At 49.2% G+C, this 567,176-nt stretch overlaps 3 protein-coding genes and 1 long non-coding RNA gene across 8 annotated transcripts; 3 read left to right on the top strand and 1 right to left on the bottom strand.

The window, feature by feature from the left end:
* The first annotated feature begins 30,559 nt into the window (after positions 1–30,559).
* Positions 30,560–130,055, top strand: LOC140393955 (methyltransferase-like protein 27). 2 transcript variants are annotated; one of them, XM_072480645.1, is made up of 6 exons: positions 30,560–30,690; positions 30,864–30,983; positions 50,649–50,777; positions 124,243–124,381; positions 124,521–124,613; positions 129,725–130,055. In XM_072480645.1, exons 1-6 carry the CDS (start codon positions 30,676–30,678, stop codon positions 129,925–129,927), a joined length of 699 nt encoding a protein of 232 aa, XP_072336746.1. In that variant the 5' UTR covers positions 30,560–30,675; the 3' UTR covers positions 129,928–130,055. The 2 variants fall into 2 exon arrangements, with proteins under 2 accessions (XP_072336746.1, XP_072336747.1); XM_072480646.1 differs by lacking the exon at positions 50,649–50,777.
* A 62,111-nt stretch (positions 130,056–192,166) lies between these two features.
* Positions 192,167–470,912, bottom strand: LOC140393543 (methyltransferase-like protein 27). 3 transcript variants are annotated; one of them, XM_072479838.1, is made up of 6 exons: positions 470,756–470,912; positions 459,422–459,541; positions 451,787–451,915; positions 415,986–416,124; positions 415,752–415,844; positions 192,167–192,480 (listed from the first exon to the last, which is right to left on the bottom strand). In XM_072479838.1, the coding sequence occupies exons 2-6, from the start codon at positions 459,539–459,541 to the stop codon at positions 192,278–192,280; spliced, it is 684 nt and encodes a 227-aa protein (XP_072335939.1). In that variant the 5' UTR covers positions 470,756–470,912; the 3' UTR covers positions 192,167–192,277. The 3 variants fall into 3 exon arrangements, with proteins under 3 accessions (XP_072335939.1, XP_072335938.1, XP_072335940.1); XM_072479837.1 differs by lacking the exon at positions 192,167–192,480 and adding an exon at positions 414,668–414,998; XM_072479839.1 differs by lacking the exons at positions 192,167–192,480; positions 451,787–451,915 and adding an exon at positions 414,668–414,998.
* On the top strand, positions 216,926–263,140 carry LOC140393954 (methyltransferase-like protein 27). 2 transcript variants are annotated; one of them, XM_072480643.1, is made up of 6 exons: positions 216,926–217,068; positions 227,111–227,230; positions 231,119–231,247; positions 261,684–261,822; positions 261,964–262,056; positions 262,810–263,140. In XM_072480643.1, the coding sequence occupies exons 2-6, from the start codon at positions 227,111–227,113 to the stop codon at positions 263,010–263,012; spliced, it is 684 nt and encodes a 227-aa protein (XP_072336744.1). In that variant the 5' UTR covers positions 216,926–217,068; the 3' UTR covers positions 263,013–263,140. The 2 variants fall into 2 exon arrangements, with proteins under 2 accessions (XP_072336744.1, XP_072336745.1); XM_072480644.1 differs by lacking the exon at positions 231,119–231,247.
* Positions 319,013–333,269, top strand: LOC140393953 (uncharacterized). The gene is made up of 4 exons (XR_011935790.1): positions 319,013–321,399; positions 322,862–322,925; positions 327,713–328,005; positions 333,167–333,269. It is a non-coding gene; the product is annotated as an uncharacterized lncRNA (long non-coding RNA).
* Positions 470,913–567,176: the final 96,264 nt, after the last annotated feature.

The following is a 567,176-nucleotide window of genomic DNA, read 5'->3' as shown; positions in this document are numbered from 1 at the left end:
TCGTAATGCAGTGCTTCAAGAGGTTGGTCATGAAGCGCATCACCTCCATACTACCAGTATGCTTTGATCCACTGCAATTCACATACCGCCGCAACTGGTCCACACCAGACGCCATTTCCCTGGCCCTACACTCATCCCTAGAGCATCTCGACAACAAGGACTCTGACATCAGACTCCTATTTATTGACAACAGCTCCGCTTTCAACACCATTATCCCAGCCAAGCTCATATTAAAGCTCCAAAATCTAGGATTTGGCTCCTCACTCTGCAACTGGATCCTCGACTTTCTAACCCACAATCAGTAAGAATAAACAACAAAACCTCCTCCACAATAGTACTCAAATCCTGGGCCCCGCAAGGCTGCGTACTTAGCCCCCTACTATACTCCCTGTACACACACGACTGCGTGGCAAAAATTTGTTTCCAACTCCATCTGCAAGTTTGCTGATGATACGACCATAGTGGGCCAGATCTCGAATAACGACGAGTCAGAATACAGGAGGGAGATTGAGAACCTAGTGGAGTGATGCAGCGACAACAATCTAAACTAAAGAGATGGTCATTGGCATCAGAAAGCAAAGTACTGTACACATCCCTGTCAGCATCAACGGGGCCGAGGTGGAGATAGTTAGCAGTTTCAAGTTCCTAGCGGTACACATCTCCAAACATCTGTCCTGGTTGTAGCCATCTCGGATGGCCACTTACAATAAGAAACATGGACGTTCGCAAAGCCTAAACGGAAATGTGGACAATGTAAGATTCAGGCAGGCACAGAGCCTGAATGTATATTTGTGAGCAAAGAATCCAGACAGCATCGAAACCCCCAACCGATTAGCATTTTAATGGCCCATCTCCGTAAGACAAAGGATTGATACTCAGGTAACCGATACAAGTCCAGACATTTCGGCACCACTCCCTTTACTCAGGAAACATCAACAACAGGTTCAATGACCGCTTCGGACACGCCCAGACATCAAGGCACCTGCCCCTTTATTAGCTCAAATTGAAGGCAGTGATCGAGAACTACCCAATTAATTGGGTCCAAACCTAAGGACCGCCCAAAAGAGTGTGAAACTCCCCAAGGATAAAGAGAGACACTGCCATGTGTTCAGTCTCTTTTGGACCTGGCACTCTGGCAACGTCCATCTCCAATCGCAGCACCACCACAAGCAAGTTCAAGTTCAACGCCCGCTACCAGACGGATGAGCCGAGCTGAGCAGCAGTTACTTCTCCAGACCCAGTAGATCCAGATTCGAACAAAGGCCACTGTTCCTCTGACCTAAGCTGGGTGCCTGAAGTTAAGTACAGGTTGTCATAGTTGTTAGGTGTAGTTTAACTAGTGGTGTTTATGTTGCATGTGTAAGTTAATCTTGTGTGTAAATAAAGTACCATTGATCTTGAACTAACTAACTGGTTGTTTGGCTCTTTGATCGATACTCGGTTGAACCTTGTGGCGGTATCATTTGATACCTGGCGACTCTGAAGAAATTTGGCATGTCCACATTGACTCTTATCAACTTTTACAGATGCACCATAGAAAGCATCCTATCAGGCTGCATCACAGCCTGGTAAGGCAACTGCTCAGCCGAAGAACACAAGAAACTTCAGAGAGTCGTGAACACCGCCCAGTCCATCACACAAACTTGCCTCCCATCCATTGACTCCATCTACACCTCCCGCTGCCTGGGGAAAACGGGCAGCATAATTAAAGACCACTCCCACGAGGGACTTCTGGTTGCGGCGATGACCAGCTAAGCCGCACGTTTCGGCACCTCCCGTTTCAACGGACTTTTGGGCTCTTATCGGGAGCCCCAACGGAAATTTTTTGCGGCCAAACCCAGCGTGAGGTGACAAAGGAAGGAGTCCCCCCCGGGTGTGGATGGAAAGGAGCGACAGTAGTGGCCAGATTGCAGAGGATCCTTTGGAGCAGCGGCAGAGAAGAGAAGGGAGAAGCAAGATGGCGGCCGAGGGAGCCGAGATGGTATGGGGCCCGGAACAGCAGGAGTTCCTCCGACGATGTGTGGAGGAGCTCAAGAAAGAGGTGCTGGCGCCGATGTTACTGGCAATTGAGGGACTAAAGGAAACACAAAAGGTCCAGGCGATGGAGTTCCGTGGAGTGAAGGCAAAGGCAGCCGAGAACGAAGACCAGATACAGGGCCTGGTAGTAAAAACGGAGACGCACGAGGCACTACATAAGAGGTACATAGAAAGGCTAGAAGCCCTGGAGAACAGCTCGAGGAGGAAAAACCTACAGATTCTAGGTCTCCCCGAAGGAACAGAGGGAGCTGATGCTGGGGCGTATGTGAGTACGATGCTCCATACACTAATGGGAGCTGAGGCCCCAACGGGCCCCCTGGAAGTGGAGGGAGCGTACCGGGCCCTCGTGAGACGACCAAAGGTAGGGGAAACACCAAGAGCAATAGTGGTGAAGTTCCATCGCTACAGGAACAGGGAGATGGTCCTGAGTTGGGCTAAGAAGACACGGAGTAGTAAGTGGGAGAACGCGGTGATACGCGTGTATCAAGACTGGAGTGCGGAGGTGGAGGGCGAGTTTCAACCGGGCCAAGGCGGTGCTCCATAGGAAGAAAGTCAAATTCGGGATGCTGCAGCCGGCGAGATTGTGGGTCACACATCAGGGCAAACACCATTACTTCGAGACGGCAGAGGAGGCATGGACATTTATTCAGGAAGAGAAATTGGACTAGACTTGAGAAACTGATGCCCGGAGAGGGGTAGCGAGGTGGTGGCACAGAAATGTAAAGTGGGGAGAGGGGAGGGCTAATGTATAACAATGTTGGACGGGGAATTTTTCTCCCCCCGATGTGGGGGACGTGAAGAAATGTGGGCGCCGGTAGAAAAAGGGGACAGGGAAGGGGAATGAGGGAACTGCGCCATTAGGGGCAGGGCCGAGTGGAAGGCGTGGGTTTTTTCCCGCACTATGGAAATTATGGCGGGAAAAAGGGCGCAGGAAGGAAGGGAGCCTCACACGCAGGGAGGTCAAAGGATGAACGGGGGAAGCCGAGGTCAGCCAGAGTTAGCTGACTTCCGGAAGCAAAATGGGGGGAGTAATCAAGCTAGAGGGGGATCTGGGGGGGGGGGGGATTAACTGGGTTGCTGCTGCTGAGAGTAAGGGGGAGCTGATACGAGACGAGGTGGTCGGGACGGGAGGGCGCCGTCTGGGGGACAGACGGGTGCGTGAGACCTGGGTGAGGAGATGGGTTAAAAAAGGAGATGGCTAGTCGACGAGGGGGGGGGGGGGTAAATGGCCCCTCAACCCGGCTGATCACGCGGAATGTGAGGGGTTTAAATGGGCCGATTAAGAGGACAAGGGTGTTTGCGCACTTAAAGAGACTGAAGGCGGACGTAGTTATGCTCCAGGAGACGCACCTGAAGTTGGCGGACCAGGTCAGACTAAGGAAAGGATGGGTGGGATAGGTATTCCACTCAGGGTTGGACGCGAAAAACAGAGGGGTGGCAATACTGGTGGGGAAACGTGTATCGTTCGAGGCTAAGACCATAGTGGTGGATAGTGGGGGCAGGTATGTGATGGTGAGCGGCAGATTGCAGGGTGAGGCGGTTGTGCTGGTGAACGTATATGCCCCGAACTGGGATGACGCGGGATTCATGAAGCGAATGCTGGGACGTATCCCGGATCTGGAGGTGGGAAACTTGTGAATGGGGGGGGACTTTGACACAGTGCTTGACCCAGGGCTGGACCGGTCCAGATCCAGGACCGGGAGAAGGCCGGCAGCGGCCAAGGTGCTTAAAGGATTCATGGAGCAAATGGGGGGAGTAGATCCGTGGAGATTCGCCAGACCGATGGGTAAAGAGTTTTCCTTTTTCTCCCACGTCCACAAGGTATATTCCCGGATAGACTTTTTTGTTTTGGGAAGGGCACTGCTCCCGAAAGTGGTAGGAACGGAGTACTCGGCCATAGCCGTCTCAGATCACACCCCGCATTGGGTGGAGCTGGAACTAGGAGAGGATAGGGACCAGCTCTGGACCTCTGGCGATTAGACATGGGACTACTGGCGGACGAGGGGGTATGCGGAAGGGTGAGGGGATGTATCGAAAGATACCTGGAGGTCAATGACGATGGGGATGTCCAGGTGGGAGTAGTATGGGAAGCGCTGAAGGCGGTGGTTAGAGGAGAGCTGATTTCCATCAGAGCCCACAAGGGGAAACAAGAGGGTAAAGAAAGAGAGAGATTAGTAGGGGAAATTTTGAGGGTGGATAGGAAATATGCGGAGGCCCCAGATGAAGGGCTATACAGGGAAAGACGAAGATTACAGACGGAGTTTGACCTGCTGACCACGGTAAAGGCAGAGACACAGTGGAGGAAGGCACAGGGGGTACAATACGAATATGGGGAAAAGGCGAGCCGGCTGCTGGCCCAACAACTTCGGAAGAGGGGGGCGGCGAGAGAGATTGGAGGAGTTAGGGACGAAACGGAAAAGATGGAGCAGAGAGCAGGGAAAGTGAACGAGGTGTTCAAGACATTCTCTGAGAGGCTGTACAAGTCCCAACCACCGGAGGGGAAAGAGGGAATGATACACTTTTTGGACCAGCTAGAGGGGGATAGATGCTCTGCCGCTGAGGAGAGTAGCAAGGAACTTTCGATACCTGGGGATTCAGGTGACCAGGAACTGGGGAACCCTACATAAACTTAACCTGACGCGATTGGTAGAGCAGAAGGAGGAGGACTTTAAGAGGTGGGATATGGTGCCCCTGTCATTGGCGGGCAGAGTACAGGCGGTTAAAATGGTGGTCCTCCCGAGGTTCCTTTTCGTGTTTCAGTGCCTCCCCATCCTGATTACAAAGGCCTTTTCAAAAAAATAGACAGGAGCATTATGAGCTTTGTGTGGGCGGGAAAGACCCCGAGGGTAAAGAGGGGGTTCCTGCAGCGCAGTAGGGACAGAGGGGGATTGGCACTGCCGAGTCTGAGTGACTACTATTGGGCCGCCAATGTGTCGATGGTCTGTAAGTGGATGAGGGAAGAAGAAGGTGCGGCGTGGAAAAGGTTGGAGATGGCGTCCTGTAAGGGAACGAGCCTAAAAGCGCTGGCAACGGCGCCGCTGCCGTTCTCTCCGAAAAGGTACACCACAAAAGGTACACCACAAACCCAGTGGTGGTGGCGACCTTGAAGATCTGGGGGCAGTGGAGACGACATAGGGGAGTGACGAGTGCCTCGCTGTGGTCCCCGATAAGGAATAACCACAGGTTCGTCCCGGGGAGGATAGATGGGGGATTTCAATGTTGGCAGCGAGCAGGAATTAGGAAGCTGAAGGACCTGTTTGTGGACGGGATGTTTGCGAGTTTGGGAGCATTGGAAGAAAAATATAAGCTGCCACTGGGGAATACTTTCCGGTACATGCAAGTGAGGGCATTTACGAGGCAACAGGTGAGGGAATTTCCGCGGCTCCCGACGCAAGGGGTCCAGGATAGAGTGATTTCAGGGGCATGGGTTGGAGAAGGTAAAGTGTCCGAAATATACAAGGAGATGAGAGACGAGGGGGAGGCGATGGTAGAGGAGCTGAAGGGAAAATGGGAAGAGGAGCTGGGGAAGAGATTGAGGAGGGGCTGTGGGCAATGCCCTAAGTAGGGTAAATTCCTCGTCCTCGTGCGCCAGGCTTAGCCTGATTCAATTTAAGGTTCTACACAGAGCGCATATGACGGGTGCAAGACTGAGCAGGTTTTTTGGGGTGGAGGACAGGTGTGGGAGGTGCTCGGGAAGCTCGGCGAACCACACTCACATGTTCTGGTCGTGTCCGGCACTGCATGAGTTCTGGGAGGGTGTGGCAAGAGTGATCTCAAAGGTGGTGGGGGTCCGGGTCAAACCAAGCTGGGGGTTGGCTATATTTGGGGTTGCAGAAGAACCGGGAGTGCAGGAGGCGAAAGAGGCCGACGTCTTGGCCTTTGCGTCCCTAGTAGCCCGGCGAAGGATTCTACTTCTGTGGAAAGACGCGAAGCCCCCGGGCGTGGAGGCCTGGATAAACGACATGGCAGGGTTCATAAGACTGGAACGAATAAAATATGCGTTAAGAGGATCGGCTCAGGGGTTCACCAGGCGGTGGCAACCGCTCCTTGACTATCTCGCGGAATGATAATGGAAAAACAGAAAAGACAGCAGCAGCAATCCAGGGGGGAGGGGGGGGGGGATTATTCCGTGTTCTTGGTTTTTTTTCTTAGTTAGTTGTTGATATTTGCTTTTTGTTTATTTCTTTTTCCAACTGTTGTTAGTTTAATATATTATTTAAATAACGTTTAATGTATATTCCTTTATTAAGTTGTAAAATCGGAAAATCTTTGTTTGAAAAACTTCAATAAAATATATATTTTTTTAAAAAGACCACTCCCACCCGGCTTACTCACTCTTCCAACTTCTTCCATCGGGGAAGAATACAAAAGTCTGGGAACACGCACAGTCTCAAAAACAGCTTCTCCCCCACTCTTACCAGACTCCTAAACGGCCCTCTTATGGACTGACCTCATTAACACTACACCCCTGTATGCTTCACCCAATGCCGGTGTTTAGTTACATTGCGTACCTTGTGTTTTCCTATTATGTATTTTCTTTTATTTCATTTTCTTTTCATGTACTTAATGATCTGTTGAGCTGCTCGCAGAAAAATACATTTCACTGTACCTTGGTACACGTGACAATAAACAAATCCAATCCAAGTTAACTTACAACAACAACTACAATTCCAAGAGAAAAAGAAAAATGAAAGGAAAAACTACTTACTAGTCACCGGACAATCATCTACCGGCTAGTCGAGGTGACTGAGTTGACTTCTCCCAGAATTAATCTGCTGACCGTGATATCCTTCTTTACCCTTGCTTGTCCTCCTCACTGTGCCTTTTTTTGGGGTTAGAGAAGGAGGGAGGGAGGGAAACGTTAATGTTGTGTTTTGGGCTTAACGGCTCTTTGACACCAGTTCTTCAGCTACCCTCAGTACAGTCGAGGTGACTGAGTTGACTTCTCCCAGAATCCACTTCTGCCACCTCTATTGGACGATGATCTTACTCCTGTTTGTCACTGGAGGGGTTCTTCGGTTAACCACAGTACAGTAGAGGTGACTGAGTTGACTTCTCCCAGAAGGGGGCCATGTCTTAACTATTAAGTTAACTTACAACAACAACTACAATGCCAAATGAAAACATTGGTGGCCTTGTGGAGAAGGGCAGGCAGCTTAAAACATCCATGTGCAGGATCTTCGTGCCAGGGCAGTGTTCCAAACTGTACTCATATGCCCCTTCTGCACTGTAGGGATTATGTTCTATTCTATTCTTTCTATATTCTAGTAAAAGTAATCCTTCTATCCCACACCAGCCCTTTAGCCATGTGCTATTTCTCCTGATCTATTGTTCCTGTACCAATTTTCTCATGACTTGGGCAATAATCTATAGATTGTTAACCTCGAGGCCCTGCTTTTTAATTTGGTGCCTAACTCCTGATATTCCTTCAGTAGGACTTTCTCCCTCTTCCGACCTATGTTATTTCAACATGATTTAGACTTGATGAGGCTTGGCTTGGCTACTGACAGGGGCACGGTAGCACAGTACTTCACAGCTCCAGGGTCCTCTGTTCGATTCCCGGCTTGCGTCACTGTCTGTGCGGAGACTGCACGTTCTCCCCGTGACTGCTCCGGTTTCCTTCCACAGTCCAACGATTAGGTTCGGTGCATTTGCCATGCTAAATTGCCCTTAGTGTCCAAAAAGGGTTGGGTGGGGTTGCTGGGTTGCGGGGATGGGGTGGAGGTGTGGGCTTGAGTAGGGTGCTCTTTCCAAGAACTGGTGCAGGCTCAATGGGCCAAAAAGCCTCCTTCTGCATTGTAAATACTATAATTCTATGACAGCCCCGCAACAGTGAGTTGAAGATTCAGAGATTGGATCCTACTGCAATGTAATCTTGGGGCAATTTCTAATTGTTTCTTTCGACTTTGGGACTTTGACAACGATTCCCTATGTGGACTCTTCTCATGAAGCTTCCTTTGGCATTTAGTCTTTTGGTAGGACCATTAGCTTCCCCAGGCAAGCCTAGGCACTAGTGTGTGTGTGTGTAGTGTGTGTGTGTGGGGGGAGCGGTGGAGGGGCGGGGGGGGGGGGTTGCGCAACGTGAATGCTGATCCATTGCTTTCCATTGAACAATTAAACGTTCAAAGTCACACTGGGACAGGCAAAAGGTCCATGGAAAAGACAACTTGTACACAAATGATCTTCCAAAAACTACCTCCTCCCCCAAGAATTCATATATGCCGATGACATCTGTTTCGCAGCTCAAGCTCCAACTTGGAACCTAAACAAGGACTTGTCAAAACTTGAGCAATACCGCAACATATGGTGACTCAAGCCAAAACCTGCAAAAACAGAATCCAGCTTAAACCATCCTTGCAGTGCAAAAGCCAATTAAGAGCTGAACATCCAAATGAATGGCTACAAGTTAAAACAGCACCCAACTCCAACATACCTCAGAGTAACCTTAGATAGGACACTGACCTTCCGGGACCATCGAAAAACAACTGCAGCCAAGGTCAAATCCAGAAACAACTTGATTGTCAAACTAACCGACTCAATGTTGGGTGCTGCTACCACCACCCTCTAAACCTCAGCACTTGCACTCGCATACTCTGCAGCAGAATACTGCACCCCTGTTTGGTCAAGATCAATACGCACACACAGGTTGACAGCTGAGTGCTACCATGCATATCATTAAGGGGACACTACGTTCAACACCTCACTCCTCCACATATCCGCCGACTTGCAACAGCCATAAAATGATAGAAAATGTTCACAATAACCCTCACCTGTCACTTCATGCTGATCCAATCAGCCCACCCAAGGTACGACTCCCATCAAGAAGGTCGATCTGGGAAAACCCTCCCACATTGGACTTCAACCCAAATTCCACCTTGACAAATGAATGGGAATCGCTGGTATCAAACAACTGCCTGCTTGACCAACCTCCATAGATTGGACATTAGTGCCAGTCCCCAATGTGCCGGTGGAGAGAGGAAACTGTGCACCCCATCAAAGGAGAATGTCCAATCCACATACTCCGCAGAGGCCTATAGTTGGAATCTAGTATTTGATAGGAATGTTAACTCCTGGCTGGCTCGCCAATTGTTGAAATCTTTAATTGAAGGGATCTGAACCTGCCGAACTACGCCAAGTTGGGGGAAGCTGAGTTAATGAATCAAAGTCCTGGCGCAATACGACAAGTTGTAAGATTTGTAATATTTTGGGACTATTCCAAGTTGTTGGATTCCTAGTATTATTCGACTGTGTAAAGTTGAAGGAATTTATATTATTTCTGCTATTCGGTTACCAGTAGCACTTTGCGAAGAGGTAGGATCTGTAAAGATTTAATCACCTGCTAATGGCCGCATTCCAAGCATTGTCTGGCATCTTTGAATTTGTCCATATATATGTTTCTGGAGCATACCTCTTCATTCACCTGAGGAAGGAGAAGCGCTCCGAAAGCTAGTGACATCGAAACAAACCTGTTGGACTTTAAGCTAGTGTTGTAAGACTTTGTACTGTGCTCACCCCAGTCCAACGCCGGCATCTCCAGATTAAGTCATCTAATCACACCCCAATGTAATCCTAATTGGTTTGGGTTAGACTCAAACACATTTGATTTGATGGCAAGCCGTCCATCTTCAATGTGCAACATTAGCTTTTCTGACTTAGCTGTTATCTGCAATGTGAACAATGGTGCCTTCATGTTGCTATGGTATTCAGTCCTTGTCCTTGACAATTAGCACAAGCAGTGTCAAATTGTCTTGCAACTGTGCTGTTTTAATGTCACACTGACTTTGAAAATATGCATTTGCCAGAACAACGGACCTCAGTAAAAGTGAATTATGCTGTATAAATGGGTATTTAAAACTGGGGCTTAATATTTATGCTTAAACAGTTATCTTTGACCTATTCTAGTTGTATTCAAAATACCTGGCTTCTACCTATCCCACTCAATACAGCAGAACTGGAAGAAATTCTTTGCTTCGGGACTTTGCATTCATTAAATGAATAAATAAATGGCTCAGACAACTGGAATTACCCCCTCCCTTTCCAAGCTCCACTCTAGCCATCGTAAGATACCCTGAAACTGGGTAGGCAACATACCCTTTGGGGTTTTCACTCTTGGTGGGAGTGAGCAGTATCTATCCCCTAACCATACAGCGCTGTAATGCAACCACATTTCTAGCCTGTTTTCCTCTGACCTGGACAGTCTTTCTGAGCCATGGTAACTCACACAGCAACCACAGGAAACAGTTCATATGCTACGCTGATAAGATTGAAAAACACCTTGGGTAATGGGGGAAAGGAGGAGTCTGATCTGATTAGCATGTTAGTCATTTGAGAAAATTAGACTTTGTTTAATAGCAGCATTTAATCCTGTAAATGCCAGGGCTGGGTTTTCTCAAACCCCCCCCCCCCCAGGTTGTGACGGTCTCAGTGGATTCTCTGAGCTGTGACTGCCAAGTGCATGTTTACTGACTCAAATGATAACACAGAATTAATTGGGCCTCATTCCCTTACCATTTGGATCACGTTCCTCTTCAATTTTCTTTTTCCACTGAAAACAAGTTCCACGATGGAATTTTCTTCACATCCTTTGCTATTACATGTCCTGGAATAAGAGCCTGCCTCTGCTGTGCTCTCCCTTCAAATGGTCAAAGCCCTTTAGATGAGAAGATCCCTAACCTGCACATAACAACCTTGAAATTCAGACATGCTGAACTAATTTCACGGGTTTGGTAACTTGAGGAAGCCAACAGTAGTGGAACAAGGATTTATTGAACTATGTACAATACTCTGCTCACAGCAGCAACTCTCTCTCAAACCAATTCCTGTTGAGACAACCAACAGCTTCAGGCCCTGCCTGGGTCGGCTTTATATGTTGGTCAAAGGAGCTCCATCTGGGTTGATTCAGTCTGGTACCTGGGAAGCTCGTCCTCCATGAGGTCAGTATAAAAAACAGCAGCAAGCTTTTGAGGGTTTTTAAAAAGAGGATTATTTATTCACACATACACCCCAAAAGTCGAGAAGTCACTCAAAACCCCCATACACAAACACATACACAAGAATAGTGCTCTCTTACAAGTTTCAAACAAAAGAATAATAAAGCTGTTGGCTTGTTGTGGGAATAGCAATTATTGCAGGCGTGGTTTCATTCCAAAGTGGCAGTTTAGGTGGCCTTTCATTCTTCCTTCTCAACCACAAATGAAACACCTTGGGGCGCTTTAGTACTGCCGGTTGCGATGGCCATGAATGACGCCGGGAGCGCAAAATATCACGGGAGACCAAAAACGCGACTTACGCAAGTGGTCAATCCCATCATGATTACACCCTCCCCTCACTCCCCTACAAAACAGGAATCCCAACGTTTGATATTGGGAAGGTCATTACAATAAATTTCTATCTCATTATCAGGTTTCCACCCCCATTACCATTCACGTCAGTGTGAGGACATACCAGTGTGAATTAGGAACATAGCAAATAGAAGCAGAAGTAGGAAATTCAGAGATTCGATCCTGCTCCGTCATTCAATCAGATCATGGCTGATCTCTCAAATCCACCGCACAACCTGTTCCCCATATCCCTTTAACACTTTTTAAAACCAGAAATATATTTATTTTCTTTTTGAAACCATTTAATGACTCAGATCCCACCGTACTATGAGACAGCGAGTTCCGCAAATTACAATGGACTCAAATATAAGATAATCATTAATTTGAAAGATAACTAAGGAATAACCTCTTTACAAGAGAATGGTTGGATCGTTACCTAGCCCCCCCCCACCCCCCCGCCCCGCCCCCCCCCACCCCCCACCCCCCCGCAAATAAAGTCCTGCTGAATCATTTGTGTCCAAAGGAGAAGGAACTTGCCTACCTCCAACGGCGTCACGGCTTCTAATGTCGGGTTCTAACAAGCTGTTCAGATGTACAAAAGCCACAGACTTTATCTCCGGGGGAGTGGGAGCTGGATTTGAGTACAAATATTGAATAATAGTATCTGGAAACATGCCCAAATTGCAACAGCCTGAATATCTCTTTTGTGAAGCAAGTAGAGAATCTGGTGCACTGAAGGCATTTGACGCAAACTAATTAACTTGAAGCATTGATGTCAGTTGGTTTAGACTGGTCTGCTCAAACAGTGCATTTTTTAAATGAAAACGTACAATTTATATAAATCAAAGGCCAGAGACTGGTGAAAGTAGCCACCATTGACATCCAGGGCAAAAGGTTTCAACAAAAACAAACAGCAAAATCATTTCAAATCAATAAATACAAATGCTGTTAAACTAAATAACAGGCAGTCCATGATTTTGCGACATTCAAGTTATGACATGTTATAAAAAGTTTGTTAATTGGCATCCCTGTTGAGAATTTACAAGGTTGGTAAACAATTTACGACATCACGTTGGCAAACAAGTTTGAATGTTCATATGTACATATCGACAAACTGTGCTGCCAATCACCCATTGCCCATCAAAAGACACTCAGTTCCTGTCCTGACTCATTTTACTTGGTGAATCTTTGTGTTTCCAAACTTTTTCTTAAAATTAGAATTTTATGATATTAATTTATTGCTGCTTTAGTTTTTTAAATAATTGATGAAGTATTACGATCCCAGACCAGACCCCAACAGTGGCTTGGATACTGGACAGAAACCTCAATATTTTATTTTAATTCGGTAGGAATGTGAAGAAAGGATACCTCGCTCCAGGACTGCTTACACGAAGAAATAGGGACACGGGGCTGGATTCTCCGTTTTTGGGACTATGTCCTCACGTCATCGTGAAAACTGGTCTTTTACACTAGGAAAATCGACATCAAAAGGCCACAGATTCACAGCCTTGCAGGTAGCTGTCGTGGAGCTCGCAGCTCCAGCAGCAGATACGGCCCCCTGCACTTCCAGGTCAGAGGCCGCACATGCACATGGCGGTGGCCTCCAGTGGCCGCGCCGTGCTCCATGGCGGTCTCAGCCCACCGACATGGACCGCGGAAATAGTGCCCCAGACTCAACAGACTCAAAAAACAGCTTCTTCACCACTGTTACCAGACTCCTAAATGACCCTCTTATGGACTGACCTCATTAACACTACACCCTGTATGCTTCATCCGATGCCGGTGCTTATGTAGTTACATTGTATACCTTGTGTTGCCCTATTATGTATTTTCTTTTCTTCCCATGTACTTAATGATCTGTTGAGCTGCTCGCAGAAAAATACTTTTCACTGTACCTCGGTACACGTGACAATAAAAAAATCCAATCCAATCCCTGATCGGCCGCTCGCCCGGCCCGGACCACCCGCACAAACAGAAAACATACCCGAATGAGGCCACCGCTGCCCTCTGATCAGCCTTCCCCACGACTGTGTCGGCCCCGGACTGAGTCCGCAGCCGCCACGCGGGTATCACAGACGGCGGCACCATGAGTGGCCCACACCATCGGGAATTCGGCCGGCCGGGGACAGAGAATAGAGGGGCGGGCCTCAGGTGGTGGATAATTGGTGTACACCGCTTTTCGGGGAGCAGAGAATCACAGAACCGGTGCCGGGTCCGATTTCATGCAGGAAATTGGGTTCTCCGCCTTGTCGCCGAACACGATTTCACTGTCAGGGTGCAGAGAATCCAGCCCATGGCTTATCAAAACAAACTTTATTACTAACACAATATTAAAATATCTTGAACATCACACCAGAAAATAACTTACAATTACCCTTTAAATAATGCTAATCAAAACAGTGAATATAGTAACCCTTAACTGCTAACTTTATTCCCACTCAAACAACAACAAAAAAAACACAGCTCAGCTCTCAATTCACTGTTGCAATACATTGAGCACTCAGGAATATCTGCTTTACAGAGATGTAAAGAGAGATCCGTGAAAGAGAGATCCTCTGACACTGCTTCAAAGAAAAGACTTGACGCCTGTCAGAACCATGCAGGAACTCTGGCTCTATTTCTTCAGAAGATGTTTCTCAACTTGTTTCAGCTCATTTCCTAATCGCACGGGGCGGGATTCTCCGACCCCCGCCGGGCCGGAGAATCGCCGGGGGGGCGGCGTGAATCGCGCCCCACCGCACCGACTGCCGAATGCTCCGGCACCGTTTTTTTGGCAGGGGCGGGAATTGTGCTGCTCCGGTCGGGGGCCGTTGGCAGTGCCCCCCCCCCCGGCGATTCTCCATTCCGCGATGGGCTGAGCGGCCACTCGTTTCCGGCCAGTCTCGTCGGTGTAAATTGCACAAGGTCCTTACCGGCGGGACCTGGCTCTGAGGCCGGCCTGCCGAGTCCTCGGGGGGATCCGGCCCCGGGAGGAGGGGGGGGCGGGGGGGGGGGGGGGGCCACGGTGGCCTGGCCCGCGATCGGGGCCCACTGATCTGCGGGTGGGCCTGTGCCGTGGGGGCACTCTTTCCCTTTGTGCCGGCCACTGTAAAGCTCCGCCATGGCCGGCGCAGAGAAGAACCCCGCTGCACATGTGCTGGGATCCCGCCAGCGGTTCTGCGCATATGCCAGAACATGCTGGCGCTCCTGCGCATGCGCCAACCCGCGCCGGCCGGCAGAGGCCCTTTGGCGCCGGTTGGCATAGCGCCAACCCCGGCGGCGCCAACCTAGCCCCCGAAGGTGCAGAGGATTCCACACCTTCCGGGCGGCCCGACGCCGGAGTGGTTCACGCCACTCCTTGGCGCCGGCACGGCCCACCCGCTGGTTACCGGAGAATCTCGGCCACAATTCTGAACTGCTTGAAAAGACTGTTAATCGGTCTACTGACATATCTTTAACTGAACAGCAGTGAGAGGAAAATGCTTGACTTCTGCTCACAGCTCCAACTAACTCTTAACTGAGACTGCTTTCCTGCAAAATACCTGGGGCTGGATTCTCCGATTTTGAGACTCGGTGCTGATACCGGCGTGGAAACAGTGGTGTTTTACCACACACAAAGGCCATGATTAAGCTGTCTACATTTTGGAAGAAGGCCTTGGGGATGAAGATCCGTATGGATCTAAACAGGAAGAGGAAATGGAACAGCATGTTCATTTTGATCATCTTCACTCTCCCCACCAGGGATAGTTGGAGTGTGCCCCACCTCTGTAGGTCCTTTTTAACTTCCTCCACCAGGCTAGTCAGGTTCCACTTGTGGATCTGTGTCCAGTCTCTGGCTATTTGGATCCCCAGGTATCATAATCTGTTTTGGGCTATTTTAAACGGGAGCCCCTCCAGCTCTGTTCACTGGGAATGCCTCACTGTTGCCCAGGTTGAGTTTGTAGCCCAAGAAGGTTCCAATCTCTTTCAGGATCTGAATGATTGCTTTCAGTTCTTCCTGTGGCCTCAAGACATACAGGAAAAGGTCATCCACATACATTGAGACTCTGTGCTCTCTGTCTCCTCTCTGGATGACCTTCCAGCTTTTCGTGTCCTGCAGGGCTATCGGCAGGGGTTCAATTGCGCCAACAAGAGCGGGGACAACGAGCATCCTTACCTTGTGCCTCTTTGTAGCCGGAAGTATTCAGAGCTGTTGGGGTTGGTTTGAACGCTCGCCTTGAGAGCATTGTATAGGAGTCTCACCCAGGTGGTGAATCCTGCTCCTAGCCCAAACTGTTCCAGTACCTCGAGGAGGCACTTCCATTTGACTCTGTCAAAGACCTTTTCTGCATCCAGGGAGACGATCACCTCTGGTGTTCTCTCCGGGGGGGGGGGGGGGGGGGGGGGGGGGGGGGGGGGTTGGGGGGGGGGGGTGGCGGGGGGGTGTCATTATTACGACCAGCAGCCGCCTGATGTTTGCAGTGAGTTGCCTACCCTTGACAAAGCCCGTTTGGTCCTCTGTGACCACTTCTGGTACGCAGCTGTCCAGCCTTCTGGCAAAGACCTTTGCGAGTTTTTTCGCGTCTACAATTAGCAGCAAAATGGGTTGATGTGATCCACATTCCCTCGGGTCTTTGCCTTTTTTGGATATCAGTGAGATTGGGCTTGCACCAGCGTAGGGGGCAAGGTCCCTCAGATGTGGGGCCAGAGCTGGCACAATCTCTCTACCACTATCATAGGTTCCTTAACATTATCAATTAAACTCCTTTGCAGTGACCACCTTTACATTTCTCATTTACCCAGGTTTTATCCTTCACAGATTGAAACTGATGTCAAAAAACAAGCTTTGCTTTATGAACCAATTCAAAATCATCAGCTATTTCTGTGGCCTGTCTAGCCGTTTTAACTGTTTGTTCTTCCACATGTGTTCTCACTACTGTGGGAAGTGAATTGTAAAATTCCTTCAAAATAATTACTTCCCTCAGAATGGCAGAAGTGTTGATAAATAGTCTTGTCGTTAAGGATCCTCTTGGAAGGAGTGATCACAGCATGCTAGAATTTCAAATTCAGATTGAGAGAGAAAAGACAGAGTGCCATGCTAGAGTTTTAGCATTGGGCAGAGGTAATTATACAGGCCTGCGGAAAGAGTTGGCTGAAATAGACTGGGCACAAATAATTGAGGGTAGGACAGTTGAGGAACATTGCGGATGTTCAGGGAGATATTAAATACCTCTCAATTAAAGTATATTCCTGTGAGGAAGAGGAATTGTAAAAGGGAGAAAAATGTCGGTAAACAAGGAAGTCAAGGAAGACATAAAGGCAAAAACTAGGGCATACCATACTGCAAAAGCTAGTGGTAAGCTGGAGGATTGGGAGAACTTTAAGGTTCAGCAAAAGGCTATTAAAAATAAAATCAAAAAGGCTAAGATGAACAACGAAAGGAAACTAGCAGAAAACATAAACACTGATACCAAAAGCTTCTATAAGTATATAAAGAGGAAGAGAATAGCGAAAGTAAATATTGGCCCTTTAGAGGATGATTCTGGTGAGATAATATTGGGAAACACAGAGACCATGGAACCACCGAACTAATATTTTGCCTCTGTCTTCATGGTAGAAGATAATAAAACATTTCCACAAACTACATCACGAGGGAGATGGTATTGAATAAGCTGATGGGATTAAAGGTAGATAAGTCTCCGAAGCCTGATGGCATGCACCCTAGGGTATTAAGGAAGGTGGCAGCAGAGATAGTGAATGCATTGGTTATGATATTTCAGAATTCCCTGGATTCCGGAAGAGTCCCGGTGGATTCAGGTCACGCTAATGTGACGTCCCTATACAAAAAGGGAAAGAGGCAAAAATTTGAAAACTGTGGATCGGTTAGCTTGACCTCTTTGGTAGGGAAGTTGCCCGAATCAATCATTAAGGAGAAGACTGAACATTTGGAAAGGTAACGCTCAATCCACCATTGTCAGCACAGTTTTATGAAGGGTAAGTCATGCTTGAAAAGCTTGTTTGAGTTCTTTGAGGAGATAACCAGCAAGGCGGATAAGGGAGAACCTGTTGATGTGGTATATTTAGACTTCCAGAAGGTGAATGACAAGGTGCTGCATAAAAGACTGATCCAGAAGGTGAGATTGCAGGGGATTCGGGATAGAGTACTAGATTGGATTGTGGATTGGCTGACTGACAGAAAGAAGAGGGTTGGGATAAATGGGCCCTTCTCCGACTGGCGAACTGCTGAATTGCCTACTTCTGCTCCTAATTCCTATGTTCTTATGTCACGCGTTTGGTCTATTTTTAATGGTCTTCTCACATAGCAAAATTATTTTATTTAATTATTTTGAATTCTATATATGTCTGACCTGATAAGATAACAATATAAAACAAAAAAGAGCGGCTAAGGTAAATATTGGTCCTTTAGAGGATGAGAGGGGAGATTTAATAATGGGAGATGAGGAAATAGCTGAGGAACTGAACAGGTTTTTTGGGTCGGTCTTCACAGTGGAAGACACAAATAACATGCCAGTGACTGATGGAAATGAGGCTATGACAGGTGAGGACCATGAGATGATTGTTATCGCTAAGGAGGTAGTGATGGGCAAGCTAATGGGATAAAGGTAGACAAGTCCTGGCCCTGATGGAATGCATCCCAGTGTGCTAAAAGAGATGGCTAGGGAAATTGCAAATGCACTAGTGATAATTTACCAAAATTCTCTAGACTCTGGGGTGGTCTCGGCAGATTGAAAATGAGCAAACGTGACACCACTGTTTAAAAAAGGGGGTAGGCAGAAAGCGGGTAATTATAGGTCAGTTAGCTTATCTTCGGTAGTAGGGAAGATGCTGGTATCTATCATCAAGGAAGAAATAGCGAGGCATTTGGATGGAAGTTGTCCCATTGGGCAGACGCAGCATGGGCTCATAAAGGGCAGTTCGTGCCTAACTAATTTAGTGGAATTTTCTGAGGACATTACCAGTGCGGTAGATAACGGGGGGCCAATGGATGTGGTATATCTGGATTTCCAGAAAGCTTTTGACAAGGTGCCGCACAGAAGGTTGCTGCATAAGATAAAGTTGCATGGCATCAAGGGTAAAGTAGTAGCATGGATAGAGGATTGGTTAATTAATAGAAAGTAAAGAGTGGGGATTAATGGGTGTTCCTCTGGTTGGCAATCAGTAGCTAGTGGTGTCCCTCAGGGATCAGTGTTGGGCACACAATTGTTCACAATTTACACAGATGATTTGGCGATGGGGACCAAGTGCAATGTGTCCAAGTTTGCAGATGACACTAAGATGAGTGGTAAAGCAAAAAGTGCAGAGGATACAGGAAGTCTGCACAGGGATTTGGATAGGTTAAGCGAATGGGCTAGGGTCTGGCAGATGGAATACAATGTTGACAAATGTGAGGTTATCCATTTTGGTAGTAATAACAGCAAAAGGGATTATTATTTAAATGATGAAATATTAAAACATGCTGCTGTGCAGAGAGACCGGGGTGTGCGAGTGCATAAGTTACAAAAAGTTGGTTTACAGCTGCAACAGGTGATTCAGAAGGCAAATGGAGTTTTGTCCTTGATTGCTGGAGGGATGGAGTTTAAGACCAGGGAGGTTATGCTGCAATTGTATAAGGTGTTAGTGAGGCCACACCTGGAGTATTGTGTTCAGTTTTGGTCTCCTTACTTGAGAAAGGATGTACTGGCACTCGAGGGTGTGCAGAGGAGATTCACTAGGTTAATCCCAGAGTTGAAGGGGTTGGATTACGAGAGGTTGAGTAGACTGGGACTGTGCTCGTTGGAATTTAGAAGGATGAGGGGGGGGCTCTTATAGAAACATATGAAATTATGAAGGGAATAGATAGGATAGATGCGGGCAGGTTGTTTCCACTGGCGGGTGAAAACAGAACTAGGGGGCATAGCCTCAAAATAAGTGGAAGTAGATTTAGGACTGAATTTAGGAGGAACTTCTTCACCCAAAGGGTTGTGAATCTATGGAATACCTTGGCCAGTGAAGCAGTTGAGGCTCCTTCATTAAATGTTTTTAAGATAAAGATAGATAGTTTTTTGAAGAATAAAGGGATTAAGGGTTATGGTGTTTGGGCCGGAAAGTGGAGCTGAGTCCACAAAAGATCAGCCATGATCTCATTGAATGGCGGAGCAGGCTCGAGGGGCCAGATGGCCTACTTCTGCTCCTAGTTCTTATGTTCTTATGGTTCTTTCCTTAGATTTCTAAACTTTTGTCTATAGGCTTCTGGCACTAATTCAAATGCACTTAACTCACCTCATCATAATCCCTAGATACCTACTCTGATAGTGATGCAAATATTTCACAAGCTGTACCTACCACCTTTGTTTCAACCAACACTACCCACATGATCTTTGACCCATTCAATTGTTAGTCACTTTCTCAAATGAAATGAAAAAGAATTCCACATCTTTTTCATCACATCTTGGCGATGTTTGAATATATTTAAACATATCCTTACTAAACTTTTGACTAGGAATTATTTATTCTTCCTCTCGACCTTCCTCAGCTTTAACTCCAACCTTTTAAGCTGATGTTCCCTTGCAGTTCCAGTTTCTGAAGTTCAAATTCTCTCCCTCTTTCCTTATCACTTCCTTCCTTTGCTAATTTTTCCATTTATATCTCACATTTCCTCCTTTCCATTTCCTTTTGAAAAGCCCTTTCCTTTTCCCTTTCTTTTTTCAAAATGGTGCCGGAGCATGGCGAGTCTCTGCGAACTCTCTCATCCAGACCCTTTTCTTTTATCCCTTATCACCCTTCCAAATTACTAAAACTCTTTTCCACTTCATTTATAATTACTAACAATGCTCTTGTGTGTTTTGTTACAGGTTTGAGGATCCTCCGAACCTCGAGAACCGGACCCGATGACCCGACTCGACGCAACCCGACATGATTCCATCGATGTGCCGCTGCCAGACCTCCGCTTCTGACCAGCAACCACCCGAGGACCGGAGCCCGCCCATCCTGCGACCGCCGAAGATCGGAGCCCGCCTGCCCAGCGACCGGCAGAGGACTGGGACCCACCCAGAGACCTCCCGAGGACCCAGCAAAAACTCGTTAACTTAGCTGTTCTAGGTGAACTGCTTTATCCTTTCCCCGGTGTAGGCCTGACTAGGCCCACACTGGAGTCCGACCATGTGATCGCTTCCTCCAGTCTCTGACCATATGACCCGACCCAACCACATGGTATTCAGCCTGTCCATCAGCCTGAAGTATCTGAGGGAAGAAAAGGTCAAAGACGGGGCCTTTCCTAGCCCCACCCAAGGCCAATCTCAACGTGTCTAAACCGCGGGGACACGAGGCCTCGCCTGCAAAGCGGAAATGCCCGAGCCAACCCCGGAGCGACAGGTACCCACCCAACCACACCGGAAGGTGAACCCGACCTCGCCGCCCCACGAGACCAGACCGGCCCACGTACAACTCCCTCCAGTGAGCCTGACACCGCCACCATCATCCACGACCCCTCCAAACGTAACCACTTACCTTATGGAAAGCCAGCCCTCCCATCCAAGAGCAGCCGCCGACCCAGGAAGCGGGGAAAATGCGCCGGTCTGAAAGTGAGAATTCAATTACGTGACTCCTGGCGAACGTCCAAGCGATTGAGAACGGGATGGATGACCTAGACTTACCTCCCAGAAAGAAGTGAGGGACTGCTGCGTGCTTTGCTTCACCGAGACATGCCTGACTCCAGCCACACCAGACTGAGCCATACAACCCGAAGGCCTCTCGATCGACGGGATGGACCGCACGATGGCCTCAGGCAAGTTGAAGGGCGGGAGTGTTTGCCTCCTCATCAACAACTCCTGGTACTCGGATGTGGTGTCCCTAACGTGTCACTGCTCCCCAGACCTAGAATACCTGACGGTGAAATGTCGTCCTTTCTACCTCCCAAGTGAATTCACCTCTGAGCTCATCACAGCAGCCTCCATCCCATCCCAGGCGGACATGAGGCATCAACAACCAAGAAACAAATCATTCTGAAGCCCTGACAATCGTGGCTGGAGACTTCAACCAGGCCAACCTCAGGAGGGTTCTATCCAAAGTCCATCAACATATCTCCTGCCCCACCAGAGGTGCAAACACCCTGGGCCACTGCTACACCAGCATCAAAGGTGCCTACCGCTTCATTCCACAACCACATTTTGGCAAATCCGATCACAAGTCGGTACTCCTATTTCCTGCTTACAACCAGCAACTCAAGCATGCTGAGCCAGTCAAGAAAACAGTGCAGTGCCGGTCCGAGGAATCTGAGGACATCCTCCGAGACTGTTTGGAGTCTGTGGGCTGGTCCATATTCAAGGCCACGGCAGCTAATCAGGACAAGTACGCACCCACCTTCACAGATTTCATCAGTAAGTGTGTCGAGGACTGTGTACCAAAGAAGACAATACGGGAATTTCCCAATCGGAAACCCTGGGTTAGCCGAAGGGTTCACTCCCTGCTGAAGTTCCAGACAGAGGCGTTCAAGTCTGACTACCCTGACCTACATACGAAATTCACGTATGACGTACGGAAAGCCATCAGTACGTGACCAAACTTGAGTCCCAGGCCAACGACACAAACCCACGACGTCTATGGCAGTGCTTACACGAGATTACGGGCTACAAAGCAAGGCCAGGCGGAATCTCTGGGAATGAAGCATCACTCCCCAGTGAACTGAACAAGTTCTATGCACGCTTTGAACGGACAGCCAATTCATCAATGCAACCCGCCCCAACAGCCCTGGACACACCCATACCCACGATTACAGCCTCAGAGGTAAGAGTTGCCTTCTTGAAAGTGAATCCGCGGAAGGCGAAGAGCCCCGATGGAGTCCCTGAGCGAGCACTCAGAGCCTGCGCAGACCAGCTGGCGAGTGTGTTCGCAGATATCTTCAACACCTCACTTCTCCATTCTGAGGTTCTCACCTCCTTTAAGAAGGCTACCATAATATCAAAGAACAAGGTAGCGTGCCTCAATGACTACCGACCGGTGGCCCTGACGTCTGTAATCATGAAATGCTTTGAGCGGCTAGTCATGAGATGGATCACTGCCAGCCTCCCAGATGGTCATGATCCACTGCAGTTTTCCTGTCACCGCAACTAGTCCACAACAGATGTTATCTCCCTAGCCCTACAATCAACACTCGAACATCTCGACAACAAGGACACCTACGTCAGACTGCTGTTCATAGACTACAGCTCCGCCTTCAACACCATTATCACAACTGTACTAATAACCAAACTCTGCAACCTTGGACTTGACCCCTCCCTGTGCAGCTGGATCCTTGACGTCCTCACCAACAGACAACAATCTGTCAGGATAGGTAACAACACCTCCTCCACAATAGCCCTCAACACCGGGGCCCGGAAAGGATGTGAACTCAGTCTCTACTGTACTCCCTGTACACACACGACTGTGTGGCAAGATTTAACTTCAATTCGATCAATAAGTTTGTGGGTCGTATCTCAAACAATGATGAATCAGACTACAGAAGGGAGATAGATCACTTGGTTGCATGGTGTACTGAAAACAACCTCTCTCTAAATGTTAGCAAAACCAAGGAACTGATCATCGACTTCAGGAAGCGTAGCACGACACACACTCCCATCTACATCAATGGCAAAAATTCCAAGCTTGCCACCCTCCCATTGATTCTGTCTACACCTTCCGCTGCCCCAGGAAGGCAGACAGTATTGTCAGAGATCCCTCACACCCAGGCTTTGCTCTCGTCCAGATCCTTCCATCAGGCAGAAGATACAGAAGTCTGAAGACCCGCTCATCCAGACATAGGAACTGCTTCTCCCCCACAGCTACCGGACTCCTCAACGACTCCCCCTCGGACTGATCTGTTCCCTGTAAGAACACTATTCACGCTGCCCTATGCTGCTCTTGCTCATGTATTTGCTTTGTTTGGCCCTTGTTCTGCACTGTAACCAATCACTATTTGTCAATGTACTTTGTTGATTATTCATTTTTCTACTGTGTGCGTACTGTGTATGTTCCCTTGGCTGCAGAAAAACACTTTTCACTGTACTTTGCTACATGTGACAATAAATCAATCAATCAATTGTCTGCCATTGCCAATCTCCCCTTTTCCTTTTCTTCAGCCATTGTTAATCTCTTCTTCTTCTTTGCTTCCATTTCTAATTTCTTCACTTCTGTTTATCCTTTTCCTGCATTTCTAATTCCCATACCAGCCTCCTAGAACAGGCACCGGAATGTGGCGACGAGGGGCTTTTCACAGTAACTTCATTTGAAGCCTACTTGTGACAATAAGCGATTTTCATTTCATTAATTGTTTCATTTGTCCAGCTAATTCTAATGATTCCGTCTGTGACTCTGGCAAATTTAAATGTTGAACTATAGCTTGTATTATCTCTATATCCCTCATCCCCTTTGATAAGGAAAACTGCAGCTTCTCCACCAAATCCTAAAGTTTTGCTTTAGGCTTCCTTTGTAAACCATCCCGAGTATTCGCTTCCACACCCAAGAAGATTTCTCCAACTGAAAGAGCCATCTTCAGTCACTCCCTATTTAAATTTCAGAATGTGAACAAATGCAATTGTTCCACACACACTCACTGTCTTCAGGTTCAATGACCCCAAGTCAGATAAGGAATTATACTTAAGAATCAGATCCCTCGGTGTAAAATCACTCACTGTCCATCCATTCAACTCCCAGTGAGAAAAGGAAGACACAAGCTCTGTGATGGCGTTGTAATTGATCATTAATTGAGATCTGACCACACCAGTGAAACTGTTAGGCCATTTACAACGATATTGATTAATCATCCCCCAATTTTTCTCCAATCTAGCCCAGACACCAACAGTGGCTAGGATACTGGGCTGACACCCTGATATTTTAGTTTGTTTTAAAACTGTAGGGAAATAATGATTCATTGCAGGAGTGATTGTATGAAAAAAATAGAGCTTTTGCAGGTTGGAAGTTGTTTTCTATTATGCCATGCCTCTGTACGGACGTTTGGATGTTTTTGATGCTGCGCTGGAAAGCTGGAACCAGTACGCACAACAGATGCGTTACTATTTCCGGGCAAACAATATCACCGAAAACGAGCACCAGGTGGTCATATTGCTCACCACCTGCGGCCCACATACGTTTGGGGTGATTAGGAGCCTTACGTACCCAGCTGCGCCGGACACCAAAACGTTTGATGAACTTGTGAATTTAGTGGGGCAACATTTTAACCCAACCCCGTCCATGATAGTCCAGAGTTACCGGTTTAATACTGCTGAGAGGACCCCAGGAGAATCCCTTGCCGACTTTCTATCCAGGCTACGCAGGATTGCGGAGTACTGTGACTATGGTGAGACCTTGTCAGAAATGTTACGCGACCGTTTGGTTTGCGGTATTAACGATGCGGCCACCCAGAGAAAGTTGTTAGCTGAGCCAACATTGACTTTTCAACAGGCCATTCAAATAGTATTGTCCCGAGTGAGCGCAGAACAAGGAGTGCAGGAGCTACAGGGAATGGAGGTGCATGCCTTGGGGCGCAGCCCCTTCCTTCCGAAAACGTCACCCCGCATTCCTGCGTACCTTGGGCGAGACGACGTCCAGATCGACGCCAGTGGCCGTCGGACATTCCTCCCTGAAGGGAGCCTTCTCCAGAACCAATGGATGAGGAGCCATGTCCGTGTAAGACTTGTAGGCGCTGACCCCGTCGCGGACGCCTGTCCTGGGGGTACCAGAGGCGCCGTCGTTCCAACCGAAACTGGGACCAGCCCAGGGGCCGTACCTTCCATGTGGATGAACCTGCGGCAACTACTCCTGAGGACGTGGAGAAGGAGGACGACTGCCTGCAGCTGCATTGTGTGGCAGCTCCCCGTGTGGCCCCCATTAAGGTGACAATACGGATCAATGGTCACCCACTTGAGATGGAGTTGGACACTGGCGCAGCAGTCTCCGTGATCGCCCAGAGGACATTCGACCACATCAAGCAGGGTATACAGACCCTTACATTAACCGACTCACAGGCCAGGTTGGCCACCTACACGTGGGAACCACTGGACATTGCAGGAACTACAATGACCCCTGTTGTTTATGGACGCCAGGAAGGGCGTTTCCCACTTATCGAGGTGCGCGGCCATGGGCCCAGCCTGTTGGGTCGGGACTGGTTGCGCCATTTGCTGTTGCAATGGCAGCACATCCTCCAAACAGTTTCTGGAGGGTTGACTGAGGTGCTAGGACGATACCCAGATGTATTCCAGCCCGGTTTGGGGAAAATAAAAGGGGCCGTAGCCCATATCCAAGTCGAACCAGGAGCCACGCCGCGCTATTTCCGGGCACGCCCGGTGCCTTACGCCTTGCTCGAGAAGGTAGAAGGGAAGCTCACTTGTTTGGAGAGTTTGGGTATTATCAGGCCAGTCCGTTTCGCTGACTGGGCAGCACCAATTGTACATGTAATGAAGCCAGATGCCACAGTTCGCTTGTGTGGCGACTATAAACTCACAGTGAATACGGCTTCCCGACTCGACCAATATCCAATGCCTCGCACAGAGGATCTCTACGCGAAGCTTGCAGGTGGACTCTCATTTACAAAATTAGATATGAGTCACGCCTACCTACAGTTGGAGCTGGACCCTGCCTCCCGACCATATGTAACGATTAATACACACCGGGGCCTGTATGAATATACACGGTTGCCCTTTGGAGTATCCTCTGCCTGCGCTATTTTTCAACGTGTTATGGAGGGCATTTTGAGAGGTTTACCGCGTGTCGCTGTCTACTTAGATGACGTTTTGATTACAGGGACGTCGGAGCAGGAACATTTGGAAAATCTGGAGGCTGCCCTTGGACGCTTTTCGGAGGCTGGAGTCCGTTTAAGTCGACAAAGTGCGTATTTCAGGCAAAGGAAGTAGTCTACCTAGGTTATCGGGTGGACCGCGAAGGTTTGCACCCCATCGCAGAGAAGGTGCGTGCAATTCAACAGGTCCCCGCCCCGACTGACACTTCGCATCTTCGTTCTTTTCTCGGTCTCGTAAACTATTACGGGTAGTTCCTCCCCAATCTGGCAACTACGCTGGCCCGTTGCACCTTCTGCTAAAGAAAAATCACACCTGGGTTTAGAGTCAGCCGCAAGAAACCGCTTTCCGGCGGGTAAAGCAACAATTGTCGTCGTCTGAGTTACTAACCCACTATGATCCTGGAAAGCCTTTGCTCGTCACATGTGATGCATCCCCGTATGGTATTGGGGCCGTCCTGTCCCACAAGATGGAGAACGGGGCCGAGCGGCCGATAGCTTTCGCCTCCCGCACATTGACAGCAGCGGAGAAAAAGTACGCGCAGATCGAGAAGGAGGGCCTGGCAGTGGTTTTTGCGTTGAAACGCTTCCACCAGTACGTGTATGGCCGCCATTTCACTATCGTGACTGTTCATAAGCCTCTGCTGGGACCTTTCAGAGCGGATAAGCCAATACCGCCCAATACTTCCGCCCAGCGCTGGGCTTTGTTGCTTGCTGCATACGAGTATTCTCTGGAGCACAAACCAGGAACGCAGATAGCGAATGCCGACGCACTGAGCCGATTGCCTTTATCGACCGGCCCCATGACGACCCCCACGGCCGATGAGGTGGTTGCAACCCTAAATTGTATGGACACCTTGCCTGTCACGGCATCACAGATCCGTGAGTGGACCCAGACGGAGCCAGTCCTGTCAAAGGTTCGGCACATAGTCCTGTGTGGTGGGCAGCATAGACAGCTTCCAGGCGAGTTGCGGGCATTTTCCTCCAAGCTTTCAGAATTCAGCGTGGAAGACGGCATCATCTTGTGTGGGGGACACGTGTGATTGTCCTGGAAAAAGGACAGGAGCTGATACTAAGAGACTTGCACAATGGGCATCCAGGTGTGACCAAAATGAAAATGTTGGCCCGGAGTTATGTCTGGTGGCCAGGCCTCAACACCGACATTGAGAAGGTGGCCCAAAACTGCTCCATTTGTCAGGAGCATCAGAAGCTTCCGCCGGCTGCGCCCCTACATCACTGGGAATGGCCAGGGCGGCCTTGGGCGCGCTTGCATTCGGATTTCGCAGGCCCTTTTCAAGGATCCATGTTCCTTCTATTAATCGACGCCCAGTTTAAATGGCTAGAGGTGCATAAGATGCTGGGCACAATGTCCTGCGCAACAATTGAGAAGATGCGTTTGTCTTTTAGTACGCATGGCCTCCCCGAGGTGCTGGTCACGGATAACGGCACTCCATTCACGAGTGAGGAGTTTGCGAGGTTCATGAAGATGAACGGCATACGCCATATCTGCACTGCCCCTTACCACCCGGCTTCAAATGGGTTGGCAGAGCGCGCAGTGCAGACATTCAAACGAGGCCTAAAGAAGCAGTGTTCCGGATCAATGGACACGAGACTGGCTCGCTTTTTGTTTTCGTATAGGACCACCCCCCATGCGGTGACTGGGGTAGCTCCCGCAGAACTCCTAATGGGCTGGAGACTTCGCACCCACCTTAGTATGTTTTTCCCAGACATTGGCGCAAAAGTACGCCGCGCACAAGAACGGCAGGGTCAGGGTTTTTCTCGGCATCAGCCAATTCGGCAGTTTGTGCCCGGTGACCCAGTGTTTGTTCGGAATTTTGCTGGTGGTGCCCAGTGGGTTCCTGGCGTAATCTTTCGCCAAACGAGCCCTATATCTTACCAGGTGCAAGCCCAGGGTCGTCTCCAGCGCAAACATGTAGACCATGTTCGGTCCAGAAGACTATCCCTTCCAAAGCTTCCCCGCCCCCGGAGCTCATTGCTACAGCCACAGAGACCAGAGGCAATGGAAGGTAGTCCTCACAATCTTCCTCTGGTGCATCACTCAAAGCCTGCGCAGGTCGTTACAGAACCACGCGGAGATAGAGACGCCGAGATGACAGAGGCAGCAGACTCTGACTCCGAGGTGGAGACACAGGACGCATCAGAGGGAGAATTCTCGGGCCCACGGGCCGTGGATGTACAACCGTTACGCCATTCATCATGGAAGCGCCCGTCTCCATCTCGTTACACGCCGCCTGATCCAGCGCCGCGTGCAAATGGTGTCCTGCCTGCGGCAAAATGAATCCGACGCCCTCCTTCGCCAGGGTCTTCGGTGGATTCCTTGGACTTTGTGGGGGAGGGTGTTATAACCTGCCAACTTACCATTGGCTGTGGACTAATGACAATCCCACAATCCTGTGGGAGTATGAGCTTCCCATTGAGGGGGCGGAGAAACCATTAGTAAACTCCATGTATAAATAAAGCTGGCCAGTTTGGAACCAGCAGGAAGGTGTGTAGCAAGGGAAGTTGCTGCTGCTATATATAAATGTTATTACTTTGTATCCTTAAAACTCGTGCTGGATTCTTCGTGGCCCTCACAAAAGGTATTTCTTTTTTTTAAATTTAGAGTACCCGATTATTTTTTTCTAATTGGGGGGCAATTCAGCGTGGCCAATCCTGAACATCCTTTAGGGTTGTGGGGTGAAACCCACGCATACACGGGAAGAATGTGCAACCTCCACATGGACCGTGACCCTGGGCCGGGATTGAACCCGGGTCCTCAGCGGCGTGAGGCAGTAGTGCTAACCATTGCGCCACTGTGCTGCCCTGGGCTTTGGTATTTCTAAAGTGAAACTTAATTATGAATACAATATTAAACTTTTCAACTTCGCAACCAGATAGAAAAGCTTACAATTAACCCTTAACCACTAATATACAATTTCCCATTAAACAACAAGGAAAGAAACATACAGCTCTCAATCCTGTTTAAAAATCAGCAGGGCGTAGAGTAGTACTTGCTTTACAGATCAGATTTGGGCTCTGGTTAGAACTTTTGCTGATTCTGCCTGAATATCTTCAAACAGCTGCTTCAACTGGGTTGGTTCAGCCTCTTTGTTGTCTTCAGATAAGACTGTTCTAGTTAAAAATAAAGCTTTAAAAAATAAAATGCTTTAAAATTGGGACGGGTTTGCATATTGAGCTGGCAGGTTGTGCACGACCTGAGCCTGGGAGGACAGTGGGTTGACCTAAGGGCCCGCAGTTGGAACTGGCTTGGATGCCCACGTTGGAGGCGACCATGGATTCAACCAGGGGTGGGGCGAGGCTGCGGATTGAGTAAGGGGGGTTCCACTTCCGCAACCCTCTTCCCCAATTGCTTGTGCTTCATCATCCAATTGCCGGTTTTCTGTCGCGAGCCGCCATGACACTCTCGGAGTGGCAATGACTGTCCAAGCTGAGCCTCTAGGTCAGGCACCTCTTTCCTATGCTCCTGGATCTCGGGTCTTACTTCTCCCTGAAGCCTTGGACTCCAGTGATGGCAACAGAAGGCCCAGCATCAAAATATGACGGTGGCTGTCCCAGAGTGCAGCACCCTGAGGGGTGGGGGGGGGGGGGGGGGGTGGGCAGAGTGCAAACAACAGAAAAGCAAAAATGTAGACACAAATCAGGAAAACTGGTCCCAAAGAATAAATGATGTTGAAACAAAACAATGTTAATCCTGATTTGTGTCTACGTTTTTGCTTTTCTGTTGTTTGCAATCAAGCAATTTCCAATATTTCTATGATAATGAACAAAAGTGTTGAAAGGAAATTTTTTTTTAAATTGCTTTATTTGATTTCCATTTGCTTTTCCTTCTCTAGCTGCCGACAGCCATCTTGTGGATGTTATTCTTTTATTTTTCTGGATTCTTGAGGGAATCCTGGAGCATTAGGTCGGTACTGTAGCACAGTGGTTAGCACTGTTGCTTCACAGTGCCAGGGACCGGGGTTCGATTCCCGGCTTGGGTTACTGTCTGGGCGGCGTCTGCTCGTTCTCCCATCTCTGAGTGCGTTTCTTCTGGGCGCTCCAGTTTCCTGTCACAAGTCTCAAAAGATGTGCTTGTTAGGTAATTTGGACATTCTGAATTTGCCCTCCGTCTACCCGAACAGGGGCTGGAATGTGGCGATGAGGGGATTTTCACAGTAACTTCATTGCAGTGTTACTGTAAGCCTACTTGTGACATTAATAAAGATTATTATTACTGACAACTCTACAGTGGAATGTGACACCAAATTCGCATGTTGGTTGATAAATAAAGTTGTCTTTGGCAGAAAGGATTATTTTCTCTGCTGTGGAACACTGCCCAGTTCTTTTTTCTCACACTAATTAGTTACTCATTAATCAATATCATTGTAGATGGCATAACAGTTTCGCTGGTGTGGTCAGATCTCAATTAATGATCAATCACAACACCATCACAGAGCTTGTATCTTCCTTTTCTCACTGGGAGTTGTATGTATGGACAGTGAGTGAGTTCACACTGAGGGTCTATGAGTGTGAGCAGCAGGTGGGAACTACCACAGCAACGTGACCATTCTCTTTGGTGCAGTCAAGTTAACATTAATGTCAGATGTCAAGGTAATGTTCGGATTCCAAATGCTTTCTGAATCAACGCTGAAACAAACTGCACATTTTCCACAGGCTGGATGCTCCCGGCTCATTCCAATTCCTTCCATTACGAATGACAGGAATTTTGATGGGATGTTTGATTCTAACCCTCAATTTACTGCCTCGTATTCTTTGTTCCACAGATGGAAAATTCTGGAATTGACGTGGCTGCAGCCACCAAGAACCTAATCACTTTATACGGCAAAATGGAAGTGGAAGAACAAGTGAACTTTTATGACTCTTGGGCTGACGACTATGATCAGGTAGAACATTCCCGCTCTCATTTTACCATCCGGAACTGACCACTGGGGAAAGAATTACTCCTCACACCTGTTGTGACCATTGTTGCCATGGTTACTCTGTTTGGTGCCTCCACATATCCATTCTAACTGTATTAATCATTTTACATCAGATGGCCACCAGAAAAAAATTTCTTGTTGTAGTTGTGGAGGCATCCCCCAGAGGAACGAGAAGAGTTTTTCCCCTCATATGCTATTTCTTTTCATTCCTGGGACATGGGCTTCCTCAGCTAGGCCAGCGTTTCTTGCCCATCCCTAATTGCCCTTGAGAAGGTGTTACTGAGCTTTCTTCTTTTACTGCCACAGTCCATGTGGTGTAGGTACATCCACAGTGCTGTTCGAGAGGGAGTTCCAGGATTTTGACCCAGTGACACTGAAGGAACGACGATATATTATAGAATCCTCACAGTGTAGAAGGAGGCCATTCACCCCATTACGTCTGCACTGACCCTCTGAAAGAACACCCTATAAGCCCACATCCTCGCCCTGATCCTGTTGCACCATCTAACCGTTAGACACTAAAGGGCAGTTTAACATGGCCAATCCACCTAACCTGCACATCTTTTGATTGTGGGAGGAAACCGGAGCACTCGGAGGAAACCCACGCAGGCACAGGGAGAATATACAAACTCCACACAGTCACCCGAGGCCGGAATCAAACCCCGGTCCCTGGTGCTGTGAGGCAATAGTTCTAACCACTGTGCCACCGTGCTGCCCTAAATGTATTTCCAAATCAGGATGGCGAGTGGCTTGGAGAGCAGTTTCCAGGTTGCGGTGTTTCCATGTTTCTGCTGCCCTTGTCCTTCTAGGTTTTAGAAGTCGCAGGTTTGGTAGGTACTTTCAAAGGAACTTTGGTAAGTTGCTGCAGTGCATCTTGTAGATTGTACACACTGTTGTCTCCGTATGTCAGTGGTGGAGGGAGTAAATGTTTGTGGAAGGGGTGCCAATCAGGTGGGCTGCTTTGTCCTGGATGGTGTTAAGCTTTTTTTTTAATAAATGTTTTTTATTGGGTTTTTGAACAAAGTATGTTTACAGTTATGTACACAGAATTAAAAAAAATATATAGAAGAAACGAAAGCTAAAAAAAAAACTGGTAGGATATTGTGCACTAGCTCAACAACAGCAACTCTGTACAGTTAGCAATATTATTTTTAACATATAAGTAGGCACCTGTTTGTGGTGGGGGCGGGGGGGGTTGGAGAGGGTAGGTACATATACATTTGGGTGTTGGAGAAACAATTACATTAATTATGTCCAATAGAGAGAGGGCAATACAAGAATGGATCTGGTGTTGGTGTTGTTACTTGTTTCTCCCGGACAGATTTCGCTGCCGTTGTCGTCTCGCGTTCACCTCCGCTTCGGCCGTTCGTCCCATCTTTCACCCGTATTTTCCTTGCTCGCTGTTCCTGTATTTGCCAAGTTTGTTATCGTTTCCCGTGCCCTCCTTCCGGCTATCATTCCCTTGCCTCCCCCCCACCTCTCTGATTCCCCTCTCTTGTTCCCTGTCTCCTCCCTCTTCCCTCTTCCCCCCCTCCCTCCCTTCTGACCCCCTTCCCCCCTGCTCTTCTCCTGCGGTTCGCCTTTCTTTTCTCTTCGGTTTAGCTGTAGAAACCCCCCCCCCCCCCTCCCCCCGCCCCCCATCCCTCCCTCTCATGTCTTGGCTACTTTGCCCTGAATCTTGGCTACCTGGCTATTCTTCTGCTTGTTCGTTGGCCACAAACAGGTCCTGGAACAGTTGGGTGAATGGCTCCTGACATGGCCGCCCACTGTGCGTCCACCACTTGCGTAGTTCCCTGCACTCTGGGGTCTCCCTTCGCCCAGAGACCGTACTGGGTGGTTGCTTACAATGATTCCTTGTTCCCAGCCCTTGGTTTGGCACTTTGTAGCCTGATTGTTGTTCTCTTTCTAGCCTTGTTTGTCTCTCCTTCCCTGTGTCACCCCCCCCCCCAACCGGTCCCTCCCCTTCCCCCCTTATTCCCCCCCTTTTTCCCCACTCTCCCGTATTTTGTCCCTCTTTCCCCTGTTCCTACCCCAGTTTGCTCTCCTGCATCTGTTGAGTGGTGTACCCCCCCCCTGCCTGGCACCATCCCCCCTATTGGGGGCGCGCTGCGGCTCTGCCTTGTTGCATGCCTCCGGCGCTATCTTTTCTGCTAGTGCGGTGGCCCCTCTCTCGGGAGTTACTGTCTCGCTACTCCCTCGCCCAACCTCCACGGTTTTCTGCCCGCTCTTCCCCCATCCTACCCTGCACTCCTCTCGCTTGCTCTCCCTTCTCCGCCACTCTGGTTCCCTCGTGCTGGGCCCTGGTCTCCCACCTGAAGCAGTCCCTCGGGTAGTGGTTTGCTTTTTGTTCAGGTGCGCTTGCCGGGGGTGGGGGGAGTGGGCAGGGAGGCCTGGTGTTGCTTCACCACCGCCCCCCATGTTGGTGTGCTGCTGCCCCTTGCCAGGAGCCCCATATTTCTACCCTTGCTGTTGGTTTTCCAGCCCGTGTTCATCGACAAACTTGTTTGCATCGACGGGGGCTGTGAAGAAGTATTCTCTTTCCTGGTATGTGACCCAGAGTTTCGTTCTTGTGAAGAGCTATTAAACTCGTCCCGTCTCCTGGCTAGGTCTGCCCCAATGTCCTCGTAAACTCTAATGAAGTGTCCTTCCCATTTGCAGGTTCTGTTTTGCCTGGCCCAGCACAGGATTGTTTCCCTGTTTTGGTACTGATGCAGTTTAGTTATAACTGCCCTCGGTTGATCCCCTGCCTTGGGCTTCATCGCAGGAACCGGCATGCTCTGTCCATTTCTGGTGGGTTGGGGAAAGCTTTCCTCCCCACTAAGTTGCCCAGCATCTTGATCTTGGCCACGTATGTCGTGGGGTTTCTACCCTCAATCCCCTCTGGTAGGCCCACTATCCTGGCATTTTGCCTTCTCGAGCGGTTTTCCTTATCGTCCATTCTGCCCCTCAGGCTCTCTTGTGTTGTGCGCAGTCTCGCCACCTCCTTCTCCAGGGCCGTGATCCAGTCGCTCTTGTCAGTCGCGACCTTTTCCAGCTCCTAAATGGTCGCCTCTTGGGCTTCCAGTTTCTTCTCTGCTCTGCCCAGGGCGAACTGCACCTCCGCCAGGGCCTTGGCCATTGCTACCTTCACCGCGGCCTCCATGTCTGCTCTAGCCTCTACCTTGTTTCCTGCTGATGTTCTCTCAGTGCCTTGGCAAAGGCTGCCTTCCAGTTCCAGTTCCCCCCTGGCACAGGGGGAAAATGCTCCTGTCTGCCCAGTTCTTTTTGTTGCGGCAAACCTTCTGTTCCGCTGCTTCGTGCGCCAGTTAGCTCGTCTGAGCGGGCTCGCCCATGGCCCCTTCTGCTTCTGGTGCCCTTTCTCCCTCTGTTTGCTTCACTTCTGGCAGTTTTTTTTTCTTTTCCCCCTTCCTTCTATCATCTATCATCAAGGAAGAAATAGCGAGGCATCTGGATGGAAATTGTCCCATTGGGCAGACGCAGCATGGGCTCATAAAGGGCAGGTCGTGCCTAACTAATTGAGTGGAATTTTTTGAGGACATTAACAGTGCGGTAGATAACGGGGAGCCAATGGATGTGATATATCTGGATTTCCAGAAAGCCTTTGACAAGGTGCCACACAAAAGGTTGTTGCATAATATAAAGATGCATGGCATTAAGGGGAAAGTAGTAGCATGGATAGAGGATTGGTTAATTAATAGAAAGCAAAGAGTGGGGATTAATGGGTGTTTCTCTGGTTGGCAATCAGTAGCTAGTGGTGTCCCTCAGGGATCAGTGTTGGGCCCACAACTGTTCACAATTTACATAGATGATTTGGAGTTGGGGACCAAGGGCAATGTGTCCAAGTTTGCAGACGACACTAAGATAAGTGGTAAAGCAAAAAGTGCAGAGGATACTGGAAGTCTGCAGAGGGATTTGGATAGGCTAAGTGAATGGGGTAGGGTCTGGCAGATGGAATACAATGTTGACAAATGTGAGGTTATCCGTTTTGGTAGGAATAACAGCAAAAGGGATTATTATTTAAATGATAAAATATTAAAACATGCTGCTGTGCAGAGAGACCTGGGTGTGCTAGTGCATGAGTCGCAAAACGTTGGTTTTCAGGTGCAACAGGTGATTAAGAAGGCAAATGGAATTTTGTCCTTCATTGCTAGAGGGATGGAGTTTAAGACTAGGGAGGTTCTGCTGCAATTGTATAAGGTGTTAGTGAGGCCACACTTGGAGTATTGTGTTCAGTTTTGGTCTCCTTACTTGAGAAAGGACGTACTGGCACTGGAGGGTGTGCAGAGGAGATTCACTAGGTTAATCCCAGAGCTGAAGGGGTTGGATTACGAGGAGAGGTTGAGTAGACTGTGACTGTACTCGTTGGAATTTAGAAGGATGAGGGGGGATCTTATAGAAACATATAAGATTATGAAGGGAATAGATAGGATAGATGCGGGCAGGTTGTTTCCACTGGCGGGTGAAAGCAGAACTAGGGAGCATAGCCTCAAAATAAGGGGAAGCAGATTTAGGACTGAGTTTAGGAGGAACTTCTTCACCCAAAGGGTTGTGAATCTATGGAATTCCTTGCCCAGTGAAGCAGTAGAGGCTCCTTCATTAAATGTTTTTAAGATAAAGATAGATAGTTTTTTGAAGAATAAAGGGATTAAGGGTTATGGTGTTCGGGCCGGAAAGTGGAGCTGAGTCCACAAAAGATCAGCCATGATCTCATTGAATGGTGGAGCAGGCTCGAGGGGACGGATGGCCTACTCTTGCTCCTAGTTCTTATGTTCTCCCCTTTAACACTTTTTAAAAAAAAAATTAAAATTTCAAGAAAAAAATGTTTTTAAAAAATTTTATTTTAAAAAAGAGGAAGTTCTTTTTTTTCCTCCTCACTCACCCACACATCAGGTCAGGATGGTCGAGAGAGAAAGAGGCTTCTGGTTGGGCTTGGAATCCTCCTTTGTTCCGCTGCCCGCCTTGTGGTCGCCACCGGGGGGGGGGGCGTCGGTCTTTGCCGCTGCCTCCGCTCTGCTCAGTCCCCGCTTCGGTCCAGGCCACTGCTCTTCTTGCCCTGCGTTCTTCTGCTGTGCGGGTGAGGGGCCCAATCCGGCCAGTTTGCGTGCTTCGCTATGTGGTAAACCACTGTTGCACCTGTATTAGGTGATGTGAGGTAGGACCTGTACCACAGGTTCGCCGGTAGTCTCTGTCTGCTGGCTCCGCCCAGTAGGTGGAGAAAAAAAATGTGTGTCCTCCATTCAGCAGCCATTTCGCCAGCTGCTGTGGGAGGCCACACATCTTAGAGCAATAAAGCCTCAGTTGTATCCAACACTAGTCTTTGTTCAATTGATCGTGCAACAATTTATTGCTCTAAGATTTTCTAAAAGTTGGACCTCCGAATCAACCCAGATCGCCTGCAGCTGGATCCGTAATCAAGCGACGCCAAAAAGGACTTTAGTCACTGGCTAGATTGCTTCGAGGTGCACATCAACTGTTCCGGAGGCTCAGAAGATACAGATCCTGTACTCAAGGTTGAGCTCCAACGTGTTTCCGCTGATCCAGGACGCCCCGAACTACATCGATGCCATGGCGCTTCTCAAAGAAAACAACGCACAGAAAACAACGCACAGAAAACGAACACACTCTTCGCCAGGCACGTATTCGCCACTCGCTCTCAACTCCCTGGTGAGTCCATGGAAGAATTCTGGCGGGCCCTAATCCCACTCGACCGGGACTGTGACTGTCAGGCCGTTATGGCCACCGAACATTCCAACCTTCTTATGCGGGACGTGTTCGTAACGGGGATTGGGTCGGACCTCATATGCCAAAGACTGTTAGAAGGGGCCACGCTCGACCTAGCTGAAACAAAGAAGCGAGCGCTCTCCATGACGGTTGCCTCACATAACATTCAGGCCTACCCCACCAGCCGCACAGCCCACCCCTCCTACCCCTCATGGACCCCACAGACGGCCGCCCCAGCGGGGACCTTACCCAGCCAGTACACCTGTGTCACATGCCAGCCCGCGCACCCCGGGGGTCCCCGATGTTACTTCTGCAGCCAGCAGAAGCTCCCTCGCCAACGCTCCCTGGCCTGCGCTGCCCTTTGCAAGGCTTGCGGCAAAAAGGGGCACTTCACCGCGGTGTGCCAGGCCCGCGCAGTCGCCGCTATCGCCCCCAACCCCCTAGACTACACACAATGGGCGCCGTCATCTTCAGCTCCCCGGGCCACGCTCGGCCAGTGGGCGCTGCCATCTTCACCTCCCGGGGCCACGCGCGGCCAGTGGGCGCCGCCATCTTCACCTCCCGGGGCCACGTGCGGCCAGTGGGTGCTGCCATCTTTACCTCCCGGGGCCACGCGCGGCCAGTGGGCGCTGCCATCTTCACCTCCCGGGGCCACACGCGGCCAGTGGGCGCCGCCATCTTTACCTCCCGGACCATGCGCGGCCAGTGGGCGCTGCCATCTTCACCTCCCGGGGCCACACGCGGCCAGTGGGCGCCGCCATCTTCTCCTCCTCGGTCCACGTGCGGCCAATGGGCGCCGCCATCTGGTCCAACCCCCGCAACGTGTGGCCCATGGGTGCTGCCATTTTGTCCCCAGCAGGATCCTCAGGCGCCGGCATCTTGTCTCCCCCAAGGGACATGGACACCGACAGCATTCCAGGACCTGGGCCCCCCAGGCTCCCCATCATCCGACGTCAGCGAAGACTGACCACGACTCGCCTCAATGACGATCAACCAGTCTCGTCCGCACAACCTGGCCACCGCATCGACCAGTGTGAAAATCAACGGCCACGTGACCTCTTGCCTGCTGGACTCCGGGAGCACCGAAAGCTTCATACACCCAGATACAGTAAGGCGCTGCTCGCTCGCGGTACAACCCGCCAACCAAAGAATTTCTCTGGATTCCGGATCTCATTCCGTCGGGATCCGGGGTTCTGCACTGCCACACTCACGGTCCAGGGCATAGAATTCAGCGGCTTCCGCCTGTACGTCCTCCCTAACCTCTGCGCTGCCCTATTACTTGGCCTGGACTTCAAGTGTAACCTCCAAAGCCTAATCCTCAAATTCGGCGAATCCCTACTACCCCTCACTGTGTGCGGCCTCGTGACTCTAAAGGTCGATCCGCCTTCCCTCTTCGCCAATCTAACCCCGGATTGCAAACCCGTCGCCACCAGGAGCAGACGGTACAGCACCCAGGACAGGACCTTCATCGGGTCCGAGGTCTAGCGGCTGCTTTGGGAAGGCATCATCGAGGCCAGCACCAGCCCCAGGAGAGCCCAAGTGGTAGTCGTTAAAACTGGGGAGAAACACAGAATGGTCGTGGACTACAGCCAGACCATCAATCGGTACACGCAGCTCGACGCGCACCTCCTCCCATGCATATCTGACATGGTCAATCAGATTGCACAGTACCGGGTCTTCTCAACGGTAGACCTCAAATCCGCCTACCACCAGCTCCCCATCCGTAAATCGGACCGTCCATACACCGCTTTCGAGGCGGACAGTCGTCTCTCTCACTTCCTCATGGTTCCCTTTGGCGTCACTAACGGGGTCTTGGTTTTCCAAAGGGAGATGGACCGAATGGTCGACTGGTACGCTTTGTGGGCCACCTTCCCGTACCTAGACAACGTCACCATCTGTGACCATGAGCAGCAGGACACGATACCAACCTTGCCAAATTTCTCCACACCACCACTCTCCTCAGCCTCACCTACAACAAGGAGAAGTGCGTGTTTAGCACGACCCGCTTAGCCATCCTTGGCTATGTGGTCCAGAACGGAGTTCTGGGGCCCGATCCCGACCGCATGCGCCCCCTCATGGAGCTTCCCCTCCCCCACTGCCCCAAGGCCCTCAAACGCTGCCTGGGGTTCTTCTCGTACTACGCCCAGTGGGTCCCAAACGATGCGGACAAGGCCCGCCCACTCATTCAGTCCACCCATTTACCCCTGACGGCCGATGCACAGCAGGCCTTCGGCCATATCGGAGCCGATATCGCCAAGGCCGGATGCACGCAGTCGACGAGACGCTGCCCTTTCAAGTAGAGAGCGACGCATCGGACGTCGCCCTAGCCGCCACCCTCAATCAGGCAGGCAGACCCGTGGCATTCTTTTCCCACACCCTTCATGCCTCAGAAATTCGGCACTCATCCGTCGAAAAAGAGGCCCAAGCCATCGTTGAAGCTGTGCGGCATTGGAGGCATTACCTGGCCGGCAGGAGATTCACTCTCCTCACTGACCAACGGTCGGTAGACTTCATGTTCAATAACACACAGCGGGGCAAGATCACAAACGATAAAATCTTGCAGTGGAGGATCGAGCTCTCCACCTATAATTACGAGATTTTGTATCGCCCCGGCAAACTCAACGAGCCCCCCAATGCCCTATCCCAAGATACATGTGCCAGCGCACAAGTAGACCGAACATTAGACTCCGGACCCTGCACGACAGCCTCTGTCACTCGGGAGTCACACGGTTGTACCGTTTCATAAAGGCCCGCAACCTGCCCTACTCCGTCGAGGAAGTACGGACAATCACCAGGGACTGCCAGGTCTGTGCGGAGTGCAAGCCGCACTTCTACCGGCCAGACCGTGCGCGCCTGGTGAAGGCCTCCCGCCTTTGAACGCTTCAGTGTGGATTTCAAAGGACCCCTCCTCTTCACCGACCGAAACACGTATATTCTCAGTGTGGTCGATGAGTACTCCAGGTTCCCCTTCGCCATCCCATGCCCCGACATGACGTCTGCCACCATCATCAAAGCCCTAAACACTGTCTTCGCTCTGTTCGGTTTCCCCGCCCATATCCACAGTGACAGGGGATCGTCATTCATGAGCGATGAGCTGCGTCAGTTCCTGCTCAGCAGGGGTTTCGCCTCCAGGCGGACAACCAGCTATAACCCCCGGGGAACCGGGCAGGTAGAGAGGGAGAACAGGACGGTATGGAGGGCCACCCAACTGGCCCTATGGTCCAGGAACCTCCCAGCCTCTCGCTGGCAGGAGGTCCTCCCTGATGCACTCCACTCCATTCGGTCACTGCTGTGCACCGCTACTAACAACACACCCCATGAACGGCTTTTTGCCTTCCCCAGGAAGTCCACATCCGGGTGTCGCTCCCGACTTTGCTCTCAGCTCCAGGACCAGTCCTGCTCCATTGGCACGTCCAAATCCACAAGGCGGACCCGTTGGTGGAAAGTGTGCAATTGCTCCATGCCAACCCCCAGTATGCCTACGGCCCGACGGCCGCCAAGATACTGTCTCCCTCAGGGACCTGGCACCAGCAGGTTCCACACACACACGCCTCTCCGGCCCGGCGCCACCCTCCCCTCCCCCGGCGCTCCCAGCATTAACCCCCCAGGACCATCCGTCCTTCCCCTGCCCACGCTCAAGGATGAAGAGGATTTTGGCATGCTCTCGGAGTCAACGAACATCAGGCCAGCATCGACATCGCCATTGACATCGCCGCCACTACTACGTCGCTCCCAGCAGAATATCAAGGCACCAGACCGGTTAAATCTCTAACTGGCACCAGACTTCAAAAGACATTTTTTTTTCTGATCAACTATTGTAAATATAAATTCATTGCTGTATATAGTTCTCCATCACCCCCGCCGGAATCAATTTTAACAGGGGGTGAATGTGGTAAACCACTGCTGCACCTGTATTAGGTGATGTAAGGTACGACCTGTACTACAGGTTCGCCGGTAGTCCCTGCCTTCTGGCTCCGCCCAGTAGGTGGAGTATAAATATGTGTGTCCTCCATTCAGCAGCCATTTCGCCAGCTGCTGTGGGAGGCCACACATCTTAGAGCAATAAAGCCTCAGTTGTATCCAACTCTAGTCTTTGTTCAATTGATCGTGCCTCATGGTGCAAGTTTTTTGGGGGGGAATGGGACACGACTGTGTTCCCCCCTCCAGAGCTCCGTTGCCCGCGACCGCTCTCTTCCGGAAGTCGCCGCCCCGGTGTTGAGCTTCTTGAATGTCCGTGGAGCTGCACTTATCCAGGAAAGTTGAGACTATTCCATCACACTCCTGATTTGTGCCTTGTAGAAGGTGGACAGGCTTTGGGGGAATCAGGATATGAGATACTCTCTGCAGAATTTCTAGCCACTGACCTGCTCTTCTAGCCATTGTAGAGTATTGAAAGAGATAGCTATGGAAATGCTGACTGTATTGGTTACCATCTTCCAACATTCAATAGATTCGGCAATGGTTCCTAAACGTTGGAAGGTAGCAAATGTCACCCGACTATTTAAGAAACGAGGGAGAGAGAAAACAGGGAACCACAGGCTGGGGGGCTCAGGGGTCATTGGAGCCCTTGGTTGGTCGGGGACATGGCAGGGTAGTGCCCTGGAACTGTACCCTGGCACCATTGCATTTCCAACTTCACACTGCCAGGTTGGCACAGCCAGTGGAGGAGCCTGAAGGGGGCAGGTCCTGTAAGGGTGTGGTCTGAAGGGGTGTGGTCTGTCGGGCAGGACCTATAGGGCGATCCATTGGGAGGTCCCCGATATCCCGATGCAGGCAATCTATGTTCACTGGTGGTGGTGGAGGGGAGGTTCATGCCAGTGATTTATGTTCGAGGGCGGGGGGGTGTCAATGAGGGTGGGGCTACCCTGATGTCCACGGCAGTTTGAACACTTTGAGTTCATGGTGCCCTTTAAAAATGGCGTCTGACTTCGGTGAAGCCCGGCTTGCTGGTGTGTTTTGGCCCTGCCCCTCACAGTGACGCCGCAAAACAAGCCCCCATTCAATAATATGGAAAATTGTAGGAAGATCTTGTCGGGAAAACTGCCTCCTCCGGACTTCTGAGTGAAGCTGACACTGCTATTATTCGGACAAATTCCAACCACAGACTCTGCCTTTTGAGGAAGAGAGTTTCAGAGACTCACAACGCTCTGGCAGAAAACATTTTGCCTTGTCTCTGGCTGAAATGGACCACCCATTACCTTTAAACAGTGACCTCTGGTTCTAGATTCTCCCACAAGAGGAAACATGCTCTCCACATCCACACTGCCAATACCTCTCAGAATCATATATGTTTTCATCGAGTCAGCTCTTACCGTTCTAAACCCCAGCAGATATAAGCCAAGCCTGTCCAATCTTTCCTCATGAAGACAACCCACCAATTGAGGTATTAGTCTCGTCAACCTTCTCTGAACAGATTCTAAAGTGTTTACACCGTTCCTTAAATAAGGAGACCAATACTGCAGACAGTACTCCAGATGTGATCTCCCCAATGCCCTGTACAACTGAAGCTAAACCTCCCTATTTTTATATTCTTTGAATAAACAAGAACAATTTCTGAATTACTTGCTGCCTTGCTTTTTGTGATTCATGCACCAGGACACCCTGATCCCTCTGCATGTCAGAGCTCTGCAAACTCTCACCATTTAAATAATGAACTTCTCTTTTATTCTTTTCCCACATTTTCCCACATTATACTCCATTTGCCAGATTTCTGTCCTCTCACTTAACCTGCCTGTGTCCCTTTGTAGCCTCCTTACGCCCTCTTCATATCTTACTTTCCCACCTGTGTCATCAGCAAATTTAGCAACCATGGCCGGGATTCTCCGCAATCGGTGCGATGTCCGCCGACCGGCACCAAAAACGGCACGAATCAGTCCCGCATCGCGCCGCCCCAAAGGTGCGGAATTCTCCGCATCTTGAGGGGCCGAGCCCTCACCTTGAGGGGCTAGGCCCGCGCCGAACTGATTTTCGCCCGCCAGCTGGCGGGAAAGGCCTTTGGTGCCCCACCAGCTAGCGCGGAAATAACTTTGCCGTGCGGCGCATGCGTGGGAGCGTCAGCGGCCATTCACGGCATCCCCGCGCATGCGCAGTGGAGGGGGTCTGTAGGAATATTTAATTGATGGGATCTTAACTTGTCGAACTACGCCAAGTTTGGGGGAAGCTTAGTTGATGAATCAAAGTCCTGGCGCAATACGACAAGTTGTAAGATTTGTAATATTTCTGGACTATGCCAAGTTGTTCGATTCCTTGTATTATTCGACTGTGTAAAGTTGAAGGAATTTATATTATCTCTGCTATTCGGTTACCAGTAGCACTTTGCGAATACTGGGACTCAGCAGAAACTTCAGTTCAAACTTCTCAGGTGCCAAAAAGAATTGTTTTATTTGATTACAATTTGAAAGTCATTTAAAAGGCAATTCGTAGACAATTCGAAGCTTTCAGAGAATTACAGACATTTTTTTGCTTAGGCAGACAGCTCGAAAGTAACTTTTAAAAGGTCAAAGTCTGGCAATGAAACATGAAGAGAGAGAGAGAAAGCTAATCTTCAGCTAAACTCAAACTCAAAGTCAAAAGTACACTCCATCACTGACACAGACTGACAGACTGACAGAACCCCCAAAAGACATCTCTAAAAACAAAAACCTTAACAGACAGACTAAGAGAATTAAAGACAGCAATTACGGACAGACAACACAAAAGACAACACTAAAATGGCGGGCAGAAACTTTTCAGTTATACACTTTCATATCTGTCTTAAGTCATCTTATATAATCCTAATTGGTTTGGGTTAGACTCAAACACATTTGATTTGATGGCAAGCCATCCATCTTCAATGTGCAACATTAGCTTTTTAATTGTTTCATGTCTACATGTTATGGAATGTGATATTCTGCTAATCTTTACCAGCAATAGACTGGTTTTTAAGCGAGCTTAGCTGTTATCTGCATTGTGGACAATGGTGCCTTCATGTTGCTATGGTATTCAGTCCTTGTCCTTGACAATTAACACAAGCAGTGTCAAATTGTTTTGCAACTGTGCTGTTATAATCTATAATGGAATTTCATGCTGTTTCATGTATCATGTTGAAGATCTGAATTTATGTGTACTAAAATTCTCATTTTTAAAATGAGTATTTAAACGGCTATCTTTTACCTATACTAGTTGTATTCAAAATACCTGGCTTCTACAGGGTCTCTTCCGCCTCCGCCATAGTGGAGACCATGGCGAAGGCGGAAGGAAAAGAGTGCCCCCACGGCACAGGCCCGCCCGCGGATCCCGCCCCTGCCGAATATCCGGTGCCGGAGAATTCGGCAACCGGCGGGGGCGGGATTCACGCCAGCCCCCGGCAATTCTCCGACCCGGCGGGGGGGGTCAGAGAATCCCGCCCCATATCTTTGGTTCCTTCATCCATCACATTTATATAAATTGTAGGGCCAGCAAGGTGGCACAGTAGTTAGCACTGCTGCCTCACGGACTTCTAGTGGTGGCCATGGTGTGAGTGGTCACACACAGGGCAGCTCCTGCTTGAAGGCACAGAAAAGAGCTTTTTTTCACCCGATACTGGGTGGAACTTTGATGAAAAGGCCAAGATGAATTTTGGAGGAGTAGTTTCCCCTGGGAGTGGTATGTCTGCTGGTTCCCAAACCCGGCAGAAAACAGTGAGAGCTTTGGCTGAAAAGTTGGAGGAAGCCTGTGCAGCAGCAGCCACTGTAAGCATGCAGGAGGGGGAAGGCCTGAGGCAAGCTGGAAGGCCGCAGCTGGAAATGATGGCTTTTATTCAGGTGGAATTCCGGCAGCAGAGGAAGGGAATGCAGGAGGATCGCTCGAAGGCCATCGAAGGAGCTGTGGCACCCCTGAAGAGTTCTTTGGGACGGGTGGAGAAGTGTTTGGAGGTGCTGGGGTCACAGATTTGGGAGATCGAAGGAGTGATCTCAGACCACAGCGATTATGTGGTGACTCTGGAGAGGAGGTGGGGCTCTTAGCAGACCTGTGTAAAACACTGAGGGCAAAGGGGGAGGAGCAGGAAAATACCTCGAGAAGGTAGAACCTGCGAATAGTGGGCCTGCCAGAAGGAGTGGAAGGTGTGAGTGCCACGAGGTACGTCCCGAAGATGCTGGCGGGGCTGGTGACAGAAGGGGTGCTAGATAAGGCGCCTTACATGCACCTAGCGCATAGGTCCCTGAGGCAGAAGCCTAGAGCTGGGGAGCAGCCACGGGCTGTGACCGTGAGACTCTACAAATATGTAGAGAAAGAGAAGATTTTGCAATGGGCCAGGGAGAAGCGTAGCTGCGACTGGGAGGGGAATAAGGTCCAGATTTATCAGGACATCGGAGCCGAGTTGGCAAAGCGACAGGCAGGCTTCAACAAGGCCAAGGCGGTGCTGTACCGGCGGCAGATCAGGTTTGGGGTGCTCTACCCGGCGAAAATATGGGTGACGTTCGGAGGCCGGGAGTATTATTTCGAGACCTCAGAAGCGGCTGAAGACTTCATTAGGGAGCATAAACTGGGGGAGAACTGAGTGGACAATGCTTGCGAACCGGGATGCTGGCGCTTTGTAATGGTTGGGAGCATGTTTGAAGTAGGGGTAAGGATTGGGGGATTTTCATTGTTTTTTGGGGGGGAGGGTTTGCTGTTCAATGTTGAGATTGCAAGGAGTTGTAGGGGTGAAACGTTTATGTGGGGATGGATGTCCCCCCTCCTGTCTTATGGGGCTGTTTGTGTTTCACATTTGTCTGTTTGCTTTTGGAGGAGGCTGCCTGGAGTTCAGGAGAAGTTTTTGTTTGGGTGGGGAGGGTTAGGTCAGCAGAGTGCCATCCTCCTTGAGCTGAGGACTTGGGAAAGGGTGAAGGGGAGGTCATTGGGAGGTGCCTCTGGGCAGGGGATGCCGCGCTAGTAGGTGATGCTGGTGAACGGAAGTGAGGTGGTGGGAGAGATGTCCGAGAGGGGTGGGGGGGAGGTTGTTGCAACGTGGCAGGGGGGGAGAGATGACATGCTCAGGGGTGGAGAAAGAGGCCATCTGGGATGGGCTAGGTTTGGGGGGGAATTAAGGGGCGGGAGTTAAGTGAGGAAGATGACGGACGGTGGAGGGTATTGGAGGTGAAAGCCTCCGGTATAGCTGGTAACAAGAATGTCCGGGGACTCAATGGGCTGGTAAGAAGGTCGCGGGTGTTTGCGCACCTCAGGGGCTTGAAAGCGGAGGTAGTCTTTCTGCAGGAGATGCACCTCCGTGTGAAGGACCTGGGGCGTCATTCTCCGACCCCCCAGCGGGTCGGAGAATGGCCGCCGTGAATCCCGCCCCCGCCGGTTGCCAAAGTCTCCAGTACCGGATATTCGGCGGGGGCGGGAATCGGGCCGCGCCGGTTGGCGGGCCCCCCCGCTCGATTCTCCGGCCCGGATGGGCCGAAGTCCCGCTGATAAATTGCCTGTCCCGCCGGCGTAAATTAGAGTACCTATTTACCGGCGGGACAAGGCGGCGTGGGCGGGCTCCGGGGTCCTGGGGAGGGCGCGGGGCGATCTGACCCCGGGGGGGTGCCCCCACGGTGGCCTGGCCCGCGATCGGGGCCCATCGATCCGCGGGCGGGCCTGTGCCGTGGGGGCACTCTTTCCCTTCCGCCTCCGCAACGGTCTCCACCATGGCGGAGGCGGAAGAGACTCTCCCCACTGCGCATGCGCGGGAAACTGTCAGCGGCCGCTGACGCTCCCGCGCATGTGCCGCCCCGACATGTCATTTCCCCGCCAGCTGGCGGGGCAACAAAGGCCTTTTCCGCCAGCTGGCGGGGCGGAAATCCCTCCGGCGCCGGCCTAGCCCCTCAATGTTGGGGCTCGGCCCCCAAAGATGCGGAGCATTCCGCACCTTTGGGGCGGCGCGATGCCCGTCTGATTGGTGCCGTTTTGGGCGCCAGTCGGCGGACATCACGCCGTTTGGGAGAATTTCGCCCCAGGTTAGGTTAAGGAAGGGGTTTTTGTGATAAGGTACGGGCGGCGATTATGGAGTATGTGGAGTTGAATCAGAATGGGGAGGTGTCGGTGGCCATTTTTTGGGAAGCACTGAAGGCAGTGGTCCGGGGATAAATTAGTTTGTTTAGGCTCGTGCAGATAGGGAAAGGAGGGAGGAACATGACCATCTTATGAGCGAGGTAGTGGAGGTGGACAGGGAATATTCAAGGGTGCCCACCGTGGTGGGATTGGCGAGAAGGAAGAAGTTGCAGGGGCAGTTTGACAGGCTGACAATGGGGAGGGCAGTAGGGCAAATGAGTAGGGCAAGAGGGTTGCAATATGAGTATGGGGAGAAGGCGAGCCGCATGCACCGAGAGGCAGGCTGCGTCCAGGGGAATATTGAAGATACGGACTGGAGCTGGGGATGTGATGTCGGAGCCAGGGAAGATAAATGAGGCGTTTAGGGAGTACTACCAGGGACTTTACGAGGCGGATCCGAGGTGGGGGGGGGGGGAGGAGGAGGACATGGGGCGGTTTCTGGACGATCTAGGAGTTCCCCAGGTGGAGGAAGCCAAGAGGCAGGCGTTGGAGGAGCCCCTGGGACTGAGGGAGGTGCTGGACAGTATCAGGGATATGAAGTCTGGACTGGATGGATACCCAGTGGAATTTTATAAGGAATTTGTGGCAGACCTGGCACCACATCTGTTGGGGGTCTTTAATGAAGCACTGGAGAAGGGGGAGTAGCTGGAGACGATGACACAGGCAGTACTCACACTAATCCTGAAAAAGCGCAAGGACCCAGTGGAATGAGGTCGTATAGGCCCATATCACTATTGAACACGGATGTGAAAGTATTGGCTAAGTTGGCGGGGAGGATACAAATTGCAGAAGATCAAACAGGCTTCATGAAGATCAGGCAGCTCGCGAGTAATATAAGACGGCTGTTGAATGTGGTGATGAATCCGTCGGGGGCTCTGTACCGGAGGTGGTGGTGTCCATGGACGCGGAGAAGGCATTTGATTGGGTGGAGTGACGGTACTTGTTCAAGGTTTTGGGAAGGTTTGGGTTTGGACCGAGATTTGGGGCATGGGTGCGGTTGCTGTATGTGGCACCAAGGGCAAGGGTGAGGACGAATTATATGAGTTCACGAAGCTTTGACTTATATAGGGGTATGCGGCAGGGTTGCCCCTTGTCACCGCTGCTGTTTTCACTGGCTATAGAGCCATTGGCGATGGCTCTCGGGGGGTCGGCGGAATGGCGGATGATTATGAGGGGACAGAGGGAGTATTGGGTATTGCTCTATGCTGAGGACCTCTTGCTGTATGTTTCGGATCCGTTGGAGAGTATGAGAAGGATTATGGGCCTACTGGGGAGGTTTGGAGGGTTCTCTGGATACAAACTGATGTAGTGAAAAGCGAGGTATTCCCAGTGAATGAGCTGGGACAGTGGGCTAATTTAGGGCAGCGAGGGATAGGTTTAGGTACTTGGGGATTCAGGTAGTGAGGGAATGGACGGGGCTCCATCAGTGGAACTTAACAAAGCTGGTGGAGGAGGCCAGGGAGGATCTTAAGAGGTGGGATACACTGCATTAATGTTGGCAGGGTGGGTCCAAGTGGTGAAAATGAATATTCTGCCGACGTTCTTGTTTATCTTTCAGGCTCTCTCGATCTTTATACCAAAGGCCTTTTTCGCACAGTGCACACAATGATTTTGTACTTTGTATGGGAGGGGCAGGTGCCAAGGGTGAGGAGGACCCTGCTACAGAGACCGAGGCAGCAGGAGGGGGGTTGGTGTTGCCGAACCTGCTTCATTATTGTTGGGCGGCGACTGTGGACAAGGTGCGGCGGTGGTGGGAAGGAGAAGGGGTAGAGTGGGTTAGGATGGAGGAGAAATCTTGTAAGGGGTCTAGTTTGAGGGCTATGGTGATGGCAGCATTGCTAATGGCTCTGAGTAGGTATTCAGGGAGCCCAGTGGTGCAGTCCATGGTGAAGATATGGAATCAGTTGAGGAGGCATTTTAGGGTGGAAGGGATGTCGGTGCTAACGCCACTGTGCGAGAATCATGGATTTGAGCTGAGGGGGATGTATAGTGTCATACAGGAGGTGGAGGGAAGTGGGGCTGGTCAAGGTGAGGGATCTGTATTTGGAGGAAGGCTTCGCCAGTCTGGAGGAGCTAAGGGAGAGGGTAGAGCTGCCGAAGGGGAGTGAGTTCAGGTATCTGCAGGTTAGGGACTTTGCGCAAAAGGTCTGGAGGGGGTTCCCTAGGTTGCCGGATACACCCTGATGGAGTGACTGCTGCTTCCGAATGTGGAAAGGGAGGGAAGAATTGGGGATATATAAAAGTGGCTGGGGGAGCAGGGAGGCGAGCGGGTGGTGAAGAATTTCGAAAAATTGGGAAGCTTCTGGGCAGGAGTGTTTGCGGTCTTAGCCAGGATAGTGGAGGAGGAGGGGGACCCGGACACTTTGGTGGCAATATTTGGGCTTTCAGAGAAGCCGGAACTCATGGAGAGAAGGATGGCCGATGTTGTGGCCTTTGCCTCTCTGATTGCACGGCAGCGAAATTTACTGGAGTGGTGGACGGCATTGCCACCGAGGGTAGCTGCTTGGTTGGGTGACCTGTACGACTTCCTGCGGTTAGAGAAGATAAAGTATGAATTAAGGGGCTCTGCAGGGGGGTTTGAAAAAAGGTGGGGGATATTTGTGACCGTGTTTGAGGAGCTGTTGATTGCTGAGAAGTATGTTTCCCGGGTGTTAATTTGCTGTAACCTGTTTTGATACATGTTTGTAATAAAATACATTTTTTAAAAAAGCACTGGTGCCTCACGGCGCCGAGAACCCGGGTTCGATCTCGGCCCTAGGTCACTGACCGTGTGGAGTTTGCATGGGTCTCACTCCCACAACCGAAAAAGATGTGCAGGGTAGGTGGATTGACCAAGCTAAATTGCCCCTTAATTGGAAAAAAAAAGAATTGAGCATTTTAAATTTAGTTTTAAAATTTATATAAATTGTAAAAGGTTGAAGCCCAGCACTGATCCCTGCAGCACACCACTTGATACATCTTGCCATCAACCAGAAAAAGACTCCTTTATGCCTAATCTTTGTTTCCTGTTAGCTCTCAAATCTTAATAATAATAATAATAATAATCTTTATTGTCACAAGCAGGCTTACATTAACACTGCAATGAAGTTACTGTGAAAAGCCCCCAGACGCCACATTCTGTCGCCTGTTCGGGTACACAGAGGGAGAATTCAGAATGTCCAAATTACCTAATAGCACATCTTTCAGGACTTGTGAGAGGAAACCGGAGCACCGGAGGAAACCCACGCAGACACAGGGAGAACGTGCAGACTCCGCACAGACAGTGACCCAAGCCGGGAATCGAACCTGGGATCCTGGTGCTGTGAAGCCCTAGTGCTAACCACTATGCTACCATGCTGCCAATCCTTGCCAACATATTACCTCCTATACCGTGAGCTTTTATTTTCTGTAAGAACTTTTGATGTGGCACCTTATCAAATGGCTTCTGGCATTCTAATTACAGTACATCCACTAGTTCCCCTTCACCCAGAACACATGTTATTTCTTCAAAGAACTTCAATAAATTGGTGAAACATTATTTCCCTTTCACAAAACCATGTTGACTTTGCCTGATTACCTTATCTAAATGCCCGGCTATAACGTCTTTAATAATAGCTACTAACGTTTTCTCTATGACATTTGTTAAGCTAACTGCCCTGTAGTTTCCTGCTTTCTGTCTCTCTCCGTTTTTGAATAAAGGAGGTACTTTTGCTATTTTCCAATCTAATGGAACCTTCCCTGAATCTAGGGAATTTTGGAAAATTATAACCAATCTTCAACTATCTCACTGTTCCAGACTCAGCCCCTCTCACTCTGTGCTCTAAGATACAAATTGTACAGAACAAAACTCTTCAGTGACCAGGTTGCATGAATGAAATCTGTTTCTACTCACAGCACATGAGTGTGATGGATTACCAGGCTCCCAGGTTCGGTGTGGAGACTGTGGACTCTGTATATCTGGGAGATCGAGAGAATGCGCTGGTCCTTGATGTGCCTTGTGGAACAGGACTAGTGGCTGAAGGGGTAAGAGATGATTAAACTGCGTTTAAATATACAAAGACATCAATACAAACCAGTGCAAACTGCTCTCACCATTCATTGTTCTGTGAGTGAGAAGTTTCTAGAATGCTTACAGCTGGGATTTTCCAGCCTCAACATAACAGGAGTTGTCGCAGGAGATTTGGTGGGCCAGCCAGAAGTCAATTGGCTTTCGGCAGGACTGGACAATCCGGCAGCCGGCGGGGCTGGAATATCCCACCCTCTGTTTCCTGTAAATATCAGTGTTGTTATTTTTGGTGTGGTGGAGGGAGAGAAACTGTGAAGTGTGAAGTTTCGGTGTGGATCTCTGTGCAGGTGAGCACTGTGACAGGTCTTCTTCAAATGGACCATCAGCATCTTCGAGGTGATCTGGGGCTGGGGATTATGTTGGATGTGCTGGTGTGTCTGGGATGGCTGAGGGTCCCCCTTTTTAGGCCATCCCAGTCCCCCTTTCAGGTCCTGCCCTTTCAGGACTCCCACTCATCACCCCCAACCTTCCAGAGGCCCCTTCATACCCACCTTTCAGCTCCTCCACTCTTCATACCCCCTTCATCTCTCCTTTCATGGGCATGACACCCTTAGGCTGTGACCCTTGTCAGTGCCAGCAGAGAACCCGGAACCTTGGCAGTGCGCCTGCCAGCCTGGCAATGCCACCTTGGCAGTGCCAAGGTGCCATCCTGGAAGTACCAAGATGCCCAGGTGCCAGGGGAGAGTCAGGGAGCCACCCTACGTTGTCCAAGACCACCCAGAAGTCTCCAGTGGCCTTGGAGACCCCCAGGTGCTATTCTGCCTGGCCCACATTTGCGTGGATCTGTACTAATCTGCAACAGCGGAGTCTCCCTGGGGTGACTGATAGCTGCCAGAAGCTGGTTAGATCCAACGTCAGCAACCGTTAAGACTGTTCTTAAACCCATTTAACAGTGCGAGACTGGATCCCACCCATTGTAGGTGGGACCCAGATCACGATGTCTCATGACATCTGGTTAGATTTTGCGAGGCGTATCAGCTGAGATTGTCCAGTATTTTCTGTTTTTGTTTCAGATTCCAGTATCTGCAGTAATTTGCTTTTTGTCCCTGTGTTTAATGTGCAAGTACCTTTGATTCTTTGAGAATGTTCGTCAAGAACATGTTCCGTTACAGAAGGATTTGCAGGAAGACGAGGTTGTAAGCATCAGATTTGGGAAACAAACATGAATTTAATCACTGAAAGCAAAAGGGTTGAATGCCATTGAATCCCCGAAGATGAAAGCAGTGGGGAGGATTCTATAACCCGACGCACCCGTTTTCTGGTGTGGTATGCACTTGCTGGCAGCGGGCCAATGGGGTTTCCCATTGTTGGCATGCCCACACTGTTGGGAAATCCGAGGGTGGAATGCGCTGTTCGCGAAAGGGAGGATCCTGCTGATGGAGAATCCAGCCCAGTGACTTTAGGCTAGACAGGAACAAAGTTTATTTCGCTCGCAAGTAGGTTGCCAACCCTCCAGGATTGGCCTGGAGTCTCCAGGAATTGAAGATCAATATCCAGGACACTATTGTGTGAAACTTTGAGAAAAATCAACAGGATGCTAAAAAAGATTGTTTAAAAAAAATGTATTTGAACATTTTGTCGTGTTGGGTGTTCTGGTCTACAAACAGGTCAACACGGCTGGAGATGGTCTAACTCTATTTTATTAACAACTCAACTGTAATAACATACTGTAAGCTTGGGTACGTTCATTACCAGCTTATCTGTGGATCCTGTCCTATCACTATCTAGGTGAGGCATTCAGCACATGGTAACTGTCTGAGAGGCAGGCTGTGAGCTCTGTACTCTCAGCTGGCTGCTGCTAGAATGAGCGGGAACTCTGGTGTCCCCTGTCTTTATAGTGCATGTGCTCTCACTGGTGATTGGCTGCGATGTTGTGTATGCTGGTTGGTCCTACTGTATGTCCATCAGTGTGTCAGTGTGTGTGTCATTGCACCGTGATATGCTGATGTATATCATGACACATTTCTCTTAATCAGAAATAAAAATAGTGAATACAGGGATAGAAGGTTGTTTGGTTGACAGTCAAGTATCATCCAATTTGGTGCTGAGTCTTTTTGCTTACCAATTGGTTTAGGAAGCCCGTGCGTCACAAGAATGGACGTGTTGGCCGAATAACGGCGGGTGCGGAAGGTGGGAGGGAGCAGGTGTCATGTGATGAAAACCCCAGGAATACATTTAATCACAATTGCCAATCCTACTCCCCAGCCAAACAGGTGGATGAAATGTTTTATGTTAATAAATAAATCCAATTCCACCTGACAAATAGCTCAAAGCCCTTACCACAAAATACCCACCGAGAACAAAAGGGAAATGTTAGCTTTCTCTGGGAAAATGTAACAAACGTGAAGGCAAATTTAAAATTTGTGCTGGCATCCAGATTCAATTTTGAAAACAAGAGGAACAGTTTCTAACCCATTCCTGGATTGTAGAAACGGGACTATTTGCATGACCCCGGTACAAGAATTAAATCACATGCAATTCAGCAGTAGCTGCAGTCATTCTTATAAGTGCCAGAAAGAAATTAAAGCCGATTATTTTTCCCATCACTCAATAAGTGCCTTACATTCTCGATATACTATTTTCTCCTCTTAAGGTGTGCTTAAGCCATTCTTTAATTTATTTCAACATGCGGCTCCAAATAGTTTTTTTAAGGCATTTTTAAAAACAAAAGACTCTTCAAGTAATGGGAGGTTCCCAACCTCTGCCCGAGGGACTTGGGGAAAAGCAAGACAAAGATCCTCTGTGAAAATTTGAGGTCAAGCTTAGTTACTCGCTAGCTAGGGGTTGTATAACAGGGAGTCTCTGTGAAACAGGGAGTCTCAGTGAAGCTGCCTCTCATTCCCCAGTCGAGTAGACACTTGCTTTTCACTGTTAGCTGTTCTCGGATCTGACGAGTGGTTCCGGTCCATCACGTTTATCTTAATCTGCACCCTGAGGTGGAATGTTTGCCCGAGGGAGCTTTAACATGTAGGTGAAGAAACAGACTGCTGTAGCTCAGACTTTGGGCTGGATTTTCCGATTTTGAGACTGAGTGATGATGCCAGCATGGAAACAATGGTGTTTCACGACAGCAGAAACGGTGCAACAGGTGCACCGATTCAACAACTTGAAAAGGATTAGGATCGTCGCCATATGGAATGCAACTGGTTCCAAGTGAAACAGCGCCGGATTCGCCGGATCTGTGATTGGCACACGTGAGACTCACCTGCTGCAGCCGCACTTAATGATCCTTCCCCCCACACACACTGTCTCAGCCAACAAGAAGGCTGCAAGGAGAGCAGCGCCAAGGTTCGGGGACGCTGAGCTGGACACCCTCCTGGGCACCGTGGAGGAGAGAAGGATGAACCTGTACCGCAGCCCGGGTGGAAGGCCGCCAGGCGCCACTGTTCGCCGTGCCTCAGCGCAGGTGGCAGAGGTGGTCAGCGCCGTGGGCAAAGTCGTCCGGACTGGTTTCCAGTGCCGGGAGAGACTGCACGACCTCCTCAGGGCGGCCAGGGTGAGTCAGCTGCTCCGTGTCCCTGGCACCAACCACCTTCCCACCCACACACCCGTAACCCTACCCCCCCCCCACCCACTCCCCAGGAGAAGGCCGCACACGACCGCCGGGAGAGGGAGATGGCCGGAGGGGCATCACCAGACGTGCAACCCCTCACCGTGCCCGAGCAGAGGGCACTGGATGTGGTAGGTTGCCCGGAGAAAAGGGAGGTCGCTGACGCGGAGGTCAGCAGCGGGCGAGCAAGTGAGACTCTACTTCCCCCACAGCCCCCTCACTGCTCCCCCCCCCTCCGCAGCCACACATCCCAACCCCTGTTGTCTCTTCTAAACCACAGTGTGTGTCTGTAACCCGTAAACAGTGGACAAATGACCATAAGTTGTTCAATACGGTAATAGTTTATTACATGCACACACAGTCAACGCACACAGACAAGTTGCACTCTAAACGAACACACAAGAATGACCCTAACGTCATGTCCAGGTGACTGGCAAGTAAAGAGCACATATGGCCTTATCTGGAACCCGTCTTCTGGCAGTGTTGGATGTCTGTTGCTGGTCGTCTGTGTCCCTGGCTCTGGTCCCTCTGTGGATGGCATGGATGTTCCTCTTCTTGGCTGGTGAAGGCATCACCGCTGTTGCCGTCGGTGGTCGAGAGAGCGAATGGCGCAGCAGACTTGAGGGTCCGAATGGCCCCCTCCTGCGTACAACCGCTATGTCCCGAGGCACCATCTGGCTTGTAGCCTTTGACCATTTGCAAGCTGCACCCCATCCGTGTCAATGTGGTGCTCGCTGTCTTTGTGGGTGGCCATTTCAGAAGTCCACAGATCCCCCCTCCTGATCCTTAAGGCGAAGCGTGGTGGATCACACACTCAGACCAATGCCTGCCCTGCATCCCCAGTCACCAGTCCGGCAGCTAGGACCCTAACTCTACATGCTGTCATGTGAGAGTACCTTTAAGACATGGATGTTTAAGCAATGTACCTTTAAGAAAACAGTGATGTCAGAGAGTGGGTGGAGCTGGGTTTTAGATCAGCCATTTATAAGTTTGAGTTTGAGTTTGAAGAAGAGCTTGTGTGTGTCCGTGTGTTTCCAGAGAGCTGCGGTTTGGAGGAAAAGAGCTTGGGAGTGTCTGTGTTTGCAGTGAGCTAGATCTCTGCCATGAAAGACTATCTCTGGATCATTTGGATTGTGCAGAGGCTTTGTTCAAAGAGACTGTCAATCGAGAAGGATTTTGGTTGGAGGAAGAAGAACTAAGAAAAATGGACTATATTATTATACCTGTTTGCATGTGTTGTTTTTTTAAAAAACGAAAAGGTATATTTACTGTGTACATTTCTTAGGGGATGGTGCAAAGGTAAAAAATTAAACCATCTTGAAGTTGGTGGTTTATTTATTTTTCTTGGGGGGAGGTGTCATGTGAGAGTACCTTTAAGACATGGATGTTTAAGCAATGTGCCTTTAAGAAAACAGTGCCATCAGAGAGTGGGTGGAGCTGAGGTCAGGTCAGCCATTTTGCAGTTTAGTTTTGCAGTTTAGAGAAAAAGAGCTTGGGGAGTGTCTGTGTTTGCAGTGAGCTGGAACTCTGCCATAAAAGACCATCTCTGGATCATTTGAGTGACTTAAACTCATAATAGTAAAACCTTTAACCTAATGTGATTTTGTTTAAAGGTGTTAAGTCTCTTGGAAGTTTGAAGGAACATTTTAAGGAATTATTTACTGTTGCAATATTTTCTGAGTTATCTTTGAAGTAAGGGGTGTTAAGAGATCCAATGTTTATTTAAGATGTTAAGTTGAGTTCATGGAATAAACAGTGTTTTGTGTTTAAAACCTACTTGTCCATTATCGTAATATCACACCTGCAGATCAAGCCGCGTGCTTCAAAAGCAACAATCCATTAAAGCGAGAGGTTGGTTGAACTCCACGATACATTTTGGGGTTCTGAAAACACCTCTCCCATAACAATTGGGGGCTCGTCCGGGATAAAAATCTATTGGATTGGCTTTTGTGAATTGAAAGGCAGCGAAGGATTGTTGCTTTTCCGGTGTGGTATTTTAGTTTAAGTGGGGAGTGTGTTGTGGACAATGACTCTTTCAGAGGTTCAGAAGTTTTTGGAGGTGGAGACTGTTACACGCAGTACTTTACGGACAGAGACGAAAAGCAGACTGTTGGGTCTGGCAATAACATTGCAGTTAACATTACCTGACAAAATGCGAAAAGATGAGGTAATTATGGCGGTGGCTAAGCATTTAAAGTTGCCTGAGATAGAGTTTGACTCATGGGAAATGGCAAAAATTCAGTTGCAAATTAAACAAATGGAACATGAGAAAGAATTAAAGCGGCTTGAATACGAAAGAGAGAGAGCGGAAAATGAAAGAGATAGAGAGGAAAAAGAAAATGAGAGAGAAGAAAGAAACAAAGAGAGATAGAGAGGAAAGGGAAAAAGAGAGATCTTGAACTTCGGAAAATGGCTCTGAAACATGAAAATCAGTTAAAATTGGCAGACGCAAAGGGACACGTACAGTTGGAGGAGATGGATGAGGATAATGAGACAGAGCGTCATAGTCGAAGACATGGTGGGAATCTATTTAAATATGTCCAAGCATTGCCAAGGTTTGACGAGGAGGTAGAAGCCTTTTTCATTTCATTTGAGAAGGTAGATAAACAAATGCAATGGCCACAGGTCATGTGGGTATTACTGATTCAAACAAAGCTGGTAGGTAGGGCTAGTGAAGTGTTTGCATCACTATCGGAGGAGGTACCTGGAACGTATCAGGAGGTGAAGAAATACATCTTAAGTGCATATGAGCTAGTGCCTGAAGCTTACAGACAAAAGTTTAGAAATTTAAGGAAAGAATTTGGTCAAACATACATGGAGTTTGAAAGGCTCAAACAGAGTCATTTTGATAGGTGGATAAGGGCTTTGAAAATAGACCAAACGTATGAAGCTCTCAGAGAAATTATATTTTTGGAGGAGTTTAAAAATTCAATTCCTGATGTAGTGAGAACTCATGTGGAAGAACAGAGGGTTAAATCTGCGAGATTAGCAGCGGAAATGGCAGATGATTATGAATTAGTTCATAAATCAAAGATTGGTTTCCGAAATCAGTTTCAGCCGGTGAGGGATAGAAACTGGGGACATGAGAAATACTCAAGTGGTAAAGGTAAAGGTGATCTGATGGGAGACAATAAAGAGAGTGTACCTCAGATTAAAAAAGAAATCTAGGAGGGTGGTAAAGAAATGAAAAGTTTCAGATGTTTTCACTGTAATAAACTAGGTCATGTAAAGTCACAGTGTAGGTGGTTGAAGAAAAGCACTGGGAAGGCTGATGTGGTAAAACAGGATAAGACAGTGGGGTATGTTAAAGTGGTAAAGGAAAGCCCAAGGGAAGCGAAGGAGGTGCAAACAATTGTACAGCCTGTTCAAGAAGTAATTGTTAAGATGGTGCCAGTTGTATTTAAAGAATTTACTTGTGTGGGTAAAGTTTACTCATGTGTATCAGGAGGAGCAGGTAAAGAAGTCACAATTTTAAGAGATACAGGGGTTAGTCAATCTTTAATGGTAAGAGATGAGGAATTATATAGTTTGGGAAGAATGTTGCCAGAAAATTAAATTTGCAGACGATACTAAAGTCGGTGGTGTTGTCGATAGTGTGGAAGGATGTAGCAGGTTACAGAGGGATATAGATAAGCTGCAGAGCTGGGCTGAGAGGTGGCAAATGGAGTTTAATGTAGAGAAGTGTGAGGTGATTCACTTTGGAAGGAATAACAGGAATGCGGAATATTTGGCTAATGGTAAAGTTCTTGAAAGTGTGGATGAGCAGAGGGATCTAGGTGTCCATGTACATAGATCCCTGAAAGTTGCCACCCAGGTTGATAGGGTTGTGAAGAAGGCCTATGGAGTGTTGGCCTTTATTGGTAGAGGGATTGAGTTCTGGAGTCGGGAGGTCATGTTGCAGCTGTACAGAACTCTGGTCCGGCCGCATTTGGAGTATTGCGTACAGTTCTGGTCACCGCATTATAGGAAGGACGTGGAGGCTTTGGAGCGGGTGCAGAGGAGATTTACCAGGATGTTGCCTGGTATGGAGGGAAAATCTTATGAGGAAAGGCTGACGGACTTGAGGTTGTTTTCGTTGGAGAGAAGAAGGTTAAGAGGAGACTTAATAGAGGCATACAAAATGATCAGGGGGTTGGATAGGGTGGACAGTGAGAGCCTTCTCCCGCGGATGGATATGGCTGGCACGAGGGGACATAACTTTAAACTGAGGGGTAATAGATATAGGACAGAGGTCAGAGGTAGGTTCTTTACGCAAAGAGTAGTGAGGCCGTGGAATGCCCTACCTGCTACAGCAGTGAACTCGCCAACATTGAGGGCATTTAAAAGTTTATTGGATAAACATATGGATGATAATGGCATAGTGTAGATTAGATGGCTTTTGTTTCGGTGCAACATCGTGGGCCGAAGGGCCTGTACTGCGCTGTATTGTTCTATGTTCTATGTTCTAAAAGGTGGAATTCAGGGTGGGAGGAGTAGTGTTCCATTATATAAGGTAAGGTTGGAAAGTCCAGTGAAGAGTGGTGAAGTGGTAGTAGGAGTAATAGATAAACTATCTTGTCCAGGAATACAGTTTATCTTGGGTAATGATATAGCTGGATCGCAGGTGGGAGTGATGACTACTGTGGTTGATAAGCCAGTGGAAAATCAGACAACTGAAGGGTTGAAGGACGAATATCCAAGGATTTTTCCGGATTGTGTAGTAACAAGGTCACAAAGTCACAGGTTAAGACAAGAGGAGAAATCAAAGAGTGAAGATGAAGTTTGAAGTGCAATTATCAGAAACAATTTTTGCTCAGATGGTTGAAAAAGAACAAGAACAGGCGGAGGATGAAGCGGATATTTTTAGTTCAGGAAAATTGGCGGAGTTACAACAGAAAGATGTAGAAATAAAATGGATATATCAGAAAGCATATACGGAAGAGGAATCTGAGAGTATACCAGAGTGTTATTACCGTAAAAATGGTGTCTTGATGAGAAAATGGAGACCTGTACATATGCAGGCGGATGAAAAGTGGGCAGAAGTTCATCAAGTAGTATTGCCGGTAGGGTATGGAAAGGAGGTGTTGCGAGTTGCACATGAGGTACCAGTGGGAGGTCATTTGGGAATAAGGCAAACTCAAGCTAAAATCCAGAAACATTTTTATTGGCCTGGACTACATAAAGATGTAGTTAAATTTTGTCAATCATGTCACACGTGTCAAATGATAGCATTTGATAGCAGCACGGTAGCATTGTGGATAGCACAATTGCTTCACAGCTCCAGGGTCCCAGGTTTGATTCCTGCTTGGGTCACTGTCTGTGCGGAGTCTGCACATCCTCCCCGTGTGTGCGTGGGTTTCCTCCGGGTGCTCCGGTTTCCTCCCACAGTCCAAAGATGTGCAGGTTAGGTGGATTGGCCATGATAAATTGCCCTTAGTGTCCAAAATTGCCCTTAGTGTTGGGTGGGGTTACTTGGTTATGGGGATAGGGTGGCGGTGTTGACCTTGGGTAGGGTGCTCTTTCCAAGAGCCGGTGCAGACTCGATGGGCCGAATGGCCTCCTTCTGCACTGTAAATTCTGTGATAGGGAAACCTCAAACAGTGATAAAACCAGCGCCCTTAATACCCATTCCAGCATTTGAGGAACCTTTTACGAGGGTCATAATTGATTGTGTAGGACCGCTTCCTAAAACAAAAAGTGGGAATCAATATCTTTTTACTACAATGGATGGGTCTACTAGGTTTCTAGAGGCCATTCCAGTAGGCAATATTGCAGCTAAAAGGATTGTGGAGGAGTTACTTAAATTCTTTACTAGGTATGGACTACCCACAGAAATTCAATCGGATCACGGAACAAATTTTACTTCAAAGTTATTCAAAGAAGTTATGGATAGCTTCGGAATAAAACAATTTAAATCAACTGCGTACCATCCAGAATCGCAGGGAGCGTTAGAAAGGTGGCATTAGACATTAAAGACAATGTTGAGGGCGTATTGTCAAGATTATCCAGAGGATTGGGATAAAGGAATCCCATTCATATTGTTTGCAATTAGGGATGCACCTAATGAGTCTACCAAATTTAGTCCTTTTGAACTAATTTTTGGTCATGAGGTAAGAGGACCACTTAAATTGGTGGGTGAGAAATCGGAAATTACACTATTGGATTACGTGTCAAATTTTAGGGAACGATTAAATAGAGCAGGTGAATTGGCTAGACAACATTTGAAAGTTGCACAAAATGTGATGAAGTGGGTAGCGGACAAGAAATCCAAAGTTCGTAGTTTTGCCCGTGGGGATAAAGTTTTAGTGTTGTTACCAGTGGTAGGTGAGCCTTTAAAAGCTAGGTTTTGTGAACCTTATCAGATTGAAAGGAAATTAAGTGAGGTGAATTATGTGGTAAAAACACCAGATAGAAGGAAGATTCACCGTGTGTGTCATGTGAATATACTTAAAAGGTACTTTGAAAGGGAAGGAGAGAAAAAGGAGGTTTTAATGATTCTAACTCAAATGGACGAACCAAATCCAGATGACTGTGAATTTGACATACCTCAAATTAAATTGGAAAATGAGGATGTTCTTAAAAATTGGGATGAATTGTTAAGTTACCTTCCAGAGGAAAAATGAACTGACCTGAAAGAGTTATTGATATCACATGGGCAAGTTTGTAGAGATAAATTGGGAAGTACTAAAATGGCTATACATGATGTAGATGTGGTTAATGCTGTTCCTATCAAATAACATCCATATAGACTTAATCCTTTAAAATTAGCACAGGTTAACAAAGAGATTGAGGGTATGCTGAAGAATAGCATAATTGAAGTGGGTTGCAGCCAATGGAGCTCACCCATAGTGATGGTACCTAAACTAGACGGTACCCAATGGTTGTATGTGGACTACAGAAAGGTGAATGCAGTTACAAGAACGGTCTCCCAGGGACGTGGTCCACTCCCTGTGCTCCATGGCCATGAGCATTGAGACCCTGGTCGAGACGGGAGCTAGTGGAGAAAGAGAATAAGCGCCTGGCCATCCCCACCTCCGCTACCCCAAGGGATCGATGGGACCTGTGATAGAATGGCCAGCTTGCATGTAGGGATCACCTAGGTCGATGGTGGAAAGTGCTATCGTGGCCTGGAGTCAGACGTTGTCAAACAGTGTGGAGCACCAGTGGGTCATCATCATCCTCCATCCCATGGACCAGACCTGCTGTTACTGCCAACTCAGGGTCCCCAGAACTGGTGTAGCACACAGTATAACCTTAGGGGCCAGGGCACAAACCTGAACATAAATGTTCACCGTTTCAAAATAAACAACTGTTCACAATGTTTCAACATGCCTCGGTGCTCTGTCATGAGGGGGATGGAGTTAGCTGTGTTGGCTGCAGAGAGGATGCTGGGGTGTGTGTGGGGGGGGGGGGGGGGATGGGCAGATGCTGGGAGTGAGCTTGGGCCAGTGACCCCAGTGCAGCCACTGTTCCGGTACCCCTCCCCATCCCTCTCCATTGCAAATCTCACCATCCCCACCTCCGCTACCCCAAGGGATCGATGGGACCTGTAATAGAATGGCCAGCTTGCATGTAGGGATCACCTAGGTCGATGGTGGAAAGTGCTATCGTGGCCTGGAGTCAGACGTTGTCAAACAGTGTGGAGCACCAGTGGGTCATAATCATCCTCCATCCCATGGACCAGACCTGCTGTTACTGCCAACTCAGGGTCCCCACCACATAGTGAAGCAGGTAGAAATCACAGAGGGTTGGAAGGGTTGGGGATGCTGGAGGTGGCACGGGGAATGGCCATGGGAGTGCATTGTTGGCCAGGCGCTTATTCTCTTTCTCCAGCATGTCGCCCCTCTGCTGCGGGTTGTTGTGGAAGAAGCAGGAGGCCACCATGATTCTCCTAGCGCGATACTGGAGGGTCCCTCCAGAATGAACCACATCTTTAGGATGCCAAAGCACTGCTCGATCATGGCCCTGGTTGCTGCATGGGCGTCGTTGTAGCGGGTCTCCGCATCGGTCTGAGGTTTCCAGATAGGCGTCATTAGCCACAACTGCAGCAGATAACCCCTGTCACCAAGGGGCCAACCCCTCACCTGGGGGTGTGCCTCAAATATGTCAGGATGAAGGCGTCATGCACACTGCTCAGATGTTGGTCACAGATGTGCATTATGTGCAGCTCATGGTCACACTCCAGCTGCACATTCATCGAGTGGAACCCCTTTCAGTTTGTGAAGACTGGCCCGTCATTGGCTGGTGCTCATGCGGCAACATGAATCCCGTCGATCACTCCCTGGACCTGGCGCATCCTGGCGATGACGGCAGTCCCTGTTGCCCGGTCATCCTCATGGGCTCAGTCCACATGAAAATTGATATATTGTGCCGAGCGAGCAGATAGGGCATCCCTGCTGGCGTGCATGCAGCTGTGCACTGAAGTCTGCAAGATCCTGGAAAGGTCCCCACCCTGCACCTGGAAGGACCCTGTGGTGTCAACGTTCAGGGTGACCATTATCTTGACGGACACCGGGAGCGGGCGTCCTCCCCCATATCTCCGTGGTGCCAGGTGTGCCATGATCCTGCAGATATTCCGTATGGTCCCTCTGCTCAGCCGAAGTCTTCGACGGCATGCCCGGTCTTGCAGCTTCTCGAATGACAGGCTGTGCCGGTACATATGAGGCCTCCTTCCCCCCTCCTCCTTGGCATATCCTCACCGACTGCCTCCTGTTCCTCTGGGATGGCTTCGTGGCTGCAGGGCTTCCGGCCCTGTCACCCATCCCTGCTGACAGGCACCAGTCCCTGCTGGCAGGTGGCTGGCCAGTATCGGTGACTGGCCCTACCCATGCCAGAGGTATACTCCGCGGCCCCTATCTGGCGCTCTCCTGCAGGGGCTACTGTGAGCATTGCCCTTGGGTGGGTTATGTGATGCCCCACCACCGAGTGGTGCCCGGTTGAGGGTTGGTGTTGGCTGGGAGGAGGGGGGTGGTGGGGTGGGGGCACCCAGATGGCTGGTGTTACTCTGTGCAACCACAGGTAATAGTGCGTGGTCAGTGGGGTGCACAGCAAGATGGCTGCCTTGCAGGCTGCGGCAATGGCGGTCTGTACCTAGACACCCCTGTCCTGGGGGAGGGGTCACCCCGACCAGACGGCCCATCCTCTGGTCACCCCAGCACTCCCTGCTGCTCACCTCCAGCCCTGTCAGACATACTCCCCAGCCAGCCCTGCCAGTGGCAGTCCGGTAGCCCACAATTGCGCTACTTTCTCTCACCCTCTTTAGCCACGGCGCCTCTTCCCCGATTTCTAAAACCACAAGTCAAACTTGTCATTGGTAATTCCTCGTGGTGGAGGCGCAGCATCGCGGAGGCCCCGGAGAATACTGGGTCAGACCCGCTATTGCCAGATCAAATGGGCAAGGTACTGAATTAGCACTTTGCATCAGTGTTCACCAAAGAAAAGGTCTTGATGGATGAGAAGTCTGGGGAAGGAAGAGTAGATAGTCTGGGTCACATTGAGATAAAAAAGGAGGTGTTGGGCATCTTGAGAAACATAAAGGTAGATAATTCCCCGGGACCTGATGGGATCTACCCCAGAATACTGAGTGAGGCAAGAGGGGAAATTGATGGGGCCTTGACAGAAATCTTTGTCTCCTCACTGGCTATATAGGTGAGGTCCCGGAGGACTGGAGAATAGTTAATATTGTTCCTTTGTTTAAGAAGTGTAGCAAGGATAATCCAGGAAATTACACCCTGGTGAGTCTTACATCAGTGGTAGGGAAATTGTTGGAGAATATTCTTTGAGACAGGATTAACTCTCATTTGCAAGCAAGTGGACTTATTAGCGAGAGGGACAATGGTTTTGATAAGGGGTGGTCGTGTCTCACTAACTTATTTGGATGTTTGAGGAAGTGACGAAGATGATTGATGAAGGTAGGGAAGTGGATGTTGTCTACATGGACCTTTGAAAAAGTGCCTCATGGCAGACTGGTACAGAAGGTGAAGTCACATGGGATCAGAGGTGAGCTGGCAAGATGGATATAGAACTGGCTCGGTCATAGAAGACAGAGGCAGTGGAAACGTGCTTTTCTGAATGGAAGGCTGTGACTTGTGGTGTTCGACAGGGAACAGTGCTGGGACCTTTGTCGTATATATAAATGACTTGGAGGAAAAAGAAACTGCGCTGATTCGTAAATTTGCGGATGACACAAAGGCTGGTAGAATTGCGGATAGCGATGAGTCAGATATAGATCGGTTGGAGACTTGGGCGGAGAGATGGCAAATGAAGTTTAATCGGACAAATGCAAGGTAATGCATTTTGAAAGGTCTAATACAGGTAGGAAATATACAGTAAATGGCAGAACCCTTAAGAGTATTGACAGTCAGAAAGATCTAGGTGTACAGGTCCACAGGTCACTGAAAGGGGCAACACAGGTGGAGAAGGTAGTCAAGAAGGCATACGGCATGCTTGCCTTCATCGGCTGGGGCATTGAGTATAAAAATAGGCAAGCCATGCTGCAGCTGTACAAACCTTAGTTAGGCCACAGTTGGAATATTGGCCGCAATTCTACAGAAAAATGTCTAAGTCTGATAGCGAGTGGAAATTGCCGCAAGCTTCCCGGCGCTCGGCCCAGTGAGGCCGGCAACGCAATTCAACATAATTGGTCCACTTAACGAGGCCTCACGGGCTTCTCGTTGCAAATGAAGGCTCGCCAGCTGATTCCCCAGGACTGCGCTCGCCAGCCCCCCACTAACAAGGTCGAGCAGCACCTATGCTGCATTTGCTCAGCCAACCCCAGCCAGCTCGCAATAATGGTGCTGAGGAGTCCGGCCCACGACTCGGGGATACTGATCCGGGGAGGATCCTGGACCCGGTGGAGGCCAGGAGGGATGTCCTGTTCCCCTGAGGATCCCGGAAAGTCAGCCACAAAACAGCCAGTGCTGCCTGGGAGAAGACGGCAGCAGCTGTCAGCTCAGGGAGTGTGACCAGGAGGATTGCCTCCAGTGCCGGAAAAAGGTAAACAACCTACACTGGGCAGCACAAGTGAGTAGACACAAACGCCCCCCACCCCCCAAAGGAGCACCCATCCCCCAACTCCCCATGCGACCCCCAATCCTTCCTCCACCCCCATCCCCCTTCAATCGCCACCAACCCCTTCTTCACATCTCCCCACCACTGTGAACCATGCGTGTGGCTAGCGATGCCCTCTCAGTGTCTCCTCAGGAAAGAGAGCCCAGACCAGACAGGGGGTGCCAGACATAATAATTCTCACCTCCTTCGAGGAGCATTCGCTGGAGGTGACTGTGGTGGTGACGCACGTCAGATGGAGGCAGTTACTTCCAGGCGAGACAGCGGTCGGAGGGCTGCTGGATCCCAGGACCCAGCTGTGTCCCAGCCCAATGCTGAGCCTGCGGTCTCGGAGCTTGTGGAGATGATAGGGAGCGGCCGGGACATTCACAGGGAGAAGTCAGTGTCACTCCAGCAGATCCATAGCTAATTGGAGGAGTCCCAGAAGCTACAGGCGTAGGAGATGTTGGCGGCAATGAGTGGCACCGAGGCCAACACGGTTAGGATGGCGATCGCAGTGGAGAGTTTGGTGCACGACGCCGGCACCATGAGGGAAGGTGTCCAAGGCATCACGCAGTCAGTGACAACATGGCTGAGGGTCATCTTTCTTGTCGTGTTAATGGATAGTGGCACCGCTTGGAGGGGCTGCATAGTTTACCCCTGCTTCTCTTTCTTAAATTCTTATCAGTGATTGGAGGGAACTGCTCAGAACATTAGTGCAGGATTTATAGTTCAGATATTGCAGGTTCATACAAAACGCCGAGAATCAACAAGGAAATTCTGTGGCTGCAGCCAAGCCTTAACTAGAGGGGTGATGTACACAGGATGCCCTTGGTGTGATGACCTCTGTCCTGTTGAAAGGTGTATAACCTTCAACTTTAGTAACATCAGGCGCAAACGACCGGCCGCGATGTACACGAAAGGATGCATGGCCGGTAGATGTCGGGAGATCCCTCTTCCGGGACCTAGCTGGCTCTCCATGCAGCATTGTAGCACAATGGTTAGCACTGTTGCTTCACAGCTTCAGGGTCTCAGGTTTGATTCCCGACTTGGGTCATAGTCTGTGTGGAGTCTGCACGTTCTCCCCGTGCCTGCGTGGGTTTCCTCTAGGTGCTCCGGTTTCCTCCCACAAGTCACGAAAGATGTGCTGTTAGGTAATTTGGACATTCTGAATTCGCCCTTTGTGTGCCCGAACAGGCTCGGAATGTGGCGACTAGGGGATTTTCACATTAACTTTGTTGTAGTGTTAATGTAAGCCTACTTGTTACAATAAAGATTATTGCTAGGAAGAAAAAAGACCAATACAGCACATGAACAGGCCCTTCGGCCCACCAAGCCTGTACCGGTCATGATACCAACCTTTGTCAAAACCCTCAGCACATCCTTATGCCGTATCCCTATATATCCATACATTTGTCGAGATGTCTTTTGAACGCCGTTAATATTTCTGCTTCCACAACGTCCCCTGACAACGCGTTCCAGGCACTCACCACCCTCTGCGTGAAAAACCTGCCTCACACATCTCCTCTAAACTTTGACCCACGGACCTTAAACCTATGCCCCCTGGTGACTGACCCCTCAACCCTGGGAAAGAGTGCCTGCCCATCCACTCTATCCATGCCCCTCACAACCTTGTAGGCCTCTATCTGGTCACCCTTCAACCTCCGTCTTTCTAATGAAAACAGTCTGAGTCTATTCCGTCTCTCCACATAGCTAACACCCTTCAGACCAGGTAACATCCTGGTAAACCTCCTCTGCACCCTCTCCAAAGCCTCCACAACCTTCTGGTAGTGTAGCGAGCAGAATTGTGCGCAATATTCCAAGTGTGGCCTGACCAAGGTTCTATACCACTGTAGCATGACTTGCCAGGTTTTATACTCAATGCCCCGGCTAATGAAGGCAAGCATTCCATATGCTTTCTTGATTACCTTGTACACTTGTGTTGCCACTGTTATGGGCGAGGCGTTTTCAGAACCCCAAAATGTATCATGGAGTTCAACCAACCTCTCCCTTTAATGGATTTGTTGCTTTTCCTAGCACACGGCTTTTTCCCTAGGTGTAGGATTACAATAATGGACACGTGGGTTTTTAAACACAAAACACTGTTTATTCCATGAACTCAACTTAACATCTTAAATAAACATTGGATCTCTTAACACCCCTTACTTCAAAGATAACTCAGAAAATATTGCAACAGTAAATAATTCCTTAAAATGTTCCTTTAAACTTCCAAGAGACTTAACACCTTTAAACAAAATCACATCAGGTTAAAGGTTTTACTATTATAAGTTTAAATCACTCAAATGATCCAGAGATTTTCTTTAATGGCAGGGATCCAGCTCACTGCAAACACAGACACTCCCCAAGCTCTTTTTCTCTAAACTGCAAAACTAAACTGCAAAATGGCTGACCTGACCTCAGCTCCACCCACTCTCTGACATCACTGTTTTCTTAAAGGCACATTGCTTAAACATCCATGTCTTAAAGGTACTCTCACATGACACCTCCCCCCAAGAAAAAAATCCCAGCAACTTCAAGATGGTTTCATTTTTCACTTTTGCACCATCCCCTAAGAAATGCACACAGTAAATATACCTTTTAGTTTTTTTAAAAAACAACAAATGCAAACAGGTATAATAATATAGTCCATTTTTCTTAGTTCTTCCTCCAACCAAAATCTTTCTCGATTGACAGTCTCTTTGAACAAAGTCTCTGCACGATCCATCCATTCCTCTACTCCTCTGAATTTCTCTTCAGAATCAGATAATTTAGTTCAATCTGACCACAGAGTCCCTTGCAGGAGTATTGCAGGAGTATTACAGGAGTATTGGTGATCACAGCTTTCAGGCAGTCAAATGCCTGTTGAAAGTCCGCTGTCCATTGAAATTTTTAACGTTTCTTTAGCAAGTCCATCAGTGGAGTAATCACGCCACAAAACCTTTGCACAAAAGTTCGATCAAATTCATTCATGTGAAGAAATCGCATTATTTCCCTTTGTCTTGAGGGTATTGGAAACTCTGCAAGGAAAGTGATTCGGGCTTTTCCAAATTCACTTTCGGCTAGGTTCATCACCAAACCCACCTCCTGAAGTTGATCGAGTAACTCCCTCAGACGTTTTAAATGTTCTTTCCATGTCTGGCTGAAAACTACCAGATCGTCGATGGAAACCGCACAATTGGGTAATCCTGAAACAACTGTATTAGTTAACCGTTGAAATGTTGCTAGGGTGTTTTTCATGCCAAATGGCATAACTTTGAACTGGTATATACCATCTGGAGTCACAAAAACTGAAAATTCCTTTGCCTTTTCAGATAAAGTTACTTGCATGTAACCTTTCAGTGAATCCAATTTGGAAATAAAAGCGGATTGTCCCACTTTCTCAATGCAATCCTCCAAACGTGGGATAGGAGAAAGATCCGTTCTTGTAACTGCATTCACCTTTCGATAGTCCACACACAACCGTTGGGTACCATCTGGTTTAGGTACCATCACTATGGGTGAGCTCCATTGGCTGCACCACTTCAATTATGCCATTCTTCAGCATACTCTCAATCCCTCTGTTAACCTGTGCCAATTTTAAAGGATTAAGTCGATATGGATGTTGTTTGATAGGAACAGCATTTCCCACATCTACATCATGTATAGCCATTTTAGTACTTCCCAATTTATCTCTACAAACTTGCCCATGTGATATCAATAACTCTTTCAGGTCAGTTCATTTTTCCTCTGGAAGGTAACTTAACAATTCATCCCAATTTTTAAGAACATCCTCATTTTCCAATTTAATTTGAGGTATGTCAAATTCACAGTCATCTGGATTTGGTTCGTCCATTTGAGTTAGAATCATTAAAACCTCCTTTTTCTCTCCTTCCCTTTCAAAGTACCTTTTAAGTATATTCACATGACACACAAGGTGAATCTTCCTTCTATCTGGTGTTTTTACCACATAATTCACCACACTTAATTTCCTTTCAATCTGATAAGGTTCACAAAACCTCGCTTTTAAAGGCTCACCTACCACTGGTAACAACACTAAAACTTTATCCCCACTGGCAAAACTACAAACTTTGGATTTCTTGTCCGCTACCCGCTTCATCACATTTTGTGCAACTTTCAAATGTTGTCTCGCCAATTTACCTGCTCTATTTAATCGTTCCCTAAAATTTGACGCGTAATCCAATAGTGTCATTTCCGATTTCTCACCCACCAATTTTTCCTTAATCAATTTAAATGGTCCTCTTACCTCATGACCCCAAATTAGTTCAAAACGACTAAATTTGGTAGACTCATTAGATGCATCCCTAATTGCAAACAATACGAATGGGATTCCTTTATCCCAATCCTCAGGATAATCTTGACAATACACCCTCAACTTTGTCGTTAATGTCTGATGCCACCTTTTTAACGCTCCCTACGATTCTGGATGGTACGCAGTTGATTTAAATTGTTTTATTCCTAAGCTATCCATAACTTCTTTGAATAACTTTGAAGTAAAATTTGTTCCTTGATCCGACTGAATTTCTGTGAGTAGTCCATATCTAATAAACAAGTTAAGTAACTCCTCCACAATCCTTTTAGATGTAATATCACGTACTGGAATGGCCTCTGGAAACCTAGTAGACACTGCCATTACTCCCACTTTTTGTTTTAGGAAGCGGTCCTACACAATCGATTAGGACCCTTGTAAAAGGTTCCTCAAATGCTGGAATGGGTATTAAGGGCACTGGTTTTATCACTGCTTGAGGTTTCCCTATCACTTGACATGTGTGACATGATTGACAAAATTTAACTACATCTTTATGTAGTTCAGGCCAATAAAAATGTTTCTGGATTGTAGCTTGAGTTTTCCTTATTCCCAAATGACCTCCCACTGGTACCTCATGTGCAACTTGCAACACCTCCTTTCTATACCCTACCAGCAATACTACTTGATGAACTTCTGCCCACTTTTCATCCGCCTGCATATGTACAGGTCTCCATTTTCCCATCAAGACATCACTTTTACGGTAATAACACTCTGGTATACGCTCAGATTCATCTTCCGTATATGTTTTCTGATATATCCGTTTTATTTCTACATCTTTCTGTTGTAACTCCGCCAATTATCTTGAGCTAAAAATATCCGCCTCATCCTCCACCTCTTCTTGTTCTTTTTCAACCATCTGATCAAAAATCGTTTCTGATAATTGCACTTCAACTTCATCTTCACTCTTTGATTTCTCCTCTTGTCTTAACCTGTGACTTTGCAACCTTGTTACTGCACAATCCGTAAAAATGCCAGGATATTCGTCCTTCAACACTTCAGTTGCCTGATTTTCCACTGGCTTATCAACCACAGTAGGCATCACTTCCATCTGCGATCCAGCTATATCATTACCCAAGATAAACTGTATTCCTGGACAAGATAGTTTATCTATTACTCCTACTACCACTTCACCACTCTTCACTGGACTTTCCAACCTTACCTTATATAATGGAACGCTACTCCTCTCACCTTGAATTCCACATATCACCACCTTTTCTGGCAACATTCTTCCCAAACTACATAATTCCTCATCTCTTACCATTAGAGAATGACTAGCCCCTGTATCTCTTAAAAATGTGACTTCTTTACCTGCTCCTCCTGATACACATGAGTAAACTTTACCCACACAAGTAAATTCTTTAAAGACATCTGGCACCTTCTTTCCAATTACTTCTTGAACAGGCTGTACAATTGTTTACACCTCCTTCGCTTCCCTTGGGCTTTTCTTTACCACTCTAACAAACCCCACTGTCTTATCCTGTTTTACCACATCAGCCTTCCCAGTGCTTTTCTTCAACCACCAACACTGTGACTTTACATGGCCTAGTTTAGTACAGTGAAAACATCTGAAACTTTTCATTTCTTTACCACCCTCCTGGATTTCTTTTTTAACCTGATGTACACTCTCTTTATTGTCTCCCATTAGATCACCTTTACCTTTACGACTTGAGTATTTCTCATGTCCCCAGTTTCTATCCCTCGGCTGAAACTGATGTCGGAAACCAATCTTTGATTTGTGAACTAATTCATAATCATCTGCCATTTCCGCTGCTAATCTCGCAGTTTTAACCCTCTGTTCTTCCACATGAGTTCTCACTACATCAGGAATTGAATTTTTAAACTCCAAAAGTATAATTTCTCTGAGAGCTTCATACATTTGGTCTATTTTCAAAGCCCTTATCCACCTATCAAAATTGCTCTGTTTGATCCTTTCAAACTCCATGTATGTTTGACCAAATTCTTTCCTTAAATTTCTAAACCTTTGTCTGTAAGCTTCAGGCACTAGCTCATATGCACTTAAGATGGATTTCTTCACCTCCTCATATGTTCCAGATACCTCCTCCGGTTGTGATGCAAACATTTCACTAGCTCTACCTACCAGCTTTGTTTGAATCAGTAACACCCACATGTCCTGTGGCCATTTCATTTGTTTAGCTACCTTCTCAAATGAAATGAAAAAGGCTTCCACTTTCTTCTCGTCAAACCTTGGCAATGCTTGGACATATTTAAATAGATTCCCACCAAGTCTTCGACTATGACGCTCTTTCTCACTATCCTCATCACTATCATCCAACTGTACGATTCCCTTTACGTCTGCCAATTTTAACTGATTGTCATGTTTCATGGCCATTTTCTGAAGTTGAAACTCCCTCTCTTTATCTTTCTCCTTGATCTGTATCTCCCTTTCTTTTTCTTTTTGTTCTGCTGGGGCTATTCTTTCTTTTCTCCTTTCTTCTCTCTCCTTTTCTTTTTCCTCTCTCTCTCTTTCTCTTTCTTTTTCCTCTCTCTCTCTCTTTCTCTTTCTTTTTCCTCTCTCTCTCTTTCTCTTTCTTTTTCCTCTCTCTGTCTTTCTCTTTCTTTTTCCTCTCTCTCACTCTCGTATTCCAGCCTGCTTTAATTCTTTCTCATGTTCCATTTGTTTAATTTGCAACTGAATTTTTGCCATTTCCAATGAGTCAATCTCTATCTTAGGCAACTTTAAATGCTTAAACACCGCCATAATTACCTCATCTTTTCGCATTTTGTCAGGTAATGTTAACTGCAATGTTCTTGCCAAATCTAGCAGTCTGCTTTTCATTTCTGTCCATAAAGTACTACATGTGACATTTTCCACCCCCAAAACATTCTGAGCCTCTGAAAGAGCCATTGTTCACAACACTCTCCCCACTTAAACTAAAATACCACACCGGAAAAGCAACAATCCTTCACTGTCTTTAAGTTCACAAAAGCCAATCCAATAGATAGATTTTTATCCCGGACGAGCCCCCAATTGTTATGGGCGAGGCGTTTTCAGAACCCCAAAATGTATCATGGAGTTCAACCAACCTCTCCCTTCAATGGATTTGTTGCTTTTCCTAGCACACGGCTTTTTCCCTAGGTGTGGGATTACAATTATGGACACGTGGGTTTTTAAACACTAAACACTGTTTATTCCATGAACTCAACTTAACATCTTAAATAAAGATTGGATCTCTTAACACCCCTTACTTCAAAGATAACTCAGAAAATTGCTTAAACATCCATGTCTTAAAGGTACTCTCACATGATACCACTTTCAAATATTTGTGGACCTGCACACGCAGATCTCTCTGACTTTCTATATTCCCAAGAGTTTTGCCATTTACGGTATATTTCACCTCCATGTTAGACCTACCAAAATGTATTACCTCACATTTGTCCAGATTGAACTCCATTTGCCATTCTCTGCCGAAGTCTCCAACCGATCTATATCCTGCTGTATCTTCTGACAGTCCTCAACAGTATCTGCCACTCCACCAACCTTGGTGTCATCCACAAACTTACTAATCAGATCAGCTACATTTTCCTCCAAATCGTTTTTGTACTCTACAGACAACAGAGGCCTCAGCACAGATCCCTGTGGAACACCACTAGTCACAACCTTCCATTCAGAAAAAAACCCTTCTACTGCTACCCTTTGCCTTCTGTGACCGAGTCAGTTCTGTATCCATGTTACCACCTCACATCTGATCCCGTGTGACTTCACCTTTTGTACCAGTCTGCCATGAGGCACCTTGGCAAAGGCTTTACTGAAGTCCATGTAAACAATTCCACCGCCCTCCCCTCATCAATCATCTTTGTCTCCTCCTCAAAAAACTCAATCAAGTTCGTGAGGCATGACCTCCCCTTCACAAAATCATGCTGTCTATCGCTTATGAGTCCATTTGTTTCCAAATGGTTATAAAGCCTGTCCCTGAGAATTTTCTCCAATAATTTACCTACTACCGACGTGAAGCTCACCGGCCTATTGTTTCCAGGATTATCCCTGCAACCTTTTTTAAACAGTGGTACCACATTAGCTATTCTCCAGTCCTCTGGGATCTCACCTGTAGGCAATGAGAATACAAAGATGTTAGTCAAGGCCCCAGCAGTTTCCTCCCTTGCTTTCCTCAGTATTCTCGGATAAATCCCATCTGGCCCAGGAGACTGATCTACCTTAATATTTTTTTTAAAGACCCAATACCTCCTTCTTTTCGATGTGAACATGACCCAGACTGTCCACACACCCTACCCAAGAATCACCTTCCACAAAGTCCCTTTCTTTGGTGAACATTTGGTGAGACTTAAGGTGATCTCGATAGATATCGCAATCGAAATCTGAATCCTGCCCATTGTGGGCGGGATTAACATTTTGCAAATCAGTGTATTAGAATGAGACAGCTAGTCTCATTCTAATGTGCTCTCCTCTAGTTCACCCGAGGCGGTCTCCGGGTGAGTGCCGTTCAGTGCTGTTCTCCACAAATGGGGACCAGACAGAATGGTACTCGTGGAGGTTTTCCAGTGGCTTGGAAGCCCCCTCTGACAGCCTGGCAGTGCCAAGGTGCTCAGGTGTCTTTGGCAGGGGCACTGCCAGGCTGTCAGTGCCAAACTAGCATTTTCCCGCAACAGGGATTGGGCCCGGGAGTGCCCTGCCTGAGAGTGATGGAGTGCGGGAGGCCTGATGACTCGTTTATAGGGGAGTTGGGCTTTGGGGGCGGTTTGGGGGTCGCGTCAGGGGGTTGGGGTGGGCGTCAAGATCTCCTCCTTCACCCTGGAGGCCCAGCGAGCAGAGCTCCTCTGTTCAGGAAACAGGACTAAGTACGGCCTCAGAGGGACATTCCCCACTGTGGCCCGAAATAGAACCATAATCCCAGTAGATAGCTTGGAGTTTCTTGATGCCACGAGCGTAAGGAAAATACTGGCTAAACGCACTTGTTATGGGACTCTGTTCCCATTCGGTTAGATCGTGTCCATAGAAAAATTATGGCGCAGAAAGAGGCCATCAACCCATCATATTAGAATCATAGAATCATAGAAGTTTACAGCATGGAAACAGGCCCTTCGGCCCAACCAGTCCATGCCGCCCAGTTTTTTACCATTAAGCTAGTCCCAGTTGCCCGCACTTGGCCCATAACCCTCTATACCCATCTTACCCATGTAACCATCTAAATGCTTTTTGAAAGACACAATTGTACCCGCTTCTACTACTACCTCTGGCAGCCCATTCCAGACACTCACTACCCTCTGAGTGAAGAAATTGCCCCTCTGGGCCCTTCTGAATCTCTCCCCTCTCACCTTAAACCTATGCCCTCTAGTTTTAGACTCCCCTACCTTTGGGAAAAGATGTTGACTATCTACCTTATCTATGCCCCTCATTATTTTATAGACCTCTATAAGATCACCCCTAAGCCTCCTACGCTCCAGGGAAAAAAGTCCCAGTCTATCCAGCCTCTCCTTATAACTGAAACCATCAAGTCCCGGCAACATCCTAGTAAATCTTTTCTGCACTCTTTCTAGTTTAATAATATCCTTTCTATAATAGGGTGACCAGATTATTGGTCCTGTTCACAAAAGGCTAACCCACTCAACCGCACTGTGAAACTCGCGTTCTTACAGGTTGTGGTACATCAAGTATTTTTAAATGCAATGAAGGCTTCTGCCTCTGCCACCCTTTCAAGTAGAGTATTCCAGACTTATTTGTCCAGACTTTAATCTGGGTCCCCTGTTAATTGACCTCTCTGCTAATGGAAATAAGTCCATCCTGTCAACTCTACTGGATCGCTCATGATAAGCATTTTAATTAAGGCCGGGATTTGCCGATCCGAGTTTGCCCTCCCCACCGTTGCCAGCGAGATCAGAGAATTTGGCACTCAGCCAAAACTCCATTCATTGCAGCGGGACCAGAGAGTCCCGCCGGCAGGAAAGGACATAGAATTCCAGCCTAAATCTCCCGCAGCCTCCTCTGTTCTAAACAAAACAATCCCAACTTTCCAAATTCTCCTTACAGCTAGAATCCTCCACTCCTGGCAAATTCTCATAAATCTTCCCTGTACCTTCTGTAATACAATCACATTCTTCCTATAATGTGGTGGTCAGACATATGTACAATACTCTTGCTGTGCCCTAACCATGGTTTATACAATTCTCACATAATCTCCCAGTTCTTATATTCTAATCTCGGCCAAGAAAATAATTATCCCATGTGCCTTTTTGACTGCCGTAGCGTGGCGAGAAACCAATAATCACCATTTAACCCAATCTCCATACAATTAACGGGAGCGATCCCTTATCTAACGGCTTCCTGTGCGATAACTGCTTCCCCAGCAAGTGGTCATACGGGCGCCAATTAGTACTCCCTTTTAAAAACGTGAAGCTACCGATAGGGCTACTGCGTGGAGCTGAGGAAGTGAGTAGCCATCTCGGTTCACAGGGAAAGAGCCCAAGGACACTGGTGTTGCACCCCCGATGCTCATTGGGGTGGGGAGGGGTGCAGGAGGAATCCACAGGGGCTTGGCCTCAGTTGAGGCCGCCATCGAGCAAGGGGAGAGGTAGGGGAGTTGTGGAAAATGGGGGGGGGGCACCCATGGCCTGGGCTAGACTTGGGGGAAGAGGTTGGGTGTCTCAGCACTCACTGGTCGACCATGCCAATCCCTGGACCCCTGTGGTCCTGTTGTGGGGGCAACCCTAGCCCCTGCCTGTCAGCCCCACCGACCATTCATAACTCCTGCTGACCATGGAGGTCTCTGACCGTGTGACTGAAGGCTACTGCTAATTGGTGTCATGGGAGTGTCCCTTTAAGAAATGTTTTTGTCTTACCAAATTGCTTCAGTGATGTCATTATGTGGGTGGAGTTGGGCTGTGGCTCTGGGAGTTGGTTTTACTTTCGCTTTGAGTTTGACCTGATTTTGTATTGCATAGGTGATGAAGAAGTGTTCCTCTATCTTCAGTTTAAAAGCTGTTTTCAGACTGCTTGATAACTTGAAAAGTAATAATTGCTTTCTGGAAGGAATTCAAATCTGCTGTTTTGGAAAGGAAACAAGAGCATCCATACCAGGTCTTGCAGTGTGCTGGGCCACACCTTTGAAGAGGGTTTTCTGGTTTATTTTCATAGAATTTACAGTGCAGAAGGAGGCCATTCGGCTCATCGAGTCTGCACCGGCTCTTGGAAAGTGCACCTACCCAAGGTCAACACAGCCACCCTATCCCCATAACCCAGTAACCCCACCCAACACTAAGGGCAATTTTGGACACTAAGGGCAATTTATCATGGCCAATCCACCTAACCTGCACATCTTTGGACTGTGGGAGGAAACCGGAGCACCCGGAGGAAACCCACGCACACACAGGGAGGATGTGCAGACTCCGCACAGACAGTGACCCAAGCCGGAATCGAACCTGGGACCCTGGAGCTGTGAAGCAATTGTGTTATCCACAAGGCTACCGATTATGGGATCTTGTTATTAAATTGGAACAGTTAAACGGGGAAATTCATTAAGTGTGATACATAGATCACTGTAACTGTGTGGGGTATTTACATTGGTAGTTGATAAAAATGTTAACTAAATTTGTAGAATAAAGCTTGTTTTTTGATTCAAAGCGCCTCAGAAGTCTGATGAATAACATCTGAAAGGCAGGCTCTTCTGCTCATTCTAGCCAAATTCAACATAAAGGTTGTAGGTCAGGTGGACTCCACAATATACTTTAGAGTTATTAAACCCTGGCCCATAACAGTACACAGAGGGAGAATTCAGAATGTCCAATTCACCCAACAGCACGTCTTTCGAACTTGTGCGAGTTTTTGATTAACAGTGCTTAAGGCCCCTGTTGAATAACACCTGAAAGGCAGGCCCTTGTGCACATCCAATCCAAATTCGATAAACAGTTTATACAACTGAACTCCATGATATACTTTGGAGTTTCCTAAACCCTGGCCAATAACATTGGGAATTGGCAATCGTAGTTAAGTGAGCACTTCACACATCCCAAGTGAATCTCTGTGAGTAGGCGAGCCATGTAGCATTTGGGAGATATTGCCCAGCTTCCCAATCATCCCAGTCCCGTGATGCCTGGACACTGCAAGAAGCAACACCACGGACGCAACAGACAACGTCCGAATACCTTGGGGCCGGACCCCAACACCGGGGACATCTCTGTGACCAGAGGGTGGGTGAGTGTACCGGGGAGGGACCAGCGCCCAGTCTAGGCAGGTGTCTGGGGTACAGGGTCTGGGGACCGGTGAGTAGGTCAGTCTCACACCCTCTCGCTGGTCGTCAGTCTCACCCCCTCTCTCCCAATTCCTTGCAGATATTAAAAGGAATGGATAGTCAGAGACATTTTCCCAGGGTAGAGGGGACAATTACTCAGGGGCATATGTTTAAGGTGCGAGGGGCAAAGTTTAGAGGAGATGTACGAGGCAAGTTTTTTACACAGAGGGTAGTGGGTGCCTGGAACTCGCTGCCGGAGGAGATGGTGGAAGCAGGGACGATAGTGACATTTAAAGGGCATCTTGACAAATACCTGAATAGGATGGGAATCGAGGGATACGGACCCCGGAAGTGTAGAAGATTTTAGTTTAGATGGGCAGCATGGTCAGCGCAGGCTTGGAGGGCCGAAGGGCCTGTTCCTGTGCAGTACTTTCCTTTGTTCTTTGTTCTTTGAATGTGCGATATCTTGGAACTTGCCCAAGTGGTGCTGCTGGCATCACTCTGTGCAGGGCCCCGCCCCACATCCGGAGGATCCGGCTGCCGTTTAGGCCAGGGTGGGTCGCGAGGGCGAGGCCAGCGATGGCCCAAGGTGTACTGGTCTTCCAAACAGATGACGGGCAGTGCCTGCCACAGGAAGCTCCGTCTCAACAAAGAGACGGTGCGGCACCTGTGCCATGTCCTTGCAGATTTGGCACCACGTGGAGGAGGAGGATGCCCGCTACCAATGGCCGTCAAGGTCACCGCAGCTCTGAACGTTTATGCCCCAGGGTCATTCCAGGGCTTGAGCAGGGACCCGTGTTGCATCTCACAAGCTACAGCCCACAAAATGTCCTGGAAGCAGGATTTTCCACCATCGCTGGGATATCCCAGGTCCAGGGGTAATAGATGGCAAGCATGTCGCCTTGCGTTCACCGGGCCGTCTGGGAGTACCCTACATCAACAGAAAGGGGTTTCACTCCATGAATATCCAGCTCGTGTGCGACTACCACATAATAATAATCCTTATTAGTGTCTCAAGTAGGCTTACATTAGCACTGCAATTAAAGTACCGTGAAAATCCCCGAGTCGCCACATTATGGCATCGGTTTGGGTTCGCTGAAGGAGAATTCAGAATGTCCAATTCACCTAACAAGCACATCTTTCGGGAATTGTGGGAGTAAGCCAGAGCACCCGGAAGAAACCCACGACATGAAGATCATGCATGCGTGGGCACGATTCCCAGGGAGTGTGCACGATAGCCATATCCTGGGGCAGTCAGACTTTCCTGGCCTCTTCGAGGACCATCCCAGGATGGCCGGCTGGCTCTTGGTGGATAAGGGATTGCTGCTGAGGACCTGGTTAATGACGCCAGTTCAGAGGCCAGCGACCGATGCAGAGACCTGAGAGAATGAGGCCCATGCAGCCACCTGGTCTGTCATTGACTGGTGTGTCTGACTCTTCAAAATGCGATCTGATGGTGAACTACAGTACAACCGCACCCCCGCCCAGCAAATGGCCTGCTTTATGATGGTCTGCTGTGCCCTCCACAGCCTGGCACAACAGTGGGGGCAACGTGCTGGAGGTGGAAGACAAGGAGGCGCCGAACCAGGAGGGGCTGGAGGCCGAGCCTGGGGCAGACCCACAAGACCAGCAGGAGGATAGACGACAGGCGGCAGTGGCGAGGGTCTGACAAGTCTGGAAGACCAGCGAGTCCCTCATCCTCGCCCACTTCACATAGGACATGGCCTCACCTGTCATTCCCCCTCTCCCCAAAGCTCCCCTATTCCCACCCCCTCCCCCCATCCCTTCGCCTACACCCCTCCCCTCCAAATTCCACCCTCCCAGGTGTTACGTTCTGGTGCTTGACCGGTTGGACTAAATACACGACAGAACATCTAGTTCTGATACTGGTTAAAGTTTTATTATTTAACAATTGTGTTGTAAATGTCACTATAAGAATATCATCAAAAACCAGTAACTATAATAAATTAATTACGAGTTACCACAAACTATGACTATCCACGAAGACTCTCGATCAACTCCCTGAGGTAGCAGATCACACGTTTGTTCTCTACTGTCGCCTGCTGGTCGGAGGTCTTGTCTCTCACTATTTACTTGACTCCTTATGATATCATAACACCAGGATCTGTGTAATATCACTCCAGGGTAATGGGACTGTGTCAGTACTGTCAGCGGGTCACAACCGAGGGCATGGGGCGATGATAATAACCTGCAGAGAGCTGAGCGCTGGTGCTTCTTATTCAGTGCCATAGTTTTACCCCTGCCTGTCTGCCGAGTGCTCGGCCGCACCCCTCAACATGTGGTGTGCCGGAGGGAAGGGGCGGGGGGGAGGGGACAGAGGAGCCCGGGACCTCCATGGCTGGAGAAATGGGGCATGTCATTGGTGCTGGCCCACATTACTGAACAAAGTGCCAAAGGCGTCATATTGGTCGAGGTCGACAGATTTTAATGATTGATAGAAGTGTCCCCAATCACTCCACTCTCTCGATGGTGCCCACACGGTGTCGCTCCTCAAACTTTCCCCTGCACTACCCCCCCTCATACCTCCCCCTTACCTCTATCCCTTCTCCCCTCAGTGCCCCCTCAGTGATCCTCAAATCGCTGAACCTTCCATGCTCTACGCTAAGTCTAGGTGTGCCATGGGCAGCACGGTGGCCTAGTGGTTAGCACAGCTGCCTCACGTCGCTGAGGTCCCAGGTTTGATCCCGGCTCTGGGTCACTGTCCGTGTGGAGTTTGCACATTCTCCCCATGTCTGGTGGGTTTCTCCCCCACAACCCAAAAATGTGCAGAGTAGGTGGATTGGCCACTCTAAATTGCCTCTTAATTGGAAAATATAATTGGGTAATCTAAATTTATTCCAAAAAAAAAGAAAAAAGTCCAGGTGTGCCCCCAGGAGGCAACCTGCTGCTTGCCGTGTTCCATGGCCTGGCAGACGTCCTCTGGGGGCTCTGGAGCCGGAGAGCCTGGGTGCGCTTGCCGGCGGCACATGCCCCACCATGCCACACTGTACCGGGTGCTGAGAGCAAGACATGCTGTTGTCAGGGGGATGGAATTCGGGGGAGCAGGTGGCTGCCGTCGTCACTCTGTAGGACGGCTCCAGGTTGACACCCAGCGTCCCCTCCTCCCGGTCGGTGCCCATAGGGCCCTGGGATGCACCCTAGGGCGGAGGGGCAGCTGGATCAAGCCTGGCATTCCCCTGCGTCTTCTGGCTCTGCCAGTCCTGGAGGCTCCCCAATTACCACAGCATGGTGCCCTTTGCGACTGGGACACATCTCCCAGTGACTGAGACATGCTTCGCATGGACTCGGCTATGTCCACCTGGGACTGGGACATGCTCCACAGCGACTCATCAAGGTCCAGCTGGTACTGGGTGACATCCCCAGCGACTTGGACAAGCTGTCGAGGCACTCAGCCATGGCCGTCACGGTCTGAGCCACGCCTGGCTTCTGACATTGTACACCAGATTCTCCACTGTGGTCGCCACCCTAGCAGTGTTGGCCTCGGTGCCACGCATTGCCAGCACCATCTCTTGCGCCCGTAGCCTCTGGGACTCCTCCAATTGGCAATGGATCTGATGGATTGTTGCTGGCATCCCCCTCTGAATCTCTCGGCAGCACCCTATCATCAGCTCTGGGTAAGCCTGGTCCAGAGGCTCAGCACCTGACTGAGACCCAGCTGGGTCCTGGGATCCAGCAGACCTCCCAATGCTGTCTTGATTGGGTGTTCCTGCCTCCACCTGATGTGCATATGCCACGATGTGGTGCTCACCAGAATGTTCCCCAGAAGCCTGTCCACTACTTTTACCCACCGAGGCACTGGTGGTGGGGGGGGGGGAGGGTTCTGCGCCGTGCGCCGACTTCTACGGTTGTCACTGTTCTGTCCTCGGCCATCCCTGCAACCTCCAGGACCCGTTCCTCATAGAGAGTGAGGACTCTGATGTCTGGCACCCCGCCGCCTGTCTGGGCCCTCTCCTGTCGGTTATGGACGAACCTCTCCTGCGGGGACACAGAGGGCATCATTAGCTGGACGCGTGGTTACTCTTGGCGGGGTGGGACTTGGGGGTTGTGGGAGGGAGTTGGGATAATGGGCCTTATGGGGAGTGATGTGGATTATGGGGGAAAGTCTGCGGGAGGGAGGATGAGTCTGCAGGAGCGGGGTGTTGGGTGTCCGGTGCAAACTCACCCGAGCGGTCTGGTGGATATCGTTAACCTTCCTGTGGCACTGGGTGCCGGTCCTCCTGGTGACGCTCCCTGAGCTGCCGGCCACTGCCATGTCCTCCCTGGCGGCAGTGGCATCCTTGTGGATGAACTTCCTGTACTCCTGGGGAATCAGTGCACCTCGCCTGGCCTCCACCTTGTCCAACAGTCGTCCCAGGCCGGCGTCACCAAAGCGTGCGGCTTGTCTCCGTGGTGGCATGGCTGCGAGCAGAGTGGATTGGCTGTGCAGGAACTGCTTAACTGCTGCTGTCACTTGTGGCAGGAGGCTGGTGTGCGCGATCCCTGGCTAATCAGCCGGTGAGCCAGGATTTGTGGCGTGAATCCCATGGGCCCTCGTTAAGTGGATCACTTCACATTTTATCGCGGTGGTGGCCTTGCTGGGCCGAGGGTTGGGGAGCTCTCGACAGTTCCTACTCGCTACCATACTCCCGCCCTCAGAAAAATGAGTCAACTGACAACCCTCAGTGGAAGTCTCAGATTGTCTCACCACACTGCGTCATCACAGGCTAGGTCCCACTACGATAAAATAAGAATCTAATAATGAGGATGGATGGATCAAAGAAATAAAATATTTTAGTTATGGTTAACCTCACAGATACATGCTGGAAGCAGGAAATCAGCTCTGACGTAACTGTCATGTGTGTCGTTAAAACATGTTATAAATTTGGATTTTCCGTGGACACCTTCCCGATGATGTCAGTCATTCCCATGTGTTGACTCACATCGTCCTGTGCCATTCTGATGATAGTAATTACCCCGAGGAGGAGCAACAGAACTCTCTTCTGGCCTGAACTGGTTTCCAGGTGGTGAATCATTCCAGCACAAGACAAGGCCATTCAGCCAATCATGTCTGTCTGTCCCAGCACGATGAAAGAGGCTTTCCAAGTTAGTTGCAGAGAGATATTAATCTTAGAATCTTTATTATTGTCACAAGTTGGCTTCCATTAACACTGCAATGAAGTTGCCCCTAGTTGCCACATTCCGGCGTCTGTTCGGGTACACTGAAGGAGAATTCAGAATGTCCAGTTTATCTAACAAGCACGTCTTTCGGGGCTTCTGGGAGAAAACCGGACCACCCGGAGCTAACCTGCTCCACACCGACCTTCCCCGCAGTCAGAAAGCACAGTGGGGTGCACCAAGGGGGAACGAGTGGGATACACCCCTCACTGGGAAGGAAATTCCACATTTTCGACTTGCTGGCCAACCAGATTTGGTAGAATAAGAAGAGGGGTGGATGGGGGAGGAGGTCAGGAGGAAGGGGGTGGTGGGGGGTGAACAGATCGACAATGAAAAGAGATTCCCTCCCTTCCTTCCCGCTCTGAAGCATTTGATTTAAAAAGATAAGACTTCCCGCTCCCTCTCGGCTGTCTACGGCAAAATGTTTTAAGGCGTGGACAGCATATTGTCAGGGTCAATAGGTTTGATAACAAGCCCAACGGACCCTCAATTATTCATTTAAATATGGCGGGTTGGGTGCCTATTTCGGCAATGACCCGCCCCCACATATCACGGAGGAGAGCTCAGGGGTGGGTAGCAAGGTGGTGAGATGGGCGCACGGCCTATTTCACGTGTTTCCCCTCTCCCCTGCCCCCCACCATCATGGGAAACATGGCCACCAGGAACACGTAAAATTCACCCCAATGTTTCCAGTCAAATATGACTCTTCTTCAGAAGAATTGAATTGAACCATTATCTCTTTCTCTTTCCACAGATCCTGTCAAACCTGCAGAGACTTTGTATATTTCCAGCATCTGCAGTATTTTGCTTTTATCCGTGCTATCTCCCCATGACCTTCCAAATTTTCAATTCAATTATCCATCCAATTCCATTTTCAAAGTTACTCTTGAAGCTATTTCCACCATTCTTTCAAACATTCCAGATCGCTACAAATTAGTACACAGAAAAACTCCTCTCATCTTGCCTCTGCTTTGTTTTAACCTATTTCCTGTGTGGTAGGCTATTTTAGGGGTATCGCGGTACCTAGGTGAGATTTACCTTATACTGTAGTTTGAGTGGTGGAACCTGCCTGCTGGTTCCGCCCAGCAGGCGGAGCATAAGAGTCTGTGTTTCACCCACAGCAGTCATTCTGTACTGGAGCTGCTGGGGTAACTACTTGTTCATTAAAGCCTTCAATTGGACTACAATCTCACTTCAGTAGTGATTGATCGTGCATCAATTTAATGAACAAGAATTGAAGAATGGCTGCTCTCCGCATCAAGCCAGAGTGTCTACAAATCAACCCCCACACGGCAAATTCAGCAGCAACTTTTAAACATTGGCTGGCATGTTTCAACGGGTACATCAGGACAGCCCCGACTACCCCCACGGAGGAACAGAAAATGTAAGTCCTCCACTCAAGAGTGAGCCCAGAAATCTACATGCTTATCGAAGACACGGACAGTTTCGAGGACGCAATGACTTTGTTAAAAGAGCACTACGTCCGCACTGTGAATCAGGTATACGCTCGGCAACTTTTAGCTACCAGATGGCAGATCCCAGGGGAATCATTGGACGATTTTTACCATGCATTGTTAGTGTTAGGTAGAAACTGTAACTGTCCACAAGTCTCAGCCAATGACCACACCAAACTCTTAATACGGGATGCTTTTGTTGCGGGCATGTTGTCCTCTAAAATCCGCCAGCGACTACTGGAAAACGACACGCTAGGGCTTAAAGAGGCACGGAAACTTGTGCACTCCCTAGATGTAGCCTCCCGCAATGCCCAGACCTACGTTCCCGACCGCGCGGTACCCACATGGACCCCACCCTCGGCCGATTCCAAAGCACCCCTAAATTCCCCACAAGCTTGTGCAGTGCGGCAGCCAGGAAACCCCGGGGTGGGGGGGGGGGGGGGGCGGGGGCGATGCTATTTTTGCGGGCAAAATAATCACCCCCCGTAATGCTGCCCAGCCCGATCTGCAATCAGCAAAGGCTGTGGGAAGAAGGGGCACCTCGTGGTAGTAGGCCAGGCCCGGTCAGCCTCCGCTGTCTCCACAGGCGAACCGGGTCCGCTGCCATTCCTCTCCTTACAGGCCATGTGCAATTCATGGGGGCAGCCATCTTGGACGACGTCTCAGGACCCCGACTCGGCTGGCCATGTATCGCCTAATGAGACCTCCCAGCCGGCCATGTGCGATTCATGGGGGCAGCCATCTTGGATGATGTCTCAGGACCCCGACTCGGGTGGCCGTGGATCGCCCAATGAGATCTCTCAGCTTCTGCCACAACTTGCCTCAGTGACACTGGACCAGTCTCGGCCCCGAACGCTTTCAACCACTACGACGTCAGTACTCACAACGGGCACAAGACATCCTGCTTGATCGACTCGGAGCACAGAGAGCTTCACCATTCCAATACGGTAAGACACTGCTCCCTCGCTGTACACCTGATTAAACAAAAGATCTCCCTGGCCTCTGGGTCCCACTCTGTGGAGATCCCGGGGTACTGCATAGCCAACCTCATGGTCCAGGGCGTAGAGATAAATAACTTCTGACTCTACATCCTCCCCCATCTCTGCGCTGCCACACTCCTGGGACTGGACTTCCAGTGTAATCTGCAAAGTTTAACGTTCAAATTCGGCGGCCCCATACCCTCCCTCACTATCTGCAGCCTCGTGACCCTGAAGGTCACCCGCCTTCCCTGTTTGCAAACCTTACCCCCAATTGCAAACCCGTCGCCACCAGGAGCAGACGGTACAGTGCCCAGGACCGGACCTTCATTAGGTCGGAAGTCCAATGGTTACTAAAGGAAGGCATTATCGAGGCCAGCAACAGACCCTGGAGAGCTCAAGTGGTGGTTGTAAAGACCGGGGAGAAACATAGGATGGTCATAGACAACAGTCAGACCATCAACAGGTATACGCAGCTCGACGCGTACCCTCTCCCCCGCATATCTGAAATGGTCAACCAGATAGTGCAATACAAGGTTTTCTCCACAGTAGACCTTAAATCAGCCTACCACCAGCTCCCCATTCGCCCCGACGACCGCAAGTACACTGCATTCGAAGCAGATGGGCGGCTCTACCACTTTCTAAGGGTTCCCTTTGGTGTCACAAATGGGGTCTCGGTCTTCCAATGGGAGATGGACTGAATGGTTGACCGGTACGGTCTGCGGGCCACGTTCCCATACCTCGACAATGTCACCATCTGCGGCCACGACCAGCAGTACCACGACACCAACCTCCGCAAATTCTTCCATACTGCAAAAATCCTTAACTTAACCTATAACAAGGACAAATATGTGTTTAGCATCGATCGCCTAGCCATCCTCGGCTACATAGTGCATGATGGAGTCATAGGCCCAGATCCTGAACGCATGCGCCCCCTCATGGAGTTTCCCCTCCCCCACTGCCCCAAGGCCCTGAAACGTTGCCTGCGCTTCTTTTTTTATTACGCCCAGTGGGTCCCCAATTATGCGGACAAGGCCCGCCCACTAATCCAGTCCATGGTTTTTCACCAATCGGCAGAGGCCCGCCAGGCTTTCAGTCACATCAAAGCAGACATCGCCAGGGCGACGATGCACGCAATCGATGAGTCCCTCCCCTTCCAGGTCGAGAGCGACACATTAAACGTAGCTCTGACAGCCACCCTCAATCAGGCTTGCAGACCCGTGGCCTTATTTTCACGCACCCTCCACGCCTCAGAAATCGGCCATTCCTCCAGCGAGAAGGAGGCCCAGGCCATCGTCGAAGCTGTGCGGCATTGGAGGCATTACCTGGCCGGCAGGAGATTCACTCACCTCACTGACCAACGGTCGGTAGCCTTCATGTTTGACAATGCACAGCGGGGCAAAATTAAGAATGATAAGATCTTACGATGGAGGGTCGAGCTCGCCACCTATAATTACGAGATCATGTATCATCCTGGGAAGCTCAACAAGCCTCCTGATGCCACGGCACTTGTGCCAGTGTACAAGTAGACCGACTCCGGATCCTCCATGACAACGCTGCCACCTGGGGGCCACCTGGTTCTTCCACTTTGTTAAAATCTACAATCTGCCCTACTCCATCGAGGAGGTAACGGCCGTAACCAGAAACTGCCAAATCTGCGTGGAGTGCAAGCCGCACTTCTACAGGCCAGAGAAAGCACACCTGGTGAAGGCTTCCCGCCCCTTTGAACGCCTCAGCGTGAATTTCAAAGGGCCCCTTTTCTCCACCGATTGCAACACATATTTCTTAAACATGATTGAGGAGTACTTCCGGTTCCCTTTCGCCTGCTTAGCAAGGGCATTGCCTCCAGCAGGTCGACCAGTTACAACCCCCGGAGAAACGGGCAAGTAGAGAGGGAGAACGGGGCGGTCTAGAAGGCCGTCCTACTGGCCCTACGGTCCAAGAATCTCCCAGTATCCCGATGGCAGGAGGTCCTCCCCGATGCACTTCACTCCATCCAATCACTACTGTGCACTACTATCAACGAAACACCTCATGAATGTCTCCTTGCCTTCCCTAGGAGGTCCTTCTCGGGGACCTCGCTCCCAACATGGCTGGCAGCCCCCAGACCCGTCCTATTCGCAAACACGTACGGGCCCACAAGTCGGACCCATTGATCGAGAGGGTACATCTCCTCCATGCTAACCCCCAGTATGCCTATGTGGCGCACCCCGACGGCCGACAAGACACGGTCTCCCTCCGGGATCTGGCCCCCGCTGGATCCCCACCCTCAGACCCCCACCAACCCCAACTATTTTATCACCGGCGCACACCACCGCAGCCCCCTTCCCAGGAGGATCCGTCCTCCCACTGGCCCCATCCGGATACGATGAAGCTGAAGACGACACGCTCCCAGAGCCACGGATTCCCGAGGGGACACCAGCATCACCGCCGGGACTGCGACAATTGCAGAGGACCACCAGGGCCCCTGACCGGCTGATAGTTTCATTGTAAAATGAACATGTAAGTAATTGTCTGTAAATATGTGTATTGCATGTAAAGGCACCGAAGGGTACCGCTATAACCTCTACCACTGTAAAAGCAAGGCCACCACCCCCGCCGGACTCTTTTTTAAACAGGGGGTGAATGTGGTAGGCTATATTAGGGGTATCGCGGTACCTAGGTGGGATGTACCTTATACTGTAGTATAAGTGGTAGAACCTGCCTGCTGGTTCCGCCCAGCAGGCGGAGCATAAGAGTCTGTGTTTCATCCACAGCAGTCATTCTGTACCGGAGCTGCTGGGGTAACTACTTGTTCATTAAAGCCTTCAATTGGACTACAATCTCGCTTCAGTAGTGATTGATCGTGCATCAACCTGAAATCCGTGTCCTCTGGTTCTTGACCTTTCAGCCAGTGGAAACAGTTCTCTTTATCATTCAATCAAAGTCCCAGATAACTTTAAATATCAGACAATCCCAGTTTCTCAAGTCTCCATAACCAAAGTCTCTTGTCTGAGGTTAGATGTTTGTAAATCTCTTCTACAACCTTTCCAAGGATATCCGACCTAAAGGGTGGTGCATAGAGAATGTTAAATTATTCCAACTGAGGCCAAACTAGTGATTGAAATGACTTTTAGTTTCCTTACTCTATTCCATTGTCTGTTTCTTCCATCTCTCTGAAGGCAGGCCTAGTTTAATTAGGTGAACTTAATCATTGAGCTGCTTCATTCTTTAGTACGGGCAGCACGGTAGCACAGTGGTTAGCACTGTTGCTTCACAGCTCCAGGGTCCCAAGTTCGATTCCCGGCTTGGGTCACTGCCTGTGTGGAGCCTGCACGTTCTCCCTGTGTCTGCGTGGGTTTCCTCCGGTTTCCTCCCAGAAGTCCCGAAAGACGTGCTGTTAGGTGAATTGGACATTCTGAATTCTCCCTCTGTGTACCCGAACAGGTGCCAGAGTGAGGCGACTAGGGGCTTTTCACAGCAACTTAATTGCAGTGGTAATGTAAACCTACTTGTGAAAATAATAAAGATTATTATTATTAAAAATGTACAGGCATCACTGGTCGTTTGAAGAGATGTCAGACAGCATGAACTGCAAGAGGCTCCGCTTCAATAAGGGGACGGTACGGTACCTGTGCCATGTCCTTGCGGATTTGGCACCACGTAGAGGGTGAGGATATCAGCTCCCAGTGGCAGTCAAGGTTACCGCAGTCCTGAACCTTTACGCCTCGTGTTTATTTCAGGGCTGGAGCAGGGACGTGTGCAGCATATCCCAACCAACAGCCCACAAATGCATCCGTGAAGTCATAGCTACCCTGTTCGCCCAGGCAACTGACCATATAAACATTGACTTGGACCAAGCCCATCAAGATGCCCGGGCAGCAGGATTCTCCGCCTTCTCCAGGATGCCCCAGGTCCAGGGGATAATAGATGGCATGCATGTCACCTTGCGCACACCAGGCGGTCCGGGAGGGCTCTTCACTAACAGGAAGGGGTTCCACTTCCTGAACGTTCAACTTGTATCTAGTTGTGTCCCCAAGATGCATATCAGAGGTGAAGGCAGTCTGCTGCTTACCATGCCCTGTGGCCTTTGGCAGGCACTCTCTGGAGGGCCTGGGGCCAGAAGCCACTGGCCAACTTGCTGGTGGCATACGCCTCACTTTGCCACCCTGACCCGCCGCTGACCCTGAGAAGCTATTGCTAGGAGCAGATGACTCAGGAATTCTGGTGACCGCTTGTCTCCCTGGAAAGAGGCTCCAGGTTGGTATCCAGCGCTCCCTCCTCCTGGTCACTACCCATAGGGCCCTGGGTGACCTTGGGACAGAGGGGCAGCTGGAGTGAGCTCCAGTGGCCTGCACATTCTGGATCTACCAGCCTTGGTGGTTCCCCAATGTCTGCACCATGGTGTTGATGCCCTCAGCGATGCCACTTTGTGATCAAGTTACGCTCTGCAGTTCCTTTGCAATGCCCACCTGAGACTGGGACATGGTCCTCAGCGACTGGGACATGCTCTGGAGCACCTCAACTGTGCCCCCTGAGACTGGGACCCGGTCCTCAGAGACTGGGACATGCTCTGGAGCACCTCAACTGTGCCCCCTGAGACTGGGACCCGGTCCTCAGAGACTGAGTGATGCTCTGCAACGCTTTGGTAAAGTCTACCTGCATCAGGGACATGCTGTGACTGGGACATGCATGAAGCATGCGGCTCACAAGGCTCTCTCTCTGTCCCCGCAGGAGATGTTGGTCCATAACAGACGGGAAAGGGCCAGCCCAAACAGTGGGCAGGGTGTCGGACATCAGAGCCCTCACCCACAAACATTGTGTCAACTCAAATTACTTCATCGACAGTTAACCGCGCAGGGTTTCAATCCCGCCTTCTGATTCCCTGGAATCCCGAGTGCATTCAAGCACCAACTTCCAAGCACAATTTCAGATCTTCAGTCAAATAAAACAGAAGACCACCGCTACAAAGCGGTATTTTTCCCCCAACAGCTTGCAGCATGGCATCACCAGTTGCCTTCCTCCATCTTCAGAGCTGCTCCAGGGCCCTCTTTGCTCAATAGAGCCACTTCATTTAAAGTCTTCTCCCCTGAGCCCCTTTTTTAATTGGAGCCTGTTCCTCAACTCTTTCTCCTAATGTAACTCAAACCTGTTTCTGTATCCGGTTGTCTGCCATTTGGGACCTCCCACTGTTCCCCTCCCTTGTCCCTCTGCCTGGGACATATCTTGACTCCTATTAAAAATGATTGAATAAACACTCACTCTCCAAGAACTGCTGTTCACTGACCCTTGAACTGATCTGGTTACCTATCATGGACAAATGCAACAAGCATTGGAACATTCTGTACCATAAATGTTACAATCTCCATAGTCTGCTAACTTAGCACATGGGGACATAGAGAAAATGAACTTCGTAACACAGGAACAAAGTTTTAAAAGAAGCTCATCACACTTAAATTAAAAATCCCGTTCAGCCCCAGTCATGGAAGACCTGAAACACTGCTCTGTGTCTTGGATATGGCTGTAACCACTGATACCAATCAATCCAGTCGAAACGGTAGTTAACAAGAACTGTGGTTTTAATCAGGTCGAATATGCCCACCAGTACCTCCTCCCGCACTGAGAGGCTGTCCTGGATCGATGGGTTATATACCTTCTCAGAGGGGCGGAGCCACAGGTGGAGCCAACAACAACATCAACACAACAACAGTAACAGTGAGTAAATACAATACTATATACAACAGCTGTGAGTAAATACAATACAATATACAACAGCTGTGAGTAAATACAATACTATATACAACAACTGTGAGTAAATACAATACTATATACAACAGCTGTGAGTAAATACAATACTATATACAACAGCTGTGAGTAAATACAATACTATATACAACAGCCATACGTGGCTCATCACAACCACAGAAGAGGGGCAGATAGTTAGGTCCAATCATTCCATCAACCCTCCGTTGCCTGGACCTGTTCATGATCACTTTGGAAGTGTCTCTTTATATACTTTCAAATAATAAATACCTCAAATGTTTAACCTTGTCCTTAAATTATGCAATTAACACCTTGTAGCGTCTTTTGGAGTGCACATAGAGTCATAGATGTTTACAGCATGGAATTAGGCCCTTTGGCCCAGCTTGTCCATGCGGCCCAGTTTATATCACTAAGCTAGTCCCACTTGCCTGCATTTCACCCATATCCCTCTATACCCACCTTGCCTCCTACAAGAGAGGATCTAACCATTGCCCGTGGCATTCAATGGCATTACCATTGCTGAATCCCCCACAATCAATATCCTGAGGGTTACCATTGATCAGAAACTGAACCGGCTACCCAGCGAGCGGCCACCTGTACATAGAACATAGAACATACAGTGCAGAAGGAGGCCATTCGGCCCATCGGGTCTGCACCGACCCACTCAAGCCCTCTCTTCCACCCAATCCCCGTAACCCAATACCTCCTCCTAACCTTTTTGGACACTAAGGGCAATTTAGCATGGCCAATCCACCTAACCTGCACGTCTTTCGACTGTGGGAGGAAACCGGAGCACCTGGAGGAAACCCACGCAGACACGGGGAGAACGTGCAGACTCCACACAGACAGTGACCCAGCAGGGAATTGAACCTGGGACCCTGGCGCTGTGAATCCACAGTGCTGTCCACTTGTGCTAGCGTGCTGCCCAAATCTAACCGGCTACCCAGCGAGCGGCCTCCTGTAATCTAACCGGCTACCCAGCAAGCGACCTCCTGTATTTCTAACCGGTTACCCAGCAAGCGACATCCTGTAATCTAACCGGCTACCCAGCGAGCGACCTCCTGTAATCTAACCGGCTACCCAGCGAGCGACCTCCTGTAATCTAACCGGCTACCCAGCGAGCGACCTCCTGTAATCTAACCGGCTACCCAGCGAGCGGCCTCCTGTAATCTAACCGGCTACCCAGCGAGCGGCCTCCTGTAATCTAACCGGCTACCCAGCGAGCTGCCTCCTGTAATCTAACCGGCTACCCAGCGAGCGGCCTCCTGTAATCTAACCGGCTACCCAGCGAGCGGCCTCCTGTAATCTAACCGGCTACCCAGCGAGCGGCCTCCTGTAATCTAACCAGCTACCCAGCGAGCGGCCTCCTGTAATCTAACCGGCTACCCAGCGAGCTGCCTCCTGTAATCTAACCGGCTACCCAGCGAGCGGCCTCCTGTAATCTAACCGGCTACCCAGCAATCGGCCAGTTGGGTGCCCTTAAACATACCTATTTAAAAATGTGAAACTAACACAATAGCTGCTGTGGGGATCCAAGGAGGTGAGTGACCATCTTTGAAATCGGGCAGTCAGCCCAGGGGCACTGGATCCGCTGTCCCAGTGCTCGGAGTGGGGGGCCCCTGGGTGGGGGTTGGGCTTGGTCAGTGGGGGTGGGCCCCTATCGTGTGTGTTTGCACCTGCTCCGGGGGAGGGTAGGGGGCACGGGACACACACAGTGCCCGCAGGTCTGCCATGCCACCCCAGCGATTGTGTATACCCATAACCGGGGTGTCAAAATATACACCAGTATATCATGGTGCAGACACACACACTGATGGACACACAGCAAGACCAATCAACACACACAACATCGCAGCCAATTACCAGTTAGAGCACACTCACTATATAGACAGAGGGCATCAGAGTTCCCGCTCATTCGGGATGTAGCCTCCAAGAAGGACAGAGCTTACAGCTTACGGCACAGATCTTCACAGTGCATAGACTGGTTAGGACAAACTGGTTAGTTTAATCTAACATCGTGTTAACCCACAGTGAAAGTATGTTCAACAGTTTCTAGCTTAATAAAATAGTGTTGCACTATTTTAAGTGTTGGTGGCCTGTATGTGCTCCGCAGATCCAGAGCACCCAACACATCATGGTACCAGGAGTTGAGGGATGTTAGAACTTCTTAGACCTACCTGCAAGTGATCTGCCTTCCACCAACATACAGCCATCCTGCAAAATGGACAGCGTCCGCCCGCCACCGCCGCTCCGCATCACCGGTAACCTAGGGACCAACTGGAAGATATTCAAACAGCGCTTCCAGCTCTACCTTGAAGCCACAGACCGGGAAGCTGCCTCAGACACCAGGAAGATCGCTCTCTTCCTATCCACGGCCGGGGACCATGCCATCCACATTTTCAATTCTCTCACCTTTGCTGATGGTGAAGATAAATCAAAATTCAAGACGGTCCTCCTTAAGTTTGACAGTCACTGCGACATCGAGGTGAATGAAAGTTTCGAGCGCTACGTATTCCAACAGCGTTTGCAGGGTAAGGATGAACCTTTCCAGTCCTTTCTCATCCACCTCCGCATCCTTGCGCAGTCCTGTAATTATGGGTCCACCTCCGACTCCATGATACGCGACCAGATCGTTTTCGGTGTTCAGTCGGACCCCCTACGCCAGCAGCTCCTCAAGGTAAAGCAACTCACCCTAGCGATTGCCATTGAGACCTGCGTGCGACATGAACACGCCACAGGTCGGTATTCCCACATCCAAGCGGCTGAAATGGCGCAGCAAGTCCCCACGAGGCAGAACGGGTCCAAACAATCGAGCAACTCCAGGGCCTCAGCCTGGATGAGGGCGGCCATTTTGCGCGCTTTTCGCGGACTCCCGTGCTTGTGCGCACCAAACAAGGGGACGGCGACGTCGACGAACGTACTGCGCAGGCGCGCACCACGTACGACTGCACCGCGCATGCGCGGTGGCGCAGCGAACGTACTGACGCTACAACGTGCGGCAACTGTGGCTCCACCCACTTAAAGCAGCAATGTCCCGCCAAATCCCGATGATGCCTGCGATGTGGCAAACTTGCCCACTATGCTGCTTTATGCAGATCAGCTCAACCTGCCAACTCTCGTCGATCCAGCCAGCCTCGCAGGAATGTCCAGCCCATTCAACCCACGGTCACCGAGCCCGATTCGGACCTGCTACCCGATATTGACACCGAGGACCTGAAGGCGCCTTTTCGAGTCGGTATCATTACAAAAAACAGGGTGTTCCCGAAGCAAAGAATCCAGCCTCTATCGGTATACACCATCGATCCGGACGATGAGTGGTGTGCCACCCTTACGGTCAACTGGTCCCAAATATGATTCCGCTTGGACACTGGTGCCTCCGCCAATCTCATTGCGCGGTCTGACCTCCAAAGCCTTCATGTCAAACCAGCCATCCTGCCATCAGCCTGCCAGCTATTAGATTATAATGGCAATGCCATTGCTGCCAGTGGCTCATGCCAACTTGAAATGACGCACAGGTCACGCAAAGCCATCCTTCCCTTTGAAATAGTGGGCTCCTCGAAAGCCTCCCTGCTTGGCGCGCAGGCATGCAAGCTGTTGAACCTAGTTCAGAGAGTTTGAGAGTTCACTCTCTCTCTCCTGCTGACGCGCCTGCCTTTCAGGACACTGACTTCAGGGCGCAGCTCGACGCCATTATCATCCAGTACCACAAAGTCTTCGAGGGCATGGGCACGCTGTCGTACACCTACAAGATCTTATTAAAACCGAATGCCACGCCTGTGGTGCACGCACCTCGCAGGGTCCCAGTACCCCTTAAGGACCGCCTCAAGCAGCAGCTGCAGGACCTCCAGGACCAAGGAGTGATTTCCAAAGTCACGGAACCGACCGACTGGGTCAGTTCCATGGTATGTGTAAAAAAGCCTTCCGGCGAATTGAGAATTTGCATTGATCCCAAGGATCTAAATCGCAATATTATGAGAGAGCACTATCCAATTCCCAAGCGCGATGAGCTCACATGTGAGATGGCTCGCGCCAAGCTCTTTACCAAACTCGACGCCTCGAAAGGATTCTGGCAAATCCAGCTCGATAAATCCAGCAGGAAACTCTGCACATTTAACACCCCCTTTGGAAGATATAGTTACAACAGGATGCCATTTGGGATCATATCTGCATCAGAAGTGTTCCATAGGATTATGGAACAAATGATGGAAGGTATTGAAGGTGTTCGCGTCTATGCCGATGACATAATCATTTGGTCCACCACCCCGCAGGAGCATGTTAGTCACCTCCAGCGCGTATTCAAACGTATACGTGAGCAGGGCCTCCGCCAGGGCCAAATGCTCTTTTGGTCAGACAGAACTCAAGTTCCTCGGGGACTACATCTCCCAGTTGGGTGTGCAGCCAGATGCGGACAAGGTAGCTGCCATCACAGTTATGAAAACACCAGAGGACAAGAAGGCAGTCCTCCGATTTCTGGGCATGGTCAATTTTTTAGGGAAATTCATCCCTAACCTCGCCTCTCATACCACGGCTCTCAGGAACCTGGTCAGGAAGACGACAGACTTCCAATGGCTCCCTGCCCACGAGCGCGAATGGAGAGAGCTCAAGGCAAAACTGACCATGGCCCAGTCTTAGCTTTCTTTGATCCAGCAAAGGAGACCAAAATTTGAACCGATGCCAGTCAATCCGGCATTGGGGCAGTGCTCCTTCAACGTGATGAGCCCTCATCATGGGCACCCATTGCATATGCGTCACGTGCGATGACCCCCACGGAGCAGCGCTACGCTCAGATAGAAAAGGAGTACCTGGGCCTTCTGACCGGTGTTGTTAAGTTTCACGATTATGTCTACGGACTTCCTCAATTCACCGTCGAGACCAACCATCGCCCGCTGGTCAATATAATACAGAAAGACTTGAACGACATGACGCCTCGCCTCCAGCGTATTCTTCTCAAGCTCCGGCGATATGACTTCCAGCTGGTATACACCCCAGGCAAGGACCTCATCATTGCCGACACTCTCTCCAGGGCAGTCAATACTCCATGTGACCCAGCGGGATTTGTTTGCCAGGTTTACGCCCATGTGGCATTCGCGGCCTCCAATCTACCTGCCTCGGATGAACGCCTCGTCCAAATTCGCTGCGAGATGGCGGCTGACCCCTTGCTACAGCATGCCTTGCACCACCTAACGGATGGGTGGCTCAAGGGCCAATGCCCTCAGTTCTATAATGTCAGAGATGATCTGGCGGTAGTAGACGGGGTTCTTCTAAAACTGGACGGCATTGTCATCCCGCATAGCATGCGCCAGATTGTCTTGGAACAACTACACAAGGGCCACCTTGGCGTGGAGAAGTGCCGCCGACGGGCCCGAGAGGCAGTGTACTGTCCCAGCATTAATGACGACATAGCCAACACAGTGCTCAACTGCCCCACTTGTCAGCGCTTCCAGCCGGCCCAACCATGTGAGACCCTGCAGCCCCATGAGTTGGTCACGTCACCATGGACCAAGGTGGACATCGACCTGTTCCACGCGCTGGGTAGGGACTATGTCCTTATCGTGGACTACTTTTCGAATTACCCGGAGGTGATACGGTTGCACGACCTCACCTCGTCTGCAGTCATTCGTGCCTGTAAGGAAACCTTTGCTTGACACGGCATCCCGCTCACGGTTATGTTGGACAATGGCCCCTGCTTTGCCAGCCAAGAATGGTCCAACTTTGCCAGGCGGTACAATTTTGCCCATGTGACGTCCAGTCCCCTGCACCCCCAATCCAACGGCAAAGCATAGAAAGGAGTACATATCGTCAAATGGCTCATATGCAAGGCTGCCGATGCTGGGTCTGATTTCTACCTTGCCTTGCTGGCCTATCGCTCCGCCCCACTGTCCACTGGCCTGTCGCCAGTCCAATTACTCATGAGTTGCACCCGGAGGACGACGGTGCCGTCCATCCATGTCCCAGACCTCAACCACTTTCCGGGTCTTCGCCGGATGCAGCTGTCTCGTGCGCAGCACAAGGCGGCTCATGACTCCCGTTCAGCTGATCTCCCTGCACTGGCTCCAGATGACAACGTCCACGTCCATCTTCCGGATGGTGGCTGGTCTGCAACCGCTGTTGTCCTTCGGCACGTGGCCCCCCGCTCGTTCCTGGTTCGTCTACCGGATGGCTCTATTCTGCGCTGCCATCGACGCGCCCTTCGTCTCGTTCCACGCTCGCCGCGTGATCCTCCAGTGTCACCTCGCCCTCCTGCTGACCCTGCCATGGACTATGCAGAGCTCCCTGTCACTCTGCCTCCTCCTGACTTTGACGCAGTCCAGCCTGCTCCTGAACCGGCTGCTCTCGACCCACCCTTGAGGCGGTCAACCAGAACTCGTCACCCACCTCAGAGACTAAATCTAGGAACTTTTCGAATTTATGGACTCTCTGAATTGTTTTGTTGCTTTGTTTGATTGTTTCCCTGGTTTGTATATCATGTTGATCTCGTTACTCTTGTTGCATACTGCTTCTCTGCAACAGGCACCTTCCCATGTAAATAGCTTATTTCTCATGTACGTAATCCTGTAATTATGTCTTCGCACCCCACACGTAGTTAGGAACATTCTCACCACACATTATTTATTGCCACACACATACATTTTTTATAAAAGGGGGATGTCATAATATACACCAGTATATCATGGTGCAGACACACACACTGATGGACACACAGCGGGACCAATCAACACACACAACACCGCAGCCAATCACCAGTTAGAGCACACTCACTATAAAGACAGAGGGCATCAGTTTTCCCGTTCATTCGGGATGCAGCCTCTCAGAAGGGCAGAGCTTACAGCTTACAGCACAGATCTTCACCATGTGCTGAGTGCATAGACTGGTTAGGACAGGCATAGGTCTTTAATTTAATCTAACATCGTGTTCACCCACAATGAAAGTATGTTCAACGGTTTCTAACTTAATAAAATAGTGTTGTACTATTTTAAGTGTTGGTGGCTTGTATGTGCTCCACGGATCCAGAGCACCCAACACATCAGGGGGCAGCTCCAGCTTGTCCGTCCCACCGAAAACCCCCATGACAGAGCCCCGGCTGTGCTAATAAGGTGTTGGTCACTTTAACTCCCAGTGACTGTGGCAGCTGCTAGCCACACAGCTGAAGGCTAATGCTAATGGGGAATTGGCAATTCTAGTGATGCGACCACTTCACAGCTCCCAAGTGGTTGCATTTCATTTGTGGCCAGGTGTCCCTGGAGACGGAGCATGCAGTATTCACTGGCACTATTCCGGCCTTTCATGCACAGTGGGCACTGGTGGGTCTGGGTGCATCACCGATCCTTTTGACAACATTTTGATCTGAATTTTTTTAGCCTCTGTTGCTCTTTGTTTTAGTTTGGGCAGTGCCCCTGTTAGGGGTGGTGCCTTTTTGCTTTGTCCCTTACTTACTTTACTTTTGTTTACTTGGTTGAGCTTCATGCGCATCTGCAGGCGGCCACAGGCTTTACTTGCTGTTTTCTCCTGCTGGTAGCTGCCACCGCCTGGAGGCCCCGTGCTTGCTTGCTGCCATCTCTTCTACCTCTGTGGCCTGGAGTGCGGTTGTGGACGAAGTGGACTGACCTGCTGCCAGTGCTCGAGGTGGACTTGACTGAGCACCTTGCTGCTACCTGTTTTTGAACAAGGAGAAGGGAAAGATGAGTTCTTTCTCTCTCTTTGCTCTCAGTTCCATTGCTGAGAGACTACTAGAGGGGACTGCAGGAGAGAGAGAGTGGGAGAGAGAGAGAGAGAGGGCGAGAGTGGGAGAGAGAGATAGAGACAGATAGATAGAGAGTCAGAGTGAGAGAGAGAGAGACAAGACATTCTGCCCTTAAAAACTGCCTGCCTCCCTGCCTGCTAACTTGGAGGACGGCTATTGCTGCCACTTGGATGCTGCGAGTCTGCTTGATGCCACTTCTTTACTTCTATTGTCTGAAACGAGGAAGGAAAGGGAAAGTGTTTTACCTGAGTGACTTGCTGAAGATATGCAGTTTGCTTTGCAGCTTGCTGGTGCTTTTATCTTACTGCTACCTATTCAATGTTTCATGTCTGGAAGCCATGTGTTGCTGTTACTGCCTCTTTCTCTGTGTCCTGGGGCAAGGAGAACGAGGAAGTCAGGTCCCCTGCTGCCAGTGCTTTGGAAGGAAGGGCGGCAGCCCAATCAACTGTGTAACTTGCTGGAGGTTTGAAGGACTGCTTTGCCATTTGTTGACTGTCCAATGTTTTATGTCTGGAAGCCGTGTGTAATTTCTGCCTCTTCTGCTTCTGTGGCCTGGAGCAAGGACTGCGGGGCAGGTGGCCAGATGCTGGGACTGCAGGAGGAGGAGAGTGGCAGCTCATCTCAACTAGACACCTTGGCTGTTGTGATGACGCGCCTTTGAAGGATGTTGGCAGCTTTATTGTGATGTTAACTGTTTTCTGTTTCAAGTTTGGCGGCCGTGCAAATTGCTGGTGTCGTTTTGTATTATTGCATATTGTTGTTTAATGTTCGGAAGTCGTATGCTTGCTACTGTATTGTTGCTGTTTCTTATTTAATGCCTGGAACTTGTTTGCTGCAGCCCCTTTTGCTTCAGAGGCCTGGAGTAAGGAAAGGGAGGGAGTGAGATAACCATAAGCCAGTGCTTATGAGGGGGTACTCTCTCTCTCCCACCCTGCTCTCTGACTACATGGGTGGAGGTGGGGTGGGTTTTGTATTGTTGGTTGTTTCTGTTTGATGTCTGGAGACTGTGTGCCTGTTAACCGTAGCCCTTTTCCCAGCAGCCTTGAATCCAGAAAGGGGTGTTCACTCGCAGTTCTGCTTTGCCTTGCGGCTAGCAGCTGTGGCAAGGGGAGAGAGGGCGAGTTGGCTTGGATTCTGGTAGCTTCATTATCTTGCTGGCTGTTTATAGTTCAATGTCTGGAGGCCGTGTGTTTGTTAGCTGCAGCTACTTTTGCCTGAGGCAGGAATCCGGAAATGGCTGTTCACTCGTTCCTCCGCCATGCCTCGCAGCTGGGTGCTGCGGGATGGGGAGAGAGGGCATTGGCTCAGATGCTGGGAACTTCATTATATTACTGACTGTTTAATGCTCACTGCCTGGAGGCCTTGTGTTTGTCAGTCACAGCCCCTTTTATCTGTGGTAGCAGCCTGGAATGAAGTGTTTTCCCTCTCTTCTGCCATGTTGGGTGTCAATTTGACTTTCTGGCTGGTCTGCTGCTGGGAGCTGTGGGAAGGGGAGGGAGTGGCGGGTTGATTCAGATGCTTGTACCTCCTTTGTATTGTTGTTTGGTTCCTATCTAATATGTATTTGTTTTTTTGTGTGTAATTACACTGTTAAGGTTTTGCATTTGTCCTGATGTTTTGTTCTTTTGCCATTGTATAGCACTGTGCCATGTCATAGCATCCCGACAGTGCAGAAAGAGTCCATTTGGTCCATCGAGTCTACACCGACTCTCTGAAAGAGCACCCTGCCTAGGCCCACTCCTCCACTCTATTCCCATAACCTCATAACTCCACATAACCTTTTGGACACTAAGGGGCAATTTAGAATGACAAATTTACCTAACCTGCGCGTCTTTGCACTGTGGGAGGAAACCGGAGCACCCGGAGGAAACCCACGCAGACACGGGGAGGATGTGCAAACTCCACAGGCAGTCACCCAAGGCCAGAATTGAACCTGGGTCCCTGGCACTGTGAGGCAGAAGTGCTAACACTGTGCCCCCCTTGTACTTTTATAGTTATTGTGATATGTGAATTGTTATTAAACTAAAATATACCCAAGTGGCTGCAGGTTGCGTGTGCTCTGTGCTCTCCTGCTGTTTTGACTCAGGACTGATTGAAGATTTTAGTGTTTGGTTGCTGGCTGCCTTTTCTACTCCTGAAGCTTGGAAGGAGGCAAAGGAAAGCTGTGAAAAACCTACTATAATAACAATAATCTTCATCGTCACAAGTAGGCCTACATTAGCACTTCAATGACGATACTGTGAAAAGCCCATGGACGCCACATTCGGATACGCAGAGGGAGAATTCAGATTGTCCAAATTATCTAACAGCAAAGGCTGGATTCTCCGATTTTGAGACTACGTGCCGACACTGACGTTGAAACAGCAGCGTTTTCCGACAGCAAAAATGTCTCAACAGCCGCACCGGTTCAGCAACTCGGAATGGGCAAGCACCATCGCCATGTGGAGCGCAACCGGTCCCAAGCAAAACGGCGCCGGATTCGCCGGGTCCGGGATTGCCGCACGTGACCTATCCCGCCCCCAACCCCCCCTCTCCCGCCCCCAACTCCCCCCTCTCCCGCCCCCAACCCCCCCTCCCGCCCCCAACCCCCCCCCATCTCCCGCCCCCAACCCCCCCCACCCCCACCGATCCTGGAACGTGACCCACAATCGCGCTGGCTGCAGCACACCGAACTTCACCCCCTTTCGATGGAGCACCGCCTTAGCCCGATTAAAACCCGCTCTCTTCTTAGCCACCTCTGCACTCCAGTCCTGATAGATTCGGATCTCAGTGTTCTCACACCTGCTGCTCCACTCTTTCTTGGCCCATCTCAGGACACACTCTCTGTCCATAAAGCGGTGAAACCTCACCACTACAGCCCTTGGCGGCTCGTTGGCCTTGGGTCTCCTTGCTAAGACCTGGTGAGTCCCATCTAGCTCCAGAGGCCTCGGGAAGGCTCCCGCGCTCATCAGCGAATTGAGCATCGTGCTCACATAGGCCCCGGCATCGGGCCCCTCCACTCCTTCGGGGAGACCCAGAATCCGAAGATTCTTCCTCCTCGACCTATTCTCCAGGTCCTCAAATCTTTCCGCCCACCTCTTGTGCAGCGCGTCGTGCGGCTCCACCTTCACCGCCAGGCCCAAGATCTCGTCCTCGTTCTCCGAGGCTTTTTGCCGCACTTCCCGGATCGCCGCCCCTTGGGCCTTCTGGGTCTCCACTAGCTTCTCAATCGCCGCCTTCATTGGCGCCAGCATTTTGGTTTTCAGCTCCTCAAAGCAGTGTTTAAGAAACCCCTGCTGCTCCTGCGACCACTGTGCCCTTGCTGCTTGGTCTCCACCCGCCGCCATCTTGTTTTTTCTCCCTCTCACTATTCGCTGCTCCAAGATCACTTTTTTCACCGCTCCACTCCTGGTCCAATCCATATAATGTCGGGGGGATCTTTCTGTCACCTTCCCACACTGGAAGCCGTCGAACAATTGCCGTTGGGGCCCCTCTAGAGTGCCCAAAGGTCCGTTCCCGGCGGCAGCTGCCGAACGTGCGACCTACCTAGGCATAGCCGCAACCGGAAGTCCCACATCACTGTTTTCTAAAAGGTACATTGCATACACATCCATTTCTTAAAGGCAGTCTTGCATGACAGTCACACTGTCTCTCTGCTCATCCGCAGTCTCCGTCTGCATGCCCGGTCCAGCAGGTCCTCGAATGACATGCAGTGCCGGTACACACCGGGCCTCATCTGGCGCCTCCTTGGCACCTCCTCCTCCTCCTCGGCCTGTTGGGCCTTCCAGCCTGAGCGGCTGCCACCTGCCCCTCTGCAGCCCGCCCCTCTGCTGCAGCCTCCAACTCCTCTCTGAGTGGCTCCGCTCACGCTGCCACAGGGCTTCATGCAGAACTGTGGTCATCGCCACGGTGGCCAGCATCGCGGTTTGATGTCTGAATGCCATTGTCTGCAGGGGTTGATAGGCCAACATGTCAGCATGGCACATACTCCCGTGCCCATCCTGGTACCATGGGCTACATGGTGGCCCCAGTTGGCACTCCGGGCCCCTCAACCCAGGACCTGTCGGTGCCCCTGGCAGCAGGGGTGGGCACCAGGAGCAGCTGGCGCTGCCCTCACTGGAGGCTGCCATCAGAGTGGCCATGGGTTATCCCCCGGTGGGCGGTTGCCGGTTGGGTAGGGTGTTCAGGGCTGGGGGGGCACCCATACGGCCGGCATCACTGTGTAGAACCAGGGGGCAGCGTGGGTGGTCAGCAAGATGGCCGCTGTAAATGCGGTTGGTGCCTGGGCACCACCCGAGTCCTGTGGGGGACCCATCCGGCTGCTCAGCCCTGTCAGGACACCCCACCCCCACCCCCACCGCAGCCAGCACGGCCGGTGTCCGAGCCGGCAGCCCACAGTCACTCCACGCCATTTTCTACTTCCTCTCTCTTGCTCAGCAGCCAGGAATCCAGGTTTATGATTTTTATAACCACGAGTGAACCACGGCGTTGGGAAATTGGCCCATTGGAGGTGCTGAATTACGGAGGCCCCGGAGCGTCGGGTGTCAGGCCCGCTAATGAAATGCCAAATGTACTTTCAGGCCGCGTGGCGAGTGTCACATTTACGCCATTTTGGGAGTGCCGGAGCATCCCGATTTGGCGTCAAACCGTTGTCAACCGCGATTTTGGCGTTGGAAGCTATTCGCCGACCAATTACGATTCCCGATTTCGCCATCAGCACCCGGAGGAAACCCACGCAGACACGGTCAGAACGTGCAGACTCCGCACAGACAGTGACCCAAGCCGGGAATCGAATCTGCGACCCCGGTGCTGTGAAGCCATTGTGCGAACCGCTATGCTACCGTGCTGCCAGTACTACCAGTCTAAAGAAGGGAAAGAGTTGCTTTCTCACTCCTACGCTTTGAGTTCCTATGGCTCAGGTACTGACCGTCCCTGTTTTGAAATTGTGCTGCTGGAAGCTGCCATAGAGGGAGAGGGAGGAGGGAGCCTGCCTGCTGCTGTAAATACTGGTCTTCTGCTTTCTTTGACCTGGAATGAGGCACGGGGAGGTTTGTGCTGACTTACTACCGGGCTGAAGCTGGAGGAGGGTTTGATCTTGCAGTTTGTTGATATATTTGCTGCAATGTTTGTTTATTGACTTTTAACTGTTTATTGACTTATGTCTGGAACTGTGTGCCTCTTGTCAATGAGACCAGGTGCCGACGCAGTGGAGGGGCGGCGGCCCGGTTCGGCTTTGCAACTCAGAGGTTGTGTCAGGATGCCTTTATTGCCTACTGGTGACTTTTTGTCTTCGTGGCTATTTGCTGCTCTCGGTTTGGGAACCGTGCAGGTTGCTGATGGTTTCTGTTTTCCTTTTGTACTGTTATTGGCTTATGGGGAATTATATGCTTGATATCATGTTATTGTTGTTAATTGTTTTTCACCTTGCAGCTGTGTGCTCGCCAGTTGCAGCCCCTCCTGCTTCTTGGCCCGGGGTTTGTGAGTTTACCCATGCTGGTGAAGAGGAGGGCTTCTCTCTCTCTCTCTCTATCCTTGCTGCATGTCACCATTGGGCACCTTTCCACTTGTTACGACACCCTGGGCAAATGTGCAGTCAATTCCAGCTCCACAGACCCCAGAGTCCCAACCACATGTTTTCCTGAGACCTTTAACCATTGACTGGTCCAACAAGTTAGACACCAGATTTATTAAAGTAAAATGTTAACAAACTGTTTATTAATAACAAAAGGAAAAGATGAATAAATAAAAAGCAGGGCAATGGTCTACCAGTCTACCTAAACCCAAGACCCCATCCCATCTTCCACCCAGACAGAAACAAGACAGACACAAGGTAAGACTTGGTGAGGATAAAAAAACAGGGATTAAAGGGTAAATTTGAGATGACTCTTCGATGCTGTGGTTTCAGCCTCTGGGAATAGATTAATAGATTTGCACAAAGATCTTCAGGTTGGCACCTGATGGAATGAGGTACAGGGATTTTCAGGCCAGCGTGATTCCAATCGCTCTCACCAGATGGTTCTGTACACCGAATGTTCAGATCAGTGCACGTCTGCTCTTCTACCACCAGATGCAGCTTTCGCTCTGTAATTACTACAACTTTAACTCCGGGATTAGCAATCTTTCCCTTGCCTGATTTCTGTACAAAACTCTGGCAGTTTTCTGTACAAAGCTCTCACGTTAAGCTTACATTTTGAGCTCTTCCCAGTCTTCCAGAGAGAGGGTTGAAAGGTGACAGACCTGGTGAATGACTGCTTGTTTTCTTACTCCACAAGCCCTCCCAAAAACTTGAATGCTGTCTGCCTCCTCACTCGGAGAGCCTTCACAGAACTGGCTCGGAGGTTTTAGGAATTGCTGGGCAGAGAGAGAGTGTCTTCCAGTTGAAACCTGGCTGAAGTTAAATGGAGCTCTGCCCAAGACCCACCTTCTTTCCTGAAAGCTTCTGACCGGCTTCTCCAGTCAAAGACAGAGATAGGGGCTGGCAGCGAATCCTACATTTACCAATTGGCTGCTGGCAAAGTCTATATTCACATTGACATCACAGGTTCTGCCACAGAACCTAGAGGGATTTCGTGGCCCGGTCCATCAGGACAGGGATCCCAAAGGGAGCAGTAATGTTTTAGCAGCTAACCAGAAGACGGTAGACCAAAGCAGACACCAGGACAGGGATAAAAAAAGAAACACAGGGAAGATAGAAGATTTGACAACAATATCCTAATGTGGGGCCCCTGCAGGGGCTGGGGTGGGATGGGGTGGGAGTAGTGTGCGCTGGTTTGGGTGCTGGTGGCTGTGTTTTCTTATTGATTGTTTAAGGTTTTGTTTATGGTGTAAAGTTAGTATTTTCATTGTACTGTTGCCTTTTTTGTGGTTTCTCTGTATGTTGCCTTGACTTTTGTATGATGAACCTGTTCTTTGACTGAAGTGTGCCCCCTCTTGGAAGGGAAGGGGTGCTTTTCCTCTCCTTTCTGGGGTGGGGGGCGGGGGGGGTACGCACTGGCTTAGATGCTGGTGGTTTTGTTTCTTGCTGATTGTTTTTTTTGTCTATAGTGTATTGTGGGTAATTTCAGTGTATCGCTGTTTGCGCTACAATTTGTTCTAGTTTTTTGTATCCTGGTACTGTTATTAAACTAAAAATATACCTAAGTGATTCCCGTGGGTACACATGCCATTGACGACACCAGTTGTTACTGCCAGCATCCCAATCAGCATGTGAGGCCTGGCCACTTGTCCTGAACTCCGGAAGCATCAACTCTACTGAGGCAGCAGCTAACAATACAACATCCAAACTTTGGACCTCAGCACTGGGGATATTGTAGCCAGTTAAAATGGCTAACTCCCGATTTAAAATGGCGAACGGCAAAGGCTGATGGGAAAGTCAGCCAACAGGACACAAACAGGCAGCTGCGGGTTGAGTGTGTATTTACCTCTGGAAAGGCCAGACAAGATCGATACCGGCAACCATCAGCATAACAAAACACCAGCCACCTGCATATTAATGAGCAATCCCCAGGAACAATGAGCAACATTTAGACACATAAAGTCAAACTAGACTCCGTGGCACCAGCAGAAGTCTACACAATGGGAGGTGAACGACCACCTCAAGACCGCCCATCGATCAGGGAACCGCTCCAGCATTGGAGAAAATCGAACAAAGTGATTGGGACGAAGGTACAGGGTCCGCCCCGAAAGGCAGGAAGCCCCTGGGGACTATAAGAATCAAGCTCAAGTTCAAATCGCCGCTCTGCTTCTCTTCTTGACCGGGTCACTCAGCAACGCGAACCAACCCTTGACAGTGACCGGTCCAGCCATCGCTGAAATCTAGTAAGTCTTACTTCAACGCTCGCTACAAGATAGGCGCTCCTAGCTACCAATCTGTACCAACTTCGAATCCCGCAGGCTCAGAACCCGAACGAAAGGCCATTTGTTTCCCTGACCTGGTGGGCCAGTTCCGAGTTAAGTATTGGCCTGTTAGTCGTAGAAGTAGCTTAGACGTAGAATTTTTTAAAAAAATAAAATTTTTATTAAAGGTTTTCATAAAATATCAATAACAAAATGAGAAAGAAAAAAGAACCCAACAGGGGTAAGTACAAGACACAATCTAAAAAAGCAACCCCCCAAACCCCTCCACCCCCGTACCTAAATAATAAATTAACATTAACACCCCGACTTAAGACAACAGGTGTATACACCCCCTCAGACCCTTCCAGTGTAAATAACATAAACAAAAATAAAGTAAACCCCCCCCCACCCCCCGAGCTGCTGCTGCCATTGACCAATTTCTAGCGTTCTGCCAGAAAGTCTAAGAATGGTTGCCACCGCCTAAAGAACCCTTGTACCGACCCTCTCAAGGCGAATTTCACCCTCTCCAATTTAATGAACCCTGCCATATCGCTGATCCAGGATTCCACACTTGGGGGCCTCGTATCTTTCCACTGAAGGAGAATCCTCCGCCGGGCTACCAGGGACGCAAAGGCCAGAATTCCAGCCTCTTTCGCCTCCTGCACTCCCGGCTCCTCTGCCACACCAAATATTGCGAGCCCACAGCCCGGTTTGACCCTGGATCCTACCACCCTCGACACCGTCCTCGCTACGCCTTTCCAAAATTCCTCCAGCGCTGGGCATGCCCAGAACATATGGGTGTGATTTGCTGGGCTCCCTGAGCACCTAACACACCTGTCCTCACCCCCAAAGAACCTGCTCATCCTTGTCCCGGTCATGTGTGCCCTGTGCAGCACCTTAAACTGTCTGAGGCTGAGCCTCGCGCATGAAGAGGAAGAGTTCACCCTCCCTAGGGCATCTGCCCACGTCCCCTCTTCGATCTCCTCTCCCAACTCCTCCTCCCACTTACCTTTCAACTCCACCACCGAGGCCTCCTCCTCCTCCTGCATCACCTGGTAAGTTTCCGAGATCTTCCCCAATCCCACCCAACCCCCCAAGAGCACCCTGTCCTGTACTGTGTGTGGCAGTAGCCGTGGGAATTCCACCACCTGCCATCTGGCAAACGCCCTTACCTGTACGTACCTGAAGGTGTTCCCCGGGGGGAGCCCGTACTTCTCCTCCAGCTCACCCAAGCTCGCGAACTTCCCGTCCACAAACAGGTCCCCTAATTTTCGTATGCCTGCCCTGTGCCACCCCGAAAACCCTCCACCTGTTCTTCCTGGGGCGAACCGGTGGTTCCCCCGTAATGGGGTCCACGCCAAGGCCCTAACTTCCCCCTATGCCGCCTCCACTGGCCCAAATTTTGAGGGCCGCCACCACCACCGGGCTCGTGGTATACCTCCTTGGAGGGAGCGGCAGCGGCGCCATTGCCAGTGCCCCCAGACTCGTACCCACACAGGACGCCGCCTCCAGCCTCTTCCATGCAGCCCCCTCCCCCTCCATCACCCACTTGCGCACCATTGTCGCATTGGCGGCCCAGTAATACCCACAGAGGTTGGGCAGCGCCAGCCCCCCCCTATCTCTACTCCGCTCCAGGAACACCCTTCTCACCCTCGGAGTCCCTCGCACCCACACAAACCCCATTATACTCCTGTTAACCCGCCTGAAAAAAGCCTTCGGGATAAACACGGGGTGGCACTGGAACAGGAACAAAAACCTTGGGAGCACCGTCATTTTGATTGACTGCACCCTACCCGCCAGGGACAGCGGCAACGCGTCCCACCTCTTGAACTCCTCCTCCATTTGTTCCACCAGCCTTGTAAAGTTAAGCCTATGCAGGGCCCCCCAGCTCCTGGCCACCTGGACCCCCAAATATCTGAAACTCCTCTCCGCCCTTTTTAGTGGGAGCTCGCCAATCCCCCTCTCCTGGTCCCCTAGCTGAACTACGAACAGCTCGCTCTTCCCCATATTGAGCTTGTACCCCGAAAAGTCCCCGAATTCCCTAAGGATCCTCATTACCTCTGGCATTCCTCCCACCGGGTCCGCCACATACAGCAGCAGGTAGTCCGCATAAAGCGACACCCTGTGCTCCTCCCCACCCCGCACCAACCCCCTCCAGTTCCTCGACTCTCTCAGTGCCATAGCCAGGGGTTCAATCGCCAGTGCGAAGAGCAGGGGGGACAGGGAACACCCCTGTCTCGTCCCTCGGTGCAACCGAAAGTACTCGGACCTCCTCCTATTTGTGGCCACACTCGCCATCGGGACCTCGTACAACAGCCTAACCCACCTGACAAACCCCTCCCCAAACCCGAACCTCTTCAGCACCTCCCACAGGTACCCCTATTCTACCCTATCGAAGGCTTTCTCAGCGTCCATCGCCACCACTATCTCCGCCTCCGCCTCCCTCGCCGGCATCATGATAACGTTCAAAAGCCTCCGCACATTCGCGTTCAACTGTCTCTCCTTCACAAACCCTGTCTGGTCTTCATGGATGATCTGCGGCACACAATCCTCAATCCTCGTGGCTAAGACCTTCGCCAGCACCTTGGCATCTACATTTAGCAAGGAAATCGGTCTGTAAGACCCACATTGCAGGGGATCCTTGTCCCGCTTCAGGATCAAGGAGATCAGTGCCCGGGATATCGTCGGGGGTAAAGCCCCCCCCTCCCTTGCCTCATTAAAGGTCCTAACTAACAGCGGGCCCAACAGGTCCATATATTTTTTATAGAACTCGACCGGGAAACCGTCCAGCCCCGGTGCCTTCCCCGCCTGCATGCTTCCTATCCCTTTGATCAGCTCCTCCAGCCCAATCGGGGCCCCCAGTCCCGCCACCAGTCCCTCTTCCACCTTTGGAAACCTCAATTGGTCCAGGAAACGGCCCATCCCTCCCTCCTCCCGTGGGGGCTCGGATCGGTACAATTCCTCGTAAAAGTCCCTGAAGACCCCATTGATGCCAACCCCACTCCGCACCACGCCCCCTCCCTGTCCTTAACTCCCCCGATCTCCCTAGCTGCGTCCCGCTTCCGAAGCTGATGCGCCAGCATCCGGCTTGCCTTTTCCCCATACTCGTAGACCGCCCCCTGGGCCTTCCTCCACTGCACCTCCGCCTTCCTGGTGGTCACCAGGTTGAATTCGGCCTGGAGGCTGCGCCTCTTCCTCAACAGTCCTTCCTCAGGCTCTTCCGCATACCTCCTGTCTACCCTCACCATCTCCCCCACCAGACTCTCCCTCTCCCCCCGCTCCCTCCGCTCCTTGTGGGCCCTGATGGAGATCAGCTCTCCCCTCACCACCGCCTTCAGTGCCTCCCATACCATCCCCACTCGGACCTCCCCGTTGTCGTTGGTCTCCAAGTACCTCTCTATATTTCCTTGGACCCGCTCGCTCACCTCCTCGTCCGCCAACAGCCCCACCTCCAAGCGCCACAGCGGGCCCTGGTCCCTCTCCTCCCCCCATCTCCAAGTCCACCCAATGCGGGGCGTGGTCCGAAATGGCTATTGCCGAATACTCGGTATCCTCTACTCTCGCTATCAGCGCCCTACTCAAAATGAAAAAGTCGATTTGAGAATAAGCCTTATGGACATGTGAGAAGAATGAAAATTCCCTAGCCACCGGCCTTGCAAATCTCCAAGGGTCCACCCCTCCCATTTGGTCCATAAATCTCCTCAACACTCTAGCCGCCGCCGGCTTCCTGCCCATCCTAGACCTGGAGCGATCCAGTGCAAGATCCAACACCGTGTTAAAGTCTCCCCCCATTATCAGGCCCCCCACTTCCAAGTCTGGGATCCGACCCAACATACGCCGCATAAAACCCGCATCGTCCCAGTTCGGTGCATACACGTTGACCAGTACCACCCTCTCTCCCTGCAACTTACCACTTCCCATTATGTACCTACCGCCATTATCTGCCACAATGCTCGACGCCTCGAATAACACCTTCTTTCCCACCAAGATCACCACCCCTCGATTTTTGGCATCTAGCCCCGAGTGAAACACCTGACCTACCCACCTTTCCTCAGTCTCACCTGGTCTGCCACCTTCAGGTGTGTCTCCTGGAGCATAACCAGATCCGCCTTGAGCCCCTTCAGGTGCGCGAACACGCGGGCCCACTTAAACGGCCCATTCAGTCCCCTTACATTCCAGATTATCAGCCGGATTAGGGGGCTACCCACCCCCCTCCCCTGCCGACTAGCCATGACCCCTCCTTGGCCAGCCACGCGCCCACACTCCACACCCGGCCCGTTCCCCACAGCGGCATACCCCCGTCTTGACCCACCCCACTCGCTCCTGCTCCTCCTTGATCTTAGCAGCAGCAACTCGATTCCCCCCCGCCCCCGCGGCTAGGACCCATCCTAGCTGGTTTACTCCCCCCATTGCACTTCCGCAAGTCAGCTGACTCCTGCTGACCTCGGCCACTCCCGCCTCCCCTTCGACTCCTCCCATTGTGTGGCACACCCTCCTCTCCCGCTCCCCATTCACAGGCTCTCCCCCTCCGTTCAAAGCGCGGGAAACAATCCTCGCTTCCCCGCCCCGGTCCCGTCCCCCCCAGCCTTCGGCGCGGGAAAAAAAATCCCGCACTCTCCACCTACCAGGCCCCGCCACCAACCAAAACAGTGCCCAACCCGCCCCATCCACCCTCCCCAACCCAAAAGAGAAAAACACAGAGAAAAAGAAACCCAAAACAATGCAAAGGCCCCCCCCACCGAACCAAAAATAGGCATAACATATCCACCGCAGTCCCCAATCGCCCATCCCGACCCTCAGTCTGTGTCCAGCTTCTCGGTCTGAACAAAGGCCCACGCCTCCTCCGGAGACTCAAAATAATGGTGCCGGTCCTTGTAGGAACCCACAATCCCGCCGGCTGCAACATGCCAAACTTCACCCCCCTCCTGTGCAGCACCGCCTTCGCTCGATTGTACCCGGCCCTCCTCTTCGCCACCTCCGCACTCCAGTCCTGATATATCCGAACCTCCGCGTTCTCCCACCTGCTGCTCCTCTCCTTCTTGGCCAACCTGAGCACACACTCCCGATCGACGAACCGATGGAACCGCACCAGCACCGCCCGCGGAGGCTCGTTAGCCTTGGGCCTCCTCGCCAACACTCTATGGGCCCCTTCCAGCTCCAGGGGCCCCTGGAAGGACCCCGCTCCCATCAGCGAGTTTAACATGGTGACCACATAGGCCCCCACGTCCGGCCCCTCCAGCCCCTCCGGGAGGCCCAGAATCCGCAGATTCTTCCGCCTTGACCGATTCTCCATCTCCTCGAACCGCTCCAGCCATTTCTTGTGGAGCGCCTCGTGCGCCTCCACCTTTACCGCCAGGACTAAGATCTCGTCCTCATTGACAGAGATCTTTTGTTGAGCCTCTCGGATCGCCACCCCCTGGGCCGTCTGTGTCTCCAGCAGCTTATCAATAGCAGCCTTCATCGGCTCTAGCAGGTCCTTTTTAATCTCTCTGAGGTAGCGCTGGATACCCTCCTGTTGCTCCTCCGCCCACTGCCTCCACGCTGCCTGGTCTCCGCCCGCCGCCATTTTGTCCTTCTTCCCTCCCTTCTTCTGGTCCACCACCACCTTTTTTGTCACCCCGCTCCTAGTTAAAGCCATATACTGACGGGGAACTATTATTAACTCCTTCCCACACCGGGAAACGTCGAAAAAGTGCCCTTGGGGGCCCTGAAAAGAGCCCAAAAGTCTCGAGTGGGAATTCTTTTGGCAGTGTTCGCTTCACCAATCTGCCCCAAAATGTCCGTGGAAACTCCTGAAAAAGTTCTAAGTGTCCGTTCCAGACGGGAGCTGCCGAATGCGTGACCTACTCCTCCATGGCCGCCACCGGAAGCCTCGTCCTCGCTTCTTCAGTGGCCCTGGTGAGATCTTTTCACAGTTGTTCCCTCTGCTGTTAGAATTCACTTTTGATAAAGGTCCTCAGGACTGTTTGCAGCTTTAAGCTTGCCCTTCCCCCACGTGCATGCTGCAAACTGCTGCAAATGCTGTTTATCCTGTTGCAGCCAAATCTTCCACTGCTTCTGCCGGGCCTGGCAGCCAAAAGACACAACACTCCTGGGGGACACCGTCAGGGGAGTGTTGCAGTCCTCTTGCCACACCGGGAAATGTCAAACAAATGCCGTGGGGGCCCTGCAAAAGAGCCCAAAAGTCCGTTCCAAGCGGGAGCTACCGAATATGCGACCTAGCTCTGCATAGCCGCACCCGGAAGTCTCGACGTAGAATTTATGCATGAGTAGCAATTACTGTGTATAATAAATGTGCTTTGATATAAATCTTACTAAGCGGTGTATTGGATTATTGATCATTACTCGGACTTGAACCACGTGGCGGTATCATAAAGATACCTGGCGACTCAAGAGCAAAGGTGATAAAACAGAGCAATTAAACTGAGGCAAAAGTTAGCAACATTTATTTGGCGACATCCTGACGGGACCCGATCTAGAAGTGGAAAACCACTCTGGGAGAACCCAAGAATTTGAATTGGAGATCCAATTGGAAACAGAAAACCACAAGCGTTCAAGCAGTTCTGATCAATAGTCATAATTCGGAAGTGTGTGTATGCATGCGTAACTAACAGGGCTATAAGGTAAAACTGATAGATTTTTGTTGCCTCAAAACTGTCGGAAGTTTGTATATCGGAAAGTAGCGAAAGCCGTACCCGTATTTACAGCACCGCCTTAGCTCCCCTGTTCCAAATTTAAAAGAAGCATTCGGATGGGAAAGGTGGCAATGCAGGCAATGCAGCGCCTCATGAACCCTGAGAAATTTGCGGTCGCAGCGACCAGAAGCAGTAGAGTGGGACAATGTCCCATTTGGGAGGAAGCGATCAGGAAATATCTCAAAGGGAAAGGATGGCCCCTTTGGAATGATTTCTGTGATAATGAGGAATCAGGTCCCGGGAGTAGAGGACATACTTGGTGGGAGAACCTGAGCGAGATCCACAAAAAGAGCTTAGAGAAAGCTCGCAAGCCGATGGCAATCGTGTCCTGCTTGGCACAATTGCGAGGCACAGAGAAGGTCGTTAGGATGCTCCGGAAAGAAGTTGAAGGCATACATTGAATGAGTAAGGTCGATGTAAGTGAGGTAGAAAAGGAGAATTTAGATTTGAGAAGGAAATTGGCAGCAAAAGATGGAGAGGTGGATGACGCCAAAAGGGCTCACCAGTCTTGTCTGGCGCACCTAAGCAGCTTCCAGTCTCAATACGAAAAGGCTATCAGGACACGCAACGTGCAGTCCTGGTACGAGAAGAAACGGAAAAACAGGTAGAGGCATTACAAAAACAGTGTAGTGATCTCAAGGCAGCATTAAGAGCACTCCATGCTGCCACCACAGAACAAAGACAAAGCACATTAGACCACGCAAAGTGCCGGAAGCAGATTGCAGAGCTGCAATCACTGCTTTCTGTTCAAAAAGATTTTCAGGAAACCTTTGGGGAAAGATTAGATCAGGAAGACGGCCCTGATTGGGAAGAATTGAACGAAACAGCGCAGAGATATGTTCAGGGAACATGTGCGCAGGGAAAGCCACAAAAGAGAAAAGCGCCCCAACCCCCAACACAGCAGATAGTCCACACTCCAATGAACCCAGTAACCACCCACCGCACAGCCACATCGGACGATGAGGAATGTCTATATTCCACCCCCTTAACAGTGACCCAATTACGGGACGCGTGCAGTAAGATCACACCATTCCTCCCCACCTCAGACCCCCACCATTTCTTTGCCACAGTTAAACATCAGGCGACCATGTACGGCCTGGATGAGAGAGAGCAGGTAAAGCTCACAGTTTTAAGTTTAGACCCGTCAGTAGCAGCAGCCCTTCCCGACCCACATAATGTAGGAGGAGGCACCCTTGCAGAAATGCATACCGCGATCCTGGATGCGATCGGGTATAACTGAGGTGACCCCGTAGATGGCCTCAACAAATGTCGGCAAAAGAAATCCGAGCACCCCACAGAGTTCGCTGGACGCCTGTGGATTCACTTTGCAGCAGTCTTTGGAGACGTAGACCGCGCCCATTTGTCCCCAGACAACATGGCCAAATGGAACCACACTCTTATCTCCCATGCCACAGAAACAGGACAGAAAGCCTGCGCGAGTTATGATCCCTCAGAGGAGGCCCATAACGAGAAGTGGGTAGTGAAAAGATTGTCCCGCACCTGGGAGCAATCTGTTCAAAGTAAACCCTCCGTTAAGAATACCGAGGAAAAGCAGGCCGGCGCAGATATGCAGGCAGTAAAGACAACACACCACGACCCCGCATGGGTGAATGAGGGAAAGAACAGCCCCCCACCCAAGTCACAGGAGTGTTACAACTGCGGACAGTTGGGACACTTCGCAAGAGAGTGCAGTGCCCCTAAAAAGCCACAGAGAGCCCAGCAGACGGGCACTCTGAGTAAGAAAAAGACAGAGCCCATTCATAGCGTTAGCCCCCGTTCGGATCAGATGGACTTGATCAGAACGGACTGACGGTGTATGGGCTCCCCCAGTTGGGTCTGCGACACCCTTTGGGATAGGTCCGGATGACCGGTAGTTGCAGCAGAAATTCGGGGACAGCCCATCGAATTTCTCTGGGACACAGGAGGGTCCCGCACCACAATAAATTCCTCCACCCTGTTTCAAAAAGACACATGGCCCAGTACAGCCACTATCACCCTCAGCGGCTTTACAGGCCACTCACAGCAGGGACACATCACAGCCCCTGTACCCATTCAAATCGGCAACATCACCACCAAGCACCCCGTAGTTTTAGTTGACCTGCCCCACACAGCAAAACACATTCTGGGAATTGATTTCATGAATTCCCATCACCTTTCATTCGATCCAGTCAACCAGTGTGTCTGGAAGGTGGCAAAATCCGCAAGAGCCCCCGCTCTTGAGCAACGCTCAACCCAGGAGAGTACATGAACCAAATTAGCGCAGTAGGCGCATTTTGGTTCAACCCGACCACGCTTAGTTCGGACAAGCAAGTTAGGGCAGTTCTGCAAAAGAATAGGGCAGCATTCGCGACCCACAAGCACGACTGTGGACGGATGACTGGCTCCGTACAAGTAACAGGACCTGACCCTAGACCCCAGAAACAGTACGGATTTCCCCAAGAGGCAGAGGGAGAAATCTCCAAGGTAATAGAAAGCTTATGAGAGCAGGGCATACTTAGATCAGTAGCCTCCACTAATAATGCCCCGATTTGGCCAGTGAGAAAGCCCGATGGATCATGGCGACTGACCATCGATTACCGGGAACTCAACAAAATCACCCCCGCAGCAGCCCCCACAGTAGCCACAAGTCCCGAGACCATGCTCAAGCAGGGACTCAATTCCCGATTCTTTACGGTTTTGGACGTCAGTAATGGATTTTGGTCCATTCCATTGGCAAAGGCGTGCCAGTACAAATTTGTCTTCACCTTTAAAGCACAGCAGTACACGTGGACATGCCTGCCACAAGGATTCCACAACTCCCCCTCCATTTTCCACCGACAGCTGGCAAATGATTTAGCCAAATTCTCTCACCCCGAATGTCTGGTACAGTACGTAGACGACCTACTACTGCAGACAGACACCAAGGAAGAGCACATTGAGCTTCTGTCCGAACTCCTGGAACTATTACACTCAATCGGTTATAAAGTCAACCCCAAAAATGTCCAGATTTTGGAACAAAAGGTGATATATTTGGGAACAATTATCACACATGGTAAACGCGAGATCAAGCATAAAAGGATTGACTCGATTGGTAAATTGCCCCTTCCCCAGAACGTTTCAGCCCTCCGGTCGTTTTTAGGACTGGTTGGCTACTGCCAAAACCACATTGACGGTTTCGCCAGCAAGGCAGCGCCCCTCTCAGGCCTCCTAAAGAAAGGAGCCCCCTTGGAATGGCTTCCGCAGCATACAGACTGTGGACTCTTTAAAACAGGCACTCATAGCAGTCCCCGCACTACAGGTTCCAGACCCGCTTTCCCCTTACACCATAGAGGTAGCGACCACAGACCGCACCCTCTCAGTCGTGCTCCTCCAGGAACGGCACGACCCGTAGTTTATGCCTCCAGAAATTTGGATGCTGTGGAGCAGGGATTCTCAGCCTGTGAGAGGCACCTGCTCGCAGTATTTTGGGCAGTCCAGTATTTTTCATACATTACCGGACTGAACCCCATCACAATTCTCACCGAACACACCCCCACCCAACTTTTACTGGACGGGCGACTCAAGGACGGTACCGTCAGTCAAGTAAGAGCAGCTAGGTGGACCCTTCTCTTGCAAGGACGGGACATCACTGTAAAAAGGACAAAGACACACACCTATTTAGCCGACAACTTACAGTACCCCGGAACCCCCCATGAATGTGAGATTATCTCTCCACACCACAATACAGGCCCCTTTATCGCTAAAACACCCCCCAGAAGGATAGATAGTTCAACCCAGAGCCCCCCACCCACGGACACGTGTGAGCCCATAAAGACCTATGTGGATGGATCTTCCACAGTCTTGGTTGGGAAGCGCATAAAATATTTCCTTGAGGAAATATCATTGAAACTACCCGGACACTTAGGCGCGCAGGCAGCAGAGCTCACGGCCATCATGTATATAGTTGAGCATCCAGATTCCTTCCCCAGCCCAGCAGACATATACTCGGACAGCCTCTATGTCTGCAACAGCCTCACGGAATTTCTGCCCCTGTTAAAGCAAGAGGATTTGTTTCCGCAGACGGAAAACCCCTCCCCTCAGCACCATTGCTCCGTCATATTTTAGAAAGAGCCCAGAACAGGACTTATGGGATAATCAAAGTCCGCAGTCACCATCGTTCCTCCCCCCCTGGAAATGTGAAAGCCGACGCACGGGCCAAAGCAGGTTCCAGACACGGATACCTTTGGACACCCCCCGAAAGCGCACCAGTGAGTGCAGTTCAGGTCTCACAGACATGGATCGAGGATCTAGTGGAGGCCCAGAAGCAGGACAGCAATCTCAGGGAGATTGTAAAAGGAAAATATCCAGCTCCCTATGAGAGGTTTAGAAATGCACTGACCACACATGACGGTGTGGTGTTAAAAGACACCCTTTATGTGGTTCCTGAACAGGACAGGAATCAATTGATTTGCTTGTTCTATGACGGTCATGGACATCAGGGAATCAAACCCACTACAGCCCATCTCAAGCAGCTTTGTTGGTGGCCGAATTTAAACGAGGATGTAAATCACTACATCGAGAATTGTCTTATCTGTGCCCAGAATAACCCGGACAGATATGCCAAAAAGGCTCAACTCAGCCACACCTGACCCGTTAATGGCCCCTGGACTAACCTCCAGATCGATTTTATAGGACCATTGCCCCCTTGCAGGAATGGTTATAAATATGTACTCGTGGTGATAGACACGTTTACAAAATGGGTTGAAGCATTCCCAGCCCGAACAAACGCTGCAAAAACCACAGCCAAGGTTTTGACCCACCACATCTTTACAAGGTGGGGACTCCCCCGCAGCATTGAATCCGACCAAGGCTCCCATTTTGCGGGACGTGTCATGCAGAACGTCCTCACGATATTTGGCATCACCCAAAAATTCCACATAGCATACCACCCACAGTCGAGTGGTATCGTGGAGCGCATGAATCGGACCCTAAAATCCACCCTCAGAAAAATGGTCCAGCAGAACAACACCACTTGGGACTCAGTCCTCCCCTTTGCGCTGATGTTTTTACGTAATACAATTTTGACTTCCACAGGTTACACCCCACACACCCTCATGACCGGACGCCCCATGAAAGGCACAGAATATTTGTTAGGTTTAGACTTGACCAGCCCCGAAGTGACGGCCCTCACACACGAGAAAGCCGTGGAGCAATTAGTTGAAAATGTTAAAACGGCTCAGCTAGCAGCCGCAGTAAAATTGGGCACAAGGAAGAAACAGAGCAAGGCTTGTTTCGACAAGACAGTGCATGCGACTGAGTACAGTACCGGACAGCAAATGATGCTCTCTGTATATAACCCCAGCACATTCCTGTCACCAAAATACGCAGGTCCGTATTCCATTGCGGATAAAGTCAGCCCTTCCCTTTATAAAATAAAGTACCCCAATGGTAAGACTGCGTGGTTTCATATAAACCAGCTGAAGGCATATGGAACACAGTCGAACCACGCACACCACTTCATGCTCGACGTAGCACACCACACCCCGCCCACAGCCAACATAACCCTACCATCCCCCACCACGACCAGTCCAGCCACGGACTCGACCTCGACTCCACCCCCAAAATATACACTCCGCCTCGGAACGCCCACAGACTGCAGCAGCAGAGACAGCGACTGTGACTCGGACGATAGCCACAGCACGCTGCCCTACTATCCCCATGCAACAGGACCCACACCCAGCAATGCCGACTACGATCCAAGTGATCCCTTCATGATCACTTTCCTAAATAAACCCCACCACCGACCACCGAACTACACTGACGACCCCGATTCCGTCCCCACACAACTAGACACCAACTATTGGCACCGAGATAACTCGTTTCGACTCGGCCGCAACGACAAGAGCGACCCCACCTCACACCATGCAGCCCTTTCAGCCCTCATGCGCTCAAGAGTTTGGCACCCGGGAGAAGAGGACAACCTTGGGTCTGACTCCCAAACCGAGAACCCCTTTGTGACCCTGTTCGCAACCGAGAACTGAGGTGTCCAGATGATGTTTTAAAAGGAACCGCTTGGGAGAAGTGTTGTCCTTTCTGATGGAACCTGCAGAATGTTTTATGTTGTGTGTACGTTTGTTAAATGTTGTATGTCTGACAGGAGAATTTTTTCTCACTGCCCCACGCCTATTCGGCCGAAACCTCTGAGGACTTGCCTACAGAGACTCACCATTGCCAGACACCAGTTTGGCTGAAACCTCTGAGAGCTTGTCTGCAGAAACTGGTTACGGAACCAGACGCCCATTCATAACTGCCCTTCTGGTTCGAAGGATAGAACCACTACGGCAGCCCCACCACGATGACTACATTTTCTGCCCGTTCTTGTCGGTTGCTCAGGCAGTGGAGAAACGGCTTGGGACCCGCCCTGCCTGGGAGCCCCCCTCTGGTCAACTACGCTCGGGTAGGAGAGACACAGCATTGGTAGCCGTCCTACCCGGGGACTCCATCCAAATCGTACCCGTCGCAGCCCATACGCACCTTATTTTGGCACTTTCAGTTCAAAAAGTTTTGTTTTGTTTTAGGTAACCTTTAGGTTGCCAACCACATGCTATTTACATCCTGCAACATTTGGATGGTAAATCAGCACTGGTTCATTATTGGGAAGTGTGTTTTATCCTAAAATTTGATTTTTGAAAATAAAAAAATGAGGGAGTCACACATAGTGACCAATTATAAAGGGAATAATTGGCACCAAAGGACAGACACACTATCGTACAAGATAGTAAACAAAGATAGTTACAGACACTATGCTTGTTTCCACAGAACTCCAGAAGCTCCAGGACCGGAGAAGACAAAGAAAAGAAAAGGAAAGAGAAGAGTCATGAGGACTTCCTCCACATGGATCAGCATCATACTAATGGACATTTGGTTGCGAGTGAACGCGAACCCCATGACTTCAAGCCCCCCCCAGCCGTTAATGTTTCACTTCCCCGCAGTACCCAGAGCCCAGTCACCAGCGACACCACATCATCTTGGTGTGCCAGGTTTATAACCTGGTACTCTCTGTCATATGTAATCGAAACTTTACTAGCATTAGCGATACTCTGCTGCATTGTGCAGACTATGCGTCTACGGAAATGGAGAAGGAGAGCCTACCGTGCTCGAACCCCGGTATATAGGATCAGATCCCCTATGTTCAGATACGACCAGATCCCCGACCCCCACGATCGATAATAAAGAGCATTCACTTGCGTTTATTGTAAATAAAGAAATGTAAAGAACTTTTCATGAGCAAATTGTATGATCTAGAGCTTGACTGCCAAGCCAGGAAAGACTGTGTATGAATTGCTATGATTTTGTTGTATGATTGAGGAAGGTAGGATAATGAACTGTTTAAGTGAGTGTAGTGTATTAAGAATAGTTAGAGGTTCCCAGTTTATTGTTTTGTAATGCATGTCCCTGTTTGACATAGTGCGCCTAGAATTGTTAGACTAGGGGCTTTTCACAGTAACTTCATTTGAAGCCTACTTGTGACAATAAGCGATTTTCATTTAATTTCATATCCCAACCAACAGCCCACAAGTGCATCCGTGAAGTCACGGATTTCCTGTTTGCCCGGGCAGCCAACTATATAAACTTTGACCTGGACCAAGCCCAACAAGATGCACGGGCAGCAGGATTCGCGGCCCTCGCCAGGATGCCCCAGCCCAGGGGTAATGGGTTGGCACGCATGTCACCTTCCACACACTGGGTGGTCTGGGAGCACCCTTCATCAACAGGAAGGGGTTCCACTCCCTGAATGTTCAACTTGCGTGCAACAACCACCTGAAGATCATGCATGTGTGTGCATGCCTCCGAGGAAGTGTGTATGACAGCTACATCCTGGGGCAGTCGGAGATCCCTGGCGTCTTCGAGGAGTACCCCAAGGTGACCGGTTGGTTCTTGGGGGATAAAGGGTACCCGCCTGGTTAATGACTCCAGTACGGAGGCCGGTGACTGAAGCGGCGACCCGATATAACGAGGTCCATGTGGCCTGCGGGCTGTGATTGAGCGGTGCATCGGACTGCTCAGGATGCAGTTCCGATGCCTCGACTGTTCAAGTGGTGCAGTGCAGTACACCCCGGAGAGCCCCCACTTTGTGGTCCTCTGCTCTGCTCTCCTCAAACTGGCACAGCAGCGGGGCGATGTGCTGGAGGTGGAGGAGGAGGAACGTGCAGCAACGAGGAGGAGGAGATGGACCAGTGGGACGATCTGGAGGATGGAGGACAGGTGGTGGTAAGGGTCCGGCATTCCCGGAGGGCCAGGGAGTTCCTCATCCTCACCCACTTCACATTGGCTATTACTTTGTCTGTCATCGCTCCACCTCCCCCCTTTCCACCCCCCCCCCCCCCCCCCCAGCCATACACCCCCCCCCCCACCCTTGCTCTCTCCACACCTCAGGCTACCCCCTCCCTTCACCCCGCCCCGACCATCCCCCACCCACCCAGCTGACCCCAAGACATGGCGTTGTCAGGGCAGGTGGACTGGTGACCGCTGTCTTCATCCTGTGGGGAGGCTCTGGTTCGGCCTCCAGCGTTCCCTCCTCCCAATCGGTGCCCGCAGGGCCCTGGGGGCATCCCCCCAGGCTGGAGGGGCAGTTGGATTGAGCTCCGGATGCCCCGGCGCCATCTGGTGCTTCCCCAATATCTGCACAATGGTGTTGATTCCCTCAGTGATGCCCCTCTGTGAGCGGGCTATGCTCTGCAGTGTGTCGCCAATGTCCACCTGCACTTGGTCCTCAGCGACCGGGACATGCCCTGGACCATTTCAGCGGTGCACACCTGAGGCTGGGACATGCTCCGCAGTGCCTCTGCAATGCACACCTGAGACTGCTCCACAGCACCTCGGAAAGGTCCACCTGTGTCAGGGACAGGCTCCTCAGTGACTCGGACATGCTGTCGAGATGCTCAGCCATGGCTGTCACTGACTGAGCCATGCCTTGGACACCACCACTCATGCTACTGGCATCATGCTCCAGGCTTTCCACTGTGGCCACCACCCCAGCAGTGTCGGCCTGAGTGCCTGTACCCTTTGGGACAGTTCCAATTGGCTATGGACCGCGTCACTAACATCCCTCTCTGAATCTCACGGCCAGACCTTTTCGACTGCATCAGCTGAATGGACATGTGGTCAGTGGGAGGGAAGTATCATCCTATTGGCATGAAGGTTAGGTCATCTGGGTGGGAACAGATGGATACTCACCTCTGTGGCGCAGGCAAATCGCGACATCAGGAACCGATCTGTCCTCGGCCACCCCGCGACCTCCAGGATCCATTCCTCGTAGGGGGTGAGGACCTGAGGTCCGGCACACGCCTGGGCCTTTTCCCATCTGTTGTGGGCTAAAGTCTCAAGCGGGGACACAGAGGGCATTGTGAGCCGCAAGCTTCAGGCATCAGGGAGCGGGGTGGAGGCGAGGGTGCTGGCATGGTGAGCGACAGGTCGGTGCACCACTGCTGGACACGGGAGGCTGTGTTGGTGGGTGCCAGGCACATCACGGTATTATGCCAGGAGGAAATGAAAAATGAAATGAAAATCGCTTATTGTCACAAGTAGGCTGCAATGAAGTTACTGTGAAAAGCCCCTAGTCGCCACATTCCGGCGCCTGTTCGGGGAGGCTGTTACGGGAATTGAACCCGCACTGCTGGCCTGCTTTGGGAGCCAGCTATTTAGCCCTGTGCTAAACCAGCCCCTCCAGGGAGGGGGGGGGAACGCGGTGCCAACGCAGGGTCATCGTGGCGGACCGATGCCAGAGGGACGATGCCAACTCACCTGTGCAGCCTGGTGGAGGTCACTGAACTTCTTGCGGCACTGGGTGGCGGGCCTCCTGGTGACACTCCCCGAGCTGACGCCTGTTTTCACTGCCTGCCAGGAGGCACTGGCTGACCTGTGGCTGTCCCTCTGACCACCTCGAGGAACTGGGTATCCCGCCTGGACTCCACCGCGTCCATCAGTCTGGCCAGGTCGACATCGCCGAATCATGGAGCTGATCTCCTCGGTGATATGTCTGCATGTTGTCTGTGGTTTGGTCTGCAGGATCGGTTTAAGTGCTGCTCCCCCTCTTTAGCAGGCAGCTGCCATGCACGGTCCCGGTGAATCAGCCAGGGAGACAGTCATTTGCTGCGTGAAGCCAGTAGGGCATCATTAATTGCCCCAATCAGCTTCAGATGCCAGTGACAGCCTCGCCAAGATGGCCATCAGGAAACACCTGGTGATTCCTCCTCCCTACCACACCTTTAGATCGCACCTTTTATTTTTCTCACCATGTGGAATTTACAGTGCAGGAAGCCATTCGGCCCATCGGGTCTGACCGGCCCTTGGAAAGAGCACCCCACGTAAGCCCTCACCTCCACCCTTTCCTCGTAACCCAGTAGCCCCACCTAACCTTTGTTTTTTGGACACAAAGGCCAATTTAGCATGGCCAATCCACCTAAACTGCACATCTTTGGAATGTGGGAGGAAACCGGAGCACCCGGAGGAAACCCACACAGACAGTCACCCAAGCCGGGAATCGCACCTGGGACCCTGGAGCTGTGAAGCGACAGTGCTAACCACTATGCTACCGTATCACCCAATTTGCAATAGGTTCAAGTGTTCAAGTCCTGACCTGCTGATCATATCGTGAAGCTGTGTAGATTCTGGCACTGTTACACTTCATGTAGAGCTTGATAAAATCCACAGGAGACAATTATAATCGACAATCAGAGGCTTGTTGGATAAAACCTAATGTGAAAAAGTCTGCTTTCTTTAGTTGCAGAAACTGGGATTTAAGAACTTTCATGGAATCGATGGCAGTGAGCAAATGTTGAAGATAGCGGAATCCAAAGGCCTGTATCAGAGTTTGACACGTTGGATTCTAACGTCAGATGAACCACTGCCAATAGAACCAGGTAACCAACAGAATCTACCTCAACTAATTTAGACCTGCAGACCCCAGGGAACAGGCCTGTTTATTCTTAATTTGTGAAATGAGTTAACAGTTTTCCTGCAGTCTAACAAACCTCTTTTTTGTTGTTTGAATTGTTGAAGGTTCCTATGATTTAGTTACTATTGTTGGTGGATTGGCTCAACAACACCTTCCCTGGGACATCCTTCCAGAAATGCTGAGAGTCACCAAACCAGGTGAGTAGAAAGGTCCATTCCTGTCAGAGCACTCGGCCCATCAGCACAGCACCCACAGGAAGTACCGACTAAACAAGATGACTGCTGTCATGATATTTAGATCAGCATATCATGGGGCAATCATACACACACTGATGGACATGCAGTAGGACCAACCAACACACACACAACATCGCAGCCAATCACCAGTGAGAGCACACGTACTATAAAAACAGGGGACACTGCAGTTCCTGCTGATTCCAGCAGCAGCCAGCTCAGAGCACCGAGCTCAGAGCCTGCCACTCAGACATTCACCATGTGCTGAGTGCTTCACCCAGATAGTGATAGGACAAGGTCCACAGATTAGCTGGTAATGCACGTACCCAAGTTAACAGTGTGCTGTTACAGTTGAGTAGTTAATAAAACTGAGTTACACCATCTCCAGCCGTGTTGGATCGTTTGTACATCAGAATACCAACACGACATGATACCAGAAGTGGACGCAAACCAGCACATGTGAAACCTACCTGCAACGTATCAGCAATCCGCCGTCCTGCACCATGGAGAACATCAACCCGCCGCCGCTCCGAATCGCTGGCAATCTCGGGGTCAATTGGAAACTGTTCAAGCAGCGCTTCCAACTCTTCCTCGAGGCCACAGACAGGGAGAATGCATCGGACACCAGGAAGATTGCCCTTCTTCTCTCCAAGGCGGGGCAACACGCCATCCACATCTTTAACTCCCTTACATTTGCGGACGGCGAGAACAAAACCAAATACAAGACGGTGCTCCTGAAGTTCGGCGAACATTTCAGCGTTGAAGTAAACGAGAGCTTCGAGAGGTACTTGTTCCAGCAGCGCTTGCAGGGTAAGGACGAACCTTTCCAGTCTTACTTAACACACCTCCGCATCCTCTGCAATCCTGTGGCTATGGGACCACCCTCGGAGTCATGTCGGACACCCTGCGCCAGCAGCTCCTTCGGGTCAAGCAACTCACCCTGGCGACTGCCGTCGAGACCTGCGTCCTGCATGAGAGCGCCACCAGCCGGCACTCGTACATCCAGTCGGCCGAAGCGGCGCGACACGGGCCACGCGGGGCGGGGCGGGTCCAGACGATCGAGTGCCTCCCGGGCTGCGGCCTGGAGGAGGCCGGCCATTTCGCGCGCTTTCCGAGGCCTCCCGCGCTTGTGCGCGCCAGGGGAAGGGACCCTGACGCAGAGGAATGCGGCACTACGCAAGACCGCACCGTGCATGCGCGGTGGCGCAACGAAAGCACTGACGTCACGACGTGCGGCAACTGTGGCTCCGCCCATTTAAAGCGGCAATGTCTTGCCAAAGCGCGACAATGCCTACGCTGTGGCAGGCTTGGCCACTATGCTGCCTGCTGTCGAGCACCTCAGCCTGCCAACTCGTACCCGTTTAACCAGCCTCGCAGAAACGTTCGGGCAATTCAACCCACGTTCACTAAGTCCAATCCCGACATCACACAGACCAGTGACACTGAGGACAGGGAGCCCCTCCGCGTTGCTGTCATCAACAAGAACAAGCTGTCCCCGAGTCGAAAGCACCAGCCGCTGTCAGTGCACAGCATTGATCCGGACGATGAGTGGTGTGCCACCCTGACGGTCAACCGATCCTAGAACAGATTTCGTCTGGACACTGGTGCCTCCGCCAATCTCCTCGCATGGTCAGCATTCCAGACCCTGAAGGTTAAACTATCTATTCTGCCATCCAACTGTCAACTCGTTGACTATAATGGCAACGTCATCCCCGCCACGGGGCCGTGCCAGCTCGAAGTGACACACAACTCACGTAAAGCCATACTACCATTCAAAATCGTGGGCTCCTCAAAGGACGCTCTGCTAGGTGCACATGCGTGCAAAATCCTCCACCTCGTTTGGCGTGTACACTCTCTCTCTCCAGAAAGCACGTCCGATTTCCCAGATGTAGACTTTAGGGCGCAGCTCAACTCAATCTTCACGCACAACCAGGATGTTTTCGAGGGCATGGGCACACTGCCCTACACGTACAAAATCCGGCTTAAACAGGATGCCACCCCGGTAGTTCACGCACCTCGCAGGGTCCCAGCACCCCTCAAAGACCGCCTCAAGCAGCAGCTGCAGGACCTTCAGGACCAAGGAGTGCTTTCCCGGGTAACGGAGTCAACTCCATGGGTCAGCTCCATGGTGTGCGTCAAGAAGCCTTCCAGCGAGATCCGGATCTGTATCGACCCGAAAGACTTAAATCTCAACATAATGAGGGAACACTACCCCATACCCAAACGTGAGGAGATCATGTGCGAGATGGCTCGGGCAAAAATATTCATCAAGCTTGATGCCTCAAAGGGCTTCTGGCAGATTCAATTGGATCAGTCCAGCAGGAAGCTGTGCACTTTCAACACTCCATTTGGCAGATACTGCTACAATAGGATGCCATTTGGAATCATATCGGCCTCTGAAGTGTTCCATCGCATCATGGAACAGATGATGGAGGGCATCGAAGGGGTGCGCGTCTATGTGAACGATATCATTATTTGGTCCACCAGACCGCAGGAGCACATCAGTCGCCTCCAGCGCGTCTTTAAACGGATACGGGACCAGGGTCTGCGTCTTAACCGAGCCAAATGCTCTTTTGGACAAACTGAGCTGAAGTTCCTGGCGGACCACATCTCCCGGTTGGGCGTGCGGCCGGATGCCGACAAGGTGGCAGCCATCACGGCCATGCAGAAGCCCACAGACAAGAAGGCAGTGCTGCGCTTTCTCGGAATGGTCAACTTCCTGGGGAAGTTCATCCCTAACCTTGCTTCCCACACTACAGCTCTCCAGCACCTTGTCAGGAAGACAACTGAATTCCAGTGGCTTCCCACCCACCAGCGTGAATGGGAGGAGCTCAAGGTCAAGCTCACCACCGCCCCGGTACTGGCGTTTTTCGATCCTGCAAGGGAGACGGAAATCTCGACTGACGCCAGCCATTCCGGCATTGGGGCGGTCCTCCTGCAACGGGATGACGCCTCATCATGGGGCCCCAGTCGCCCATGCATCACAGGCCATGACCCCCACAGAGCAGTGCTATGCGCAGATTGACAAGGAGTGCCTAGGCCTGTTGACTGGCGTTGACAAGTTGCACGACTATGTGTATGGCCTTCCCCAGTTCACTGTGGAGACTGACCATCGCCCGTTGGTTGGCATCATTCAAAAGGACCTTAATGACATGACCCTTCACCTCCAACGCATTCTGCTCAAACTCCGGAGGTACGACTTTCAACTTGTCTACACCCTGGGTAAGGACCTCATCATAGCAGACGCTCTGTCCAGGGCAGTCAACACGTAGTCCGACCCTGAGGGGTTCGTTTGCCAAGTCGACGCACATGTAGCCTTCACTTCTGCCAATCTGCCGGCCACTGATGCATGCCTGGCCCACATTCGATGTGAGACTGTGGCCGACCCCCTTCTGCAGCGTGTGATGAGCCACATGACAGACGGGTGACTCAAGGGACAATGCCCACAGTTTTACAACGTTCGGGACGACTTGGGAATCGTTGATGGTGTCCTCCTGAAGTTGGACCGCATCGTGATCCCACACAGCATGCACCGGCTTGTCCTGAGGGTGCGACCCATAAGCAGCTGGGCTGGCGATAGGCCCGTGGACAGTGGGGCCGAGCGATAGGCCAGCAAGGCGAGGCAGAAGTCAGATCCTGCATCAGCAGCCTTGCAGAGGAGCCTTTTAACAATGTGGAGGCCCTTTTCTGCTTTGTCATTCGACTGAGGATGCAGAGGACTGCAGCAACAGTGTGAGCAACAAAAGGCAACACATGATGCTTGGGCGACTGATCTTCCTGCCCTGGCGCCTGGAGATAATGTCCGCATACACCTTCCGGAGGGCGGCTGGTCGGCAACCGCTGAGGTTCCCCGACAGATAGCTCCCCGCTCGTTCCTGGTTCGTCTGCCTGATGGCTCTCTTCGCCGCCGCAATCGGCGTGCCCTTCGTCTGGTTCCACGTTCGCTACGTGATCCTGCACCGGTGCCACACCCTCCTGTTGTCCCTGCAATGGACTTTGTTGACCTTCTGGACACCCTGCATCCTCCTCACTCAACCGTGGCCCGGCCCGTTCCTCAGCCAGTGGATCCTGACCCACCCTTGAGGCGGTCAACCCGAATTCGGCGCCCACCTGAGAGACTTAATTTATGAACCTTTTCATATTGGACTCACTGACTTGTTCTGACACACTGTATCAGACTTTTTGCCATACTGTTTAAGATTTTGACTTTTTGCCATACTGTTTAAGATTTTGTTATTGTTTGTTAATAACATTGGTTTTGTTCTTGGTGTAACATAGTTAGCTTCTGCACCTGGCACCTTCCTGTGTATATAGTATAGCCACATGTACATATTGTTGTAAATATAGCACACACATGATTAGATGCACTCACTACACTTTTTTATTTATTATCATGTAGGCACATATTCTTTGCGAAAAGGGGGGATGTCATGATATTTAGATCAGCATATCATGGTGCAGTCGCACACGCACTGATGGACATGCAGTAGGACCAACCAACACACACACATCGCAGCCAATCACCAGTGAGAGCACACGCACTATAAAAACAGGGGACACTACAGTTCCTGCTCATTCCAGCAGCAGCCAGCTCAGAGCACCGAGCTCAGAGCCTGCCACTCAGACATTCACCATGTGCTGAGTGCCTCACCCAGATAGTGATAGGACAGGGTCCACAGATTAGCTGGTAACGCACGTACCCAAGTTAGCAGTGTGCTGTTACAGTTGAGTAGTTAATAAACTTGAGTTACACCATCTCCAGCCGTGTTGGATCATTTGTACATCAGAACACCCAACACAACAACTGCCACAGGGTAACAACAGGGGGCAGATAACATTCTCGAAAGGTGACTCTTCAAACAGAAACAGAAATAGGAGGTGAAGGATGTGAGTTTTACAATCAAACTGTTCATTTCCTTCAAAATGTGGGACAAATTTTCAAACAGGTACTCGCTGTTGGAATATCCTGAGACTCCTTTACTGCCAGCAGGTTGCAGTCGAACTGTGATCTTGAGGAAATGTTTGTCTTACCAGTGTTTATTACACATTGACCTGTCGGTGCATTTCTCTTACAGGTGGCTTTATCTGTTTCACGCTGAGAGCTGAGGAGTCAGATCACAGAAGGAAATTACGTGCTTCAATCCAGGAGTTGGTGAACACGGGGCTTTGGGAGAAGGTTGTGGAGCGATATGTGGAGAATTGGCAGAAGGATATGCTGGAGACAGGGTTGTCAGAAGAGTACGCTGATGGGGTAGTGGCTGTCTACAAGAAGAAATAATGACACTGTCACCAATCCCTGAATAATCTGGGAGCTTCACATTGGAAAATTGTCAATTAAATGAGTTCAATGTGAAAATAAATTAGTGAAAAGTCACCTGGTGCAAATAAACCAGAGAATGATCTTTCCTTTCCTTGTCTCTTTGTTCTTCGTTTGTATGAAATGTGTTGCTGATATTACACGGTTTGTGCAGAGAAAGAGACGTATTCATAAAAATGGGGAGAGAAATGATTACAAATGTTCGATGGACATTTGCACTGATGGAATACCTGCCACCATTTTGCTCCAGGCAAGGATCCAGGATCCACACATGTAACTGGCATAAAGCTTTTTGTCCATGGAAATAGGAGACTTTTCGTCAATTTAAGGCCCAATATGTAACACTATTGTGATCGGAAATGTAAGCTGGATGAAGCCTATAAAAAACAGTGATCATTGTCGAGTCCAATGGAAGAGATGCAGGAACGCACTGTAGGATAGGAATGAACAAAGGTTTCTGACGGAATATGCAAAATAACAAAGCTACAACTCCTCTCCCCAAAAAGCCACCCTCCCTGACCTCCACCCATGTCAGGGTTTTTATACTGAGAGGCTTCCCCTTGTTAAGGGGAAACCCCGCCCCCAATAACAACGGGAGTTCATATGAGGTGAAAGTGGGGAATTATATGGAGCACAGTCCTTGGCCCCCAAGGAGATCATAACACCCATCATTGAGAAGTTTAAAATAAACTGACGTTCCCCCACCCCGACTATTCAATTTGAAGCTGTCTCTACTCCAAACCCATTTCTCCCATACCAACCTCCGAGCCAAGCATTGAACGCTCTAATCTTGCTTACTCTACACAAACTTGGTCTTGGCTCAGGTAATACCCAAGTAATGCAGCAGCACAAACAGCCTCCCTGCTCTCTCACTGGTTGGGTGTGGTGTGGCTGATATGTCTAACATTCTCATGGGCTGTGCTTAGAGAACAGCAGTACAGCATCGCTGACATACGGCAATAGTGGAACACCGTGATGGGCAGACCAAGACCTGGGAAGTGATGTGTTAGGCAGGTTGGTTCGATGTGGACTGCACTCGATGCAGGGAAGTTAGAAACAGACGTCTAACACAGGATAAGATCCAACACTGTTTTATTCAACTAGATGAACTGCTGTACATATTCAGCTGTGGGTCGACACTATACTGATCTGACTAGTGACCTTGTAGTAGCCCGACCAGACTTACTAGCTACCGCATGGTGTTTGTGCTTGCTAGTTCGTGGACTCTGACTGTCTCAGTAGCTGGGTCCCGAGAGAGCAGGAAACCTAGTGCCCTCTGGCTTTATAGTGGTAGTGTCCTGTCTGGTGATTGGCTGTGCTGTGTTGTATGTTTACTGGTCATCCTATGTGTCAATCACTGCCTGGCTGCATCGCATTCTGTACATGAGTGGATATTATGACATCTCTCCTTTTTAAAAAATTTTTTTTTGAGTTAAATAAATACTGAGGTGTATATACCTGACTATATACAAACGGTGATTGAACAAAGGTATATACATGGGAAGGTGTCGATAGTGCAGATACATGGCAAACTAAGCAATATTTACAAGAGTTAAGTTGATGGATTCAGTCACAAAACTTTACAAAAGTTAAGTCTACAGATTCAGTCTTTGTGGCGGGCGATGAATTCTTGTTGATCACCGCAGAGGTGGATCAGGAGCCGCCTGCACCTGGAGAGGTGGGATCGCTGCCATTGCGGTGGTCGCATGAGCCGGCAGGGTCGTTGGCAGATCGGTGGCCTCGTGGCAGGGTACGTCCGGAGGAAGCATGATAGCCGGCGAAGCACTGCGGTCAGGTGGTGGGCGTGGAACTGTTCGCAATGCCCATCTGTTGCGCCATAGCAGGGAGCAATGAAAGACCTTGGGGCAACTTGTTTGACAATAACAGCTGTGGCTGACCAACCGCCCTCAGGCAACTGGACGCGAACATGATCGGCTGGAGCCAGCTCAGGTAAATCCGTGGCATGAGCATCATATGTGGCCTTCTGTTGGGCCCGGGACTGCTGCACTTTTTGTAGGACCGTGAGGTGGTCAATGTCTGGAACATGGATGGCTGGAACTGTGGTCCTCAGAGTGCGATTCATGAGCATCTGCGCTGGAGACAACCCAGTGGACAGTGGGGTTGCCCTGTATGCCAGCATTGCCAGGTTGAAGTCGGACCCTGAGTCTGCAGCTTTGCACAGCAACCGCTTGACAATATGGACCCCTTTCTCGGCCTTCCCGTTTGATTGCAGGTAGTGGGGACTGGAGGTAACATGACGGAAGTTGTAGGACTGTGCAAAATCCGACCATTCCTGGCTGTAAAAGCATGGACCGTTGTCGCTCATTACCGTGAGCGGTATCCTGTGCCTGGCGAATGTTTCTTTGCAGGTTTTGATGACCGCCTTCGACGTGAGGTCGGACAGTGTCACCACTTCTGGGTAACTGGAGAAGTAGTCGACCAGGAGTACGTAGTCACGCCCCTTGGCGTGAAAAAGGTCTACACCTACTTTGGACCACGTAGAGGTCACAATCTCGTGCTGTTGCAGTGTTTCCTTAGGTTGAGCCGGTTGAAACTTCTGACAGGTGGGGCAGTAGAGGACCGTGTTGGCAATATCCTGGTTAATGCCCGGCCAGTAAACCGCCTCCTGAGCTCTGCGTCGGCATTTCTGAACTCCAAGGTGACCCTCATGGAGTTGCCCCCAGCACCATAGCCTGCATGCTTTGAGATATAACGATCCTGTCGAGTTTCAGAAGGATTCACTCCACAACCGTCAGCTCATCTTTAACATTAAAGAATTGAGGACATTGTCCCTTCTGCCAGCCATGGGTAAGATGCTGCATCACACGCTGCAGTAAAGGATCCTTGGCCGTTTCCTCACGAATTTGGACCACCCGTTCGTCAGAGGTTGGTGGCACACAATTGCACTTGCGCTTCTATGTGGCAGATGAAGTCACCTTGTTCACACGGTGTGGTGATGGACCGGGATAGAGCATCTGCAATGATCAGCTCTTTGCCTGGCGTGTAGACAAGTTCGAAGTCATAGCAGCAGATTCGAAGAAGAGTTCGCTGTAACTGAGGTGTCATGTCATTTAAATCCTTCTGGATTATGTGGACTAGAGGCCTGTGGTCCGTTTCCACCGTGAATTTTGGCAGGCCGTAAATGTAGCCATGAAACTTGACTATTCCTGTCAGGAGACTCAGACATTCCTTTTCGATCTGGGCATACCTCAGTGGGCGTCACCGCCCTGCAGGCATATGCCACTGGTACCCAGGATGAGGAGTCATCTCGCTGGAGGAGCACCGCCCCAATGCTGTCCTGGCTTGCATCAGTTGATATCTTGGTTTCCTTGGTTGGGTCGAAGAACGCTAGAACTGGGGCTGTGGTGAGATTTGCCTTCAGCTCACGCCATTCCGCTTCATGTGTGGGCAGCCACTGGAATTCCGTTGACTTCTTGACGAGATGGCGGAGGGCTGTGGTGTGGGATGACATATTGGGAATGAATTTCCCGAGAAGGTTGACCATCCCGAGGAAGCGGAGGACCGCCTTCTTGTCCTCCGGGGTTTTCATGGCGTTGATCGCCAAGACCTTATCGGCGTCTGGCCGCATACCCTGCCGCGAGATGTGGTCGCCTAGAAACTTTATATCAGATTGACCAAATGAGCACTTGGCCCTGTTGAGCTGGAGACCATGTTCATGAATTCGCTGGAAGACCTGCTTGAGGCGAGCGATGTGTTCCTGGGGCGTTGTGGACCAGCTGATCACGTCATCCACGTATACTCGTACCCCCTCGTGCCCTCCATCATCTGCTCCATGATGCGATGAAACACTTCGGAGGCAGATACGATACCGAAAGGTATGCGGTTGTAACAGTAGCGGCCGATCGGGGTGTTGAATGTGCACAGCCTGCGACTGGACGCGTCCAGCTATATTTGCCAAAAATCCCGGGAGGCGTCCAGCTTAGTGAAGAATTTGGCATGAGCCATCTCACTGGTTAACTCTTCACGCTTCGGGATCGGGTAGTGCTCCCGCATGATGTTGCGGTTTAGATCCTTGGGATCAATGTAAATGAGGAGTTCCCCTGATGGCTTCTTTACGTAGACCATGGAACTGACCCAGTCTGTTGGCTCCGTGACCTTCGAGATGATGCCCTGGTCTTGGAGGTCCTGTAATTGCTTTTTCAGATGATCCTTGAGGGGCGCCTGCACCCGGCGTGGTGCATGGATTACAGGGGTGGCGTTCGGCTTGAGCAGTATTTTGTATCGGTTCAGGAGAGTGCCCATTCCATCGAATACACTGTGGTACTGCGTGATAATGTCGTCTATGTCGGCTTGCAAATTTCCATCGGGCGAGGCCGTCGCCGGTGATGATGACATGGTGTTGGCTCGCTGAACCAGGTTCAGGAGCTTGCAGGCGCGAGCACCGAGCAGGGACGCCTGTCAGGCCCGACGATTTCAAATCGTAGCGTCGCCTTGTTGGATACCCCTAGTTGACACGAGCCACTGGCAGCTATGGCATTGCCATTGTAGTCAAGGAGCTGGCAGACCTGTGGAAGAATGCTTGGTCGGTCCCGGATGGTGTCGAGGTCGGATTGTGAGATGAGGTTCGCAGACGCGCCGGTGTCCAGTTTAAATCTGATGCGAGCCTTGTTAACTGTGAGGACAGCACACCACTCGTCATCGGGATCCACACTGAGGATCGAGAGGCGTTGACCAGGTGTGGTGGAGGCCAGCTCATGTGTGGTTATGATGCCCACCCGATATGGAGGCTTGAAGTAGTCAGCATCAGGGTCCGTTGTGCTGTCGGGATCAGAATATGGCATGCCTTGTTGTATTGAGCGGATACTTCTGCGCCGCAGCTGGGATTGCTGGCTGCTGAGCGGTGGAGCGGATCTGCAGAGGGCTGCGTAGTGGCCAAGCCTGCCACACTGGAGACATCGGCGACCTCTTGCCGGCCATTGCTGCTTTAAGTGGGCGGAGCCACAATTCGCACATGTCATGACGCCGACGTCAGCGCGATCCGTGCGCCATCGCACATGCGCAGTGCGGTCGGCCGACGTACGCACCTGCGCAGCCTGGTTTTCGGTCTCTAAGTCCACTTGGTCGTGGAGCGCAAGCGCAGGGATCCGAGAAAAGTGCGCGAAACGGCCACTCTCCTCGATGCTCAGGCCCTGCATCTGTGCAATGGCCTGCACCCTTTCTGCCTCGTGGGAGGCCAGCTTTACAGATTCTGACGTCCTGATGTGGGAGTAACGTTTCTTGGCATGCTCACGGACAACGCACGTCTCGATAGCGACAGAGAGGGTCAACTGTTTGATTTTAAGGAGCTGCTGCCGCAGGGAGTCGGAGTGGACCCCGAAAACAATCTGATCCCGGATCATGGAAGCAGCCGTCGAGTCATAGTTACATGACTGCGCTAGGTTGCGGAGATGGGTCAAGAAGGACTGAAAAGGTTCATCCTTACCCTGAAGCCTCTGCTGGAAGGTGTACCATTCAGAGCTCTCATTCACCTCAATGTCGCAGTGGCTGTTGAACTTCAGCAGGACTGTTTTGAATTTCGTTTTGTCTTCGTCGTTGGCGAACGCAAGCAAATTGTAGATATGGATGGCATGGTCCCCCGCGGTGGAGAGAAATAGCGCGATCTTCCTGGCATCCGATGCTGCCTCGAGGTCGGAGGCCTCGATATACAAGAGGAACTTTTGCTTGAAGATTTTCCAGTTGGCGCCGAGGTTGCCAGAGATGCGGAGTTGCGGAGGAGGCTGGATGTTTTCCATTTCACCGGATGGCTGCTTGCTGGTCGATGCTGATTCACTCGAGGTAGGTCCGTCAAGATCAATATCACTCTGGTACCATGATGTGTTCGGCAGGTTAGTTCGATGTGGACTGCTCTCGATGCAGGGAAGTTAGAAACAGACATCTAACACAGGATAAGATCCAACACTGTTTTATTCAACCTGATGAACTGCTGTACATATTCAGCTGTGGGTCAACACTATACTGATCTGACTAGTGACCTTGTAGTAGCCTGACCAGACTTACTAGACCGCATGGTGTTTGTGCTTGCTAGCTCGTGGACTCTGACTGTCTCAGTGGCTGGGTCCCGAGAGAGCGGGAAACCTAGTTGCCTCTGGCTTTATAGTGGTAGTGTCCTGTCTGGTGATTGGCTGTGCTGTGTTGTATGCTTACTGGTCATCCTATGTGTCAATCACTGCCTGTCTGCATCTCATTATATACATGAGTGGATATTATGACAGGAAGCACTGCTGCCTCACGGCACCGAGGACCCAGGTTCAATCCCGGCCCCGGGTCACTGTCCGTGTGGAGTTTGCAATTCTCCCTATGTCTGCGTAGGTCTCACCCCCACAACCCAAAGATGTGCATGCAGGGTAGGTGGATTGGCAACACTAAATTGCCCCTTAATTGGAAAAAAATGAGGGTCGTACTCTAAATTTAACAAACGAAAAAAGAATCAGAGTGCGGCAGCAAGTGATAGGGTATACAAATCTAAGAGTACGCCGGCTGATAAGGCGAGAGATTTTGAAAACAATAAACAAGTAAAAGCGAAAGAGAAAATGTCAAAGAGTCTTTGGACTCATAACGTTCGCTCTTTTCTCTCCCTACAGATGCTGCCAGACCTGCTGAGATTTTACAGCATTTACTCTTTCGTTTCAGATTCCAGTATCCGGTGTAATTTGGTTTTAAACCAGTATAAGCACTCTATCTGAGTGCATGTAACATTTACAATGAGGAAGATGAATTGATGGCCCATATAGAAGTCAACAGAGCTGCTCATTTGCTGTTACGGAGACTTGGCTGTAGGGTGACAATGGCTGGGAACTGAATATTTAAGCTTGTTCAACATTTAGAAATCATAGGCAAAACAAAAAGAGGTGGGGTAGCGCTGTTAATGAAGGATGAGATCAGTCCATTACTGAGCTTCGATCAGAAGATGAAGGTGTAGAATCATTTAGATGGAGCTCAGAAACAGCAAGGTGCAGCAAACACTGGCAATGCAGGATATGGAAATATCAGGAAATTAGAGGTACATGTAACACGGGTAAGATAATAGTTAGGGGAGACTTCCAGTGACGGGGATGTGCTGAGTCGTCGCACATCAGGTGGCTCTCCTCCTCCAAACCTGAAAATAGGCTTGTTTACTCGAAATAGCCCGTTAATAAAAGGAAAAACGTATCCCCGCACCTCAACCAACACCAATGAAAAACGAGATGCCGAGCACAGCCACTCCAGAGTGTTGAGAAAAGAAGTGGAAAAAGCCAGAAGAAGAAAAAGGTTGATCCAGCAGATGCACGAGGCGATGAAGCTCGGGCCTCGCGAGAGCGAGAAGGACCGACCTGCTGCACAAGGAGCCCACCCCCCTCCCTTACCAGGGTGTGGTTGGAGGATATTCCTCTCAAGGAAACTGAGAGAACATAGAGAATAGACGAAGACCGATATCCAGGCTGTGATCAGGGTGGCGGTCGCGCAAGCTCTGGTGACCATGCAGGTGGTCCTTGACAAGACAGAGAGGCGATTGGAAGCCCAAGAAAGCACCATTAAGGAGCTACAAAAGGCCTCAACTGACCACAGCAACCGGACCGCCGCCCTGAAAAAGGCAATAACAAGGCTGGTAGCGACGCTGGGGAGTTTGACAGAGGATCAGGAAAACAGACATAGGCGCCAAAACCTACAGATTGTGGGCCTGCTGGAGGGGATTTAAGGCAGGGACCCCACAGACAATGTGGCCCAAAAGCTGGGCAATCTGGTGGGAAGAGATAGCTTCCCCAACCCACCAGAAATAGACAGAGCTCACTGGTCACTCCATCCAAAACCCAAGGCTGGGGAACGTCCGAGGGCGAAAATCGCTAAAATACACCGCTACCAAGATTAGGAAAGAATCCTGTGCTGGGCAAGACAATCGAAAAACTGTAACTGGGAAGGTCACCGGATCAGGATCTACCAGGACATTGGGGCTGACCTCGGCAAGCGCTGAGCAGAGTTCAACAGGGAGAAATTAGCCTGTACAAAGTGCAACATAAAATTTGGGATGCTGTACCAGCCAAACTCTGGGTCACATTCCAGGGTGGGAAGCACTTCTTCATGGCCCACGTGGACAAATTTGTCCTGGAGAGCGGGCTGGAGAAATGGCAGCAGGGACATTGGTGAAAAGACGATCCGAAAATACATTTTTTACTGAATTAATCAACCAATGATGAACACTTTGCATGGGACTGCACTGCCTCATTCTGAGGGCGTAAGGAAGGAAAGAGCGAGGGCAGCAGAGCGCAGAAAAGGGTGAGGGGAATGGCAGGTAGGGAGAACATATAGTGGGCAACAGGTGGATACGTAATCAATCCCGGGAAGGGGGGCCACCACACTAGTGGGGGAGCTAGCACCAGGAAGCCTGAGAGACAGCGGGGCCGTAGCCCATCAACCCTGAGGGAGAGAGCGCCTGGCAAAGGAGGGGGTACACATCAGTTCACAGGGGGAATACTAGGGTAAGAAACACAGGGAAGGGAACATGGAAGTCAGCCTCCAGGGGAGAAGTACTGTGACATCATGGTACATGTATAGAACTGTAAGGGTTAATGTTATGTCCACTAGGGGGAGCTAGATGCAAAACCATATAAGGCATTGATGCTAAGCCTTGGGGATGCAAGGTTGTGGTGAATGTTAGAAGGCAGATTGCAGGAAAGATATAGTGTGAGTGAGAGCAGATCATACTTATTGTATTCGTGTAAAGATTGGTAGTAGATGCGTATAGATTGTATGTTTATTATCAACTGTTTATTATCTAGGAGTAAGTGTCGAATCCAATTAAGCAGTGCAAATAAATCTTTCGCTTTGTTCAATATAAAAGCTATTTGTGGTCTTTGTGAATACAACGCCAACCACCCTAGGATTAGAACCACAAAGAACTCATCCCCCTTTCTTTGGAAAAAAAAAGGTTATCAACTCCCCGTCCCTCCCCCCACCCCCCTGCGATGAATAGCTCCTCAAACACGGTTACAAACACCCCCCACCTTTTCTCAAACCCCCCTGTAGAGCCCCTTAACTCATATTTTATCTTCTCCAACCGCAGGAAGTCGTACAGATTACCCAACCCTACGCAGTGCCTCACTCCATACTCCCAATTGATCTCCCCTCCCAACTTCGCTTCCCATTTCTCCTTGATCTTCACCACCCGCTCACCTCCCTGCTCCCCAGCCACTTGTATATATCCACAATTCTTCCCTCCCCTTCCACATCTGGAAGCAGCAGTCGCTCCAGCAGGGTGTATCCCGGCAACATAAGGAAGCCCCTCCAGAACTTTCGCGCAAAGTCCCTAACCTGCAGATACCTGAACTCACTCCCCCTCGGCAGTTCTACCCTCTCCCTTAGCTCCTCCAGACTTGCAAACCCTTCCTCCATATACAAATCCCTCACCTGGATCAGCCCCACTTCCCTCCATCTCCTGTATACACTATCCACCTCCCTGGCTCAAAGCCATGATTCCCGCACAGCAGCATTAGCACTGACATCTCTTCCATCCTAAAATGCCACTTCAGCTGATTCCATATCTTCCCAGTGGACAGCACCACTGGGCTCCCTGAAGACCTACTCGGAGCCATTGGCAATGCTGCCATCACCAATGCCCTCAAACATGACCCCTTAAAAGATTCCTCCTCCATCCTAACCCACTCTACCCCTTCTCCGTCCCACCACCGACGCACCTTGTCCACATTTGCCGCCCAATAAAAATGAAGAAAGTTCGGCACCCCAACCCCCCCACCTCTGTAGCAGGGTCCTACCCACCCTCGGCACCTTCCCCGCCCATACAAAGTCCGATACTGAGGCAGACTTGATTAGGGAACTTAAGGTGAAGGAACCCTTAGGGAGCAGGGACCACCATATGATAGAATTTACCCTGCAGTTTGAGAGGGAGAAGCTGGATTCAACTGTAACGGTATTACAATTCAATAAGGGTAACTACAAAGACATGAGAGAGGAATTGGCCAGAGTTGATTGGAAAAGGAGCCTCGCAGGGAAGACAGTGGAACAACAATGGCTGGAGTTTTTGAGGGTTATTCGGGAGGCACAACAGAAATTCATCCCAAGGAGGAGAAAACATGCTAAGGGGAGGACAAGGCATCCATGGCTGATGATGGAAGTCAAGGACAGCATAAAAGCAAAAGAGAAAGCATACAAAGTGGCGAGGGTTAGTGGGACGCCAGAGGATTGGGAAGCCTTTAAAAGCGAGCAGAGGACAACTAAAAAAGCAATAAGGGGGGAGAAGATGAAGTATGAGTGCAAGCTAGCTAGTAATACAAAGGAAGACAGGAAGAGTTTTTTCAATATATAAAAGGTAAGAGAGAGGCAAAAATAGACATTGGGCCACTGGAAAATGTGGCTGGAGAAGTAATAATAGGAAACAAAGAAATGGCAGAGGAACCGAATAGTTACTTTGCATCAGTCTTCACGGTGGAAGACACCAGTGGGGTGCCAGAGCTCCAGGAGAACCAGGGAGCAAAGGTGAGTGCAGTGACCATTACTAAGGAGAAGGTTCTGGGGAAACTGAAAGGTCTGAAGGTGGAAAATGACCTGGACCGGATGGACTACACCCCAGCGTTCTAAAAGAGATAGCTGAGGAAATTGGGGAGGCATGAGTGATGATCGTTCAGGAATTACTGGAGGCAGGAAAGGTCCCAGAGGACTGGAAAGTGGCTTATGTAACACAGCTGTTCATGAAGGGAGAGAGGCAGCAGTCGGGGAATTGGAGGCCGGTTAGCCTGCTTTCAGTCATTGGTAAGACTTTAGAGTCCATTATTAAAGGCGAGATCGCGGAGTACTTGGAGGTGCATGATAAAATAGAACTGAGTCTGCATGGCTCCATCAAGGGGAGGTCATGTCTGACAAATCTGTTAGAGTTCTTTGAGGAGGTAAGAAGGAAGTTAGACAAAAGAGAACCAGTGGACGGGATTTATTTAGGTTTCAGAAGGTCTTTGACAAGATGCCGCATAGGAGACTGTTAAATAAGTTAAGAGCCCATAATGTTAAGGTTAAGATCCTGGCATGGATAGAGAATTACTGACTGGCAGAAGGCAGACAGTGGGGATAAAGGGGTCCTTTTCAGGATGGCAGCCAGTGACTAATGGTGTACCTCAGGGGTCTGTGCTGGGACCACAACTTTTCACAATATACATTAATGATCCACCGGGGCAGCACGGTAGCACAGTGGGTAGCACTGTTGCTTCACAGCTCCAGGGTCCCAGGTTTGATTCCCGGCTTGGGTCACTGTCTGTGTGGAGTCTGCACATTCTCCCCATGTCTGCGTGGGTTTCCTCCCACAAGTCCCGAAAGACGTGCTGTTAGGTAATTTAGACATTCTGAATTCTCCCTCCGTGTACCCGAACAGGCGCCGGAATGTGGCGACTAGGGGCTTTTCACAGTAACTTCATTGCAATGTTAATGTAAGTCAACTTGTGACAATAAAGATTATTATTATAAATGATCTAGAAGGAGGAACTGAAGGTACTGTTGCTAAGTTTGCAGATGATACAAAGATCTGTAGGGGGGCAGGTAGTATTGAGGAAGCAGAGCTGTTGCAGAAGGGCTTGGACTGGCTAGGAGAATGGGCAAAGAAATGACAGATGGAATGCAATGTAGAAAAGTTTGAGGTTATACACTTTGGAAGGAGCAATGGAGGCATGGACTATTTTCTAAATGGGGAAATGCTTAGGAAATCAGAAGCAGAAAGGGACTTGGGAGTCCTTATTTAAGATTCTCTTCAAGTTAACGTGCAGGTTCAGTCAACAGTTAGGAAGGTAAATGCAATGTTAGCATTCATGTCGATAGGGCAAGAATACAAGACGATGGACTTCTTAAGCTGTATAAGGCTCTGGTCAGACGCTATTTGGAGTATTGTGAGCAGTTTGGGCCCAATATCTAAGGAAGTATGTGCTGGCCTTGGAAAGCGTCCAGCGGAAGTTCACAAGAATGATCCCTGGAATGGAGAACTTGTCGTATGAGGAACGGTTGAGGACTCTGCAGCAGGATTCTCCGACCCCCCGCCGGATCGGAGAATCCCCAGGAGGCGGTGCGAATCCCGCCCCGCCGCTCCGACGCCTGCTGCCGTATTCTCTGCCGCCGGTTTTCAGACGAGGGCAGGGATCACGCCAATCTGGTCGTGGGCCATTGGCAGCGGCCCCCCGGCAATTCTCCGGGCCCCGATGAGCTGAGCAGCCGTCGGTTTCTGGCAAGTCCCGCCAGCGTGAAATGGACATGGTCCCACACGGCGGGACCTGGCTGGTAGGCCGGCTGGTGTGGTCCTCAGGGGGGCGCGGGGGGGATCTGGCCCGGGGGGGGGGCCACCACGGTTGCCTGGCCCACGATCGGTGCCCATCGATCTGCGGGTGGGCCTGTGCCATGGGGGCACTCATCCCTTTTCCGCCAGACTCTGTGGGGCTCCGCCATGGCCGGCGCGGAGAAGACACCCCCCTGCGCATGCGCAAGAATACGCCGGCTGGTCTGCGCATGCGCGGAACCAGGCCGACGGTTCTGCGCATGCGCTAACTCACGCCAGCCCTTCGGTGCCGGGTGGCGCGGCGCCAACCCCTACGGCGCCGGCCTAGCCCCAGGAAGAGCGGAGGATTCAGCAACTTCCGGTTGGCCTGACGCTGGAGTGGTTCACGCCATTTTCTTACGCCGTCCCTGGTTCTGTACTTGTTGGAATTTAGAAGGATGAGGGGGGATCTTATTGAAACTTACAGGATACTGCGAGGCCTGGATAGAGTGGATGTGGAGAGGATGTTTCCACTTGTAGGAAAAACTAGATCCAGAGGACACAATCTCAGGCTAAAGGGACAATCCTTTAAAACAGAGATGAGGAGGAATTTCTTCAGTCAGAGGGTGGTGAATCTGTGGAACTCTTTACCGTAGAAGGCTGTGGAGGTCAAATCACTAGTGTCTTTAAGACAGAGATAGATAGGTTCATAATTAATAAGGGGATCAGGGGTTATGGGGAGAAGGCAGGAGAATGGGGATGAGAAAATATCAGCCATGATTGAATGGTGGAGCAGACTCGATGGGCCGAGTGGCCTAATTATGCTCCTATGTCTTATGGTCTTGAGGTCTTATAACAGCTATGTCTCGTCCACAAAAAACAGGACAAATCCAAGCCAATTACCATCCCAGCAGTCTACGTTCGATCATCAGCAAAGTGATGGAAGGTGACGTCAACAGTGCTATCATGCGGCACTTACCCAGAAATAGCCTGTTCACAAAATGCTCAGTTTGGGTTCTGTCAGGTTCACTGAGCTCCTGAGAAGTCAAGTTCCTCATACTGACCATGTAGAACCTCCTTCACCTGCCTAAGCCGTTGGTACCAAATGGACCACAATGACTGGGTTCTCCTCCTCCCACTCAAAGTCCCTCTCCAAACGGATGTCCTGGACCCTGGCACTGGGCAGGCAACACAGCCGCCTGGACACACACTTGTCGCTGCAGAGAACAGTGTCAATCCCTCTGACTATAAATCACAAAAAGCTAGCATGCAGGTTCAGCAGGTAATTGGGAAGGTAAATGGAACGTTAGCCTTTATTTCAAAGGGAATAGAGTCTGAAAATAATCTGGCTAAAACTATACAAGGCACTAGTTGGACCTCAACTGGCTCTGGCCCCCAGAAAAGCCAATAAGGCACTGGTGCCGATCCTCCATGCAGTCGAGGACCAGTGGGAAATGGTTTACCTCTATGCTGGTAGTCGGATTTCCACCACCCTCAGCACTGAGGCTTGGGAGCAGGCCGCTAGAGCGCTCAATGCCTGCATTCCTCATAAGAAGACCACTATCCAGTGCAGGAAGAGGATGAATGATCTCATCATCTTATCCCCTCCGCCAGGGTAAGTTAACCTTCTCCTCAATCTCAGCTCCCACTCTCATGTCATCAGACATTCAAAGGGCTTAAGTTCACAGGGATCTCACACGCTACCAGGACAAGGGAGATCATCACTGATTCTCAAACACACACTTTTACATCTTCATCTCTTGTCACCTCCTGCACAAGACATGTTTTCAGTCCTTACTTCACTCAGCACCCACGGAAGGGAGGTATGTTTATCATCTGCTTTGACATTGAAAATCATCACAAGTGACCTGGAATTTACTTATCTTGGCTTCAGGTAACTCCTCATAATACACAAATTGCAAACCGTTGTGGCAACTTGTTCCAAGTTTCCTTTTGGGACTTGGATAGCCTGGCACCTACCATCTGCTGTGCCACAGCTTAAGTATTATTTCTCTTTAGCCTTCCATTGTTCCAACCCAAAATTCTGTGTACTTTTATTTTAACTTTACTCCTTTGACCATTATCATCTTAATTGTCTAAAGTCAGTTTGTCTGTGGAATATGTGTCAGTGCTGTGATTATTTAAGAAATGTTTTGTTACTCTTCAGGCCATATTAACCATTTCACCTTACACCGTTAGCCAAGTAAGTGAACATGTCTGGGATTCGGCCTTTAGTGCAGCTTCACCATGCTCTTGCACATGTTAAATTACTTCACTCATTTTCCTATCCATTAGATTGTTCCTTAAAGCATCAATAGAAAAGCCTCCTTTCATTTATTATGCTTGATGGTAATCTTCTTGATGGTAATCGTCTCAAAAGATCAAAGGGTGCCCTGTTTCAAGATCTTTGCTTATCTCCCCTGTATTGTGTCAATATGTCGGATGGAAACCAGATGATCAAATTCAATTCTCTTAAAAAATCCATAAGCAAGGATACAAGGGCGGCACAGTGGTTCACACTGTTGCTTCACAGTTCTAGGGTCCCAGGTTCGATTAGTGCGGAGTCTGCGCGTTCTCCCAGTGGGTTTCCTCCGGGTGCTCTGGTTTCCTCCCACAGTCCAAAGATGTGCAGGTTAGGTGGATTGGCAATGCTAATTTGCCCCTTAAGTGTCCAAAAAAGGTTAAGTGGAGTTACTGGGATGGGGTGGAGGTGTGGGCTTAGTTGGGGTGCTCTTTCCAAGGGCTATTGCACATTCAATGGGCAGAATGGCCTCCTTCTGCACTGTAAATGCTATGTTTCTATGATACAAATATTTTCAAGAGAAAGGCGACACCGTATTCAGTTAATCCACACTTTCCTTTCACGAACGTAATGGTCGTGGGAATGGTAATCTTTATTATTGTCACAAGTAGGCTTACATTAACACTGCAATGAAGTTACTGTGAAAATCCCCTAGTCACCACACTCCACTGCCTGTTCACTACTTCAACAGCAAATTGATATATTCCATTGATGGGAAAGATGGGCAATATTGTGCCGTGAGGGCCAACAGATTTGTTTGTGTGGAAAACTGCCTCCCTTCAGACAGAACATCATAGGAACAGAGAGACGACTTGCAACTGGACATTTCACTGACAACACTTCAGGGGCGCGATCTAATGGAATGTTTGTAAGTGAATAGCAAGCGGGAATTGACGGGTGCTTCCCGACGGCTGACCCAGCGTGACCATTACCGATATCCAACACCAATTAGGGCTGGTAATGATGCCCCACAGGCTTCACGTCGGAAATGACTGCCCCGCCAGCTGAATCACCAGGACCGCGCTCGGCAGCGTCCTGCTAACGCAGAGACACACACCTCAGTGGGCAAAAGTAACGGTCAGGCTTCTGGGGCATAATCTAATGAGCACTACACAATTACCGATACCCATCAGGTGGAGGCAAGGATGTCCAGGGGGGACAGCAGTCAAAGGTCTGCTGGAACCCAGGACACAGCTAGGTCCCAGTCCGATGCCGAGCCTCTGGAACAGGTGATCCCAGAGCTAATCCAGATGTGAGGGTGTGGCTATCAATTCAGAGGGGGATGTCAGTGACACTCCAGCGGGTCCATGGCCGATTGGAGGAGTCCCAAAGGCTATGGGTGCAGGAGATGGCGCCGGCAATGCGTGGCACTGAGGCCGACACTGCTGTGGAAAGCCTGCATCACGACATCAGCAGTATGAGTGGTGGTGTCAAGGCATTGCTCACTCAGTGATGGCCATAGCTGAGGGCCTCGACAGCATGCCCCAGTCACAGGGGGACTCGATGGAGGACATGTCCTTGATGCAGGTAGGCATTGCTGAGGCGCTGCAGAGCACGAATAGTCTCAGGTGGGCATTGCCGAGGCGCTTCAGAGCAAATCCCAGTCGCTGAGGAACATGTCCCAGATGCAGCTGGACATTGGGCAGGCACTGCCCGGTCTCGGGGGGACACCGCTGAGGCCGTAAAAATCATGGTGTAGACAATGATAGTAGACAATATACCACAGTATAGCGGTATAGGGGAAAGAATAAACTAACCCTGAAAAACATGATTCTGATAACTGTCCAATAAAATAGCTCCACTTGGAATATGGTTCTGCACTTTGACTCCATTCATGAGACGAAGTGTTGACGCTGGGGTAGGATTCGTGGACTTCTACAACAGCGAAACTGGCACCACACCTGGGCCAATTCAAGGATCGTTAAGGGGCTAGCACCGGTGCCATGTGGATCACAATTGATGTTAAGTAATGGGTTAAGAGACATTCCAATTAGTTGTCTCATTTATGTTAAGTATCCAATAATTGACAATGGTATGTAAAGGGGCTTCAGGTGGCCTTTGTGTCAGGTGATGTGATGATAGAGTTTTGTGCAGTCTGTTAAAGTAAAATAAAGGTGTTTGAGAAAAGGAGCAGAACCTTTGACTCTTTTTACAACAGCAGCAAAACGTCTAACAAATGGTAGCAGAGGATGGTTGCTGTGCAAATGTGAAGGGTTGCAAGATACAACTTTTCCAGACCAAATCAAGGAGTGAGTGAGAAAAAAAAAGATACATGGCTGAACCTAGGATAAAGATGACCGGAAATGACTATCCCCCTTTATTTTCTGAAAGGGGAATGTACAACCAATGGAGAAGTGCAGTAGTTATGTGGACTAAGGTAACTGCCTTGGGAAAGAGAAGACAAGGTATGGCATTGGCTCTTTCTCTACCTTATGACAGTAAAATCCGAAGCAAAGTGTTTTCTGAGCTGGAATTGGAAGAGTTAGACTCAGAAGGAGGTCTGAAGACTCTATTACATTATATGGGTAAGATTTATAAGAAAGATGACTTGTTAAGTGTTTATGAAGCATGGTCGGATTTCGCTAGGTTCCGTAAAATAGAGGATTTCTCCATTGAAGACTATATAATGGAATCTGACAGACTATATAAAAGGCTGCAGAAATACAACCTGGAATTTCCACAGTCTGTGTTGACCTTCAAATTACTTGACAGTGCTAGAGTGAGCAACATGGATAGGCTCCTGGTTTTGACAGGAGTTCAGTTTGCGGATAAGGATAACTTATTCGATGAAATGACAGAAGCTTTAAAAAAGTTTCGGGGGAAACATTCGATTCCGATGGCTCTGATGACCCAAATATGTCAGTCTGCAAGAAAGCAGAATATGGAAGATACACTACTAACAGGATGGCGAAATCGTACGGCTACGAACAGGCTCCAAGGCTATAAAAGGAGATCGGGACCCGCAAATTATGAAGATACTAACCCAGTTAGAACCTACAATAGGAAGATGAACCTCAGAAATGCATGGGTATGAGAAATCGATGTTATCGATGTGACTCAATACCATTATGCTTTCAACTGTCCAACACATTATAATAGAGTGTTTGAAGCAACACATGACATGGAAGAGTCAGAAGAGGAAAAAGATAGTGACCAGAAAGACTGCATTGTCCTATTAACAAGCAGTTTTACGCCGGTAATGAGGGTGTTGGTTGCAGAATCTTTCAACTGTGCTGTATTGGACAGTGGCTGCACATCTACTGTGTGTGGAATTGATTCGTTAAAATGTTACCTGGACTCCTTGAATGCTGAAAATAGAAACAAGGTTAAGGAATTTGTAAGTTCCACAAGTTTCAGGTTTGGGGATGATAATACTCTGAAGTCGCTGAAAAGAGTGGTGATCCCTTGCAATATTGCCAGAGTGAATCATTTCATTAGCATGAATGTTGTATCAAGTGAGATACCTTTGCGTCTGAGCAGACCATTGATGAAGAAAGCACACATGACACTGGATATGGAACAGGATAAGGAAACAGTTTTTGGAAAGACGGGGGACTTACAATTTACACAGTCGGGACACTATTGTATTCCGTTACTCTCAAATAATATTTCAAGTAGAGTTGTTAAGGATGTGTTAATGGCAGTTGAAAATGGGACTTTAGCTGATAAAAAGCTTGTTGTATTAAAACTGCATAGGCAATTTGCATATCAGTCTCCTCAGAGGCTGAAAAATGTATTAAAGGATGCAGGGATAAGGGATGAAGACTATACTAAACTGATAGAACAGGTTAGTGATCACTGTGAAGTTTGTAGGAAGTACAGAAGGACACCAGCACAACCGATAGTAACCCTACTTTTGGCCAGGGATTTTAACGACATTTTGGCCATGGACCTTAAGATCTGGGATAAAGCCAACAATATATTTATTTTGCATTTTGTAGATTTAGCAACCAGATTTAGTCAATCAACGATTGAACGAAGTAAAGAAAAGAGAGTAATGCTGGATCAAATAGTGGAAAAATGGATAGGGACAGGAATGGGCCCACCGGCAAAATTCCTTATGGACAATGGGGGAGAATTTGCTAATGATGAGTTTAGGGATATGTGTGAAAACGTGAATATCACAGTTATGAATACAGCTGTGGAAAGCCCATTTAGTAATGGTGTGTGTGAAAGAAACCATGCTGTAATCGATGACATGCTCCGGAAAATGTTCGCAGAATTGCAAGCTAAATTCAGCTTTAGCATAGGCGGTACATGCAAAGAATTCATTGCAGATGGTTGGGGGCTATAGTCCCTATCAATTAGTGTTTGGTAGAAATCCTAAAATTCCGTCCATTTTGGATGACCAGCCTCCAGCTTGGGAAGGGACAACAATTATCTCTGCCTTTGCTGAACATTTAAATGCATTACATAGCAGTAGAATATCTTTTTTGGAATCAGACGTCTCTGAAAGAATTCGCAGAGCTTTAAGACATAACGTACGGCCATCAGATGCCGTTTTTCAGCAAGGAGGTATGGTATACTATAAGAGAGACAATTTTAATGAATGGAAAGGCCCAGGGAAGATCATAGGCATAGATGGCAAAACAATTATTTTGCAACACGGCAATCAAACTGTTAGGGTACATTCATCAAGGATAAAGGGTACAGATTACAAATTTTCAAATTTAGACGGAGCAGACAGATATGACGAGGAACAAGGGTCATTTGGTATGCACATGTTACAGAACTATGAGGACCAGTTAACTTATATAGACAGGGTTTCTGTAGAGGAACACAACACTTCTGATGAATTAGAACAGGCCATTATTCCGAAAGGACAATTGTCAAAAGGTGGTACAAAAGTGCAATACTTGCCTGAAGGGTCGAGTCAATGGAAGGATGCAACTGCTATTAGTAAAGCAGGGAAGGCCACTGGAAAGTATAAACATTGGTTGAATGTACAGCAGTCAGGGGAGGGAGTCAAGACAATGGATTGGGAACACAAAGTTCAAAAATGGAGGGCACAGAAACGCAGTGCCAGTTCAGATAGTACATTGGATAGTGAACAGGTCCACAGGAAGAAGTCGAGAATTATTGAAAGGACATCCCACAGCAGAAGGGAAAGATCAAGCAGTAGCAGTACAGAACGAGATACCAGGCGGGAGAGGGGACATAGTTTATCAAGGTCTCGGAACATGAGTAAGACTACGAATACTAAGAGGAGTAGAAGCCCACATGCACGTGAGATTTTGGTGGCTTCCAATAAATTAGATGAAAAGTTATCAAAGATGCCAAACAGCAAGAACTGCATAGTTGGAGTGAATTTGGGGGAAACACAAACGTACCGGATAGGGGACAAAGAGCTCTATCCCACAGATGGATTTGCATGGAAAAGGTTCTTCCGGATGGAACTTATAAGGCAAAGGCCAGGCTTATGGCAAGGGGATTTGAAGAAAATTTAGAAGATCAGGATTTAAGGATAGATTCACCTATGGCAGGAAAGGTTATTTTAAAGATCTTCTTGGCTCTATTAGCCACAAAAGCATGGGAATGCAAATCTATAGATATTGTCATGAGAATGTCACTTTAAGAAATGTTTGTCTGCTCATGTTACTGCAGTGATGTCAGAGTGTGGGTGGAGCTGAGCTCTGGCTCTGCTTTTCAGTTGTCTTTTAGAAAATCTTGGGTGTGTCTGTGTTGTTTTGGTTCCGTTTTAGTGTTGAGAACTGCAGTGAAAGCCAGCAGATGTGCATGGATCTCTCTGCAAGCTAAAGAGTGTTCATTTGGGTGATTTCAAAGGAATAACCGCTCTCATTAGAGAATTTAAAAATGATCTCTGTGTTAAAAAGGTCTTTTGTCTTCTGGATGTTGTTTGGGAATTTATTAAGGGTTACTTAGTGTTGTATTCTTTGGGGATTATATTTGAATTGATGGTTGCTAAGATGTTCACTGTATGTTTTAAAAAGGTTAACTTGAGTTCATAGAATAAACATTGTTTTGCTTTAAACATTACTTTTCCATTTCTGCTGTACCACACCTGTAGAGTGGGCCGTGTGCTCCCCATACCAGAATCTATTAAAAGTTGTGGGTCAGGTGAACTCCATGATACCAGCCAGCACGGTAGCATTGTGGATAGCACAATTGCTTCACAGCTCCAGGGTTCCAGGTTCGATTCCGGCTTGTGTCACTGTCTGCGGAGTCTGCATATCCTCCCCATGTGTGCGTGGTTTTCCTCCGAGTACTCCGGTTTCCTCCCACAGTCCAAAGATGTGCAGGTTAGGTGGATTGGTCATGATAAATTGCTCTTAGTGTCCAAAATTTCCCTTAGTGTTGGGTGGGGTTACTGGGTTATGGGGATAGGGTGAAGGTATTGACCTTGGGTAGGTGCACTTTCCAAGAGCTGGTGCAGACTCGACGGGCCGAATGGCCTTCTTCTGCACTATAAATTCTATGATACACTTTGGGGTTCTCTCATCCCTGGCCCATAACAAATTGGGAGCTGGAGGGGGATAAAAGTCTATCTGTTGGATTGGCTTCGTGAACTTAAAGACAGTGAGGGGTGAGCATATTGTGGTTGCTTTTCAGGTGTGGTATTCCAGTTTAAGTGGGGAGTGTGTTGTGGTCAATGGCTCTTTCAGAGGCTCTGAGGTTTTTGGGGGTGGAGACGGTCACACGCAGTACCTCATGGACAGAGACTAAAAACACGCTTTTAGAATTGACAAAAACATTGCAGTTAACATGACCTGACAAAATGCAAAAAGATGAGGTAATTATGGTGGTGGCTAAGCATTTAAAGTTGCCTGAGATACAGTTTGACTCATTGGAAATGGCAAAAATTCAGTTGCAAATTAAATAAATGGACCATGAGAAAGAATTAAAACAGCTTGAATACGAAAGAGAGCGAGGAAAAAGAAAGAGAGAGATGAAAAAGAAAGAGAGAGAGAAAGAGATAGAGAGGACAAAGAAAAGGAGAGAGAAGAAAGGAAAAAAGAAAGAATAGCTCGAGCAGAACAAAAAGAAAGAGAAAGGGAGATACAGATCAGGGGAAAAGATAAAGAGAGAGAGTTTGAACTTCAGAAAATGGCCATGAAACATGACAGTCAGTTAAAATTGGCAGACGTAAAGGGAAACGTACAGTTGGATGATAGTGATGAGGATAGTGAGAAAGAGCGTCAAATTCGAAGGCTTGGTGGGATCTATTTAAATATGTCCAAGCATTGCCAAGATTTGATGAGAAGGAGGTAGAAACCTTTTTCATTTCATTTGAGAAGGTGGCTAAACAAATGAAATGGCCACAGGACATGTGAGTATTACTGATTCAAACAAACTTGGTAGGTAGGGCTGGTGACGTGTTTGCATCACTACTGGAGGAGGTATCTGGGTCATATGAGGAGGTGACAAAATCCACCTTCGGTGCATATGAACTAGTGCCTGAAGCCTACAGACAAAGGTTTAGAAATTTAGTGAAAGAATTTGGTCAAACATACATGGAGTTTGAAAGGATCAAACAGAGCAATTTTGATAGGTGGACAAGGGCTTTGAAAATAGACCAAACGTATGAAGCTCTCAGAGAAATTATACTTTTGGAGGAGTTTAAAAATTCAATTCCTGAGGTAATGAGAACTCATGTGGAAGAGCAGAGGGTTAAAACTGTGAGATTACCAGCAGAAATGGCAGATGATTATGAATTAGTTCATAAATCAAAGCTTGGTTTCCAACATCAGTTTCAGCCTGTGAGGGATAGAAACTGGGGACATGTGAAATACTGAAGTGGTAAAGGTAAAAGTGATCTGATGGGAGATAATAAGGAGAGTGTTCCTCAAATTAAAAAAGAAATCCAGGAGGGTGGAAAAGAAATGAAAAATTTCAAATGTGTTCACTGTAATAACTTAGGCCAGGGAAAGTCACAGTGTCGGTGGTTGAAGAAAAGCACTGTGAAGGCTGATGTGATAAAACAGGATAAGACAGTGGGGTTTGTTAAAGTGGTAAAGGAAAGCACAAGTGAAGCGAAGGTGGTGCAAAAGATTGTACAGCCTGATCAAGAAAGTGCCAGATCTCTTTAAAGAATTTACTTGTGTGGGTAAAGTTTACTCAGGTGTATCAGGAGGAGCAGGTAAAGAAGTCACAATTTTAACAGATACGGGAGCTAGTCAATCTTTAATGGTAAGAGATGAGGAGTTATGTAGTTTGGGAAGAATATTGCCAGAAAAGGTGGTAATATGCGGAATTCAGGGTGAGATGAATAGTGTTCCATTATATAAGGTAAGGCTGGAAAGTCCAGTGAAGAGTGGTGAAGTGGTAGTAGGAGTAATAGAGAAACTATCTTGTCCAGGAATAAAGTTTATCTTGGGTAATGAAATAGCTGGATCGCAGATGGGAGTGCTGCCTATTGTGGTTGATAAGCCAGTGGAAAATCAGATAACTGAAAAGTTGAAGGACAGATATCCTGCGATTTTTCCGGATTGTGTAGTAACAAGGTCGCAAAGTCACAGGTTAAGACAAGAGGAGAAATCAAAGAGTGAAGATGAAGTTTGAAGTGCAATTATCAGAAACAATTTTTAATCAGATGGTTGAAAAAGAACAAGAACAGGTGGAGGATGAGGCGGATATTGTTAGTTCAGGAAAATTGGCAGAGTTACATCAAAAAGATGTAGAAATAAAACGGATGTAACAGAAAGCATACACGGAAGAGGAACCTGCATGTATACCAGAGTGTTATTACCGTAAAAGTAATGCCTTGATGCGAAAATAGAGACCTTTCCATATGCAGGCGGATGAAAAGTGGGCAGAAGTTCATCAAGTAGTATTGCCGGTAGGGTATAGAAAGGAGGTGTTGCGAGTTGCACATGAGGTACCAGTGGGAGGTCATTTGGGAAAAAGGAAAATTCAAGCTCAAATCCAGAAACATTTTTATTGGCCTGGACTACATAAAGATGTAGTTACATTTTGTCAATCATGTCACACATGTCAAGTGATAGGGAAACCTCAAGCAGTGGTAAAACTAGTGCCCTTAATACCCATTCCAGAATTTGAGGAACGTTTTACAAGGGTCCTAATTGATTGCGTAGGACCGCTTCCTAAAACAAAAAGTGGGAATCAATATCTTTTGACTACAATGGATGTGTCTACTAGTTTTCCAGAGGCCATTCCAGTACGTAATATTACAGCTAAAAAGATTGTGGAGGAGTTACTTAAATTCTTTACTAGATATGGACTGCGTACCATCCAGAATCGCAGGGAACGTTAGAAAGGTGGCATCAGATATGAAAGACAATGTTGAGGGCTTATTGTCAAGATTATCCAGAGGATTGGGATAAAGGAATTCCATTCGTACTATTTGCAATGAGGGATGCACCTAATGAGTCAACCAAATTTAGTCCTTTTGAACTAATTTCTGGTCATGAGGTAAGAGGACCACTTAAATTAATTAAGGAAAAATTGGTGAGTGAGATATCAGAAATTACATTATTGGATTACGTGTCAAATTTTAGGGAACGATTAAATAGAGCAGGTGAATTGGGGAGACAACATTTGAAAGTTGCACAAAATGTGATGAAACGGGTAGCGAACAAGAAATCCAAAGTTCGTAGTCTTGCCAGTGGGGTTAAAGTTTTAGTGTTGTTACCAGTGGTAGGTGAGCCTTTAAAAGCTAGGTTTTGTGGACCGTATCAGATTGAAAGGAAATTAAGTGAGGTGAATTATGTGGTAAAAACACCAGATAGAAGGAAGACTCACCGAGTGTGTCATGTGAATATGCTTAAAAGGTACTTTGAAAGGGAAGGAGAGAAAATGGAGGAGGTTTTAATGATTCTAACTCAAAATGATGAACCAAATCCAGATGACTGTGAATTTGACATACCTCAAATTAAATTGGAAAGCGAGGATGTTTTTAAAAATTGGGATAAATTGTTGAGTGACCTTCCAGAGGAAAACGGACTGACCTGAAAGAGTTATTGATATCACGTGGGCAAGTCTGCAGAGATAAATTGTGAAGTACTAAAATGGCTGTACATGATGTAGATGTGGGAAATGCTGTTCCAATCAAACAACATCCATATAGACTTAACCCTTTAAAATTGGCACAGGTTAACAAAGACATTGAGAGTATGCTTAAAAATTCCATTATTGGAGTGGGTTTCAGCCGATGGAGCTCACCCATAATGATGGTACCTAAACCAGATGGTACCCAATGGCTGTGTGTGGAGTATTGAAAGGTTATTGCAGTTACAAGAACGGACTCTTATCCTATCCCATGTTTGGAGGATTGCAATGAGAGAGTGGGACAATCAGCTTTTATTTCCAAACTGGATTTACTTCAAGGTTACTGGCAGGTACCTTTATCCGAAAGGGCGAAGAAGATTTCAGCTTTTGTGACTCCAGATGGTATATACCAATTCAAAGTTACGCCATTTGACATGAAACATGCCCCAGCCACATTTCAACGGTTAACTAACAAAGTTGTTTCAGGATTACCCAATTGTGCGATATACATCAACGATCTGGTAATTTTCAGCCAGACATGGAAAAAACATTTAAAATATGTGATGGAGTTATTTGATAGACTTCAGGAGGCGGGTTTGGTGATAAACCTAGCCAAAAGTGAATTTGGAAAAGCCCAAGTCACTTTTCTTGGCCATACAATCGGACAGGGTCGAATGGTCACACGGGATGCAAAATCACAGTTATTGAGGAGTTTCCGATACCCTCAAGACGAAGGGAAATAATGCGATTTCTTGGCATGAGTGTATTTGTTCGAACATTGGTGAAAACATTTTGTAGCGTGGTTTCTCCACTGATGGACTCGCTCAAGAAGTGTAACAAATTCCAGTGGACAGCAGAGTTTCAACAGGCATTTGATGGCCTGAAAGCTGTGATAACCAATACTCATGTGTTGGAGAATTACAAGGGACTCTGTGATCAGATTGAACTAAAGTAACTGACTTTAAAGAGAAATGCCGAGGCGTAGAGAAATGGACGGATCGTGCAGAGACCTTCTTGTTCAAGGAGACTGTCAATCGAGATGGATTTCAGTTGGAGGAAGAAGAACGAAAAAAAATGAACTATATTATTATACCTGTTTGCGTGTGTTGTTTTTTTAAAACGATAAAGTACATTTACTGTGGGCATTTCTTAAAAGATGGTGAAAAGGTGAAAAATGAAACCATCTTGAAGTTGATGGTTTATTTTTTTTCTTGGGGGGGGGGGGAAGTGTCATGTGAGAGTACCGTTAAGAAATGGGTGTTTATAAATGGGTATGTATATAAGTATCTGTAGTGAGAGAACCTTTAAGAAATGGGTGTTTATTACTGCAGTGCTGTCAGAGAGTGGGTGGAACTGGGCTGTCTGTCAGCTTTTTACTTTAGTTTTAGGCTGTTTGCTGCAGGGTGTGTTTTATTTTTGTTTTTCAGTGTTGGAGCTGAAGCCAGACAGAGCAGGTGTACTGTTAATCTCTCTGCCATAAAAGCCTATCTCTTGAACATTTGGTGAATTCAGAATTATAAATGTTCTCAGTAGTGAATGTAAACCTAATGTGCTTCTGTTAAAAGGTGTTTCTTTTGTCTTTTGGATGTTGTTTGGGAAGTTATTAAGGATTACTTAGTGTTGTATTCTTTGGGGGCTGTATTTGAATTGATGGTTGATAAGATGTTCACTGTATGTTTTAAAAAGGTTAACTTGAGTTCTGTTTTTGAAAACTCACCACTATTCTTAGAAGTTCCCCTATACTAAAAAGGGCCGACATTCTAAATGGTGATCAGGGATTCTCACTCCCCGACTCCGACGCAAGCTTCAGTGGGCGCTATTCAGGTCAAACTATATTTTCAAGTTATCCCCCGGTATAACCCATACCTTCACCGAAGATTTCATCTACTTACCGCTTAGTAGCATCGATCCTGGGTCCCGCATTGCTAAGTAAGTAAAGTAGACTAATAATCACTGTTTCAGGTTAAAACTTTAAAGTTATTTTATTATTATATATTTTTTCTCTTTTTAAAAGATGCAATCACTGTCTTTACAGAAAAGTATACAGATCTTGCTTCTGGATCCTTCTGGTTGGTTGAAGAGACCTTCAGGCCCAACTTGACAATCAATCTTCTTTAAAGTCTGGTCTTCTTTAGATGTATTTAGCTATTTTAGCTCGGCTGGTTTGCTCTGTCTCTTTCCCATGACCGAGCTGACTGTGACTCTGCGTGTCCCCTCTCTCTCTCTCTCTGAGTTCTACTTCTGGTTCTGGATAGTTCCTGCTCTGGTCTTGAGGTTTATATTCGCTTTCTAACAATTAAGTTTTTATGATGTTATTGTAAAGTAACTCTTATTTTCTTTGATTGTAAAATGTACCTTTGATCTAAACCTTTTAATTCAACTAAGTATTCATTTTGACATGACTTCATCTCATAGATCTGATTACATTGTTTCCTTTGTGATGTTCAAAATGCTTTGGTTTCAAGAGGTGTTACTTTTAATTCCTGTCATTTCTATAGTTTTATTTTCCAATTGTGTCCTCAGCTCAATTTTGACTTTGATTTTTGCTTTGAATTATGTTTCTCGTAGACTGATAAACCTGGTATTAGCAAATTTTCACACCTAGAACCTCATCCATTCTTTTCCAGATCCTTACTAAGATAGTTACTTTCAATGAAGGTGTGAGCCATTGTTTTTGGCTTCATTCAAAATCCTGTTTGTCTTGTTTGCCTTGTCCTGCTTGACCAAGGCTATCTGCATTTTACAATCCTTCCCTGGCAGCTGCTGTTAACCCTTTGTGGGATCTTGCCCTGTATTCTCTCATGTTTCTCTCAGACCAGATATTGCCAGACTTCCATGTTTCAAATGACACATCTTTCCATATTTCCAATAACAGTTCATAGAATAAGCATTGATTTGCTTTAAAAAATACTTTTCCATTTCTGCTGTACCATACCTGTAGAGTGGGCAGTGTGCTCCCAACACCACAATCTATTAAAAGTTGTGGGTCAGGTGAACTCCATGATACTCTTTGGAGTTCTCTAAACCCTGGCCCATAACAGGGTATCATGTGTGTCAGGAGGAGTAGGTATAGAAGTCACAATTTGAAGAGAAACGGGAGCTAGTCAATCTTTAATGGTGAGAGATGAGGAGTTATGTAATTTGGGAAGAATCTTGCTCAAAAAGGTGGTAATATGTGAAATTCTGGGTGAGAGGAGTAGTGTTCCATTAGATAAGATTGGAAAGTCCAGTGAAGAGTGATGAAGTGGTAGTAGGAGTAATAGAGAAACTATCTTGTCCAGGAATACAGTTTACCTTGGGTAATGAAATAGCTGGATCGCAGGTGGGAGTGCTGCCTACTGTGGTTGATAAGACAGTGGAAAATCAGACAACTGAAGTGTTGAAGGACAGATATCCTGGGATTTTTCCGGATTGTGTAGTAACAAGGTCGCAAAGTCACAGGTTAAGACAAGAGGAGAAATCAAAGAGTGAAGATGAAGTTGAAGTGCAATTATCAGAAACGATTTTTGATCAGATGGTTGAAAAAGAACAGGAACAGGTGGAGGATGAGGCGGATATTTTTAGTTCAAGAAAATTGGCAGAGTTACATCAAAAAGATGTAGAAACAAAACAGATGTAACAGAAAGCATACACAGAAAAGGAATCTGCATGTATACCAGAGTGCTATTACCGTAAAAGTAATGCCTTGATGAGAAAATGGAGACCTTTACATATGCAAGCGGATGAAAAGTGGGCAGAAGTTCATCAAGTAGTATTGCCGGTAGGGTATTGTAAGGAGGTGTTGCGAGTTGCGCACAAGGTACCTTTGGGAGGTCATTTGGGAATAAGGAAAACTCAAGCTAAAATCCAGAAACATTTTTATTGGCCTGGACTACATAAAGATGTAGTTAAATTTTGTCAATCATGTCACACATGTCAAGTGGTAGGGAAACCTCAAGCAGTGATAAAACCAGCACCCTTAATACCCATTCCAGCAGTTGAGGAACCTTTTACAAGTGTCTTAATTGATTGCGTAGGACCGCTTCCTAAAACAAAAAGTGGGAATCAATATCTTTTGACGATAATGGATGTGTCTACTAGGTTTCCAGAGGCCATTCCAGTACATAATATTACAGCTAAAAAGATTGTGGAGGAGTTACTTAAATTCTTTACTAGATATGGACTACCCACAGAAATACAATCGGATCAAGGGTCAAATTTTACCTCAAGGTTATTCTATGAAGTTATGGATAGCTTAGGAATAAAACAATTTAAATCAACTGCGTACCATCCAGAATCGCAGGGAGCAATAGAAAAGTGGCGTCAGACATTAAAGACAGTGTTGAGGGCTTATTCCCATGATTATCCAGAGGATGGGGATAAAGGAATTCCATTCGTACTGTTTGCAATTAGGGATACACCTAATGAGTCAACCAAATTCAGTCATTTTGAACTAATTTCTGGTCATAGAGGTAAGAGGACCTCTTAAATTGATTAAGGAAACATTGGTGAGTGAGAAATCAGAAATTACATTATTCATATGTAGTGTCAAATTTTAGGGAATGATTAAATAGAACAGGTGAATTGGCTAGACAACATTTAAATGTTGCACAAAATGTGATGAAACGGGTAGCGGACAAGAAATCCAAAGTTCGTAGTTTTGCCAGTGGAGATAAAGTTTTAGTATTGTTACCAGTGGGAGGTGAACCTTTAAAAGCAAGGTTTTGTGGACCTTATCAGATTGAAAGGAAATTAAGTGAGGTGAATTATGAGAGAACTTCCAATTAGTTGTCACATTTACGTTAAGTATCCAAAAATTGACACTGATTATGTAAATGGGCTTCAGGTGGCCTTTGTGTCAGGTGATGTGATGATAGAGTTTTGTGCAGAGTTTGTTAAAGTAAAATAAAGATGTTTGTGGAAAAGGAGCAGAACCTTTGACTCTTTATACAACAGCAGCTCAACGTCTAACAATCGATTCCAATGAGAAACGGTGCAGGATTGGCTCGGTTCGAAATTGACACTCAGGAGGCTGAAAAGCTGCAGCCACATATACAGACTTCACTCCCCACAGACGCCAACCCAATCAACAAGGTGGCACCAAGTGGAGTGGCACCCAGTTTCATGGAAGCCATGCACGAGGCCCTGCTGGACGCCATGGAGGTGAGGCAGATGACTCTGTACACCAGGCTTGGAAGCAGGCTGCCAGCCACCACTGTTTGCCAGTCCTGGACGCAGGTAGCAGAGGTGGTCAGCACTATGGGTAACACTGTCCAGACCGGCCAGCAGTGCAGGAAAAAACTGAAGGACCTCCTCAAAGCGGCCAAGGTGAGTAGGCAGCACTGTGCCACTGGCACCAACCCCTGTCCCGCACACCCGTAACCCTACCCACCCCGTCCACCCGGAGGCTGGCCAAACTCCCACCCTGCACCTCATGCCGGCACCCATACTGGCCACCATGGCCGGGTGCCCTGGCCACTGAAGCCAGCGCGATACTAGAATGGCATCTTTAGGAGGCTGAAGCACTACTCGATCATACCCCTGGTCGAATCATGGACATCATTGTAGAGGGTCGCCTCGTCGGTCTGTGGCCTCGAGGTAAACATTATCAGCGGATAACTCTGTCGCCCAGGAGCAAAGCCCCTGGCTGGAGGACACCTCAAACATGTCAGGAACCATCAAGTGTGCCCACGTGAAGGCGTTGTGCACACTGCCCGGGTATCAGGCGGAGACGTGCATGATACTCATATGATGATCACGCACTAGCTGCACGTTCATCGAGTGGAACCCCTTTCGGTTTGTGAAGACTGGCCCATCATCTACAGGCATGCATAGGGTGACATGCATCCCGTCGATTACCCCCGGACCCATAAGACATAGGAGCATAATTGGGCCACTCGGCCCATCGAGTCTGCTCCGCCATTCAATCATGGCTGATATTTTCTCATCCCCATTCTCCTGCCTTCTCCCCATAAATCCCTGATCTCCTTATTAATCAAGAACCTCTCTATCTCTGTCTTAAAGATACTCAGTGATTTGGCCTCCACAGCCTTTCTCGGTAAAGAGTTCCACAGGTTCACCACCCTCTGGCTGAAGAAATTCCTCTTCATCTCAGTTTTAAAGGATCGTCCCCTTAGTCTGAGATGGTGTCCTCTGGTTCTAGATTTTCCTACAAGTGGAAACATCCTCTCCACGTTCACTCTATCTAGGCCTTGCACTATCCTGTAAGTTTCAATAAGATCCCCCCTCATCCTTCTAGACTCCAATGAGTGCAAACCCAGAGTCCTCAACCATTCCTCATACGAAAAGATCTTCATTCCAGGGATCATTCTTGTGAACCTCCTCTGGACCCTTTCCAAGGCCAGCACGTCCTTCCTTAGATACGGGTCCCAAAACAGCTCACAATACTCCAAATGGGGTCTGACCAGAGCCTTATACAGCCTCAGAAGTACACCCCTGGTCTTGTATTCTAGCCCTCTTGACATGAATGCTAACATTGCATTTGCCTTCTTAACTGCCGACTGAACCTGCACATTAACCGAGGACAGCATGGCGAACTCCGCTGCCCGGGTGTCCTGGTGGGCTCGGTCCACAATGATATGGATGCATTGTACTTGCTGGACATATGGGGCCTCCTTGATGCCGCGGATATATTGTTCACCAAGCTCTGTGAGATCCTGGACCGGTCCCCACTCAACGCCTGGAAGGAGCCTGTGGCGTAAAGGTTCACCTTGACGGCAACTGGGAGTAGGTGTTCTCCCCATTCTCCCGCGGTGCTAGATGCACCATGATCCGGCAGATGTGTCACACTGTCCCACGTTCAGCCCGAGTCTTCGACAGCATTGTCTGTCCGGCACCTTGGGCAGTTGGCTCTCCATCCTCAATGGCTGCCTTATGTTCCTCCTCTGCAGCTTCCTCCTTGAGCAGTTCCAGCTTGTACAGCTAGGGCTGTGGTGACTAGCAGGAAGGCCACCATTTAGGGTAGCACAGTGGTTAGCACAGTTACTTCACAGCTCCAGGGTGCCAATTTCGATTCTCGGCTTGGGTCACTGTCTGTGCGGAGACTGCACGTTCTCCCCACATCTGCGTGGGTTTCCTCCGGTTTCCTCCCACAGTCCAAAGATGCGCAGGTTAGGTGGATTGACCATGCTAAATTGCCCTTAATGTCCAAAAAGGTGAGGTGGGGTTACTGAGTTACGGGGAGGTGTGGGCTTGGGTAGGGTGCTCTTTCCAAGCGCTGCTGCAGACTCGATGGGCCGAATGGCCTCCTTCTGCTCTGTAAATTCGATGAATTGCTGGTTGTATTCCAACATCTATGGTCTGCAGGAGGTGAAAGGCTGACATATTAGCTTGGCACGTATTCCCATGCCCAACCAGGTTCGACGGGCTAATTTATGGCCCCAGTTGGCACTGCGAGCTCCGCCCCGGCATGTTCCTCCCTCCCCCATCCCTGGCCCCGTCAGTGCCCGGCACCATGGGGTCTGTGGCCCAGGCGCTCATCTCTGCTGCCATGAGTACCATCGGCGGGCACTGCCCATGCCAGCTCTGCGGCCCCCATCTGGTATCTCACTGTGGGGACTGTGGCCATTGCCGTTGGCGGGCTGCGTGGCGTCCTGCCAGCGGGTGGCAGCCGGTTTGTGGGGGGGTGGTTCTATGGCTGAGGGTGAGGTGGAGGGTGGGGGCTGTGGTGCATTGGTGGTGGGGTAGGGGCACCCATACGGTGGGTGGCACTCTGCAGAACCGAGGGCCAAGGTGGGTGATCAGTGGAGTGTATAGCAAGATGGCTGCCTTGAAGGCAGCGGCAATGGTGATTCGTGCCGTGTGTGGAGTTCACCCCGGCCCCCCCGTCACCACCACCCTCCCTGACAGGGCCACCATTCACCCCAACCAGCATGGCCAGTGTCAGGACCGGCAGCCCACAGTTGCACGTCTCCGCGTCCTACCTCCTCTCTCTACCTCATCAGCCACCGTGCCTGTTTCTCGATTTTTAAAAGCACACATGAAACTCGCCGTCGTGAAACGGGGTGATCCTGGAGAATATCAGGCTAGGCCCGCTAATGATATGCCAACATTGAACGCATTGACACCACTGTTGAGGCACCGGCGAATTGCGATTTGGCGTGAACCCAGCGACCCCCACGATTTGGCATCAAAACCAATTCTCTACCCAATCGTCTTTCCGATTCCGGCATCGGCTGATGGAGAATCGCGCCCCTTATCTAGTTGAACGGGTTTTACTCCCCATGTCCTGTTGATGGGACGGCCCATAAGAGGAATAGAACCCTTTTTGGGATCGGATATGTCAGAGCCAGAATTGATAGCTGTCAGCCACGAAAAGGCTGTACAACAATTGATGGATAATATCCAAGCCGCCCATGGTCGATGCAGTTAAAAAGGGACAGAAAAAGAAGGGGAGCGAAGCAAATTTTGATGAGAAGATCAAAGCTGTGGGAGTATGAGATTGGGAAAAAAAGTCATGCTCCTATTCATCAATCTGGAACGTTTTGTCCCCTAAATATAGTGGACCACATTCTACAGTAGACAACGTGGTGATATGCATATTCACAGTAATGTATATTGTTATGTAAAAATGTACATAGTTCTCCATACAACCTCCGACCATTAGGTGGTGACAGAGATCCACCATGTCACTCCAGGGATCAGGCAGTTGGTAGTAAGTCGTACAAGAAGACAGTCACATTAGAAGTAGCTCCAGGTGAATTCCATTATTTGTTACAGTTTGTGTCATAGTTCATTAGATATCTTTCCACGTGTTCATTTTGCAAATAAACTATCTTACTAGTCAAAGAACTAGATGTACTGTGTGCATCTTTACCACAGCCACAACATGAACAAATTCTATTGGACTCTGGTAAAACCGGATGGTACCATGCAAACTGATTAAAGCTATTCCACCCTCAGCGTAATCACAGGCACCACGTGTTGCTGGATTTCATAGGTTTTGTAGAATTTACAGTGCAGGGCCGGAGAATCGAGCGCGGGGGCCCGCCAACCGGCGCGATTCCCGCCCCCACCGAATCTCCGGTGCCGGAGACTTCGGCAACCGGCGGGGGCGGGATTCACGCCAGCACCCGGCAATTCTCCGACCCGGCGGGCGGTCGGAGAATGTCGCCCCTGGTCTTGATTCTTTCTTCAAATAAAACTGTAATTAAAATTAAAAGGAAAAGTGCAAAAAAAAACATTTTATATTCTCAAAACATACTCTGAAGGAAACATTAAGCTGCAGTAACTGAAACTTCCATTTTCTTTCACCCCAATTTTAAAATACAACCACTGAAACTTCAACACACAAGACCAGGACAAAAAAGATTAACCAACCTTTAGTGCAGAGACTTGTAGACACTTGGGATTGACATTGCAGGCACACAGGAAAATCAAAGTACACTAAATAAAATACACAAACAGCAACTGCCACACAAATCTTTCCTTTTGTTGTCCTGGGATCCACTCAGGGTTCCAGCCACTCTTTATCATGGGTGGGATTCTCCGCTCCCGGCGGGGCGGGCCGTACCAGCGCCAAGGAGTGGCATGAACCACTCCGGCGTCAGGCCGCCCGGAAGGTGTGGAATCCTCCTCACCTTCGTGGGCTAGGCCTGCGCTGGAGGGGTTGGCGCCACGCCAACCGGCGGCGAAGGGCCTCCGCCATCCAGCGCGAGTTGGCGCATGCGCAGGAGCGCCAGCGTGTTCTGGCGCATGCGCAGAACTGCTGGCGTATTTCCTGCACATGCGCAGGGGGGTTCTTCTCTGTGCCAGCCATGGCAAAGCTTTACAGTGGCCGGTGCGGAGGGAAAGAGTGCCCCCACGGCACAGGCCCGCCCGCAGATCGGAGGGCCCCGATCGTGGGCCAGGCCACCATGGGGGCCCCCCACATGGCCCGATCCCCTCGCAGCCGCTCCCCTCCCCGAGGTCTCCGCAGGCCGCCTGCAGAGCCAGATCCCGCCGGTACGGACCTGGTGTAATATACACTGGCGGGACTGGCCGAAAACGGGTGGCCGCTCGGCCTATCGCAGAGCAGAGAATTGCCGGGGCCCCAACGACCCCCGACCGGCACGGCGCGATTGCCGCCCCCACCAAAAAAATGGTGCTGGAGAATTCGGCAGCCGGCGTCGGGCGGTGGGGCGGGATTCACGCCGCCCCCCGGCGATTCTCCGACCCGGCGGGGGGGTTGGAGAATCCGGCTCCATATTATTATTTTATGTATTTCCCAATTCTGTGATGTGCCCCTGTGTCCACCTCCTTCCCTGTCCTACTTTCAGGTTGTATTCTGTGATACAGTCGGCTTCTGCCAATACATCTACTGTTTGCAGCTCGTCTCTTGTCCTGTGTCCCCGATGCTCTGCATAAGACTATTCATTGTCCTGTGTCCCCGATGCTCTGCATAAGACTATTCATCTTTAGGAACACTGGTGATCTATTACAACCTTGACCCTGTCAGGCTTATTTACATTGTGAGGCCTTTCACCTCAGAGGAACACCCGTCAAGCCCCTCCCACAGCTCTCTGCCAGCTCTCAGCAATACCATACATAACATCATCTCCTCATTTTACCATCTTTTGACCTTTTCCATCTTACTTTCAGCCACTCTGACTCTGTTCAAATTTTCAAGGAAGGGCTTCCGGTGACAGGGGTGTGCTGAGCAGTCGCACGCCAGGTGGCTCTCCTCCGAAAGGCAGGATAATCGGCACATTTGGCCGAATTTAGCCCACAAGGTCAGATTAAAACATCCCCTCCTCCTCAAGAATACAAAGTACAGCAAGGATGCCTGGAAGCAGCAGTTTGAGAGGCTGCAGGGACACCAAAATGGTGGCGATGGACAAGATCGGCGAGCAAGCTGATCAGCATACCCACAAAGTGAGGGGTCTTTGGCCATTCCCGAGAGAGGGAGTCCATTATAGGAATTTGTAATTTATGGGATCTTAACCTGTCGAACTACGCCAAGTTTGGGGGAAGCTTAGTTGATGAATCAAGTCCTGGCGCAATACGACAAGTTGTAAGATTTGTACTATTTGTAGACTATGTCAAGTTGTTCGATTCCTTGTATTATTCGACTGTGTATAGTTGAAGGAATTTATATCATCTCTGCTATTCGGTTATCAGTAGCACTTTGCGAATACTGGAACTCAGCAGAAATTTGCAGTATAAACTTCTCAGGTGCCAAAAAGAATTGTTTTATTTGTAGTCGCTTGATTACAATTTGAAAGTCATTTAAAAGGCAATTCGTAGACAATTCAAAGCTTTCAGAGAATTACAGACATTATCTTTCTTTGCTTAGGCAGACAGCTCGAAAGTGACTTTTAAAAGGTCAAAGTCTGGCAATGAAACATGAAGAGAGAGAGAAAGCTAATCTTCAGCTAAACTCAAACTCAAAGTCAAAAGTGGACTAACATCACTGACACAGACTGTTAGACTGACAGAACCCCCAAAAGACATAAAACTAAAATGGAGACTATAATCAAAGGCAACACAAAGACATCTCCTCAACACACACTAAAGACAATACAGCACAACACACCCCCAAAGACAATACAGTACAACACACCCCCAAAGACAATACACTAAAATGGCGGGCGGAAACTTTACAGTTATACACTTTCATATCTGTCTTAAGTCATCAAATTACACCCCAATATAATCCTAATTGGTTTGGGTTAGACTCAAACACATTTGATTTGATGGCAAGCCGTCCATCTTCAATGTGCAACATCAGCTTTTTAATTGTTTCATGTCTACACGTTATGGAATGTGATATTTTGCTAATCTTTTAGCTGGCTTGGCTAATGTAACAATTGAGACTTCATATCGAGAATATATATAGATATGAATCAATGCTCTTACAAACTGCATCGGACTCTTGCCACCTAGTTGCCATGGAACTCAGTCCTTGGCCTTGACAATTAGCACAAGCAGTGTCAAATTGTCTTACAACTGTGTTGCTGTAATCTTATAATGGAATTTTATGCTGTTTCATGTATCACATTGAAGTCCTGAATTTATGTGTGCTGAAATTCTCATTTTTAAAAATGAGTACTAAAAACAGCTATCTTTTACCTATACTAGTTGTATTTGAAATACCTGGCTTCTACAGCAGACCCACAAAGTGAGGGGTCTTTGGCCATTCCCGAGAGAGGGAATCCATCGGCCTGAAAAATGAGCGCCCCACCCAATCTCTCCAGAGGATGGATGGAGAACGTTCTTCACCAGGGAACTGAAGGAGATGACGGATGTAATTAAGGCAGAAATAAAGGCGACAGTCAAGCTGGCGGTGGCGAAAGTGCTCGACACCATGCAGGTGGCCCTCAACAGTAATATCCCAGGGCAGGGAGCATTATTTTACTGCCCCTGCAGTTGCGGACGAGTTTGTCCAAAAAAATGGATTAGACAGACAACAGGGGGGACAGCGATAAGGAGGACACAGAGGAGGCAGAGAAAAACCAATGGACAATTTGCATGGGCCTGCATCGCCTCGCTATGAACAGGGGAAGCAGTTTGTAGAAATGAGGAGGCGAGTGCAGCAGAGAGTCAGGAGGATGTGGTGTTCTTTGATTTCTTAATGAGGATGGCTTTAATTTGTAGTGTCTCACAAAGAACATCAAGCTATGTTTTGAACAAAGCTAATTTATTTGCACTACAAATTAAATAGATTTGCTGAGATATAAAAGTTTATAGATTGACTAAAACTATGATACTAACTACAGAGCTCCTGATAACATGACTATTCACTCTCTTGCCTGACAACCTACTCCCCGAATCAAGAGTATCATGTGATACACATGTAAGCACTTGATCACCATCCAATGGTTGGGTGTAGATACAGTAAATTGTTAACCCTTCATTATTCTTACAAAACACATAGTCACATCCCCCTTCTTTTGAAGTTGTTTGGATATGCATTCAAGCATATTTACAGTACATGATCCTTGTTGTCACAACATTATTGTCCATCAGTTAATTTTTTTTCTACAAATTACGTCAGTCTGTTTTTTTCCTGAGACATGTAGATCTTCTCAATGCAATCTTGTCTTGCAGTTGAGTTTGGTTATTATCCATTGCTTCTTCATGGTGTTGTTCCAATGCTGCAGTTGTTGCTGTGTTTGTTGCTGGAATAATGTTGGAATTACTTTGAGTAGCTCTGTATCTATTGTGATGTTTGGAAATGTGGGTTGAGGCATCTTTACCTTAAGAAATGCTCTGCAGTTTCTCCTCAAGATAGAACCCTCTTTCGTCATTACTACATAGGAATGTAGAGCTGCCTGGCATATGACATGTGCTATGCTCAACCATCCATTTAGTAGCTGTACTCTGACAGTATCACCTTGTTCTCGCGGTGATAGATTTTTTTGCTGTTCGATCATAGCACTTTTGTTGTTTCCTGTTGTTTTGTTTGATTTTTTTGATTGCATCTTCGTTTTCAGGATTTGTTGTAAGACTCGGTAATGTGGTACATATCTTCCTGTTCATCAGCAACTGTGCTGCTATCTTTTCACTGTCTGGCTGGACTCCATGAGCTGTTAGTTGGTCACCCAAGAAAATTAGTCTGGAGGCAAATTGGCATTTGGCTCTGTTCAGTTTTGAGACCAAACTTTTCAATGTGCTTCATGACTGGCAGAAGTCGTGCATTATGTTCCTCTTCATTTGATGACCAAATGATTATGTCATCCACGTACACTCGTACGCCTGTGATACCTTTGACTATATGTTCCAAAGCCCGCTGATAAATTTCAGAAGCCGAAATAATCCCGAAAGGTATTCTGTTGAAACAGTATCTCCATTATGGTGTGTTAAACATGGAGAATTCTTTTACTTGCATCATTTCATTTTAGTTGCCAGAAACCCCTGGACACGTTTAGTTTGGTAAAGACCATGGCACCTGACATTTCATTATTAATTTCTTCCCTTTTAGGAATTGGGTAGTGTACCCGATTAATATTCTGATTCAGATCCTTGGGATCGATACAATTTTCAGGTCACCGTTGGCTTTCTTCACACAAGCCATAGAACTGACCCAGTCAGTTGGTTCTTCCACATTGGTGATTATTCCCAACTGCTGCACATGCTCAAGTACCACTTTTAAAAGTTCCCTCAAAGGAGCTGGTACCCACCTAGGTGGATGAATTACCTATTTGGTATTTGCTTTTAACTGGATTTTGTATTCAAATGGTAGTGTTCCCATACCACGAAAGATGTGAGGAAATTTCTGAATAATTGCCTCAATCTGGTCATTGAAATTGGATGAAATCCTGTCCGGGCTGTAAATGCGTTTCATGAGCTGCAGAATCTACATGCCTGAACACCAAGTATCGATGACCTATTTGGTTCAACAATCTCAAATTTAATTGGAAATTTTTCTTCTTTAACTTTGTCAGTTAAATAGCAAGTACCCATTGTGGTTATCAAGTTGCCATTATAATCGACTTCTGGTGATGCTCGCGAGCGGAACGGTCGCACGAAGGGGTGGCTCGCATATATAGACTTCTTTTTAGGCCTTTTGATCCTGACGAACACGCAACAAACCAGTAAAAACACCCGGGAGAGTGCGAGGCAGCTGGAATGGCGGGGCCGAATCCAAAACATGAGGTAGTCGAAGTGGTGGGGCCGAGTCCAGAGGGCGAAGCAGCTAGGGCGGCCGGGCTGGGTCTGGAGCGCGAGGCAGCCGAAATGGCGGGGCTGGGACTGGAGCGCGAGGCAGCTGAAATGGCGGGCCTGGGCCTAGAGCGCGAGGCAGCTGAAACGGCGGGGCCTGGGCCGAGAGTGCGAGGCCAACCGAAATGGTGGGGCTGGACCTAGAGCGTGAGGCAGCCAAAACGGCGGGGCTGGGGCTGGAGCACGAGCCAGCTGAAACGGCGGGCCTGCGCCTAGAGCGCGAGGCAGCTGAAACGGCGGGCCTGGGCCTAGAGCGCGAGGCCAACCGAAATGGCGGAGCTGGGCCTAGAGTGCGAGGCAGCCAAAATGGCGGGGCTGGCTCCAGAGCACAGGCAGCTGAAACGGTGGGGTTGGGCTTAGAGCGCGAGGCTGCCAAAACGGCAGGGCTGGGTCTAGAGCGCGAGGCAGCCGAAACGGCAGGGCTGGGTCTAGAGCGCGAGGCAGCTGAAACGGCGGGCCTGGGTCTAGAGGGCGAGGCAGCCAAAACGGCGGGGCTGGGCCTAGAGCGCGGAGTGGCTGGGTTGGGTCTAGAGCGCGAGGCAGCCAAAACGGCGGGGCTGGGCCTAGAGCGCGGAGTGGCTGGGCTGGGTCCAGAGCGTGAGGCAGCCAAAATGGCGGGGCTGGGCGTACAGCGCGAGGCAGCCAAAACGGCAGGGCTGGGTCTACAGCACGAAGTCGCTGGGCTGGGTCTAGAGCGTGAGGCAGCCAAAATGGCGAGGCTGGGCCTAGAGCGCGGAGTGGCAGGGCTGGGTCTAGAGCGCGAGGCACCCAAAATGGCGGGGCTGGGACTACAGCGCGAAGTGGCTGGGCTGGGTCTAGAGCACGAGGCAGCCGAACGGCAGGGCTCGGCACAGAGCGTGAGGCAGCCGAAACGGGGCTGGGTCTAGAGCGCTAGGCAACCGGACCGGCGGGGCTGTGTCTAGAGTGCGAGGCAGCCGAAAGGGCGGAGCTGGGCCTAGAGCGCGAGGCAGCTGAGACGGCGGAGCTGGGCCTAGAGCGCGAGACAGCCAAAATGGCGGAGCTGGGCCTAGAGCGCGAGGCAGCCAAAACAGCGGGGCTGGGCCTACAGGGCGAGGCAGCCAAAACGGCGGGGCTGGGTCTACAGCGCGAAGTGGCTGGGCTGGGCCTAGAGCGCGAGGCAGCCAAAATGGCGGGCTGGGCCTAGAGCGCGGAGTGGCTGGGCTGGGTCTAGAGCGCGAGGCAGCCAAAATGGCAGGGCTGGGCCTAGAGCGCAGAGTGGCTGGGCTGGGTCTAGAGCGCGAGGCAGCCAAAACGGCAGGGCTGGGCCTAGAGCGCACAGTGGCTGGGCTGGGTCCAGAGCGCGTGGCAGCCAAAACGGCGGGGCTGGGCCTAGAGCGCAAAGTGGCTGGGCTGGGTCTAGAGCGTGAGGCAGCCAAAACGGCGGGGCTGGGCCTAGAGCGCAAAGTGGCTGGGCTGGGTCTAGAGCACGAGGCAGCCGAAAGGCGGGGCTGGGCACAGAGCGTGAGACAGCCGAAACGGGGCTGGGTCTAGAGCGCGAGGCAACCGGACCGGCGGGGCTGGGCCTAGAGCGTGAGGCAGCCGAAATGGCAGAGCTGGGCCTAGTCGCGAGGCAGCCGAAACGGCGGCTGGGCCTACAGCGCAAGGCAGCCGAAACGGCGGAGCTGGGCCTAGAGCGCGAGGCTGCCGAAACGGCGGAGCTGGGACTAGAGCACGATGCAGCCGAAACGGCGGAGCTGGGCCTAGAGCGCAAGGCAGCCGAAACGGTGGGCTGGGCCTGGAGCACAAGGCAGCATGTAGAGGGGACGTCGCATGTTAGGTGGCTCATGCTTGAGGTGTATTTTTGTGGAATTTTAATGCCCGGTTCTGGGGGCAATTCATGAATGATTAAGAAGCTATAAGGAAGGTGAAAAATGTCTAAAAAACAAAAGAAAACATCAGCAAAGAAGGGAGAGAGTGAGGGCCAGCTCGGGATCCGACAAGATGGCGGAGGCCCGGCCGCTGGGTGGAGCCGCACTGCTTACAGCAGGGAAGCTGACTGAGGTGATGTCCTCGATGCTTGAGAAGCATTTCGCGAAACACATGGAAATGAAATGAAATGAAATAATAATCGCTTATTGTCACAAGTAGGCTTCAAATGAAGTTACTGTGAAAAGCCCCTAGAGCGCAAAGTGGCTGGGCTGGGTCTAGAGCGCGAGGCAGCCAAAACGGCGGGGCTGGGCCTAGAGCGCAAAGTGTCTGGGCTGGGCCTACAGCGCGAGGCAGCCAAAACGGCAGGGCTGGGTCTAGAGCGTGAGGCAGCCAAAATGGCGGGGCTGGGCCTAGAGCGCGTAGTGGCTGGGCTGGGTTTAGAGCGCGAGGCAGCCAAAACGGCAGGGCTGGGCCTAGAGCACGGAGTGGCTGGGCTGGGTCTAGAGCGCAAGGCAGCCAATACGGCGTGGCTGGGCCTAGAGCGCAAAGTGGCTGTGCTGGGTCTAGAGCACGAGGCAGCCGAACGGCGGGGCTGGGCACAGAGCATGAGGCAGCCGAAAGGACGGAGCTGTGCATAGAGCGTGAGACAGCCGAAACGGGGCTGGGTCTAGAGCGCGAGGCAACCGGACCGAAGGGGCTGGGTCTAGAGCACAAGGCAGCCGAAACGGTGGAGCTGGGCCTAGAGCGCGAGGCAGGCGAAACGGCGGAGCTGGGCCTAGAGCGTGAGACAGCCGAAACGGGACTGGGTCTAGAGCGCGAGGCAACTGGACCGAAGGGGCTGGGTCGAGAGCACAAGGCAGCCGAAACGGCGGAGCTGACCTAGAGCGCGAGGCAGGCGAAGCGGCGGAGCTGGGCCTAGAGCGCGAGGCAGCTGAGACGGCGGAGCTGGGTCTAGAGCGCGAGGCAGCCAAAATGGCGGAGCTGGGCATAGAGCGCGAGGTAGCCGAAAGGGCGGAGCTGTGCATAGAGCGTGAGACAGCCGAAAGGGCGGAGCTGTGCATAGAGCGTGACGCAGCCGAAACGGGGCTGGGTCTAGAGCGCGAGACAACCGGACCGGCGGGGCTGGGTCTAGAGCACAAGGCAGCCGAAACGGCGGAGCTGGGTCTAGAGCGCGAGGCAGCTGAAACGGCAGGGCTGGGTCTAGAGCGCGAGGCAGCCAAAACGTGGGGCTGGGCCTAGAGCGCGGAGTGGCTGGGCTGGGTCTAGAGCGCGAGGCAGCCAAAACGGCGGGGCTGGGCCTACAGCGTGAGGCAGCCAAAACGGCGGGGCTGGGCCTAGAGCGCGGAGTGGCTGGGTTGGGTCTAAAGCGCGAGGCAGCCAAAACGGCGGGGCTGGGCCTACAGCGTGTGGCAGCCAAAACGGCGGGGCTGGGCCTAGAGCGCAAAGTGGCTGGGCTGGGTCTAGAGCGTGAGGCAGCCAAAACGGCGGGGCTGGGCCTAGAGCGCAAAGTGGCTGGGCTGGGTCTAGAGCACGAGGCAGCCGAAAGGCGGGGCTGGGCACAGAGCGTGAGACAGCCGAAACGGGGCTGGGTCTAGAGCGCGAGGCAACCGGACCGGCGGGGCTGGGCCTAGAGCGTGAGGCAGCCGAAATGGCAGAGCTGGGCCTAGTCGCGAGGCAGCCGAAACGGCGGCTGGGCCTACAGCGCAAGGCAGCCGAAACGGCGGAGCTGGGCCTAGAGCGCGAGGCTGCCGAAACGGCGGAGCTGGGACTAGAGCACGATGCAGCCGTAACGGCGGAGCTGGGCCTAGAGCGCAAGGCAGCCGAAACGGTGGGCTGGGCCTGGAGCACAAGGCAGCATGTAGAGGGGACGTCGCATGTTAGGTGGCTCATGCTTGAGGTGTATTTTTGTGGAATTTTAATGCCCGGTTCTGGGGGCAATTCATGAATGATTAAGAAGCTATAAGGAAGGTGAAAAATGTCTAAAAAACAAAAGAAAACATCAGCAAAGAGGGGAGAGAGTGAGGGCCAGCTCGGGATCCGACAAGATGGCGGAGGCCCGGCCGCTGGGTGGAGCCGCACTGCTTACAGCAGGGAAGCTGACTGAGGTGATGTCCTCGATGCTTGAGAAGCATTTCGCGAAACACATGGAAATGAAATGAAATGAAATAATAATCGCTTATTGTCACAAGTAGGCTTCAAATGAAGTTACTGTGAAAAGCCCCTAGAGCGCAAAGTGGCTGGGCTGGGTCTAGAGCGCGAGGCAGCCAAAACGGCGGGGCTGGGCCTAGAGCGCAAAGTGTCTGGGCTGGGCCTACAGCGCGAGGCAGCCAAAACGGCAGGGCTGGGTCTAGAGCGTGAGGCAGCCAAAATGGCGGGGCTGGGCCTAGAGCGCGTAGTGGCTGGGCTGGGTTTAGAGCGCGAGGCAGCCAAAACGGCAGGGCTGGGCCTAGAGCACGGAGTGGCTGGGCTGGGTCTAGAGCGCAAGGCAGCCAATACGGCGTGGCTGGGCCTAGAGCGCAAAGTGGCTGTGCTGGGTCTAGAGCACGAGGCAGCCGAACGGCGGGGCTGGGCACAGAGCATGAGGCAGCCGAAAGGACGGAGCTGTGCATAGAGCGTGAGACAGCCGAAACGGGGCTGGGTCTAGAGCGCGAGGCAACCGGACCGAAGGGGCTGGGTCTAGAGCACAAGGCAGCCGAAACGGTGGAGCTGGGCCTAGAGCGCGAGGCAGGCGAAACGGCGGAGCTGGGCCTAGAGCGTGAGACAGCCGAAACGGGACTGGGTCTAGAGCGCGAGGCAACTGGACCGAAGGGGCTGGGTCGAGAGCACAAGGCAGCCGAAACGGCGGAGCTGACCTAGAGCGCGAGGCAGGCGAAGCGGCGGAGCTGGGCCTAGAGCGCGAGGCAGCTGAGACGGCGGAGCTGGGTCTAGAGCGCGAGGCAGCCAAAATGGCGGAGCTGGGCATAGAGCGCGAGGTAGCCGAAAGGGCGGAGCTGTGCATAGAGCGTGAGACAGCCGAAAGGGCGGAGCTGTGCATAGAGCGTGACGCAGCCGAAACGGGGCTGGGTCTAGAGCGCGAGACAACCGGACCGGCGGGGCTGGGTCTAGAGCACAAGGCAGCCGAAACGGCGGAGCTGGGTCTAGAGCGCGAGGCAGCTGAAACGGCAGGGCTGGGTCTAGAGCGCGAGGCAGCTGAAACGGCGGGCCTGGGTCTAGAGCGCGAGGCAGCCAAAACGTGGGGCTGGGCCTAGAGCGCGGAGTGGCTGGGCTGGGTCTAGAGCGCGAGGCAGCCAAAACGGCGGGGCTGGGCCTACAGCGTGAGGCAGCCAAAACGGCGGGGCTGGGCCTAGAGCGCGGAGTGGCTGGGTTGGGTCTAAAGCGCGAGGCAGCCAAAACGGCGGGGCTGGGCACAGAGCGTGAGGCAGCCGAAAGGGTGGAGCTGTGCATAGAGAGTGAGACAGCCGAAACGGGGCTGGGTCTAGAGCGCGAGGCAACCGGACCGGCGGGGTTGGGTCTAGAGCACAAGGCAGCCGAAACGGCGGAGCTGGGCCTAGAGCGCGAGGCAGCCGAAACGGCGGAGCTGGGCCTCGAGCGCGAGGCAGCTGAGACGGCGGAGCTGGGTCTAGAGCGCGAGGCAGCCGAAATGGCGGAGCTGGGCCTAGAGCGCAAGGCAGCCGAAACGGCGGGCTGGGCCTAGAGCGCAAGGCAGCCGAAACGGCGGAGCTGGGCCTAGTGCGCGAGGCTGCCGAAACGGCGGAGCTGGGCCTCGAGCGCGAGGCAGCTGAGACGGCGGAGCTGGGTCTAGAGCGCGAGGCAGCCGAAATGGCGGAGCTGGGCCTACAGCGCGAGGCAGCCAAAACAGCGGGGCTGGGTCTAGAGCGCGAAGCGGCTGGGCGGGGTCTAGAGCACTAGGCAGCCAAAAGGGCGGAGCTGGATCTAGAGCGCGAGGCAGCCAAAACAGCGTGGCTGGGCCTAGAGCGCGAAGTGGCTGGGCTGGGTCTAGAGCGCGAGGCAGCCAAAATGGCGGGGCTGGATCTAGAGCGCGAGGCAGCCACAACGGTGGGGCTGGGCGCAGAGCGCGAAGTGGCTGGGCTGGGTCTAGAGCGCGAGGCAGGCAATACAGCGGGGCTGGACCTACAGCGCGAGACAGCCAAACCAGCGGGGTTGGGTCTAGAGCACGAGGCAGCTAAAAAGGCGGGGCTGGGCCTAGAGTGCGAAGCGGCTGGGCTGGGTCTAGAGCTCGAGGGAGCCGAAACGGCGGGGCTGGGCATAGAGTGTGAGGCAGCCGAAACGGCGGGGCTGGGCATAGAGCGTGAGACAGCCGAAATGGGGCTGGGTCTAGAGCGTGAGGCAACCGGACCGGCGGAGCTGGGCCTAGAGCACGAGGTAGCCGAAATGGCGGAGCTGGGCCTAGAGCGTGAGGCAGCCGAAACGGCAGGCTGGGCCTAGAGCGCAAGGCAGCCGAAACGGCGGAGCTGGGCCTAGTGCGCGAGGCTGCCGAAATGGCGGGCTGGGCCTAGAGCACAAGGCAGCCGAAACGGCGGGCTGGGCCTAGAGCGCAAGGCAGCTGAAACGGCGGAGCTGGGCCTAGAGCGCGAGGCAGCCGAAACGGCGGAGCTGGGCCTAGAGCGCGAGGCAGCCGAAACGGCGGAGCTGGGCCTAGAGCGCAAGGCAGCCGAAACGGCGGAGCTGGGCCGAGAGCGCAAGGCAGCCTGTAGAGGCGACGTCGCATGTTAGGTGGCTCCTGCTTGAGGTGTATTTTTGTGGAATTTTAATGCCCTGTTCTGGGGGCAATTCATGAATGATTTAGAAGCTATATAGAAGGTGAAAAATTTCTAAAAACAAAAGAAAACATCAGCGAAGAAGGGAGAGAGTGAGGGCCAGCTCGGGATCCGACAAGATGGCGGAGGCCCGGCCGCTGGGTGGAGCCGCACTGCTTACAGCAGGGAAGGTGATTGAGGTGATGTCCTCGATGCTTGAGAAGCATTTCACGAAACATATGGAAATGAAATGAAATGAAATAATAATCGCTTATTGTCACAAGTAGGCTTCAAATGAAGTTACTGTGAAAAGCCCCTGGAGCGCAAAGTGGCTGGGCTGATCTAGAGCGCGAGGCAGCCAAAACGGCGGGGCAGGGCCTAGAGCGCGAGGCAGCCAAAACGGCGGGGCTGGGCCTAGTGGGCGAGGCAGCCAAAACGGCGGGGCTGGGCCGAGAGCGCAAAGTGGCTGGGCTTAGTTTAGAGCGCGAAGCAGCCATAACGGCAGGGCTGGGCCTAGAGCACGAACTGGCTGGGCTAGGTCTAGAGCGCGAGGCAGCCAAAATAGCGGCGCTGGGCCTACAGCGCGAGGCAGCCAAAACAGCGGGGCTGGGTCTCGAGCGCGAAGCGGCTGGGCTGGGTCTAGAGCACTAGGCAGCAAAAAGGGCGGAACTGGATCTAGAGCGCGAGGCAGCCAAAACAGCGTGGCTGGGCCTAGAGCGCGAAGTGGCTGGGCTGGGTCTAGAGCGCGAGGCAGCCAAAACGGCGGGGCTGGGCCTACAGCGCGAGGCAGCCAAAAGGGCGGAGCTGGATCTAGAGCGCGAGGCAGCCAAAACGATGGGGCTGGGCGCAGAGCGCGAAGTGGCTGGGCTGGGTCTAGAGCGCGAGGCAGGCAATACAGCGGGGCTGGACCTACAGCGCGAGGCAGCCAAAACAGCGGGGTTGGGTCTAGAGCACGAGGCAGCCAAAAAAGCGGGGCTGGGCCTAGAGTGCGAAGCGGCTGGGCTGGGTCTAGAGCATGAGGGAGCCGAAACGGCGGGGCTGGGCATAGAGTGTGAGGCAGCCGAAACGGCGGGGCTGGGCATAGAGCGTGAGACAGCCGAAACGGGGCTGGGTCTAGAGCGTGAGGCAACTGGACCGGCGGAGCTGGGCCTAGAGCACGAGGTAGCCGAAACGGCGGAGCTGGGCCTAGAGCGTGAGGCAGCCAAAATAGCGGACCTGGGCCTAGAGCGCGAGGCAGCCGAAGCGGCGGAGCTGGGCCTAGAGCGCGAGGCAGCCGAATCGGCGAAGCTGGGCCTAGAGCGCGAGGCAGCCGAAACGGCGGAGCTGGGTCTAGAGCGTGAGGCAGCCGAAACGGCGGAGCTGGGCCTAGAGCGCGAGGCAGCCGAAACGGCGGAGCTGGGCCTAGAACGCGAGGCAGCCGAAACGGCGGAGCTGGGCCTAGAGCGCGAGGCAGCCGAAACGGCGGAGCTGGGCCTAGAGCGCGAGGCAGCCGAAACGGTGGAGCTGGGCCTAGAGCGCAAGGCAGCCGAAACGGTGGGCTGGGCCTGGAGCACAAGGCAGCCTGTAGAGGCGACGTCGCATGTTAGGTGGCTCCTGCTTGAGGTGTATTTTTGTGGAATTTTAATGCCCTGTTCTGGGGGCAATTCATGAATAATTTAGAAGATATATTGAAGGTGAAAATTTTCTAAAAACAAAAGAAAACATCAGCGAAGAAGGGAGAGAGTGAGGGCTAGCTCGGGATCCGACAAGATGGCGGAGGCCCGGCCGCTGGGTGGAGCCGCACTGCTTACAGCAGGGAAGGTTATTGAGGAGATGTCCTCGATGCTTGAGAAGCATTTCACGAAACATATGGAAATGAAATGAAATGAAATAATAATCGCTTATTGTCACAAGTAGGCTTCAAATGAAGTTACTGTGAAAAGCCCCTAGAGCGCAATGTGGCTGGGCTGATCTAGAGCGCGAGGCAGCCAAAACGGCGGGGCTGGGCCTAGAGCGCAAAGTGGCTGGGCTGGGCCTAGAGGGCGAGGCAGCCAAAACGGCGGGGCTCGGCCAAGAGCGCGAAGTGGCAGGGCTGGGTTTAGAGTGCGAGGCAACCATAACGGCGGAGCTGGGCCTAGAGCGCGAGGCAGCCGAAATGGTGGAGCTGGGCCTAGAGCGCGAGGCAGCCGAAACGGTGGGCTGGGCCTAGAGCTCAAGGCAGCCGAAACAGCGGAGCTGGGCCTAGAGCGCGAGGCTGCCGAAACGGCGGGCTGGGCCTAGAGCGCAAGGCAGCTGAAACGGCGGGCTGGGCTTAGAGCGCAAGGCAGCTGAAATGGCGGAGCTGGGCCTAGAACGCGAGGCTGCCGAAACGGCGGAGCTGGGCCTAGAGCGCGAGGCAGCCGAAACGGCGGAGCTGGGCCTAGAGCGCGAGGCAGCCGAAAAGGCGGAGCTGGGCCTAGAGCGCAAGGCAGCCGAAACGGCGGGCTGGGCCTAGAGCGCAAGGCAGCCGAAACGGCGGGCTGGGCCTAGAGCGTAAGGCAGCATGTAAAGGGGACGTCGCATGTTAGGTGGCTCCTGCTTGAGGTGTTTTTTTGGGGATTTTTAATGCCCGGTTCTGGGGGCAATTCATGAATGATTAAGAAGCTACAAAGAAGGTGAAAAATGTCTAAAAAACAAAAGAAATCATCAGCGAAGAAGGGAGAGAGTGAGGGCCAGCTCGGGATCCGACAAGATGGCGGAGGCCCGGCCGCTGGGTGGGGCCGCACTGCTTACAGCAGGGAAGGTGACTGAGGTGATGTCCTCAATGTTTGAGAAGCATTTCGCGAAACATATGGAAATGAAATGAAATGAAATAATAATCGCTTATTGTCACAAGTAGGCTTCAAATGAAGTTACTGTGAAAAGCCCCTAGAGCGCAAAGTGGCTGGGCTGATCTAGAGCGCGAGGCAGCCAAAACGGCGGGGCTGGGCCTAGAGCGCAAAGTGGCTGGGCTGGGTCTAGAGCACGTGGCAGCCAAAACGGCGGGGCAGGGCCTAGAGCGCGAGGCAGCCAAAACGGCGGGGCTGGGCCTAGAGGACGAGGCAGCCAAAACGGCGGGGCTGGGCCGAGAGCGCGAAGTGGCTGGGCTGAGTTTAGAGCGCAAAGCAGCCATAACGGCGTGGCTGGGCCTAGAGCGCGAACTGGCTGGGCTGGGTCTAGAGCGCGAGGCAGCCAAAATAGCGGGTCTGGGCCTACAGCGCGAGGCAGTCAAAACAGCGGGGCTGGGTCTAGAGCGCGAACCGGCTGGGCTGGGTCTAGAGCACTAGGTAGCAAAAAGGGCGGAGCTGGATCTAGAGCGCGAGGCAGCCAAAACAGCGTGGCTGGGCCTAGAGCGCGAAGTGGCTGGGCTGGGTCTAGAGCGCGAGGCAGCCAAAACGGCGGGGCAGGGCCTACAGCACGAGGCAGCCAAAACGGCGGAGCTGGATCTAGAGCGCGAGGCAGCCAAAACGGTGGGGCTGGGCGCAGAGCGTGAAGTGGCTGGACTGGGTCTAGAGCGCGAGGCAGGCAATACAGCAGGGCTGGACCTACAGCGCGAGGCAGCCAAAACAGCGGGGTTGGGTCTAGAGCACGAGGCAGCCAAAAAGGCGGGGCTGGGCCTAGAGTGCGAAGCGGCTGGGCTGGGTCTAGAGCACAAGGCACCCGAAACGGCGGGGCTGGGCATAGAGTGTGAGACAGCTGAAACGGCGGGGCTGGGCATAGAGCGTGAGACAGCCGAAACGGCGCTGGGTCTAGAGCGTGAGGCAACTGGACCGGCGGAGCTGGGCCTAGAGCACGAGGTAGCCGAAATGGCGGAGCTGGGCCTAGAGCGCGAGGTAGCCGAAACGGCGGAGCTGGGCCTAGAGCGTGAGGCAGCCAAAATAGCGGAGCTGGGCCTAGAGCGCGAGGCAGCCAAAGCGGCGGAGCTGGGCCTAGAGCGCGAGGCAGCCGAATCGGCGAAGCTGGGCCTAGAGCGCGAGGCAGCCGAAACGGCGGAGCTGGGCCTAGAGCGCAAGGCAGCCGAAACGGCGGAGCTGGGCCTAGAGTGCGAGGCTGCCGAAACGGCGGGCTGGGCCTAGAGCGTGAGGCAGCCAAAATAGCGGAGCTGGGCCCAGAGCGCAAGGCAGCCGAAACGGCATAGCTGGGCCTAGAGCGCGAGGCTGCCGAAATGGCGGGCTGGGTCGAGAGCACGAGGCAGCCGAAACGGCGGGCCTGGGCATAGAGTGTGAGGCAGCCGAAACGGCGTGGCTGGGCACAGAGCGTGAGACAGCCGAAACGGGGCTGGGTTTAGAGCGTGAGGCAACCGGACCGGCGGAGCTGGGCCTAGAGCACGAGGCAGCCGAAACGGCGGAGCTGGGCCTGGAGCACGAGGCAGCCGAAACGGCGGAGCTGGGCCTAGAGCGCGAGGCAGCCGAAACGGCAGAGCTGGGCCTAGAGCCCAAGGCAGCCGAAACGGCGGGCTGGACCTAGAGCGCAAGGCAGCCGAACCGGCGGAGCTAGGCCTAGAGCGAGAGGCAGCCGAAACGGCGAAGTAAGGCCTAGAGCGCGAGGCAGCCGAAAAGGCAGAGCTGGGCCTAGAGCGTGAGGCAGCCGAAACGGCGGAGCTGGGCCTAGAGCGCAAGGCAGCCGAAACTGCGGAGCTGGGCCTATAGCGCGAGGCAGCCGAAACGGCGGAGCTGGGCCTAGAGCGCAAGGCAGCCGAAACGGCGGGCTGGGCCTAGAGCGCCAGGCAGCCGAAACGGTGGAGCTGGGCCTAGAGCGCATGGCTGCCGAAACGGCGGGCTGGGCCTAGAGCGCAAGGCAGCCGAAACGGCGGGCTGGGCCTAGAGCGCAAGGCAGCTGAAACGGCGGAGCTGGGCCTAGAGTGCGAGGCAGCCGAAACGGCGGAGCTGGGTCTAGAGCGCGAGGCAGCCGAAACGGCGGAGCTGCGCCTAGAGCGCGAGGCAGCCGAAACGTTGGAGCTGGGCCTAGAGCGCAAGGCAGCCGAAACGGCGGGCTGGGCCTAGAGCTCAAGGCAGCCGAAACGGCGGAGCTGGGCCTCGAGCGCCAGGCTGCCGAAACGGCGGGCTGGGCCTAGAGCGCGAGGCTGCCGAAACGGCGGGCTGGGCCTAGAGCTCAAGGCAGCCGAAACGGCGGAGCTGGGACTAGAGCGCGAGGCAGCCGAAACGGAGGAGCTGGGCCTAGAGCGCGAGGCAGCCGAAACGGTGGAACTGGGCCTAGAGCGCAAGGCAGCCGAAACGGCGGGCTGGGCCTAGAGCTCAAGGCAGCCGAAACGGCGGAGCTGGGCCTAGAGCGCCAGGCTGCCGAAACGGCGGGCTGGGCCTAGAGCGCGAAGCTGCCGAAATGGCGGGCTGGGCCTAGAGCTCAAGGCAGCCGAAACGGCGGAGCTGGGCCTAGAGCGCGAGGCTGCCGAAACGGCGGGCTGGGCCTAGAGCTCAAGGCAGCCGAAACGGCGGAGCTGGGCCTAGAGCGCGAGGCAGCCGAAACGGAGGAGCTGGGCCTAGAGCGCGAGGCAGCCGAAACGGTGGAACTGGGCCTAGAGCGCAAGGCAGCCGAAACGGCGGGCTGGGCCTAGAGCTCAAGGCAGCCGAAACGGCGGAGCTGGGCCTAGAGCGCCAGGCTGCCGAAACGGCGGGCTGGGCCTAGAGCGCGAAGCTGCCGAAACGGCGGTCTGAGCCTAGAACGCGAGGCAGCCGAAACGGTGGAGCTGGGCCTAGAGCGCGAGGCAGCCGAAACGGCTGAACTGGTCCTAGAGCGCGAGGCAGCCGAAACGGCGGAGCTGGGCCTAGAGCGCAAGGCAGCCGAAACGGCGGGCTGGGCCTAGAGCGCGAGGCAGCCGAAACGGCGGAGCTGGGCCTAGAGCGCGAGGCAGCCGAAACGGCGGAGCTGGGACTGAGGTGATGTCCTCAATGTTTGAGAAGCATTTCGCGAAACATATGGAAATGAAATGAAATGAAATAATAATCGCTTATTGTCACAAGTAGGCTTCAAATGAAGTTACTGTGAAAAGCCCCTAGTCGCCACATTCCGCCGTCTATTCGGGGAGGCTGGTACGGGAATCGAACCGTGCTGCTGGCCTGCCTTGGTCTGCTTTACAAGCCAGTTCTTTAGCTCTGTGGTGAGAAAGGAAATGGCGGTAGCATTGAGGGCGTTGGTGGAGGAGGCAATTGCCCCGGTGAAAGTAGCTGTTGTGAAGACGTCGGCCGAGGTGAGGAAGCAGAGTAGGAGATGCAGGGAGTGGAGGAGACCATGTCACGACACAGCAATCAGCTCACCTTGATGGGGGATGAGCTGCAAAGGGTGGCCGAGGCCAAGAAAGGGCTGCGAGCAAAGCTGGAGGATATGGAGAACCGCTCGAGATGGCAAAATCTGAGGATTGTGGGCCTGACCAAGGGGGTGGAGGGCCCAAGGCCGACGGAGTACTTTGCCAAAATGTTGACGGAACTGATGGGGGAGGGAGGGGAACCTTCTCGGTATGAACTGGACAGGACCCATCGGTCGCTGAGGCCTAAGTCAAAGTTGAACGAATCGCCAAGGGCAGTGATCATCTGTTTTCACAGATATTACATGAAGGAGAAGGTCATGAACTGGGCAAAGCAGAAGAGGGAGCTGCAGTGGGCTGGTACTAAGGTTTGCATTTATCAGGACTTGATGGTCGAACTGGCAAAGCGCCGAGCGGCTTTCAGTCGAGTGAAGGTGGCAGTGTACAACAGTGGGGTACGGTTTGGAGTGATGTATACAGTGAAGTGGAGGGTGATCTACAACTCCATAGACTTTTCTTTTGAGACGGTGGAGGCGGCGGAGGCATTTATGAAGACAGAAGGCTTGGGGCGAAAATGAAGAATGGGAGAATGCATATATGTAGTTTTGAATAATGTTCTTCATGCTGTTATAGAGGTTAAAGTTTTTTGTTGCTGTTCTTTGTAGCGACGTTTTTTTCTGAAATGTGTATGTTTGATTGTTCTTTCCCAGGACTGAGCGGGAGGGGAGGAAAGGCCTGAGCGAGGGCCTCCGCACTAGCTAACGTAGGTTGGCTCGTGAACGGAGGTGTTGTGAGGGCAGGGGCTACGAACATTGGAGCCTAGTGAGCAGGTTTCCATGGGCCTAGGAGGTGAGAAGGGGGGGAAAATCAATACTGGGTGAGGTTCCTTCGAGAGGGAGTGTAGGGGGTATTCTGGGAGGGGGGCAAGGGGTTCGATGTTAATCATGTATAGGGGCGGGTCATGCTCAGTGGGTAGGGCCCAAAATTATGATGATGGTGCATAAGAAGGGGGAGAGAGACCCCCTGTTTGGATAGTTACCTGGAACGTGAGGGGGTTGGGAAGCCCAGTGAAGAGGTTGAGGGTGCTTGCGCACTTGAAAAGTTTGAAAGCTGATGCGGCGATGCTGCAGGAGACACACTTGAGGGTGAAGGCTCACCTTAGAAAGGGCTGGGTTCATCAGGTGTTTCACTCGGGATTTGATAGTAGGGTGCAGGGGGTAGCGATCCTGGTGAATTAAAGAGTGAGGTTCAAAATGGAGAAAATGGTGGTGGACCAGGGAGGTAGGTATGTGGTAGTGACAGGGGCATTGGAGGAGAGGTTGGTGGCATGGGTAAGCGTGTATGGTCCCAACTGGGATGATGTGGGGTTTGTAAAGAAGGTGTGTGGGGCCATCCCCGACTTTGATTCGCATGAATTGATACTGGGTGGAGACTGGAACTTGGTGCAGGAGCTGAGATTGGACAGGTCACAGCCACGCTCGCTTGTCCCTTCGGGGAGGGGGGGGGGGGGGTGGAGGGGGGGGGGGGGGGGGGGGGAGAGGCGTTGGCTGGACTAATGGAAGGAGTGGACCCTTGGAGGGTTTTCACCCGGAGGAACAGGAGTATTCTTTTTTCTCTTCGATTCATAAGGTCTATTCGCGGATAGATGTTTTTGTGGTGGGGAAGGCACTGTTGGCCAGGGTCAAGGGGTTGGAATATTCAGCAATTGCGATGTCGGATCATGCGCCACATTGGGTGGACATGGTGCTGGAGAAGGGGGCAGTGCAGAGGCCGGGGTGGAGATTAAATGTGGGGCTGTTGGGGATCAAAGGTTTTGTGATAAGATTGGAAAACGATTGACGAATGTGTGGGGTTTAATTGCACATGGGAGGTTTCGCAGGCGGTGGTATGGGAAGCTCTGAAGGCAGTGGCGAGGGGGGAGGTGATATCATTTAAGGCAAAGGTGGATAACGAGGAGAGTGTGGATCAGCAAAGGTTAAAAGACAAGATGTTGGAGGTAGACAGGAGCTATGCAGAGGATGTGGATCCAGCACTGTTGGAAAAGTGGATGGAGTTGCAGGCGAGGTTTGACCGGCTGTCCACAAGGAAGGCGGTGCGCCAATTGAGGTGGACGAGGGGAGCGGTCTACGAGCATGCTGGCAGGTCAGCTTCGGAGGGAGGCAGCGGCGAGGGAAATTGTTCAGGTTCGGGATAGGGCAGGGAAGTTGGGGGTGGCTCCGGACCAGATTAAAGGGTTTTTGAGGAGTTCTATGAGAGGTTGTATCGGGCAGAACCACAGGGGGAGGATCGGGGAATGCAGGAATTCCTGGATGGTTTGGAATGTCCGAGGTTGGGGGAGGAGGAGATATAGGACGCAATTGGGAAGATGCAATCAGAGAAGTTAGCAGAGTCAGATGGGTTTCCGGTGGAGTACTATAAAAATTTAGGGATAGGTTGGCGCTGCTGATGGTGGGGATGTTTGAGGAGGCGATAGGGGAAGGGGTGTGCCACAGACTTTGAGGCAGATATCCTTGTTGCTCAAGAAGGATAAGGATCCGCCAGAGTGTCGGTCGTATAGGTCCATATCACTCTTGAATGTGGATGCAAAGGTACTGGCGAAGGTGTTCCCGGGTAGGTTGGAGAAATGCCTCACGAAAGTGATAGGGGAAGATCAGATGGAGTTGAGAAGGAGGCAGCTTTTTTCAAACATTAGGATGGTACGGAATGCTGTTATGGCACCGGCAGAGGGGAGGGAGATAGAGGTAGTGATGCCGTTGGATACCGGAGGGCGTTTGACCGGATAGAATGGAGGTATTTGATGACGGTTTTGGATTGGGCCGTGATTTGTGGAGTGGGTAAGATTACTTTACCGGGAGTCGAGGGCGCGTGTTCGCCCGAATAATATAAATTGTGGGTATTTTGCTCTACATTGAGAGATCAGGCAGGGATGTCCTATGTCCCCCCTGTTGTTTGCGCTTGAGCCTTTGGCCATCGCGTGGAGAAGTTCGGGGAGGTGGAGTATAGGATATCGTTGTACGCAGACGACTTGCTATTGTATGAGCCGGAACCAAGTGCGTCGATGGATGGTACATTGGAGCTGCATCGAGTGTTTGGGTCTTTTTCGGGGTGTAAACTAAATTTGGCCTCAAGCAAATAATGCGTGGTGTCCCTACTGAGGGTGGGGGGGCTGCCATTCCGTAGGGCGGTAACCCATTTTAGATCCCAGGTGGTGCAGGTGGCACGTGATTGGGGCGGAGGAGGGGGCTCCGTAGATATAATATTGCTAGTTTGGTGGGGAGGGTGAAAGTGGATTTGGCAGGATGGGATTATCTTCCTCTATCGCTGGCAGGTTTGATACGAGCAATTAAGATGAATGCATTGCCGTCGTTTTTGTTCATTTTTCAGTGCCTGCCGATATTTTTACCAAAGGTGTTTTTTTAAGGAAGTAGAAAAGATGATTTCCTCATTTATTTGCAGGAAGGTGGCCAGGATTATGAAGGTGCTGTTGCAGAGAGGACGGCAGTCAGGGGGGTTGGGACTCCCGAATCTATTGTATTATTACTGGGTGGCAAATGCTGAGAAAGTGCGGGACTGGGTGAGAGGGGGGACTCCCATTGGGTTAGAATGGAGGAGAGTCTGTGCAGGGGGTCGGGGTTAAGGGCGTTGGGAACAGCGTCAATCCCGGTGGCCATGGGGAACTATTCAGGGTGTCCGGTGATGGTGGCGACGCTGAATATCTGGAGGCAGTTGCGCCAGCACTTTACGTTGTGGGCGGGGTCGAGGGAAATGCTGATTCGAGGAAATCATAGCTTTGAGCCAGGGAAGTGGGATGGGAATTTTCGGAGATGGGAGTAGGGGAGTTAGGGTATTAAAGGATTTGTTTCTGGGAGGCCGGCTTGCGAAGTTGGAGGAGCTGGGGGAGAAATATGGGTTGGAGCAGAGGGAGATGTTTAAGTAATGCAGGTCTGAGATTTTGCCAAGAAGGAGGGACAAAGCTTTCCAGTGGCGCGAGCTCCACACTGTTGGAAGAGATACTGACAACAGGGGAAATGGAGAAGGGGGTGATGTCGGCAATTTATGGGGTTATGCTGGGTAAGGTATCACTGGAGGGGATTAAGGCAAAGTGGGAGGAAGATTTGGAGGGAGGGTATGGAGGAGGTGTTGCGGTGTGAGGTGCTCCGGAGGGTGACTGTGTCAACTTGTTCATGCGCGAGGTTGGGGCTGATACAGTTGAAGGTGGTGTATAGGGCGCACCTCACAAGGGCGAGGATGAGTCAACTTTTTGAGGGGGTGGAGGATGTTTGAGAACGGTGTGGGGGGGCCCCCGCAAATCACATACATATGTTTTGGTCCTGTCCAAAATTGGAGGGAGGTCTCCTAGAAGCCATATTCGGGGTGTCAGACTAGCCGGGGTTGGAGGCAGTTGTCTTAGCCTTTGCCTCGCTGGTCGCCCGAAGGCGGATTCTGTTGTGGTGGGGGTCGGCTTCTCCGCCCTGTGCATCGGCTTGGTGGGGGGGATCTGCTGGAGTTCCTAACACTCAAGAAAGTGAAATTCGGGTTGAGTGGAAGGATGGAAGGGTCTTACAACTCATGGGCCTTGTTCATCATGCATTTTCAAGAATTGGATGACATCGAACATTGTGGGGGGAGGTTGGGTTTGGAATGTATAAGTTATTGATGATTCTGTATGGGTTGATGGTGGATTCCTGATTCTTTTTCATTGGTGTTCTGCATTCAAAACGTTGGAAGCTGTTTGAGGGTGGGTGGGTTAAGGGAATTGTTGGCCAGGGGAATGCCATTGTATTTGTTGTTGATTATTTGTTCATGTAAATTTGATGAAAATGTGAAAAAGGAGAATAAACACATTTGAAAAAAAAGGTTGCCATTATAATCTCTCAGTTGACAATCATTCTTGTCAATCACTGGCTTTATCCTTATTCTTGTTATATCTGTTTCATTGATAAGGTTGGCTCTTGCTTGGTATCTAATTTTATATTGATGTTGGTTCCATTTATCATCAAAGGAATCGTCCATTCATCTATATTCTGAATGATGGAAATTTGTTTTAAAGTTTCCGAATTGGTTACTTTTTGATGTGCTTTTCCTATGCTTTCCACTATTCCAACAAAGAAGGAATCCTCTAAGTCAAATTCATCTTCTTCTGAGTCAGGTTTGATCGCTTGTTTTAAATTTTTTTCAATGCTTACTTCTTGCACAGCTCTTACTTTGTTTACTGTACTGAGCTTTTTAAACTGCTGCAAACTTGTTCCCAATCTACATTGAAATGCGTAATGGTTAGCTTGTGACATTTAGCACAGGTTTTGCCATATGCAGTACATTTTTAAATCTGATGCGCGTTGCCACACCTGTTACACGTAATGGCGTTCACAAATTCATTCATAAAATGGCTGCCGGCTGGAGCACGTTTCTTTTTTAGGTGCGCCACTAAATTAATGGCGTCGGCCACGTTGTCAGTTTTTGCACCACTTTCTCCAACAATCATTTCTGAAAATTGTTTTCTTGCACGTTCACTTGCTCTACAAATTCTGATTGTCTTCTAAAGTCAAATCAGACTCTCGCAATAACCTTTCTCGCAATTTGTCACTTTTTACCCCGTAGTCTCAGATCCATTATGAAGCAGTCAAGTGTTTTACCTGATTTTTGCACTCTTTGCCTGAACACATACCGTTCAAACATTTTGTTTTGTTGCATTTGGAAGTGCTTGTCAAACTTCTCGATAACTTTGTCATTATCTGCCTCATCTTCAAACTGGAACAAGTTAAAGATTTCAATGGCTTGTGAGCCTGCAATTGTTAAAAACAATGCTATTTTCCGCTGGTCACTGGCCGCTTCTAGGTCTAGGGCAGAGATATACAATTCAAACTGTTGTTTGAAATTACGGCACTTAACGTCTACTTTACCCAAAGTATGAAATTGCCTTGGAGTTTGCAGACCTTCCATCTCGCTTCGACTGGGATTTGCTTCGACGTCCTGGTTTAGGTCAGACTCTGGTTAGAAATTCTGAGTTTTTTTTCACGGAAATTTCTTGCAAACTTCTCTTTTCTTTCTGTACCTTTCTACTTATCTTTAGCATGCACATCTGGTACCACATGATGTCCACTCCTGGTATCATGTGATGTTCTTTGAATTCTTAATGAGAATGGCTTTGACGTGTAGTGTCTCACAAAGAACATCAAGCTATGTTTTGAACAAAGCTCATTTATTTACACTACAAAATAAATAAGTTTGTCTTGCTTGCTAAGATATAAAAGATTACTGATTGACTAAAGCTATGATACTAACTACAGAGCTCCTGATAACACGACTATTTTATATCTCGCCTAACAATCTCCCTGAATCAAGAGTATCACTTGATCCACGTGTACGCGCTTGATCGCCATCTAGTGGTTGGATGTAGTTACAATAAATTGTTAACCCTTCATTATTCTTACAATACACATTAGGGACTAGTTTAGCACAGGGCTGAATAGCTGGCATTCAAAGCAGACCAAGGCAGGCCAGCAGCACGGGTTCAATTCCCGTACCAGCCTCCCCGAACAGGCGCCGGAATGTGGCGACCATGGGCTTTTCACAGTAGCTTCATTTGAAGCCTACTTGTGACAATAAGTGATTTTCACTTCATTTCATTTCATATTGTAACGGAGGGAAACCCAAGATCGCAGGCATAGGAATACTCCAGTAGGCGGGCCACCACACTAGCAGGAAAACTAGTACCATGAGGTAGGAGTTGAGGAGGTTGCAGACGGGTCGTGCCCAATGCCCCACATGGAGGTTGGACACAGCCCTCCTGGCCGACAAGGCCTTCTGCTAGAAAACATCACAGCCATAGATGAGTCTATTACTAACAACCAGAACCGGGAGGTCTCACCCTCCACATTCGGAGAGGTGCTGAAGGCTTTGATTAGAGGAGAAATTATTGCCTATAAGGCACAGAGGGACAGGGAAGAGAGGATGACCGGGCAATGAGATCGACTCCATTCTGGAGGTCAACAGAAGATACTCTGAGGTGCCATCCGTAGACTTTCCGGTGGAAATGAAAAGGTACAAATTGACTTTAACCTGCCAGCCACCAGGAAAGCAGTGCACCAACTGTGCCAGACACGAGGACCCTTCTACCAACAAGAAGACAAGGCTAGCCGCCTGCTGGTTCACCAACTGAGATAGCAGGCAGCCACTAGGGAGATAGTGCAGGTGAAAGAAAGCAGAGGTGGACTATTAGCCAAACCAAAAAGGTTAAAGAAGCATCCAAGCCCTTCTACTGGGGGATGTACACCTCCTAGCCCCCTAGAAGAGACTCAGGGATGAAACGGTTCCTTGATCAGAGAATAATAGAATTTACAGTGCAGAAGGAGGCCATTCGGCCCAGCAGGTCTGCACTGGCCCTTGGCAAGAGCACCCTATCCAAGCCCACATTTCCACCCTATCCCCGTAACCCAGTAACCCCACTGAACAATTTTGGACACTAAAGACAATTTAACACGGCCAATCCACCTAACGCGCACACCTTTGGACTGTGGGAAGAAACCGGAGCACCCGGAGGAAACTCACGGACACACAGGGAGTATGTTCAGACCCCGCACAGACAGTGACCCAAGCCGGAATCGAACCTGGGACCCTGGAGCTGTGAAGCAACTGCCACCATGCTGTCCAACTTGATATGCCAGCCATTAGGGATGAAAGGAGGAGGGGCTTGAAGCACCGCTGGAACTGGGAGAGATCATGGGGAACATCAGCTCCATGCAGGCAGGGAAGGCACCGGGACCCAAGAGTTTAGTGTATTGCGTTCCGGAACACGTTGGTGCCGTTGTGGAGGTGACGGAGAATAGAGAGTTGCCGTTACATTGGCACCCACTGCGATTTTAGCAGTGGGTGCCAACCCAATTCTCCACCCAATCGCGTTTCCAAATTCCGTCGTTGGACTTCAGAGAATCCTGCCCTATGTCTTTTATATTCTTTTGTATGAAAAGTTAAAAATTTGACAAAAATGATTTCAAAAATAGAAATAAAAAGCCCATGGCCTCGAATGGTCCTTTTTCTCTTTTTCAGGTGTTGAACGGATGGATTAGTGCCCATGATGGCGCTCGCCTATATGTTCACATATCGCACTGATGGAATACCTGCTACCATTTTGCTGCTGGCAGAGATCCAGGATTCATGCATGAAACTGGCATTAGGCCTATTGCTCATGTAAATATGTGTCTTAATTCTGGCTTAAGGTCCAACTTGCAATGGAGAAGGTAGGCAAGGGGGAGGAGGGGGGCAGGGAGAGAGAAAGGTGAGGTTTAAGAATGGCCGGAATGGATAATCGGGGGCCTATAGCAAGGCCGCAAAGAATAGGACCCCAAATAAACACAAAAAATTGGATAGGTGGTGGGGGAGGGGGTGTCAATCGAGGGGGGCAAGGAAAGGAGAAGGGGAAAGAGATGCATGTAGTGATATCATGGATGTGTTGTAATTCACCGACTGACCACTAGGAGTCTCACTAGTATATAAGTGGATGTTGTAGTCAGGTGACCTCAGACTGACTGAAGAGCTGGAAGAGAGAGGTTGCTTGTGCATGATCATACTGTTATTCATCTGTTGTCTTGTATATAGTTGATCCACAGTTAATGTTAATAAATCACTTATAGCTTTAGCTATATTTGTAATATAAATTAGGACATCCGACAAGAACTTTACATGGTACTAGACACAGATGCTATTAAACACTGAGAAAAAACTATCAGCGTGCCATGAGGTCCACAGAGATTTGAAGATTTTGCAGACTGCATAAATGAACCACATGAAATCGTTGAAGCCACCAATGCGTCTCAGATTTCATGATAATGTGGACAGCAACTGGCGTGTATTTAAACAACAATTTGATGCACAGTGCACCCCCAGAAAGAATGAAATTTATGAATGCTATGTGTTTAGATCACGTTTACAGAAGACAGAAGAGTCCATAGACCATCCTCACGGCGTCGAGGTCCAAGTTTCGATCCCGGCTCTGGGTCACTGTCCGTGTGGAGCTTGCACATTACTCCCCGTGTTTGCGTGGGTTTCACCCTCACAACCCAAAGATATGCAGGGTAGGTTAATTGGCCACGTTAAATTGTCCCTTAATTGGAAAAAAAAGAATTGGGTACTCTAAATTTGTAAAAATAAAATAACATTTTGTTTAAAAGTTAAAAGCTAAAACCTGTAATTTTTCTGTGGTGGAATCTTCCAGGGTTCGGGACCAGATTGTGTTTGGTATGAATGAAAATCAGATGAGGAAACAGTTGCTGAGGGAATCGGAGCTGTCTTTGGACCAAACTGAAGATCTGGCAGGCTCACGAGCTAGCAGCACAGCGTTCTAAAATGTTTCTCAGTAATGGCGCCGTCTTCTTGGAGGAAAGCACTTTGGTTGATGCCCTTTTTCCAAAAATGCGGGAAACCTCCGAAAAAACGCACAAAAGTTCCTGCAGCTACTCACACACCAACAAACAGGTTAAAGATCAGGACAAAGTATTTCTGTGTAGGAGATGTGGTCAAAGGCACAAATTAAGACAGTGTCCAGCATTTGACAGGTTTTGTTCCAGATGCAAAAGAAAAAAATCACTTTGCTCAGAATTGTTACTCGAAGCTCAACCCCAGATCAGTCAGCACAGTGGAAGACACAGTCTCCAGTGATGAAACATCATTGTTTGCTGGAGTAATAGCAGAGAAGAACACATTTTTGGATACATCAAAAAATTCTCCAGCACTTAAAAAAATGCAAACTGATACTCCATTTAAAATAAATGTGGTTGATGAGGAGAAATGGCTGCAACCACTTGAAGTGAACGGTACAGTGGTCCAACTGAAGTTAGACACTGGTGTCAAAGTCAATTTAATCAGCATGAGTGATTTTAGAGGGAATGTGAGGGGGAACCTTTTTACCCAGAGGGTGGTGGGAGTTTGGAATTCTCTGCCTGAAAGGGGGTGGAGGCAGAGACCCTCATAACATTTAAGAAGTATTTAGATGTGCACTTGTGATCCCAGAGCATATAAGGTTATGGGCCAAGTACTGAAAATGGGATTAGAATAGTTAGGTGGTTGTTTTTGACGTGCGCGGATGCAATGGGCTGAAGAGCCTTTTCTGTGCTACATGATTCTATGACTCGATGAAAGAAAAGATCATTCTCTGGTTTATTTGCACCAGGTGAATTTTCATTCATTTATTTTCATATTGAAATCATTCAATTGACAATTTTCAAATGTGAAGCTCCCAGAATATCCAGGGATTCGTGACAGCGTCATTATTTCTTCTTGTAGACAGCCACTATCCCACCATGGTACTGTTCTGTCACTCCTGTGTTCACCACCTTCTTCTGCCAATTCTCCACATTTCGCTCCACAACCTTCTCCCACAGCCCCGTGTTCACCAACTCCTGGATTGAAGCAAGCAGTTTCCTTCTGTGATCCGTCTCCTCAGCTCTCAGCGTGAAACAGATAAAGCCACCTGTCAGAGAGATGCACCGACAGGTCAATGTGTAATAAACACTGGTAAGACAAACATTTCCTCAAGATCACAGTTCGACTGCAACCCGCTTGTAGTAACACAGTCTCAAGATATTTCTGATGTGGAGATGCCGGCGTTGGACTGGGGTGAGCACAGTACAAAGTCTTACAACACCAGGTTAAAGTCCAACAGGTTTGTTTCGATGTCACTAGCTTTCGGAGCGCTGCTCCTTCCTCAGGTGAATGAAGAGGTATGTTCCAGAAACACATATATAGACAAATTCAAAGATGTCTATATATGTGTTTCTGGAACATACCTCTTCATTCACCTGAGGAAGGAGCAGCGCTCCGAAAGCTAGTGACATCGAAACAAACCTGTTGGACTCTAGCCTGGTGTTGTGAGACTTTGTACTGTGCTCAAGATATTTCAACAGCGGTTACCTGTTTGAAAATCTGTCCACAATTATTTTACAACGTTCTACAGAAAGTGGTACTCTGCAGGCAAACTGTTACCTCATCTTAGGTTGAGAGGAAGTCTTTTGAAAATAAGTCAAGTTGCCTTTTAATATTAAATATGTTAAATGTTTACATCTTCTGTCCTGTAAGGTCACATGGCCACAGACTGTGGAGAGTGATATTTATATATTGATCTTTGAGTTGTGTCTGTATTCTCCAGTTAGGATAATATTCAGCAAAAGGAAAGGAGCGATTTTACAGCCACGCGCACTCTCACTCAAGCGCAACGCGGCCGTTAGATTGCGGGAGGCCAAATTCGAGGACCGTGCCGAGGCGCCGATCAGTTTACAATCTAACCGGCCTGCTCCCGTTGGGAAATCAGGATTCTGCCGTGACTTGGCAAGAAACCCAACAATCACTGCTTAAGGCCAATCTCCATACAATTAACAGGAATGGCCCCCTATCTAACGACCACCTCAGCGAGTGGGCACGTGGGCGTCGATTAGTGCGCCTTTTTAAAAACGTGAAGCTGGCAGGATGACTGATGTGCGGATCCAAGGAGGTGAATAGCCATCTTTGCTCCTGGACAGCACGCTAGTCCAGGGCACTGGGGTTGCTGCCCTGGTGCTCCGGGGGCGGTGGGGCGTGTCCTCGTTTGGGGAGGGGTGGGCCGCCATTGGTGGGGATTTGCCCCTGGGCTGGGAGTGGAGCAGGTGCCACAGTTCCCGTGGGTCCACCGTGCCACCCCCTGATTTGTGTGTACCCATAATGGTGAGGGGGTGGGGGGGGGGGGAACCCCAGCCCCTGCCCCTGACTCTCTATCCCACCCACCATCCATAACTTCCACTGACCTTGCAGGCCTTTGGCTGCATGGCTGAAGGCCATTGCTAATGAGGAATTAGTAATCGTAGTTAAGTGAGCACTTCACACTTCCCAAGTAGATTCCTGGGGGCAGGAGTGCCATGCAGCATGTGGGAGTAATTGCCTAGCATCCCAATCAGACCGTGATGTCTGTTCACTGTGCCTGAACACTGCAGGAAGCAACAACACGATGCAGCAGCCAACATCCGAAAACCCAGGGCTGGGCCCCAGCGCCAGGGTAATTTCCGTGACTAGAGATTGGGTAAGTGCTCCAGGGAGGGGGCTAGTGCCCAGTTCAGGTAACGTTACGTTTAGGTGTCCGAGGTACAGGATCTAGGGTCCGCTGACTCATGGCCCCCACTACGGCCATGTAGGCAGGGTGTGTCAGACGGCAGGGGCTGAGGGATGGGGAGAACAATGGGGGACTGGAGGATCCTAGGGTGGAAGACACCGCTGGTCACCAGTCTGTCACCCTCTCTAATTCTTCCAGATATTACATGGGATGGATATCTTGGATGCCGTGGATGTTGCCCTCGCGGTGCTGCTGACTGACCAGGCACCGGAGAAGACGGCAGCAGCAGCATCGACAGAGACTCGAGGCGGCTGCCCATGTGCAGGACCCTGCCCCACATCCTGAGGGCCCAGCCTCCCATCAAGCCAGGGAAGGACCTAGAGGGGTGGCCAGCAATGTCCCAGGTGTACCGGCGTTGTTAGTGGTTTGAACAAATGATGGACAGCAGATGTTGAGGCGGATCCTGCAGTAGGATCCGCCTCAACAAGGGGACGGTGCAGCACGTGTGCCATGTCCTTGTGGACTTGGCATCACATGGAGGATACCTGTTCCCGATGGCCATCAAGGTTACCGCAGCCCTGAATGTCTACTCCTCGGGATCATTCCAGGGCTCGAGCAGGGCCTTGTGTGGCATCTCATAAGCTACAGCCCAGAAGTGCATCCGTGAGGCCATAGATGCCCTGTTTGGCTGGGCACCAAACTATATAAACTTTGACATGGACCAGGCCCAACAAGATGCCCGGGCAGCAGGATTCACCGCCATCGATGGGATGCCCCAGGTCCAGGCGGTAATAGATGGCACGCATGTCACCTTGTGCACATTGGGAAATCAGAAAGTGCCCTACATCATCAGAAAGGGGTTCCACTCCCTGAACACCCAGCTTGCGTATGACCACCAAGATTATGCATGTTTGTGCACAGTTCCCAGGGACTGTGCACAGCAGCTGCATCCTGGGGCAGTTGGACATCCCCAGCCTCTTCAAGAACCACCCCAGAATGGCCGGTTGGCTCTTGCGGGATAAGGGGTAGCCGCTGAGGCCCTAGCTAATGACGCCATGTGAAGGCTGGTGACTGATCCGGATAGCCAATGCAACGGTGTCCATGCGACCACCTGGCTGTCTTTGAGGGGTGCATCAGAATGCTCAAAATGTGGTTCCGATCTCTCAACCCCTCTGATGGTGCACTGCAGTACACCGCCGAGAGGGCCTCCCGCTTTGTGGCGGTCCGCTGTGCCCTTCACAACCTGGCACAGCAGCAGGGTTACATGCTGGATGTAGGGGGAGGGATGGGGAGGAACATGTGGCTACCTCCGAGGAGGTGGACGAGGAGGCGCCGGACCAGGCGGGGTTGGAGGACGAGCCCAAAGAGGACCCGCAGGACGAGCCGGAGTAAGGAGGATAGGAGGCAGCGGTGAGCGTCTTGCAAGTCCAGAGGGCCAGGGAGGACCTCAGCATAGCCTACTTCACATAGGACGTGGCTTCGTCCGTATCTCACACTCTTCCTCCACCCATTCCCCCCACCACCCAGTTCCACCCTCTCAGGTCTGTGTGACATCACCCCAGGGTGATAGGACTGTGTTGGCACTGTCAACAGGTCACTGTCGAGGTCAGGGGGGGTGGTGATAACCTGCTGAGAACTGGTGCTCCTCAATCTATGCCATAGTCTGACCCCAGTCTGTCTGCTGAGTGTGCACTCACACCCTTCACCAGTGTGTGGTGTGCCTGGGGGGAGAGGGGGAGTGGGGAAAAGCTAGGACCACCATGCCCAGGGGGCTGGAGCAGGTGATTGGTGGTCAGCCCACATTGTGGAAGAAAGTGCCAGAGGCGTCATATATCTGGGGTGCAACGTTTTTTAATGCTATACATATGTGTCACCAACTGCCCCTAGCCCCCGATGTTGTCGGACCCCCTTCCCACCCCTCCCTCCACCCCTTCTCCTCTCACCTCACCTTCCCCCTCAATGCCCCAACCCCCTTTCCCCCAGTGCCCTCCCAGTGATCCTCAACCTGCTTAGCCTTCTGTGCTCTCCTGCTGTGTCAAGGTGTGTCCCCAGGATGTACATCAGAGATGGAGGCAGCCTGCTGCCTACCACATCTCATGGCATTTGATGCCCCAGCCCACTTGCCGGTAGTACATGCCTTGCCATGGCACTCTGTTCCATGGTCTGACTCCAACTGGGGGTGGTTTAGCACAGTGGGATGAACAGCTGGCGTGTAATGCAGAACAAGGCCAGCAGCATGGGTTGAATTCCCGTACTGGCGTCACCGAACAGGCACCGGAATGTGGTGACTAGGGGCTTTTCACAGTAACTTCATTGAAGCCTACTTGTGACAATAAGTGATTATTATTATTAATATGCGCCATTGTCAGGAGGGATGGATCTTGGGGGAGCTGGTGGCCACCGGCGCCACTCCGTAGGGGGACTCTGGTTTGGCACCCAGCACCCCCTCCTCCAGGTTGGTGCCCGTAGGGCGCTGCGAATAACCTCAGGACGGTGGGGCAGCTGGATTGAGCCCTGGTTGCCCCTGCGTCATCTGGTTCTGCCAGCCCGGTTCCCCAATGTCTACAGCATGATATTGATGCCCTCGGCGATGCTCCTCAGTGACTGGGACATGCTCTGGAGTATTCTGTCAATGCGCTCCTGCAACTGGGATATGCTCTAGAGTGCCTTGGCAATGTCCACCTGAGACTGGGACATGCCCCGCAGTGCCTCAGAGAGGTCCACCTGGGACACTGGGCCACCTCCCCCAGTGAGTTGGACATGCGACTGAGGCACTCAGCCATGGGCATCACTGACTCAGCCAGGCCTAGGACACCACCACTCATGCTGCTGACATCGTGCACCAGGTTCTCCACTGCTGTCGCCACCCTAGCAGTGTTGGCCTCGGTGCCACGCATTGCTGGCAATATCTCTTGCGCCCATTGCCTCTGGGGCTCCTCAAATTGGCTGTGGATCTGCTGGAGTGTCACTGACATCCTCCTCTGAATATCATGGCCGCACCCTCTTGACTGCATTAGCTCCAGGTAAACTTGTTCCTGAGGCTCTGCATCTAACTGTCACCCACAGAGGTGTGTGTCTCTGAGCTGGTGGAGGGTGGGGATGTGCTTCGAATACGGTGGTCTCCTTGGAGCACCCCTCCAAGGTGTTCTCATGGGAGTGAGCGGAGGGAGTAGAAACCACCCCGGACGGGCTGGCATCGTCGGATGGAAATCCAGCGGGATAATGGACAGGTGGTCAGTGGGAGGGATGGGTCATTCTGTGTGGCATTAACAGCTCACGAGTGACAGGTCATCTGGGTGGCAGCCGGTGGATCCTCACCACTGCGCCATACTCCAACCTCTACATCGGTGACCGATCTGCTCTCGGCCACCCCTGCGACCTTCAAGGTCCGATCCTATAGGGGATGAGGCTTCTGATGTCTGGCCCTCCCGCTGCCCATCTGGGCCCTCTCTCGTCTGTTGTGGGCCAACCTCTCCTGTGGGGACACAGGGGTGGCATCGTGAGCCGCAAGCTTCATTCATCGAGGAGGGAGGGATGGGGGGGGGGGAATGGCCAATATGGGAGGGGAATGGGGGGATGGTTGGAGATGGGAGCAATGGGTGGTATGCGAAGGGGATGGGGGGGCCGCATGGATGGCACTGCTGGACATGGGAAGGCTGGAGTACAGTATGGTGCTGGGCAGAGGTGGTGTCAGGTGCATGGTCACCACGAGGGGTGGGCGGTGTCATGATATTCAGGTAAACATCATAGCACATACATACTGATGGACAGATCCACGGGCCAATCAACACACACACAACACCACAGCCAATCACAGGCAAGAGCATACACAGTACAAAACAGGGAACACAACACTTCCTGAGCATTCCAGCAGGAGACAGCTCAGGGCACAGAGCTCACAGCAAGCCACTCAGACATCCACCATGTGCTGAGTGCCACTACAAGATAGTATTAGGAATATGTCCACAGATTCTAGGGTTATGATCGAACCTCAGTAACTAGTTTACCACTGTAAATAAATGTTAGCAATAAAACTGAGTTGTACCATTCGCAACCGTGTTGGTTCGTCTGTGTAGCAGAGTACCCAACACATCATTTAGGACTGAGTTTAGGAGGAACTTCTTCACCCAAAGGGTTGTGAATCTATGGAATTCCTTGCCCAGTGAAGCAGTAGAGGCTCCTTCATTAAATGTTTTTAAGATAAATATAGATAGTTTTTTGAAGAAGAAAGGGATTGAGGGTTATGGTGTTCGGGCCAGAAAGTGGAGCTGAGTCCACAAAAGATCAGCCATGATCTCATTGAATGGTGGAGCAGGCTCGAGGGGCCAGGTGGCCTACTCCTGCTCCTAGTTCTTATATAGTACCAGGTGAAACTGTGGGACCTACCTACGAATCCTCCGGAATCTGCCATCCTGCGCCATGGACACCGTCAGCACATCGCAGCCGCTACAAGTCGCTGGAAACCTCGGCGTTAATTGGAAGCTGTTCAAACAGCGCTTCCAGCTCTTCCTGGAAGCCAACGAAAAGGAGAGCGCTTCAAACACCAGAAAGATCGCCATCCTCCTCACCACAGCAGGTCAACACGCCATCCATGTCTACAACTCCCTGGTGTTCACGGAAGGTGAGGACAAGACCAAGTACAAAACGGTCCTTCTCAAACTCAACCAACACTTCAACGTTGAGGTCAACGAGAGTTTCGAGAGGTATCTTTTCCAGCAGCGCCTGCAAGGTAAGGATGAGCCCTTTCAATCCTTCCTTACGCACCTCCGTATCCTTGCGCAGTCCTGCGGTTACGACACCACCTCCGATTCCATGATTCGGGACCAGATCGTTTTTGGGGTCACCTCGGGCACCCTACGCCAGCAGCTCTTAAAAATAAAAGGCCTCACCCTAGCCTCCGCAATCGAAGCCTGTGTCCTCTAGGAAAACGCAACTAGCCGCTACTCCCAATTTCAGGCGGCCGAATTGGCGTGGCAGGGGTCCTATGTGGCCGGATCAGCAAAGCAGGCGTCCTACGACGCCGAACGGGTCCAGGCGATCGAGTTCCTCCCGGCCCGCGGCCCGGACGAGGGCGGCCATTTTGCGCGCTTTACGAGGCCTCCCGCGTTTGTGCGCACCAAAAACGACGTCGACACAGAGGGACGTGATGCGCAGGCGCGCTCGACGCAAGACCGAACTGCGCATGCGCGGTGGCGCAACGAACGCCATGACGTCACGACGTGCGGCAACTGCGGAGCCGCACATTTAAAGCGGCAATGTCCCGCAAGAAACTGACAATGCGTCCGCTGTGGCAAGATGGGCCACTACGCTGCCTGCTGTCGAGCAGCGCAACCTGCCAATGTTCCCCAATTCCGACAACCTCGCAGGGACGTGCGGACCATTCAGCCTCCTTACTACGAGTCGTGCCCAGACGATATCCAGACCAGTGACACAGATGACCGGGACGCCTTCCGTGTTGCGGTCATTGATGGGAACCATATGTCTCCAGCCAGGACCCACCAGCCGTTGCAAGTGAACACTGTCAATCCGGGTGATGAATGGTGTGCCACCCTAACGGTCAACCCAAATTCGTTGCCCACCTACTAGACTGGACTTATGAGCCTGTCTGTACATTGAACTCATAATACCACTGTGTTAATATGTTTCTGTTCTTCCTTGTCGTTACAGGAGTTTGTTTCTGTTGTTCAACATTTCCTCGTTCTTTGTTTATGGTACAACCTCGTTGTTATGTCGCACCCGACATCGCCCCTTGTATATAGTTTAGCCCCATGTACATGCTGCAGATATTGCACACACACATTCAGCTGCACTCTGTACACATCTCTATTTATAACCACATAGGCACATGTTCTTGTACAAAAGGGGCAATGTCATGATATTCAGGTAAACATCATAGCACATGCATACTGATGGACAGATCAACGGACCAATCAACACACACACAACACCACAGCCAATCACAGGCAAGAGCATACACAGTACAAAACAGGGAACACAACACTTCCTGAGCATTCCAGCAGGAGACAGCTCAGGGCACAGAGCTCCTAGCACGCCACTCAGACATCCACCATGTGCTGAGTGCCACTACAAGATAGTATTAGGAATATGTCCACAGATTCTAGGGTTATGATCGAACCTCAGTAACCAGTTTACCACTGTAAATAAATGTTAGCAATAAAACTGAGTTGTACCATTCACAACCGTGTTGGTTCGTCTGTGTAGCAGAGTACCCAACACATCAGGCGGGAACGGTGCCAGCCTACCCGTGCTGCCCGGTGGAGGTTGTTGATCTTCTTACGGCACTGGATGCCGGTCCTCCTGGTGACACTTGCCGTGCTGACGGCCGCTGCCACTTCCTCCCAGACGAGCCCCTCGAGGGAGCAGGGCATCCTGTTTGGTCCCGGCTGCGTCCAACAATCTGGCCAGGTTGACATCCCCAAATCCTGGGGCTGGTCTGCTCAGTGCCATCGCTGTGAGCTGTGTGGGATCCATTTAAGTGCTGCTCCCCCTTGTTGGCAAGGAGCTTTCGGGTGTGGTCCTGGCGAATCAGCTGGCGAGACTATCATTTGCAGCGTGAAGCCCCTGTGGTCTCACTAAGTGGTCTAATTAAAGTTTGATACAGGTGATGACCTCGCGGCAGTTCCGCTTACTACCCACTTAGAAAACTATCCATTAAATTGGGCCCGTCGAGTTTACCAACAGCCTTGCCTCCAGCACTGTCTGTAAGTCCAGACCCATGACTACCACATCTTAGACACTCAAAAATATGAGGAGGAATTCTGCGCTCCCCTCCCGCATGAGTTCTGTAATGACCTCCAATTGGCATTATTGGTTGGCCAATTGGAGTATGAGCTCCCTCAATGATAACTCATTGAGGGGGCTCATATAAGCACCTGTGTAGGCTTTGTGAACCAGTCTTAAGTTGACTGGAATGCTAGCAGCACTGTTTGGAGCTGCTCTTGGATATAGTTATTGCAAATAAATACTGGTGTAGTGACGGAACCCCTGCCTCCTGTGGATTATTACAGTGGCGACGAGGTAAACAAAGAACCTTGCGGAGACTTGCTGCCGCACTCGGAGGGTAAGCCTTGCTATTTCAAAAATGCCGTTTTTTGGGAAGTTAGATGCATTCGACCCGACTATTGAGGACTGGTCCCAGTATGTGGAGAGAATGTGTTACTTCTTCCAGGCCAATGAGATAATGAGGGATGAAAGGAAACGGGTTATCCTGCTGACGGCGTGCGGACGCTCAGCCTTCGCCATTATACGTAGTCTAACTTATCCCGATACGCAGAACACGATACCTTTCCAAGAATTAACGAAATTGGTGGAAGAGCACTATGACCCAAAACCACCCCATCATTTTGCGTAGGTACAGATTCTACACAACTAAGCGGGAAGACAGAGAGTCAGTCACAAATTTCTTGACCCGCCTGAGAAGGCTGGCGGAAAAATGTGAGTTCGGCCCGACGCTAAATGAAATGCTTCGGGACCGGTTAGTGTGTGGCATAAATGACCTCACAATACAGATGCGCCTGTTGGCGGAAACGCAGCTAGACTGCAGGCGGGCGTTACAGCTCGCACTGTCCCTAGAAAAGGCAGCAAGTGGGGCGCAGGAACTACAGGGCACACCAATGGAGGTAGATACCTGTGAGAGGGCCTACCACAAGGGGTCCAGCTACCAGATAGCCGCCCTCAGGAAAAGCCTGAGGAATAGAGGGCCAAAGGATAACTCCAGAACTGCTCCCAAGTCTGCTAGGACTAACTGGAGCCAGAGGGAACTATCGGCTGAGGCTCCCCCAACAGAGAAGGACCATTTCTGGCACCAGACAGAGTGGGGTAGCAGCGACAGAAACCCTAGAAGGAGGTGGCAAAAGAGAAATAGCAGGTGGGGATGTAGGGAAGTGCACAACGTAGACGCCCCATCCTCCTCCGAAGGGGAACAGTTATATAATATTGCAACGAAGAAAGCAGAACCTATTAAGATTACCCCACAGGTGAACGGTCGGCCGACAATAATGGAAATGGATACGGGTGCGGCCGTATCAGTAATGGGAGTGGCAGCATTTTAAAAAAATCAAAGATGGACTCTAGCCACTAACCCTAACAAAAACATCGACGAAACTTAAAACCTACACGGGGGAACCCCTGGAAATTCTAGGCACGACTCAGGTACCCGTGGAATATGACAAACAATTGCTCAGATTACCATTGACGATAGTAGAGGGCTCCGGACCGAACTTAATAGGACGGAATTGGCTGAAAGACCTAAAATTAGATTGGATGAAAATTTTCCAAAGTGGAAGCGGGCAGTTGAGTGGAGTACTCCAAAAATACCCGGAGGTCTTCCAAGAAGGTTTGGGGGAAATTATAGGCGCCAAAGCAACTTTGCATGTGGACCCAGAAGCCCTTCCGAAATTTTGAAAGGCCAGGCCGGTACCTTTTGCATTAAGGAAGAAAGTAGATGTCGAAATAGAAAGGTTACAACGCGACGGCATTATCAGACCAGTACAGTTCTAGGAATGGGCAGCGCCGGTGGTACCAATTTTGAAGCCAGACGGCTCGATACGTCTCTGTGGAGATTTCAAACAGATGGTAAACAAATGCGCACTGCTGGACAAATACCCGATCCCGAAAATAGACGACCGATATGCCAAATTGGCAGGTGGGCTTTTGTTCACGAAACTGGACATGAGCCACGCCTACCTGCAGTTAAATCTGGACAAGGACTCCCAGAAGTTCGCTACGATCAACACCCTGAAGGGACTTTTTCGTTATACTAGGCTACCTTTCGGAGTGTCATCAGCCTGGGCTATATTCCAGCGTACGATGGAAAATATTCTGCAGGGACTACCGCAGGTGGCGATTTATTTGGACGATGTCTTAATCACGGATAGCTTAGGAATAAAACAATTTAAATCAACTGTCCACTATCCAGAATCGCAGGGAGCGTTAGAAAGGTGGCATCTGTCATTAAAGACAATGTTGAGGGCTTATTGTCAAAACTACCCAGTCTTCAGAACAGTGACCACGACACCACACAACCCTGTCATGGTAATCTCTGCAAGACGTGCCAGATCATCGACATGGATACCACTATTACACGTGAGAACACCACCCACCAGGTACGCGGTACATACTCGTGCGACTCGGCCAACGTTGTCTACCTCATACGCTGCAGGAAAGGATGTCCCGAAGCGTGGTACATTGGCGAGACCATGCAGATGCTGCGACAACGAATGAACGGACATCGCGCAACAATCACCAGGCAGGAATGTTCCCTTCCAGTCGGGGAACACTTCAGCAGTCAAGGGCATTCAGCCTCTGATCTCCGGGTAAGCGTTCTCCAAGGCGGCCTTCAGGACCCGCGACAATGCAGAATCGCCGAGCAGAAACTTATAGCCAAGTTCCGCACACATGAGTGCGGCCTCAACCGGGACCTGGGATTCATGTCACATTACATTCATCCCCCACCATCTCGCCTGTGAAATCCTACCAACTGTCCTGGCTTGAGACAATTCACACCTCTTTAACCTGGGGTTACCCCATCTCTGGATCTGTAAAGATTTAATCACCTGCTAATGCTTGCATTCCTAGCATTGTTTGACATCTTTGAATCTGTCTATATATGTGTTTCTGGAACAGACCTCTTCATTCACCTGAGGAAGGAGCAGCGCTCCGAAAGCTAGTGACATCGAAACAAACCTGTTGGACGTTAACCTGGTGTTGTAAGACTTCGTACTGTGCTCACCCCAGTCCAACGCCGGCATCTCCACATCATTTTTGCTTTCTTGACCACTACCCGTTTCATCACATTTTGTGCAACTTTCAAATGTTGTCCAGCCAACTGCCCTCCTCCATTTAATAGTTCCCCAAAATTTGACAAGCAATCCAATAGCGTAAGTTCTGACTGCTCACTCACGAATTTATCCTGAATCAATTTAAGTGTCCTCTTACCTCATGACCAAAAATTAGTTCTTAAGGACTGAATTTGGTTGACTCATTAGGTGCATCCCTAATTGCAAACAGTACGAATCGAATTCCTTTATCCCAATCCTCTCGATAATCTTGACAATAAGCCCTCAACATTGTCTTTAATGTCTGATGCCACCTTTCTAACGCTCCCTGCGATTCTGGATAGTGGACAGTTGATTTAAATTGTTTTATTCCTAAGCTATCCATAACTTCTTTGAATAACCTTGAGGTAAAATTTGATCTTTGATCCGATTGTATTTCTGTGGGTAGTCCATGTCTAGTAAAGAATTTAAGTAACTCCTCCACAATCTTTCTAGCTCTAATATTGCGTACTGGAATGGCCTCTGGAAATCCATTACAGTCAAAAGATATTGATTCCCACTTTTTGTTTGAGGAAGTGGTCCTACGCAATCAATTAAGACTCTTGTGTAAAAGGTTACTCAAATGCTGCAATGGGTATTAAGGGCATTGGTTTTATCACTGCTTGAGGTTTCCCTATCACTTGACATGTGTGACATGACCGACAAAATTTAACTACATTTATGTAGTCCAGGCCAATAAAAATGTTTTTTTATTTAACTTGAGATTTCCTTATTCACAAATGACCCCCACTTGTACCTCATGTGCTACTCGCAACACCTCCTTTCTATACCCTACCGGCAATACCACTTGATGAACTTCTGCCCACTTTTCATCCGCCTGCATATGTAAAGGTCTCTATTTTCTCATCAAGCCATCACTTCTACAGTAATAACATTCTGGTATACACTCAGATTCCTCCTCCGTGTACACTTTCTGATATATCCGTTTTATTTCTATATCTTCCTGTTGTAACTCCACCAACTTACCTGAACTAAAAATATCCGCCTCATCCTCCACCTGTTCTTGTTCTTTTCCAACCATCTGATCAAAAATCGTTTGTGATAATTGAACTTCAACTTTATCTTCACTTTGATTTCTCCTCTTGTTTTAACCTGCGACTTTGCGACCTTGTTACTACACAATCTGGAGAAATCCCAGGATATTCGTCCTTCAACACTTCAGTTGTCTGGTTTTCCACTGGCTTATCAACCACAGTCGGCATCACTCCCACCTGCAATCCAGCTATGTCATTACCCAAGATAAACTGTATTCCTGGTCAAGATAGTTTCTCTATTACTCCTACTAACACTTCACCACTCTTCACTGAAGATGACCTTATATAATGGAACACTACTCTTCTCACCCTGAATTCCACATATTACTACCTTTTCTGGCAATATTCCTCCCAAACTACAGAACTCCACATCTCTTACCATCAAAGATTGACTAGCTCCCATATCTGTTAAAATTGTGACTTCTTTACTTGCTCCTCCTGGTACACATGAGTAAACTTTACCCACACAAGTCAATTCTTTAAAGAGATCTGGCAGCTTCTTATCAATCACCTCTTGATCAGGCTGTATAATATTTTGCACTTCCTTCACTTCACTTGAGCTTTCCTTTACCACTTTAATGAACCCCACTGACTTTTCCTGTTTTATCACATCAGCCTTCCCACTGCTTTTCTGCAATCACCAACACTGTGACTTTACCTGGCCTAGTTTATTACAGTGAAAACATCTGAAACTTTTCATTTCTCTTCTACCCTCCTAGATTTCCTTTTAAAACTGAGGTGCACGCTCCTTATTATCTCCCATCAGATCACCTTTACTTTTACCATTTGAGTATTTCTCTTTTCCCCAGTTTCTATCCCTCACAGATTGAAACTGATGTCAGAAACCAAACTTTGATTTATGAACTAATTCGTAATCATCTGCCATTTCTGCTGCTAACCTCACAGTTTTAACCCTCTGCTCTTCCACATGAGTTCTCACTACATCAGGAATTGAATTTTGAAACTCCTCCAAAAGTATAATTTCTCTGAGAGCTTCATACGTTTGGTCTATTTTCAAAGCCCTTATCCACCTATGAAAATTACTCTGTTTGATCCTTTCAAACTCCATGTATGTTTGACCAGGTTCTTTCCTTAAATTTCTAAACATTTATCTGTAGGCTTCAGGCACTAGCTCATGTGCACCTAAGATGGATTTTTTCACCTCCTCATAGGTCCCAGATGCCTCCTCTGATAGTGATGCAAACACTTCACGAGCCCTACCTACCAGCTTTGTTTGAATTAGTCAAACCCACATGTCTTGTGGCCATTTCATTTGTTTAGCCACCTTCTCAAATGAAATGAAAAGGCTTCTACCTCCTTATCATCAAACCTTGACAATGCTTGGACATATTTAAATAGATCCCACTAAGCCTTCGACTATGACGCTCTTTCTCTTTATCCTCATCACTACCCTCAAACTGTAAGTTTCCCTTTACATCCACCAATTTTAACTGACTGTCATGTTTCATGGTCTTTTTCTGAAGTTCAAACTCTCTCCCGTTCTCCCTTTCCTCTCTCTGTTTTTCTTTTTCCCTGATCTGTACCTCCCTTTCTCTTTCTTTTTGTTCTGCCAGGGCTATTCTTTCTTTTTTCCTTTCTTCTCACTCCTTTTCTCTCATTTCATATTCAAGCTGCTTTAGTTCTTATTCATGTTCAAGTTGCTTGATTTGTAACTGAATTTTTACATTTCCAATGAGTCTTCTTGTACATAAGAACATAAGAAAAAATAACTAGGAGCAGGAGTAGGCCTTCTTGCCCCTTGAGCCTGCTCCGCCATTCAATGAGATCATGGCTGATCTTTTGTGGACTCAGCTCCACTTTCCACCCCGAACACCATCACACTTAATCCCTTTATTCTTCAAAAACTATCTATCTTTATTTTAAAAACATTTAATGAAGGAGCCTCTACTGCTTCACTGGGCAAGGAATTCCATAGATTCACAACCCTTTGGGTGAAGAAGTTCCTCCTAAACTCAGTCCTAAATCTGCTTCCCCTTATTTTGAGGCTATGCCCCCTAGTTCTGCTTTCACCCACCAGTGGAAACAACCTGCCCGCATCTATCCTATCTATTCCCTTCATAATTTTATATGTTTCTATAAGATCCCCCCTCATCCTTCTAAATTCCAACGAGTACAGTCACAGTTGACTCAACCTCTCCTCGTAATCCAACCCCTTCAGTTCTGGGAGCAACTATATCTGGCAATTTGAAATGCTCAGTGTTGGGGGACATTTTCTGAGACTGGACTATGATATAAATTATAGGTGGCTCTGTAACTACATTTTTGCTCCTATATTACTTTTGAATACCTCTGCTGGGACAACAGGGGCGAAATTCTCCATTATCGGCGGAATGTCCGCCGATCGGCGCAAAAACGGCGCAAATCCCACTTGCGTCACGTCATAAAAATGGGACGATAGTCTCCGGCCCGAAATGGGCTAGCAGCAACGTAACGGGATCCGCGCTTGCCCAGTGATTCACGCCGTGCAGCGTCATACGCGCTGCACGGCGTGACGGCTCATAAGGCCGCGCAGCTCCCCTCCCCCACCCGACCGCAACACCCGACCGCAACACCCGACTGGATGGCTGGAGTCGCTCAGCCCCGAGGTTCGAGTCACGGGATGTGGAGGCGCTCCTGGACGCGGTGGAGCAGAGGAGGGACGCCCTGTATCTCGGGCACGGCTGCAGTTGCCCCACGCCACAGCCGGCGTCTGTGGAGGGAAATGGCAGAGGCTGTCACCGCTGTGGCCCTGACACCACGGACAGGCAATCAGTGCCACAAGAAGGTGAACGACCTCGTCAGAGCAGGCAGGGTGAGCCTCCCCCATATCCCCCCTCCCACATATCCCCCATATCCCCCCTCCCCCATATCCCCCCTCCCCCATGTCCCCCATATCCCCCCTCCCCCATATCCCCCATATCCCCCTCCCCATATCCCCCCTCCCCCATATCCCCCCTCTCCCATATCCCCCATATCCCCCCTCCCCCATATCCCCCATATCCCCCCTCCCCCATATCCGCCATATCCCCCATACCCCCCCTCCCCCATATCCCCCCTCCCCCATATCCCCCCTCCCCCATATCCCCCCTCCCCCATATCCCCCCTCCCCCATATCCCCCCTCCCCCATATCCCCCCTCCCCCATATACCCCCTCCCCCATATACCCCCTCCCCCATATTCCCCATATCCCCCATATACCCCCTCTCCCATATCCCCCATATCCCCCCTACCCCATATCCCCCATATCCCCCCTCCCACATATCCCCCCCTCCCCATATTCCCCCCTCCCCCATATCCCCCATATCCCCAAGTGAATCCAGCCCTAACCTTAACCTCTGCAATGCACGCGCAACCGATGGCGTGCATTCATATACCTGCCTAACACTGTTGCCTTTTACCCCTGCCACCACCCCCCACCCCCCCACAGGAGAAGCGCGCACACAACAATAGGGAGCATGTGAGGACTGGAGGAGGGCCCGCTGATGAGAGGCCACTGACCGTACACGAGGAAAGGGCCCTGGAACTGGCTGGCGGACCTGAGGACCGGGAGGTTGCTGATGCAGAGGTCGGGGGCCCACCAGCAAGTGAGCCACCGACAGCCCGTCCCCATATCCCCCCTCCCCTATATCCCCCTCCCCCGTATCACCTGATCACTGCCTAATGTCTAACCATGCATGCTTCATTGTGTATCGCAGGACCAAACGTCCAGGCACCCATCCCCGCAGATGCAGACCGCCCGCAGGATGCCCCTCAGAAACCACAGGAGACGGAGAGACCCGCACCCTCCAGCATGCGACGCCCGCAGGATGCCACTCGCACACCACGGGAGACGGAGAGACCCGCACCCTCCAGCATGCGACGCCCGCAGGATGCCCCTCGGAGACCACGGGAGACGGAGAGACCCGGACCCTCCAGCATGCGACGCCCGCAGGATGCCCCTTGCACACCACGGGAGACGGAGAGACCCGGACCCTCCAGCATGCGACGCCCGCAGGATGCCCCTCGGAGACCACGGGAGACGGAGAGACCCGGACCCTCCAGCATGCGACGCCCGCAGGATGCCCCTCGCACACCACGGGAGACGGAGAGACCCGGACCCTCCAGCATGGGACGCCCGCAGGATGCCCCTCGCACACCACGGGAGACGGAGAGACCTGGAGCAACAGGGAGACGACACCCCCGTCACGTGCGGGAGCGACCACCCAGCGATCAGGGGGGCAGCCACAGGCCCCCGTCACATCCGAGCCAGGACACCACTACCCAGGACACCACTACCCAGGACACCACTACCCAGGACACCCCTACCCGGGACACCACTACCCAGGACACCACTACCCGGGACAGCACTACCCAGGACACCCCTACCCGGGACAGCACTACCCAGGACACCCCTACCCGGGAAGACGAAATACCGGACAGTGACTCAGAGTGGATGGGTGGAGACGAACCCCCACCCCAAAGTGCCATGGAGTCAGAGTGGGACGAAGAGCACGACACAACGCCACTGCTGTCACCAACACCCTCCACCATCGCAGAAACACTCACCACGGTTGGGCACTTTAGTGATGAGGCGTCTGGTACACTCACTGGTGCGCACAACACAGCCGTCCCGGTACAGCAGGTGGAGGTAGGAGCAGCAGAGGGACCGGGCGGTCGGAGGGCAGCCCAGGCCAAGCGAACATCTGCCGCCCAGATGGATCCCGGGTTCCTGCAGTTACCACACCCACACATAGATCCGATGCAACCACCGACACGGAGACGAGCGAATAGGGTGACGGGTGGCTTGCGGCGGCTGCGGTCGCAGGTGGAGGAGTCCACCCGCGTCCAGGAGCTGGGAGTGGTGCCGGTCATGCGTGCCACCCAGGCTGACACCGCACGGGTGGCGTCCGCGGTGGAGGCAATGGGTGCGACGGTGTCAGACATGGGGAACGGTTTGCGAGGCCTGGGGCCTTCCGTGCAGGCGGCGTCTGTGGCCCAGGAAATGGCTGCCCTCTCACAGGAGGCCATGAGCCAGTGCCAGCGCCAGATGGCAGAGGCGCTCAACGCCATAGCCCAGTCTCAGCAGGCCATAGCCCAGTCTCTGCAGACCATGGCCCAGTCTCAGCAGGACATAGCCCAGTCTCTGCAGGCCATGGCCCAGTCTCAGCAGGCCATGGCCCAGTCTCAGCAGGCCATGGCCCAGTCTCTGCAGGCCATGGCCCAGTCTCAGCAGGCCATCGCTGAGGGCATCGGCGCCAGTGGCCATGTGCGAGCCGGCATCGCACTGTCACAGACAGGGTTGGCCAACACCCTGGGCTCCATGGCTGCAAACCTGCAGACCCCTGTCGATACCAGCACGGGCCTCCAGGACTGGCAGCGCCAGATGTCGGGGGGGGGTGTCGGATGGCCAGTCCATTCGCATCCCCCACCCATGTAGAGGCCTGGGGGCCATCGGGCACCCTGAGGGAGGAGGAGGTGGTGTGGTCCATCCCGGCTCCCTCTGTAGGGGAGGTCCCGGTACACCGCGACACCTCGGACTCCCCCCCTTCCGTCCCAGGTGCATCGGGTGGGCAACGGGCAGGACAGGCTGGCAGCTCGCCATCCCAGTCGCCCGGGCCGCAGCCTGGCCCATCTAGGCCAGGACGCCCCAGGAAACGGCCGCCAAAGGGATCCAGTGTCAGAGGGCAGGAATCACAGGAGTTCACCTCCAGTTCTGCTGTACCGTCTGGGGAACCACGTAGACGTAGTCAAAGGGCCCGTAAGGCCAAACAATTAGACACTGAGTAAGTTGGCACGGGTGCAGGGCACAGATGAGTTTTAGGGGCTAGGGCACGTGCATGAACTCCTTTGGTTATTAAAGTCAATGTTACACCTACCGAAGCTGCCTTTGTGCTCTGTCCAAAGTGTGCGGGCGTGTCATGTACGCTGAGCGCAAGTGTGTGTGTGAGGGGTGGTCTTACCTCAGACCCAGGTGAGTCTGCCCACTTCCCCCTGGGCCGCCATCAACATCCCCCGGGCAGAGGACGGGACCGTGCGCTGCAGTGTCACATCCGCATGCAGGGATGGTCCGGGTGGATGGTGGTACTGTGGCCATGGGTCAGACATAGTCCAACGATGTAGAGCCATGAGCTCATCGCAGGGCGGGTTGTCATCATCCTCCATGGCCTGCGATAGACACGCGTCCACCCGCAACTGTGTGAGCCCGGCCCGTTGTGCCGCCGGTGGATCGGCAATGGGGGGGGGGGGTGGTGTGCATGCGGGTGGGGTGTGTGGGGTTGGGGAGGGGGGTGAGGGTGCTGGGTGGGTGGATGGGTGGGGTGTGTGGGTGGTCGGCTGTTGCCATGGTGTGCGGTCTGTGGCCATACTACCCGATTCCCACGCCCATCTAGTCAGTGAAGCGGGCGGCTATCAGTCTGTCCCGTGCCCGCTGGGCCAGCCGGTAACGGTGGACAGCCACCCGCCTGTGTCTACCCCGTCTGCCCTGACCATTGCCCCCATCCCCCTCATCTGGGGAGGACTGTGCCTCTTCCTGCTGCTCCTCCACTCCGCCCTCCTCTGCCTGCGGCACATCGCCCCTCTGCTGGGCTATGTTGTGCAGCACGCAGCACACCACAATGATGCGGCCGACCCTATCTGACCGATACTGGAGGGCGCCCCCAGAGAGGTCCAGGCACCTGAAACGCATCTTCAGCACGCCAAAGCACCTCTCGATCACTCCCCTTGTCGCTACATGGGCATCATTGTAGCGGTTCTCCGCCTCATTGCGTGGCCTCCGTATAGGCATCATCAGCCACGATCGCAATGGGTAGCCCCTGTCGCCCAGCAACCAGCCCCTCAGCCGGGGATTGCGTCCCTCGTACATGCCGGGGATGGATGACCGCGACAACACGAATGAGTCGTGTACACTGCCTGGGTGACGGGCGCAGACGTGCAGGATCATCATGCGGTGGTCGCAGACCACCTGTACGTTCATCGAATAGGTCCCCTTCCTATTAGTGAACACGGCCCTGTTATCTGCAGGTGGCCGCACGGCGCCCTGGACCATGGGGAACCCGGCCACGGCAGAGAAGCCCACGGCCCGGGCATCTTGGCTGGCCCGGTCCACGGGGAAGCGGATGTAGCGGTGCGCCATGGCATAAAGGGCATCTGTCACTGCCCGGATGCACCGGTGCACCGATGTCTGCGATATGCCGGACAGGTCCCCACTCGGTGCCTGGAATGACCCCATTGCATAAAAGTTCAGGGCCACCGTAACCTTGACGGACACGGGGAGAGGGTGTCCCCCGCCAGTGCCACGCGGTGACAGGTGTGCCAGCAGGTGGCAGATGTGTGCCACGGTTTCCCGGCTCATCCGGAGTCTCCTCCTGCATTCCCGGTCCGTGAGGTCCTGGTATGACTGCCGGGGCCGGTACACATGGGGCGCCCTCGGGTGCCTCCGTTGCCGTGGGGCCGCGACGTCCTCCTCCCCCTCCTCGTCCTGTCGGTCAGGTGTCCCTCCAGCCTGGGCGGCTGCCGCCTGCCCCTCTGCGGCAGCCTGCGCCGCCTCTCTGGCACGCTCCTCCTCCTCCTCCTCCTCCTCATCCAGGGCAACATAGACATGAGCGGCTGCCACCACGGCGGCCAACATCGCTGGATGATCTGAAAACATGACGGCCTGGTGGGGGGGAGGGGAACGACGACATGTCATCATTGCCCATATCCCCTCCTCCCGCCAGCCAGGTGGCATGGACCGCATGGGTCCAACTGTTGGAGGCTGGCACCTGGCCAGGTGGACCAACTCATTTGCCCTCCCATCAACCTCCTCGGCACGGACCCCCTCCCCAACCTCCACCCCGGCACGGACCCCCCCCCCCCCAACCCCCAACCTCCACCCCAGCACTGACCCCCCCAACCCCCAACCTCCATCCCGGCACGGACACCCCCCCAACCTCCACCCCAGCACGGACCCCCTCCCCAACCTCCACCCCAGCACGGACCACCCCCCAACCCCCAACCTCCACCCCAGCACGGACCCCCCCCAACCCCCAACCTCCTCCCCAGCACGGACCCCCCCCAACCACCAACCCCCACCCCGGCACGGACCCCCCCCAACCCCCAACCTCCACCCCAGCACGGACCCCCTCCCCAAACTCCACCCCAGCACGGACCCCCTCCCCAACCTCCACCCCAGCACGGACCCCCCCCAACCCCCAACCTCCACCCCGGCACGGACCCCCCCCAACCCCCCCCAACCCCGAGCCTCCACCCCAGCACGGACCCCCTCCCCAACCTCCACCCCAGCATGGACCCCCCCTCAACCCCCAACCTCCACCCCGGCACGGACCCCCCCCAACCCCCAACCTCCACCCCAGCATGGACCCCCTCCCCAACCTCCACCCCGGCACGGACCCCCCCCCCAACCCCCAACCTCCACCCCAGCACGGACCCCCCCCCAACCCCCAACCTCCACCCCGGCACGGACCCCCCCAACCCCCAAACTCCACCCCAGCACAGACCCCCTCCCCAACCTCCACCCCAGCACGGAATCCCCCAACCCCCAACCTCCACCCCAGCACGGACCCCCCCGAACCCCCAACCTCCACCCCAGCACGGACCCCCCCCAACCCCCAACCTCCACCCCGGCACGGACCCCCCCCAACCCCCCCCAACCCCGAGCCTCCACCCCAGCACGGACCCCCTCCCCAACCTCCACCCCAGCATGGACCCCCCCTCAACCCCCAACCTCCACCCCGGCACGGACCCCCCCCAACCCCCAACCTCCACCCCAGCATGGACCCCCTCCCCAACCTCCACCCCGGCACGGACCCCCCCCCCCAACCCCCAACCTCCACCCCAGCACGGACCCCCCCCCAACCCCCAACCTCCACCCCGGCACGGACCCCCCCAACCCCCAAACTCCACCCCAGCACAGACCCCCTCCCCAACCTCCACCCCAGCACGGAATCCCCCAACCCCCAACCTCCACCCCAGCACGGACCCCCCCGAACCCCCAACCTCCACCCCAGCACGGACCCCCCCCAACCCCCAACCTCCACCCCGGCACGGACCCCCTCCCGGCACTCCCCCGGAGCCCAGCCTACTCTAACCACCCCCCCCCCCGCCGCACACACACACACACAAGCCGAGACACACCTCTCCTCACGCAATCAGTCTGCGGCCACGCCATTTCCTGCCCAGAGCCAACCCCCCAGGCCGTCACTCACCTCCTCGCTGGTTGGCGTGAGCCTGGAGTACCGGGTCACGCCGATGAAAAGGAGGTTTGATTCACGTCGACGTGAACGGTCATCACGACGACGGGACTTCGGCCCATCTGGGAGGGAGAATATCGGCAGGCCGAAAACCGGCTACCTTGCGCAGACCCGTGACATTCTCCGCGGCAGCGGCGCCATTAACGCCCCGCCGACTTTTCTCCCTTCGGAGACTTCGGCGGGGGCGGGATTCACGGCGGCCAACGGCCATTCTCCGACCCTCTGGGGGGTCGGAGAATGACGCCCCAGGTACTCATTGACTTAGATGCCTGTTTAGAAGATGCAATTTGTAGAAATAGATAGTGTATACACAATGCTTGTTAAAACAGAAAGGACACAAAATGGCTGTTAGCTATTAAAGCAATACTAAAGATACAAAATGGCCAAACCAGCCACATTCCTGAACAATAAGTTACAAACTGTGTAAGCTACCTCATGCGAACCTAGGGAGTATCAACAGCTGCTGAAAGCAGCTTCACAGAACAAGGAATGCAATGTATAAGCTCAAGGTCCCCCCGCTGTAGACAGGACATATTAGTTTTGAATGACTTCTGTATGAAGTTAGGGGCAGGTATGACAACACCCACTTTAACCATGTATGTGATAACTGGGATGCTAAGAAAATTGATTGACTGCATGTAATGAATTGTGACGCGAATATAGTTGATTGATTGCATGTAAATGAGAATACAACAAATTCCGCCCCTTGATTCTGTATATTAACCCAATGCGAACCTTAGCTCAAGTGAGAAAGAGGATTGCGAGACTGCGTAGTCTCCAAATCTTTCTCCCAGATCTGAAATAATAAACTGCTTCTTTACTTACTTAAACAGGCCTACATGTGAATATTTTCACCCCTAACACTCAGCTAACACCATAAGTACCTCATCTTTTTGTATTCTGTCAGGTAATGTTAACTACAATGTTTTTGCCAAATCTAAAAGACTGTTTTTAGTCTTTTTTTGTAAGGTACTGCGTGTGACCTTCTCCATGCCCCAAAACATCAGAGCCTGTGAAAGAGCCATTGTCCACAACTCACTCGCTACTTAAACTGGAATACCACACCTGGGGCGAAATTCTCCGACTCCCCCGCTGGGTCGGAGAACCGCTGGGGGCTGGCGTGAATCCCGCCCCCACCGGTTGCCGAATTCTCTGGCACCGGAGAATCGGCGGGGGCAGGCATCGCACCGCACCGGTTGGCGGGCCCCCCTCCCCGCGATTCTCCGGCCTGGATGGGCGGAAGTCCCGCCGCTAAAATGCCTGTCCCGCTGGCTTAGATTAAACCACCTACCTTACCGGCGGGACAAGGCAGCACGGGCGGGCTCCGGCGTCCTGGGGGTGCCTCCACGGTGGCCTGGCCCGCGATCGGGGCCCACCGATCCGCGGGCGGGCCTGTGCCATGGGGGCACTCTTTCCCTTCCGCCTCCGCCACGGTCTCCACCATGGCGGAGGCGGAAGAGACTCCCTCCACAGCGCATGCGCAGGAATGCCGTCAGTGGCCGCTAATGCTCACGCGCATGCGCCGCCCGGAGATGTCATTTCCGCGCCAGCTGGCGGGGCACCAAAGGCCTTTTCCGCCAGCTGGCGGGGCGGAAATTCATCCGGCGCCGACCTAACCCCTTAAGGTTGGGGCTCGGCCCCCAAAGATGCGGTGCATTCCGCACCTTTGGGGCGGCGCGATGCCCGACTGATTTGCGCCGTTTTGGGCGTCAGTCGGCGGACATCGCGCCGTTTCCGGAGAATTTCGCTCCTGAAAAGCAAACACAAATATGCTTACCCCTCACTGTCTTTAAATTCACTAAGCCAACCCAATCATGAAAGATTGACTTTTATCCCAGACGATCCCAATTTGTTATGGGCCAGGGTTTAGAGAACAGCAAAGTATATCATGGAGTTCACCTGACCCACAAATCTTAATCGATTTTGATTATGGGCAGCACAGGGCCCACTTTACAGGTGTGATGCAACAGAGATCTTAAGTATTTTTAAAACAAAACAATGTTTATTCTGTGAATCCAGTTAACATTTTTTAAACACACAGTAAACATCTTATCAACTACCAACACTGATAACCCCTTACGACATGGCGCCGGCAGTGCGCAGATCCGGCCTGTGACATAGTGCCCCACTGTAACCGCCCTCGCCACCCCAGACCACACCCCATCAGTACCCCCAGCACTCGCCAAAATACCCCCGGCCAGCGGAACACCTCCGCCCCCGACTGTGGCGGTGCTGGACACAGTCCGCAGCCGCCACACGATGTCCTCAAAAACTGTGCGCTTATGTGACGTACGCCGTCGAAAAGTCAGCCCATCAGGTGGGGAGCATCGGGGGAGGGCCTCAGTTGACGTGCTGACGTTGTCCCAACGGCGTGCAGCGTACTCAGTGATGACGGCAATTTTGAGGGAACGGCGCCCCCGAAAATCGGCGTCGCCCCACGCCCCCCCCCCCCACAATTTTGGCGTGCTAACTGATTCCCCAGTCAATCACCGAACGCGATTTCACCGTTGGCAATCGGAGAATCCGGCCTGTTGTATTTGACTTGAACTGTATTTGACTGTAAACTAATGCAAATTACTGTAAATGGTGGCTGGACGTGTGTTTAGTAGGTTTTCAAGATAAAAGGTTTTTTACATCTTGAGGCTTTTATCCTGAGAGCATTCAGTTGGAGAAATAGGAGGCGTGCCTCAAATATCTTTATGGTATGAAGGTGTGCCATGACGTATAAAAGGGTGGGAACTACTGCTCCAGGTGAATTAGCACCGTACAGCAGCGTTTTTCAAACTTTCTTTTCCAGACCCACTTTTGTCAATCTGCTGAACTTCAGAGCGGTGTCGCGTTGTCTTACATTTAAAGTGACAGGTAAGCCTGCTTAGTCCTCACGATCTCACTCCAATCAGAATTATGCGTTGCCTCCTGCCTACCCAGCTTTGTGTAATTTCCTGTCAACAACCTTCCATTGAATTTCAGGCTTCTTCCACCGACATCTTCCAGTATCTGCTCCTGCCATCGAGTAAAACCTGCCAACTCACCTCAAACTTTTTTTGTGTCTCGTATTTATTCCGCTCTTGCGTTTAATTGCGATTTTCGATTGTAAACACAAAGGGCAGGATTCTCTTATCCCACGGCAGAGTGTCCACGCCATCATAAACACCGTCGTGTTTTACGACAGCGTGAAAGGGCCTCTGGCAGGCCTAATTCTGGCCAGGGGATCCGCGCATGCGCAGTGGTGCCAGCGCCAACGCGCGCATGCGCAGTGGCCTCCTTCAGCGCGTCAGCCCCAATTGCAACATGGCACAGGGCTATAGGGGACGGCCCGTAGGAAAGGAGGCCCCCATCTAGAGAGGCAGGGCATATCTGAGGCTCCCCCCCCCCCCCCTGGGGTCGGACCCCCCTCTTCCCCCCACAGGCCGCCACCCGACCCTTCAACGCCGAGGTCCCGCCGGCTCAGAGCAGGTTAGAACGACACCGGCGGGACTCCGTTTTTTTTCACTGCCGCTCGGCCCATCCAGACTCGAGAATTGGTGGGCTGGCCGCTTGTAGCGGGCCGCGACCGGCGCCACGCCAACCACGCCAGCGCCAATGGCACCGATTCTCTGCTCTGCAGAGAGTCGCGTGCCGGCGACAGGGCGGCATGGCCCAGTCGCAGCGATTCCCCGGCCCGGCCCAGGGCTGGGAGATCCCCGCCCATTGTTATGGAACACGTTTTACAGCTTGGCCAGAGAGAGAGATGGTGCAGCGAGCAGAAAGCATTTGGAACTTGGGAAGCGATAAAATAACATGATTGTTCCATCCGGCACTGCTCACATTTCTATGAAATTATTGATCTGAGATCAGGAATGCCAGGGTTTGCTCTGAAGCTTCATGTAATACTTTAATTCTTCGTTCTGTGGGATTTTATACAGGTTGTAACACGAAGTAACAACAGCATTAGGGGTGGAATCGTTGACAATCTGTCCTCGCAGGCTGGACTGTCTACGATGTTTACCATTATGTGGAGATGCCGGCGTTGGGACTGGGGTGGGCACAGTAAGAAGTCTTACAACAGGTGTCTTAAGACTCATAAAGCTGGAGGCTTTTTTCTGTGTTGTTCTGTTTCTGTTTCCATTTTACCCGCCCCCAAATGGCAATATTTTACAAAACATTTGCGCTCTTCCGCCTTGCCTAATCTCCGGGGATGTGGGAATTTAGTTAAACGGAGAGCATACGGCCGGAATTGTTCGCTTTACATTTTCCCTAAGTCCCTAGTGGAGGAATAGTCAATTAAACCTGCAGTTAATTGTTGAAAAGTCAGTGACTTGAACAGATTTCTTGCCCATTCCCCTAAATATAGCCACCATTTAACATTGCAAGTTGGTTAAAAATTAGAATGTGCTTTGTATGGGAATTATTATAAATGGCAGATTATCTGTGGGGGGTGTAGCATCCGTTGTTGGAACAGCCTTGCCTTGTAATACTCCAGAATTGTCTTGAGGGAAACTGACATCGTGCTTTTCAGGAGAAAAGTGCAGATCTAACATTGCGTTTGAAAATGGTGTGAACACCAGAATCTCTATGTTATCTGGCAGGCAGATGTTGGAAGAAGTAATGCTCGCTCTATCAGAAATGAAGCACAGGAGGGTAAGAGATCCCCAGCCTAAGAATACAAATTCCATCCGTTGCAAGCTAATCCAGACTGTGGCGGTTTAGCTCCACGACCCTTCTTACACCCTCCAGCGACCCACCTGCGGGGGTCGCAACCCACACTTTGAAACCTCCTGGGTGGTATTCTCCGGTTTCCCACGGCCCGGGGCTGCCCCACAATGGGAAACCCAATTGACCGGCTGGTGTAACGGAGAATCCTGCCAGCGGGTCGGGGCAAAAAGATGGCGCGGCGGGGTGGTGAATCCAGCCCCTATATTCCGACATCTTTGTAGATGTCATAACAGTTTCGCTGGTGTGGTCAGATCTCAATTATTGATCAATCACAACACCATCACAGAGCTTGTATCTTCCTCTTCTCACTGGGAGTTGTATGTATGGACAGTGAGTGAGTTCACACTGAGGGTCTATGAGTGTGAGCAGCAGGTGGGAACTACCACAGCAATGTGAATATTTTCTTTGGTGCAGTCAAGTTAACATTAATGTCAGATGTCAAGGTAATATTCTGGGGCGAGATTCTCCGCCCCCCCACCGTTTCGGAGAATCGCCGGGCGGCGGTGTGAATCCCGCCCCCCCGCCGCCCGCCGAATTCTCCGAAGGGAGAAAAGTCGGCGGGGGCGTCAATCGCACCGCACACCTCGGAGAATGGCATGGTGGGCGCAAGGCAAAGGATTTCGGTGCTGCCGATATTCTCCCGTCCGGATGGGCCGAAGTCCCGCCGGCGTGATCACGGGTCACGTCGGCATAAATCAAACCACCTATTAATTGGCGTCAACCAGTGCTCATGGTTGACGCCCGAACCAGCGTGGAGGTGGGTGACGGCCTGGGGGGGTTGGCCGCTGGTGAGGCGATGGCGTGCCGCTGTCTGTATGTGTGGGGGAGAGGAGTGTGTAGGTTGTGTGTGTGTGTGTGCGGCGGGGGCGGGTGGGGGGGTGGTTAGAATGGGCTGGGCTCCGGGGGAGTGCCGAGAGGGGGGGGGGGTGTGCCGGGACGGGAGGATGCCTGCCAGGGAGGGATGACGGGGTGGGGGGGTCCGTGCCGGGGACGGGGACGGGAGGGTCCGTGCCGGGGAGGGGGACGGGGGGGTCCGTGCCGGGGAGGGGCGAGGGGGGAGGTCCATGCTGGGGAGGGGGACCGGGGGATCCGTGCCGGGGAGGTGGACGGGGACGGGGGGGTCCGTGCCGGGGAGGGTGACGGGGGGGTCCGTGCCAGGGAGGGGGGCGGGAGGGGGGGGGGTCCGTGCCGGGGAGGGGGACGGGGGGGGGTCCGTGCCGGGGAGGGGAACGGGGGGGGGTCCGTGCCGGGGGGGGGTCCGTGCCAGGGAGGGGGATGGGGGGGTCCGTGCCGGGGAGGGTCCATGCCGGGGAGGGGGACGGGGCCGGTCTGTGCCGGGGAGGGGACGGGGGGTCCGTGCCGGGGAGGGGCGAGGGGGGAGGTCCATGCTGGGGAGGGGGACCGGGGGATCCGTGCCGGGGAGGGGGGACGGGGACGGGGGGGTCCGTGCCGGGGAGGGTGACGGGGGGGTCCGTGCCAGGGAGGGGGGCGGGAGGGGGGGTCCGTGCCGGGGAGGGGGACGGGGGGGGGTCCGTGCCGGGGAGGGGAACGGGGGGGGTCCGTGCCGGGGGGGGGGTCCGTGCCTGGGAGGGGGACGGGGGGGGGTCCGTGACGGGGGGGGCCCGTGCCGGGGAGGGGGACGGGGGTTCCGTGCCGGGGAGGGGGACGGGGGGGTCCGTGCCGGGGAGGGGCGAGGTCCATGCTGGGGAGGGGGACCGGGGGGTCCGTGCCGGGGAGGGGGACGGGGACGGGGGGGGTCCGTGCCGGGGAGGGTGACGGGGGGGTCCGTGCCAGGGGAGGGGGGCGGGAGGGGGGGGGTCCGTGCCGGGGAGGGGGGACGGGGGGGGGTGTCCGTTGCCGGGGAGGGGAACGGGGGGGGGTCCGTGCCGGGGGGGGAACGGGGGGGGGTCCGTGCCGGGGGGGGTCCGTGCCGGGGAGGGAGACGGGGGGGTCCGTGCCGGGGAGGGGGGGGGTCCATGCCGGGGAGGGGACGGGGCCGGTCTGTGCCGGGAGGGGGACGGGGGGGTCTGTGCCTGGAGGGGGACGGGGACGGGGGTCCGTGACGGGTGGGGGGTCCGTGCCAGGGGGGGGGGTCCATGCCGGGGAGGGAGACGGGGGCGGTCTGTGCCGGGAGGGGGACGGGGGGGGTCCATGCCGGGGAGGGACGTGGGGGGTGTCCGTGCCGGGGAGGGGGGGTGTCCCGTGCTGGGGGAGGGGGACGGGGGACGGGGGTCCGTGCTGGGCAGGGGGACGGGGACAGGGGGTCCGTGTCGGGGAGGGGACGGGGGGGTCCGTGCCGGGGAGGGGGGACGGTGGGGCGTCCGTGCCGGGGAGGGGGACGGGGGTCCGTGCCGGGAGGGGGACGGGGACGGGGGGTCCGTGCCTGGGAGGGGGACGGGGGGGGTCCGTGCCGTGGAGGGGACGGGGGGTGAGTCCCTGCCGGGGAGGGGGGCGGGGGGGTCCGTGCCGGGGAGGGACGTGGGGGACGCGGTACGGCGGGGGGGTCCGTGCCGGGGAGGGGGAAGGGGGGGACCGTGCCGGGGAGGGGGACGGGGGAGGTCCGGCCCGGGGAGGTGGACGGGGGGGATGGGTCCGTGCCGGGGAGGGGGACGGGGGGTGTCCGTGACGGGGGGGGGGTTCCGTGCCTGGGAGGGGGACGGGTGGCGTCCGTGCCGGGGAGGGGGGGAGGGGGGGGGGGTCCGTGCCGGGGAGGGGGGGGTCCGAGCCGGGGAGGGGGACGGGGGCGGGGGGGGGGGGTCCATGCCGGGGAGGGGGACGGGGGGGTGGGGTGGCGGCAACGGAGGCACCCGAGGACGCCCCGTGTGTACCGGCCCCGGCTGACAGACCAGGACCTCACGGACCGGGAATGCAGGAGGAGACCCCGGATGAGCCAGGAGACTGTGGCACACATCTGCCACCTGCTGGCACACCTGTCACCGCGTGGCACTGGCGGGGGACACCCTCTCCCCGTGGTCCGTCAAGGTTACGGTGGCCCTGAACTTTTATGCAACGGGGTCATTCCAGGCACCGAGTGGGGACCTGTCCGGCATATCGCAGACATCGGTGCACCGGTGCATCCGGGGCAGTGACAGACGCCCCATATGCCATTGCGCACCGCTACATCCGCTTCCCTGTGGACCGGGCCAGCCAAGATGCCCGGGCCGTGGGCTTCTCTGCCGTGGCCGGGTTCCCAATGGTCCAGGGCGCGATTGATGGGATGCACGTCGCCGTGCGGCCACCTGCAGATAACAGGGCCGTGTTCACCAATAGGAAGGGGACCTATTCGATGAACATACAGGTGGTCTGCGACCACCGCATGAATGGTCCTGCACGTCTGCGCCCGTTACCCGGCAGTGTACATGACTCATACGTGTTGTCGCGGTCATACATCCCCGAGGACGCCATCTCTGGCTGAGGGGCTGGTTGCTGGGCGACAGGGGCTACCCATTGCGATCGTGGCTGATGACCCTATACGGAGGCCACGCAATGAGGCGGAGAACCGCTGCAATTGATGCCCATGTGCCGACAAGGGGAGTGATAGAGACGTGCTTTGGTGTGCTGAAGATGCGTTTCAGGTGCCTGGACCTCTCTGGGGGCGCCCTCCAGTATCGGTCAGATAGGGTCGGCCGCATCATTGTGGTGTGCTGCGTCGGCACAATATAGCACAGCAGAGGGGCGATGTGCCGCAGGCAGAGGACAGCGGAGTGGAGGAGCAGCAGGAAGAGGCGCAGTCCCTCCCCAGATGAGGGGAATGGGGGCAATGGTCAGGGCAGATGGGCTAGACACGGGCGGGTGGCTGTCCACCGTTACCGGCTGGGCCAGCGGGCACGGGACAGGCTGATAGACGCCCGCTTCACTGACTAGATGGGTGTGGGGAAATGGGTAGTATGGCCACAGACCGCACACCATGGCAACACCCGACCATCCACATCCCCCACCCATCCACCCACCCAGCACCCTCACCCCCCTCCCCAACCCCACCCACCCCACCCGCATGCACACCACCCCTCCATTGCCGATCCACCTGCGGCACAATGGCGCGGGCTCACACAGTTGCCGGTGGACGCGTGTCTATTGCAGGGCTATGGAGGATGATGACCCCCCCCCCTGCGATGAGCTCCTGGCTCCACATCGTTGGACTATGTCTGATCCATGGCCACTGTTTCACCATCCACCCGGACCATCCCTGCATGCGGCTGTGACACTGCAGCGCACGGTCCCATCTTCTGCCCGGGGGGATGTTGATGGCGGCCCAGGGGGAAGGGGCAGACTCACCTGGGGCTGAGGTAAGACCACCCCTCACACACACACTTGCCGCTCAACGTACATGACACCCCCGCACGCTTTGGACAGAGCACAAAGGCAGCTTCTGTAGGTGTAACATTGACTTTAATAACGAAAGGAGTTCATGCACGTGCCCTAGCCCCTAAAATTCATCTGTGCCCTGCACCCGTGCCAACTTACTCAGTGTCTAATTGTTTTGGCCTTACGGGGCCCTTTGACTACGACTAGGTGGTTCCCAGACGGTACAGCAGAACTGGAGGTGGACTCCTGTGATTCCTGACCTCTGACACGGGATCCCTTTGGCGGCCGTTTCCTGGGGCGTCCTGGCCTAGATGAGCCAGGCTGCGGCCCGGGCAATTGAGATGGCGAGCTGCCAGCCTGTCCTGCCCGTTGCCCACCCGATGCACCTGGGACGGAAGGGGGGGAGCCCGAGGTGTTGAGGTGTTCCGGACTCCCCTACAATGGGACCCGGAACAGGCCCCAGCACCTCCTCCTCCCTTGGTGTGCCCGATGGCCCCCAGGCCTCTACATGGGTGGGGGATGCGAACGGACTGGCCATCCGATGCCCCCCCGACATCTGGCGCTGCCAGTCCTGGAGGCCTGTGCTGGTATCGACAGGGGTCTGCAGGTTTGCAGCCATGGAGCTCAGGGGGTTGGCAATCCCTGTCTGTGACTGTGCGACGCCGGCTTGCACATGAGCAATGGCGCCGATGCCCTCAGCGATGGCCTGCTGAGGACTGGGCCATGGCCTGCAGAGACTGGGCCATGGCCTGCTGAGACTGGGCCATGGCCTGCAGAGATTGGGCTATGGACTGCTGAGACTGGGCCATGGCCTGCAGAGATTGGGCTATGGACTGCTGAGACTGGGCCATGGCCTGCTGAGACTGGACCATTGCCTTCAGAGACTGTGCCACGGAGTTGAGCCCCTCTGCCATCTGCCGCTGGCGCTGGCTCATGGCCTCCTGTGAGAGGGCAGCCATGTCCTGGGCCACAGACGCCGCCTGCACGGAAAGCCCCAGGCCTCGCAAACCGCTCCCCATGTCTGACACCGCCGCATCCATTGCCTCCACCGCGGACGCCACCCGTGCGGTGTCGGCCTGGGTGGCACGCATGACCGGCACCACTGCCAGCTCCTGGACACGGGTGGACTCCTCCACCTGCGACTGCAGCCGCCGCAAGCTGGCCGTCACCCTCTTCGCTGGTCTCAGGTTCGGTGGTTGCATCGGACCTATGGGTGGGTGTGGTAACTACAGGAACCTGGGATCCACCTGGGCGGCAGATGTTCACTTGCGCCGGGCTGCCCTCCGACCCGCCCGGCCCCCTCTGCTGCTCCTACCTCCACCTGCTGTACCGGGACGGCTGTGTTGTGCGCACCAGTGAGTGTACCAGATGCCTCATCACTAAAGTGCCCAACCGAGGTGAGCGTATCTGCGATGGTGGAGGGTGTTGGTGACAGCAGTGGCGTTGTGTGGTGCGCATCGTCCGACTCTGAGTCCATGGCACTTTGGGGTGGCGATTCGTCTCCGCCCATCCAATCTGTGTCACTGTCCTGTATTTCAGTTTCCTGGGTAGTGGTGTCCTGGGTAGGGGTGTCCTGGGTTGTGGTTTTGTGGCTCGGCTGTGACGGGGGCCTGTGGCTGCCCCTCTCGTTGCTGGGTGGCATGAGACGGGAGCGCCGTCTCCTTGTTGCTCCAGGTCGCTCAGTCTCCCGTGGTCTGAGAGGGGCATCGTGTGGGCATCGCATGCCCGAGGGTCCGGGTCTCTCCGTCTCCCGTGGTCTCCGAGAGGCATCATGCGGGCCGTCTGCATCTGTGGGATGGGTGCCCCGACGTTTGCTCCTGCGATACACAATGAAGCATGCATGGTTAGACACGCAGGCAGTGATAAGGTGATATGGGGTGGGGGGGATATGGGGAGGGGGGGATTATGGGGGAGGGGGGATATGGGGACGGGCTGTAGGTGGCTCACTTGCTGGTGGGCCCCAGACCTCTGCACCAGCAACCTCCCGGTCCTCAGGTCCGCCAGCCAGTTCCAGGGCCCTTCCCTCATGTTCGGTCAGTGGCCTCTCATCAGCTGGGCCTCCTCCAGTCCTCATATGCTCCCTGGTGTTGTGTGCGCGCTTCTCCTGTGGGGGGTGGTGGCAGGGGTAAAAGGCAACAGTGTTAGACAGGTATATGAATGCACGCCATCAGTTGCGCGTGTATTGCAGAGGTTAAGGTTAGGGCTGGATTAACTTGGGGAAATGGGGGATGGCGGATATGGGGGATTTGGGGGAGGGGGATATGGGGAAGGGGGATATGGGGAGGGGATATGGGGGAGAGGGGATATGGGGAAGGGGGATATGGGGGAGGGGGTATATGGGGAGGGGGGATATGGGGAGGGAGGATATGGGGGAGGGGGATATAGGGAGGGAGGATATGGGGAGGGGGGATATGGGGGAGGGGGATATGGAGAGGGGGGATATGGGGGAGGGGGTATATGGGGAGGGGGATATGGGGATATGGGGAGGGGGATATGGGGAGGGAGGCTATGGGGGAGAGGGGATATGTGGGAGGGGGATATGGGGAGGGGGATATGGGGAGGGGGGATATGGGGGAGGGGGGATATGGTGGAGGGGGATATTGGGGATATGGGGGAGGGGGGATTGGGGGAGGGGGATATGGGGAGGGGGGATATGGGGGAGGGGGGATATGGGGAGGGGGGATATGGGGGAGGGAGGATATGGGGGAGGGGGATATCGGGAGGGGGATATGGGGGAGGGGGGGATATGGGGGAGGGGGATATGGGGGATATTCGGAGGGGGGATATGGGGGAGGGGTGACATGGGGACGGGCCTGTCGGTGGCTCACTTGCTGGTGGGCCCCCGACCTCTGCATCAGCAACCTCCCGGTCCTCAGGTCCGCCAGCCAGTTCCAGGGCCCTTCCCTCATGTTCGGTCAGTGGCCTCTCATCAGCTGGGCCACCTCCAGTCCTCACATGCTCCCTGGTGTTGTGTGCACGCTTCTCCTGTGGGGGGTGGTGGCAGGGGTAAAAGGCAACAGTGTTAGACAGGTATATGAATGCATGCCATCAGTTGCGCGTGTATTGCAGAGGTTAAGGTTAGGCCTGGATTCACTTGGTGAAATGGGGGAAGGCGGATATGGGGGATATGGGGAGGGGGATATGGGGGATTTGGGGGAGGGAGGATATGGGGGAGGGGGGATATGGGGGAGGGGGGATATGGGGGTATGGGGAGTGGGATTTGGGGGAGGGGGATATGTGGAGGGGGGTTATGGGGGAGGGGGGATATGGGGGAGGGGGGATATGGGGGAGGGGGGATATGGGGGAGGGGGATATGGGGGGTATGGGGAGGGGGATTTGGGGGAGGGGGGATATGGGGGAGGGGGGATATGGGGGAGCAGGGATATGGGGGAGGGGGATATGGGGATGGGGATATGGGGGAGGATGGGTATGGGGGAGGGGGGTTATGGGGGAGGGAGGATATGGGGAGGGGGTATATGGGGAGGGGGGATATGGGGCATATGGGCAGGGGTGATATGGGGAGGGGGGATATGGGGGAGGGGGGATATGGGGAGGGGGATATGGGGAATATGGGGAGGGGGGATATGGGGGATATGGATATCGAGCGGGGGAGGGCTCACCCTGGCTCCCTGACGAGGTCGTTCATCTTTGTGTGGCACTGGGTGCCTGTCCGTGGTGTCAGGGCTACAGCGCTGCCGGCCTCTGCCACCTCCCCCCACAGACGCCGGCTGTGGAGTGGGGCGACTCTAAATGCTTTCTGAATCAACGCTGAAACAAACTGCACATTTTCCACAGGCTGGATGCTCCCGGCTCATTCCAATTCTTTCCATTTAGAATGAAAGGAATTTTGATGGGATGTTTGATTCTGACCCTCAATTTACTGCCTCGTTTTCTTGTTCCACAGATGGAAAATTCTGGAATTGATGTGGCTGCAGCCACCAAGAACCTAATCACTTTATACGGCAAAATGGAAGTGGAAGAACAAGTGAACTTTTATGACTCTTGGGCTGACGACTATGAGCAGGTAGAACATTCCCGCTCTCATTTTACCATCCGGAACTGACCACTGGGGAATGAATTACATCTCACACCTGTTGTGACCATTGTTGCCATGGTTACTCTGTTTGGTGCCTCCACATATCCATTCTAACTGTATTTATCATTTTGCACCAGATGGCGACTAGAAAAAACATTCTTGTTGTAGTTGTGGAGGCATCCCCCAGAGGAACGGGAAGAGATTTTCCCCTCATATGCTATTTCTCTTCATTCCTGGGACATCGTCTTCCTTAGCTCGGTCAGAGTTTCTTGCCAATCCCTAATTGCCCTTGAGAAGGTGTTACTGAGCTTTCTTCTTTTACAGTCCATGTGGTGTAGGTACTGTCATAATATCCACTCATGTATATAATGAGATACAGATAGGCAGTGACTGACACACAGAATAACCAATAAACACACAGGACACAGAACAACCAATCACCAGGCAGGACACTGCAGGGGACACCACCACTATAAAACACACAAGGCATCAAGACTCTGCCTCTTTTCACTGGATACAGCTACAGAGATAGTCAGGGTGCACAGTGCAGTGAGCACCGTCTCCATGGGACAGTGAGCCAGTCTGGTCAAGCCAGATAGAGGTTATCAGTTTAGATTAATAGAGTGACAACCCACAGCAGATTATGTACAGCAATCAGCAGGGTTAATAAACAGTGTTGAACCATTTCCTGTGTCGGAAGCCTGTTTCCCGTCTTACTGCATCCAGTTGCAGTCAGTGTTAAACCAACTCATGTTAAACCAACTCATGTAACAGATCAGGTACATCCACAGTGCTGTTAGAAATGGACTTCTTGGATTTTGACCCAGCGACACTGAAGGAACGCCGGTATCTTATGGAATCTTTACAGTGCAGAAGGATCTTATATGTTTTCACTAAGTCAGCTCTTACCGTTCTAAACCCCAGCAGATATAAGCCGAACCTGTCCAATCTTTCCTCATGAAGACAACCCACCAATTGAGGTATTAGTCTCGTCAACCTTCTCTGAACAGATTCTAAAGTGTTTACACTTTTCCTTAAATAAGGAGACCAATACTGCAGACGGTACTCCAGATGTGATCTCCCCAATGCCCTGTACAACTGAAGCTAAACCTCCCTACTTTTATATTCTTTGAATAAACAATAACAATTTAAAAGCTTTCTTAATTATTTACTGCCCTTGCGTTTTGAGATTCATGCACGAGGACACCCTGATCCCTTTGCACCTCAGAGCTCCTCATTCATTTAAATACTGAGCTTCTCTTTCATTCTTTTCCCACATTTTATTCCATTTGCCAGATTTTTGTCCACTCAGTTAACCTGTCTGTGGCCCTTTGCAGCCTCCTTAAGTCCTCTTTACATCTTACTTTCTTACCTGTCTTTGTGTCATCACCAAATTTGGCAACCATACCTTTCGTTCCTTCATCCATGCCATTTATATCAATTGTGGGGGCAGCACGGTGGCACAGGTGCCGGAATGTGGCGACAAGGGGCTTTTAACAGTAACTTCATTGCAGTGTTAATATAAGTCTACTTGTGATAATAAAGATGATTATTATGGTTAGCACTGCTGCCTCACGGCAGAGAGGACCCGGGTTCGATTCCAGCCCCGGGTCACTGACAATGTGGAGTTTGCACAATCTCCCCATGTCTGTGTGGGTCTCACCCCTGTCATAATATACATCTATGTATATAATGGAGTGCAGACAGGCAGTGATTGACACACAGGATGACCAGTAAGAACACAGAACAGAGCAGCCAATCACCAGACAGGACACCACCACTATAAAGCCAGAGGGCACCAGTTTTCCCGCTCTCTCCGGACCCAGCCTCTGAAACAGTCAGAGTTCGTGAGCTGGCCAGTGCAAACACCATGTGGTAGCTAGTAAGTCTGGTTAGGCTAGTATCAGGTCTCCAGTCAAGTCAGCATAGTATCAACCCACAGTTGAACATGTATTATACTTTAGATGTGAAATAAAATTGTGTTGCATCTTATCAAGTGTTGGAGGCCTGTCTCTCGCTACACTGCATCAGTGGCAGTCCACATCGACCCAGCCTACCCAACATATCATGGTACCAGTGAGTGATGCTGAAAATTGACGGACCTACCTTGAGTGAATCAGCGTTGACCAGCAAACAGCCATTCTGTAACATGGAAAACATCCGCCCTCTCCGCAGCTCCGCATCGCCGGCAACCTCGGTGCAAATTGGAAGATCTTCAAACAAAAGTTCTAACTCTATCGAGAAGCCACCGACCTCGAGGCCACATCGGACGTCAGGAAGATCGCACTGTTCCTCTCCACAGCCGGGGACCACACCAACCACATCTACAACTCCCTTACATTCGCTGAAGGCGAAGACAAGACAAAATTTAAAACAGTCCCACTGAAGTTCGACAGCCACTGTGACATTGAGATGAATGAGAGCTTTGAATGGTATGTTTTCCAGCAGAGGCTTCAGGGTAAGGATGAACCTTTGCAATCCTTTCTGACCCACGAGCGGAACGGGTGCAGGCCATCACACAAATGCAGGGCCTAAGTATTGACGAGAGTGACCATTCCGCGCACTTTTCCCGGGACCGCTCACTGTATGTAGTCACGCACACACATACGCCTTCATATTTATTATCTCCACACACACAAAAAAAAGGGGGGAGTTGTCATAATATACATCTATGTATATAATGGAGTGCAGACAGGCAGTGATTGACACACAGGATGACCAGTAAGTACACAGAACAAAGCAGCCAATCACCAGACAGGACAAGACCACTATAAAGCCAGAGGGCACCAGTTTTCCCGCTCTCTCCGGACCCAGCCTCTGAGACAGTCAGAGTTCGTGAGCTGGCCAGTGCAACACCATGTGGTAGCTAGTAAGTCTGGTTAGGCTAGTATCAGGTCTCCAGTCAAGTCAGCATAGTATCAATCCACAGCTGAACATGTATTATACTTTAGATGTGAAATAAAATCGTGTTGCATCTTATCAAGTGTTGGAGGTCTGTCTCTCGCTACTCTGCATCAAGTGCAGTCCACATCGACCCAGCCTACCCAAAACATCAACCCCCACAACCAAAAAAGATGTGCACGGTAAGTGAAATGGACACGCTAAATTGCCCCTTAATTGGAAAAAATGAATTGCAGATATATATTTAAATTTACATAAATTGTAAAAGGTTGATGCCCAGCAATGATCCACTTGTTACATATAGCAAGCAACTGCTGGCGGGGGGTTTCTGCCAGGGCTGGGGGAATTGTGGGGGCTGGCCAGGATGTGGGCTGTGGGGTCGGGGTGGACGGACAGGAAATACCATTGCCACAACCGGAATGTCAGCCATGCAGCTGCGCAAGCCGCTAACAGACCACTGTGAACTTAGGGCCACGGGTAGTATTGGTGTCCCAGTCCACCCCCTAGATGCCCTTTGGCCCGTGATGACCCATCAGCTGTATAGGTGAGCCCAGTACAACCATTGTCATCTTGTTGGAAGGGATGGTGTGTGTGGGGAGTGGTGTTTATATGTGTCCACAGCTTGTCAGCCTGCTGAGTGTCAATCACACACCCGGCGAATCCCGCACCGCTTTTCATTGGAACCGATTGTGTTCCACATTGCGCCTTTGCTCGCTCCTTCGCAGTTGTTGAATCGATCCAGATTCGCCACCAGTTTTGCTGTTGTGAAAGTCCATGAATCCTGCATTGGCATCAACACTTATTCTCATAAATGGAGAATACCGTCCAGGGAATTTTGGAAAATTATAACCAATCTTCAACTATCTCACTGTTCCAGACTCAGCCCCTCTCACTCTTTGCTCTAAGATACAAACTGTACAGAACAAAACTCTTCAGTGACCAGGTTGCATGAATGAAATCTCTTTCTACTCACAGCACATGAGTGTGATGGATTACCAGGCTCCCAGTTTCGGTGTGGAGACTGTGGACTCTGTATATCTGGGAGATCGAGAGAATACGTTGGTCCTTGATGTGCCTTGTGGAACAGGACTAGTGGCTGAAGGGGTAAGAGATGATTAAACTGCATTTAAATATACAAAGACATCAATACAAACCAGTGCAAACTGCTCTCACCATTCATTGTTCTGTGAGTGAGAAGTTTCTAGAATGCTTACAGCTGGGATTTTCTAGCCTCACCATAACAAGAGTTGCCGCGGGAGTTTTGGTGGGCCAGACAGAAGTCAATTGACTTTCGGCAGGACTGGACAATCCAGCAGCCGGCGGGGCTGGAATATCCCACCCTCTGTTTCCTGTAAATATCAGTGTTGTTATTGTTGGTGTGGTGGAGGGAGAGAAACTGCAAAGTGTGAAGTTTCGGTGTGGATCTCTGTGCAGGTGAGCACTGTGACAGGTCTTCTTCAAATGGACCATCAGCATCTTCGAGATGATCTGGGGCTGGGGATTATGTTGGATGTGCTGGTGTGTCTGGGCCGACTGCTGCCTATAAGAGATAAGAGATAGAGTCAGTTCATGAACAGGCTGAATACAACAACTGTGAATATCAGGATGTGACCTACTCATGCAGGGCTTGTTTGCACTGGCTTCTGGGAGAGGCCTATCTCGCCTTCCCCACAGGAGCGATCTCTGCCTTCCCCTCTCACACAGCAGCATCCTCCTAGAATTTGGAGAGGTCCTGGAAGTCCACATTCCTTCCTCCAGTCTGGGATCTCTCCTCCCAGTTGTGAGCAAGCTTGGCCTCCATTAAGACAAGGAGATGTGATGTGGTGAGATGTGAGGAGGAGAGGTTGGGAAGCTTGCATGCCTGCTGTGTGTACTGAGCTCTGCCCAGTAAGGGCTGAGGGTGGAGTTTGTGCAGAATGTTAAGATTCCACCCATCCCCCACTGCTGATAATTTGATAGATCCCTGAGCTGAATGATGCTTTGAGTGCATGATGGCATTTATAAATGACGTTGTGATCTCCCACTCCATTAGATTACAGCAGGGTGGACAAACCATGTGATTCGGAGGGAGCTGCTCGCCAATGCATAATTAATGAGCTTCCAAATGTAAGATCGGGGGAGATTTCCCGAGTCCCTGATCAGCAAGGGACCTTCACTAATCCGTTCCAGAGCCGAAAGTTCCACACCTAGAATCCCCACAGTTAATTATGTTAATCATGACTGGTTATGCGGGCCTGACAGGGTGGGAGGAACAGACCTCCCACTATCTAGTGTCCGGAGGTTTACCAGGATGTTGCCTGGTTTGGAGGATATTAGCTATGCAGAGAGCTGAATATACTTGGACTGTTTTCATTAGAACAAAGGAGGTTGAGGGTGGCTGATAGAGGTCTACAAGATTATGAGGGGCATGGATAGAGTGGATGGGCATGCACTCTTTCCGAGGATGGAGGGGTCAGTCACCTGGAGGCATAGGTTTAAGGTCTGTGGGGCAAAGTTTAGAGGAGATGTGCGAGGCAGGTTTCTTACTCAGAGGGTGGTGAGTGTCTGGAACGCGTTGCCAGGGGAGGTTGTGGAAGCAGATACATTAATGGCGTTCAAAAGGCTAATACCACCCCCCCCCCCCCCGCCGCGCCCCCCCCCCCCCGCCCCCGCCGCGCCCCCCCCCCCCTCCCCCCCTCCCCCCCCCCCACCTCTTGCATCTAGAAGTGGAGATGAACAAGCCAAGATGGGATACAAGTAAATACAGCATAGATGGGAAATTGCATTAGGAGATGCGAAGAGTTGAATTGTTAGCTGCTGGAGTTCAAAGAGAAATAAAAGAAAAATTTACAACTGGTAATGATCATAAATGAATAAGGTGATGTTAAGTTTATTTTTCCTGAAAGTAATGGCCATAAAGACATGAAGGATTTTTATATTCTGGAAAAGGTAACTTCCAAAGATGGTTGAAACAAAGGACTTCAAAATGAAAGAGAATTTAAACATATTTCTGTAAAGATTGAAGGCTACATGTGAGGAATGGCTGAATGAGATCATCGAATCCCTAGTGCAGAAGGAGGCCATTCAGCCCATCAAGTCTACACCGATCCACTAAAAGAGCACCTTACCTAGGCCCTCTCCTCTGTAAACCCGTACCCCTACCTAACTTTTGAGCACTGAGGGGCAATTTACCATGGTCAATCCACTTAACCTGTACATCTTTGGACTATGGGAGGAAACTGGAGAACCCGGAGGAAACACACACAGACACGGGGAGAAAGCGCAAACTCTACACAGCCAATTACCGGGAATTGAACCCGGTCCTTGGCTCTGTGAGGCAGCAGTGGTAACCACTGAGCCACCATGCCACCCTTTTTTCGAAGAAGGCCACTTGGCCTCGGGTATGCGCTGAGATCTTGAAGAATGTGCTGTTCTGAGGCAGATCTGTCAAGTAAGCAGTCTCTCCCCACCTCCAACGAAGTGTCCAATAGTTCCAGGAAGCTGGAATGTATTACTGGTATTTTAAAGGTTAAGAATTTATAAGGACTGTTGTATGGTTGTTCATTTGTAAGCCAAAGTAGAAGTGTTTGTAAGATTTGTTTTAACTGTGTAAATGTAATTGTGTGTTTAAGTTTTCTTTTAATTTGTTAATAAATGTTTTAGTTTATATTTAAAAATTCCAAACCTGGTAGTGGAACTTTTACACCTGACTTCAATATACGTGCCGTCTCATAATAGAATACATATTGCAAATTGTTGTGATAGCTCAATCAAGTTTCCCTTTGGGAATTTGGGAATTGGTCAACCCAGAAACTACCATCTGCCTAATCAGAACAGTTTACACACAGCCATTACAATAACATCATAAGACATTGTGTGTTACATGTTGTATTTTGAGAACAGATCCAGTACTTACTAAAAAAACATCTTAATGCATTTACTTGGTGTATTATTCTCCCCTCTTCCTCCTGAAATAATTGATGCCCTTCTGGGGCTAACAGTTACATCAGTTGATCAAGAGCCATCCGATTTTGTAAGGCCACAGTACGGATAGCTAGCATGTCAGTGGAAATCTTGAACAGGGCTATGGAGGTATCATTAGCTTTTAGAAAACAAAATGAATGAATGAAAATCGCTTATTGTCACAAGTAGGCTTCAAATGAAGTTACTGTGAAAAACTCCTCGTCGCCACATTCCGCCGCCGATTCGGGGAGGCTGGTATGGGAATTTCTATAATGATTATTGACTTATTAAACTCTCTGGCTACCTTGGCATCCCAATAAAAAGGAATGAACTGAGCAAGAAATCTATCACGTATAGTAATGGCACATTTACTTCTTACCCCTGTTACCTCTAATAGAGAAGGAAAATAACGAATAGCGGTTATCACATCCCCCAGATGACATGATCCTTTTAAAAATATATTTTTTTATTCTCCTCCTTTATCACATTTTCATCAAATTTACACCAATCAACAAATAATCAACAGTAACAAATACAATGGGAATCCCCTGGCCAGCAATGCCTTCATCCCACTCAACCCCAAACCCTCAATATTCTAAATACAAACACCAAAGAAAAAGAATCAGGAATCCACCATCACCCCACACATAATCACCAACAATATATACATGTACATTCCAAACCTCCCCCCCGCACCACCACCCCCCCCCCCCCCACCCCCCCCCCCCCCCCCCCACCTAATGTTCAATGTCATCCAATTATTGAAAATGCATAATAAACAAAGCTTGTGAATAGTAGAACCCTTCCATCCACCCCTCAACTCGAACTTCACTTTCTCGAGTGATAAGAACTCCAGCAGGTCCCCTCGCCACACCAGGCCACAGGGTGGAGAAGCTGACCTCCAACCCAACAGGATCCGCCTTCGGCCGATCCACGAGGCGAAGGCCAAGAGATCTGCCTCCGCACCCGCTTCCAGCCATAGCCAATCCGAAACCCCGAATATGGCTTCAAGGGGATCTGGTTCGGGTTTCACATGTACCACCTTCAAGATTACCTTGAAGACCTCCCTCCAATACCCCTCCAGTTTTGGACAGGACCAAAACATATGAACGTGATTTTATGGGCCCCCCCCACAGCGTTGACAAACATCCTCTACCCCTTAATGGGTTGGCTCATCCTTTTTTTTGTGAGGTGTGCCCTGTACACCACCTTCAGCTGTATCAGCTCCAACCTCGCATACACCACAACCCCTCCTCATGCCTCTCCCAACTCTTCCTCCCACTTTGCCTTAATCCCCTCCAGTGATACCTTATCTTCTTCAAAATCACCCCATAAATCGCCGACACCACCCCTTCTCCATTTCCCCTGTCGTTAATACCTCTTCCAACAGTGTGCGGGCCAGTGCCACCGGAAAGCTCTGAGCCTCCTTCCTAGCAAAATCCTGGACCTGCACATACCTAAACATCTCCCCCTGCCCCAACCCATATTTCGGCCCCAGCTCCTCCGTTTTCACAAACCGGCCTCCCCAAAACAAATCCTTTAATGCCCCAACTCCCCTCTCTTCCCATCTCCGAAAACTTCCATCCCACTTCCCTGGCTCAAATCTATGATTCCTCTGAATCAGCATTTCCCTTAACCCCACCCACAACCTAAAGTACTGGCGCAATTGCCTCCAGATTTTCAATGTCGCCACGACCACCAGACTCCCCTAATATTTCCCCGGGGGCCATCAAGAGTTTGCATATATAACGAGGTGATCATCTTTTCAACTTCCTTAAAAATGCCTTTGGCAGGAAGATCGGGAGGCACTGAAAAATAAACTAAAACCGCGGCAACCCATTCATCTTAATTGCTTGTACCCGACCTGCCAGTGACAGAGGAAGACCATCCCACCTTGTCAAATCCGCTCTCACCGTCACCCACCAGACTAGTAATATTATACCTACTGAGCCTCCCCCAATCCCATGCCACCTGCACCCCAGATATCTAAAGTGGGTCGATGCCTACAGAATAGCAGCCCCTCCACCCCCACCCCCACTCCTGACCGAGACACCACAAAATATTCACCCTTGTCTAAATTTAGCTTATACCCCGAAAAAGACCCAAATTCCCGAAGCAGCCCCAATGTGCAACATCGTGGGCCGAAGGGCCTGTACTGCGCTGTATTGTTCTATGTTCTATGTTCTAATGTACCACCCATCGACACCTCAATTCGGATACATACAATAACAAGTCGTCCACGTACAAAGAAACCCTATGCTCCCCCAACACCCCCCTGCCCCCGCACTAGCCCCTCCACACCTTCAAACTCCCCAACGCGATGGCCAAAGGCTCAATCGCAAGCACAAACAACAGGAGGGACAGAGGGCACCCCTGCCTGGTCCCTCGGCGCAGAGCAAAATACCCCAAATTCACGTTATTCGTGCGGACACTTGCCCTCGGCTCCCGATACAGCAGTCTTACCCACTCCACAAATCGTGGCCTAATCCCAAACTGCTCCAAAACCGACATCAAATACTCCACTCTACTCAGTCAAACGCCTTCTCGGCGTCCAACGCCACCACCACCTCTGTCTCCCACCCATCCGCCGGTGCCATAACTACATTCAAAACCCTCCTAGTGTTCAAAAAGAATTGCTTCCCCTTCACAAACGCCGCCTGATCGGCAACACCTTTGCATCTACATTCAAGAGTGATATGGGCCTATACGACCCACACTCTGTCGGATCCTTATCCATCTTGAGCAACAGGAAGATTGATGCCTGTTCCAAAGTCTATGGCAAGACCCCCTTCCCTGTCGCCTCCGCAAACATCCCACCATCAACGGCACCAACGTATCTCTACATTTCTTGTAGTACTCGACCGAAAACCCATCCGGCCCTGCTACCTTCCCCGACTGCATCCTCCCAATCACATCCTTTATCTCCTGCTCCACTATCACCCCCTCCAATGTGGCCCTACCTCCCTCCTCCAACCTCGGGTATTCCAAACCATCCAGGAATTCCAACATCTCCCGATCCTCCCCCGGTGGCTCCAACCTGTACAACCTCTCATAAAACTCCTCAAACACCCTATTAATCTGGTCCGGAGCCACCACCAACTTCCCTGTCCTATCCCGCAGCTGAACAATTTCCCTCACCGCTGCCTCCCTCCGAAGTTGGCCTGCCAACCTGCTTCCTGCCATCTCTCCATACTCATAGACTGCTCCCCTTCCCCGCCTCAGTTGGCACACCACCTTCCTTGGGGACAGCCGATCAAAGCTCACCTGCAACTCCTTCCACTTTTCCAACAGTGCTGGATCCCCGTCTTCTGCATACCTCCTGTCTACCTCCAACATCTTGTCTATTCCCCTTTGCCGCTGCTCCCTCTCCTCCCTATCCACCTTTGCCTTAAACAAAATCACCTCCCCCCTCGCCACTGCCTTCAGAGCTTCCCATACCATCGCCTGCAAAACTTTCTCCGTGCAATTAAACCCCACGTTCTGCTCAATTACTTTCCCAATCTTATCACAAAACCTTTGGTCCCCAAACAGCCCCAAATCGAATCTCCAACCTCGGCATCTAATCTGCACTGCCCTCTTCTCCAACACCATATCCACCCAATGCGGTGCATCATCCGATATCGCAATTGCCGAATATTCTGACCCCTTGACCCAAGCCAACAGCGTTTTCCCCAGCACAGAAAAATCAATCCGTGACTAGACCTTATGAACCAAAGAGGAAAATGAATACCCCCCGCTCCCATGGGTGCTAAAACCTCCAAGGATCCACTCCTCCCATTTGCATCATTAGCCCAGCCAACGCCTTCGCCACCCCTCCTGACGGGACAAGCGAGCGCGGCCATGATCTGTCTAATCTTGGCTCCTGCACCAAGTTGCAGTCTCCAACCACTATCAATTCATGCAAATCCAAGTCGGGATGGCCTCACGCACCTTCTTTACAAACCCCACATCATCCCATTTGGGACCTTACATGCTTACCAGCACCAACAGACTCCCCTCCAATGCCCCTGTCACTATCACACACCTACAGCCCTGGTCCGCCACCACTATCTCCATTTGGAACCGTACTCTTTTGCGATCCAGGACCGCTATCCCCCGTGCCTGCCATCAAATCCCGAGTGAAATACCTGACTAACCCAGCCCTTCCTAAGCCTCACCTGATTCTTCACCCTCAAGTGTGTCCCCTGCAGCATCGCCGCATCAGCCTTCAAACATTTCAGATGTGCAAGCACCCTCGATCTCTTGACTGAGCTTTCTAACACCCTCACATTCCACGTAACTATCCTAATCGGGAGTCTCTTACCCCCCCTCTATCCCTTCCTATCTACCATCACCATAACTCCGGGCCCTGCCCATGAGCCTGACCTGTCCCTATCCATTGTTAACATCAAACCCTCTCCCCACTCCCAGAATCTCCCCCTGCATATCCTCTCGAAAACCCTCACCCAGTATTGATCCCCTCCCTCCCACTTTTCACACCTCCTAGGCCCATTGAAACCTGCTCGTCAGGCTCCAATCTCCGCAGCCCCTCCCCCCACCACACCTCCGTTCACTAGCCGACTTAAGTTTACTGTTGTGAAAGCCCCCGACCAGGTGTTCCCTCCCCTCCCCTCCCGTCCAGTCCCATGAAAAACAATCAAACACAAACATCTCAGCAAAATAAAACTTGCAACAAAGAATAACAATAAAAAACTTGATGTGGAGATGCCGGCGTTGGACTGGGGTGAGCACAGTAAGAAGTCTTACAAAACCAGGTTAAAGTCAAACAGGTTTGTTTCGATATCACTAGCTTTGGGAGCACTGCACCTTCCTCAAAACTTAACCTCTGTAACAACATGAAAATAACGATATAGGTCAAAACTACATTTATACACTCTCCCAACTCCCCTTTCGCAGTCCACACCCCTCTTCAGTCCCATTCTCCATTTCTGTCCCAAGCCTTCTGCTTTCCCAAAAGCCTCCGCCACCTCCACCTTCTCAAAATAGAATTCTCTGGCGTTGTAGGTCACCCTCAGCTTCGCTGGGTATATTACTCCAGACAGCACCCCACTGTTGTACAATCCCATCTTCACTCAGCCGAAAGCTGCTCTCCTCTTTGCCAGCTCCACCGTCCATTCCTGATAAATGCAAACACGAGCACCAGCCCACTGCACCTCCCACTTCTGCTTTGCCCAGTTCAAGACCTTCTCCTTCATGTGGTACCTGTGAAAACAGATGATCACTGCCCTTGGCTCTTCGGTTGCTGAGGCCTAAACCAATGTTTGTCCAACATAGGCCTCAGCCACCGATGAGCTCGGTCCAGTTCATACCGAGAGGATTCGTCTCCCTCCCCCAACAATTCCGGCAACACCTAGGCAAAGTACTCCGTCGGACTCGAGCCCGCCATAATGCTCAGATTTTGCTGCCTCGAGAGGATCTCCAAGTCCTCCAGCTTTGCTTGCAGCCCCTGATTGTCTTCAACCGCCCTCCGCAGCTCATCCCTCTGAGCTGATCGCTGTGCTGCAACATGGCCTCCTCAACTCCCTTCATCTTCTCGCCCTGCTCCCTCACCTCGGCCGATGTCTTCGCCACAGCCACCCTCACCGGGGCAATTGCCTCCTCCTCCAACATCTTCAATGCCACCGCCATCTACTTTCTCAACACCTCCATATGTTTTGAGAACTGTTTGTTCAGCTCCAAGGACATCACCTCAGTCATCTTCTCTGCCGTAAGCAGTGAGGCCTCACCCAACAGACCAGCCTCCACCGTCTCACTCGACGGTGAACTCTCACTCCCTCCCTACTTCACGGCTGTTTCCTTTGACTCTTTGACATTCTTTGCCTTCTTTATACCTTCCTGCACCCAATCATTCACAAATTGTCCCCAGGACCAGACATTAAAACTCCTAAAAACACGCCTCAAGCAGGAGCCACCCAACGTGCGACTAAACCTCTACATGCCGCCACCAGAAGTCAACTGCCAGATAACATATCCTGACCAAAAATGTGAAAGCCAAGGATAGGCCCTGTGGTTACAAACAAAACAAGTACCATTACAAGAAGAAAAGTGAGCAACATCTTCTGGGTACCAGTGGTCTGAGAAATTCCCACTGCCGGTAGAAATGTGTAGGCCTGTCAACAGGGAGGAACCAAGAGCGGCCTCTATTAACGTTGGAGAACATTTATAATCCCTAATTACATTAAAATAGTGGGTGCAATTACTATATCCCATTTCCAGTCCCTTGGGTTATAACATGTCAAGCATACTGATCCCTCCTGAGTGAAGGTGGTTGGGAGGTTTATTTGGGGAGGATTCTGTTCCCTGTAGTAATTGGGTTGGTGCCACCCTGAAAAGGTAGTCAGCAGGTAACCTGCAGACCTCCATAACTGAGCCCTCTTTCTCAGGTAGAACCAAAATTTGGTTCCCCCAAAATGTATTAGCTCCCTCACGAGCTTGGGAAGAACGGGTGATGCTTATAAAAAATGTACCATTCTGCAGTCTCCAAAGTACTAAAAGGAATAGACAAAAAGGGAATACCTTCCCCTGAGTGGATGGGAATCGTAATACATACACAACATTTGGAAACATTGACATTTTTGGCACATACCTTGGACATATAAAGAGCAGTGTTATCATTTAACTCCTAATGAGCTTTTGTGGGCTGGCAATGGTCTGTTCAGCTAAAAAGTCTACCAAAAATCAAAATGGCGGCAAACATTTTACAGAAATTAATTTTAACCATTATGAACTCGTTTAAATGTGAGGAATGGCGGGCAGCACGGTGGCGCAGTGGGTTAGCACTGCAGCCTCATGGCGCCGAGGTCCCAGGTTCGACCCCGACTCTGGGTCACTGTCCATGTGGAGTTTGCACATTCTCCCCGTGTTTGCGTGGGTTTCGCCCTCACAACCCAAAAATGTGCAAGATTGGTGGATTGTCCATGCTAAATTGCTCCTTAATTGGAAAAAATGAATTGGGTGTTCTAAATTTAAAAAAATGTGAGGCATGGATCCAGGACTTCTTTCCTTGGACATTCACAGCCGCTGGGGTTTTGAGTAGCACCTGATAGGATCCCTCCCACTTGGACCCCAACAGTTCCTTCCGCAGTTTCTTTACATAGACTCCAACACCTGGTACAAAGTCGTGTCCGCCTTAAGGAGGGTCACCCCAAGCTACCAATACCTGCAAAGAAGCAGAACTGATGGCATTCGTTAGATCTTGACAATATTTAAGTAATGCATCACTCATCAAATAACAATCAGCTTATCGTAAGTCAACAGTCCCTGGCAAGGACATGTGCCTGCCAGTAATTACTTCAAATGGACTCTAGCCCGTTGTTCTGGTTGTTGTTGCTGTGGTACTGCTCAGGACTAGTGGTAAGGCTTGAGGCCATGACATTCCACCTTAGTGATACTTTGATAATCACTCTTTAAAGGTCCGGTTCGGGCGTTCCACTTGAGGATTGCGGGTGGTAAGGACAATGTAGCTCCCACTGGATATTCAATAGTTTATAAACCTCTTTGCAAACAGCGCCTTTAAAGTGGGTTCCATTGTCTGAGTCTACCCTAACTGATATTCCCCATCTGGGAATTAAGGGCGGAGTTCTCTGATAATGGGGCGATGTCCCCGTGCCCGGGTGAAAACAGGCGCAAATCACTCTGGACTTCCCTGGAGAAAGTCCAAAGTGATTCTCCGTTTTCCAGGGGGCGAGCAGGGCCCCGGAGTACTCCACGCAGCTCTGGCTGCCGATACGGGGCCCTGCACTTCTGGCCGCATGCGCGCGGCAACATGGCGGACCCACACAGCGGACCAGCCCTGACAATACAGGCCCCTCCCAGATCACGCGGGCCTGCTGATCGGTGGCCCCCGATCGCGCGCCGGGCCGTCCTGGAGGCCCCCCACCCTCCACTGAAGGAACCCCCTGCCTCCCCACCAGGGGGGCCGTAGACTGAGTCTGCAACCGCCACTCCAAGGCCCCGTCGGGTGGAACAATGAGTGAACCATGCCGGCGGGAACTCGGCCAGTTGCCGGTGGAGAATCGTCGCGGAGGCCTCTTTCAATGGCCCCCAACTGGCGCCGCTTCGGTCCTCGGTGAATCGCAGGAGTGGCGTCGGACCCGATCGCCCGCGTGATCTGGGAGGGGCCTATATTGTCGGGGCCGGTCCGCTGTGTGGGTCCGCCATGTTGCCGCGCGCATGCGGCCAGAAGTGCAGGGCCCCGTATCGGCAGCCAGAGCTGCGTGGATTACTCCGGGGCCCTGCTAGCCCCCTGCAAAATGGAGAAGCACTCTGGACTTCCACCAGGTAAGTCCAGAGTGATTTGCACCTGTTTTCACCCGGGCATGGGGACATCGCCCCATTCTCCGCCCCTGCACCGAGGGCGATTGCGGCGCGTAGGCTCAGAGAATCCCGGCCATAGTATTTGCATAAAACCTTAGTCGTGTGGCTGACTGTAGCTCTTCTGGCCGGGAAGGCCTCTCTCCATCTGGAAACCTGTCCACTATTATCAGGATGTCAGTGCATCCCTGACATGGCGGAAGGGTAATGCAATTGACCTGCATATGCTGAAATGGTCCTGCAGGGGCAGAACCTCTTAACCGACGCATGAATATTATAGGTCCTGAATTGTTCTTATGACTGGTGACACAACGGTCTGCTACCACCTGGGCATGTTTCTTGAATCCTTGACCCCACCAGCTCTTCTGGAGCGAGCCAACATCTGTTGAGGGATGTTGATCTGTTCGGTCCCCATGAGTGGATCAGTTGGGCCAAATAGGGCATCAGTGACTGTGGTGCATCTGGTCTGTTGGTCTCGGCTTGTCTCCAAATGCCAACCTGACAGAATTTGATATCTACTTCCATCCAAATACATTTTTCTTCTCGTGAACACCCACTCTGCATTTTACGTAGATCTTGTAGCAGGCTGCACACCCCCAATCTGTAGATTTGTTTCGGTTCCTCTGGAGGATTGCATTGTAAGGAGGCTTCTTTCACAGCCTGATCTGTAAAGGTGTTTCCTTGTGCTTCTGCGGTGTCTTCTTTAGTGTGGGCCTTGCATTTCAGAATGGCAACTTCGTTTGGTAGTTTTAAGGATTCTCGGAGATCCTGTACCTCGTTCCCATTTCGAATAGGTGTTCCTGCGGTGGCGAGGAATCCTTTTCTTCCATACGTGACCAAAGTCATGAGTTACTCCAAAACCATACCTTGAATCTGTATAGATGTTAGCTGTTTGATCTCTTGCCACATGACATGCTTGGGCAAGGGTCCTTAGCTCAGCTGGTTGAGCTGATGTCCCTGAGGGCAAACTTCCCTTTACCACAATGGTGTACAGGCTCGTGACTGCCCTTCCTGCTTTCCGAATGCCATTTTCAACAAAAGGGGACAGTGACAGTCTGGATATTATATGGTGAATTAAGGGTTAACAATTTTATGTAAATACATCTAACCACCAACTGGTGATGAAGAGCAGTCACGTAGATCACGTGACACCCTTAATTCTGAGAGAAGGTGTTTAGGAGTGAGAGAGTGTAGTATTTTCAGGAGATCTATAGCTAGAGTTATAACAGTTTATTTCGCAACCTTTGTACTGTTAATAAATTAGCTTTGTTCATCAACATAGCTTGACGTTGTTTGTTGAACTCTACACATCAAAGCCATTCTTATCAAGAAAGCAGAGAACATCACAGGGACCCATCTGGAAACAAAACTAAGCCTGGGGTTTGTAATAGATCTTCTATCAGGCGCGCCTCCTCCATTTCCTCTGTAATCTGAACACGGTCATGTTCTTCTCCTCCCCCCTTTTGCTCCTCGGGAAGTGGGAGCATAGATGATGGATTTACCGGGCTTGCCTTTTGGAAATGGAGGTCACGGGCTTCCATGTTGTCCATCTGTCTGAGGTGACTTTTGTGACTCTATTCATTGAAAGTAACGCATGAACTGTATGAGGGCATTTAATGGTCAGTTTTTGATCTAGGACAATGCTTGCAGTCACTATTATAGCTTTATATGTTGCCTCTATGGTTATTAGGCAACTTCCCAATCCAAGGACGACTGAATAGTACCCAGTTGGTCTCTGTTGGTCCCCATGTTCCTGTGCTAAGATTGCTGTCACATATAATTCTTTCTCATGAAGAAATAAGGTAAATGGTTTCCCGATATTTGGAATTCCTAGAGCTGGTGCTAAACACAAGGCCTGTTTCCGATTCACAAAGGCTTTTTCTGTTCTGTTGTAAGGATGATTTCCGATTTCCATTTAAGAGGTCATTCAATGGTTGTGCTAACTGTGTGTATGAATCAATCCAACTTCTGTTAAAGTTACACAAACACACAAACCCCCCAAAAATCTCACTTTCTGGACAGTGGTGGGCTCTTCTCCAGCACGAATTGCCTGTGTCCTGTCTTGGGTAAGTTCTCTTTTACCCTTTGAAATCTTCTGACCTAAATAGATAACTTCATGTTGAGCGATTTGTGCTTTGGCCATGCTGGCTTATGTTCCCTCCAGCTGAGATGGTCCAGAAGAACACGTAAATCTTTCTCATGATCCTATTCTTTAATGGTGGTGAACAGAATGTCATCTACATACTGGATAATGGTGAAGGGCAACTCAGGAAATTCCTTTAAATGGTTTTGGAAGACCATGTGAAATGCAGTTGGACTATTATGAAAACCCTGTGGTAGTCTTATCCAGGTGTACTGTTGCTGTTGAATGGTAAAGGTAAACTATGGTTGTACCTAGTGGTACCGACCAAAAGCCACTGGCCATGTCTATAACTGAAAACCATTTGAATTCTGGTGTTAGGGCATTAAAAATGGTGGAAGGGTCAGCCACCAAAGGGGCTTTCTTAGCAATACACAAGTTGACTTGCTGTAGTCAATGGTAAGGCGCCTTATACCATTTGCGTTTTTTACAGGCCAAACTGAGCTATTCAATGAGCTGTGTGTTTTGATCAATACCCTCCTGTCCTCTAGTTGCTTTACTATAGTGTCACGTGAGAGTACCCTTTAAGAAATGGGTGTTTAAGAAACGTACCTTCAAGAAATGGAGCTGCTCATGTTACTGCAGTGCTGTCAGAGTGTGGGTGGAGCTGAGCTCTGGTTCTGCTTTTAAGTTTCAGTTTGAGAAAGCTTGGGTGCGTCTGTGAGCTGCACTGCTGTTGATCTCTGCCATCCAAAAAACTATCTATGGATCATTTAGTGAATTCAGAAGAAGTATAAATGTTTTCAATCTTGAATGTGCTCCTGTTTGGAGGTTTGTTAAGTCTTTTGGATGTTAAGAAAACAGCATACAGATTACTTAGTGTTGTATTCTTTGGGGGGGGGGTGTATTTGATTTACTGGTTGCTAAGATGTTCACTGTTTGTTTTAGAAAGGTTAATTTGAGTTCATAGAATAAACATTGTTTTGTTTTAAAAACCACTGGTCTATTTCCTGCTATACCATACCTGTAGAGTGAGCCGTGTGCTCCCCATAGCACAATCTATTAAAAGTTGTGGGTCAGGTGAACTCCATGATACACTTTGGGATTCTCTAAACCCTGACCCATAACAATAGGCCGAATTCCTTCAATTGAGGACGGGGTGATCGGATATTGTTTGGTACATGGTGGGGCAGTTCCAGTGAATGATGCCGGTTCCATGTTCAGTAGGCCACAATCATTCTTATCTTTGGCCCACATTGGATGATCATAAAGCTGATCCTCCTGAAGGTTCAAATTGACCATGTTACTTTTCCATTTTCAAAGTTTAAAGAAGAATTTAGGCTAGAATATCCAGACCCAGAATGGCCTGGTCCACTGGGCCTATCCAGACTGGAGAAATCAATTCATGTTATTTTGATGATCAGTGTATCGACCCCTAAACCATGGGCTGCAGTTTTTTTTGTGATCCAAAGGAGACAATTTTGCACATTCAAGAGGAACACATGTTAACTCTGCTCCTGTATCCAAAAAATACTTCTTTACCGCCCACCCTCAATAATACATATAAGCCATCCCTCCTGTTGTCAATCAAAGAGTGAAGAGAGGCAGGGTTAGGGAGACTGAGGACGGGCTTTTCTAATTTTTTGATAGCTGACAGCCTGTCGCTGCAGTGATAATTTCTTGAATGTATCCACTATACCAGCTCCTCTTCGGGCCTGTATGCAGACTCTCTGTATGGTGACAGTGGATGAGATAGAGGAGTAGAGATGGGAGCAGAGATGGGAGGAGACGGAGGCATATACATTTCTCCGTACGGCTCTCGTTAATACATTTCTCTGGGCGGTGACAGTGGGCCGTACCTGTGTCCCAAGTGTCCTGTCCCTTCGGCAATTCAAATCCTGAGTGCTCTATCCATACTTTCCTCAACCTTTCTTCATATTCTGATACTTCCTCTGTCTTCTGAATACAAGCGGTAACCTTTGTCCAATCAGCTTTTGGCAGGTTATACTTTAACAGCCATTGCTTAACTACAGCCCTTCCCTCTTCTAGCTGTTGTTCGTCATCCCCTAGTGCTTCTTTAACCTCTCTAGAAAGCTGTCCGCTGTGATTAGGAATCATTACTGCCAAAACTTTGACATTGTCCAACGGGTGGAGATTGTAAATATGTCAGAATCACTCAAGGCCTTCCCATGTCCCCATACCCCACTTCTTGGGATTAGGTAATTCTTTAGACAATCTCTCAATCTTTTCCGGATCAACTGGTTTGTGGACCAACTGTTGGACATATTTGGCTCGGGTAATTCTTTGGTCCCCATCTCTCGAGGTTATTCTTAGTTTTTTCAATGCATTGTGACCTTATGCCATAGACCTTTGGCCTTATACCTCTTTGACTTTCAGAGGCTAACCATATGCCTTGAGTCCTTCGGGGCTTTGTTTTATCTTTTGGGGTATTTCCTCCTCCTGATTCATCTCTTCACCAGAGTCGCGCTAGGATTCCGAGGATTCCGACTCAGTTACAAACTCGGATTCTGTGGCCCCTTTTGGTGATTTCTTTTTCGAATGCTTATTATTTATTTATTTTTACTTCCACATGAAGTGAAGCTTCCGCGGAAGGGCTTGCGGTTACGGCTAACTTCTTTCTCATTGGGGCGGACTGTCTTACGTTAGGAGCAGTCTGTAATACCTCACAAACTGGGAGAGGTGGAGGAAAAGGCTGGGCTTCTGGGATCAAATCTACTGTTTCAGGGATGGGCCTCAGTCGCATGGTGTTGAGGGCCCATTGAACAGACATTCCCCCAGGTCAGGAGTTCCTCCGGTATCTGACCTTTCAGTTCCCTATTCTGAATCAGAAGTCCTGATACTTCCATTTTAAGCTTCACATTTTCCAACGCTAACTCTTTTTTTCCTAATCGTAACTCATTTTCGATAAATTCAACTCATAGACTTCACGTTTAAGTCTGGCAACTTCTTGCTCTAAATTTTCTGGCTTTTCGAGCTTGGGCTTTTCTCTCTTTAGCTCTTCACCAACTGCCCGTAATTGCTCCTTTTGGTTTTTTTATTTCACAATCATAGTTGGTACTTGCTATGGTCTCATTTATCCTTCGGAACTGGCTCATTACAATCAGGGACCATTTGGTCTGGTCTTTATTTCTCAAACGGGTAGCTTTTCCCCAAACTTTCCTTATATCATCAAGGGACCATTGTCCTTTGGAAGTATCATATTTTAAAAATTTCTGTTCAATCCTGATACAAAATGTTACAAACCTGAAAGTAAATTTAAGATTTGCATTCGCATTCAGATTCAACTTTGCGAACAAAAGGAACAGTTTCTAACCCATTCCTGGATTGTAGAAACGGGTCTATTTGCTTGACCTCGATACAAGAATGAAATCACATACAGTTGAGCAGTCATTCTTATAAGTGCCAGAGAGAAATTAAAGCCGATTTTTTTTTCATCCCTGAATAAGTGCCTTACATTCTCGACAAACTATTTTCTCCTCTTTACCCCATTCTTTAATTTATTTCATCATGCGGCTCCAAGTAGTTTTTTCAATGCATTTTTAAAAACCAGACTCTTCAAGTAACAGCAAGTTCCAAAGCTCTGCCCAAGGGACTTGGGGAAAAGCAAGACAAAGATGCTCTGTGAAAATTCTGAGTCAAGCTTAGTTGCTCGCTAGCCAGGGGTTGTATAACAGGGAATCTCTGTGAAGCTGCCTCTCATTACCCAGTCGAGTAGAAACTTGCTTTTCACGGTTACCTGTCGTCAGATCTGACGAGTGGTTCTAGTCCAACAGCTTTATCTTAATCTACACTGTGAGGTGGAATGTTTGCCCGAGGGAGTTTTAATGTGTAGGTGAAGAAACATACTATTGTAGCTCAGACTTTGTGCCACTGTAGGAGCTCATATTTTATCTCCTAATAAGAGATGATTGTCCGGTTGATTGGAGGTGTCAAAATGCAACTTTATTTTTGATTATTGTTGTGCCTAAACCACAGCGTGTCTTTAACCCGTATACGACAGACAAATGCCCACAATTTGTTTTGTACAATAATACTTTTATTCACAAATTGTTAACAGTAGTCAATCACACACACATCAAGGTGAACTCTAAGCTAATACACACGAAAAAAACCTGAACGTAACTTCCAAGTGACTGGCAAATACCAGGTAGATATGGCCTTATCTGGGATCCGTTGTCTGGCTGTGTTGGAAGTCCGTTGCTCGTCGCTTTTGTCCTTGGCTCTGGTCCTTCCATCGATGGCGTGGATGACTTTCCTCTTGGCCGGTGAAGGGTTACCGTTGTTGGTGGCTGTTGAAAGCTGCAGTTGAGAGAGCGAGTGGTGGACTGCGCAGCATCTTTTATCCACAAGATTTTTTGCGCCCATTTGGGCGGTCCCAGGTGAATACCCAATCCATCGATGAGAGCTTTATCACCCTAATCGATAATGTCCAATTACAATCCACTACCTTGATGGCGGGGCACGTCTGTACTGTCCGAGGCACGTAGGCCTTCCCAAATAAGGAAACAGACGCCACAGAGTCTGCCATTTAATTCAATTTCCATTTCAGCCCATTGTCGCGGGATAGCCTTTCAATGTCCTTTTTCCTGGGCTGTTAGAAAAGTCTGAGCTGCAGGTTTTTGTTTATTTGCAAGCTGCAGCCTGTTTGTCCCTGAACTTGGCCACTTTTCCCAGTGTCCTTTGCTGGACGCCATTTTAGGTGGCCATATTATTCACTTCAATACACTTACATACGAACTAAATCAAAACTTAGAAACAAAATAGCAAACAATACATGAGTTGATCAAATACATGGTAAAGGAAATCATTGATCATAAAAGCATAGAGAAATCACTTTTAAAATAAACGAATGGGATGATTCAGGAATTCAGAAAGTCAGAAGGCCAACCTCGGCCAAGGGGTCTTACTTTAAGGGAATCCTTATCGGTGGTCTAATCCCTCATTTGCTCTCATTGGTTTCTAATTCTCAACTGAAAACTCCTGATTGGTTCAAACAGAGGTGTCAGGGCAGCAAGGTGGCGCAAGTGGTTAGTTGCCTCACGACGCCGAAGCCCCAGGTTCGATCCCGGCTTTGGGTCACTGTCCGTGTGGAGTTTGCACATTCTCTCTCCCCGTGTTGGCACTCCTACAACCCAAAAAATGTGCAGTGTAGGTGGATTGGCCAAGGTAAATTGCCCCTTAATTGGAAAAAATAAATTGGATACTCTAAATTTATATATAAAAAAGAATAATTCAGTGTCTACATGCGCAGTCTCATGAGAATAGGATTCTCACGCACTGCTGGGCATAGACCTTGCTGTAACTAATTAGTTGATACATTCTTATTGCTAAATGCACTGAAATACAATAGTCTATTCATTATATTGATCATTAGTTGAAACAATGTCGAAATTTCTGCAGACAAAACCCTAAAGTTCAATAGTTAATTTGGTATCGGAAACAATGATTATCTTTTCACAGTCATGGCATGTTGAATAATTCCACTCTTTAGTTGTGCACTCAATCAGTACCTAAAATCATTAATAAATCAATGAATCAATAAATCAATAATCTATCAGTCACATTCACAAGCAGACTGATCATCCTCCAAATTCTCCGTTGGCCGACGCTGAACTTGGAAAAGACAATTGGGTGGAGAATTGGTCGTGAGGCCAAAATTGTCGTTGGTGCCAGGCATCAGTCAGAATGCCATGCTCCGGTGACTCAACTGAAACATTGGGTGGCACGGTAGCACAGTGGTTAGCACTGTTGCTTCATAGTGTCAGGGTCCCGGGTTCGATTCCCGCTTTGATCACAGTTTGTGTGGGGTCTGCATATTCTCCCAGTGTCTGCGTGGGTTTCCTCAGGTGCTCCAGTTTCCTCCCACAAATCCCAAAAGACGTGGTGTATTCCGAACAGGCGCCGGTGTATGGCGACTTGGGGATTTTCACAGTAACTTCATTGTAGTGTTAATGTAAACCTACCTGTGACAATAATAAAGATTATTATTATCAATGTATTCTACTCCACACGTACAGTAAACACTGTCCGCATATCATTAGCGGGCCTGACTCGGTATTCTGGGAGGAATTATCGACGGCGTATTTCGCTTGTGGTTTTAAAAATTGGGAAAGAGGCGCTGTGGCTGATGAGGGAGAGATGGGAGGTGGGGCATACAGAGGCGCGATCGTGGGCTGCGAGTCAAGTCACACGTAGGGTTGGTGGGGTGATGAGGACAACATCTGCCATGCCCTGGGGGTGGGGGGGTGGGGGTGAATGGGGGTTGACCAGGGAGTGGGCAGTGGGGTCATGGTGGCCCTCCCATCGGATCAGGGGTCCAGGCAAGGATCGCCATTGCCACGGTTGCCATCTTGCTGCACACCCCACTGACCTCACATCATGGCCCGTGATTTCACAAAGTGACACCGGCTGTATAGGTGCCCCCCACCCCACCACCCCCGTATTCCACCCCCACCCCACCAACTCCCCCATCCCCCACAATTGGTTGCCACCCACCAGCAGGACAGAACGTGGCCCAGCAAAGCACAATGCTCACAGGGGCACCTGCAGGAGGGCACCGTGCGGGGACTGCAGAGCCAGCTAACGGCACCCCTAGCAGCAGGGACTGGCATCATGGCCAGATTACCCCCACAGTGCTGGACACAGACAGGACCCGGTGTGTAATGGGAAGGGTGCCTGGGGGAAAGGCTGGGTGTGGGTGTGGGGATGAGGGAGGGAAGGAGACCTCCGGGGGACAGTGTGTGCTGTGCAGGCTGCGGCCACCGTGTGACCCGGTGGACCTGGTTGGGCAATGGGAGTACACAGCATCCTGACATGTCTGACTTTCACCCCAACAGACAATGAACTTCAGAATCCAACCAGGAATGGTGGTCTTCATCCTAATCGCCACAGCCCTGGAGAATGCACTGAGGCTGTACTAGCTGGAGCTGCTCGAGGTGGACCCTGCTGCAGCGGAGCCTGCCCCAGGGGAACAGGAGGCAGCCGGTAGGATGGCGAGCCAACAGCTCAGCAGGCCAAGGAGGAGGTGGGAAGGAGGCACCGCATCAGGCCTCGTGTGTACTGGCAATGCCTGGCATTCGAGGACCTACTGGACCAGGCATGCATTGAAGACTTTGGCTGAGCAGGGGGACAGTGTGACATATCTGCCAGATCATGGCGCACCTGGCATCGCGGGAGTGTGGGGGAGGACACCCGCTCCCAGTGGCCATCAAGGTGACGGTTGCACTGAACGTTTATGCCCTGGGGTCCCTCCAGGCGCCAAATGGGGATGTGTCCGGGATCTCACAGACCTTGGTGCACAGGTGCACCCGTGCCGTCACGGAGGCCCTATATGCCCATCGGCACAATACATCAAATTTAGTGTGGACCGAGCCCACAAAGATGCTCGGACAAGCGGGGTCCACCACCATCGCCGAGATGCCCTGGGTCAAGGGGGTGATTGATGGGATATATGTCCCCGACGAGCACCGGCTCATGACAGGCCGGTCTTCACAAACTGAAAGGGATTCCGCTCGATGAACGAGCAGCTGGTGTGTGACCATGAGATCCCCATCATGCACGCCTGCACCTGATACCCGGGCAATATGCACGACGACTTCACCCTGGCACATGCAACGGTTCTGATCTCTTCGAGGCGCCACTACAACGACGCTCATGCCTTGACCAGAGGCATGATCGAGCGGTGCTTTGGCATCCTGAAGATGCGGTTTAGGTTCTCCAGTATAAGGTTAGGAGAGTCTCCCACATCGTGGTGGCCTGCTGCATCCTCCACAACATCACGCAGCAGAGGAACGTATGCTGGAGGAGGAGGATGAACACCAGGCAAACAACGCACTTCCATGACCACCCCCCCGTGCCACCTCCAACCCCCCCCCCCCAAGAACCTTGCAACCCCTCCGTGATTTCTACCTGCCTCTCCAGGTGGTGCACCAGAAGCCCTTTTACCAACATACCCAACCGAGATGAGTGTCTTTGGGATGGTGGAGGGTGATGGAAACAGGAAGTCAGTGTTGTCCCCGGACTGGTGTTCCGGGGTGCCTCAGGCTGAAGCCTGGGGCTCTCATCAGTGTTCCTGTCCTCCACACTGCTGCTATCCACTTGGGTTTGGGGGCTGGAGAGCACCAGAAGGGCCCTCCAGATGAAACACAAGATATGACACATGATTGGATCGTGCGATTAGATGGCAAGGGGATGGTGTGGCAGCGGAGAGGGTTGGTGTGGGGGTGATGAGGAAGCGGTAAGGGAGTGGTGCCACACATGCCATGGGAACTGTAACTCAGCGGCGGTTCACTTGCTTGCCCGATGCTGACCTCCGCCTCAGTGACAGCCCTCTCTCTGGGCCCACCGACCCGGTCCAGTGCCCGCCGCTGCACTGGGGTGAGGTGCTGCAGATCCAACAGTCCCTCTCCGGTCTTCTCTCGCTCCCGGCGTTTCTCCTGGACATTGCAGCTACGCGTCAAAGCTTGGCTCAGTCACAGAGGGTCATGGCTGAGGGCTTTGGTGGCAATGCCCAGGCACTGGCCAACCTGAGCCAGTCACAGAAGCAGGTGGCCTAGTCACTGGGTGATGTGGCACATTGCAGAGAGAGTTGGCCCAGTCCCAGAGGGACATGGCACACTCACTGGGTGATGTGGCACAGGCCCAGAGGGAGGGGGCCCAGTCCCAGGGGAACGTGGCACACTCACTGGGTGATGTTGTACTGAAGAATCGTTAATTTTGTTCCTTTGTTTAAGAAGAGTAGCACGGATAATCCAGGAAATTACAGGCCGGTCAGCCTTACATCAGTGGTAGGAAAATTATTGGGAGAGGATTCATCGAGACATGATTTACTCCCATTTGTAAGCAAGTGGACATATCAGCGAGGAGCAGCATGGTTTTGTGAACAGGAGGTTGTGTCTTACAAACTTGATCGAGTTTTCCGAGAAAGTGATGAAGATGATTGATGAAGGTAGGGCAGTGAATGATGCCTACATGGACTTCAGTAAGGTCTTTGACAAGGTCCCTCATGGCAGGCTGCTACAGAAGGTGAATTCACATGGGATCAGAGGTGAGATGGCAAGATAGATACAGAACTGGCTCAATCATAGAAGATAGGGTAGAGGTGGAAGGGTGCTTTTGTTAATGGAGGCGTGTGACTAGTGGTGTTCCACTGGGATCAGTGCGAGAATCTTTGCTGTTTGTAGTATATATGAATGATTTGGAGGAAAATGTAACTGGCCTGATTTGGAAGTTTACGGATGACACAAATGTTGGTTGATTTGCAGATAGTGATGAGGATTGTCAGAGGATACAGCTGGATATAGATTGGTTAGAGACTTGGGCAGAGAGTTGGAAAACGGAGTTTAATCTGGACAAATGCGAGGTAAAGCATTTTGGAAGGTTTAACACAGGTAGGAAATATACAGCAAATGGCCGAACCCTTAAGAGGATTGACAGAAAGAGGGATCTGGGTCCACAGGTCACTGAAAGTGGCAATGCAGGTGGAGAAGGTGGTCATTAAAGCATACGGCATGCGTGCCTTCATTGGCCAGGGTATTGACTATAAAAATTGGCAAGTTATGCTGCAGCTGTATAAAACCTTAGTTAGGCTGCACTTGGAATATAATGAAACGAAAGAGAAAATGCTGGAAAATCTCAGCAGGTCTGGCAGCATCTGTAGTGAGAGAAAAGAGCTAACGTTTCGAGTCCGATGACTCTTTGTCAAAGCTTTAACACAGGTGTAACCTGTGACTTTCCGGTCGCAAACTCACAGGTTAAGACAAGAGGAGAAATTAAAGAGTGAGGATAAAGCTAAAGTTCATTTATCAGAAACGTTTTTTGTTCAGATGGTTGAAAAAGAACAAGAACAGATGGAGGATGAGGCAAATATTTTTAGTTCAGGAAAATTGGGGGAGTAACAACATAAAGATACAGAAATAAAACAGATGTATCAGAAAGCATACACGGAAGAGGAATCTGAGTGTATACAAGAATGTTATTACCTTAAAATGATGTCTCAATGAGGAAATGGAGACCTTGACATATGCAAGCAGATGAAAAGTGGGCAGAAGTTCATCAAGTGGTATTGCCGGTAGGGTATCGAAAGGAGGTGTTGCGAGTTGCACATGAGGTTCCAGTAGAGGGTCATTTGGGAGGAAGGAAAACTCAAGCTACAATACAAAAACATTTTTATTGGCCTGGACAACATAAAGATGTAGTTAAATTTTGTTGGTCATGTCACACATGTCAAGTGATAAGGAAACCTCAAGCAGTGATAAAACCAGTGCCCTTAATACCCATTCCAGCATTTGAGGAACTTTTCACAAGTGTCTTAATTGATTGCATAGGACCACTTCCTAAAGCGAAAAGTGCGAATCAATATCTTTTGACTATAATGTTGTAGTCAACATTTTCCTGCTTCTGTAGTAGAAAGATTCAACAATGCTCGTTAAGACAAAATAACAAGGCTTTATTTACGAAGAAACTGCATGCAGTAATGGTTGAAACTTGAGGTCAGAGAGTAGTTAGTGAAACTGCTGATTCCTTCTCAAGTCCGTGCTTTTAATCAGTGCAGTATTTATACATTATCATTATCAAGATTGCATGACTACAGCTTAGTGAGGAATTCGATCGGAAGTAAAAACGGAAGCAACCCTGCTGAATTTATTGGGCTCTTTGTCGCATCACTCATACCATTATCTTGTCCTTGGAGGGAACATTGAGAGGTCGGAGGAGACTTATTTCTTCCTGACCTTATCTTGTCTTATTCCTACGGCCCATGGTTATGACGAGTTAGTCTTATCAGGAGTTGCCGAGGTCCGGTACTTTGGAATGGTTTGACCTTCTCTGATCTTATTCATACTTCAGGTTATGCAGAGTCGGCCTTATTAGTCTTACAGGGGTCTGAAATGGTTCGGGCAGCATTTCTTACATTGTATCAAACTTTTTGACCAGTCTTCCCATTGACCAGTTTTCCCATCATGCCGTTACTTTGGTCGTACCATATCAGAATAATGGATGTGTATACTAGGTTTCCAGAGGCCATTCCAATACGCAATACCACAGCTAAAAAGATTGTGAGGACAGCACGGTGGCGCGGTGGTTAGCATAGCTGCCTCACGGCACTAAAGTCCCAGGTTCGATCCCGGCTCTGGGTCACTGTCCGTGTGGAGTTTGCACATTCTCCCCGTGTCTGCGTGAGTTTCGCCCCCACAACCCAAAAATGTGCCGAGTAGGAGGATTGGCCACGCTAAATTGCCTCTTAATTGGAAAAAATAATTGGGTAATCTAAATTTTAAAATAAATGAAAATAAAAATAAAAAGATTGTGGAGGAGTTACTGAAATTCATTACTAGATGTGGTCTACCCACAGAAATACAATCGGATCAAGGATCAAATTTTACCTCAAGGTTATTCAAGAAAGTGATGGATAGCTTTGGAGTAAAACAATTTGAATCAACTGCGTACCATCCAGAATTGCAGGGAGCGTTAGAAAGGTGGCATCAGATGTTAAAGACAATGTTGAGGGCTTATTGTCAAGATTATCCAGAGGATTGGGATAAAGGAATTCCATTTGTACTGTTTGCAATTAGGGATGCACCTAATGAGTCAACCAAGTTCAGTCCTTCTGAACTCATTTTTGATCATGAGGTTAGAGGACCAATTGAATTGATTAAGGAGAAATTGGTGAGTGAGCATTCTGAAATTACATTATTGGATTACGTGTCAAAATTTAGGGAACAATTAAATAGAGCAGGTGAATTGGCGAGACAACATTTAAAAGTTGCCCCACATGTGATGAAACGGGTAGCGGACAAGAAAGCGAATGTTTGTATTTTTGCCTGTGGAGATAAAGTTTTAGTATTGTTGCGAGTGGTAGGTGAACCTTTAAAAACAAGGTTTTGTGGACCTTATCGGATTAAACGGAAATGAGGTGAGGTGAATTATGCGGTAAGAACGGCAGATAGAAGGAAAACTCACCGAGTGTGTCATGTGAATATGCTTAAAAGGTACTTTGAAAGGGAAGGAGAGAAAAAGGAGGAGGTTTTAGTGATTCTAACTCAAAGTAGAGAAACAAATCCAGATGACTCTGACTTTGACATTCCTCAACTTAAATTGGATAACGAGGATGTCACAAATAGGGATAAATTGTTGAATTACCTTCCAGAGGAAAAACAAACTGGCCTGAAAGAATTATTAATATCACATGTGCAAGTTCGTGGAAATAAATTGTGAAGTACTAAAATGGCTATACATGATGTAGATGTGGGAAATGCTGTTCCAATTAAACAACATCCATACAGACTTAACCCTTTAAAATTGGCACAGGTTAACAAAGAGATTGAAAGTATGCTTAAAAATGGTATAATTAAAGTGGGTTGCAGCCAATGGAGCTCACCCATAATTATGGTACCGAAACTAGATGGTACCCAACGATTGTGTGTGGCCTATAGAAAGGTTAATGCAGCTACAAGAACAGGCTCTTATCCGATCCCCTTCTTGGGGGATTGCATTGAGAAGGTGAGACAATCAGCTTTTATTTCCAAACTGGATTTACTTAAAGGTTACAGGCAGGTACCTTTATCCGAAAGGGCGAAGGAGATTTCAGATTTTGTGACTCCAGATGGTATATACCAATTCAAAGTTGTTTGGCAAGAAAAACGCCCCAGCCACATTTCAACTGTGAACCAACAAAGTTGTTTTAGGATTACACGATTGTGCGGTATACATCGCCGATCTGGTAATTTTCAGCCAGACATGGAAAGAACATTTGAAGCATCTGATGGAGTTATTCAATCGACTTCAGGAGGTGGGTTTGGTGGTAAACCTAGCCAAAAGTGAATTTGGAAAAGCCCAAGTTAAGTTCCTTGGCCATACAATTGGACAGGGTCGAAAGGTCCCACAGGATGTGAAAACAAAAGTTATTGTGGAGTTTCCAATACCCGCGACACAACGGGAAATAATGCGATTTCTTGGCATGAGTGGATTTTACTGACAATTTATGCCAAATTGTAGCAGCGTAGTTGCTCCACTGGCGGACTTGCTGAATAAGCGTAGCAAATTTCAGTGGACAGCGGAGTGTCAAAAGTTATTTGACGGCCTGAAGACTGTGTTAACCAATGCTCCTGTGTAGGCCACCCCAAATTACACAAAACCATTCAAAGTGGCTGCCGATGCGAGTGATGTGGGCATAGGTGCTGTGCTCTTGCAAGAAGACAGCGAAGGATCACTGTCTGTGCGGAGTCTGCACATCCTCCCCGTGTGTGCGTGGGTTTCCTCCGGGTGCTCCGGTTTCCTCCCACAGTCCAAAGATGTGCAGGTTAGGTGGATTGGCCATGATAAATTACCCTTAGTGTCCAAAATTGCCCTTAGTGTTGGGTGGGGATACTGTGTTATGGGGATAGGGTAAGGTGCTCTTTCCAAGAGCCGGTGCAGCCTCGATGGGCCGAATGGCCTCCTTCTGCACTGTAAATTCTATGAAAATCTATGAATAGAACGGCCTTTCGGTTATTTTTCAAAGAAATTGAATAATTACCAGAGGAAGTATTCAATGAATGAGAAGGAGGCTTTGAGCTTGGTGCTGGCTTTGCAACATTTTCATATTTATGTTGCAAGCAATTCGCCTGAAACAATTATATATACAGTGTGAATTTCTGGCTGGTCTGCTGCTGGGAGCTGTGGGAAGGGGAGGGAGTGGCGGGTTGATTCAGATGCTGGTACCTTCTTTGTACTGTTGTTTGGTTCTTTTTTAATATGTCTTTGGTTTTTTTTGAGTTGTTACACTGTTAAGGTTTTGCATTTGTCCTGATGTTTTATTAGTTTGATTTGTGTATCGTACAGTGCCATTTCATAGTATCCCTACAATGCAAAAAAAATTCATTTGGCCCATCGAGTCCACACCGACCCTCTGAAAGAGCACCCTGCCTAGGCCCACTCCTCCGCCCAATCAACGTAACCTTATAACACCACCTAGCCTTTTGACATTAAGGGGCAGTTTAGAATGGCTAATTTTCACACACTGCGCATCTTTGTACTGTGGGAGGAAATCGGAGTAGCTGGAGGAAACCCACGCAGACATGGGATATGTGTGCAAACTCCACATAGACAGTGACCCAGGGCCGGAATTGAACCTGGGTCCCTGCAGCTGTGAGGCAGCAGTGCTAACCACAGTGCCACTGTGCCACCCTTGTACTTTTATAGTTATTGTGATTTGTGAATTGTTATTGAACTAAAATATACCCAAGTGGCTGCAGGTTGCGTGTGCTCTGTGCTCTCCTGCTGTTTTGACTCAGGACTGATTGAAGATTTTAGTGGTTTGTTTGCTGGCTGTCTTTTCTACTCCTGAATCCTGGAAGGAAGCAAAGGAAAGCTGTGAAAAAGCTACTGCCAGTCTGAAGAAGGGGAAGAGGTGCTTTCTCAGATTCGATTTCAAGCTTCAATTTCAGGACAACTTAACAAAAGTAGATGTGGCAGCATCTAATGCAGTGGCATGTACCCACTTGTGTGAGTGACAAGAGAATCGATGCTGTGTCAAATTTAGTTTTTTTTTAAATTTAGATTATGCTTTGAGTTCCTGTTCAGTTTCACCTGAAGAAGGAGCAGTGCTCTGAAAGCTAGTGATTTGAAACAAACCTGTTGGACTTTAACCTGGTGTTGTAAAACTTCTTACTGTGCTCACCTTAGTCCAACGACGGCATCTCCACATCTTGGGCGTCATCCTCTGACCCTCCGCCGGGTCGGAGAATCGCCGGGGGCTGCCGTGAAACCCGCACCCGCCGGTTGCCGAAGTTTCCGGCACCGAAGATTCGGCGGGGGCGGGAATCGCGCCGCGCCGGATGGCGGGCCCCCCCCGCTCGATTCTCCGGCCCGAATGGGCCGAAGTCCCGCTGATAAATTGCCTGTCCCGCCGGAGTGGATTAAACCAACTTTTGAACGGTGGGACAAGGCGGCGTGGGTGGGCTCCGGGGTCCTGGGGGGCACGGGCGATCTGGCCCCGGGGGGTGCCCCCACGGTGGCCTGGCCCGTGATCGGGGCCCACCGATCCGCGGGTGGGCCTGTGCCGTGGTGGCACTCTTTCCCTTCCGCCTCCGCCACAGTCTCCACCATGGCGGAGGCGGAAGAGACTCCCTCCACTGCGCATGCGCGGGAAACTGTCAGCGGCCGCTGACGCTCCCGCGCATGCGCCGCCCTGACATGTCATTTCCGCGCCAGCTGGCGGGGCAACAAAGGCCGTTTTCGCCAGCTGGCGGAGCGGGAATTCCTCTGGCATCGGCCTAGCCCCTCAATGTTGGGGCTCGGCCCCCAAAGTTGCGGAGCATTCCGCACCTTTGGGACGGCGCGATGCCCGTCTGATTGGCGCCGTTTTGGGTTCCAGTCGGCGGACATCGTGCCGTTTCGGGAGAATTTCGCCCCTTGAGTTCCTCTCAGGTACTGACTGTTCCTGTTCTGAAATTCTGCTGCTGGAAGCTGCCATCAAGGGAGAGAGAGGAGGGAGCCTGCCTGCTGCTGTAAATACTGGTCTTCTGCTTTTTTTGACCTGGAATGAGGCACGGGGAGGTTTGTGCTGACTTACTACCGGGCTGAAGCTGGAGGAGGGTTTGATCTTGCAGTTTGTTGATATATTTGCTGGAATGTTTGTTTATTGAGTTTTAACTGTTTATTGACTTATGTCTTGAACTGTGTGCCTCTTGTCAATGAGACTAGCTGGCGACACAGAAGAAGTGGAGGGGCGGCGGCCCGGTTCGGCTTTGCAACTCAGAGGTTGTGTCAGGATGCCTTTATTGCCTACTGGTGACTTTTTGTCTTCGTGGCTATTTGCTGCTCTCGGTTTGGGAACCGTGCAGGTTGCTGATGGTTTCTGTTTTCCTTTTGCACTGTTATTGGCTTATGTTTAACTGGTGGGGAATTATATGCTTGATATCATGTTATTGTTGTTAATTGTTTTTCACCTTGCGGCTGTGTGCTTGCCAGTTGCAGCCCCTCCTGCTTCTGTGGCCCGCGGTTTGTGAGTTTACCCATGCTGGTGAAGAGGAGGGCTTCTCTCTCTCTCTTGTCCTGTGGATGGTTTGGGGCTGGAGGGCCCCGTCTGACTTGACACCCTGTTCCACATGCTGAACCAGAGACATGATGCTGTCAGGGCAGGGTGGACTTGGGAGAGCTGGGGACCGCCATCGCCACCCTGTAGGGAGGCTCTGGTTCGGCCTCCAGCGCTCCCTCCACCCAATCAGTGCCCGCAGAATCCTGGAGGTCACGTCGGGACAGAGGAACAGCTTGATTGGGTGTAGAATACCCCTGCATCATCTGGCTCTGCCAGCCCTGGCAATTTCTGCAGGATGGTGTTGATTCCCTCAGCGATGCCCCTCTGTGAGCGGGCCATGCTCTGCAGTGCCTCGTCAATGTCCACCTGCATCTGGGACATGGCCCTCAGCGATTGGGACATCTTCTGGTTCGCCTCAGCGATGCCTACCTGAGACTGGGACATGCTCCCTGGAACCTTAGGAGGTCCACCATCAGGGACGTGTCCCTCTGTGACTCGGACATGCTGTCGAGCCGTACTGTCATGGTCATCACTGACTGAACAACGCCTTGGATACCACCATTCATGCTGCTGACATTGTGCCCCACTGTGGTCACCACTAGCAGTGTTGGCCTCGGTGCCAAGCATTGCCAGCGGCATCTCCTGCAGCCATAGCCTTTGGGACTCCTCCAACCGGCTATGGATTCGTTGGAATGTTGCTGACATTACCCACTGAATTTCACAGCCGGCCCCAATCGATTCCATCGGCCAGGTCGACTTCACCGAATCGTGGAGCTGATCCCATCCGTGATATTCCGGAGACAGTCATTTGCAGCTTGAAGCCAGTAGGGCATCATTAATTGCCCCATTTAGCTTTAAATACCGGTGACAGCCTTGCCAGGTCGGCTGTCGGGAAACACCAGCCAATTTCCACTCGCTGCCACACTTCAAATGAATTTGGTTAGATCGCGCCTTTTATTTTTCTCATCAATCTGCTTCCAATTAGTTGCAATTGGTTCAAGTGTTCAAGTCCTGACCTGCTGATCATATCGTGAAGCTGTGTAAATTCTGGCACTGCTACACGGTCGACCCTTCATGTGAAGCTTGATAAAATCCACCAGAGACAATTATAATGGACAATCAGAGGCTTGCTGAATAAAACCTAATGTGAAAAAGTCTGCTTTCTTTAGTTGCAGAAACTGGGATTTAAGAACTTTCATGGAATCGATGGCAGTGAACGAATGTTGAAGATAGCAGAGTCCAAAGGCCTGTATCAGAGTTTGACACGTTGGATTCTAACGTCAGATGAACCCCTGCCGATAGAACCAGGTAACCAACAGAATCTACCTCAACTAATTTAGACCTGCAGACCCCAGGGAACAGGCCTGTTTATTCTCAATTTGTGATATGAGGTAATAGTTTTCCTGCAGAGTCTAACAAACCTCTTTTTTGCTGTTTGAATTGTTGAAGGTTCCTATGATTTAGTGATTGTTGTTGGTGGATTGGCTCAACAACACCTTCCCTGGGACATCCTTCCAGAAATGCTGAGAGTCACCAAACCAGGTGAGCAGAAAGATCCATTCCTGTCAGACCGCTCGGCCCATCAGTACAGCACCCACAGGAAGTACCGACTAAACAAGATGGCTGCCACAGGGTAACAACAACAGGGGGCAGATAACATTCTAGGATGGTAACTCTTCAAACAGAAACAGAAATAGGAGGTGAAGGATGTGAGTTTTACAATCAAATTAGAACATAGAACATACAGTGCAGAAGGAGACCATTCGGCCCATCAAGTCTGCACCAACCAACTTAAGCCCTCACTTCCACCCTATCCCCGTAACCCAATAACTCCTCCTAACCATTTTGGACACTCAGGGCAATTGTTCATTTCCTTCAAAATGTGGGCAGGTTTTCAGAGGTACCAGCTGTTGATGTATCCTGAGACTGCTTTACTGCCAGAAGGCTTGCAGTCTTACTGTGTCCTTGAGGAAATGGTTGTCTTCCCAGTGCTTATTTCACATCGAACTTGTAATGTTCTTGTTGGGTGGCCTGATTTATATTACAAGAACACTTGCAGCTAAAAGTATAAATGCTTTATTAACATTAATTGTGGGTCAACTATATACAAAACAAGAGATGAATAACAGTATGAACATGCACAAACGACTGCCTCTTTCCCAGATCCATTGTCAGACTGAGGTCACCTGATTCTAACATTCACTTATATACTAATGAGACTCCTAGTGGTCAGTCAGTGAATTACAAATACAACCATGATATCACGACAGACCTGTCGGTTCATTCCTCTTACAGGTGGCTTTATCTGTTTCACACTGAGAGCTGAGGAGTCAGATCACAGAAGGAAATTACGTGCTTCAACCCAGGAGTTGGTGAACAAGGGGCTGTGGGAGAAGGTTGTCGAGCGATATGTGGAGAATTGGCAGAAGGATATGCTGGAGACAGGGTTGTCAGAAGAGTACGCTGATGGGGTAGTGGCTGTCTACAAGAAGAAATAATGATGCTGTCACCAATCCCTGAATAATCTGGGAGCTTCACATTGGAAAATTGTCAATTAAATGAGTTCAATATGAAATTAAATTAGTGAAAATTCACCTGGTGCAAATAAACCAGAGAATTATCTTTCCTTTCCTTGTCTCTTTGTTCTTCGTTTGTATGGAATGTGTTGCTGATATTACACGGTTTGTGTAGAGAAAGAGACGGAGGGCATAAGCTATGAGGAGCGATTGAATAAACTCGGTTTGTTCTCACTGGAACGAAGGAGGTTGAGGGGCGACCTGATAGAGGTATACAAAATTATGAGGGGCATAGACAGAGTGGATAGTCAGAGGCTTTTCCCCAGGGTAGAGGGGTCAATTACTAGGGGGCATAGGTTTAAGGTGAGAGGGGCAAAGTTTAGAGTAGATGTACGAGGCAAGTTTTTTACGCAGAGGGTAGTGGGTGCCTGGAACTCACTACCGGAGGAGGTAGTGGAAGCAGGGACGATAGGGACATTTAAGGGGCATCTTGACAAATATATGAATAGGATGGGAATAGAAGGATACGGACCCAGGAAGTGTAGAAGATTGTAGTTTAGTCGGGCAGTATGGTCGGCACGGGCTTGGAGGGCCGAAGGGCCTGTTCCTGTGCTGTACATTTCTTTGTTCTTTGTTGTTCTTTGAGACGGATTCATAAAAATGGGGAGAGAAATGATTACAAATGTTCGAAAAATCCATAGCCTCAAAATGCCTCGTTTTCAGGTGTTGAATGGATGGATTAGTGTCCAAGATGGTGGGTGGTATCACATATCGCACTGATGGAAAACCTGCCACCATTTTGCTCCAGGCAAGGATCCAGGTTCCACACATGAAACTGGCATAAAGCTTTTTGTCCATGGAAATAGGAGACTTTTTGTCAATTTAAGGCCCTTTATGTAACACTGTTGTGATCGGAAATGTAAGCTGGATGAAGCCTATAAAAAACAGTGATCATTGTAGAATCCAATGGAAGAGATGCAGGAACGCACTGTAGGATAGGAATGAACAAAGGTTTATGACGGTATATGCAAAATCACAAAGCTACAACTCCTCTCCCCAGAGCCACCCTCCCTGACCTCCACCCATGTCAGGGTTTTTATACTGAGAGGTTCCTCCTTGTTGAGAGGAAACTCCGCCCCCAATAACCACAGGAGGTCATATGAGGTGAAAGTGGGGAATTAGAGCACAGTCCTTGGCCCCCCAGGGGGTCGCAACACCCATCATTGAGAAATTCAGGCTCCCCTTCCCCTTCTCAATTTTTCTCCATCCCAGTCGTTCATCTGTCTTCCATCACCACCCTCCCACAGGATCACTTCCCACCTCTCCTGGGTCCTACCTACATCAGCAATGCTGCGGCCCAGAGTAAAAATCCTCTCAGCCAATGAACACCCTGGAATAATCCAGATATCTGTTGTTCACCGGCCTTGAATCGACCCATCTGTGTTCCTGATTGTTCTCTGTGCACAGCTCTGGATGTTTGGCAGCTATGGTATGTGTGTATGTTGTTCATGGAATCTGTCGACAAGTGATGTAGCAGCACAAACAGCCTCCCTGCTCTCTCACTGGTTGGGTGTGGTGTGGCCTGATATATCTGACACTCTCATGGGCTGTGCTTAGAGAACAGCAGTACATCATAGCTGACATACGGTTATAGTGGATTTTGTGAAGGCCACGAAGAATCCAGCACGAGTTTTAAGGATACAAAGTAATAACATTTATTTACAATAACATATATATATATATAACAGCAGCAGCAACTTCCCTTGCTGCACACTCCTTCCTGCTGTTTCCAAGCTGCCCAGCTTTATTTAAACTTGGAGTTTACTAATGGTTTCTCCGCCCCCTCATTGGGGAAGCTCATACTCCCACAGGATTGTGGGATTGTCATTAGTCCCCAGCCAATGGTAGGTAGGCAGGTTATAACATCCCTCCCCCCCAAAGTCCAAGGAATCCACCGAAGACCCTGGCGAAGGAGGGCGTCGGACTCGTTTTGCCGCAGGCCGGACACCATTTGCACGCGGCGCTGGATCAGGCGGCGTGTAACGAGATGGACACCGGCGCTTCCGTGATGAACGGCGCAACGGTTGTACATCCACGGCCAGTGGACCCGAGGATTCCCCCTCTGATGCATCCTGTGTCTCCATCTCGGAGTCAGAGTCTGCTGCCTCCGTCATGTCAGCGTCTCTATCTCCATTCGGTCCTGTAACAACCTGCACAGGCTTCGAGTGAGGCACCAGTGGAATATTGTGAGGACTACCTTCCCTTGTCTCAGGTCTCTGCGGCTGTAGAAATGAGCTCCGGGGGCGGGGAATCTTTTGAGGGGATAGTCTTCTGGGCCGAACGTGGTCTACATGTTTGCGCTTGAGACGACCCTGGGCTTGCACCTGGTAAGATATAGGGCCCGTTTGGCGAAAGATTACACCAGGAACCCACTGGGCACCACCAGCAAAATTCCGAATGAACACTGGGTCACCGGGCGCAAACTGCCGAATCGGCCGATGCCGAGAAAATCCCTGTCCCTGCCGTTCTTGTGTGCGGCGTACTTTTGCGCCAATGTCCGGGAAAATCATACTAAGGCGGGTGCGAAGTCTCCGGCCCATTAGGAGTTCTGTGGGAGCTACCCCAGTCACCACATGGGGGGTGGTCCTATACGTAAACAAAAAGCGAGCCAGTCTCGTGTCCATTGATCCGGAAGACTGCTTCTTTAGGCCTCTTTTGAATGTCTGCACTGCGCGCTCTGCCAACCCATTTGAAGCTGGGTGGTAAGGGGCAGTGCGGATATGGCGTATGCCGTTCATCTTTGTGAACCTCGCAAACTCCTCACTCGTGAATGGAGTGCCGTTATCCGTGACCAGCACCTCGGGGAGGCCATGCGTACTAAATGACAAACGCATCTTTTCAATTGTTGCGCAGGACGTTGTCCCCTCCAACTTATGCACCTCTAGCCATTTAGACTGGGCATCAATTAATAGAAGGAACATGGATCCTTGCAAAGGGCCTGCGAAATCTGCATGCAAGCGTGCCCAAGGCCGCCCTGGCCATTCCCAGTGATGTAGGGGCGCGGCCGGCGGAAGCTTCTGATGATCCTGGCAAATGGAGCAGTTTTGGGCCACCTTCTCAATGTTGGTGTCGAGGCCTGGCCACCAGACATAACTCCGGGCCAACATTTTCGTTCGGGTACAATAGATGGGTCGTTTTTTGTACAGTGTGTGCAGGAGGGTTTCCTGAAACAATATGTTGACAGGCCAACAAGAGGCGAGGCCACGTTGGATTTGGTTTTGGGTAATGAACCAGGCCAGGTGTTGGATTTGGAGGTCGGAGAGCACTTTGGGGACAGTGACCACAATTCGGTGACGTTTACGTTAATGATGGAAAGGGATAAGTATACACCCCAGGGCAAGAGTTATAGCTGGGGGAAGGGCAATTATGATGCCATTAGACGTGACTTGGGGGGGATAAGGTGGAGAAGTAGGCTGCAAGTGTTGGGCACACTGGATAAGTGGGGCTTGTTCAAGGATCAGCTACTGCGTGTTCTTGATAAGTATGTACCGGTCAGACAGGGAGGAAGGCGTCGAGCGAGGGAACCGTGGTTTACCAAGGAAGTGGAATCTCTTGTTAAGAGGAAGAAGGAGGCCTATGTGAAGATGAAGTGTGAAGTTTCAGTTGGGGCGATGGATAGTTACAAGGTAGCGAGGAAGGATCTAAAGAGAGAGCTAAGACGAGCAAGGAGGGGACATGAGAAGTATTTGGCAGGAAGGATCAAGGAAAACCCAAAAGCTTTCTATAGGTATGTCAGGAATAAGCGAATGACTAGGGAAAGAGTAGGACCAGTCAAGGACAGGGATGGGAAATTGTGTGTGGAGTCTGAAGAGATAGGCGAGATACTAAATGAATATTTTTCGTCAGTATTCACTCAGGAAAAAGATAATGTTGTGGAGGAGAATGCTGAGCCCCAGGCTAATAGAATAGATGGCATTGAGGTACATAGGGAAGTGGTGTTGGCAATTCTAGACAGGCTGAAAATAGATAAGTCCCCGGGACCTGATGGGATTTATCCTAGGATTCTCTGGGAGGCCAGGGAAGAGATTGCTGGACCTTTGGCTTTGATTTTTATGTCATCATTGGCTACAGGAATAGTGCCAGAGGACTGGAGGACAGCAAATGTGGTCCCTTTGTTCAAAAAGGGGAGCAGAGACAACCCCGGCAACTATAGACCGGTGAGCCTCACGTCTGTAGTGGGTAAAGTCTTGGAGGGGATAAGAAGAGACAAGATTTATAATCATCTAGATAGGAATAATATGATCAGGGATAGTCAGCATGGCTTTGTGAAGGGTAGGTCATGCCTCACAAACCTTATCGAGTTCTTTGAGAAGGTGACTGAACAGGTAGACGAGGGTAGAGCAGTTGATGTGGTGTATATGGATTTCAGCAAAGCGTTTGATAAGGCTCCCCACGGTAGGCTATTGCAAAAAATACGGAGGCTGGGGATTGAGGGTGATTTAGAGATGTGGATCAGAAATTGGCTAGCTGAAAGAAGACAGAGGGTGGTGGTTGATGGGAAATGTTCAGAATGGAGTACAGTCACAAGTGGTGTACCACAAGGATCTGTTCTGGGGCCGTTGCTGTTTGTCATTTTTATCAATGATCTAGAGGAAGGCGCAGAAGGGTGGGTGAGTAAATTTGCAGACGATACTAAAGTCGGTGGTGTTGTCGATAGTGTGGAAGGATGTAGCAGGTTACAGAGGGATATAGATAAGCTGCAGAGCTGGGCTGAGAGGTGGCAAATGGAGTTTAATGTAGAGAAGTGTGAGGTGATTCACTTTGGAAGGAATAACAGGAATGCGGAATATTTGGCTAATGGTAAAGTTCTTGAAAGTGTGGATGAGCAGAGGGATCTAGGTGTCCATGTACATAGATCCCTGAAAGTTGCCACCCAGGTTGATAGGGTTGTGAAGAAGGCCTATGGAGTGTTGGCCTTTATTGGTAGAGGGATTGAGTTCCGGAGTCGGGAAGTCATGTTGCAGCTGTACAGAACTCTGGTACGGCCGCATTTGGAGTATTGCGTACAGTTCTGGTCACCGCATTATCGGAAGGACGTGGAGGCTTTGGAACGGGTGCAGAGGAGATTTACCAGGATGTTGCCTGGTATGGAGGGAAAATCTTATGAGGAAAGGCTGATGGACTTGAGGTTGTTTTCGTTGGAGAGAAGAAGGTTAAGAGGAGACTTAATAGAGGCATACAAAATGATCAAAATGATGGGGGTTGGATAGGGTGGACAGTGAGAGCCTTCTCCCGCGGATGGATATGACTGGCACGAGGGGACATAACTTTAAACTGAGGGGTAATAGATATAGGACAGAGGTCAGAGGTAGGTTCTTTACGCAAAGAGTAGTGAGGCCGTGGAATGCCCTACCTGCTACAGTAGTGAACTCGCCAACATTGAGGGCATTTAAAAGTTTATTGGATAAACATATGGATGATAATGGCATAGTGTAGGTTAGATGGCTTTTGTTTCGGTGCAACATCGTGAGCCGAAGGGCCTGTACTGCGCTGTATTGTTCTATGTTCTATGTTCTATTTTCATTTTGGTCACACCTGGATGCCCATTGTGCAAGTCTGTTAGTATCAGCTCCTGGCATTTTTCCGGGACAATCACACGCGTCCCCCACAAGAGGATGCCGTCTTCCACGCTGAATTCTGACAACTTGGAGGAAATGCCCGCAACTCGCCTGGGAGCTGTCTATGCTGCCCACCATACAGGACTATGTGCCGAACCTTTGACAGGACTGGCTCCGTCTGGGTCCACTCACAGATCTGTGATGCCGTGACAGGCAAGGTGTCCATAAAATTTAGGGTTGCAACCACCTCACCGGTCGTGGGGGTCGACATGGGGCCGGTCGATAAAGGCAATCGGCTCAGTGCGTCGGCATTTGCTATCTGCTTAACTGTTTGTGCTCCAGAGAATACTCGTATGCAGCAAGCAACAAAGCCCAGCGCTGGATCCGTGCAGAAGCAATGGGCGGTATTGGCTTATCCTCTCTGAAAAGTCCCAGCAGAGGCTTATGATCAGTCACGATAGTGAAATGGCAGCCATACACATACTGGTGGAAGCGTTTCACCGCAAAAACCACTGCCAGGCCCTCCTTCTCGATCTGGGCGTACTTTTTCTCCGCTGCAGTCAATGTGCGGGAGGCGAAAGCTATCGGTCACTCGGCCCCGTTCTCCATCTTGTGGGACAGGACGGCCCCAATACCATACGGGGATGCATCACATGTGACGAGCAAAGGCTTTCCAGGATCATAGTGGGTTAGTAACCCAGACAACGACAATTGTTGCTTTACCTGCCGGAAAGCGGTTTCTTGCGGCTGACCCCAAACCCAGGTGTGATTTTTCTTTCGCAGAAGGTGCAAAGGGGCCAGCGTAGTTGCCAGATTGGGGAGGAACTTCCCGTAATAATTTACGAGACCGAGAAAAGAACGAAGATGCGAAGTGTCAGTCGGGGCGGGGGCCTGTTGAATTGCACGCACCTTCTCTGCGACGGGATGCAAACCTTCGCGGTCCACCCGATAACCTAGGTAGACTACTTCCTTTGCCTGAAAGACGCACTTTGTGCGACGTAAACGGACTCCAGCCTCCGAAATGCGTCTAGCAACAGCCTCCAGATTTTCCAAATGTTCTTGCTCCGACGTCCCTGTAATCAAAACGTCATCTAAGTAGACAGCAACACGTGGTAAACCTCTCAAAATGCCCTCCATAACACGTTGAAAAATTGCGCAGGCAGAGGATACTCCAAAGGGCAACCGTGTATATTCATACAGGCCCCGGTGTGTATTAATCATTACATATGGTCGGGAGGCAGGGTCCAGCTCCAACTGCAGGTAGGCGTGACTCATATCTAATTTTGTGAACGAGAGTCCACCTGCAAGCTTCGCGTAGAGATCCCCTATGCGAGGCATTGGATATCGGTCGAGTCGGGAAGCCGTATTCACTGTAAGTTTATAGTCGCCACACAAGCGAACTGTGGCATCTGGCTTCATTACAGGTACAATTGGTGCTGCCCAGTCAGCAAAATGGACGGGCCTGATAATACCCAAACTCTCCAAACGAGTGAGCTCCCCTTCTACCTTCTCGAGCAAGGTGTAAGGCACTGGGCGCGCCCGGAAATAGCGCGGCGTGGCTCCTGGTTCGACTTGGATACGGGCTACGGCCCCTTTTATTTTCCCCAAACCAGGCTGGAATACATCTGGGTATCGTCCTAGCACCTCAGTCAACCCTTCAGAAACTGTTTGGAGGATGTGCTGCCATTGCAACCGCAAATGGCACAGCCAGTCCCGACCCAACAGGCTGGGCCCATGGCCGCGCACCACAATAAGTGGGAAACGCCCCTCCTGGAAGGTACGGCCCCTGGGCTGGTCCCAGTTTCGGTCGGAACGATGGCACCTCTGGTGCCCCCAGGACCGCCGTTCGCGACAGGGTCGGCGCCTACAAGTCTGAAACGGACATGGCTCCTCATCCATTGGTTCTGGAGAAGGCTCCCTTCGGGGAGGGATGTCCGACGGCCACAGGCGGCGGTCCGGACGTTGCCTCGCCCAAGGTACCGCAGGAGTGCGGGGGGGCGTTTTCGGATGGAAGGGGTTGCGCCCCAAGGCATGCACTTCCATTCCCTGTAGCTCCTGCACGCCTCGTTCTGCGCTCCCTCGGGACAATACTATTTGAATGGCCTGTTGAAAAGTCAATGTTGGCTCAGCTAACAACTTTCTCTGGGTAGCCGCATTGTTAATACCGCAAACCAAACGGTCGCGTAACATTTCTGACAAGGTCTCACCATAGTCACAGTACTTCGCAATCCTGCGTAGCCTGGATAGAAAATCGGCAAGGGATTCTCCAGGGGTCCTCTCAGCGGTATTAAACTGGACTATCGTGGACGGGGTTGGGTTAAAATGTTGCCCCACTATATTCACAAGTTCACCAAACGTTTTGGTGTCCGGCGCAGCTGGGTACGTAAGGCTCCTAATCACCCCAAACGTATGTGGGCCGCAGGCGGTGAGCAATATGACCACCTGGCGCTCGTTTTCGGTGATATTGTTTGCCCGGAAATAGTAACGCATTCGTTACGTGTACTGGTTCCAGCTTTCCAGCGCAGCATCAAAAACATCCAAACGTCCGTACAGAGGCATGGTATAATAGAAAACAACTTCCAACCTGTATCCAACAAAAATCTAGGGAGGTGGCTTCAGCAGTGTAGACAGCTATTCACTTTAACCTTCGTCGCCAGTTTTATGAGGGCCACGAAGAATCCAGTACGAGTTTTAAGGATACAAAGTAATAACATTTATTTTTTTTAAATAATATTTTATTGAAAATTTTTGGTCAACCAACACAGTACATTGTGCATCCTTTACACAACATTGTACAATACAGATAATAATGACCCTTTTAAATTTAAACAAAAACAACAACAAATAAATAAATATTAAATAACAAAAAATAAAATCTAGCCCTAATTGGCAACTGCCTTGTCTCAGGCCACCCCCCCCCCCCATCCCCCCCCATCCCTCCCCACCCCCCCCCCCAAGTCCTGGGCCGCTGCTGCTGCCTTCTTTGTTCTCCCCTATCTATCTTTCCGCAAGATATTCGACGAACGGTTGCCACCGCCTAGTAAACCCTTGAGCCGACCCCCTTAGGACGAACTTAATCCGCTCTAACTTTATGAACCCCGCCATATCATTTATCCAGGTCTCCACCCCCGGGGGCTTGGCTTCTTTCCACATTAGCAATATTCTGCGCCGGGCTACTAGGGACGCAAAGGCCAAAACATCGGCCTCTTTCGCCTCCTGCACTCCCGGCTCTTGTGCAACCCCAAATATAGCCAACCCCCAGCTTGGTTCGACCCGGACTCCTACTACTTTCGAAAGCACCTTTGTCACCCCCATCCAAAACCCCTGTAGTGCCGGGCATGACCAAAACATATGGGTATGATTCGCTGGGCTTCTCGAGCACCTCGCACACCTATCCTCCACCCCAAAAAATTTACTGAGCCGTGTTCCAGTCATATGTGCCCTGTGTAATACCTTAAACTGAATCAGGCTTAGCCTGGCGCACGAGGACGACGGGTTTACCCTGTTTAGGGCATCTGCCCACATCCCCTCCTCAATCTCCTCCCCTAGCTCTTCTTCCCATTTCCCTTTTAGTTCGTCCATCATAGTCTCCCCTTCGTCTCTCATTTCCCTATATATATCCGACACCTTACCGTCCCCCACCCATTTCTTTGAGATGACTCTGTCCTGCACCTCTTGTGTCGGGAGCTGCGGGAATTCCCTCACCTGTTGCCTCGCAAAAGCCCTCAATTGCATGTACCTGAATGCATTCCCTTGGGGCAACCCATATTTCTCGGTCAGCGCTCCCAGACTCGCAAACTTCCCATCCACAAATAGATCTTTCAATTGCGTTATACCTGCTCTTTGCCACATTCCATATCCCCCATCCATTCCCCCCGGGGCAAACCTATGGTTGTTTCTTATCGGGGACCCCCCCCAGTGCTCCGGTCTTTCCCCTATGTCGTCTCCACTGTCCCCAAATCTTCAGTGTAGCTACCACCACCGGACTCGTGGTATAGTTCCTTGGTGAGAACGGCAATGGGGCTGTCACCATAGCCTGCAGGCTGGTCCCCCTACAGGACGCCCTCTCTAATCTCTTCCACGCCGCTCCTTCCTCCTCTCCCATCCACTTACTCACCATTGAAATATTAGCGGCCCAATAATACTCACTTAGGCTCGGTAGTGCCAGCCCCCCCCTATCCCTACTACGCTGTAAGAATCCCTTCCTCACTCTCGGAGTCTTCCCGGCCTAAACAAAACCCATGATACTCTTTTCTATCCTTTTGAAAAAAGCCTTCGTGATCACCACCGGGAGACACTGAAACACAAAGAGGAATCTCGGGAGGACCACCATCTTAACCGCCTGCACCCTCCCTGCCATTGACAATGCTACCATATCCCATCTCTTGAAATCTTCCTCCATCTGTTCCACCAACCGCGTCAAATTTAGCCTGTGCAATGTGCCCCAATTCTTAGCTATCTGGATCCCCAGATAACGAAAGTCTCTTGTTACCTTCCTCAACGGTAGGTCTTCTATTTCTCTACTCTGCTCCCCTGGATGCACCACAAACAGCTCACTCTTCCCCATGTTCAATTTATACCCTGAAAAATCCCCAAACTCCCCAAGTATCCGCATTATTTCTGGCATCCCCTCCGCTGGATCCGCCACATATAGTAGCAGATCATCCACATATAAAGATACCCGGTGTTCTTCTCCTCCCCTAAGTATTCCCCTCCATCCCTTGGAACCTCTCAGCGCTATCGCCAGGGGCTCAATCGCCAGTGCAAACAGTAATGGGGACAGAGGACATCCCTGCCTTGTCCCTCTATGGAGCCGAAAATATGCCGATCCCCGTCCATTCGTGACCACACTCGCCACTGGGGCCCTATACAACAGCTGCACCCATCTAACATACCCCTCTCCGAACCCAAATCTCCTCAACACCTCCCACAGATAATCCCACTCCACTCTATCAAATGCTTTCTCGGCATCCATCGCCACTACTATCTCCGTTTCACCCTCTGGTGGGGCCATCATCATTACCCCTAACAACCTCCGTATGTTCGTGTTCAGCTGTCTCCCCTTCACAAACCCAGTTTGGTCCTCATGAACCACCCCCGGGACACATTCCTCTATTCTCATTGCCATTACCTTGGCCAAGACCTTGGCATCTACATTGAGGAGGGAGATTGGTCTGTAGGACCCGCATTGTAGCGGATCCTTTTCCTTCTTTAAAAGAAGCAATATCGTTGCTTCTGACATAGTCGGGGGCAGTTGTCCCCTTTCCTTTGCCTCGTTAAAGGTCCTCGTCAGTAGCGGGGCGAGCAAGTCCAAATATTTTCTGTAAAATTCAACTGGGAATCCGTCCGGTCCCGGGGCCTTTCCCGTCTGCATGTTCCTAATTCCTTTCACCACTTCTTCTACCGTGATCTGTGCTCCCAATCCCATCCTTTCCTGCTCTTCCACCTTGGGAATTTCCAGCCGATCCAAAAACTCCATCATTCTCTCCCTCCCATCCGGGGGTTGAGCTTCATACAATTTTTTATAAAATGTCTTAAACACTTCATTCACTCTCTCCGCTCCCCGCTCCGTCTCTCCATCTTCGTCTCTCACCCCCCCCATTTCCCTCGCTGCTCCCCTTTTCCTCAATTGGTGTGCCAGCAATCTGCTCGCCTTCTCTCCATATTCATACTGTACACCCTGCGCCTTCCTCCATTGTGCCTCTGCAGTGCCTGTGGTCAGCAAGTCAAATTCCACATGCAGCCTTTGCCTTTCCCTATACAGTCCCTCCTCCGGTGCTTCCGCATACTGTCTGTCCACCCTCAAAAGTTCTTGCAACAGCCGCTCCCGTTCCTTACTCTCCTGCTTCCCTTTATGTGTCCTTATTGATATCAGCTCCCCCCTAACCACCGCCTTCAACGCCTCCCAGACCACTCCCACCTGAACCTCCCCATTGTCATTGAGTTCCAAGTACTTTTCAATGCATCCCCTCACCCTTAAGCACACCCCCTCATCCGCCAATTGTCCCATGTCCATTCTCCAGGGTGGACGCCCTCTTGTTTCCTCCCCTATCTCCAAGTCTACCCAGTGTGGGGCATGATCCGAAATGGCTATAGCCGTATATTCCGTTCCCCTCACCCTCGGGATCAATGCCCTACCCAACACAAAAAAGTCTATGCGTGAATAGACTTTATGGACATAGGAGAAAAACGAGAACTCCTTACTCCTAGGTCTACTGAATCTCCACGGGTCCACCCCTCCCATCTGCTCCATAAAATCCTTAAGCACCTTGGCTGCTGCCGGCCTCCTACCAGTCCTGGACTTCGACCTATCCAGCCTTGGTTCCAACACCGTGTTAAAGTCTCCCCCCATTATCAGCTTTCCGGTCTCTAGGTCTGGGATGCGTCCTAGCATTCGCCTCATAAAATTGGCATCGTCCCAATTCGGGGCATACACGTTTACCAACACCACCATCTCTCCCTGTAATTTGCCACTCACCATCACGTATCTGCCCCCGTTATCCGCCACTATAGTCTTTGCCTCGAACATTACCCGCTTCCCCACTAATATAGCCACCCCCCTGTTTTTCGCATCCAGCCCCGAATGGAACACCTGCCCTACCCATCCTTTGCGCAACCTAACCTGATCTATCAGTTTCAGGTGCGTTTCCTGTAACATGACCACATCTGCTTTAAATTTCTTAAGGTGTGCGAGTACTCGTGCCCTCTTTATCGGCCCGTTAAGCCCCCTCACGTTCCACGTGATCAGCCGAGTTGGGGGGCTTCCCACCCCCCCCCCCCCCCTGCCGGTTAGCCATCATCTTTTTCCAGCTTCTCGCCCAGTTCCCACGCAGCTGTATTTCTCCCAGACGGTGCCCCCCCGCCCATCCTTTCCCGTACCCACTCCCCCCTTTCCCCAGCAGCAGCAACCCAGTAATTCCCCCCTCCCCCCCCCCCCCGCTAGACCCCCCGCTAGCGTAATTACTCCCCCCATGTTGCTCCCAGAAGTCAGCAAACTCTGGCTGACCTCGGCTTCCCCCCGTGATCACGGCTCGCCCCGTGCGGCGCCCCCTCCTTCCTGCTTCTCTATTCCCGCCATAATTATCATAGCGCGGGAACCAAGCCCGCGCCTCTCCCTCGGCCCCGCCTCCCATGGCCAACGCCCCATCTCCTCTCCCTCCCCACCTCCCCCCATCACCACCTGTGGGAGAAAGAAAAGTTACCATACCGCAGGATTAATCATACAATCCCTCTTCGCCCCCCCCCCCCCCCACTCGTCCCACCACTTTGTCCAAACGTTCATTTTCGTAGTCCAATCATTCCAATTTTTCTTCTACAATAAAAGTCCACGCTTCATCCGCCGTCTCAAAGTAGTGGTGCCTCCCTTGATATGTGACCCACAGTCTTGCCGGTTGCAGCATTCCAAACTTTATCTTTTTTTTGTGAAGTACCGCTTTGGCCCGATTAAAGCTCGCCCTCCTTCTCGCCACCTCCGCACTCCAATCTTGATAGACGCGGATCACCGCGTTCTCCCATTTACTACACCGAGTTTTCTTCGCCCATCTAAGGACCATTTCTCTATCCTTAAAACGGAGAAATCTCACCACTATGGCTCTGGGAGCTTCTCCTGCTCTCGATCCTCGCACCATAACTCGGTATGCTCCCTCCACCTCCAACGGACCCGTTGGGGCCTCCACTCCCATTAACGAGTGCAGCATCGTGCTCACATATGCCCCGACGTCCGCCCCCTCCACACCTTCAGGAAGGCCAAGAATCCTCAAGTTGTTCCTCCTTGAGTTATTTTCCAGTGCCTCCAACCTCTCCACAGATCGTCTCTGGTGTGCCTCCTGTATCTCCGACTTCACCACCAGGCCCTGTATATCGTTTTCATTCTCTGCTGCTTTCGCCTTCACGACCCGAAGCTCCTGCTCCTGGTTCTTTTGTTCCTCTTTCAGCCCTTCAATCGCCTGTAATATCGGGGCCAACAACTCTTTCTTCATTTCCTTTTTTATCTCCTCCACGCAGCGTTTCAAAAACTCTTGTTGTTCAGGGCCCCATATGAAACTGCCACCTTCCGACGCCATCTTGGTTTCTGCTTGCCTTCCTTGCCGCTGCTCCAAAGGATCCGCTGCAATCCAGCCACTTCCCTCTCCTTTTTCCATCCGTGTCCAGGGGGAACACCCTTCTGGTTTACCGCACGGTGTTTTCAGCCGTTAAAATTGCCGTTGGGGCTCCTATCAAGAGCCCAAAAGTCCGTTTCACAGGGAGCTGCCGAAACGTGCGACTCAGCTGGTCATCGCCGCACCCGGAAGTCAGTAATAACATTTATTTACAATAACATATATATATAACAGCAGCAGCAACTTCCCTTGCTGCACACTCCTTCCTGCTGTTTCCAAACTGGCCAGCTTTATTTATACTTGGAGTTTACTAATGGTTTCTCCGCCCCCCTCATTGGGGAAGCTCATACTCCCACAGGATTGTGGGATTGTCATTAGTCCCCAGCCAATGGTAAGTAGGCAGGTTATAACAGTGGAACACCGTGATGTGCAGAGCAAGACCTGAGAAGTGGTGTGGAAAAAGTTGGTGCGTATCAGTTAATTTGCAAGGCTATGCAACAATGATGATAACAACCATGTATGTAGTGAATGTAATATACTATCTCAAAGCTAGGGGCTAAATTAAGAGTTTAATGCCAAGCCAGATTTGGCACTGCATCACATGAAGAAACATTGGGCAGGTGGGATTCAAGGAGCATTTGAAAAAAAGCCAGAGGGTTTTGCAGAGAGAGTTCCCAGAGCGTAAGTAGCTAAAGGTACAGCCATCAGTATTGGAGCAATTAAAATTGGGGCTGTCAAAAGGCCAGAATTGGAGAAGCACAGAGATGTCAGAGGTCATGCCAACTTAAGACCCCTCTTACTTGCCACCCTTTTCTCTTAAACCTTCCATGCCAACTCACCCAGGTACCATGGTACAGGACATCAGTCAAGTTGGGGAGGGGCGGTGTTAATAGGAAAGGGGTGTTAACAGGCAGTCAGGGACAATATAGTCAGGGGGAGAGGCACAGTATGCTGCAGCCAAGGCATATGGTCCAGAAGGCTGTGTTACCTGTCTGGTGCCAGGGTTGGGATATTTGATCTGGGCTGGAGAGCAGCTTGCAATGGGAGGGTGAATATCCTGTTCATGTGGCCCACAGAGGTACCAACAACACAGTTACAATGAGGAAAAAGCTTCTGCTTGCAGAGTACAAGCAGCAGGGGCTAAATTAAGAAGCAGAACCCCATGGGTAATAACATTTGGGTATTACCTGAGCCATAAGCAAATTTGTGTAGAGTAAGTTAGATGAGAGCGTTCAATGCTTAGCTCGGAGGTTGGGATAGGAGAAATGGGCTTTGAGTGGAGACGGCTTTAAATTGAATAGTCGGGGCGGGGGAACGTCTGAGGTAAGATGTGAGTAATTGAAGAGAGTAGAGAGAGCAAAGCAGCAAGGGAGCATTGCGGGAAATGATAATCATAGTGCGGCAGGGCGGCAAAGTGGCGCAGTGGTTAGCACTGCTGCATCACAGCACCGAGGACCCAGGTTCAATCCCAGTCCCGAGTCACTGTCCGTGTCTGCGTGGGTCTCACCCCCACAACACAAAGATGTGCAGGGTAGGTGGATTGGCCACACTAAATTGCCCCGTAGTTCAAAAAAAATGAGTTGGGTACTCCAAATTTTAAAAAAAAGAAGAGAAGGGGAACATCCTGGTCCAACCAACCAACCCCCCCCCCCCCCCCACGCCAACTAGCCATCTCCTTTTCTAGGCCAGTCCCGTGTCCGCGCCACCCTCACCCTCCAGTCCCCCAGACGGGAGACCCCCGCCCCGACCACCTCTTCTGTGTCCCATTCCCCTTTGGCCAGTGCAGCAGCAACCCTTTTTGTCCCCCTTCTCCCCCCTCCCCCCCGCTAGACCCGTGTCTAGCTTTTTTGCTCCCCCCATAACACTCCCGTAAGTCAGCTGACACCTGCTGACCCCGGCTTCCCCCGCCGTCCCGTTGACCTCCCCGTGTGGGAATCTCCCAATCAGTGTGCGTTCCTCCATTCCCCCTCCCGCCTGTCTTCCCTCGTGCGGGAAAAACCCCGCACTTTCCTAAGCCTACCCCGCCCCCTCTGGCGCAGCACCTGTCGTGGCCTTGTCTTTTTTCCCCCATCGCCATGCCCCTCTCTCCCCCAGCCCCTGTAACATTTCCTGCGCGTGATTAACACCCTATATACAACAACCATCAAACATCTCCCCCCACCCTCACAAACCCTCAGTTTGAGTCCAACTTTTTGGTTTGAATAAAGGTCCACGCCTCTTCAGGCGTTTCAAAATAATGGTGCTGATCCTTGTATGTGACCTACAATCACGCTGGCTGCAGCATTCCTAATCTCACTCCTTTCTGGTGCAGCACCGCCTTGGCCCGGTTGAAACCCGCTCTCCTCTTTGCAACCTCCGTGCTCCAGTCCGGGTATATTCGGATCTCCGCATTGTCCCACCTGCTGCTCTGCTCTTTCTTGGCCCATTTCAAGACCCTCTCTCTGTCCGTGAAACCTCACCACATTCGCCCTTGGCGGCTCGTTAGCCTTGGGCCTCCTCGCCAGCACCCGGTGTGCCCCATCCAGCTCCAAAGGCCTCGAAGGGGCCTCCGCGCCCATCATCGACTCGAGCATCGTGCTCGCATATGCCCCGGCATCGGCCCCTTCCACTCCTTCAGGGACACCCAGGATCCGCAGATTCTTTCTCCTCGACCTGTTCTCCAGGTCTTCAAATCTTCCCGCCCACATCTTGTGCAGCGCCTCGTGCTCCTCCACTCTCACCGCCAGGCCCAAGATCTCGTCCTCATTCTCATTGATTTTTTTCTGCACCTCCTGGATCTTTACCTCGTGGGCCTTCTGGGTCATTCCTAGTCCTTCAATCGCCGACAGCATAGGCGCCAGCATCTCCTTCCGCAGCTCCTCAAAGCAGTGCTTGATGAACTCCTGCAGCTCCGGCCCGCATTCCGCTTTATCCCCGGCCGCCGCCATTTTGTTTTTCTTCCCTCGCTTCTCCCGCTGCTCCAATGCCGCTTTTTTGGCTGTTTCGCTTCTGGTCCGGTACATAAAAGGTGAAGGGGGACCTCATTCTTCCCTTCCCCCACGGAACGTCTTCAAAAAATTCCCGTTGGGGCTCCTCTGAAGAGCCCGAAAGTCCGTAATAGCGGGAGCTGCCGAATCGTACGGCTTAGCTCCGCATCGCCGCAACCGGAAGTCAGAGTGTACAAACCTAAGGGACAGAGTGTACAAACCTAAGGGACAGTGTGTACAAACCTAAGGGACAGAGTGTACAAACCTAAGGGACAGTGTGTACAAACCTAAGGGACAGAGTGTACAAACCTAAGGGACAGAGTGTACAAACCTAAGGGACAGTGTGTACAAACCTAATGGACAGAGTGTACAAACCTAAGGGACAGAGTGTACAAACCTAAGGGACAGAGTATACAAACCTAAGGGACAGAGTATACAAACCTAAGGGACAGAGTGTACAAACCTAAGGGACAGAGTGTACAAACCTAAGGGACAGTGTGTACAAACCTAATGGACAGAGTGTACAAACCTAAGGGACAGAGTGTACAAACCTAAGGGACAGAGTGTACAAACCTAAGGGACAGATTATACAAACCTAAGGGACAGAGTATACAAACCTAAGGGACAGAGTGTACAAACCTAAGGGACAGAGTGTACAAACCTAATGGACAGAGTGTACAAACCTAAGGGACAGAGTAAGGGACAGAGTATACAAACCTAAGGGACAGAGTGTACAAACCTAAGGGACAGTGTGTACAAACCTAAGGGACAGTGTGTACAAACCTAAGGGAGAGAGTGTACAAACCTAATGGACAGAGTGTACAAACCTAAGGGACAGAGTGTACAAACCTAAGGGACAGAGTATACAAACCTAAGGGACAGAGTGTACAGACCTAAGGGACAGAGTGTACAAACCTAAGGGACAGAGTATCCAAACTAAGGGACAGAATATCCAAACCTAAGGGACAGAGTGTACAAACCTAAAGGAGTGATTATACAAACCTCAGGGACAGAGTATACAAACCTAAGGGACAGAGTGGACAAACCTAAGGGACAGAGTGTACAAACCTAAGGGACAGAGTGTACAAACCTAATGGACAGAGTGTACAAACCTAAGGGACTGAGTAGACAAGCCTCAGGGACAGAGTATACAAACCTAAGGGACAGAGTGTACAAACCTAAGTGGCAGAGTGTACAAACCAAAGGGACAGAGTGTACCAACCTAAGCGAGAGAGTGTACAAACCTAAGGGAAAGCGGAAACAAACCAAACGGACTGAGTATACCAACCTCAGGGACAGAGTATACAATCCTAAGGGACAGAGTGTACAAACCGAAGGGACAGAGTGTACAAACCTAAGGGACAGAGTGTACACACCTCAGGGACAGAGTGTACAAACCTAATGGACAGAGTGTACAAACCTAAGTGACAGAGTGTACAAACCAAAGGGACAGAGTGTACCAACCTAAGCGAGAGAGTGTACAAACCTAAGGGAAAGATTATACAAACCTAAGGGACAGATTATACAAACCGAAGGGACAGAGTGTACAAACATAAGGGACAGAGTGTACAAACCTAAGGGACAGAGTATACAAACCTAAGGGACAGAGGGTACAAACCTAAGCGATAGAGTTTACAAAACCAAGGGACAGTGTGTACAAACTAAAGGGACCTAGTATACAAACCTAAGGGCAGAGTATACAAACCTAAGGGACAGAGTGTACAAACTAAAGGGACAGAGTATACAAACATAAGGGACAGAGGATACAAACCTAAGGGACAGAGTATACAAACCTAAGTGACAGAGTGTACAAACCAAAGGGACAGAGTGTACCAACCTAAGTGAGAGAGTGTACAAACCTAAAGGAAAGAGTATACAAACCTAAGGGACAGATTATACAAACCTAAGGGACAGAGTATACAAACTTATGGGACAGAGTATACAAACCTAAGGGACAGAGTGTACAAATCTAAGGGACAGAGTATACAAACCTAAGGGACAGAGTATACAAACCTAAGGGACAGAGTATACAAACCTAAGGGATAGAGTGTACAAACCTTAAGGAACAGAGTATAAAAACGTAAGGGACAGAGTGTACAAACATAATGGACAGGGTATAGAAACCTAAGGGACAGAGTATACAAACCAAAGGGACAGAGTATACAAACTTAAGGGACAGAGTGTACAAACCTAAGGGACAGAACATACAAACCTAAGGGTCAGAGTGTACAAACCTAAGGGACAGAGTGTACAAACCTAAGGGACAGAGTATTCAAACCTAAGGGATAGAGTATACAACCTCAGGGACAGAGTGTACAAACCGAAAGGACGTATACAAACCTAAGGGACAGAGTGTACAAACCTAAGGGAGAGAGTGTACAAACCTAAGAGACAGAGTGTACAAACCTAAGGGACAGAGTGTACACCCTATGGGACAGAGTGTACAAACTAAAGGGACCTAATATACAAACCTAAGGGACAGAGTGTACAAACCTAAGGGACAGAGTATTCAAACCTAAGGGGTAGAGTGTACAAACCTAAGGGACAGAGTGTAGAAACCTAAGGGACAGAGTATACAACCTCAGGGACAGAGTGTACAAACCGAAAGGATGTATACAAACCTAAGGGACAGAGTGTACAAACCTAAGGGAGAGAGTGTACAAACCTAAGGGACAGAGTGTACAAACCTAAGGGACAGAGTGTACACCCTATGGGACAGAGTGTATAAACTAAAGGGACCTAGTATACAAACCTAAGGGACAGAGTGTACAAACTAAAGGGACAGAGTATACAAACATAAGGGATAGAGGATACAAACCTAAGGGACAGAGTATACAAACCTAAGGGACAGAGTATACAAACCTAAGGGACAGAGTATACAAACCTAAGGGACAGAGTATACAAACGTTAGAGTACACCGACTGATAAGGCGAGAGATTTTGAAAACAATAAACAAGTAAAAGCGAAAGAGAAAATGTCAAAGAGTCTTTGGACTCATAACGTTCGCTCTTTTCTCTCCCTACAGATGCTGCCAGAGCTGCTGAGATTTTACAGCATTTACTCTTTCGTTTCAGATTCCAGTATCCGGTGTAATTTGGTTTTAAACAAGTATAAGCACTCTATCTGAGTGCATGTAACATTTACAATGAGGAAGATGAATTGATGGCCCATATAGAAGTCAACAGAGCTGCTCATTTGCTGTTACGGAGACTTGGCTGCAGGGTGACTAAGGCTGGGGACTGAATATTTAAGCTTGTTCAACATTTAGAAATCACAGGCAAAACAAAAAGAGGTGGGGTAGCGCTGTTCATGAAGGATGAGATCAGTCCATTACCGAGCTTCGATCAGAAGATGAAGATGTAGAATCATTTAGGTGGAGCTCAGAAACAGCAAGGTGCAGCAAACACTGGCAATGCAGGATATGGAAATATCAGGAAATTAGAGGCACATGTAACACGGGTAATATAATAGTTAGGGGAGACTTCCAGTGACGGGGATGTGCTGAGTCGTCGCACATCAGATGACTCTCCTCCTACAAATCCGAAAACAAGTACCTTTACTTGAAATTGCCCATTAAACAAGGAAAAACGTATCCCCGCACCTCAACCAACACCAATGAAAAACGAGATGCCGAGCACAGCCACTCCAGAGGCCGTGTAGAGAAAAGAAGTGGAAAAAGTCAGAAGAAGCAAAAGGTTGATCCAGCAGATGCACGAGGCGATGAAGCTCAGGCCTCGCGAGAGCGAGAAGGACCGACCCGCCGCATAAGGAGCAGCCGCCCCCCTCCCCTTCCTCACCAGTGTGTGGTTGGAGTATGTTCCTCTCGAGGAAACTGAGAGAACATAGAGAATAGACGAAGACCGATATCCAGGCTGTGATCAGGGTGGCGGTCGCGCAAGCTCTGGTGACCATGCAGGTGGCCCTTGACAAGGCAGAGAGGTGTTTGGAAGCCCAGGAAAGCACCATTAAGGAGCTACAAAAGGCCTCAACTGACCTCAGCAACCGGACCGCAGCCCAGAAAAAGGCAATAACAAGGCTGGTAGTGACGCTGGGGAATTTGACAGGGAAGATAGATGATCAAGAAAACAGATCAAGGCACCTAAGCTTACGGATTGTGGGTCTGTTGGAGGGGATTTAAGGCAGGGACCCCACAGACAATGTGGGTCAAATGCTGGGAAATCTGGTGGGAATGAATAGCTTCTGCAACCCACCAGAAATAGACAGAGCTCACCGGTCACTCCATCCTAAACGGAAGGCTGGGGAGCAACCGAGGGCAATAATCGCTAAAATGCACCGGTACAAGATTGAGAAAGAATCCTGTGCTGGGCAAGACAATCGAAAAAGTGTAACTGGAAAAGTCACTCGATCAGGATCTATCAGGACATTGGGGCTGACCTCGGCAAGTGCCGGGCAGACTTCAACAGGAAGAAATCAGCCTGGACAGGGACGGCGTAAAATTTGGGATGCTGTATCGGCCAAACTCTGGGTCACATTGCAAGGCAGGGAGCATGTCTTCACAGTCCCTGTGAACGTGAACAAACTTGTCCTGGAGAACGAGCTGGAGAAATGGCAGCAGGGACAGTGGTGAAAACACCATCCAAAGATTTGCTGAATAAATCAGCCAACTTGAACATTTTGCGCGGGACTGCACTGCCTCGTTCTGAGAACGTAAGGTGCAACAGAGGAAGGAAAGGGCGAGGGCAGCAGAGCGCAGGAAAGGGTGAGGGGAGTGGCAGGTAGGCAGAACAGATAGCGGCCGACGGGTGGATATGTAACCAACCCCGGGAGGGGCAGCCACCACACTGGTAGGGAAGCTAGCAGCAGGAAGCCTGGGAGAAAGCGGGACCGCGACCCCTGGCCAAGGGGGGATGTATGCACCAGTAACAGTTGGAAAACTAGGGGAAGAAACAGAGGAAAGGGGACATGGTGGGGGGGGCAGCTCTGAGGGTGGGGGAGCGTGAGGGTAGGGAGGGAAGAGGGCATGGGGAGGCGGGAAAAAGTACCATGGGGAACATAGGAGCAATAATAGTAATGGCATTAGGCTGGCTACAACAGGCCATACGTGGCCACTTGGAACACAAAGGCACCGCAAGCACCCACTTTGAAGGGTCCCTGAACAAAGTGAAACCCCAGAGTGCAGGGAGACACCCACATGGCGTTCACACAGTTGGTGGCCATGTCGGGTGGCTCCTGGACAAAGGGAAACTCTGGAGCACAGGGACCCGGCCTCATGGTGAGAACAGGGACCGTGGCCATTTTGGACCGCCCCGTAACAAAGGGAAACCCCAGAGTGCAGGGGCGCATCCACAGGGTAAGTACGGTTGGTCCCACAAAAGGAGGGGTGGGCAAACCACCCCCCCCCACCTCACCCCCCCTCTCCTCCCCCCCCTCCCACCCCCCATCAGAATAGTCACCTGGAGCGCCAGGGGACTGAAGGGCCAAGTGAAAATATCTAGAATCTTCGCCCACCTGAAAAGTATGAAAGCCGGCATAGTATTCCTCCAAGAGATGTAACTGAGGGAGAAGGACTGACTGCGGGTAAGGAAGGGAAGGGGAGGACAGAACTATCATTCCTGCTATGGGACGAGAGCCAGGAGGGTAGCCATGCTGTTCAAAAGGAGGAGGATGTTTTCTCCGGACTCAGGGGATGATACGTCATGGTCAGTCGTGTCGTGGATGGGTCACCGGTGGTCCTTGTTAATGTGTATGCTCCCAACTGGGACGACACAGAATTTATAAAGACGACCATGGCGGAAATCTCCGACGCCGACACACACCAACTCATCATGGCGGAGGGAGGGTTGAACAGGTTCCACGGACAGACAGAGTTCTCCTTCTTCACCAGGTACATGTGGCATGCCACGTATGGCTGCGTAAGGCTGTTGTATATATTGTCATGTGAGGGTACCTTTAAGAACTGGATGTTTAAGCAATGTACCTTTAAGAAAACAGTGGTGTCATAGAGTGGTGGAGCTCAGCTCAGTTCAGCCATTTTGCAGTTTTGATTTTGCAGTTGGAAAAGTGTCTGGCTGGTTTTGCTGAGAGCAGTTTAAAAGTGCCTGGCTGTTTTGCTGTGAACAGTTTCAAAGTAGAAAGCCAGTTTGAGACAGTAACTTGGGTGTGTCTGTGTGTTTCCAGAGAGTTTGCAGAAAGAAAGCAAGGTGCTGGAGCTGAAATCAACCAAGCTAATATATCTCTGCCATTCTACAGAAAATATATATATCCTTTAACCTGATGTGATACTGTTTAAAGGTGTTACGTCTCTTGGAAGTTTGAAGGAACATTTTAAGGAATTATTTACTGTTGCAATATTTTCTGAGTTATCTTTGAAGTAAGGGGTGTTAAGAGATCCAATGTTTATTTAAGATGTTAAGTTGAGTTCATGGGAATAAACAGTGTTTTGTGTTTAAAAACCCACGTGTCCATAATTGTAATCCCACACCTAGGGAAAAAGCTGTGTGCTAGGAAAAGCAACAAATCCATTAAAGGGAGAGTTTGGTTGAACTCCATGATACATTTTGAGGTTCTGAAAACACCTCGCCCATCACAATATGTTCACTATTGTCCGACTGTTCTATAGTATCGTTATCTCCACTGTTGTATATACTTATTGTTATTGCTGTTCTGTTATTGGTTGTTGCTGTTGTACTGTTGGAATGTTACTATTGGTGCTGCTGTTGGCTCCGCCTGTGGCTCCGCCCAGCTGTGGAGGTATAAAGCCTGTTGATCTGGGGCAGTCTTGCAGTGTGGGAGGAGCTCCAGGTCACTGCTTCTCAGCGTCTCGTCCGAATTGGTGTCTATCAGTACACAATGCATATACACGGATCTACTTCTTTGTGTAGAAATAAGTGCTTCCAGGGTTAGTAAGTGGAAAATTCCGTGATTGTAATCTCCGAACATGTTCCACATTATCGGGATGTGAGGTTGGAGATGGGCCATGGGCAACACCGCCCCCCCGCCCCCCCCCCCCCCCCCCCATGGAGGTTGGACATGGCCCTCCTGGCCGATAAGGCTTTCAGTGAGAAAATATCACAGGCCATAGACAAGTATATTACTAATAACCAGAAAGGGGAGATCTCAGCCTCCAAGTTCAGGGAAGCGCTGAAGGCTGTAATCAGGGGTGAAATTATTGCCGACAAGTTATGTAGAGAAAGGGAAGAGACGGTGGCCTCGCCATTGCCTCTTCATCGATGGACTGAACATGCACCTTAAGGGGGAAGATAGGATACAGGGGCTGGAAGCACCTTTTGAACTGGGAGAAGTCCTGCAGAGCATTAACTCCATGCAGGCAGGGAAGGCGCCGGGCCCAGAGGGATTCCCTGCAGACTTCTGCACTTGAGGGAGATATTCACAAACTCGCTGGAGAGGGGCACCCTGCTGTCTATGCTTGCACAAGCCTCAATCACACTGATCCCCAAGAAAGACAAAGATCCAACACAATGTGGCTCCGAAAGACATTTCGCTGCTAAACGTGGACGTGAAAATAATGGCCAAGATCCTAGCCAGGAGACTAGAGGAATGTGTCCCAGAGGTGGTAGCAGAAGACCAGACAGGCTTTATTAAGGGCAGACAGCTAACATCAAATATCAGGCGCCTGCTGAACGTAATCATGACCCTATCTGGGGAGAGAACACCCGAGGTGATCATCTCCCTGGACGCAGAAAGGGCCTCCAACAGAGTTGAATGGCTGTACCTCATAGAGGTACTGGAGCAGTTTGGGCTTGGATCAGGATTTGCTGCCTAGGTGAAACTCCTGCATAGCGCTCCCACAGTGAGCATACGGACAAATACCACCAGCTCTAAGTACTTCCATCTGCATAGAGGCACCAGGCAGGGATGACCGTTGTCGCCGCTGCTGTTCGCCTGAGCGATCGAACCACAAGTAATCGTGCTCAGGGCGGCAAAGAATTGGAAGGTGTTCTGGAGAGGAGACAGGGAGCACAAAGTCTCACGCCATGACCCACTTCTCTAAATCTCGGACCGGCAAAGCAGCATTGAAGGAATCGTGGCGCTCCTGAAAGAGTTTGGAGCCTTACTGGGCTACAAACTCAACTTGGGCAAAAGTGAAATCTTCCCTGTGAACCTGCAAGGGGGAGGGACTGTCATTTAAACAGGCCCGGCTCAAATTCCGCTACCCGGGGATCCAAATCACATGGCTGGACACGGATCCACAAATGGATACTGACCAGTCTGGTGGAGGATGCAAAAAAAGGACCTGCAGAGGTAGTAAACACTTCCACTCTGCCTGATAGGGAGTGCAGGCGATCAAAATGAACGTACTGCTCGTGTTCCTCTTCCTGTTCAGATCCATCCCGATCTGCACCCCAAGGCCATCTTCAACTCATTTGCAAAAATGAACATGGTGTTTGTGTGTGTGGGGATGGGGTGAGCGGAACCCGAGGATCCCCCAAAAGATGCTGGAAAGAACGAGAGCCATGGGGGCCTAGCCCTTCCTAACCTGCAATATTATTATTGTTACCACTGGGCTGCAACTGTGGAGAGTGTAATGGGATGCATAAAAGAAGCGGAAGCAGAATGGGTGCGAATGGAGGATGGCTCCTGCACGGGACCTCCCTCCGGGCCCTAACCATGGCTGCACTCCCATCCCCACCGAACAAATATCGACAAGCCCAATGGTGATAGCAACACTCCGGTCGTGGAACCAACTGCGACAGCACTTCAGGTTAATCAAAATGTCCATGTGCCAGCCATAATGGATGCCACCTTCAAAAGGTGGAGACAGGACAGGTGGAAGCTGACAGTTAGGGATTTCTACGCACACAACAGGCTGACAACACTTGAGGAACTAACAGAGAAGTTCTGGCTGACAGGGAGAAACATGCTATCACCGAGGGGGTTGGAGGCGGAGGGTGGTCGGGGTGGGGGGGTTGGAGTGAGGGGGTATGGGGGTGGATGCATTGTTCGTACCCCTGGCCAGTTCCCCCATCAATCACCGCCCCACTAGTTGGTGAACCTGGAGGCGATCAGAGCATCCCGTACGTCTTGGCCCTGACACGCACGTCGTGCAGCGTCCCTGACTGGGGCCCCATATCCTGCCCATACTTGGCCTTCTCTGCATCCTCCTCATGGGACAATGCCTGACGTTCCTCTTCCTGCCCCAGCACGTCGCCCCTCTTCTGTGCAACGTTGTGGAGGACGCAGCAGACTGCCACAAAGTGGCCAACCCTCTCAGCTTCATTATGGAGGGCTCCTCCAGAATAGTCCAGGCACCTGAACCGCATCTTCATGAGGCCGAAGCACTGCTCGATCACGGACCCGGTCGATGCATGGGCGTCATTGTAGCGGGTCTCCGCATCAGTCTGTGGCATTCGGATAGGGGCCATGATCGCAGTGGATAATCCCTTTCACCCAGGAACCAACCCCCCGGCCGGGGGAGGCATCTCCAACATGACAGGAATTGTCGAGTGTGCCAGGATGAAGGCGTCGTACACACTGCCAGGGTATCGGGGCAGACGTGTATGATATGCAGCTGATGATCACATATTATTAGCTGCATGTTAATCAAGTGGAACCCTTTTCAGTTTGTGTAGAGCGGCCTGTTATCGGATTGTGCTCGTAGAGGGGCATGCATCCTGTCGCTCACCCCCTGAACGCGGGACATCGCGGCGATAGCGACGAACCCCGCTGCCCATGCAGCCTGGTGGGCCCGGTCCACATTGAAATTGATATATTGACCCGCGTGGGCATAGAAGGCATCCATGATGGCAAGGTTGCACCTGTGCACCAAGGTCTGTGAAATCTCGGACAGGTCCACATTCGGTGCCTGGAAGGATCCCGTGACGTAAACGTTGAGGGCGACCGTCGCCTTGAGGGCCACCAGGAGCGGGTGTCCTTCCCCCATACCCCCACGGTGCCAGGTGTGCCATCATCTGGCAGATACTATAGCTATCTGGGATGGCCACCTGCAACCAGGAACAAGGAAAGTCGCAAAGCAAAGTAGGAAAAATGGACAATGCGAGATTCAGGCAGGCTCAGAGCCTGAATGTATATTTGCGAATGAGGAATCCAAAAGGTATTGAAACCCCCAACCGATTAGCCTTTGATGGCCCATCTCTGCCAGACAAAGGACTGATACTTGAGCGACCGATAAACCCCAGACATTTCGGCGCCACTCCCTGTACTCGGGAAGCGTAAACAACAGGGTCAATGACCGCGTAGGACACGCCCAGCCATCAAGGCACCCGCCCCTTTATTGGTTCGAATCGAATACAGTGATCAGGAATTACCCAATTAGTGGGGTCCAAACTGAAGGAACGCCCAAAAGATCGCGAAAACCCCCAAGGATAAAAAGAGATACCACCATGTGTTCGGCCTCTCTTGGACTCCGGCAACGACCACTTCCAAGTGTAGCACCACCAGAAGCAAGTTCAAGTTCAACGCCCACTACCAAACGGATGAGCCCAGCTGAGCAGCAGTTACTTCTACAGACCCGATAGATACAGATTCGAACAACGGCCACAGTTCCTCTGACCTAAGCAGGGTGCCTGAAGTTAAGTACAGGTTGTCATAGTCGATAGGTGTAGTTTAACTAGTAGCGTTTATGTTGCATGATTAATTGTGTGTGTAAATAAAGTACCCTTGATCTTGAACTAACTAACTGGTGTTTGGCCCTTTGATCGATAGCTGGTTGAACCTTGTGGTGGTATCATTTGGTACCTGGCGACTCTGAGCAATAGAAAAATGAAATGAAATGAAAATCGCTTATTGTCACAAGTAGGCTTCAAATGAAGTTACTGTGAAAAGTCCCTAGTCGTTACATTCCGGCGCCTGTTCGGGGAGGCTGGTACGGGATATTGACTATTGATATCCAAAGAAAGAAGGGCAACCTTATTGATTGCCATATTTACAGCAGGTAAAAAAGGCAACAGTTGTTGGTGACATCTGACGGGACGCGACCCAGAAGTGACTGTGTCACTCCGAGAGAACCCACAAAACGATTGAATTAGAAATCCAAATTGGCAAAGTAAAAGAAACCACAAGGAGACCAGCATTGATCAATCCTCCAAAATTCGGAAGTGTGTAATTTGCATGCGTACTAACAAGGGACATAAGGTAACCTCGATAGATTTTGTTGCGTGAAACTTTCGGGAGTTGGGAAAACTGGAAAATAGCTTGAGCCGTACCGTGTTTGCACCATCGCTTTATTCCCCCTTGTCCCAAATTCCCTATAGAGACAGAGATAATCGTAGGGATGGCAATGAAGGCAATGGAACGCCTTATGCATCCACAAGAGCCCAAGGTCGCAGCGACCAACAGAGCAGAACAGTGTCCCATATAGGAAGAAGAGATGAGAAAATACCTAAAGGGGAAAGGATGGCCCCTATGGGCGGACGTTTGTGCGAATGAGGAAACAGGTCCTGGCAGCATAGGACAAACTTGGTTGGATAACCTGACCGAGATCCACAAGAAAACTTTGAGTCAAGTTCGCAAGCTGATGGCAATCGTGTCTTGCTTGGCACAATTGTGCGGCACAGAGGAGGTTGTGAGGATGCTCCATAGACAGCTTGAGGAGAAGGAGAGAAGTAGAGAGGGAAATGTTAGCGAGTGTGAGAGATTAAACGAGCAACTCCGGGAGCAGCTAGCGGCGAAGGACAAGGAGATGGATGATGTCAAGTGGGCACACCAATCTTGTCTCGCCCACCTCAGCAGCTTCCAGATTCAATACGATAAGGCCTACCAGGACACGCAACGTGCGGTGTTGTAAGAGAGGAAACAGAGAACCAAGTAGAACAGTTGAGGAAACAATGTGAGGATTTGAAGGCAGCCCTCTGAGCACTCCACAGTTCCACTCCGGAACAGAGGCAGAGTTCGGTGGATCATGCCAAGTGCAGGCAGCAAATTGCAAGATTGCAATCACTGCTATCCATTCAGAATGGATTCAGAGATACCTTTGGCCCACAGCTAGATCAGGAAGATGGCCCCGATTGGCAGGAACTTAGTGAAAGGGCCCAACAGTACGTGAATGAGACAGAAAATCAGAAAAGAGCCCCCAGGCCCCGAAAAGAAAAGCACCCGCACCACCGACTGCACAGGCAGCACCCAACCCAATGAACCCCATCACCACGCAGTGCAGAGTCACAACAGAAGACCAACCCGATTTTGTGTACACCACCCCATTAACCATCACCCAGTTAAGAGATGCTCGTGTTAAAATTGAGACTTTTCACCCCACGTCAGACCCACACCACTTTTTCGAACAGGTTAGGCAACAAACCCTCATGTACGGTCTGGACGAGCAGGAAGAAGTAAAGCTCATAGTGATGAGCCTTGACCCGTCGGTTAATTCAGCCCTTCCCGACCCACAAAATGTCGGAGGAGGTAGCCTCCAAGATATGAAGACAGACATTTTAGACGCCATTGGCTACAACAGAGGAGATCCGGTAGATGGACCGGTGTAGACAGTAAAAGGGAGAGCATCCAACAGCATTTGCTGGGCGCCTCTGGATCCACTTTCCCGCTGTATTCGGTGAGTTAGCCCACGCCCAGTTATCGGTAGACAATATGGCCAAAAGGACCCGTATTCTAGTATCCCATGCCACGGAGGCAGGACAAAAAGCATGTGCCAACTACGACCCCTCAGACCCGGCACACAATGAAGTGTGGGTACTGAAGCGATTATCGAGAGCTTGAGAACAGTCCCTACAGAGAAAGGCAGACCAAGAAAGAGTAGACGCCACCATGAATCCAGTAAGGGCACACCAAGCCCCCGCATGGGTAAATAAAGGCAGAAGTAACTCACAGCACCCTAAAGCGCAGGGATGCTACAATTGCAGACACAAAGGACATTATGCCCGAGAATGCAATGCCCTCCCGAAACAGCAACGGAATCAGCACACAAATTCCCCAGCCAGAAACAATGCCAGACCCATCCACAGTATTAGTCCCAGGCAGATAATTTGGCCATAAACGGCACCAATTGATGGTGTTCGGGCTCCCCTACTTGGGGATACCCTTTGGGATAAGTCCGGAAGACCGGTAGTTGCAGGCACAGTCCGGGGACACCCAGTAGAGTTCCTTTGGGGCACAGGAGGGTTCCGAACCACGTTAAATTCCTCCACGATGTACCAGCGAGGTACATGGCCCACTACACATACCATTACCCTCAGTGACTTTACAGGTCACCTCTAGCAGGGACACATTACAGCCCCTGTGGATTTTCAGATTGGCAACATTAAAACGAAAAACTCAGTTGTTTTGGTAGATTTACCCCAGACAGCAGAACACACCTTGGGAGTAGATTTTATGAGTGCCAACAAACCTTTCTTCCGACCCCGTAAATAAATGTATGTGGAAAATAGCGAGAGCAGCACGCATCTCTGCCATGCTCACAGTAGGAGACTGATGCATAAAGCATCGTTTGCCCAGCACAAGCATGACTGCGGCAAAATTCCAGAAGTGGTTAACATTACAGGTTCCGATCCTAAGCCCCAGAAACAATACGGCTTTCCCCAGCAAGCCGAGGGAGAGATAGCCAAAGTAATCCAGAGTTTATTGAACCAAGGAGTGATTCGGCTCGTAGCATCAACGAACAATGCTCCAATTTGGCCCGTAAGGAAACCAGATGGGTCATGGCGACTGACCATCGATTATAGGGAATTAAACAAAGTAACTCCGTTAGCAGCCCCCACCGTTGCCACGAGTCCCGAGACCATGTTAAACCAGGGACTCCAGTCGAGATTTTTCATGGTATTGGACATTAGCAATGGCTTTTGGTCCATTCCACTGGACAAAACGTGCCAGTACAAATTTGCGTTCACTTTCCAGGGACAGCAGTACACGTGGACGTGCCTTCCACAAGGCTTCCATAACTCCACCTCCATTTTTCACAGACAATTGGCGAACGGATTATCAAAATTTTCCTGACCTGAATGCCTTGTTCAGTATGTGGACGACTTGCTCCTGCAGACTGACACCAAGGAAGAGCACATTTCGCTTCTTTCGGAATTATTAGGACTCCTCAAAGACATTTAATGCAAAATTAACCCCAAGAAGGCCCAAATTCTCCAGGAAAAAGTCACTTATTTAGGTACGGTCATCACGCATGGAAAGCGTGAAATAGAACACAAATGGATAGATTTGATTATAAAATTGCCCTTGCCCCAAAATGTTACAGCACTCCGGTCATTTTTAGGACTGGTTGGTTACTGCAGGAACCACATAGACGGTTTCGCCACAAAAGCAGCTCCACTTTTAGAGCTCCTTAAGAAACAGGCCCCATGGAATTAGCTTCCACAGCACACGGATGCTGTAGGCACATTGAAACACGCCCTGAGCACAGCCCCCGCTTTGCAGGCCCCAGATCCACACTCCCCATACGCGATGGAGGTAGCGACCACCGACCGAACACTTTTGGCCGTACTCCTACAGGAAAAGCATGATCGTTTAGGACCCATAGCCTATGCCTCACGAGCTTTAGATCCAGTAGAGCAGGGATTTTCAGCTTGCGAAAGGCACCTCCTAGCAGTTTTCTGGGTGGTACAGTACGTCTCGTACATAACCGGACTCAACCCCGTAACCATTTTGACCGAGCACATCCCGACACAGCTTTTATTAGACGGTAGATTAAAAGACTGCACAGTGAGCCAAATTCGATCAGCGCGCTGGACCATACTCTTACAAGGAAGCGACATTACGGTAAAACAGACAAAGATGCACACGTTTCTGGCCGACAATTTACACTATGCAGGAATCCCACATGAGTGTGAGATCATAGCACCCAAGCACAGCACAGGCCCCTTTGTTCCCAAGTCGGCACCGAAAAAGACATGCATCCGACCACAGACGACCCAGACAAAGCTTTGAAAATTTATGTAGATGGCCCCTCCACAGTTCTTGATGGAAAAAGAATCACAGGATGTGGAATTTACGTAGAGGACACGCAGGGACGCGCTTTAGAAGAGATCACATTAAAGTTGCCTGGACATTTAGGTTCGCAGGCAGACGAGTTAGCAGCCATTGCTTACATTATCCATCACCCCGATTCGTTCCCGACCCCAGCAGACATATATTCAGACAGTTTGTACGTCTGCAACAGCCTGACAGAGTTCCTGCCCCTGTGGGAATCTAGAGAATTTATATCCGTGACGGAAAACCCCTACCCGCAGCGCCATTACTCAAACAAATCCTTCAGACAGCGAAAGGTAGAAAATACGGAATAGTTAAAGTTAGAAGTCACCACAGTTCCTCCCCACCCGGTAATGTGAAAGCAGACGCCCTAGCGAAAGCAGGCTCATGACATGGCCACTTTTGGCAACCCCCCCGAGAGTGCCCCTGTACACGCGGTTCAGGTCTCACAGACCAACATTCAAGACTTAGCCCAAGCACAAAAAGATGAGGCACGAAAGGAAATTTTAAAAGGAGGCTTCCCAGCCCCCTATGATAAGTTTAAAGATTCTTTGACGATCCATGAGGGAATCTTTTGAAAGGACGGTATTTATGTGGTCCCCACTGTTGTAATCTTGTATTTGAAAGAATGTTAACCTGCCGAACTACGCCAAGTTTGGAGGAAGCTTAGTTGATGAATCAAAGTCCTGGCGCACTACGACAGGTTGTAAGATTTGTAATATTTCTGGATGATGCCAAGTTGTTGGATTCCTAGTATTATCCGACTGTGTAAAGTTGAAGGAATTTATATTATTTCTACTATTCGGTTACCAGTAGCACTTTGCGAAGACTGGGACTCAGCAGAAATTTGCAGTTAAAACTTCTCAGGTGCCAATAAGAATTGTTTTATTTGTCTTCTATTGATTACAAATTGAAAGTCATTTAAAAGGCAATTCGTAGACAATTCGAAGCTTTCAGAGAATTACAGACATTATCTTTTTGCTCAGACAGACAGCTCGAAAGTAACTTTTAAAAGGTCAAAGTCTGGAAATGAAACATGAAGAGAGAGAGAGAGCTAATCTTCAGCTAAACTCAAACTCAAAGTCAAAAGTACACTACATCACTGACACAGACGAACAAACTAACAGAAAGACAACACAACAACACAACACAAAGACTAAAATGGCAGGGGGAAACTTTTCAGTTATACACTTTCATATCTGTCTTAAGTCATCTAATCACACCCCAATATAATCCTAATTGGTTTGGGTTAGACTAAAACACATTTGATTTGATGGCAAGCCACCCATCTTCAATGTGCAACATTAGCTTTTAATTGTTTCATGTCTGCATGTTATGGAATGTGATATTCTGCTAATCTTTACTGACAAAAACTGGTCTTCTGCTGACTTAGCTGTTATCTGCATTGTGAACAATGGTGCCTTCATGTTGCTATGGTGCCTGCTTCGTCCTTGATCTGATTATTGGTACAGCTTGTGTTTTAATGTCACACTGACTTTGAAAATATGCATTTGCCAGAACAACGGACTTCAATAAAAGCGAATTATGCTGTATAAATGGGTATTTAAAACTGGGGCTTAATATTTATGCTTAAACAGCTATCTTTTACCTATATTATTTGTATTAGAAATACCTGGCTTCTACAGTCGGCCCTTTGATCAATCGAAAGATTAAGTGAGATATATCACCATAAGATAAAAGACATCATTAATGCGATAGGATAGGTAAAAGCGCAAAGAATAACTCATTCATATTGTCATTGCAGTTTTAAACAATAGAATGGACACTTAGCATTGCAACAGGCATTTCAAAATAATTATTATAATTAATAAATTAATCAAATTTGATCACATTGGTATGTTATGTAAATGATGAATACAGCTACACAGGAGAATAGGATTATTCTTATTGTGGACATTCCAGTGTGTCAAAGCCACCCGCAAATTTTATCCCAGAGAGAGATAAATTGGGGTGGATCAAGTCTTTTTGATTTCTTTTTGGATCTGTAATGCCAAATCTTTAACTTCTTTAGAGTTATCGGGAATGAAAGTACAACATTCTGCACCAATCAGGGCGCAGGTGCCACCTTTTTCAGCTAGCACATAGTCAAGTGCCATTTGATTTTGTAATACTACGGTTAATCATTTTACAGATCTTAACATTGATATACTGATTGAAAATTGATATCATGATTACATAATTCAGCAATAAACAATTAATAATAACTTCATGTATACAAATAAAATGATTATACAATAAAAAGTTGAACATATGATCTAGTAATAAATGGTAAAATGATTATCAAAATTGATGTCAAGTCTTTGCCATCTTCTGGATTATACACAAAAGATTGTTGAAAGGGTTAATTTTCTTGCAGAGACAAAAAGAGGCGTGTAGCTTGGAATGATTCCATTCGCATCTCTAAACTTTTTTTTTGTCACTCAAATGGACTGTGAGTAAAAGTTGGATTGCTGCCAAATTCCCGTTATCAAATGTCTTTGAACGATCTGGTCTTTTGGAACATAGACTTGCTTCCAATCAAAGTTTTTTTAAAAAAAACCAGCTTCCACGTTTTGAAGTTTTAATTTCCAGACTAATTCCAAACATTTATTTTAAAATATCAAATACAATAACTTATTAAATATATAACTGAACCAATTTTGTGCTGTATCTTGATTTTCTGTAGATGAATTTGTCGATTCTGTTAAAGGAAACACAGCTGACAAGATATGTTAATTTCTTTAAATTAATAAAGCAACGTTCAGAATAATGAGTTTTCTTAAGTTGACAGTTCTTGGCAACTTTTTAGCGATACATTGAGGGTTCTTTAGTTGCTTTGATGGCAGCCGTTCTGTTCTGAGTAAGTTCCCTTTTTCCTTTGGAAATTTTCTGTCCCAAGTAAACATCTTCTTTCTGGGCAATTTGTGCTTTGTGAAAGCTAGTTTTGTGACTATTCGCACTGGCGTGGTTCAAGACCATCCGTAAATTTTTGTCATGATCATCTTTATTGATGGAGCTTATCAGAACATCATCTTCATATTGGATAATGGTGGAAGGCCGAACAGGCAGTTGCCTGAGATGATTCTGTAAAGCCATGTGGTAAACAGTTGGGCTATTATGATACTGTTGTTGATTAACTGTAAAAGCAAACCATGGTTGTAGTTGCTTAGCCAGTGGTGCTGACCAGAAGCCAAACTGGGTGTGTCTTGTTGGTACGTGTTACATGGTTGACTACGAGGTGGAGATGTATTGTAGTGATCATTGTCTACTTCATTATCATCTCTCGAATCCATCCGTTGTTTTTGATAGCATTTTGCCATCCAGTGTCCTCCTCTACAACAGAAAAGACATTGTGGTATTTTCTTACATGATTTTAACGGAGCAGGGGTACATGTTTGCCCTGGCGCTGGTGGTGAAATTGTAGTTACTGCTGATATTCCTGCAGGTGCTGCAACAGCCGCCGCTGGAGCAGCAGGTAACATGGGCTGGATTTGAGCAATATGCTGCATTTGAGCAGCTGCAGTGTTAAAAGTTGCCTGATTGTGTAAACCACGATCTATCTGAATGCATCGGTCAACTATGTCTCGGTATGTGCCAGCTGTGGCCCAAGCTGGTAAAACCAAATTCAAGGCAGCAGAAACTTCAGGTTTAACACCGGCTAGAAAAGCCGTTTCTAATGGACTTAAAGTGCTTGCATCCCATGTGTAATTTTCCTGGTCCAGTGTCATCCCTGAATATTCCATCCAAGTATGTAAAAATCTTTCCTCAAAATCCTGAATATCTTCATTATTTTTTTGAATGCAAGATGTGATTTTAGACCAATTTGCCCTCGGGGGGCGAAATTTTAATAGCCAATTCTTGATTGCTAGCCAACCAGCTTCTAAATTTTGCAAATCGTCTCCAAGGGCAACTTCTACTTCATTTCTAAGGGTTGAAATTACACGAGTACCTAGCATGATAGTCAGAATTTGTACTCCATCAAATGGGTGGAGACTGTCAATGGCTTGTAATCTGTGAATTCCATCCCATGTGGTCATACCACCCTTTTTGGGTGTGGAAGATCTTTGGACCATTCGTCAATTTTTGAAGGATCAATCTGTTCATGGACCCATTGGTGGTCAAATATGTTTCTAGCGATAGTTTCACCGTCTTCTTCTATTTTTTTGCTTCCAACTCTAACCTGTTTGCGTTTTAAAGGGGCTAGTCGAATTACTTTAGTATTTTGCATTGTAGGAACACTATCTTCGTCTGATTCATCTGACAAAGGAATTTATTCTTGACAATTGATTTCGGCTGTGCAATTGCCGATTGTGCCACTAGGTGGGGTGCTTGGGCTGCTTTCTGAGTTTGTTCAAATTTCTGCACAGAAAGCCTGTTTGTCAAAGAATTGCAGTGTCCAGATATGTTGTTTATATCTTTTTCTAAAACACATCCTTCTTTCATTAACTTGCAATTTTCAAGTTCAATTCGCTCAGTTTTTAATTGCAATTGTCGGTATTTTGACTCCACTTCAAAAACTTGATTTTGGAATTCTGTTATTTGAAAAGATAACTGCTGGAGTTCAGAGGTTTTGTTTTGCAAATCTGTTTTAATTTCATCAGAATGCTCAAGTTTGGATTTTGCAATTCGCAATTCTGTTTTAATTTCATCATAATACTCAAGTTTGGATTTTGCATCTTGCAATTCTTCAACAACTGCAATTAGTTGGTTTTTAGTGGACCTATACTCATCATCACTTCGCTCAGTATTTATTTGCAACTGTCGGTATTTTGATTCCAGTTTAAAAACTTGAATTTGAAATTCTGCGATTTGAACAGATAACTGCTGGAGTTCAGAGGTTTTATTTTGAAAATCTGTTCTATTTTCATCATAATGCTCAAGTTTGGATTTTGCATCTCGCAAATCTTCAACAACTGCAATTAGTTGGTCTTTAGTGGACTGAAGCTGATGATTACTTTTATTTTTAATCATGATCTCTTGCTGACTGTGTATCTGTCCCGTAATTACCAGGGACCATTTTACACATTCTGCACCGCGTAATCGTGTGCATTTTCCCCATGCTCTCTTGATATTATTGAAGGACCACTGTCCTCTGGGGATATCATACTTCGATTCAATTTTTTTTTAGGTTTCACATCGGTCAAATTGTCTACGAGTGAAAGATCTACAATCCCCCAACATATCTTCAACAGAAACATCTGGTATTCCAGCACCCCCCTTGGATGTAGTGGGGAGTAATTTTCTGCCTGCTAAAGGCTCTGAATCTACACTTTGATTTGGATCAGCCATAAATTTTCTTGATCGCTGACTGCCGTGACTATTTTTTTTGTCAGTCCCGTTTTATTTTAGTTACTGCAGTGACTAATCTACCTGCCATGTCTATGTTAGTCTCAATGACTGGCACTTGATTTATTTAACACAGTCTATAAAAATGTTCTTTTCAATAGTCGAAGTACTGATTGATGCGGCTTTAAGACTTTTAATGGGTGAAAAAGATATTTCTTACCCTAGTCTAGCCGTAGGTTCTGGCTGTCTTCTGGGCCTCCTCCGATTATCTCCGAAGCTTCCTGAAGTTTCCTGACCTCCTCCGATTATCTTCGAAGCTTTCCGTCGTCACCTGGGCCTCCGAAGATCGTCTAGCACTGCTCCCCTCCTGCATGACTCACCAATTGTTGGAATCTATAATTTGATGGGATCTTAACCTGCCGAACTACGCCAATTGTTGTAATCTTGTATTTGAAAGAATGTTAACCTGCCGAACTACGCCAAGTTTGGGGGAAGCTTAGTTGATGAATCAAAGTCCTGGCGCACTACGACAAGTTGTAAGATTTGTAATATTTCTGGATGATGCCAAGTTGTTGGATTCCTAGTATTATCCGACTGTGTAAAGTTGAAGGAATTTATATTATTTCTACTATTCGGTTACCTGTAGCACTTTGCAAATACTGGGACTCAGCAGAAATTTGCAGTTAAAACTTCTCAGGTGCCAATAAGAATTGTTTTATTTGTCTTTTATTGATTACAATTTGAAAGTAATTTAAAAGGCAATTCGCAGACAATTTGAAGCTTTCAGAGAATTACAGACATTATCTTTTTGCTGAGGCAGACAGCTCGAAAGTAACTTTTAAAAGGTCAAAGTCTGGAAATGAAACATGTAGTGAGAGAGAGAGCTAATCTTCAGCTAAACTCAATCTCAAAAGTACACTACATCACTGACACAGACTAACAAACTAACAGAAAGACAACACAACAACACAACACAAAGACTAAAATGGCGGGGGGAAACTTTTCAGTTATACACTTTCATATCTGTCTTAAGTTATCTAATCACACCCCAATATAATCCTAATTGGTTTGGGTTAGACTCAAACACATTTGATTTGATGGCAAGCCGCCCAACTTCAATGTGCAACATTAGCTTTTAATTGTTTCATGTCTGCATGTTATGGAATGTGATATTCTGCTAATCTTTACCGACAAAAACTGGTCTTCTGCTGACTTAGCTGTTATCTGCATTGTGAACAATGGTGCCTTCATGTTGCTATGGTGCCTGCTTCGTCCTTGATCTGATTACTGGTACAGCTTGTGTTTTAATATCACAGTGACTTTGAAAATATGCATTTGCCAGAACAACGGACTTCAGTAAAAGTGAATTATGCTGTATAAATGGGTATTTAAAACTGGGACTTAATATTTATGCTTAAACAGCTATCTTTTACCTATATTATTTGTATTAGAAATACCTGGCTTCTACACCCACCCAGGATAGGAACGAGATTATTTGCAAATACCATGACAGACATGGACATCAAGGGATAGAATCCACCCTTGCCCACCTCAGACCTCTCTGCTGGTGGCCTGATTTAAAAACCAACGTGAACCATTACGTTGAGAATTGTTTGATTTGCGCACAGAACAACCCGGACGGATATGCAAAGAAAGGCCAGCTAAGACACACCCGCCCTGTAAATGGCCCATGGACAAACTTGCAGTTAGACTATATTGGTCCCCTCCCCCCCTGCAGAAATGGATTTAATTATGTGTTGGTTGTCATCGACACATTCACGAAATGGGTAGAAGCTTTCCCTTCAAGAACAAATACGGCCAAAGCCACGGCAAAAATTCTAACTGAGCAAATTTTTACTAGATGGGGACTTCCCTGTAGTATTGAGTCGGACCAAGGCTCGCACTTCACAGGCAGATTCATGAAAAATGTCATGACGATTTTTGGCATAAAACAGAAGTTTCACATTGCCTATCACCCGCAGTCCAGCGGCATTGTGGAACGCATGAACCGAACCCTAAAGGCAACACTTAGGAAGATGGTACAGCAGCACAACACGACATGGGACACAGTGCTCACATTTGCACTGATGTTTATTAGAAACACGGTGTTGAGTTCGACAGGTTACACCCCCCACACTCTTATGACCGGATGACCCATGAAGGGTACCGAGTATTTATTTGAACTTGATTTGGCCAGCCCCGCAGTCACCGCCCTTCCCACGAAAAAGCGGTCCAAAACATGTTGGAAAATATTAAAGCAGCACACTTCGCTGCAGCTGTTTGACTAGGCGCTAGACAAAAGCAGAGTAAGGCCTGCTTTGATAAGACAGTACACCCGACAGGGTATACAGTCGGACAGCAAATCATGATCTCCCTGTACAATCCCAGTTCATTCCTCTCCCCTAAATTTGCAGGACCCTACTCAATCTCCGATAAAGTAAACCCCTCAGCTTACAAAATCACATATCCTAGTGGAAAGTCAGGATGGTTCCATATAAATCAACTTATGGTTCATGGAATGCAGTGCAGCCACTCGCACCACCTCTCATTGGCAATGGCAGACAGCGGAGACCCGTCCACTGACAACCCAATCCTGCCCTCCCCCAGCAGTGACAGCAAGTCCACAGACACGACCTTTACCCCGCCCCCAGAGTCAAATTTCACCCTAACACTGGATTCGGCTGCTAGCGACAGCGATAGCGACAGCGACAGCATAACTGATGCCCTTGATAGACCTGAACAATGGAAACACAGACCAGGCCCCAGTCACTATGGCCCCAGTGACACCGACCACGATATGTTCAGCCCCTTAGAGACAATTTATTTGCGGTTACCAGAACCTGACCCACCACCCGACGATAGCAACACCCCCCTTGCCCCTACCGCCCTACAGAATGCAAAACATTGGCACTGCAATAATTCCTGTCGTCTGACACGGAACGATGAGATGGACCCCACATCGGCCCACGCCGAATTGGCACTCAAACTCCAGGCATGAGTTTGGCAGCCGGGAGATGGTGATGACTCAAAGTCTTAATAAGCCATGACCAGGGACTGCCAGGTTTGCACGGAGTGTAAACCGCACTTCTATCGGCCCGACAGAGCACATCTGGTAAAGGCTTCCCGCCCAATTTGAGCGCCTCAGCATCGACTTCAAAGGGCCCCTCCCCTCAACTGACCGTAACGTGTACTTCCTCAACGTTGTTGACGAGTACTCACGATTCCCCTTTGCCATCCCGTGCCCTGACATGACCTCTGCCACCGTCATCAAGGCCCTGCACAGTCTCTTCACCTTGTTCGGTTTCCCCACCTACATCCACAGCGATCGGGGTTCCTCCTTCATGAACGACGAGTTGCGTCAGTTCCTGCTTAGCAAGGGCATTGCCTAAAGCAGGACGACCAGCCATAACCCCTGGGGAAATGAACAGGTGGAGAGGAAGAACGCAACGGTCTGGAAGGCCGTCCTTCTGGCCCTACGGTCTAGAAGTCTCCCAGTCTCCCGCTGGCAGGATGTCCTTCCCGATGCGCTCCACTCCATCCGGTCGCTCCTGTGCACTGCCACCAATGAGACCCCTCACGAACGTATGTTTGCCTTCCCTAGGACATCCACCTAAGGGGTCTCGCTCACGTCCTGGCTGACAGGCACAGGCCCCGTCCTCTTCCGGAAGCATGCAAGGGGTCATAAATCGGATCCCCTCGTCGAGAAGGTCATGCTCCTCCAAGCCAACCCACAATGTGCCTACGTGGCACATCATGACGGGCGGCAGGACACAGTCACCCTCCGGGATTTGGCACCTGCAGGCTCCCCAGCAACCATCACCATCACCCCGACCCTACATCGTCTCCCTCCACCACTACCCGGCTACTTCGAGATTTGGTACCCGCAGGCCCACCGGCGACCATCACCACCACCACCTCCCCCCCCCCCGCCCCCCCATCGACTCAACTACTGGGCGAAGAAGAAAACAACATGCTCCTGGACGCGCAGGTCTCGACACCAGTGCGCACACCACAGCCAGGACTGAGGCGATCACGGCAGAAGGTCAAGGCCCCCGACAGACTCGACCTTTAAGTCCACATCACACCCGCTGGACTCTTTTTTAACAGGGGTTGAATGTGGTAAACCACTGTTAGTGTATTATATGTATTGTGGTAAACTGTTACTGTACTACATGTATTGTGGTAAACCACTGCCTGATGGCTCTGCCTGTGGTTCCTCCCCTCGGGATCGGTATAAAGGTGGCTGACCTCCGGCCCTGCCCCAGTTCGGGTTCAGTGGCCAGGAGGTTTCCTGTTTAGCTTAGTTTTGTTCACTACTCGTCTTGTATTAATTGATGGCACATCATAACCCCATTGAGACCCTTTTTGGAATGGAACCTTGAGGTGTCCAGCTGATGGGAGAAAGGAACCGATTGAGATTTACTGTGTCCTACTCCATGATGGAACCTGCCTGCTTTCTTCTTTAGTTTGTGTTTTTAATGATGAATCCTCTCTCTCTTGTATGACATTGTGTGTCGACCTCAGACACGTTTCTTGATACAGTTGTGACAACCCTTCTGATGCCACATGGCAGTTAAAGGTACAAGTTTGCTGAAGCCCATATATCCTCAAATCCTTACCGCTCTCGGAAGGTCACTCAGGCAGTGGAGTAACGGCACTGATCCCCGCCCTGCCTGAGGACCCCCTATACATTTGGTCAGCCAAGCTCGAGTAGTGGAGCAACGGCACTGATCACCACCCTACCCAGGGATTCCACCAATTCTTGCACCCATATGCACCCATTCGGAGAATTATTTTCAAAATTCTTTTGATGTTCTTTTTACAATTGTGGTTTAAAGAATGCACTTTTGTCCCCTTTCCAGTGACCCTTCGGTTGCTAACCCCCACCTGCTATTTACATGTTCAAATCACTTGACTGAAACGAGTTTGCAGAGGATGGAGAAATTGTCCGCCCACTCAGCCCATCAAACACAGGCTGAGAGTATGCTCGCACTGTGACAGAATTTTTTTTTTCCGGATGTCTGGTCTCCCAAATAGCATATGGTGACGATTCTAAATGGGAAATTGATTAAGGAGAAACAGACAGACAAATATTAAGCAACAAGATAATAACAGATATTATGCTTGTACCCCCAGGAAGATACGGATATACCTGAAGACGGAGAAAGACATGGACAAGATGAAGACGAACCTGATGATCTGCATCATGATCATCATTGAATCAATACAGTTGCGCGCGTTACCCGCCCCTACACCCCTCACCACGCAGGCCCTAAACATGACCACCCAACACGACACCCCGAGCCTGGACACGACACCACGCATAGACACAGCCACTGATACCCCCACATGGTGTGAGAATATCATAAAGTGGTATTCCCTTTCGTACACAGTAGAGGCCCTACTGGTTATAGCTATACTTTGCAGTGTCATCCAGACGATCAAACTTTGTAAATGGCGAAGGAGAGCCTCCCGCCCTCCAGTATACATACTTAGAGCCCTTTTCCTCAGACTCCAGCAAACCCCACACTCTTTCTGAACCCTTCCTCCCTCAGGGCAGCACGGTAGCATTGTGGATAGCACAATTGCTCCACAGCTCCAGGGTCCCAGGTTCGATTCCGGCTTGGGTCACTGTCTGTGCGGAGTCTGCACATCCTCCCCGTGTGCGCGTGGGTTTCCTCCGGATGCTCCGGTTTCCTCCCACAGTCTAAAGATGTGCAGGTAAGGTGGATTAGCCATGATTAATTGCCCTTAGTGTCCAAAATTGCCCTTAGTGTTGGGTGAGGTTACTGGGTTATGGGGATAGGGTGGAGGTGTTGACGTTGGGTAGGGTGCTCTTTCCAAGAGCCGGTGCAGACTCGATGGGACGAATGGCCTCCTTCTGCACAGTAAATTCTATGATAATCTATGATAAATTCTGCGGTTGTTTTTTTAATAAAGTTACTTTTTTGTACATGGACATTAGTGATAAGTAGGAATGTGATGCTGCTATTGTGTATTTTGTATTGTAATATGAGTTCTTTGGTTATTAGATAGCAGCATGAGTGGAGTCTAGTCAGAGACAGTTTGGGTTTCCCTTTTGTGTAAAGAGACTGAAGTGTATGTTTGAATGTTAAGTGCCCCCTTAGAATTTTTAGAGATATATGTTATAACAGGGAAAACTTAGGTAAATATGTCGACCCAGAGGACAGAGTAGGACAGAACCTGTCCTTGATTGAGGTACCCGGCATGTCAGAGAACAGGAGAAGATCCAGTAGTGTGATCCTTCACGCTGCGCGTTGTGGATCAAGAGGACGGAATGTAGCCATCTGGGATGGCCAATTGCACCCAGGAACAGGGAAGGTTGCAAAGCATAGCGGGAAAAATGGACAATGCAGGATTCAGGTAGGCTCAGAGCCTGAATGTATATTTGCAAATGAGAAATCCAGATGCTATCGAAACCCCCAACCGATTAGCATTTGTTGGCCCATCTCCGTCAGACAAAGAACAAAGAACAAAGAACAAAGAAATGTACAGCACAGGAACAGGCCCTTCGGCCCTCCAAGCCCGTGCCGACCATACTGCCCGACTAAACTACAATCTTCTACACTTCCTGGGTCCGTATCCTTCTATTCCCATCCTATTCATATATTTGTCAAGATGCCCCTTAGATGTCCCTATCGTCCCTGCTTCCACTACCTCCTCCGGTAGCGAGTTCCAGGCACCCACTACCCTCTGCGTGAAAAACTTGCCTCGTACATCTACTCTAAACCTTGCCCCTCTCACCTTAAACCTATGCCCCCTAGTAATTGACCCCTCTACCCTGGGGAAAAGCCTCTGACTATCCACTCTGTCTATGCCCCTCATAATTTTGTATACCTCTATCAGGTCGCCCCTCAACCTCCTTCGTTCCAGTGAGAACAAACCGAGTTTATTCAATCGCTCCTCATAGCTTATGCCCTCCATACCAGGCAACATTCTGGTAAATCTCTTCTGCACCCTCTCTAAAGCCTCCACATCCTTCTGGTAGTGTGGCGACCAGAATTGAACACTATACTCCAAGTGTGGCCTAACTAAGGTTCTATACAGCTGCAACATGACTTGCCAATTCTTATACTCAATGCCCCGGCCAATGAAGGCAAGCATGCCGTATGCCTTCTTGACTACCTTCTCCACCTGTGTTGCCCCTTTCAATGACCTGTGGACCTGTGCTCCTCGATCTCTTTGACTTTCAATACTCTTGAGGGTTCTACCATTCACTGTATATTCCCTACCTGCATTAGCCCTTCCAAAATGCATTACCTCACATTTGTCCGGATTAAACTCCATCTGCCATCTCTCCGCCCAAGTCTCCAGACAATCTAAATCCTGCTGTATCCTCAGACAGTCCTCATCGCTATCCGCAATTCCACCAACCTTTGTGTCGTCTGCAAACTTACTAATCAGACCAGTTACATTTTCCTCCAAATCATTGAAATATACTACAAACAGCAAAGGTCCCAACACTGATCCCTGTGGAACACCACTGGTCACAGCCCCCCAATTAGAAAAGCATCCCTCCATTGCTACCCTCTGCCTTCTATGGCCTAGCCAGTTCTGGATCCACCTTGCCAGTTCACCCCTGATCCCGTGTGACTTCACCTTTTGTACTAGTCTACCATGAGGGACCTTGTCATCGGCCTTACTGAAGTCCATATAGACAACATCTACTGCCCTACCTGCATCAATCATCTTAGTGACCTCCTCGAAAAACTCTATCAAGTTAGTGAGACACGACCTCCCCTTCACAAAACCGTGCTGCCTCTCACTAATACGTCCATTTGCTTCCAAATGGGAGTAGATCCTGTCTCGAAGAATTCTCTCCAGTAATTTCCCTACCACTGAAGTAAGGCTCACCGGCCTGTAGTTCCCGGGATTATCCTTGCTACCCTTCTTAAACAGAGGAACAACATTGGCTATTCTCCAGTCCTCCGGAACATCCCCTGAAGACAGCGAGGATCCAAAGATTTCTGTCAAGGCCTCAGCAATTTCCTCTCCAGCCTCCTTCAGTATTCTGGGGTAGATCCCATCAGGCCCTGGGGACTTATCTACCTTAATATTTTTTAAGACACCCAACACCTCGTCTTTTTGGATCACAATGTGACCCAGGCTATCTACACCCCCTTCTCCAGACTCAACATCTACCAATTCCTTCTCTTTGGTGAATACTGATGCAAAGTATTCATTTAGTACCTCGCCCATTTCCTCTGGCTCCGCACATAGATTCCCTTGCCTATCCTTCAGTGGGCCAACCCTTTCCCTGGCTACCCTCTTGCTTTTTATGTACGTGTAAAAAGCCTTGGGATTTTCCTTAACCCTATTTGCCAATGACTTTTCATGACCCCTTCTAGCCCTCCTGACTCCTTTCTTAAGTTCCTTCCTACTTTCCTTATATGCCACACAGGCTTTGTCTGTTCCCAGCCTTTTAGCCCTGACAAATGCCTCCTTTTTCTTTTTGACGAGGCCTACAATATCACTCGTCATCCAAGGTTCCCGGAAATTGCCATATTTATCTTTCTTCCTCACAGGAACATGCCTGTCCTGTATTCCTTTCAACTGACACTTGAAAGCCTCCCACATGTCAGATGTTGATTTGCCCTCAAACATCCGCCCCCAATCTATGTTCTTCAGTTCTCGCCTAATATTGTTATAATTAGCCTTCCCCCAATTTAGCACATTCATCCTCGGACCACTCTTATCCTTGTCCACCAGTACTTTAAAACTTACTGAATTGTGGTCACTGTTACCAAAATGCTCCCCTACTGAAACATCTACCACCTGGCCGGGCTCATTCCCCAATACCAGGTCCAGTACCGCCCCTTCCCTAGTTGGACTGTTTACATATTGTTTTAAGAAGCCCTCCTGGATGTTCCTTACAAACTCCGCCCCGTCTAAGCCCCTGGCACTAAGTGAGTCCCAGTCAATATTGGGGAAGTTGAAGTCTCCCATCACCACAACCCTGTTGTTTTTACTCTTTTCCAAAATCTGTCTAACTATCTGCTCCTCTATCTCCCGCTGGCTGTTGGGAGGCCTGTAGTATACCCCCAACATTGTGACTGCACCCTTCTTATTCCTGATCTCTACCCATATAGCCTCACTGCCCTCTGAGGTGTCCTCTCGCAGTATAGCTGTGATATTCTCCCGAACAAGTAGCGCAACTCCGCTACTGATTCTTGAGCGACCGATCCAACCCCAGACATTTCGGCGTCACTCCCTGTACTAGGGAAGCATAAACAACAGGGTCAATGACCGCTTAAGACACGCCCAGCCATCAAGGCATCCACCCCTTTGTTGGTTCGAATCGATCACAGTGATCAGGAATTACCCAATTAATGGGATCCAAACTGAAGGACCGCCCAAAAGAGCACGAAAACCCCCAAGAATAAAAAGAGAGACCATCATGTGTTTGGCCTCTCTTGGACCTGGCGCTCCGGCCACTTCCAAGTGCAGCACCACCAGAAGCAAGTTCAAGTTCAACGCCCACTACCAAACGGATGAGCCCAGCTGAGCAGCAGTTACTTCTACAGACCCAATAGATACAGATCCGAAAAACGGCCACTGTTCCTCTGACCTAAGCTGGGTGCCTGAAGTTAAGTACAGGTTGTCATAGTTGATAGGTGTAGTTTAACAAGTAGTGTTTATGTTGCATGATTAATTGTGTGTGAATAAAGTACCCTTGATCTTGAACTAACTGCTGTTTGGCTCTTCATCGCTAGCCGGTTGAACCTTGTGGTGGTATCATTTGATGCCTGGCTACTCTGAGCAATAGAATATTGATGTCCAAAGGGAGGAGGGCAACCTCATTGACTGCCATATTTACAGTAGGTAAATAAGGCAACAATACATCGCACTTTCCTCCTGCTCAGCCGGAGTCCACGAATAAGAGGCACTGCCAGTACACAAGAGGCCTCATGCGGTGCCTTCTTTGCATCTCCTCCTCCTTGGCCTGTTGGGCAGCTCACTTTCCATCCTGGGTGGCTGCCACCTATCCCTCTGTGGCACACTCTGCTTCTGCCTGCTCCGCTACTGCACGCTCTGCTGCTGCAGCTTCCTCCCCCTTGAGCAGCTCCGGGTTGGATAGCCACAGGGCATCCCCCAGGGCTGTGACAACTAGCAGGAAGGCCACCATTGCTGGATGAATTTCAATATCCATTGTCTGCATTGGTGAAAGGCCAACATGTCAGCATAGTGCTTACCCCATACCCAAATAGGTCCAACGGGCTACATGATGGCCCCGGTTGGCACCACGGGCTTTGCCCCTGCATGTCCCTTACCCCTCACATCCCCATATCTCTAGTACCATTGGTGGCCGGCACTGTGGGGCTCCCTGGCCTGGCGCTCATCTCTGATGGCAGGTGTACCATCGGCTGGTACTGCCCCCACCAGCGTTATGCACCATAGGGGTTACTGTGGCCGTTGCCCTACGTGGGCCGTAGGCGGGTGGCAGCTGGGTTGGGCAGGTGTGGCAGGGAGGTGGGGGGTGGCGGAGGGTGGGGTGTGGAGGTTGGGGCACCCATACGACTGGTGTCCCTCTGCAGAACAAAGGGCCAAAGTGGGTGGTCAGTTATTGTGCAGCAAGGTGGCTGCGGTAATGGCAGCCCGTGCCTGGGCACTGTCCCAGCCCCGTGGGGGGTCACCCTGGCTGCTTGACCTGTTCCCCCGTCATCCACATCTGCACCCCCCCCCCCCCCCCCAATCGGCCCTGGCCGGGACCCCCCACACAATCAGAGTCCAGCTTGGCAACCCGCAGTCCCTTCTCTCTGTGTCCTACCTCCTCTCTCCCACACCTTCATCAGCCATGGTGTCAGTTTCATGATTTGTAAATGCACAAATCAACCATACCATCGGGAACTCTGCCCATCGCAGGAAAGGAATCCTGGAGGACCCAGAGAATACTGGGTCAGACCCGCTAATGATATGCAAATTGTGAATGCTGTATGTGCCTTCCGGTAAGCATTGAAGTCGCTGTTGAGGTGATGAAGAATCACGATTTAGCATCAAATCAGTGCCCGCCCCGATTTTGTCAGCGGAACCTATTCTCCGGCCAAACGATTTCGGAATCAGCAAACGGAGAATCCCGCCCATGATTTGGATAACTGTCCAACAAAATAACTTGGAATGTCTGCCCTTTGTCTGATGATAGTATGGCTGAGGGTGGGTTGCGAGGGTGGTGGTATGGAGGGTGGGGGCTGTTGTGCGAGGGTTGTGGGTTGGGGGCATCCATACAGCCGGTGGTACTCTGCAGAACCGGGGGCAAAGGAGGGTGGTCAGCATGGGGCACGCAGCAAGATGGCTGCCTTGCAGGCCATGGCAATGGCAGCCCATGCCGTGTGGGGGGTCCCCCCGGCACCATGCCCACCCTCCGGTCACCCCCCCACCCGGCCCTTGTCATGTGCCTCCCCACCCCAGCCAGCCCGGCCAGTGTCAGGACCAGCAGCCCACAGTCGGGCCTCTCCTTTCACACCTCCTCTCTCTCCCTCATCAGCCACGGCGCCTGTTTCTCAGTTTTTAGAAACACAAGTGAAACTCGCTGCCGGGAATTTGCCCCAGTGGAGGCGGAGAATCGCGGAGACCTGAAGAATACCGGGTCCGGCCCGCTAATGATATGCCAACATCGTTTACTGTATGTGTAGAGTGGAACGCATTGACAATGTGATTTAGCGTGAACCCGGTGCCCGCCAGGGTTTTGGTGTCAAAACAGTTTCTCCGCCCAATCGGCTTTCCTGATGTTGCTGCGGCCGACAGAATCCCGCCCCATATCTAGTTGAACGGGTTTTACTCCCCAAGTCCTGTTGACGGGACGGCCCATTAGAGGAATATAACCCTTGTTGGGATCAGAATTGTCAGAAGCAGAATTGATAGCTGTCAGTCACGAAAAGGTGTACAACAATGATGGATAATATCCAAGCCGCCCATGGTCGATGCAGTTAAAATGGGACAGAAAAAGAAGGGGAGCGAAGCAAATTTTGATGAGAAGATCAAACCTGTAAAAAATATTGGAAGGACATGCAAAACCAATTAACCAGATACTAAAAGAGAAGACTATTGATTCAGACCAGAATCAGAATCAAATTCTTTGCAGTATTTATGGAAATTGGATGTTTGAGCTGAACATTTGGAAGAAGTGAATAAAGAATTAGTTTGGAAAGGGAATGAAAATTTGTTTAATTTGAACTGCTGTGAGTCTCTGTTTAAATGAAATTTGAGCCGTACTAAAATTCAATAGGTCTGTCTATTCTAAAACAAAGATAAGACAAATTTGGCAGCAATCCAATTTGATACTTTCAAAACACTTGAGTTGGAAACAACAATTCTTACTGTGCTCACCCCAGTCCAATGCCGGCATCTCCACATCATAACAATTTGAGAGTCAGTTAACAACCCATTTCACCAAATATCTCTTAACTTTGATTAATTACCAAAAATTGGAAATTTAAATTGGTTATAAAAAGGATAAAGTGATGAAATTTGAGCAAAATTGAAGGAACAGAATGAAATAAGTTTTTTTAATTACATAAAAGGACTTGATTGCATACCAAGTTTCTCCACACACTCTCTGTCCCTTTAGGTTCTGTACGAAAATTAGTCATTTCAGCAGACGGCTGATTTGTTCCAAATCGCACGGAAAATTGTGCTTCTACGATGTGTTGTTCTATGTTAATTTATATGAGGTTTAATTGTGAATTTGTGGGAGTTCAATAAGACCATGAATTGTGAAGTTTTTAAGCATATTTCAGAGGAATTTTGAATATGTGACAATTATATTGGGCTGGATTCTCCGTTTCAGCAGCTAATTGCCGGCTCGAACGGAGAATTCACGGGTGTTTTATGACCAAAACATCAGCACTGACACCTCATCGATTCTGGGACCGGTGAGGGGCTAGCAGCGGTGCCGGGTGAAACTCCTGGCTCCCGCACCAAAATCGGCCGGAGAATAGCCGGGTCCCTGGCTGCACATGCGCACAGCGATGACCTTCAGCGGTCGCACCATGCAACGTGGCGCCGGCCGTGCAAGGACCCGACCTGCCATCCGTGACCCCACAGGCCACCTCCTTGCCACCCCCCACCAGTCCCCCAAGCACCCACAGAAGCCTCCCTGGCATGGATCCCGGCCGAGTGTCGCATCGCTGGACACTGTCAGCATCTGCTACGCCGGGTTCCCAATCGCTAAGTGAAGGGAGGGTTCAGCGATGATACCTCTTAACACTAAATAGCTAGCATGCGACTAGATTTGTTTTACTAAGGATTGGGATGAATTATAGGAAGAGTACCGAGTAATCATTATTAACCATTAAACATGTATTTTTAGGACACAGCAGTAATAAGTAATCAATAGTGAAACAATCCACGGTGCTGGTTCTGTTGTTCTGTTTCTCACAAACAAACAGCACAGGATGTTGCAATTGTACATAGCTGTCAGGATGAGGATCCTGGCATCAATCATGGGTTGCTTGCGATTCTATTGGGTGAAGTTTAAACATTGCTTGCAATTCTATTGGGTGAGTTTAAACATAGCAGCTTTAAGGATACTTACAACTGGTGGGCTATTGATTTTTGAATGCTGTATATGTACTGAGTTTGTGTCTTTGTTCTGTAGAAGGACTTTGGCAGCTTTCCAGGTCTTATCTCTCATGTACATGAAAGCAAGCTGGTAGAATATTAAACCGTCTTCAGATTGTTGATGTATCTGATGCTCTTTGTACGGAATTGAGCCACAGGAGAAAAGCCCACGTGGAAGCTGACTCAATACACAGTTCTTGAAACCGCTCCAAAATTATTTGGAGCTGCGAGCATTATTGTCCACAGGATTCTGACCAGAATAATATGCCTCCCCGGGTGAGTACATTTTCCTTTACCACCCAGTAGATAGAGGTTGTGTATCACACAGTCGGATCCATAAGTTGTGCGATTCGGACAAGGGGTGCAAGTTGCGAGTAAGTAGCGGCAGACATAAGCAACACTGAGAACGTGCTAACATTGGGTGGACAAAGGCGGACTTTTGTACCACGCCAAGGAGCAGTGCAGGATAAACCACCGCGCGTTTTTAAAAAAGACTGGAAAGGGTAGAACCCCGCAATGATTCGATGGAGTCCAAAACAGGGAGCCCCTAGGGGGGACCTGATGCAGTATGATACAAACCATTGTTATTGAGCATCGGAAGTTGATAAAAAAGATGGTTGAAAAAGGATATGATTCAGAAGCGCCCGAAGCTGAGCAAAAGGCTTGGTGGCAAGGGCAGACTAAAAATAAGGCAGAGATGACAGCTGTAATACTTGCTGCTCTGCTGAGAAATCGCCTCAACACTGAGCCAGAGCAGGAACAAGCAGCCTCTATCAGAAAAGCGCAGGAGGAGGGACTTAACAAACCACAGGGAAGGATAGTGGCTTAGCCACTATATCCCTCCCTCCCTGAGGAGGAAGGAGAACAGGGGGAAATAGACAGGGGCAGTTTAGCTGACGAAGCAGCCCAGTATAATGACTATCCACCCCCGTATAATTCAAAAATCTCTTCCACTCCCATGGCACCAATACGAACTACATTCCAAACCACCGCGGGTGGGAGAGGGGCCATGGCGGCCACTCAAGCAATGCCGCTGACTGCAGCGGAGAAACAAATGTTCATGGACAAACTCAGTCCATTGCGCCGAAGCCGTACTAATTCAGCCTTTTGGGAAACCACGGATGAATGAAGGGAAACCCACGATCTAACCCTGGATGATGTGGGACTGTTAACAAAGGGGAAATGACCTGGTCCGGCCTGGCCACCAATGTACAAAGCAGGAGCTGAATAACAGAACAGACCAGCAGAAATATGATCATGTTAAAGGGGACCTGGGGCGAGCCGGAGGACATGGTAGTGCTAATTGGACAAAGGTGACACTCGTTAAACAAGGTCCCAAAGAAACAGCAGCCGATTATCGGGAACGGAAATTCCGAAGTTATGTAGATGAGGGGGGTATAGTCAACCCCCAGAAAGATGATGAGATGTTGAAAATATGGTAAAGGACGGATTCAGTCCAGCCCTCACTAAAATAGAAGAAATGGGTCTCCCGGTAGGAAATACATATCAAGAAATTATGAATTGGGACATGAAAGCTGAGGCAAATTGCCAGAAAAACTCCAAATTAGCCGTAATTCAAACTGGGGAATCCCAACCCAAAGCAAAAGGGGAATGTTTCTTTGGTGGGAGGAAAGGACACTTTGCGAGCGAGGGAATGTCAGAATAGGGCCGCCGGGAGGGTAATTCGATGTTGGAGGAATGGCCACGAGAAACGGGACTGCTGGGCGAAAGAGGGAGGAAAGGAAGGACAGGGACCCAAATGATCAAAGACTGGCATGGAGTTCCTCCCTCGCAGCCTCGTCTCAGCGCAGCCTCAGCCAGTGATTCAAATCACAGCGTCCGAATTACAGAAGTTGCTGGGACAGAAATGACAATTAGCAGCCCTGGGAACCCAGGGCAGGGGCCCCCGGATGTATGTGGACATGGTGTTGAGGATTCAGCATTGTACAATGCTGATTGACACCGGGGCAGCCGTGTCCATTACAGATTTACCCTTGCCAACAACAAATCATAGTATGCAACTACAGGGAGTGACTGGAGGAACACGAATGGCAATCTTAAATGAACCGATCGTTTTAGAAATAGGGTGTCAAGCAGAACAGGTTCAAATTTGGAAATGCTCGACTGGGGAAGGCAGCATTCTGGGGATAGATTTATTAGAACAGCTGGGGGCTGTAATTGACACAAAGGCAGCCTCCATAACGTGGAACAAACCCTACAGACGGGACCGGTGGGGGCAACGCAAAGGCATCATTGCTGATCTGGACCAGCAATGGATTGCAACTAAAACTTCCTCCAGTACTAATTCACCTATATGGCCCATTAAAAAAACGGATGGCAGCTACTGACTGACCATCGACTGCACTGTCCTAAATAGGCATGCAACTAGGGAATACCCCATAGTAGCAAACTCGGCGAGTATTCCTAATACTATAGGGGCCGAACATTGATATTTACAGTTCTAGACACAGCTAACGGTTTTGGTCAATCCCCGTGGCTGAGGAGCATCAGTACAAGTTTGCTGTTACAGTGGGGAACCAGCAGTACACCTGGACCCGCTTACCACAAGGGTACCACAATAGCCCCGCTATATTTCATTAGAATATGGCCCAGATAATCGAACCCCTACATTGTGTCGGGACCACTATTTTACAATATCTGGATGATATTTTAATCGCCTCAAACAGTTCAGCGTCATGCTGCCTGGCCCTCCACCAGGTGGCGCAGGCGATCCAAGATGCTGGACTTGAACTAAATCCGAACTAAGCAAAGCTTGGACAGAGTCAGGTGACATATTTAGGACATATTATTGCTCAAGGAAAGAAAAAATTCCCGGAAGACAGAAAGAAAGCCATGCTCTGCATGCAGAGACCCCACACGGTGAAAGGGGTCAGACAAGTGCTGGGATTATTTAACTATTGCAGGAACTTTGTGGAGGGATACGCAGCCATCGCGAAACCCCGATAGGATTTAACGAAGGGACGAAAGGCCAGCAAAGACAAGATCGAGTGGGGGGAGGAGGAGACTCAGGCTTTTCCCAATCTAAAACAAGCAATGGTGAAGGTGCCCGCCCTGGGGTTGCCGGACCTCAGTAAGCCATTCCACATCATCTGCCAAGAAGATAGTAGAATGCAGGCCGCTGTCGTAGCCCAGTGGCATGGGGATAAATTTAGACCAGTCGGATACTACTCCGCCCAAATGGATGCGGTAGCCACAGGCATGCACTGATGTGTGCAGGCCTTGGCGTGTGCTTCATGGGCAATAAATGTATCAGAACCCATCACCTTGATGGGTAAAATAATCCTCCATAGCCCGCATACCATTGTTCAACTCTGAGAGGCAGGAAGACTGAAGGGTGTCTCGGATAGTAGATGCTCAAAGTGGGAAGCTATTATTTTACCTGGGGATAGACATGTGGAAATCTGTCCAGATATGAAGGAAAATCCCGCGATAGGGTTAACGATAGGAGGAACGGAGCATGAATGTGTTGTGGAAGTAGAGGAGGACACGAGTGGAGGCTTGGCAGAAGAGCCACTGGTGGGAGAGGGAATGAGCAACTTTTCTGTGGATGGAGCAAGGAAGTATATAGGAGGAGAGTCCCGTCCAGCACGGGTTGTATTGGATAGTGAAGGTGAATTGATTGCAGCCGTGAAGGCCGCAGGCAATGCTGATATTGATGTACGGCAGGTGCAAGAACGAGCACGAGTGGAGGAAAAGGAGGGGTGTAGAAATAACGGGGGACAGATAGGCCATAATGGAATATGGAGGAGAGAGGGAAAGATAATAGCCCCTGAGGCCGTGCAACAATCCCTGTTAGACATATATCATGGACAAGCGCACACAGGGAGGGACTATATGATCAAACTATTAAAGGAATGTTGGTGGTGTAAGGGAATGGGCAGGGATGTGACCAAATTCTGCCAGCGATTCATACAGTGCGCCCTGGTGGAACCAGGCCGTCCCTGCAAGATAGAAATGGGAAGTCAGCCCTGGCCCAACGGACCACGAAAATTCGCAATTGGATTTTACAGGACCATTGCCTCGGGTACAGGGTAAAACAGACTGTTTGGTGATTGTAGATCAATTCACCGATGGATGGAAGCATTCCCGTGTAAGGACGCCACCTCTAGTACCGTGGCTTTGATATTGGCGAACTAAATAATACCAAGGTGCGGGGTGCTCCTCCAACTGGATTCTGACCAAGGGGCCCATTTCATGGGAAAAGTCATGGAGGAGGCTTGTAAGGTTTTGGGGACCGGCAAAGATTCCACATCCCATACCATCCTCAAAGCTCGGGAATGGTAGAGCGAATGAATCGGAACTTAAAAAACAGCCTGGCCAAAGCTATATTGCAGGAAGGGAATAATTGGGTACAGGCCCTGCCGGCAATATTGTTGCATCAAAGAGCCACCCCCACCTGGGGGACGGGTCTAACCACTTTTCAGTTAATGACAGGGAGAGCAATGCGCCTCCCGGAGGAGGTGATAACTGGAGGGGCGGAACTTGAGATAATCAAAGGAACTGTACTCCAATGCATGCAAGATCTGGTGACCGGCTGCATGCCCTTAAGGGTCAGGTAATTGCACAGCAACAACATAGTGTCATGTGTTTAAGAAATGTACCTTTACGAAATGGAGCTGCTCATGTTACTGCAGTGATGTTAGAGTGAGGGTGGCGCTGAGCTCTGCTTCTGCTTTTTTAGTTTCAGTTTGAGAAGAGCTTGAGTGTGTCTGTGTTCTTTCAGTGAGCTGCACTGCTGTTGAACTCTGCCACGCAAAGACTGTCTATGGATCATTTGGCAAACTCAGAATTATAAAAAGGTCTCAGTATTAAATGTAACCCTAATGTGTTCCTGTTTGAAGGTTTGTTAAGTCTTTTGGATGATAAAAGGACAGCATACAGGTTACTTAGTGTTTTATTCTTTGGGGGGTGTATTTGAATTAATGGTTGCAAAGATATTCACTGTTTGTTTTAAAAAGGTTAACTTGAGTTCATAGAATAAACATAGTTTTGTTTTAAAAACCACTGGACCATTTTTTGCCGTACCATACCTGTAGAGTGGGCCCTGTGCTCCCCACACCACAATCTATTAAAAGTTGTGGGTCAGGTGAACTCCATGATACACTTTGGGGTTCTCTAAACCCTGGCCCAAAACAATAGAGATTGGACCAAACTGACTGCTAAGGATACCTCAAAACTACCAACACCAGGGGATAGGGAAAGGTCAAACTCATGACTGGTAAAAAGGGACTAGGGGTTCGATGGGAGGGACCCTATGCAGTAATCATTGCTGGATAAACATGTGCCCTAATAGACAAGAAAATGGTCCGCGGTGGAGGCACTGGTTGCAGTTGAAACCATATCCTCATGAGTATTCCCATAGTCACAAGAATTGAGAGATCCCTCCAGTAGGTTGGCGAACCCAAGGAGCGGGGGGGGGGGGGGGGGGGGGGGGAGAGAGAGGAGGGTAGCCATGGTATTGCCAGCTGCGGCACTTGTAATGGGAATTATCTGAATTTGTAGATGGGCCACCAGAGTGGTTCAGGATGTTGGACAAATACGAGGGAGGAGTGAAGATGGTGAGAATGATATCATGCTAATTGAGCGCCGGAAGGTGTTTGTTTATTCCCATAGGATTCTATTGCTAGTACATGTTGGAGCCCCACTTCATTTTTGGTTGCAGCCATCAACATCGACCACCGCAAAAGGCGTCGGATATTGCGGATAGAAGAACCAATGATCGCATGTATACTAATGTCACGCGGGTGCGTCGGGCTGCAGTAAATGTTATGAGAGATGCAAAGGGGAGGAGTGGTATAGGTTTTTATTATGATGGGACTCAGGACGTATGTACAAACGGGACTCTATATGTTCCTGCGGGGCAGCTTATACGAAGTACTTGCAATTCCGAAATACCTAGGCCCTGTATCAGTTGGGAACCCAGGATCAAGGGAATTACAGGTGATACGGAAAGCTGGGATGCAGGACCTTTGCCCCCAGGCATGATCATGACATTGTTTTTTTATAATGACCGATCAGAGAACGTTAAATGCCATCGATGGCCCAAATCGCCCAATTGTGAAATATCAAGTAATAGGGGACCATCTGGAAATTCACTGCATAGATCCCTACCGGCACCTAACTGTACTGAAAATCATGAGATGATATGTGACAGATTAACAGCTTTGTATTAGGGAAGTGCGGTAGGCAGCCAGTCAGCACAGGAGCCCGAGAATCGGGTGTGATATTGTAGGAAGCAGGGACCCCACCTGGTACAGGTGGCGACCGTGCAGAAGCCTACTACCACCACTGTGACACCGGCGAGCTCCGGCTCGAGTACAACCACGAGTCCAAAGTCAACTCCTAAGCCCGAATGTGATGAGCATATCACTAGCCACACGATGGGACAGTGGTTAGTTCTGACCCCCTCTGATGAATTAGTGACGATAGTACCTGGACATGAACATGTGAACGTTATGGTTAATCTCACCAGTCTACACTTACCAGCCTATTGCTATGGGCAAGGATTGTTTGAAGCCTTGGAGAGGGCGATTTTGGATGGGAGTGGATTGGCAACACGTAAGCGACGACAGAGAGGCATAGTGGAACTGGCGGTGGCAGATTACGGGGCAGGAGTTTCGACTGTCAATGCCCTTGACATTGCTGAGATAAGTGAGGAGATTGAGGTTATGAAAGGGCAAATGAGAGCTACAGTTAAGGACAGATACCAGGATGCCAAAACGGCTACAGACCTTAGCCAGCAAATCAATCAGCATGTGTGGAGAGAACTTAAACAGTTGTAACCATATCAGACCACGATTAATGAGTTAATTGAAAGACAGAGTGCTATCTTGAAGGAGGTGTACCGCGTGAACGCATGTAATATGTATGCAACATACTTATTACAAGTCTTCAGGCCAACCTACTCCAGCTGGCTGCACAGCGAGTGCCTAATTGGGTGAGCAATGATCAATTGATGGCTTGGGTCAAAACTGCCCACCAAGCTCCTGAACACCTGAGGGAGTTGACATTGGCCAGTCGCGTTCCCTTTGCGAATGATAACCACACCCTCCTAGTGGGAATGATGGTGCATATTCCCAGGGCAGGAGAGAACAGTACTCATGAACTTCTTCAGGTGAACAACTTGAGACACTATGGGAATGGTGTGTTACTTAAACTGAAGGATGCCCCTGCACATGCAATCCAAAGGGCAGGTAGGATATTCTCTATCTACCTCCAGGTATACAAAGGGGGTGAAAGAAATAACTGGTTATGTCCAGAGAGAGCCATTAGTACGGACGATTGCTGCGGGTATACTACGTATGAGAACTGCACGTTAGCGGTCGAATTAACCAATCAGACAGTGTTTAATCGTGCTCAATACTTGGACAACAACTACATTGTGACGTCATACCACAATTATACCAAGCATGGCATTGTGTGTGAATTGCTTGGACATAATGTTGTTCTAACCAATTTATCCGAGTCTCTTACCATTGGCCGACATCCCATATAGGAATGTGTCCGTCGTGGAAGCAGATGACCTCGAGCGAACTGTCGATGACCATCGGATTCACCAATACGATGAGAAGGGGCTTTCATGCATCCCGCACTTGCGGGCCGACTGGGAAGGACTTAAGAAGGAGGTGATGCGAATTGACCACCTCTGGAACAAGGAGCGGGAGATCATCCAGACTCACGCCGAGAAGGAGGTGGAACAGTTTCAGTCACAGAACTTTTTCTCTAAAATATGGAATTGGGGACTGAATACCAATATCCATCCATGGATACGTATTATATCACACGTTATTGTAATTTTGCAGCTGTTTATATTGCTTGTCTTTTTTCTCATGCTCTGTTGCTTCAGGCGCCGAATTAGGGAATGGCAGACAGACTGCCGCCCCCTAGTTAAAGAGGAACTGTTACGGCTCTTGCCTGTTGTCCATTCCACACCAAGGTCAGACTCCAATAAATTCTGTATGTCTCTTTAGTGGCCTGTTATTGGGCGAGCCAAAGGCCAAAAGGGGGGATTGAAGGGGTGTTCAGCGGTGATACCACTTAACACTATATAGTTAGCATGCCGCGAGATTAATTGACATAAGTTATTTTATTAAGCAATGGGATGAATTATATGAAGAGTACAGAATAATGATGATTAACCATTAAACATGTATTTTTAGGACATAGCAGTAATAAGTAATCAATAGTGAAACAATCCACGGTGCTGGTACTGTCGTTCTGTTTCTCACAAACAAACAGCACAGGATGTTGCAATTGTACATTGCTGTCAGGATGAGGGTCCTGGCATCAATCGTGGGTTGCTTCCGATTCTATTGGGTGAAGTTTAAACATTGCTTGCAATTCTATTGGGTGAAGATTAAACATTGCTTGCAATTCTATTGGGTGAGTTTAAACATAGCAGCTTCAGGGATTGGATCACATCCAACTGGTGAGGGCTATTGATTTTTGAATGCTGTATATATGCTGAGTTTGTGTTTTCGTTCTGTAGAAGGACCTTGGCAGCTTTCCAGGTCTTATCTCTCATGTACATGAAAGCATGCTTGTAGAATATTAAACTGTCATCAGATTGTTGGTGTGTCTGCTGCTCTTTGTACTGAGTTGAGCCACAGGAGAAAAGCCCACGTGGAAGTAGACTCAATACACAGGCCTTGAAACCTCTCGTACACTGAGACCACACGTGTCACGCGCCGATGGTAACTCGGCACAGCTGGGGTGGAGCATCGCAGGAGGGCCTGCTGATGACGCAACAAAGCTGTTGCAGTGGCGCGCGGCGCAGTTATGTCTTTTCCGAGGGGGCCAGCATGGCTGATGTACAAAACGGTATCAAAACGACACAGGCCCCGATTTGGGCATCGGAGTCGATTCTCTGCCTGATCGCCGATTACAATATCGGCGTCGGGCCAAGAAGATTCCTGCTCATTATGTTTGTCACATCCCCCTAGAACGGAACAAAACTTGAGTGGGAACTATGCTGGACAAATGTCAGCCTTCCAGCAAAATTATAGTCTGTCCATATCTAATATACCCCCCTAACTTGAAGGTGTACCTGTGCAAGAGACCCTAGCTGTTCAAGTGAAGACAAACATCCAGCAGAGGGCAGTAGAGCGGAGATGCTGATTGGCTGTTGCAGGGGAAATTTGCATTCGTCCATTGTGGTCACCCTAACGCGAAGGTGGTTTGTGGAGGAGCTGTTGTCAAGTGACACTTAAACCCGAAACACTTCTTCAGTGTTTCCCTCCCTACCCCCTCCTCTAACCAAAAAAAACCAACCACTGTAAAGATCAAGAGGAAGGCTCGAGGGCAGGTAGAAGTAGAAAGAATTTGAACCGTGACATCACAGCCTGCAGGTAAGGGATTAGCTGGTGACTGCAAGTAGTTTTTCTTTGATTTTCCCTCAGGTGTTATCGTGCGGGCGCAGAGGTTGCTGAATGAGTGCTTGCTGAGAAGGGGAGTGAGTAACAGGTAAGCTCTTTATTTTTTTATCTAGAGGGGATGGCAGGGAAGGTAGTGCAATGTTCCTCCTGCAGAATGTTTGACGTGAGGGACGCCGTTAGTGTCCCTGCTGATTTCATCTGTGGGAAGTGCACCCATCTCCAGCTCCTGAGAAACTGCGTTAGGGAACAGGAGCTGGATGAACTTCGGATCATTCGGGAGGCAGAGGTGGTCATAGATAGAAGCTTCAGGGATGTAGTTACTCTGAAGAATAAAGATAGATGGGTGACGGTGAGAGCGGCTGGGAGGAAGCAGTCAGTACAGGGATCCCCTGTGGTCGTTCCCCTTAGTAACAAGTATACCGTTTTGGATACTGTTGGGGGGGGGGGACCAGGGGTAAGCCATGGGGTACAGGTCTCTGGCACAGAGTCTGTCCCTGTTGCTCAGAAGGTAAGGGGGGAGAGGAGTAGAGCATTAGTCATTAGAGACTCCATAGTTAGGGGGACAGATAGGAGATTCTGTGGGAACGAGAGAGACTCGTGGTTGGTGTGTTGCCTCCCAGGTGCCAGGGTGCGTGATGTCTCGGATCATGTTTTCGGGATCCTTAAGGGGGAGGGGGAGCAGCCCCAAGTCGTGATCCACATAGGTACCAACGACATAGGTAGGAAAAGGGATAGGGATGTAAGGGAGGAATTCAGGGAGCTAGGGTGGAAACCTAGATCAGAGTTATTATCTCTGGGTTGTTACCCGTGCGACGTGCTAGCGAGATGAGGAATAGGGAGAGAGAGGAGTTGAACACGTGGCTACAGGGATGGTGCAGGAGGGAGGGTTTCAGATTTCTGGATAATTGGGGCTCATTCTGGGGTCGGTGGGACCTCGACACACGGGATGGTCTACACCTGGACTAGAGGGGTACCAATATCCTGGGGGGGAAATTTGCTAATGCTCTTCAGGAGGGTTTAAACTAGTTCAGCAGGGGCTTGGGAATTTGAATTGTAGCTCCAGTACCGGAAGTTGAGAGTAGTGAGGTCATGAGTAAGGTTTCAAAGTTGCAGAAGTGTACCGGCTGGCAGGAAGGTGGTTTAAAGTGTGTCTTCTTCAATGCCAGGAGCATCCGGAATAAAGTGGGTGAACTTGCGGCATGGGTTGGTACCTGGGACTTCGATATTGTGGCCATTTCGGAGACATGGATAGAGCAGGGACAGGAATGGTTGTTGCAGGTGCCGGGGCTGAGATATTTCAGGAAGCTCAGGGAAGGTGGTAAGAGAGGGGGAGGGGTGGCATTGTTAGTCAAGTACAGTATTACGGTGGCAGAAAGGACGTTTGATGAGGACCCGTCTACTGAGGTAGTATGGGCTGAGGTTAGAAACAGGAAAGGAGCGGTCACCCTGTTAGGGGTTTTCTATCGGCCTCCGAAAAGTTCCAGAGATGTAGAGGAAAGGATTGCAAATATGATTTGGGATAGGAGCGAAAGCAACAGGGTAGTTGTTATGGGGGACTTTAACTTTCCAAATATTGACTGGAAACGCTGTAGTTCGAGTACTTTAGATGGGTCCGATTTTGTCCAATGTGTGCAGGAGGGTTTCCTGACACAGTATGTAGATAGGCCAATGAGAGGCGAGGCCATATTGGATTTGGTACTGGGTAATGAACCAGGACAGGTGTTAGATTTGGAGGTAGGTGAGCACTTTGGTGATAGTGACCACAATTCGATTACGTTTACTTTAGTGATGGAAAGGGATAGGTATATACTGCAGGGCAAGAGTTATATCTGGGGGAAAGGCAATTTTGATGCGATGAGGCAAGACTTAGGATGCATCGGATGGAGAGGAAAACTGCAGGGGATGGGCACAACGGAAATGTGGAGCTTGTTCAAGGAACAGCTACTGCGCGTCCTTGCTAAGTATGTACCTGTCAGGCAGGGAGGAAGTGGTCGAGCAAGGGAACCGTGGTTTACTAAAGCAGCCGAAACACTTGTCAAGAAGAAGAAGGAGGCTTATGTAAAGATGAGACATGAAGGTTCAGTTAGGACGCTCGAGAGTTACAAGATAGCTAGGAAGGACCTAAAGAGAGAGCTAAGAAGAGCCAGGAGGGGACATGAGAAGTCTTTGGCAGGTAGGATCAAGGATAACCCTAAAGCTTTCTATAGATATGTCAGGAATAAAAGAATGACTAGGATAAGAGTAGGGCCAGTCAAGGGCAGTAGTGGGAAGTTGTGCGTGGAGTCCGAGGAGATAGGAGAGGTGCTAAATGAATATTTTTCATCAGTAGTCACACAGGAAAAAGACAATGTTGTCGAGGGGAATACTGAGATTCAGGCTACTAGACTAGAAGGGCTTGAGGTTCATAAGGAGGAGGTGTTAGCAATTCTGGAAAGTGTGAAAATAGATAAGTCCCCTGGGCCGGATGGGATTTATCCTAGCATTCTCTGGGAAGCTAGGGAGGAGATTGCTGAGCCTTTGGCTTTGATCTTTAAGTCATCTTTGTCTACAGGAATAGTGCCAGAAGACTGGAGGATAGCAAATGTTGTCCCCTTGTTCAAGAAGGGGAGTAGAGACAACCCCAGTAACTATAGACCAGTGAGCCTTACTTCTGTTGTGGGCAGAATCTTGGAAAGTTTTATAAGAGATAGGATGTATAATCATCTGGAAAGGAATAATTTGATTGAAGATAGTCAACACTGTTTTGTGAAGGGTAGGTCGTGCCTCACAAACCTTATTGAGTTCTTTGAGAAGGTGACCAAACAGGTGGATGAGGGTGAAGCAGTTGATGTGGTGTATATGGATTTAAGTAAAGCGTTTGATAAGGTTCCCCACGGTAGGCTACTGCAGAAAATACGGAGGCATGGGATTCAGGGTGATTTAGCAGTTTGGATCAGAAATTGGCTAGCTGGAAGAAGACAAAGGGTGGTGGTAGATGGGAAATGTTCAGACTGGAGTCCAGTTATTAGTGGTGTACCACAAGGATCTGTTTTGGGGCCACTGCTGTTTGTCATTGTTATAAATGACCTGGAGGAGGGAGTGGAAGGATGAGTGAGTAAATTTGCAGATGACACTAAAGTCGGTGGAATTGTGGACAGTGCGGTAGGATGTTACAAGTTACAGAGGGACATAGATAAGCTGCAGCGCTGGGCTGAGAGGTGGCAAATGGAGTTTAATGCAGAAAAGTGTGAGGTGATTCATTTTGGAAGGAATAAGAGGAAGACAGAGTACTGGGATAATGGTAAGATTCTTTGCAGTGTGGCTGAGCAGAGAGATCTCGGTGTCCATGTACATAGATCCCTGAAAGTTGCCATCCAGGTTGAGAGGGTTGTTAAGATGGTGTACGGTGTGTTAGCTTTTATTGGTAGAGGGATTGAGTTTCGGAGCCATGAGGTCATGTTGCAGCTGTACAAAACTCTGGTGCGGCCGCATTTGGAGTATTGCGTGCAATTCTGGTCGCCGCATTATAGGAAGGATGTGGAAGCATTGGAAAGGGTGCAGAGGAGATTTACCAGAATGTTGCCTGGTATGGAGGGAAGATCTTATGAGGAAAGGCTGAGAGATTTGAGGCTGTTTTCGTTATAGAGAAGAAGGTTAAGAGGTTACTTAATTGAGGCAGACAAGATGATCAGAGGATTGGATAGGGTGGACAGTGAGAGCCTTTTCCTCGGATGGTGATGTCTAGCACGAGGGGACATAGTTTTAAATTGAGGGGAGATAGATATAGGACAGATGTCAGAGGTAGGTTCTTTACTCAGAGAGTAGTCAGGGTGTGGAATGCCCTGTCGGTAAAAGTAGTGGACTCACCAACACTAAGGGCATTCAAATGGTCATTAGATATACATATGGACGATAAGGGAATAGTGTAGGTGGGCTTTAGAATGATTTCACAGGTCGGCGCAACATCGAGGGCCGAAGGGCCTGTACTGCGCTGTAATGTTCTATGTTCTAATTCAGCCAAGCATGGATATAAGGCAAATGAGAATATAACTTGTACCCGAGATGTTAGAACCCTAAAACCTGAGATTACAAGATTAAAGGCGAATATGAATAAAGAAGAATATTGTGTGACCACCTCACTGGAAAGATATCGGGATGGGAGCAGAATATTCCCCGTTGAGAAACCGACATTGTGCGTAAAAACCCAGGGTTCAGCTAGAATTGGTAAAATTGAGTTTGTTGATATTCATAAATGAAGGCAAGAGCGAATTGATGTCACGGAGGAAATTAAAGCTGAACTTGAGGATTTTGGGAGAAATATGTGACAAATATACAACTGTTACCAGAAATGTTAAGAAATATTAAAAAGTGCGTTAAATATGACATATCAGATAATGTTACAAGAAATAAGTGTAATCAAAACCCATATAAATTAAATTAAAGAAATGAGTTGGCGGTATGATATTTGGAGCTGGAGAATAAATGTACAGCTTCACCCATGGGAACAAATTATCGCCATGCTTATTGTTTTATTGTATCAAACTTATATTATGATAATGTTAATGCGCTGGAATGTTAAGAAGGAAAATACGTCAGAGATGGAGTTGTTTTTGCAAAATTGGGAAAGATTGATGGGAAAATGATGTGCCAATGAATAATTATCTGTCTATGTATGATGAATGTTGTTTCTTTACGTAGTTATGATTAGTTGTAACATGGTTTGGACCTGAATATCTGCCCAATGGGAAGATCTGGCTATGGTTTTTTGTGATTCACTTTGCCTTGTTCAGCATTCAAAAGGGAGAATGATGGGAAAGATGGCCAACATTGTGCCTTGAGGAATGATGGTAAAAGAGGCCAACAGATTTGCTTGTGTGAAAAACTGCCTTTCTGCAGAAAGAACATCACGGGAACAGAGAGACTACTTGCAACTGGAAATTTCACTGATAACACTTTATTTTGGACCATCGAGAACAAGGCGCTCTCAAGGTTGAATGATGCCTGGCAACTAAAGGATTGTTGAACTTAAACCTTGCAAAATAGCAGGGACTCCCAATATTCAACAGCAATAACCCCAGGGATCACCCTTCGCAAGAGCAGACCTGACTTTAAAACCTCACAGCCATGCAGCTTCCAGACCAAGCCTGGCCAAGTTCTCTCTACCTCGCTTGTATATTTTTCTTCAAGTCGTGAGTATTGAAACTTATATAACTGTTTAAATGAACACACAGTCAAAGTCTGAGTTAAATAACAAAACTGTATTAATTCAACTGGCAATAAGTATTAAATTTTGTTTGTGTCCTTTGTTGGTGCCAGAAGACGGCAGCAAAACTACACCTCAGGTTATTCTATTTTACATTTGGTATTGCGTCCTTTATCCCTAATTCTGTCTCTTGCACTCAATCTTTTCCTCATCAATTTCCTCATATTGTTTTGCACACGCAATAGTTCCCATCATATCTCATTAATGAACCTTGGAGAATCTTTACAGTCGAACAAAATGTTTTCATAATATCTATAAAACAGAAATTAAGGGCTGGATTCTCCGATTGCCGATGACGAAATCGCATGCGGCAATTGGCCAGAGAACCCGTTTGGCGCCAAAATCGGGGCGGGGTGGTTTTTCGGATGCTCTGCGCCCTCCAAAACGGCATCTTTGGTGAACACGCCGGACACATTGATGGTCTCAGGACATCACCTGAATGCACCCCTTGATGCTCAATCCCCGATGGGCCGACTTCCCGACCACATGTGGTCTGAGGTTTTGTCAACCTCGTGTGGTGGCTGCGGACCGTGTCCAGTGCCGCACTGTCAAATAAAGAACAAAGAACAAAGAAATGTACAGCACAGGAACAGGCCCTTCGGCCCTCCAAGCCAGTGCCGACCATGCTGCCCGACTAAACTAAAATCGGCTACACTTCCTGGGTCCGTATCCCTCTATTCCCATCTTATTCATGTATTTGTCAAGGTGCCCCTTAAATGTCACTATCGTCCCTGCTTTCACCACCTCCTCCGGTAGCGAGTTCCAGGCACCAACTACCCTCTGTGTAAAAGACTTGCCTCGTACATCTACTCTAAGCCTTGCCCCTCTCAGCTTAAACCTATGCCCCCTGGTAATTGACCCCTCTACCCCAGGGAAAAGCCTCTGACTATCCACTCAGTCTATGCCCCTCATAACTTTGTAGACCTCTATCAGGTCGCCCCTCAACCTCCTTCGTTCCAGTGAGAACAAACCGAGTTTATTCAACTGCTCCTCATAGCTAATGCCCTCCATACCTGGCAACATTCTGGTAAATCTCTTCTGCACCCTCTCTAAAGCCTCCACATCCTTCTGGTAGTGTGACGACCAGAATTGAACACTAGACTCCAAGTGTGGCCTAACTAAGGTTCTATACAGCTGCAACATGACTTGCCAATTCTTATACTCAATGCCCCAGCCAATGAAGGCAAGCATGTCGTATGCCTTCTTGACTACCTTCTCCACCTGTGTTGCCCCTTTCAGTGACCTGTGGACCTGTACTCCTAGATCTCTCTGACTTTCAATACTCTTGAGGGTTCTACCATTCACTGTATATTCCCTACCTGCATTAGACCTTCCAAAATGCATTACCTCACATTTGTCCGGATTAAACTCCATCTGCCATCTCTCCACCCAAGCCTCCAAACAATCTAAATCCTGCTGTACCCTCTGACAGTCCTCATCGCTATCCGCAATTCCACCAACCTTTGTGTCGTCTGCAAACTTACTCATCAGATCAGTTACGTTTTCCTCCAAATCATTTATATATACTACAAACAGCAACGGTCCCAGAACTGATCCCTGTGGAACACCACTGGTCACAGCCCTCCAATTAGAAAAGCATCCTTCCATTGCTACTCTCTGCCTTCTATGACCTGGCCAGTTCTGTATCCTCCTTGCCAGCTCACCCCTGATCCCGTGTGACTTCACCTTTTGTACTAGTCTACCATGACGGACCTTGTCAAAGGTCTTACTGAAGTCCATATAGACAACATCCACTGCCCTACCTGCATCAATCATCTTTGTGACCTCCTCGAAAAACTCTATCAATTTAGTGAGACACGACCTCCCCTTCACAAAACCATGCTGCCTCTCACTAATACGTCCATTTGCTTCCAAATGGGAGTAGATCCTGTCTCGAAGAATTCTCTCCAGTAATTTCCCTACCACTGAAGTAAGGCTCACCGGCCTGTAGTTCCCTGGATTATCCTTGCTACCCTTCTTAAACAGAGGAACAACATTGACTATTCTCCAGTCCTCCGGGACATCACCTGAAGACAGTGAGGATCCAAAGATTTCTGTCAAGGCCTCAGCAATTTCCTCTCCAGCCTCCTTCAGTAATCTGGGGTAAATCCCATCAGGCCCTGGGGACTTATCTACCTTAATATTTTTTAAGACGCCCAACACCTCGTCTTTTTGGATCTCAATGTGACCCAGGCTATCTACACACCCTTCTCCAGACGCAACACCTACCACTTCCTTCTCTTTGGTGAATACTGATGCAAAGTAATCATTTAGTACCTTGCCCATTTCCTCTGGCTCCACACATATATTCCCTTGCCTACCCTTCAGTGGGCCAACCCTTTCCCTGGCTACCCTCTTGCTTTTTATGTACGTGTAAAAAGCCTTGGGATTTTCCTTAACCCTATTTGCTAATGACCTTTCGTGACCCCTTCTAGCCCTCCTGACTCCTTGCTTAAGTTCCTTCCTACTTTCCTTATATTCCACACAGGCTTCGTCTGTTCCCAGCCTTTTAGCCCGAACAAATGCCTCCTTTTTCTTTTTGACGAGGCCTACAATATCTCTCGTTATCCAAGGTCCCCGAAAATTGCCGTATTTATCCTTCTTCCTCACAGGAACATGCCGGTCCTGAATTCCTTTCAACTGACACTTGAAAGCCTCTCACATGTCAGATGGTGATTTGCCCTCAAACATCCGCCCCCAATCTAGGTTCTTCAGTTCCCGCCTAATATTGTCATAATTAGCCTTCCCCCAATTTAACACATTCATCCTAGGACCACACTCTTATCCTTGTCCACCAGCACTTTAAAACTTACTGAATTGTGGTCACTGTTCCCGAAATGCTCCCCTACTGAAACCTCTACTGCCTGGCCAGGCTCATTCCCCAATACCAGGCCCAGTAACGCCCCTTCCCTAGTTGGACTGTCTACATATTGTTTTAAGAAGCCCTCCTGGATGCTCCTTACAAACTCTGCCCCGTCTAAGCCCCTGGCACTAAGTGAGTCCCAGTCAATATTGGGGAAGTTGAAGTCTCCCATCACCACAACCCTGTTGTTTTTACTCTTTTCCAAAATCTGTCTTCCTATCTGCTCCTCTATCTCTCGCTGGCTGTTGGGAGGCCTGTAGTTTTCCCCCCAACATTGTGACTGCACCCTTCTTATTCCTGATATCTACCCATATAGCCTCACTGCCCTCTGAGGTGTCCTCCCGTAGTACAGCTGTGATATTCTCCCTAACCAGTAGCGCAACTCCGCCACCCCTTTTACATCCCCCTCTATCCCGCCTGAAACATCTAAATCCTGGAACGTTTAGCTGCCAATCCTGCCCTTCCCTCAACCAGGTCTCTGTAATGGCAACAACATCATAGTTCCAGGTACTAATCCAAGCTCTAAGTTCATCTGCCTTACCCGTAATACTTCTTGCATTAAAACATATGCACTTCAGGCCACCAGACCCGCTGTGTTCAGCAACTTCTCCCTGTCTGCTCTGCCTCAGAGCCACACTGTCCCTATTCCCTAGTTCTCCCTCAATGCTCTCACCTTCTGACCTATTGCTACCGTGCCCACCCCCCTGCCATACTAGTTTAAACCCTCCCGTGTGACACTAGTCGGTGGGGGGAGCCGTTCCACTTGCTGGGGGGTTTCGGCGGGGGCCGGGAGGACTGGTGGGGGGTGGTCCAGGAGTGGTGAGGGGGTTTACAGGGGGACACTATCTGGCAGGCCTCCGCAATTCTCCGCTGTGCGCATTCGCGGCCACAGACCCGGTAATTCTCTGTCCGTATCTGCAGGGGGCTTTACGTGGCGCAGCTGCTAGGCCCCACCAGATGGAGCATTGGTGCGCGATAGGTGCCGACCTTTTGGTCGTAAGACTAGACACTTCCTCCGGACATAGCCACAAAATCGGAGAACCCAGCCCTGAGTTTTTCTATTTGATTCCATACATGAACAAATTTTGCTTGTTTGTTATTTCAATTAAACAACGTTTGATCTTCTCAAATGTAACCCAGTAGGGTTGCCTGACGTTTTCCATGTAAAAAATTATCCCAAGTTGAAATAACAATGTTGTTTGGCTGACAGTTTTTGTTCGTGTTCACCTTATTCCTTTTTTTGATACCAAGAAATCTCTGGGCTGTTTCTCTGTTAACCTTTTTGAACCTTAGTTTTCCCCTTAAACGTCAGGAATATTCCGTTTGAATGCTTGGAATAGCAACTCCCGTCCAGTGATTTTATTAATTCCAATTTCAGAAACAATTTGGCTCCGGCTTCGTAGTTTCACATCAGAAACAAAGGCAGGGATTCTCTGCTGTTTGCTGATGGTCCCGCCGCTCCTGCACACGTTTCACAGCGGCGAGGGGTGATTTCAATGGGAATTCTCACTGACAGCGGCAGGAACAGAGAATCCCGTTGCCAGTGAATGGCGCTCCGTCTCCCGCCACCAAGAAACATGCGGCTTGAAAGAGGCTGGAGAATCCAGCCCATAAGTGTTTGCAATCAGTTCGAGGTCATGTCTACATCACCTGTACTCCAACAGTATGGGGTAAATTTTCCAGTCAAACCTTCTGCTAGAATTGTCACGGACAGGACGGAAGATTCAGGCAATAATCTTAGGGCGTGCGCGACTGGATAATCCCGCCCTTTGTCTCGAAAGATAGCAATGGTAATCAATCGCCTGATTGAAAGCCAAATCTCTGAAAGGCAAAGCATTTGTTCTGTTCTTTAATTCTCAAAACTGCTGGCTTCACTCGGAGCTGAACACCACAGCACCTGTTTAATTAAAAAAAAACACTACATTGTGGCTCTGGCCAAGATCCCAATGTGATTAATGTGTCCAATCATATCTGAAAACTTAGAAAGTTAAAATCCAATAATGCCCAATATACATTTAATAATCTCTGCTGCTTGCTGTTTTATTGGGAGATGGAAAATTTGTGGCACATTGATGGGGCGAGGGATGCGGGGATGAGGGGACGGGGACGGGACATGCGAGGGCAGACCCCGCAGTGCCAAATGGACCCACCATGTAACCTGGTGGACCTGGTTGGGAATGGGGGTACGCACAATGCTAACATGTCAGCCCTTCACTCCCTGCAGACAATGGATATTGGAATTCAACCAGCAATGATGTCCTTCCCACCAGACGGCGCAGCACTCGGGGATGCCCTGCGGCTGAATGAGTTGCCGCTGACTTGAGGAGGAGGAAGCTGCAGTAGCGGAGCGTGCCACAGAGGGACAGGTGGCAACCGCCCTGGATGGATAGCCAGCCACCCTACAGGCTGATGAGGAGATGTCAAGGAGGCGCCGCATGAGGCCTCGTGTGGTGTCGGCAGCGCCTGTTATTCGAGGACCTACCGGTCCAATTGACATGATAGTTCATATGAACTCTCCATTGTTCAAAAGAAAGGAATTGCAGACTTCAGCACATACCAGTTCAATGATAAGAGCTGAGTTTGCATTCCAATACACATTTAAGTATTCCACATGCAACATTTATATTAACTTTAAAGTTCAACGAGATAATGTTGCACATTGAAGACTGCAACCCAATCATCAAATCAAATGTATTTGGAAACTCACCCAAACCAATCAGCATGTTACAGGGGTAGAAACAGATTGACTCAGATTAATAACAAATTCCTTAAAAAATAGAGGTGATGCAGCCATTTTTCATTCTGGAATCACTCTATACTATATGCTTGACTATCTACTATCTTTATTTCGTATTTCTACTCTACCTCTAAGTCTGGCAAGCTGTTTTGCTTTTAGCAAGAAACCATTACTGTATTTTGAAAGTTTAAGTCGTTTGTAAGCTACTCAGTTTAATTATCTCGGTAAAGCCTTCTGCAGGGGCTTTCTTGAGAACATTTGATTTGTAACCACAAGAAGATTTCAAACTCTCAATTATAATCAATAGACACCCAATAAAGATTTCATTTCGCATCTGAGACAAGTAGTGCAAATTTCTACTTAGTTAGGTGTATTCGAGACTACACTTAACCACAGGTAGATTTCATCAAGCACCCTACTCAAGCCTACACCTTTACTCTATCCCCATAACCCAGTAACCCCACCTAATCATTTTGGACACTAAGGGGCAACTTAGCATGGCCAATCCACCGACCCTGCACATCTTTGCATTGTGGGAGGAAACCTGAGCACCCGGAGGGAAACCACGCAGACACGGGGAGAATGTGCAGACTCCGCACAGACAGTGACCCAAGCCGGGAATCGAACCTGGGACCCTGGGGCTGTGAAGCAACAGTGCTACCACTGTGCTACGGGCAGCAATGGGCAGCACGGTAGCATAGTAGTTAGCACAGTTGCTTCACAGCTCAAGGGTCCCAGGTTCGATTCCCAGCTGGGTCACTGCCTCTATGGAGTATGCACATTCTCCCCGTGTCTGCGTGGGTTTCCTCCGGGTGCTCCGATTTCCTCCCACAGTCCAAAGATGTGCAGGTTAGGTGGATTGGCAATGCTAAATTGCCCATAGTGTCCAAAGAATGTTAAGTGGGGGTTACTGGGTTACGGGAATAAGGTAGATACGTGGTCTTCAGTAGGGTGCTCTTTGTAAGGGCTGGTGCAGACTCGGTGGGCCAAATGGCCTCCTTCTGCACTGTAGATTCTATGATTCTGTGATTCTACCATCAAGAAGGTGGGAGCAGCTTGGCAGGAGAATCTTCGTGCGCAACAGCTTAAGGTGGTGGAGGGTACAGAGCCTGCATTGCCTATCCAATGTTTGATGGACCAACCGGTGGACTTCGTAAATGAGAAGTTCAGTCAGTTGAGAACAGAGGCCCAGCGGACCTAGTCAAGGCTGTAGACCTGCTGAAGTCGGGAATCGACCGAGTGGAGCAGAGGCTGGAGTCCCAGGGTCAGGCCCTCCGGAAAATGAAGGAGGCTGTGGGGAGCACGAGGCGCAGTTGGCTTTGTTGGCGGGCGAGGAAAGTAATGTGGGAGACCCAGAAGCGGCTGCAGGAGAAGGTAGAGGACCTTGAGAACTGCTCCCAGAATGTGGGCAGAATGCTGGAAAAGCTGATGGGAGAGGGGGCTTTTGACCGCCCCTGGAGGTCGACTGAGCGCACGGGGCACTGATGAGGAGGCCACAGGCGAATGAGCCGCTGAGGGCAATGGCGGTGCGTCTTCACCGGTTCCTAGATAAGGAAAAGATCCTGAGCTGGGTGAGGCAGAAGAGGAGATGCACCTAGGAGGGGAGTGAGTTGCGAGTGTATCAGGACCTGGGCCCGGATTTAGCGAAGAGGAGGACCGGTTTAATTGGATGAAGGCTGCCTTATTTAAAAGGGGGGTGAAGTTTGGAATGCTGCACCCAGCCTTCCTCTGGGTGATCTTTAATAATAAAGAGCACTATTGTGGAACCAGAGGAGGCGATGGAGGTTTTGAGGGACAATGGACTGGCAAGTGAAGGAGGACATTGAACTGTGGAGGAGGGGTGTGGAGAGGAATGTGGTTTCTTTTGTCCTGTTCTTTGGTAATTTTTGTATTATTTGTTCGGTGGGTGGTTGGGGAACACTTCTCCGAGATGTTTTGAGGTGAGTGCACCTTTTTGACTGTTGGGGGTTCTTTTGTTTTTTTCTTGTTGTTTATTGTTGCACTTTTGTGAGGGAAGCGAGCTGGAGGAGGGGGTGAATCAGTGGGGGGTAAGAGGCAGTGGCGCCTTGCCAGGGGCTGTCAGCCTGGCTGGGTGGGTTAGTTAAGGGGAGCGCAGTGGGGGGTGATCAGGTGGGCAGTGTAGCAGTGGGGGACAGGATTGTTGTTTTGTTTAGTTTTCTCGTTGCCTTTTCACACATCATCTGAACTTGAATGTGGGCTATGAACTCAATTTCTTCCCCTTTCCTAATTAACTTAACCTTATGTTATGTGAGGGTACCTTTAAGACATGGATGTTTAAGCAATGTACCTTGAAGAAAACTGTGATGTCAGAGAGTGGGTGGAGCTGAGGTCAGGTCAGCCATTTTGCAGTTTGGTTTTGCAGTTTGAAAAGTGTCTGGCTGGTTTTGCTGAGAGCAGCTAAAAAGTGCCTGGCTGATTTTGCTGAGAGCAGTTTAAAGGTAGAAAGCCAGTTTGAGACAGCAGCTTGAGAAGTTCTGGTTTGCTGTGATCTGCTTGAAGGGAGAAAGCCAGGTTTGAGAAATAAGCTTGGGTGTGTCTGTGTGTTTCCAGAGAGCTGGAGGAAGAAAGCAAGGTGCTGGAGTTGAAGTCAACCAAGCCAATATATCTCTGCCATTCTACAGAAAATATATATATATCCTTTAACCTGATGTGGTACTGTTTAAAGGTGTTAAGTCTCTTGGAAGTTTGAAGGAACATTTTAAGGCAGTATTTACTGTTGCAATATTTTCTGAGTTATCTTTGAAGTAAGGGGTGTTAAGAGATCCAATGTTTATTTAAGATGTTAAATTGAGTTCATGGAATAAACAGTGTTTTGTGTTTAAAAACCCATGTGTCCATAATTGTAATTCCACACCTAGGGAAAAAGCCGTGTGCTAGGAAAAGCAACAAATACATTAAAGGGAGAGGTTGGTTGAACTCCATGATACATTTTGTGGTACTGAAAAGGCCTCGTCCATAACACTAACTTGTGATGAGATGGGATTTGTTTCCTATTCCTAATTCCCCTTGCAACGTCATTATAACTGAAATTATTTTGTTCCATTTCAGTAAATTTTCAATGCCAGATTTTATAGGGAATGGGTTTCCCATCCTTTGTTGATTCAAAATCTCAGTCCCATTCTCAACTAAATAAATTACCATCTGCAACAATGTCCCTTATCTGGGAGATGTGACAAACAGAATGGGCGAGATTCTCCGTTTGAGAGTCTAAGGATGGGAATCGGGCATCGGGGCAAAATTTGGACTCCCACAGGGACCCCTGTAATTGTGAGAAACCCACAGGAACCCCTATGATAGGGGATCATCCCACAGGGACCCCTGAAGATGGGAAACCCCCCACAGGGACCCATTGCCTAAAGGGATCCCCCCCCCCCCCGCCCCACAGAACCCTCCCCACTCCTCTCCCCCACCCCTCAGAAAAGAGACCCCTTTCTGGAAGCTCAGTGAGAAGGGGCGAGAAACTGACATCACCTCTTTTGCATTCACTTTAATCTCATTAGCGAGATTAAAGTCAAATGCAGCAGCAGCCCGGGAGTCCCCCCCCCCACCCCCTCACTCTCCAACCCCCCCAACCTCCCAGCCCCCACCCCCTCACCCTCCACCCACCCCCCTCACCCCCACATACACAAAATGATTTAACACTAAGTAAACAAACTAAATCCAATCTTCTCTTGCAGCTCAGTGGTTGGTATCTCCACGTCCGATGAACCTTGGATCTCCCACAAATGTGTCAGCTGAAAATGGGCCACACGTGCACGGATCAGACACACGGGCATGGGCCTAACCGATGTTAAAGAAATTTGGGCTGGGATTCTCCGTCCCGCCAGCCCCGTTGTCCGGCGCTCTCGCCCCCGCCAGCAGCAGGATTCTCCGTTCCCACAGCCGGCCAATGGGGTTTCCTATTGTGGCCACCCCCATGCCGTCGGGAAACCCGTGGGTGTGGGTGCATTGCCAGCAAAGCGGAGGATTCCGCCGATGGAGAATCCCGCAGCAGAACTGTGCATGCGTGGCCCTTTCCCGACCGCTGCACGCACGGTTCAAATTACCAACAAAAACATTCCAACCGAGCATGTGCAGCCCTTTCTTGATTGATGCATGCACAGAAGATCCCAGGTTCTTTGGGAATTGGAGATGCCAATCACAGAGATGAAGACAAAGGCATTTGTGCGCCTGCGCAAAAACACGAAAAGGGCATAAAAGCATTGAGGGAAGCAGGGAGAAGTTGAAAGAGAAGAGAGGGAGAAGTAAAACAAAATAAAACTCCCAGTAAGGGAAGAAGTCAGAGCGAAGAAACCAAAACCAATACTGTTCAGAAAAGGAGGAAAACCCTTTTTAACAAAGACAATAGGTTTGAATTCTCTACAGAAACAGGTATTACTTTGAAAACATCAAGTGATCTGGAGACATTCTTCAGAGAGAGAGATATACAGCTTCTTGTTTGAATGCAGCTCTCCAACTGAAAGCGAAACTGAAACACAGAGCCAAAAAGAGCTTCTAGCTCAAAACGAAAGTAGAAAACAAAATCACACTCCAGCTCCACCCACACAATGACATCACTGCAGCCATTTGATGAAACACACTTTTCTTCAAGGGACATTCACATGACACCTGCCCCCAAGAAAAAATAATAGACCATCAACTTCAAGATGGTTTCATTTTTCACCTTTTCACTTTCCTTTAAGAAATATTGACAGTAAATATACGTTTTTATTTCCCAAAACAAAACACACAAACATTTATAACAACAAAGTCCATTTTAGTTCTTCTTCCTCCAACTAGAATCCCTCTTGATTGTCAGCCTCTTTGGAAAAGCAGGTCTCTGCACGATCCATCCATTTTTCTGCACCTTGGCATTTCTCTTTGAGGTCAGCTACTTTAGTTCAATCCGATCACAGAACCCCTTGTAATTCTCCAACACAGGAGCATTGGTTAACACAGCTTTCAGGTAGTCAATTGCCTGTTGACACTCTGCCGTCCACTGAAATTTGCTACGCTTCTTGAGCAAGTCCATCAGTGGAGCGACCACACTGCTAGCATTCGGCATAAATTTCCGGTAAAATCCACTCATGCCAAGAAATCGCATTATTTCCCTTCATCTCGAGGGTATTGGAAACTCTTCAATAACTTATGTTTTCACATCCCGTGGGACCATTCGACCCTGTCCGATTGTATGGCCAAGGAAAGTGACTTGGGCTTTTCCAAATTCACTTTTGGCTAGGTTTACCACCAAACCCGCCTCCGGAAGTCAATGAAATAACTCCATCAGATGCTTCAAATGTTCTTTCCATGTCTGACTGAATATTACCAGATCGTCGATGTATACCGCACAATTGGGTAATCCGGAAACGACTTTGTTGGTTAACCGATGAAATATGGCTGGGGTGTTTTTAATGCCAAATGGCATAACTTTGAATTGGTATATACCATCTGGAGTCACAAAAGCTGAAATCTCCTTCGCCCTTTCGGATAACGGTACCTGCCAGTAACCTTGAAGTAAATCCAGTTTGGAAATAAAAACTGATTGTCCCACCTTCTCAATGCAATCCTCCAAACATGGGATAAGATAAGAGTCCGTTCTTGTAACTGCATTAATCTTTCTATAGTCCACACACAACCGTTGGGTACTGTCCGGTTTCGGTACAATCACTATGGGTGAGCTCCATTGGCTGCAGCCCACTTCAATTATGCCATTTTTAAGCATAGTATCATTTTCCTTGTTAGCCTGTGCCAATTTTAAAGGTCTATATGGATGTTGTTTAATTGGAATAGCATTTCCCACACCTACATCATGTATAGACATTGTAGTACTTCCCAACTTATCTCCACAAACTTGCCCATGTGATATTAATAACTCTTTCAGGTCATTCCATGAATCCCAGGTCTCGGTTGAGGACAGGGTTGTGTGGTGTCGTGGTCACAGCAAACTACCCAGTCTTCAGAGCAGTGACCACGACACCACACAACCCTGTCATGGTAATCTCTGCAAGACGTGCCAGATCATCGACATGGATGCCACTATTACACGTGAGAACACCACCCACCAGGTACGCGGTACATACTCGTGCGACTCGGCCAACGTTGTCTACCTCATACGCTGCAGGAAAGGATGTCCCGAAGCGTGGTACATTGGCGAGACCATGCAGACGCTGCGACAACGAATGAACGGACATCGCGCAACAATCACCAGGCAGGAATGTTCCCTTCCAGTCGGGGAACACTTCAGCAGTCAAGGGCATTCAGCCTCTGATCTCCGGGTAAGCATTCTCCAAGCCGGCCTTCAGGACCCGCGACAACGCAGAATCGCCGAGCAGAAACTTATAGCCAAGTTCCGCACACATGAGTGCGGCCTCAACCGGGACCTGGGATTCATGTCACATTACATTCATCCCCCACCATCTGGCCTGCGAAATCCTACCAACTGTCCTGGCTTGAGACAATTCACACCTCTTTAACCTGGGGTTACCCCATCTCTGGATCTGTAAAGATTTAATCACCTGCTAATGCTCGCATTCCAAGCATTGTTTGGCATCTTTGAATTTGTCTATATATGTGTTTCTGGAACAGACCTCTTCATTCACCTGAGGAAGGAGCAGCGCTCCGAAAGCTAGTGACATCGAAACAAACCTGTTGGACTTTAACCTGGTGTTGTAAGGCTTCGTACTAGAAAGCAAAAGTTTGTAGTTTTGCCAGTGGAGATAACATTTTAGTATTGTTACCAATGGTAGTTGAACCTTTAAAAGCAAGGTTTTGAGGACCTTTTCAGATTGAAAGGAAATTAAGTGAGGTGAATTATGTGGTAAGAACGCCGGATAGAAGGAAAATTCACCGAGTGTGTCTTGTGAATATGCTTTAAAAATACTTTGAAAGGGAAGGAGAGCAAAAGAGGAGGTTTTAATGATTCTAGCTCAAAGTGATGCACCAAATCCATTTGGCATCCCTCAAATTAAATTGGAAAACGAGGATGTTCTTAAACATTGGGCTAATTTGTTGAGTTACCTTCCAGAGGTAAAATGGAATGACCTGAAAGAGTTATTAATATCACATGGGCAAGTTTGTGGAGATAAGTTGGGAAGTACTACAATGTCTATACATGATGTAGGTGTGGGAAATGCTATTCCAATTAAACAACATCCATATAGACCTTTAAAATTGGCACAGGCTAACAAGGAAAATGATACTATGCTTAAAAATGGCATAATTGAAGTGGGCTGCAGCCAATGGAGCTCACCCATAGTGATGGTACCGAAACCGGACAGTACCCAACGGTTGTGTGTGGACTATAGAAAGATTAATGCAGTTACAAGAACGGACTCTTATCTTATCCCATGTTTGGAGGATTGCATTGAGAAGGTGGGACAATCAGTTTTTATTTCCAAACTGGATTTACTTCAATTTACTTTCTTTGTTCTTTGTTACTGGCAGGTACCGTTATCCGAAAGGGCGAAGGAGATTTCAGCTTTTGTGACTCCAGATGGTATATACCAATTCAAAGTTATGCCATTTGGCATTAAAAACACCCCAGCCATATTTCATCGGTTAACCAACAAAGTCGTTTCCGGATTACCCAATTGTGCGGTATACATCGACGATCTGGTAATTTTCAGTCAGACATGGAAAGAACATTTGAAGCATCTGATGGAGTTATTTCATTGACTTCCGGAGGCGGGTTTGGTGGTAAACCTAGCCAAAAGTGAATTTGGAAAAGCCCAAGTCACTTTCCTTGGCCATACAATCGGACAGGGTCGAATGGTCCCACGGGATGTGAAAACATAAGTTATTGAAGAGTTTCCAATACCCTCGAGATGAAGGGAAATAATGCGATTTCTTGGCATGAGTGGATTTTACCGGAAATTTATGCCGAATGCTAGCAGTGTGGTCGCTCCACTGATGGACTTGCTCAAGAAGCGTAGCAAATTTCAGTGGATGGCAGAGTGTCAACAGGCAATTGACTACCTGAAAGCTGTGTTAACCAATGCTCCTGTGTTGGAGAATTACAAGGGGTTCTGTGATCGGATTGAACTAAAGTAGCTGACCTCAAAGAGAAATGCCAAGGTGCAGAAAAATGGATGGATCGTGCAGAGACCTGCTTTTCCAAAGAGGCTGACAATCAAGAGGGATTCTAGTTGGAGGAAGAAGAACTAAAATGGACTTTGTTGTTATAAATGTTTGTGTGTTTTGTTTTGGGAAATAAAAACGTATATTTACTGTCAATATTTCTTAAAGGAAAGTGAAAAGGTGAAAAATGAAACCATCTTGAAGTTGATGGTCTATTATTTTTTCTTGGGGGCAGGTGTCATGTGAATGTCCCTTGAAGAAAAGTGTGTTTCATCAAATGGCTGCAGTGATGTCATTGTGTGGGTGGAGCTGGAGTGTGATTTTGTTTTCTACTTTCGTTTTGAGCTAGAAGCTCTTTTTGGCTCTGTGTTTCAGTTTCGCTTTCAGTTGGAGAGCTGCATTCAAACAAGAAGCTGTATATCTCTCTCTCTGAAGAATGTCTCCAGATCACTTGATGTTTTCAAAGTAATACCTGTTTCTGTAGAGAATTCAAACCTACTGTCTTTGTTAAAAAGGGTTTTCCTCCTTTTCTGAACAGTATTGGTTTTGGTTTCTTCGCTCTGCCTTCTTCCCTTACTGGGAGTTTTATTTTGTTTTACTTCTCCCTCTCTTCTCTTTCAACTTCTCCCTGCTTCCCTCAATGCTTTTATGCCCTTTTCGTGTTTTTGCGCAGGCGCACAAATGCCTTTGTCTTCATCTCTGTGATTGGCATCTCCAATTCCCAAAGAACCTGGGATCTTCTGTGCATGCATCAATCAAGAAAGGGCTGCACATGCTCGGTTGGAATGTTTTTGTTGGTAATTTGAACCGTGCGTGCAGCGGTCGGGAAAGGGCCACGCATGCACAGTTCTGCTGCGGGATTCTCCATCGGTGGAATCCTCCGCTTTGCTGGCAATGCACCCACACCCACAGGTTTCCCGACGGCATGGGGGTGGCCACAATAGGAAACCCCATTGGCCGGCTGTGGGAACGGAGAATCCTGCTGCTGGCGGGGGCGAGAGCGCCGGACAACGGGGCTGGCGGGACGGAGAATCCCAGCCCAAATTTCTTTAACATCGGTTAGGCCCATGCCCGTGTGTCTGATCCGTGCACGTGTGGCCCATTTTCAGCTGACACATTTGTGGGAGATCCAAGGTTCATCGGACGTGGAGATACCAACCACTGAGCTGCAAGAGAAGATTGGATTTAGTTTGTTTACTTAGTGTTAAATCATTTTGTGTATGTGGGGGTGAGGGGGGTGGGTGGAGGGTGAGGGGGTGGGGGCTGGGAGGTTGGGGGGGTTGGAGAGTGAGGGGGTGGGGGGGGGGACTCCCGGGCTGCTGCTGCATTTGACTTTAATCTCGCTAATGAGATTAAAGTGAATGCAAAAGAGGTGATGTCAGTTTCTCGCCCCTTCTCACTGAGCTTCCAGAAAGGGGTCTCTTTTCTGAGGGGTGGGGGAGAGGAGTGGGGAGGGTTCTGTGGGGCGGGGGGGGGGATCCCTTTAGGCAATGGGTCCCTGTGGGGGGTTTCCCATCTTCAGGGGTCCCTGTGGGATGATCCCCTATCATAGGGGTTCCCGTGGGTTTCTCACAATTACAGGGGTCCCTGTGGGAGTCCAAATTTTGCCCCGATGCCCGATTCCCATCCTTAGACTCTCAAACGGAGAATCTCGCCCATTCTGTTTGTCACATCTCCCAGATAAGGGACATTGTTGCAGATGGTAATTTATTTAGTTGAGAATGGGACTGAGATTTTGAATCAACAAAGGATGGGAAACCCATTCCCTATAAAATCTGGCATTGAAAATTTACTGAAATGGAACAAAATAATTTCAGTTATAATGACGTTGCAAGGGGAATTAGGAATAGGAAACAAATCCCATCTCATCACAAGTTAGTGTTATGGACGAGGCCTTTTCAGTACCACAAAATGTATCATGGAGTTCAACCAACCTCTCCCTTTAATGTATTTGTTGCTTTTCCTAGCACACGGCTTTTTCCCTAGGTGTGGAATTATAATTATGGACACATGGGTTTTTAAACACAAAACACTGTTTATTCCATGAACTCAATTTAACATCTTAAATAAACATTGGATCTCTTAACACCCCTTACTTCAAAGATAACTCAGAAAATATTGCAACAGTAAATACTGCCTTAAAATGTTCCTTCAAACTTCCAAGAGACTTAACACCTTTAAACAGTACCACATCAGGTTAAAGGATATATATATATTTTCTGTAGAATGGCAGAGATATATTGGCTTGGTTGACTTCAACTCCAGCACCTTGCTTTCTTCCTCCAGCTCTCTGGAAACACACAGACACACCCAAGCTTATTTCTCAAACCTGGCTTTCTCCCTTCAAGCAGATCACAGCAAACCAGAACTTCTCAAGCTGCTGTCTCAAACTGGCTTTCTACCTTTAAACTGCTCTCAGCAAAATCAGCCAGGCACTTTTTAGCTGCTCTCAGCAAAACCAGCCAGACACTTTTCAAACTGCAAAACCAAACTGCAAAATGGCTGACCTGACCTCAGCTCCACCCACTCTCTGACATCACAGTTTTCTTCAAGGTACATTGCTTAAACATCCATGTCTTAAAGGTACCCTCACATAACATAAGGTTAAGTTAATTAGGAAAGGGGAAGAAATTGAGTTCATAGCCCACATTCAAGTTCAGATGATGTGTGAAAAGGCAACGAGAAAACTAAACAAAACAACAATCCTGTCCCCCACTGCTACACTGCCCACCTGATCACCCCCCACTGCGCTCCCCTTAACTAACCCGCCCAGCCAGGCTGACAGCCCCTGGCAAGGCGCCACTGCCTCTTACCCCCCACTGATTCACCCCCTCCTCCAGCTCGCTTCCCTCACAAAAGTGCAACAATAAACAACAAGAAAAAAACAAAAGAACCCCCAACAGTCAAAAAGGTGCACTCACCTCAAAACATCTCGGAGAAGTGTTCCCCAACCACCCACCGAACAAATAATACAAAAATTACCAAAGAACAGGACAAAAGAAACCACATTCCTCTCCACACCCCTCCTCCACAGTTCAATGTCCTCCTTCACTTGCCAGTCCATTGTCCTTCAAAACCTCCATCGCCTCCTCTGGTTCCACAATAGTGCTCTTTATTATTAAAGATCACCCAGAGGAAGGCTGGGTGCAGCATTCCAAACTTCACCCCCCTTTTAAATAAGGCAGCCTTCATCCAATTAAACCGGTCCTCCTCTTCGCTAAATCCGGGCCCAGGTCCTGATACACTCGCAACTCACTCCCCTCCTAGGTGCATCTCCTCTTCTGCCTCACCCAGCTCAGGATCTTTTCCTGATCTAGGAACCGGTGAAGACGCACCGCCATTGCCCTCAGCGGCTCGTTCGCCTGTGGCCTCCTCATCAGTGCCCCGTGCGCTCAGTCGACCTCCAGGGGCGGTCAAAAGCCCCCTCTCCCATCAGCTTTTCCAGCATTCTGCCCACATTCTGGGAGCAGTTCTCAAGGTCCTCTACCTTCTCCTGCAGCCGCTTCTGGGTCTCCCACATTACTTTCCTCGCCCGCCAACAAAGCCAACTGTGCCTCGTGCTCCCCACTGCTTCCTTCATTTTCCGGAGGGCCTGACCCTGGGACTCCAGCCTCTGCTCCACTCGGTCGATTCCCGACTTCAGCAGGTCTACAGCCTTGACTAGGTCCGCTGGGCCTCTGTTCTCAACTGACTGAACTTCTCATTTACGAAGTCCACCGGTTGGTCCATCAAACATTGGATAGGCAATGCAGGCTCTGTACCCTCCACCACCTTAAGCTGTTGCGCACGAAGATTCTCCTGCCAAGCTGCTCCCACCTTCTTGATGGTAGAATCACAGAATCATAGAATCTACAGTGCAGAAGGAGGCCATTTGGCCCACCGAGTCTGCACCAGCCCTTACAAAGAGCACCCTACTGAAGACCACGTATCTACCTTATTCCCGTAACCCAGTAACCCCCACTTAACATTCTTTGGACACTATGGGCAATTTAGCATTGCCAATCCACCTAACCTGCACATCTTTGGACTGTGGGAGGAAATCGGAGCACCCGGAGGAAACCCACGCAGACACGGGGAGAATGTGCATACTCCATAGAGGCAGTGACCCAGCTGGGAATCGAACCTGGGACCCTCGAGCTGTGAAGCAACTGTGCTAACTACTATGCTACCGTGCTGCCCATTGCTGCCCGTAGCACAGTGGTAGCACTGTTGCTTCACAGCCCCAGGGTCCCAGGTTCGATTCCCGGCTTGGGTCACTGTCTGTGCGGAGTCTGCACATTCTCCCCGTGTCTGCGTGGTTTCCCTCCGGGTGCTCAGGTTTCCTCCCACAATGCAAAGATGTGCAGGGTCGGTGGATTGGCCATGCTAAGTTGCCCCTTAGTGTCCAAAATGATTAGGTGGGGTTACTGGGTTATGGGGATAGAGTAAAGGTGTAGGCTTGAGTAGGGTGCTTGATGAAATCTACCTGTGGTTAAGTGTAGTCTCGAATACACCTAACTAAGTAGAAATTTGCACTACTTGTCTCAGATGCGAAATGAAATCTTTATTGGGTGTCTATTGATTATAATTGAGAGTTTGAAATCTTCTTGTGGTTACAAATCAAATGTTCTCAAGAAAGCCCCTGCAGAAGGCTTTACCGAGATAATTAAACTGAGTAGCTTACAAACGACTTAAACTTTCAAAATACAGTAATGGTTTCTTGCTAAAAGCAAAACAGCTTGCCAGACTTAGAGGTAGAGTAGAAATACGAAATAAAGATAGTAGATAGTCAAGCATATAGTATAGAGTGATTCCAGAATGAAAAATGGCTGCATCACCTCTATTTTTTAAGGAATTTGTTATTAATCTGAGTCAATCTGTTTCTACCCCTGTAACATGCTGATTGGTTTGGGTGAGTTTCCAAATACATTTGATTTGATGATTGGGTTGCAGTCTTCAATGTGCAACATTATCTCGTTGAACTTTAAAGTTAATATAAATGTTGCATGTGGAATACTTAAATGTGAATTGGAATGCAAACTCAGCTCTTATCATTGAACTGGTATGTGCTGAAGTCTGCAATTCCTTTCTTTTGAACAATGGAGAGTTCATATGAACTATCATGTCAATTGGACCCTCAGTAGAAATGTTGCATTTGCTTCTAGTTCGACTGCAAATGTTTCAAATACTGTCCTTTTATTTCTGCAAGATATGTGCTTTTGCAAACTGAGGTTATGTTTGATCATATTTGCAGTGCTATGATGGGATCCATTTTAAAATGATTTTTGAACTGGGCTTTAATGTTTATAACAAAATGGCTGAATCAATGATCCTTTTACCTATCAGAAATAGCAAGTTACCTTCAGTGCTCTTTACAAGGGCCGATGTAGACTAGATGGGCCGAATGGACTCCTTCTGCACTGTACATTCTCTGATTCTATGACCCACTACAGGTCCTTGGGTACATCCACCAGTCCCACCAGTGGAATCAGACTTACCTCAGACGTGTCCTACACCTTTTTCAGCCACACATCCGCCCTCCAAATGAGGAAAAGGTCCGAAAAAAACAGCCTCGAGTGGGAGCTGCCAAATGTGCCACCATTCACACCATGGCCGCCACCGGAAGTCCACTGTCTTTCTAAGTAGGCAAACTGGGCATCTAATTGTCCTGAGATGTCTGTATTTGTTAATTTTACTACCAGAGGGTAATTCTGTGGACTGTCTCCCTCTTCTTCTACCTCACTCTTTCCATTGCTGCCTTCTTCTACTGCTTGTACCACCTGACACACTTGTCCCTTTCCATTCTCCTCCCTATGACAGTATTTCTTTCACATGTTTATGTGGCACCCTAAGGTCTCGAATATTGAGGAAAAATCTTTGTAAATTATTACTGCAACTGTTCTGTCTCCTTATTTTCCATCTGACTCTCTGTAATCATGCGTGAAGCTATCACCTTCACTCCCACCAAATCATTCCCCAAAGCTTTGTCTACTCTTGTCGACTCAGAATTTCTTAACCACACTGACAACTAATAGGCCTGACATTAAATCATGCTCCAATTGTACTTTATATAATGGAACTGGGATATAATCTCCACTTCACTAATGCCTTAGCTTTCATTGAGTTCTCTGGAGGGAATATCAAATCCAGTAAGAGAGTTTGAGCCTCTGTGTCCCTTAAAATAGCTTTGGGTTTGGCTACATTAGTTGAAGAAAATTGGATCATCTTCCCCTGAGACAAAATCCCTGCAAATCTCTCCTCTACTCCATTCATGACACTAGTTCCACAGCAGTATTTACCTCAGGTCTCCGAAGTCCAGTTAAAGCTACAGTCTGCCCTACCGTATTCTCCACTTGTGTTCCTTTTCAGGAATTCTCCTGATGAACTCCCACAAGTCCCATTGCATCTTCCAAAGGCTGACCAAACATGTCCCATTTTCTTGCAATGTTAACACCTAGGCTTCCAATTCTCACCTCCAACCACATTCCTTCTTTTCTGGTCTGAGGAGGCGATCTCGGCGCATTCCCAGCTATCTATTCCTTACCTTGGCTACATGCCTTCCTTTCACTCTCCCACAACCTATCCTTTTCAGAATTATGGGGGTGATTTTTTTTTTTTTAATTTAGAGTACCCAATTCTTTTTAACCCATTTAGGGGGCATTTTAATGTGGTCAATTCACTTATCCTGCACAGCATTGGGTTGTAGGGGTGAAACCCACAGCGACATGGGAAGAATGTGCAAACTCCACACGGATAATGACCCTGGGCCAGGATCGAACCTGGTTAGGTTTAAATTTATGGGTTACCTCATAATTGCCATCCATTATTGCGGCCTGTTTTGCAGTCTTCACCCTCTAGTCTTCAACATGGGTTCTTATCATAGAAGGTAGAGAATTCCTAAATTCCTCTCAGAGAATGACCCCTCTCAGAGCCTCATAGGTAGTTGCAACTCTCAATGCTCATACCCATTTATCAAAATTGTTTTACTTAACCCTTTCGAATTCGGCATATGTCTGTCCTAGCTGTCCCCTTAAAGTCCAGACCTTTTGCCCATATGCTTTGGGAACCAATTCATATGCACCCAGAATAGTCTTTTTTACCATCTCATAATTCTTAGACACCCGCTTTGGCAGGGAAGCATAAAAGTCCTGTGCCCGCCCCATCAGTTTTTTTTTTAGACCTATTTTTATTGAAAGCATTTTTCATAAAAACAAAATATACAAAAGCCAAACCTCGGCGCCTGGAAACAAAATTAACAACCCGGCCTCCCCATAGCCCCCCCATCCTTCGGCCTTCAACTCCCCGGTGACCTCCAAGCCTACATCCTTCTTTTTCTTTTCTCCCCTACCAAACAAAGCAAAACATCCATAACTCCCACCCCCCGTCCCCGCTGATACCTCAATTCACTTTAAAGAAGTCGATAAATGGCTTCCACCTCAGCTCAGGGTGAACCCCTTTTCCACCCCACAAATGGTGAACTTGACTTTTTCCAGACGCAAAAATTTGGTCTCTCTCCCCACCTGAACTCCCGGATCGTCCGACACCCCGGATATCACCACCTCTGGACTCAGAGCCATCTCTATGCCCAGAATTTCAGACATTGCATCCGAAAACCCCTTCCAAAACCCCCTAAACCTCAGACACACCCAAAACAGATGCACATAGTTTGCCGGCACCACCACCCCCCCTCCCCGCACACCGCCCAGACCTATCCTTCACCCCCAAAATGAACCGGCTCATCGTCAAGACCTTCATGTGTGCTCTGTGCACCACCTTAAATTGGATGAATAACCTTGCACATGAAGAGGAAGCATTCACCCTCCACCATAAACAATTTCCTGAAGTACTTTTTCACCACCTGCCGCCATCCCAGAACCTCGCATCCAGCACTGCTGGCGCAAATCAATGCTTGTCACATATTGGCGCCCGCAGAGACATGCCTTCCACAGAACACTGGTTTCAGACACTCACCGGACTCTCGGAGTATCAGACTGGCGAGAACGGTAGGGGTGCCATCAATTGTGCCCTCAAACTTGTTTCCCTACATGGCACCACCTCCACTCGCCCCCAGACCGACCCCTCCTCCACTGCCCATTTCCTAACCACTGCTGAGTTTGCTGCCCAGTAGTAATTCAACAGGCTTGGCAAAGCCAGCCGTCATCCCTGTCGACGATCCCTTTTCAAAAAAAACCTCCTAGCCCGTGGGGCCTTCCCAATCCACACAAACTTCAAAATAATCCCATTCACCTTTCTAAAAAATAAATCAGGAACAAAGATGGCAAGGTTCTGAAATACAAACAAAAACTTGGGCCGCGCCGTCGTTGACATCGGGCCGGATTCACCGTTTTTGAGGCTAATTGCCGACGCCGGCGTGGGAACTGTGTCATTTTACGATGCCAAAATTGCCGCCGAACCCTCACCGATCCTGCTAGCAGCCTCTCCGGGTAAAACTCCCGCCTCCCACGATTTAAACAACTGGAGGATGGCCGGGTCCATGGCTGCGCATCCGCACGGCGACGACCTGCAGCGGTCATGCCGTAATATATGGCGCTGGCAGTGCAGTGACCCGACCTGCCAAATAGTGCCCCCGCTGGCCAGCCCCCAGCAATCCCTCCAGCCCTTGAAGAAGCCCCCCCACCCCACCAGCCAGCAGCACGGCTCCCGGCCGACTGTGGCGGCGCTGGACACAGTCCCCCATGCAGTCAGGAACTCAGAACACTGGGGGGCTTCAGGTGACATGCCAATGCCGTTCCAATGGTGTGCAGCACGCAATGCGATGACGTCATTTCACAGGGGGTGGCGAATAGAAAACCGGCGTCAAACTGGCGCTGCCCCCGATTTGGCGTCTGAAGGGATTCTCCGCATGATCGTCGATTACGATATTGGTATTGGGGAATGATGACTCCCACTCATTATGTATAATGTCTAGCACATAAAGAGTTAATGTAATCCTCCAGCCGACTACTAGATAGAGCTGGGGAGCAGAGCTATAAAAAGGAATGTCTCTCAGGCTTCTGGGAGAGTGTGTAGAGAAGGCGGGAGAGAACAGGAGCAGAGCAGAGGACAATTTAAGATAGTGTACATAAGACAGGTGTTAGTATAGTGTAGATTGTAGTTTAGTTAAAATATTGCTTGTTTTCGGAATAGTGATCGAACTATATAATGAGTAGTGTAATAAATTTAGATTTGTTTATTTGACTTAGCTTTTTGTGGTCTTTGTGAACACTGCACCCAGAATCCATCCTGAGTATTAGCAACACAACGAACACCACACCGTCAACTTCACCATCTGTGCACACCTTGCCAAAGACAAGGGCAATACACCCCACCTCTTGAAATCTGCCTTCATACCCTCCACCTATAACGCGAGGTCCAACTTGTGCAGCTATCCGCAACTCTGCACCTGTATCACGTGATAGCGGAAAGTCACCCCCAGCACCCGGAATGGCACCTCTCCCAGTCTCCTCCCCTGCCCCCCTGGACCTTACTGGGAACACCTCGCTTTTCCCCATAATCAATTTATACCCTGAGAAATGCCAAACACCCCAGGACCCCATGACCCTATCAAAACTCGCCGCCAGGTCAGAAATGTACAGTAGGAGGTTGTCTGCATACAAAGAGACCTTGGGCGGGATTCTCTGTTGGCCAACGCTGAAATCGCGAAACATGATTGGGCGGAGGATCGGTTCCGATGCCAAAATCGTGACAGGCGCCGATTTGAAGCCAAATCGCAATTCTCTGTCACCTCGACAGCGGCATCAATGTGTACCGGAACGCATGTATCGTAAACACAGTTTGCATATCATTAGGGGCCCGACCCGGTATTTTCCAGGGCCTCTGCGATTTTCCGCCTCCGATGGGTTGGGTTCCGGGTGGCGCAGTTCATTTGTGCCTTTAAAAATCGTGAAACCGTCATGGCTGATGAGGGGGAGAGTAGATAGGACACAGAGAGGAGCGACTGTGGGCTGCCGGGCCGGACACTGGCTGGGCTGATTTGGGTGGAGGACCCTGCCAGGCCGGGGGAAGGGGGGTGATGGGGAGAACATGCCGAGTGGCCAGGTTGACCCCCCCAGTGGACTAGGGCGGTGCCCAGGCATGGACCGCCATTACCGTGGGCATGTTGCTACGCACCCCACTGACCACCTACCTTGGCCCCTGGTTCTGCAAAGTGACACCGGCCATATGGGCGCCCACCCAACCATCCCACCCCCGCACCCCACCCTCTGCCCACTCGGCCACCAAGACTCCATGCCATCGAAGACTCCGGCTGAGCAGAGAGACAGTGCAACTTATCTGCCAAATCGGGTGCAGTTTGAGGAGTCCAACCTTGTGCAGGAGTAGGAGGTGGTGCTCACCATGCGTGCCACCCAGGCCAACACCTCCATGGTGGAGGCCTTGGGGCTAATTATTTCAAATATGGATCAGCATGTCCAAGGCCTGGGGCATTCTGTGCAGTCACTGGCCGAAGCCCAGGGCAGTGTTGCCGCCTCACAAGCAACCATGTGTGAGAACCACCTGAAAATTGCAGCGGCGCTTCTGAGCGTGGCCCACTCACAGCAGGCCATGCTTGGAACATTGGCACCATTGCCAGGCGCTGGCCGATGTGACGTAGACACAGAGGGAGATGGCCCAGTCCCAGAGGGAGATGGCGCAGTCACTGGTAAAAGTGACACAGGCCCAGAAGGCGGTGGCACAGTCAATGGGTGATATGGTGCAGTCCCAGGAGGATGTCATCATCCTCCACATTCCCTGTGCTCCATGGCCACGAGCGTGCAGAACATGTTTGAGACTAGAGTGGGCCTCCATAACTGACAGCACCAAGTATAAGGGGAGCCTCAGGGATAGCTCTGCTTTCACCCCCGTCCCCCGAGTAGCCTGGGCTCCATTGGGAACCCCGAGGGAAGAAGGAGATGATGGGGCCTTTGCCGGTGACTCCTGCAGGGGAGATGAACCTTGGGTGCCCCCCCCCCCCTTCCCCCACCCTCCTGTTCCTGACACATTTGGTGAGCAGCGGGCAGAACAGGGTGGCACCACACCACCTGGGACTCCCGAGCAGCAGCCGGGCCCATCCAGGCCCGGTCACAGGTCACAGAGTGGGAAACACAACAAGCCTCTTCCATTCCTGCTGTACCGTCTGGGGACCTACCCTGACGTATCTTTAGGGCCTGTAAGACCAGAAAGTTAGACACCAGTTAACTTGGCACGGGTGCAGTGCACAGTTTAGTTATACTTAAACATTGTCATATTAAATCTGTATATACATTGTCACATTAAACACCTGCTCTGTCAGATGAGTGTGAGGGGTGGGCTAGCCTGGGCTCTCCACCCTAACCCCCCTACCATTCCCATCACTGTTACTCCAGTGATTCAATTGGGCCATGTGATGGAATGGCCAGCTCGCATGCAGGAATCACCCAGGTGGAAAGTGCTACTGTGGGCAGGATGTCAAATGATGCAGAGCATCCCAGGCATCCTGGTAGGCTCTGTCCACATTGAACTGGATATATTGAGCTGCCTGGGCCTATAGGGCCTCCATGGCGGCGCGGATGCACCTGTGCATTGAGGCCTGTGAGATCACGGCCAGGTTCTCACTCGGCGCCTGGGAGGACCCCGTGGCGTAGAGGTTAAGGGCACCTTGATGGCCACTGGGAGTGGGTAACCTCCCCCATATCCCTGCGGTACCAGATATGCCATGATCTGGCAGATATGTCGTACTGTCTCCTTGCTCAGCGGGAGTTTTCGACGTGAAGCCCGGCCCGGTAGGTCCTCGAATAACAGGCGCTGCCGACACCACACGAGGCCTCATGCGGCGCCTCCTTGACATCTCCTCATCAGCCTGTAGGGTGGCTGGCTCTCCATCCAGGGCGGTTACCTGTCCCTCTGTGGCACGCTCCGCTGCTGCAGCTTCCTCCTCCTCAAGTCAGCGGCGACTCATTCAGCCGCAGGGCATCCCCGAGTGCTGCGCCGTCTGGTGGGAAGGACATCATTGCTGGTTGAATTCCAATATCCATTGTCTGCAGGGAGTGAAGGGCTGACATGTTAGCATTGTGCGTACCCCCATTCCCAACCAGGTCCACCAGGTTACATGGTGGGTCCATTTGGCACTGCGGGGTCTGCCCTCGCATGTCCCGTCCCCGTCCCCTCATCCCCGCATCCCTCGCCCCATCAATGTGCCACGAATTTTCCATCTCCCAATAAAACAGCAAGCAGCAGAGATTACTAAATGTATATTGGGCATTATTGGATTTTAACTTTCTAAGTTTTCAGATATGATTGGACACATTAATCACATTGGGATCTTGGCCAGAGCCACAATGTAGTGTTTTTTTTAAATTAAACAGGTGCTGTGGTGTTCAGCTCCGAGTGAAGCCAGCAGTTTTGAGAATTAAAGAACAGAACAAATGCTTTGCCTTTCAGAGATTTGGCTTTCAATCAGGCGATTGATTACCATTGCTATCTTTCGAGACAAAGGGCGGGATTATCCAGTCGCGCACGCCCTAAGATTGGAAATTATTGCCTGAATCTTCCGTCCTGTCCGTGACAATTCTAGCAGAAGGTTTGACTGGAAAATTTACCCCATACTGTTGGAGTACAGGTGATGTAGACATGACCTCGAACTGATTGCAAACACTTATGGGCTGGATTCTCCAGCCTCTTCCAAGCCGCATGTTTCTTGGTGGCGGGAGACGGAGCGCCATTCACTGGCAACGGGATTCTCTGTTCCTGCCGCTGTCAGTGAGAATTCCCATTGAAATCACCCCTCGCCGCTGTGAAACGTGTGCAGGAGCGGCGGGACCATCAGCAAACAGCAGAGAATCCCTGCCTTTGTTTCTGATGTGAAACTACGAAGCCGGAGCCAAATTGTTTCTGAAATTGGAATTAATAAAATCACTGGACGGGAGTTGCTATTCCAAGCATTCAAACGGAATATTCCTGACGTTTAAGGGGAAAACTAAGGTTCAAAAAGGTTAACAGAGAAACAGCCCAGAGATTTCTTGGTATCAAAAAAAGGAATAAGGTGAACACGAACAAAAACTGTCAGCCAAACAACATTGTTATTTCAACTTGGGATAATTTTTTACATGGAAAACGTCAGGCAACCCTACTGGGTTACATTTGAGAAGATCAAACGTTGTTTAATTGAAATAACAAACAAGCAAAATTTGTTCATGTATGGAATCAAATAGAAAAACTCAGGGCTGGGTTCTCCGATTTTGTGGCTATGTCCGGAGGAAGTGTCTAGTCTTACGACCAAAAGGTCGGCACCTATCGCGCACCAATGCTCCATCTGGTGGGGCCTAGCAGCTGCGCCACGTAAAGCCCCCTGCAGATACGGACAGAGAATTACCGGGTCTGTGGCCGCGAATGCGCACAGCGGAGAATTGCGGAGGCCTGCCAGATAGTGTCCCCCTGTAAACCCCCTCACCACTCCTGGACCACCCCCCACCAGTCCTCCCGGCCCCCGCCGAAGCCCCCCAGCAAGTGGAACGGCTCCCCCCACCGACTAGTGTCACACGGGAGGGTTTAAACTAGTATGGCAGGGGGGTGGGCACGGGAGCAATAGGTCAGAAGGTGAGAGCATTGAGGGAGAACTAGGGAATAGGGACAGTGTGGCTCTGAGGCAGAGCAGACAGGGAGAAGTTGCTGAACACAGCGGGTCTGGTGGCCTGAAGTGCATATGTTTTAATGCAAGAAGTATTACGGGTAAGGCAGATGAACTTAGAGCTTGGATTAGTACCTGGAACTATGATGTTGTTGCTATTACAGAGACCTGGTTGAGGGAAGGGCAGGATTGGCAGCTAAACGTTCCAGGATTTAGATGTTTCAGGCGGGATAGAGGGGGATGTAAAAGGGGTGGCGGAGTTGCGCTACTGGTTAGGGAGAATATCACAGCTGTACTACGGGAGGACACCTCAGAGGGCAGTGAGGCTATATGGGTAGATATCAGGAATAAGAAGGGTGCAGTCACAATGTTGGGGGTTTAGTACAGGCCTCCCAACAGCCAGCGGGAGATAGAGGAGCAGATAGGTAGACAGATTTTGGAAAAGAGTAAAAACAACAGGGTTGTGGTGACGGGAGACTTCAACTTCCCCAATATTGACTGGGACTCACTTAGTGCCAGGGGCTTAGACGGGGCAGAGTTTGTAAGGAGCATCCAGGAGGGCTTCTTAAAACAATATGTAGACAGTCCAACTAGGGAAGGGGCGGTACTGGGCCTGGTATTGGGGAATGAGCCTGGCCAGGCAGTAGAGATTTCAGTAGGGGAGCATTTCAGGAACAGTGACCACAATTCAGTAAGTTTTAAAGTGCTGGTGGACAAGGATAAGGGTGTGGTCCTAGGATGAATGTGTTAAATTGGGGGAAGGCTAATTATGACAATATTAGGCGGGAACTGAAGAACCTAGATTGGGGGCGGATGTTTGAGGGCAAATCACCATCTGACATGTGAGAGGCTTTCAAGTGTCAGTTGAAAGGAATTCAGGACCGGCATGTTCCTATGAGGAAGAAGGATAAATACGGCAATTTTCGGGAACCTTGGATAACGAGAGATATTGTAGGCCTCGTCAAAAAGAAAAAGGAGGCATTTGTTCGGGCTAAAAGGCTGGGAACAGACGAAGCCTGTGTGGAATATAAGGAAAGTAGGAAGGAACTTAAGCAAGGAGTCAGGAGGGCTAGAAGGGGTCACGAAAGGTCATTGGCAAATAGGGTTAAGGAAAATCCCAAGGCTTTTTACATGTACATAAAAAGCAAGAGGGTAGCCAGGGAAAGGGTTGGCCCACTGAAGGATAGGCAAGGGAATATATGTGTGGAGCCAGAGGAAATGGGCAAGGTACTAAATGATTACTTTGCATCAGTATTCACCAAAGAGAAGGAAGTGGTAGGTGTTGCGTCTGGAGAAGGGTGTGTAGATAGCCTGGGTCACATTGAGATCCAAAAAGACGAGGTGTTGGGCGTCTTAAAAAATATTAAGGTAGATAAGTCCCCAGGGCCTGATGGGATTTACCCCAGAATACTGAAGGAGGCTGGAGAGGAAATTGCTGAGGCCTTGACAGAAATCTTTGGATCCTCACTGTCTTCAGGTGATGTCCCGGAGGACTGGAGAATAGTCAATGTTGTTCCTCTGTTTAAGAAGGGTAGCAAGGATAATCCAGGGAACTACAGGCCGGTGAGCCTTACTTCAGTGGTAGGGAAATTACTGGAGAGAATTCTTCGAGACAGGATCTACTCCCATTTGGAAGCAAATGGACGTATTAGTGAGAGGCAGCATGGTTTTGTGAAGGGGAGGTCGTGTCTCACTAAATTGATAGAGTTTTTCGAGGAGGTCACAAAGGTGATTGATGCAGGTAGGGCAGTGGATGTTGTCTATATGGACTTCAGTAAGGCCTTTGACAAGGTCCGTCATGGTAGACTAGTACAAAAGGTGAAGTCACACGGGATCAGGGGTGAGCTGGCAAGGTGGATACAGAAGTGGCCAGGTCATAGAAGGCAGAGAGTAGCAATGGAAGGATGCTTTTCTAATTGGAGGGCTGTGACCAGTGGTGTTCCACAGGGATCAGTGCTGGGACCGTTGCTGTTTGTAGTATATATAAATGATTTGGAGGAAAACGTAACTGATCTGATTAGTAAGTTTGCAGACGACACAAAGGTTGGTGGAATTGCGGATAGCGATGAGGACTGTCAGAGGGTACAGCAGGATTTAGATTGTTTGGAGACTTGGGCGGAGAGATGGCAGATGGAGTTTAATCCGGACAAATGTGAGGTAATGCATTTTGGAAGGTCTAATGCAGGTAGGGAATATACAGTGAATGGTAGAACCCTCAAGAGTATTGAAAGTCAGAGAGATCTAGGAGTACAGGTCCACAGGTCACTGAAAGGGGCAACACAGGTGGAGAAGGTAGTCAAAAAGGCATACGGCATGCTTGCCTTCATTGGCTGGGGCATTGAGTATAAGAATTGGCAAGTCATGTTGCAGCTGTATAGAACCTTAGTTAGGCCACACTTGGAGTATAGTGTTCAATTCTGGTCGTCACACTACCAGAAGGATGTGGAGGCTTTAGAGAGGGTGCAGAAGAGATTTACCAGAATGTTGCCAGGTATGGAGGGCATTAGCTATGAGGAGCAGTTGAATAAACTCGGTTTGTTCTCACTGGAACGAAGGAGGTTGAGGGGCGACCTGATAGAGGTCTACAAAGTTATGAGGGGCATAGACTGAGTGGATAGTCAGAGGCTTTTCCCTGGGGTAGAGGGGTCAATTACTAGGGGGCATAGGTTTAAGCTGAGAGGGGCAAGGCTTAGAGTAGATGTACGAGGCAAGTCTTTTACACAGAGGGTAGTTGGTGCCTGGAACTCGCTACCGGAGGAGGTGGTGAAAGCAGGGACGATAGTGACATTTAAGGGGCACCTTGACAAATACATGAATAAGATGGGAATAGAGGGATACGGACCCAGGAAGTGTAGCCGATTTTAGTTTAGTCGGGCAGCATGGTCGGCACGGGCTTGGAGGGCCGAAGGGCCTGTTCCTGTGCTGTACATTTCTTTGTTCTTTGTTCTTTATTTGACTGTGCGGCACTGGACACGGTCCGCAGCCACCACACGAGGTTGACAAAACCTCAGACCACATGTGGTCGGGAAGTCGGCCCATCGGGGATTGAGCATCAAGGGGTGCCTTCAGGTGATGTCCTGAGACCATCAATGTGTCCGGCGTGTTCACCAAAGATGCCGTTTTGGAGGGCGTAGAGCATCCGAAAAACCGCCCCGCCCCGATTTTGGCGCCAAACGGGTTCTCTGGCCAATTGCCGCATGCGATTTCGTCATCGGCAATCGGAGAATCCAGCCCTTAATTTCTGTTTTATAGATATTATGAAAACATTTTGTTCGACTGTAAAGATTCTCCAAGGTTCATTAATGAGATATGATGGGAACTATTGCATGTGCAAAACAATATGAGGAAATTGATGAGGAAAAGATTGAGTGCAAGAGACAGAATTAGGGATAAAGGACACAATACCAAATGTAAAATAGAATAACCTGAGGTGTAGTTTTGCTGCTGTCTTCTGGCACCAACAAAGGACACAAACAAAATTTAATACTTATTGCCAGTTGAATTAATACAGTTTTGTTATTTAACTCAGACTTTGACTGTGTGTTCATTTAAACAGTTATATAAGTTTCAATACTCACGACTTGAAGAAAAATATACAAGCGAGGTAGAGAGAACTTGGCCAGGCTTGGTCTGGAAGCTGCATGGCTGTGAGGTTTGAAAGTCAGGTCTGCTCTTGCGAAGGGTGATCCCTGGGGTTATTGCTGTTGAATATTGGGAGTCCCTGCTATTTTGCAAGGTTTAAGTTCAACAATCCTTTAGTTGCCAGGCATCATTCAACCTTGAGAGCGCCTTGTTCTCGATGGTCCAAAATAAAGTGTTATCAGTGAAATTTCCAGTTGCAAGTAGTCTCTCTGTTCCCGTGATGTTCTTTCTGCAGAAAGGCAGTTTTTCACACAAGCAAATCTGTTGGCCTCTTTTACCATCATTCCTCAAGGCACAATGTTGGCCATCTTTCCCATCATTCTCCCTTTTGAATGCTGAACAAGGCAAAGTGAATCACAAAAAACCGTAGCCAGATCTTCCCATTGGGCAGATATTCAGGTCCAAACCATGTTACAACTAATCATAACTACGTAAAGAAACAACATTCATCATACATAGACAGATAATTATTCATTGGCACATCATTTTCCCATCAATCTTTCCCAACTTTGCAAAAACAACTCCATCTCTGATGTATTTTCCTTCTTAACATTCCAGCGCATTAACATTATCATAATATAAGTTTGATACAATAAAACAATAAGCATGGCGATAATTTGATCCCATGGGTGAAGCTGTACATTTATTCTCCAGCTCCAAATATCATCCCGCCAACTCATTTCTTTAATTTAATTTATATGGGTTTTGATTACACTTATTTCTTGTAACATTATCTGATATGTCATATTTAACGCACTTTTTAATATTTCTTAACATTTCTGGTAACAGTTGTATATTTGTCACATATTTCTCCCAAAATCCTCAAGTTCAGCTTTAATTTCCTCCGTGACATCAATTCGCTCTTGCCTTCATTTATGAATATCAACAAACTCAATTTTACCAATTCTAGCTGAACCCTGGGTTTTTACGCACAATGTCGGTTTCTCAACGGGGAATATTCTGCTCCCATCCCGATATCTTTCCAGTGAGGTGGTGACACAATATTCTTCTTTATTCATATTCGCCTTTAATCTTGTAATCTCAGGTTTTAGGGTTCTAACATCTCGGGTACAAGTTATATTCTCATTTGCCTTATATCCATGCTTGGCTGAATTAGAACATAGAACATAGAACATTACAGCGCAGTACAGGCCCTTCGGCCCTCGATGTTGCGCCGACCTGTGAAATCATTCTAAAGCCCACCTACACTATTCCCTTATCGTCCATATGTATATCTAATGACCATTTGAATGCCCTTAGTGTTGGTGAGTCCACTACTGTTGCCGGCAGGGCATTCCACACCCTTACTACTCTCTGAGTAAAGAACCTACCTCTGACATCTGTCCTATATCTATCTCCCCTCAATTTAAAACTATGTCCCCTCGTGCTAGACATCACCATCCGAGGAAAAGGCTCTCACTGTCCACCCTATCCAATCCTCTGATCACCTTGTCTGCCTCAATTAAGTAACCTCTTAACCTTCTTCTCTATAACGAAAACAGCCTCAAATCTCTCAGCCTTTCCTCATAAGATCTTCCCTCCATACCAGGCAACATTCTGGTAAATCTCCTCTGCACCCTTTCCAATGCTTCCACATCCTTCCTATAATGCGGCGACCAGAATTGCACGCAATACTCCAAATGCGGCCGCACCAGAGTTTTGTACAGCTGCAACATGACCTCATGGCTCCGAAACTCAATCCCTCTACCAATAAAAGCTAACACACCGTACACCATCTTAACAACCCTCTCAACCTGGGTGGCAACTTTCAGGGATCTATGTACACGGACACCGAGATCTCTCTGCTCAGCCACACTGCGAAGAATCTTACCATTAGCCCAGTACTCTGTCTTCCTGTTATTCCTTCCAAAATGAATCACCTCACACTTTTCTGCATTAAACTCCATTTGCCACCTCTCAGCCCAGCGCTGCAGCTTATCTATGTCCCTCTGTAACTTGTAACATCCTACCGCACTGTCCACAATTCCACCGACTTGAGTGTCATCTGCAAATTTACTCACCCATCCTTCCACGCCCTCCTCCAGGTCATTTATAACAATGACAAACAGCAGTGGCCCCAAAACAGATCCTTGTGGTACACCACTAGTAACTGGACTACAGTCTGAACATTTCCCATCTACCACCACCCTTTGTCTTCTTCCAGCTAGCCAATTTCTGATCCAAACTGCTAAATCACCCTGAATCCCATGCCTCCGTATTTTCTGCAGTAGCCTACCGTGGGGAACCTTATCAAACGCTTTACTTAAATCCATATACACCACATCAACTGCTTCACCCTCATCCACCTGTTTGGTCACCTTCTCAAAGAACTCAATAAGGTTTGTGAGGCACGACCTACCCTTCACAAAACCGTGTTGACTATCTCCAATCAAATTATTCCTTTCCAGATGATTATACATCCTATCTCTTATAAAACTTTCCAAGATTCTGCCCACAACAGAAGTAAGGCTCACTGGTCTATAGTTACTGGGGTTGTCTCTACTCCCCTTCTTGAACAAGGGGACAACATTTGCTATCCTCCAGTCTTCTGGCACTATTCCTGTCGACAAAGATGACTTAAAGATCAAAGCGAAAGGCTCAGCAATCTCCTCCCTAGCTTCCCAGAGAATGCTAGGATAAATCCCATCCGGCCCAGGGGACTTATCTATTTTCACACTTTCCAGAATTGCTAACACCTCCTCCTTATGAACCTCAAGCCCTTCTAGTCTAGTAGCCTGAATCTCAGTATTCCCCTCGACAACATTGTCTTTTTCCTGTGTGAATACTGATGAAAAATATTCATTTAGCACCTCTCCTATCTCCTCAGACTCCACGCACAACTTCCCACTACTGCCCTTGACTGGCCCTACTCTTATCCTAGTCATTCTTTTATTCCTGACATATCTATAGAAAGCTTTAGGGTTATCCTTGATCCTACCTGCCAAAGACTTCTCATGTCCCCTCCTGGCTCTTCTTAGCTCTCTCTTTAGGTCCTTCCTAGCTATCTTGTAACTCTCGAGCGTCCTAACTGAACCTTCATGTCTCATCTTTACATAAGCCTCCTTCTTCTTCTTGACAAGTGTTTCGGCTGCTTTAGTAAACCACGGTTCCCTTGCTCGACCACTTCCTCCCTGCCTGACAGGTACAGACTTATCAAGGACGCGCAGTAGCTGTTCCTTGAACAAGCTCCACATTTCCGTTGTGCTCATCCCCTGCAGTTTTCCTCTCCATCCGATGCATCCTAAGTCTTGCCTCATCGCATCAAAATTGCCTTTCCCCCAGATATAACTCTTGCCCTGCGGTATATACCTATCCCTTTCCATCACTAAAGTAAACGTAATCGAATTGTGGTCACTATCACCAAAGTGCTCACCTACCTCCAAATCTAACACCTGTCCTGGTTCATTACCCAGTACCAAATCCAATATGGCCTCGCCTCTCATTGGCCTATCTACATACTGTGTCAGGAAACCCTCCTGCACACATTGGACAAAATCGGACCCATCTAAAGTACTCGAACTACAGCGTTTCCAGTCAATATTTGGAAAGTTAAAGTCCCCCATAACAACTACCCTGTTGCTTTCGCTCCTATCCCGAATCATATTTGCAATCCTTTCCTCTACATCTCTGGAACTTTTCGAAGGCCTATAGAAAACCCCTAACAGGGTGACCTCTCCTTTCCTGTTTCTAACCTCAGTCCATACTATCTCAGTAGACGGGTCCTCATCAAACGTCCTTTCTGCCACCGTAATACTGTCCGTGACTAACAATGCCACCCCTCCCCCTCTTTTACCACCTTCCCTGAGCTTCCTGAAATATCTCAACCCCGGCACCTGCAACAACCATTCCTGTCCCTGCTCTATCCATGTCTCCGAAATGGCCACAATATCGAAGTCCCAGGTACCAACCCATGCCGCAAGTTCACCCACTTTATTCCGGATGCTCCTGGCATTGAAGAAGACACACTTTAAACCACCTTCCTGCCAGCCGGTACACTTCTGCAACTTTGAAACCTTACTCATGACCTCACTACTCTCAACTTCCGGTACTGGAGCTACAATTCAAATTCCCAAGCCCCTGCTGAACTAGTTTAAACCCTCCTGAAGAGCATTAGCAAATTTCCCCCCCAGGATATTGGTACCCCTCTAGTCCAGGTGTAGACCATCCCGTTTGTCGAGGTCCCACCGACCCCAGAATGAGCCCCAATTATCCAGAAATCTGAAACCCTCCCTCCTGCACCATCCCTGTAGCCATGTGTTCAACTCCTCTCTCTCCCTATTCCTCATCTCGCTAGCACGTCGCACGGGTAACAACCCAGAGATAATAACTCTGATCTAGGTTTCCACCCTAGCTCCCTGAATTCCTCCCTTACATCCCTATCCCTTTTCCGACCTATGTCGTTGGTACCTATGTGGATCACGACTTGGGGCTGCTCCCCCTCCCCCTTAAGGATCCCGAAAACATGATCCGAGACATCACGCACCCTGGCACCTGGGAGGCAACACACCAACCGCGAGTCTCTCTCGTTCCCACAGAATCTCCTATCTGTCCCCCTAACTATGGAGTCTCTAATGACTAATGCTCTACTCCTCTCCCCCCTTACCTTCTGAGCAACAGGGACAGACTCTGTGCCAGAGACCTGTACCCCATGGCTTACCCCTGGTCCCCCCCCCCCAACAGTATCCAAAACGGTATACTTGTTACTAAGGGGAACGACCACAGGGTATCCCTGTACTGACTGCTTCCTCCCAGCCGCTCTCACCGTCACCCATCTATCTTTATTCTTCAGAGTAACTACATCCCTGAAGCTTCTATCTATGACCACCTCTGCCTCCCGAATGATCCGAAGTTCATCCAGCTCCTGTTCCCTAACGCAGTTTCTCAGGAGCTGGAGATGGGTGCACTTCCCACAGATGAAATTAGCAGGGACACTAACGGCGTCCCTCACGTCAAACATTCTGCAGGAGGAACATTGCACTACCTTCCCTGCCATCCCCTCTAGATAAAAAAAAGAAAGAGCTTACCTGTTATTCACTCCCCTTCTCAGCAAGCACTCATTCAGCAACCTCTGCGCCCGCACGATAACACCTGAGGGAAAATCAAAGAAAAACTACTTGCAGTCACCAGCTAATCCCTTACCTACAGGCTGTGATGTCACGGTTCAAATTCTTTCTACTTCTACCTGCCCTCGAGCCTTCCTCTTGATCTTTACAGTGGTTGGTTTTTTTTGGTTAGAGGAGGGGGTAGGGAGGGAAACACTGAAGAAGTGTTTCGGATTTAAGTGTCACTTGACAACAGCTCCTCCACAAACCACCTTCGCGTTAGGGTGACCACAATGGACGAATGCAAATTTCCCTTGCAACAGCCAATCAGCAGCTCCGCTCTACTGCCCTCTGCTGGATGTTTGTCTTCACTTGAACAGCTAGGGTCTCTTGCACAGGTACACCTTCAAGTTAGGGGGGTATATTAGATATGGACAGACTATAATTTTGCTGGAAGGCTGACATTTGTCCAGCATAGTTCCCACTCAAGTTTTGTTCCGTTCTAGGGGGATGTGACAAACATAATGGGCAGGAATCTTCTTGGCCCGACGCCGATATTGTAATCGGCGATCAGGCAGAGAATCGACTCCGATGCCCAAATCGGGGCCTGTGTCGTTTTGATACCGTTTTGTACATCAGCCATGCTGGCCCCCTCGGAAAAGACATAACTGCGCCGCGCGCCACTGCAACAGCTTTGTTGCGTCATCAGCAGGCCCTCCTGCGATGCTCCACCCCAGCTGTGCCGAGTTACCATCGGCGCGTGACACGTGTGGTCTCAGTGTAGGAGAGGTTTCAAGGCCTGTGTATTGAGTCTACTTCCACGTGGGCTTTTCTCCTGTGGCTCAACTCAGTACAAAGAGCAGCAGACACACCAACAATCTGATGACAGTTTAATATTCTACAAGCATGCTTTCATGTACATGAGAGATAAGACCTGGAAAGCTGCCAAGGTCCTTCTACAGAATGAAAACACAAACTCAGCATATATACAGCATTCAAAAATCAATAGCCCTCACCAGTTGGATGTGATCCAATCCCTGAAGCTGCTATGTTTAAACTCACCCAATAGAATTGCAAGCAATGTTTAATCTTCACCCAATAGAATTGCAAGCAATGTTTAAACTTCACCCAATAGAATCGGAAGCAACCCACGATTGATGCCAGGACCCTCATCCTGACAGCAATGTACAATTGCAACATCCTGTGCTGTTTGTTTGTGAGAAACAGAACGACAGTACCAGCACCGTGGAGTGTTTCACTATTGATTACTTATTACTGCTATGTCTTAAAAATACATGTTTAATGGTTAATCATCATTACTCGGTACTCTTCATATAATTCATCCCATTCCTTAATAAAATCACTTATGTCAATTAATCTCGCGGCATGCTAACTATATAGTGTTAAGTGGTATCACCGCTGAACACCCCTTCAATCCCCCCTTTTGGCCTTTGGCTCGCCCAATAACAGGCCACTAAAGAGACATACAGAATTTATTGGAGTCTGACCTTGGTGTGGAATGGACAACAGGCAAGAGCCGTAACAGTTCCTCTTTAACTAGGGGGCGGCAGTCTGTCTGCCATTCCCTAATTCGGCGCCTGAAGCAACAGAGCATGATAAAAAAGACAAGCAATATAAACAGCTGCAAAATTACAATAACGTGTGATATAATACGTATCCATGGATGGATATTGGTATTCAGTCCCCAATTCCATATTTTTGAGAAAAAGTTCTGTGACTGAAACTGTTCCACCTCCTTCTCGGCGTGAGTCTGGATGAGCTCCCGCTCCTTGTTCCAGAGGTGGTCAATTCGCATCACCTCCTTCTTAAGTCCTTCCCAGTCGGCCCGCAAGTGCGGGATGCATGAAAGCCCCTTCTCATCGTATTGGTGAATCCGATGGTCATCGACAGTTCGCTCGAGGTCATCTGCTTCCACGATGGACACATTCCTATATGGGATGTCGGCCAATGGTAAGAGACTCGGATAAATTGGTTAGAACAAGATTATGTCCAAGCAATTCACACACAATGCCATGCTTGGTATAATTGTGGTATGACGTCACAATGTAGTTGTTGTCCAAGTATTGAGCACGATTAAACACTGTCTGATTGGTTAATTCGACCGCTAACGTGCAGTTCTCATACGTAGTATACCCGTAGCAATGGTCCGTACTAATGGCTCTCTCTGGACATAACCAGTTATTTCTTTCACCCCCTTTGTATACCTGGAGGTAGATAGAGAATATCCTACCTGCCCTTTGGATTGCATGTGCAGGGGCATCCTTCAGTTTAACTAACACACCATTCCCATAGTGTCCCAAGTTGTTCACCTGAAGAAGTTCATGAGTACTGTTCTCCCCTGCCCTGGGAATATGCACCATCATTCCCACTAGGAGGGTGTGGTTATCATTCGCAAAGGGAACGCGACTGGCCAATGTCAACTCCCTCAGGTGTTCAGGAGCTTGGCGGGCAGTTTTGACCCAAGCCATCAATTGATCATTGCTCACCCAATTAGGCACTCGCTGTGCAGCCAGCTGGAGTAGGTTGGCCTGAAGACTTGTAATAAGTATGTTGCATACATATTACATGCGTTCACGCGGTACACCTCCTTCAAGATAGCACTCTGTCTTTCAATTAACTCATTAATCGTGGTCTGATATGGTTACAACTGTTTAAGTTCTCTCCACACATGCTGATTGATTTGCTGGCTAAGTTCTGTAGCCGTTTTGGCATCCTGGTATCTGTCCTTAATTGTAGCTCTCATTTGCCCTTTCATAACCTCAATCTCCTCACTTATCTCAGCAATGTCAAGGGCATTGACAGTCGAAACTCCTGCCCCGTAATCTGCAACCGCCAGTTCCACTATGCCTCTCTGTCGTCGCTTACGTGTTGCCAATCCACTCCCATCCAAAATCGCCCTCTCCAAGGCTTCAAACAATCCTTGCCCATAGCAATAGGCTGGTAAGTGTAGACTGGTGAGATTAACCATAACGTTCACATGTTCATGTCCAGGTACTATCGTCACTAATTCATCAGAGGGGGTCAGAACTAACCCGTGTCCCATCGTGTGGCTAGTGATATGCTCATCACATTCGGGCTTAGGAGTTGACTTTGGACTCGTGGTTGTACTCGAGCCGGAGCTCGCCGGTGTCACAGTGGTGGTAGTAGGCTTCTGCACGGTCGCCACCTGTACCAGGTGGGGTCCCTGCTTCCTACAATATCACACCCGATTCTCAGGCTCCTGTGCTGACTGGCTGCCTACCGCACTTCCCTAATACAAAGCTGTTAATCTGTCACATATCATCTCATGATTTTCAGTACAGTTAGGTGCCGGTAGGGATCTATGCAGTGAATTTCCAGATGGTCCCCTATTACTTGATATTTCACAATTGGGCGATTTGGGCCATCGATGGCATTTAACGTTCTCTGATCGGTCATTATAAAAAAACAATGTCATGATCATGCCTGGGGGCAAAGGTCCTGCATCCCAGCTTTCCGTATCACCTGTAATTCCCTTGATCCTGGGTTGCCAACTGATACAGGGCCTAGGTATTTCGGAATTGCAAGTACTTCGTATAAGCTGCCCCGCAGGAACATATAGAGTCCCGTTTGTACATACGTCCTGAGTCCCATCATAATAAAAACCTATACCACTCCTCCCCTTTGCATCTCTCATAACATTTACTGCAGCCCGACGCACCCGCGTGACATTAGTATACATGCGATCATTGGTTCTTCTATCCGCAATATCCGACGCCTTTTGCGGTGGTCGATGTTGATGGCTGCAACCAAAAATGAAGTGGGGCTCCAACATGTACTAGCAATAGAATCCTATGGGAATAAACAAACACCTTCCGGCGCTCAATTAGCATGATATCATTCTCACCATCTTCACTCCTCCCTCGTATTTGTCCAACATCCTGAACCACTCTGGTGGCCCATCTACAAATTCAGATAATTCCCATTACAAGTGCCGCAGCTGGCAATACCATGGCTACCCTCCTCTCTCCACCCCCCCCCCCCCCCCGCTCCTTGGGTTCGCCAACCTACTGGAGGGATCTCTCAATTCTTGTGACTATGGGAATACTCATGAGGATATGGTTTCAACTGCAACCAGTGCCTCCACCGCGGACCAGTTTCTTGTCTATTAGAGCACATGTTTATCCAGCAATGATTACTGCATAGGGTCCCTCCCATCGAACCCCTAGTCCCTTTTTACCAGTCATGAGTTTGACCTTTCCCTATCCCCTGGTGTTGGTAGTTTTGAGGTATCCTTAGCAGTCAGTTTGGTCCAATCTCTATTGTTATGGGTCAGGGTTTAGAGAACCCCAAAGTGTATCATGGAGTTCACCTGACCCACAACTTTTAATAGATTGTGGTATGGGGAGCACAGGGCCCACTCTACAGGTATGGTACAGCAGAAAATGGTCCAGTGGTTTTTAAAACAAAACTATGTTTATTCTATGAACTCAAGTTAACCTTTTTAAAACAAACAGTGAATATCTTTGCAACCATTAATTCAAATACACCCCCCAAAGAATAAAACACTAAGTAACCTGTATGCTGTCCTTTTATCATCCAAAAGACTTAACAAACCTTCAAACAGGAACACATTAGGGTTACATTTAATACTGAGACCTTTTTATAATTCTGAGTTTGTCAAATGATCCATAGATAGTCTTTGCGTGGCAGAGTTCAACAGCAGTGCAGCTCACTGAAAGAACACAGACACACTCAAGCTCTTCTCAAACTGAAACTAAAAAAGCAGAAGCAGAGCTCAGCTCCACCCTCACTCTGACATCACTGCAGTAACATGAGCAGCTCCATTTCGTAAAGGTACATTTCTTAAACACGTGACACTATGTTGTTGCTGTGCAATTACCTGACCCTTAAGGGCATGCAGGCGGTTCACCAGATCTTGCATGCATTGGAGTACAGTTCCTTTGTTTATCTCAAGTTCCGCCCCTCCAGTTATCACCTCCTCCGGGAGGCGCATTGCTCTCCCTGTCATTAACTGAAAAGTGGTTAGACCCGTCCCCCAGGTGGGGGTGGCTCTTTGATGCAACAATATTGCCGGCAGGGCCTGTACCCAATTATTCCCTTCCTGCAATATAGCTTTGGCCAGGCTGTTTTTTAAGTTCCGATTCATTCGCTCTACCATTCCCGAGCTTTGAGGATGGTATGGGATGTGGAACCTTTGCCGGTCCCCAAAACCTTACAAACCTCCTTCATGACTTTTCCCATGAAATGGGCCCCTTGGTCAGAATCCAGTTGGAGGAGCACCCCGCACCTTGGTATTATTTAGTTCGCCAATATCAAAGCCACGGTACTAGAGGTGGCGTCCTTACACGGGAATGCTTCCATCCATCGGTGAATTGATCTACAATCACCAGTCTGTTTTACCCTGTACCCGAGGCAATGGTCCTGTAAAATCCAATTGCGAATTTTCCCGTGGCCCTTTGGGCCAGGGCTGACTTCCCATTTCTATCTTGCAGGGACGGCCTGGTTCCACCAGGGTGCACTGTATGAATCGCTGGCAGAATTTGGTCACATCCCTGCCCATTCCCTTACACCACCAACATTCCTTTAATAGTTTGATCATATAGTCCCTCCCTGTGTGCGCTTGTCCATGATATATGTCTAACAGGGATTGTTGCACGGCCTCAGGGGCTATTATCTTTCCCTCTCTCCTCCATATTCCATTATGGCCTATCTGACCCCCGGTATTTCTACACCCCTCCTTTTCCTCCACTCGTGCTCGTTCTTGCACCTGCCGTACATCAATATCAGCATTGCCTGCGGCCTTCACGGCTGCAATCAATTCACCTTCACTATCCAATACAACCCGTGCTGGACGGGACTCTCCTCCTATATACTTCCTTGCTCCATCCACAGAAAAGTTGCTCATTCCCTCTCCCACCAATGGCTCTTCTGCCAAGCCTCCACTCGTGTCCTCCTCTACTTCCACAACACATTCATGCTCCGTTCCTCCTATCGTTAACCCTATCGCGGGATTTTCCTTCATATCTGGACAGATTTCCACATGTCTATCCCCAGGTAAAATAATAGCTTCCCACTTTGAGCATCTACTATCCGAGACACCCTTCAGTCTTCCTGCCTCTCAGAGTTGAACAATGGTATGCGGGCTATGGAGGATTATTTTACCCATCAAGGTGATGGGTTCTGATACATTTATTGCCCATGAAGCACACGCCAAGGCCTGCACACATCAGTGCATGCCTGTGGCTACCGCATCCATTTGGGCGGAGTAGTATCCGACTGGTCTAAATTTATCCCCATGCCACTGGGCTACGACAGCGGCCTGCATTCTACTATCTTCTTGGCAGATGATGTGGAATGGCTTACTGAGGTCCGGCAACCCCAGGGCGGGCACCTTCACCATTGCTTGTTTTAGATTGGGAAAAGCCTGAGTCTCCTCCTCCCCCCACTCGATCTTGTCTTTGCTGGCCTTTCGTCCCTTCGTTAAATCCTATCGGGGTTTCGCGATGGCTGCGTATCCCTCCACAAAGTTCCTGCAATAGTTAAATAATCCCAGCACTTGTCTGACCCCTTTCACCGTGTGGGGTCTCTGCATGCAGAGCATGGCTTTCTTTCTGTCTTCCGGGAATTTTTTCTTTCCTTGAGCAATAATATGTCCTAAATATGTCACCTGACTCTGTCCAAGCTTTACTTTGTTCGGATTTAGTTCAAGTCCAGCATCTTGGATCGCCTGCGCCACCTGGTGGAGGGCCAGGCAGCATGACGCTGAACTGTTTGAGGCGATTAAAATATCATCCAGATATTGTAAAATAGTGGTCCCGACACAATGTAGGGGTTCGATTATCTGGGCCATATTCTAATGAAATATAGCGGGGCTATTGTGGTACCCTTGTGGTAAGCGGGTCCAGGTGTACTGCTGGTTCCCCACTGTAACAGCAAACTTGTACTGATGCTCCTCAGCCACGGGGATTGACCAAAACCGTTAGCTGTGTCTAGAACTGTAAATATCAATGTTCGGCCCCTATAGTATTAGGAATACTCGCCGAGTTTGCTACTATGGGGTATTCCCTAGTTGCATGCCTATTTAGGACAGTGTAGTCGATGGTCAGTCAGTAGCTGCCATCCGTTTTTTTAATGGGCCATATAGGTGAATTAGTACTGGAGGAAGTTTTAGTTGCAATCCATTGCTGGTCCAGATCAGCAATGATGCCTTTGCGTTGCCCCCACCGGTCCCGTCTGTAGGGTTTGTTCCACGTTATGGAGGCTGCCTTTGTGTCAATTACAGCCCCCAGCTGTTCTAATAAATCTATCCCCAGAATGCTGCCTTCCCCAGTCGAGCATTTCCAAATTTGAACCTGTTCTGCTTGACACCCTATTTCTAAAACGATCGGTTCATTTAAGATTGCCGTTCGTGTTCCTCCAGTCACTCCCTGTAGTTGCATACTATGATTTGTTGTTGGCAAGGGTAAATCTGTAATGGACACGGCTGCCCCGGTGTCAATCAGCATTGTACAATGCTGAATCCTCAACACCATGTCCACATACATCCGGGGGTCCCTGCCCTGGGTTCCCAGGGCTGCTAATTGTCATTTCTGTCCCAGCAACTTCTGTAATTCGGACGCTGTGATTTGAATCACTGGCTGAGGCTGCGCTGAGACGAGGCTGCGAGGGAGGAACTCCATGCCAGTCTTTGATCATTTGGGTCCCTGCCCTTCCTTTCCTCCCTCTTTCGCCCAGCAGTCCCGTTTCTCGTGGCCATTCCTCCAACAGTTAGTACATCGAATTACCCTCCCGGCGGCCCTATTCTGACATTCCCTCGCAAAGTGTCCTTTCCTCCCACATAAGAAACATTCCCCTTTTGCTTTGGGTTGGGATTCCCCAGTTTGAATTGCGGCTAATTTGGAGTTTTTCTGGCAATTTGCCTCAGCTTTCATGTCCCAATTCATAATTTCTTGATATGTATTTCCTACCGGGAGACCCATTTCTTCTATTTTAGTGAGGGCTGGACTGAATCCGTCCTTTACCATATTTTCAAAATCTCATCATCTTTCTGGGGGTTGACTATACCCCCCTCATCTACATAACTTCGGAATTTCCGTTCCCAATAATCGGCTGCTGTTTCTTTGGGACCTTGTTTAACGAGTATCACCTTTGTCCAATTAGCACTAACATGTCCTCCGGCTCGCCCCAGGTCCCCTTTAACATGATCATATTTCTGCTGGTCTGTTCTGTTATTCAGCTCCTGCTTTGTACATTGGGGGCCAGGCCGGACCAGGTCATTTCCCCTTTGTTAACAGTCTCACATCATCCAGGGTTAGATCGTGGGTTTCCCTTCATTCATCCGTGGTTTCCCAAAAGGCTGAATTAGTACGGCTTCGGCGCAATGGACTGAGTTTGTCCATGAACATTTGTTTCTCCGCTGCAGTCAGCGGCATTGCTTGAGTGGCCGCCATGGCCCCTCTCCCACCCGCGGTGGTTTGGAATGTAGTTCGTATTGGTGCCATGGGAGTGGAAGAGATTTTTGAATTATACGGGGGTGGATAGTCATTATACTGGGCTGCTTCGTCAGCTAAACTGCCCCTGTCTATTTCCCCCTGTTCTCCTTCCTCCTCAGGGAGGGAGGGATATAGTGGCTCAGCCACCATCCTTCCCTGTGGTTTGTTAAGTCCCTCCTCCTGCGCTTTTCTGATAGAGGCTGCTTGTTCCTGCTCTGACTCAGTGTTGAGGCGATTTCTCAGCAGAGCAGCAAGTATTACAGCTGTCATCTCTGCCTTATTTTTAGTCTGCCCTTGCCACCAAGCCTTTTGCTCAGCTTCGGGCACTTCTGAATCATATCCTTTTTCAACCATCTTTTTTATCAACTTCCTATGCTCAATAACAATGGTTTGTATCATACTGCCATCAGGTCCCCCCTAGGGGCTCCCTGTTTTGGACTCCATCGAATCATTGCGGGGTCCTACCCTTTCCAGTCTTTTTTTTAAACGCGCGGTGGTTTATCCTGCACTGCTCCTTGGCGTGGTACAAAAGTCCGCCTTTGTCCACCCAATGTTAGCGCGTTCTCAGTGTTGCTTATGTCTGCCGCTACTTACTCGCAACTTGCACCCCTTGTCCAAATCGCACAACTTATGGATCCGACTGTGTGATACACAACCTCTATCTACTGGGTGGTAAAGGAAAATGTACTCACCCGGGGAGGCATATTATTCTGGTCAGAATCCTGTGGACAATAATGCTCGCAGTTCCAAATAATTTTGGAGCGGTTTCAAGGCCTGTGTATTGAGTCAGCTTCCACGTGGGCTTTTCTCCTGTGGCCCAATTCAGTACAAAGAGCATCAGATACATCAACAATCTGAAGACGGTTTAATATTCTACCAGCTTGCTTTCATGTACATGAGAGATAAGACCTGGAAAGCTGCCAAAGTCCTTCTACAGAACAAAGACACAAACTCAGTACATATACAGCATTCAAAAATCAATAGCCCTCCCAGTTGTAAGTATCCTTAAAGCTGCTATGTTTAAACTCACCCAATAGAATTGCAAGCAATGTTTAAACTTCACCCAATAGAATCGCAAGCAACCCATGATTGATGCCAGGTTCCTCATCCTGACAGCTATGTACAATTGCAACATCCTGTGCTGTTTGTTTGTGAGAAACAGAACAACAGAACCAGCACCGTGGATTGTTTCACTATTGATTACTTATTACTGCTGTGTCCTAAAAATACATGTTTAATGGTTAATAATGATTACTCGGAACTCTTCCTATAATTCATCCCAATCCTTAGTAAAACGAATCTAGTCGCATGCTAGCTATTTAGTGTTAAGAGGTATCATCGCTGAACCCTCCCTTCACTCAGCGATTGGGAACCCGGCGTAGCAGCTGCTGACAGTGTCCAGCGATGCGACACTCGGCCGGGATCCATGCCAGGGAGGCTTCTGTGGGTGCTTGGGGGACTGGTGGGGGTGGCAAGGAGGTGGCCTGTGGGGTCACGGATGGCAGGTCGGGTCCTTGCACGGCCGGCGCCACGTTGCATGGTGCGACCGCTGAAGGTCATCGCTGTGCGCATGTGCAGCCAGGGACCCGGCTATTCTCCGGCCGATTTTGGTGCGGGAGCCAGGAGTTTCACCCGGCACCGCTGCTAGCCCCTCGCCGGTCCCAGAATCGATGAGGTGTCAGTGCTGATGTTTTGGTCGTAAAACACCCGCGAATTCTCCGTTCGAGCCGGCAATTAGCTGCTGAAACGGAGAATCCAGCCCAATATAATTGTCACATATTCAAAATTCCTCTGAAATATGCTTAAAAACTTCACAATTCATGGTCTTATTGAACTCCCACAAATTCACAATTAAACCTCATATAAATTAACATATAACAACACATCGTAGAAGCACAATTTTCCGTGCGATTTAGAACAAATCAGCCGTCTGCTGAAATGACTAATTTTCGTACAGAACCTAAAGGGACAGAGAGTGTGTGGAGAAACTTGGTATGCAATCGAGTCCTTTTATGTAATTAAAAAACTTATTTCATTCTGTTCCTTCAATTTTGCTCAAATTTCATCACTTTATCCTTTTTATAACCAATTTAAATTTCCAATTTTTGGTAATTAATCAAAGTTAAGAGATATTCGGTGAAATGGGTTGTTAACTGACTCTCAAATTGTTATGATGTGGAGATGCCGGTATTGGACTGGGGTGAGCACAGTAAGAATTGTTGTTTCCAACTCAAGTGTTTTGAAAGTATCAAATTGGATTGCTGCCAAATTTGTCTTATCTTTGTTTTAGAATTGACAGACCTATTGAATTTTAGTACGGCTCAAATTTCATTTAAACAGAGACTCACAGCAGTTCAAATTAAACAAATTTTCATTCCCTTTCCAAACTAATTCTTTATTCACTTCTTCCAAATGTTCAGCTCAAACATCCAATTTCCATAAATACTGCAAAGAATTTGATTCTGATTCTGGTCTGAATCAATAGTCTTCTCTTTTAGTATCTGGTTAATTGGTTTTGCATGTCCTTCCAATATTTTTTACAGGTTTGATCTTCTCATCAAAATTTGCTTCGCTCCCCTTCTTTTTCTGTCCCATTTTAACTGCATCGACCATGGGCGGCTTGGATATTATCCATCATTGTTGTACACCTTTTCGTGACTGACAGCTATCAATTCTGCTTCTGACAATTCTGATCCCAACAAGGGTTCTATTCCTCTAATGGGCCGTCCCGTCAACAGGACATGGGGAGTAAAACCCGTTCAACTAGATATGGGGCGGGATTCTGTCGGCCGCAGCAACATCGGGAAAGCCGATTGGGCGGAGAAACTGTTTTGACACCACAACCCTGGCGGGCACCGGGTTCACGCTAAATCACATTGTCAATGCGTTCCACTCTACACATACAGTAAACGATGTTGGCATATCATTAGCGGGCCTGACCCGGTATTCTTCAGGTCTCCGCGATTCTCCGCTTCCACTGGGGCAAATTCCCGTAGGGAGTTTCACTTGTGTTTCTAAAAACTGAGAAACAGGCGCCGTGGCTGATGAGGGAGAGAGAGGAGGTGTGAAAGGAGAGGCCCGACTGTGGGCTGCTGGTCCTGACACTGGCCGGGCTGGCTGGGGTGGGGAGGCACATGACAAGGGCCGGGTGGGGGGGTGACCGGAGGGTGGGCATGGTGCCGGGGGGACCCCCCACACGGCATGGGCTGCCATTGCCATGGCCTGCAAGGCAGCCATCTTGCTGCGTGCCCCATGCTGACCACCCTCCTTTGCCCCCGGTTCTGCAGAGTACCACCGGCTGTATGGATGCCCCCAACCCACAACCCTCGCACAACAGCCCCCACCCTCCATACCACCACCCTCGCAACCCACCCTCAGCCATACTATCATCAGACAAAGGGCAGACGTTCCAAGTTATTTTGTTGGACAGTTATCCAAATCATGGGCGGGATTCTCCGTTTGCTGAATCCGAAATCGTTTGGCCGGAGAATAGGTTCCGCTGACAAAATTGGGGCGGGCACTGATTTGATGCTAAATCGTGATTCTTCATCACCTCAACAGCGACTTCAATGCTTACCGGAAGGCACATACAGCATTCACAATTTGCATATCATTAGCGGGTCTGACCCAGTATTCTCTGGGTCCTCCAGGATTCCTTTCCTGCGATGGGCAGAGTTCCCGATGGTATGGTTGATTTGTGCATTTACAAATCATGAAACTGACACCATGGCTGATGAAGGTGTGGGAGAGAGGAGGTAGGACACAGAGAGAAGGGACTGCGGGTTGCCAAGCTGGACTCTGATTGTGTGGGGGGTCCCGGCCAGGGCCGATTGGGGGGGGGGGGGGTGCAGATGTGGATGACGGGGGAACAGGTCAAGCAGCCAGGGTGACCCCCCACGGGGCTGGGACAGTGCCCAGGCACGGGCTGCCATTACCGCAGCCACCTTGCTGCGCAATAACTGACCACCCACTTTGGCCCTTTGTTCTGCAGAGGGACACCAGTCGTATGGGTGCCCCAACCTCCACACCCCACCCTCCGCCACCCCCCACCCCCCTGCCACACCCGCCCAACCCAGCTGCCACCCGCCTACGGCCCACATAGGGCAACGGCCACAGTAACCCCTATGGTGCATAACGCTGGTGGGGGCAGTACCAGCCGATGGTACACCTGCCATCAGAGATGAGCGCCAGGCCAGGGAGCCCCACAGTGCCGGCCACCAATGGTACTAGAGATATGGGGATGTGAGGGGTAAGGGACATGCAGGGGCAAAGCCCGTGGTGCCAACCGGGGCCATCATGTAGCCCGTTGGACCTATTTGGGTATGGGGTAAGCACTATGCTGACATGTTGGCCTTTCACCAATGCAGACAATGGATATTGAAATTCATCCAGCAATGGTGGCCTTCCTGCTAGTTGTCACAGCCCTGGGGGATGCCCTGTGGCTATCCAACCCGGAGCTGCTCAAGGGGGAGAAAGCTTCAGCAGCAGAGCGTGCAGTAGCGGAGCAGGCAGAAGCAGAGTGTGCCACAGAGGGATAGGTGGCAGCCGCCCAGGATGGAAAGTGAGCTGCCCAACAGGCCAAGGAGGAGGAGATGCAAAGAAGGCACCGCATGTGGCCTCTTGTGTACTGGCAGTGCCTCTTATTCGTGGACTCCGGCTGAGCAGGAGGAAAGTGCGATGTATTGTTGCCTTATTTACCTACTGTAAATATGGCAGTCAATGAGGTTGCCCTCCTCCCTTTGGACATCAATATTCTATTGCTCAGAGTAGCCAGGCATCAAATGATACCACCACAAGGTTCAACCGGCTAGCGATGAAAGAGCCAAACAGCAGTTAGTTCAAGATCAAGGGTACTTTATTTACACACACAATTAATCATGCAACATAAACACTACTAGTTAAACTACACCTATCAACTATGACAACCTTTACTTAACTTCAGGCACCCAGCTTAGGTCAGAGGAACAGTGGCCGTTTTTCGGATCTGTATCTATTGGGTCTGTAGAAGTAACTGCTGCTCAGCTGGGCTCATCCGTTTGGTAGCGGGCGTTGAACTTGAACTTGCTTCTGGTGGTGCTGCACTTGGAAGTGGCCGGAGCGCCAGGTCCAAGAGAGGCCAAACACATGATGGTCTCTCTTTTTATTCTTGGGGGTTTTCGTGCTCTTTTGGGTGGTCCTTCAGTTTGGATCCCATTAATTGGGTAATTCCTGATCACTGTGATCGATTCGAACCAACAAAGGGGTGGATGCCTTGATGGCTGGGCGTGTCCCAAGCGGTCATTGACCCTGTTGTTTATGCTTCCCTAGTACAGGGAGTGACGCCGAAATGTCTGGGGTTGGATCGGTCGCTCAAGTATCAGTCCTTTGTCTGACGGAGATGGGCCAACAAATGCTAATCGGTTGGGGGTTTCGATACCATCTGGATTTCTCATTTGCAAATATACATTCAGGCTCTGAGCCTACCTGAATCATGCATTGTCCATTTTTCCCGCTATGCTTTGCAACCTTCCCTGTTCCTGGTTGCAATTGGCCATCCCAGATGGCTACATTCCGTCCTCTTGATCCACAACGCGCAGCGTGAAGGATCACACTACTGGATCTTCTCCTGTTCTCTGACATGCCGGGTACCTCAATCAAGGACAGGTTCTGTCCTACTCTGTCCTCTGGGTCGACATATTTACCTAAGTTTTCCCTGTTATAACATATATCTCTAAAAATTCTAAGGGGGCACTTAACATTCAAACATACACTTCAGTCTCTTTACACAAAAGGGAAACCCAAACTGTCTCTGACTAGACTCCACTCATGCTGCTATCTAATAACCAAAGAACTCATATTACAATACAAAATACACAATAGCAGCATCACATTCCTACTTATCACTAATGTCCATGTCCAAAAAAGTAACTTTATTAAAAAAACAACCGCAGAATTTATCATAGATTATCATAGAATTTACTGTGCAGAAGGAGGCCATTCGTCCCATCGAGTCTGCACCGGCTCTTGGAAAGAGCACCCTACCCAACGTCAACACCTCCACCCTATCCCCATAACCCAGAACACTAAGGGCAATTTTGGACACTAAGGGCAATTTATCATGGCCAATCCACCTAACCTGCACATCTTTGGACTGTGGGAGGAAACCGGAGCACCCGGAGGAAACCCACGCGCACACGGGGAGGATGTGCAGACTCCGCACAGACAGTGACCCAAGCCGGAATCGAACCTGGGACCCTGGAGCTGTGAAGCAATTGTGCTATCCGCAATGCTACCGTGCTGCCCTGAGGGAGGAAGGGTTCAGAAAGAGTGTGGGGTTTGCTGGAGTCTGAGGAAAAGGGCTCTAAGTGTGTATACTGGAGGGCGGGAGGCTCTCCTTCGCCATTTCCAAAGTTTGATCGTCTGGATGACACTGCAAAGTATAGCTATAACCAGTAGGGCCTCTACTGTGTACGAAAGGGAATACCATTTTATGATATTCTCACACCATGTGGGGGTATCAGTGGCTGTGTCTATGCGTGGTGTCGTGTCCGGGCTCGGGGTGTCGTGTTGGGTGGTCATGTTTAGGGCCTGTGTGGTGAGGGGTGTAGGTGCGGGTAACGCGCGCAACTGTATTGATTCAATGATGATCATGATGCAGATCATCAGGTTCGTCTTCATCTTGTCCATGTCTTTCTCCGTCTTCAGGTATATCCGTATCTTCCTGGGGGTACAAGCATAACATCTGTTATTATCTTGTTGCTTAATATTTGTCTGTCTGTTTCTCCTTAATCAATTTCCCATTTAGAATCGTCACCATATGTGACTCCCCCTTTTTTTTCAAACAGCTATTTGGGAGACCAGACATCCGGGAATAAAAAATTCTGTCACAGTGCAAGCATACTCTCAGCCTGTGTTTGATGGGCTGAGTGGGCGGACAATTTCTCCATCCTCTGCAAACTCGTTTCAGTCAAGTGATTTGAACATGTAAATAGCAGGTGGGGGTTAGCAACCGAAGGGTCACTGGAAAGGGGACAAAAGTGCATTCTTTAAACCACAATTGTAAAAAGAACATCAAAAGAATTTTGAAAATAATTCTCCGAATGGGTGCATATGGGTGCAAGAATTGGTGAAATCCCTGGGTACAGTGGTGATCAGTGCCGTTGCTCCACTACTCGAGCTTGGCTGACCAAATGTATAGGGGGTCCTCAGGCAGGGCGGGGATCAGTGCCGTTACTCCACTGCCTGAGTGACCTTCCGAGAGCGGTAAGGATTTGAGGATATATGGGCTTCAGCAAACCTGTACCTTTAAATGCCATGTGGCATCAGAAGGGTTGTCACAACTGTATCAAGAAACGTGTCTGAGGTCGACACACAATGTCATACAAGAGAGAGAGGATTCATCATTAAAAACACAAACTAAAGAAGAAAGCAGGCAGGTTCCATCATGGAGTAGGACACAGTAAATCTCAAACGGTTCCTTTCTCTCATCATCTGGACACCTCAAGGTTCCATTCCAAAAAGGGTCTCAATGGGGTTATGATGTGCCATCAATTAATACAAGACGAGTAGTGAACAAAACTAAGCTAAACAGGAAGCCTCCTGGCCACTGAACCCGAACTGGGGCAGGGCCGGAGGTCAGCCACCTTTATACCGATCCCGAGGGGAGGAACCACAGGCAGAGCCATCAGGCAGTGGTTTACCACAATACATGTAGTACAGTAACAGTTTACCACAATACATATAATACACTAACAGTGGTTTACCACATTCACCCCCTGTTAAAAAAGAGTCCAGCGGGGGTGATGTGGACTTAAAGGTCGAGTCTGTCGGGGGCCTTGACCTTCTTCCGTGATCGCCTCAGTCCTGGCTGTGGTGTGCGCACTGGTGTCGAGACCTGCGCGTCCGGGAGCATGTTGTTTTCTTCTTCGCCCAGTAGTTGAGTCGATGGATGGGGTGGGGGGGGGGGCGGTGTAGGGGCGGGGGTGGTGGTGATGGTCGCCGGTGGGCCTGTGGGTAGCAAATCTCGAAGTAGCCGGGTAGTGGTGGAGGGAGACGATGTAGGGTCGGGGGTGATGGTGATGGTCGCTGGGGAACCTGCAGGTGCCAAATCCCGGAGGGTGACTGTGTCCTGCCGTCCGTCATGATGTGCCACGTAGGCACATTGTGGGTTGGCTTGGAGGAGCATGACCTTCTCGATGAGGGGATCCGATTTATGACCCCTTGCATGCTTCCGGAAGAGGACGGGCCCTGGGCCTGTCAGCCAGGACGTGAGCGAGACCCCTTAGGTGGATGTCCTAGGGAAGGCAAACATACGTTCGTGAGGGGTCTCATTTGTGGCAGTGCACAGGAGCGACCGGATGGAGTGGAGCGCATCGGGAAGGACATCCTGCCAGCGGGAGACTGGGAGACTTCTAGACCGTAGGGCCAGAAGGACGGCCTTCCAGACCGTTGCGTTCTCCCTCTCCACCTGTTCATTTCCCCGGGGGTTATGGCTGGTCGTCCTGCTTTAGGCGATGCCCTTGCTAAGCAGGAACTGACGCAACTCGTCGTTCATGAAGGAGGAACCCCGATCGCTGTGGATGTAGGTGGGGAAACCGAACAAGGTGAAGAGACTGTGCAGGGCCTTGATGACGGTGGCAGAGGTCATGTCAGGGCACGGGATGGCAAAGGGGAATCGTGAGTACTCGTCAACAACGTTGAGGAAGTACACGTTACGGTCAGTGGAGGGGAGGGGCCCTTTGAAGTTGATGCTGAGGCGCTCAAATTGGGCGGGAAGCCTTTACCAGGTGTGCTCTGTCGGGCCGATAGAAGTGTGGTTTACACTCCGTGCAAACCTGGCAGTCCCTGGTCATGGCTTATTAAGACTTTGAGTCATCACCATCTCCCGGGTGCCAAACTCATGCCTGGAGTTTGAGTGCCAATTCGGTGTGGGCCGATGTGGGGTCCATCTCATCGTTCCGTGTCAGACGACAGGAATTATCGCAGTGCCAATGTTTTGCATTCTGTAGGGCAGTAGGGGCAAGGGGGGTGTTGCTATCGTCGGGTGGTGGGTCAGGTTCTGGTAACCGCAAATAAATTGCCTCTAAGGGGCTGAACATATCGGGGTCGGTGTCACTGGGGCCATAGTGACTGGGGCCTGGTCTGTGTTTCCATTGTTCAGGTCTATCAAGGGCATCAGTTGTGCTGTCGCTGTCGCTATCGCTGTTGCTAGCAGCCGAATCCAGTGTTAGGGTGAAAATTGACTCTGGGGGCGGGGTAAAGGTCGTGTCTGTGGACTTGTTGTCACTGCTGGGGGAGGGCAGGATTGGGTTCTCAGTGAACGGGTCTCCGCTGTCTGCCATTGCCAATGGGAGGTGATGCGAGTGGCTGCACTGCATTCCATAAACCATAAGTTGATTTATATGGAACCATCCTGACTTTCCACTAGGATATGTGATTTTGTAAGCTGAAGGGCTTACTTTATCGGAGATTAAGTAGGGTCCTGCAAATTTAGGGGAGAGGAATGAACTGGGATTGTACAGGGAGATCATGATTTGCTGTCCGACTGTATACCCTGTCGGGTGTACTGTCTTATCAAAGCAGGCCTTACTCTGCTTTTGTCTAGCGCCTAGTCGAACAGCTGCAGCGAGGTGTGCTGCTTTAATATTTTCCAACATGTTTTGGACCGCTTTTTCGTGGGAAGGGCGGTGACTGCGGGGCTGGCCAAATCAAGTTCAAATAAATACTCGGTACCCTTCATGGGTCATCCGGTCATAAGGGTGTGGGGGGTGTAACCTGTCGAACTCAACACCGTGTTTCTAATAAACATCAGTGCAAATGTGAGCACTGTGTCCCATGCCGTGTTACGCTGCTGTACCATTTTCCCAAGTGTGGCCTTAAGTGTCCGATTCATGCGTTCCACAATGCCGCTGGACTGCGGGTGATAGGCAATGTGAAACTTCTGTTTTATGCCAAAAATCGTCATGACATTTTTCATGACTCTGCCTGTGAAGTGCGAGCCTTGGTCCGACTCAATACTACGGGGGAGTCCCCATCTAGTAAAAATTTGCTCAGTTAGAATTTTTGCCGTGGCTTTGGCAGTATTTGTTCTTGAAGGGAAAGCTTCCACCCATTTTGTGAAAGTGTCGATGACAACCAACACATATTTAAATCCATTTCTGCAGGGGGGGGAGGGGACCAATATAGTCTAACTGCAAGTTTGTCCATGGGCCATTTACAGGGCGGGTGTGTCTTAGCTGGCCTTTCTTTGCATATCTGTCCGGGTTGTTCTGTGCGCAAATCAAACAATTCTCAACGTAATGGTTCACGTTAGTTTTTAAATCAGGCCACGAGCAGAGAAGTCTGAGGTGGGCAAGGGTGGATTCTATCCCTTGATGTCCATGTCTGTCATGGTATTTGCAAATAATCTCGTTCCTATCCTGGGTGGGTGTAGAAGCCAGGTATTTCTAATACAAATAATATAGGTAAAAGATAGCTGTTTAAGCATAAATATTAAGTCCCAGTTTTAAATACCCATTCATACAGCATAATTCACTTTTACTGAGGTCCGTTGTTCTGGCAAATGCGTATTTTCAAAGTCAGTGTGACATTAAAACACAAGCTGTAGCTGTAATCAGATCAAGGACGAAGCAGGCACCATAGCAACATGAAGGCACCGTTGTTCACAATGCAGATAACAGCTAAGTCAGCAGAAGACCAGTTTTTGTCGGTAAAGATTAGCAGAATATCACATTCCATAACATGCAGACATGAAACAATTAAAAGCTAATGTTGCACATTGAAGATGGATGGCTTGCCATCAAATCAAATGTGTTTGAGTCTAACCCAAACCAATTAGGATTATATTGGGGTGTGATTAGATGACTTAAGACAGATATGAAAGTGTATAACTGAAAAGTTTCCCCCTGCCATTTTAGTCTTTGTGTTGTGTTGTTGTGTTGTCTTTCTGTTAGTTTGTTAGTCTGTGTCAGTGATGTAGTGTACTTTTGACTTTGAGATTGAGTTTAGCTGAAGTTTAGCTCTCTCTCACTACATGTTTCATTTCCAGACTTTGACCTTTTAAAAGTTACTTTCGAGCTGTCTGCCTCGGCAAAAAGATAATGTCTGTAATTCTCTGAAAGCTTCAAATTGTCTGCGAATTGCCTTTTAAATTACTTTCAAATTGTAATCAATAGAAGACAAATAAAACAATTCTTATTGGCACCTGAGAAGTTTTAACTGCAAATTTCTGCTGAGTCCCAGTATTTGCAAAGTGCTACTGGTAACCGAATAGTAGAAATAATATAAATTCCTTCAACTTTACACAGTCGGATAATACTAGGAATCCAACAACTTGGCATCGTCCAGAAATATTACAAATCTTACAACTTGTCGTAGTGCGCCAGGACTTTGATTCATCAACTAAGCTTCCCCCAAACTTGGCGTAGTTCGGCAGGTTAACATTCTTTCAAATACAAGATTACAACAATTGGCGTAGTTCGGCAGGTTAAGATCCCATCAAATTATAGATTCCAACAATTGGTGAGTCATGCAGGAGGGGAGCAGTGCTAGATGACCTTCGGAGGCCCAGGTGACGACGGAAAGCTTCGAAGATAATCGGAGGAGGTCCGGAACCTTCAGGAAGCTTCGGAGATAATCGGAGGAGGCCCAGAAGACAGCCAGAACCTACGGCTAGACTAGGGTAAGAAATATCTTTTTCACCCATTAAAAGTCTTAAAGCCGCATCAATCAGTACTTCGACTATTGAAAAGAACATTTTTATAGACTGTGTTAAATAAATCAAGTGCCAGTCGTTGAGACTAACATAGACATGGCTGGTAGATTAGTCACTGCAGTAACTAAAATAAAACGGGACTGACAAAAAAAATAGTCACGGCAGTCAGCGATGAAGAAAATTTATGGCTGATCCAAATCAAAGTGTAGATTCAGAGCCTTTAGCAGGCAGAAAATTACTCCCCACTACATCCAAGGGGGGTACTGGAATACCAGATGTTTCTGTTGACGATATGTTGGGGGATTGTAGATCTTTCACTCGTAGACAATTTGACCGATGTGAAACCTAAAAAAAAATTGAATCGAAGTATGATATCCCCAGAGGACAGTGGTCCTTCAATAATATCAAGAGAGCATGGGGAAAATGCACACGATTACGCGGTGCAGAATGTGTAAAATGGTCCCTGGTAATTACGGGACAGATACACAGTCAGCAAGAGATCATGATTAAAAATAAAAGTAATCATCAGCTTCAGTCCATTAAAGACCAACTAATTGCAGTTGTTGAAGATTTGCGAGATGCAAAATCCAAAATTGAGCATTATGATGAAATTAAAACAGAACTGCAAGATGCAAAATCGAAACTTGAGCATTATGATGAAATTAAAACAGGTTTGCAAGTTGCAAAATCCAAACTTGAGCATTATGATGAAATTAAAACAGATTTGCAAGTTGCAAAATCGAAACTTGAGCATTATGATGAAAATAGAACAGATTTTCAAAATAAAACCTCTGAACTCCAGCAGTTATCTGTTCAAATCGCAGAATTTCAAATTCAAGTTTTTCAAGTGGAGTGAAAATACCAACAGTTGCAATTAAATACTGAGCGAAGTGATGATGAGTATAGGTCCACTAAAAACCAACTAATTGCAGTTGTTGAAGAATTGCAAGATGCAAAATCCAAACTTGAGTATTATGATGAAATTAAAACAGAATTGCGAGTTGCAAAATCCAAACTTGAGCATTATGATGAAATTAAAACAGATTTGCAAAACAAAACCTCTGAACTCCAGCAGTTATCTTTTCAAATAACAGAATTCCAAAATCAAGTTTTTGAAGTGGAGTCAAAATACCGACAATTGCAATTAAAAACTGAGCGAATTGAACTTGAAAATTGCAAGTTAATGAAAGAAGGATGTGTTTTAGAAAAATATATAAACAACATAACTGAACACTGCAATTCTTTGACAAACAGGCTTTCTGTGCAGAAATTTGAACAAACTCAGAAAGCAGCCCAAGCACCCCACCTAGTTGCACAATCGGCAATTGCACAGCCAAAATCAATTGTCAAGAATAAATTCCTTTGTCAGATGAATCAGACGAAGATAGTGTTCCTACAATGCAAAATACTAAAGTAATTCGACTAGCCCCTTTAAAACGCAAACAGGTTAGAGTTGGAAGCAAAAAAATAGAAGAAGACGGTGAAACTATCGCTAGAAACATATTTGACCACCAATGGGTCCATGAACAGATTGATCCTTCAAAAATTGACGAATGGTCCAAAGATCTTCCACACCCTAAAAAGGGTGGTATGACCACATGGGATGGAATTCACAGATTACAAGCCATTGACAGTCTCCACCCATTTGATGGAGTACAAATTCTGACTATCATGCTAGGTACTCGTGTAATTTCAACCCTTAGAAATGAAGTAGAAGTTGCCCTTGGAGACGATTTGCAAAATTTAGAAGCTGGTTGGCTAGCAATCAAGAATTGGCTATTAAAATTTCGTCCCCCGAGGGCAAATTGGTCTAAAATCACATCTTGCATTCAAAAAAATAATGAAGATATTCAGGATTTTGAGGAAAGATTTTTACATACTTGGATGGAATATTCAGGGATGACAATCGACCAGGAAAATTACACATGGGATGCAAGCACTTTAAGTCCATTAAAAACGGCTTTTATAGCCGGTGTTAAACCTGGAGTTTCTGCTGCCTTGAATTTGGTTTTACCAGCTTGGGCCACAGCTGGCACATACCGAGACATAGTTGACCGATGCATTCAGATAGATCGTGGTTTACACAATCAGGCAACTTTTAACACTGCAGCTGCTCAAATGCAGCATATTGCTCAAATCCAGCCCATGTTACCTGCTGCTCCAGCGGCGGCTGTTGCAGCACCTGCAGGAATATCAGCAGTAACTACAATTTCACCACCAGCGCCAGGGCAAACATGTACCCCTGCTCCGTTAAAATCATGTAAGAAAATACCACAATGTCTTTTCTGTTGTAGAGTGGGACACTGGATGGCAAAATGCTATCAAAAACAACGGATGGATTCGAGAGATGATAATGAAGTAGACAATGATCACTACAATACATCTCCACCTCGTAGTCAACCATGTAACACGTACCAACAAGACACACCCAGTTTGGCTTCTGGTCAGCACCACTGGCTAAGCAACTACAACCATGGTTTGCTTTTACAGTTAATCAACAACAGTATCATAATAGCCCAACTGTTTACCACATGGCTTTACAGAATCATCTCAGGCAACTGCCTGTTCGGCCTTCCACCATTATCCAATATGAAGATGATGTTCTGATAAGCTCCATCAATAAAGATGATCATGACAAAGATTTACGGATGGTCTTGAACCACGCCAGTGCGAATAGTCACAAAGCTAGCTTTCACAAAGCACAAATTGCCCAGAAAGAAGATGTTTACTTGGGACAGAAAATTTCCAAAGGAAAAAGCGAACTTACTCAGAACAAAACGGCTGCCATCAAAGCAGCTAAAGAACCCTCAATGTATCGCTAAAAAGTTGCCAAGAACTGTCAACTTAAGAAAACTGTCATTATTCTGAACGTTGCTTTATTAATTTAAAGAAATTAACATATCTTGTCAGCTGTGTTTCCTTTAACAGAATCGACAAATTCATCTACAGAAAATCAAGATACAGCACAAAATTGGTTCAGTTATATATTTAATAAGTTATTGTATTTGATATTTTAAAATAAATGTTTGGAATTAGTCTGGAAATTAAAACTTCAAAATGTGGAAGCTGGTTTTTTTTAAAAAAACTTTGATTGGAAGCAAGTCTATGTTCCAAAAGACCAGATCGTTCAAAGACATTTGATAACGGGAATTTGGCAGCAATCCAACTTTTACTCACAGTCCATTTGAGTGACAAAAAAAAAAGTTTAGAGATGCGATTGGCATCATTCCAAGCTACACGCCTCTTTTTGTCTCTGCAAGAAAATTAACCCTTTCAACAATCTTTTGTGTATAATCCAGAAGATGGCAAAGACTTGACATCAATTTTGATAATCATTTTACCATTTATTACTAGATCATATGTTCAACTTTTTATTGTATAATCATTTTATTTGTATACATGAAGTTATTATTAATTGTTTATTGCTGAATTATGTAATCATGATATCAATTTTCAATCAGTATATCAATGTTAAGATCTGTAAAATGATTAACCGTAGTATTACAAAATCGAATGGCACTTGACTATGTGCTAGCTGAAAAAGGTGGCACCTGCGCCCTGATTAGTGCAGAATGTTGTACTTTCATTCCCGATAACTCTAAAGAAGTTAAAGATTTGGCATTACAGATCCAAAAAGAAATCAAAAAGACTTGATCCACCCCAATTTATCTCTCTCTGGGATAAAATTTGCGGGTGGCTTTGACACACTGGAATGTCCACAATAAGAATAATCCTATTCTCCTGTGTAGCTGTATTCATCATTTACATAACATACCAATGTGATCAAATTTGATTAATTTATTAATTATAATAATTATTTTGAAATGCCTGTTGCAATGCTAAGTGTCCATTCTATTGTTTAAAACTGCAATGACAATATGAATGAGTTATTCTTTGCGCTTTTACCTATCCTATCGCATTAATGATGTCTTTTATCTTATGGTGATATATCTCACTTAATCTTTCGATTGATCAAAGGGCCGACTGTAGAAGCCAGGTATTTCTAATACAAATAATATAGGTAAAAGATAGCTGTTTAAGCATAAATATTAAGCCCCAGTTTTAAATACCCATTTATACAGCATAATTCGCTTTTACTGAAGTCCGTTGTTCTGGCAAATGCATATTTTCAAAGTCAGTGTGACATTAAAACACAAGCTGTACCAATAATCAGATCAAGGACGAAGCAGGCACCATAGCAACATGAAGGCACCATTGTTCACAATGCAGATAACAGCTAAGTCAGCAGAAGACCAGTTTTTGTCGGTAAAGATTAGCAGAATATCACATTCCATAACATGCAGACATGAAACAATTAAAAGCTAATGTTGCACATTGAAGATGGGCGGCTTGCCATCAAATCAAATGTGTTTGAGTCTAACCCAAACCAATTAGGATTATATTGGGGTGTGATTAGATGACTTAAGACAGATATGAAAGTGTATAACTGAAAAGTTTCCCCCTGCCATTTTAGTCTTTGTGTTGTGTTGTTGTGTTGTCTTTCTGTTAGTTTGTCCGTCTGTGTCAGTGATGTAGTGTACTTTTGACTTTGAGTTTGAGTTTAGCTGAAGATTAGCTCTCTCTCTCTCTTCATGTTTCATTTCCAGACTTTGACCTTTTAAAAGTTACTTTCGAGCTGTCTGTCTGAGCAAAAAGATAATGTCTGTAATTCTCTGAAAGCTTCGAATTGTCTACGAATTGCCTTTTAAATGACTTTCAATTTGTAATCAATAGAAGACAAATAAAACAATTCTTATTGGCACCTGAGAAGTTTTAACTGCAAATTTCTGCTGAGTCCCAGTCTTCGCAAAGTGCTACTGGTAACCGAATAGTAGAAATAATATAAATTCCTTCAACTTTACACAGTCGAATAATACTAGGAATCGAACAACTTGGCATAGTCCAGAAATATTACAAATCTTACAACTTGTCGTATTGCGCCAGGACTTTGATTCATCAACTAAGCTTCCCCCAAACTTGGCGTAGTTCGGCAGGTTAACATTCTTTCAAATACAAGATTACAACAGTGGGGACCACATAAATACCGTCCTTTCAAAAGATTCCCACATGGATCGTCAAAGAATCTTTAAACTTATCATAGGGGGCTGGGAAGCCTCCTTTTAAAATTTCCTTTCGTGTCTCATCTTTTTGTGCTTGGGCTAAGTCTTGAATGTTATCTGTGAGACCTGAACCGCGTGTACAGGGGCACTCTCGGGGGGGTTGCCAAAAGTGGCCATGTCATGAGCCTGCTTTCGCTAGGGCGTCTGCTTTCACATTACCGGGTGGGGAGGAACTGTGGTGACTTCTAACTTTAACTATTCCGTATTTTCTACCTTTCGCTGTCTGGAGGATTTGTTTGAGTAATGGCGCTGCGGGTAGGGGTTTTCCGTCACGGATATAAATTCTCTAGATTCCCACAGGGGCAGGAATTCTGTCAGGCTGTTGCAGACGTACAAACTGTCTGAATATATGTCTGCTGGGGTCGGGAACGAATCGGGGTGATGGATAATGTAAGCAATGGCTGCTAACTCGTCTGCCTGCAAACCTAAATGTCCAGGCAACTTTAATGTGATCTCTTCTAAAGCGCGTCCCTGCGTGTCCTCTACGTAAATTCCACATCCTGTGATTCTTTTTCCATCAAGAACTGTGGAGGGGCCAGCTACATAAATTTTCAAAGCTTTGTCTGGGTCGTCTGTGGTCGGATGCATGTCTTTTTCGGTGCCGACTTGGGAACAAAGGGGCCTGTGCTGTGCTTGGGTGCTATGATCTCACACTCATGTGGGATTCCTGCATAGTGTAAATTGTCGGCCAGAAACGTGTGCATCTTTGTCTGTTTTACCGTAATGTCACTTCCTTGTAAGAGTATGGTCCAGCGCGCTGATCGAATTTGGCTCACCGTGCCGTCTTTTAATCTACCTCTAATAAAAGCTGTGTCGGGGTGTGCTCGGTCAAAATGGTTACGGGGTTGAGTCCGGTTATGTACGAGACGTACTGTACCGCCCAGAAAACTGCTAGGAGGTGCCTTTCGCAAGCTGAAAATCCCTGCTCTACTGGATCTAAAGCTCGTGAGGCATAGGCTATGGGTCCTAAACGATCATGCTTTTCCTGTAGGAGTACGGCCAAAAGTGTTCGGTCGGTGGTCGCTACCTCCATCGCGTATGGGGAGTGTGGATCTGGGGCCTGCAAAGCGGGGGCTGTGCTCAGGGCGTGTTTCAATGTGCCTACAGCATCCGTGTGCTGTGGAAGCTAATTCCATGGGGCCTGTTTCTTAAGGAGCTCTAAAAGTGGAGCTGCTTTTGTGGCGAAACCGTCTATGTGGTTCCTGCAGTAACCAACCAGTCCTAAAAATGACCGGAGTGCTGTAACATTTTGGGGCAAGGGCAATTTTATAATCAAATCTATTCATTTGTGTTCTATTTCACACTTTCCATGCGTGATGACCGTACCTAAATAAGTGACTTTTTCCTGGAGAATTTGGGCCTTCTTGGGGTTAATTTTGCATTACATGTCTTTGAGGAGTCCTAATAATTCTGAAAGAAGCGAAATGTGCTCTTCCTTGGTGTCAGTCTGCAGGAGCAAGTCGTCCACATACTGAACAAGGCATTCAGGTCAGGAACATTTTGATAATCCGTTCGCCAATTGTCTGTGAAAAATGGAGGTGGAGTTATGGAAGCCTTGTGGAAGGCACGTCCACGTGTACTGCTGTCCCTGGAAAGTGAACGCAAATTTGTACTGGCACGTTTTGTCCAGTGGAATGGACCAAAAGCCATTGCTAATGTCCAATACCATGAAAAATCTCGACTGGAGTCCCTGGTTTAACATGGTCTCGGGACTCGTGGCAACGGTGGGGGCTGCTAACGGAGTTACTTTGTTTAATTCCCTATAATCGATGGTCAGTCGCCATGACCCATCTGGTTTCCTTACGGGCCAAATTGGAGCAGTGTTCGTTGATGCTACGAGCCGAATCACTCCTTGGTTCAATAAACTCTGGATTACTTTGGCTATCTCTCCCTCGGCTTGCTGGGGAAAGCCGTATGGTTTCTGGGGCTTAGGATCGGAACCTGTAATGTTAACCACTTCTGGAATTTTGCTGCAGTCGGCTTGTGCTGGGCAAACGATGCTTTATGCATCAGTCTCCTACTGTGAGCATGGCAGAGATGCGTGCTGCTCTCGCTATTTTCCACATACATTTATTTACGAGGTGGAAAGAAAGGTTTGTTGGCACTCATAAAATCTATTCCCAAGGTGTGTTCTGCTGTCTGGGATAAATCTACAAAAACAACTGAGTTTTTCGTTTTAATGTCACAGGGGCTGTAATGTGTCCCTGCTAGAGGTGACCTGTAAAGTCACTGAGGGTAATGGTATGTGCAGTGGGCCATGTACCTCGCTGGTACATCGTGGAGGAATTTAACGTGGTTCGGAACCCTCCTGTGCCCCAAAGGAACTCTACTGGGTGTCCCCGGACTGTGCCTGCGACTACCGGTCTTCCGGACTTATCCCAAAGGGTATCCCCAAGTAGGGGAGCCCGAACACCATCAATTGGTGCCGTTTATGGCCAAATTATCTGCTCGGGACTAATACTGTGGATGGGTCTGGCATGGTTTCTAGCTGGGGAATTTGTGTGCTGATTCCGTTGCTGTTTTGGGAGGGCATTGCATTCTCGGGCATAATGTCCTTTGTGTCTGCAATTGTAGCATCCCTGCGCTTTAGGGTGCTGTGAGTTACTTCTGCCTTTATTTACCCATGCGGGGGCTTGGTGTGCCCTAACTGGATTCATGGTGGCGTCTACTCTTTCTTGGTCTGCCTTTCTCTGTAGGGACTGTTCTCAAGCTCTCGATAATCGCTTCAGTACCCACACTTCATTGTGTGCCGGGTCTGAGGGGTCGTAGTTGGCACATGCCTTTTGTCCTGCCTCCGTGGCATGGGATACTAGAATACGGGTCCTTTTGGCCATATTGTATACCGATAACTGGGCGCGGGCTAACTCACCGAATACAGCGGGAAAGTGGATCCAGAGGCATCCAGCAAATGCTGTTGGATGCTCTCCCTTTTTCTGTCTACACCGGTCCATCTACCGGATCTCCTCTGTTGTAGCCAATGGCGTCTAAAATGTCTGTTTTCATATCTTGGAGGCTACCTCCTCCGACATTTTGTGGGTCGGGAAGGGCTGAATTAACCGACGGGTCAAGGCTCATCACTATGAGCTTTACTTCTTCCTGCTCGTCCAGACCGTACATGAGGGTTTGTTGCCTAATCCGTTCGAAAAAGTGGTGTGGGTCTGACGTGGGGTGAAAAGTCTCAATTTTAACACGGGCATCTCTTAACCGGGTGATGGTTAATGGGGTGGTGTACACAAAATTGGGTTGGTCTTCTGTTGTGACTCTGCATTGCGTGGTGATGGGGTTCATTGGGTTGGGTGCTGCCTGTGCAGTCGGTGGTGCGGGTGCTTTTCTTTTCGGGGCCTGGGGGCTCTTTTCTGATTTTCTGTCTCATTCACGTACTGTTGGGCCCTTTCACTAAGTTCCTGCCAATCGGGGCCATCTTCATGATCTAGCTGTGGGCCAAAGGTATCTCTGAATCCATTCTGAATGGATAGCAGTGATTGCAATCTTGCAATTTGCTGCCTGCACTTGGCGTGATCCACCGAACTCTGCCTCTGTTCCGGAGTGGAACTGTGGAGTGCTCAGAGGGCTGCCTTCAAATCCTCACATTGTTTCCTCAACTGTTCTACTTGGTTCTCTGTTTCCTCTCTTACAGCACCGCACGTTGCGTGTCCTGGTAGGCCTTATCGTATTGAATCTGGAAGCTGCTGAGGTGGGCGAGACAAGATTGGTGTGCCCTCTTGACATCATCCATCTCCTTGTCCTTCGCCGCTAGCTGCTCCCGGAGTTGCTCGTTTAATCTCTCACACTCGCTAACATTTCCCTCTCTACTTCTCTCCTTCTCCTCAAGCTGTCTATGGAGCATCCTCACAACCTCCTCTGTGCCGCGCAATTGTGCCAAGCAAGACACGATTGCCATCAGCTTGCGAACTTGACTCAAATTTTTCTTGTGGATCTCGGTCAGGTTATCCAACCAAGTTTGTCCTATGCTGCCAGGACCTGTTTCCTCATTCGCACAAACGTCCGACCATAGGGGCCATCCTTTCCCCTTTAGGTATTTCCTCATCTCTTCTTCCTATATGGGACACTGTTCTGCTCTGTTGGTCGCTGCGACCTTGGGCTCTTGTGGATGCATAAGGCGTTCCATTGCCTTCATTGCCATCCCTACGATTATCTCTGTCTCTATAGGGAATTTGGGACAAGGGGGAATAAAGCGATGGTGCAAACATGGTACGGCTCAAGCTATTTTCCAGTTTTCCCAACTCCCGAAAGTTTCACGCAACAAAATCTATCGAGGTTACCTTATGTCCCTTGTTAGTACGCATGCAAATTACACACTTCCGAATTTTGGAGGTTTGATCGATGCTGGTCTCCTTGTGGTTTCTTTTACTTTGCCAATTTGGATTTCTAATTCAATCGTTTCGTGGGTTCTCTCGGAGTGACACAGTCACTTCTGGGTCGAGTCCCGTCAGATATCACCAACAACTGTTGCCTTTTTTACCTACTGTAAATATGGCAATCAATAAGGTTGCCCTTCTTTCTTTGGATATCAATATTCAATATCCCGTACCAGCCTCCCCGAACAGGCGCCGGAATGTAACGAATAGGGGCTTTTCACAGTAACTTCATTTGAAGCCTACTTGTGACAATAAGCGATTTTCATTTCATTTCATTTTTCTATTGCTCAGAGTCGCCAGGTACCAAATGATACCACCACAAGGTTCAACCAGCTATCGATCAAAGGGCCAAACACCAGTTAGTTAGTTCAAGATCAAGGGCACTTTATTTACACACACAATTAATCATGCAACATAAACGCTACTAGTTAAACTACACCTATCGACTATGACAACCTGTACTTAACTTCAGGCACCCTGCTTAGGTCAGAGGAACTGTGGCCGTTGTTCGAATCTGTATCTATCAGGTCTGTGGAAGTAACTGCTGCTCAGCTGGACTCATCCGTTTGGTAGTGGGCGTTGAACTTGAACTTGCTTCTGGTGGTGCTACACTTGGAAGTGGTCGTTGCCGGAGTCCAAGAGAGGCCGAACACATGGTGGTATCTCTTTTTATCCTTGGGGGTTTTCGCGCTCTTTTGGGCGGTCCTTCAGTTTGGACCCCACTAATTGGGTAATTCCTGATCACTGTATTCGATTCGAACCAATAAAGGGGCGGGTGCCTTGATGGCTGGGCGTGTCCTACGCGGTCATTGACCCTGTTGTTTACGCTTCCCTAGTACAGGGAGTGGCGCCGAAATGTCTGGGGTTTATCGGTCGCTCAAGTATCAGTCCTTTGTCTGGCAGAGATGGGCCATCAAAGGCTAATCGGTTGGGGGTTTCAATACCTTTTGGATTCCTCATTCGCAAATATACATTCAGGCTCTGAGCCTGCCTGAATCTCGCATTGTCCATTTTTCCTACTTTGCTTTGCGACTTTCCTTGTTCCTGGTTGCAGGTGGCCATCCCAGATAGCTATAGTATCTGCCAGATGATGGCACAACTGGCACCGTGGGGGTATGGGAGAAGGACACCCGCTCCTGGTGGCCCTCAAGGTGACGGTCGCCCTCAACGTTTACGTCACGGGATCCTTCCAGGCACCGAATGTGGACCTGTCCGAGATTTCACAGACCTTGGTGCACAGGTGCAACCTTGCCATCACGGATGCCTTCTATGCCCACGCGGGTCAATATATCAATTTCAATGTGGACCGGACCCACCAGGCTGCATGGGCAGCGGGGTTCGTTGCTATCGCCGCGATGTCCCGCGTTCAGGGGGTGAGCGACAGGATGCATGCCCCTCTACGAGCACATTCCGATAACAGGCCGCTCTACACAAACTGAAAGGGGTTCCACTTGATTAACATGCAGCTAATAATATGTGATCATCAGCTGCATATCATACACGTCTGCCCCGATACCCAGGCAGTGTGTACGACGCCTTCATCCTGGCACACTCGACAATTCCTGTCATGTTGGAGATGCCTCCCCCGGCCGGGGGGTTGGTTCCTGGGTGAAAGGGATTATCCACTGCGATCATGGCCCCTATCCGAATGCCACAGACTGATGCGGAGACCCGCTACAATGACGCCCATGCATCGACCGGGTCCGTGATCGAGCAGTGCTTCGGCCTCATGAAGATGCGGTTCAGGTGCCTGGACTATTCTGGAGGAGCCCTCCATAATGAAGCTGAGAGGGTTGGCCACTTTGTGGCAGTCTGCTGCGTCCTCCACAACGTTGCACAGAAGAGGGGCGACGTGCTGGGGCAGGAAGAGGAACGTCAGGCATCGTCCCATGAGGAGGATGCAGAGAAGGCCAAGTATGGGCAGGATATGGGGCCCCAGTCAGGGACGCTGCACGACGTGCGTGTCAGGGCCAAGACGTACGGGATGCTCTGATCGCCTCCAGGTTCACCAACTAGTGGGGCGGTGATTGATGGGGGAACTGGCCAGGGGTACGAACAATGCATCCACCCCCATACCCCCTCACTCCAACCCCCCCACCCCGACCACCCTCCGCCTCCAACCCCCTCGGTGATAGCATGTTTCTCCCTGTCAGCCAGAACTTCTCTGTTAGTTCCTCAAGTGTTGTCAGTCTGTTGTGTGTGTAGAAATCCCTAACTGTCAGCTTCCACCTGTCCTGTCTCCGCCTTTTGAAGGTGGCATCCATTATGGCTGGCACATGGACATTTTGATTAACCTGAAGTGCTGTCGCAGTTGGTTCCACGACCGGAGTGTTGCTATCACCATTGGGCTTGTCGATATTTGTTCGGTGGGGATGGGAGTGCAGCCATGGTTAGGGCCCGGAGGGAGGTCCCGTGCAGGAGCCATCCTCCATTCGCACCCATTCCGCTTCCGCTTCTTTTATGCATCCCATTACACTCTCCACAGTTGCAGCCCAGTGGTAACAATAATAATATTGCAGGTTAGGAAGGGCTAGGCCCCCATGGCTCTCGTTCTTTCCAGCATCTTTTTGGGGATCCTCGGGTTCCGCTCACCCCATCCCCACACACACAAACACCATGTTCATTTTTGCAAATGAGTTGAAGGTGGCCTTGGGGTGCAGATCGGGATGGATCTGAACCGGAAGAGGAACATGGGCAGTATGTTCATTTTGATCGCCTGCACTCCCTATCAGGCAGAGTGGAAGTGTTTACTACCTCTGCAGGTCCTTTTTTTGCATCCTCCACCAGACTGGTCAGTATCCATTTGTGGATCCGTGTCCAGCCATGTGATTTGGATCCCCAGGTAGCGGAATTTGAGCCGGGCCTGTTTAAATGACAGTCCCTCCCCCTTGCAGGTTCACAGGAAAGATTTTACTTTTGCCCAAGTTGAGTTTGTAGCCCAGTAAGGCTCCAAACTCTTTCAGGAGCGCCACGATTCCTTCAATGCTGCTTTGCGGGTCCGAGATTTAGAGAAGTGGGTCATGGAGTGAGACTTTGTGCTCCTCTCCAGAACACCTTCCAATTCTTTGCCGCCCTGAGCACGATTACTTGTGGTTCAATCGCTCAGGCGAACAGCAGCGGGGACAACGGTCATCCCTGCCTGGTGCCTCTATGCAGATGGAAGTACTTAGAGCTGGTGGTATTTGTCCGTATGCTCACTGTGGGAGTGCTATGCAGGAGTTTCACCTAGGCAGCAAATCCTGCTCCAAGCCCAAACTGCTCCAGTACCTCTATGAGGTACAGCCATTCAACTCTGTTGGAGGCCCTTTCTGCGTCCAGGGAGATGATCACCTCGGGTGTTCTCTCCCCAGATAGGGTCATGATTACGTTCAGCAGGCGCCTGATATTTGATGTTAGCTGTCTGCCCTTAATAAAGCCTGTCTGGTCTTCTGCTACCACCTCTGGGACACATTCCTCTAGTCTCCTGGCTAGGATCTTGGCCATTATTTTCACGTCCACGTTTAGCAGCGAAATGTCTTTCGGAGCCACATTGTGTTGGATCTTTGTCTTTCTTGGGGATCAGCGTGATTGAGGCTTGTGCAAGCATAGACAGCAGGGTGCCCCTCTCCAGCGAGTTTGTGAACATCTCCCTCAAGTGCAGAAGTCCGCAGGGAATCCCTCTGGTCCCGGCGCCTTCCCTGCCTGCATGGAGTTAATGCTCTGCAGGACTTCTCCCAGTTCAAAAGGTGCTTCCAGCCCCTGTATCCTATCTTCACCCTTAAGGTGCATGTTCAGTCCATCGATGAAGATGCAATGGCGAGGCCACCGTCTCTTCCCTTTCTCAACATAACTTGTCGGCAATAATTTCACCCCTGATTACAGCCTTCAGCGCTTCCCTGAACTTGGAGGCTGAGATCTCCCCTTTCTGGTTATTAGTAATATACTCGTCTTTGTCCTGTGATATTTTCTCACAAAAAGCCTTATCGGCCAGGAGGGCCATGTCCAACCTCCATGGGGGGGGGGGGGGGGGGGGGGGGGCGGGGGCGGTGTTGCCCATGGCCCACCTCCAACCTCACATCCCTATAATGTGGAACATGTTCGGAGATTACAATCACGGAATTTTCCACTTACTAACCCTGGAAGCACTTATTTCTACACAAAGAAGTAGATCCGTGTATATGCATTGTGTACTGATAGACACCAATTCGGACGAGACGCTGAGAAGCAGTGACCTGGAGCTCCTCCCACACTGCAAGACTGCCCCAGATCAACAGGCTTTATACCTCCACAGCTGGGCGGAGCCACAGGCGGAGCCAACAGCAGCACCAATAGTAACATTCCAACAGTACAACAGCAACAACCAATAACAGAACAGCAATAACAATAAGTATATACAACAGTGGAGATAACGATACTATAGAACAGTCGGACAATAGTGAACATATTGTGATGGGCGAGGTGTTTTCAGAACCTCAAAATGTATCATGGAGTTCAACCAAACTCTCCCTTTAATTGATTTGTTGCTTTTCCTAGCACACAGCTTTTTCCCTAGGTGTGGGATTACAATTATGGACACGTGGGTTTTTAAACACAAAACACTGTTTATTCCCATGAACTCAACTTAACATCTTAAATAAACATTGGATCTCTTAACACCCCTTACTTCAAAGATAACTCAGAAAATATTGCAACAGTAAATAATTCCTTAAAATGTTCCTTCAAACTTCCAAGAGACGTAACACCTTTAAACAGTATCACATCAGGTTAAAGGATATATATATTTTCTGTAGAATGGCAGAGATATATTAGCTTGGTTGATTTCAGCTCCAGCACCTTGCTTTCTTTCTGCAAACTCTCTGGAAACACACAGACACACCCAAGTTGCTGTCTCAAACTGGCTTTCTACTTTGAAACTGCTCACAGCAAAACAGCCAGGCACTTTTAAACTGCTCTCAGCAAAACCAGCCAGGCACTTTTCCAACTGCAAAACCAAAACTGCAAAATGGCTGAACTGAGCTGAGCTCTACCACTCTATGACACCACTGTTTTCTTAAAGGTACATTGCTTAAACATCCAGTTCTTAAAGGTACCCTCACATGACAATATATACAACAGCCTTACGCAGCCATACGTGGCACACCACATGTACCTGGTGAAGAAGGAGAACTCTGTCTGTCCGTGGGACCTGTTCAACCCTCCCCCCGCCATGATGAGTTGGTGTGTGTCGGCGTCGGAGATTTCCGCCATGGTCGTCTTTATAAATTCTGTGTCGTCCCAGTTGGGAGCATACACATTAACAAGGACCACCGGTGATCCATCCACGACACTACTGACCATGACGTACCGTCCCCTGAGTCCGGAGAAAACATCCTCCTCCTTTTGAACAGCATGGCTACCCTCCTGGCTCTCGTCCCATAGCAGGAATGATAGTTCTGTCCTCCCCTTCCCTTCCTTACCCGCAGTCAGTCCTTCTCCCTCAGTTACATCTCTTGGAGGAATACTATGCCGGCTTTCATACTTTTCAGGTGGGCGAAGATTCTAGATTTTTTCACTGGGCCCTTAAGTCCCCTGGCGTTCCAGGTGACTATTCTGATGGGGGGTGGGAGGGGGGGGGGGGGTGAGGAGAGGGGATGGGGGGGAGGTGGGGGGGGGTGGTTTGCCCACCCCTCCTTTTGTGGGACCAACCGTTCTTACCCTGTGGATGCGCCCCTGCACTCTGGGGTTTCCCTTTGTTACGGGGCGGTCCAAAATGGCCACGGTCCCTGTTCTCACCATGAGGCCGGGTCCCTGCGCTCCAGAGTTTCCCTTTGTCCAGGAACCACCCGACATGGCCACCAACTGTGTGAACGCCATGTGGGTGTCTCCCTGCACTCTGGGGTTTCACTTTGTTCAGGGACCCTTCAAAGTGGGTGCTTGCGGTGCCTTTGTGTTCCAAGTGGCCACGTATGGCCTGTTGTAGCCAGCCTAATGCCATTACTATTATTGCTCCTATGTTACCCATGGTACTTTTTCCCGCCTCCCCATGCCCTCTTCCCTCCCTACCCTCACGCTCCCCCACCCTCAGAGTGCCCCCCCCCCCCCACCATGTCCCCTTTCCTCTGTTTCTTCCCCTAGTTTTCCAACTGTTACTGGTGCATACATCCCCCCTTGGCCAGGGGTCGCGGTCCCGCTTTCTCCCAGGCTTCCTGCTGCTAGCTTCCCTACCAGTGTGGTGGCTGCCCCTCCCGGGGTTGGTTACATATCCACCCGTCGGCCGCTATCTGTTCTGCCTACCTGCCACTCCCCTCACCCTTTCCTGCGCTCTGCTGCCCTCGCCCTTTCCTTCCTCTGTTGCACGTTACGTTCTCAGAACGAGGCAGTGCAGTCCCGCGCAAAATGTTCATCAAGTTGGCTGATTTATTCAGCAAATCTTTGGATGGTGTTTCCACCACTGTCTTTGCTGCCATTTCTCCAGCTCGTTCTCCAGGACAAGTTTGTTCACGTTCACAGGGACTGTGAAGACATGCTCCCTGCCTTGCAATGTGACCCAGAGTTTGGCCGATACAGCATCCCAAATTTTACGCCGTCCCTGTACAGGCTGATTTCTTCCTGTTGAAGTCTGCCCGGCACTTGCCGAGGTCAGCCCCAATGCCCTGGTAGATCCTGATCGAGTGACTTTTCCAGTTACGCTTTTTCGATTGTCTTGCCCAGCACAGGATTCTTTCCCGATCTTGTTACGGTGCATTTTAGCGATTATTGCCCTCGGTTGCTCCCCAGCCTTCCGTTTAGGATGGAGTGACCGGTGAGCTCTGTCTATTTCTGGTGGGTTGCAGAAGCTATTCATTCCCACCAGACTTCCCAGCATTTGACCCACATTGTCTGTGGGGTCCCTGCCTTAAATCCCCTCCAACAGACCCACAATCCGTAAGCTTAGGTGCCTTGATCTGTTTTCTTGATCATCTATCTTCCCTGTCAAACTCCCCAGCGTCACTACCAGCCTTGTTATTGCCTTTTCCTGGGCTGCGGTCCGGTTGCTGTGGTCAGTTGAGGCCTTTTGTAGCTCATTTATGGTGCTTTCCTGGGCTTTCAATCGCCTCTCTGCCTTGTCAAGGGCCACCTGCATGGTCACCAGAGCTTGCGCGACCGCCACCCTGATCAGAGCCTGGATATCGGTCTTCGTCTATTCTCTATGTTCTCTCAGTTTCCTTGAGAGGAACATACTCCAACCACACACTGGTGAGGAAGGGGAGGGGGGCGGCTGCTCCTTATGCGGCGGGTTGGTCCTTCTCGCTCTCGCGAGGCCCGAGCTTCATCGCCTCGTGCATCTGCTGGATCAACCTTTTTCTTCTTCTGGCTTTTTCCACTTCTTTTCTCAACACTCTGGAGTGGCTGTGCTCGGCAAATCGTTTTTCATTGGTGTTGGTTGAGGTGCGGGGATACGTTTTTCCTTGTTTAATGGGCAATTTCAAGTAAAGGTACTTGTTTTCGGATTTGTAGGAGGAGAGTCATCTGATGTGCGACGACTCAGCACATCCCCGTCACTGGAAGTCTCCCCTAACTATTATATTACCCGTGTTACATGTGCCTCTAATTTCCTGATATTTCCATATCCTGCATTGCCAGTGTTTGCTGCACCTTGCTGTTTCTGAGCTCCACCTAAATGATTCTACGCCTTCATCTTCTGATCGAAGCTCGGTAATGGACTGATCTCATCCATCATGAACAGCGCTACCCCACCTCTTTTTGTTTTGCCTGTGATTTCGAAATGTTGAACAAGCTTAAATATTCAGTCCCCAGCCTTAGTCACCCTGCAGCCAAGTCTCCGTAACAGCAAATGAGCAGCTCTGTTGACTTCTATATGGGCCATTAATTCATCTTCCTCATTGTAAATGTTACATGCACTCAGATAGAGTGCTTCTTCTTGTTTAAAACCAAATTACCCCGGATACTGGAATCTGAAACGAAAGAGTAAATGCTGTAAAATCTCAGCAAGTCTGGCAGCATCTGTAGGGAGAGAAAAGAGCGAACGTTATGAGTCCAAAGACTCTTTGACATTTTCTCTTTCGCTTTTACTTGTTTATTGTTTTCAAAATCTCTAGCCTTATCAGTCGGTGTACTCTTACGTTTGTATACTCTGTCCCTTAGGTTTGTATACTCTGTCCCTTAGGTTTGTATCCTCTATCCCTTATGTTTGTATACTCTGTCCCTTTAGTTTGTACACTCTGTCCCTTAGGTTTGTATACTAGGTCCCTTTAGTTTGTACACTCTGTCCCATAGGGTGTACACTCTGTCCCTTAGGTTTGTACACTCTGTCCCTTAGGTTTGTACACTCTCTCCCTTAGGTTTGTACACTCTGTCCCTTAGGTTTGTATACATCCTTTCGGTTTGTACACTCTGTCCCTGAGGTTGTATACTCTGTCCCTTAGGTTTGTACACTCTGTCCCTTAGGTTTGTACACTCTACCCCTTAGGTTTGTATACTCTGTCCCTTAGGTTTGTACACTCTGTCCCTTAGGTTTGTATACTAGGTCCCTTTAGTTTGTACACTCTGTCCCATAGGGTGTACACTCTGTCCCTTAGGTTTGTACACTCTGTCTCTTTGGTTTGTACACTCTCTCCCTTAGGTTTGTACACTCTGTCCCTTAGGTTTGTATATGTCCTTTCGGTTTGTACACTCTGTCCCTGAGGTTGTATACTCTGTTCCTTAGGTTTGTACACTCTGTCCCTTAGGTTTGTACACTCTATCCCTTAGGTTTGTATACTCTGTCCCTTAGGTTTGTACACACTGTCCCTTAGGTTTGTACACTCTGACCCTTAGGTTGTATACTCTGTCCCTGAGGTTTGTATACTCTGTCCCTTAGGTTTGTACACTCTATCCCTTAGGTTTGTATACTCTGTCCCTTAGGTTGGTATCCTCTGTCCCTTATGTTTGTACACTCTGTCCCTTAGGTTTGTACGTTCTGTCCCTTAGGTTTGTATACTCTGTCCCATAGGTTTGTACACTCTGCCCTTAGGCTTGTATACTCTGTCCCTTAGGTTTGTATATTCTGTCCCTTAGGTTTGTACACTCTGTCCCTTAGGTTTGTACACTCTGTCCCTTAGGTTTGTATACTCTGTCCCTTAGGTTTGTATAATCTGTCCCTTAGGTTTGTATACTCTTTCCTTTAGGTTTGTACACTCTTTCACTTAGGTTGGTACACTCTGTCCCTTTGGTTTGTACACTCTGTCACTTAGGTTTGTATACTCTGTCCCTTAGGTTTGTATCCTCTGTCCCTTATGTTTGTATACTCTGTCCCTTTAGTTTGTACACTCTGTCCCTTAGGTTTGTATACTCTGCCCTTAGGTTTGTATACTAGGTCCCTTTAGTTTGTACACACTGTCCCTTGGTTTTGTAAACTCTATCCCTTAGGTTTGTACCCTCTGTCCCTTAGGTTTGTATACTCTGTCCCTTAGGTTTGTACACTCTGTCCCTTAGGTTTGTATACTCAGTCCCTTAGGTTTGTATAATCTGTCCCTTAGGTTTGTATAATCTTTCCCTTAGGTTTGTACACTCTCTCGCTTAGGTTGGTACAATCTGTCCCTTTGGTTTGTACACTCTGTCCATTAGGTTTGTACACTCTGTCCCTTAGGTGTGTACACTCTGTCCCTTAGGTTTGTACACTCTGTCCCTTCGGTTTGTACACTCTGTCCCTTAGGATTGTATACTCTGTCCCTGAGGTTGGTATACTCAGTCCGTTTGGTTTGTTTCCTCTTTCCCTTAGGTTTGTACACTCTCTCGCTTAGGTTTGTACACTCTGTCCCTTTGGTTTGTACACTCTGCCACTTAGGTTTGTACACTCTGTCCCTTAGGTTTGTATACTCTGTCCCTGAGGCTTGTATACTCAGTCCCTTAGGTTTGTACACTCTGTTCATTAGGTTTGTACACTCTGTCCCTTAGGTTTGTACACTCTGTCCCTTAGGTTTGTCCACTCTGTCCCTTAGGTTTGTATACTCTGTCCCTTAGGTTTGTATAATCACTCATTTAGGTTTGTACACTCTGTCCCTTAGGTTTGGATATTCTGTCCCTTAGTTTGGATACTCTGTCCCTTAGGTTTGAACACTTTGTCCCTTAGGTTTGTACACTCTGTCCCATAGGTTTGTACACTCTGTCCCTTAGGTTTGTACACTCTGTCCCTTAGGTTTGTACACTCTGTCCCATAGGTTTGTACACTCTGTCCCTTAGGTTTGTATACTCTGTCCCTTAGGTTTGTACACTCTGTCCCTTAGGTTTGTACACTCTGACTTCCGGTTGCGGCGATGCGGAGCTAAGCCGTACGATTCGGCAGCTCCCGCTATTACGGACTTTCGGGCTCTTCAGAGGAGCCCCAATGGGAATTTTTTGAAGACGTTCCGTGGGGGAAGGGAAGAATGAGGTCCCCCTTCACCTTTTATGGACCGGACCAGAAGCGAAACAGCCAAAAAAGCGGCATTGGAGCAGCGGGAGAAGCGAGGGAAGAAAAACAAAATGGCGGCGGCCGGGGATAAAGCGGAATGCGGGCCGGAGCTGCAGGAGTTCATCAAGCACTGATTTGAGGAGCTGCGGAAGGAAATGCTGGCGCCTATGCTGTCGGCGATCGAAGGACTAGGGATGACCCAGAAGGCCCACGAGGTAAAGATCCAGGAGGTGCAGAAAAAAATCAATGAGAATGAGGACGAGATCTTGGGCCTGGCGGTGAGAGTGGAGGAGCACGAGGCGCTGCACAAGATGTGGGCGGGAAGATTCGAAGACCTGGAGAACAGGTCGAGGAGAAAGAATCTGCGGATCCTGGGTGTCCCTGAAGGAGTGGAAGGGGCCGATGCTGGAGCATATGCGAGCACGATGCTCGAGTCGATGATGGGCGCGGAGGCCCCTTCGAGGCCTTTGGAGCTGGATGGGGCACACCGGGTGCTGGCGAGGAGGCCCAAGGCTAACGAGCCGCCAAGGGCGATTATGGTGAGGTTTCACCGTTTCACGGACAGAGAGAGGGTCTTGAAATGGGCCAAGAAAGAGCAGAGCAGCAGGTGGGACAATGCGGAGATCCGAATATACCCGGACTGGAGCACGGAGGTTGCAAAGAGGAGAGCGGGTTTCAACCGGGCCAAGGCGGTGCTGCACCAGAAAGGAGTGAGATTCGGAATGCTGCAGCCAGCGCGATTGTGGGTCGCAACAAGGATCAGCACCATTATTTTGAAACGCCTGAAGAGGCGTGGACCTTTATTCAAACCGAAAAGTTGGACTCAAACTGAGGGTTTGTGAGGGTGGGGGGGATGCTTGATGTTTGATGGTTGTTGTATATAGGGTGTTAATCACGCGCAGGAAATGTTAAATGCGCTGGGGGAGAGAGGGGCATGGCGATGGGGGAAAAAAGACAAGGCCACGACAGGTGCTGCGCCAGAGGGGGCGGGGTAGGCTTAGGAAAGTGCGGGGTTTTTCCCGCACTAGGGAAGACAGGCGGGAGGGGGAATGGAGGAACGCACACTGATTGGGAGATTCCCACACGGGGAGGTCAACGGGACGGCGGGGGAAGCCGGGGTCAGCAGGTGTCAGCTGACTTACGGGAGTGTTATGGGGGGAGCAAAAAAGCTAGACACGGGTCTAGCGGGGGGGAGGGGGGGGAAGGGGGGCAAAAAGGGTTGCTGCTGCACTGGCCAAAGGGGAATGGGACACAGAAGAGGTGGTCGGGGCGGGGGGTCTCCCGTCTGGGGGACTGGAGGGTGAGGGTGGCGCGGACACGGGACTGGTCTAGAAAAGGAGATGGCTAGTTGGCGTGGGGGGGGGGGGGGTTGGTTGGTTGGACCAGGATGTTCCCCTTCTCTTCTTTTTTTTAAAATTTGGAGTACCCAACTCATTTTTTTCTAATTACGGGGCAATTTAGTGTGGCCAATCCACCTACCCTGCACATCTTTGTGTTGTGGGGGTGAGACCCACGCAGCCACGGACAGTGACTCGGGACTGGGATTGAACCTGGGTCCTCGGTGCTGTGAGGCAGCAGTGCTAACCACTGCGCCACTTTGCCGCCCTGCCGCACTATGATTATCATTTCCCGCAATGCTCCCTTGCTGCTTTGCTCTCTCTACTCTCTTCAATTACTCACATCTTACCTCAGACGTTCCCCCGCCCCGACTATTCAATTTAAAGCCGTCTCCACTCAAAGCCCATTTCTCCTATCCCAACCTCCGAGCTAAGCATTGAACGCTCTCATCTAACTTACTCTACACAAATTTGCTTATGGCTCAGGTAATACCCAAATGTTATTACCCATGGGGTTCTGCTTCTTAATTTAGCCCCTGCTGCTTGTACTCTGCAAGCAGAAGCTTTTTCCTCATTGTAACTGTGTTGTTGGTACCTCTGTGGGCCACATGAACAGGATATTCACCCTCCCATTGCAAGCTGCTCTCCAGCCCAGATCAAATATCCCAACCCTGGCACCAGACAGGTAACACAGCCTTCTGGACCATATGCCTTGGCTGCAGCATACTGTGCCTATCCCCCTGACTATATTGTCCCTGACTGCCTGTTAACACCCCTGTCCTATTAACACCGCCCCTCCCCAACTTGACTGATGTCCTGTACCATGGTACCTGGGTGAGTTGGCATGGAAGGTTTAAGAGAAAAGGGTGGCAAGTAAGAGGGGTCTTAAGTTGGCATGACCTCTGACATCTCTGTGTTTCTCCAATTCTGGCCTTTTGACAGCCCCAATTTTAATTGCTCCAATACTGATGGCTGTACCTTTAGCTACCTACACTCTGGGAACTCTCTCTGCAAAACCCTCTGGCTTTTTTTCAAATGCTCCTTGAATCCCACCTGCCCAATGTTTCTTCATGTGATGCAGTGCCAAATCTGGCTTGGCATTAAACTCTTAATTTAGCCCCTAGCTTTGAGATAGTATATTACATTCACTACATACATGGTTGTTATCATCATTGTTGCATAGCCTTGCAAATTCACTGATACGCACCAACTTTTTCCACACCACTTCCCAGGTCTTGCTCTGCACATCACGGTGTTCCACTGTTATAACCTGCCTACTTACCATTGGCTGGGGACTAATGACAATCCCACAATCCTGTGGGAGTATGAGCTTCCCCAATGAGGGGGGCGGAGAAACCATTAGTAAACTCCAAGTATAAATAAAGCTGGCCAGTTTGGAAACAGCAGGAAGGAGTGTGCAGCAAGGGAAGTTGCTGCTGCTGTTATATATATATGTTATTGTAAATAAATGTTATTACTTTGTATCCTTAAAACTCGTACTGGATTCTTCGTGGCCCTCATAAAACTGGCGACGAAGGTTAAAGTGAATAGCTGTCTACACTGCTGAAGCCACCTCCCTGGATTTTTGTTGGATACAGGTTGGAAGTTGTTTTCTATTATACCATGCCTCTGTACGGACGTTTGGATGTTTTTGATACTGTGCTGGAAAGCTGGAACCAGTACACGTAACGAATGCGTTACTATTTCCGGGCAAACAATATCACTGAAAACGAGCGCCAGGTGGTCATATTGCTCACCGCCTGCGGCCCACAAACGTTTGGGGTGATTAGGAGCCTTCCGTACCCAGCTGCGCCGGACACCAAAACGTTTGGTGAACTTGTGAATATAGTGGGGCAACATTTTAACCCAACCCCGTCCACGATAGTCCAGCGTTACCAGTTTAATACCGCTGAGAGGACCCCTGGAGAATCCCTTGCCGATTTTCTATCCAGGCTACGCAGGATTGCGAAGTACTGTGACTATGGTGAGACCTTGTCAGAAATGTTACGCGACCGTTTGGTTTGCGGTATTAACAATGCGGCTACCCAGAGAAAGTTGTTAGCTGAGCCAACATTGACTTTTCAACAGGCCATTCAAATAGTATTGTCCCGAGGGAGCGCAGAACGAGGAGTGCAGGAGCTACAGGGAATGGAAGTGCATGCCTTGGGGCGCAACCCCTTCCATCCGAAAACGTCCCCCCGCACTCCTGCGGTACCTTGGGTGAGGCAACGTCCGGACCGCCGCCTGTGGCCGTCGGACATTCCTCCCCGAAGGGAGCCTTCTCCAGAACCAATGGATGAGGAGCCATGTCCGTGTCAGACTTGTAGGCGCCGACCCTGTCGCGGACGGCGGTCCTGGGGGCACCAGAGGAGCCGTCGTTCCGACCGAAACTGGGACCAGCCCAGGGGCCGTACCTTCCAGGAGGGGCGTTTCCCACTTATTGTGGTGCGCGGCCATGGGCCCAGCCTGTTGGGTCGGGACTGGCTGCGCCATTTGCGGTTGCAATGGCAGCACATCCTCCAAACAGTTTCTGAAGGGTTGACTGAGGTGCTAGGACGATACCCAGATGTATTCCAGCCTGGTTTGGGGAAAATAAAAGGGGCCGTAGCCCGTATCCAAGTCGAACCAGGAGCCACGCCGCGCTATTTCCGGGCGCGCCCAGTGCCTTACACCTTGCTCGAGAAGGTAGAAGGGGAGCTCACTCGTTTGGAGAGTTTGGGTATTATCAGGCCCGTCCATTTTGCTGACTGGGCAGCACCAATTGTACCTGTAATGAAGCCAGATGCCACAGTTCGCTTGTGTGGCGACTATAAACTTACAGTGAATACGGCTTCCCGACTCGACCGATATCCAATGCCTCGCATAGAGGATCTCTACGCGAAGCTTGCAGGTGGACTCTCGTTCACAAAATTAGATATGAGTCACGCCTACCTGCAGTTGGAGCTGGACCCTGCCTCCCGACCATATGTAATGATTAATACACACCGGGGCCTGTATGAATATACACGGTTGCCCTTTGGAGTATCCTCTGCCTGCGCAATTTTTCAACGTGTTATGGAGGGCATTTTGAGAGGTTTACCACGTGTTGCTGTCTACTTAGATGACGTTTTGATTACAGGGACGTTGGAGCAAGAACATTTGGAAAATCTGGAGGCTGTTGCTAGACGCGTTTCGGAGGCTGGAGTCCGTTTACGTCGCACAAAGTGCGTCTTTCAGGCAAAGGAAGTAGTCTACCTAGGTTATCGGGTGGACCGCGAAGGTTTGCATCCCGTCGCAGAGAAGGTGCGTGCAATTCAACAGGCCCCCGCCCCGACTGACACTTCGCATCTTCGTTCTTTTCTCGGTCTCGTAAATTATTACGGGAAGTTCCTCCCCAATCTGGCAACTACGCTGGCCCCTTTGCACCTTCTGCGAAAGAAAAATCACACCTGGGTTTGGGGTCAGCCGCAAGAAACCGCTTTCCGGCAGGTAAAGCAACAATTGTCGTCGTCTGGGTTACTAACCCACTATGATCCTGGAAAGCCTTTGCTCGTCACATGTGATGCATCCCCGTATGGTATTGGGGCCGTCCTGTCCCACAAGATGGAGAACGGGGCCGAGTGACCGATAGCTTTCGCCTCCCGCACATTGACTGCAGCGGAGAAAAAGTACGCCCAGATCGAGAAGGAGGGCCTGGCAGTGGTTTTTGCGGTGAAACGCTTCCACCAGTACGTGTATGGCTGCCATTTCACTATCGTGACTGATCATAAGCCTCTGCTGGGACTTTTCAGAGAGGATAAGCCAATACCGCCCATTGCTTCTGCACGGATCCAGCGCTGGGCTTTGTTGCTTGCTGCATACGAGTATTCTCTGGAGCACAAACCAGTTAAGCAGATAGCAAATGCCGACGCACTGAGCCGATTGCCTTTATCGACCGGCCCCATGTCGACCCCCACGACCGGTGAGGTGGTTGCAACCCTAAATTTTATGGACACCTTGCCTGTCACGGCATCACAGATCTGTGAGTGGACCCAGACGGAGCCAGTCCTGTCAAAGGTTCGGCACATAGTCCTGTATGGTGGGCAGCATAGACAGCTCCCAGGCGAGTTGCGGGCATTTCCTCCAAGTTGTCAGAATTCAGCGTGGAAGACGGCATCCTCTTGTGGGGGACGCGTGTGATTGTCCCGGAAAAATGCCAGGAGCTGATACTAACAGACTTGCACAATGGGCATCCAGGTGTGACCAAAATGAAAATAGAACATAGAACATAGAACAATACAGCGCAGTACAGGCCCTTCGGCCCACGATGTTGCACTGAAACAAAAGCCATCTAACCTACACTATGCCATTATCATCCATGTGTTTATCCAATAAACTTTTAAATGCCCTCAATGTTGGCGAGTTCACTACTGTAGCAGGTAGGGCATTCCACGGCCTCACTACTCTTTGCGTAAAGAACCTACCTCTGACCTCTGTCCTATATCTATTACCCCTCAGTTTAAAGTTATGTCCCCTCGTGCCAGTCATATCCATCCGCGGGAGAAGGCTCTCACTGTCCACCCTATCCAACCCCCTGATCATTTTGTATGCCTCTATTAAGTCTCCTCTTAACCTTCTTCTCTCCAACGAAAACAACCTCAAGTCCATCAGCCTTTCCTCATAAGATTTTCCCTCCATACCAGGCAACATCCTGGTAAATCTCCTCTGCACCCGCTCCAAAGCCTCCACGTCCTTCCTATAATGCGGTGACCAGAACTGTACGCAATACTCCAAATGCGGCCGTACCAGAGTTCTGTACAGCTGCAACATGACCTCCCGACTCCGGAACTCAATCCCTCTACCAATAAAGGCCAACACTCCATAGGCCTTCTTCACAACCCTATCAACCTGGGTGGCAACTTTCAGGGATCTATGTACATGGACACCTAGATCCCTCTGCTCATCCACACTTTCAAGAACTTTACCATTAGCCAAATATTCCGCATTCCTGTTATTCCTTCCAAAGTGAATCACCTCACACTTCTCTACATTAAACTCCATTTGCCACCTCTCAGCCCAGCTCTGCAGCTTATCTATATCCCTCTGTAACCTGCTACATCCTTCCACACTATCGACAACACCACCGACTTTAGTATCGTCTGCAAATTTACTCACCCACCCTTCTGCGCCTTCCTCTAGGTCATTGATAAAAATGACAAACAGCAACGGCCCCAGAACAGTCCTTGTGGTACTCCACTTGTGACTGTACTCCATTCTGAACATTTCCCATCAACCACCACCCTCTGTCTTCTTTCAGCTAGCCAATTTCTGATCCACATCTCTAAATCACCCTCAATCCCCAGCCTCCGTATTTTTTGCAATAGCCTACCGTGGGGAACCTTATCAAACACTTTGCTGAAATCCATATACACCACATCAACTGCTCTACCCTCGTCTACCTGTTCAGTCACCTTCTCAAAGAACTCAATAAGGTTTGTGAGGCATGACCTACCCTTCACAAAGCCATGCTGACTATCCCTGATCATATTATTCCTATCTAGATGATTATAAATCTTGTCTCTTATAATCCCCTCCAAGACTTTACCCACTACAGACGTGAGGCTCACCGGTCTATAGTTGCCGGGGTTGTCTCTGCTCCCCTTTTTGAACAAAGGGACCACATTTGCTGTCCTCCAGTCCTCTGGCACTATTCCTGTAGCCAATGATGACATAAAAATCAAAGCCAAAGGTCCAGCAATCTCTTCCCTGGCCTCCCAGAGAATCCTAGGATAAATCCCATCAGGTCCCGGGGACTTATCTATTTTCAGCCTGTCCAGAATTGCCAACACCACTTCCCTACGTACCTCAATGCCATCTATTCTATTAGCCTGGGGCTCAGCATTCTCCTCCACAACATTATCTTTTTCCTGAGTGAATACTGACGAAAAATATTCATTTAGTATCTCGCCTATCTCTTCAGACTCCACACACAATTTCCCATCCCTGTCCTTGACTGGTCCTACTCTTTCCCTCGTCATTCGCTTATTCCTGACATACCTATAGAAAGCTTTTGGGTTTTCCTTGATCCTTCCTGCCAAATACTTCTCATGTCCCCTCCTTGCTCGTCTTAGCTCTCTCTTTAGATCCTTCCTCGCTACCTTGTAACTATCCATCGCCCCAACCGAAACTTCACACTTCATCTTCACATAGGCCTCCTTCTTCCTCTTAACAAGAGATTCCACTTCCTTGGTAAACCACGGTTCCCTCGCTCGACGCCTTCCTCCCTGTCTGACCGGTACATACTTATCAAGAACACGCAGTAGCTGATCCTTGAACAAGCCCCACTTATCCAGTGTGCCCAACACTTGCAGCCTACTTCTCCACCTTATCCCCCCCAAGTCACGTCTAATGGCATCATAATTGCCCTTCCCCCAGCTATAACTCTTGCCCTGCGGTGTATACTTATCCCTTTCCATCATTAACGTAAACGTCACCGAATTGTGGTCACTGTCCCCAAAGTGCTCTCCTACCTCCAAATCCAACACCTGGCCTGGTTCATTACCCAAAACCAAATCCAACGTGGCCTCGCCTCTTGTTGGCCTGTCAACATATTGTTTCAGGAAACCCTCCTGCACACACTGTACAAAAGACGACCCATCTATTGTACCCGAACGAAAATGTTGGCCCGGAGTTATGTCTGGTGGCCAGGCCTCGACACCAACATTGAGAAGGTGGCCCAAAACTGCTCCATTTGCCAGGATCATCAGAAGCTTCCGCCGGCCGCGCCCCTACATCACTGGGAATGGCCAGGGCGGCCTTGGGCACGCTTGCATGCAGATTTCGCAGGCCCTTTGCAAGGATCCATGTTCCTTCTATTAATTGATGCCCAGTCTAAATGGCTAGAGGTGCATAAGTTGGAGGGGACAACGTCCTGCGCAACAATTGAAAAGATGCGTTTGTCATTTAGTACGCATGGCCTCCCCGAGGTGCTGGTTACGGATAACGGCACTCCATTCACGAGTGAGGAGTTTGCGAGGTTCACAAAGATGAACGGCATACGCCATATCCGCACTGCCCCATACCACCCAGCTTCAAATGGGTTGGCAGAGCGCGCGGTGCAGACATTCAAAAGAGGCCTAAAGAAGCAGTGTTCCGGATCAATGGACACGAGACTGGCTCGCTTTTTGTTTACGTATAGGACCACCCCCCCATGTGGTGACTGGGGTAGCTCCCGCAGAACTCCTAATGGGCCGGAGACTTCGCACCCGCCTTAGTATGGTTTTCCCGGACATTGGCGCAAAAGTACGCCGCACACAAGAACGGCAGGGACAGGGATTTTCTCGGCATCGGCCGATTCGGCAGTTTGCGCCCGGTGACCCAGTGTTCATTCGGAATTTTGCTGGTGGTGCCCAGTGGGTTCCTGGTGTAATCATTCGCCAAACGGGCCCTATATCTTACCAGGTGCAAGCCCAGGGTCGTCTCAAGCGCAAACATGTAGACCACGTTCGGCCCAGAAGACTATCCCCTCAAACGATTCCCCGCCCCCGGAGCTCATTTCTACAGTCGCAGAGACCTGAGACAAGGGAAGGTAGTCCTCACAATATTCCACTGGTGCCTCACTCGAAGCCAACGCAGGTCGTTACAGGACCGAATGGAGATAGAGACGCTGACATGACGGAGGCAGCAGACTCTGACTCCGAGATGGAGACACAGGGTGCATCAGAGGGGGAATCCTCGGGTCCACTGGCCGTGGATGTACAACCGTTGCGCCGTTCATCACGGAAGCGCCGGTGTCCATCTCGTTACACGCCGCCTGATCCAGCGCCGCGTGCAAATGGTGACCGGCCTGCGGCAAAACGAGTCCGACGCCCTCCTTCGCCAGGGTCTTCGGTGGATTCCTTGGACTTTGGGGGGGGGGAAGGATGTTATAACCTGCCTACCTACCATTGGCTGGGGACTAATGACAATCCCACAATCCTGTGGGAGTATGAGCTTCCCCAATGAGGGGGCGGAGAAACCATTAGTAAACTCCAAGTTTAAATAAAGCTGGCCAGTTTGGAAACAGCAGGAAGGAGTGTGCAGCAAGGGAAGTTGCTGCTGCTGTTATATATATATATATGTTATTGTAAATATATGTTATTACTTTGTATCCTTAAAACTCGTGCTGGATTCTTCGTGGCCTTCACAAAATCCACTATAACCGTATGTCAGCTATGATGTACTGCTGTTCTCTAAGCACAGCCCATGAGAGTGTCAGATATATCAGGCCACACCACACCCAACCAGTGAGAGAGCAGGGAGGCTGTTTGTGCTGCTACATCACTTGTCGACAGATTCATGAACAACATACACACATACCATAGCTGCCAAACATCCAGAGCTGTGCACAGAGAACAATCAGGAACACAGATGGGTCGATTCAAGGCCGGTGAACAACAGATATCTGGATTATTCCAGGGTGTTCATTGGCTGAGAGGATTTTTACTCTGGGCCGCAGCATTGCTGATGTAGGTAGGACCCAGGAGAGGTGGGAAGTGATCCTGTGGGAGGGTGGTGATGGAAGACAGATGAACGACTGGGATGGAGAAAAATTGAGAAGGGGGAGGGGAGCCTGAATTTCTCAATGATGGGTGTTGCGACCCCCTGGGGGGCCAAGGACTGTGCTCTAATTCCCCACTTTCACCTCATATGACCTCCTGTGGTTATTGGGGGCGGAGTTTCCTCTCAACAAGGAGGAACCTCTCAGTATAAAAACCCTGACATGGGTGGAGGTCAGGGAGGGTGGCTCTGGGGAGAGGAGTTGTAGCTTTGTGATTTTGCATATACCGTCATAAACCTTTGTTCATTCCTATCCTACAGTGCGTTCCTGCATCTCTTCCATTGGATTCTACAATGATCACTGTTTTTTTATAGGCTTCATCCAGCTTACATTTCCGATCACAACAGTGTTACATAAAGGGCCTTAAATTGACAAAAAGTCTCCTATTTCCATGGGCAAAAAGCTTTATGCCAGTTTCATGTGTGGAACCTGGATCCTTGCCTGGAGCAAAATGGTGGCAGGTTTTCCATCAGTGCGATATGTGATACCACCCACCATCTTGGACACTAATCCATCCATTCAACACCTGAAAACGAGGCATTTTGAGGCTATGGATTTTTCGAACATTTGTAATCATTTCTCTCCCCATTTTTATGAATCCGTCTCTTTCTCTACACAAACCGTGTAATATCAGCAACACATTCCATACAAACGAAGAACAAAGAGACAAGGAAAGGAAAGATAATTCTCTGGTTTATTTGCACCAGGTGACTTTTCACTAATTTAATTTCATATTGAACTCATTTAATTGACAATTTTCCAATGTGAAGCTCCCAGATTATTCAGGGATTGGTGACAGCATCATTATTTCTTCTTGTAGACAGCCACTACCCCATCAGCGTACTCTTCTGACAACCCTGTCTCCAGCATATCCTTCTGCCAATTCTCCACATATCGCTCGACAACCTTCTCCCACAGCCCCTTGTTCACCAACTCCTGGGTTGAAGCACGTAATTTCCTTCTGTGATCTGACTCCTCAGCTCTCAGCGTGAAACAGATAAAGCCACCTGTAAGAGGAATGAACCGACAGGTCTGTCGTGATATCATGGTTGTATTTGTAATTCACTAACTGACCACTAGGAGTCTCATTAGTGTATAAGTGAATGTTAGAATCAGGTGACCTCAGTCTGACAATGGATCTGGGAAAGAGGCAGTCGTTTGTGCATGTTCATACTGTTATTCATCTCTTGTTTTGTATATAGTTGACCCACAATTAATGTTAATAAAGCATTTATACTTTTAGCTGCAAGTGTTCTTGTAATATAAATCAGGCCACCCAACAAGAACATTACAAGTTCGATGTGAAATAAGCACTGGGAAGACAACCATTTCCTCAAGGACACAGTAAGACTGCAAGCCTTCTGGCAGTAAAGCAGTCTCAGGATACATCAACAGCTGGTACCTGTGAAAACCTGCCCACATTTTGAAGGAAATGAACAATTGCCCTGAGTGTCCAAAATGGTTAGGAGGAGTTATTGGGTTACGGGGATAGGGTGGAAGTGAGGGCTTAAGTGGGTTGGTGCAGACTCGATGGGCCGAATGGTCTCCTTCTGCACTGTATGTTCTATGTTCTAATTTGATTGTAAAACTCACATCCTTCACCTCCTATTTCTGTTTCTGTTTGAAGAGTTACCATCCTAGAATGTTATCTGCCCCCTGTTGTTGTTACCCTGTGGCAGCCATCTTGTTTAGTCGGTACTTCCTGTGGGTGCTGTACTGATGGGCCGAGTGGTCTGACAGGAATGGATCTTTCTGCTCACCTGGTTTGGTGACTCTCAGCATTTCTGGAAGGATGTCCCAGGGAAGGTGTTGTTGAGCCAATCCACCAACAACAATCACTAAATCATAGGAACCTTCAACAATTCAAACAGCAAAAAAGAGGTTTGTTAGACTCTGCAGGAAAACTATTACCTCATATCACAAATTGAGAATAAACAGGCCTGTTCCCTGGGGTCTGCAGGTCTAAATTAGTTGAGGTAGATTCTGTTGGTTACCTGGTTCTATCGGCAGGGGTTCATCTGACGTTAGAATCCAACGTGTCAAACTCTGATACAGGCCTTTGGACTCTGCTATCTTCAACATTCGCTCACTGCCATCGATTCCATGAAAGTTCTTAAATCCCAGTTTCTGCAACTAAAGAAAGCAGACTTTTTCACATTAGGTTTTATTCAGCAAGCCTCTGATTGTCCATTATAATTGTCTCTGGTGGATTTTATCAAGCTTCACATGAAGGGTCGACCGTGTAGCAGTGCCAGAATTTACACAGCTTCACAATATGATCAGCAGGTCAGGACTTGAACACTTGAACCAATTGCAACTAATTGGAAGCAGATTGATGAGAAAAATAAAAGGCGCGATCTAACCAAATTCATTCGAAGTGTGGCAGCGAGTGGAAATTGGCTGGTGTTTCCCGACAGCCGACCTGGCAAGGCTGTCACCGGTATTTAAAGCTAAATGGGGCAATTAATGATGCCCTACTGGCTTCAAGCTGCAAATGACTGTCTCCGGAATATCACGGACGGGATCAGCTCCACGATTCGGTGAAGTCGACCTGGCCGATGGAATCGATTGGGGCCGGCTGTGAAATTCAGTGGGTAATGTCAGCAACATTCCAACGAATCCATAGCCAGTTGGAGGAGTCCCAAAGGCTATGGCTGCAGGAGATGCCGCTGGCAATGCTTGGCACCGAGGCCAACACTGCTAGTGGTGACCACAGTGGGGCACAATGTCAGCAGCATGAATGGTGGTATCCAAGGCGTTGTTCAGTCAGTGATGACCATGACAGTACGGCTCGACAGCATGTCCGAGTCACAGAGGGACACGTCCCTGATGGTGGACCTCCTAAGGTTCCAGGGAGCATGTCCCAGTCTCAGGTAGGCATCGCTGAGGCGAACCAGAAGATGTCCCAATCGCTGAGGGCCATGTCCCAGATGCAGGTGGACATTGACGAGGCACTGCAGAGCATGGCCCGCTCACAGAGGGGCATCGCTGAGGGAATCAACACCATCCTGCAGAAATTGCCAGGGCTGGCAGAGCCAGATGATGCAGGGGTATTCTACACCCAATCAAGCTGTTCCTCTGTCCCGACGTGACCTCCAGGATTCTGCGGGCACTGATTGGGTGGAGGGAGCGCTGGAGGCCGAACCAGAGCCTCCCTACAGGGTGGCGATGGCAGTCCCCAGCTCTCCCAAGTCCACCCTGCCCTGACAGCATCATGTCTCTGGTTCAGCATGCGGAACAGGGTGTCAAGTCAGACGGGGCCCTCCAGCCCCAAACCATCCACAGGACAAGAGAGTGAGAGAAGCCCTCCTCTTCACCAGCATGGGTAAACTCACAAACCGCGGGCCACAGAAGCAGGAGGGGCTGCAACTGGCAGGCACACAGCCGCAAGGTGAAAAACAATTAACAACAATAACATGATATCAAGCATATAATTCCCCACCAGTTAAACATAAGCCAATAACAGTACAAAAGGAAAACAGAAACCATCAGCAACCTGCACGGTTCCCAAACCGAGAGCAGCAAATAGCCACGAAGACAAAAAGTCACCAGTAGGCAATAAAGGCATCCTGACACAACCTCTGAGTTGCAAAGCCGAACCGGGCCGCCGCCCCTCCACTTCTTCTGTGTCGCCAGCTAGTCTCATTGACAAGAGGCACACAGTTCCAGACATAAGTCAATAAACAGTTAAAAGTCAATAAACAAACATTCCAGCAAATATATCAACAAACTGCAAGATCAAACCCTCCTCCAGCTTCAGCCCGGTAGTAGGTCAGCACAAACCTCCCCGTGCCTCATTCCAGGTCAAAAAAAGCAGAAGACCAGTATTTACAGCAGCAGGCAGGCTCCCTCCTCTCTCTCCCTTGATGGCAGCTTCCAGCAGCAGAATTTCAGAACAGGAACAGTCAGTACCTGAGAGGAACTCAAGGGGCGAAATTCTCCCGAAACGGCACGATGTCCGCCGACTGGAACCCAAAATGGCGCCAATCAGACGGGCATCGCGCCGTCCCAAAGGTGCGGAATGCTCCGCATCTTTGGGGGCCGAGCCCCAACATTAAGGGGCTAGGCCGATGCCAGAGGAATTCCCGCTCCGCCAGCTGGCGGAAACGGCCTTTGTTGCCCCGCCAGCTGGCGCGGAAATGACATGTCGGGGCGGCACATGCGCGGGAGCGTCAGCGGCCACTGACAGTTTCCCGCGCATGCGCAGTGGAGGGAGTCTCTCCCGCCTCCGCCATGGTGGAGACCGTGGCGGAGGCGGAAGGGAAAGAGTGCCACCACGGCACAGGCCCACCCGCGGATCGGTGGGCCCCGATCGCGGGCCAGGCCACCGTGGGGGCACCCCCCGGGGCCAGATCGCCCCACGCCCCCCCAGGACCCCGGAGCCCGCCCATGCCGCCTTGTCCCACCGTTCAAAAGGTGGTTTAATCCACTCCGGCGGGACAGGCAATTTATCAGCGGGACTTCGGCCCATCCGGGCCGGAGAATCGAGCGGGGGGGCCCGCCATCCGGCGCGGCGCGATTCCCGCCCCCGCCGAATCTTCGGTGCCGGAGACTTCGGCAACCGGCGGGGGCGGGATTCACGGCAGCCCCCGGCGATTCTCCGACCCGGCGGGGGGTCAGAGAATGACGCCCAAGATGTGGAGATGCCGTTGTTGGACTAAGGTGAGCACAGTAAGAAGTTTTACAACACCAGGTTAAAGTCCAACAGGTTTGTTTCAAATCACTAGCTTTCAGAGCACTGCTCCTTCTTCAGGTGAACCTGAACAGGAACTCAAAGCATAATCTAAATTTTTTTAAAAACTAAATTTGACACAGCATCGATTCTCTTGTCACTCACACAAGTGGGTACATACCACTGCATTAGATGCTGCCACATCTACTTTTGTTAAGTTGTCCTGAAATTGAAGCTTGAAATTGAATCTGAGAAAGCACCTCTTCCCCTTCTTCAGACTGGCAGTAGGTTTTTCACAGCTTTCCTTTGCTTACTTCCAGGATTCAGGAGTAGAAAAGGCAGCCAGCAAACAAAACACTAAAATCTTCAATCAGTCCTGAGTCAAAACAGCAGGAGAGCACAGAGCACACGCAACCTGCAGCCACTTGGGTATATTTTAGTTCAATAACAATTCACATATCACAATAACTATAAAAGTACAAGGGTGGCACAGTGGCACTGTGGTTAGCACTGCTGCCTCACAGCTGCAGGGACCCAGGTTCAATTCCGGCCCTGGGTCACTGTCTATGTGGAGTTTGCACACATATCCCATGTCTGCGTGGGTTTCCTCCAGGTACTCCGATTTCCTCCCACAGTGCAAAGATGCGCAGTGTGTGTAAATTAGCCATTCTAAACTGCCCCTTAATGTCAAAAGGCTAGGTGGTGTTATAAGGTTACGTTGATTGGGCGGAGGAGTGGGCCTAGGCAGGGTGCTCTTTCAGAGGGTCGGTGTGGACTCGATGGGCCAAATGAATTTTTTTTGCATTGTAGGGATACTATGAAATGGCACTGTACGATACACAAATCAAAATAATAAAACATCAGGACAAATGCAAAACCTTAACAGTGTAACAACTCAAAAAAAAACAAAGACACATTAAAAAAGAACCAAACAACAGTACAAAGGAGGTACCAGCATCTGAATCAACCCGCCACTCCCTCCCCTTCCCACAGCTCCCAGCAGCAGACCAGCCAGAAATTCACACTGTATATATAATTGTTTCAGGCGAATTGCTGGCAACATAAATATGAAAATGTTGCAAAGCCAGCACCAAGCTCAAAGCCTCCTTCTCATTCATTGAATACTTCCTCTGGTAATTATTCAATTTCTTTGAAAAATAACCGAAAGGCCGTTCTATTCATAGATTTTCATAGAATTTACAGTGCAGAAGGAGGCCATTCGGCCCATCGAGTCTGCACCGGCTCTTGGAAAGAGCACCTTACCCTATCCCCATAACACAGTATCCCCACCCAACACTAAGGGCAATTTTGGACACTAAGGGCAATTTATCATGGCCAATCCACCTAACCTGCACATCTTTGGACTGTGGGAGGAAACCGGAGCACCCGGAGGAAACCCACGCACACACGGGGAGGATGTGCAGACTCCGCACAGACAGTGATCCTTCGCTGTCTTCTTGCAAGAGCACAGCACCTATGCCCACATCACTCGCATCGGCAGCCACTTTGAATGGTTTTGTGTAATTTGGGGTGGCCAACACAGGAGCATTGGTTAACACAGTCTTCAGGCCGTCAAATAACTTTTGACACTCCGCCGTCCACTGAAATTTGCTACGCTTATTCAGCAAGTCCGCCAGTGGAGCAACTACGCTGCTACAATTTGGCATAAATTGTCAGTAAAATCCACTCATGCCAAGAAATCGCATTATTTCCCGTTGTGTCGCGGGTATTGGAAACTCCACAATAACTTTTGTTTTCACATCCTGTGGGACCTTTCGACCCTGTCCAATTGTATGGCCAAGGAACGTAACTTGGGCTTTTCCAAATTCACTTTTGGCTAGGTTTACCACCAAACCCACCTCCTGAAGTCGATCGAATAACTCCATCAGATGCTTCAAATGTTCTTTCCATGTCTGGCTGAAAATTACCAGATCGGCGATGTATACTGCACAATTGGGTAATCCTAAAACAACTTTGTTGGTTCACAGTTGAAATGTGGCTGGGGCGTTTTTCTTGCCAAACAACTTTGAATTGGTATATACCATCTGGAGTCACAAAAGCTGAAATCTCCTTCGCCCTTTCGGATAAAGGTACCTGCCTGTAACCTTTAAGTAAATCCAGTTTGGAAATAAAAGCTGATTGTCTCACCTTCTCAATGCAATCCCCCAAGAAAGGGATCGGATAAGAGCCTGTTCTTGTAGCTGCATTAACCTTTCTATAGGCCACACACAATCGTTGGGTACCATCTGGTTTCGGTACCATAATTATGGGTGAGCTCCATTGGCTGCAACCCACTTTAATTATACCATTTTTAAGCATACTTTCAATTTCTTTGTTAACCTGTGCCAATTTTAAAGGGTTAAGTCTGTATGGATGTTGTTTAATTGGAACAGCATTTCCCACATCTACATCATGTATAGCCATTTTAGTACTTCACAATTTATTTCCACGAACTTGCACATGTGATATTAATAATTCTTTCAGGTCAGTTTGTTTTTCCTCTGGAAGGTAATTCAACAATTTATCCCTATTTGTGACATCCTCGTTATCCAATTTAAGTTGAGGAATGTCAAATTCAGAGTCATCTGGATTTGGTTCTCTACTTTGAGTTAGAATCACTAAAACCTCCTCCTTTTTCTCTCCTTCCCTTTCAAAGTACCTTTTAAGCATATTCACATGACACACTCGGTGAGTTTTCCTTCTATCTGCCGTTCTTACCGCATAATTCACCTCACCTCATTTCCGTTTAATCCGATAAGGTCCACAAAACCTTGTTTTTAAAGGTTCACCTACCACTCGCAACAATACTAAAACTTTATCTCCACAGGCAAAAATACAAACATTCGCTTTCTTGTCCGCTACCCGTTTCATCACATGTGGGGCAACTTTTAAATGTTGTCTCGCCAATTCACCTGCTCTATTTAATTGTTCCCTAAATTTTGACACATAATCCAATCATGTAATTTCAGAATGCTCACTCACCAATTTCTCCTTAATCAATTCAATTGGTCCTCTAACCTCATGATCAAAAATGAGTTCAAAAGGACTGAACTTGGTTCACTCATTAGGTGCATCCCTAATTGCAAACAGTACAAATGGAATTCCTTTATCCCAATCCTCTGGATAATCTTGACAATAAGCCCTCAACATTGTCTTTAACATCTGATGCCACCTTTCTAACGCTCCCTGCGATTCTGGATGGTACGCAGTTGATTCAAATTGTTTTACTCCAAAGCTATCCATCACTTTCTTGAATAACCTTGAGGTAAAATTTGATACTTGATCCGATTGTATTTCTGTGGGTAGACCACATCTAGTAATGAATTTCAGTAACTCCTCCACAATCTTTTTATTTTTATTTTCATTTATTTTAAAATTTAGATTACCCAATTATTTTTTCCAATTAAGCGGCAATTTAGCGTGGCCAATCCTCCGACTCGGCACATTTTTGGGTTGTGGGGGCGAAACTCACGCAGACACGGGGAGAATGTGCAAACTCCACACGGACAGTGACCCAGAGCCGGGATCGAACCTGGGACTTCAGTGCCGTGAGGCAGCTATGCTAACCACCGCACCACCGTGCTGTCCTCACAATCTTTTTAGCTGTGGTATTGCGTATTGGAATGGCCTCTGGAAACCTAGTATACACATCCATTATTCTGATATGGTACGACCAAAATAACGGCATGATGGGAAAACTGGTCAATGGGAAGACTGGTCAAAAAGTTTGATACAATGTAAGAAATGCTGCCTGAACCATTTCAGACCCCTGTAAGACTAATAAGGCCGACTCTGCATAACCTGAAGTATGAATAAGATCAGAGAAGGTCAAACCATTCCAAAATACCGGACCTCGGCAACTCCTGATAAGACTAACTCGTCATAACCATGGGCCGTAGGAATAAGACAAGATAAGGTCAGGAAGAAATAAGTCTCCTCCGACCTCTCAATGTTCCCTCCAAGGACAAGATAATGGTATGAGTGATGCGACAAAGAGCCCAATAAATTCAGCAGGGTTGCTTCCGTTTTTACTTCGGATCGAATTCCTTACTAAGCTGTAGTCATGCAATCTTGATAATGATAATGTATAAATACTGAACTGATTTTCTGTAAAAGCGCGGACTTGAGAAGGAATCAGCAGTTTCACTAACTACTCTCTGACCTCAAGTTTCAACCATTACTGCATGCAGTCTCTTTGTAAATAAAGCCTTGTTATTTTGTCTTAACGAGCGTTGTTGAATCTTTCTACTACAGAAGCAGGAAAATGTTGACTACAACATTATAGTCAAAAGATATTGATTCGCACTTTTCGCTTTAGGAAGTGGTCCTATGCAATCAATTAAGACACTTGTGAAAAGTTCCTCAAATGCTGGAATGGGTATTAAGGGCACTGGTTTTATCACTGCTTGAGGTTTCCTTATCACTTGACATGTGTGACATGACCAACAAAATTTAACTACATCTTTATGTTGTCCAGGCCAATAAAAATGTTTTTGTATTGTAGCTTGAGTTTTCCTTCCTCCCAAATGACCCTCTACTGGAACCTCATGTGCAACTCGCAACACCTCCTTTCTATACCCTACCGGCAATACCACTTGATGAACTTCTGCCCACTTTTCATCTGCTTGCATATGTCAAGGTCCTCATTTCCTCATTGAGACATCATTTTAAGGTAATAACATTCTTGTATACACTTAGATTCCTCTTCCGTGTATGCTTTCTGATACATCTGTATCTGTTGTTACTCCCCCAATTTTCCTGAACTAAAAATATTTGCCTCATCCTCCATCTGTTCTTGTTCTTTTTCAACCATCTGATCAAAAAACGTTTCTGATAAATGAACTTTAGCTTTATCCTCACTCTTTAATTTCTCCTCTTGTCTTAACCTGTGAGTTTGCGACCGGAAAGTCACAGGTTACACCTGTGTTAAAGCTTTGACAAAGAGTCATCGGACTCGAAACGTTAGCTCTTTTCTCTCACTACAGATGCTGCCAGACCTGCTGAGATTTTCCAGCATTTTCTCTTTCGTTTCACTATATTCCAAGTGCAGCCTAACTAAGGTTTTATACAGCTGCAGCATAACTTGCCAATTTTTATAGTCAATACCCTGGCCAATGAAGGCACGCATGCCGTATGCTTTAATGACCACCTTCTCCACCTGCATTGCCACTTTCAGTGACCTGTGGACCCAGATCCCTCTTTCTGTCAATCCTCTTAAGGGTTCGGCCATTTGCTGTATATTTCCTACCTGTGTTAAACCTTCCAAAATGCTTTACCTCGCATTTGTCCAGATTAAACTCCGTTTTCCAACTCTCTGCCCAAGTCTCTAACCAATCTATATCCAGCTGTATCCTCTGACAATCCTCATCACTATCTGCAAATCAACCAACATTTGTGTCATCCGTAAACTTCCAAATCAGGCCAGTTACATTTTCCTCCAAATCATTCATATATACTACAAACAGCAAAGATTCTCGCACTGATCCCAGTGGAACACCACTAGTCACACGCCTCCATTAACAAAAGCACCCTTCCACCTCTACCCTATCTTCTATGATTGAGCCAGTTCTGTATCTATCTTGCCATCTCACCTCTGATCCCATGTGAATTCACCTTCTGTAGCAGCCTGCCATGAGGGACCTTGTCAAAGACCTTACTGAAGTCCATGTAGGCATCATTCACTGCCCTACCTTCATCAATCATCTTCATCACTTTCTCGGAAAACTCGATCAAGTTTGTAAGACACGACCTCCTGTTCACAAAACCATGCTGCTCCTCGCTGATATGTCCACTTGCTTACAAATGGGAGTAAATCATGTCTCGATGAATCCTCTCCCAATAATTTTCCTACCACTGATGTAAGGCTGACCGGCCTGTAATTTACTGGATTATCCGTGCTACTCTTCTTAAACAAAGGAACAAAATTAACGATTCTTCAGTACAACATCACCCAGTGAGTGTGCCACGTTCCCCTGGGACTGGGCCCCCTCCCTCTGGGCCTGTGCCACATCACCCAGTGAGTGTGCCATGTCCCTCTGGGCCTGGGCCAACTCTCTCTGCAATGTGCCACATCACCCAGTGACTAGGCCACCTGCTTCTGTGACTGGCTCAGGTTGGCCAGTGCCTGGGCAATGCCACCAAAGCCCTCAGCCATGACCCTCTGTGACTGAGCCAAGCTTTGACGCGTAGCTGCAATGTCCAGGAGAAACGCCGGGAGCGAGAGAAGACCGGAGAGGGACTGTTGGATCTGCAGCACCTCACCCCAGTGCAGCGGCGGGCACTGGACCGGGTCGGTGGGCCCAGAGAGAGGGCTGTCGCTGAGGCGGAGGTCAGCATCGGGCAAGCAAGTGAACCGCCGCTGAGTTGCAGTTCCCATGGCATGTGTGGCACCACTCCCTTACCGCTTCCTCATCACCCCCACACCAACCCTCTCCGCTGCCACACCATCCCCTTGCCATCTAATCGCACGATCCAATCATGTGTCATATCTTGTGTTTCATCTGGAGGGCCCTTCTGGTGCTCTCCAGCCCCCAAACCCAAGTGGATAGCAGCAGTGTGGAGGACAGGAACACTGATGAGAGCCCCAGGCTTCAGCCTGAGGCACCCCGGAACACCAGTCCGGGGACAACACTGACTTCCTGTTTCCATCACCCTCCACCATCCCAAAGACACTCATCTCGGTTGGGTATGTTGGTAAAAGGGCTTCTGGTGCACCACCTGGTGAGGCAGGTTGAAATCACGGAGGGGTTGCAAGGTTCTTGGGGGGGGGGGGTTGGAGGTGGCACGGGGGGGTGGTCATGGAAGTGCGTTGTTGGCCTGGTGTTCATCCTCCTCCTCCAGCACACGTTCCTCTGCTGCGTGATGTTGTGGAGGATGCAGCAGGCCACCACGATGTGGGAGACTCTCCTAACCTTATACTGGAGAACCTAAACCGCATCTTCAGGATGCCAAAGCACCGCTCGATCATGCCTCTGGTCAAGGCATGAACGTCGTTGTAGTGGCTCACCCAGGTCTGCGCCTCGAAGAGATCAGAACCGTTGCATGTGCCAGGGTGAAGTCGTCGTGCATATTGCCCGGGTATCAGGTGCAGGCGTGCATGATGTGGATCTCATGGTCACACACCAGCTGCTCGTTCATCGAGCGGAATCCCTTTCAGTTTGTGAAGACCGGCCTGTCATGAGCCGGTGCTCGTCGGGGACATATATCCCATCAATCACCCCCTTGACCCGGGGCATCTCGGCGATGGTGGTGGACCCCGCTTGTCCGAGCATCTTTGTGGGCTCGGTCCACACTAAATTTGATGTATTGTGCCGACTGGGCATATAGGGCCTCCGTGACGGCACGGGTGCACCTGTGCACCAAGGTCTGTGAGATCCCGGACACATCCCCATTTGGCGCCTGGAGGGACCCCAGGGCATAAACGTTCAGTGCAACCGTCACCTTGATGGCCACTGGGAGCGGGTGTCCTCCCCCACACTCCCGCGATGCCAGGTGCGCCATGATCTGGCAGATATGTCACACTGCCCCCCTGCTCAGCCAAAGTCTTCAATGCATGCCTGGTCCAGTAGGTCCTCGAATGCCAGGCATTGCCAGTACACACGAGGCCTGATGCGGCCTCCTTCCCACCTCCTCCTTGGCCTGCTGAGCTGTTGGCTCGCCATCCTACCGGCTGCCTCCTGTTCCCCTGGGGCAGGCTCCGCTGCAGCAGGGTCCACCTCGAGCAGCTCCAGCTAGTACAGCCTCAGTGCATTCTCCAGGGCTGTGGCGATTAGGATCAAGACCACCATTCCTGGTTGGATTCTGAAGTTCATTGTCTGTTGGGGTGAAAGTCAGACATGTCAGGATGCTGTGTACTCCCATGCCCAACCAGGTCCACCGGGTCACACGGTGGCCGCAGCCTGCACAGCACACACTGTCCCCCGGAGGTCTCCTTCCCTCCCTCATCCCCACACCCACACCCGGCCTTTCCCCCAGGGACCCTTCCCATTACACACCAGGTCCTGTCTGTGTCCAGCACTGTGGGGGTAATCTGGCCATGGCGCCAGTCCCTGCTGCTAGGGGTGCCGTTAGCTGGCCCTGCAGTCCCCGCACGGTGCCCTCCTGCAGGTGCCCCTGTGAGCAATGTGCTTTGCTGGGCCACGTTCTGTCCTGCTGGTGGGTGGCAACCAATTGTGGGGGATGGGGGAGTTGGTGGGGTGGGGGTGAAATACGGGGGTGGTGGGGTGGGGGGCACCTATACAGCCGGTGTCACTTTGTGAAATCACGGGCCATGGTGTGAGGTCAGTGGGGTGTGCAGCAAGATGGCAACCGTGGCAATGGCGATCCTTGCCTGGACCCCTGATCCAATGGGAGGGCCACCATGACCCCACTGCCCACTCCCTGGTCAACCCCCATTTACCCCCACCCCCCCACCCCCAGGGCATGGCAGATGTTGTCCTTATCACCCCACCAACCCTCCGTGTGACTCGACTCGCAGCCCACGATCGCGCCTCTGTATGCCCCACCTCCCATCTCTCCCTCATCAGCCACAGCGCCTCTTTCCCAATTTTTAAAACCACAAGCGAAATACGCCGTCGATAATTCCTCCCAGAATACCGAGTCAGGCCCGCTAATGATATGCGGACAATGTTTACTGTACGTGTGGAGTAGAATACATTGATAATAATAATCTTTATTATTGTCAAGGTAGGCTTACATTAACACTGCAATGAAGTTACTGTGAAAATCCCCAAGTCGCCATACACCGGCGCCTGTTCGGAATACACCACGTCTTTTGGGATTTGTGGGAGGAAATTGGAGCACCTGAGGAAACCCACGCAGACACTGGGAGAATATGCAGACCCCGCACAAACTGTGATCAAAGCGGGAATCGAACCCGGGACCCTGACACTATGAAGCAACAGTGCTAACCACTGTGCTACCGTGCCACCCAATGTTTCAGTTGAGTCACCGGAGCATGGCATTCTGACTGATGCCTGGCACCAACGACAATTTTGGCCTCACGACCAATTCTCCACCCAATTGTCTTTTCCAAGTTCAGCGTCGGCCAACGGAGAATTTGGAGGATGATCAGTCTGCTTGTGAATGTGACTGATAGATTATTGATTTATTGATTCATTGATTTATTAATGATTTTAGGTACTGATTGAGTGCACAGCTAAAGAGTGGAATTATTCAACATGCCATGACTGTGAAAAGATAATCATTGTTTCCGATACCAAATTAACTATTGAACTTTAGGGTTTGTCTGCAGAAATTTCGACATTGTTTCAACTAATGATCAATATAATGAATAGACTATTGTATTTCAGTGCATTTAGCAATAAGAATGTATCAACTAATTAGTTACAGCAAGGTCTATGCCCAGCAGTGCGTGAGAATCCTATTCTCATGAGACTGCGCATGTAGACACTGAATTATTCTTTTTTTATATATAAATTTAGAGTATCCAATTTATTTTTTCCAATTAAGGGGCAATTTACCTTGGCCAATCCACCTACACTGCACATCTTTTGGGTTGTAGGGGTGCAAACACGGGGAGAGAGAATGTGCAAACTCCACACGGACAGTGACCCAAAGCCGGGATCGAACCTGGGGCTTCGGCGTCGTGAGGCAACTAACCACTTGCGCCACCTTGCTGCCCTGACACCTCTGTTTGAACCAATCAGGAGTTTTCAGTTGAGAATTAGAAACCAATGAGAGCAAATGAGGGATTAGACCACCGATAAGGATTCCCTTAAAGTAAGACCCCTTGGCCGAGGTTAGCCTTCTGACTTTCTGAATTCCTGAATCATCCCATTCGTTTATTTTAAAAGTGATTTCTCTATGCTTTTATGATCAATGATTTCCTTTACCATGTATTTGATCAACTCATGTATTGTTTGCTATTTTGTTTCTAAGTTTTGATTTAGTTCGTATGTAAGTGTATTGAAGTGAATAATATGGCCACCTAAAATGGCGTCCAGCAAAGGACACTGGGAAAAGTGGCCAAGTTCAGGGACAAACAGGCTGCAGCTTGCAAATAAACAAAAACCTGCAGCTCAGACTTTTCTAACAGCCCAGGAAAAAGGGCATTGAAAGGCTATCCCGCGACAATGGGCTTAAATGGAAATTGAATTAAATGGCAGACTCTGTGGCGTCTGTTTCCTTATTTGGGAAGGCCTACGTGCCTCGGACAGTATGGACATGCCCCGCAATCAAGGTAGTGGATTGTAATTGGACATTATCGATTAGGGTGATAGAGCTCTCATCGATGGATTGGGTATTCACCTGGGACCGCCCAAATGGGCGCAAAAAATCTTGTGGATAAAAGATGCTGCGCAGTCCACCACTCGCTCTCTCAACTGCAGCTTTCAACAGCCACCAACAACGGTAACCCTTCACCGGCCAAGAGGAAAGTCATCCACGCCATCGATGGAAGGACCAGAGCCAAGGACAAAAGCGACGAGCAACGGACTTCCAACACAGCCAGACAACGGATCCCAGATAAGGCCATATCTACCTGGTATTTGCCAGTCACTTGGAAGTTACGTTCAGGTTTTTTTCGTGTGTATTAGCTTAGAGTTCACCTTGATGTGTGTGTGATTGACTACTGTTAACAATTTGTGAATAAAAGTATTATTGTACAAAACAAATTGTGGGCATTTGTCTGTCGTATACGGGTTAAAGACACGCTGTGGTTTAGGCACAACAATAATCAAAAATAAAGTTGCATTTTGACACCTCCAATCAACCGGACAATCATCTCTTATTAGGAGATAAAATATGAGCTCCTACAGTGGCACAAAGTCTGAGCTACAATAGTATGTTTCTTCACCTACACATTAAAACTCCCTCGGGCAAACATTCCACCTCACAGTGTAGATTAAGATAAAGCTGTTGGACTAGAACCACTCGTCAGATCTGACGACAGGTAACCGTGAAAAGCAAGTTTCTACTCGACTGGGTAATGAGAGGCAGCTTCACAGAGATTCCCTGTTATACAACCCCTGGCTAGCGAGCAACTAAGCTTGACTCAGAATTTTCACAGAGCATCTTTGTCTTGCTTTTCCCCAAGTCCCTTGGGCAGAGCTTTGGAACTTGCTGTTACTTGAAGAGTCTGGTTTTTAAAAATGCATTGAAAAAACTACTTGGAGCCGCATGATGAAATAAATTAAAGAATGGGGTAAAGAGGAGAAAATAGTTTGTCGAGAATGTAAGGCACTTATTCAGGGATGAAAAAAAAATCGGCTTTAATTTCTCTCTGGCACTTATAAGAATGACTGCTCAACTGTATGTGATTTCATTCTTGTATCGAGGTCAAGCAAATAGACCCGTTTCTACAATCCAGGAATGGGTTAGAAACTGTTCCTTTTGTTCGCAAAGTTGAATCTGAATGCGAATGCAAATCTTAAATTTACTTTCAGGTTTGTAACATTTTGTATCAGGATTGAACAGAAATTTTTAAAATATGATACTTCCAAAGGACAATGGTCCCTTGATGATATAAGGAAAGTTTGGGGAAAAGCTACCCGTTTGAGAAATAAAGACCAGACCAAATGGTCCCTGATTGTAATGAGCCAGTTCCGAAGGATAAATGAGACCATAGCAAGTACCAACTATGATTGTGAAATAAAAAAACCAAAAGGAGCAATTACGGGCAGTTGGTGAAGAGCTAAAGAGAGAAAAGCCCAAGCTCGAAAAGCCAGAAAATTTAGAGCAAGAAGTTGCCAGACTTAAACGTGAAGTCTATGAGTTGAATTTATCGAAAATGAGTTACGATTAGGAAAAAAAGAGTTAGCGTTGGAAAATGTGAAGCTTAAAATGGAAGTATCAGGACTTCTGATTCAGAATAGGGAACTGAAAGGTCAGATACCGGAGGAACTCCTGACCTGGGGGAATGTCTGTTCAATGTGCCCTCAACACCATGCGACTGAGGCCCATCCCTGAAACAGTAGATTTGATCCCAGAAGCCCAGCCTTTTCCTCCACCTCTCCCAGTTTGTGAGGTATTACAGACTGCTCCTAACGTAAGACAGTCCGCCCCAATGAGAAAGAAGTTAGCCGTAACCGCAAGCCCTTCCGCGGAAGCTTCACTTCATGTGGAAGTAAAAATAAATAAATAATAAGCATTCGAAAAAGAAATCACCAAAAGGGGCCACAGAATCCGAGTTTGTAACTGAGTCGGAATCCTCGGAATCCTAGCGCGACTCTGGTGAAGAGATGAATCAGGAGGAGGAAATACCCCAAAAGATAAAACAAAGCCCCGAAGGACTCAAGGCATATGGTTAGCCTCTGAAAGTCAAAGAGGTATAAGGCCAAAGGTCTATGGCATAAGGTCACAATGCATTGAAAAAACTAAGAATAACCTCGAGAGATGGGGACCAAAGAATTACCCGAGCCAAATATGTCCAACAGTTGGTCCACAAACCAGTTGATCCGGAAAAGATTGAGAGATTGTCTAAAGAATTACCTAATCCCAAGAAGGGGGGTATGGGGACATGGGAAGGCCTTGAGCGATTCTGACATATTTACAATCTCCACCCGTTGGACAATGTCAAAGTTTTGGCAGTAATGATTCCTAATCACAGCGGACAGCTTTCTAGAGAGGTTAAAGAAGCACTAGGGGATGACGAACAACAGCTAGAAGAGGGAAGGGCTGTAGTTAAGCAATGGCTGTTAAAGTATAACCTGCCAAAAGCTGATTGGACAAAGGTTACCGCTTGTATTCAGAAGACAGAGGAAGTATCAGAATATGAAGAAAGGTTGAGGAAAGTATGGATAGAGCACTCAGGATTTGAATTGCCGAAGGGACAGGACACTTGGGACACAGGTACGGCCCACTGTCATCGCCCAGAGAAATGTATTAACGAGAGCCGTACGGAGAAATGTATATGCCTCCGTCTCCTCCCATCTCTGCTCCCATCTCTACTCCTCTATCTCATCCACTGTCACCATACAGAGAGTCTGCATACAGGCCCGAAAAGGAGCTGGTATAGTGGATACATTCAAGAAATTATCACTGCAGCGACAGGCTGTCAGCTATCAAAAAATTAGAAAAGCCCGTCCTCAGTCTCCCTAACCCTGCCTCTCTTCACTCTTTGATTGACAACAGGAGGGATGGGTTATATGTATTATTGAGGGTGGGCGGTAAAGACGTATCTTTGGGATACAGGAGCAGAGTTAACATGTGTTCCTCTTGAATGTGCAAAATTGTCTCCTTTGGATCACAAAAAAAACTGCAGCCCATGGTTTAGGGGTCGATACACTGATCATCAAAATAACATGAATTGATTTCTCCAGTCTGGATAGGCCCAGTGGACCAGGCCATTCTGGGTCAGGATATTCTAGCCTAAATTCTTCTTTAAACTTTGAAAATGGAAAAGTAACATGGTCAATTTGAACCTTCAGGAGGATCAGCTTTATGATCATCCAATGTGGGCCAAAGATAAGAATGATTGTGGCCTACTGAACATGGAACCGGCATCATTCACTGGAACTGCCCCACCATGTACCAAACAATATCCTATCGCCCCGTCCTCAATTGAAGGAATTCGGCCTATTGTTATGGGTCAGGGTTTAGAGAATCCCAAAGTGTATCATGGAGTTCACCTGACCCACAACTTTTAATAGATTGTGCTATGGGGAGCACACGGCTCACTCTACAGGTATGGTATAGCAGGAAATAGACCAGTGGTTTTTAAAACAAAACAATGTTTATTCTATGAACTCAAGTTAACCTTTCTAAAACAAACAGTGAACATCTTAGCAACCAGTAAATCAAATACACCCCCCCCCAAAGAATACAACACTAAGTAATCTGTATGCTGTTTTCTTAACATCCAAAAGACTTAACAAACCTCCAAACAGGAGCACATTCAAGATTGAAAACATTTATACTTCTTCTGAATTCACTAAATGATCCATAGATAGTTTTTTGGATGGCAGAGATCAACAGCAGTGCAGCTCACAGACACACCCAAGCTTTCTCAAACTGAAACTTAAAAGCAGAACCAGAGCTCAGCTCCACCCACACTCTGACAGCACTGCAGTAACATGAGCAGCTCCATTTCTTGAAGGTACGTTTCTTAAACACCCATTTCTTAAAGGGTACTCTCACGTGACACTATAGTAAAGCAACTAGAGGACAGGAGGGTATTGATCAAAACACACAGCTCATTGAATAGCTCAATTTGGCCTGTAAAAAACGCAAATGGTATAAGGCGCCTCACCATTGACTACAGCAAGGCAACTTGTGTATTGCTAAGAAAGCCCCTTTGGTGGCTGACCCTTCCACCATTTTTAATGCCCTAACACCAGAATTCAAATGGTTTTCAGTTATAGACATGGCCAGTGGCTTTTGGTCGGTACCACTAGGTACAACCATAGTTTACCTTTACCATTCAACAGCAACAGTACACCTGGATAAGACTACCACAGGGTTTTCATAATAGTCCAACTGCATTTCACATGGTCTTCCAAAACCATTTAAAGGAATTTCCTGAGTTGCCCTTCACCATTATCCAGTATGTAGATGACATTCTGTTCACCACCATTAAAGAATAGGATCATGAGAAAGATTTACGTGTTCTTCTGGACCATCTCAGCTGGAGGGAACATAAGCCAGCATGGCCAAAGCACAAATCGCTCAACATGAAGTTATCTATTTAGGTCAGAAGATTTCAAAGGGTAAAAGAGAACTTACCCAAGACAGGACACAGGCAATTCGTGCTGGAGAAGAGCCCACCACTGTCCAGAAAGTGAGATTTTTGGGGGGTTTGTGTGTTTGTGTAACTTTAACAGAAGTTGGATTGATTCATACACACAGTTAGCACAACCATTGAATGACCTCTTAAATGGAAATCGGAAACCATCCTTACAACAGAACAGAAAAAGCCTTTGTGAATCGGAAACAGGCCTTGTGTTTAGCACCAGCTCTAGGAATTCCAAATATCGGGAAACCATTTACCTTATTTCTTCATGAGAAAGAATTATATGTGACAGCAATCTTAGCACAGGAACATGGGGACCAACAGAGACCAACTGGGTACTATTCAGTCGTCCTTGGATTGGGAAGTTGCCTAAGAGCCATAGAGGCAACATATAAAGCTATAATAGTGACTGCAACCATTGTCCTAGATCAAAAACTGACCATTAAATGCCCTCATACAGTTCATGCGTTACTTTCAATGAATAGAGTCACAAAAGTCACCTCAGACAGATGGACAACATGGAAGCCCGTGACCTCCATTTCCAAAAGGCAAGCCCGGTAAATCCATCATCTATGCTCCCACTTCCCGAGGAGCAAAAGGGGGGAGGAGAAGAACATGACCGTGTTCAGATTACAGAGGAAATGGAGGAGGCGCGCCTGATAGAAGATCTATTACAAACCCCAGGCTTAGTTTTGTTTCCAGATGGGTCCCTGTGATGTTCTCTGCTTTCTTGATAAGAATGGCTTTGATGTGTAGAGTTCAACAAACAACGTCAAGCTATGTTGATGAACAAAGCTAATTTATTAACAGTACAAAGGTTGCGAAATAAACTATGTTATAACTCTAGCTATAGATCTCCTGAAAATACTACACTCTCTCACTCCTAAACACCTTCTCTCAGAATTAAGGGTGTCACGTGATCTACGTGACTGCTCTTCATCACCAGTTGGTGGTTAGATGTATTTACATAAAATTGTTAACCCTTAATTCACCATATAATATCCAGACTGTCACTGTCCCCTTTTGTTGAAAATGGCATTCGGAAAGCAGGAAGGGCAGTCACGAGCCTGTACACCATTGTGGTAAAGGGAAGTTTGCCCTCAGGTACATCAGCCCAACCAGCTGAGCTAAGGACCCTTGCCCAAGCATGTCATGTGGCAAGAGATCAAACAGCTAACATCTATACAGATTCAAGGTATGGTTTTGGAGTAACTCATGACTTTGGTCACGTATGGAAGAAAAGGATTCCTCGCCACCGCAGGAACACCTATTCGAAATGGGAACGAGGTACAGGATCTCCGAGAATCCTTAAAACTACCAAACGAAGTTGCCATTCTGAAATGCAAGGCCCACACTAAAGAAGACACCGCAGAAGCACAAGGAAACACCTTTACAGATCAGGCTGTGAAAGAAGCCTCCTTACAATGCAATCCTCCAGAGGAACCGAAACAAATCTACAGATTGGGGGTGTGCAGCCTGCTACAAGATCTACGTAAAATGCAGAGTGGGTTTTCACGAGAAGAAAAATGTATTTGGATGGAAGTAGATATCAAATTCTGTCAGGTTTGCATTTGGAGACAAGCCGAGACCAACAGACCAGTTGCACCACAGTCACTGATGCCCTATTTGGCCCAACTGATCCACTCATGGGGACCGAACAGATCAACATCCCTCAACAGATGTTGGCTCGCTCCAGAAGAGTTGGTGGGGTCAAGGATTCAAGAAACATGCCCAGGTGGTAGCAGACCGTTGTGTCACCAGTCAGAAGAACAATTCAGGACCTATAATATTCATGCGTCGGTTAAGAGGTTCTGCCCCTGCAGGACCATTTCAGCATATGCAGGTCAATTGCATTACCCTTCCGCCATGTCAGGGATGCACTGACATCCTGATAATAGTGGACAGGTTTCCAGATGGAGAGAGGCCTTCCCGGCCAGAAGAGCTACAGTCAGCCACACGACTAAGGTTTTATGCAAATACTATGGCCGGGATTCTCTGAGCCTACGCGCCGCAATCGCCCTCGGTGCAGGGGCGGAGAATGGGGCGATGTCCCCATGCCCGGGTGAAAACAGGCGCAAATCACTCTGGACTTACCTGGTGGAAGTCCAGAGTGCTTCTCCATTTTGCAGGGGGCTAGCAGGGCCCCGGAGTAATCCACGCAGCTCTGGCTGCCGATACGGGGCCCTGCACTTCTGGCCGCATGCGCGCGGCAACATGGCGGACCCACACAGAGGACCGGCCCCGACAATATAGGCCCCTCCCAGATCACGCGGGCGATCGGGTCCGACGCCACTCCTGCGATTCACCGAGGACCGAAGCGGCGCCAGTTGGGGGCCATTGAAAGAGGCCTCCGCGACGATTCTCCACCGGCAACTGGCCGAGTTCCCGCCGGCATGGTTCACTCATTGTTCCACCCGACGGGGCCTTGGAGTGGCGGTTGCAGACTCAGTCTACGGCCCCCCTGGTGGGGAGGCAGGGGGTTCCTTCAGTGGAGGGTGGGGGGCCTCCAGGACGGCCCGGCGCGCGATCGGGGGCCACCGATCAGCAGGCCCGCGTGATCTGGGAGGGGCCTGTATTGTCAGGGCTGGTCCGCTGTGTGGGTCCGCCATGTTGCCGCGCGCATGCGGCCAGAAGTGCAGGGCCCCGTATCGGCAGCCAGAGCTGCGTGGAGTACTCCGGGGCCCTGCTCGCCCCCTGGAAAACGGAGAATCACTTTGGACTTTCTCCAGGGACGTCCAGAGTGATTTGCGCCTGTTTTCACCCGGGCACGGGGACATCGCCCCATTATCAGAGAGTTCCGCCCTTAATTCCCAGATGGGGAATACCAGTTAGGGTAGACTCAGACAATGGAACCCACTTTAAAGGCGCTGTTTGCAAAGAGGTTTATAAACTATTGAATATCCAGTGGGAGCTACATTGTCCTTACCACCCGCAATCCTCAAGTGGAACGCCCGAACCGGACCTTTAAAGAGTGATTATCAAAGTACCACCAAGGTGGAATGTCATGGCCTCAAGCCTTACCACTAGTCCTGAGCAGTACCACAGCAACAACAACCAGAACAACGGGCTAGAGTCCATTTGAAGTAATTACTGGCAGGCACATGTCCTTGCCAGGGACTGTTGACTTACGATAAGCTGATTGTTATTTGATGAGTGATGCATTACTTAAATATTGTCAAGATCTAACGAATGCCATCAGTTCTGCTTCTTTGCAGGTATTGGTAGCTTGGGGTGACCCTCCTTAAGGCGGACACGACTTTGTACCAGGTGTTGGAGTCTATGTAAAGAAACTGCGGAAGGAACTGTTGGGGTCTGTGGTGTTGGGTGCTCTGGTGCACAGATGAGCCAACACAGTTGTATGTGGTACAACTCTATTTTATTATAACTCTTATAATACAGTTCGTTCTGGATACTCTGCACGTGCTGTCTCCCTGAGTGTGTTTGGCAATAGATGTGTCCTGGTTCTCCTCTGCAGCTCTTACTGACCACCAGGGGTCGTGTCTGTGCTTTTATATCTTTCTGTCATTGGTTGTGGTGTTGTGTGTTCTGATTTGTCTGTTGGTGTGTCTATCATGATGTGTGTGTTTGAATATCATGACATCCCCCCTTTTTACAAAGACAAGTGCCTACGTGGTTATAAATATAATTGTGTCGTGAGTGCATCTAAGAGTGTGCGTTTGTGTTGTGTACAGCGTGTGTTTGTGACGTAACTATTTACATGGGGCGATGTCGGGTGCGTCACACTAACAAGGTTGTACCATAACAAAACTTGGATGCGAGAGAAAAAAAAAAACTTGAACATTGGTCCGGTCAGACGATATCTGGAACAATAAACAACAACAGGTTATAATACAGAAGTGTTTGACTTTTTGAACGTATTAACAGCGTTATAAGTCCAGTCTAATGGGTGACCGCCTCAAGAATGGGCTGGTCCTCAAGCCGGTTCAGCTGTGGAGATTTGGGGTCACACTGGTTCACCTTGGACTGTTGGAGGTGATGCTGTTGCCGAAGTCTCTACTTTACCATTTGTTGTACTTCGTGCAGTGCTTGGTTTTTTCATTCGTGCAAATATAACATTCAACATCTTTGTTAGTGGTGCCCTGGCTGTGGTTTGGTTCTGGTGGCGATGGAAGGGGCATGATCCGTGGCATCTCCACGAAGTCATCCTTGGGAACCAGTGGAGGATCCGGCGTGTGCGTACGGTGCAGTTGCGAGCGTGGAAGGCGGCACAAAGCCCGCTGATTTCGCCTACGCACCAATCCATCCGCCCTGCATGCCAGGAACAAGGTGGAGTCTGTTTTCTTTTTATGTTTGTGGTGGACGGCATCTTGTAGCCGATGGGTCGTTGCCATCGAAGTAGCACCATCACTAATATCATGCAAGGCGATGACTGTGCCAGATGTGGAAGTTGGCCAAGACCGTGTACGCTGGTTCCGGCCACCTGCTGTGCCGGAAGGGCGACTCCGCAGAGAAACGTCGAAGCATGTCGCCTTGGAGAGAGAATTGTTGCTCGCATCAACGTCTGGCGATGGCGCGAGTTGGTGTGTCCATCTTGGACCGCCGGTGCTGGTTGCCACTGCCGACCCAGTGGGACTGCCACGCGATCCATTCCCTGTCGCCGTGGTATCTGCCGTCACCCTGAGCGTGCCATCAACGAGGCCGCGACACCGCCCGTCCGGAGCAAGGTCTGGCGTGCGCAAATCAGAGTCGGCGCTTGGCTGCTCCCCATCTGGAGTCCGGTCTGCCTTCCGTCGATGCCCCCCGTCCGGAGTCCCAACAGGTTCACTGGAGGCAGCCGAGATTCCCTGAAGCTGCACTTCTGGAGTCGGAACATGCAGGAATGCACCAACCAGTGGAGAGGCTCGAGCCATCGAGGGTGGAAGCGGTGCGCCGCCACCGCAGTCGTCAGTGGTCCCACCGTGATCGTTGAGTGCCTCGGTACGCACTAGGCGAGGTCTGTCACCTTGCACCTTTTGCATGGGAAGTGGGATGCTGTCGTCACTCGTCTCACATCCCGTGGATAGATCGTCATTAGCAGCTTGCTGTTCACTAGGGTTGGGTAAATTGTCAGAGTTTTCATCTGGTGGTGCACACCATGTCGGTGGACTGTCATTGTCTTGCCATTGTCCTTCATTTGGGCTTTTCTTCTTTGGAACTTTAAATCTTCCCCCAGACATTGCAGAACCTTGTTTATTACCCCCAAATTCTCCCATATGTATGGTCTCGAATATAGGATCCACTGTTTCTATCGACATTGTACCATTTTCCAAAGAACATTCCGTTTCACTTTTCTTCTCAGGTACCTCATATGTAACTTTGTTTAATGTACATGCCTTCATGGTCTCTGGGTCTGATTTTGCTGGGACTGGCATGGTCACAGTCTCTCTTTTACTGTTCTCAATTGCCCACATTATACTCCCCATACATAACTGCTTAATCACTGGGGTTAGTGTGGTACAATGGACAATCGGGTCGACCTTATCTGCATCTTCACCATTAGTGGAAAGCACACTTGGTTCACTTGAAACTGCTGTGGGTTTTAAATTCGTTATCTGGCTACTCGATGTCGGTGTCCTCAGGATTCTTGCTCCAATGTTCTGCTCAATAATCAGTGGAGTGTGTATAGGTTCAATGCAATTAATGTTCCCCTCCAGGTTTGAAGAGTCATTACTGACTAACTGCTGGTCTCCGAAGTTGGGATTTTGCGGCATTGTGTTGAAGGGAGACATTTGTCCCTGCTGTAGATATGATTCAGGTTGTGTTATTTCCATTACCTGAGGATCAATGTCTTGTCCATTTTTTCGATCCGTACTAAAACACTGGCAATTCTCAGTCTGCTCCTTGCAAGTTAAACATTCAATTAATTTTGTTAGCAAATCCTCAGCATCCTTCTGTGGCCGTGCAGCATTATTAATCTCTGTTCGGCTACAATGATCCTGAAGGTCAGCGCATAAACCTTTTTTCTTCGGGCTTGGACGAGGCGATTCCTTTGGCTTGTCTTCAGTTGGGCTTGAACAGTCTTCAGCGCTGTGCCCTTTATTGTAGCATGAGAGACCGTCATGGTCATGCTGCTGTGTAGTGGAGCATGGTAGGCTGTTATAGCATTCTTGCTGTTCACGGGAGCATGGCAGACTTGCATCGTCTGCCGCTGGTTGGTCAGGAGAGGTTGCTAGACCCTCATGGTCTTGTTCCTGCAAGGACTGCGCTCTGGAGTCTTGCGTTCCTTCCATCGTGGAGTCCGTCCACGAGCTCTCTGTGGAGGCTTGTGACACTGGAGTCACTTCTTGTTCGTGCAAGGACTGCGCTCTGGAGTCTTGCGTTGCTTCTATCGTGGAGGCTGTCCACGAGCTCTCTGTGGAGGCTTGTGACACTGGAGTCACTTCTTGTTCGTGCAAGGACTGCGCTCTGGAGTCTTGCATTTCTGCAATTGTGGAGTCTGTCCACGAGCTTGCTGTGGAAGCTTGTGACACTGGAGTCACTTCTGGTTCATGCGAGGACTGCACTCTGGAGTCTTGCATGTCTTCTTTCATAGAGTCGGGAACGTTGAGCGGGACGTGGACCACGCTCTGTGTGGCAGCAGGGCACTCTCCGTGTGCTTGCACCGCTCCCTGTCTGTTAATGTCAGGCTGCAGCATCATCCGGTACTGATAAGTTGGAACGTCATATCTGCTGGATTGAAGATCCTCAAATCCGAAAAATGAATCCGCATCTGCGTCGGATTCAATGTGGGGGCCGCCAATGTGCAACACGAAAGGTTCGTCCGAGTCATAGTCATATAGGACCACGGAGCTATCATTGGGCTCGCGAGGTCCGGAAACACTGTAAAAATCGTCATCGAAGTATTCAAGGTCGGAATCATCGGCTTGTGCGTAGGTAACTGCTTGTCGGAGGGTTCTTCGGAGGTTAAATTCATCTCCTGGGTCAATTTGCGGCACTGTGCTGTCATTCCAGGTGAAGGAAGGTTGTTTTACAGCTTTAACAGATTTTTGTTTTTTTGATTTGGGACGTTTCCCTTTTAAATTGGATTTGGGACATTTCCCTTTTAAATTGGTGCAGTCTGGGGCCTCTGACATCCTGACGCTCGGTATGTAGCACGTAGGAAGCGACTGCGCATGCTCAGATCGCTGTTCCTTTACCGATGGCCGTTTTCTTGACTGCGCATGCGCAGCATTTCGCGCATGCACAAACGAAACTTCCGGTTCTGCGCACTGCTCACGCAACTGTGCTAGCGTGATACCTTTAGCAAGATGGCCGCCGACCTCGACCCAGCCTTTTCTCAGGCCCGGGATTTCGGCCTCTGGGATTTCGGGCTCCGGGATCCCAGCCACGAGGTGAGTACTGCAGCTTTTCTTACCTTTAAGTCCCCATTGGATTGCGTATTCTTCACAGTACTTGGCGAATTTGCCCATGACTGCCTGGTAATCGTGCCTTTGCTGCCTCCTGAAGAACCTGAACCTTCTGAACATTGCTCTTGCCCTTGCACCGGCGACGGTGAGGAGAAATTCAATTTTTTCCTTATCATCCAGGTCCTTGAGTTCAGCTGCCGCCAGGAACAACTCGAACATTTGCCGGAATCGCCGCCAGTTTTCGTGGAGGTCGCCGTCGCACTGGAGCGCCTGCGGAACCGGGAGCTCGTACATCATGCCTGGGCACTGCTGGTTGTCTCTGTACACTGAGGTATGCCGGCAGGTATCGATCCACTCCTGTACCATGTGGTGTTGGGTGCTCTGGTGCACAGATGAGCCAACACAGTTGTATGTGGTACAACTCTATTTTATTATAACTCTTATAATACAGTTCGTTCTGGATACTCTGCACGTGCTGTCTCCCTGAGTGTGTTTGGCAATAGATGTGTCCTGGTTCTCCTCTGCAGCTCTTACTGACCACCAGGGGTCGTGTCTGTGCTTTTATATCTTTCTGTCATTGGTTGTGGTGTTGTGTGTTCTGATTTGTCTGTTGGTGTGTCTATCATGATGTGTGTGTTTGAATATCATGACAGGGTCCAAGTGGGAGGGATCCTATCAGGTGCTACTCAAAACCCCAGCGGCTGTGAAGGTCCAAGGAAAGAAGTCCTGGATCCATGCCTCACATTTTTTTAAATTTAGAACACCCAATTCATTTTTTCCAATTAAGGAGCAATTTAGCATGGACAATCCACCAAGCTTGCACATTTTTGGGTTGTGAGGGCGAAACCCACGCAAACACGGGGAGAATGTGCAAACTCCACATGGACAGTGACCCAGAGTCGGGATCGAACCTGGGACCTCGGCGCCGTGAGGCTGCAGTGCTAACCCACTGCGCCACCGTGCTGCCCGCCATTCCTCACATTTAAACGAGTTCATAATGGTTAAAATTAATTTCTGTAAAATGTTTGCCGCCATTTTGATTTTTGGTAGACTTTTTAGCTGAACAGACCATTGCCAGCCCACAAAAGCTCATTAGGAGTTAAATGATAACACTGCTCTTTATATGTCCAAGGTATGTGCCAAAAATGTCAATGTTTCCAAATGTTGTGTATGTATTACGATTCCCATCCACTCAGTGGAAGGTATTCCCTTTTTGTCTATCCCTTTTAGTACTTAGGAGACTGCAGAATGGTACATTTTTTATAAGCATCACCCGTTCTTCCCAAGCTCGTGAGGGAGCTAATACATTTTGGGGGAACCAAATTTTGGTTCTACCTGAGAAAGAGGGCTCAGTTATGGAGGTCTGCAGGTTACCTGCTGACTACCTTTTCAGGGTGGCACCAACCCAATTACTACAGGGAACAGAATCCTCCCCAAATAAACCTCCCAACCACCTTCACTCAGGAGGGATCAGTATGCTTGACATGTTATAACCCAAGGGACTGGAAATGGGATATAGTAATTGCACCCACTATTTTAATGTAATTAGGGATTATAAATGTACCCCAACGTTAATAGAGGCCGCTCTTGGTTCCTCCCTGTTGACAGGCCTACACATTTCTACCGGCAGTGGGAATTTCTCAGACCACTGGTACCCAGAAGATGTTGCTCACTTTACTTCTTGTAATGGTACTTGTTTTGTTTGTAACCACAGGGCCTATCCTTGGCTTTCACATTTTTGGTCAGGATATGTTATCTGGCAGTTGACTTCCGGTGTCGGCATGTAGAGGTTTAGTCGCACGTTGGGTGGCTCCTGCTTGAGGCGTGTTTTTAGGAGTTTTAATGTCTGGTCCTGGGGACAATTTGCGAATGATTGGGTGCAGGAAGGTATAAAGAAGGCAAAGAATGTCAAAGAGTCAAAGGAAACAGCCGTGAAGTAGGGAGGGAGTGAGAGTTCACCGTCGAGTGAGACGGTGGAGGCTGGTCTGTTGGGTGAGGCCTCACTGCTTACGGCAGAGAAGATGACTGAGGTGATGTCCTTGGAGCTGAACAAACAGTTCTCAAAACATATGGAGGTGTTGAGAAAGGAGATGGCGGTGGCATTGAAGATGTTGGAGGAGGAGGCAATTGCCCCGGTGAGGGTGGCTGTGGCGAAGACATCGGCCGAGGTGAGGGAGCAGGGCGAGAAGATGAAGGGAGTTGAGGAGGCCATGTTGCAGCACAGCGATCAGCTCAGAGGGATGAGCTGCGGAGGGCGGTTGAAGACAATCAGGGGCTGCAAGCAAAGCTGGAGGACTTGGAGATCCTCTCGAGGCAGCAAAATCTGAGCATTATGGCGGGCTCGAGTCCGACGGAGTACTTTGCCTAGGTGTTGCCGGAATTGTTGGGGGAGGGAGACGAATCCTCTCGGTATGAACTGGACCGAGCTCATCGGTGGCTGAGGGCTATGTTGGACAAACATTGGTTTAGGCCTCAGCAACCGAAGAGCCAAGGGCAGTGATCATCTGTTTTCACAGGTACCACATGAAGGAGAAGGTCTTGAACTGGGCAAAGCAGAAGTGGGAGGTGCAGTGGGCTGGTGCTCGTGTTTGCATTTATCAGGAATGGACGGTGGAGCTGGCAAAGAGGAGAGCCGGCTTTCGGCTGAGTGAAGATGGGATTGTACAACAGTGGGGTGCTGTCTGGAGTAATATACCCAGCGAAGCTGAGGGTGACCTACAACGCCAGAGAATTCTATTTTGAGAAGGTGGAGGTGGCGGAGGCTTTTGGGAAAGCAGAAGGCTTGGGACAGAAATGGAGAATGGGACTGAAGAGGGGTGTGGACTGCGAAAGGGGAGTTGGGAGAGTGTATAAATGTAGTTTTGACCTATATCGTTATTTTCATGTTGTTACAGAGGTTAAGTTTTGAGGAAGGTGCAGTGCTCCCAAAGCTAGTGATATCGAAACAAACCTGTTTGACTTTAACCTGGTTTTGTAAGACTTCTTACTGTGCTCACCCCAGTCCAACGCCGGCATCTCCACATCAAGTTTTTTATTGTTATTCTTTGTTGCAAGTTTTATTTTGCTGAGATGTTTGTGTTTGATTGTTTTTCATGGGACTGGACGGGAGGGGAGGGGAGGGAACACCTGGTCGGGGGCTTTCACAACAGTAAACTTAAGTCGGCTAGTGAACGGAGGTGTGGTGGGGGGAGGGGCTGCGGAGATTGGAGCCTGACGAGCAGGTTTCAATGGGCCTAGGAGGTGTGAAAAGTGGGAGGGAGGGGATCAATACTGGGTGAGGGTTTTCGAGAGGATATGCAGGGGGAGATTCTGGGAGTGGGGAGAGGGTTTGATGTTAACAATGGATAGGGACAGGTCAGGCTCATGGGCAGGGCCCGGAGTTATGGTGATGGTAGATAGGAAGGGATAGAGGGGGGGTAAGAGACTCCCGATTAGGATAGTTACGTGGAATGTGAGGGTGTTAGAAAGCTCAGTCAAGAGATCGAGGGTTCTTGCACATCTGAAATGTTTGAAGGCTGATGCGGCGATGCTGCAGGGGACACACTTGAGGGTGAAGAATCAGGTGAGGCTTAGGAAGGGCTGGGTTAGTCAGATATTTCACTCGGGATTTGATGGCAGGCACGGGGGATAGCGGTCCTGGATCGCAAAATAGTACGGTTCCAAATGGAGATAGTGGTGGCGGACCAGGGCTGTAGGTGCGTGATAGTGACAGGGGCATTGGAGGGGAGTCTGTTGGTGCTGGTAAGCATGTAAGGTCCCAAATGGGATGATGTGGGGTTTGTAAAGAAGGTGCGTGAGGCCATCCCGACTTGGATTTGTATGAATTGATAGTGGGTGGAGACTGCAACTTGGTGCAGGAGCCAAGATTAGACAGATCATGGCCGCGCTCGCTTGTCCCGTCAGGAGGGGTGGCGAAGGCGTTGGCTGGGCTAATGATGTAAATGGGAGGAGTGGATCCTTGGAGGTTTTAGCACCCATGGGAGCGGGGGGTATTCATTTTCCTCTTTGGTTCATAAGGTCTAGTCACGGATTGATTTTTTTGTGCTGGGGAAAACGCTGTTGGCTTGGGTCAAGGGGGTCAGAATATTCGGCAATTGCGATATCGGATGATGCACCGCATTGGGTGGATATGGTGTTGGAGAAGAGGGCAGTGCAGATTAGATGCCGAGGTTGGAGATTCGATTTGGGGCTGTTTGGGGACCAAAGGTTTTGTGATAAGATTGGGAAAGTAATTGAGCAGAACGTGGGGTTTAATTGCACGGAGAAAGTTTTGCAGGCGATGGTATGGGAAGCTCTGAAGGCAGTGGCGAGGGGGGAGGTGATTTTGTTTAAGGCAAAGGTGGATAGGGAGGAGAGGGAGCAGCGGCAAAGGGCAATAGACAAGATGTTGGAGGTAGACAGGAGGTATGCAGAAGACGGGGATCCAGCACTGTTGGAAAAGTGGAAGGAGTTGCAGGTGAGCTTTGATCGGCTGTCCCCAAGGAAGGTGGTGTGCCAACTGAGGCGGGGAAGGGGAGCAGTCTATGAGTATGGAGAGATGGCAGGAAGCAGGTTGGCAGGCCAACTTCGGAGGGAGGCAGCGGTGAGGGAAATTGTTCAGCTGCGGGATAGGACAGGGAAGTTGGTGGTGGCTCCGGACCAGATTAATAGGGTGTTTGAGGAGTTTTATGAGAGGTTGTACAGGTTGGAGCCACCGGGGGAGGATCGGGAGATGTTGGAATTCCTGGATGGTTTGGAATACCCGAGGTTGGAGGAGGGAGGTAGGGCCACATTGGAGGGGGTGATAGTGGAGCAGGAGATAAAGGATGTGATTGGGAGGATGCAGTCGGGGAAGGGAGCAGGGCCGGATGGGTTTTCGGTCGAGTACTACAAGAAATGTAGAGATACGTTGGTGCCGTTGATGGTGGGATGTTTGCGGAGGCGACAGGGAAGGGGGTCTTGCCATAGACTTTGGAACAGGCATCGATCTTCCTGTTGCTCAAGATGGATAAGGATCCGACAGAGTGTGGGTCGTATAGGCCCATATCACTCTTGAATGTAGATGCAAAGGTGTTGCCGATCAGGCGGCGTTTGTGAAGGGGAAGCAATTCTTTTTGAACACTAGGAGGGTTTTGAATGTAGTTATGGCACCAGCGGAGGGGTGGGAGACAGAGGTGGTGGTGGCGTTGGACGCCGAGAAGGCGTTTGACTGAGTAGAGTGGAGTATTTGATGTCGGTTTTGGAGCAGTTTGGGATTAGGCCACGATTTGTGGAGTGGGTAAGACTGCTGTATCGGGAGCCGAGGGCAAGTGTCCGCACGAATAACGTGAATTTGGGATATTTTGCTCTGCGCCGAGGGACCAGGCAGGGGTGCCCTCTGTCCCTCCTGTTGTTTGTGCTTGCGATTGAGCCTTTGGCCATCGCGTTGAGGAGTTTGGAGGTGTGGAGGGGCTAGTGCGGGGGCAGGGGGGTGTTGGGGGAGCATAGGGTTTCTTTGTACGTGGATGACTTGTTATTGTATGTATCCGAATTGAGGTGTCGATGGGTGGTACATTGGGGCTGCTTCGGGAGTTTGGGACTTTTTCGGGGTATAAGCTAAATTTAGACAAGGGTGAATATTTTGTGGTGTCTCGGTCAGGAATGGGGGTGGGGGTGGAGGGGCTGCTATTCTGTAGGCATCGACCCACTTTAGATATCTGGGGTGCAGGTGGCATGGGATTGGGGGAGGCTCAGTCGGTATAATATTACTAGTCTGGTGGGTGACGGTGAGAGCGGATTTGACAAGGTGGGATGGTCTTCCTCTGTCACTGGCAGGTCGGGTACAAGCAATTAAGATGAATGGGTTGCCGTGGTTTTAGTTTATTTTTCAGTGCCTCCCGATCTTCCTGCCAAAGGCATTTTTTAAGGAAGTTGAAAAGATGATCACCTCGTTATATATGCAAACTCTTGATGGCCCCGGGGAAATATTAGGGGAGTCTGGTGGTCGTGGCGACATTGAAAATCTGGAGGCAATTGCGCCAGCACTTTAGGTTGTGGGTGGGGTTAAGGGAAATGCTGATTCAGAGGAATCATAGATTTGAGCCAGGGAAGTGGGATGGGAGTTTTCGGAGATGGGAAGAGAGGGGAATTGGGGCATTAAAGGATTTGTTTTGGGGAGGCCGGTTTGTGAAAACGGAGGAGCTGGGGCCGAAATATGGGTTGGGGCAGGGGGAGATGTTTAGGTATATGCAGGTCCGGGATTTTGCTAGGAAGGAGGCACAGAGCTTTCCGGTGGCACTGGCACGCACACTGTTGGAAGAGGTATTAACGACAGGGGAAATGGAGAAGGGGTGGTGTCGGCGATTTATGGGGTGAATTTGAAGAAGATAAGGTATCACTGGAGGGGATTAAGGCAAAGTGGGAGGAAGAGTTGGGAGAGGCATGGAGGAGGGGTTGTGGTGTATGCGAGGTTGGAGCTGATACAGCTGAAGGTGATGTACAGGGCACACCTCACAAAAAAAAGGATGAGCCAACCCATTAAGGGGTAGAGGATGTTTGTCAACGCTGTGGGGGGGCCCATAAAATCACGTTCATATGTTTTGGTCCTGTCCAAAATTGGAGGGGTATTGGAGGGAGGTCTTCAAGGTAATCTCGAAGGTGGTACATGTGAAACCCGAACCAGATCCCCTTGAAGCCATATTCGGGGTGTCGGATTGCCATGGTTGGAAGCGAGTGCGGAGGCAGATCTCTTGGCCTTTGCCTCGTGGATCGCCCGAAGGCGGGTCCTGTTGGGTTGGAGGTCAGCTTCTCCACCCTGTGCCCTGGTGTGGCGAGGGGATCTGCTGGAGTTCTTATCACTCGAGAAAGTGAAGTTCGAGTTGAGGGGTGGATGGAAGGGTTCTACTATTCACAGGCTTTGTTTATTATGCATTTTCAATAATTGGATGACATTGAACATTAGGTGTGGGGGGGGGGGGGGGGGGGGATGGGGGGGGGGGGGGAGGTTTGGAATGTACATGTATATATTGTTGGTGATTATGTGTGGGGTGATGGTGGATTCCTGATTCTTTTTCTTTGGTGTTTGTATTTAGAATATTGAGGGTTTGGGGGTGAGTGGGATGAAGGCATTGCTGGCCAGGGGATTCCCATTGTATTTGTTACTGTTGATTATTTGTTGATTGGTGTAAATTTGATGAAAATGTGATAAAGGAGGAGAATAAAAAAATATATTTTTAAAAGGATCATGTCATCTGGGGGATGTGATAACCGCTATTCGTTATTTTCCTTCTCTATTAGAGGTAACAGGGGTAAGAAGTAAATGTGCCATTACTACACGTGATAGATTTCTTGCTCAGTTCATTCCTTTTTATTGGGATACCAAGGTAGCCAGAGAGTTTAATAAGTCAATAATCTTTATAGAAATTCCCATACCAGCCTCCCCGAATCGGCGGCGGAATGTGGCGACGAGGAGTTTTTCACAGTAACTTCATTTGAAGCCTACTTGTGACAATAAGCGATTTTCATTCATTCAATTTGTTTTCTAAAAGCTAATGATACCTCCATAGCCCTGTTCAAGATTTCCACTGACATGCTAGCTATCCGTACTGTGGCCTTACAAAATCGGATGGCTCTTGATCAACTGATGTAACTGTTAGCCCCAGAAGGGCATCAATTATTTCAGGAGGAAGAGGGGAGAATAATACACCAAGTAAATGCATTAAGATGTTTTTTTAGTAAGTACTGGATCTGTTCTCAAAATACAACATGTAACACACAATGTCTTATGATGTTATTGTAATGGCTGTGTGTAAACTGTTCTGATTAGGCAGATGGTAGTTTCTGGGTTGACCAATTCCCAAATTCCCAAAGGGAAACTTGATTGAGCTATCACAACAATTTGCAATATGTATTCTATTATGAGACGGTACGTATATTGAAGTCAGGTGTAAAAGTTCCACTACCAGGTTTGGAATTTTTAAATATAAACTAAAACATTTATTAACAAATTAAAAGAAAACTTAAACACACAATTACATTTACACAGTTAAAACAAATCTTACAAACACTTCTACTTTGGCTTACAAATGAACAACCATACAACAGTCCCTATAAATTCTTAACCTTTAAAATACCAGTAATAAATTCCAGCTTCCTGGAACTATTGGACACTTCGTTGGAGGTGGGGAGAGACTGCTTACTTGACAAATCTGCCTCAGAACAGCACATTCTTCAAGATCTCAGTGCATACCCGAGGCCAAGTGGCCTTCTTCGAAAAAAGGGTGGCATGGTGGCTCAGTGGTTACCACTGCTGCCTCACAGAGCCAAGGACCGGGTTCAATTCCCGGTAATTGGCTGTGTAGAGTTTGCGCTTTCTCCCCGTGTCTGTGTGGGTTTCCTCCGGGTTCTCCAGTTTCCTCCCATAGTCCAAAGATGTACAGGTTAAGTGGATTGACCATGGTAAATTGTCCCTCAGTGCTCAAAAGTTAGGTAGGGGTACGGGTTTACAGAGGAGAGGGCCTAGGTAAGGTGCTCTTTTAGTGGATCGGTGTAGACTTGATGGGCTGAATGGCCTCCTTCTGCACTAGGGATTCGATGATCTCATTCAGCCATTCCTCACATGTAGCCTTCAATCTTTACAGAAATATGTTTAAATTCTCTTTCATTTTGAAGTCCTTTGTTTCAACCATCTTTGGAAGTTACCTTTTCCAGAATATAAAAATCCTTCATGTCTTTATGGCCATTACTTTCAGGAAAAATAAACTTAACATCACCTTATTCATTTATGATCATTACCAGTTGTAAATTTTTCTTTTATTTCTCTTTGAACTCCAGCAGCTAACAATTCAACTCTTCGCATCTCCTAATGCAATTTCCCATCTATGCTGTATTTACTTGTATCCCATCTTGGCTTGTTCATCTCCACTTCTAGATGCAAGAGGTGTGGGGGGGTGGGGGGGGGAGGGGGGGGGGGGGCGCGGCGGGGGCGGGGGGGCGCGGCGGGGGGGGGGGGGGAAGGTATTAGCCTTTTGAACGCCATTAATGTATCTGCTTCCACAACCTCCCCTGGCAACGCGTTCCAGACACTCACCACCCTCTGAGTAAGAAACCTGCCTCGCACATCTCCTCTAAACTTTGCCCCACAGACCTTAAACCTATGCCTCCAGGTGACTGACCCCTCCATCCTCGGAAAGAGTGCATGCCCATCCACTCTATCCATGCCCCTCATAATCTATCAGCCACCCTCAACCTCCTTTGTTCTAATGAAAACAGTCCAAGTATATTCAGCTCTCTGCATAGCTAATATCCTCCAAACCACGCAACATCCTGGTAAACCTCCGGATACTAGATAGTGGGAGGTCTGTTCCTCCCACCCAGTCTGGCCCGCATAACCAGTCATGATTAATATAATTAACTGTGGGGATACTAGGTGTGGAATTTTCTGCTCTGGAAGGGATTAGTGAAGGTCCCTTGCTGATCAGGGACTCGGGAAATCTCCCCCGATCTTACATTTGGAAGCTCATTAATTATGCATTGGCGAGCAGCTCCCTCCGAATCACATGGTTTGTCCACCCTGCTGTAATCTAATGGAGTGGGAGATCACAACGTCATTTATAAATGCCAGCTGAACGCACACAATTCTCTCAGCAGCCCAGCTATATGGATAATAAAGGCTGAGATGGCTCCAAGTAAATGGAAGGCATTGCCAAGACTCAGCAATGACTCCCTGGAGGCTCTTATTTGTGGTGTGCACCTACACCAGAATGCCCACTACTCCAGGGATGGATCCAGGAGGTCCACCAACCTCACCTCACTAACCTGGGAGGTGGTTGCTAGGGAGGTCAGCTCTATGTGCAACCATCTGAGAAACAGCATCCAGTGCAGTGATCACATCTGGAGCTCGAGTGTGAGTCATCATTCAGCTCACTTCAAACACTCACTCTCAGAATGCCATCATGCACTCAAAGCATCATTCAGCTCAGGGATCTATCAAATTATCAGCAGTGGGGATGGGTGGAATCTTAACATTCTGCACAAACTCCACCCTCAGCCCTTACTGGGCAGAGCTCAGTACACACAGCAGGCATGCAAGCTTCCCAACCTCTCCTCCTCACATCTCACCACATCCCATCCCCTTGTCTTAATGGAAGCCAAGCTTGCTCACAACAGGGAGGAGAGATCCCAGACTGGAGGAAGGAATGTGGACTTCCAGGACCTCTCCAAATTCTAGGAGGATGCTGCTGTGTGAGAGGGGAAGGCAGAGATCGCTCCTGTGGGGAAGGCGAGATAGGCCTCTCCCAGAAGCCAGTGCAAACAAGCCCTGCATGAGTAGGTCACATCCTGATATTCACAGTTGTTGTATTCAGCCTGTACATGAACTTACTCTATCTCTTATCTCTTATAGGCAGCAGTAGGCCCAGACACACCAGTACATCCAACATAATCCCCAGCCCCAGATCACCTCGAAGATGCTGATGGTCCATTTGAAGAAGACCTGTCACAGTGCTCACCTGCACAGAGATCCACACCAAAACTTCACACTTCACAGTGTCATGATATTCAAACACACACATCATGATAGACACACCAACAGACAAATCAGAACACACAACACCACAACCAATGACAGAAAGATATAAAAGCACAGACACGACCCCCGGTGGTCAGTATTAGCTGCAGAGGAGGACCAGGACACATCTGCCACCAAACACACTCAGGGAGACAGCACGTGCAGAGTATCCAGAACGAACTGTATTATAAGAGTTAAAATAAAATAGAGTTGTACCACATACAACTGTGTTGGCTCATCTGTGCACCAGAGCACCCAACACCACACACAGTTTCTCTCCCTCCACCACACCAACAATAACAACACTGATATTTACAGGAAACAGAGGGTGGGATATTCCAGCCCCGCCGGCTGCTGGATTGTCCAGTCCTGCCGAAAGCCAATTGACTTCTGGCTGGGCCACCAAAACTCCCGCGGCAACTCTTGTTATGGTGAGGCTAGAAAATCCCAGCTGTAAGCATTCTAGAAACTTCTCACTCACAGAACAATGAATGGTGAGAGCAGTTTGCACTGGTTTGTATTGATGTCTTTGTGTATTTAAATGCAGTTTAATCATCTCTTACCCCGTCAGCCACTAGTCCTGTTCCACAAGGCACATCAAGGACCAGCGCATTCTCTCGATCTCCCAGATATACAGAGTCCACAGTCTCCACACCGAACCTGGGAGCCTGGTAACCCATCACACTTATGTGCTGTGAGTAGAAAGAGATTTCATTCATGCAACCTGGTCACTGAAGAGTTTTGTTCTGTACAGTTTGTATCTTAGAGCAAAGAGTGAGAGGGGCTGAGTCTGGAACAGTGAGATAGTTGAAGATTGGTTATAATTTTCCAAAATTCCCTGGACGGTATTCTCCATTTATGAGAATAAGTGTTGATGCCAATGCAGGATTCATGGACTTTCACAACAGCAAAACTGGTGGCGAACCTGGATCGATTCAACAACTGCGAAGGAGCGAGCAAAGGCGCAATGTGGAACACAATCGGTTCCAATGAAAAGCGGTGCGGGATTCGCCGGGTGCGTGATTGACACTCAGCAGGCTGACAAGCTGTGGACACATATAAACACCACTCCCCACACACACCATCCCTTCCAACAAGATGACAATGGTTGTACTGGGCTCACCTATACAGCTGATGGGTCATCACGGGCCAAAGGGCATCTAGGGGGTGGACTGGGACACCAATACTACCCGTGGCCCTAAGTTCACAGTGGTCTGTTAGCGGCTTGCGCAGCTGCATGGCTGACATTCCGGTTGTGGCAATGGTATTTCCTGTCCGTCCACCCCGACCCCACAGCCCACATCCTGGCCAGCCCCCACAATTCCCCCCAGCCCTGGCAGAAACCCCCCGACCAGCAGTTGCTTGCTATATGTAACAAGTGGATCATTGCTGGGCATCAACCTTTTACAATTTATGTAAATTTAAATATATATCTGCAATTCATTTTTTCCAATTCAGGGGCAATTTAGCGTGTCCATTTCACTTACCGTGCACATCTTTTTTGGTTGTGGGGGTTGATGTTTTGGGTAGGCTGGGTCGATGTGGACAGCACTTGATGCAGAGTAGCGAGAGACAGACCTCCAACACTTGATAAGATGCAACACGATTTTATTTCACATCTAAACTATTATACATGTTCAGCTGTGGATTGATACTGTGCTGACTTGACTGGAGACCTGATACTAGCCTAACCAGACTTACTAGCTACCACATGGTGTTTGCACTGGCCAGCTCACGAACTCTGACTGTCTCAGAGGCTGGGTCCGGAGAGAGCGGGAAAACTGGTGCCCTCTGGCTTTATAGTGGTCGTGTCCTGTCTGGTGATTGGCTGCTCTGTTCTGTGTACTTACTGGTCATCCTGTGTGTCAATCACTGCCTGTCTGCACTCCATTATATGCATAGATGTATATTATGACATCTACCCCCTTTTTTTTGTGTGTGTGGAGATAATAAATATGAAGGTGCATGTGTGTGTGGATGTGTTTATGTGTGTGCGTGACTACATACAGAATGTGCTAAAATGAACTTAAATACAGAGGAAGGTGTCGCTAGTGCAAATATAGGGCAGATGAAATGGTAAAAACGATATTTACAGAGGTCAAAACGATAAGGTTGTGCAAATGTTCAATCTATAAGTTTAGTCTCTGCGGCGGGCGACAAATTCTGGTTGACCGCCTCAAGGATGGATCAGGGGTCGCCTGCGCTTGGATAGGCGGGACCGCCGCCAATGCGGTCGTCTCAGAGGTCGTCAGGATTGCTGGTAGATCGGTGGCCTCGTGGTAGGCATGTCCGGAGGAGGCATTGTTTGAGGTGGGACATCATGGTTAGGTGGTGGGCGTGGAACATTGCGCAGCGCCTGTCTGTTGCATCGTAGGAAGGAGCCATCAGCCATGCGGATGAGGAACGATCTCGGGGTCACTTGCTTGACCACCACAGCTGTGGCGGACCAGCCGCCGTCAGGCAACTGCACACGAATACGATCAGTTGGGACCAGCTCGGGGAGATCCGTGGCATGAGCACCGTATGCTGATTTCTGTTGGGCCCGAGACTGCTGCATCTTTTGTATGACCGTGAGGTGGTCAAGGTTTGGAACATGGATGGCTGGAACCATGGTTCGCAGAGTGCGATTCATGAGCATCTGTGCGGGAGACAACCCAGTGGACAGCGGGGATGCTCTGTATGCCAGCAGCGCCAGGTTGAAGTGGGAGCCTGAGTCTGCAGCCTTGCCTAGTAATCTCTTGACAATATGGACCCGTTTTTCAGTCTTCCAGTTTGACTGCGGGTAGTGGGGCTGGAGGTTACATGATGAAAGTTGTATAGGCGGGCAAAATCAGACCATTCCTGGCTGTAAAAACAGGGACCGTTGTCACTCATCACTGTGAGCGGTATCCCATGCCTGGCAAATGTTTCTTTGCATGCTTTAATCACCGCCTTCGCTGTGAGGTCGGACAGTTTCACCACTTCTGGGCAATTGGAGAAGTAGTCGACCAAGAGGATATAGTCACCCCCCATCGCCTTTGGACCATGGGGAGGTCACCATCTCATGTTGCTGCAGAGTTTCTTTGGGTTGAGCTGGCTGAAATTTCTGACATGTGGGGCAGTTGAGGACCGTGTTGGCAACATCCTGGCTGATGCCCGGCCAATAGACTGCCTCTCGAGCTCTGCGTCGACATTTCTCGACCCCCAGGTGACCCTCATGTAGTTGGCCGAGTACCAGAGCATGCTCTGCGGAATCCCAATCCTATCGAGCGTCATGAGGATGCCGTCCATCACCTTCAGGTCGTCCTTGACATTGTAAAACTGGGGACACTTCCTTCTGCCAGCCATTCGTGAGGTGCTGCATCACACGCTGTAGCCGTTTTCTCACGAATTTGGATGACTCTCTAATCAGAGGCCGGAAGGTTAGAGGCACACAATTGCACCTGCGCATCGATTTGGCAGACAAAGTCAGTTTGTTCACACGGTGTGGTGATAGACCTGGAAAGGGCATCTGCAACAATGAGTTCTTTGCCTGGCGTGTAGACAAGTTCAAAGTCGTAGCGGCGTACCTTGAGAAGGATTAGTTGTAACCGAGGTGTCATGTCATTCAAACCCTTCTGGATTATGTGGACTAATGGCCTGTGGTCCGTCTCAACCGTGAATTTTGGGAGGCCATACACATAGTCGTGAAATTTGTCGATTCCCGTTAGGAGGCCAAGGCATTCCTTCTCAATCTGAGCGTGCCGTTGCTCAGTGGGCGTCTTGGCTCTGGAGGCATACGCAACTGGGGCCCATGAGGTGGAGTCTTCCCGTTTGAGGGGCACCGCCCCAATACCGTCCTGGTTCGCATCAGTGGATATTTTGGTCTCTTAGCTCGGGTCGAAGAAAGCCAGAACCGGGGCTGCGGTGAGTTTTGCCCTCAGCTCATGTCATTCGTTCTAATGAGCGGGCAGCCACTGGAATTCCGTCGACTTTTTGACAAAATGGCGGAGGGCTGTGGTGTGTGACGCCATGTTGGGAATGAACTTCCCGAGGAAGTTGATCATCCCTAGAAAGCGGAGGACCGCTTTCTTGTCCTCTGGGATCTACATGGCGTTGATCGCCGAGACCTGGTCAGCATCTGGCCGCACGCCTTGCTGCGAGATGTGGTCTCCAAGGAATTTGATTTCTGATTGACCGAACGAGCACTTGGCTCTGTTGAGTCGGAGGCCATGCTCATGGATTCTGTGGAATACCTGCTTGAGGCGATCGATGTGTTCTTCAGGAGTTGTGGACCAGATTATGACATCGTCAACATACACGCGCACCCCCTCGATACCCTCCATCATCTGTTCCATGATGTGGTGAAATACCTCTGAGGCAGAGATGATGCCAAAAGGCATCCGGTTGTAGCAGTAGCGAACGAACGGGGTATTGAATGTGCACAGCTTGCGACTGGATGCATCCAGCTGTATTTGCCAGAACCCCTTGGAGGGGGTCCAGCTTCGTAAAGGGTTTGGCATGAGCCATCTCGCTGGTCAACTCTTCTCGTTTTGGTATCGGGTAATGTTCCCTCATGATGTTGCGGTTTAGATCCTTGGGGTCGATGCAGATTCAAAGTTCTCCTGACTGCTTCTTGATGCAGACCATGGAGGTGACCCAGTCCGTGGGTTCTGTGACCTTTGATATGATACCCTGGTCCTGGAGGTCCTGTAACTGCTGCTTGAGGCGGTCCTTGAGGGGTGCCGGCACCCAACATGGTGAGTGGATCACAGAGGTGGCGTTTGGTTTGAGCAGGATTTTGTATCGGTGTGTGAGTGTGTCCATTCCGTCGAACACGCTGTGGTACTGTGTGATGATGTCATCAATTTCAGCCTGGAAGCTCTCAGCAGGTGAGGCCGTCGCCTGTGAGGATGACATGGTGTGGACTCGCTGAACCAAGTTCAGGAGTTTGCAGGCCCGAGCACCGAGCAGGGATGCTCTGTCAGGTCCCACAATCTCAAATCGCAGTGTCGCTTTAAATGACTTATTGGAAACTCCGAGTTGGCATGAGCCACTGGCAGCTATGGCATTGCCATTGTAGTCAAGGAGCTGGCAGGCCGATGTAAGAATGCTTGGTCTGACGTGGATGTTGTCGAGATCGGATTTCGAGATGAGGTCCGCCAATGCGCCGGGTGTCCAGTTTGAACCGGGTGCGAGCCTTGTTGACTGTGAGGACAGCACACCACTCATCGTCGAGATCCGCGCTGAGGATCGGGAGGTGCTTCGCTGTCTTGGAGAAAGACAGCGCATGCTTCGTAATGATGCCCACCCGGTATGGAGATTTGCGGCACGCAGCATCAGGATCTGTTGGGCTGTCGGGCTCGGAGTCTGGCATGGCCTGCTGTATTGAACGGACGCTTCTGCGCTGTGGCTCGGTTCGCTGGATGCTGGGCAGTGGAGCAGATCTGCAAAGGGCTGCGTAGTGGCCAAGCTTGCCATACTGTAGACACCGTCATGATTTTGCTGCTTTAAATGGGCGGAGCCACAATTCGGACACATCATGACACCAACATCAGCGCGTTCCATGCGCCATCGCGCATGCGCAGTGCGGTCGAACGACGTAGGCACCTGCGCAGTCTGGTCGTTGGTCTCGCCGTCCCCTCGGTCGTGGTGCGCATGCGCAGGGTCCCGGGAAAAGCGCGCGGAATGGTCACTCTCGTCAATACTTAGGCCCTGCATTTGTGTGATGGCCTGCACCCGTTCCGCTCGTGGGTCAGAAAGGATTGCAAAGGTTCATCCTTACCCTGAAGCCTCTGCTGGAAAACATACCATTCAAAGCTCTCATTCATCTCAATGTCGCAGTGGCTGTCGAACTTCAGTGGGACTGTTTTAAATTTTGTCTTGTCTTCGCCTTCAGCGAATGTAAGGGAGTTGTAGATGTGGTTGGTGTGGTCCCCGGCTGTGGAGAGGAACAGTGCGATCTTCCTGACGTCCGATGTGGCCTCGAGGTCGGTGGCTTCTAGATAGAGTTAGAACTTTTGTTTGAAGATCTTCCAATTTGCATCGAGGTTGCCGGCGATGCGGAGCTGCGGAGAGGGCGGACGTTTTCCATGTTACAGAATGGCTGTTTGCTGGTCAACGCTGATTCACTCAAGGTAGGTCCGTCAATTTTCAGCATCACTCACTGGTACCATGATATGTTGGATAGGCTGGGTCGATGTGGACTGCCACTGATGCAGTGTAGCGAGAGACAGGCCTCCAACACTTGATAAGATGCAACACAATTTTATTTAACATCTAAACTATTATACATGTTCAACTGTGGGTTGATACTATGCTGACTTGACTGGAGACCTGATACTAGCCTAACCAGACTTACTAGCTACCACATGGTGTTTGCACTGGCCAGCTCACGAACTCTGACTGTCTCAGAGGCTGGGTCCGGAGAGAGCGGGAAAACTGGTGCCCTCTGGCTTTATAGTGGTCATGTCCTGTCTGGTGATTGGCTGCTCTGTTCTGTGTTCTTACTGGTCATCCTGTGTGTCAATCACTGCCTGGCTGCACTCCATTATATACATAGATGTATATTATGACAGGGGTGAGACCCACACAGACATGGGGAGATTGTGCAAACTCCACATTGCCAGTGACCCGGGGCTGGAATCGAACCCGGGTCCTCTCTGCCGTGAGGCAGCAGTGCTAACCATAATAATAATCTTTATTATCACAAGTAGACTTATATTAACACTGCAATGAAGTTACTGTTAAAAGCCCCTTGTCGCCACATTCCGGCACCTGTGCCACCGTGCTGCCCCCACAATTGATATAAATGGCATGGATGAAGGAACGAAAGGTATGGTTGCCAAATTTGGTGATGACACAAAGACAGGTAAGAAAGTAAGATGTAAAGAGGACTTAAGGAGGCTGCAAAGGGCCACAGACAGGTTAACTGAGTGGACAAAAATCTGGCAAATGGAATAAAATGTGGGAAAAGAATGAAAGAGAAGCTCATTATTTAAATGAATGAGGAGCTCTGAGGTGCAAAGGGATCAGGGTGTCCTCGTGCATGAATCTCAAAACGCAAGGGCAGTAAATAATTAAGAAAGCTTTTAAATTGTTATTGTTTATTCAAAGAATATAAAAGTAAGGAGGTTTAGCTTCAGTTGTACAGGGCATTGGGGAGATCACATCTGGAGTACCGTCTGCAGTATTGGTCTCCTTATTTAAGGAAAAGTGTAAACACTTTAGAATCTGTTCAGAGAAGGTTGACGAGACTAATACCTCAATTGGTGGGTTGCCTTCATGAGGAAAGATTGGACAGGTTCGGCTTATATCTGCTGGGGTTTAGAACGGTAAGAGCTGACTTAGTGAAAACATATAAGATCCTTCTGCACTGTAAAGATTCCATAATATATCGGCGATCCTTCAGTGTCGCTGGGTCAAAATCCAAGAAGTCCATTTCTAACAGCACTGTGGATGTACCTGATCTGTTACATGAGTTGGTTTAACACTGACTGCAACTGGATGCAGTAAGACGGGAAACAGGCTTCCGACACAGGAAATGGTTCAATACTGTTTATTAACCCTGCTGATTGCTGTACATAATCTGCTGTGGGTTGACACTCTATTAATCTAAACTGATAACCTCTATCTGGCTTGACCAGACTGGCTCACTGTCCCATGGAGACGGTGCTCACTGCACTGTGCACCCTGACTATCTCTGTAGCTGTATCCAGTGAAAAGAGGCAGAGTCTTGATGCCTTGTGTGTTTTATAGTGGTGGTGTCCCCTGCAGTGTCCTGGCTGGTGATTGGTTGTTCTGTGTCCTGTGTGTTTATTGGTTATTCTGTGTGTCAGTCACTGCCTATCTGTATCTCATTATATACATGAGTGGATATTATGACAGTACCTACACCACATGGACTGTAAAAGAAGAAAGCTCAGTAACACCTTCTCAAGGGCAATTAGGGATTGGCAAGAAACTCTGACCGAGCTAAGGAAGACGATGTCCCAGGAATGAAGAGAAATAGCATATGAGGGGAAAATCTCTTCCCGTTCCTCTGGGGGATGCCTCCACAACTACAACAAGAATGTTTTTTCTAGTGGCCACCTGGTGCAAAATGATAAATACAGTTAGAATGGATATGTGGAGGCACCAAACAGAGTAACCATGGCAACAATGGTCACAACAGGTGTGAGATGTAATTCATTCCCCAGTGGTCAGTTCCGGATGGTAAAATGAGAGCGGGAATGTTCTACCTGCTCATAGTCGTCAGCCCAAGAGTCATAAAAGTTCACTTGTTCTTCCACTTCCATTTTGCCGTATAAAGTGATTAGGTTCTTGGTGGCTGCAGCCACATCAATTCCAGAATTTTCCATCTGTGGAACAAGAAAACGAGGCAGTAAATTGAGGGTCAGAATCAAACATCCCATCAAAATTCCTTTCATTCTAAATGGAAAGAATTGGAATGAGCCGGGAGCATCCAGCCTGTGGAAAATGTGCAGTTTGTTTCAGCGTTGATTCAGAAAGCATTTAGAGTCGCCCCACGCCACAGCCGGCGTCTGTGGAGGGAGGTGGCAGAGGCCGTCAGCGCTGTAGCCCTGACACCACGGACAGGCACCCAGTGCCACATAAAGGTGAACGACCTCGTCAGGGAGCCAGAGTGAGCCCCCCTCCCGATATCCATATCCCCCATATCCCCCCTCCCCATATTCCCCATATCCCCCTCCCCATATCCCCCTCCCCCATATCCCCCCTCCCCATATCACCCCTCCCCATATTCCCCATATCCCCCCTCCCCATATACCCCCTCCCCATATCCTCCCTCCCCCATATCCCCCCCTCCCCCATACCCACCCTCCCCCATATCCCCCATCCCCATATCCTCCCTCCCCATATCCCCCTCACCATACCCCCCCTCCCCCATATCCCCGCTCCCCCATATCCCCCCTCCCCCAAATCCCCCTCCCCGTACCCCCCATATCCCCGCTCCCCCATATCCCCCTCCCCCATATCCCCCCTCCCCCATATCCCCCCTCCCCATATCCCCCCTCCCCCATAACCTCCCTCCCCATATCCCCCCTCCCCCAAACCCCCCTCCCCATACCCCTCATATCCCCCCTTCCCCATATCCCCCCTCCGCCATATCCTCCCTCCCCCAAATCCCCCATATCCCCCCTCCCCCATATCACCAAGTGAATCCAGGCCTAACCTTAACCTCTGCAATACACGCGCAACTGATGGCGTGCATTCATATACCTGTCTAACACTGTTGCCTTTTACCCCTGCCACCCCCCCCCCCCCACAGGAGAAGCGCGCACACAACACCAGGGAGCATGTGAGGACTGGAGGAGGCCCAGCTGATGAAAGGCCACTGACCGAACATGAGGGAAGGGCCCTGGACCTGGCTGGCGGACCTGAGGACCGGGAGGTTGCTGATGCAGAGGTCGGGGGCCCACCAGCAAGTGAGCCACCGACAGCCCGTCCCCATATCCCCCCTCCCCCATATCCCCCCTCCCCATATCCCCCATATCCCCCTTCCCCCATATCCCCCCTCCCGATATCCCCCTCCCCAATATCCTCCCTCCCCATATCCCCCCTCCCCATATCCCCCCTCCCCATATCCCCCTCCCCCATATCCCCCCTCCCCCATATCCCCCATATCCTCCTCCACCATATCCCCCTCCCCCATATCCCCCCTCCCCATATCCCCCTCCCCGTATCCCCCTCCCACATATCCCCTCTCCCCATAGCCTCCCTCCCCATATCCCCCTCCCCATATCCCCCATATCCCCCTCCCCCATATACCCCCTCCCCATATCCTCCCTCCCCATATCCCCCCTCACAATATCACCCCTCCCCCATATCCCCGCTCCCCCATATCCCCCTCCTCCATATCCCCCCTCCCCCAAATCCCCCTCCCCATACCCCCATATCCCTGCTCCCCCATATCCCCCTCCCCATATCCCCCTCCCCCATATCCCCCCTCCCCCATATCCCCCCTCCCCCATATCCCCCCTCCCCCAAATCCCCATATCCCCCCTCCCCCATATCCCCCATGTCCGCCTTCCCCCATTACACCAAGTGAATCCAGGCCTAACCTTAACCTCTGCAATACACGCGCAACTGATGGCGTGCATTCATATACCTGTCTAACACTGTTGCCTTTTACCCCTGCCACACCCCCCACAGGAGAAGCGCACACACAACACCAGGGAGCATGTGAGGACTGGAGGAGGCCCAGCTGATGAAAGGCCACTGACCGAACATGAGGGAAGGGCCCTGGAACTGGCTGGCGGACCTGAGGACCGGGAGGTTGCTGATGCAGAGGTCGGGGGCCCAGCAGCAAGTGAGCCACCGACAGCCCGTCCCCATATCCCCCCTCCCCCATATCCCCCCTCCCCATATCCCCCATATCCCCCCTCCCCCATATCCCCCCTCCCCCATATCCCCCTCCCGATATCCCCCTCCCCCATATCCTCCCTCCCCATATCCCCCTCCCCATATCCCCCATATCCTCCCTCCCCCATATCCCCCTCCCCATATCTCCCTCCCCCATATCCCCCCTCCCCCATATTCCCCCTCCCCCATATCCCCTCTCCCCCATAACCCCCCCTCCCCATATCCCGCTCCCCCAAATCCCCCTCCCCATACCCCCCATATCCCCCCTCCCCCATATCCCCCCTCCCCCATATCCTCCCTCCCCCAAATCCCCCATATCCCCCCTCCCCCATATCCCCCATATCCACCTTCCCCCATTTCACCAAGTGAATCCAGGCCTCACCTTAACCTCTGCAATACACGCGCAACTGATGGCGTGCATTCATATACCTGTCTAACACTGTTGCCTTTTACCCCTGCCACCACCCCCCACAGGAGAAGCACGCACACAACACCAGGGAGCATGTGAGGACTGGAGGAGGCCCAGCTGATGAAAGGCCACTGACCGAACATGAGGGAATGGGCCCTGGAACTGGCTGCCGGACCTGAGGACCGGGAGGTTGCTGATGCAGAGGTCGGGGGCCCACCAGCAAGTGAGCCACTGACAGCCCGTCCCCATATCCCTCCTCCCCCATATCCCCCTCCTCATATCCCCCATATCCCCCCTCCCCATATCCCCCCTCCCCCATAACCCCCCTCCCGATATCCCCCTCCCCCATATCCTCCCTCCCCATATCCCCCTCCCCATATCCCCATATCCCCCCTCCCCCATATCCCCCTCCCCATATCTCCCCCTCCCCCATATCCCCCCTCCCCATATCCCCCTCCCCCATATCCCCCCTCCCCATATCCCCCATATCCCCCTCCACCATATCCCCCCCTCCCCCATATCCCCCTCCCCATATCCCCCTCCCCATATCCCCCTCCCACATATCCCCTCTCCCCCATAGCCTCCCTCCCCCATATCCCCCTCCCCATATCCCCCATATCCCCCTCCCCCATATACCCCCTCCCCCATATCCCCCCTCCCCATATCCCCCTCCCATATCCCCCTCCCCATATCCCCCTCCCCCATACCCCCTCCCCCATATCCCCCCTTCCCCATATCCCCCTCCCCCATATCCCCCTCCCCCAAATCCCCCATATCCCGCCTCCCCCATATCCCCCATATCCGCCATCCCCCATTCCCCAAGTTAATCCAGCCCTAACCTTAACCTCTGCAATACACGCGCAACTGATGCCGTGCATTCATATACCTGTCTAACACTGTTGCCTTTTACCCCTGCCACCACCCCCACAGGAGAAGCGCGCGCACAACACCAGGGAGCATGTGAGGACTGGAGGAGGCCCAGCTGATGAGAGGCCACTGACCGAACATGAGGGAAGGGCCCTGGAACTGGCTGGCGGACCTGAGGACCGGGAGGTTGCTGATGCAGAGGACTGGGGCCCACCAGCAAGTGAGCCACCGACAGCCCGTCCCCATATCCCCCCTCCCCCATAATCCCCCCTCCCCCATATCCCCCCACCTCATATCACCTGATCACTGCCTGCGTGTCTAACCATGCATGCTTCATTGTGTATCGCAGGAGCAAACGTCGGGGCACCCATCCCCACAGATGCAGACGGCCCGCATGATGCCTCTCGGAGACCACGGGAGACGGAGAGACCCGGACCCTCTGGCATGCGATGCCCACACGATGGCCCTCGGAGACCACGGGAGACGGAGCGACCTGGAGCAACAGGGAGACGGCGCCCCCGTCTCATGCCACCCAGCAGCGAGAGGGGCAGCCACAGGCCCCCGTCACAGCCGAGCCACGAAACCACAACCCAGGACACCCCTACCCAGGACACCACTACCCAGGAAACTGAAATACAGGACAGTGACACAGATTGGATGGGCGGAGACGAATCGCCACCCCAAAGTGCCATGGACTCAGAGTCGGACGATGCGCACCACACAACGCCACTGCTGTCACCAACACCCTCCACCATCGCAGATACGCTCACCTCGGTTGGGCACTTTAGTGATGAGGCATCTGGTACACTCACTGGCGCGCACAACACAGCCGTCCCGATACAGCAGGTGGAGGTAGGAGCAGCAGAGGGGCCGGGCGGTTGGAGGGCAGCCCGGCGCAAGCGAACATCTGCCGCCCAGATGGATCCCGTGTTCCTGGAGTTACCACACCCACCCATAGGTCCGATGCAACCACCGAACCTGAGACCAGCGAAGAGGGTGACGGCCAGCTTGCGGCGGCTGCAGTCGCAAGTGGAGGAGTCCACCCGTGTCCAGGAGGTGGCAGTGGTGCCGGTCATGCGTGCCACCCATGCCGACACCGCACGGGTGGCGTCCGCGGTGGAGGCAATGGATGCGGCGGTGTCAGACATGGGGAGCGGTTTGCGAGGCCTGGGGCTTTCCGTGCAGGCGGCGTCTGTGGCCCAGGACATGGCTGCCCTCTCACAGGAGGCCATGAGCCAGCGCCAGCGGCAGATGGCAGAGGGACTCAACTCCGTGGCACAGCTCTGAAGGCCATGGCCCAGTCTCAGCAGGCCATGGCCCAGTCTCAGCAGTCCATAGCCCAATCTCTGCAGGCCATGGCCCAGTCTCAGCAGTCCATAGCCCAATCTCTGCAGGCCATGGCCCAGTCTCAGCAGGCCATGGCCCAGTCTCAGCAGGCCATGGCCCAGTCTCTGCAGGCCATCGCTGAGGGCATCGGCGCCAGTGGCCATGTGCAAGCCGGCGTCGCACTGTCACAGACAGGGATTGCCAACCCCCTGGGCTCCATGGCTGCAAACCTGCAGATCCCTGTCGATACCAGCAGGATCATCATGCGGTAGTCGCAGACCACCTGTATGTTCATCGAATAGGTCCCCTTCCTATTGGTGAACACGGCCCTGTTATCTGCAGGTGGCCGCACGGCGACGTGCATCCCATCAATCGCGCCCTGAACCATGGGGAACCCGGCCACGGCAGAGAAGCCCACGGCCCGGGCATCTTGAATGGCCCGGTCCACAGGGAAGCGGATGTAGCGGTGCACAATGGCATATGGGGCGTCTGACGGACATGGGGAGAGGGTGTCCCCCGCCAGTGCCATGCGGTGACAGGTGCGCCAGCAGGTGGCAGATGTGTGCCACAGTTTCCCGGCTCATCCGGAGTCTCCTCCTGCATTCCCGGTCCGTGAGGTCCTGGTCTGACAGCCGGGGCCGGTACACACGGGGCGTCCTCGAGTGCCTCCGTTGCCGTGGGTCCGCGACGTCCTCCTCCCCCTCCACGTCCTGTCGGTCAGGTGTCCCTCCAGCCTGGTCTTCTGCCACCTACCCCTCTGCGGCAGCCAGCGCCGCCTCTCTGGCACGCTCCTCATCCTCCTCCTCATCCAGGGCAACATGGACATTAGCGGCTGCCGCAACGGCGGCCAACATCGCTGGCTGACCGGAAAACATGACGGCCTGTGCGGGGGGGGGGGAACGACGACATGTCATCATTGCCCATACCCCCTCCTCCCCCCCAGCCAGGTGGCATGGGCCGCATGGGTCCAACTGTTGGAGGCTGGCACCTGGCCAGGTGGACCAACTCACTTGCCCTCGCACCCTCCCTCCCTGGCACGGACTCACCCCCCCCCCCCGTCCCCTTCCCCAGCACGGACCGACCTCCGTCCCCCTCCCCGTCACGGAGCTCTCCCCGTCCCCCTCCCTGGCACGGACCCCCCCCCCCCCCGTCCCCCTCCCCGGCACGGACCCCCCCCCCTCCCGGGCACGGACCCCCCCCCATCTCCCTCCCCGGCGCAGACCCCGCCCCCCCGTCCACTCCCCGGCACGGACCCCCCCGCCCCCGTCCCCCTCCCCGTCTCGGACCCCCCCCCCTCCCCGGCACGGACCCCCCCTCCCCCCTCCCCGGCACGGACGCCACCCGTCCCCCTCCCCGGCACGGAACCCCCCCCCCCCCCCGTCACCCTCCCCGGCACGGACACCCCCCGTCCCCCTCCCCAGCACGGACCCATCCCCCCCCGTCCACCTCCCCGGGCCGGACTTCCCCCCTCCCCGGCACGGACCCCCCCCCCCCATCACCCTCCCCGGCACGGACCACCCCGCCGTCGGCGTCTCCCACGTCCCTCCCCGGCACGGACCCCCCCGCCCCCCTCCCCGGCAGGGGACTCCCCCCCCCGTCCCCCTCCACGGCATGGACCCACCCCGTCCCCCTCCCAGGCACGGACCCCCCGTCCCCGTCCCCCTCCCCGGCACGGACCCCCCCCCCCGTCCCCCTCCCCGGCACGGACCCCCCACCGTCCCCCTCCCCGGCACGGACCCCCCCCGTCCCCCTCCCCGGCACGGACCCCCCGTCCCCTTCACCCTGCCCAGCACGGACCCCCGTCCCCCTCCCCAGCACGGACACCCCCCCTCCCCGGCACGGACACCTCCCACGTCCCTCCCCGGCATGGACCCCCCCCCGTCCCCCTCCCCCCTCCCCGGCACAGACCGCCCCCGTCCCCCTCCCCGGCATGGACCCCCCCCTCCCCGGCACGGAACCCCCGTCCCCCTCCCCGGCACGGACACCCCCCCCCAGCACGGACCCCCCCCGCCACGGACCCCCCTGTCCCCCTCCCCGGCACGGACACATATATAGACAAATTCAAAGATGCCAAACAATGCTTGGAATGCGAGCATGAGCAGGTGATTAAATCTTTACAGATCCAGAGATGGGGGGCGAAATTCTCCGTTATCGGCTGAAAGTCCGCCGATCGGCGCAAAAAACGGCGCAAATCCGACTTACGTCACGTCGGAAAAATGGGTCGATAGCAGAGGAGCCGGGCGGTCGGAGGGCAGCCCAGCCCAAGCGAACATCTGCCGCCCAGATGGATCCCGGGTTCCTGCAGTTACCACACCCACACATAGATCCGATGCAACCACGACCCAGAGACGAGCGAAGAGGACCTGGGGTCGCAGGTGGAGGAGTCCACCCGCGTCCAGGAGCTGGGAGTGGTGCCGGTCATGCGTGCCACCCAGGCTGACACCGCACGGGTGCGACGGTGTCAGACATGGGGAACAGTTTGCGAGGCCTGGGGCCTTCCGTGCAGGCGGCGTCTGTGGCCCAGGAAATGGCTGCCCTCCCACAGGAGGCCATGAGCCAGTGCCAGCGCCAGATGGCAGAGGCGCTCAACGCCATAGCCCAGTCTCTGCAGGCCATGGCCCAGTCTCAGCAGGCCATGGCCCAGTCTCTGCAGGCCATCGCTGAGGGCATCGGCGCCAGTGGCCATGTGCGAGCCGGCGTCGCACTGTCACAGACAGGGTTTGCCAACCCCCTGGGCTCCATGGCTGCAAACCTGCAGACCCCTGTCGATACCAGCACGGGCCTCCAGGACTGGCAGCGCCAGATGTCGGGGGGGCGTCGGATGGCCAGTCCGTTCGCATCCCCCATCCATGTAGAGGCCTGGGGGCCATCGGGCACCCCGAGGGAGGAGGAGGTGGTGTGTTCCGTCCCGGCTCCCTCTGTAGGGGAGGTCCCGGTACACCGCGACACCTCGGACTCCCCCGCTTCCGTCCCAGGTGCATCGGGTGGGCAACGGGCAGGACAGGCTGGCAGCTCGCCATCCCAGTCACCCGTGCCGCAGCCTGGCCCATCTAGGCCAGGACGCCCCAGGAAATGGCTGCCAAAGGGATCCAGTGTCAGAGGGCAGGAATCACAGGAGTCCACCTCCAGTTCTGCTGTACCGTCTGGGGAACCACGTAGACGTAGTCAAAGGGCCCGTAAGGCCAAACAATTAGATACTGAGTAAGTTGGCACGGGTGCAGGGCACAGATGAGTTTTAGGGGCTGGGGCACGTGCATGAACTCCTTTCGTTATTAAAGTCAATGTTACACCTACGGTGCGCCATGGCATATAGGGCATCTGTCACTGCCCGGATGCACCGGTGCACCGATGTCTGCGATATGCCGGACAGGTCCCCACTCGGTGCCTGGAATGACCCCGTTGCATAAAAGTTCAGGGCCACCGTAACCTTGACGGACACGGGGAGAGGGTGTCCCCCGCCAGTGCCACGCGGTGACAGGTGTGCCAGCAGGTGGCAGATGTGTGCCACGGTTTCCCGGCTCATCCGGAGTCTCCTCCTGCATTCCCGGTCCGTGAGGTCCTGGTATGACTGCCGGGGCCGGTACACACGGGGCGCCCTCGGGTGCCTCCGTTGCCGTGGGGCCGCGACGTCCTCCTCCCCCTCCTCGTCCTGTCAGTCAGGTGTCCCTCCAGCCTGGGCGGCTGCCGCCTGCCCCTCTGCGGCTGACTGCGCCGCCTCTCTGGCACGCTCCTCATCCTCCTCCTCATCCAGGGCAACATAGACATGAGCGGCTGCCACCACGGCGGCCAACATCGCTGGATGATCTGAAAACATGACGGCCTGGTGGGGGGGAGGGGAACAACGACATGTCATCATTGCCCATATTCCCTCCTCCCCCCAGCCAGGTGGCATGGACCGCATGGGTCCAACTGTTGGAGGCTGGCACCTGGCCAGGTGGACCAACTCACTTGCCCTCCCATCCCCCTCCTCGGCACGGACTCCCCCCAACCTCCACCCCAGCACGGACCGCCCCCCCCCAACCCCCAACCTCCACCCCAGCACGGACCCCCCCCCCCCAACCTCCACCCCGGCACGGACCCCCCCCAACCTCCACCCCAGCACGGACCCCCCCCAACCCCCAACCTCCACCCCAGCACTGACCCGCCCCCCAACCTCCACCCCGGCACGGACCCCCCTCAACCTCCACCCCAGCACGGACCCCCCCCAACCCCCAACCTCCACCCCAGCACGGACCCCCCCCCAACCCCCAACCTCCACCCCAGCACGGACCCCCCCCAACCTCCACCCCGGCACGGACCCCCCCCCCATCCCCCTCCCCGGCACAGACCCCCCTCCCGGCACTCCCCCGGAGCCCAGCCTACTCTAACCATCCCCCCCCCCGCCGCACACACACACACACAACCCGAGACACACCTCTCCTCACGCAATCAGAATGCGGCCACGCCATTTCCTGCCCACAGCCAACCCCCCAGGCCGTCACTCACCTCCACGCTGGTCGGCGTGAGCCTGGAGCACCGGGTCACGCCGATGAAAAGGAGGTTTGATTCACGTCGACGTGAACGGTCATCACGTCGACGGGACTTCGGCCCATCCGGAAGGGAGAATATCGGCAGGCCGAAAATCGGCTGCCTTGCGCAGACCCGTGACATTCTCCGCGGCAGCGGCGACATTAACGCCCCGCCGACTTTTCTCCCTTCGCAGACTTCGGCGGGGGCGGGGGTGGGATTCACGGCGGCCAACGGCCATTCTCCGACCCTCTGGGGGGTCGGAGAATGACGCCCGGGGTCTCTGGATCCATCTCTGGATCTGTAAAGATTTAATCACCTGCTAATGCTCGCATTCCAAGCATTGTTTGGCATCTTTGAATTTGTCTATATATGTGTTTCTGGAACAGACCTCTTCATTCACCTGAGGAAGGAGCAGCGCTCCGAAAGCTAGTGACATCGAAACAAACCTGTTGGACTTTAACCTGGTGTTGTAAGACTTCGTACGGAGTATTACAAGGCAAGGCTGTTCCAACAACGGATGCTACACCCCCCACAGATAATCTGCCATTTATAATAATTCCCATACAAAGCACATTCTAATTTTTAACCAACTTACAATGTTAAACGGTGGCTATATTTAGGGGAATGGGCAAGAAATCTGTTCAAGTCACTGACTTTTCAACAATTAACTGCAGGTTTAATTGACTATTCCTCCACTAGGGACTTAGGGAAAATGTAAAGCGAACAATTCCGGCCGTATGCTCTCCGTTTAACTAAATTCCCACATCCCCGGAGATTAGGCAAGGCGGAAGAGCGCAAATGTTTTGTAAAATATTGCCATTTGGGGGCGGGTAAAATGGAAACAGAAACAGAACAACACAGAAAAAAGCCTCCAGCTTTATGAGTCTTAAGACACCTGTTGTAAGACTTCTTACTGTGCCCACCCCAGTCCCAACGCCGGCATCTCCACATAATGGTAAACATCGTAGACAGTCCAGCCTGCGAGGACAGATTGTCAACGATTCCACCCTAATGCTGTTGTTACTTCGTGTTACAACCTGTATAAAATCCCACAGAACGAAGAATTAAAGTATTACATGAAGCTTCAGAGCAAACCCTGGCATTCCTGACCTCAGATCAATAATTTCATAGAAATGTGAGCAGTGCCGGATGGAACAATCATGTTATTTTATCGCTTCCCAAGTTCCAAATGCTTTCTGCTCGCTGCACCATCTCTCTCTCTGGCCAAGCTGTAAAACGTGTTCCATAACAATGGGCGGGGATCTCCCAGCCCTGGGCCGGGCCGGGGAATCGCTGCGACTGGGCCATGCCGCCCTGTCGCCGGCACGCGACTCTCTGCAGAGCAGAGAATCGGTGCCATTGGCGCTGGCGTGGTTGGCGTGGCGCCGGTCGCGGCCCGCTACAAGCGGCCAGCCCGCCAATTCTCGAGTCTGGATGGGCCGAGCGGCAGTGAAAAAAAAACTGAGTCCCGCCGGTGTCGTTCTAACCTGCTCTGAGCCGGCGGGACCTCGGCGTTGAAGGGTCGGGTGGCGGCCTGTGGGGGGAAGAGGGGGGTCCGACCCCAGGGGGGGGGGGGGAGCCTCAGATATGCCCTGCCTCTCTAGATGGGGGCCTCCTTTCCTACGGGCCGTCCCCTGTAGCCCTGCGCCATGTTGCAATTGGGGCTGACGCGCTGAAGGAGGCCACTGCGCATGCGCGCGTTGGCGCTGGCACCACTGCGCATGCGCGGATCCCGTGGCCAGAATTAGGCCTGCCAGAGGCCCTTTCACGCTGTCGTAAAACACGACGGTGTTTATGATGGCGTGGACACTCTGCCGTGGGATTAGAGAATCCTGCCCTTTGTGTTTACAATCGAAAATCACAATTAAACGCAAGAGCGGAATAAATACAAGACACAAAAAAAGTTCGAGGTGAGTTGGCAGGTTTTACTCGATGGCAGGAGCAGATACTGGAAGATGTCGGTGGAAGAAGCCTGAAATTCAATGGAAGGTTGTTGACAGGAAATTACACAAAGCTGGGTAGGCAGGAGGCAACGCATAATTCTGATTGGAGTGAGATCGTGAGGACTAAGCAGGCTTACCTGTCACTTTAAATGTAAGACAACGCGACACCGCTCTGAAGTTCAGCAGATTGACAAAAGTGGGTCTGGAAAAGAAAGTTTGAAAAACGCTGCTGTACGGTGCTAATTCACCTGGAGCAGTAGTTCCCACCCTTTTATACGTCATGGCACACCTTCATACCATAAAGATATTTGAGGCACGCCTCCTATTTCTCCAACTGAATGCTCTCAGGATAAAAGCCTCAAGATGTAAAAAACCTTTTATCTTGAAAACCTACTAAACACACGTCCAGCCACCATTTACAGTAATTTGCATTAGTTTACAGTCAAATACAGTTCAAGTCAAATACAACAGGCCGGATTCTCCGATTGCCAACGGTGAAATCGCGTTCGGTGATTGACTGGGGAATCAGTTAGCACGCCAAAATTGGGGGGGGGGGGGGGGGGGGCGACGCCGATTTTCGGGGGCGCCGTTCCCTCAAAACTGCCGTCATCACTGAGTACGCTGCACGCCGTTGGGACAACGTCAGCACGTCAACTGAGGCCCTCCCCCGATGCTCCCCACCTGATGGGCTGACTTTTCGACGGCGTACGTCACATAAGCGCACAGTTTTTGAGGACATCGTGTGGCGGCTGCGGACTGTGTCCAGCACCGCCACAGTCGGGGGCGGAGGTGTTCCGCTGGCCGGGGGTGTTTTGGCGCGTGCTGGGGGTACTGATGGGGTGTGGTCTGGGGTGGCGAGGGCGGTTACAGTGGGGCACTATGTCACAGGCCAGATCTGCGCACTGCCGGCGCCATGTCGTAAGGGGTTATCAGTGTTGGTAGTTGATAAGATGTTTACTGTGTGTTTAAAAAATGTTAACTGGATTCACAGAATAAACATTGTTTTGTTTTAAAAATACTTAAGATCTCTGTTGCATCACACCTGTAAAGTGGGCCCTGTGCTCCCCACAATCAAAATCGATTAAAATTTGTGGGTCAGGTGAACTCCATGATATACTTTGGTGTTCTCTAAACCCTGGCCCATAACAAATTGGGGATCGTCTGGGATAAAAGTCAATCTTTCATGATTGGGTTGGCTTAGTGAATTTAAAGACAGTGAGGGGTGAGCATATTTGTGTTTGCTTTTCAGGGGCGAAATTCTCCGGAAACGGCGCGATGTCCGCCGACTGGCGCCCAAAACGGCGCAAATCAATCGGGCATCGCGCCGCCCCAAAGGTGCGGAATGCTCCGCATCTTTGGGGGCCGAGCCCCAACCTTAAGGGGTTAGGTCGGCGCCGGATGAATTTCCGCCCAGCCAGCTGGCGGAAAAGGCCTTTGGTGCCCCGCCAGCTGGCGCGGAAATGACATCTCCGGGCGGCGCATGCGCGTGAGCATTAGCGGCCACTGACGGCATTCCCGCGCATGCGCTGTGGAGGGAGTCTCTTCCGCCTCCGCCATGGTGGAGACCGTGGCGGAGGCGGAAGGGAAAGAGTGCCCCCATGGCACAGGCCCGCCCGCGGATCGGTGGGCCCCGATCGCGGGCCAGGCCACCGTGGAGGCACCCCCTGGGGCCAGATCGCCCCGCGCCCCTCCGAGGACGCCGGAGCCCGCCCGTGCCGCCTTGTCCCGCCGGTAAGGTAGGTGGTTTAATCTAAGCCGGCGGGACAGGCATTTTAGCGGCGGGACTTCGGCCCATCCAGGCCGGAGAATCGCGGGGAGGGGGGCCCGCCAACCGGCGCGGAGCGATGCCCGCCCCCGCCGATTCTCCGGTGCCAGAGAATTCGGCAACCGGCGGGGGCGGGATTCACGCCAGCCCCCGGCGGTTCTCCGACCCAGCGGGGGAGTCGGAGAATTTCGCCCCAGGTGTGGTATTCCAGTTTAAGTCGCGAGTGAGTTGTGGACAATGGCTCTTTCACAGGCTCTGATGTTTTGGGGCATGGAGAAGGTCACACGCAGTACCTTACAAAAAAAGACTAAAAACAGTCTTTTAGATTTGGCAAAAACACTGTAGTTAACATTACCTGACAGAATACAAAATGATGAGGTACTTATGGTGGTAGCTGAGTGTTAGGGGTGAAAATATTCACATGTAGGCCTGTTTAAGTAAGTAAAGAAGCAGTTTATTATTTCAGATCTGGGAGAAAGATTTGGAGACTACGCAGTCTCGCAATCCTCTTTCTCACTTGAGCTAAGGTTCGCATTGGGTTAATATACAGATTCAAGGGGCGGAATTTGTTGTATTCTCATTTACATACAATCAATCAACTATATTCGCGTCACAATCCATTACATGCAGTCAATCAATTTTCTTAGCATCCCAGTTATCACATACATGGTTAAAGTGGGTGTTGTCTTACCTGCCCCTAACTTCATACAGAAGTCATTCAAAACGAATATGTCCTGTCTACAGCGTGGGACCTTGAGCTTATACATTGCATTCCTTGTTCTGTGAAGCTGCTTTCAGCAGCTGTTGATACTCCCTAGGTTCTCATGAGGTAGCTTACACAGTTTGTAACTTATTGTTCAGGAATGTGGCTGGTTTGACCATTTTGTGTCTTTAGTATTGCTTTAATAGCTAACAGCCATTTTGTGTCCTTTCTGATATTAACAAGCATTGTGTATACACTATCTATTTCTACAAATTGCATCTTCTAAACAGGCATCTAAGTCAATGAGTACCTGTTGTCCCAGCAGAGGTATTCAAAAGTAATATAGGAGCAAAAATGTAGTTACAGAGCCACCTATAATTTATATCATAGTCCAGTATCAGAAAATGTCCCCCAACACTGAGCATTTCAAATTGCCAGATATAGTTACTCCCAGAACTGAAGGGGTTGGATTACGAGGAGAGGTTGAGTAAACTGTGACTGTACTCGTTGGAATTTAGAAGGATGAGGGGGGATCTTATAGAAACATATAAAATTATGAAGGGAATAGATAGGATAGATGCGGGCAGGTTGTTTCCACTGGTGGGTGAAAGCAGAACTAGGGGGCATAGCCTCAAAATAAGGGGAAGCAGATTTAGGACTGAGTTTAGGAGGAACTTCTTCACCCAAAGGGTTGTGAATCTATGGAATTCCTTGCCCAGTGAAGCAGTAGAGGCTCCTTCATTAAATGTTTTTAAAATAAAGATAGATAGTTTTTTGAAGAATAAAGGGATTAAGTGTTATGGTGTTCGGGGTGGAAAGTGGAGCTGAGTCCACAAAAGATCAGCCATGATCTCATTGAATGGCAGAGCAGGCTCAAGGGGCCAGAAGGCCTACTCCTGCTCCTAGTTATTTTTTCTTATGTTCTTATGTACAAGAAGACTCATTGGAAATGTAAAAATTCAGTTGCAAATCAAGCAACTTGAACATGAATAAGAATTAAAGCAGCTTGAATATGAAATGAGAGAAAAGGAGAGAGAAGAAAGGAAAAAAGAAAGAATAGCCCTGGCAGAACAAAAAGAAAGAGAAAGGGAGGTACAGATCAGGGAAAAAGAAAAACAGAGAGAGGAAAGGGAGAACGGGAGAGAGTTTGAACTTCAGAAAATGGCCATGAAACATGACAGTCAGTTAAAATTGGTGGACGTAAAGGGAAACTTACAGTTTGAGGGTAGTGATGAGGATAAAGAGAAAGAGCGTCATAGTCGAAGGCTTGGTGGGATCTATTTAAATATGTCCAAGCATTGTCAAGGTTTGATGATAAGGAGGTAGAAGCCTTTTCATTTCATTTGAGAAGGTGGCTAAACAAATGAAATGGCCACAAGACATGTGGGTTTGACTAATTCAAACAAAGCTGGTAGGTAGGGCTCGTGAAGTGTTTGCATCACTATCAGAGGAGGCATCTGGGACCTATGAGGAGGTGAAAAAATCCATCTTAGGTGCACATGAGCTAGTACCTGAAGCCTACAGATAAATGTTTAGAAATTTAAGGAAAGAACCTGGTCAAACATACATGGAGTTTGAAAGAATCAAACAGAGTAATTTTGATAGGTGGATAAGGGCTTTGAAAATAGACCAAACGTATGAAGCTCTCAGAGAAATTATACTTTGGGAGGAGTTTCAAAATTCAATTCCTGATGTAGTGAGCACTCATGTGGAAGAGCAGAGGGTTAAAACTGTGAGGTGAGCAGCAGAAATGGCAATTGATTATGAATTAGTTCATAAATCAAAGTTTGGTTTCTGACATCAGTTTCAATCTGTGAGGGATAGAAACTGGGGAAAAGAGAAATACTCAAATGGTAAAAGTAAAGGTGATCTGATGGGAGATAATAAGGAGCGTGCACCTCAGTTTTAAAAGGAAATCTAGGAGGGTAGAAGAGAAATGAAAAGTTTCAAATATTTTCACTGTCATCAACTAGGCCATGTAAAGTCACAGTGTTGGTGATTGCAGAAAAGCAGTGGGAAGGCTGATGTGATAAAACAGGAAAAGTCAGTGGGGTTCATTAAAGTGGTAAAGGAAAGCTCAAGTGAAGTGAAGGAAGTGCAAAATATTATACAGCCTGATCAAGAGGTGATTGATAAGAAGCTGCCAGATCTCTTTAAAGAATTGACTTGTGTGGGTAAAGTTTACTCATGTGTACCAGGAGGAGCAAGTAAAGAAGTCACAATTTTAACAGATATGGGAGCTAGTCAATCTTTGATGGTAAGAGATGTGGAGTTCTGTAGTTTGGGAGGAATATTGCCAGAAAAGGTAGTAATATGTGGAATTCAGGGTGAGAAGAGTAGTGTTCCATTATATAAGGTCATCTTCAGTGAAGAGTGGTGAAGTGTTAGTAGGAGTAATAGAGAAACTATCTTGACCAGGAATACAGTTTATCTTGGGTAATGACATAGCTGGATTGCAGGTGGGAGTGATGCCGACTGTGGTTGATAAGCCAGTGGAAAATCAGACAACTGAAGTGTTGAAGGACGAATATCCTGGGATTTCTCCGGATTGTGTAGTAACAAGGTCGCAAAGTCGCAGGTTAAAACAAGAGGAGAAATCAAAGTGAAGATAAAGTTGAAGTTCAATTATCACAAACGATTTTTGATCAGATGGTTGGAAAAGAACAAGAACAGGTGGAGGATGAGGCGGATATTTTTAGTTCAGGTAAATTGGTGGAGTTACAACAGGAAGATATAGAAATAAAACGGATATATCAGAAAGTGTACACGGAAGAGGAATCTGAGTGTATACCAGAATGTTATCACTGTAGAAGTGATGGCTTGATGAAAAAATAGAGACCTTTACATATGCAGGCGGATGAAAAGTGGGCAGAAGTTCATCAAGTGGTATTGCCGGTAGGGTATAGAAAGGAGGTGTTGCGAGTAGCACATGAGGTACAAGTGGGGGTCATTTGTGAATAAGGAAATCTCAAGTTAAATAAAAAAACATTTTTATTGGCCTGGACTACATAAATGTAGTTAAATTTTGTCGGTCATGTCACACATGTCAAGTGATAGGGAAACCTCAAGCAGTGATAAAACCAATGCCCTTAATACCCATTCCAGCATTTGAGTAACCTTTTACACAAGAGTCTTAATTGATTGCGTAGGACCACTTCCTCAAACAAAAAGTGGGAATCAATATCTTTTGACTGTAATGGATTTCCAGAGGCCATTCCAGTACGCAATATTAGAGCTAGAAAGATTGTGGAGGAGTTACTTAAATTCTTTACTAGACATGGACTACCCACAGAAATACAATCAGATCAAAGATCAAATTTTACCTCAAGGTTATTCAAAGAAGTTATGGATAGCTTAGGAATAAAACAATTTAAATCAACTGTCCACTATCCAGAATCGCAGGGAGCGTTAGAAAGGTGGCATCAGACATTAAAGACAATGTTGAAGACTTATTGTCAAGATTATCGAGAGGATTGGGATAAAGGAATTCGATTCGTACTGTTTGCAATTAGGGATGCACCTAATGAGTCAACCAAATTCAGTCCTTAAGAACTAATTTTTGGTCATGAGGTAAGAGGACACTTAAATTGATTCAGGATAAATTGGTGAGTGAGCAGTCAGAACTTACGTTATTGGATTGCTTGTCTAATTTTGGGGAACAATTAAATGGAGGAGGGCAGTTGGCTGGACAACATTTGAAAGTTGCACAAAATGTGATGAAACGGGTAGTGGTCAAGAAAGCAAAAATGATGTGGAGATGCCGGCGTTGGACTGGGGTGAGCACAGTACGAAGTCTTACAACACCAGGTTAACGTCCAACAGGTTTGTTTCGATGTCACTAGCTTTCGGAGCGCTGCTCCTTCCTTAGGTGAATGAAGAGGTCTGTTCCAGAAACACATATATAGACAAATTCAAAGATGCCAAACAATGCTTGGAATACGAGCATTAGCAGGTGATTAAATCTTTACAGATCCAGAGATGGGGTAACCCCAGGTTAAAGAGGTGTGAATTGTCTCAAGCCAGGACAGTTGGTAGGATTTCGCAGGCCAGATGGTGGGGGATGAATGTAATGTGACATGAATCCCAGGTCCCGGTTGAGGCCGCACTCATGTGTGCGGAACTTGGCTATAAGTTTCTGCTCGGCGATTCTGCGTTGTCGCGGGTCCTGAAGGCCGCCTTGGAGAACGCTTACCCGGAGATCAGAGGCTGAATGCCCTTGACTGCTGAAGTGTTCCCCGACTGGAAGGGAACATTCCTGCCTGGTGATTGTTGCGCGATGTCCGTTCATTCGTTGTCGCAGCGTCTGCATGGTCTCGCCAATGTACCACGCTTCGGGACATCCTTTCCTGCAGCGTATGAGGTAGACAACATTGGCCGAGTCGCACGAGTATGTACCGCGTACCTGGTGGGTGGTGTTCTCACGTGTAATAGTGGTATCCATGTCGATGATCTGGCACGTCTTGCAGAGATTACCATGACAGGGTTGTGTGGTGTCGTGGTCACTGTTCTGAAGACTGGGTAGTTTGCTGTGACCACGACACCACACAACCCTGTCATGGTAATCTCTGCAAGACGTGCCAGATCATCGACATGGATACCACAATTACACGTGAGAACACCACCCACCAGGTACGCGGTACATACTCGTGCGACTCGGCCAACGTTGTCTACCTCATACGCTGCAGGAAAGGATGTCCCGAAGCGTGGTACATTGGCGAGACCATGCAGACGCTGCGACAACGAATGAACGGACATCGCGCAACAATCACCAGGCAGGAATGTTCCCTTCCAGTCGGGGAACACTTCAGCAGTCAAGGGCATTCAGCCTCTGATCTCCGGGTAAGCGTTCTCCAAGGCGGCCTTCAGGACCCGCGACAACGCAGAATCGCCGAGCAGAAACTTATAGCCAAGTTCCGCACACATGAGTGCGGCCTCAACCGGGACCTGGGATTCATGTCACATTACATTCATCCCCCACCATCTGGCCTGCGAAATCCTACCAACTGTCCTGGCTTGAGACAATTCACACCTCTTTAACCTGGGGTTACCCCATCTCTGGATCTGTAAAGATTTAATCACCTGCTAATGCTCGTATTCCAAGCATTGTTTGGCATCTTTGAATTTGTCTATATATGTGTTTCTGGAACAGACCTCTTCATTCACCTAAGGAAGGAGCAGCGCTCCGAAAGCTAGTGACATCGAAACAAACCTGTTGGACTTTAACCTGGTGTTGTAAGGCTTCGTACTAGAAAGCAAAAGTTTGTAGTTTTGCCAGTGGAGATAACATTTTAGTATTGTTACCAATGGTAGTTGAACCTTTAAAAGCAAGGTTTTGAGGACCTTTTCAGATTGAAAGGAAATTAAGTGAGGTGAATTATGTGGTAAGAACGCCGGATAGAAGGAAAATTCACCGAGTGTGTCTTGTGAATATGCTTTAAAAATACTTTGAAAGGGAAGGAGAGCAAAAGAGGAGGTTTTAATGATTCTAGCTCAAAGTGATGCACCAAATCCATTTGGCATCCCTCAAATTAAATTGGAAAACGAGGATGTTCTTAAACATTGGGCTAATTTGTTGAGTTACCTTCCAGAGGTAAAATGGAATGACCTGAAAGAGTTATTGATATCACATGGGCAAGTTTGTGGAGATAAGTTGGGAAGTACTACAATGTCTATACATGATGTAGGTGTGGGAAATGCTATTCCAATTAAACAACATCCATATAGACCTTTAAAATTGGCACAGGCTAACAAGGAAAATGATACTATGCTTAAAAATGGCATAATTGAAGTGGGCTGCAGCCAATGGAGCTCACCCATAGTGATGGTACCGAAACCGGACAGTACCCAACGGTTGTGTGTGGACTATAGAAAGATTAATGCAGTTACAAGAACGGACTCTTATCTTATCCCATGTTTGGAGGATTGCATTGAGAAGGTGGGACAATCAGTTTTTATTTCCAAACTGGATTTACTTCAAGGTTACTGGCAGGTACCGTTATCCGAAAGGGCGAAGGAGATTTCAGCTTTTGTGACTCCAGATGGTATATACCAATTCAAAGTTATGCCATTTGGCATTAAAAACACCCCAGCCATATTTCATCGGTTAACCAACAAAGTCGTTTCCGGATTACCCAATTGTGCGGTATACATCGACGATCTGGTAATTTTCAGTCAGACATGGAAAGAACATTTGAAGCATCTGATGGAGTTATTTCATTGACTTCAGGAGGCGGGTTTGGTGGTAAACCTAGCCAAAAGTGAATTTGGAAAAGCCCAAGTCACTTTCCTTGGCCATACAATCGGACAGGGTCGAATGGTCCCACGGGATGTGAAAACATAAGTTATTGAGGAGTTTCCAATACCCTCGAGATGAAGGGAAATAATGCGATTTCTTGGCATGAGTGGATTTTACCGGAAATTTATGCCGAATGCTAGCAGTGTGGTCGCTCCACTGATGGACTTGCTCAAGAAGCGTAGCAAATTTCAGTGGACGGCAGAGTGTCAACAGGCAATTGACTACCTGAAAGCTGTGTTAACCAATGCTCCTGTGTTGGAGAATTACAAGGGGTTCTGTGATCGGATTGAACTAAAGTAGCTGACCTCAAAGAGAAATGCCAAGGTGCAGAAAAATGGATGGATCGTGCAGAGACCTGCTTTTCCAAAGAGGCTGACAATCAAGAGGGATTCTAGTTGGAGGAAGAAGAACTAAAATGGACTTTGTTGTTATAAATGTTTGTGTGTTTTGTTTTGGGAAATAAAAACATATATTTACTGTCAATATTTCTTAAAGGAAAGTGAAAAGGTGAAAAATGAAACCATCTTGAAATTGATGGTCTATTATTTTTTCTTGGGGGCAAGTGTCATGTGAATGTCCCTTGAAGAAAAGTGTGTTTCATCAAATGGCTGCAGTGATGTCATTGTGTGGGTGGAGCTGGAGTGTGACTTTGTTTTGTACTTTCGTTTTGAGCTAGAAGCTCTTTTTGGCTCTGTGTTTCAGTTTCGCTTTCAGTTGGAGAGCTGCATTCAAACAAGAAGCTGTATATCTCTCTCTCTAAAGTATGTCTCCAGATCACTTGATGTTTTCAAAGTAATACCTGTTTCTGTAGAGAATTCAAACCTACTGTCTTTGTTAAAAAGGGTTTTCCTCCTTTTCTGAACTTTATTGGTTTTTGTTTTTTCGCTCTGCCTTCTTCCCTTACTGGGAGTTTTATTTTGTTTTACTTCTCCCTCTCTTCTCTTTCAACTTCTCCCTGCTTCCCTCAATGCTTTTATGCCCTTTTCGTGTTTTTGCACAGGCGCACAAATGCCTTTGTCTTCATCTCTGTGATTGGCATCTCCAATTCCCAAAGAACCTGGGATCTTCTGTGCATGCATCAATCAAGAAAGGGCTGCACATGCTCGGTTGGAATGTTTTTGTTGGTAATTTGAACCGTGCGTGCAGCGGTCGGGAAAGGGCCACGCATGCTCAGTTCTGCTGCGGGATTCTCCATCGGCGGAATCCTCCGCTTTGCTGGCAATGCACCCACACCCACGGGTTTCCCGACGGCATGGGGGTGGCCACAATAGGAAACCCCATTGGCCGGCTGTGGGAACGGAGAATCCTGCTGCTGGCGGGGGCGAGAGCGCCGGACAACGGGGCTGGCGGGACGGAGAATCCCAGCCCAAATTTCTTTAACATCGGTTAGGCCCATGCCCGTGTGTCTGATCCGTGCACGTGTGGCCCATTTCCAGCTGACACATTTGTGGGAGATCCAAGGTTCATCGGACGTGGAGATACCAACCACTGAGCTGCAAGAGAAGATTGGATTTAGTTTGTTTACTTAGTGTTAAATCATTTTGTGTATGTGGGGGTGGGGGGGCGTGGGTGGAGGGTGAGGGGGTGGGGGCTGGGAGGTTGGGGGGGTTGGAGATTGAGGGGGTGGGGGGGGGACTCCCGGGCTGCTGCTGCATTTGACTTTAATCTCGCTAATGAGATTAAAGTGAATGCAAAAGAGGTGATGTCAGTTTCTCGCCCCTTCTCACTGAGCTTCCAGAAAGGGGTCTCTTTTCTGAGGGGTGGGGGAGAGGAGTGGGGAGGGTTCTGTGGGGGGGGGGGGGGATCCCTTTAGGCAATGGGTCCCTGTGGGGGGTTTCCCATCTTCAGGGGTCCCTGTGGGATGATCCCCTATCATAGGGGTTCCTGTGGGTTTCTCACAATTACAGGGGTCCCTGTGGGAGTCCAAATTTTGCCCCGATGCCCGATTCCCATCCTTAGACTCTCAAACGGAGAATCTCGCCCATTCTGTTTGTCACATCTCCCAGATAAAGGACATTGTTGCAGATGGTAATTTATTTAGTTGAGAATGGGACTGAGATTTTGAATCAACAAAGGATGGGAAACCCATTCCCTATAAAATCAGGAATTGAAAATTTACTGAAATGGCACAAAATAATTTAAGTTATAATGACGTTGCGAGGGGAATTAGGAATAGGAAACAAATCCCATCTCGTCACAAGTTAGTGTTATGGACGAGGCCTTTTCAGTACCACAAAATGTATCATGGAGTTCAACCAACCTCTCCCTTTAATGTATTTGTTGCTTTTCCTAGCACACGGCTTTTTCCCTAGGTGTGGAATTACAATTATGGACACATGGGTTTTTAAACACAAAACACTGTTTATTCCATGAACTCAACTTAACATCTTAAATAAACATTGGATCTCTTAACACCCCTTACTTCAAAGATAACTCAGAAAATATTGCAACAGTAAATACTGCCTTAAAATGTTCCTTCAAACTTCCAAGAGACTTAACACCTTTAAACAGTACCACATCAGGTTAAAGGATATATATATTTTTTCTGTAGAATGGCAGAGATATATTAGCTTGGTTGACTTCAACTCCAGCACCTTGCTTTCTTCCTCCAGCTCCCTGGAAACACACAGACACACCCAAGCTTATTTCTCAAACCTGGCTTTCTCCCTTCAAGCAGATCACAGCAAACCAGAACTTCTCAAGCTGCTGTCTCAAACTGGCTTTCTACCTTTAAACTGCTCTCAGCAAAACCAGCCAGGCACTTTTTAGCTGCTCTCAGCAAAACCAGTCAGACACTTTTCAAACCGCAAAACCAAACTCCAAAATGGCTGACCTGACCTCAGCTCCACCCACTCTCTGACATCACAGTTTTCTTCAAGGTACATTGCTTAAACATCCATGTCTTAAAGGTACCCTCACATAACCTAAGGTTAAGTTAATTAGGAAAGGGGAAGAAATTGAGTTCATAGCCCACATTCAAGTTCAGATGATGTGTGAAAAGGCAACGAGAAAACTAAACAAAACAACAATCCTGTCCCCCACTGCTACACTGCCCACCTGATCACCCCCCACTGCGCTCCCCTTAACTAACCCGCCCAGCCAGGCTGACAGCCCCTGGCAAGGCGCCACTGCCTCTTACCCCCCACTGATTCACCCCCTCCTCCAGCTCGCTTCCCTCACAAAAGTGCAACAATAAACAACAAGAAAAAAACAAAAGAACCCCCAACAGTCAAAAAGGCGCACTCAACTCAAAACATCTCGGAGAAGTGTTCCCCAACCACCCACCGAACAAATAATACAAAAATTACCAAAGAACAGGACAAAAGAAACCACATTCCTCTCCACACCCCTCCTCCACAGTTCAATGTCCTCCTTCACTTGCCAGTCCATTGTCCTTCAAAACCTCCATCGCATCCTCTGGTTCCACAATAGTGCTCTTTATTATTAAAGATCACCCAGAGGAAGGCTGGGTGCAGCATTCCAAACTTCACCCCCCTTTTAAATAAGGCAGCCTTCATCCAATTAAACCGGTCCTCCTCTTCGCTAAATCCGGGCCCAGGTCCTGATACACTCACAACTCACTCCCCTCCTAGGTACATCTCCTCTTCTGCCTCACCCAGCTCAGGATCTTTTCCTGATCTAGGAACCGGTGAAGACGCACCGCCATTGCCCTCAGCGGCTCGTTCGCCTGTGGCCTCCTCATCAGTGCCCCGTGCACTCAGTCGACCTCCAGGGGCGGTCAAAAGCCCCCTCTCCCATCAGCTTTTCCAGCATTCTGCCCACATTCTGGGAGCAGTTCTCAAGGTCCTCTACCTTCTCCTGCAGCCGCTTCTGGGTCTCCCACATTACTTTCCTCGCCCGCCAACGAAGCCAACTGCGCCTCGTGCTCCCCACAGCCTCCTTCATTTTCCGGAGGGCCTGACCCTGGGACTCCAGCCTCTGCTCCACTCGGTCGATTCCCGACTTCAGCAGGTCTACAGCCTTGACAAGGTCCGCTGGGCCTCTGTTCTCAACTGACTGAACTTCTCATTTACGAAGTCCACCGGTTGGTCCATCAAACATTGGATAGGCAATGCAGGCTCTGTACCCTCCACCGCCTTAAGCTGTTGCGCACGAAGATTCTCCTGCCAAGCTGCTCCCACCTTCTTGATGGTAGAATCACAGAATCATAGAATCTACAGTGCAGAAGGAGGCCATTTGGCCCATCGAGTCTGCACCAGCCCTTACAAAGAGCACCCTACTGAAGACCACGTATCTACCTTATTCCCGTAACCCAGTAACCCCCACTTAACATTCTTTGGACACTATGGGCAATTTAGCATTGCCAATCCACCTAACCTGCACATCTTTGGACTGTGGGAGGAAATCGGAGCACCCGGAGGAAACCCACGCAGACACGGGGAGAATGTGCATACTCCACAGAGGCAGTGACCCAGCTGGGAATCGAACCTGGGACCCTCGAGCTGTGAAGCAACTGTGCTAACTACTATGCTACCGTGCTGCCCATTGCTGCCCGTAGCACAGTGGTAGCACTGTTGCTTCACAGCCCCAGGGTCCCAGGTTCGATTCCCGGCTTGGGTCACTGTCTGTATGGAGTCTGCACATTCTCCCCGTGTCTGCGTGGTTTCCCTCCGGGTGCTCAGGTTTCCTCCCACAATGCAAAGATGTGCAGGGTCGGTGGATTGGCCATGCTAAGTTGCCCCTTAGTGTCCAAAATGATTAGGTGGGGTTACTGGGTTATGGGGATAGAGTAAAGGTGTAGGCTTGAGTAGGGTGCTTGATGAAATCTACCTGTGGTTAAGTGTAGTCTCGAATACACCTAACTAAGTAGAAATTTGCACTACTTGTCTCAGATGCGAAATGAAATCTTTATTGGGTGTCTATTGATTATAATTGAGAGTTTGAAATCTTCTTGTGAACAAACAAACAAAGAACAAAGAAATGTACAGCACAGGAACAGGCCCTTCGGCCCTCCAAGCCCGTGCCGACCATACTGCCCGACTAAACTACAATCTTCTACACTTCCTGGGTCCGTATCCTTCTATTCCCATCCTATTGATATATTTGTCAAGATGCCCCTTGAATGTCCCTATCGTCCCTGCTTCCACTAGTGGTTACAAATCAAATGTTCTCAAGAAAGCGCCTGCAGAAGGCTTTACCGAGATAATTAAACTTAGGAGCTTACAAACGACTTAAACTTTCAAAATACAGTAATGGTTTCTTGCTCAAAACAAAACAGCTTGCCAGACTTAGCGGTAGAGTAGAAATACGAAATAAAGATAGTAGATAGTCAAGCATATAGTATAGAGTGATTCCAGAATGAAAAATAGCTGCATCACCTCTATTTTTTAAGGAATTTGTTATTAATCTGAGTCAATCTGTTTCTACCCCTGTAACATGCTGATTGGTTTGGGTGAGTTTCCAAATACATTTGATTTGATGATTGGGTTGCAGTCTTCAATGTGCAACATTATCTCGTTGAACTTTAAAGTTGATATAAATGTTGCATGTGGAATACTTAAATGTGTATTGGAATGCAAACTCAGCTCTTATCATTGAACTGGTATGTGCTGAAGTCTGCAATTCCTTTCTTTTGAACAATGGAGAGTTCATATGAACTATCATGTCAATTGGACCCTCAGTAGAAATGTTGCATTTGCTTCTAGTTCGACTGCAAATGTTTCAAATACTGTGCTTTTATTTCTGCAAGATATGTGCTTTTGCAAACTGAGGTTATGTTTGATCATATTTGCAGTGCTATGATGGGATCCATTTTAAAATGATTTTTGAACTGGGCTTTAATGTTTATAACAAAATGGCTAAATCAATGATCCTTTTACCTATCAGAAATAGCAAGTTACCTTCAGTGCTCTTTACAAGGGCCGATGTAGACTAGATGGGCCGAATGGACTCCTTCTGCACTGTACATTCTCTGATTCTATGACCCACTACAGGTCCTTGGGTACATCCACCAGTCCCACCAGTGGAATCAGACTTACCTCAGACGTGTCCTACACCTTTTTCAGCCACACACCCGCCCTCCAAATGAGGAAAAGGTCCGAAAAAAACAGCCTCGAGTGGGAGCTGCCAAATGTGCCACCATTCACACCATGGCCGCCACCGGAAGTCCACTGTCTTTCTAAGTAGGCGAACTGGGCATCTAATTGTCCTGAGATGTCTGTATTTGTTAATTTTACTACCAGAGGGTAATTCTGTGGACTGTCTCCCTCTTCTTCTACCTCACTCTTTCCATTGCTGCCTTCTTCCACTGCTTGTACCACCTGACACACTTGTCCCTTTCCATTCTCCTCCCTATGACAGTATTTCTTTCACATGTTTATGTGGCACCCTAAGGTCTCGAATATTGAGGAAAAATCTTTGTAAATTATTACTGCAACTGTTCTGTCTCCTTATTTTCCATCTGACTCTCTGTAATCATGCGTGAAGCTATCACCTTCACTCCCACCAAATCATTCCCCAAAGCTTTGTCTACTCTTGTCGACTCAGAATTTCTTAACCACACTGACAACTAATAGGCCTGACATTAAATCATGCTCCAATTGTACTTTATATACTGGAACTGGGATATAATCTCCACTTATCCCATTCACTAATGCCTTAGCTTTCATTGAGTTCTCTGGAGGGAATATCAAATCCAGTAAGAGAGTTTGAGCCTCTGTGTCCCTTAAAATAGCTTTGGGTTTGGCTACATTAGTTGAAGAAAATTGGATCATCTTCCCCTGAGACAAAATCCCTGCAAATCTCTCCTCTACTCCATTCATGACACTAGTTCCACAGCAGTATTTACCTCAGGTCTCCGAAGTCCAGTTAAAGCTACAGTCTGCCCTACCGTATTCTCCACTTGTGTTCCTTTTCAGGAATTCTTCTGATGAACTCCCACAAGTCCCATTGCATCTTCCAAAGGCTGACCAAACATGTCCCATTTTCTTGCAATGGTAACACCTAGGCTTCCAATTCTCACCTCCAACCACATTCCTTCTTTTCTGGTCTGAGGAGGCGATCTCGGCGCATTCCCAGCTATCTATTCCTTACCTTGGCTACATGCCTTCCTTTCACTCTCCCACAATCTATCTTTTTCAGAATTATGGGGGTGATTTTTTTTTTTTTAAATTTAGAGTACCCAATTCTTTTTAGCCCATTTAGGGGGCATTTTAATGTGGTCAATTCACTTATCCTGCACAGCATTAGGTTGTAGGGGTGAAACCCACAGCGACATGGGAAGAATGTGCAAACTCCACACGGATAATGACCCTGGGCCAGGATCGAACCTGGTTAGGTTTAAATTTATGGGTTACCTCATAATTGCCATCCATTATCGCGGCCTGTTTTGCAGTCTTCACCCTCTAGTCTTCAACATGGGTTCTTATCATAGAAGGTAGAGAATTCCTAAATTCCTCTCAGAGAATGACCCCTCTCAGAGCCTCATAGGTAGTTGCAACTCTCAATGCTCATACCCATTTATCAAAATTGTTTTACTTAACCCTTTCGAATTCGGCATATGTCTGTCCTAGCTGTCCCCTTAAAGTCCAGACCTTTTGCCCATATGCTTTGGGAACCAATTCATATGCACCCAGAATAGTCTTTTTTACCATCTCATAATTCTTAGACACCCGCTTTGGCAGGGAAGCATAAAAGTCCTGTGCCCGCCCCATCAGTTTTTTTTTTAGACCTATTTTTATTGAAAGCATTTTTCATAAAAACAAAATATACAAAAGCCAAACCTCAGCGCCAGGAAACAAAATTAACAACCCAGCCTCCCCATAGCCCCCCCCATCCTTCGGCCCTCAACCCACCGGTCACCTCCAAGCCTACATCCTTCTTTTTCTTTTCTCCCCTACCAAACAAAGCAAAACATCCATAACTCCCACCCCCCGTCCCCGCTGATACCTCAATTCACTTTAAAGAAGTCGATAAATGGCTTCCACCTCAGCTCAGGGTGAACCCCTTTTCCACCCCACAAATGGTGAACTTGACTTTTTCCAGACCCAAAAATTTGGTCTCTCTCCCCACCTGAACTCCCGGATCGTCCGACACCCCGGATATCACCACCTCTGGACTCAGAGCCATCTCTATGCCCAGAATTTCAGACATTGCATCCGAAAACCCCTTCCAAAACCCCCTAAACCTCAGACACACCCAAAACAGATGCACATAGTTTGCCGGCACCACCACCCCCCCTCCCCGCACACCGCCCAGACCTATCCTTCACCCCCAAAATGAACCGGCTCATCGTCAAGACCTTCATGTGTGCTCTGTGCACCACCTTAAATTGGATGAATAACCTTGCACATGAAGAGGAAGCATTCACCCTCCACCATAAACAATTTCCTGAAGTACTTTTTCACCACCTGCCGCCATCCCAGAACCTCGCATCCAGCACTGCTGGCGCAAATCAATGCTTGTCACATATTGGCGCCCGCAGAGACATGCCTTACACAGAACACTGGTTTCAAACATTCACCGGACTCTCGGAGTATCAGACTGGCGAGAACGGTAGGGGTGCCATCAATTGTGCCCTCAAACTTGTTTCCCTACATGGCACCACCTCCACTCGCCCCCAGACCGACCCCTCCTCCACTGCCCATTTCCTAACCACTGCTGAGTTTGCTGCCCAGTAGTAATTCAACAGGCTCGGCAAAGCCAGCCGTCATCCCTGTCGACGATCCCTTTCCAAAAAAAACCTCCTAGCCCGTGGGGCCTTCCCAATCCACACAAACTTCAAAATAATCCCATTCGCCTTTCTAAAAAATAAATCAGGAACAAAGATGGCAAGGTTCTGAAATGCAAACAAAAACTTGGGCCGCGCCGTCGTTGACATCGGGTCGGATTCACCGTTTTTGAGGCTAATTGCCGACGCCGGCGTGGGAACTGTGTCATTTTACGATGCCAAAATTGCCGCCGAACCCTCACCGATCCTGCTAGCAGCCTCTCCGGGTAAAACTCCCGCCTCCCACGATTTAAACAACTGGAGGATGGCCGGGTCCGTGGCTGCGCATCCGCACGGCGACGACCTGCAGCGGTCATGCCGTAATATATGGCGCTGGCAGTGCGGTGACCCGACCTGCCAAATAGTGCCCCCGCTGGCCAGCCCCCAGCAATCTCTCCAGCCCTTGAAGAAGCCCCCCCACCCCACCAGCCAGCAGCACGGCTCCCGGCCGACTGTGGCGGCGCTGGACACAGTCCCCCATGCAGTCAGGAACTCAGAACACTGGGGGGCTTCAGGTGACATGCCAATGCCGTTCCAATGGTGTGCAGCACGCAATGCGATGACGTCATTTCACAGGGGGTGGAGAATAGAAAACCGGCGTCAAACTGGCGCTGCCCCCGATTTGGCGTCTGAAGGGATTCTCCGCATGATCGTCGATTACGATATTGGTATTGGGGAATGATGACTCCCACTCATTATGTATAATGTCTAGCACATAAAGAGTTAATGTAATCCTCCAGCCGGCTACTAGATAGAGCTGGGGAGCAGAGCTATAAAAAGGAATGTCTCTCAGGCTTCTGGGAGAGTGTGTAGAGAAGGCGGGAGAGAACAGGAGCAGAGCAGAGGACAATTTAAGATAGTGTACATAAGACAGGTGTTAGTATAGTGTAGATTGTAGTTTAGTTAAAATATTGCTTGTTTTCGGAACAGTGATCGAACTATATAATGAGTAGTGTAATAAATTTAGATTTGTTTATTTGACTTAGCTTTTTGTGGTCTTTGTGTACACTGCACCCAGAATCCATCCTGAGTATTAGCAACACAACAAACACCACACCGTCAACTTCACCATCTGTGCACACCTTGCCAAAGACAAGGGCAATACACCCCACCTCTTGAAATCTGCCTTCATACCCTCCACCTATAACGCTAGGTCCAACTTGTGCAGCTATCCGCAACTCTGCACCTGTATCACGTGATAGCGGAAAGTCACCCCCAGCACCCGGAATGGCACCTCTCCCAGTCTCCTCCCCTGCCCCCTGGACCTTACTGGGAACACCTCGCTTTTCCCCATTATCAATTTATACCCTGAGAAATGCCAAACACCCCAGGACCCCATGACCCTATCAAAACTCGCCGCCAGGTCAGAAATGTACAGTAGGAGGTTGTCTGCATACAAAGAGACCTTGGGCGGGATTCTCTGTTGGCCAACGCTGAAATCGCGAAACATGATTGGGCGGAGGATCGGTTCCGATGCCAAAATCGTGACAGGCGCCAATTTGAAGCCAAATCGCAATTCTCTGTCACCTCGACAGCGGCATCAATGTGTACCGGAACGCATGTATCGTAAACACAGTTTGCATATCATTAGGGGCCCGACCCGGTATTCTCCAGGGCCTCTGCGATTTTCCGCCTCCGATGGGTTGGGTTCCGGGTGGCGCAGTTCATTTGTGCCTTTAAAAATCGTGAAACCGTCATGGCTGATGAGGGGGAGAGTAGATAGGACACAGAGAGGAGCGACTGTGGGCTGCCAGGCCGGACACTGGCTGGGCTGATTTGGGTGGAGGACCCTGCCAGGCCGGGGGAAGGGGGGTGATGGGGAGAACATGCCGAGTGACCAGGTTGACCCCCCCAGTGGACTAGGGCGGTGCCCAGGCATGGACCGCCATTACCGTGGGCATGTTGCTACGCACCCCACTGACCACCTATCTTGGCCCCTGGTTCTGCAAAGTGACACCGGCCATATGGGCGCCCACCCAACCATCCCACCCCCGCACCCCACCCTCTGCCCACTCGGCCACCAAGACTCCATGCCATCGAAGACTCCGGCTGAGCAGAGAGACAGTGCAACTTATCTGCCAAATCGGGTGCAGTTTGAGGAGTCCAGCCTTGTGCAGGAGTAGGAGGTGGTGCTCACCATGCGTGCCACCCAGGCCAACACCTCCATGGTGGAGGCCTTGGGGCTAATTATTTCAAATATGGATCAGCATGTCCAAGGCCTGGGGCATTCTGTGCAGTCACTGGCCGAAGCCCAGGGCAGTGTTGCCGCCTCACAAGCAACCATGTGTGAGAACCACCTGAAAATTGCAGCGGCGCTTCTGAGCGTGGCCCACTCACAGCAGGCCATGCTTGGAACATTGGCACCATTGCCAGGCGCTGGCCGATGTGACGTAGACACAGAGGGAGATGGCCCAGTCCCAGAGGGAGATGGCGCAGTCACTGGTAAAAGTGACACAGGCCCAGAAGGCGGTGGCACAGTCAATGGGTGATATGGTGCAGTCCCAGGAGGATGTCATCATCCTCCACATTCCCTGTGCTCCATGGCCACGAGCGTGCAGAACATGTTTGAGACTAGAGTGGGCCTCCATAACTGACAGCACCAAGTATAAGGGGAGCCTCAGGGATAGCTCTGCTTTCACCCCCGTCCCCCGAGTAGCCTGGGCTCCATTGGGAACCCCGAGGGAAGAAGGAGATGATGGGGCCTTTGCCGGTGACTCCTGCAGGGGAGATGAACCTCGGGTGCCCCCCCCCCACCTTCCCCCACCCTCCTGTTCCTGACACATTTGGTGAGCAGCGGGCAGAACAGGGTGGCACCACACCACCTGGGACTCCCGAGCAGCAGCCGGGCCCATCCAGGCCCGGTCACAGGTCACAGGGTGGGAAACACAACAAGCCACTTCCATTCCTGCTGTACCGTCTGGGGACCTACCCTGACGTATCTTTAGGGCCTGTAAGACCAGAAAGTTAGACACCAGTTAACTTGGCACGGGTGCAGTGCACAGTTTAGTTATACTTAAACATTGTCATATTAAATCTGTATATACATTGTCACATTAAACACCTGCTCTGTCAGATGAGTGTGAGGGGTGGGCTAGCCTGGGCTCTCCACCCTAACCCCCCTACCATTCCCATCACCGTTACTCCAGTGATTCAATTGGGCCATGTGATGGAATGGCCAGCTCGCATGCAGGAATCACCCAGGTGGACGGTGGAAAGTGCTACTGTGGGCAGGATGTCAAATGATGCAGAGCATCCCAGGCATCCTGGTAGGCTCTGTCCACATTGAACTGGATATATTGAGCTGCCTGGGCCTATAGGGCCTCCATGGCGGCGCGGATGCACCTGTGCATTGAGGCCTGTGAGATCACGGCCAGGTTTTCACTCGGCGCCTGGGAGGACCCCGTGGCGTAGAGGTTAAGGGCACCTTGATGGCCACTGGGAGTGGGTAACCTCCCCCATATCCCTGCGGTACCAGATATGCCATGATCTGGCAGATATGTCGTACTGTCTCCTTGCTCAGCGGGAGTTTTCGACGTGAAGCCCGGCCCGGTAGGTCCTCGAATAACAGGCGCTGCCGACACCACACGAGGCCTCATGCGGCGCCTCCTTGACATCTCCTCATCAGCCTGTAGGGTGGCTGGCTCTCCATCCAGGGCGGTTACCTGTCCCTCTGTGGCACGCTCCGCTGCTGCAGCTTCCTCCTCCTCAAGTCAGCGGCAACTCATTCAGCCGCAGGGCATCCCCGAGTGCTGCGCCGTCTGGTGGGAAGGACATCATTGCTGGTTGAATTCCAATATCCATTGTCTGCAGGGAGTGAAGGGCTGACATGTTAGCATTGTGCGTACCCCCATTCCCAACCAGGTCCACCAGGTTACATGGTGGGTCCATTTGGCACTGCGGGGTCTGCCCTCGCATGTCCCATCCCCGTCCCCTCATCCCCGCATCCCTCGCCCCATCAATGTGCCACGAATTTTCCATCTCCCAATAAAACAGCAAGCAGCAGAGATTACTAAATGTATATTGGGCATTATTGGATTTTAACTTTCTAAGTTTTCAGATATGATTGGACACATTAATCACATTGGGATCTTGGCCAGAGCCACAATGTAGTGTTTTTTTTAAATTAAACAGGTGCTGTGGTGTTCAGCTCCGAGTGAAGCCAGCAGTTTTGAGAATTAAAGAACAGAACAAATGCTTTGCCTTTCAGAGATTTGGCTTTCAATCAGGCGATTGATTACCATTGCTATCTTTCGAGACAAAGGGCGGGATTATCCAGTCGCGCACGCCCTAAGATTGGAAATTATTGCCTGAATCTTCCGTCCTGTCCGTGACAATTCTAGCAGAAGGTTTGACTGGAAAATTTACCCCATACTGTTGGAGTACAGGTGATGTAGACATGACCTCGAACTGATTGCAAACACTTATGGGCTGGATTCTCCAGCCTCTTCCAAGCCGCATGTTTCTTGGTGGCGGGAGACGGAGCGCCATTCACTGGCAACGGGATTCTCTGTTCTGCCGCTGTCAGTGAGAATTTCCATTGAAATCACCCCTCACCGCTGTGAAACGTGTGCAGGAGCGGCGGGACCATCAGCAAACAGCAGAGAATCCCTGCCTTTGTTTCTGATGTGAAACTACGAAGCCGGAGCCAAATTGTTTCTGAAATTGGAATTAATAAAATCACTGGACGGGAGTTGCTATTCCAAGCATTCAAACGGAATATTCCTGACGTTTAAGGGGAAAACTAAGGTTCAAAAAGGTTAACAGAGAAACAGCCCAGAGATTTCTTGGTATCAAAAAAAGGAATAAGGTGAACACGAACAAAAACTGTCAGCCAAACAACATTGTTATTTCAACTTGGGATAATTTTTTACATGGAAAACGTCAGGCAACCCTACTGGGTTACATTCGAGAAGATCAAACGTTGTTTAATTGAAATAACAAACAAGCAAAATTTGTTCATGTATGGAATCAAATAGAAAAACTCAGGGCTGGGTTCTCCGATTTTGTGGCTATGTCCGGAGGAAGTGTCTAGTCTTACGACCAAAAGGTCGGCACCTATCGCGCACCAATGCTCCATCTGGTGGGGCCTAGCAGCTGCGCCACGTAAAGCCCCCTGCAGATACGGACAGAGAATTACCGGGTCTGTGGCCGCGAATGCGCACAGCGGAGAATTGCGGAGGCCTGCCAGATAGTGTCCCCCTGTAAACCCCCTCACCACTCCTGGACCACCCCCCACCAGTCCTCCCGGCCCCCGCCGAAGCCCCCCAGCAAGTGGAACGGCTCCCCCCACCGACTAGTGTCACACGGGAGGGTTTAAACTAGTATGGCAGGGGGGTGGGCACGGGAGCAATAGGTCAGAAGGTGAGAGCATTGAGGGAGAACTAGGGAATAGGGACAGTGTGGCTCTGAGGCAGAGCAGACAGGGAGAAGTTGCTGAACACAGCGGGTCTGGTGGCCTGAAGTGCATATGTTTTAATGCAAGAAGTATTACGGGTAAGGCAGATGAACTTAGAGCTTGGATTAGTACCTGGAACTATGATGTTGTTGCCATTACAGAGACCTGGATGAGGGAAGGGCAGGATTGGCAGCTAAACGTTCCAGGATTTAGATGTTTCAGGCGGGATAGAGGGGGATGTAAAAGGGGTGGCGGAGTTGCGCTACTGGTTAGGGAGAATATCACAGCTGTACTACGGGAGGACACCTCAGAGGGCATTGAGGCTATATGGGTAGATATCAGGAATAAGAAGGGTGCAGTCACAATGTTGGGGGTTTACTACAGGCCTCCCAACAGCCAGCGGGAGATAGAGGAGCAGATAGGTAGACAGATTTTGGAAAAGAGTAAAAACAACAGGGTTGTGGTGATGGGAGACTTCAACTTCCCCAATATTGACTGGGACTCACTTAGTGCCAGGGGCTTAGACGGGGCAGAGTTTGTAAGGAGCATCCAGGAGGGCTTCTTAAAACAATATGTAGACAGTCCAACTAGGGAAGGGGCGGTACTCGGCCTGGTATTGGGGAATGAGCCTGGCCAGGCAGTAGAGGTTTCAGTAGGGGAGCATTTCGGGAACAGTGACCGCAATTCAGTAAGTTTTAAAGTGCTGGTGGACAAGGATAAGAGTGTGGTCCTAGGATGAATGTGTTAAATTGGGGGAAGGCTAATTATGACAATATTAGGCGGGAACTGAAGAACCTAGATTGGGGGCGGATGTTTGAGGGCAAATCACCATCTGACATGTGAGAGGCTTTCAAGTGTCAGTTGAAAGGAATTCAGGACCGGCATGTTCCTGTGAGGAAGAAGGATAAATACGGCAATTTTCGGGAACCTTGGATAACGAGAGATATTGTCGGCCTCGTCAAAAAGAAAAAGGAGGCATTTGTTCGGGCTAAAAGGCTGGGAACAGACGAAGCCTGTGTGGAATATAAGGAAAGTAGGAAGGAACTTAAGCAAGGAGTCAGGAGGGCTAGAAGGGGTCACGAAAGGTCATTGGCAAATAGGGTTAAGGAAAATCCCAAGGCTTTTTACACGTACATAAAAAGCAAGAGGGTAGCCAGGGAAAGGGTTGGCCCACTGAAGGATAGGCAAGGGAATATATGTGTGGAGCCAGAGGAAATGGGCAAGGTACTAAATGATTACTTTGCATCAGTATTCACCAAAGAGAAGGAAGTGGTAGGTGTTGCGTCTGGAGAAGGGTGTGTAGATAGCCTGGGTCACATTGAGATCCAAAAAGACAAGGTGTTGGGCGTCTTAAAAAATATTAAGGTAGATAAGTCCCCAGGGCATGATGGGATTTACCCCAGAATACTGAAGGAGGCTGGAGAGGAAATTGCTGAGGCCTTGACAGAAATCTTTGGATCCTCACTGTCTTCAGGTGATGTCCCGGAGGACTGGAGAATAGTCAATGTTGTTCCTCTGTTTAAGAAGGGTAGCAAGGATAATCCAGGGAACTACAGGCCGGTGAGCCTTACTTCAGTGGTAGGGAAATTACTGGAGAGAATTCTTCGAGACAGGATCTACTCCCATTTGGAAGCAAATGGACGTATTAGTGAGAGGCAGCATGGTTTTGTGAAGGGGAGGTCGTGTCCCACTAAATTGATAGAGTTTTTCGAGGAGGTCACAAAGATGATTGATGCAGGTAGGGCAGTGGATGTTGTCTATATGGACTTCAGTAAGGCCTTTGACAAGGTCCGTCATGGTAGACTAGTACAAAAGGTGAAGTCACACAGGATCAGGGGTGAGCTGGCAAGGTGGATACAGAACTGGCCAGGTCATAGAAGGCAGAGAGTAGCAATGGAAGGATGCTTTTCTAATTGGAGGGCTGTGACCAGTGGTGTTCCACAGGGATCAGTGCTGGGACCGTTGCTGTTTGTAGTATATATGAATGATTTGGAGGAAAACGTAACTGATCTGATTAGTAAGTTTGCAGGCGACACAAAGGTTGGTGGAATTGCGGATAGCGATGAGGACTGTCAGAGGGTACAGCAGGATTTAGATTGTTTGGAGACTTGGGCAGAGAGATGGCAGATGGAGTTTAATCCGGACAAATGTGAGGTAATGCATTTTGGAAGGTCTAATGCAGGTAGGGAATATACAGTGAATGGTAGAACCCTCAAGAGTATTGAAAGTCAGAGAGATCTAGGAGTACAGGTCCACAGGTCACTGAAAGGGGCAACACAGGTGGAGAAGGTAGTCAAGAAGGCATACGGCATGCTTGCCTTCATTGGCCGGGGCATAGAGTATAAGAATTGGCAAGTCATGTTGCAGCTGTATAGAACCTTAGTTAGGCCACACTTGGAGTATAGTGTTCAATTCTGGTCGTCACACTACCAGAAGGATGTGGAGGCTTTAGAGAGGGTGCAGAAGAGATTTACCAGAATGTTGCCAGGTATGGAGGGCATTAGCTATGAGGAGCAGTTGAATAAACTCGGTTTGTTCTCACTGGAACGAAGGAGGTTGAGGGGCGACCTGATAGAGGTCTACAAAGTTATGAGGGGCATAGACTGAGTGGATAGTCAGAGGCTTTTCCCTGGGGTAGAGGGGTCAATTACTAGGGGGCAGAGGTTTAAGCTGAGAGGGGCAAGGTTTAGAGTAGATGTACGAGGCAAGTCTTTTACACAGAGGGTAGTTGGTGCCTGGAACTCGCTACCGGAGGAGGTGGTGGAAGCAGGGACGATAGTGACATTTAAGGGGCACCTTGACAAATACATGAATAAGATGGGAATAGAGGGATACGGACCCAGGAAGTGTAGCCGATTTTAGTTTAATCGGGCAGCATGGTCGGCACGGGCTTGGAGGGCCGAAGGGCCTGTTCCTGTGCTGTACATTTCTTTGTTCTTTGTTCTTTATTTGACTGTGCGGCACTGGACACGGTCCGCAGCCACCACACGAGGTTGACAAAACCTCAGACCACATGTGGTCGGGAAGTCGGCCCATCGGGGATTGAGCATCAAGGGGTGCCTTCAGGTGATGTCCTGAGACCATCAATGTGTCCGGCGTGTTCACCAAAGATGCCGTTTTGGAGGGTGCAGAGCATCCGAAAAACCGCCCCGCCCCGATTTTGGCGCCAAACGGGTTCTCTGGCCAATTGCCGCATGCGATTCCGTCATCGGCAATCGGAGAATCCAGCCCTTAATTTCTGTTTTATAGATATTATGAAAACATTTTGTTCGACTGTAAAGATTCTCCAAGGTTCATTAATGAGATATGATGGGAACTATTGCGTGTGCAAAACAATATGAGGAAATTGATGAGGAAAAGATTGAGTGCAAGAGACAGAATTAGGGATAAAGGACACAATACCAAATGTAAAATGGAATAACCTGAGGTGTAGTTTTGCTGCCGTCTTCTGGCACCAACAAAGGACACAAACAAAATTTAATACTTATTGCCAGTTGAATTAATACAGTTTTGTTATTTAACTCAGACTTTGACTGTGTGTTCATTTAAACAGTTATGTAAGTTTCAATACTCACGACTTGAAGAAAAATATACAAGCTAGGTAGAGAGAACTTGGCCAGGCTTGGTCTGGAAGCTGCATGGCTGTGAGGTTTTAAAGTCAGGTCTGCTCTTGCGAAGGGTGATCCCTGGGGTTATTGCTGTTGAATATTGGGAGTCCCTGCTATTTTGCAAGGTTTAAGTTCAACAATCCTTTAGTTGCCAGGCATCATTCAACCTTGAGAGCGCCTTGTTCTCGATGGTCCAAAATAAAGTGTTATCAGTGAAATTTCCAGTTGCAAGTAGTCTCTCTGTTCCCGTGATGTTCTTTCTGCAGAAAGGCAGTTTTTCACACAAGCAAATCTGTTGGCCTCTTTTACCATCATTCCTCAAGGCACAATGTTGGCCATCTTTCCCATCATTCTCCCTTTTGAATGCTGAACAAGGCAAAGTGAATCACAAAAAACCGTAGCCAGATCTTCCCATTGGGCAGATATTCAGGTCCAAACCATGTTACAACTAATCATAACTACGTAAAGAAACAACATTCATCATACATAGACAGATAATTATTCATTGGCACATCATTTTCCCATCAATCTTTCCCAATTTTGCAAAAACAACTCCATCTCTGATGTATTTTCCTTCTTAACATTCCAGCGCATTAACATTATCATAATATAAGTTTGATACAATAAAACAATAAGCATGGCGATAATTTGTTCCCATGGGTGAAGCTGTACATTTATTCTCCAGCTCCAAATATCATCCCGCCAACTCATTTCTTTAATTTAATTTATATGGGTTTTGATTACACTTATTTCTTGTAACATTATCTGATATGTCATATTTAACGCACTTTTTAATATTTCTTAACATTTCTGGTAACAGTTGTATATTTGTCACATATTTCTCCCAAAATCCTCAAGTTCAGCTTTAATTTCCTCCGTGACATCAATTCGCTCTTGCCTTCATTTATGAATATCAACAAACTCAATTTTACCAATTCTAGCTGAACCCTGGGTTTTTACGCACAATGTCGGTTTCTCAACGGGGATTATTCTGCTCCCATCCCGATATCTTTCCAGTGAGGTGGTAACACAATATTCTTCTTTATTCATATTCGCCTTTAATCTTGTAATCTCAGGTTTTAGGGTTCTAACATCTCGGGTACAAGTTATATTCTCATTTGCCTTATATCCATGCTTGGCTGAATTAGAACATAGAACATAGAACATTACAGCGCAGTACAGGCCCTTCGGCCCTCGATGTTGCGCCGACCTGTGAAATCATTCTAAAGCCCATCTACACTATTCCCTTATCGTCCATATGTCTATCCAATGACCATTTGAATGCCCTTAGTGTTGGCGAGTCCACTATTGTTGCAGGCAGGGCATTCCACACCCTTACTACTCTCTGAGTAAAGAACCTACCTCTGACATCTGTCCTATATCTATCTCCCCTCAATTTAAAACTATGTCCCCTCGTGCTAGACATCACCATCCGAGGAAAAGGCTCTCACTGTCCACCCTATCCAATCCTCTGATCATCTTGTCTGCCTCAATTAAGTAACCTCTTAACCTTCTTCTCTATAACGAAAACAGCCTCAAATCTCTCAGCCTTTCCTCATAAGATCTTCCCTCCATACCAGGCAACATTCTGGTAAATCTCCTCTGCACCCTTTCCAATGCTTCCACATCCTTCCTATAATGCGGCGACCAGAATTGCACGCAATACTCCAAATGCGGCCGCACCAGAGTTTTGTACAGCTGCAACATGACCTCATGGCTCCGAAACTCAATCCCTCTACCAATAAAAGCTAACACACCGTACACCATCTTAACAACCCTCTCAACCTGGGTGGCAACTTTCAGGGATCTATGTACATGGACACCGAGATCTCTCTGCTCAGCCACACTGCGAAGAATCTTACCATTAGCCCAGTACTCTGTCTTCCTGTTATTCCTTCCAAAATGAATCACCTCACACTTTTCTGCATTAAACTCCATTTGCCACCTCTCAGCCCAGCGCTGAAGCTTATCTATGTCCCTCTGTAACTTGTAACATCCTACCGCACTGTCCACAATTCCACCGACTTTAGTGTCATCTGCAAATTTACTCACCCATCCTTCCACGCCCTCCTCCAGGTCATTTATAACAATGACAAACAGCAGTGGCCCCAAAACAGATCCTTTTGGTACACCACTAGTAACTGGACTCCAATCTGAACATTTCCCATCAACCACCACCCTTTGTCTTCTTCCAGCTAGCCAATTTCTGATCCAAACTGCTAAATCACCCTGAATCCCATGCCTCCGTATTTTCTGCAGTAGCCTACCGTGGGGAACCTTATCAAACGCTTTACTTAAATCCATATACACCACATCAACTGCTTCACCCTCATCCACCTGTTTGGTCACCTTCTCAAAGAACTCAATAAGGTTTGTGAGGCACGACCTACCCTTCACAAAACCGTGTTGACTATCTCCAATCAAATTATTCCTTTCCAGATGATTATACATCCTATCTCTTATAAAACTTTCCAAGATTCTGCCCACAACAGAAGTAAGGCTCACTGGTCTATAGTTACTGGGGTTGTCTCTACTCCCCTTCTTGAACAAGGGGACAACATTTGCTATCCTCCAGTCTTCTGGCACTATTCCTGCAGACAAAGATGACTTAAAGATCAAAGCCAAAGGCTCAGCAATCTCCTCCCTAGCTTCCCAGAGAATGCTAGGATAAATCCCATCCGGCCCAGGGGACTTATCTATTTTCACACTTTCCAGAATTGCTAACACCTCCTCCATATGAACCTCAAGCCCTTCTAGTCTAGTAGCCTGAATCTCAGTATTCCCCTCGACAACATTGTCTTTTTCCTGTGTGAATACTGATGAAAAATATTCATTTAGCACCTCTCCTATCTCCTCGGACTCCACGCACAACTTCCCACTACTGCCCTTGCCTGGCCCTACTCTTATCCTAGTCATTCTTTTATTCCTGACATATCTATAGAAAGCTTTAGGGTTATCCTTGATCCTACCTGCCAAAGACTTCTCATGTCCCCTCCTGGCTCTTCTTAGCTCTCTCTTTAGGTCCTTCCTAGCTATCTTGTAACTCTCGAGCGTCCTAACTGAACCTTCATGTCTCATCTTTACATAAGCCTCCTTCTTCTTCTTGACAAGTGTTTTGGCTGCTTTAGTAAACCACGGTTCCCTTGCTCGACCACTTCCTCCCTGCCTGACAGGTACATACTTATCAAGGACGCGCAGTAGCTGTTCCTTGAACAAGCTCCACATTTCCGTTGTGCCCATCCCCTGCAGTTTTCCTCTCCATCCGATGCATCCTAAGTCTTGCCTCATCGCATCAAAATTGCCTTTCCCCCAGATATAACTCTTGCCCTGCGGTATATACCTATCCCTTTCCATCACTAAAGTAAACGTAATCGAATTGTGGTCACTATCACCAAAGTGCTCACCTACCTCCAAATCTAACACCTGTCCTGGTTCATTACCCAGTACCAAATCCAATATGGCCTCGCCTCTCATTGGCCTATCTACATACTGTGTCAGGAAACCCTCCTGCACACATTGGACAAAATCGGACCCATCTAAAGTACTCGAACTACAGCATTTCCAGTCAATATTTGGAAAGTTAAAGTCCCCCATAACAACTACCCTGTTGCTTTCGCTCCTATCCCAAATCATATTTGCAATCCTTTCCTCTACATCTCTGGAACTTTTCGGAGGCCTATAGAAAACCCCTAACAGGGTGACCGCTCCTTTCCTGTTTCTAACCTCAGCCCATACTACCTCAGTAGACGGGTCCTCATCAAACGTCCTTTCTGCCACCGTAATACTGTCCTTGACTAACAATGCCACCCCTCCCCCTCTTTTACCACCTTCCCTGAGCTTCCTGAAATATCTCAACCCCGGCACCTGCAACAACCATTCCTGTCCCTGCTCTATCCATGTCTCCGAAATGGCCACAATATCGAAGTCCCAGGTACCAACCCATGCCGCAAGTTCACCCACTTTATTCCGGATGCTCCTGGCATTGAAGAAGACACACTTTAAACCACCTTCCTGCCAGCCGGTACACTTCTGCAACTTTGAAACCTTACTCATGACCTCACTACTCTCAACTTCCGGTACTGGAGCTACAATTCAAATTCCCAAGCCCCTGCTGAACTAGTTTAAACCCTCCTGAAGAGCATTAGCAAATTTCCCCCCCAGGATATTGGTACCCCTCTAGTCCAGTGGTAGACCATCCCGTTTGTCGAGGTCCCACCGACCCCAGAATGAGCCCCAATTATCCAGAAATCTGAAACCCTCCCTCCTGCACCATCCCTGTAGCCACGTGTTCAACTCCTCTCTCTCCCTATTCCTCATCTCGCTAGCACGTCGCACGGGTAACAACCCAGAGATAATAACTCTGATCTAGGTTTCCACCCTAGCTCCCTGAATTCCTCCCTTACATCCCTATCCCTTTTCCTACCTATGTCGTTGGTACCTATGTGGATCACGACTTGGGGCTGCTCCCCCTCCCCCTTAAGGATCCCGAAAACATGATCCGAGACATCACGCACCCTGGCACCTGGGAGGCAACACACCAACCGCGAGTCTCTCTCGTTCCCACAGAATCTCCTATCTGTCCCCCTAACTATGGAGTCTCTAATGACTAATGCTCTACTCCTCTCCCCCCTTACCTTCTGAGCAACAGGGACAGACTCTGTGCCAGAGACCTGTACCCCATGGCTTACCCCTGGTCCCCCCTCCCAACAGTATCCAAAACGGTATACTTGTTACTAAGGGGAACGACCACAGGGGATCCCTGTACTGACTGCTTCCTCCCAGCCGCTCTCACCGTCACCCATCTATCTTTATTCTTCAGAGTAACTACATCCCTGAAGCTTCTATCTATGACCACCTCTGCCTCCCGAATGATCCGAAGTTCATCCAGCTCCTGTTCCCTAACGCAGTTTCTCAGGCGCTGGAGATGGGTGCACTTCCCACAGATGAAATCAGCAGGGACACTAACGGCGTCCCTCACGTCAAACATTCTGCAGGAGGAACATTGCACTACCTTCCCTGCCATCCCCTCTAGATAAAAAAAGAAAGAGCTTACCTGTTATTCACTCCCCTTCTCAGCAAGCACTCATTCAGCAACCTCTGCGCCCGCACGATAACACCTGAGGGAAAATCAAAGAAAAACTACTTGCAGTCACCAGCTAATCCCTTACCTGCAGGCTGTGATGTCACGGTTCAAATTCTTTCTACTTCTACCTGCCCTCGAGCCTTCCTCTTGATCTTTACAGTGGTTGGTTTTTTTTGGTTAGAGGAGGGGGTAGGGAGGGAAACACTGAAGAAGTGTTTCGGGTTTAAGTGTCACTTGACAACAGCTCCTCCACAAACCACCTTCGCGTTAGGGTGACCACAATGGACGAATGCAAATTTCCCCTGCAACAGCCAATCAGCAGCTCCGCTCTACTGCCCTCTGATGGATGTTTGTCTTCACTTGAACAGCTAGGGTCTCTTGCACAGGTACACCTTCAAGTTAGGGGGGTATATTAGATATGGACAGACTATAATTTTGCTGGAAGGCTGACATTTGTCCAGCATAGTTCCCACTCAAGTTTTGTTCCGTTCTAGGGGGATGTGACAAACATAATGGGCAGGAATCTTCTTGGCCCGACGCCGATATTGTAATCGGCGATCAGGCAGAGAATCGACTCCGATGCCCAAATCGGGGCCTGTGTCGTTTTGATACCGTTTTGTACATCAGCCATGTTGGCCCCCTCGGAAAAGACATAACTGCGCCGCGCGCCACTGCAACAGCTTTGTTGCGTCATCAGCAGGCCCTCCTGCGATGCTCCACCCCAGCTGTGCCGAGTTACCATCGGCGCGTGACACGTGTGGTCTCAGTGTAGGAGAGGTTTCAAGGCCTGTGTATTGAGTCTACTTCCACATGGGCTTTTCTCCTGTGGCTCAACTCAGTACAAAGAGCAGCAGACACACCAACAATCTGATGACAGTTTAATATTCTACAAGCATGCTTTCATGTACATGAGAGAAAAGACCTGGAAAGCTGCCAAGGTCCTTCTACAGAACGAAAACACAAACTCAGCATATATACAGCATTCAAAAATCAATAGCCCTCACCAGTTGGATGTGATCCAATCCCTGAAGCTGCTATGTTTAAACTCACCCAATAGAATTGCAAGCAATGTTTAATCTTCACCCAATAGAATTGCAAGCAATGTTTAAACTTCACCCAATAGAATCGGAAGCAACCCACGATTGATGCCAGGACCCTCATCCTGACAGCTATGTACAATTGCAACATCCTGTGCTGTTTGTTTGTGAGAAACAGAACGACAGTACCAGCACCGTGGATTGTTTCACTATTGATTACTTATTACTGCTATGTCCTAAAAATACATGTTTAATGGTTAATCATCATTACTTGGTACTCTTCATATAATTCATCCCATTCCTTAATAAAATAACTTATGTCAATTAATCTCGCGGCATGCTAACTATATAGTGTTAAGTGGTATCACCGCTGAACACCCCTTCAATCCCCCCTTTTGGCCTTTGGCTCGCCCAATAACAGGCCACTAAAGAGACATACAGAATTTATTGGAGTCTGACCTTGGTGTGGAATGGACAACAGGCAAGAGCCGTAACAGTTCCTCTTTAACTAGGGGGCGGCAGTCTGTCTGCCATTCCCTAATTCGGCGCCTGAAGCAACAGAGCATGATAAAAAAGACAAGCAATATAAACAGCTGCAAAATTACAATAACGTGTGATATAATACGTATCCATGGATGGATATTGGTATTCAGTCCCCAATTCCATATTTTAGAGAAAAAGTTCTGTGACTGAAACTGTTCCACCTCCTTCTCGGCGTGAGTCTGGATGAGCTCCCGCTCCTTGTTCCAGAGGTGGTCAATTCGCATCACCTCCTTCTTAAGTCCTTCCCAGTCGGCCCGCAAGTGCGGGATGCATGAAAGCCCCTTCTCATCGTATTGGTGAATCCGATGGTCATCGACAGTTCGCTCGAGGTCATCTGCTTCCACGATGGACACATTCCTATATGGGATGTCGGCCAATGGTAAGAGACTCGGATAAATTGGTTAGAACAACATTATGTCCAAGCAATTCACACACAATGCCATGCTTGGTATAATTGTGGTATGACGTCACAATGTAGTTGTTGTCCAAGTATTGAGCACGATTAAACACTGTCTGATTGGTTAATTCGACCGCTAACGTGCAGTTCTCATGCGTAGTATACCCGCAGCAATCGTCCGTACTAATGGCTCTCTCTGGGCATAACCAGTTATTTCTTTCACCCCCTTTGTATACCTGGAGGTAGATAGAGAATATCCTACCTGCCCTTTGGATTGCATGTGCAGGGGCATCCTTCAGTTTAACTAACACACCAGTCCCATAGTGTCCCAAGTTGTTCACCTGAAGAAGTTCATGAGTACTGTTCTCCCCTGCCCTGGGAATATGCACCATCATTCCCACTAGGAGGGTATGGTTATCATTCGCAAAGGGAACGCGACTGGCCAATGTCAACTCCCTCAGGTGTTCAGGAGCTTGGTGGGCAGTTTTGACCCAAGCCATCAATTGATCATTGCTCACCCAATTAGGCACTCGCTGTGCAGCCAGCTGGAGTAGGTTGGCCTGAAGACTTGTAATAAGTATGTTGCATACATATTACATGCGTGCACGCGGTTCACCTCCTTCAAGATAGCACTCTGTCTTTCAATTAACTCATTAATCGTGGTCTGATATGGTTACAACTGTTTAAGTTCTCTCCACACATGCTGATTGACTTGCTGGCTAAGGTCTGTAGCCGTTTTGGCATCCTGGTATCTGTCCTTAACTGTAGCTCTCATTTGCCCTTTCATAACCTCAATCTCCTCACTTATCTCAGCAATGTCAAGGGCATTGACAGTTGAAACTCCTGCCCTGTAATCTGCCACCGCCAGTTCCACTATGCCTCTCTGTCGTCGCTTACGTGTTGCCAATCCACTCCCATCCAAAATCGCCCTCTCCAAGGCTTCAAACAATCCTTGCCCATAGCAATAGGCTGGTAAGTGTAGACTGGTGAGATTAACCATAACGTTCACATGTTCATGTCCAGGTACTATCGTCACTAATTCATCAGAGGGGGTCAGAACTAACCCGTGTCCCATCGTGTGGCTAGTGATATGCTCATCACATTCGGGCTTAGGAGTTGACTTTGGACTCGTGGTTGTACTCGAGCCGGAGCTCGCCGGTGTCACAGTGGTGGTAGTAGGCTTCTGCACGGTCGCCACCTGTACCAGGTGGGGTCCCTGCTTCCTACAATATCACACCCGATTCTCGGGCTCCTGTGCTGACTGGCTGCCTACCGCACTTCCCTAATACAAAGCTGTTAATCTGTCACATATCATCTCATGATTTTCAGTACAGTTAGGTGCCGGTAGGGATCTATGCAGTGAATTTCCAGATGGTCCCCTATTACTTGATATTTCACAATTGGGCGATTTGGGCCATCGATGGCATTTAACGTTCTCTGATCGGTCATTATAAAAAAACAATGTCATGATCATGCCTAGGGGCAAAGGTCCTGCATCCCAGCTTTCCGTATCACCTGTAATTCCCTTGATCCTGGGTTCCCAACTGATACAGGGCCTAGGTATTTTGGAATTGCAAGTACTTTGTATAAGCTGCCCCGCAGGAACATATAGAGTCCCGTTTGTACATACGTCCTGAGTCCCATCATAATAAAAACCTATACCACTCCTCCCCTTTGCATCTCTCATAACATTTACTGCAGCCCGACGCACCCGCGTGACATTAGTATACATGCAATCATTGGTTCTTCTATCCGCAATATCCGACGCCTTTTGCGGTGGTCGATGTTGATGGCTGCAACCAAAAATGAAGTGGGGATCCAACATGTACTAGCAATAGAATCCTATGGGAATAAACAAACACCTTCCGGCGCTCAATTAGCATGATATCATTCTCATCATCTTCACTCCTCCCTCGTATTTGTCCAACATCCTGAACCACTCTGGTGGCCCATCTACAAATTCAGATAATTCCCATTACAAGTGCCGCAGCTGGCAATACCATGGCTACCCTCCTCTCTCCCCCCCTCCCCCCCCCCCCCCCCCCCCCCGCTCCTTGGGTTCGCCAACCTACTGGAGGGATCTCTCAATTCTTGTGACTATGGGAATACTCATGAGGATATGGTTTCAACTGCAACCAGTGCCTCCACCGCGGACCAGTTTCTTGTCTATTAGGGCACATGTTTATCCAGCAATGATTACTGCATAGGGTCCCTCCCATCGAACCCCTAGTCCCTTTTTACCAGTCATGAGTTTGACCTTTCCCTATCCCCTGGTGTTGGTAGTTTTGAGGTATCCTTAGCAGTCAGTTTGGTCCAATCTCTATTGTTATGGGTCAGGGTTTAGAGAACCCCAAAGTGTATCATGGAGTTCACCTGACCCACAACTTTTAATAGATTGTGGTATGGGGAGCACAGGGCCCACTCTACAGGTATGGTACAGCAAAAAATGGTCCAGTGGTTTTTAAAACAAAACTATGTTTATTCTATGAACTCAAGTTAACCTTTTTAAAACAAACAGTGAATATCTTTGCAACCATTAATTCAAATACACCCCCCAAAGAATAAAACACTAAGTAACCTGTATGCTGTCCTTTTATCATCCAAAAGACTTAACAAACCTTCAAACAGGAACACATTAGGGTTACATTTAATACTGAGACCTTTTTATAATTCCGAGTTTGCCAAATGATCCATAGATAGTCTTTGCGTGGCAGAGTTCAACAGCAGTGCAGCTCACTGAAAGAACACAGACACACTCAAGCTCTTCTCAAACTGAAACTAAAAAAGCAGAAGCAGAGCTCAGCCCCACCCTCACTCTGACATCACTGCAGTAACATGAGCAGCTCCATTTCGTAAAGGTACATTTCTTAAACACGTGACACTATGTTGTTGCTGTGCAATTACCTGACCCTTAAGGGCATGCAGGCGGTTCACCAGATCTTGCATGCATTGGAGTACAGTTCCTTTGTTTATCTCAAGTTCTGCCCCTCCAGTTATCACCTCCTCCGGGAGGCGCATTGCTCTCCCTGTCATTAACTGAAAAGTGGTTAGACCCGTCCCCCAGGTGGGGGTGGCTCTTTGATGCAACAATATTGCCGGCAGGGCCTGTACCCAATTATTCCCTTCCTGCAATATAGCTTTGGCCAGGCTGTTTTTTAAGTTCTGATTCATTCGCTCTACCATTCCCGAGCTTTGAGGATGGTATGGGATGTGGAATCTTTGCCGGTCCCCAAAACCTTACAAGCCTCCTTCATGACTTTTCCCATGAAATGGGCCCCTTGGTCAGAATCCAGTTGGAGGAGCACCCCGCACCTTGGTATTATTTAGTTCGCCAATATCAAAGCCACGGTACTAGAGGTGGCGTCCTTACACGGGAATGCTTCCATCCATCGGTGAATTGATCTACAATCACCAAACAGTTTGTTTTACCCTGTACCCGAGGCAATGGTCCAGTAAAATCCAATTGCGAATTTTCCCGTGGCCCTTTGGGCCAGGGCTGACTTCCCATTTCTATCTTGCAGGGACGGCCTGGTTCCACCAGGGCGCACTGTATGAATCGCTGGCAGAATTTGGTCACATCCCTGCCCATTCCCTTACACCACCAACATTCCTTGAATAGTTTGATCATATAGTCCCTCCCTGTGTGCACTTGTCCATGATATATGTCTAACAGGGATTGTTGCACAGCCTCAGGGGCTATTATCTTTCCCTCTCTCCTCCATATTCCATTATGGCCTATCTGTCCCCCGTTATTTCTACACCCCTCCTTTTCCTCCACTCGTGCTCGTTCTTGCACCTGCCGTACATCAATATCAGCATTGCCTGCGGCCTTCACGGCTGCAATCAATTCACCTTCACTATCCAATACAACCCGTGCTGGACGGGACTCTCCTCCTATATACTTCCTTGCTCCATCCACAGAAAAGTTGCTCATTCCCTCTCCCACCAATGGCTCTTCTGCCAAGCCTCCACTCGTGTCCTCCTCTACTTCCACAACGCATTCATGCTCCGTTCCTCGTATCGTTAACCCTATCGCGGGATTTTCCTTCATATCTGGACAGATTTCCACATGTCTATCCCCAGGTAAAATAATAGCTTCCCACTTTGAGCATCTCCTATCCGAGACACCCTTCAGTCTTCCTGCCTCTAAGAGTTGAACAATGGTATGCGGGCTATGGAGGATTATCTTACCCATCAAGGTGATGGGTTCTGATACATTTATTGCCCATGAAGCACACGCCAAGGCCTGCACACATCAGTGCATGCCTGTGGCTACCGCATCCATTTGGGCGGAGTAGTATCCGACTGGTCTAAATTTATCCCCATGCCACTGGGCTACGACAGCGGCCTGCATTCTACTATCTTCTTGGCAGAAGATGTGGAATGGCTTACTGAGGTCCGGCAACCCCAGGGCGGGCACCTTCACCATTGCTTGTTTTAGATTGGGAAAAGCCTGAGTCTCCTCCTCCCCCCACTCGATCTTGTCTTTGCTGGCCTTTCGTCCCTTCGTTAAATCCTATCGGGGTTTCGCGATGGCTGCGTATCCCTCCACAAAGTTCCTGCAATAGTTAAATAATCCCAGCACTTGTCTGACCCCTTTCACCGTGTGGGGTCTCTGCATGCAGAGCATGGCTTTCTTTCTGTCTTCCGGGAATTTTTTCTTTCCTTGAGCAATAATATGTCCTAAATATGTCACCTGACTCTGTCCAAGCTTTACTTTGGTCGGATTTAGTTCAAGTCCAGCATCTTGGATCGCCTGCGCCACCTGGTGGAGGGCCAGGCAGCATGACGCTGAACTGTTTGAGGCGATTAAAATATCATCCAGATATTGTAAAATAGTGGTCCCGACACAATGTAGGGGTTCGATTATCTGGGCCATATTCTAATGAAATATAGCGGGGCTATTGTGGTACCCTTGTGGTAAGCGGGTCCAGGTGTACTGCTGGTTCCCCACTGTAACAGCAAACTTGTACTGATGCTCCTCAGCCACGGGGATTGACCAAAACCGTTAGCTGTGTCTAGAACTGTAAATATCAATGTTCGGCCCCTATAGTATTAGGAATACTCGCCGAGTTTGCTACTATGGGGTATTCCCTAGTTGCATGCCTATTTAGGACAGTGTAGTCGATGGTCAGTCAGTAGCTGCCATCCGTTTTTTTAATGGGCCATATAGGTGAATTAGTACTGGAGGAAGTTTTAGTTGCAATCCATTGCTGGTCCAGATCAGCAATGATGCCTTTGCGTTGCCCCCACCGGTCCCGTCTGTGGGGTTTGTTCCACGTTATGGAGGCTGCCTTTGTGTCAATTACAGCCCCCAGCTGTTCTAATAAATCTATCCCCAGAATGCTGCCTTCCCCAGTCGAGCATTTCCAAATTTGAACCTGTTCTGCTTGACACCCTATTTCTAAAACGATCGGTTCATTTAAGATTGCCGTTCGTGTTCCTCCAGTCACTCCCTGTAGTTGCATACTATGATTTGTTGTTGGCAAGGGTAAATCTGTAATGGACACGGCTGCCCCGGTGTCAATCAGCATTGTACAATGCTGAATCCTCAACACCATGTCCACATACATCCGGGGGTCCCTGCCCTGGGTTCCCAGGGCTGCTAATTGTCATTTCTGTCCCAGCAACTTCTGTAATTCGGACGCTGTGATTTGAATCACTGGCTGAGGCTGCGCTGAGACGAGGCTGCGAGGGAGGAACTCCATGCCAGTCTTTGATCATTTGGGTCCCTGTCCTTCCTTTCCTCCCTCTTTCGCCCAGCAGTCCCGTTTCTCGTGGCCATTCCTCCAACAGTTAGTACATCGAATTACCCTCCCGGCGGCCCTATTCTGACATTCCCTCGCAAAGTGTCCTTTCCTCCCACCAAAGAAACATTCCCCTTTTGCTTTGGGTTGGGATTCCCCAGTTTGAATTGCGGCTAATTTGGAGTTTTTCTGGCAATTTGCCTCAGCTTTCATGTCCCAATTCATAATTTCTTGATATGTATTTCCTACCGGGAGACCCATTTCTTCTATTTTAGTGAGGGCTGGACTGAATCCGTCCTTTACCATATTTTCAAAATCTCATCGTCTTTCTGGGGGTTGACTATACCCCCCTCATCTACATAACTTCGGAATTTCCGTTCCCGATAATCGGCTGCTGTTTCTTTGGGACCTTGTTTAACGAGTGTCACCTTTGTCCAATTAGCACTACCATGTCCTCCGGCTCGCCCCAGGTCCCCTTTAACATGATCATATTTCTGCTGGTCTGTTCTGTTATTCAGCTCCTGCTTTGTACATTGGGGGCCAGGCCGGACCAGGTCATTTCCCCTTTGTTAACAGTCTCACATCATCCAGGGTTAGATCGTGGGTTTCCCTTCATTCATCCGTGGTTTCCCAAAAGGCTGAATTTGTACGGCTTCTGCGCAATGGACTGAGTTTGTCCATGAACATTTGTTTCTCCGCTGCAGTCAGCGGCATTGCTTGAGTGGCCGCCATGGCCCCTCTCCCACCCGCGGTGGTTGGGAATGTAGTTCGTATTGGTGCCATGGGAGTGGAAGAGATTTTTGAATTATACGGGGGGTGGATAGTCATTATACTGGGCTGCTTCGTCAGCTAAACTGTCCCTGTCTATTTCCGCCTGTTCTCCTTCCTCCTCAGGGAGGGAGGGATATAGTGGCTCAGCCACCATCCTTCCCTGTGGTTTGTTAAGTCCCTCCTCCTGCGCTTTTCTGATAGAGGCTGCTTGTTCCTGCTCTGACTCAGTGTTGAGGCGATTTCTCAGCAGAGCAGCAAGTATTACAGCTGTCATCTCTGCCTTATTTTTAGTCTGCCCTTGCCACCAAGCCTTTTGCTCAGCTTCGGGCGCTTCTGAATCATATCCTTTTTCAACCATCTTTTTTATCAACTTCCTATGCTCAATAACAATGGTTTGCATCATACTGCCATCAGGTCCCCCCTAGGGGCTCCCTGTTTTGGACTCCATCGAATCATTGCGGGGCCCTACCCTTTCCAGTCTTTTTTTAAAACGCGCGGTGGTTTATCCTGCACTGCTCCTTGGCGTGGTACAAAAGTCCGCCTTTGTCCACCCAATGTTAGCGCGTTCTCAGTGTTGCTTATGTCTGCCGCTACTTACTCGCAACTTGCACCCCTTGTCCGAATCGCACAACTTATGGATCCGACTGTGTGATACACAACCTCTATCTACTGGGTGGTAAATGAAAATGTACTCACCCGGGGAGGCATATTATTTTGGTCAGAATCCTGTGGACAATAATGCTCGCAGCTCCAAATAATTTTGGAGCGGTTTCAAGGCCTGTGTATTGAGTCAGCTTCCATGTGGGCTTTTCTCCTGTGGCTCAATTCAGTACAAAGAGCATCAGATACATCAACAATTTGAAGACGTTTAATATTCTACCAGCTTGCTTTCATGTACATGAGAGATAAGACCTGGAAAGCTGCCAAAGTCCTTCTACAGAACAAAGACACAAACTCAGTACATATACAGCATTCAAAAATCAATAGCCCTCCCCAGTTGTATGTATCCTTGAAGCTGCTATGTTTAAACTCACCCAATAGAATTGCAAGCAATGTTTAAACTTCACCCAATAGAATCGCAAGCAACCCATGATTGATGCCAGGTCCCTCATCCTGACAGCTATGTACAATTGCAATATCCTGTGCTGTTTGTTTGTGAGAAACAGAACAACAGAACCAGCACCGTGGATTGTTTCACTATTGATTACTTATTACTGCTGTGTCCTAAAAATACATGTTTAATGGTTAATAATGATTACTCGGTACTCTTCCTATAATTCATCCCAATCCTTAGTAAAACTAATCTAGTCGCATGCTAGCTATTTAGTGTTAAGAGGTATCATTGCTGAACCCTTCCTCCACTCAGCGATTGGGAACCCAGCGTAGCAGCTGCTGACAGTGTCCAGCGATGCGACACTCGGCCGGGATCCATGCCAGGGAGGCTTCTGTGGGTGCTTGGGGGACTGGTGGGGGTGGCAAGGAGGTGGCCTGTGGGGTCACAGATGGCAGGTCGGGTCCTTGCACGGCCGGCGCCACGTTGCATGGTGCGACCGCTGAAGGTCATCGCCGTGCGCATGTGCAGCCAGGGACCCGGCTATTCTCCGGCCGATTTTGGTGCGGGAGCCAGGAGTTTCACCCCGCACCGCTGCTAGCCCCTCACCGGTCCCAGAATCGATGAGGTGTCAGTGCTGATGTTTTGGTCGTAAAACACCCGCGAATTCTCCGTTCGAGCCAGCAATTAGCTGCTGAAACGGAGAATCCAGCCCAATATAATTGTCACATATTCAAAATTCCTCTGAAATATGCTTAAAAACTTCACAATTCATGGTCTTATTGAATTCCCACAAATTCACAATTAAACCTCATATAAATTAACATAGAACAACACATCGTAGAAGCACAATTTTCCGTGCGATTTAGAACAAATCAGCCGTCTGCTGAAATGACTAATTTTCCTACAGAACCTAAAGGGACGGAGAGTGGGCGGAGAAACTTGGCATGCAATCGAGTCCTTTTATGTGATTAAAAAACTTATTTCATTCTGTTCCTTCAATTTTGCTCAAATTTCATCACTTTATGCTTTTTATAACCAATTTCAATTTCCAATTTTTGGTAATTAATCAAAGTTAAGAGATATTTGGTGAAATGGGTTGTTAACTGACTCTCAAATTGTTATGATGTGGAGATGCCGGCATTGGACTGGGGTGAGAACAGTAAGAATTGTTGTTTCCAATTCAAGTGTTTTGAAAGTATCAAATTGGATTGCTGCCAAATTTGTCTTAGCTTTGTTTTAGAATAGACAGACCTATTGAATTTTAGTACGGCTCAAATTTCATTTAAACAGAGACTCACAGCAGTTCAAATTAAACAAATTTTCATTCCCTTTCCAAACTAATTCTTTATTCACTTCTTCCAAACGTTCAGCTCAAACATCCAATTTCCATAAATACTGCAAAGAATTCGATTCTGATTCTGGTCTGAATCAATAGTCTTCTCTTTTAGTATCTGGTTAATTGGTTTTGCATGTCCTTCCAATATTTTTACAGGTTTGACCTTCTCATCAAAATTTGCTTCGCTCCCCTTCTTTTTCTGTCCCATTTTAACTGCATCGACCATGGGCGGCTTGGATATTATCCATCATTGTTGTACACCTTTTCGTGACTGACAGCTATCAATTCTGCTTCTGACAATTCTGATCCCAACAAGGGTTCTAGTCCGCTAATGGGCCGTCCCGTCAACAGGACATGGGGAGTAAAACCCGTTCAACTATATATTGGGCGGGATTCTGTCGGCCGCAGCAACATCGGGAAAGGCGATTAGGCGGAGAAACTGTTTTAACACCAAAACCCTGGCGGGCACCGGGTTCACGCTTAATCACATTGTCAATGCGTTCCACTCTACACATACAGTAAACGACGTTGGCATATCATTAGCGGGCCTGACCCGGTATTCTTCAGGTCTCCGCGATTCTCCGCCTCCACTGGGGCAAATTCCCGGCAGCGAGTTTCACTTGTGTTTCTAAAAACAGGCGCCGTGGCTGATGAGGGAGAGAGAGGAGGTGTGAAAGGAGAGGCCCGACTGTGGGCTGCTGGTCCTGACACTGGCCGGGCTGGCTGGGGTGGGGAGGCACATGACAAGGGCCGGGTGGGGGGGTGACCGGAGGGTGGGCATGGTGCCGGGGGGACCCCCCACACGGCATGGGCTGCCATTGCCATGGCCTGCAAGGCAGCCATCTTGCTGCGTGCCCCATGCTGACCACCCTCCTTTGCCCCCGGTTCTGCAGAGTACCACCGGCTGTATGGATGCCCCCAACCCACAACCCTCGCACAACAGCCCCCACCCTCCATACCACCACCCTCACAACCCACCCTCAGCCATACTATCATCAGACAAAGGGCAGACGTTCCAAGTTATTTTGTTGGACAGTTATCCAAATCATGGGCGGGATTCTCCGCTTGCTGATTCCGAAATCGTTTGGCCGGAGAATAGGTTCCGCTGACAAAATCGGGGCGGGCACTGATTTGATGCTAAATCGTGATTCTTCATCACCTCAACAGCGACATCAATGCTTACCGGAAGGCACATACAGCATTCACAATTTGCATATCATTAGCGGATCTGACCCAATATCCTCTGGGTCCTCCAGGATTCCTCTCCTGCGATGGGCAGAGTTCCCGATGGTATGGTTGATTTGTGCATTTACAAATCATGAAACTGACACCATGGCTGATGAAGGCGTGGGAGAGAGGAGGTAGGACACAGAGAGAAGGGACTGCGGGTTGCCGAGCTGGACTCTGATTGTGTGGGGGGTCCCGGCCAGGGCCGATTGGGGGGGGGGGGCTGCAGATGTGGATGACGGGGGAACAGGTCAAGCAGCCAGGGTGACCCCCACGGGGCTGGGACAGTGCCCAGGCATGGACTGCCATTACCGCAGCCACCTTGCTGCGCAATAACTGACCACCCACTTTGGCCCTTTGTTCTGCAGAGGGACACCAGTCGTATGGGTGCCCCAACCTCCACACCCCACCCTCCGCCACACCCCACACCCCTGCTACACCTGCCCAACCCAGCTGCCACCTGCCTACGGCCCACGTAGGGCAACAGCCATAGTAACCCCTATGGTGCATAATGCTGGCGTGGGCAGTGCCAGCCGATGGTACACCTGCCATCAGAGATGAGCGCCAGTCCAGGGAGCCCACAGTGCCGGCCACCGATGGTACTAGAGATATGGGGATGTGAGGGGGGAGGGACATGCAGGGGCAAAGCCCGTGGTGCCAACCGGGGCCATCATGTAGCCCGTTGGACCTATTTGGGCATGGAGTAAGCACCATGCTGACATGTTGGCCTTTCACCAATGCAGACAATGGATATTGGAATTCATCCAGCAATGGTGGCCTTCCTGCTAGTTGTCACAGCCCTGGGGGATACCCTGTGGCTATCCAACCCAGAGCTGCTCAAGGGGGAGGAAGCTGCAGCAGCAGAGCGTGCTGTAGCGGAGCAGGCAAAAGCAGAGTGTGCCACAGAGGGATAGGTGGCAGTCGCCCAGGATGGAAAGTGAGCTGTCCAACAGGCCAAGGAGGAGGAGATGCAAAGAAGGCACCGCATGTGGCCTCTTGTGTACTGGCAGTGCCTCTTATTCGTGGACTCCGGCTGAGCAGGAGGAAAGTGCAACGTATTGTTGCCTTTTTTGCCTACTGTAAATATGGCAGTCAATGAGGTTGCCCTCCTTCCTTTGGACATCAATATTCTATTGCTCAGAGTAGCCAGGCATCAAATGATACCACCACAAGGTTCAACCGGCTAGCGATGAAAGAGCCAAACAGCAGTTAGTTCAAGATCAAGGGTACTTTATTTACACACACAATTAATCATGCAACATAAACACTACTAGTTAAACTACACCTATTGACTATGACAACCTGTACTTAACTTCAGGCACCCAGCTTAGGTCAGAGGAACAGTGGCCGTTGTTCGGATCTGTATCTATTGGGTCTGTAGAAGTAACTGCTGCTCAGCTGGGCTCATCTGTCTGGTAGCAGGCGTTGAACTTGAACTTGCTTCTGGTGGTGCTGCACTTGGAAGTGGCCGGAGCGCCAGGTCCAAGAGAGGCCAAACACATGGTGGTCTCTCTTTTTATTCTTGGGGGTTTTCGCGCTCTTTTGGGCGGTCCTTCAGTTTGGATCCCATTAATTGGGTAATTTCTGATCACTGTGATCGATTCGAACCAACAAAGGGGTGGATGCCTTGATGGCTGGGCGTGTCCCAAGCGGTCATTGACCCTGTTGTTTATGCTTCCCGAGTACAGGGAGTGACGCCGAAATGTCTGGGGTTGGATCGGTCGCTCAAGTATCAGTCCTTTGTCTGACGGAGATGGGCCATCAAATGCTAATCGGTTGGGGGTTTCGATACCATCTGGATTCCTCATTTGTAAATACACATTCAGGCTCTGAGCCTACCTGAATCCCGCATTGTCCATTTTTCCTGCTATGCTTTGCAACCTTCCCTGTTCCTGGCTGCAATTGGCCATCCCAGATGGCTACATTCCGTCCTCTTGATCCACAACGCGCAGCGTGAAGGATCACACTACTGGACCTTCTCCTGTTCTCTGACATGCCGGGTACCTCAATCAAGGACAGGTTCTGTCCTATTCTGTCCTCTGGGCCGACGTATTTACCTAAGTTTTCCCTGTTATAACAGATATCTCTAAAAATTCTAAGGGGGCACTTAACATTCAAACATACACTTCAGTCTCTTTACACAAAAGGGAAACCCAAACTGTCTCTGACTAGACTCCACTCATGCTGCTATCTAATAACCAAAGAACTCATATTACAATACAAAATACACAATAGCAGCATCACATTCCTACTTATCACTAATGTCCATGTACAAAAAAGTAACTTTATTAAAAAAACAACCGCAGAATTTATGAGGGAGGAAGGGTTCAGAAAGAGTGTGGGGTTTGCTGGAGTCTGAGGAAAAGGGCTCTAAGTGTGTATACTGGAGGGCGGGAGGCTCTCCTTCGCCATTTCCAAAGTTTGATCGTCTGGATGACACTGCAAAGTATAGCTATAACCAGTAGGGCCTCTACTGTGTACGAAAGGGAATACCATTTTATGATATTCTCACACCATGTGGGGGTATCAGTGGCTGTGTCTATGCGTGGTGTAGTGTCCGGGCTAGGGGTGTCGTGTTGGGTGGTCATGTTTAGGGCCTGTGTGGTGAGGGGTGTAAGGGCGGATAACGCGCGCAACTGTATTGATCCAACAATGATCATGATGCAGGTCATCAGTTTCGTCTTCATCTTGTCCATGTCTTTCTCCGTCTTCAGGTATATCCGTATCTTCCTGGGGGTACAAGCATAATATCTGTTATTATCTTGTTGCTTAATATTTGTCTGTCTGTTTCTCCTTAATCAATTTCCCATTTAGAATCATCACCATATGTGACTCCCCTTTTTTTTTTCGAACAACTATTTGGGAGACCAGACATCTGGAAAAAAAAAATTCTGTCACAGTGCAAGCATACTCGCAGCCTGTGTTTGATGGGCTGAGTGGGCGGACAATTTCTCCATCCTCTGCAAACTCGTTTCAGTCAAGTGATTTGAACATGTAAATAGCAGGTGGGGGTCAGCAACCGAAGGGTCACCGGAAAGGGGACAAAAGTGCATTCTTTAAACCACAATTGTAAAAAGAACATCAAAAGAATTTTGAAAATAATTCTCCGAATGGGTGCATATGATCCGCGGCAGGGCAAGAATGGGTGGAATCCCTGGGTAGGGTGGTGATCAGTGCCGTTGCTCCACTACTCGAGCTTGGCTGACCAAATGTATAGGGGGTCCTCAGGCAGGGCGGGGATCAGTGCCGTTACTCCACTGCCTGAGTGACCTTCCGAGAGCGGTAAGGATTTGAGGATATATGGGCTTCAGCAAACCTGTACCTTTAACTGCCATGTGGCATCAGAAGGGTTGTCACAACTGTATCAAGAAACGTGTCTGAGGTCGACACACAATGTCATACAAGAGAGAGAGGATTCATCATTAAAAACACAAACTAAAGAAGAAAGCAGGCAGGTTCCATCATGGAGTAGGACACAGTAAATCTCAATCGGTTCCTTTCTCTCATCATCTGGACACCTCAAGGTTCCATTCCAAAAAGGGTCTCAATGGGGTTATGATGTGCCATCAATTAATACAAGACGAGTAGTGAACGAAACTAAGCTAAACAGGAAGCCTCCTGGCCACTGAACCCAAACTGGGGCAGGGCCGGAGGTCAGCCACCTTTATACCGATCCCGAGGGGAGGAACCATAGGCAGAGCCATCAGGCAGTGGTTTACCACAATACATGTAGTACAGTAACAGTTTACCACAATACATATAATACACTAACAGTGGTTTACCACATTCACCCCCTGTTAAAAAAGAGTCCAGTGGGGGTGATGTGGACTTAAAGGTCGAGTCTGTCGGGGGCCTTGACCTTCTGCCGTGATCGCCTCAGTCCTAGCTGTGGTGTGCGCACTGGTGTCGAGACCTGCGCGTCCGGGAGCATGTTGTTTTCGTCTTCGCCCAGTAGTTGAGTCGATGGGGGGGGGGGGCGGTGTAGGGGCGGGGGTGGTGGTGATGGTCGCCGGTGGGCCTGCGGGTACCAAATCTCGAAGTAGCCGGGTAGTGGTGGAGGGAGACGATGTAGGGTCGGGGGTGATGGTGATGGTCGCTGGGGAACCTGCAAGTGCCAAATCCCGGAGGGTGACTGTGTCCTGCTGCCCGTCATGATGTGCCACGTAGGCATATTGTGGGTTGGCATGGAGGAGCAGGACCTTCTCAACGAGGGGATCCGATCTATGACGCCTTGCATGCTTCCAGAAGAGGACGGGCCCTGGGACTGTCAGCCAGGACGTGAGCGAGACCCCTTAGGTGGATGTCCTAGGGAAGGCAAACATACGTTCGTGAGGGGTCTCATTGGTGGCAGTGCACAGGAGCGACCGGATGGAGTGGAGCGCATCGGGAAGGACATCCTGCCAGCGGGAGACTGGGAGACTTCTAGACCGTAGGGCCAGGAGGACGGCCTTCCAGACCGTCGCATTCTCCCTCTCCACCTGTTCATTTCCCCGGGGGTTATGGCTGGTCGTCCTGCTTTAGGCGATGCCCTTGCTAAGCAGGAACTGACGAAACTCGTCGTTCATGAAGGAGGAACCCCGATCGCTGTGGATGTAGGTGGGGAAACCGAACAAAGTGAAGAGACTGTGCAGGGCCTTGATGACGGTGGCAGAGGTCATGTCAGGGCACGGGATGGCAAAGGGGAATCGTGAGTACTCGTCAACAACGTTGAGGAAGTACACGTTACGGTCAGTGGAGGGGAGGGGCCCTTTGAAGTTGATGCTGAGGCGCTCAAATTGGGCGGGAAGCCTTTACCAGGTGTGCTCTGTCGGGCCGATAGAAGTGTGGTTTACACTCCGTGCAAACCTGGCAGTCCCTGGTCATGGCTTATTAAGACTTTGAGTCATCACCATCTCCCGGGTGCCAAACTCATGCCTGGAGTTTGAGTGCCAATTCGGTGTGGGCCGATGTGGGGTCCATCTCATAGTTCCGTGTCAGACGACAGGAATTATTGCAGTGCCAATGTTTTGCATTCTGTAGGGCGGTAGGGGCAAGGGGGGTGTTGCTATCGTCGGGTGGTGGGTCAGGTTCTGGTAACCGCAAATAAATTGTCTCTAAGGGGCTGAACATATCGTGGCCGGTGTCACTGGGGCCATAGTGACTGGGGCCTGATCTGTGTTTCCATTGTTCAGGTCTATCAAGGGCATCAGTTGTGCTGTCGCTGTCGCTAGCAGCCGAATCAAGTGTTAGGGTGAAAATTGACTCTGGGGGCGGGGTAAAGGTCGTGTCTGTGGACTTGCTGTCACTGCTGGGGGAGGGCAGGATTGGGTTGTCAGTGGGTGGGTCTCCGCTGTCTGCCATTGCCAATGAGAGGTGATGCGAGTGGCTGCACTGCATTCCATAAACCATAAGTTGATTTATATGGAACCATCCTGACTTTCCATTAGGATGTGTGATTTTGTAAGCTGAGTGGCTTACTTTATCGGAGATTGAGTAGGGTCCTGCAAATTTAGGGGAGAGGAATGAACTGGGATTGTACAGGGAGATCATAATTTGCTGTCCAACTGTATACCCTGTCGGGTGTACTGTCTTATCAAAGCAGTCCTTACTCTGCTTTTGTCTAGCGCCTAGTCGAACAGCTGCAGCGAGGTGTGCTGCTTTAATATTTTCCAACATGTTTTGGACCGCTTTTTCGTGGGAAGGGCGGTGACTGCGGGGCTGGCCAAATCAAGTTCAAATAAATACTCGGTACCCTTCATGGGTCGTCCGGTCATAAGGGTGTGGGGGGTGTAACCTGTCGAACTCAACACCGTGTTTCTAATAAACATCAGTGCGAATGTGAGCACTGTGTCCCATGCCGTGTTACGCTGCTGTACCATTTTCCTAAGTGTGGCCTTTAGTGTCCCATTCATGCGTTCCACAATGCCGCTGGACTGCGGGTGATCAGCAATGTGAAACTTCTGTTTTATGCCAAAAATCGTCATGACATTTTTCATGACTCTACCTGTGAAGTGCGAGCCTTGGTCCGACTCAATACTACGGGGAAGTCCCCATCGAGTAAAAATTTGCTCAGTTAGAATTTTTGCCGTGGCTTTGGCCGTATTTGTTCTTGAAGGGAAAGCTTCTACCCATTTCGTGAAAGTGTCGATGACAACCAACACATATTTAAATCCTTTTCTGCAGTGGGGGAGGGGACCAATATAGTCTAACTGCAAGTTTGTCCATGGGCCATTTACAGGGCGGGTGTGCCTTAGCTGGCCTTTCTTTGCATATCCGTCCGGGTTGTTCTGTGCGCAAATCAAACAATTCTCAACGTAATGGTTAACGTTGGTTTTTAAATCAGGCCACCAGCAGAGAAGTCTGAGGTGGGCAAGGGTGGATTCTATCCCTTGATGTCCATGTCTGTCATGGAATTTGCAAATAATCTCGTTCCTATCCTGGGTGGGTGTAGAAGCCAGGTATTTCTAATACAAATAATATAGGTAAAAGATAGCTGTTTAAGCATAAATATTAAGCCCCAGTTTTAAATACCCATTTATACAGCATAATTCACTTTTACTGAGGTCCGTTGTTCTGGCAAATGCATATTTTCAAAGTCAGTGTGACATTAAAACACAAGCTGTACCAGTAATCAGATCAAGGACGAAGCAGACAGCATAGCAACATGAAGGCAACATTGTTCACAATGCAGATAACAGCTAAGTCAGCAGAAGACCAGTTTTTGTCGGTAAAGATTAGCAGAATATCACATTCCATAACATGCAGACATGAAACAATTAAAAGCTAATGTTGCACATTGAAGATGGACGGCTTGCCACCAAATCAAATGTGTTTGAGTCTAACCCAAACCAATTAGGATTATATTGGAGTGTTATTAGATGACTTAAGACAGATATGAAAGTGGAGAACTGAAAAGTTCCCCCCCCTGCCATTTTAGTCTTTGTGTTGTGTTGTTGTGTTGTCTTTCTGTTAGTTTGTTAGTCTGTGTCAGTGATAGAACATAGAACATAGAACAATACAGCGCAGTACAAGCCCTTCGGCCCACGATGTTGCACCGAAACAAAAGCCATCTAACCTACACTATGCCATTATCATCCATATGTTTATCCAATAAACTTTTAAATGCCCTCAATGTTGGCGAGTTCACTACTGTAGCAGGTAGGGCATTCCACGGCCTCACTACTCTTTGCGTAAAGAACCTACCTCTGACCTCTGTCCTATATCTATTACCCCTCAGTTTAAAGTTATGTCCCCTCGTGCCAGCCATATCCATCCGCGGGAGATGGCTCTCACTGTCCACCCTATCCAACCCCCTGATCATTTTGTATGCCTCTATTAAGTCTCCTCTTAACCTTCTTCTCTCCAACGAAAACAACCTCAAGTCCATCAGCCTTTCCTCATAAGATTTTCCCTCCATGCCAGGCAACATCCTGGTAAACCTCCTCTGCACCCGCTCCAAAGCCTCCACGTCCTTCCTATAATGCGGTGACCAGAACTGTACGCAATACTCCAAATGCGGCCGTACCAGAGTTCTGTACAGCTGCAACATGACCTCCCGACTCCGGAACTCAATCCCTCTACCAATAAAGGCCAACACTCCATAGGCCTTCTTCACAACCCTATCAACCTGGGTGGCAACTTTCAGGGATCTATGTACATGGACACCTAGATCCCTCTGCTCAGCCACACTTTCAAGAACTTTACCATTAGCCAAATATTCCGCATTCCTGTTATTCCTTCCAAAGTGAATCACCTCACACTTCTCTACATTAAACTCCATTTGCCACCTCTCAGCCCAGCTCTGCAGCTTATCTATATCCCTCTGTAACCTGCTACATCCTTCCACACTATCGACAACACCACCGACTTTAGTATCGTCTGCAAATTTACTCACCCACCCTTCTGCGCCTTCCTCTAGGTCATTGATAAAAATGACAAACAGCAACGGCCCCAGAACAGATCCTTGTGGTACTCCACTTGTGACTGTACTCCATTCTGAACATTTCCCATCAACCACCACCCTCTGTCTTCTTTCAGCTAGCCAATTTCTGATCCACATCTCTAAATCACCCTCAATCCCCAGCCTCCGTATTTTTTGCAATAGCCTACCGTGGGGAACCTTATCAAACGCTTTGCTGAAATCCATATACACCACATCAACTGCTCTACCCTCGTCTACCTGTTCAGTCACCTTCTCAAAGAACTCAATAAGGTTTGTGAGGCATGACCTACCCTTCACAAAGCCATGCTGACTATCCCTGATCATATTATTCCTATCTAGATGATTATAAATCTTGTCTCTTATAATCCCCTCCAAGACTTTACCCACTACAGACGTGAGGCTCACCGGTCTATAGTTGCCGGGGTTGTCTCTGCTCCCCTTTTTGAACAAAGGGACCACATTTGCTGTCCTCCAGTCCTCTGGCACTATTCCTGTAGCCAATGATGACATAAAAATCAAAGCCAAAGGTCCAGCAATCTCTTCCCTGGCCTCCCAGAGAATCCTAGGATAAATCCCATCAGGTCCCGGGGACTTATCTATTTTCAGCCTGTCCAGAATTGCCAACACCTCTTCCCTACGTACCTCAATGCCATCTATTCTATTAGCCTGGGGCTCAGCATTCTCCTCCACAACATTATCTTTTTCCTGAGTGAATACTGACGAAAAATATTCATTTAGTATCTTGCCTATCTCTTCAGACTCCACACACAATTTCCCATCCCTGTCCTTGACTGGTCCTACTCTTTCCCTAGTCATTCGCTTATTCCTGACATACCTATAGAAAGCTTTTGGGTTTTCCTTGATCCTTCCTGCCAAATACTTCTCATGTCCCCTCCTTGCTCGTCTTAGCTCTCTCTTTAGATCCTTCCTCGCTACCTTGTAACTATCCATCGCCCCAACCGAAACTTCACACTTCATCTTCACATAGGCCTCCTTCTTCCTCTTAACAAGAGATTCCACTTCCTTGGTAAACCACGGTTCCCTCGCTCGACGCCTTCCTCCCTGTCTGACCGGTACATACTTATCAAGAACACGCAGTAGCTGATCCTTGAACAAGCCCCACTTATCCAGTGTGCCCAACACTTGCAGCCTACTTCTCCACCTTATCCCCCCCAAGTCATGTCTAATGGCATCATAATTGCCCTTCCCCCAGCTATAACTCTTGCCCTGCGGTGTATACTTATCCCTTTCCATCATTAACGTAAACGTCACCGAATTGTGGTCACTGTCCCCAAAGTGCTCTCCTACCTCCAAATCCAACACCAGGCCTGGTTCATTACCCAAAACCAAATCCAACGTGGCCTCGCCTCTTGTTGGCCTGTCAACATATTGTTTCAGGAAACCCTCCTGCACACGCTGTACAAAAAACGACCCATCTATTGTACTCGAACTATATCTTTTCCAGTCAATATTTGGAAAGTTAAAGTCTCCCATAATAACTACCCTGTTATTTTCGCTCATATCCAGAATCATCTTCGCCATCCTTTCCTCTACATCCCTAGAACTATTAGGAGGCCTATAAAAAACTCCCAACAGGGTGACCTCTCCTTTCCTGTTTCTAACTTCAGCCCATACTACCTCGGAAGAAGAGTCCCCATCTAGCATCCTCTCCGCCACCGTAATACTGATCTTGACTAGCAGCGCCACACCTCCCCCTCTTTTGCCTCCTTCTCTGAGCTTACTAAAACACCTAAACCCCGGAACCTGCAACATCCATTCCTGTCCCTGCTCTATCCATGTCTCCGAAATGGCCACAACATCGAAGTCCCAGGTACCAACCCATGCTGCCAGTTCCCCTACCTTGTTTCGTATACTCCTGGCATTGAAGTAGACACACTTCAAACCACCTACCTGAACACTGGCCCCCTCCTGCGACGTCAAATCTGTGCTCCTGACCTCTGTTCTCTCATTCTCCCTTACCCTAAAACTACAATCCAGGTTCCCATGCCCCTGCTGCATTAGTTTAAACCCCCCCAAAGAGCACTAACAAATCTCCCCCCCAGGATATTTGTGCCCCTCAGGTCCAGATGTAGACCATCCTGTAGTGTACTTTTGACTTTGAGATTGAGTTTAGCTGAAGATTAGCTCTCTCTCTCACTACATGTTTCATTTCCAGACTTTGACCTTTTAAAAGTTACTTTCGAGCTGTCTGCCTCAGCAAAAAGATAATGTCTGTAATTCTCTGAAAGCTTCGAATTGTCTACGAATTGCCTTTTAAATGACTTTCAAATCGTAATCAATAAAAGACAAATAAAACAATTCTTATTGGCACCTGAGAAGTTTTAACTGCAAATTTCTGCTGAGTCCCAGTATTCGCAAAGTGCTACTGGTAACCGAATAGCAGAGATAATATAAATTCCTTCAACTTTACACATTTGAATAATACTTGGAATCCAACAACTTGGCATAGTCCAGAAATATTACAAATCTTACAACTTGTAGTGCGCCAGGACTTTGATTCATCAACTAAGCTTCCCCCAAACTTGGCGTAGTTCGGCAGGTTAACATTCTTTCAAATACAAGATTACAACAGTGGGGACCACATAAATACCGTCCTTTTAAAAGATTCCCTCATGGATCGTCAAAGAATCTTTAAATTTATCATAGGGTCTGGGAAGTCTCCTTTTAAAATTTCCTTTCGTGCCTCATCTTTTTGTGCTTGGGCTAAGTCTTGAATGTTGGTCTGTGAGACCTGAACCGCGTGTACAGGGGCACTCTCGGGGGGTTGCCAAAAGTGGCCATGTCATGAGCCTGCTTTCGCTATGGCGTCTGCTTTCACATTACCGGGTGGGGAGGAACTGTGGTGACTTCTAACTTTAACTATTCCGTATTTTCTACCTTCCGCTGTCTGGAGGATGTGTTTGAGTAATGGCGCTGCAGGTAGGGTTTTTCCGTCACGGATATAAATTCTCTAGATTCCCACAGGGGCAGGAATTCTGTCAGGCTGTTGCAGACGTACAAACTGTCTGAATATATGTCTGCTGGGGTCGGGAACGAATCGGGGTGATGGATAATGTAAGCAATGGCTCCTAACTCGGCTGCCTGCAAACCTAAATGTCCAGGCAACTTTAATGTGATCTCTTCTAAAGCGCGCCCCTGCATGTCCTCGACGTAAATTCCACATCCTGTGATTCTTTTTCCATCAAGAACTGTGGAGGGGCCATCTATATAAATTTTCAAAGCTTTGTCTGGGTTGTCTGTGGTCGGATGCATGTCTTTTTCGGTGCCGACTTGGGAACAAAGGGGCCTGTGCTGTGCTTGAGTGCTATGATCTCACACTCATGTGGGATTCCTGCATAGTGTAAATTGTCGGCCAGAAACGTGTGCACCTTTGTCCGTTTTACCGTAATGCCGCTTCCTTGTAAGAGTATGGTCCAGCGCGCTGATCAAATTTGGCTCACCGTGCCGTCTTTTAATCTACCGTCTAATAAAAGCTGTGTCGGGTGTGCTCGGTCAAAATGGTTACGGGGTTGAGTCCGGTTATGTACGAGACGTACTGTACCGCCCAGAAAACTGCTAGGAGGTGCCTTTCGTAAGCTGAAAATCCCTGCTCTACTGGATCTAAAGCTCGTGAGGCATAGGCTATGGGTCCTAAATGATCATGCCGTTCCTGTAGGGGTACGGCCAAAAGTGTTCGGTCGGTGGTCGCTACCTCCATCTCCTATGGGGTGTGTGGATCTGGGGCCTGCAAAGCGGGGGCTGTGCTCAGGGCGCGTTTCAATGTGTCTACAGCATCCGTGTGCTGTGGAAGCTAATTCCATGGGGCCTGTTTCTTAAGGAGCTCTGAAAGTGGAGCTGCTTTTGTGGCAAAACCGTCTATGTGGTTCCTGCAGTAACCAACCAGTCCTAAAAATGACCGGAGTGCTGTAACATTTTGGGGCAAGGGCAATTTTATAATCAAATCTATCCATTTGTGTTCTATTTCACGCTTTCCATGCATGATGACCGTACCTAAATAAGTGACATTTTCCTGGAGAATTTGGGCCTTCTTAGGGTTAATTATGCATTACATTTCTTTGAGGAGTCCTAATAATTCCGAAAGAAGCGAAATGTGCTCTTCTTTGGTGTCAGTCTGCAGGAGCAAGTCGTCCACATACTGAACAAGGCATTCAGGTCAGGAAAATTTTGATAATCCGTTCGCCAATTGTCTGTGAAAAATGGAGGTGGAGTTATGGAAGCCTTGTGGAAGGCACGTCCACGTGTACTGCTGTCCCTGGAAAGTGAACGCAAATGTATACTGGCACGTTTTGTCCAGTGGAATGGACCAAAAGCCATTGCTAATATCCAATACCATGAAAAACCTCGACTGGAGTCCCTGGTTTAACATGGTCTCGGGACCCGTGGCAATGGTGGGGGCTGCTAATGGAGTTACTTTGTTTAATTCCCTATAATCGATGGTCAGTCGCCATGACCCATCTGGTTTCCTTACGGGCCAAATTGGGGCATTGGTCGTTGATGCTACGAGCCAAATCACTCCTTGGTTCAATAAACTCTGGATTACTTTGGCTATCTCTCCCTCGGCTTGCTGGGGAAAGCTGTATTGTTTCTGGGGCTTAGGATCGGAACCTGTATTGTTAACCACTTCTGGAATTTTGCCGCAGTCGTGCTTGTGCTGGGCAAACGATGCTTTATGCATCAGTCTCCTAATGTGAGCATGGCAGAGATGCGTGCTGGTCTCGCTATTTTCCACATACATTTATTTACGGGGTCGAAAGAAAGGTTTGTTGGCACTCATAAAATCTATTCCCAAGGTGTGTTCTGCTGTCTGGGGTAAATCTACCAAAACAACTGAGTTTTTCGTTTTAATGTTGCCAATCTGAAAATCCACAGGGGCTGTAATGTGTCCCTGCTAGAGGTGACCTGTAAAGTCACTGAGGGTAATGGTATGTGTAGTGGGCCATATACCTCGCTGGTACATCGTGGAGGAGTTTAACGTGGTTCGGGACCCTCCTGTGCCCCAAAGGAACTCTACTGGGTGTCCCCGGACTGTGCTTGCAACTACCGGTCTTCCAGACTTATCCCAAAGGGTATCCCCAAGTAGGGGAGCCCGAACACCATCAATTGGTGCCGTTTATGGCCAAATTATCTGCTCGGGCGCCAATGCTGTGGATGGGTCTGGCATTGTTTCTAGCTGGGGAATTTGTGTGCTGATTCCGTTGCTGTTTCGGGGGGGCATTGCATTCTCGGGCATAATGTCCTTTGTGTCTGCAATTGTAGCATCCCTGCGCTTTAGGGTGCTGTGAGTTACTTCTGCCTTTATTTACCCATGCGGGGGCTTGGTGTGCCCTTACTAGATTCATGGTGGCGTCTACTCTTTCTTGGTCTGTCTTTCTCTGTAGGGACTGTTCTCAAGCTCTCGATAATCGCTTCAGTACCCACACTTCATTGTGTGCCGGGTCTGAGGGGTCGTAGTTGGCACATGCCTTTTGTCCTGCCTCCGTGGCATGGGATACTAGAATACGGGTCCTTTTGGCCATATTGTCTACCGATAACTGGGCGCGGGCTAACTCACCGAATACAGCGGGAAAGTGGATCCAGAGGCGTCCAGCAAATGCTGTTGGATGCTTTCCCTTTTTCTGTCTGCACCTGTTGAGTCCATCTACCGGATCTCCTCTATTGTAGCCAATGGCGTCTAAATTGGCTGTTTTCATATCTTGGAGGCTACCTCCTCCTACATTTTGTGGGTCGGGAAGGGCTGAACTAACCAACGGGTCAAGGCTCATCACTATGAGCTTTACTTCTTCCTGCTCGTCCAGACCGTACATGAGGGTTTGTTGCCTAACCCGTTCGAAAAAGTGGTGTGGGTCTGACGTGGGGTGAAAAGTCTCAATTTTAACACGGGCATCTCTTAACTGGGTGATGATTAATGGGGTGGTGTACACAAAATCGCGTTGGTCTTCTGTCGTTACCCTGCACTGCGTGGTGATGGGGTTCATTGGGTTGGGTGCTGCCTGTGCAGTCGGTGGTGCGGGTGCTTTTCTTTTCGGTGCCTGGGGGCTCTTTTCTGATTTTCTGTCTCATTCACGTACTGTTGGGCCCTTTCACTAAGTTCCTGCCAATCGGGGCCATCTTCATGATCTAGCTGTGGGCCAAAGGTATCTCTGAACCCATTCTGAATGGATCGCAGTGATTGCAATCTTGCAATTTGCTGCCTGCACTTGGCATGATCCACCAAACTCTGCCTCTGTTCTGGGGTGGAACTGTGGAGTGCTCGGAGGGCTGCCTTCAAATCCTCACATTGTTTCTCAACTGTTCTACCTGGTTCTCTGTTTCCTCTCTTACCATTACAGCACGTTGCGTGTCCTGGTAGGCCTTATCATATTCAATCTGGAAGCTGCTGAGGTGGGCGAGACAAGATTGGTGTGCCCTCTTGACATCATCCATCTCCTTGTCCTTCGCCGCTAGCTGCTCCCGGAGTTGCTCGTTTAATCTCTCACACTCGCTAACATTTCCCTCTCTACTTCTCTCCTTCTCCTCAAGCTGTCTACGGAGCATCCTCACAACCTCCTCTGTGCCTCGCAATTGTGCCAAGCAGGAAACGATTGCCATCGGCTTGCGAACTTTACTCAAATTTTTCTTGTGGATCTCGGTCAGGCTGTCCAACCAAGTTTGTCCTATGCTGGCAGGACCTGTTTCCTCATTCGCACAAACGTCCGACCATAGGGGCCATCCTTTCCCCTTTAGGTATTTCCTCATCTCTTCTTCCTATATGGGACACTGTTCTGCTCTGTTGGTCGCTGTGACCTCGGGCTCTTGTGGATGCATAAGGCGTTCCATTGCCTTCATTGCCATCCCTACGATTATCTCTGTCTCTATAGGGAATTTGGGACAAGGGGGAGTAAAGCGATGGTGCAAACACGGTACGGCTCAAGCTATTTTCCAGTTTTCCCAACTATCGAAAGTTTCACGCAACAAAATCTATCGAGGTTACCTTATGTCCCTTGTTAGTACGCATGCAAATTACACACTTCCGAATTTTGGAGGATTGATCGATGCTGGTCTCGCTTGTGGTTTCTTTTACTTTGCCAATTTGGATTTCTAATTCAATCGTTTCGTGGGTTCTCTCGGAGTGACACGGTCACTTCTGGGTCGCGTCCCGTCAGATGTCGCCAATAACTGTTGCCTTTTTTACCTGCTGTAAATATGGCAGTCAATGAGGTTGCCCTCCTTCCTTTGGATATCAATATTCAATATCCCATACCAGCCTCCCCGAACAGGCGCCGGTATGTGGCGACTAGGGGCTTTTCACAGTAACTTCATTTGAAGCCTACTTGTGACAATAAGCGATTTTCATTTCATTTCATTTTTCTATTGCTCAGAGTCGCCAGGTATCAAATGATACCACCACAAGGTTCAACCGGCTATCGATCAAAGGGCCAAACACCAGTTAGTTAGTTCAAGATCAAGGGTACTTTATTTACACACACAATTAATCATGCAACATAAACGCTACTAGTTAAACTACACCTATCGACTATGACAACCTGTACTTAACTTCAGGCACCCTGCTTAGGTCAGAGGAACAGTGGCCGTTGTTCGGATCTGTATCTATCAGGTCTGTAGAAGTAACTGCAGCTCAGCTGGGCTTATCCGTTTGATAGTGGGCGTTGAACTTGAACTTGCTTCTGGTGGTGCTACACTTGGAAGTGGTCGTTGCCGGAGTCCAAGAGAGGCTGAACACATGGTGGTCTCTCTTTTTATTCTTGGGGGTTTTCGCGCTCTTTTGGGCGGTCCTTCAGTTTGGATCCCATTAATTGGGTAATTCCTGATCACTGTTTTCGATTCGAACCAAAAAGGGGCGGGTGTCTTGATGGCTGGGCGTGTCCTAAGCGGTCATTGACCCTGTTGTTTACGCTTCCCTAGTACAGGGAGTGACGCCAAAATGTCTGGGGTTTATCGGTCGCTCAAGTATCAGTCCTTTGTCTGGCAGAGATGGGCCATCAAAGGCTAATCGGTTGGGGGTTTCAATACCTTTTGGATTCCTCATTCGCAAATATACATTCAGGCTCTGAGCCTGCCTGAATCTCGCATTGTCCATTTTTCCTACTTTGCTTTGCGACTTTCCCTGTTCCTGGTTGCAGGTGGCCATCCCAGATAGCTATAGTATCTGCCAGATGATGGCACAACTGGCACCGTGGGGGTATGGGGGAAGGACACCCGCTGCTGGTGGCCCTCAAGGCGACGGTCACCCTCAACGTTTACGTCACGGGATCCTTCCAGGCACCGAATGTGGACCTGTCCGAGATTTCACAGACCTTGGTGCACAGGTGCAACCTTGCCATCACGGAGGCCTTCTATGCCCACACGGGTCAATATATCAATTTCAATGTGGACCGGGCCCACCAGGCTGCACGGGCAGCGGGGTTCGTCGCTATCGCCGCGATGTCCCGCGTTCAGGGGGTGAGCGACAGGATGCATGCCCCTCTACGAGCACATGCGGATAACAGGCCGCTCTACACAAACTGAAAGGGGTTCCACTTGATTAACATGCAGCTAATAATATGTGATCATCAGCTGCATATCATACACGTCTGCCCCGATACCCAGGCAGTGTGTACGACACCTTCATCCTGGCACACTCGACAATTCCTGTCATGTTGGAGATGCCTCCCCCGGCCGGGGGGTTGGTTCCTGGGTGAAAGGGATTATCCACTGCGATCATGGCCCCTATCCGGATGCCACAGGCTGATGCGGAGACCCGCTACAATGATGCCCATGCATCGACCGGGTCCGTGATCGAGCAGTGCTTCGGCCTCATGAAGATGCGGTTCAGGTGCCTGGACTATTCTGGAGGAGCCCTCCATAATGAAGCTGAGAGGGTTGGCCACTTTGTGGCAGTCTGCTGCGTCCTCCACAACGTTGCACAGAAGAGGGGCGACGTGCTGGGGCAGGAAGAGGAACGTCAGGCATCGTCCCATGAGGAGGATGCAGAGAAGGCCAAGTATGGGCAGGATATGGGGCCCCAGTCAGGGACGCTGCACGACGTGCGTGTCAGGGCCAAGACGTACGGGATGCTCTGATCGCCTCCAGGTTCACCAACTAGTGGGGCGGTGATTGATGGGGGAACTGGCCAGGGGTACGAACAATGCATCCACCCCCATACCCCCTCACTCCAACCCCCCCACCCCGACCACCCTCCGCCTCCAACCCCCTCGGTGATAGCATGTTTCTCCCTGTCAGCCAGAACTTCTCTGTTAGTTCCTCAAGTGTTGTCAGTCTGTTGTGTGTGTAGAAATCCCTAACTGTCAGCTTCCACCTGTCCTGTCTCCACCTTTTGAAGGTGGCATCCATTATGGCTGGCACATGGACATTTTGATTAACCTGAAGTGCTGTCGCAGTTGGTTCCACGACCGGAGTGTTGCTATCACCATTGGGCTTGTCGATATTTGTTCGGTGGGGATGGGAGTGCAGCCATGGTTAGGGCCCGGAGGGAGGTCCCGTGCAGGAGCCATCCTCCATTCGCACCCATTCCGCTTCCGCTTCTTTTATGCATCCCATTACACTCTCCACAGTTGCAGCCCAGTGGTAACAATAATAATATTGCAGGTTAGGAAGGGCTAGGCCCCCATGGCTCTCGTTCTTTCCAGCATCTTTTTGGGGATCCTCGGGTTCCGCTCACCCCATCCCCACACACACAAACACCATGTTCATTTTTGCAAATGAGTTGAAGATGGCCTTGGGGTGCAGATCGGGATGGATCTGAACCGGAAGAGGAACATGAGCAGTACGTTCATTTTGATCGCCTGCACTCCCTATCAGGCAGAGTGGAAGTGTTTACTACCTCTGCAGGTCCTTTTTTTGCATCCTCCACCAGACTGGTCAGTATCCATTCAACTCTGTTGGAGGCCCTTTCTGCGTTCAGGGAGATGATCACCTCGGGTGTTCTCTCCCCAGATAGGGTCATGATCGCGTTCAGCAGGCGCCTGATATTTGATGTCAGCTGTCTGCCCTTTAACAAAGTCTGTCTGGTCTTCTGCTACCACCTCTGGGACACATTCCACTAGTCTCCTGGCTAGGATCTTGGCCATTATTTTAACGTCCACGTTTAGCAGCGAAATGTCTTTCGGAGCCACATTGTGTTGGATCTTTGTCTTTCTTGGGGATCAGCGAGATTGAGGCTTGTGCAAGCATAGACAGCAGGGTGCCCCTCTCCAGCGAGTTTGTGAACATCCCCCGCAAGTGCAGAAGTCCGCAGGGAATCCCTCTGGTCCCGGCGCCTTCCCTGCCTGCATGGAGTTAATGCTCTGCAGGACTTCTCCCAGTTCAAAAGGTGCTTCCAGCCCCTGTATCCTATTTTCCCCCTTAAGGTGTATGTTCAGTCCATCGATGAAGAGGCAATGGCGAGACCACCGTCTCTTCCCCTCCTCTACATGACTTGTCGGCAATAATTTCACCCCTGATTACAGCCTTCAGCGCTTCCCAGAACTTGGAGGCTGAGATCTGCCCTCTCTAGTTATTAGTAATATACTTTATGGCCTGTGATATTTTCTCACAGAAAGTCTTATTGGCCAGGAGGGCCATGTCCAACCTCCATGGGGGGGCGGGGGGGGGGGGTGTTGCCAATGGCCCATCTCCAACCTCACATCCCTATAATGCGGAACATGTTCGGAGATTACAATCGCGGAATTTTCCACTTATTAACCCTGGAAGCACTTATTTCTCCACAAAGAAGTAGGTCCATGTATATACATTGTGTACTGATAGGCACCAATTCAGACGAGACGCTGAGAAGCAGTGACCTAGAGCTCCTCCCACACTGCAAGACTGCCCCAGATCAGCAGGCTTTATACCTCCACAGCTGGGCTGAGCCACAGGCGGAGCCAACAGCAGCACCATAGTAACATTCCAACAGCAACAACCAATAACAGAACAGCAATAACAATAAGTATATACAACAGTGGAGATAATGATACTATAGAATAGAAGGACAATAGTGAACATATTGTTATGGGTGAGGTGTTTTCAGAACCCCAAAATGCATCATGGAGTTCAACCAACCTCTCCCTTTAATGTATTTGTTGCTTTTCCTAGCACACGGCTTTTCCCTAGGTGTGGGATTACAATTATGGACACGTGGGTTTTAAACACAAAACGCTGTTTATTCCATGAATCCAACATCTTAAATAAACATTGGACCTCTTAACACCCGTTACTTCAAAGATAACTCAGAAAATATTGCAACAGTAAATAATTCCTTAAAATGTTTCTTCAAACTTCCAAGAGACAACAAAGAACAAAGAACAAAGAAATGTACAGCACAGGAACAGGCCCTTCGGCCCTCCAAGCCCGTGCCGACCATGCTGCCCGACTAAACTACAGTCTTCTACACTTCCTGGGTCCGTATCCCTCTATTCCCATCCTATTCATGTATTTGTCAAGATGCCCCTTAAATGTCACTATCGTCCCTGCTTCCACCACCTCCCCCGGTAGCGAGTTCCAGGCACCCACTACCCTCTGCGCAAAAAACTTGCCTTGTACATCTACTCTAAACCTTGCCCCTCTCACCTTAAGCCGATGCCCCCTAGTAATTGACCCCTCTACCCTGGGGAAAAGCCTCTGACTATCCACTCTATCTATGCCCCTCATAATTTTGTATACCTCTATCAGGTCTCCCCTCAACCTCCTTCGTTCCAGTGAGAACAAACCGAGTTTATTCAACCGCTCCTCATAGCTAATGCCCTCCATACCAGGCAACATTCTGGTAAATCTCTTCTGCACCCTCTCTAAAGCCTCCACATCCTTCTGGTAGTGTGGCGACCAGAATTGAACACTATACTCCAAGTGTGGCCTAACTAAGGTTCTATACAGCTGCAACATGACTTGCCAATTCTTATACTCTATGCCCCGGCCAATGAAGGCAAGCATGCCGTATGCCTCCTTGACTACCTTCTCCACCTGTGTTGCCCCTTTCAATGACCTGTGGACCTGTACTCCTAGATCTCTTTGACTTTCAATACTCTTGAGGGTTCTACCATTCACTGTATATTCCCTACCTGCATTAGACCTTCCAAAATGCATTACCTCACATTTGTCCAGATTAAACTCCATCTGCCATCTCTCCGCCCAAGTCTCCAAACAATCTAAATCCTGTTGTATCCTCTGACAGTCCTCATCGCTATCCGCAATTCCACCAACCTTTGTGTCATCTGCAAACTTACTAATCAGACTAGTTACATTTTCCTCCAAATCATTTATATATACTACAAAGAGCAAAGGTCCCAGGACTGATCCCTGTGGAACACCACTGGTCACAGCCCTCCAATTAGAAAAGCATCCTTCCATTGCTACTCTCTGCCTTCTGTGGCCTAGCCAGTTCTGTATCCACCTTGCCAGCTCACCCCTGATCCCGTGTGACTTCACCTTTTGTACTAGTCTACCATGAGGGACCTTGTCAAAGGCCTTACTGAAGTCCATATAGACAACATCCACTGCCCTACCTGCATCAATCATCTTAGTGACCTCCTCGAAAAACTCTATCAAGTTAGTGAGACACGACCTTCCCTTCACAAAACCGTGCTGCCTCTCACTAATACGTCCATTTGCTTCCAAATGGGAGTAGATCCTGTCTCGAAGAATTCTCTCCAGTAATTTCCCTACCACTGAAGTAAGGCTCACCGGCCTGTAATTCCCGGGATTATCCTTGCTACCCTTCTTAAACAGAGGAACAACATTGGCTATTCTCCAGTCCTCCGACTTAACACCTTTAAACAGTATCACATCAGGTTAAAGGATATATATTTTCTGTAGCATGGCAAAAATATATTAGCTTGGTTGATTTCAGCTCCAGCACCTTGCTTTCTTTCTGCAAACTCTCTGGAAACACACAGACACACCCAAGTTGCTGTCTCAAACTGGCTTTCTACTTTGAAACTGCTCACAGCAAAACAGCCAGGCACTTTTAAACTGCTCTCAGCAAAACCAGCCAGGCACTTTTCCAACTGCAAAACCAAAACTGCAAAATGGCTGAACTGAGCTGAGCTCCACCACTCTATGACGCCACTGTTTTCTTAAAGGTACATTGCTTAAACATCCAGTTCTTAAAGGTACCCTCACATGACAATATATACAACAGCCTTACGCAGCCATACGTGGCACACCACATGTACCTGGTGAAGAAGGAGAACTCTGTCTGTCCGTGGGACCTGTTCAACCCTCCCCCCACCATGATGAGTTGGTGTGTGTCGGCGTCGGAGATTTCCGCCATGGTCTTCTTTATAAATTCTGTGTCGTCCCAGTTGGGAGCATACACATTAACAAGGACCACCGGTGACCCATCCACGACACTACTGACCATGACGTATCATCCCCTGAGTCCGGAGAAAACATCCTCCTCCTTTTGAACAGCATGGCTACCCTCCTGGCTCTCGTCCCATAGCAGGAATGATAGTTCTGTCCTCCCCAGCCCGTCCTTACCCGCAATCAGTCCTTCTCCCTCAGTTACATCTCTTGGAGGAATACTATGCTGGCTTTCATACTTTTCAGGTGGGCGAAGATTCAAGATTTTTTTCACTGGGCCCTTAAGTCCCCTGACGTTCCAGGGGACTATTCTAAGGGGGGGGGGGTTGGGGGGGGGGGGGGTTTGTCCACCCCTCCTCCTGTGGGACCAACCGTACTTACCCTGTGGATGCGCCCCTGCACTCTGGGGTTTCCCTTTGTTACGGGGCCGTCCAAAATGGCCACGGTCCCTGTTCTCACCATGAGGCCGGCCCCTGTGCTCCAGAATTTCTCTTTGTCCAGGAGCCACCCGACATGGCCGCCAACTGTGTGAACGCCATGTGGGTGTCTTCCTGCACTCTGGGGTTTCACTTTGTTCAGGGACCCTTCAAAGTGGGTGCTTGCGGTGCCTTTGTGTTCCAAGTGGCCACGTATGGTCTGTTGTAGCCAGCCTAATGCCATTACTATTATTGCTCCTATGTTCCCCATGGTACTTTTTCCCTCCTCCCCATGCCCTCTTCCCTCCCTACACTCCTGCTCCCCCACCCTCAGAGCTGCCCCCCCCCCCCCCCCCCACCATGTCCCCTTTCCTCTGTTTCTTCCCCTAGTTTTCCAACTGTTACTGATGCATACATCCCCCCTTGGCCAGGGGTCGCGGTCCCGCTTTCTCCCAGGCTTCCTGCTGCTAGCTTCCCTACCAGTGTGGTGGCTGCCCCTCCCGGGGTTGGTTACGTATCCACCTGTCTGCCGCTATCTGTTCTCCCTACCTGCCACTCCCCTCACCCTTTCCTGTGCTCTGCTGCCCTCGCTCTTTCCTTCCTCTGTTGCACCTTACGTTCTCAGAACGAGGCAGTGCAGTCCCGCGCAAAATGTTCACCAAGTTGGCTGATTTATTCAGCAAATCTTTGGATGGTGTTTTCACCACTGTCTTTGCTGCCATTTCTCCAGCTCGTTCTCCAGGACAAGTTTGTTCACGTTCACAGGGACTGTGAAGACATGCTCCCTGCCTTGCAATGTGACCCAGAGTTTGGCCGATACAGCATCCCAAATTTTACGCCGTCCCTGTACAGGCTGATTTCACCCTGTTGAACTCTGCCCGGCACTTGCCGAGGTCAGCCCCAATGTCCTGGTAGATCCTGATCGAGTGACTTTTCCAGTTACGCTTTTTCGATTGTCTTGCCCAGCACAGGATTCTTTCCCGATCTTGTTACGGTGCATTTTAGCGATTATTGCCCTCGGTTGCTCCCCAGCCTTCCGTTTAGGATGGAGTGACCGGTGAGCTCTGTCTATTTCTGGTGGGTTGCAGAAGCTATTCATTCCCACCAGATTTCCCAGCATTTGACCCACATTGTCTGTGGGGTCCCTGCCTTAAATCCCCTCCAACAGACCCACAATCCGTAAGCTTAGGTGCCTTGATCTGTTTTCTTGATCATCTATCTTCCCTGTCAAACTCCCCAGCCTCACTACCAGCCTTGTTATTGCCTTTTCCTGGGCTGCGGTCCAGTTGCTGAGGTCAGTTGAGGCCTTTTGTAGCTCCTTTATGGTGCTTTCCTGGGCTTCCAAACACCTCTCTGTCTTGTCAAGGGCCACCTGCATGGTCACCAGAGCTTGTGCGACCGCCACCCTGATCACAGCCTGGATATCGGTCTTCATCTATTCTCTATGTTCTCTCAGTTTCCTTGAGAGGAACATACTCCAACCACACACTGGTGAGGAAGGGGAGGGGGGCGGCTGCTCCTTATGCGGCGGGTTGGTCCTTCTCGCTCTGGCGAGGCCCGAGCTTCATCGCCTCGTGCATCTGCTGGATCAACCTTTTGCTTCTTCTGACTTTTTCCACTTCTTTTCTCTACACGGCCTCTGGAGTGGCTGTGCTCGGCATCTCGTTTTTCATTGGTGTTGGTTGAGGTGCGGGGATACGTTTTTCCTTGTTTAATGGGCAATTTCAAGATAAGGTACTTGTTTTCGGATTTGTAGGAGGTGAGTCATCTGATGTGCGACGACTCAGCACATCCCCGTCACTGGAAGTCTCCCCTAACTATTATATTACCCGTGTTACATGTGCCTCTAATTTCCTGATATTTCCATATCCTGCATTGCCAGTGTTTGCTGCACCTTGCTGTTTCTGAGCTCCACCAAAATGATTCTACACCTTCATCTTCTGATCGAAGCTCAGTAATGGACTGATCTCATCCTTCATTAACAGTGCTACCCCACCTCTTTTTGTTTTGCCTATGATTTCGAAATGTTGAACAAGCTTAAATATTCAGTCCCCAGCCTTTGTCACCCTGCAGCCAAGTCTCCGTAACAGCAAATGAGCAGCTCTGTTGACTTCTATATGGGCCATCAATTCATCTTCCTCATTGTAAATGTTACATGCACTCAGATAGAGTGCTTATACTTGTTTAAAACCAAATTACACCATATACTGGACTCTGAAACGAAAGAGTAAATGCTGTAAAATCTCAGCAGGTCTGGCAGCATCTGTAGGGAGAGAAAAGAGCGAACGTTATGAGTCCAATGACTTGTTGACATTTTCTCTTTCGCTTTTACTTGTTTATTGTTTTCAAAATGTCTAGCCTTATCAGTCGGTGTACTCTAACGTTTGTATAATCTGTCCCTTATGTTTGTAAACTCTGTCCCTTGGGTTTGTATACTCTGTCCCTTAGGTTTGTACACTCTGTCCCTTAGGTTTGAACACTCTGTCCCTTAGGTTTCTATACTCTGTCCCTTAGGTTTGTATAATCTGTCCCTTCAGTTTGTACACTCTGTCCCTTAGGTTTGTACACTCTGTCCCTTAGGTTTGTATACTCTGTCCCTTAGGTTTGTCTAGTCTGTCCCTTAGGTTTGTATACTCTGTCCCTTAGGCTTGTACACTCTGTCCCTTAGGTTTGCACATTCTGTCCCTTAGGTTTGTATTCTCTGTCCCTCAGGTTTGTATACTCTGTCCCTTTGGTTTGTATACTCTGTCCCTTAGGTTTGTACACTCTGTCCATTAGGTTTGTACACTCTGTCGCTTAGGTTTCTATACACTGTCCCTTAGGTTTGTATAATCTGTCCCTTAGGCTTGTACACTCTGCCCCATAGGTTTGTACACTTTGTCCCTTAGGTTGTATACTCTGTCCCTTAGGTTTGTACACTCTGTCCCTTAGGTTTGTGTACTCTGTCCCTTTGGTTTGTATACTCGGTCCCTTTGGTTTGTATACTCTGTCCCTGAGGTTTCTATACCCTGTCCCTTACGTTTGTACACTCTGTCCCTTATGTTTGTATACTCTGTTCCTTAGGTTTGTACACTCTATCCCTTAGGTTTGTACACTCTGTCCCTTAGGTTTGTACACTCTATCCCTTAGGTTTGTATACACTGTCCCTTAGGTTTGTACACGCTGTCCCTTAGGTTTGTATACTCTGTCCCTTAGCTTTGTACACTCTGTCCCTTAGGTTTGTATACTCTGTCCCTTAGGTTTGTTTGCTCTGTCCCTTAGGTTTGTATACTCTGTCCCATAGGTTTGTATACACTGTCCCTTAGGATTGTACGCTCTGTCCCTGAGGTTTGTACACTCTGTCCCTTAGGTTTCTATACTCTGTCCCTTAGGTTTGTATAATCTGTCCCTTCAGTTTGTACACTCTGTCCCTTAGGTTTGTACACTCTGTCCCTTCGGTTTGTATACTCTGTCCCTTAGGTTTGTCTAGTCTGTCCCTGAGGTTTGTATACTCTGTCCCTTAGGTTTGTTCACTCTGTCCCTTAGGTTTGTATACTCTGTCCCTTAGGTTTCTATAATCTGTCCCTTAGGCTTCTACACTCTGTCCCTGAGGTTTGTACAATCTGTCCCTTAGGTTGTTTACTCTGTCCCTGAGGTTTGTACACTCTGTCCCTTAGGTTTGTATTTTCTGTCCCTTAGGTTTGTACACTCTGTCCCTTAGGTTTGTACACTCTATCACTTAGGTTTGTATACACTGTCCCTTAGGTTTGTACACACTGTCCCTTAGGTTTGTACACTCTGTCCCTTAGCTTTGTACACTCTGTCCCTTAGGTTTGTACACTCTGTCCTTTCGGTTTGTATAATCTGTCCCTTATTTTTGTATACGTCCTTTAAGTTTGTACAGTCTGTCCCTTAGGTTTGTATACTCTGTCCCTTAGGTTTGTATACTCTGTCCCTTAGGTTTGTACACTCTGTCCCTTAGGTTTGTATACTCTATCCCTTAGGTTTAAATACGTCCTTTAAGTTTGTACAGTCTGTCCCTTAGGTTTGCATACTCTGTCCTTAGGTTTGTATACTCTGTCCCTTAGGTTTGTACACTCCGTCCCTAGGTTTGTATACTCTGTCCCTTAGGTTTGTCTACTCTGTCCCTTAAGTTTGTATACTCTGTCCCTTAGGTTTGTAAACTCTGTCCCTTAGGTTTGTATACTCTGTCCCTTAGGTTTGTATAATCTGTCCCTTAGGCTTGTACACTCTGTCCCTTAGGTTTGTACACTCTGTCACTTAGGTTTGTACACTCTGACCCTTAGGTTTGTCCACTCTGTCCCTTAGGTTTGTATTCTCTGTCCCTTAGGTTTGCATACTCTGTCCCTTTGGTTGGTATACTCTGTCCCTTAGGTTTGTACACTCTGTCCCTTAGGTTTGTACACTCTGTCCCTTAGGTTTCTATACTCTGTCCATTAGGTTTGTATAATCTGTCCCTTAGGCTTGTACACTCTGTCCCTTAGGTTTGTACACTCTGTCCCTTAGGTTGTATACTCTGTCCCTTAGGTTTGTACACTCTGTCCCTTAGGTTTGTATACTCTGTCCCTTTGGTTTGTATACTCTGTCCCTTTGGTTTGTATACTCTGACCCTTAGGTTTCTATACCCTGTCCCTTACGTTTGTACACTCTGTCCCTTATGTTTGTATACTCTGTTCCTTAGGTTTGTACACTCTATCCCTTAGGTTTGTACACTCTGTCCCTTAGGTTTGTACACTCTATCCCTTTGGTTTGTATACACTGTCCCTTAGGTTTCAACACGTTGTCCCTTAGGTTTGTATACTCTGTCCCTTAGCTTTGTACACTCTATCCCTTAGGTTTGTATACTCTGTCCCTTAGGTTTGTATGCTCTGTCCCTTAGGTTTGTATACTCTGTCCCTTAGGTTTGTATACACTGTCCGTTAGGTTTGTACGCTCTGTCCCTTTGGTTTGTACACTCTGTCCCTTAGGTTTGTACACTCTGTCCCTTAGGTTTCTATACTCTGTCCCTTAGGTTTGTATAATCTGTCCCTTAGGCTTGTACATCCTGTCCCTTAGGTTTGTACGCTCTGTCCCTTAGGTTGTATACTCTGTCCCTTAGGTTTGTATACTCTGTCCCTTAGGTTTGTATAATCTGTCCCTTTGGTTTGTATACTCTGTCCCTTAGGTTTCTATACCCAGTCCCTTATGTTTGTATACTCTGTTCCTTAGGTTTGTATACTCTGTCCCTTAGGTTTGTACACTCTGTCCCTTAGGTTTGTATACTCTGTCCCTTAGGTTTGTATACGTCCTTTAAGTTTGTACACTCTGTCCCTTCGGTTTGTATACTCTGTCCCTTAGGTTTGTATACTCTGTCCCTTAGGTTTGTACACTCTGTCCCTTTGGTTTGTATACTCTGTCCCTTAGGTTTGTACACTCTGTCCCTTAGGTCTGTATACTCTGTCCCTTAGGTTTGTATAATCTGTCCCTTAGGCTTGTACACTCTGTCCCTTAGGTTTGCACATTCTGTCCCTTAGGTTGCATACTCTGTCCCTGAGATTTGTGCACTCTGTCCCTTAGGTTTGTATTTTCTATCCCTTAGGTTTGTACACTCTATCCCTTAGGTTTGTACACTCTGTCACTTACGTTTGTACACTCTATCCCTTAGGTTTGTATACACTGTCCCTTAGGTTTGTACACGCTGTCCCTTAGGTTTGTATACTCTGTCCCTTAGCTTTGTACACTCTGTCCCTTAGGTTTGTATACTCTGTCCCTTAGGTTTGTATGCTCTGTCCCTTAGGTTTGTATACTCTGTCCCTTAGATTTGTATACACTGTCCCTTAGGTTTGTACGCTCTGTCCCTTAGGTTTGTACACTCTGTCCCTTAGGTTTGTACACTCTGTCCCTTAGGTTTCTATGCTCTGTCCCTTAGGTTTGTATAATCTGCCCCTTAGGTTTGTACACTCTGTCTCTTAGGTTTGTACACTCTGTCCCTTAGGTTTGTATACTCTGTCCCTTAGGTTTGTCTAGTCTGTCCCTTAGGTTTGTATACTCTGTCCCTTAGGTTTGTACACTCTGTCCCTTAGGTTTGTACACTCTATCCCTTTGGTTTGTATACACTGTCCCTTAGGTTTGTACGCTCTGTCCCTTAGGTTTGTACACTCTGTCCCTTAGGTTTGTACACTCTGTCCCTTAGGTTTCTATGCTCTGTCCCTTAGGTTTGTATAATCTGTCCCTTAGGTTTGTATACTCTGTCCCTTAGGTTTGTCTAGTCTGTCCCTTAGGTTTGTATACTCAGTCCCTGAGGTTTGTACACTCTGTCCCTTAGGTTTGTATTTTCTGTCCCTTAGGTTTGTACTCTCTGTCCCTTAGATTTGTATACTCTATCCCTTAGGTTTGTATAAACTGTCCCTTAGGTTTGTACACACTGTCCCTTATGTTTGTATACTCTGTCCCTTAGGTTTGTACACTATGTCCCTTAGGTTTGTACACTCTGTCCCTTAGGTTTGTATACTCTGTCCCTTAGGTTTGTATACGTCCTTTAAGTTTGTACAGTCTGTCCCTTAGGGTTGTATACTCTGTCCCTTAGGTTTGTATACTCTGTCATTTAGGTTTGTACACTCTGTCCCTTAGGTTTGTATACTCTGTCCCTTAGGTTTGTACACTCTGTCCCTTAGGTTTGTATACTCTGTCCCTTAGGTTTCTCTAATCTGTCCCTTAGGCTTCTGCACTCTGTCCCTTAGGTTTGTACACTCTGTCCCTTAGGTTTGAACATTCTATCCCTTAGGTTTGTATACACTGTCCCTTAGGTTTGTACACACTGTCCCTTAGGTTTGTATACTCTGTCCCTTAGCTTTGTACACTCTGTCCCTTAGGTTTCTATACTCTGTCCCTTAGGTTTGTATACGTCCTTTAAGTTTGTACACTCTGTCCCTTAGGTTTGTATGCACTGTCCCTTAGGTTTGTACACTCTGTCCCTTTGGTTTGTATACTCTGTCCCTTAGGTTTGTATACGTCCTTTAAGTTTGTACAGTCTGTCCCTCAGGTTTGTATACTCTGTCACTTAGGTTTGTATACTCTGTCCCTTAGGTTTGTACACTCTGTCCCTTTGGTTTGTATACTCTGTCCCTTAGGTTTGTATACGTCCTTTAAGTTTGTATACTCTGTACCTTAGCTTTGTACACTCTGTCCCTTAGGTTTGTACACTCTGTCCCTTTGGTTTGTATACTCTGTCCCTTAGGTTTGTATACGTCCTTTAAGTTTGTACAGTCTGTCCCTTAGGTTTGTATACTCTGTCCCTTAGGTTTGTATACTCTGTCCCTTAGGTTTGGACACTCCGTCCCTAGGTTTGTATACTCTGTACCTTAGGTTTGTCTACTCTGTCCCTTAAGTGTGTATACTCTGTCCCTTAGGTTTGTACACTCTGTCCCTTAGGTTTGTACGCTCTGATACTTAGGTTTGTCCACTCTGTCCCTTAGGTTTGTATTCTCTGTCCCTTAGGTTTGTATACTCTGTCCCTTTGGTTTGTATACTCTGTCCCTTAGGTTTGTACACTCTGTCCCTTAGGTTTGTACACTCTGTCCCTTAGGTTTCTATACTCTGTCCCTTAGGTTTGTATAATCTGTCCCTTAGGCTTGTACACTCTGTCCCTTAGGTTTGTACACTCTGTCCCTTAGGTTGTATACTCTGTCCCTTAGGTTTGTACACTCTGACCCTTACGTTTGTGTACTCTGTCCCTTTGGTTTGTATACTCTGTCCCTTTGGTTTGTATACTCTGACCCTTAGGTTTCTATACCCTGTCCCTTACGTTTGTACACTCTGTCCCTTATGTTTGTATACTCTGTTCCTTAGGATTGTACACTCTAGCACTTCGGTTTGTACACTCTGTCCCCTAGGTTTGAACACTCTATCCCTTTGGTTTGTATACACTGTCCCTTAGGTTTGTACACACTGTCCCTTAGGTTTGTATACTCTGTCCCTTAGCTTTGTACACTCTGTCCCTTAGGTTTGTACACTCTGTCCCTTAGGTTGTATACTCTGTCCCTTAGGTTTGTACACTCTATCCCTTAGGTTTGTGTACTCTGTCCCTTTGGTTTGTATACTCTGTCCCTTTGGTTTGTATACTCTGACCCTTAGGTTTGTATACGCTGTCCCTTAGGTTTGTATACTCTGTCCCTTAGCTTTGTATAATCTGTCCCTTAGGCTTGTACACTCTGTCCCTTAGGTTTGCACATTCTGTCCCTTAGGTTGTATACTCTGTCCCTGAGATTTGTGCACTCTGTCCCTTAGGTTTGTATTTTCTATCCCTTAGGTTTGTACGCCCTATCCCTTAGGTGTGTACACTCTGTCCCTTAGGTTTGTACACTCTATCCCTTAGGTTTGTATATATTATCCCTTAGGTTTGTACACACTGTCCCTTAGGTTTGTATACTCTGTCCCTTAGCTTTGTACACTCTGTCCCTTAGGTTTGTACACTCTGTCCCTTAGGTTGTATACTCTGTCCCTTAGGTTTGTACACTCTGTCCCTTACGTTTGTGTACTCTGTCCCTTTGGTTTGTATACTCTGTCCCTTTGGTTTGTATACTCTGACCCTTAGGTTTCTATACCCTGTCCCTTACGTTTGTACACTCTGTCCCTTATGTTTGTATACTCTGTTCCTTAGGATTGTACACTCTAGCACTTCGGTTTGTACACTCTGTTCCCTAGGTTTGAACACTCTATCCCTTTGGTTTGTATACACTGTCCCTTAGGTTTGTACACACTGTCCCTTAGGTTTGTATACTCTGTCCCTTAGCTTTGTACACTCTGTCCCTTAGGTTTGTACACTCTGTCCCTTAGGTTGTATACTCTGTCCCTTAGGTTTGTACACTCTATCCCTTAGGTTTGTGTACTCTGTCCCTTTGGTTTGTACACTCTGTCCCTTTGGTTTGTATACTCTGACCCTTAGGTTTGTACACGCTGTCCCTTAGGTTTGTATACTCTGTCCCTTAGCTTTGTATAATCTGTCCCTTAGGCTTGTACACTCTGTCCCTTAGGTTTGCACATTCTGTCCCTTAGGTTGTATACTCTGTCCCTGAGATTTGTGCACTCTGTCCCTTAGGTTTGTATTTTCTATCCCTTAGGTTTGTACGCCCTATCCCTTAGGTGTGTACACTCTGTCCCTTAGGTTTGTACACTCTATCCCTTAGGTTTGTATATATTATCCCTTAGGTTTGTACACACTGTCCCTTAGGTTTGTATACTCTGTCCCTTAGCTTTGTACACTCTGTCCCTTAGGTTTGTGTACTCTGTCCCTTTGGTTTGTATACTCTGTCCCTTTGGTTTGTATACTCTGTCCCTTAGGTTTCTATACCCTGTCCCTTACGTTTGTACACTCTGTCCCTTATATTTGTATACTCTGTTCCTTAGGTTTGCACACTCTATCCCTTAGGTTTGTACACTCTGTCCCTTACGTTTGTACACTCTATCCCTTAGGTTTGTATACACTGTCCCTTAGGTTTGTACATGCTGTCCCTTAGGTTTGTATACTCTGTCCCTTAGCTTTGTACACTCTGTCCCTTAGGTTTGTATACTCTGTCCCTTAGGTTTGTATGCTCTGTCCCTTAGGTTTGTATACTCTGTCCCTTAGATTTGTATACACTGTCCCTTAGGTTTGTACGCTCTGTCCCTTAGGTTTGTACACTCTGTCCCTTAGGTTTGTACACTCTGTCCCTTAGGTTTCTATGCTCTGTCCCTTAGGTTTGTATAATCTGTCCCTTAGGTTTGTACACTCTGTCTCTTAGGTTTGTACACTCTGTCCCTTAGGTTTGTATACTCTGTCCCTTAGGTTTGTCTAGTCTGTCCCTTAGGTTTGTATACTCTGTCCCTTAGGTTTGTACACTCTGTCCCTTAGGTTTGTACACTCTATCCCTTTGGTTTGTATACACTGTCCCTTAGGTTTGTACGCTCTGTCCCTTAGGTTTGTACACTCTGTCCCTTAGGTTTCTATGCTCTGTCCCTTAGGTTTGTATAATCTGTCCCTTAGGTTTGTATACTCTGTCCCTTATGTTTGTCTAGTCTGTCCCTTAGGTTTGTATATTCTGTCCCTGAGGTTTGTACACTCTGTCCCTTAGGTTTGTATTTTCTGTCCCTTAGGTTTGTACTCTCTGTCCCTTAGATTTGTATACTCTATCCCTTAGGTATGTATAAACTGTCCCTTAGGTTTGTACACACTGTCCCTTATGTTTGTATACTCTGTCCCTTAGGTTTGTACACTCTGTCCCTTAGGTTTGTACACTCTGTCCCTTAGGGTGGTATACTCTGTCCCTTAGGTTTGTATACGTCCTTTAAGTTTGTACAGTCTGTCCCTTAGGGTTGTATACTCTGTCCCTTAGGTTTGTATACTCTGTCCCTTAGGTTTGTGCACTCTGTCCCTTAGGTTTGTATACTCTGTCCCTTAGGTTTGTACACTCTGTCCCTTAGGTTTGTATACTCTGTCCCTTAGGTTTCTCTAATCTGTCCCTTAGGCTTCTGCACTCTGTCCCTTAGGTTTGTACACTCTGTCCCTTAGGTTTGAACATTCTATCCCTTAGGTTTGTATACACTGTCCCTTAGGTTTGTACACACTGTCCCTTAGGTTTGTATACTCTGTCCCTTAGCTTTGTACACTCTGTCCCTTAAGTTTGTATACTCTGTCCCTTAGGTTTGTATACTCTGTCCCTTAGGTTTGTATACGTCCTTTAAGTTTGTACACTCTGTCCCTTAGGTTTGTATCCACTGTCCCTTAGGTTTGTACACTCTGTCCCTTTGGTTTGTATACTCTGTCCCTTAGGTTTGTACACTCTATCCCTTTGGTTTGTATACACTGTCCCTTAGGTTTGTACACGCTGTCCCTTAGGTTTGTATACTCTGTCCCTTAGCTTTGTACACTCTGTCCCTTAGGTTTGTACACTCTGTCCCTTAGGTTGTATACTCTGTCCCTTAGGTTTGTACACTCTATCCCTTAGGTTTGTGTACTCTGTCCCTTTGGTTTGTATACTCTGTCCCTTTGGTTTGTATACTCTGACCCGTAGGTTTCTATACCCTGTCCCTTACGTTTGTACACTCTGTCCCTTATGTTTGTATACTCTGTTCCTTAGGTTTGTACACTCTATCACTTCGGTTTGTACACTCTGTCCCTGAGGTTTGTACACTCTATCCCTTTGGTTTGTATACACTGTCCCTTAGGTTTGTACACGCTGTCCCATAGGTTTGTATAGTCTGTCCCTTAGCTTTGTACACTCTGTCCCTAAGGTTTGTACACTCTGTCCCTTAGGTTTGTATACTCTGTCCCTTAGGTTTGTACACTCTGTCCCTTAGGTTTGTATTCTCTGTCCCTTAGGTTTCTCTAATCTGTCCCTTAGGCTTCTGCACTCTGTCCCTTAGGTTTGTACACTCTGTCCCTTAGGTTTGAACATTCTATCCCTTAGGTTTGTATACACTGTCCCTTAGGTTTGTACACACTGTCCCTTAGGTTTGTATACTCTGTCCCTTAGCTTTGTACACTCTGTCCCTTAAGTTTGTACACTCTGTCCCTTAGGTTTGTATACTCTGTCCCTTAGGTTTGTATATGTCCTTTAAGTTTGTACACTCTGTCCCTTAGGTTTGTATCCTCTGTCCCTTAGGTTTGTACACTCTGTCCCTTTGGTTTGTATACTCTGTCCCTTAGGTTTGTATACGTCCTTTAAGTTTGTACAGTCTGTCCCTCAGGTTTGTATACTCTGTCACTTAGGTTTGTATACTCTGTCCCTTAGGTTTGTACACTCTGTCCCTTTGGTTTGTATACTCTGTCCCTTAGGTTTGTATACGTCCTTTAAGTTTGTATACTCTGTACCTTAGCTTTGTACACTCTGTCCCTTAGGTTTGTACACTCTGTCCCTTTGGTTTGTATACTCTGTCCCTTAGGTTTGTATACGTCCTTTAAGTTTGTACAGTCTGTCCCTTAGGTTTGTATACTCTGTCCCTTAGGTTTGTATACTCTGTCCCTTAGGTTTGTATACTCTGTCCCTTAGGTTTGTATCCTCTGTCCCTTAGGTTTGTACACTCTGTCCCTTAGGTTTGAACACTCTGTCCCTTAGGTTTGTATACTCTGTCCCTTAGGTTTCTATACTCTGTCCCTTAGGTTTGTATAATCTGTCCCTTAGGCTTGTACACTCTGCCCCTTAGGTTTGCACACTCTGTCCCTTAGGTTGTATACTCTGTCCCTCAGGTTTGTACACTCTGTCCCTTAGGTTTGCACACTCTGTCCCTTAGGTTGTATACTCTGTCCCTTAGGTTTCTATACTCTGTCCCTTAGGTTTGTATAATCTGTCCCTTAGGCTTGTACACTCGGCCCCTTACGTTTGCACACTCTGTCCCTTAGGTTGTATACTCTGTCCCTCAGGTTTGTACACTCTGTCCCTTAGGTTTGTACACTCTGTCCCTTTGGTTTGTATACTCTGTCCCTTAGGTTTGTATACGTCCTTTAAGTTTGTATACTCTGTACCTTAGCTTTGTACACTCTGTCCCTTAGGTTTGTACACTCTGTCCCTTTGGTTTGTATACTCTGTCCCTTAAGTTTGTATACGTCCTTTAAGTTTGTACAGTCTGTCCCTTAGGTTTGTATACTCTGTCCCTTAGGTTTGTATACTCTGTCCCTTAGGTTTGTATACTCTGTCCCTTAGGATTGTATACTCTGTCCCTTAGGTTTGTATCCTCTGTCCCTTAGGTTTGTACACTCTGTCCCTTAGGTTTGAACACTCTGTCCCTTAGGTTTGTATACTCTGTCCCTTAGGTTTCTATACTCTGTCCCTTAGGTTTGTATAATCTGTCCCTTAGGCTTGTACACTCTGCCCCTTAGGTTTGCACACTCTGTCCCTTAGGTTGTATACTCTGTCCCTCAGGTTTGTACACTCTGTCCCTTAGGTTTGTATACTCTGTCCATTAGGTTTGTATACTCTGTCCCTTTGGTTTGTATACTCTGTCCCTTAGGTTTCTATACCCTGTCCCTTATGTTTGTATACTCTGTCCCTTAGGTTTGTATACTCTCTTCCTTACGTTTGTACATTCTATCCCTTAGGTTTGTACACTCTGTCCCTTATGTTTGTACACTCTATCCCTTAGGTTTGTATACACTGTCCCTTAGGTTTGTACACACTGTCCCTTAGGTTTGTATACTCTGTCCCTTAGGTTTGTACACTCTGTGCCTTAGGTTTCTATACTCTGTCCCTTAGGTTTGTATAATCTGTCCCTTAGGCTTGTACACTCTGTCCCTTAGGTTTGTACACTCTGTCCCTTAGGTTGTATACTCTGTCCCTTAGGTTTGTACACTCTGTCCTTTACGTTTGTGTACTCTGTCCCTTTGGTTTGTATACTCTGTCCCTTTGGTTTGTATACTCTGACCCTTAGGTTTCTATACGCTGTCCCTTACGTTTGTACACTCTGTCCCTTATGATTGTATACTCTGTTCCTTAGGATTGTACACTCTATCACTTCGGTTTGTACACTCTGTCCCTTAGGTTTGTACACTCTATCCCTTTGGTTTGTATACACTGTCCCTTAGGTTTGTACACGCTGTCCCTTAGGTTTGTATACTCTGTCCCTTAGCTTTGTACACTCTGTCCCTTAGGTTTGTACACTCTGTCCCTTAGGTTGTATACTCTGTCCCTTAGGTTTGTACACTCTATCCCTTAGGTTTGTGTACTCTGTCCCTTTGGTTTGTATACTCTGTCCCTTTGGTTTGTATACTCTGACCCTTAGGTTTCTATACCCTGTCCCTTACGTTTGTACACTCTGTCCCTTATGTTTGTATACTCTGTTCCTTAGGTTTGTACACTCTATCACTTCGGTTTGTACACTCTGTCCCTGAGGTTTGTACACTCTATCCCTTTGGTTTGTATACACTGTCCCTTAGGTTTGTACACGCTGTCCCATAGGTTTGTATAGTCTGTCCCTTAGCTTTGTACACTCTGTCCCTTAGGTTTGTACACTCTGTCCCTTAGGTTTGTATACTCTGTCCCTTAGGTTTGTACACTCTGTCCCTTAGGTTTTTTATTCTCTGTCCCTTAGGTTTCTCTAATCTGTCCCTTAGGCTTCTGCACTCTGTCCCTTAGGTTTGTACACGCTGTCCCATAGGTTTGTATAATCTGTCCCTTAGGCTTGTACACTCTGCCCCTTAGGTTTGCACACTCTGTCCCTTAGGTTGTATACTCTGTCCCTCAGGTTTGTACACTCTGTCCCTTAGGTTTGTACACTCTGTCCCTTTGGTTTGTATACTCTGTCCCTTAGGTTTGTATACGTCCTTTAAGTTTGTATACTCTGTACCTTAGCTTTGTACACTCTGTCCCTTAGGTTTGTACACTCTGTCCCTTTGGTTTGTATACTCTGTCCCTTAAGTTTGTATACGTCCTTTAAGTTTGTACAGTCTGTCCCTTAGGTTTGTATACTCTGTCCCTTAGGTTTGTATACTCTGTCCCTTAGGTTTGTATACTCTGTCCCTTAGGTTTGTATACTCTGTCCCTTAGGTTTGTATCCTCTGTCCCTTAGGTTTGTACACTCTGTCCCTTAGGTTTGAACACTCTGTCCCTTAGGTTTGTATACTCTGTCCCTTAGGTTTCTATACTCTGTCCCTTAGGTTTGTATAATCTGTCCCTTAGGCTTGTACACTCTGCCCCTTAGGTTTGCACACTCTGTCCCTTAGGTTGTATACTCTGTCCCTCAGGTTTGTACACTCTGTCCCTTAGGTTTGTATACTCTGTCCATTAGGTTTGTATACTCTGTCCCTTTGGTTTGTATACTCTGTCCCTTAGGTTTCTATACCCTGTCCCTTATGTTTGTATACTCTGTCCCTTAGGTTTGTATACTCTCTTCCTTACGTTTGTACATTCTATCCCTTAGGTTTGTACACTCTGTCCCTTAGGTTTGTACACTCTATCTCTTAGGTTTGTATACACTGTCCCTTAGGTTTGTACACACTGTCCCTTAGGTTTGTATACTCTGTCCCTTAGGTTTGTACACTCTGTGCCTTAGGTTTCTATACTCTGTCCCTTAGGTTTGTATAATCTGTCCCTTAGGCTTGTACACTCTGTCCCTTAGGTTTGTACACTCTGTCCCTTAGGTTGTATACTCTGTCCCTTAGGTTTGTACACTCTGTCCTTTACGTTTGTGTACTCTGTCCCTTTGGTTTGTATACTCTGTCCCTTTGGTTTGTATACTCTGACCCTTAGGTTTCTATACGCTGTCCCTTACGTTTGTACACTCTGTCCCTTATGATTGTATACTCTGTTCCTTAGGATTGTACACTCTATCACTTCGGTTTGTACACTCTGTCCCTTAGGTTTGTACACTCTATCCCTTTGGTTTGTATACACTGTCCCTTAGGTTTGTACACGCTGTCCCTTAGGTTTGTATACTCTGTCCCTTAGCTTTGTACACTCTGTCCCTTACGTTTGTACACTCTGTCCCTTAGGTTGTATACTCTGTCCCTTAGGTTTGTACACTCTATCCCTTAGGTTTGTGTACTCTGTCCCTTTGGTTTGTATACTCTGTCCCTTTGGTTTGTATACTCTGACCCTTAGGTTTCTATACCCTGTCCCTTACGTTTGTACACTCTGTCCCTTATGTTTGTATACTCTGTTCCTTAGGTTTGTACACTCTATCTCTTCGGTTTGTACACTCTGTCCCTGAGGTTTGTACACTCTATCCCTTTGGTTTGTATACACTGTCCCTTAGGTTTGTACACGCTGTCCCATAGGTTTGTATAGTCTGTCCCTTAGCTTTGTACACTCTGTCCCTTAGGTTTGTACACTCTGTCCCTTAGGTTTGTATACTCTGTCCCTTAGGTTTGTACACTCTGTCCCTTAGGTTTTTTATTCTCTGTCCCTTAGGTTTCTCTAATCTGTCCCTTAGGCTTCTGCACTCTGTCCCTTAGGTTTGTACACTCTGTCCCTTAGGTTTGAACATTCTATCCCTTAGGTTTGTATACACTGTCCCTTAGGTTTGTACACACTGTCCCTTAGGTTTGTATACTCTGTCCCTTAGCTTTGTACACTCTGTCCCTTAAGTTTGTACACTCTGTCCCTTAGGTTTGTATACTCTGTCCCTTAGGTTTGTATATGTCCTTTAAGTTTGTACACTCTGTCCCTTAGGTTTGTATCCTCTGTCCCTTAGGTTTGTACACTCTGTCCCTTTGGTTTGTATACTCTGTCCCTTAGGTTTGTATACGTCCTTTAAGTTTGTACAGTCTGTCCCTCAGGTTTGTATACTCTGTCACTTAGGTTTGTATTCTCTGTCCCTTAGGTTTGTACACTCTGTCCCTTTGGTTTGTATACTCTGTCCCTTAGGTTTGTATACGTCCTTTAAGTTTGTATACTCTGTACCTTCGCTTTGTACACTCTGTCCCTTAGGTTTGTACACTCTGTCCCTTTGGTTTGTATACTCTGTCCCTTAGGTTTGTATACGTCCTTTAAGTTTGTACAGTCTGTCCCTTAGGTTTGTATACTCTGTCCCTTAGGTTTGTATACTCTGTCCCTTAGGTTTGTATCCTCTGTCCCTTAGGTTTGTACACTCTGTCCCTTAGGTTTGAACACTCTGTCCCTTAGGTTTGTATACTCTGTCCCTTAGGTTTCTATACTCTGTCCCTTAGGTTTGTATAATCTGTCCCTTAGGCTTGTACACTCTGCCCCTTAGGTTTGCACACTCTGTCCCTTAGGTTGTATACTCTGTCCCTCAGGTTTGTACACTCTGTCCCTTAGGTTTGTATACTCTGTCCATTAGGTTTGTATACTCTGTCCCTTTGGTTTGTATACTCTGTCCCTTAGGTTTCTATACCCTGTCCCTTATGTTTGTATACTCTGTCCCTTAGGTTTGTATACTCTCTTCCTTACGTTTGTACATTCTATCCCTTAGGTTTGTACACTCTGTCCCTTAGGTTTGTACACTCTATCCCTTAGGTTTGTATACACTGTCCCTTAGGTTTGTACACACTGTCCCTTAGGTTTGTATACTCTGTCCCTTAGATTTGTACACTCTGTCCCTTAGGTTTCTATACTCTGTCCCTTAGGTTTGTATAATCTGTCCCTTAGGCTTGTACACTCTGTCCCTTTGGTTTGTATACTCTGTCCCTTTGGTTTGTATACTCTGACCCTTAGGTTTCTATACCCTGTCCCTTACGTTTGTACACTCTGTCCCTTATGTTTGTATACTCTGTTCCTTAGGATTGTACACTCTATCACTTCGGTTTGTACACTCTGTCCCTTAGGTTTGTACACTCTATCCCTTTGGTTTGTATACACTGTCCCTTAGGTTTGTACACGCTGTCCCTTAGGTTTGTATACTCTGTCCCTTAGCTTTGTACACTCTGTCCCTTAGGTTTGTACACTCTGTCCCTTAGGTTGTATACTCTGTCCCTCAGGTTTGTACACTCTATCCCTTAGGTTTGTGTACTCTGTCCCTTTGGTTTGTATACTCTGTCCCTTTGGTTTGTATCCTCTGACCCTTAGGTTTCTATACCCTGTCCCTTACGTTTGTACACTCTGTCCCTTATGTTTGTATACTCTGTTCCTTAGGTTTGTACACTCTATCACTTCGGTTTGTACACTCTGTCCCTTAGGTTTGTACACTCTATCCCTTTGGTTTGTATACACTGTCCCTTAGGTTTGTACACGCTGTCCCATAGGTTTGTATAGTCTGTCCCTTAGCTTTGTACACTCTGTCCCTTAGGTTTGTACACTCTGTCCCTCAGGTTTGTATACTCTGTCCCTTAGGTTTGTATACGTCGTTTAAGTTTGTACACTCTGTCCCTTAGGTTTGTATACTCTGTCCCTTAGGTTTGTATACTCTGTCCCTTAGGTTTGTACACTCTGTCCCTTTGGTTTGTATACTCTGTCCCTTAGGTTTGTATACTCTGTCCCTTAGGTTTGTATCCTCTGTCCCTTAGGTTTGTAGACTCTGTCCCTTAGGTTTGAACACTCTGTCCCTTAGGTTTGTATACTCTGTCCCTTAGGTTTCTATACTCTGTCCCTTAGGTTTGTATAATCTGTCCCTTAGGCTTGTACACTCTGCCCCTTAGGTTTGCATACTCTGTCCCTTAGATTGTATACTCTGTCCCTCAGGTTTGTACACTCTGTCCCTTAGGTTTGTATACTCTGTCCATTAGGTTTGTATACTCTGTCCCTTTGGTTTGTATACTCTGTCCCTTAGGTTTCTATACCCTGTCCCTTATGCTTGTATACTCTGTCCCTTAGGTTTGTATACTCTCTTCCTTACCTTTGTACATTCTATCCCTTAGGTTTGTACACACTGTCCCTTACGTTTGTATACTCTGTACCTTAGCTTTGTACACTCTGTCCCTTAGGTTTGTACACTCTGTCCCTTTGGTTTGTATACTCTGTCCCTTAGGTTTGTATACGTCCTTTAAGTTTGTACACTCTGTCCCTTAGGTTTGTATACTCTGTCACTTAGGTTTGTATACTCTGTCCCTTAGGTTTGTACACTCTGTCCCTTTGGTTTGTATACTCTGTCCCTTAGGTTTGTATACGTCCTTTAGGTTTGTACACTCTGTCCCTTAGGTTTGTAACCTCTGTCCCTTAGGTTTGTACACTCTGTCCCTTAGGTTTGAACATTCTGTCCCTTAGGTTTGTATACTCTGTCCCTTAGGTTTCTATACTCTGTCCCTTAGGTTTGTATAATCTGTCCCTTAGGCTTGTGCACGCTGTCCCTTAGGTTTGTACACTCTGTCCCTTAGGTTGTATACTCTGTCCCTTAGGTTTGTACACTCTGTCCCTTAGGTTTGGATACTCTGACTCATTGGTTTGTATATTCTGTCCCTTTGGTTTGTATACTCTGTCCCTTAGGTTTGTATACCCTGTCCCTTATGTTTGTACACTCTGTCCCTTACGTTTTTATACTCTGTTCCTTAGGTTTGTACCCTCTAGTCCTTAGGTTTGTACACTCTGTCCCTTAGGTTTGTATTCTCTATCCCTTAGGTTTGTATACACTGTCCCTTAGGTTTGTACACACTATCCCTTCGGTTTGTATACTCTGTCCCTTCGCTTTGTACACTCTGTCCCTTAGGTTTGTACACTCTGTCCCTTAGGTTTGTATACTCTGTCGCTTAGGTTTGTATACTCTGTCCCTTAGGTTTGTACACTCTGTCCCTTTGGTTTGTATACTCTGTCCCTTAGGTTTGTATATGTCCTTTTAGTTTGACACTCTGTCCCTCAGGTTTGTATCCTCTGTCCCTTAAGTATGTACACTCTGTCCCTTAGGTTTGTACACGCTGTCCCTTAGGTTTGTATACCCTGTCCCTTAGGTTTGTCTAGTCTGTCCCTTAGGTTTGTATACTCTGTCCCTTAGGTTTGTTTACTCTGTCCCTTAGGTTTGTACACTCCGTCCCTAGGTTTGTATACTCTGTCCCTTAGGTTTGTATACTCTGTCCCTTAGCTTTGTACACTCTGTCCCTTAGGTTTGTACACTCTGTCCCTTAGGTTTGTATACTCTGTCCCTTAGGTTTGTATACGTCCTTTAAGTTTGTACAGTCTGTCACTTAGGTTTGTATACTCTGTCCCTTAGGTTTGTATACTCTGTCCCTTAGGTTTGTACACTCTGTCCCTTAGGTTTGTATACTCTGTCCCTTAGGTTTGTATACGTCCTTTAAGTTTGTACAGTCTGTCCCTTAGGTTTGTATACTCTGTCTCTTAGGTTTGTATACTCTGTCCCTTAGGTTTGTACACTCCGTCCCTAGGTTTGTATACTCTGTCCCTTAGGTTTGTCGACTCTGTCCCTTAAGTTTGTATACTCTGTCCCTTAGGTTTGTACACTCTGTCCCTTAGGTTTGTACACTATGACCCTTAGGTTTGTCCACTCTGTCCCTAAGGTTTGTATTCTCTGTCCCTTAGGTTTGTATACTCTGTCCCTTTGGTTTGTATACTCTGTCCCTTAGTTTTGTACACTCTGTCCCTTAGGTTTGTACACTCTGTCCCTTAGGTTTCTATACTCTGTCCCATAGGTTTGTATAATCTGTCCCTTAGGCTTGTACACTCTGTCCCTTAAGATTGTGTACTCTGTCCCTTTGGTTTGTATACTCTGTCCCTTTGGTTTGTATACTCTGACCCTTAGGTTTCTATACCCTGTCCCTTACGTTTGTACACTCTGTCCCTTATGTTTGTATACTATGCTCCTTAGGTTTGTACACTCTATCACTTCGGTTTGTACACTCTGTCCCTTAGGTTTGTACACTCTATCCCTTTGGTTTGTATACACTGTCCCTTAGGTTTGTACACGCTGTCCCTTAGGTTTGTATACTCTGTCCCTTAGCTTTGTACACTCTCTCCTTTAGGTTTGTACACTCTGTCCCTTATGTTTGTATACTCTGTTCCTTAGGTTCGTACACTCTATCACTTTGGTTTGTACACTCTGTCCCTTAGGTTTGTACACTCTATCCCTTTGGTTTGTATACACTGTCCCTTAGGTTTGTACACGCTGTCCCTTAGGTTTGTATACTCTGTCCCTTAGCTTTGTACACTCTGTCCCTTAGGTTTGTACACTCTGTCCCTTAGGTTTGTATACTCTGTCCCTTAGGTTTGTATACGTCCTTTAAGTTTGTTCACTCTGTCCCTTAGGTTTGTACACTCTGTCCCTTTGGTTTGTATACTCTGTCCCTTAGGTTTGTATACTCTGTCCCTTAGGTTTCTATACTCTGTCCCTTAGGTTTGTATAATCAGTCCCTTAGGCTTGTACACTCTGTCCCTTAGGTTTGCACACTCTGTCCCTACGGTTGTATACTCTGTCCCTCAGGTTTGTACACTCTGTCCCTTAGGTTTGTATACTCTGTCCATTAGGTTTGTATACTCTGTCCCTTTGGTTTGTATACTCTGTCCCTTAGGTTTCTATACCCTGTCAATAATGTTTGTATACTCTGTCCCTTAGGTTTGTATACTCTCTTCCTTACGTTTGTAGACTCTATCCCTTAGGTTTGTACACTCTGTCCCTTAGGTTTGTACACTCTATCCCTTAGGTTTGTATACACTGTCCCTTAGGTTTGTACACACTGTCCCTTAGGTTTGTATACTCTGTACCTTAGCTTTGTACACTCTGTCCCTTAGGTTTGTACACTCTGTCCCTTTGGTTTGTATACTCTGTCCCTTAGGTTTGTATACGTCCTTTAAGTTTGTACACTCTGTCCCTTAGGTTTGTATACTCTGTCCCTTAGGTTTGTATACTCTGTCCCTTAGGTTTCTACACTCTGTCCCTTTGGTTTGTATACTCTGTCCCTTAGGTTTGTATCCTCTGTCCCTTAGGTTTGTACACTCTGTCCCTTAGGTTTGAACACTCTGTCCCTTAGGTTTGTAAACTCTGTCCCTTAGGTTTCTACACTCTGTCCCTTCGGTTTGTATAATCTGTCCCTTAGGCTTGTACACGCTGTCCCTTAGGTTTGTACACTCTGTCCCTTAGGTTGTGTACTCTGTCCCTTAGGTTTGTACACTCTGTCCCTTCGGTTTGTATACTCTGTCTCATTGGTTTGTATACTCTGTCCCTTTGGTTTGTATACTATGTCCCTTAGGTTTGTATTCCCTGTCCCTTATGTTTGTACACTCTGTCCCTTACGTTTTTATACTCTGTTCCTGAGGTTTGTACACTCTATCCCTAAGGTTTGTATACACTGTCCCTTAGGTTTGTACACACTATCCCTTCGGTTTGTATACTCTGTCCCTTCGCTTTGTACACTCTGTCCCTTAGGTTTGTACACTCTGTCCCTTAGGTTTGTATACTCTGTCGCTTAGGTTTGTATACTCTGTCCCTTAGGTTTGTACACTCTGTCCCTTTGGTTTGTATACTCTGTCCCTTAGGTTTGTATACGTCCTTTTAGTTTGACACTCTGTCCCTTAGGTTTGTATCCTCTGTCCCTTAGGTCTGTACACTCTGACCCTTAGGTTTCTATACCCTGTCCCTTACGTTTGTACACTCTGTCCCTTATGTTTGTATACTATGCTCCTTAGGTTTGTACACTCTGTCCCTTAGCTTTGTACACTCTCTCCCTTAGGTTTGTACACTCTGTCCCTTATGTTTGTATACTCTGTTCCTTAGGTTTGTACACTCTATCACTTTGGTTTGTACACTCTGTCCCTTAGGTTTGTACACTCTATCCCTTTGGTTTGTATACACTGTCCCTTAGGTTTGTACACGCTGTCCCTTAGGTTTGTATACTCTGTCCCTTAGCTTTGTACACTCTGTCCCTTAGGTTTGTAAACTCTGTCCCTTAGGTTTGTATACTCTGTCCCTTAGGTTTGTATACGTCCTTTAAGTTTGTTCACTCTGTCCCTTAGGTTTGTACACTCTGTCCCTTTGGTTTGTATACTCTGTCCCTTAGGTTTGTATACTCTGTCCCTTAGGTTTCTATACTCTGTCCCTTAGGTTTGTATAATCAGTCCCTTAGGCTTGTACACTCTGTCCCTTAGGTTTGCACACTCTGTCCCTTAGGTTGTATACTCTGTCCCTCAGGTTTGTACACTCTGTCCCTTAGGTTTGTATACTCTGTCCATTAGGTTTGTATACTCTGTCCCTTTGGTTTGTATACTCTGTCCCTGAGGTTTCTATACCCTGTCCCTTATGTTTGTATACTCTGTCCCTTAGGTTTGTATACTCTCTTCCTTACGTTTGTAGACTCTATCCCTTAGGTTTGTACACTCTGTCCCTTAGGTTTGTACACTCTATCCCTTAGGTTTGTATACACTGTCCCTTAGGTTTGTACACACTGTCCCTTAGGTTTGTATACTCTGTACCTTAGCTTTGTACACTCTGTCCCTTAGGTTTGTACACTCTGTCCCTTTGGTTTGTATACTCTGTCCCTTAGGTTTGTATACGTCCTTTAAGTTTGTACACTCTGTCCCTTTGGTTTGTATACACTGTCCCTTAGGTTTGTACACGCTGTCCCTTAGGTTTGTATAGTCTGTCCCTTAGCTTTGTACACTCTGTCCCTTAGGTTTGTACACTCTGTCCCTTAGGTTTGTATACTCTGTCCCTTAGGTTTGTATACGTCCTTTAAGTTTGTTCACTCTGTCCCTTAGGTTTGTACACTCTGTCCCTTTGGTTTGTATACTCTGTCCCTTAGGTTTGTATACTCTGTCCCTTAGGTTTCTATACTCTGTCCCTTAGGTTTGTATAATCAGTCCCTTAGGCTTGTACACTCTGTCCCTTAGGTTTGCACACTCTGTCCCTTAGGTTGTATACTCTGTCCCTCAGGTTTGTACACTCTGTCCCTTAGGTTTGTATACTCTGTCCATTAGGTTTGTATACTCTGTCCCTTTGGTTTGTATACTCTGTCCCTTAGGTTTCTATACCCTGTCACTTATGTTTGTATACTCTGTCCCTTAGGTTTGTATACTCTCTTCCTTACGTTTGTAGACTCTATCCCTTAGGTTTGTACACTCTGTCCCTTAGGTTTGTACACTCTATCCCTTAGGTTTGTATACACTGTCCCTTAGGTTTGTACACACTGTCCCTTAGGTTTGTATACTCTGTACCTTAGCTTTGTACACTCTGTCCCTTAGGTTTGTACACTCTGTCCCTTTGGTTTGTATACTCTGTCCCTTAGGTTTGTATACGTCCTTTAAGTTTGTACACTCTGTCCCTTAGGTTTGTATACTCTGTCCCTTAGGTTTGTATACTCTGTCCCTTAGGTTTCTACACTCTGTCCCTTTGGTTTGTATACTCTGTCCCTTAGGTTTGTATCCTCTGTCCCTTAGGTTTGTACACTCTGTCCCTTAGGTTTGAACACTCTGTCCCTTAGGTTTGTAAACTCTGTCCCTTAGGTTTCTACACTCTGTCCCTTCGGTTTGTATAATCTGTCCCTTAGGCTTGTACACGCTGTCCCTTAGGTTTGTACACTCTGTCCCTTAGGTTGTGTACTCTGTCCCTTAGGTTTGTACACTCTGTCCCTTCGGTTTGTATACTCTGTCTCATTGGTTTGTACACTCTGTCCCTTCGCTTTGTACACTCTGTCCCTTAGGTTTGTACACTCTGTCCCTTAGGTTTGTATACTCTGTCGCTTAGGTTTGTATACTCTGTCCCTTAGGTTTGTACACTCTGTCCCTTTGGTTTGTATACTCTGTCCCTTAGGTTTGTATACGTCCTTTTAGTTTGACACTCTGTCCCTTAGGTTTGTATCCTCTGTCCCTTAAGTATGTACACTCTGTCCCTTAGGTTTGTACACTCTGTCCCTTAGGTTTGTATAATCTGTCCCTTAGGCTTGTACACTCTGTCCCTTAGGTTTGTACACTCTGTCCCTTAGGTTTGTATACTCTGTACCTTAGCTTTGTACACTCTGTCCCTTAGGTTTGTACACTCTGTCCCTTTGGTTTGTATACTCTGTCCCTTAGGTTTGTATACGTCCTTTAAGTTTGTACACTCTGTCCCTTAGGTTTGTATACTCTGTCCCTTAGGTTTGTATACTCTGTCCCTTAGGTTTCTACACTCTGTCCCTTTGGTTTGTATACTCTGTCCCTTAGGTTTGTATCCTCTGTCCCTTAGGTTTGTACACTCTGTCCCTTAGGTTTGAACACTCTGTCCCTTAGGTTTGTAAACTCTGTCCCTTAGGTTTCTACACTCTGTCCCTTCGGTTTGTATAATCTGTCCCTTAGGCTTGTACACGCTGCCCATTAGGTTTGTACACTCTGTCCCTTAGGTTGTGTACTCTGTCCCTTAGGTTTGTACACTCTTTCCCTTCGGTTTGCACACTCTGTCCCTTAGGTTGTGTACTCTGTCCCTCAGGTTTGTACACTCTGTCCCTTAGGTTTGTATACTCTGTCCATTAGGTTTGTATACTCTGTCCCTTTGGTTTGTATACTCTGTCCCTTAGGTTTCTATACCCTGTCACTTATGTTTGTATACTCTGTCCCTTAGGTTTGTATACTCTCTTCCTTACGTTTGTAGACTCTATCCCTTAGGTTTGTACACTCTGTCCCTTAGGTTTGTACACTCTATCCCTTAGGTTTGTATACACTGTCCCTTAGGTTTGTACACACTGTCCCTTAGGTTTGTATACTCTGTACCTTAGCTTTGTACACTCTGTCCCTTAGGTTTGTACACTCTGTCCCTTTGGTTTGTATACTCTGTCCCTTAGGTTTGTATACGTCCTTTAAGTTTGTACACTCTGTCCCTTAGGTTTGTATACTCTGTCCCTTAGGTTTGTATACTCTGTCCCTTAGGTTTCTACACTCCGTCCCTTTGGTTTGTATACTCTGTCCCTTAGGTTTGCATCCTCTGTCCCTTAGGTTTGTACACTCTGTCCCTCAGGTTTGAACACTCTGTCCCTTAGGTTTGTAAACTCTGTCCCTTAGGTTTCTACACTCTGTCCCTTCGGTTTGTATAATCTGTCCCTTAGGCTTGTACACGCTGTCCCTTAGGTTTGTACACTCTGTCCCTTAGGTTGTGTACTCTGTCCCTTAGGTTTGTACACTCTGTCCCTTCGGTTTGTATACTCTGTCTCATTGGTTTGTATACTCTGTCCCTTTGGTTTGTATACTATGTCCCTTAGGTTTGTATATCCTGTCCCTTATGTTTGTACACTCTGTCCCTTACGTTTTTATATTCTGTTCCTGAGGTTTGTACACTCTATCCCTAAGGTTTGTATACACTGTCCCTTAGGTTTGTACACACTATCCCTTCGGTTTGTATACTCTGTCCCTTCGCTTTGTACACTCTGTCCCTTAGGTTTGTACAGTCTGTCCCTTAGGTTTGTATACTCTGTCGCTTAGGTTTGTATACTCTGTCCCTTAGGTTTGTACACTCTGTCCCTTTGGTTTGTATACTCTGTCCCTTAGGTTTGTATACGTCCTTTTAGTTTGACACTCTGTCCCTTAGGTTTGTATCCTCTGTCCCTTAGGTATGTACACTCTGACCCTTAGGTTTCTATACCCTGTCCCTTACGTTTGTACACTCTGTCCCTTATGTTTGTATACTATGCTCCTTAGGTTTGTACACTCTGTCCCTTAGCTTTGTACACTCTCTCCCTTAGGTTTGTACACTCTGTCCCTTATGTTTGTATACTCTGTTCCTTAGGTTTGTACACTCTATCACTTTGGTTTGTACACTCTGTCCCTTAGGTTTGTACACTCTATCCCTTTGGTTTGTATACACTGTCCCTTAGGTTTGTACACGCTGTCCCTTAGGTTTGTATACTCTGTCCCTTAGCTTTGTACACTCTGTCCCTTAGGTTTGTAAACTCTGTCCCTTAGGTTTGTATACTCTGTCCCTTAGGTTTGTATACGTCCTTTAAGTTTGTTCACTCTGTCCCTTAGGTTTGTACACTCTGTCCCTTTGGTTTGTATACTCTGTCCCTTAGGTTTGTATACTCTGTCCCTTAGGTTTCTATACTCTGTCCCTTAGGTTTGTATAATCAGTCCCTTAGGCTTGTACACTCTGTCCCTTAGGTTTGCACACTCTGTCCCTTAGGTTGTATACTCTGTCCCTCAGGTTTGTACACTCTGTCCCTTAGGTTTGTATACTCTGTCCATTAGGTTTGTATACTCTGTCCCTTTGGTTTGTATACTCTGTCCCTTAGGTTTCTATACCCTGTCCCTTATGTTTGTATACTCTGTCCCTTAGGTTTGTATACTCTCTTCCTTACGTTTGTAGACTCTATCCCTTAGGTTTGTACACTCTGTCCCTTAGGTTTGTACACTCTATCCCTTAGGTTTGTATACACTGTCCCTTAGGTTTGTACACACTGTCCCTTAGGTTTGTATACTCTGTACCTTAGCTTTGTACACTCTGTCCCTTAGGTTTGTACACTCTGTCCCTTTGGTTTGTATACTCTGTCCCTTAGGTTTGTATACGTCCTTTAAGTTTGTACACTCTGTCCCTTAGGTTTGTATACTCTGTCCCTTAGGTTTGTATACTCTGTCCCTTAGGTTTCTACACTCTGTCCCTTTCGTTTGTATACTCTGTCCCTTAGGTTTGTATACGTCCTTTAAATTTGTACACTCTGTCCCTTAGGTTTGTATCCTCTGTCCCTTAGGTTTGTACACTCTGTCCCTTAGGTTTGTAAACTCTGTCCCTTAGGTTTCTACACTCTGTCCCTTCGGTTTGTATAATCTGTCCCTTAGGCATGTACACGCTGTCCCTTAGGTTTGTACACTCTGTCCCTTAGGTTGTATACTCTGTCCCTTAGGTTTGTACACTCTGTCCCTTCGGTTTGTATACACTGTCTCATTGGTTTGTATACTCTGTCCCTTTGGTTTGTATACTATGTCCCTTAGGTTTGTATACCCTGTCCCTTATGTTTGTACACTCTGTCCCTTACGTTTTTATACTCTGTTCCTTAGGTTTGTACACTCTATCCCTTAGGTTTGTATACACTGTCCCTTAGGTTTGTACACACTATCCCTTCGGTTTGTATACTCTGTCCCTTCGCTTTGTACACTCTGTCCCTTAGGTTTGTACACTCTGTCCCTTAGTTTTGTATACTCTGTCGCTTAGGTTTGTATACTCTGTCCCTTTGGTTTGTATACTCTGTCCCTTAGGTTTCTATACGTCCTTTTAGTTTGACACTCTGTCCCTTAGGTTTGTATCCTCTGTCCCTTAAGTATGTACACTCTGTCCCTTAGGTTTGTACACTCTGTCCCTTAGGTTTGTATAATCTGTCCCTTAGGCTTGTACACTCTGTCCCTTAGGTTTGTACACTCTGTCCCTTAGGTTTGTATACTCTGTACCTTAGCTTTGTACACTCTGTCCCTTAGGTTTGTACACTCTGTCCCTTTGGTTTGTATACTCTGTCCCTTAGGTTTGTATACGTCCTTTAAGTTTGTACACTCTGTCCCTTAGGTTTGTGTACTCTGTCCCTTAGGTTTGTATACTCTGTCCCTTAGGTTTCTACACTCTGTCCCTTTGGTTTGTATACTCTGTCCCTTAGGTTTGTATCCTCTGTCCCTTAGGTTTGTACACTCTGTCCCTTAGGTTTGAACACTCTGTCCCTTAGGTTTGTAAACTCTGTCCCTTAGGTTTCTACACTCTGTCCCTTCGGTTTGTATAATCTGTTCCTTAGGCTTGTACACGCTGTCCCTTAGGTTTGTACACTCTGTCCCTTAGGTTGTGTACTCTGTCCCTTAGGTTTGTACACTCTGTCCCTTCGGTTTGTATACTCTGTCTCATTGGTTTGTATACTCTGTCCCTTTGGTTTGTATACTATGTCCCTTAGGTTTGTATACCCTGTCCCTTATGTTTGTACACTCTGTCCCTTACGTTTTTATACTCTGTTCCTTAGGTTTGTACACTCTATCCCTAAGGTTTGTATACACTGTCCCTTAGGTTTGTACACACTATCCCTTCGGTTTGTATACTCTGTCCCTTCGCTTTGTACACTCTGTCCCTTAGGTTTGTACACTCTGTCCCTTAGGTTTGTATACTCTGTCGCTTAGGTTTGTATACTCTGTCCCTTAGGTTTGTACACTCTGTCCCTTTGGTTTGTATACTCTGTCCCTTAGGTTTGTATACGTCCTTTTAGTTTGACACTCTGTCCCTTAGGTTTGTATCCTCTGTCCCTTAGGTATGTACACTCTGACCCTTAGGTTTCTATACCCTGTCCCTTACGTTTGTACACTCTGTCCCTTATGTTTGTATACTATGCTCCTTAGGTTTGTACACTCTGTCCCTTAGCTTTGTACACTCTCTCCCTTAGGTTTGTACACTCTGTCCCTTATGTTTGTATACTCTGTTCCTTAGGTTTGTACACTCTATCACTTTGGTTTGTACACTCTGTCCCTTAGGTTTGTACACTCTATACCTTTGGTTTGTATACACTGTCCCTTAGGTTTGTACACGCTGTCCCTTAGGTTTGTATACTCTGTCCCTTAGCTTTGTACACTCTGTCCCTTAGGTTTGTAAACTCTGTCCCTTAGGTTTGTATACTCTGTCCCTTAGGTTTGTATACGTCCTTTAAGTTTGTTCACTCTGTCCCTTAGGTTTGTACACTCTGTCCCTTTGGTTTGTATACTCTGTCCCTTAGGTTTGTATACTCTGTCCCTTAGGTTTCTATACTCTGTCCCTTAGGTTTGTATAATCAGTCCCTTAGGCTTGTACACTCTGTCCCTTAGGTTTGCACACTCTGTCCCTTAGGTTGTATACTCTGTCCCTCAGGTTTGTACACTCTGTCCCTTAGGTTTGTATACTCTGTCCATTAGGTTTGTATACTCTGTCCCTTTGGTTTGTATACTCTGTCCCTTAGGTTTCTATACCCTGTCCCTTATGTTTGTATACTCTGTCCCTTAGGTTTGTATACTCTCTTCCTTACGTTTGTAGACTCTATCCCTTAGGTTTGTACACTCTGTCCCTTAGGTTTGTACACTCTATCCCTTAGGTTTGTATACACTGTCCCTTAGGTTTGTACACACTGTCCCTTAGGTTTGTATACTCTGTACCTTAGCTTTGTACACTCTGTCCCTTAGGTTTGTACACTCTGTCCCTTTGGTTTGTATACTCTGTCCCTTAGGTTTGTATACGTCCTTTAAGTTTGTACACTCTGTCCCTTAGGTTTGTATCCTCTGTCCCTTAGGTTTGTATACTCTGTCCCTTAGGTTTCTACACTCTGTCCCTTTGGTTTGTATACTCTGTCCCTTAGGTTTGTATACGTCCTTTAAATTTATACACTCTGTCCCTTAGGTTTGTATCCTCTGTCCCTTAGGTTTGTACACTCTGTCCCTTAGGTTTGAACACTCTGTCCCTTAGGTTTGTAAACTCTGTCCCTTAGGTTTCTACACTCTGTCCCTTCGGTTTGTATAATCTGTCCCTTAGGCTTGTACACGCTGTCCCTTAGGTTTGTACACTCTGTCCCTTAGGTTGTATACTCTGTCCCTTAGGTTTGTACACTCTGTCCCTTCGGTTTGTATACTCTGTCTCATTGGTTTTTATACTCTGTCCCTTTGGTTTGTATACTATGTCCCTTAGGTTTGTATACCCTGTCCCTTATGTTTGTACACTCTGTCCCTTACGTTTTTATACTCTGTTCCTTAGGTTTGTACACTCTATCCCTTAGGTTTGTATACACTGTCCCTTAGGTTTGTACACACTATCCCTTCGGTTTGTATACTCTGTCCCTTCGCTTTGTACACTCTGTCCCTTAGGTTTGTACACGCTGTCCCTTAGGTTTGTATACTCTGTCCCTTAGCTTTGTACACTCTGTCCCTTAGGTTTGTACACTCTGTCCCTTAGGTTTGTATACTCTGTCCCTTAGGTTTGTATACGTCCTTTAAGTTTGTTCACTCTGTCCCTTAGGTTTGTACACTCTGTCCCTTTGGTTTGTATACTCTGTCCCTTAGGTTTGTATACTCTGTCCCTTAGGTTTCTATACTCTGTCCCTTAGGTTTGTATAATCAGTCCCTTAGGCTTGTACACTCTGTCCCTTAGGTTTGCACACTCTGTCCCTACGGTTGTATACTCTGTCCCTCAGGTTTGTACACTCTGTCCCTTAGGTTTGTATACTCTGTCCATTAGGTTTCTATACCCTGTCAATAATGTTTGTATACTCTGTCCCTTAGGTTTGTATACTCTCTTCCTTACGTTTGTAGACTCTATCCCTTAGGTTTGTACACTCTGTCCCTTAGGTTTGTACACTCTATCCCTTAGGTTTGTATACACTGTCCCTTAGGTTTGTACACACTGTCCCTTAGGTTTGTATACTCTGTACCTTAGCTTTGTACACTCTGTCCCTTAGGTTTGTACACTCTGTCCCTTTGGTTTGTATACTCTGTCCCTTAGGTTTGTATACGTCCTTTAAGTTTGTACACTCTGTCCCTTAGGTTTGTATACTCTGTCCCTTAGGTTTGTATACTCTGTCCCTTAGGTTTCTACACTCTGTCCCTTTGGTTTGTATACTCTGTCCCTTAGGTTTGTATCCTCTGTCCCTTAGGTTTGTACACTCTGTCCCTTAGGTTTGAACACTCTGTCCCTTAGGTTTGTAAACTCTGTCCCTTAGGTTTCTACACTCTGTCCCTTCGGTTTGTATAATCTGTCCCTTAGGCTTGTACACGCTGTCCCTTAGGTTTGTACACTCTGTCCCTTAGGTTGTGTACTCTGTCCCTTAGGTTTGTACACTCTGTCCCTTCGGTTTGTATACTCTGTCTCATTGGTTTGTATACTCTGTCCCTTTGGTTTGTATACTATGTCCCTTAGGTTTGTATTCCCTGTCCCTTATGTTTGTACACTCTGTCCCTTACGTTTTTATACTCTGTTCCTGAGGTTTGTACACTCTATCCCTAAGGTTTGTATACACTG

Source organism: Scyliorhinus torazame, chromosome 17, assembly GCF_047496885.1.
Source record: "Scyliorhinus torazame isolate Kashiwa2021f chromosome 17, sScyTor2.1, whole genome shotgun sequence".
NCBI lineage: Eukaryota > Metazoa > Chordata > Chondrichthyes > Carcharhiniformes > Scyliorhinidae > Scyliorhinus > Scyliorhinus torazame.
This window is presented reverse-complemented; position numbering and strand designations above follow the sequence as displayed.

Coding starts and splice junctions, on each gene's coding strand:
- LOC140393955 (XM_072480645.1), top strand. Junction 30,984..50,648: donor GGGCTGACGACTATGATCAG/GTAGAACATTCC, acceptor TTCTACTCACAG/CACATGAGTGTGATGGATTA. Junction 50,778..124,242: donor CAGGACTAGTGGCTGAAGGG/GTAAGAGATGAT, acceptor TGCTTTCTTTAG/TTGCAGAAACTGGGATTTAA.
- LOC140393954 (XM_072480643.1), top strand. CDS start 227,111: ATGGAAAATTCTGGAATTGATGTGGCTGCAGCCACCAAGAACCTAATC. Junction 261,823..261,963: donor ACCCCTGCCGATAGAACCAG/GTAACCAACAGA, acceptor GAATTGTTGAAG/GTTCCTATGATTTAGTGATT. Junction 262,057..262,809: donor GCTGAGAGTCACCAAACCAG/GTGAGCAGAAAG, acceptor TTCCTCTTACAG/GTGGCTTTATCTGTTTCACA.
- LOC140393543 (XM_072479838.1), bottom strand. CDS start 459,541: ATGGAAAATTCTGGAATTGATGTGGCTGCAGCCACCAAGAACCTAATC. Junction 416,125..451,786: donor CAGGACTAGTGGCTGACGGG/GTAAGAGATGAT, acceptor TGCTTTCTTTAG/TTGCAGAAACTGGGATTTAA. Junction 415,845..415,985: donor ACCCCTGCCGATAGAACCAG/GTAACCAACAGA, acceptor GAATTGTTGAAG/GTTCCTATGATTTAGTGATT.